A 576,716-nucleotide genomic window follows, 5' to 3' on the forward strand; every position below is an offset into this window, starting at 1 on the left:
TGTGGTGTATGAATGTGATGGAATATTATTATGCTGTAGGAAATGATGAGTAGGCAGATTTCAGAAAAACCTGGAAAGACTTGAGTGGACCAATGCTGAGTGAGGTGAGCAAAACCAGGAGAACATTGTACACAATAACAGCAACATTGTGTGATGATCAACTGTGATTGATTTAGCTTTTCTCAGGAATAGAATGATCCAAGACAATTCCAAAGAACTCATGATGGAAAGTGTTCTCTAGATCCAGAAGAGGGAACTGTGGATTCTGAGTGCAGATTGAACCATTTTGTTTCTGCTTTTTTTTTCTTCTTTTTTGAGGTTTTCCCCTTTTGTTTTGCTTCGTTCACAGCATGACTGGTGCAAGGGCATGTCTGGTGTGATTGTGCATATGTGGCCCAGGTCAGATTGCTTTTTTTTAAAAAACAGAACTTAATTTTAATTAAAAGTTACATTACAGTTCAGACAAAGACCAGGGAGAGATTAGTGTTTAACAATAATTCAAAATATCGGTTATACAAAAGAAATAAACAGACCTGCAGGGGTCCAAAAAAGCAGCTTGTTTCACTGCACCTGGGTGAAATATGCCATTTTTGGTAGCACAACACTTATTATTTTTTTTTTTTTAGTGAGGCAATTGGGGTTAAGTGACTTGCCCAGGGTCATACAGCCAGTAAGTGTTAAGTGTCTGAGGCTGGATTTGAACTCAGGTCCTCCTCACTCCAGGGCCAGTGCTCTATCCACTGTGCCATCTAGCTGCCCCCTTAACACTTATTAAACCACATAAGGAGGACAACCTGCAAGTCACCATTGTTCTAAAATCTTAACTCATGTGGGCCGGGAAAATGAGTTTTTCCTTAATCAGTTCCCAAATGATTCAAGTCATCTCATCTCCTTGCATTTCCACCACAGAACCTCCATTGATGTTTTTGGACATGTTGCCTTCAATATATCTGCTGCCAGGCAAGCCTGCAGTGGAGGTGAGGTCCAAGGAGGGGAAGCCGAAAGGTTCATGTCCATGCTCAGCACCGTGGCCGCAGGTTACCGCTTTGGCCAACCCTCCTGCCCGAATGTCAAGTTGGAGACTGGTAGGCCTGGATTGCTTTCTGTCCTGGGGAGGAGGGAGAGAGGGGCATGAGAGAAAAATTTGGAACTAAAAATCTAATGAAAACAGATGTTGAAAACTGTCTTTGCATGTAGCTGGAGGATAGTGGAATACTTTTATTCTTTATTAAAAAAAAATCACCACAACCAAGAAGATTTTTGTTACATTATGATTGAAATTAAGGTAAACTGAGGCACAACACTCTGAGAACAATCAATTTACTATTTTTTTGTTTTGTTTTTTAAGTGAGGCAATTGGGGTTAAGTGACTTGCCCAGGGTCACACAGCTAGTAAGTGTTAAGTGTCTGAGGCTGGATTTGAACTCAGGTACTCCTGACTCCAGGGCCGGTGCTCTATTCACTGCGCCACCTAGCCGCCCCCAATTTACTATTAAAGAATGAATTTACCAACAAATAGGATCTTGGCTTCCTCAGAAAAGCCAAGACTACAAGGTGAGGCCAGCTAGCCTTTTTATGTTTTTTCTAGGAAGCATATAATGAAGAACAGGACTTCATATGCAGGAAATAAGTTATGATTGGTTACAAAGCCTAAAGAAAACAATATGATTGATAACATCATAGATGTGGGGAACATGACTGGCTGGAAATTGAGAATATAGGGCTGGTAACAACTCCTCCTTGTCCTTAAGGAATGCTGATTGATTTATGGAGCCTACTTACCTACAGATAACAGATTTCCCTTAATTGTACATGAGTATGGGGCAACTAGGTGGTAAAGTGGATTCAGGAGGATCTGAGTCTAAGTTCAAATCCGACCTCCAGACCCTGTGTTGTGTGACTCCTGGGAAAGTCACTTAACCCTCATTGTCCTGCAAAAAAAAAAAAAAATTGTATATGATTATACAAGGCTCATTAATGTATATATGTGGGGCAGCTAGGTGGTGCAGTGGATAAAGCACTGGCCCTGGAGTCAGGAGTAACTGAGTTCAAATCCAGCCTCAGACACTTGACACGTACTAGCTGTGTGACCCTGGGCAAGTCACTTAACCCCAATTGCCTCACCAAAAAAAAAAAAGCGTGTGTGTGGGGGAGGGCAGAAACATGTGTAGAAATAATATATTTCTTTGAATTATGATGATTTATGGGACAACTTAGCTTAGAGAGGAAGGCTGAATTTCTGAACCTATTGCAGTTCTTTTTTATATTATCTATTTAGAATTTGTTTTGGGGGTTGGGGCAATGAGGGTTAAGTGACTTGACTAAGGTCACAAAGCTAGTAAGTGTCAAGTGTCTGAGGCCCTATTTGAACTCAGGTCCTCCTGAATGCAGGGCCGATGCTTTATCCACTGCGCCACCTAGCTGCCCCTTAGAATTTTATTTTTCCCCAATTAAATGTAAAAAAAATTTTAACATCTATTTTTAAAACTCTCTCTCTCCTTTCACCCTGTCCATCCTCAAAAGTGTTTTGCTTCTGACTGCCCCCTCCCCAAATCTGCCCTCACTTCTATCACCACCCTCCCCTATCCTCTTCTCCTCCTACTTTCCTACAGGGTAAGATAGATTTCTATACCCCATTGAATATATATTATTCCTACTTTGAGCCAATTCTCATGTGTAAGGTTCACTCACTCACTCCCCTATACTTCCCCCGTCTTTCCCTCCACTGCACAAGATTTTTCTTGCTTCTTTTATGTGAGATAATTTGCCCTATCACACCTCTTCCTTTAACTTTCTCACAGTGCATTCCTTTCACCCCTTAATTTTTTTTTAAAAGATATCATCCCAGGCAGCTAGGTGGCATAGTGGAAAAAGCACCAGCCCTGGATTCAGGAGGACCTGAGTTCAAATGCAGCCTCAGACACTTGATACTTAAGTAGCTGTGTGACCCTGGGCAAGTCATTGCCCTGCAAAAAAAAAAAAAAGATATCATCCCTTCATATTCAACTCATACCTGTGGCCTATCTAAATATACTCCATCCAGCTGATTTCTTTTTCCTGTTTTACCTTTTTATGCTTACCTGGAGTCTTGTATTTGAAAGTCAGATTTTCTCTTCAGCTCAGGCCTTTTCATCAAGAATGCCTGAAAGTCCTCTCTTTCACTGAATTCCCTTTTTTACCCCTGAAGTTCAGTTTTACTGAACTTTTCATGGAGTAGGTCTCAACTGATGGCAGTTCTGAACATGGGTCTTCATGGAAGTGCAGGTCACTTACAGAGCTTCCTGGGTCTTTCTGCTATAATCCTTTGCAAAACATCTTAACACAACACTAGTCATATGCCTTATGAGAAGATTTCTTGGATACTTATACCTGAAATCAAAACTAAAAATAGCAGCAGATTTAAGTTCCAAGAAACTTTTTCTCAAATAACAAAATTTCACTAATTACAGATTAGGGCTAAAAGTTATTGTTAGTTCTCTCATGTCTTAATAAGTATCAGGATATTGTATTGAATTTTCATATATGAATAATTACATTCTGGGGCGCTAGGTGGCGCAGTGGATAGAGCACCGGCCCTGGAGTCAGGAGTACCTGAGTTCAAATCCGGCCTCAGACACTTGACACTTACTAGCTGTGTGACCCTGGGCAAGTCACTTAACCCCAACTACCTTACTTTAAAAAAAAAAGAATAATTACATTATGGACTTTCATATACAGTGAACACTAGTCCACACATACAGTGAATATAGTTGGTTCAAAAATGTAGCTATACTATATACCAATTATTAACAAATACAATTTCATATTTTTCCAAATAATATTAAATGAGGTATTTAGTTTTTAAAGTCTTTTCTGCATTGATGTTTACTGTAGAAATAGAAAGGTGAATTTTAAAAAAATACAAGACTTTCGGTGTTCATATAAAACTACATTTTTTTTATTATAGTTATTTTATTATGCCTCAAAGAGAACTCACTATTTTATCTATACATTTTATTCAGTGCAGAAATGGTATCCTTTCTAAAAAACTTTTTATATAAGTTCGAAAAACCATGCATATTATATACATTTCATAATCCAAAAGATGCCAGTGGTTTCAAAATAATAAATCAAGCAATTATAATAAACAAGGGGTTTTTTAATAGTATGTTTTGTTGTTTTGTTTTTTTTTAAAGTGAGGCAATTGGGGTTAAGTGACTTGCCCAGGGTCACACAGCTAGTAAGTGTTAAGTGTCTGAGGCTGGATTTGAACTCAGGTACTCCTGACTCTGGGGCTGGTGCTCTATCCACTGGGCCACCTAGTTGCCCCCTTTTTATAGTATGTTTGAACTTGAAATAGATTTAGAATTCAGAAATGGAATGTGAAAATTTTAGGATGTCTAGAATACTTTAACTTTGCTTCAACTTGTTTTTTAATTTATTATTTTGAAAACACACTTCGGCTATTATTTAATGTTTAATTCTCCACTTTGGCTTCCAGAGATCCTATTCCTAAATTGTAGCACCACAGAGTTTCAAACTCTTACGGGGCAGCTAGGTGGCACAGTGGATAGAGCACCAGCAACAGAGTCAGGAGTACCTAAGTTCAAATCCGGCCTCAGACACTTAACACTTACTAGCTCTGTGACCCTGGGCAAGTCACTTAACCCCAATTGCCTCACTAAAAAAAACCAAAGAAAAAAAACCTTATCAACTATTCTGAGTAGGCATGGAACTCTTAAGAGGATGTGGCTACTCTCTTCTCCCAACAGTGAGTTATTATTATTATTTTCAAATCTAAAACAAAATATACTCCATTAAACAATTAGCAATTTTCAAACATATAAAATTATATAACAGACATATTTATAATCTAACAGTATTCAGATTAAAAGGGGAGATAATTTGCCTTAACTTTTTTCCGATTTCATAACAAGAGAAAATTTGCATACTCAACATGATGTTTTTAAAACATGAAACTTATTAGTACTCAGATGACAATAATTCAATGGAATGCATTTTTAAATCATCTTGCAAAGAAAATCACTTATCCTGAATAGATGAAATTTGAGAAGTTTCCGTTATGTTTAAAAAAACCAAAAAGTCCACGATATTTTTTAGGCTTATAGTATTTCTTGTATTGTGGAATTTGGGAGAATATCAGGCATATGGGGTCACGTAACAATGTGAAGGTCGCGAAAAATTTGGTAAGAGCCTGCCCTTCGCTTACCTGGTTTTCCAAAATCTGGGAGGCAGAAAGGCCTGTAGCGCAATCTGAACAGGTTTCTCCAGTTTGGGCAGCCCCGCGATTACCCAAACAGCCCAACGTCCTGTGAGGAGAAGGCCCCGCCCAGCGCGCTTCGTTAGGCGCTTCTCTACGTCATGGCGCTCTACAATCCCGGAAATTCCCTCCCGTCGGCGATGGCGATGGTTGGAGAGCAGTGGGTGTTGGTGGAAATGGTTCAGGCATTGTATGAGGTGAGCCCCTCTGACCCGATACCCCTGCAGACGCTGCCGGGACCTATACGTAGATCTTGGACTTAAAAGAGAAAGGCGTGAGGAACGTTACTTCTACCCACCTAGGCTTTTTCTGGCACTCGAATTGTGTCTTTGCGTGCGGCCCGAGGCGGAGGGTCTTAGGAAACTGACACGGAAACTAACCAATGAGCAGGGTAGGCAGGCGAGTTCGATGTCTTTCAGCCAATTAACGGTGTAGCAAAGGCGGAGGGGGGGGAAGGGAAGTGTGAGGATTTTAAGGGAATTGAGCCAGAGGGGTGGTCTGAGAACCTATTCAATTCAGCAAGCATTATTATTTATTAACTGCTTTCCGTGTGCTGAGATATTGTGCTAGACATTGTAGATTCGAAGACCCCATCAAAAAAAATTTTTGCTTAGGGAAAAAATTAAGGATTTAAGGGGGTGAGATCTACTAAAAGCTAGATTTGGATGACTGGTTTTGCTCTTTGAGGCGGTGTAACCAGTGATAAAATGGAAAAGAAAAGGTTAGCAGCAGGTTAGTGGGGTGGTAGTATGACTAGGAAATGGGTTTGAGGGTAAAGATCTTTAGAAGTCGAGCCAACTGCATGTTGAAAGTGAAATACATTGGAAAGGAATGATGGCATGAATGGGAGTTATTTGGAGACAAATAATATTTTGGGATTTGAAATAAGGAATATGAAGTTTTATTTTTAGGGAGTGTTTTTGTTTTTTTAAAAAGAAATAGGGGAAAATATTGGAAATTGGACAACTGATTCTAAGACTGTACTTTAATTTTATGGATTTTAATTTTGGACGTGAAAGAAAATTCTGCCCTCTTGGGAAGAATAGGTGTCATTTCATCTTAATCTGTTGCCAAACGAGCCACTAATGTGACCTCCCACTTACTTTAGTGGTGGCCTACTTTAATTTGATCAAGACTTACTTGCGGTGTGTATCAATAATAAGAATACAATGAACTACAATTTGAGGAAAACAATTAAGTTTCTCCATTATATGCTTTTTGGTAATTTTCATTATAGGTTTAGTTTGACAGTATACCTCCTATGATCTTTGGTAAGATGAAAGAAATTGGTAGAGGGAATGTAATTTCCCAGTGGGAGGCATAAGGTTTATGTCAGGGGTTCTAGATTGTTTATTAACTCACTGGGCTTGCGGCTTAACTGTTCTGTAGCCCCTTTTTTCCTTGGGGTGGGATGCTTAATAATTTTCAGAAATCTGCCAGCTAGAAACCATAGTTTGGAAAGTCTAAAGCTGTTGTAATTTCATAGTCCTCAGTAGGTAGCTTTGTCCTATTGCCCAAAATGAATTATGTGTAGCAGACAAATTTACAGAGCATTTTAGAGAGAGGTTTTTTTTTTCCTTTCCATTTTAGTGTATGACTTTACAAAAATTTGGCATGTGGAATGAAAATTTTGACTTTATTGTAAATGGAAGCTTTGTATAAAAAGCACATTACAAAGGCAGAAAAAAGAGGGATCCCCTTCTCTCTTTATACTCTATAATTTTTTTTCTTCTCATTTTAATTTTTTTTCTAAATTACTACTCTTATTTAATGACCTCATCAGCTCCTATGGGTTTAATTTTCTTTATGTAGATGACTCCCAGATCTATATATTTAACCTTAATTTCTCTCCTGGGTTCTAGTTCCACAAACTACCTATTGAATATATCAATCAATAACTATTTATTAAGTACCCACTGTGAGTCAGACACTATGCTAGGTTCTGGGGACACAAGTACAAAGAAACTATTCCTATTCAATGTAACATAATGGAGGAGACAAGTACAAATAAAAACATATACAGCATTAAATTAATTAATTAAATATGCAACATTAAGTTAATAAATACTAATAATATTTACAAAATAGCTAAATACATTTTGGAAGAAGGGGTGGATTGGGAAAGATTTCATGCAGATGATGCTTAGAAGTTAGTGACTCCATAAGCTAGAAATAAGGGTGTGGGAGACAGCTGGAGCAAGGGCCCATTCCTCTGTAGAGAGATAGAATATTGTGTGTGAGGACAAAAGAGAAGGCCAATTTGGTTGGATTGCAGAGCATGGAGAGGACTAATGTCCAGTGAACTTGGAAAGATGCTAGGGCCAGGTTGTATAGGGCTTTAAAAGGTAAACAGGAGTTTATATTTGACCCACAGGAGATTGGAAGCCACTGGAATTGGTTAAGTAAGTAATCAATGGTCAGATATCAAAGCTTAAGGAAAATCACATTGACAACAGTGTGTGTGTGACAGACTGGAGTAGTGAGATATTTGAGGCAAGGAGTGAAACTAGGAAGTTGTTGGAATAATCTAGGCAAGGAGTAGTAAGAGCCCAAAATTAAAGTGGTAGCTATGTGAGTGGAAACAAGGTCAGAATGCAAGATGCCTTGAAGGTAGAAATGGTGATATTTGGCAACTCATTGAAATATGTAGAGTGTGGAGTCCAAGATAATGTTGAGATTAACAAACTTAAGATGGAAGGATTCTAATACCTTTGTCAGAAATAGAGAAGTTTGGAAGAGGGTTAAAATGAAGCATTTAGTTTTATGTGTGTTGAGTTGAAGATGTCTGAGCATATCAAGTTCAACATGCCCAAAATAGTACTCTTGATTTTTTTTCCCCCAAACTCTTCTTTCCTCATCTGAGGATACCATCATCCATCTAGTCACTAAGGATAACAACCCTGAGTCATAATTGACTCCTCTATCTCCAATACATCCTAATCAGTAGTCAAATCCGTCCAACACAACCACCACTTTACTTCAGGCACTTAGCACCTCTTGCCTAGACTATTGCATGGCCTTCATTTTTATCTCAACCCACTACATTTCATCTACCATAGAGCTGCCAAACTGCTTTTGCCTCTAGAAGCAAATAAGAATTTCTCTGGCATTGAGAGACATTGACAGCATGATACTGTAATGATTGGAATGACGCCACCTGCTGGAGACTTACTGTAGGAAAGCTCCAACATGAGGAGAGGGTCTCTGAGGGCAGAACCATGCGGCTTTCTTTGGCGTCAAAAGTGACTTTGGTTTGTGGGAGGAAGAAGGGGAAGGCTGGCGCTCTGACACAGGCTCTTTCCTGAGGACTCTGGTAGAAAAGGGAGCTACAAATTCACTCTCCCTTTAATAGATAGAGGAATCCAGGCCTTTCTCTCTCTCTTTACCAAATTCTTATTCTCCTTAATAAATGCTTAAAAGTCTACCTCTTGCTAAAGCTTATAATTTATTGGCAACCACTCATTAGATATTTTAGACAGTATAGCTAAAAATTTAGCCCTTACAGTACCATCAGTCACTTTCCAGCCTAATTACACATTGATCACTCCGTACATGCAATGTTCCTATTGCTATTTCATGCCTTTGCATTTTGCACTCTCATCAGTCTTTGTACCTATTTTATTGTTTTTGTTTTTGTTTTTGTTTTTTAGTGAGGCAGTTGGGGTTAAGTGACTTGCCTAGGGTCACACAGCTAGTAAGTTTTAAGTGTCTGAGGCCAGATTTGAACCCAGGTACTCCTGAATCCAGGACCGGTGCTCTATCCACTGCGCCACCTAGCTGCCCCTTTGTACCTATTTTATACATACATACACACACACACACACAGATTCTCGCAGGCAAGGACAGATTTTATCTTTGCCTAGCACAATGGCACTTTATAGCATTTAGATAATAATTAATATATACTTTTTAGATTGATTTAAAAGTATTTGTCAAATAATCAGAAAGTTTACCTTATAGCTTATTCAGTTCTTCACAACTATGATCATTTCAAGTATTTGTTAAATGGTGAAGGAATTTAAGATTTAAAATGGTAGTCACTATTGTATATGTAATATTTTCATACTTTGAAAGTTCTTATATTGATAAAGATTCATGTCTTTTCATGTAATACAATTAAGGTGTTTGTACATCAACAAAAAGATTGTGTAGACTCAGGACAGTGGTTTTCTATCTTTGACTTGACAACTTCCCTGAATGACTTTAACCCTCTCTTTAAGATAATATTTTTACCAAAGGAAAAAAAAAAGTAGTGTATTTATGCTTTGCTCTGAAAGAATTGGGCACCAGGGTGATGGAGCATTACCACTAGTTCAGGGGGACAGAATAGAGAAATATAGGAAGTAAACTGAAATTTCTAATGGAAATGGCCAGGAAAATGGTTTCAGAGTGAGATGTCTCTAAAATAATCTCTTATACCTCTTTGTGGGTCCTGGAGTTGAGAAGTCCTGGGATCTCAGACTGAAATGTTTAGAGTTTGTAGTATCATAGACCTAGATCTGGAAGCAACCATAAAGGTTCAATATCCTTATTTTATAGATTTTATTTACAAATTAATAAAATTAAGGAAAAACAAATTGGTAAAAATCATAAGTACAGCTGGAAATAATAAACTTCATTTTATTTTAGAAACTAATGTAGTTACAATTTTGTTGTTTGACTTTCAGGCTCCTGCCTACCACCTTATTTTGGAAGGAATTCTAATTCTCTGGATAATCAGACTTCTTTTCTCCAAAACATACAAATTACAAGAAAGATCTGACCTCACAGCCAAGGTAAGAGATTAAAAATATTTCTTTCTATTTTTATTAAATGTTTAAATCACCACTTAATGTAAAGCAGGATATAATGGTTAAGAAGTAATATAGAGGGGCAGCTAGGTGGCACAGTGGATAAAGCACTGGCCCTGGAATCAGGAGGACCTGAGTTCAAATTTGACCTCAGACACTTGACACTTACTAGCTGTGTGACCCTGGGCAAGTCACTTAACCCTCATTGCCCCGCAAAAAAAAAATAACAAAAACAAAACAAAGAAGTAATACAGAAAGAATTTTGAATCATCAATGAGCTCTTAGAATTAAATGAATCTTGATCATCTCTGGATTTTTTTTTTGGTCTTTTCCACCTGGGTTTATTTTATTTTTTTTTTCATAAAAGTATTTTATTATTTTCCAGTTACATGTAGAGATAGTTTTCAACATTTTTTTTTTTTGGTGAGGCAATTGGGGTTAAGTGACTTGCCCAGGGTCACACAGCTAGTAAGTGTCAAGTATCTGAGGTCGGATCTGAACTCAGGTCCTCCTGAATCCAGGGCTGGTACTCTATCCACTGTGCCATCTAGCTGCCCCAACATTTGTTTTTATAAGATTTCTAGTTTCAAATTTTTCTCCCTCCCTCCCTCCTCCCCAAGACAGCAAGCAATCTGATATAGGTTACATATGTACAATCACATTAAACATATTTCTGCATTAATCATGCTGTGAAAGATGAGTCAGAGCACAAGGGAAAAACCTCAAAAAAGAAAAAAAAATAGAAATAGTATGGTTCAATCAACATCCATATTCAAGAGTTCTTTTTTTTTCTGGATTTGGAAAACCTTTTCCATCATGAGTCCTTTGGAACTTTCTTGTGCTGTTATATTGGTGAGAAGAATCTAGTTTATCACAGTTGATGAACACATAATGTTGATGATACTATGTACAATGTTCTTCTGGTTCTGCTCATCTCACTCATTATCAGTTCATGCAAGTCCTTTCAGGTTTCTCTGAAATTCGCCTGCTCATCATTTCTTAGATCACAATAGCATTCCATTACATTCATATACAACTTGTTCAGCCATTCCCCAGTTGATGGTCATCCCCTCAATTTCCAGTTCCTTGCCACCATAAAAAGAGCAGTTATAAATATTTTTGCACATGTGGGTCCTTTTCCCTTTTTTATGATCTCTTTGGGAAAAAAGACCTAATAGTGGTATTGCTTGGTCAAAAGGTATGCACAGCTTTATAGCCCTTTGAGCATAGTTTCAAATTGCTCTCCAGAATGGTTGGATCAGTTCACAGCTCCACCAACAATGTATTAGTGTTCCAATTTTTCCACAGCTTCTCCAACATTTATTATTTTCCTTTTTTGTCATATTAGCCAATCTGATATGTGTGAGGTGGTACCTCAGAGTTGTTTTAATTTGTATTTCTCTAATCAATAGTGATTTAGAGTATTTTTTCATATGGTAATAGATAGCTTTGATTTCTTCATCAGAAAACTGCCTGTTCATATTCTTTGGCCATTTCTCAATTGGGAAATGACTTGGATTCTTATAAATTTGATTTAGTTCCTGACATATTTTAGAAATGAGGCCTTTATCAGAAACACTGGTTATAAAAATTGATTCCCAACTTTCTGCCTCTTCTAATTTTGGCTGCATTGCTTTTGTTTGTACAAAAACTTTTTAATTTAATGTAATCAAAATTATCCATTTTGCATTTCATAATATTCTCTATCTCTTGTTTGGTCATAAACTGTTCTCTTTTCCATAAATCTGAGAGGTAAACTATTTCTTCCTCTCCTAATTTACCTTTTATGCCTAAATCATGTACCCATTTTGACCTTATTTTAGTGTAAGGTGTGAGATGGTGGTCTGTGCCTATTTTCTGCCATACTATCTTCCATTTTTCCCAGCTAGAATTTAATTTAAATGTGTAGTCACAGCATAATACACAATTATATCTCTTATGGCGATTATGGGAAATCTTATGATTCCTGTTAAATAGCTTCCTCCAGAAAAAGTGTTGGATTGATGAAGAGCTGGCACTTTTAAGTTTACTGCTTATTCTGTAACTTGATACCAAATATTTTAGTAATAAGTTGTCAATAAATTACTTTCTTTTTTTTTATTGACTTTTTTTTGTTTTTGTTTTTTTTGGGTTTTTTTTTGCAGGGCAATGGGGGTTAAGTGACTCGCCCAGGGTCACACAGCTAGTAAGTGTCAGGTGTCTGAGGCCGGATTTGAACTCAGGTACTCCTAAATCCAGGGCCGGTACTTTATCCACTATGCCACCTAGCCGCCCCCAAATTACTTTCTTACAGCATGAAAGCTTGCTTTTCTCTCCTTTTTCAGTGGCCATAATTTAGTGGTCATTTGACTACAAAGAAGTTTCAAACTGCAGGGTTTTTTAGAGTAGTCAAATGAAAAGAAAAAACATATGGTGTTTTGTAACTATTTTTCCTTCCATTTCATTAGAATTACTGATTTTAATCTAAATTCTGAATAGTTTGGGGGGACTAGTTATACCAGGGTTTTGACTTGCTTCTTATTTCTAGTTGACAGCTAATATCAAAACATTTTTCTTAAAACCAGATTTGATTTCAGACAATGGTAATGGTTATCCTAAATGTTTTACTTCTCTTTTCACAAACAAAATAATATTTAAGGGGCAGCTAGGTGGTACAGTGGATAAAGCACCGGCCCAGGATTCAGGAGGACCAGAGTTCAAATCTGGCCCCAGACACTTGACACTTAATAGCTGTGTGACCCTGGGCAAGTCACTTAACCCCAATTGCCTCACTAAAAACAAAAAAAAAAACAACAAAAAAACAAAACAAAAGAAAATAATATTTAAAAGGATATTGATCAGGATCCTTTAAATTTTTCCTGTTCCTCTTGTTCAAATTTGTAGTTGATCTGCTACTTAACCAACCACAATGGCTTCCAATGACCTGTAGGGTCAAATATAAACTCCTTTTTAGCTTTTAAAGCCCTACACAAACTTTGAGTTGAGGACTCCATAACTGGGTTTGTGATCTCATTAATACCATGGTGCTGATCTAATTTGCATCCTTTGCTATTCAGTTTTTGGCCAAGTTTTAGCAATTTTCAGCAGATGGTGAACCTTTGATGGCCCCTGTTCTGGTGCTTTTTATCATGAGGGATCTTTTTTTCCATTGCCTCAGGGAGATTTGAGATTAAATTTAGCAATAAGAAACAAATATGGATGTTCTTTTTGTCTTTAAGAACTGTGTCCTGAAGATGTTGACTGCTGTAAACTTTAATTTGTTGAATTTGTATAATTATTGTATTTAGTATTTGGTGGTATAGTGGTCTTTGGGCTCACTGGCTGTGGTAGGCCTCCCCTTTGCCACTCAGAAACGTTAATCTTGAGGTTTTCTAAGAACTGTATTGAATTAACTACTTGAAAGTTTTTTTAATATGGCATTTTGGAAGCCATTGAGAATTACCAAATGGACATTATTGGGACTCTTTGGTAAAAGGAATTAGGGGAGGCATTCGAATGGACAATTCTTAAGCCCAGAGATCTTTCCAGACATGTAGACAGATATGCTAAATACATCCGTGTTGATTTGCTTAGAATGAGGGAAGAGTTCTGCATCAAAAATATAAAAGGTCAGAAGGAGAGAGCATTAACTCTCACACATGAACTGGAACTTGCTCTTTGGAATTTCCAAAAAGTGAAGAGTCTTTGGAGTTGGCTCCTGCATAGACTTTGGTTGCCTTCCCCTTCCCCTGGCAAAGATTCTGACTGCTTGGAACTAGAACATAAAAGACAGTCTTAGAGGATTCTGTGATTGATGCTTTTGTTTTGATTATCCTTCCTTCAGTTTAGGTAAGCAGTCCTAAGCTGTACATGCCTAGCCTTGTAAAAATAACAAGACCTCTAGGTTCTTCAGTTGGAGATGAATTTCCTACTTCAGAGAGGTTGATCACTGATAAGATGAGGAACTCAAGCCCTAGACTAGTTGGCCAGAACTCAGGTTTCCTGAGCCATACTGTTTGGCTATCCTTGACTTCATCAGTGTGGTGGATGAGCTAGGAACATTAATATCATGGCCTATTGCACTAGGAGACAGTATAGGGGTGTAAATACCCAGGACAAAAGAGTAGCACTCAAGGCCTAGCAGTGACAGGACCTCTTCCAGCATAGGACCAGGGTCAGGCTCCAGCAGTGTCCAGGTTGGAGAACAACGATAGCACTCTGGCCCAGGCATAGGGACGGGGATAGTGGCAGCTTCTAGTGCTAGATGCTCTATTTTATGAAGGGGTGAGGAAGTTGGGGGATGGGTACAGTACTCAGATTATGATAAGAATAGCCAGTGATATATGCCACAGGGACATAGACCCTAGAGGCAATGTGCAGAGGTACAGGCCCCCAAATAGTAGCCAAGTGAGCAAAGACTTTGTACACCAGAACAGTGGCCAGTGATCTACCCAAGTATTGGTGTAGTCTTTTACTTACTGGAATCTGGAACTGATGAAGTCTTTCCACATTGCTGCTAATACAAATTGGTCATTGGATAATTTCTTTTCAGGAATGGCTATTGGAAGGGAGGTAGTCCCTCAGTAGAGATCTCTAAAGGTACCACTGTTCTTCCCTACTCCCTTTTCCCAAAGGGTTGCCAGTAAACCTTCTTTTGTTAAATGATTCATGAGCATTTCCTTTCATTTCAGTCTTGTAGACCAGCCACTGTTAGATTTGGCCTACTACATGTAGTAGGGGAACAATATCCTTTTCTTCAGGGAGCAGTTCAACCAAACTCTGAAAGGGAGAATAGAGATGGCAGGTATTATTTCATCCTTTTTTCACCTTGGGGTTCTTATGACATTGCCATTGTCCAGGCCAGCCTTGCCTCTCCTCTCCTTTGTATTTTATGGGTTATTTCATGGTTAAGGTGTTATGAAAAGTACATATTGCCAGAATTAATGTTTTGTTATAAAAATATATGCAGAAATGAGGCCTTTATCAGAAACAGTAACTGTAAGAATTGTTTCCCAGCTTTCTGCTTCCCTTCTAATTTTGGCTGCATTTCTTCTGTTTGTACAAAACCTTTTTAATTTAATGTAATCAGCGTCATCCATTTTGCATTTCATAGTGCACTCTATCTCTTGTTTGGTCATCAATTCTTCCCTTATTCATAGATCTGACAGGCAAACTATCGCAAGCTCCCCTAATGGTATCAGTCTTTATTTCTAAATTAGGTAATCCATTCTGCCATCCACTTACATTTTTGTTTTGTTTTTTGGTGAGGCAATTGGGGTTAAATGACTTGCCCAGGGTCACACAGCTAGTAAGTGTTAAGTGTCTGAGGCTGGATTTGAACTCAGGTCCTCCTGACTCCAGGGCCAGTGCTCTATCCACTGTGTCACCTAGCTGCCCCCACTTATGTTTTGTTGATGAATTCATCCCTTTCACATTCGCAGTTATGATTACTGTGTATTTCCCTCCACCCTACTTCTTTCCCCTTTTTATCCTTCTTTTTCTCTCCTTTTATGAGTCTTCCTTTACCCCTTCTCTTATCCTTTCCCCTCCTACTTTCCTGTAGTGTAGGACTGATTTCTATAATCAACTGAGTGTGTATGTTACTCCTTCTTAGAGCCTCCTGTGAGGGTAAGGTTCAAGCATTTCCTGCCACCCCATTCATCTTCCCCTCCACTGTAAAAGGTTTTCATGTCTCTTTTATGTGAGACAATTTACCCTGTTTTACTTCTTTCTTCCCCCTTCTTCCATTGCATCTCTTTTCCTCACACTTTAATTTTATATTTTTCAATAATATGCTATCAAAGTCAACTCCTACCCATGCCATCTGTCTATGTACATTCCTAACTATTCTGACAATGATATAGTACTTAGGAGTTTTAAGTATCATATTCCCATGGAGAAATGTAAACAGCTTAACTTTACTGAGACCCTTATGTTTTTTTTCTTGAGTCTTGCATTTGAAAGGCACATTTTTTCTTTAGCTTTGGTCTTTTCAGCAGGAATTCTTGAGAATCCTCTATTTCGTTAAATATCTATGTTTCCCCCTGAAGCATTACACTCACTTTTGCTGGGTAGGTGATTCTTGGTTGTAATCCTAGCACCTTTGCCTTCAAGAATATCATATTCCGCTTGTAGAAATATTTTGACTTACTAGCCTAATTTGGGGCTAATCTGACTGGAAGACTAATTTGGGGACTCTTGACTAACTGGCTATCTGACTGCTATTAATTTAATATGGGCCGTAAATAAAGTTCCACCACACTGCTCCACTCCCAAATTGATAAGCAAAATATTAAGAAGCCTCTTAACTAAATAATCAAAGCAGAGTTTATTTATGAGATACTATTTAAAATGAAGATTACAGGGAAATAAAATGTACAACCTGACTGCATTGTGGTGCATCTCTTTCCACTGTGTCTGGAACTTCTAATCTTGTCCGCCCAGTCTCTCTATCTTGTCCTTCCCCCCTCTGAGTCTTGTCTGCCAGCCTCCTCCTCTTGTCGGTCCTAGTCCTTTAGCCTTCTCCTGCGTCCTTGTAGCCCCTGTCTCTCGTCTGCCTCCAACCTTTCTTGTCAGCCAGCCTCCAGTCCTCTTCTCTGCCCCCCTACTGTCTCAGTCCCAGGTCTATATATATTTTCCTTTTCTCCACTCAAATCTCGTGGCTTTTTGTACCCACACACCAAGCTAATCCGCCAGCCAGGGCTGCGGCTGGGGCTGGGCACACGCTCGAGCATCATGTGCCTCAGCACAGTCTACGCCAGAGCCCCGGCCTGGACGAGCCCGGCATCTCTGGGATAGCTCTGCTCAGGTCAGAGGGAGCTGGGGGCTTTTTCCCCCCAGCTGTCTGACCTGGCGTCTCATACAGCCCATGGGGCTTTTTGGCTCAGCTGAAGCTGAGGGGGAGGGGCACCAGCACCTCCCACACAGAAGAGACCCTGAGGGCCTAAGACTTTCTAATCTCAGCCTAAAGGTAGGGTCCCCAAATCAAAATAAATTTCCACAGTCTCCCCTTTGCTTCGACAAGAAACACGTAGTGTTTCCTTGATAAAGCAGAGAAACCAAATACCATAACCTATGCTAGGACACAATATCAATAACAACACAGGAAAAGAAAATTTTGTCCAGAGGGGCAATCCCTCATGGACTCGTGCTTTGACAATGTCCACAGAGGGAAGGCCTCTGCAGAAAATACACATTACAGATGGTATATGTGGAAAGAAACAAAAGTGTCCATTTAAAGTCTTTTTTTGTTTGTTTGTTTTTTGGGGTTTTTTTTAGTGAGGCAGTTGGGGTTAAGTGACTTGCCCAGGGTCACACAGCTAGTAAGTATTAAGTGTCTGAGGCTGGATTTGAACTCAGGTACTCCTGACTCCAGGGCCAGTGCTCTATCCACTGCACCATCTAGCTGCCCCCCATTTAAAGTCTTTTAAATCTTGTCTTTGAAGGAGGCTTGAGATGTCACCAGGGGAACTAGATTCTGGTCTGGATATGGGCTGTCTCTCGTTGTCTCTGTCTCTGGATTCTGCTGGCTTTCACTTAGTCTTTAGTATAGCATTGTCCAAAATTGTTCAATTTAAATAGTGAAAGTTCTTTAAAATGTACAAAACAGATTTGAACTTTATACATATACAACATATTGGTCCCTCCTTTTGGAGGATGTTTATATTCATATGCAATAGAAAATTGAGACAATACATCAATAATACTTTTTACCATTATATGTCTGGATCAAGGCCAAATTTAGAAATGTGCCCATGATGATACCTGAAAATGTTATGGAAAGGTTACCATACCACATCATGTGGTGCATAGACATCCAATAATTGTGCTAGGCCTCAGGTGTATGGATTCTAACCATGCCACCAGACTGAATTAAAAAAAAGCCAAATGAAGTTAAACCAAGTTATTGGGCTGCTGCTTCCATGACACCAGACTATTTTTGGAGTGACAAATGTGCCCTATATAGCTGCTATTATCAGCAAACTATGAATTTACTGAATGTATTTGGACTAAGGGAATCCTGCCTTCAGGTTTCGCTGAATGGCTGTTCTCTCAGTCTCCTCAGGGCATCTCCCATGTACCTGTCTCTCCTCCTGTTGTACATATATTTTCTCCAAGGCCTGCATTGTGGAGTGGAGTCATCTCCATTAAGCCCAGTGTAAGAGTAATTAGTCTCTGAAATGCTAAGTTTCCATAATTTATAAATCTCATATTAATTTCACCAAAGAAAATATGATGGTAAAAATGCATGTTATGCTGCATAACTACATACACACTTGCAATATATACAATAATTCCAAACCATACCCAGAGTCAGTTGGGAAAGTGGTATAATGACCAGTACAACAAAAATTACTGCTCTTTCACTAAGGATAATAATATATAGTCACAATGACATTTAAATGATAAATGAATATAAAATGGCTAATATTAAACATTATTACAAAGTCTTCATTAAGCAACATCATTTTGTCCATAAAATTCTTTTTCTAGTACAATGACAATAGATACTTGAATTGATAAACAATTTATCAAAAAAAAAACCTTAAACATCAGCATACTTGAAGTGATAATCAATTTATCAAAAGAACTAAAATATCAGCGAGACTCAATGTCCATTAATTGTCTTACAAACCAAATAATAGCGTTCAATAACCCTTCTTTGAAGTTAGAGGTTCAATAATCCTTTCTTTGCGAAGAAGTTCTTCGCCTGCAAATGGTGCAGGTGGAATGAAATGATGAGGACCAAAGTGGGTCCAAGCAGGAACAGGAACAGCAACATCAGCAGGCCAGGGTGCCTTATTCAATTCTGCCACAGCTAAAAGATGCTGGGAACCCAGCTGTAAAGATACTTGGAAAGAATTTTTTTGTTAGAGCCACAAGTGGCTTAGCAATTTTACCAAAACAGGGTATCCATTGCCTGCAATACCCAGCTGCTCCTAGAATGGCCCTTAGCTGCTTCTTAGTTCATTTTGCCACTCTTTGGGCTTCTAATAAGCACTTATAATGTGTCCCCAACTTTAAGGGTCACATGAGGTTTGTTACTCTGGGGAGGAGAATGGAATGGAATAAAAGAGTTAATGTATTTAAAGTCTAGAAAAATAAAATTTTCAGTATTTACTGTTGTCCATTCCTCCCCTGTGCACCATCATTTATCTGTATTTCCCTGATCTTTACCCTTTTGAGAGGGTCTGTGACTGTTCTCATGTTGCTCCTTTATATTTCTTCGACAAGGCCTATAACTGGTTTGACTCTGCTTGTCTGTATCTCCATGATAAGATCTATATTTATTTTGATTTTGCTTATAATAAGGCCTATAATTACCCTGATTCTTTCCTTCTGTACCTTCCTGATAGGGTCTTCTAAAGTTATTTTGATTTTGCTTGTAATAAAGCCTGTAATTGCCTTGGTTGTTTCCTCTCTGGTAAAAATTCCTCTGATTATTCCTATTTCCCCATAAAAAGTCTTTAAGGGTTTCAGTCATTACCTGTCTCAATTCATACCTTCTAGTTCTACACTCTCTCAACAAGTGTCCTTGCTTCTCACAATATTGGCACACTTTAGGGGTCTTATACTGATTCTTAACCGTTTGACCTGAAAGTGCAGGTGCTAGGATGTTTCTGCTTTTAGGCTTTGCAGCATCCTGCATACCTGTTTTTAAAGACTGGTCAACATTTTTTTGTGAACTCAGGTCATTTTTAGTAGAGTGAGCTCTGGCATCCCTCTTAATACATGCACTATGGGTACAATTCTTTTTCTCTCTCTAGAGTTGTATAAGAAAATACCGTGCTATAACATTAGTAATGGAGAGAAAAAAAAAATTACGATTTCTAGAGCTATTATTACTTTACCAAAATATGGCTCAAAATTGGTCAAAATGTCTCCAGTAATATTAACCATGGGTTCAATGGGTAAAACAGACATTATGTGGTCCCAGAACAACCCAATGAAAAAAGGTAAGAGGTAAAACAAATATTCAGTCATGCTTCAGTTTAAGCGCTAAGACTTTTCTCTGCTAGAGGCTTTCAAAAAAATTAAATTAAGGGAAGCAGTGGGTGGAAAAAAAAATTTCCTAGTGGCCCTTTAATTTTTTTTTAATTTTTTTATTTTTTAAAGATTTAACAGGTTAGTAGGTTAGTAAATCCTACCTGGCTCACCATTAAATATTGTAAAAAAAATAATTATTCACTAGCTAATCTAATCTGGAAAAATTTATAATTTTGGACTTATGAAAAATTATAATTGGGTCGCAAGTCCTGCCGCGGAGGTAGGGTCCCCAAATCAAAATAAATTTCCACACGCCTACCTTTCCTTTAACATGGGAGCTAAAAAAAAAAAAATTAAAAAAAAAACATGGGAGCTACTAAATCTTGTGTTATCTTGACTGTAGTTCCACAATATTTGAATTGTTCTTTCTGGCCATGTGTAATATTTTCTTCTTGATCTGGGAACCCTGTATATTGACTATAATAGTCCTGAGAGTTTTCATTTTCAGATCTTTTTCAGGAGGCAATCAGTGGCTTCTTCTAGTTTACCCTGTGGTTCTAGAATATCAAGGCAATTTTCCTTGATAATTTCCTGAAATATGATGTCTAGGATCTTTTTCTGAGCATGGCTTTCAGGTAGTTCATTAATTCCTGGTCAGTTGTTTTATGTTTCTTTATGTCTCATAGCTTCCATTTGCCCAATTCTGATTTTTATAGAATTGTTTTATACCCTCCTTTTCCATTTGGCCAATTCTGCTTTTTAAGGAGTTCTTGTCTTCAGTCGATTTTTTTGTGTTTCTTTTACCTTTTGGCCTATTTTGTTTTCTAAGGTGTTATTTTCTTCAGTTGTGTGTGTGTGTGTGTGTGTGTGTGTGTGTGTGTGTCAATATATTACAATCATGTTAAATATATTTCCAAGTTAGTCATGTTGTGAGAGAAGAATCAGAACAAAAGGGAAAAAATCACAAGAAAGAAGAAACAAACCAAAAAAACAACAAAAGTGAAAATAGTATGCTTAAATCTGCATTCAGACTCCATAGTTCTTTTTCTGGCTATGGAGAAGCATTTTCCATCATGAGTCCTTTGGAATTATTTTGGTTTATTGCATTGCTGAGAAGAGCTAAGTCTATCACAGTTGATCATCACACAGTGTTGCAGTTACTTTGTATAATGTTGTCTTGATTCTGCTCACTTAATTCAGCATCAGTTCATGTAAGTCTTTCCAGGTTTTTCTGAAATCTTCCTACCCATCATTTCTTTCCTTTTTTTCTTAGTGAGGCATTTGGGATTAAGTGACTTGCCCAGGGTCATACAGCTAGTAAGTGTTAAGTGTCTGAGGCTGGATTTGAACTCAGGTACTCCTGACTCCAGGGCCAGTGCTCTATCCACTGCTCCACCTAGCCGCCCCTCATCATTTCTTATAGCACAATAGTATTCTATTACATTCAAATATGACAACTTGTTCAGCCATTCCCCAGTTGATGGGCATTCCCTCAGTTTCCAATTCTGACTCTTTTTCATGATTTTCTTGTATTACTCTCATTTCTTGTCTCAATTTTTTCTCTACCAATCTTATTTGAGTCTAAAAATCCTTTTTAGTTCTTCCTGGGCCTGAGACCAATTCACATTTATCTTTGAGACTTTGCATGTAGCTACTTCAATTTCATTGACTTCTTCTGAGTTTGAATTTTGATCGTAATAACTTTCTATGATTAGGTTCCTTTTGTTGTTGTTTGCTCACTTTTCCAGCCTATTTCTTGACTTTAACTTTACATTAAAGTTGGGTTCTCCTGTCCCAAGTTTAAATTTTTTCATGCTTCTGTTTTCAGAGCTAGTTCTGGGAGTCTATAAGTTTTCAATTCATACTATGTGCTATGATCTTGAACTTAGGTTCTCCTGACTCCATGCTCAGTGATCTATCTACTTTACCACTTAGCTGCCCCTCTTTTCATGGTGGTGGTAGTGGTGGTGTTTAAATTGAAGTCCCTCATTATTTTTATGATTCTGTTGTCCATTTTCCCCTTGTCATCAATTTTGTTTTTTCTTTAAATATTTAGAAGTTTTGATAATGTTTTATTTATGCTAAAAATTGAAATCAACTCCATGTCTATCACCTTGCTTTTGACTTTTCTGAAATCACAATTGCTGCTTCTGAGTTTTTTTGTGTTTAGTTGAGGTGTAACAGATTTTGCGACAACCTTTATTTTAACCTTTATGTTTCAAGAATGTTCCTTGGAAACAATATATATTGTTGAATTTTGCTCTGTAATCCAATTTGTTAACCTTTTTCATTTTATAGGTGAGTTCATCCCAGTCATATTCTCAGTTAAAATAGCTAATTTATTTTCATTTATCCTATTCTCTCTTTCTCTTTTTTTTTTTTTGCAGGGCAATGAGGGTTAAGCGACTTTCCCAGGGTCACACAGCTAGTTAAGTGTCAAGTGTCTGAGGCTGGATTTGAACTCAGGTCCTCCTGAATCCAAGGCCAGTGCTTTATCCACGGCACCACCTAGCTTCCCCCCATTCTATTCTCTTATATTTTTTATTCTATATACTCCCTCATATTTATTTATAGTTAATATTCTTTCTCTCCCTCCCTCCCTCCCTTTTTATCCTTCTTTTCACTATCTCCTCTTCAAACTTAAAGTCTGTTTTGCTCATGACTAATCCCTGTCTGCATCTCTTATTCCTCTTTCCCTTTTTTCTCTATGTGTATGTTCTGTCCTATTTTGACAAGTTTAGATAAAAATGAATTTCAAGTGATACTTCCTTCCCCCACTCCTATTCCATGTTAGTAATTCTGCTTGCACAACTCAGTTACATTTGTTAACAGTTCTTCACATCTTTGTTCTCATTTTTTCTTTAATGTATATTCCCTATCTTTTTTGTTCTTCCAATATTTTCAAAATGTAAAATGATTTTATCTCTTCTGTCTGTTGGTTACCTCTATTATGCTCTACATTAGAATATAAACATTTTATTCTTCTGTAGTCTTTTCTTATTCATGTGTAGTTACCTATTTATTTTTATGTTAGCTCCCTTATTTGTCTTTCAAAGTTACTTTTCATTTTTGTTTATTTATTTCCATCAGGAAAATCTTCCCTCATTGAGAGTCCTTTTCCCCCCCTCATGCCTGGGGATTTATTATGGTTGAGGTCTGAAAACTTTTACTTTCATCCATAATAATATCTATGGGACATTTAGTTTAGTAATTTTGCTATTTAATGGTGGGATGGAATTGAACTGTCTTGTTTCCTTCTCCACTATCATTTTCATTATACATGAAATATTTACACCAGCCTTGGATTCAGGAGGACCTGAGTTCAAATCTGGCCTCAGACACCTGACACTTACTAGCTGTGTGACTCTGGGCAAGTCACTTAACTCCAGCTGCCTCACCAAAAAAAAAAAAAAAAGAGTTAATGACTGGTTTTTTAAAATGGAAAGCACACTGATCAGTGCTCATGTATATGTATATGTATATGTATATGTATATGTATATGTATATGTACCCCTTGCCAGAGTTTTTACCCTTAGGATACTGAGAGTGAGTTGTAGCAGGAAGTGCTCTCTAAGGAACCCAAATCTGCCAATGTGGGTGCAGGTCGAGTGAGCCTCAATCTAGGAAAAGAACCTGAAAAGAGGTTGGCCTGGACAAGTCAGGTAATAACAAAAGTTTTACCACAACAGTAATTATGGCAGGAAGCAATACACTTTGATTTATCTTGCAATAAAATCAGGCCTATTTTTGAAAATGACTTCATGATTTTTTAACTGATTTTTTCAGAGCAAGATATCAGAATGCTGTGCCATGCAAGGGCTATATTGAAGTGATGATAACAAAGAATGAACTATAGTATTTTGTCTATAAAATATTTGTGCTTTAAAATAATAAATTTCAAATACAAACAAAATCCTATTATGATTAACATTTTAAAATATTTTAAATCTTATGATTAATTATATTTTTCTGGTGTTGTGAAGTGACCTTTTCTATAAATTGTTTTATATTCTGCCTTTCTCCTATAGGAAAAGGAAGAATTAATTGAAGAGTGGCAGCCAGAACCTCTTGTTTCTCCTGTTTCAAAAGACCATCCTGCTCTTAACTATAACATTGTTTCAGGGTAAATATAGTTTGGTTCCTCCAGAGGATTTAAAAATCTCCAGTTCAGTTGCTGTATTTTTTGGAACTTATAATGTTCATTTCCTGTCTAGAAATTGAACTGAAATATCGTATTAGCTTCTGAAAAGGAGGATCTTTGTTTTTTCCTTTGTATAGTTTCCAGTGTGTTAATCAACAGGTTTATCACCTATCACAATCACAGACTCCTTTGGTAATTATTTTTAGAAACATTTGTGGATTATAATTCTTGTAGCACAGAAGTTGACAGAATCATAGATTTTCTCAGGTGTTTTTGTTTTTGTAGAATGGAGGGAGGATTAAAAAAATGAAGCAGGAATGAGAATTAGGAAAGTGAAGTTAGGTCCTGGGATAATGACTATAGAATGTAGAAATAGGATGTGACAACTTGACATATTACCATTTTGAAAAATAGGTAGGTGAAGTGTTAAGTTATGTTAAGGCTAAAATTCTAGCTAGTCTGTTTAAAATATCTAATGAGTGATCGCCAATAAATTATAAGCTTTAGCAAGAGTTAGACTTTTAAGCATTTATTAAAGAGAATAAGAATTTGATAGAGAGAGAAAGGCCTACATTCTATTAAAGGGAGAGCGCATTTCTAGCTCCACTCTCCGCCAGAGTCCACAGGAAAAGCGAGAGTCTGAGTGCCAGGCTCCCCTTCTTCCTCCCACCAGCAAATTTCCTGACACCAAAGAAAAGACGCATGGTCTTGCCCTCAGAGACGTTCACCTCATAGCGGAGCTTTTCTACAGCAAGTCTCCAGCAGGTGGTGTCATTCCAATCGTTACAGTTATAAACTGATAGTAATTTGTGGGAAAAGTAGTTGAGAGAAAGAAATATTTAGACTATAAATAATCGTAGTCTTCTTTTTCAATCTAATTAAAGATGTTAAGATGTTCAGATATCATTTTTTAGTACTTAGCCCCCTCCATTTGTATTCATTTGTCATATCTATTTCCAGATAGAAAATATCTAAATTAATCTGTGGATATTATTCTTTCAGTAAGAGACTTAGATGGCACTTGAGGGGAAAAAGAGAAAAACAACTTATTTGGCTTATGAGAAAAGAGGTTTTACCTGTTGCAACTGTATTTAGATATATGCAACCATTTCTGTATTAATTTCCCCCAGTTTTCCTTTCTAAATTTCCAGAAATGTAATTGCCCATTTTAGGAAATGGAATCTTATCCTGTTCTTCTTTCTCTGACTTTCCCTTAACTGTTTCTTTCAAAAAACTGCTTAACTCTTAAACATGGTACTTCTTTTGATTTATTCTTGCCTCTGATATTAATTTTTTTGGTCTCTTTCCTTTCCATTTATAATCTTTACAAATTCTTTCCAAAGTACAAAAGTACCTTGTGTTATTCCTTCCTCAAGTTGGATTTAAAGCTAACGCAAACAATTTACCCATCTTTGTATACTTTTTTCCTTTCTTTCTTTCAGAGCAGTAAAATATAGAAACATTACCTATATTATACTTAGGAAGTAGTAAACTGTTAATTTACTAAGGCTAGAAGGATGTGTATATTTTAAATTTGTAATGACCTTTCAGCTTGATATTTTGATTGTTAAAGATATAGAAAGTACTTATGGTGTTGTATTAATGAACAAATGACATAATTTGTGTGAAGTGCTTAAAAAACTTAAATCCCCATATAAATGTCAGATATTCTTATTTTTGTTATGTGGGAGAAATCGAATATCGTTATATAGATAGAGCACAGTAGAAAATGCTATGTCCCTCTCTAAATTGGATGATGTTTTATTTGATGTCCCTAAAATAGGGATTTATATTTTTTTAATTCTTTTTCTTTTTTTTTTTCCTTAGCCCTCCAGGCCACAGAATTGTGGTGAATGGAAAGGAATGTATAAACTTTGCATCATTTAATTTTCTTGGACTCTTGGATAATTCTAGGGTAAAGGTAAGTAACTTACTGATAATATTGTTGACTTCTGAGATGAACTACAATGAACATTTTTTGAGTCTCATATTCCTTGTCTATAAAATGAGGAGTTTGAATTAGACATCCTTTTCCACTATAAATCTATGATTATGTATATTGACCATTTGATTAGTCAAGTTTTTCTAGCTGTTATTTAGTTTATTTTCTTAGTGCATTATTTTATTTTTATGTCATTTTATTATTTATTAATGTATTTTGGAAATGGTATTGATTATACATGTGAAATCATGCAAAACTTATTTCCATTTTTTATTAAAATAATAAAATCATTTATTTTAGTTATTTTACTAAACTTTATTTTATTGGCTTAGACTCAGTATAGCAGAAAAAGCACTGGATTTTTGGTCAGAGAGCCTGTATTCAAATTCTGGCTCACTTACCTTAGTACTTGTATTAGTTACCCTTTCTGGACCTAAATTTCTTTATTTTTAAAATAAGGTGCATTAAAGCAAATTGTTTCTAAGGGTCTTTCCATTATAATTTATGAATGAAGGTAAGTAATTTGGATTTAGTGGCTAATGTGTACTGCACTGGTGGGCGAGAAAGCCAGAGAGTTATAAAGTTTGGTCTTAAGTAAGTAAGTTGCAATTCTGGATTTCACTGGGGAGCTACTGTGTTCTTTCTTGGAATGGAGAGATTTAATTATTGAGCTTTAAGCTACTTTAACTTTTCTATATGTTTAGGCTTCTGTCCACATTTTATGCTTTTTCTTATTCCAAACTACAGTTAAAATTGGGGGATATTTATAATCACATAATTGCTAATTCTGATTAAAGTATAGGAAATGTCCATTTTCATTCATTAAATTTTCCTTTTAATTTTTTTTTTTAATTATAAAGGAGGCAGCCTTAGCATCTCTAAAAAAATATGGTGTAGGAACTTGTGGACCTAGAGGATTTTATGGCACATTTGGTAAGTATTTCATCCCCATTCTTTTTTGTTGTTGTTGTTTTTTGGTTTTTTTGTTTGTTTGTTTTTAGTGAGGCAATTGGGGTCAAGTGACTTGCCCAGGGTCACACAGCTAGTAAGTGTTAAGCGTCTGAGATCGGATCCGAACTCAGGTCCTCCTGACTCCAGGGCCGGTGTTCTATCCACTGCGCCACCTAGCTGCCCCATCCCCATTCTTTTTAATTCACTGGTTTGCAAGTTTCCATAGATTGAGTTAAAACTTTTATATTAAGTTTTTTCTGAAACAACACTTATATTGTTAGATTTCATCTTAGTAAATGAATATCATGTCGTTTCTTTTTTCACTTGTCCTAACATTTTTTATAATTTGATTCTAGAATGAAGTTATGAGACAAGTATAAAACATTTTCTTTAATCCAAATTTGGCTATGACTTGAAATGAATGAAGCTTTAAACATAAATTTTGATGTGGTAATTGGTGAGATATTTTTAGGGAATTACCATGAGAAAGAGTGTGTTCTTCTCCCCTTTCACTAGCAGTAATCAGGAAACATTAGTTTCTTTCTATAATGTGTCACGAAAATTTCTAAGTCCGATGAAGAAAAGAAACAGCAAATTCTCCAAGCCGTAGAAAGATAGGTGTATTGAGAGAGGGTACCTGTCTCACAATAAAGCCAGTCTCAGGCAGGAGTAAGCCTGTAAAGACCCCAAACCTGGGACTAAGTAGGGTTTTATAACACTACAGGGCTTCTAAGTACATGTACATGTACAAGTTCATGTACAGAAAGACAGAAATCATGAACTAATGTAGGATGCAGTCCCTTGTCCCAAGTTGCGATCATTGTTACACATTCTCTTGACCTGCTCTTGACCTCTTTCAATCTCTAATGCTGATTGGTCCCATTCCAAGGAAGTTCTGGCCTCATATGGGTTTGTGACAACACATGTAGGTCCCTTCAGAACTGTTGATTTGGGTCTGATGGTGGTCCTTCTTTCTCTGAAGCTGATTGGTTACTTCAGCTTAGAAGATACTATTTTGGGGGCCTTGGTTAACCACAATGAACATAGTAAAAAGGACTTAGTTATCTAGACCAAAAGCAAGTTTATTATTCAATTGATACCTGAGAACACATTACTGCATTGGCTTCAGCCACTAAAGAATATTTTAGAGTATATTAAGAGCAATTGCATAATATCTGTGCTCTGTGCTATAGTATTATTAACTTAGGAGACCAGAGAACACTTAAATATGAGTGAATCGCCATTTGTAGTCTGTTATACTGATTACTATCACAGTTAAATCACTTATAACTAAGGAGTGAGGAAAATCTAAAATTCCTGGGGACATGTTCAGAAAATATTTTTGTAAGAAATTAATTTTTAGAGAGCTTGCACATTAGTAAGCTATTACTGTTCTACAGTTATAATCAGTTGAACTAGGGACACTTAAAAATATGGTGGGGAGGACGACTAGGTGGCACAGTGGATAAAGCACCGGCCCTGGATTCAAGAGTACCTGAGTTCAAATCCGGCCTCAGACACTTGACATTTACTAGCTGTGTGACCCTGGGCAAGTCACTTGACCCCCATTGCCCCACAAAAAAAAAAAGTATGGTGGGGAAAATATTATTTCTCATCATCTGCATGTCAGTAGTAAAATTATGTTGTATCTGAGATAAGACATTAAGTGATCAGAAAACCTTCAATTTGAAGATTAGAATAATTAGCCAGAGACCATGAAATCTTTGACATTAGAAAATCATTAAATATTAGTTTGATGCTTAAACTTTGTGTCTGAATTTATGATATATAAGTATTAATAATGTTGAATTTGCTAAAATGAATATATTGCTGGAAATGATATTTCTATACTCTTAAGACCTAAATGCACAACCTTCGTAGTTCCTATTTCCTATTCCCTTTATTTCTGCCCTGAGTTTTTGGATCTTTTTTTATATTGGGGGTCATAGTTTTGAAGTATAGATGGACTTTATTTAAATTAATCAACAAGTATTTAGTTACATTATTTTCCCCCATTAAGTTTTATCACATGTAAATTACAAATTACATGTAAATACAAATTTTGACATCAAATTTTTAAAAAAAACTTTGTGTTCCAAATTTTCTTCCTCCCTCCCTCCTCTCCACCCCCCCACCCCAAGAACTCAAGCAATTCAATATAAGTTATATATGAGCAGTCATGCAAAACATTTCCACATCAGCCAGGTTGTGAAAGAAAACAGACAAAAACAAAACTTCAGATAAAGGAACTAACAAACAAACAAAAAAATATGCTTCAGTCTGTATTCAGACACCATCAGTTCTCTGCATTGTTCATAGGACCTTCAGAGTTGTCTTGGATCATTGCATTGCTGAAAATAAGCAAGTCATTCACAACAGATCATCTTACAGTATTGCTGTTATTTTGTATACAGTATATTTCACATTGCATCAGCTCATGTAGGTCTTTCTGGGTTTTTCTGATTGTATCCTCAACAAGTATTTAGTAAATACCTATTGTTTGCTTTGGGGATATAAAGACAAAAGTGAAAAGTACCAACCTTCAAAAGTATCAGTCAGTTAGCAATTTGAGGAGGGATAAAGTTGCAGTGTGTTAAGGGTTAAAATTCTAGCTAGTCTGTCTAAAATATCTAATGAGTGGTCGCCAATAAATTATAAGCTTTAGCGTTTATTAAGGAGAATAAAAATTTGATAAAGAGAGAGAGAAAGGCCTAGATTCCTATCTATTAAAGGGAGAGCACATTTTTAGCTCCCTTCTCCACCAGAGTCCCCAGGAAAGAGCGTGAGACTGAGCGCCAGTCTCTTCCTTCCTCCTCCCACTAGCCCGCGTCACTTCCTGACGCCAAAGAAAAGACTCCTGGTCTTGCCCTCAAAGACCTTCGCTTCATGGGCGGAACTCTTCTACAGTGAGTCTCCAGCAGGTGGAGTCATTCCAATCGTTACAAGTGTAATTATGCCATATGAAGTCAAGACTGGAGAACTTTAAGGAGATCAGGAGTAGCCTATCTCAGATTTTCTCTTTTGCCTCTAGCGCAAACAGAACACATAGAAGTTCTTTTGTTAGAGAACATTTACTAAACATGGACAAAGAGTAAAAAAAAGGTCTTATTACAAGTGCTACTGCTCCAGTCCATGGAGATAAATTAGATAGTGACTTTCCCATGGACTTGTAGGATAGTGTGTTTTTCTGTACTTTTAGTAGGTCCTTCTGTCCCCAATAAGATTGTAGCCCTGACTCCTATGCCAAACTTATTTTCAGGGTCAAAGTAGACAAAGCCAGGCTCCCAAGTTGATCCTAGTCTTTTTAATTGCTAGACTAAGCTTCCCATAAATATCAGAGCCACCCCATATTTTTTTGTTAATATTTCCTAATTACATTAAAAATTTTTAACATTCATTTTTATAAATTTTTATTTCCAAATTCTCTCCCTTCCTCCTATTCCCACCCCTTGAAAAGTCTAACAATATGGTATGTTATACATATGAAATCATGCTAAACTTATTTCCATACTAACCATGTTAAAACACACACAAAATAAAGTGAAAAAAGTATCCTTTAATTGGCATTCCAAGTTCATCAGTTCTCTCTCTGCAGGTGAAAGCACTTTTCATAATGGGTCCTTTGGAATTATCTCGGATCATTGTCTTCACAGTTGATCATTATACAATATTGCCAACTCTGTGTACATTGTTCTCCTGGTTCTGCTCACTTCACTTTGCATCACTACATATAAGACTTTCCAGGTTTTTCTGAAACCATCCTGTTTATCATTTCTTATAGCATAAGAGCATTCTATCACAGTCATATACTATAGTATAGCTTCTTTGCCATCACAAAAAGAGCTGCAATAAGTCTTTTTTGTAAAAATGGAGCCACTACATTTAAAGACAATATTTGATGGTTAATAAACTTGCCTTTCTGGAAGAGATCCTTATAGATCTCTAACTTAAGCTTGGCCCATGGCTTCTCACCTCCTCTGGTCCTGATTCAGCATTGTGTAGCAACTATGCATTTGTCTTGGCTATTTTTACCGTTTATGCCATATTGATTCCTATTTGCGAGCCTTTACTCTGTCTTATTTTAAGTTACCTTTCTTAAAAATAAGGAATTACTCTCTACCTTCTTTCCTGTTGCCTACTTTGGCAGTGGTCTTGCCCCATGACTAATTCTCACTCCATCCTTAGTTCAATTTCCTGTTACCCTCATATCACCTAGTGAATATTGCCCAGTCTTACCCAAAAGAACCAAGCTTGACAGCTGCATTAAATTTAGTATCTGGTTTTGTTCCTTATATCTATCCACAGTATCAGCCTAGCAGACCATTTTTGGTCTAAAGGTATTTCATGAATAAGATCATGAATTTTTATAGAATTTATTGGAATCTGATCAGTTGCTAAGCTAAGAAAATAATTTTTGTTATATAGGGCCTTTTCTTTAAAAAATAGTATCATAGGGTGTGATGTTTAAAAATCTAAATGTGTGGTCGCCTTAAATTAGAAGCTTTAGCACCAGTCTTTGGGCATTAAGCATTTATTAAAGCATACCAGGTATTCACGTGGAGTTCAGAAGGCCTATCTAGCCTAGAGTTCCAGCCTAGTCGGGTTCTTCCTCAACTCTTCCACCACGAGCCTGTTTCAATCATGAACTCTCCAGCAAACTGACTGTGGAAGCTTTTTATAGGTCTGGAGCATGGGCAGTCCTTACACACTGATTCAAGCTGGATTGGTTAGCGTCATCCAAATCCATTGGTCCACCGGACTTGAAGGTGGTCTCAAGTTGAGTTCAAAGTCCTTAGCTTCTGGAGAACAATGCCTTCTTTTTTTTTTTTTTACATATAAGGTATTTTATTTTTTCCGTTACATGTAAAGATAGTTCTCAACTTTTGTTTATACAAGCTTTACAATTTCAGATTTTTCTCCCTCCCCCCTCCCCTAGACAACAGGTAATCTGACATAGGTTATATCTATATATCTATATACATATACATATACATATATAGATATAGATATTTATACACCCATATATATACACATAATAACATTAATCCTATTTCTGCATTAGTCCTATTATAAGAGAAAAAATCAGAGCAATGATGAAAAACCTCAAAATAGAAAAAAAACAACAGCACCATAAACAAAAGAAATAGTATGGTTCATTCAGCATCTATACTCCACAGTTCTTTTTTTTTTTTCCCTTGGATTTGGAGATCCTCTTCTATCATGAGTTCCCTGGAACTCTTCTGTACCACTGAATTGGTGAGAAGAATATAGTCCATCACAGTAGATCAACACTCAATGTTGATGATACTGTGTACAATGTTCTTCTGGTTCTGCTCATCTCACTCATCATCAGCTCACACAAGACCCTCCAGGTTTCTCTGAACTCCTCCTGCTCATCATTTCTTATAGCACAATAGTATTCCATTGTATTCATATACCACAACTTGTCCAGCCATTCCCCAATTGATGGGCACCCCCTCAACTTCCAATACCTTGCTGCCACATAAAGAGCAGCTATAAAAATGTTTGTACATGTGGGTCCCTTTCCCCTTTCCATGATTTCTTTGGGAAAAAGACCCAAAAGTGGTATTGCTGGGTTAAAGGGCATGCACAGCTTTATCGCCCTTTGGGCATGATTCCAAATTGCTCTCCAGAATAGTTGGATCAGTTCACAGCTCCACCAACAATGAATTAGTGAGAACAATACCTTCTTAAGGGCTATCCAGGTGTGGTTATAGTCTAGTTAACTTGAAGTTGGCTAATCAGCAGTCAATCATCCTTACTTAATTCAATCACTTTAGATTAATCTCCAGGTAAGCCTTTGAGTATCTGCCAAATTTCATTATTTTAAGGGGGCAGCTAGGTGGCACAGTGGATAAAGCACAGGCCCTGGATTCAGGAGGACCTGAGTTCAAATTCAGCCTCAGACACTTGACATTTACTAGCTGTGTGACCTCGGGCAAGTCATTTAACCCTCATTGCCCTGCAAAACAAAAATGAAAAAAAATAATATTATAGGGGCAGCAAGGTGGCTCAGTGGATAAAACACTGGCCTTGGATTCAGGAGGACCTGAGTTCAAATCTGGTCTCAGATACTTGACACTTACTAGCATGTGATCCTGGGCAAGTCACTTAACTCTCATTGCCCAATCCCCCCCAAAAATAGCATTATAATAGTTATAATGGAATTTTTACCTCGACATGAAGAATTTTCCAAAATGTGACAGAAACCCTAGGGAATATCTTTAGTTTTCTGTGGTAACATATATACATTTCTTAAAAATACTGAAATTTATGATACACTAGAAATTTTTCTGTGCAGAATAGACTGTTGATTGGCATTCAGAAGCTTTAGGTGAACCTTTACATTTGTTTTTGTTTTTTTGTAAGGCAGTTGGGGTTAAGTGACTTGCCCAGGGTCACACAGCTAGTAAGTGTTAAGTGTCTGAGGTCAGATTTGAACTCAGGTACTCCTGACTCCAGGGCCGGTGCTCTATCCACTGCGCCATCTAGCTGCCCTCGAACCTTTCTTTACATTTTAAAATCAGTCAGAGGGCCACCAGAACTCATTATAATTAAGTTACAGTTATGTATCATTGGATCATGCATTTAAGAATTGGAGAGGACCTTAAAAACCATTGACTCTAATACCTTCATTAGGTATGAGGAAACTGAGTCCAAGAAAGGTTAAATGCTTTCCCATGGTCTCAGAGCTAATGAGTGGCCTGAAGCAGGATTCAATCTCTGTTTTTTCTGACTCGGAGTCAAATACTCTATCCACTAGCTCATTCTTCTATAAATTTTACTGGTTTGTAGGTTTCTTGGTCTGAAACAATTGGGACTTTTCACATTGTCTCTTTGCTCTGTCCTTTACATAAAGGCTATCAGTTGATCATGAGAGTAACATGGAGAATACTTTCCAAGAATTTTTGTAAGTCTGGAGTACAAAAAATGATTTTGTTTTGGGAAACTAACTGAACCTAAGAGTCAAGAGTAATCTGTCACACTGTGTTATTCCAGTTTCCTTACTTGTTTCTATTTATCATGAGTAACTTTGCAGTTGACTTGATTTTTCATATTCCTTCCTGTTCTCTCCTTCTTGGACTGACATCTTTGTTACCTTTCCCCATTTGTATTCTTTCAGTAATTATTGACCATATTTGTATTCTTTGGTTTTCCAGTAGGGATTTTTGGTTTCATTAACAGACTTTTTTTTTTTTAGTGAGGCAATTGGGGTTAAGTGACTTGCCCAGGGTCACACAGCTAGTAAGTGTCAAGTGTCTGAGGCCGGATTTGAACTCAGGTACTCCTGACTCCCGGGTTGGTGCTCTATCCACTGTGCCACCTAGCTGCCCCCATTAACAGACTTTTTTTCTTTTTCCATATTCTATATGAATCTTATTTTACCATTATATTTTTAGTACTAAGTTAAATTTAAGAATCTCTCAATCTCTCAACTCTGTAACTGCCATAGTCAGCATAGTTTAATAGAAAGAATATTGAAATTGCAGTCTAAGGTCCTGGTTTTAAATCCTGTTACTGGGCCTCAGTACATGTAAAAGCAATTTTTAATGTCGACTTTTAAAACTTTTTGTTCCAAATTCTCTTCCTGTCTCCCTCCACCTCTCCCCCTTTAGAACACAATCAATTTAATTTAAGTTATACCTGTACACTTATGCGAAACATTTCTACATTAGTCAGGTTGTGAAAGAAAACAGACAAAAAAACTTTAGCAAAAAGAACTTAAAAAAAAATTATGCTTCAATCTGTATCCAGACATCAATTCTTTCTCTGGAGATGGAATGCATTTTTCATAAGTCCTTTAGAGTTGTCTTGGATCATTGTATTGCTGAAAATAGCTAAGTCATTTACAGCTAAACATCTTACGATATTGCTGTTACTTTGTATACAGTACATTTCACTTTGCATCAGCTTGTGTAAGTCTTTCCAGGTTTTTCTGATAGCGTGCTGCTCATCATTTTTTATAGCACAATAGTGTTCCATCATAATCTCTTTCCACAGTTTGTTCAGCCATTCTCTAATTGATGGGCATCTCCTCAATTTCGAATTCAACTTTTTATTTTTTATCTCTTTTTGGATACCAACATAGTAATGGTATTACTAGGTCAAAGAGTATACATGATTTTATAGCCCTTTTGCCATAGTTCCTAATTACTGTACAGAATGTTTGAATCCGTTTACAACTTCACCGAGAGTGCATTGATGTCTCATTTTAACAACATTTGTCATTTTCCTCAGCTGTCCTATTATCCAGTCCAATAGGTATGAGGTAGTACTTTTTTTCCACCTCATTTTTTAACTTTGAACTTTATGTTAAAGTTGAGCTCTGCTCCTGGGGTGGATGAAACACTTTCCCAAATTTCAGGTTTTTCATGCTGCTTTTAGAGCTATGATTTAAAGAGAAGGAGTAGTCATTGCTTTCCTGGCCTTTGCTGTGGTTTGTGAGTGATCTATTTCTCAGTGGTACATGGCACCTATGCAAAAATTAACCATATGTTAGAGGTTCAAAACCTCACAACCAGATGAAGAAATACAGAAATATTGAATGCATCCCTTTTCAGATCATAGCACAGTAAAATGATATCTAGTAAAAGCCTGGGTAAACAGATTGAAAATTAATTGGAAACTGATCAATCTAATTCTAAAAAATAAATAGGTTAAATTTTATTTTTTGGTTTTGTTTTGTTTTTCCAGGTCAATGAGGGTTAAGTGACTTGCCCAGGGTCACACAGCTAGTAAGTGTCAAGTGTCTGAGGCCGGATTTGAACTCAGGTCCTCCTGAATCCAGGGCTGGTACCCTGTCCACGGTGCCACCTAACTGTCCCCTAGGTTAAATCTTAGAAACTGTCAATAATTTCACTAAAGAGAATGATAACAATAAATCAACATACCAGAATTTTGGGGATGCACACAAAACAGTACCTAGGGGAAATTTTACGTTTGAAAATGCTTACATCAAATAAACTAGATGGGCAGCTAGGTGGCACAGTAGATAAAGCACTGACTGGCCCTGGATTCAGAAGGACCTGAGTTCAAATCTAACCGTAGACACTTGGTGCTAGCTTTGTGACTCTGGGAAAGTCACTTAACCCTCATTGCCCCACCAAAAGAAAAAAGAAAAAAAAGAATGTTAAAAGTTGTTTGACAGAGGCAGTTAGGTGGCGCAGTGGATAGAGCAAGGGCCCTGGATTCAGGAGGACCTGAGTTCAAATCCAGCCTCATACACTTGACACTTACTAGCTGTGTGACCTTGGGCAAGTCACTTAATCCCAATTGCCTCACCAAACAAAACAAAACAAAAAAACAAACAAAAGTTGTTTGATGGGCAGCTAGGTGTTGCAGTGGATAACACACCAGTCCTGGATTCAGGAGGACCTGAGTTCAAATTCACCCCCCCCCAAAAAAAACCCAATGACAACAACAACTAGAGTTAGAGCAGATGAGTGAATTGGCATACAGGTAAAAAAGCTAGAAAAAGAACAAATTTTAAATCCCCAATTAAACACAAAAATAGAAATACTTAAAACCAAAGGGAGATGAATATAATTGAACATTCTAAAAAACTGTACTTTAAAAAAAAAAGCTTAGCTAGGTGGCGTAGTGGATAGAGCACCGGCCCTGGAGTCAGGAGTACCTGGGTTCAAATCTGGCCTCAGACACTTAACACTTACTTACTGGCTGTGTGACCCTGGGCAAGTCACTTAACCCCAATTGCCTCACTAAAAAAAAAAAAATAATAATAATAAAAAAGCTTTCTAAAACAAAAAAACCAACCAACAAAAACAAAAAAAGAACTACACATTGGGGGCAGGTATCAGTGGCTAAATACTGGCCCTGGATTCAGGAAGACCTGAGTTCAAATTTGGCCCCAGACACTTGACATTTACTAGCTGTGTCACCCTGGACAAGACACTTAACCCTCATTGGCCCGCCTCCCCCCCCCCCAAAAAAAAAACCCCTGCACTAATAAATAAAATTAGGACCTGTTTTTTATGGGAAAAACCAATCTAATTGATAAACTATTGGTTAATTCAATATAAGAAAGGAAAGAAGAAAAACAAATTACCAGTATTAAAAATGAAAAGGGAGAATTTGCTACCAATAGATATGAAATTAAAACAGCTATTAGATATTTATATGCCAATAAATCTAACAGTCTAAGTGAAATGGATGGCTATTTACAAAAATACAAACTTAGCTATTAAACAGAGGAGGAAATGTAAGACTTGAATAACCCAATCTTAGAGAAAGAAATTGAACAAGCCATTAGTGAGCTCCCTAAGAAAAAAATCCTCATGACCAGATGGCTTCATGGGTGAATTCTACCCTCTATTTAAAGAACAATTAATTATAATAGTGAATAAACTGTTTGAGAAAATAGGCGAAGAAGGAGACCTACCAAATATCATTCCAAAAATATGGTGCTGATAACTAAACCAGGAAGTGCAAAAGCAAAGAAAACTGTAGACCAGTTTCCCTAATGAATATTGGTATAAAAAAACAAACCAAAAACCCAAACACTAGTAAGAAGATTAATACAATATATCACAAAGATCATACCAGCTGGGATTTATACCAACAATGCAGGCAGGGCTAGTTCAATATTAGGAAAGCTATCAGCATAACTGACCATATTAATAACAAAACAAAAAAACATACATATAATTATCTCAATAGATGCAGAAAAGCTTTTGACAAAATGTAACACCCATTCCTATTAAAAACACTAGAGAGCATAGGAATAAATGGAACTTTCCTTAAAATAAAAAGTACTAAGATCATCAGCAAGCACTATCTGTAATGGATATAAGGTAGAAGCCATCCTAATAAGATTGTGGTGAAGCAAGGGTATCCATTATCACCACTATTATTCACAATTGTGCTAGAAATGCCAGCTATGACAATAAGAGAAGAAAAAGATATTGAAGTAATTAGAATAGGCAATGAGGAAACAAAACTATCACTCTTTTCAGATGATATGATAAATTAAAGAATCCTAGAGAATCAATTAAAAACTACTTGAAATAACAATTTTAGCAATGTTGTAAGATATAAAATAAAACCTCATAAATCATTAGTGTAGCCCAGAACCAAGAGAAAGAGAAATTCCATTTAAAATAATTGTAAATAATATAAAATGAATACTTGGAAGTCTCCCTACCAAGACAAACCCAGGAACTATATAAATACAATTACAAAACATTTTTCGCACAAATGAAGTGAGATCTAAACAACTGTAAAAATATTAATTAATAATTAGTTAATTATTAATTAATGGGTAAGCCAAGCCAATATAATAAAAAGGACAATACCTATATTAATATGCTTCTTTAGTTTCATGTCACTCAAACTATTAAAAATTATTTTATAGAGCTAGAAAAAAATAACAATTCGGGGGTGGCTAGGTGGCGCAGTGGATAAAGCACCGGTCCTGGATTCAGGAGGACCTGAATTCAAATCCGGCCTCAGACACTTGAGACTTACTAGCTGTGTGACCCTGGGCAAGTCACTTAACCCCCATTGCCCCGCAAAAAAAAAATTCATCTGGAAGAACAAAAGGTCAATAATATCAAGGGAATTAATGAAATGAAATGAAAATGTGGAGGAAGATGGCTTATACCAGATCTCAAACTGTACCATCTAACAGTAATCATCTAAACTGGCACTGGCTAAGAAATAGAATGTTAGATCAGTATAATAGATGTCGTACACAACACATAGTTATATATGACCATGGCATTCTAGTGTTTGATAAACCCAAAGATCCAGGCTTTTATGACAAGAACTCACTATCTGACAGAAACTTCTGTGAAAACGGCATGGCAGTTGGTCAGAAACTAGGGGTAGGCTAACACCTCATATTGTAAACCAAGATAAGGTCAAAATGTGTACATGATTTAAACATAAATGGTAATACCATAAGCACATTAGGGGAGTATGCAATAGTTTGCCTGTAACATCTATGGATGAGAAAGAATATATGACCAAACAAGAGAGAGGGGGCATTATGGGATATAAAGTTAATAATTTTGATTACATTACATTAAATTAAAAAGGTTTTACCAAACAAAACCAATTCAGCCAAGATTAGAAGGAAAGCAGAAAACAGGGAAATTTTTACAGCAAATTTTTTTGATAAAGGCCTCATTTCTCAAATATAGATATTTTCTTTTTTTTGTTTAAATGTTTATTTATTTTGCAGGGCAGTGAGGGTTAAGTGACTTGCCCAGGGTCACACAGCTAGTAAGTGTCAAGTGTCTGAGGTCACATTTGAACTCAGGTCCTCCTGAATCCAGGGCCAGTGGTTTTATCCACTGCGCCACCTAGCTGCCCCTGATATATTCCTAAATATAAAAAATTGTATCAATTTTATGAAGATACAAGTCATGGGGGAAGCTAGGTGGCACAGTGGATAAAACCACCAGCCCTGGATTCAGGAGGACTGTTAAGGGCTAAAATTCTAGCTAGTCTGTCTAAAATATCTAATGAGTGGTCACCAATAAATTATAAGCTTTAGCAAGAGTTAGACTTTTAAGCATTTATTAAGGAGAATAAGAATTTGGTAAAGAGAGAGAAAGGCCTACATTCCTCTCTATTAAAGGGAGAGCACATTTCTAGCTCCGCTCTCCACCAGAGTCCCAAGGAAAGAGCGTGAGACTGAGCGCCAATCTCTTCCTTCCTCCTCCCACTAGCCCGCGTCACTTCCTGACGCCAAAGAAAAGACTCCTGGTCTTGCCCTCAAAGACCTTCGCTTCATGGGCGGAACTCTTCTACACTAAGTCTCCAGCAGGTGGCGTCATTCCAATCGTTACAGGACCTGAGTTCAAATGTGACCTCAGACACTTGACACTTACTAGCTGTGTGACCCTGGGCAAGTCACTTAACCCTCACTGCCCTGCAAAAAAAAGAAAGAAAGAAAGAAAGAAAATACAAGTCATTACCCAGTTGATAAATGGTCAAAGGACATGAACAGGTTGTTTTCAGATTAAATCAAAGTCATCTACAATTATACGAAAAAATGTTGTAAATCACTATTGATGAGACAAATTCAAATTAAAACAACTCTAAATTATCACCACACACCTATCAGATTAGCTAATATGATTGAAAAGGAAAATGAAAAATGTTGGAGGGGATATGGAAAAATTGGAACATTAATGTATTGTTGCATCTGCAGCAGTTTTGGAGGGCAATTTGGAACTATGCCCCAAAGCCTATAAAACTGCCCGTACTTTTGACCCAGGAATAACCACTACTAGCTCATTATCCCAGAAAGATTCAAAAGGGGAGGGGAGGGAAGACCTATGATTACAAAAATGTTTATAGCCCCTCTTTTTGTGGTGGCAAAGAATTTGAAATTGAGAGGATGCCCATTAATTGGGGAATGACTGAACAAGTTGTGCTATATAATTGTTATGGAATACTATTTTGCTATGAGAAATGACAAGAAAGATGCTTTCAGAAAAGTCTGGAAATATTTACATGAATTGATGCAAAATAAAGTGAGCAGAATGAGAACCTTGTACACAGTAGGAACAAATATTGTAGTGATCAGTTCTGAATAACTTAGTTATTCTCAGCAATACAGTCTAAGTTCCAAAGAAACTCACGATGAAAAATGCTATCCACCTCCAGAGAAATAAAAGAATGGAGTCTGAGTACAGATTGAAGCATACTTTTTTTTACTCTTATACTTCTTGGTGTTTTTTTTTTCGGGGGAGGGAGGAGGGGAATTCATGTTTTCTTTCACAAAATGATTAACAGGGAGATATGTTTTGCATTTTTGCACATATATAACCTATATCAAATTGCTCTCTTCAGTGAGGTAGGAGGGAAAAGGGGGTGGTAAAGGACTCAGAACTCACAATTTTAAGAAAACTGATATTAAAATTTGTTTTTATATATACTTTCAAAAAATGATTTAAAAATAGAGATTCCAATATGTTTTGGATTTCCCCTTTAGATTATGAGGAAACAAATGGTCAGTAGCTTCCTCCAGACCAAGTCTGTAACCTCTGCATTTTCCCCACCTATTGCTATACTCAAAACTTGACTGAGTAGGCTGGATCTTTGATTTTCTTAAGGCTGATTTCCCATCCATTATCTTTCAGATGGGCCACTATTTGGCCACTCTGCTACTATGGCCTCATGTTACCTCCTTAACATTATGCCATTAAAATAGTAGTGTACACCTGTGCCCGCAGGAAGGGAGTTGAAGTAGCCCTGCCGGAGAGATGATGAAAGTGTAGTGAATTCTTTTCTAAATGAAACCAAACTTATGAATAGTCTTAGCCACAGGCAAGGTTGATGGCCCTATACCACTTATATGGGGCCTTAGATACCTCATCTACACCATTTGTTGAAGTCAGGAACCTCTGTAGAGATAAGCATCTCAGCTTTGTTTAGCTCCTTGTCATCCACTATAAATTGCCAGATTCCATCTACCTTCTTCATGGGTTGTTGTAAGGAGAGCTGGTATAACAAAATAGGCTACTATATCTCAGAGTATATGGACAAGTATAAGTTGTAAGAAGATTGGAAAGGTGGCCATGGTATTGAAAGGTTTCAAATGACAAACAGGATTTTATATTTGATCTGAGCTAATAAGGAGGTATTGGAGTTTATTGAGTAGGATTTGATTGTCACTTTCACAGCTGGAGGCACAGAAACCAACCAGCAGACTATTGCAATAGTCCAGGCTTGAGGAAATGTGAGCTTACACCAGGATTGTGATAGTGTCAGGGGAGAGAAATGATGTAAGAGATGTTACAAAGGTAAAGTTGAAAGGTTTTGGCAACAGCTTACATATGAAACATTGAGGATAACACCTAGGATCCAATCCTGTGTAACTGAGAGGATAATGGAAGCTTTGACACCAATGTTTTTTTTTAAAGTTCAGTTTTGTTTATATTTTATTCAAGATGTCTACAGAATATCTAGTTCAAAGTATCTGAGAAAGGTTTGGAGATGCGAGATTAGAGGTCAGCAGAGAGGTTAGAGCAAGATAGGTAGATTTGAGAATCATAATGAATCTAGTAAAGGAGATTGAGGAGTGGTCACACAGATAAAAGAATGTTGTTTGTCCTTCATTCTCAAAGAGTACCATGACATGAGAGCGATGTCATGACTTGCTCTGGATTGGATTGAAGTAAGGGAGGGCTGTGCTACCAACCTCACTCTCTCCTCCAGAGCCTAACTTCTTTTTTTTTGGCCAGGGGGAAGGGGGGGAATGGTGGGGGTGGTTGTGGGGCAATGGGGGTTAAGTGACTTGCCCAGGGTCACACAGCTAGTAAGTGTCAAGTGTCTGAGGCCGAATTTGAACTCAGGTTCTCCTGAATCCAGGGCCGGTGCTTTATCTACTGTGCCACCTAGCTGCCCCTAGAGCCTAACTTCTTAAACTGTGGGTTGCAGCCGCACATGGGGTCACATAACTGAATATGAAGGTCTTGATAAATTTGGCAACAGTAAAATGTTATATATGACTTTATACTTGGGGGTCATATAAAAATTTCTCAAGTTAAAAGGGGTTGTGAGTGGAAAAAAGCTTAAGAAGCCCTGATATAGAAGACAGACTAGGGAAGAAAGCAGTCTTATGTGCTCGTTATATAAGTCTCCAGATGTGTGACTCTGAGCAAGTCACATAATCCCAATTACTTTAAAAACATCTGGGGGCAGCTAGATGGCGCAGTGGATAGAGCATCGGCCCTGGATTCAGAAGTACCTGAGTTCAAATCCGGCCTCAGACACTTAACACTTACTAGCTGTATAACCCTGGGGAAGTCGCTTAACCCCAATTGCTTCACTACAAAAACAAACAAAAAAACCCAAAAACACATCTGGGGTGTAACGATTGGAATGTCCATTGTTTCTCTGGACTTGAAGGCAGTCCATGAGCAGAACATGGTGAGGTCAGAGTTCAGAGAGCACACCCCCTGAAGACCCGGATCTCAGGTAGGTGTGGTTTCAATCAAGTCAGCTTCAAGTGAGTCAATAAGCAAAGTCAATCCAATCAATCTTAAATATAATTCCCTCAAGGTGTGTGTGTGGGGTCCTCAGGGCATTCCAAAACCCATTATTTTCTCACAATATATATGACCTTTTTTTTTTTTTTTTTAAGCCAGAAAGAGGTACCTTTGGTTTAAATTTTAGCTACTTTGGTAAATCTATTTCCCTAAGACCTAACCCATCTTCCAACAGGGAATTCTGAAAATGGATTTTAGACTAGAGCAGGGTTTCTTAAAGTTTTTTTACTTGTGACCCCTTTTCACCTGAGAAATTTTTATGTGACCCCAGATATGTAGGTATATAAAATAGGTATACATAACCTTGCCAAATTTTTCACTCAACCCCATATGTGGTTGCGAGCCACAGTTTAAGAAGTTTTGGGTTAAGAAGTTTTCAATTTTATTAAAAAGGAGGTTTTAAAATATGCTTCTGCCATGTACCTATGGTTATGTTAATATTTATATGTGGTATAAAATCTGTATAGTTCTTGGCATGTCTTGTTCTCTTCTATTATTCTAATTATATCACTGAAGAAGTAGAAGAAATTAGTACTATTGAAAAAACCTTTCTTAGCATTTTAGGCACAAGTTTGCCGCAGACCATTTTATGAATTAAATTATATTTTTAGGAGAGATTGTGTGTGACTCTTTGATGTCTTCTTATTCTTTTTTTTTTAGATAACCATTTTTATTTAAAGTTTTGTTTTATTTGTTTGTTTTGTTTTGTGAGGCAGTTGGGGTTAAGTGACTTGCCCAGGGTCATACAGTTAGTAAGTGTAAAGTGTCTGAGGCCGGATTTGAACTCAGGTCCTTCTGAATCCAGGACCAGTGCTGTATCCACTGCCCCCATTCTTTTTAATAACAATATTTGAGTAGTAATTTTATGAAGGAAAACATTTTAACCGTTTATATTTTTTTGTCTGTGTTTGAAAATAGATGTTCATTTGGAACTGGAAGAACGTCTAGCAAAGTTTATGAAGACTGAGGAAGCTATTATTTACTCCTATGGATTTGCTACAATTGCCAGTGCTATTCCAGCTTATTCAAAAAGGGGGGATATTATATTTGTGTAAGTAATCTTCATCCGATATTTAGAGCAAAATTTTCTTCTTAAAAAATTGATTTTCTTGGAGTTCTATTATAAAACAACTTTTTTTTAGGATACAGATGGTTTCTTCATTTAAAAACAAAATTTTTTACTCCAAGTGTCATTTAAAAAAAAAGATTTGGAAGTAGTACATTAGCAATGCGTTTACAAAGGAATGTTCAGTTTTCTTCTATCATCTTCATTTTCTGATATCAGGATTTCGTACATATAGATATATAGATGTACATATATAGAGAGAGATATCTTGATAACACTTCTTTAAATTTGATTCACATGCTAAATGTCAAATAGGATTTAAACCTTTAATTTATCATTTTAAGTTTTTACTGTAATTCTCATGTTTCATATACAAGTAAAATTAGAGATATGCTTAAACTTTTTTTAAAAATTTATTTTTTCCATTACATGTAAAGATAGTTCTCAACTTTTGTTTATACAAGCTTTCCAATTTCAGATTTTTCTCCCTCCCTCCCCTCCCTCCCCCATCCCCTAGACAGCAGATAATCTGATATAGGTGTTTTTATATATATATATGTTTATATATATATATATACACACACACACACACACACACACACACATAATAACATTAATCCTATTTCTGCATTAGTCATGTTATAAGAGAAAAATCAGAGCAATGATGAAAAACCTCAAAATAGAAAAAAACAACAGCACCAAAAACAAAAGAAATAGTATGGTTCATTCAGCATCTACACTCCACAGTTCTTTTTTTTTTTTTTCTTGGATTTGGAGATCCTCTTCTATCATGAATTCCTTGGAACTCTTCTGTACCATTGCATTGGTGAGAAGAATATAGTCCATCACAGTAGATCAACACTCAATGTTGATGATACTGTGTACAATGTTCTTCTGGTTCTGCTCATCTCACTCATCATCAGCTCACACAAGACCCTCCAGGTTTCTCTGAACTCCTCCTGCTCATTGTTTCTTATAGCACAAAAGTATTCCATTGTATTCATATACCACAACTTGTCCAGCCTTTCCCCAATTGATGGGCATCCCCTCAACTTCCAATTCCTTGCCACCACATAAAGAGCAGCTATAAATATTTTTGTACATGTGGGTCCCTCTCCTCTTTCCATGATTTCTTTGGGAAAAAAACCCAAAAGTGGTATTGCTGGGTCAAAGGGTATGGACAGCTTTATCGCCTTTTGGGCATAATTCCAAGTTGCTCTCCAGAATGGTTGGATCATAAACTTGTTTATTACAAAACTTTGAAAAGGCAATTTAGGGTATAATTTATGGGAATCTTGAACAAGGAAAAGATCATAATATGTTAAAATACACCTTGGGAGTAATATTTTATTATGCAAAAATTAAAAACTGGGTATATTTTTTTTCAGAATTGTTAAATAATAACTACAGCAGGGGGCAGCTAGGTGGTGCAGTAGATAAAGCACCAGCCCTGGATTCAGGAGGACCTGAGTTCAAATCCAGCCTCGGACACTTGACATTAGCTGTGTGACCCTGGGCAAGTCACTTAACCCTTATTACCCTGCAAAAAAAACAAACAAAAAAAATAATAACTACAGCAGTTCTTTAATTAACAGACCTAGCAAACAAAAGAGAAGTCAAGATGCTGGTTTGTCACAAGATTCATTATTTACTAGTCTATAGAACATTTTTCTTTCTTTTTTTAGGGGGTGAGGGGGGGTTGGGCAGGGCAATGAGAGTTAAGTGACTTGCCCAGGGTCACACAGCTAGTTAAGTGGCAAGTGTCTGAAGCCGGATTTGAACTCAGGTACTCCTGAATCCAGGGCCGGTGCTTTATCCACTATACCACCTAGTTGCCCCTACAGAACACTTTTCTAAGTGTGTTAAATGAAGTTGAATATTATCTCTGAACTTTTATACAACAGGTTTTTTTTGTTTTTCTTCATTCAGATAGGGAAGTAAAAATGGTAATCTGGAATGAAAGGATAAAGACTTTTAAAGTCCCTCTAGAATTGACACCAGTATCCTAAATCACAACATCTTTGTCAACAAGCATGAAGTAACTACTGTGTGCTAAATATACAAAGAAAGGCAAAAGACAGTTCCTGCTCTCAAGGGTCAGTACTTGGAGCAGAGGAGGAAGAGTGTTCCAGGTGTGGAAGACAGCCACAGAAAATGTCCAGAGCTGAGAGACGGAGTGTTTTGTTTGTGGAACAGCCAGGAGGCCAGTGTCACTAGATAGAGTACATATCAAGGAGTAAAGTTTGAGAATAAAATAACAATAATAATAATAATAATTATGATAGCATTTATTTTGTGCCTAGTGTGTGCCAAGAACTGCTAAGTGCTTTACAAATATCTTATTTGATCCTCTCAACAACCCTCTGAGGTAGATACTACTAATCTCCCTGTTTTATAAACTGAGGAAACTGAGACAAACAGAGGTTAAGTGGTTTGCCCAGGGTCACACAGATAAGGAGTCTAAGTCTAGATTTGAACTCATGACTTCCTAATTCCAGGAGCAGTACTCTGTAGAGGGATAGGTCATAAAGAGCTTTAAATGCCAAACAGAAGATTTTGTATTTGATCTTGAAGCCAACAGGAAACCACTGGAATTTATTCAGTAGGGGTCTGACTTGATTGGATCTATGCATGAGGTAAAGAGAGAAGGGAGAATATTTGAGAGAAGTTGCAAAGGTGAAATCAATAGCCCTTGGCTACAAAATGGATTTGGGGGAAGAGGGAGTGGGAGAGATAGTAAAGAATCCAGGATAACCCCTAGGTTGTGGGCCTGAGGGACTGAAAGGATCCTGTTATCTTCTGCATAATGGGGAAGGTAGGAAGGGGGAAAGGGTTTCAGGGGAAAGAGAATTTATTCTCTTTTGTAAGTAATGAATTTAAGATGTCTACAGACATCCATTTAGAGATGTCTGATAGGCAGTTGGAGATGGAAGATTAGAGGTCAACAGAAAGATTAGGGCAGGATAGGTAAATCTGAGCATTATCAGCATAGAAATGGTAATTAAACCTGTAGGAGCTAATTACATCTTTATTTTTGGTTTTGCTATTGAAAAAGGTTTAAAATATATAAAAACATAATTATTGTCATGGGTTACCTCAATGGATTCCACTAGGAACCCTCTAACCCCAAGGATTTATAAGAAATAGAAATTAATTAAATATATATTTTAATACTTCATATTTGCTTTTAAGAACTGTATATTTATGCTACTTTTGAAGGCAGTTTTGCATTATTGCTGCCGTGAAGGTAATTTTTTTTAATTCTTTCTTATTCATTTCCTAAGAAACCCACATTTTCCCTTTTATAGAACTGCTAAAAGACTCTAGAAATCTTTGCCAGGCAATGGAAGACACTACCATTGCAACAATACTCTTAGACATAAGGGAATGAAGCTGAGGCCTGAGAATTTACTTTAATAGAATGGGGTCAGAGGTTTCTTGGAGACTTGGACTGGGGAAATGAGACAATGAGGGAACGAATGAATAAAAATCTAAGTTCCCAGTATTTGTAAAGGACAGTAATAAGCCCTAGGAGTACAAATACAAATACAAAAATGAGACAGTCCCAACCTTCCAGGAGCTTACATTCTAATAGGAGTAGGCAATACATATTGGAGGGCAATAGCCAAGGAAGGGTGTTTTGGTTGCAAAGTCATGGGAATAGTGAGTGGAACAACAGGGCAGAAGACTGATACTCCTTCTCCAGAGTCACTGGTAGTATTGATTACAGACAGGAATGAGAGACACTCAGGGAAGATTTAAAAATGCCCAAGTATCTTGTCCCAGAGACTTCAGAACTCATTGGCCTAACTTCTCTCATACATAATCCTTAGAGGTCCCATTTAGAGAGTGCAGTAGTCTTAACTAGGATAGAAAATGGTCAGGTTGAAGAAGCATGATCCCAGATTATTTAGAATTGAGTGGTTTAGCTTTTTAGAGACCATAGTTTCTAGATGTCTAGTTGAGAGAGAGGAGGTGGATCGGCATTAGTGTCAGGAAGGAAAATGATCCAAGTAAAGAAATGGTCCCAGGGAAACCTAAAGCAGAGAATTTGAGTACTCTAATCTCAATGAGGCTTCTAGAAAAGAACAAATCCCATTGACAGTCACATAATATCATATAGACATATGGGTATGTATGTATTTATATATGTATGCATGATGTGTCTATAGAGAAAACATTTTGGGAACTTTTAAGTGCTATATAAATTTTAGCAGGTGTGGTGGCTATCATTATTATGATAATAATAGATCAGCAGGAGAAATTGCTATGCCACTGTCTCTTCTAGACCACTGTTCTGTCATAACCTCTCTACTCCTGAAGGAGTGTTCCTAAATCCTCTTCTCACTATAGTCTCACTCGTGAGCCATTTCCATAAATGGCTTGAGTTATCTCTTCAATGAAAATAACTTGTGGACAGGAGAACAAATAGCCTGCAATGTTGAGAATGGTAAGGGCTGTCATGTCTTCAGGCGTAAACCAGGTTTTAGTTAGTTACTAGGCAGTAAAAAGGAGTATAAGAGAGAGACTGAGGAAGAACGATAGTTTTGCAACAAATCAAGGACCATATCATTTGAGTATTTTCTCAGGTCCCTCTTAACTCTTCAAAAACTCACTAAAGAAGGAATTAATTGTGTGCCTGACATAGAACAGTTATAACTATCTATGAAGGCCGTCAGGATATAAAGATGCCTAACAAAAAACAGAGTATGCTAATCCCATCTCCATTGATCAGTATCCCTATTCCCCTCTCCTCTACTAGCCCCCATACTCTGGTGTAATAGACAGTGGAATCCATAGGCTAGTGCTCTGACACCCATTCAGCAATCTTCCTATTGCTACTTCATTTTCTGACAGCATGCTTTACTCCTACCCTCATCCCACCATTTTGTAACAACAAGGAACATGTCTCAACTGCTCATCCACTTGCTGAAGAAGCAGAGGCAAAGGAAAGCAAGAATCATGCTTTGCCTGATATGATGAACTGAAGAACAGTGGGAACTAGAGCAAGAAGCTAGTGCATTTATAAGACTGTACCAGGTTTGAAGGAAAAGAGGCTAGTGTTCATCTAGGAATCCTGTTCCCCAAAAAAGTCAATGGGCACAGGGACTAACACTGGTGAAAAGTTAATTCTGCATTATGTGAGGAGGCGAGAAAACTTTGAGGTCCAGGATACAGGGGTAAACTAATCACGAAAGGAGAAAAAATTAAAAAGTGAGTGACTAGAGAACTTAAGGAAACAAAACTAAACACCAGCAAAAGTTGCAGGAAGAAACAAACTCAGTTAAAAATTTTGAGCACTCGCAGATAAATGAATATGGAAGATATTAAACTAGACAACTGCAAAACAAAGCAAATTGAACCAATACTTGATGAAACAGAAAACTTTGTGGATTCCCAAGAAAGCATGGAACTCTAACATGACTTCTCTTAATAGTTCAAAAGAACAATCTGAATCTTGAAGTTAAAAGGGAACAAATGACTGGATTTATGGTCTGCACAGGAAAGAAAAGAAATAGCGGGATAGAAAAACTTGAATCTATGGTGATCTCTCCAAAGAAGTAAAAACTTAGGAGATACTTCCTATATGCAAGATGTATGCTTCTTGGATGTAGAGAGATCATGTGTTCATTTACTGCCAGATTGTCCTTCACTTTGGTATATTTATACTCCTAAATTTTTTCTTACACACACACACACACACACACACACACACACAGAGGTGAACTTGTGTGTGTGTGTGTCTGCATGTTTGTGTGTGTAATTAAACTGCATAATAAGGATATGCATAAAAGGCTTGGGGGGGGGGAGTAGGAAATAGAAGGGAATGTGATATACCCTAACCAAGTTGAAGGTAAACAATGAAGGGACAATCATTCTTATAGTCAGTCTCTCAGTAAGAAGAGGGGCCACAGGAGAATGGGTGAGATGTTAAAGAGAGGGATTGAAATGGGACTAGAAAAAAGCTCAACTCAGTAGTGAAAGGGTAGTCCCACTGAAGAACATTCCCATGGGGTGGGTATTACTTTAGGATATTTGGTATACAGGGGAACCATTTGCTCAGGGAGAACATTGTGTTCCTAGAGGTAGTATCCAGAAAAGTAGGAGTTATATACAAGGACTCAGAAAAGAGGTACTATGGCAAATGGGAAAGAGAACGATCATGGTAAAGGCATGGGTAGGATAAGACTATGTAATCAGTTACAGGGTAGTTTCTAATAAGGATCAATATTTCTGTCCTTCCTTCCTCAGGAGTTGATCCTTCTAAGAGCAAGGCACAACCATTAAGAGGGGAAAGGGCAAGATCTACAATGTAATGACAAAAATTATTTAGAAGAGGGGTCTCAAATTTATTACTTTAGAAGCTTTAATTTTTTTTTTGGGTGGGGCAATGAGGGTTAAGTGACTTGCCCATGGTCACACAGGTAGTAAGTGTCAAGTGTCTGAGGCCGGATTTGAACTCAGGTCTTCCTGAATCCAGGGCCGTTGCTTTATCCACTGCGCCACCTAGCTGCCTCCTAGAAGCTTTAATTTCAAGAGGAAGATAGATGACATAAAGAGAAGGAATAAAGTACATAAATCAAAGAATAAAAGTTTAGAATAGAAAGGAAAGAGAATTAATGAGTACTAGGTTAAGAAATCCTTTTAAGAAAAGAGCACAGAAAATGGCGGAAAAACCAAGAAGGAGGAGTTTTCATTAAATACTTAACTGAGAGAAAAAATAAGCTAGAGAAAAAGGGAAGAAGTACTTAGGTAAAAGGAAGCCAAAATAGAGAAAGTAGTGACAAATGGAAAGGGGGACTTGAGGGAAAGGGAAGAAACGGGCATTTATTAAGCACCCCCTATGTTCTAGATACTGTGCTAAGTGCTTTACAAATATTTCATTTGATTCTCACAGCAGCGTGTAATGTAAGTGGTATTATTTCCATTATACAGTTGAAGAAATTGAAGCTGAGAGGTTAAGTGACTCACATAGGCTCACACATCTAGTAAGTATCTGAACCTGGATTTGAAATCATTTCTTTCTAACTCCAGGTCCAACACTCTATCTCTTGCACCACTTCATTGCTAATTCAGAAGGAAAAAAGTAATAATCACTTCATAAACCGATAAACCTTTAGCCTATCTGATTAAAAAGAAGAGTGCATCAAATCAAATCAAATAAAAAATGAATTAAAGGAAATAACAAAACCAGAAAAATTAAAAAGAATTATGAGAAGTTCTTGTGCACAGTTATGTGCTAATAAAGCTGATAATATAATAGAAATAGAGGATGTCATTAAAAAATCTGAAATACCCAAACTAGCAGATAAGCAAATAAAGATCTTAAACAATCCAGCCTCCCAAAAGGAACTAGAACTAGCTGTATAAGAACTATCAAAGTGGGGTCAGGCAAGAGGTGAAAATTCTTGGTCTTAAAAGATTCACAGGGGGCAGCTAGATGGCCCAGTGGTTAAAGCACTGGCCCTGGATTCAGGAGTACCTGAGTTCAAATCCAGCCTCAGACACTTGACACTTACTAGCTGTGTGACCCTGGGCAAGTCACTTCACCCCCATTTCCCTGCCAAAAAAAAAAAAAAGATTCACAGAAAAAGGATATTAAGCTTTTAAAAAACAAAACCAATACTATAAAAATTATTCTCAAAAACAGGGAAAGAAAGAATTCTACCAATCTCCATTTGGGGGACAAATAGAGTTCTAATACTTAGGTGAATAGAGAGCACTGGACCTGGAGTCTGGAAGGTCTGAGTTCAAATCCAGCCTCAGACACTTACTATCTGTCTAATCCTCCAAATGTCTTCAAATAATGCCATAAGACAATTCCTAGAGCAGCAGAACCCACAAAAGGAACAAGCCTCTCCTTAAATCGTACCACCTTGGACCCCCTGAAGCTTGGGACAGTGCGTCCTGGAAGCAGTGCCCCACTTTAAGGAGTTAAAAGAAGCAAAATACTTTTGAGGAGGGATAGGGTGAAAGAAGATAGAAAATAGAGTAAATATCAAGGGGAGGGAATAGGATGGAGGGAAATACAGTTAGCAATAGTAACTGAAAAAAGTTTGAAGCAGAGATTAGGATGGAATGCTATTATGCTTTAAGAAATGAAGAGCAGGGGGCAGCTAGGTGGCGCAGTGGATAAAGCACTGGCCCTGGATTCAGGAGGACCTGAGTTCAAATCTGGCCTCAGACCCTTGACACTTACTAGTTGTGTGACCCTGGGCAAATCACTTAAACCCAATTGCCTCACTTAAAAAAAAAAAAGAAATGAAGAGCACGATGCTATAAGTAGGACTTATGAAAAATGCATTCCATCTACAGAGAAAGAACTGAAAGTATCTGAATACATATATATATATATATATATATATATATATATATATATATATATATATACACAGAAGTATAATTTTTGTTAGTTTCTCTTTCTAAAGTTTTTTTGTTATGCTTTGCATGACTGTACATGTATAACTTATATTGAAATGTTTGAGTTCTTAAGGGGAGTGGGGAGGGAGGAAGAGAATTTGGAACACAAAATTTTTAAAAATCGATGTGAAAATTTGTTTTTACATGTAACGTGAGGCAAATTATAAATACATAAACAGAATATTATATTCCAATCCCTCTGATCCTTTAATGTAAAAGATACTAAATCCTTTGTTATCTTGACTCTGGCTCCGTGATATTTAATTTTTTCCTCCTGTCTGCTTACAATACTTTCTTCTGGACTTAGGAGTTCTGGAATTTGGCTATAAATTCCTGGGAAATTTCATTTTTGTATCTCTTTCAGTATGTGATTGGTAGATTCTTTCCATTTCTATTTTTCCCTCTGCTTCTAGAATATCAGAGATGTTTTCCTAATAATTTCTTAAAATCTGATGTTTAGGCTCTTTTTTTGATCATGGCTTTTGGGTAGATCAATAATTCTTAAATTATCTTTCCTGGGGGCAGCTAAGTGGTGTAGTGAATAAAGCACTGGCCCTGGATTCAGGAGGACCCCAGTTCAAATTTGGCCTCATACACTTGACATTTACTAGCTGTATGACCCTGGGAAAGTCACTTAACCCTCATTGCCCTGCAGAAAGAAAAATAAATGATCTCTCCTGGATGTTTTCCCTGGTCAGTTGTTTTTCCAATGAGATGTTTCACATTTTCTCTTAATATTCTATTTTTTAAAATTTTCTTTGATTGATGTCTCATAAAGTCATTAGCTTCCACTTTCCCAGAATATTTTATTATTTTCCAGTTACATGTAGAGATAGAAATTTTCAACATTTGTTTTTATAAGATTTCTAGTTTCAAATTTTCTCACTCCCTTATTTCCCTCCTCCCTCCCCAAGATATAAAGCAATCTGATATAGGTTATATATCACAATTAATTGCAATAAATACAATCACATTCAATTAAATACAAATTCAATTAAACACAAATTAAATACAATCACATTAAACATTTCTACATTAGTTATGTTATAAAAGAAGAATAAGAACAAAAAGAAAAAACCTCAAAAAACAAAAATAGAAACAGTATGGTTCAATCTGCATCTAGATTCCACATTCTTTTTTCTGGTTGAGGCATTATTTCATTTTCCATCATGAGTCCTTTGGAATTATCTTGGACCATAGTATTGCTGAGAAGAGTTAAAGTATAGCTGATCATCAAACAATGGTTCTGCTCATTTCACTCAACTTCAATTCATGTAAGTCTTTCCCAGTTTTTCTGAAATCTGCCTGCTTATCATTTCTTACAGCACAATTATATTCCATTACATTTATATACCACAACTTGTTTAGCCATTCTCCAGTTGATGGGCACCCCCTCAATTTCCAATGCTTTGCCACCACAAACAGAGCAGCTATAAATAATTGTGTACATGTGAGTCCATTTCCCTTTTTTATGATCCCTTTGGGATATAGACCTAATTAATAGTGATATTTCTGGCTTTACAGCCCTTTGGACATCGTTCCAAATTGCTCTCCAGAATGGTTGGATCAGTTCACAACTCCATGAATGTTCCAATTTTTCTATAGCTTCAACATTTATTATTTTCTTTTTTTATCATATTAGCCAATCTGATAAGTGTGAAGTGTTACCTCAGAGTTGTTTTAATATGCATTTCTCTAATCAATAGTTATTTAGAGCATTTTTTCATATGGCAATAGGTAGCTTTGATTTCTTCATCTGAAAACAGCCTATTCATGTCCTTTGACCATTTCTCAATTGCCGAATGACTTTATTATAAATTTGATTTAGTTCCCTATATATTTTAGAAATGAGGCCTTTATCAGGAACACTGTAAAAATTGTTTCCCAGCTTTCTGCTTCCATTCTGATTTTGGCTGCATTGCTTCAGTTTGTACAAAAATTTTTTAATGTAATCAAAATCATCTATTTTGCATTTCATAATATTATCTAACTCATGTTTCATCACAACTTCTTCTCCTCTCCATAGATCTGAGAGGTAAGCTATTCCTTCCTCTCCTAATTTACCTATGGTATCACCCTTTATGTCTAAAACATGTACCCATTTTGACCTTATATTAGTATGAGGTGTAAGATGTTGATCTACACCTAGTTTCTGCCATACAATCTTCCAGTTTTCCTAGCAGTTTTTGTCTCATAGTGAGTTTTTTTCCCGGAAAATGGAGTCTGGGTTTATCTGGGTTATAGTCATTTACTGCTGTGTTTCCTGTGCCTAACCTATTCCATTGATCCTCTACTCTATTTCTTAGCCAGTACCAAATAGTTTTAATGACTGATACTTTATAGTATAGCTTCAGCTTTGGTACAGCTAGCCCACCTTCCTGTGCATTTTTTTTTTCATTATTTCCCTTGATATTCTTGACCTTTTGTTCTTCCAGATGACTTTGTTAGAATTTTTTCTAACTCTAAAAATAATTTTTGGGTAGTCTGATTGGTATGGCACTGAATAAGGAAATTAATTTAGGCAGAATTGTCATTTATATTATATTCACTTGGCTTATCCGTGAGCAATCGATATTTTTCCAATTATTTAGATCTGATTTTATTTGTGCGAGAAGTGTTTTGTAATTGTGTTCATAGAGTTCCTGGGTTTGTCTTGGCAGGTAGAATCTCAAATATTTTATCTTGTCTACAGTCACTTTATTTTTTTTTTCTTTTAGTGAGGCAATTGGGGTTAAGTGACTTGCCCAGGGTCACACAGCTAGTTAAGTGTTAAGTGTCTGAGGCCGGATTTGAACTCAGGTACTCCTGATTCCAGGGCCGGTGCTCTATCCACTGCGCCATCTAGCTGCCCCTACAGTCACTTTAAATGGAATTTCTCTTTCTATCTCTTGTTGCTGAACTTTGTTGGTCATGTATAAAAATGCTGATGATTTATGTGGATTTATTTTATATCCTGCAACTTTGCTAAAGTTGTTAGTTTTTTCAGGTAGTTTTATAGTTGATTCGCTAGGATTCTCTAAGTATACCATCATATCATCTGCAAGGAGTGGTAGTTTTGTTTCTTCCTTGCCTCTTCTAATTCCTTTAATTCTCTTTTCTTATTGCTAAAGCTAATGTTTCTAGTACAATTATTAAATAATAGGGGTGATAATGGACATCACTGTTTCACCTCTGATCCTATTGGGAATGCCTCTAACTTTTCCCCCTTACATATGTTTGCTGATGGTTTTGGGTAGATACTGCTTATTATTTTAAGGAATGCTCCACCTACTCCCATGCTCTCTAGTGTTTCTAATAGAAATGAGTACTGTATTTGGTCAATAGCTTTTTCTGCATCTATTGAGATAATCATATGATTTTGGTTAGTTTTGTTATCGATGTGGTCAATTATGTTGATAGTTTTCCTAATATTGAACCAGTCCTGCATTTCAGGTATAAATCCCACTTGGTCATAATGTATTAGATTTTTGCATCGATATTTATTAGGGTAATTGGTTTATAATTTTCTTTCTCTATTTTGGCTCTGTCTGGTTGAGGTATCAACACCATATTTGTGTCATAAAAAGAATTTGGTAGAACTCCTTCATTTATTTTTCTAAATAATTTATACAGTATTGGAATTAATTGTTCTTTAAATGTTTGGTAGAATTCACTTGTAAACCCATCTGGCCCTGGAAATTTTTTTTTAGGGAGTTCATTGATGGCTTGTTCAATTTCTTTTTCTAAAATGGATTTATTTAAGGATTTTATTTCCTCTTCAGTTAATCTGGGCAATTTGTGTTTTTGTAAATATTCATCCATTTCATTTAGATTGTCAAATTTATTGTCATACAGTTGGGGAAAAAGCTCCTAATCATTGCTTTAATTTCTACTTCATTGGTGGTGAATTGACCCCTTTCAAATAAAAGTAAAAAATGAAAGAAAAAGTGAAAAAAAGCATTCTTCAGTCTGAATTTAATCAGTATCAGTTCTTTCTTTGGATGTGGATAGTATGCTTCATCATTAGTCCTTTGGGATTGTCTTGGATCATTGTATTGCTGAGAATAGTTGTCATTCACAGTTCTTCATTGAACAGTATGCTGTCACTGTATACAACATTCTCCTTGTTCTGCTAACTTCACTATACATGAATACATATAGGTCCAGGACTTTATGAAATCATCATCCTTTGACATTTCTTACAGCACAATCATATTCCATTACAATCATAGCATATTCACATTCTATATAAGGTTGCTGAAGCTGATATACTAGGTTCTCTGATTTTTCATACAGATGAGGCTGTACTCTGAGCATAGATAAAATGTGCAGATAACCACCTCTTCATGTTAATTTGGTGATTGGCAGCAGTAACTAATCAGTGGATCCTTTGGATAATTTTTATCATGCCTTCCCAAGAAACTAAGATGTATTTGTCATTCTAGGTAATTTTTCCTTCTTAATGCATGCTAGGAGGCAGTGTTTTAGAACAAGTTGCTTGTCTAGTTGCTCAGCCACATTTTATCAATGAAAGTCTAAGCATCAGTGTTTGAAATTTCTGCTTCCTATACTTTAGTGGTAATTTACTTGGCTTGTTAGTGAAAGCTTTATTTCTTAAAATTCAAAACCATAAATGTTTACAAACTTAACTATCAAACTGTGTATCTGCCAAATTGTATACTTTGGCTATTTAAAAACTATTTGTGCTTCTTCAATTTTTATGTATACCAAAAATGTGTCCAAATTACAAATCTTTCATAAATGTAAACTAAGAATTTTTCATCTTTTGATTTTTGAAGAATATCTTTACTGTGGTAGAGTATTATTTTCCTTGATGGGTTATTTATTCTTTCTGGGTATCTCATTTCCATCTTTGGTCTTCATTATAGCTTTTTTATGAATTACTTAAAATTTTATCTTAGTTGCATAGATCAAATATTGTTTTCACATGAGAAAAAAGTCATATGAAAAGGTTTATATTTGGTTTGTTTGGAACCAGAGGAATGAATATAGAGGACATCCCAAAAGTCTTAGTGTAGTTTTAAACTTTAACATTTAATTTGTTAGTTATATAAGTCGACTACAGTGACTTTGCATATTTTTTTAAAATCTAACTCATTTTAATTTTCTGAGAACCAGACAATCTAAAGGATGGTCTCTATTATTCTTAGAGATAGAGCTGCCTGCTTTGCGATTCAGAAGGGATTACAAGCATCTCGTAGTGACATTAAATTATTTGAGCATAATGACATGGCTGACCTGGAGTGCCTACTAAAAGAACAAGAGATTGAAGACCAAAAGGTATGATTCTTTTGAAGAAAATATTTTTTGTCACTTTCTAAGAAGCAAAAGTATTTGTTGGATGGCAACCTGTCAAGAAAATTTGGTCTTTTTCTTCACTTATATATTGGCAACAATTTTCACTTAATACACCTCCTTAAATATTGACATTGGCTAACTAGTTTAATTTCTAAATGCCATTTTGCTATTATAATTACATCAGAAATTTATTGGAGAGGTAATTCAGAAAAATTTTATATTTAAAAATAATTTTAAATGAAACAGGCCAAAGGAAAGCTAGCATGTTGGTCTCCTTTTTCTTTTTTGTGCACTAGGAAAATAGTGTATTAGACTCTGTTTTTACAAAAACTGTAGTTTGGTATAGAAAAGTGCATTATAAATATCGGATTTTGAAAAAGGTGTTCATAGGCTTGACATTCTTATATATTTTTTTTAATTGAGAAAAACCCCCAGCATTACTAATAAACATCCATGACTTTTACTTTCAAAGGTCCCTTCTGTCTCTAGTCCCTGGAGCCTCCAATCCACCTCAATTAGAGGTCCATGGAAACTCTTTAAGATGGGTTTATTAGGCTTTTATGGACTGACTTGTGTACCTGACTATTTTGTAAACATTTTGGAGTGAGAAAATGCCAATCAAGCACCACATAACTTGGATATAAAAAAGTTCATGTATTAAATTGGAGACTACCATATATGTTGAATAAAAATGAGAACCCGTCAATTTTCATCTATTTTTCACCTTGAATATTTATAGTACTCATTTTAGAAGGTACACCTCTCTACTTGTTCTTTGTTGTAAATTAAAGGTATTAATTTAAATTAGTGCCCTAAGAAGCTTAGACATCCATCCGAGTTTTGACTGATTGAAATGCATGGCAACTGTATATGTCCACATTAGAGAGGATAAAACATACTGATTAAAAAAAAAATTGTTCCTTAATTTTTAGCTTTCTCATTTTGATATGTACTGCTAATGATATTATGCCTAGTTTTGCTACATATTTTGCATTTTAAAAAATTATTATTTTTATTAAATTTTAATTCTGAATTATAAGTAAAAGCTACATTACTTTTGGAGGAGAAAATATTTTTTAGCTTCATCTACCTTTGAAAGTAGATTAAAGTTTATCCAGGTTTTAAACCTACTTTGGACTAACTGTATTTTCTATTGAAACATTAGTTCTCAAAGGTTGTTTTTTTGGTGGTGGTTTTTTGTTTTTTGTTTTTCTTATAATTTCCTCCCATCTCCTAGGGGCAGCTAGGTTACTCAATGCTTAGAACACTGGGCCTGGGATCAGGAAGACCCAAATTGTGTGGCCCTGGGCAAATCACTTAACATATTTAATCTCTTTTTTTTTTCCCCTTGAGGGGGGTCCAGGGTCACACAGCTAGTAAACATTTAAGTGTCTGAAGGCCAGATTTGTACTCATGTGCTCACGAATCCAGGGCTGGTGCTTTATGCACTGCACCACCTAGCTACCCCCTGTTTGCTATTTCTCACTCTACTACAGCTGACTGTATGAAGCTCTGGATCTTCTCTCTATACCCTACCTAAATATCCATTGTGGCAGGTCCTATTTTATATTGTCAAGAAATTTTAAGGAAGATAGATTAGGCTTATCTGGCTGATTCATAAGGTATTTCTACTTAGTTTTTTCTTTGAAAAACAGAGACCTATAGGTATGGTGGTTTGGTTTTTTGTTTCTTTTTTGCCAGGGTGTTAATACTTCCATAATGTTAAACTTTAATAGGGATTGCTTAGCTGAATTTATAACCTGTAGATATGTTTGTTAAGAAACATTATTCTTTTTTTTTTAATATAAATTTATTTTATTTTTTTTCCGTTTTATTTTTTGTGGGGCAATGAGGGTTAAGTGACTTGCCCAAGGTCACACAGCTAGTAAACGTCAAGTGTCTGAGACTGGATTTGAACTCAGGTCTTCCTGAATCCAGGACCAGTGCTTTATCCACTGTTCCACCTAGCTGCCCCCAAGAAACATTATTCTAAGACAGAGGATTACAGATTCCTCTTTGACCTTGAAATTTTTAAATACTAGGAGTACTTAGCAGTTTTTTACCCCTTTTATTTGATGTTTAAATAACTAACTTGTTTTGTTTTTTGAAGAATCCTCGCAAGGCACGTGTAACTCGAAGGTTTATTGTAGTAGAAGGATTGTATATGAATACTGGATCTATTTGTCCACTTCCAGAATTGGTAAGCAGATCCATTTTTTTGTTTGTTATACCATGTAGACTATTAGTTTATGTTGTACATTCTTAGCTTAGAACTATTTGTAACACATGAATTTCACATTCCCCAAAATTATGTATATCAATGCATATCTTATAAACATATTGTTATTTTCCTAGCTGTGTGGATAAAAATTAAATGTGAGCAAGAGTTTCTAAGGATTAAGAAGCTTAACTCTAAACAAATGAAAAGCAGTTAACCTGCAGTTAAAGGAATCTTCTATAACTATTGATTACTGGTTGATTCTATGCATATCTTTACCTGACATAATGATAGCGATCTTGAAATAAATATGTATTATTTATGTAGTAATAGGTATCATGTTATTCAGGTAGAAATCATTCACACTAATGCAATCTAATTGGATTATTTCCCCATATTTTTGTGTTAAACAAATTGATTTGTGATGTTTTTAAAACTCACCAAAAAGGGCAAATGTTAGAGTTTATAGCACTTTTATAGTATCTAAAATAATATTTTTCTTTTAAGTCAGTACCCTTACTTTTCAAAGTGTTTTAGATATATTCCTAAAAACAAAGTAATTTTACCTTGTTATTCATTCACACCATTTTAGGTCAAGTTAAAATATAAGTACAAAGCAAGAATTTTCTTGGAGGAAAGCCTTTCATTTGGAGTTCTAGGAGAACATGGGCGAGGAGTCACTGAACATTTTGGGATAAATGTAAGTTATAAGTTGGGGTATAAAATTTCTTTTTTATATGGAGACATTTATTCCACTTGAGTAACCTTTAAGAGGTTTTAAAAAGTGCAGAGCTTTGTTCATTGTGGTATTGCTATAAAACAAATAGTTATTATGACCTTTTAGCCATCAATTTCTGCATTACTTTTTCAATACAGAGTTTGAACACAACATTTAAATGTCTAATCTCAGCAGCAGAATAAGTTGTGATTTGTGCTTTCTTAACCCCATTTCATACATGAGGAAACTGAGGCTAAAAAGTGACCTTCCCAAAGTAAATAAATAATACACCTTGCAATTATATAGCACAGTTTTGCAAAATGTTTTGCATACTTACCTCATTAGATAGAGTAATCCTATGAAAGGAACTATTTATTATGTCCATTTTACAAATGAGGAAACTGAGACCGATAGAAGTTAAGTAACTCACCCAGTTTCACTCAACTAGTAAATGTCTGAGTAAGATGAAAACTTAGGTCTTCTTGACCTTCATTAATATAAATATAAATAAATAAATAAATAAATAAAAATATATATATATATATATAGAGAGAGAGAGAGAGAGAGAGAGATACATAGGTATATCTATATATAACATATATACATATATGTATATATGTGATCTATCTGTCTATATATGTATATAATATATATGCAATATCTAATAATCTAAGAACAGATATTTGGCTTTTGGTTTTTTATGATGAAAATGGAAGAATTCTCTTCCATGCTAGTAGAAGCTGATAGAAACAGATTTGATTTGTACAGCCCCAGCCCTCAGATTGCATGTATGCTAAGGCTTAACTGAACTGGAAACAGGACATTGTCTCTTTCCCTAGTTGCTTTTCAGCACAGTTAGTTAAGTTTCCTAGATACCTGCCCCTCATTCTTTATTAGGCATTTTAAAGGACAGCCTGATTTTAGCTGTTTAAGACTACCCTCACTGCTTTCTCTCATCAGTGACTGGACAGTTTTCTATTAGTGCCATGTCAGCTCTCTGTCTAAAAACTCTAAAATTTGAGTGGATTGGGGCCTAGGATTGGCATCCTCATCCACTTTTGAAACTGGGAACAGGAGGGGCTGCCAACCTATTTTTTTTTTTTTCTCCATGGACATCTAGTCTCCTCCTCTGGCTTCCATCCTTTCTTGTGTAGCACTGTCACTTTTCAAGAATAGCTCCATACCCTTTTTGCAGCTAATAAATTAATTGTATTCCAATATTATGTCATTGCTTCTTTTTGTGATTTGGTAGCAAACAGTACATTTTAGAAATCTGTGTCTTGGTGTAGTGGAAAGTACATTGGATCTGGAATTAGAGGACCCATGTTGGAATCTTGACTCTGTACTTACTCTCATTGTGACCTTAGGCCCAGGGTTCAGTTTCCTCATCTATAAAATAAAGTGTTGGACTAGATGGCCTTTATAAACCCCTTTGACTCTTTCCATCTATAAGTCTTTGAGCTTTCTGAACTAAATAGGCTTTTTGTAAGCAGCACGCCTTTATTTTCTACTTATTGATATGGTCTGTTACTCTTAATTTGGAGTTCAGTGTATTTATATTTAGTGCTATATTTGTTAGGTTTGTCTTTTCTTCACTCATACTTTCAGAAGAGAGTAGATTCTTATTTATTAATTCTAATTTATTAGAATTATTGTGTCTTATTATTCATTTTGAGTTACTTTAACTTGGAATTGCCAAGGGGCAGCTAGGTGGTGCAGTGGATAGAGCACTGGCCCTGGATTCAAGAGGACCTAAATTCAAATCTGGCCTCAGACACTTGACACTAGCTGTGTGACCCTGGGCAAGTCACTTAACCCGCCCATAGCCCCACCAAAAAAACCAAAACAAAACAAAAAAAACTTGGAATTGCCCTTTTTAAAATATAGGATCTTTACCCAGTCCCTTTCTCTTTCCTCCTTGTGCACCCCTACACCCAACTATTTTTTCAGAAGTATCTTACATTATTCTTAGGGTTACCATTTTATTAGCCACTAGTTTTTCTGAATTAAATTATTAATCCTTTTGTGTGGAGGACATTTTTATTGTTTGAAGTCATGCTTTACATGGATCCCTCAGTGCATTTTTCAAAGTCTGATTCTTGAATATCTCTTATCTTCTGTTTTCTTAATCTTTATGGCTAGCAAATTCTGAGGTCTCAATCCATCCTTCTTAATTTTTAAAATATTTCTTCTACTTTCTACATTCTTTCATTCTTTTTGAAAACTGCTATGATCCTAAGTATTGTTCCTTTATAAATTATTCCTGCTTTTCTTTTGGCAGCTCATCATAGTTTTTCCTTGTTTATTGTTCAATTTTAATTGAACTGTGATGTTAAGTGGTATTTTAAATCTTGTTCCCCACCCCTACAGTAGGTATCCTATGGATTCTTTCTATTTCTGTTTTGTTGATTGTTTTCACTTTTGAGCAAATTTATTTAGTGATTTCCTAAACTAAAAGGTCCTAATTTTATTTTTCAAAATTATGTAGGATGTCATTAATCTTGAAACTGTTGCATTGTGAGGTAGGTTTAATATTTGAGTGTTTTTACCAAGACTTTGGATGAGTCATAGACATTATTTTATTTTATTTTGGGGGGGGGTGAGGCAATTGGGGTTGAGTGACTTGCCCAGAGTCACACAGCTAGTAAGTGTTGTGTCTGAGGCCAAATTTGAATTCAGGTACTCCTGAATCCAGGGCCAGTGCTTTATCCACTGCGCCATCTAGCTGCCCCCGAGTCATAGACATTATTGAGCCCCTATTTCCAGCTACTCTGCAGTTCTTTGTAAAGGTTCATTACCATTTTGGTAAGTTTGCTGTAGCTTGCTTCTGTTGATTTTTATGAGGTTTTCAAGCATATTCTTTGTACTGATCATTTTCTTCTTTATTTCCATATTTGTTTTAATTCCTAATTATCACTTGATTTTCTAGTGTGATTTTTAAAAAAATCTTTCATATCTTCATTTTGCCCTTTAGTTTTTAAATTTGTCTTATAATAGCCAAGTATTGTTTATTTTTTTAATGTTTTATTGATTTGTGGATATAGCTCAGAATATCTTGAATGACAGTAGCAGAAGTGAACAGAACAGAAAAGATGTCTGGCATGTTCAGTATGAGTGGTGGATGCAGAATGTAATCCTGATCACTGATTCTTGGTCAACTTTTTTTTTCTTAAAGAAAAAACCCAACAAACAAAAACAGAGTTTCACAGTTTTGCAGTACAAGCTTGTGATTTATGCTTACTGTGAGTGAAATCAGAATTGTTTTTAAAAATTTCAGTTCAGTATTTTTGAAGACAGAAAAATATTCATCTAGGATGTGATAGGCAAACTGAGTAAAGACTATAGCTATTAAATAATTTCAGCCTTTCTCAAGGTAGTTATGTTGTAGGAATGTACTTAAGCAGTAAGCATATTGTAAAACAAACAGGAGTTGTGTCTATGATTCAAAAGTGAAACATTTGGCATGTTCTAGTTTGTTTCATTTACCATCTTATAAGGCACATATGTTTAAGCTTTTTTTTTTTTAAGTTAATGGAGACATTTTTGAAACTCAATACGGATACTTTAGGATTTGGTCTTGGTGTTTGTATTAAATTCTGAGACCTTAATTTAAATCTTTCATTATATTGTGATTTCCTTTATATTGTGCTAAGTGAAATGTGTTAAATAAATCTTCCTTTCAAAAACTAGGGCTAGGGGGTAGAGAGAATATCTTGAATTTTTTTTCCCCCCAAGCTTTGGTCCTACAACCAATTCAGATGCTCTCTAGTATTTTAAAAATAGTACTTTGTTAATAGAAAAAAAAATGTGTGTGAGTTCTTTACAGTTCTTAATATTGGTCTTTCCATTTGTTGTTTTGTGGTAGGGTACATAAAGAACCTGGCTACCTTCTGTCTAAATACCAGCTCACACCAAAAAATAGGGGCTGGAACAAGCACCACCCCCTTTGTTAAACATTTGTAGACTACAGGAAAACCCCTATGCCATTGAGGTCCAAGTGGATTCAAGTGGGAGAGGGGTGGAGTCTTATTTCCAATTTACAAATAAAAACAAAAATACTACCAACCAAGATCACACTCTTCAGTGGTTGAAATGTCAGAATTGTCAGCAAAGGAGGCAAGTAAAACATCTCTTAAGTGCCCCTGCATCATACTTAAGTCAAATCAACAAACTTTTATTAAGGCTTGCTATGTATCAGGTTCTAAGGGCAGTAGATACAGAGAAAGAAAAAACAGTCCCTGCCCTCCAGTTTGCATTCTTATTGGGAAGACAGCATAAAAAACTGTGTTCATGTTACATATAATTTTATATTGTGTTATATCTCATATTTCATAGACAGGGTGAATTGGATCTGATTTCAGAGAGAAGCCACTAGAATTAAGGAGGACTGGAAAAGACTTAATTTAGAAAGTTGGATTTTAGGTGAGACCTGAAGGATGTCTGAGAATTTTTTCTTTTAATCACACTAGAAAATTAAGTGATAATTAGAAGACATTAAAACAAAGAAGAAAACCTCATAAAATCAACAGAAGCAAAGCAATAGCAGACTTACCAAAATAGAAATGAAATTGCACAAAGAATTTCAGAGCAGCTGGAAATAGGGGTTCAACAAAATCTATGAGTCATGCAAACTATTAGAATATAGGGAGAGAAACTGGAATTGAATGAATGGAGGGGCAATATGGTCAGATTTGCATTTTAAGAATATTGCTTTGATAGCTGAGTGGAGAATGAATTGAGAAAAGACATGAGGCAAGGAGAGCAACCAGCAGATTATTACAGTATTCTAGGCTGTGAAGTGATAAGGGCCTGCACCAGGGTGGTAGCAGTACTTTCTTAATGTGGCTAGAAGGGACAATGTCTAACACTTAAAGCAGAAGTCTTGCAATCACCTTTGAAATATGAGAATAAAATCATTATAGCTGAAAAATGGTGAATAACTATAGTAATTACTAAAGGATTACATGATATTCACTAAGGCTACAGAAGCAAAGTCATTTTTATTAAGAACCCTAGAGATAATGTCAATAAATGCACCCTCCTTAACATAATAGAAACATTTATAATGCAGAAATATTAGAGGCCTTTCCACTAAGATCAGGGTAAAGCAAGGATACTCATCTCCATTAATGTTTACCATAGTGCTATTTGGATTGGTTAAAAAGAAAAAAAAGTTGCTTATTGGGACAGGTTAGGTATCCAACATAGTCACTCAGGAGTCAGTAAACATTTATTAATCCCCTTCTATGTGTCAGACACTGAATGCTGGGGATACAAATAGGAAAAAGAAAAGTAGACCTTATCCTCAAGGATGATATAATTTAGTGGGGGAAACAATACAACAAGAACCTGAAGAGGGAGGAGGAGGGAAGGAATGTACCTAGTTGGGGTAGGTGGAGCTGCAGAAGGCAGGTTGGACGGGGTATGATGGAAAAGTCCAGAGGAGTGTAACCTGGTGGAAAATTAAAAGATGAATGGTCTGGGTACCCTCCTTTAGTAGCGGTTCTAGGAGAAACTTTCAACTTTCCATTCAGAAAGGCCTCGGGGCAGAGGGTATAGGTACTAGGGCTGATGTGATCTTGTAGAATGAGATTCCTGGGAACATGATGGAAAATGCGAAGGAGTACAACAGGGTGGGAATGAAGAAACAAAAACAGTTCAAGACCCAAGTAACTGGGAGAAATACTTGCTAGTAGAGAAAAACTGTTTAGAAATTAGGTTTTTACCATACCTCATGCCATACATCAAGATAAGCCTTAAGTTGGATACATTGTGCTATATAAGGAACTGGCTTTTGGATATATGGGTAAGGAAAGATTTCGGTATTAGCAATAAAAAGGAAGCTACAAAATTTAATGGATAATTTAAATTAGTATAAAATTTCAGGTTTTTGCACAAACAAATATAATGTAGTAAAAATTAGAAGGGAGGGAGCAGCTAGGTGGCACAGTGGATAAGGCACCAGCCTTGGATTCAGGAGGACCTGAGTTCAAACCCAGCCTCAGACACTTAGTAGCTGTGTGACTCTGGGCAAGTCACTTAACCCCCATTGCCCTGTAAAAAAAAAAAAAAATTAGAAGGGAAAAGTAACTGGAAAAAAAAAATTTGCTACAGATTTCTATGATAAATGTTTCATTTCCCGGATACATTAGGATCTGATTCAAATTTTAAGACTGGAATTCTCCATTAGATGAATGGTCAAGACATGAATATGCAGTTTTTAAGGGATGAAATCCAAGTTATCAGTAACCACATGAAAATGTTTTAAATCACTAGTAAATTAAAAATTCAAATTAAACCAACTTTGAGGCCCTATCTTATATTCTTATATCTGTCTGACTGGCAAAAATGACAAAAGTGGAAAATGCAAAATGTTGGAGGACCTGTGTGAAAATAGGAACACTGACAAAAAAGGGGGGGGGGGGCAGCTAGGTGGCTCAGTGGATAGAGCACCGGCCATGGAGTCAGGAGTACCTGAGTTCAAATCTGGCTTCAGATGATTGACACTTACTAGCTATGTGACCCTGGGCAAGTCACTTAACCCCAATTGCCTCACCAAAAAAACAAACAGACAAAAAAATAAATAAAACCTAAAATAGGAACACTGGCACACTGTTGGTAGAGTTGTGATTTGATCCAGCCATTCTGGAAAGCAAGTTTCAACTATTTCCAGAAATTTATCAAACCTTTGGCCCTGGCATAGCACTTCTAGGCCTATACCTCAAAGAAATAAAAGGAAAAGGACCTATATTTATATTGATCACATCTCTATTCATGGTTGCCAAAAATTGGTAAATGGACAACTAATAAATGAATCATCACATTTGACTAATGGAATATGAGAAGTAATAATAAAAATGAACCATTTCACAGGGAACTGGAAAGACTTTTGTGAACTATTACTGTGAAGTGAAATGAACAGAATGAACAATTTGTGTAATGATAACATTGTAGAGAAAAACAACTTTAAAGCACCTTAATACTGATCAGTGCTAGGAGTCCAAATGAAGAAAATAAAATACTTCCTGACAGAGGATAGACTTCAGATGTAGAAAGAGACACATTTTTGGACATGGCTATATGGGAATTTGCTTTGAACTGTTACATCTATGTATGATGGCTTTTATTTGTTTTGGTTTGTATTTTAATTTGTTTGCTCAATGAGGGACTAGTGGGAGAGACGTTATATTTTTAAATTTTTATTATTTATTTTTAGCACTTTTTTTTTTTTTTGAGTTCCATATTCTTTCCCTCCCTTCAACTCTTCCCCCGCAAACCATTAGGAAAGCAAGCAGTGATACTCATTATATATGTGAACATATTTCCATATTAGCCATGTTGCAGGAAAAAAGGCAAGAAAAAGGAAATGAAAAATAGTATGCTTTAATCTGCACTCTGAGTTCATCAGTGCTCTCTCTGGAGATAGATAGCACTTTTCATCATAAGTCCTTTAGAATTGTCATATATCGTACTGTTGATCAGAGTAGCTAAGACTTTCAAAGTTGGTCGTTTTTACAATATTGATATCATTCTGTATATAATTTTCTTGGCTCTGCTCACTTCACTTTGCATCAGTTCATATAAGATTTTCCACATTTTTCTGAAAGCACCCTGTTCAATCATTTCTTATATCACAATAGTATTCCATCATAGGTAGGGGGTGCATTGACTAAAGTGCTAGATTTGGAGTCAGGAAAATGGGTTCAAATGTGGCCTCAGATACTTACCAACCATATGACCCTGGGCAAGCCACTTAACCCTGTTTGCTTCAGTTTCTTCATCTGTAAAATGAGTTGGAGAAGGAAATGAATGACAAACCATTCCAGTATCTTTTCCAGGAATACCTCAAGTGAAATCACAAAGTTGTCAGACGTGACTGAAAAATAACAACATACATTCCATCACAATCATATACCACAATTTATTCGACCCCTCTTCAATTATGAGCACCTCCTCTATTTCCAATTCTTTGCCACCACAAAAAGAGTTGCTCTAAATATACATAAAGGTTATTCTGCTTTTTTGTTAATCTCAGAATACAGCCCTAGTAGGAGTATTGCTGGGTTAAAGGATACGTACAGTTTTATAGCCCTGTGGGCGAAGTTCCAAATTGTTCTCCAGAATGGTTGCACAGATTTGCTGGTTAATTGAAAAAAGATATTTTTTTCTTTAAAAACGGCTTCCATAAAACATTAAAACAAAGATTCTACCCAACTCTGTGCTTATCATAAACTAGTCTGTTAAAGGCTCTTTTTTATCCTTTATAGGATTATATTCAGTTTTACAGGGTACTATTTCTCGTCATAGGCTTTTATCTTTTATTTTTTAATGCTATATTCGAGGACATTCTCTCCTTTATAGCTGTGATCCTTATGTTACTTGAACTCTTTTTAATTTCTTGCAGTATTTTTTCTTTGATCTGGAAGCTATTTTGTTCATAATACTCCCAGGCATTTTTAATTTGGGGTTTCCATGGGGCAGCTAGATGGCGCAGTGGATAGAGCACCGGCCCTGGAGTCAGGAGTACCTGAGTTCAAATCTGGCCTCAGACACTTAACACTTACTAGCTGTGTGACCCTGGGCAAGTCACTTAACCCCAATTGCCTCACTTTAAAAAAAAAAAAATTGGGGGTTTCCTTTAGCTGACCAGTATTCTATTTTTTTCCTTATTTTCTGATTCTAATAGATCTAGGCAGTTTCCTCTTACTGATTTCTTAAAATATAGTATCCCCTTTTTTTTAATGATCTTCAAGAAGTCTTAATAATTTTACTTCTCTCTCCTTGTCACCAAATCATTTTTTTCTCTAAGACTCTGCTTGATTTGTAAAGTTATTCCTTCTGCATTTATTTATGCTGCTATATGCTTTAGCCTGACATGGTTGGTTAGTTCTTGCTTGGTCCTGTCTGTTTTGTATCCTGGATGCTGCCACCTGTGCTGTCTTATTTGTGGTGGTTAAGACTATGTTCTTATAATCCTGGCTTCTTGCTCAGTCTGTTTATTGATAGCATGGCTCAGGGTTTTGGCCTCAGCCTAGTCTGTCTCCTGATCCTCAGCACAGTCCTCAACCAGGGACATCCTTCCCTATATGTTCTACTAACAGGTCTCAGTTAGATGATGCCAAATGCAGTGGTAGCAGGCCTCCTACATGACCCCCCTATTGGTTATGCTGCCTTGGAGCTATGCTGATCCTGCCTCTTACATAGTGCTGCCTGAGTACTTTACTGGCCCATCTCCTTGTTGTAAGTTCATTATTGTGCTTGCTCTGTTTCCTGCTGTGGTTTTCATGCGGGCCTCCTGAGCGATCTTCTGGCCTTTCTCTTTCTGTAGTTGTCCAGGCACTACAGTACTGTGCCTCATAAGGGGCTAAAATTCTAGCTAAACTATCCAAAATCTAATGAGTGGTCGTCAATAAATTATAAGCTTTAGCAAGAGTATTTAAGAGTTTAAGTATTTATTACAGAGCATTAGGATCAGAGAGAAAGGTAAAAAATCTATTTCTAAGAGACCCTATCATCTGACCCACCATGGTGAGGTCAGGAACCAAAAGAGTCAGAACCCCTCTACCAGCTTCCTACTTCGTGTCCTCCTCCCAGAAATGGGAGGCTCCTCAACTTGATTGGCTGGTAGCCTTGATAGACAGTACCCACGAGCAAATGTCACTTCCTGACATTAAGGACCTTGAGCTTTGCTACAGTAAGTCTCCAGCAGTTGGCGTCATTCCAATCGTTATACTCTGTCTCCCCTGGTTGTTTCTACTTATCATGTCCACAGGCTTTTGGCAGTCCTATGTAGTCCTGAATTGGATAAAGGAGCTTATAAATTGTTTCTCCTTGGTTTTTTTAATCATTATTCCTTCAAATTCACTTTTAGAACTTTGTTATACTGTTTGTAGGAGAGGTGGGCTCCTCTCAGACCTTTCATATTGACATTGGGTATTTAAGCCATGTGGTTCTTCCAATCTCTCTTTCGGGGCAGCTTACATATCACTCCACCTCTTGCAGGAACTTGCATAGCTGCTGTTTCATATACATATTCCCTCTCTGCCTTTGCACCAGTCCACATTTTCAGATTCTCCTCCTTCCTTGCTTCCATCTCTCAGAACCCCCAGTTCCGTATAAGACTCAGCCAAAATGCTGCCATTTCAAGAGGCTTTTCCCTACTGTTACTAATTAATTTTTTCCTCCTTCACACTCCCAATCATTTGTATGTTTTGTGTATATACTGTATTTATTTAGGTGAACATTTCCTATTCTCCTAGTGTAATATGAACTCCCTTTGAGACCAGAGACCATTTTACTTTTGTATATTCTATCCTCAGTGCCTAGTGTATGTATAGTAGTTTCTTAAAATGATTGTTGAGGGGCAGCTAGGTGGCGCAGTGGATAAAGCACCGGCCCTGGATTCAGGAGTACCTGAGTTCAAATCTGGCCTCAGACACTTAACACTTACTAACTGTGTGACCCTGGGCAAGTCACTTAACCCCAATTGCCTTACCGAAAAAAAAAATGATTGTTGAAAAATGACTAATATGGTAAAGTTTTACATAATTATACATGTGTAACCTATTTGTTGTTTACCTCCTCAGGGAGAGAAGAGGGGAGGAAAGGAAAGAGGGATAAAATTTGCAGCTCAAAACTTTAAATAACAATATTTTTTTTTAATTAAAAGAAAAAATGATTGATTTGATTTTTAAAAATTTCTCCCTATTCTTTTTTTCTAGTCTTTGAAATCTTAGTTAAAATTCAGATTGTGTATCATAATATCTAGCCTTTTCTGATTATTATGAACTGTAAAATTGCATGGTAACTTCTTTCAAGGTGCCCGATATTTCTGTTTCAACAGCTTGTTTCTTTTTATTGGTCGCCATTGGTTACAAAGTAGCATTTTGCTTCCTTGGTTCCTCCACTTCTCAAAGGCGACATCATGTAAGCAACTTAAGAATTTATTAGCTGCCCTGCTTTTTTTAAAAGATAAACTTTTTTCTTAAAAAGATTATTGGGGAGGGTAGCCAAGTAGCACAGTGGATAAAGCACTGGCCCTAGATTCAAGAGGACCTGAGTTCAAATCCAGCCTCAGACACTTTGACATTTACTAGCTGTGTGACCCTGGGCAAGTCACTTAACCCACATTGCCCCACAAAAAAAAAACAAAAAACAACCCCTTCCCCCCCAAAAAAAGATTATTGAATGGTTGAAGTTTGCTATCCCTACCATATCATTCCTCCTTGCTAACTTTGTGATCTTCTAAAATCACCAAATCCTTCCTCCGTGCTAGCTTCTTGCAATCATCATATACTTATTGCTTTTTGTTGAGTAGTGATAATATGGTTCTACCATAGTTTCTCATGTTTCTTCATCCATTGTTCCTCAGCCAAATATTTCCTATGTTCCCATTTTCCTACTCAAATCTAATTCCACCAGAGTTTATATCTTTTGGATATACTTGTGTCTCAAGTACCCCTGTTAGTTAATCTGTGCTTTTTGAATTATGTTACCATTTGATTGCCATAGTCTTTTCATTGAAAAACAGCACAGTGTGGGGGCAGCTAGGTAGCACAGTGAAAGCACTGGCCCTGGATTCAGAAGTACCTGAGTTCAAATCCAGCCTCAGACACTTGACTTCCTCTGTAGCAGGCACTTAGCATATGTGGTTTTATCAAATACTTACGCTATCCACAATGTAAATATGAATTGTTGTGGATTAGATCTTACTAATCTCAGTTATAGTTAGAGTGCTTGATGGTTTGTTATTTTCAATTTACTTATAAGCACTTTAGACTTAGTTTAAAATATTTAATATTATTGGCTGCTTGTCTAATTTAATAAAATTGATTAAATTATCTGTTGTTTATTTATATCTAGTCTAGTAATATTGAATAATTGTTTTCCTGGAATTTTATTGGCAAGTTTTAGGACTGTCCTTTTATTAGAATGATATTGTCTAAACATGCAAATGATTAGTACTGAAATTCTTCCCTTTTATATCTGTCTTAATAATGTTGAACAAAAGATCTAAGATATTGTTTAAGTTTTGTTTTTCTCTTTTAAAGAAATGTTCTCTGACTCTTGTTATAGATTGATGACATTGATCTTATCAGTGCTAACATGGAGAATTCCCTAGCTTCTATTGGAGGATTTTGTTGTGGCCGATCTTTTGTAATTGACCACCAGGTATGCTTATTCTTGTGTTCAAAATAATTTTTCTCAGAAAATATAAAATAACTGACATTGTTTGCCTGAAAATTTAAGTTCTTAATGAATTTTATTGTACAGTTTTTATTTTAAAATTTTTCTTGGAATCATGATACTAAGAATGAATTGCTGGAGAAGAATGGTAGTAGAAATTCAGAATTATCTTCCACTACATTAAAATATGAGTTATAGAGGGGCAGCTAGGTGGCGCAATGGATAGAGCACTGGCCCTGGATTCAGGAGGACCTGAGTTCAAATCTGGCCTCAGACACTTAACATTTACTAGCTGTGTGACCCTGGGCAAGTCACTTAGCCCCAATTGCCTCACCAAAAAAAAAAAAAAAGAGTTATAGAATACCTGGATTAAGATCAAAGTAATAGAAGCAGAAGAAAGAAGGAAATTCATAGAATCATTGAAGGATTCTAGATTTAGAGCTTGAAAAGGATCTTAAAGATCATCTGCCTTCCTCTTTTTATATATGAGAAAACTAAACCTTAGAGATAAATGTCAGAGGTGAGTTTAAACCCATATCCATCAGTATGTGTTAGATATTAGGTAGGTATAGCCTGTAACTGTATTTTGGACAGATGCTTCATATTGACAAATTTTGGTTAAGTAAAAGAAATATTTATAAGTAGGCTTTAAAAGGCTCTTGAGAACTTCAGGAATTGCTTTTCTCTTTTTATTCCTGGTGCCTAGCATAGTTGGTTTATAATAACTGTTAAATTTGGGGCAGCTAGGTGGCACAGAGGATGCAGTACTGGCCCTGGAGTCAAAGTCGGCCTCAGACACTTGACACTTAACTAGCTGTGTGACCCTGGGCAAGTCACTTCACCGCAATTGCCTCACACACACCCCTCCCCATGTTAAATTTAATTCAGTATTGTTCAATGTTCAATTGAATAAACATGTTTAAAGTAAAATATAGGAGTATTTTTACGTGTATGCTAGTATAACAATAGGAATTAATAAATAGAAATGAGAAAATCCGTAACAACAAAAGAGAATTAATGTTAAAATACTCCCTTCCCTACTACCTTTGTGACCCTGGGCAAGTCACTTAACCCTCATTGCCCTACAAAACCAAAAACACACAAACAAAAATACTCCCTACCCCGCCATTGTTTTTCCCTAAATGGCAATATGGTTGTGAAGTTGTGAAGTGGAGTCTCAGATGTTCACAAATTTCAAAAAAACTTTAGACTAACCTAGATGATCCTTTGACACAGCAAGTTAAACTGATGTTAATCTACAATCATTTTAACTCATTTTAACTCATAACTATAAAAATGGTTATGGATAATAACTTAACCTTCCTATGACCCCAAGCATTTTCCATTCTTTCTCCTTATCTAAGCATCAAAAATCTTACTGATGCTTTAGCCTTAAATTTCAGCAAGTCTGTTTCTCACTACTCCTATTAGAGGCAACTCTGTGGAATTCTACATTTTAGAAAGGACATTGGGGCAGCTAGGTGGTGCAGTGGATAGAGCACCAACCCTGGAGTCAGGAGTACCTGAGTTCAAATCTGGCCTCAGACACTTAACACTTACTAGCTGTGTGACCCTGAGCAAGTCACTTAACCCCAATTGCCTCACTTTAAAAAAAAAAAAAAAGGACATTGATAGGAAAATAACCAGAATAGGTATGTGGGAAGGGAAGTTTGGTTGAAAGAATTGGGAATATTTAATATAGAGAAGAGAAGACTAAGGAGAGTAAGGGTAGTTGGTAGTGTGGTATATAGTATAAAGATTATTGGATTTAGAGTTAGAAGGGAACTGGGTTTGAATCCCATGTTTTCAGCCTACTATCTTTGTTATCATGGATAAATCATTTAGGAAATCTCAGTTTTATCATCTCTGAAATACTAATAAATTCTAATGAACTCTGTATACTAATAAGTGTAGTATCTATTCTTTGGTTTTTGTGATTGTTGAATGTCTTAAGGCATTTGGTAAGCTTTAAAACACTCTATAAATGTCAGCTCCCCAAAATCCGAAATAGTGGTTTGGTTTGGTTTGGTTTGGTTTGGTTTTGCAGGGCAATGAAGGTTAAGTGACTTGCCCAGCCAGGGTCATACAGATAGTAAGTGTCAAGTGTCTAAGGTCAGATTTGAACTCAGGTCCTCCTGAATCCAGGGCTGGTGCTTTATCCACTGTGCCACCTAGATGCCCCCCGAAATAGTTTTAGTAAAAATTTACTAGGTCAATTGGTAGAGGAGGAAAGCTAGAAGACGACTCCCTCTTCAGGCTTTTTGAAGTTTACATTACAAATGATTTCAAAGAAGACTTATCAGCAGGAATTGCAGGTAGCAGGTAAAGCTATTTTGTAGTGTTTGCTTTGGCAGTTCCCAGGCAAAGTTCATTGAGATGTACTTCAGTAAATAGAGACAATCAAATTTAGGTTGAGATATAAACAGAAACCTTCAAATTTGGGGAACCCAAAACAGAAGCATTGTATATAGACTCAGTACTAGACTTTGGGTGGGATCTTCAGCATTCCCTGTAGCCATCTGGCTTCCTCAGGAGCATCTCTGACCTCTTATAGTAAGCTTTTGGGTTTGACAAAAATCAAACTAGGTTCAAACTTTCTGTATTTAATGGACTGCCATGTGGAAGGAGGGATTAGGTTTATTTTGACTGGGCTTTCAAAGCAGAATTAGTGGCAATAGATAAAAGTTGTTGAGAGGACAATTTTGGATTGATACAAAGAAAAACTTTCTACTATTTGGAACTGTCCAAAAATGGAATGGTATTGGGAAATCATTAATTCCACATCACTGTATCACCCAACAAGTGGGTGACCACTTGTTGAAAAAAGAATGGAGGGGGCAGCTAGGTGGCACAGTGGATAGAGCACCGGCCCTGGATTCAGGAGGATCTTAACAATTACTAGCTGTGTGACCCTAGGCAAGTCACTTAATCCCAGTTGCCTCACAAAAAAAAAAAAAAAAAGAATGGAGAAGGGTTTCTGGCTGAATCCTCCTAGTTCTCTCCCAACTGATATGATTCTATGGTATTACAGGAAATTAGAGCAAAAATCTTCATAAAGCATAATTTAGTAGTTTTAAAGTAAGCAATAGTGTCTAATTTTCAGGTTCCCCAAGCATGGCATAATCCAGAGCTGTTTAAAAAGGCTTGTTGTTTAATACATTAATATGAATAGAGGACAATGGGATTATGGCTGAGTTTTAAGAGAGAATAAAGTGGTGGTATGAAAGAATTTATTTCTCTTTCTTTTGGTTTTATTTCTTCACAGCGACTTTCTGGTCAAGGATATTGCTTTTCAGCCTCTTTACCTCCCTTATTAGCTGCAGCTGCTATTGAGGCCCTCAATATCATGGAAGAGAATCCAGGTATTTGTTTTTTCTGGAAGATTTCAGTAAAAGATCAGAGTTCTTCAGCATTAAATTACTGGTTTGATCTTTTAGAATTCCTCATAGAAAACATCACCTACATTTTTTCCGAAAATTTGGCTTCATATCATAAACCCAAGTGCTTAAAATTTATCCCAAGGAAGAAATCTCTGTTAGATTTCTGTTTTTGTGTATTTGCTTTAGTATTTCTTTCTCACATTCCTACAGCTGCCTCCCTGCACAGTAGCTTAATCTTCCTTCTTGATTTGTATGGGGAAAAGAGGAAAACAGGAGAAAGAAATAACAATTTTTTGTTCAGATGTTTCAGTCCTATGTGAAGGCTACATTGTTCATACTTTTCTGAAAAGTCAGCTTAACTAATGCTTTTTGGTTGGTTTAGCTATATAAAATATTTTCCCTCTCATTTTTCCCCTTCACTCTCAGAGTAAGAAACATCAAATTATTTTTTGACATACCAAAAAGTCCATAGTGTTTCAAAACGTATTTGGACATCTTATATTATTCTCATAAGAAGACTCAGCATTGATAGGACCTATCTAAATTGGTAGTGTTTTCATGTTTTTACCTCATTTATAAATTAGTGGATAATGAGCCTTGAAACAAATATATCTGTACACTCACTGGCTGTGTGACAGTAGGCAAATCACCTAACCTTTCAGTACTATAGTACTGAACTATAGTACTATAGACTCTTGAGACTATAAATTACAGAGAAGATAACCTGTATTAACCTGTATTGGTGCAGGGAATTTCCTTACCTCAGAATTCCTTGTACCAATGATATTTAAAGTTTCATTCTGAGCCCAATTTTTTGTTTAGCAGGTTTTTTTTATCAGCAAAGTATTTGAAACAAGACAATTAACCAATCATCTGTAAAAAAATGTTTCTCTTGTCCCATATTTATATATCTCTGTCCGTACCAGTTCTTGGGCATGATCTTAGGATCTTTTTTTTTTTTAACTTCCATTTTATTTCATATTAGGACATATTTTCTGTCATTCTCCCAAGGCTTCTGGAATGAAATTCTTCCAGATAAAATACTTTTTTCTCCTGTTTTTTTTTCTATTCCCAAGAATGTTTTACAATTTTTAAATTAAATGCTCAAATACTTAAACAAAACGCATTTCAAAGAATTACTTTTCTATATACTTTTTGTTTGTTTGTTTTTTGGAAGTTTTTTTTGTGGGGCTTTGGGGTTTAAGTGACTTGCCCAGGGTCACACAGATAGTAAGTGTCAAGTGTCTGAGGCCGGATTTGAACTCAGTTCCTCCTGAATCCAGGGCCAGTGCTGTATCCACTGTGCCACCTAGCTGCCCCCTCTATATACTTTTTAATTCATTCACTGAATGAATTTTTCATTTTTACTAGAAATTATTCTTTACTTTAGTCAATTTTCCTGAAAGTACTGAGTTTTAATTTTAACCCTTTCAGTTATGAAATAATAAATGATTTACCAGGAAATAAGCTAAGAAACAGGAGTTTGACTATTAACTATAATGATCCCTTTTCAAAATGTGCACAAATGAAATTTGGGGGGGGGGAGGTTGAGGCAATTGGGGTTAAGTGATTTGCCCAGGGTCACACAGCTAGTAAGTGTTAAGTGTCTGAGGCCAGATTTGAACTCAGGTCCTCCTGAATCCAGGGCTGGTGCTCTATCCACTGTGCCACCTAGCTGCTCCCACAAATGAAATTTTTAAAAGTTTCTTACCTGCTGCCACTTCTTATCCTAAATTTCAATATTGCTCTTAATTCAGGGAAATAAACAAAACTGTGTGTGTTTGTGTATATTAGTTTAAAAAATATTGATTTTTATATTTTCTAACCAAATACTGAAGGTTAAATTTTCTTTAAGTGAGTCATCTCAGAAACAGAACATAAAAGTTACTTTCATTTCTACTTGTTTGCCTGATTCAGGTTCTTTTGAAGTCTGGGAATAAGTTCTTGCAAAGCTAGACATTTATTCCTAACCCTCTTATCTAGGTTCACCTGAAAAACCAATCCAGTACAGCAAAACCAGTCCTGCCTTTAAACTTCAGGTTGTGCTCAAAGTTTGTATAACTGAATGAGAAGGAGGTGAATAGTCTGGACCTTTATTTCGAGTAACCCACCTATATTTGTTATTGTTCACTAAATGCAGGGAGGACTTCATTTGCTGCCGTTAGTAGTTTAGAGCCTTTCGCGTCCTTATGTGCTTTTTTCTTTTTTTTTTTTCTTAATAAGCCAAAAATGCAGGGCAGCTAGGTGGCGCAGTGGATAGAGCACTGGCCCTGGAGTCAGGAGTACCTGAGTTCAAATCTGGCCTCAGACACTTGACACTTACTAGCTGTGTGACCCTGGGCAAGTCGCTTAACCCCAATTGCCTCACACAAAAAAAAAAAAGCCAAAAATGCATGTTAGCTTCCAGTAATCATCTTAATATCAACACTTTATTGTATAAAGGTCAATTTTAGTACTCCAAAACATTTAGTACTCCAAAACATCCCTGCTATGTGATATCTGACAAGCTATTAACTGGCTTTTACTTGAAGATTGCCATTGAAGGGAAATCTAGTATGTCTTGAAGCAGTCATTTCATATTTGGAGAACTCTAATAATTTTTTTTACCCAAATAAAATAACATAAGGTTTTGGTTTTCTTTTCTTTTTCTTCCTCTCATTAGATATTTTTCAGGTATTAAGAAAGAAGTGCCAACAAATTCATAAAGCCTTACAAGGGTAAGTTTAATATATAGATGGTACTGAGGATCATATGTAACTTTCATTAGAAAGATGCATACTTTCAGATAACAGTTCTAGTTGCTATCTGTTTTTTGCATTGTTATTTATTCTAATTTCTAAACCTAGTTGTAAAATATTATCAGTGCACCCTAAAACTAAGTGTAAAAAGCTGGTAAGTACGCAAATTTCAAAAATAATAGGGGAAGAGTTTTCATTTTGATTCCGCCATGCTTAGACAGTTTGAAAGAAGAATCTCTAATGAGATGTTTTTAATGTCCATGCCATTAAATAAATAAATGTGACATATTTATTCAATTCCTTTCCTGTTCATATTAGAATATTTCAGAATATTTTCAAGTTAGGTCAGTCAATATGTGTCAAGGATCTACTGTGTGCATAGCAGTAAGGTGGATCTTATAGGAGAAATTAAAAAAAAATACTGAAGAGACTTTATCTACCCTTAAGAAAATTATCTTAAGTTTACCTTTATTCTTAAGTGCTAAATTTCATTTTATTTCCATATTTTCCTTATTGGTTTGGCTCCTTGAATCATAATTTCCAGTTGTTTTGATATATATTGCCAAAAATCATGGAATCTAGGTTACAGAGTATTGCTGTTCGTGTTTTCAAAGTTTACTTCCTAGTGTTGATTTGTGTTTTAATAACATTGTACAATCTGAGTCATTACTACAGATTCTAAAAATTTAACTGTACAAGAAATAATCTATTCTTCATTATTTAAAATTTTTAGAAGTCTAAAAACCACCATTGCAGTGTTTTCATTCATTCATCCATACCTATACTATGTCTAGTATGTACATAAAGGAAGGAGGATACAAAGTATTGTTATTCTTTACTTATTACTATAGGCATTTTTAGTAACTCAATACATAAATCTGTCTTGGTGGCTTCTGGAAAGCAAATGTATGTTTTTCAAATATAGTATACCTCAAATATAGGAGTATTAGATACTGCGCTGGAGTGCAAACTACAAACTACAGAACCCCAGGATGTTATGTCTGGCTGTAGAGTGTTTGCTTTCTGTGAAAATGGAGATGTAGGGGCAGCTAGGTGAAATAGTGGATAAAGCACTGGCCCTGGAGTCAGGAGGACCTGAGGTCAAATCCAGCCTCAGACACTTGACACTTACTAGCTTTGTGACCCTGGGCAAGTCACTTAACCCACATTGCCCCACCAAAAAGAGAGAGAGAGAGAGAGAGAGAGAGAGAGAGAGAGAGAATGGAGACGTCTACCTCTTTGTTCCCTGTTAGACTATTGTCTTTATTCATGGACCTGAAGAGAAATGTAATTAATAAACAACATACATTTAAAGTCTCCAGCTGGCTCCATATGGAGCAAAATTGTGGTTTTATAACCAATGGAAGAGCACAGGTTGCCTTAAACATAGTGGGCTGCAGATACACAGAAGTTCTGGGAAACTCCCCTGAGGCTTCATTAAGGAGAAAGTCAAAAGATGGTCTTAAGAAGCTGTACCAACTTCATGAAACTGGTGCAAATATTTGGCATTATGTGCCAAAATATGTTTGTTGCTCAAGTGTTAGTAATAGCAATTGATCCTATTTCCACAGGATGATCATTCATTTTACCTTGATGCATTGTGTGAAGTCTGTGCCCAGGAATTGATTACTAAGCAAATAAACACCTATGGTACCAAAAATATAAGGAGGCCAAGTACCAAATGTTCACTTTGCTGTAGCCAAATCTCTACCAAAGTTTGGTTTTATTCTAGTCAGTCAATCAACAAAAAGCTCCTACTCTGTGCCTGGCACTGTGCTAAGCACTAGAACTACAAAGGAAAGCAAAAGATACTCCCTTCCCTCAAGCATCTTAAAATCTTTTGGGGGAAATTAACACAAAAGGAAGCTGAAAAGGGAAGAGGAGAAAGGGAAGGTACCCAGTTGGACCATGATGGAGTCCAGAAAAGCACAGCTGGTTGGGAAATAGATAATAAAAAAGAATCTTTAGGTATTTTTCCTCCTTTCTAGCCTTAGAGAACGTGACTGTATATTGTCCAAGGTTTTGTGTTTCACAGTGGAATATGCATTTTTAGATCATGGACATCCCCACCCTTGCCTTGTCTTGCCATTGCCAAATATAGCTGTAGAAAATGCCCTTGAGTAGAAGTGCCAGTGAAAAGAAAAGTACAATTGTAGATCACAGCTGGTCCAAAGAAAGTAAGGCTAAAAGTAATTAAAGTTATTATGGGTATGTCTATGTGAATAATAAAATTCTTTATATGATTAATTTTTCATAGAGTTTATTGTTAGTCATAGGCACATTAACTATATGAAATATAAATGTAGTAACAAAATTCATGCTGAAATATTCTTTATATGGATTTAAAAGCATGTGTGGATGAGACCAGAATAAATTAAACCTAATGCTAGAGTAAAGGTTCTTAAGCTTTTTTGATTCATGGACACCTCTGGCACTCTGATGAAGCCTATGTAACCCTTTTCTGGGTGATGTCTTGTTGAAGGAAATGCTGGTTTCAGCTAGAGATTAGTTAGTGAAAACTGGAGTTAACTGACTTGACCAGAACCACACAGCTAGAAAGTATCTACGGTGAGATTTGAACTCAAGTGTTCCTGACTCTAGGGCCAGTGCTTTATCCTAGCTTGTATGACATGAGAGACACTGGCACAGGACCACTCAGCATGGCATGCCCTCATCAGAAAAGGTGCTGTGCTCTCTGAGCAAAATTGAAGTAGCTCAAAAGAAACGGGTGATGTACAAATTTAAAGAATCCAACCCAAATGTTCACATGGATTATCTCTACCCAACCTATGGTAGAGCATTCCAAGCTCATATTGGTCTGGTAGGCCACAGGTGAACGCCCTGTGAATTGACTCTAACATAGTGATGTCATTTTGGTCCTTTTCAAGAACTGAGAACAACAACCAACCAGTTAGTGAAAATAAAGACGTATTTTTTTTTTCCCATTCAAATTCATAGACCCCTTGAAATGTGTTGATGAAGGTGTGGGTCCCAGGTTTGCTACTTAGTATACCTGAGAGCATTATGTAAAGTGAGCATTACCTTATTGAATGGCATAAGTTGTTAATGTAGTAATGTAGGTCACCTTTCCCTGTATTAGTCCTACTATGGTAAAGTCACAGAATCTTAGAAACATTAAATATTGGAGTTGGAAGGGACCTTAGAAATTATTTAATCCAACTACTTCATTTTAGTGTTTAGAAAATTGAGGTTCCAAGAGGTGCTTGGTAAAGTGGAGGTGATACTTCTTATCCCAGTGGGAGTTTGTGAGAATCAATTGAGAGAATGTTTTAAAAAAAGTACTTCACTGAGACTATAAATGACTTGTCCAAGGTCAAACAAGCTAGTATGTATCAGAGGCAAAACCTGAACTCAGCTGTCTGTCCACTATATGTTGTATGTACATGAAAGATACAAGGAACTATCTAGCACTCTCTCTTTGTATGTATGTTTGTATGTACAATTTGCATTTTATATTTTCAGAATATAACATATCACTAAATTTTATGATACAGAAGAGACAACAAGGACCAAAAGTTTAAAAAAAAAGTTCATGGTTAAAAACTAACAAGAGAAGGGGGCAGCTAGGTGGCGCAGTGGATAGAGCACCAGCCCTGGAGTCAGGAAGTACTCAGGAGTAACTGAGTTCAAATCCGGCCTCAGACACTTAACACTTACTAGCTGTGTGACCCTGGGCAAGTCATTTAACCCCCATTGCTTCTCCAAAAAAAAAAAAAATGCTACAGTGAACCCTTGTATTAAGATCTGCTATTGTTTTCTTTTCCACTATTTTTTGTATTATTTCCCTTGAAAATTCTTTACTTTTTCTTACTCCAAAGGAATTTTGATGTTTTATTTTCCTCTATAAGATAAACTGGTAGTTTAATTAGTATGACACTTGGATAATAAGTTAATTTAGATAGTATTATCACTTTTATTACATTGGCCTGCGCTATCCACGAGCAATCAATATTTCTACAATTGTTTATATCTACTTTCATTTCTACAAAGAGTATTTTGTACTTGTATAAATATAGTTCCTGTGTGTTTCTGGGTAGGTAACCTATCAGATATTTTTATTAATTCTTTAGTTATTTTGAATGGAATTTCTCTTTCCGTAGCTTCCTGCTGGGTTTTGTTGCTAGTATATTTTGTTGTTGTTTAGTCATTTTTCAGTCAAGTATGACTCTTCATGACCCTTTTTGGGTTTTCTTGGCAAAAATACTGGTTTGCCATTTCCTTTACTAACTCATTTTACAGATGAAGAAACTGAGGCAAACAGTTAAGTGACTTGCCCAGAATTACATAGCTAGTAAGTGTCTGAGACCAGATTTGAACTCTTTAAGAGAAGTCTTCCTGACTCTAGGCCCCTGCATTCTATTCACTGCACCATCTGGTTGTTAATAATTTACATGGACTTATCCTTATCCTGTAACTTTGTTGAATTTGTTTTTTGTTGAATTTGTTGTTTCAATTAATTGTTAGTTGTTTGTGACCCTGGGCAAGTCACTTAACCCTCATTGCCCTGGAAAACAACAACAGCAACAACAACAACAACAAAACAAACAAAGGGGCAGCTAGATGGCACAGTGGCAAAGCACCGACCCTGGATTCAGGCGTACCTGAGTTCAAATTTGGCCTCAGACACTTGACACTTACTAGCTGTGTGACCCTGGGCAAGTCACTTAACCCTCATTACCCTGCAAAAAACAAAACAAAACACAATTAAGAGTTAGTTGACTTCTGAGGGTTCTCTACAAAGACCATAATAACATCTGCAAACAGTGATGATTTTGCTTCCTCTTTGATATTGTTTATTGCTTCAATTTTTGTTCTTGCCTTTATGCCATAATTAGGATTTCTAATAATAATGGATATCCTTGTTTTACTCTTATCTTAATATTTGGAGAGGCCTCAAGACTTTTTTTCATGACATTTAATGGCTTGGCTCTTGGTTTTAGATACATACAAATTCATTTGTTTCTATGCTTTCTAGTGTTTTAAACAGAAACACATTTTGGCATTTTGACATAGCCTCTTTCTACATCTACTGATACTATTTTTGCCTTTAATATGTTCTATTATGTTTATAGTTTTCATTATATTCACCGAACCAGACATTCCTGATATAAATCCAACATAGTCATAATGTATAATCTTTTTTAATGTATTACTGCTTCTTTGCAAATATTTTATTTCATAATTTTGTGTCATTTTTTGTTAAAAATATGGAAATATAGTTTTATTTCTGTTTTTTTTCTCCCTGTTATCAAGATTTATATCATAGAAGGACTTTCAAGGAATCCTTTTCCTATTTTTGCAGAGTTCATGTAATATTGAAATTAATCTTTGAATGTTGGCTAGAATTCACTTCTAAATCCACTGGTTCACACACACACCCCACCCCCACCCCCCCGCCGCCTTTGTAAATTAACTTATGACTTACTCATTGTCTTTTTTTTTATTGGGTTATCAAAATAATTTTCTTAACCTGAGCATTTTACATATCTATAAATATTCATCCTTTTTTCTAAGTTATGTGTTAGTATATAATTAGACAAAATAGGTTTTACTAGGTTTTTTTCCTCTTCAATTGAGAATAATTCTACTTTTTCACTTTTTTTGATTTGAATAGAATTTTATTTTCCAAAATATATGTAAAAACAAAATTTTAACATCAATTTTTTTAAGACTTTGTGTTCCAATTTCTCTTCCTCCCTCCTTTCCCACCCCCCACCCACAAGAACTCAGCAATTCAAAATAAGTTATGCATGAGTAGTCATGGAAAAATATCCAAATTAGCTACTTGTGAGAGCAAGCAGTCAAAAAACTCAAAACTTCAGATTAAGGAATTGTTAAAGAGGAAAAGAAAAAAAAATTTTTAAATATGTTTCCATCTGTTTTCAGATACTATCAGTTCTTTCTCTACTTTTTCACTTTGATATAGTTTGATTTACTTCTCTCTCTTTATTAGGACTAGCTATTAGGGATTTTTTGTTTTTTGGTTTGTTTTGTTTTTCAAAAAATAGCTCCTCTTATGTATTCAATTAGTTGGAGGTTTTTTTGTTGTTGTTGCTTTCCTTAGTGTTAATTTCATTTGGTTTTCAAATTTTCCACTTTGATGTGTTTGTTTTATGCCCAATTCTTTGATCTTCTGTTTTCCCCTTTTGTTGCTAAAGTCATTTAGAAATATTAATTTTTCCCCTGTGACTGTGCTTTATAAATTTTGGTATATTGTTATTTTATTAATTTTTGTTGTTGTTGTTGATTCTATGTTTTGTATTTTGACTTACCTATTCTTTAGGGTTAAATGGTTTCATCTCTAATTTTATTTTCTTTTATTATTTTGTGGGGGGGCTGGGGCAATGAGGGTTAAGTGACTTGCCCATGGTCACACAGCTAGAAAGTGTCAAGTGTCTGAGGCCAGATTTGAACTCAGGTCCTCCTGAATCCAGGGCTGGTGCTTTATCCACTGTGACACCTAGCTGCCCCCTCGTCTCTAATTTTAATTAGTTCTTCAAAAACCTTTTATTGAGTACAATAGTCGTTGCTTAAGAAATTCTTGTTTCCTTTCTTCCTTCTTTCCTTTATAATCTCCCTTCACAATGTTTGATTTGCTTAAGACTATTCCTTCACCTAGACTTCTCTCCTTAATCACATTTTCTCCTCTCCTTGACCCCTTCTGTTTCCCTGTTGAGATGAATGTATTTCTATACCATACTCTTTAACTATAAGTATGAATGTTTTAAAATTTCTTTTGTTGGGTCAGATATAAGGGAGATTTATGAAATTTCTTCCCCCACCTCCCTCATTCTCAATGTTTGTAGTCTTTGTCTCATGTTCTCCTATGATATATAGTTAATAATAATAAATTACTTTTTCCTCCCAAATGTATTTTTCTTTTCCTCTCATTTCATTATTCTCCTAAGAACTTCAAAACAAAACTGCCCATAGGCACTCTGCCTATCTTATTTAACTTTCACTGTGAACCTTGATGAGTTCTGAGGGGACACTTCTTTCCCATTAGAATATAAATAATTCATCATTATATAATCCCTTCTAATCAGTCAAATGTATTTGCTTTTCTGTGTTTCTCTTTACTCTAAATTTGCATTTTGCAATTTCAGCTTTGAGTTTTTCATTAGAATTGCTTAGTAGTGGGATCCTTCTGGGTTACATGAGAAAAAGGTGGTGGACTAAACATTTTCTCCTGTTAAGGGTTAAAATTCTATGTAAACTGTCTAAAATATCTAATGAGTGGTCGCCAATAAATTATAAGCTTTAGCAAGAGTTAGACTTTTAAGCATTTATTAAGGAGAATAAGAATTTAGTAAAGAGAGAGAAAGGCCTAGATTCCTATCTATTAAAGGGAGAGCACATTTCTAGCTCCGCTCTCCACCAGAGTCCTCAGGAAAGAGAGTGAGACTGAGCGCCAGTCTCTTCCTTCCTCCTCCCACTAGCCCGCGTCACTTCCTGACACCAAAGAAAAGACTCCTGGTCTTGCCCTCAAAGACCTTCGCTTCATGGGCAGAACTCTTCTACAGTAAGTCTCCAGCAGGTGGCGTCATTCCAATCGTTACAGTTCCCGCTTTGTTTCCTCAAGAAACGGTACGTTTCCTTGATGAAACACTCCCATCCCCACAATCTCTCAAAGTTCTCCCAAACAGAAATTATGCAAGAAAAATAAAGCAACTTCAGCTATTTCCATGGTCCTGGACACCCAGAATCCAAAATAAAGTTTAAAAAACAAAACAAAAACGACTATGGCAGCTAGGCGGCACAGTGGATAAAGCACCGGCCCTGGATTCAGGAGGACCTGAGTTAAAATACGGCCTCAGACTCTTGACCCTTACTAGCTGGGTGACCCTGGGCAAGTCACTTAAACCCTCATTGCCCCACAAAAAAACAAAAATTAAAAAAAAAAACCACAACTGATGTTCACACAGTATCCCTCACCTACCTCCTGAATTACTGACAAGAAGACCCAAGGATACAATTTACATCCCACTCTTCCCCTTCTCCTTTCCAGTCACTTACAAGGTGGGTTTTGCTTGCTACAAAAGTTTGCTCAGGCCTCTGACAGCTAGCTTGGTCTTTTGAAATGTAAGGGGCTAAAATTCTAGCTAGTCCCTCTAAAATATCTAATGAGTGGTCGCCAATAAATTATAAGCCTTAGCAAGAGTTTAGACTTTTAGGCATTTATTAAGGAGAATAAGAATTTGGTGAAGAGAGAGAGAGAAAGGCCTAGATTCATCTATCTATCTCAGGGAGCTACAGTTCTCCTGTTCTGCTCTCCACAAGAGTCCTGGTGAAAGAGAGAGAGCACCAGCCTTGCCCCCTCTTCCTCCCACAAGCAAATGTCACTTCCTGATGCCAAAGAAAAGCCACATGTCTTGCCCTCAGGCGCTTTCTCCTCATGGCGGAGCTTTCCTACAGTAAGTCTCCCGCAGGTGGCATCATTCCAGTCATTACCGAACATAAAAACCTGCCAGGGCTACAACCCAGAAACACTAGTACTACAAAGCTCTGAGCTGCTGGTGCCAGAGAACTGAGGATCAGAAAGAATAAAACACATCACCAGTACAGGACACTACATGTGCAGCATTCCACCAAGCCTAAGGAAAGTATAGCATCTAGCTGGGTTCAATTCTAACCACTAAAAAGATAGTTGGGACAGAGACATAGGCTGGTGAACTATGAATTGCCCAGTATAAAGGAGGCTGAGATTCTTTTAAGATTCAGCCTCCAAGGAAACCACAAAGGGATAAAGCACCAGCCCTGGATTCAGGAGGCCCTGAGTTCAAATCCGGCCTCGGACACTTGATGCTTACTAGCTGTGTGACCCTGGGCAAGTCACTTAACCCTCATTGCCCCACTAAAAAAAAAAATTTAAAAATAATAAGTAGAACAGAAAAATGTGAATATGCAGTGGCAAGCTCCACCAAAGAAACAATGTTAAAAAAAAAAAAAGGACAAAAGAATGGCAATGCAATACATAGAAGTAAAGGACAACTTAGAAAAAGAGAACCAAAAAACAATAAGATTAAAAGAAAATATGCTCACTATGCAAGCAAAACATACTGATCTCAAAGACAGCATGATAACCTAGATAATCTAGGAATTATAATTCTCCCAGAAAACACAACAGGACAGAAAAATAAAAACTTTAACCCTATAATATAGGAAATAGTAGAAGAGAACTGTCCAGAACTTCTGAACATAGAAAATGAAATTCCAATTGGAAGAATTCAGATCACCTTCAGGAAAAAAAAAATAAAGGATGAAAAGTTGAAGATATAGTGGTTAAAATTAGCAATTTAATTCAGAACCAAATTCTGCAAGTGACCAGGAGAAAACCCTTCAATTGCAATGGAAAAGATAGTCAGATAATGCTAGACTATTCTATACCCACTGGAAAGAGGAAAAGGGAATAGAATAATGTGTTACAGATTGGAGTGGAACTTAAAATATCTCCCCAGGATGACATATTCTACAAATCTAAACTTAACCATACATGAAAAAAGATGGATGTTTGGTAATAAAAAGGCTTTTGAAACATTTTTAGAAAGAAAACCCCAACTGAAGATACAATTTGCTTCTTGAATTTCCTAAACAACAGAAAGGCAGGAGGAGTGAATAAATATATCAGACAAGGACAACAACAGAGTGACAAAAAGACCAGCAACTATCTTCTTCCTAAATGTACACAAGGAGAGAGGGGTAAAGGTGGAAATCTGGTAGAGAAAACAGTTAAGAGGCACATATGGGTATTATGGAGGGAACCTGGTGATTCTATGCCTGTATGTGAGTGCTTCTTTTGTAGGACTACATTAGAACATGAGTTGGGAGGGGAACAGTGGATTAAAAAGGAGTGAGTGATGGGCCAAGGTCAGATTAAGGGCTGTCAATGAGAAAGTTACTTTTTTATCTCAGTAAGAGAAGGGAAAAGGCAGGGAAAAGAAAGAAGCTTTACTTTGGAGGTGTGAGGGGGTTTCACCTTTCACTGGATGAGGCCTGGGACGTTTGATACTTGAAAAGTCTTACTTGTTCTGGGAAGGGGACAGTTGGAACCTTTGAGGGCAACTGGCACCTGGAGGAATAAGAGACTGTGGACACAGCGAACATTTTTGCAACAAGATCAGTGGTGAAGAGGGGTCCTACCATAGGGTAGTGTCTTGACACCTACAGTAATTGGAATTGTTATGAGAGTGAGGCACAGTGGAAAAGGAGAATCCATGGGGTAAGGCAGTGGCAGGGAAAGCCTAGAATGGATTCCTTGGAAGCTTTGATTGTATGAAGACTGCAGAGAAGAGAGAAACCATATTATTACAGTGGTCATGAATCTGGAAATGAGGGTCTAGAATAAACAAAGTGAAGACAGATAATGAAGACAATGAAAGAAATCCTTTTTGGGACAGGATATAAAAAATGAAATTTAAGAAATTAATAGGGCAAGAGAAGAAAGAAGCAATCTATTGAAAAGGGGAAAGAGGATTATGTTTCCAGATAAAAGCAGGAAAGATGAATTGATAAATAAAACCCTAAAGAGAAAGTAGTAACAAATGAGAAAAGGAGATCAGATGTGAGAAGAAGAGAGCGTTTGGACCAGGATGACCTTTAAAAAAAGGAGGGGGGGGCAGCTAGGTGGCACAGTGGATAGAGCACCGGCCCTGGAGTCAGGAGTACCTGAGTTCAAATCCGGCCTCAGACACTTAACACTTACTAGCTGTGTGACCCTGGGCAAGTCACTTAACCCCAATTGCCTCACTAAAAAAAAAAAAAAAAAGGTTATGGGACAGCTAGGTGGCTCAGTGGATAGAGCACCTGCCTCAGGAGGACCTGAGATCGAGTCTGACCTCAAAGACTTGACACTTACTAGCTGTGCAAGTCACAACCCCAATTGCCTCACAAAAAAATTAAAATAAAATAAAGTAACTGAAGGGATGCAATACTGTGTTTACAACAGAAGAGAGGAAAACACAGCTTGAAAAATCCAGTTTTAGAGGCAGAAGAAAATATAAACCTGACAGTTATAACACTTAATGTGAATAGATTAAACTATCCAATAAAATGAAAAAAAAAAACCCAACATCTGAGCTTCAAGGAAATAGAGAGGGTAGCTCAATAGTGACAGGAGGTTTCAATATCCTCTTGAGTTTTGGATAACTTTAGACAAATAAAGAAAAAGGGAAATGTAGAACCAAACAAATTGCTAGAAAGACTAGAGTTAAAAGACATGATACCTTCTAAATGGGACAACAAAAGAATATTTCTCAGCACCATGTAGAAGTGTGACAAAAATTGACCAATCATTAGGACACAGAGATATTACAAACAAATGTAAAACAACAAATAAGATTTCTTTTACAGATCATAAACAAAAAATACAAACCCAGATGGAGACTTAACAATGAAGTCTTTTTTTGGTTGTTGTTGTTTTTTGTTTTGTTGTTTTGTTTTTGTTTTTGTGGGTCATGAGGGTTAAGTGACTTGCCCAGGGTCACACAGCTAGTGTCAAGTGTCTGAGGCTAGATTTGAACTCAGATCCTCCTGAATATAGGGCAGGTGCTTTATCCACTGCTCAACCTAGCTGCCCTCAACAATGAAGTCTTAAACAATGGGTGGGTCTAAGAATAAATTATAGAAACAATATTTAAATAAAATAAAAAATCATTTTTAAAAGAAACAATATATTTAAAAATGTTAATGATGAAACAACATACCATAATTTTGGGGGTGCAGCTAAAACAGTCAGTCCTTAGGGAAAAGAACATACCCTTACAATAATTTTTTTTAATGGAGAAAGGATTAATGAATATACATATTTTAAAATTAGAAAAATCAATAAGCATACCAAAAATAAACCCCCAAATGAGATATTAAACATTAGGAAAGAAATATATTGGAAACAAAAATAACTAGAAATGATAAAACTAAGAGCACTAATAAAATTTATAAACTCTTAACTTAATATGATTAAAAAAGAAGAAAGCAAAGAATCAAATCAGTAAAATAGCAAATGTGCTGGGTAAAATCACACTGTAACCAGAAAAAATTAAAATCAGGATGTTTTGTGCCCAGTTTTGTGCTAACAAAACTGAGAACACTGAAGATATAGAGAAATAACTTCAAAAATATAAAATACCCCATAGTATCAGAAAATCACAAAGAAATCTTAAATAATTCAGTCTCAGAAAAAGAAGTGCTTCTATATGTAAAGGAACTACCAAAGGGGGGGGGGGGGTAAACTCCTGGACCAGATGGATTCACAAGAAAATTCTGTTAAACTTTTTAAAAAAAAATTAGTATCGGGGGCGGCTAGGTGGTGCAGTGGATAAGCACCAGCCCTGGATTCAGGAGTACCTGAGTTCAAATCCGGCCTCAGACACTTGACAATTACTAGCTGTGTGACCCTGGGCAAGTCACTTAACCCCCATTGCCCCGCCAAAAAAACAAAAAAACCAAACAAAAAAAAAACCAATTAGTATCTATACATTACAAATTACTCTCAAAAATTAAGGAATGAAATACCCTACATTTTATAAGACAAATATAGTTCTATGATCTAAACCTGGGAAAGATAAAACACAGAAAACTATAGGCTGATATTATTAACAAATATTGACTCTAATATTGTAAAGAAAATCTTAGCAAACAGAATAGAGTAGTTTATGTTCTATGATCAGGTGGAATTTATACCAGGGATGCAAGGATGGTTCAACATCAAGAAAATTATCAACATAAAACAAAACATGCCAAACAACATTATCATCTCAGTAGATGGGGGAAAAAGCCTTTGACAGAGTATAATATTTTTTTATGCTAAAAAAAAAACAAACCTACATATAAGAACTTTTTAAAAAGATAATACCATCTATCTAAAACCAAAAAAAAAAAAAAAAAGCAACATATATAGTGGGAATACACTAGAAACTTTCCTAATAAATATGGGAGTTAAAGAAGAATGCTTACTCTCCCCACTATTATTTCCTGTAGCTCTGGAAATGCTAGGAATAGCCACAAGACAAGAAAAGGAAATTCAATGAATAAAGATAGGTAAAGAGAAGATAAAACTTTACCTTTTTGCTAATGATATTGGACTTCAGCAAAATTGCAGGCTACAAAACTAATACTCAAAATCAGTAACATTTCTGTATCATAATAACAAAACACAAGAAAGGGAAATCCCATTCAAATAACCATAAAATGCATAAAATCTCTAGGAGTCAGTGTCCCAAAGCACACAAAAGACTTGGGTATATGTGATTACAAAAGTCTCCTTAAAGAAATAAAGAATAATCTGAATCACTGGAGAAATATTCAGTGTTAATTTACATTTTTAACACTATAAAAAGCAATTGGAAAAACAAAACATCTACAATATCAAGGGAATGATGAAAAGAAATAAGGATAAAGAGAAATAATACTTCCAGATCTCAAACTATAGTATAAAACAGCAGTCATCAAAAACCATCTGGTATTGGTTAAAGAATAGAGAGGTCAGTGGATCAAACTAGAGCAGAGATTCAAAAACAATTAGACCTCATTAAGCTAGTGTTTGATAAAGTGGAAAAGGGAAAAACTCCTTGTATGTTTAAAAATTGGAAAGTAGTCTGGCAGAAATTATGCTTGGGCCAACATCTTACACCATACTCCACAGCAGATTTTAAGTGCATGTGTTACCTTAATATTAAAGATCACACTATAAAAATATTAGAAAAGGATCATATACCTTTCATGGCTATGGGGAGATATATTTTTAATTAAACAAATAATAAAGGCAATTATAAAATGGATAACTTTGATCACTTGAAACTGACAATAGACATATCCAACCTGCCACAGACAATATTAACCTATCTAAGATAAGAAGAAAAAAGGTCAAGTGGGGTGAGGGGCAGTAATCTTTCTATCAAATTTCTTTAAAGAGTTTGGTATCCAAGATAATAAACAGTAATAAATGCATATAAAATTAACAGCCATTCCCCAATAGGTAAATGGTAAAAATGCTCCAAATCACTAATAATAGAAATGCAATCAAAACAAATAACAGAGTTCACCTCATACCCTGCAAATTGACAAAAATGACAAAACATGGCCATAGCCACCATTGGAAGGGGTGTGAAAAGATAGGCACACTAATATGTTAGTGGTGGGACTGTGGAATGCTATAACCATTTTGGAAAGCAATTTGGAATTATGCAAATAAGATTACTAAAATTTCTATTCTATAATTTCCATTGCTGAGCTTATACCCCACAAAATCCATTCATAAGGAAAAAAGTTCCCATATACTGCAAAATATAGTGGCACTTTTGGTGATAGCTAAGAATGGGAAACAAAGTCAGTGCCCATCGGTTGGGGAATGGCTAAACAAATTTTGGTACGTGAATGGTAATGGAATATTATTGTGCTGGATACATAGAAACACAAAAAGATGTAAATGAACTAATGCAGAGTGAAGTAAGCAGAGCCAGGAAAAAACAATGTACACAGTAACTACAAGAATGTAAATGGAAAAAATGACACACCAAACATCAAAAATAAATGTAACACTTAACCCCAATTGCCTCACCCCCCCCCCCAAAAAAAGTAAATGTAACATAATTATAAAAATCAAATGGGGCTCTAATGAAGAGGTATGAGAAGACACATCCAACCTGCTACTTAGTAGGAAGTCCACAGGTGTTATACATTGCACATTTTCAGAATTTTTCAATATATTGATCAATTGTGCTGACTTTTCTCCTCTAAAAAAATTTTGTTATATGAGATGGTTTTCTGAACTGTGGTAATATAATCGATAAAAACAAATATAACAAAAAGAAATATTTAGAAGTCCTTTATTTCATTAGATACATTTTTTTCCCCTGCAAGATTTTACCCAGTTTTACTGGATAGGTTAATTCATCTTTTGCCTTATCTTTTTCCTTTTTGAATACATATTCCAGGCTCTTTTCTCCTTTTTAATGGCAACTACAAAGTTTTATGTGATCTTGATGACAGTTCCTTAGTACTTGAAGTATGAAATTTGGGCTACATAAAATGTTTTTTTCTTTAACTTGGAAACTGGATTTTGTTTATGTCCTTCTTGGCCACTGTCATTTTGGGGTTCTTTCAGCAAGTGATTGATAGATACTTTCAGTTTTGATTTTGCCCCCTTATAGTTCAGGACAGTTTATATTTTCTTGAACTATCGCTTTGTTAAGGGGACTATCATTTTTAGGTAGTCTGTTGATTCTTTTTTGTTTGTTTTGTTTTGGTTTTTGGTTTATTGTAGGGCAATGAAGGTTAAGTGACTTGCCCAAGGTCACAAAACTAGTAAGTGTCAAGTGTATGGGGCCTGATTTGATACCAGGTCCTCCTGAATCCAAGGCCGGTGCTTTATCCATTATGCCACCTAGATGCCCCCTAGTCCATTGATTCTTTTTTTTTGTTTTGGTTTGTTCTGGTTTTTGGTTTTTGGTTTTTTGCAAGGCAGTGGGAGTTAAGTGACTTGCCCAGGGTCACACAACCAGTAAGTGTCAAGTGTCTGAGGCTGGCTTTGAACTCAGGTCCTCCTGAATCCAGGGCCCGTGCTTTATCCACTGCGCCACCTAGCTTCCCCTCATCTGTTGATTCTTAGACGAACTCTTCTTGACCTGTCTTCCAACTCAGTTGTGTGTAGATAAGGAAATATATTCTTCTGGTTTTTTCCTCATGTTTTTGCTTTTATTTAAATATTTCTTATTGTCTTGTTTAATTATTGCTTTCTTTTTGGCCCATTTCTAATTTTCAGGGAAGTGTGTGTGTATGTGTGTATACACATATATCTATATACATATACACATATATGCATACTTATATACATATATATTCAGTATATAAGCTTGCACAAGTTTATATACTGTTTCAAACTTCTCTTGTCATTTCCTCCCTATCTGTTATTTCCTTTAACATTGTATTTTGTATCTTCTTTTATTTCTTACATGTACTCTTGTCCTTTTATCTAGGATATTGTTTTCTTTGAGGCTCTACTTGGACTTGTGAATATATGTTTTATTTAGGTTACTATGTGGGTTTGTGATATATTTTCTTACTTGTACTTATATCTCACCTCAGTTTCTTTGTTAGTGCTTTGTGGTTTAGTCAGACTTTACCTGTTCCATTGCATTTGGATTTATGTGTATGGTCCTGGATGTGGTGACTATGTTGAGATCTGCCTTCTGCACGAACTTCTGGGTTTTGGCATAGTCTTCTTTGGGAACCTTGCACCTTTTCTATTAGATCCTCATTGGGGAGCTAACTCCAGTGGGAATGTTTCTTTATGGGGCTAAGTCTAAATGATTACCTGTCTTAGCTACCTGAAAAGGAACAAAGAGCAGTCTCTATGTGTAGTACAGGTAGCTGATTCAACTAGCCCTGTAAAGGTAAGTCCTCAGAGAGCCTATAGAATTCTGTGGGGGAGAGAGGCTCCACTTTACTCATTTGGACCACAAAGTTATTATCCACATCAAGCTGCTATTTGAACTTCTCTTTTAACTTCTCTCTTTCTGTGGTAGAAAAGAATTCACCCAGGGCAGCTAGGTGGCACAGTGGGTAAAGCACTACCCCTGGATTCAGGAGGACCTGAGTTCAAATCCAGTTTCAGCCATTTGCCACTTACTAGCTGTGTGACCCTGGGCAACTGACTTAACCCTCATTGCCCCGCCGAAAGAAAGAAAGAAAGAAAGAAAGAAAGAAAGAAAGAAAGAAAGAAAGAAAGAAAGAAAGAAAGAAAGAAAGAAAGAAAGAAAGAAAGAGAAAAGAAAAGAAAAGAAAAGAAAAGAAAAGAAAAGAAAAGAAAAGAAAAGAAAAGAAAAGAATTCACCCAACTAGGGTCACCCTGCAGCTTTCTTACCTTTCTTATCAGGTCTCCACCTCACTGCTGCTCTCATCTTCCTGTCTTATGGCTCTGATCTCAGTTCATTGTGGTGAAACCTCAGGATTGAAGACTATACTTCCTGTCCTCAGTTTGTTCTTTCCCATTTGTGACCTATCAGCCCCCATTCCCATCAACAGAATCTCTTTCTTTTCGTGTTACCAGGTCTATTATTCTTTGTACTGCTTACAAAAGCCAAGAGCTGGACCAGTTTATTTTCAATTCATTATGCTAATAATCCAACTTCTGCAGAATGGTAAACAATAACCAGAGCATGCTAGACCTAGTACTTTCTTTACCATCCTCCCTGGCAAGTTTCTTCTAATACCCACTGGCTAATTGCTCCAAGTCAGTGGGGGTCTGGTCTCTTTTCTGTTGAAAGGACTCTATACACCAGAAAAGCCCCAGCTTCAAAGTGGCACAGTGCCATGTCCAGCCATCTGATCACCCTCATCTTTTGTACTTTCATCAACCTTCCCCCACTTTAACTCTAGTGTGAACTTCAGTGGCATCTCTTTCCATTTACTGACTTTACCAAATATTAGGGCCAGACCTGCCTAGAGATAGTATTTCATTAGTTTAATTTTATTGGTGGAACAAGACATTCATAGATCATTTAACAGAAAATAAAAGGAGGTTTACTAAACTAAATTCCAGTTGTTCCTTATCACCTCCAAGATCAATTAAAAATTCTGTTTAGCATTCAAATCCCTTAATAATCTGCCCCCTTCTTAACTTTTTTAGTCTCTTATACCTTCCCAACATATACCACATCCAGGGGAATAACACTTTCCTGCTGTTCCTCACATAAAGCACTCTATTTCCTGACTGGGTATTTTCACTGTCTTCTAGACCTGGAATTCTCTCTTCCCTTACTTTCTCTACTACTTGGCTTTCCTTGCCTTCTTCAAGTTCCTGTTAAAATTGTATCATCTAACAAAAACAAACACACACACACACACACATACATGTGAACGCCAAATTAGATATACGGAGAGTGAAGGACTTGCTATTATCAGCACCTGCCCTAGGACTCCCAGATCACAGTAAGCCCTTCACTCTCTTTGTGCATGAACAAAGTGTGGCTTTTGGAGTTCTGACTCAATCACTGGCGCCTAACCAACGCCCCACGTTGTGTGCCAAACATACACACACACACACAAAACTTTCCTCATTCCCCTTAATATAGTACCTTCCTTCTGTAAATTATTTTCAATGTCACTTATACATATCTTGTTTGTGCATAGTTGTTTTTTTGGGGTTTTTTTTTTTTGGCCAGGCAATGGAGGTTAAGTGATTTGCCCAGGGTCACACAGCTAGTGTCAAGTGTCTGAGGCCGGATTTGAACTCAGATACTCCTGAATCCAGGGCCGGTGCTTTATCCACTGTGCCACCTAGCTGCCCCCATGTGCATAATTGTTTAATAACCCATTTAGACTGTGAGCTCCTTGCGAGAAGTAGCTATTTTTTGCGTTTCTTTGTATTCCTAACAATAAGCACAATTCCTGACACATAACAGAAACTTAATAAATGCTTGTTGACTGATTAATGGTAGTTTTGCTGCATATTTCTTCCTGTAATAAAATTAGCTTTTACTTTAATCACTTAGATGATGTGGTATTTGGTACACTTATAAAATATTGCTATTATTTCATTATCTATATCATGTAGTTAGGGCACCTAATAGGTGGGCACAGTGGATAGAGTGTTGGGCCTGGAGTCAAAAAGACTCATCTTCTTGAGTTCAAATCTAGCCTCAGACATTTACTAGATATGTAATGCTGGACAAGTTACTTAGCCCTGTTTGCCTCAGTTCCACATCTGTAAAATGATCTAGAGAAAGAAATGGCAAACCATTTCAGTATCTTTGTCAAGAAAACCCCAAATTGGGTCAGGAAGAATTGTACAACTGAAATGACTGAATAGCAAACAACAATATATAGTGTAGTCAAGCTTAGTGTAGTTTCCTTCCTTATCTCTTAAACCATGTCTGGTTTTATGGCTTCTTTGTCTCAAATTTGTTTATTACCCCCTGCATTTTTAATTCTCCTAAAATACAACAAATTTTGCGGTAAGCCTTTTATTTTAACTCTGCAAATATTTCTCTGTATTTATTATAAATTACAAATCAGAATTTGCTTTCTAACCCATTCTGCAATCCTTCTCTGTTTTATGTGTAAGTTTATCTCATTTCCGTTCATTTATGATTATCTTGTTTATTTTCCTCCATCATAACCTCTCATACCTTTTCTTCTTTACCCCTTCTTTATATAAAAGGGGTGGGGGGAGATAGAGAATCACTACTAGTAAAATCTATAACGAAGTAGCCTCTTCCTAATGTTTTACTATTCTTTTCTTTAACAAACCCAAATCTCAATCTCAGGTTCCTTCCCTTGATTATTTATTTTATTTTATTTTATTTTTTATTTCTTTGTTTATTCATTTGTGGGGCAATGAGGGTTAAGTGACTTGCCAGGGTCACACAACTAGTTAAGTGTCAAGTGGCTGAGGTAGGATTTGAACTCAGGTCCTCCTGAATCCAGGACTGGTGCTTTATCCACTGCGCCACCTAGCTGCCCCTCAATCTCAGGTTCCTAAACTTTTTCTCTTTTTAATCTCCCTGAAGTTGACATTGGTTTTGATTTTCACTCTATTTTCCCTTTATTGCCTTGATGGTAATGCTCCTCACTCCATACTCTGTCTATGCCTTCTTTTTTTTTTTTTTTAAAGGCAATGGGGGTTAAGTGACTTGCCCAGGGTCACACAGCTAGTAAGTGTCAAGTGTCTGAGGCCGGATTTGAACTCAGGTACTCCTGAATCCAGGGCCGGTGCTCTAACCACTAGCTGCCCCTATGCCTTCTTTTTAAGTCCTAATAGAATACCAACCATGTAATAATCTTATAAGTTACGTATATATGAGCTTTTATATCTTACAGAGAGTTTCCCACTTATCCTGTGGCATCAGAAGTGTATGTATCATCTGCCTTTAACAATGTAAAAACCAGCTCCAAGAGGAGAAGGGCATCTTCTGACTCCTAATGCTGGGTTCTTTCCACAATCCTTTGTACTGTTTGCTTAAGCTAGTAGGACAGATAGACAGAGCATGTAATAAGTGCTTACTATGTGCCAGGCACTGTACTGTGTACTAGAGATATAGATGACAAGCAAGTCAGTCAGTCTCTGCCTTTTAAAGAACCAAATTCTAATTAAGGGAAACTATACATGATGGGTAGGAACATAGCTGGAACTAGAGAGGAAAATAACATGGAGATAGTTGGAAAGTCATTTGGGATCCTAGTTTTCTGACAATAAAAGGCAAAAAGTTCACCTACCTATCAGAGACCCAAGTGTCCCAAAGGTAGAGTCCAAGATTCAGGACAGGGATATCTGAAGATGTCCAGAAAGCAAGTGATATCGTGTGGAGATGGTTGGGAGGTTTATATTTAGAATAGTAGTTAACAGAATTTCATTAGTTAGGTTATACTAGACAGTTACCTGACTATGGAGGCAGTTAGCCTAAATACAGCATTGGACCCTAAATCAAGAAGATCCTAGTTAAAATTTGGTTTTAGACACCTAATATCTGTCTCCTTAGCTATAAAATTGGGATGATAATAAGTATATACCTCTCACAATTTTCAGTATAAAATGATATAATACTTGTAAAGTACTTTAAAGCCCTATGTGATTATTATTGCCCCAGATGTTGAGGCAACTGAGACATGGTATCCAAAATTTATAATGGCTTTTATTATTCCCATACAATTTTTCTCCTTATATGCTAAAGAAGAATGTGCTTGGGGCAGCTAGGTGGCGCAGTGGATAAAGCACCAGCCCTGGATTCAGGAGTACCTGAGTTCAAATCCGGCTTCAGACGCTTGACACTTACTAGCTGTGTGACCCTGGGCAAGTCACTTAACCCCAATTGCCTCACTAAAAAAAAAAAGAAGAAGAAGAAGCAATGCGCTTCCCCTGTCCTCAAAAGGCAGTGTTTTCATCTTGATTCCTAATAAAATACCAGTCATAAAAAACAATGATAGCTCACACTGTTGTAAATTTTACAGCTTACAAAGGGATCTTCTCAACAAACCTTTAAGGCAAATAGTATTATTCACATTTTACAGATGAGCAAATCAGAGGAGAAATGAAACTTACATTTTTTTTAATGGAGACTAAAATTTGTACTTATGGTAAAGGGTCTTTTAAGTTACTAATTTGGTTTGGCTCTTAGTCACCAGTGCCTCTCACACAGTATGCTTGTTGACTGACTAAGGAAAATAATCTCACAAATTAAGTACCATGATGTGAATTTTGTCCTGTATATCCAGCAGCATACACTTTTACTTTTCTGTGTACTTAAGTTAATTCTAGATCATTACCAAAATATACAAGTTGCATGTTTCTGTTAAATTCAGTTTTTGTTTTTGTGAGCAAGGAACTTTTTGCATATTTAAAATGTTTTCATTGCAGTCTCCATATGCGGGCTTTAATATATATACATACATATATATGTATGTGTGTACATATATAATACATATTTTTTTTCTTTTTTTAGCACTTATGGATTAAGAGTAGTAGGTGAGTCATTTTCACCAGCATTTCACCTACAACTAGAAGAGAGCACAGGATCTCGAGAGAATGATATCAAGTTACTTCAGAGAATAGTAGATCAAGTAAGTTTCTTTAGTTACTCTGCATGAAAAGAAGGATCCTTTTATGAAGCTTCTTGAATGGCTCAGCTAATTTTTAAAAATCAGAATTCTCTGTATTTAATGACAGTTTCATTGTTGCAACTTTACCACGTTTTTACATGACCTCTGGAGTAACTTAGCAGCCACCTAAAATTGTCAATGATGCAGTGATACCTTGACTTTTGAAAAATCCTTGAGGGGCAGCTAGATGGCGCAGTGGATAGGGCACCGGCCCTGGAGTCAGGAGTACCTGAGTTCAAATCCGGCCTCAGACACTTAACACTTACTAGCTGTGTGACCCTAGGCAAGTCACTTAACCCCAATTGCCTCACTAAAAAAAAAAAATCCTTGATTCTCCTATAGAAGAATATCCAAATAGTTTTCAAAGTAATACAGAAATTTATTTGGCTATTATTCATATAATCAGATTCTATAAATGTTGCCATATATTTACTATATAAATTACCTTTAGTGTAATGTAATGCTATAAGTTTTCAAAATTGGATTGCTGAGTTATTGATTTCCAAATATAGTATTACCCTGATAGTGTTAGTCACCATTTTGTTTCATGTGTCAGAATATTGTAAGTTGTGATTACAATGTCCATAATTACAATTCTATCATTAAAGGAAGGGGGAAATAAAAATATTTTTATTCTTCATGCATGGTTAAAAAGGAATCTTTTTCTTCCATTTCCTTTAGATTCACTGTCTGAAAATAATTTTATCAGCAATTATAATTTAATTAATAAAAGAATGTGGTTGCTTGGAAAAACATAAGTACAATGGACACTTCTAAAACAAGTTCATTTCACCAAATCTCAGAGCTGGAAGAAGGACTTTAGAGATCACTTAGTCAAACCCATTTTGAAACAAGAATGCTGGCTGTCATCATGTGTTCATCCAGCCATGGCTTAAAAGCCTCTAGTGGGGAAGAAACTGCTCCATTTCTACTTGTTAGGAAGTTTGTTTATTTGGGGTGCGTTGTCTAAATTTGTCTCTTTACTACTTGCACTCATTGCCCCTAGTTCTTTTCTCTAGAACCAAGCAGATCAAATCTTATTCTTGTGATGTAACAATCCTACAAAGTCTCTGCAGCTTTCATCTTCTCCCTAAGACTTCTCTTGGCTAAGTATCCCTGTTTCCTTTAGCTTCTCCTAATATGAACATTAGGTCCATTACCATTCTAGTCATTCTCTGTACAGAGTTCAGTTTATCAGTTCCCTTCCAATCCCTAGAACGGAATACAGTAAATGATATAGAATCTGACATAATAACTAGTAACATATTCATAGTAACTTCATTTCTGAAAGATGTCCTTTTTTTTGCTACCTTAATGCCACTCATATCAAACTTAGAGTTCACTAGCCATGCCTCCCTTTTTATGTACTTTCAAGATTGCTTTTTCATTTTAAGCTGAGGTGCTATAAAGAGCACTCATAGTCCATCTGAGTCTCTAAGTCAAAAGTCTAAACTTAGTCAGTAACTTTCAGGGTGTTTTTCTTAGGTTCTTAGAATCTGCCCCTGCATTTCTTATGCCCTTCCTTTGCTCTATGATATTCCCTCTTTCTTTAAAGGATTTTGTTGTCATTTTAACCATGCTGGGCCTGTCATACCATTCACTTTAACTTATAACTAGTACTATGATAATAATCACATTGATAACATCTATATTGTGCTTTTATATAGTGTTTATAAAGCACTTTCTCCACAACAACCCTAGGAAGGAAGATATATATAGATATATATACATATGTTTGTGTGTGTATGTTTTCCATTTTTTCTGATGAATAAACATACGTAGTTGTAGGAGAGTGTGCCCCAGGTTTATGAGGAAGGTATTTCATTACTATTTCTTAAGGTGCCATTTTAATTAAATACCTTTGCTTTGAGCTAATTGTGCCTTTTGGTTATTATCAGTAGTTTTAGGGATATGGATCCACCAAGTATCTCAGAGCTGAGATAATGATCATTTGGGATTACTGACAGTTCTCACATTATGTAAATTCTCATTGTACAAATTCAACTTTATATAAAGAATTCTGAAAAAAATCCATATTCCAGAAAAATACCATTATTAATTTTACTAGATAGTATTATGCTCGTGCTCTCACTCGCTCTCTCTCTCTCTCTCTCTCTCTCTCTCTCTCTCTCTCTCTCTCTCTCTCTCTTTCTCTCTCTCCTCCTGACCCTTGGCTTGGTGCTCTGTGGCCTCTCACACACCACCCCCCCCCCCCAAAAAAAAAAAAAACCACCCAACTCCAAGGGGAAGCAAAAGACCAGATGCTCAGAGAGACCTCCACTGCAACTACATTGGTAGATCAGGGGCTAGGCTTAAGACCTCTGGCACCAAGGGAGAATACCTTTGCCCTGCTCTGCCCACCATGTGTCAGATCCCTTACTGTTTTCCATCTGTCTGCACTTGAGTACCTCATTGGTCCCTGGCCCCAACATATCACCAGTTCTCTTCTGTCTGTATCCATGTGCAGCCCCCATGTATCTATGTCTTCTTTCTCTTGGTTTTGAACAGGCCTCCCATGTGGCTGGTGCCAGCCCTGCGTAATCTTCCTGCTGCTCTTGCTTCTCTGTTCTTAGACCCCACGTGTCCTTGAACAGTCCCATCCTTCCAGGGGCATGTGGCCCCCTTCTGGCCTCCCTCATTCCCTTACCCACATTGGCAGACAAATTTGCATTAGGTAAAAATCACTTTACCTATAGATGTTTTCAGAAGAATCCATGTATATATAACCATCTTGCAAGTTGGGAGTAGGGTGAAAAGTTGAAACACCAGGACGGGTATGTGTCCCTGGCAGCTATACTGTATCATAGTATCACGTGTGAAGGGATAAAAATAAAGCCTTTTCATGAGGGGTGCTGACTCAGACTTCACCCAGATCTAGATTCATCCTGAAGAAACCTGTCCCCAAATGGTTTGTTTCTGTCACTTTTATTCTGCCCCTTCTTTGAAATAACTATTATGAGATCTGTGAAACAATTTAAGTATGGCTCATGTTTAGGATCTTCCTAAAATGTAACAAATACCCTTCTGGAAAAATTACTCAGTGATGATTATCAGGTATGGAATAGCAGTTTTTATTTCTTCTACCACAGAAAATGCTTAAAATCAAAATACTCCCTAGAACTCAATAACAAATACAGAAAATGTAAAGTGTCTGAAATAGCCCATTTCACTTCTTTTACTCTCCCCCCCAAATAAAGACCCTTTGTCAATTCAAGTCATCAACAAGAATTTATTAAGCATTTACTGATAAGGGTAGCTAGGTAGAGTGCCAGGCCTGGAGTCAGGAAGACCTGAGTTCAGATCTGGCCTCAGACACTTACTAGCTGTATAACCCTGGAGAAGTCACTTAACCCTGTTTGCTTCAGTTTTCTCATGTGTAAAATAACTAAATAAGTAAATGGCTAACCACTCCAATGTCTTTGCAAGAAAATTCCAGATGGAGTCATGAACGGTTAGATACTACTGAAACAACTGGACAACAACAAAAGAATCTGCCAATACCTGAGGATACAAATAAAGACAAAAATAATCTTTGCTCTTTAGGAGTTACAATCTAATGGGGAGAACACAACCAACCACACATAAACAAGATCTAAGAGGGAAGGCACTAGAATTAAGGGGGAAGGCTTCTTGTGGAAATGGGAAGGTAAGACTTGAAAGAAATCAGAAAAGCCAGGAGACATTCCATGGTAATTCATGGAGTCAGGAGATGGAGTGACTTGTCACTAGATTATGGAGTACATAAAGTAGAATAACATAAAAGAAGATTTGAAAGGCTAGAGGGGGTCACATTATAAAGTACTTTATTTTTTAATTTCTTTTTGTGAGGCTATTGGGGTTAAGTGACTTGCCTAGGGTCACACAGCTAGTAAGTGTTAGGTGTCTGAGGCCGGATTTGAACTCAGGTCCTCCTGAATCCAGGGCTGGTGCTCTATCCACTGCGCCACCTAGATGCCCCTATAAAGTACTTTAAAAGCCAGAGTATCTTATTTGTTCCTAAAGATTAAAGGAGGATAGCTATTTGTGGGGACAGCTGAGGAAGTATTTCATATTCATTTCAGATTTGCACTCCAAACAAGTCATAAGGTCTAGCTACCCTGGCTAGTGAGGGCATGGCCTTTTGTAGTTTTTCAGCTACAGGGTAATATTAGTGGTGGCCACTACTTAGGGGTAGGGTTAAAGTTAGGATATCATCTAAAACTGATCACATGTTATTTTTGAGCCATATTTTTCTCATTGCTTTTCCGGCACTGGACTTGTTTCCCCCGCCAGTCCATTCAGTGGTATTTAATTTTTGTTTTGTCTTTTTTCTAGCATTTGTAATTGGGAAAATAAATTAAGACTGTTGAAGTGTTAAGTTTCACTGCATCTTACTGTTTTAATTAATACAGTGTGTGAAGTTTAGGTTGTAATTCTGTTCTTTCTTTCTTCAGTGCATGAACAGAAATATTGCATTAACTCAAGCACACTACTTGGAAAAAGAAGAGAAAAGCCTTCCTCCTCCTAGGTTTGTGAAAATTAAAATCTCCCTCCACTTTTTTAGTCTTCATGTGGATAAAGACCATATAATATGTTTTGAAACATTTTTAAAAGATTGCTTCATGAAAAGGAGAACTTTTTTTTCTTAGTGTGGAAGTACAATATTTTATTTTTAATTTTAAGCTGCTGTTTTTAATTTGTAAGACCAAAGCACCCAAGATTCACAATCTTTAAATCTTTATGAGAATTTTCACCTCGTAGAAGTTAACTCTATGTTGGAGAGTACTAAACACCCTGGAAGTAAAATGGTGTATGTTAAAATAACAGTAAAAAGAATACAGGGATATAAGAATGAGCAAAAATTAAACAAATTATTTTGTTGATTTTTTTAATTGAGCAGATTCATAATTTAAGCATGGAATACCTCTTTAAATGTTGACACTCTCAAGAAATTTTTTTTCCAGTGTACTTGTCAAGCATGAGTTGAGAATTTCTGTCTTAGAGTGTGTTATATCAAATAAAATAGACTCATAAAGAAAGCTGACTAAATAGAGAATTTCCTTGTAAAAGTGGGAAATCTAGCTCTGGAAATATAGCAAGTGAGTCAATTCTCAAGCAACCTGAGAGGAACTAGTTGTATGCCAGCCCTTGCTTAGATTGTGTTGTGATAGCGCTTTCTTTTGAAAAACAATAACCTAAAATCCTTTTTCTCACAGTATTAGAATTGTGGTAACAGTAGAACAAACTGAAAAAGAACTAGAGAAAGCTGCATCTACAATCAAAGAAGCTGCACAGTCCATCCTGAATTAGACACCACAGTGGACTTAACATGTTCCAGGAAGATGCATCATCTGTGTATCAGTGTATGGTGTGTGGACATCTCAAAGAATTCAAACTCTTTGTGGGATATCCTTCAAAAAAGAGCTTATAGTTGTTTACATGAATCATTCCAGAGAGGTACAGACAAAAAGTATGAATGTAAAAGGAATAGTTTAACATATACATCACACACACACATAAACTTCTCCAACAAGTACCAAGAGCAATTCTGTCAGAGAAAAATGTATCTGAACAGAATCTGAACTGTATAGTTTAGAACTATTTAAATGAGGATTTTCATTGTACCAGTATTTTTAATATTCATTTTCCACTTTTAAATGGTTCTTAAATAGTTTTCCTTCTAAAATTGAAAGTTCTTTAAGAACTCTTTAATTTGGAAGATTCCATATAAAGATGATTTAATGAAACTTTGAGGAACAGTTATATATAAGTGAAACTTAGCAATTATTGAAAATATAGTTCAGTTCTACTTTTTCACAGTTCTCCTTAATCCTGTCATGTTAAATGATAGAGAATGTCTTAAGGAAATTATAATTTTTGCTATTACTATGAACTTTTAATTTTCATACTGTCCTCTGAAATTTTTTGTTACACACTAAATATATTGATATTTAAGCATCTCTAATAGATAAAATGTTCTTACCATATCTTTACCATATTGTTTATGCTTGCTTTCTAAGGTGGGAAGTTTTAAATCAATTTATTTAATGTATTTGATCTTTACATATATTATGTGTTGACTTCTGATCTATTTTGGGTAGGAGATTATTGTGATTATTCAAAAATTTAAATTATGGCCTTTATATGTTTTAAGTGTATATATTTTTTTTGTATCATAGGTTCATATAGGGGGACATCAGTTGTAGGTTTTCTCTGTGTTAAGGGAATACAAGATGCTCTTCCTTACTGCTTTTATGATATCTAAAATCCATACTGATAATACAAAAACTCTAAAAGAAAATTTTTAAGCTATATTTTAATTGTTCACCCTTTAACAATCAAAATTATTGTCATTGTTTTCAATAAATACAAATAATACATAAACATTATATTGATCATTCCTTCACTCATCAGTAAAAATTGTTCCATCTTGATAACGTGATATATTAATATATGTGGATTTTAATACAGTTCATGTCAAAATAAGATGAAAAATGCTTTGTGTTTCCCTAAGGGGTTTTAATGATGGTTGCTGCTTCATTGATTACAGTACTCTAATTGGGGATGAAGTTTTGTCTTTGGCCGGGGGGGGGGGGGGGGGGGGGGCGGTGATTAGGGTTAAGTAACATGCCAAGGGTCACACAAACTAATAAGTGTCTGAGGTCAAATTTGAACTCAGATCCTCCTGATCAGGGCTGGTGCTCTATCTACTGTGCCACCTAGCTGTCCCTGGGTTCAACCTTTGTTGAAAATAAAATCAAACATTTTCCTAATATATTTCTTCTAATCTTCAGAAGAATACTCTTTGGTTCTAATTTTTTATAAGCCTATTATTTTGTCTTGCCTACCTATTTCTTGGCTTTTAACTCCTTCTTAACGTGGAGGACTACTTCCAGGATTCACTGTCCCAAGCTTCAGGGGGTCCCAAGTATTACAATTTAGGCTTGTTCCCAGCCCACCTTACTTGTAAGTAACCATGGCCCACTTGCTCCTTAATCTGGAAGTAGTGTGATTGAAATCTGATTCTCTGGTCCTCAAGCTTAGCTTGCCTGTGCCCCTCCCCCACTGGGCCACTGCCACTCAAGTCCACTTCTTGGGCAATGTGCTCTGCCTCTGCTCCCACAGAGACCCCCACTATTTTGATCTGGGAAACTGCTAGACCCCCTCACTTGTTCATGAACCAAGTTTCAGAAGCAGCTGCTGACACTGAAGATTAAGAGGCTCCAGAGGCATGGTCTACCTGGTGCTGGATCTCTGCCATGCACTGCACTCCTCTCTCACTCTGAACAGCTGACGATCCCTGCTACCTATTTAAGCTGTCTTTGGCTGGAAAATAGTCTCACTCTGTTGCTTTGTGGGTTTTGCTGCTCCAGGGGTTGTCTTATGGCATTTTTTTTTGGAGGTTTGTGGACGAAATTGTCAGGAGTTCCAGGAGTCACAGCCTTTCCTATGCTGCCTTGGCTCTGTCCCAAGCCTATTATTTTGTTTTTATTGTTGTTGTTAGGTATGTCAACTTTTCCAGACAATTTCCTTTTTTAGTCCCATCACATTCACCCACCCAAAAAAAGATATAGAATCTAAGGTTGTTGTTCTGAGATCCTATCTGCTTTAGACCTGTATCACTACTGGCCTTAGGTAAACTAACATGGTGACTGTTACACTGACTACACATTTCATAAAAATCAAGATAATGGGTTCTACTTGTATAATTTTTCATTGGTTTTAAAGTCATTTGAGATCCAGTGATGACAAGGGTCATAAAGAAGTCATTATCTAAAACTCAACCTCATTTAAAGACAGGAGAGGCGTAGCTAGGTGGCGCAGTGGATAGAGCACCAGCCCTGGAGTCAGGAGTACCTGAGTTCAAATCCGGCCTGAGACACTTGACACTTACTAGCTGTGTGACCCTGGGCAAGTCACTTAAACCCGATTGCCTAAAGAAAAAGAAAAAAGAAATAAATAAAAAAATAAAGACAGGAGAAAGAATTCTTTTTTTTCTTTTTTTGGCTGTATGGTTTTCCTGTTTGGGACAAGAGGGAAAGCTAAATGTTAGGATTTTTAGATTGTCTTAGCCCATTCAAACAATATTATATGCAATTTAGATGTGTTCTGAAAATCATAACTTAGGAAATCAATAGGATAGATTTTAAATAATTCTCCAAACTTCATTCATCTCTTTTTTAAAATCACTTGGATCCCCTTAGGGTTGTCTTCCTTATTAAATAGTTGACTTTCTGGCACTCCAGAGCTTTCATTGATAATTCTCCTTTCTTGAAATGTTAAATGGGTACAAGCCACTGTGCCAAGTGTTAGAGAAAACACAAAGGTGGATAGAACGCTATCCATGCATTCAAAGCCTATAACTCCTCAGGACTTATATGGCACAGCCCAGAAAGCTCTTCATCCCCCCAAATCACAACAGCCCTGGAAAATCACAAACTTACACCTTGAAAATACTCTCTACCCCTGAGGATCCTCCCTGAGCCTCTATGTAAGGAGGAAAACCAAGCTAGCTATCCTTTCATTTCTCACTAGATTGCTGTACTCATTTCAATTTCTCCATCATGACTAGCATATATTCTTCCCCTCCTGATTTTTAGTTTCCTTTTATATGTTGCCTGACCCATTAGAATGTAAGCTCGTTGAAGGCAGGAACTATCTTTTTGTTTGTATTTTAATTCCCAGTTCCTTGCATACATTTAGTACTTAATAAATGTTTCCTGACTAAATCTATTAGGAGAGATAAGACATGCATATTCAAATTCTGAAAAAGTACAATAGAACCTAAAGATTAATTTGTCTTACAATTAAGCAGGCTGAACTAGAAAAATCCTATGACAGTATATATAGGTTTTTGGTTTTTTAATCCTTTTAAAAAAACAAAACAAAACATCGAAGCCTTCAAGCTTTCATACTTGCTAAATGCTTCACCTTGCTTTAGCTCCTCATACGGAAGAGGCCTCATTTATTTATAGCATGGAGAAGGTCCAATATCCCAGCAATGTTGCTACTATTTTCCAGTTTCTTCTTCACTACCATGCTTAACTCCTGCCTCTTCCAGTCCTATAGGAGGAGAACAGTTGTCTCCACTGAGTGGAGAATGAACTAGGGTGGAGTATTTTGGAAAGTATGAGTGAGTAGCTTTAGAGTTTTATTTTATAATTTATTTATTTTTTTAGAATTTTTCCCAAGTTATATGTAAAAAAAAAAAGGCAAATGTTTTCACATTAATCTTTTAAAACTTTGTGTTCAGGGCAGCTAGGTGGCACAGTGGATAAAGCACCAGCCCTGGATTTAGGAGGACCTGAGTTCAAAGCCAGCCTCAGACACTTAACACTTACTAGCTGTGTGACCCTGGGCAAGTCACTTAACCCCCATTGCCTCTCAAAAAAACCCCAAAACTTTGTGTTCCAAATTTTCTTCATCCCTCCTTCCTCACCCCTCCATAAGAAATCAAGCAATTCAATATAAGTTATACATTTGCAGTCATGCAAAACATCTTCACATTGGTCAGGTTGTGAAAGAAAACAAAATATCTTTAGAAAGAGGAACTAACAAATAAAATTATACTTCAATCTGCATTCAGATACCATCAGTTCTTTCTCTTTTGATGGTTTGCATTTTTCATACATCCTTCTGATAGCATCGTGCTCATCATTTCTTTCAAAGTTACTATTGCTAACTATATTACCCTCCATCCTATTCCCTACCCTTGATATTTACTCTCTTTTCTATCTTCTTTCACCCTATCCATTCTCAAAAGTGTTTTGCTTTTTACTGCCCCCTCTCCCAATCTGTCTTCCTTCAACTCTCCCCAATTATCCCCTTCTCCTCCCACTTTCCCTCTGGGCAAAATATATTACTATACCCACTTGAGTGTGCATGTTATTCCCTCTTTAACCCAATTTTGATGAGAATAAGACTCACTTACTCCCCTGCTCCTTCCCCATCTTCCTTTCCACTCCATAAGCTTTTTCATGTTTCTTTTATGTGAGCTACTTTATCACATTCCACCTCTCCCTTTCTCTTTCTTCCAGTGCATTCCTCTTACCCCATAACTTTATTTTGAAGATGTCATCATGTGTCAGCTAGGTGACACAGTGGACAAAGCGCCATCCCTGGACCCAGGAGGCCCCAAGCCCAAATACGGCCCCAGACATAAGCCGCCCCACCCCACCTGCCCCACAAAAGACAAGGATAGCTTTTCCAGAGGTGAAGATCTCCCCGTGCCAACATGCCTCTCGCGAAAGATCTCCTGCACCCCTCTCCTGAGGAGGAGAAGCGGAAACACAAGAAGCGTCTGGTGCAGAGTCCAAACTCGTATTTCATGGATGTAAAGTGCCTGGGCTGCTATAAAATCACCACTGTCTTCAGCCACGCACAAACGTTGGTTCTCTGTGTCAGATGCTCCACTGTACTTTGTCAGCCTACAGGAGGAAAGGCAAGACTTACAGAAGGATGCTCCTTCAGAAGGAAGCAGCATTAATGACTGAATCAAGATGAATGAGGAAGTGTAAAGAATAAAACAAATTTGGTACAAAAAAAAAAAGACAAGGATAAGCAAAAAATAAATGCTTTACAGATATCATCCCTTCATATTCAATTCATACCTGTGCCCTCTGTCTAAGTATATTCCTTTCAGCTGCCCTAATACTGAGAAAGTTCTTATGAGTTAGAAGTATTATCTTCCCATGTAGTAAACAGGTTACCCTGTTTACATTCCTACATGGGAAGATAATAAACCTTTTAATGGCCCTCATGGTTGCTTTTTCCTGTTTTCCTTTTTATACTTCTCTAGGGTCTTGTATTTGAAAGTCAAACTTTCTATTCAGGTCAGGTCTTTTCATCATTAATATCTGAAAGTCCTCTTTTTCATTAAAGTCCCGTTTTTTGCCCTGAAAGATTATACACAGTTTTACTGGGTAGGTGATTTTTGGTTGTAATCCCAGTTATTTTGCCCTCTGGAATTATTATATTCCATGCCCTCTGGTCCTTTAATGTAAAAGCTGCTAGGGGGTGGCTAGGTGGCACAGTGGATAAAGCACTGGCCCTGGATTCAGGAGGACCTGAGTTCAAATCCAGCCTCAGACACTTAACACTAGCTGTGTGACCCTGGGCAAGTCACTTAACCCTCATTGCCCCACAAAAACAAACAAACAAACAAAAAATGAAGAAAAGCTGCTAGATCTTGTGGTATCCTGACTGTAGCTGCACAGTATTTGAATTCCTTCTTTCTAGCTGCTTGCATTATTTTCTCTTTGACCTGGGATCTCTGAAATTTGGCTATAATATTCCTGGAAGTTTTCCTTTTGGGATCTCTTTCTGGAGGTGATTGATGTACTCTTTCAATTTCTATCTTCTACTTCTAGAATATCAAGGCAATTTCCTCTGACAATCTCTTGGAAGATGATGTCTAAACCCTTATTTTGATCATAGTTTTCATGTAGTCCAGTGATTTTCAAATTATCTGTCCTAGATCTATTTTCCAGGTCATCTGTTTTTCCAAGGAGATATTTCATATTGCCCTCTATTTTTTTATTCATTTGGATTTTTTTTCCTCTACCTCTCTAAGTTTATCCTCAAAGTCCTTTTTGAGCACCTCTATGGCCAATTCATGTTTCTTGGAAGCTTTGGATATAGGAGCTTTGACTTCATTATTTTCTGAGGGTGTATTTTGATCTACCCTGATGCCAAAGAAACTTTCGATGGTCTGCTGCTTTCTCTGCCTGCTCATCTTTCCACCCTATTTTTTGGCTTTTAACTCCTTAACATGTAGCGCTGCTTCCAGGATGCAGTGTACCAAGCTACAGCAGGGTATCAGGGTTACAATTTAATGAGAAGCTCATTCTCAGTCCATCTGGCCTCTAAGTAACCATGGCCCACTTAATCTTTAACCTGGAAGCACAAATCTGATTGAAATTTGATTCTCTGTGGGCGGAAGCTTGGTATGCCTGTGCCCCTCCCCCACTGGGCTGCTGCCACTCAATTCTGCTTACTGGTTCAGAATATGGGTGCTCCACATTAGCTCCAGCAGAGACTGTAGCTATTTCCCCCTGGACAACTGCTGGACCCCCTCACCAGTCTGTGAGCCGAGTTTCAGAAGTACCCACTGAAGCTGATGGTTCCAAGGCTCTAGAGGTATGGCCTGACTGGGGCTGGATCTGTGCCATGTACTATGTATGCTCCTCTGTCAGCCCAGTTCCACAGACCTTCCCTGTCACCGTTTTAAGAAGTCTTTGGCTGGAAAATGGTTTCCCTCTGTTCTTTTGTGGGTTCTGCTGCTCCAAGAATTGTTTTATGCCATTATTTTGAAAGTATTTGGATGGTTTGTGTCAGGAGCACCAAGAGTCACAGCCTTGGCTCTGCTCCCATAGAGTGTTAAATTGAATAGTTTAAGTTGAGGGGGACGAGAATAATCGAGCAGTTAGTGGAATATGGAGAACAGAATTTGAATGACCATAAAGGATTTGACATTATTGCGACGGGGAGAGAAAGACCATGGGGAAGTTCTATTTCCTGCAGGCAGGAGGGGTTCCCTCTAAGTGCAAAGAGGCCAGCCCAGGGAGCCAGCATTTGATAGAATACGGTCTCTTTGTTCACCTGCTGGCAAGAAGAGACCAGGTATGGATGTTGTGGGACGAATATAATGTTATGGGAAGAACTCCATCCCTATTTGGGAGGACTAACTCACCCAAAAAATTGGAGGCTCACAGAAAATCTTGTAAAATAGATTTATTAGGAGAGAGGAATACATGGCCAGGAGGCAGAGTTAAGATGGAGACTGCCTCCCCAAGTGAGAAAAGAGTTGATGTTTTGTATGTTTACGAAGAAAGCTGCATCCTGAGTGAGAAGATTGCAAAACAACTAGGGAGGGGATACCTGGAGTTTGAATAATGGGCTGTCAGTAAGATAGGCAGCACACATCCTGCCAAAGTGCAAGGAATCCGTAGCTCAAGTTTATGGAACTTTCATATCATCTTTGTTCCTTGCAGACCTTGGTATGTTTATCAGTGTTTATACCATAGATGGAACTGTCTCTGAATGTGTCAGGGTCTTTGTGCTCTGACTACACTGCATTCCTGAGGTGGGAGGCAGAGTTGCTTTTCACCTCTGGATTCTGTGGCTTCAGTGTCCAAAGTTTAATTCCTTAGGGGTGGGGGTCTCTGCGTTTTTGGGGTCCTATGTCCCACTACAAGGAGACTGGCACACAAGGAATAAAATAGTGTTCCCAAATTCCCAATGTTAATCGCTTGGTTTCAGAAATGAGAATTCTCAAAATCAGTTGGACCAGAGAATTTTGCAAGATGCAGATGCAGAAGGAAAATCCTGTTTGCAATTTGAAATAGCAACCCCCTCAAGGAGGCAAACAAGAGTCAAGCACAACAAAATTTACTCCTAACTGGTGTAAAAAATGTCATCTCAACACTGTAATCCCAGGTTTCATGTGATCATAAATACTTTACAGTCTTACCACTCCAAAAAACGTGATCGGAAATATGAGGTAGCAAAACTTTTGCAGCTAACATGTTCATTCAGTATTTATTATGTCACTACTTAGTTTGTTACTAAATATGTGGCTTCCCATCGTTACAGCTTAACATTTTGACTTGAATATTCTTTAAACAAATAAAATACTTTGTTATCTAATTTATTTTGAAAGCTAGTATCAAAATAATTGTAAATTTGGACAAGGAAAGGTGACTTTTGTTAAGAGCTTGTAAATTTTCTGACAACATTTTTGTTTTTGTTTTTTTGCAGGGCAATGGAGGTTAAGTGACTTGCCCAGGGTCATGCAGCTAGTAAGTGTCAAGTGTCTGAGGCCGGATTTGAACTCAGGTACTCCTGACTCCAGAGCCAGTGCTTTATCCACTGCGCCACCTAGCTGCCTCGACAACATATTTTTGAACAGTTAAAATTTAATTATACCTGAAAAATATTAGTGAACATAAATTAATATGGGCCTAGTAATGTGCTATATATCTATCATACATCAACAAAGCTAACTAAATTCAGAAAGGCTTGACCACCAAGTGATGAATATTAATTTTGAATACAGCAGTTCATGAAAAAAAATTTACTAAGCTATACAAAGAGTTTCAATCTGAACATGTGTGAGTGAAATACTCACACAAATAGTCACAGATCCTTAAGGCATTGAAGTAAGTTAAGAAATAAGTGATTATTCTTTGACCAAAGTGATTCCTATCATTGAATAATTTAAGAAGAATGTAATTATGTAAAGTGGACAAGGGAAGTCCAGGCTTTTATACTGCTTCATATATAATGTCAAATTAGGCATTTAGTATAAAACTTAATGAAGTTGAAGATTTTGTTCATTCAGAAAGGAATCCAATTTTTGTCTTCCTCATCTGGCATTTTCAAGTATTATCAAAAAAATATGCAATGGATACATTCTGACTCCTAAGTGGAAGAGACTTCTCTACCTGCAAATAACTTCCTAAAAGCCTAGGACTGCTACACTTCAGCTAGCATCTGGATTTAATATAAGAAATACAAAGAGGAATGAGACACTTTCTCAGAGACAATTTCTCAAATATTAATTGCACTAATTATTAAACATTAGCTCACTGAATATAACTAATAATATTTTAAAACATCAATTTTATTCCAAGTCATGTGACAAACAAGAAGGAAGAGTAGATAATTTCCTTTGATCCTCACTACCTCTCAAACTTATCCAAAATAAAAACTGTGCACCAAAGATAAAGCAACATCAGCTGTGTCCATGGTCTAGGACACCAGGAATCAAAAGAAGATAAAAACCCAAGATCAAAATGGGTACATGACTTATACATAAAGGGTGTCACCATAATCAAATTATGAGAGCACAGAATAGTTTATTTGTCAGATCTATGAATAAAGGAAGAATTTAGGACCAAAGAAAATATAGAACATTACAAAATGTAAAATAGATCATTTTCATTATATAAAATTTAAATTTTTTGCACAAACAACCAATGCAACCAAAATTAAAAGGAAACCAAAAAACTTGGGAAAAATTTTTTGCAACAAGTATCTCTGATTAGGGTGTCATTTCTCAAATATATAGAGAACCTAGCAAACTTGTAAAAATATGAATCACTCCCCGATTAAAAAATGTTCAAAGAATATGAACAGGCAGTTTTCAGACAAAGAAATCAAAGTTACCACAGTCATATGAAAAAATGTTCTAAGACACTATTGAATAGAGAAATGCACATTAAAACAACTCTGGTGACATCTAGGTGGCGCAGTGGATAGAGCACTGGCCCTGGATTCAGGAGGACCTGAGTCCAAATCCAGCCTCAGACATTTGACACTTACTAGCTGTGTGACCCTGGGCAAGCCACTTGACTCCAATTGCCTTACCAAAAAAACAAAACAAAACAAAAAACAAAGAAACCAACAAGAACTCTGAGTGACAAATATAACAAAAACAGAAAATATTGGATGTTGCAGGGGATGTGGGAAAGCTGGAATACTAATCCAATGTTGGTGGAGTTGTGAAAAGATCCAACCATTCTGGAGAGTTCTGGAACTATGCCCAAAGGGCTATAGAACTGTGCATACCCTTTTATCCAGCAATACCACTGCTAGGTTTATATCCCAAAGACATCCCCAAAAAGAAAAAAAGGCCTATTTGTACAAAAAATTTTGTAGCAGCTCTTTTTGTGGTGCATAAGAATTAGAAATCAAAGGAATGCCAATCAATTGGAGAATTGATTGTTGTGGTATAATGATGGAGATGGAATATTATTGTACTATAAGAAATGACAAGCAGAATGATTTCAGAAAGGCCTGGAAAGACTTGTATGAATTGATGTATAATGAAGTGAGCAGAACCAAGAGAACATTGTGCACAGAAACAGCAATATTGTTTGATGAAGAACTATGAATGACTTAACTATTCTCAGCAATACAATAATCCAAGATAATCCCAATGATGAAACATACTATCCACCTCCAAAGAAAGAAATGATATTGATGGAACAGACTGAACCATGTTATTTTTCACTTGCTTTCATTTTTTTAATTCAAGTTTTCTTATACAAAATGATTAATATGGTAATGTTTTACATAATCATATATGTATAACCTATATCTGATTGTTTACTTCCTCAGGGAGGGTTTAGGGGAGGGAGGGAAGGAGGGATAAAAATTGGAACCCAAAAGTATAAATAAAAATGTTTATTACTTTTTAAAAAAGGTAAAAATGAAATAGCTCTGAGGTACCACCTCACACCTATTAGTTGTTTGGGGGGGGTTGTTATTGTTTTTTGTTTGTTTGTTTGTTGTTGTTGTTGTTGTTTTGCTGGGCAATGTGACTTGCCCAGGGTCACACAGCTAGTAAGTGTTAAGTGTCTGAGGCCAGATTTGAACTCAGGTCCTCCTGAATGCAGGGCCAGTGCTTTATCCACTGCGCCACCTAGCTGCCCCCCCCCACCTCACACCTAATAGATAGGCAAATATGACAGAAAAGGAAAATGATAAATGTTGGTGGGGTTGTGGGAAAACTTGGACACCAAGGCATTGTTGGTGAAGTGTAAACTGATTCAGCTATTCTGGAGAGCAATTTGGAATTATGCTAAAAGGTCTATAAAACTGCATACCCTTTAATCCAACAATACCAAAGACGTAAAATAATAAGGGGAAAGGACCTATTTGTACAAAAACATCCATAGCAGCTCTTTTTGTGGTGGCTAAAAATTAGAAATCAAAGGGATGCCCATCAATTGGGGAATGGGTAAACAAGATGTATATGATTGTGATGGAATATTATCCCTTCCTCCCTTCCCTCTCTCCTTCCACTTCCCTACCCCCCCTTCCTTCTCTCCCTCCCTCTCTTCTTTCTTCCTTTCCCTCCTTCCCCTCTTTTTGTCCACATGGGGAATCATAGTTTTACATATGGGTGCTCTGCCCAAAGGAATATAAATTTTTATCATTCTTACTATCATCAGATTTGGTTCAGGGAGGGAATAACATATACACCCATTTGTATAAAAAATTTAGCTTACTCTTTAAGAAAGTAAAAGGGTAAGGGGAATAGGGTGGTACTGATAGAAGGGAGGGCAAAAGCAGGGGAAGAAAGGGGAAAAAAAGGAAGGGCAGCTGAAAAAATGGAGGGCAGATTGAGGGAGGAAGTGGTCAGAAGCAAAACACTGGTGAGGAGGAATAGGGTGAAAGAAGAAAAAAAAGAGTACAAACAAAGGGGAAAAGAGGATGGAGGGATATAAACAGTGATTTTAGCTGTGAATGGGAATGGGATGAACTCTCCCATAAAATGGAAGTGAATAGCAGAGTGGTTTAAAAATCAGAATCCTACAACATATTGTTTGCAAGAAACACATTTGAAGCAGAGAGATACACAGAGCAAAATATATCATGCTTCAGCTGAGGTAAAAAAAGTAGGGATATCAATCCTTATCTCAGACAAAGCAAAAGCAAAAATAGATCAAATTAAAAGAGATAAGGAAGGAAACTACATCTTGCTAAAAGGTATGATATATAATGAAGCAATATTAATACTAAACATATAAGAGCCAAGTGGAAATAGCAAAACTATACGAGTGGGGGATCTGTACCTTCCCTTCTCAGAATTACATAAATCTAACACCAAAATAAATAAGAAAGTAGTTAAAGAGGTGAATAGAATGTTAGAAAAGTTAGATATGATGGAAGTCTGGAGAAAAATGAATGGGGATAGAAAGGAATATACCTTTTTCTCAGCAGTACATAGCACAAATTTAAAAACTGACCATGTATTAGGGCACAAAAACCTCATAGTCAAATGTAGAAAGGCAGAAATAGTAAATGCATCCTCAGATCATAATGCAATGAAAATTACATGTAATAAAGAGCAATGGAAAGATAGACTGAAAATTAATTGGAAACTAAATAATCTCATCCTAAAGAATGAGGGGGTCAAACAACAAATCATAGAAACAATCAATAATTTCATCCAAGAGAATGACAATAATGGGACAACAAAGCAAAGCCTATGGAATGCAGCCAAAACAATGCTTGGGAGAAATTTTATATATCTAAATGATTACATGAATAAAATAGAGAGGGGCAGCTAGGTGGCGCAGTGGATAGAGCACTGTCCGTGGAGTCAGGAGGACCTGAGTTCAAATCCAGCCTCAGACACTTAACACTTACTAGCTGTGTGACCCTGGGCAAGTCACTTAAACCCAATTGCCTCACCAAAAAAACAAAACAAAACAAAAAAATAAAATAGAAAAAGAGGAGATCAATGAATTGGGCATGCAACTAAAAAAGCTAGAAAAAGAACAAATTAAAAATCCCCAATTAAATACTAAATTAGAAATCCTGAAAATCAAAGGAGAGATTAATAAAATTGAAAGTCAGAAAATTAAAGAATTAAGCAATAAAACTAAGAGCTTGTTTTATGAAAAAAATCAGTAAAATAGATAAACCTTTGGTTAATTTGATTTTAAAAAAAGAAAGTAGAAAACCATATTACCAGTGTCAAAAATGAAAGGGGTGAATTCACCACCAATGAAGTGGAAATTAAAGCAATGATTAAGAGCTATTTTTACCAACTCTATGTCAATAAATTTGACAATCTAAATGAAATGGATGAATATTTACAAAAATAAAAATTTCCTAGATTAACTGAAGAGGAAATAAAATCCTTAAATAATCCCATTTTAGAAAAAGAAATTGAACAAGCCATCAATGAACTCCCTAAGAAAAAATCCCCAGGTCCACATGGGTTTACAAGTGAATTCTACCAAATATTTAAAGAACAATTAATTCTTTTTTTTTTTTTTTTAGTGAGGGAATTGGGGTTAAGTGACTTGCCCAGGGTCACACAGCTAGTAAGTGTTTAGTGTCTGAGGCCGGATTTGAACTCAGGTACTCCTGACTCCAGGGTCGGTGCTCTATCCACTGTGCCATCTAGCTGCCTCAAGAACAATTAATTCTAATACTATATAAATTATTTTGAAAAATACGTGGAGTTCTACCAAATTCCTTTTATGACACAAATATGGTGGTGATACCTAAACCAGGCAGAGCCAAAAGAGAAAAAGAAAATTGCAGACCAATTTCCCTAATGAATATCAATGCTAAAACCTTAATTAAAATATTAGCAAGGATATTACAACGATTCATCACCAGGATAATACACTATGACTGGGTGAGATTTATACCAGGAATGCAAAGATGGTTCAGCATTAGGAAAACTAACAATATAATCAACCACATCAATAACAAAACTAACCAAAATCATTGTATTACCTCAATAGATGCAGAGAAAGCATTTGACAAATACAACACCCATTCCTATTAAAAACATTAGAGAGCATGGGAATAGGTGGAACTTTCCTTAAAATAATAACCAGTATCTACCTAAAACAATCAGCAAATGTTATATGTAATGGGGATAAGTTAGAGGCATTCCCGATAAGATCAGGGGTGAAACAGGGATGTCTATTATCACCTCTATTATTTAATATTGTATTAGAAATGTTAGCTTTAGCAATAAGAGAAGAAAAAGGAATTAAAGGAATGAAAATAGGCACAGAGGAAACAAAACGTTCCCTCTTTGCAGATGATATGATAGTATAAATAGAGAATCCTAAAGAATCAACTAAAAAACTACTTGAAACAATTAACAACTTTAGCAAAGTTGCAGAATATAAGATAAACCCACATAAATCGTCAGCATTTCTATACATGACCAACAAAGCTCAGCAGCAAGAGATAGAAAGAGAAATTCCATTTAAAGTGACTGTAGACAAGATAAAATATATGAGAGTCTATCTGCCAAGACAAACCCAGGAATTCTATGAACACAATTACAAAACACTTCTCACACAAATCAAATCAGATCTAAATAATTGGAAAAATATTGATTGCTCATGGATAGACCTAGCTAATATATTTACATGACAATTCTACCTAAATCAATTTACTTATTCAGTGCTATGCCAATCAGACTACCTAAAAATTACTAGCTGTGTGACCCTGGGCAAGTCACTATTTTATAGAGTTAAAAAAATATTAATGAAACTCATCTGGAATAACGAAAGGTCAAGAATATCAAGGGAACTAATGAAAAAAATACACAGGAAGGTGGGCTAGCTGTACCAAATCTGAAGCTATACTATAAAGCAGCAGTCATCAAAACTATTTGGTACTGGCTAAGAAATAGAGTGGTAGATCAATGGAATCGGTTAGGCACAGGAGACACAGTAGTAAATGACTATAGTAATCTACTATTTGATAAACCCAAAGATTCCAGCTTCTGGGATAGGAACTCAGTATTAGACAAAAACTGCTGGGAAAACTGCAAGACAGTATGGCAGAAACTAGGCATAGACCAAAATCTTATACTGTATACCAAAATAAGGCCAAAATGGGTATATGATTTAGACACAAGGATGATACCATAGGTGAATTAAGAGAGGGAGGAATAGTTTACCTCTCAGATTTATGGAGAGAAAAACAATTTAGGTGCAAACAAGATAGAGAATATTATGAAATGTAAAATGGATGATTTTGATTACATTAAATTAAAAAGGCTTTGTACAAACAGAAGCAATGCATCTGTGGTAAAAATTATTAGTGTTTTAGCTGACTCATTTGTAAGGGGCCACACCTGGCCCACCCTGAAGTTATGTATACTATTGAGGTCAGAAGGAGAGCTCTCCATAGGCAGTTTTTGAAGGACCTCCCCTTTGGGGGGAGGAAAGATTGAACGCTCCCTGAAGGGAAGAGCCGAGGCTCTTCTGGAACGCTAGCTGTCTTCCGGAATGCGCTCTCTCTCTGGGGGCTGCTCTCTCTCAGAGTTCTCTCCCTTTCTGGTGGTGTGCAACTGTAAACTGTCCAGGTGTTGGTGAGTTAATTATGGAAAACCCTAAATTCCTTTGAACTAGCTTAATTAAAAATGGTCTGGGGATTGAATAGGTTAAGTTTAGAGTTAAGAGTATTTATCTGTATTTCTATTTTCCTATTTCCTTATCTTTGATTTTTATTAGTTTCACCTTTGTTGTTTAATTCCCAAATAATAAAATCTGATCCTTCTGTGAATTAAAGCTTAAATTTAGGCACTGCTCCTTGAGCATCTGCAATCAAAATTGGTAATAAATGAACAATATCCTCTGGTAACCACAGAGAGACAGCCCCATCTGGAGCACAAGATATGGTTGCTCTAAGTTTACAAAGGAGATCACGACCTAATAAATTTACAGGGGCATGGGGCATAAGTAAAAATGAATGTTCTACAGTTAAAGGTCCCATAGATACCATGCAAGGGGTTAATTCTGCCACTCTTTGGGCCTTACCTGAGACTCCTACCACATTTAAAGATCCAATAGCATTGCATCCAGGGTCTGGTTTACGCACTAAGACTGATTTAGAGGCTCCTGTATCTAACAGACAATCATAATATGTGTCCCCAACTTTGAGGGTCACATGGGGTTTGTTATTCTGGGGAGGTGAATGGATTGGTACAAGAGGGTTCAAAAATTCAGGATCTGGAAAAGTAAAACTTTCTGTATTTATTTTCCACTCCTCCTCTGGACACCTTCAGTCCTGTGTCTCCCTCTGAGGGATTCTAGAGTTACCCCGATTGTGATTCTGTCCTTCTGTACCTCCCTGATAGGGTCTACGATTATACTGATTCTGGTTGTAATAAGGTCTGTAATTATCTTGGTTGTTTCCTTTCTGGTAAAAATTTCCATAATTATTCTGGTTTCTCCTGAAAAAATATTCCAGACCCTCAGTTACTGCCCACCTGAGTTCTTGCTTTCTAATTCTATATTCTCTCAATGAGTGTCCTTTTTTTTCACAGTACTTACACACCTTAGGGATTTTGTCCTGACCTTTAAATGCTTGACCTGAAAGTGCTGGTGCCAGAATTCTTTGCTTAGCCATATTGTCTTCATTCGCCTCAAAGATATAGGTGGCAATTTCTTTAATCCTTTCTACAGCCATATCTTTCCAGCCTGGACACTGTGTCATAAAAAATTTATGTATTTCTGGCAATGATTGATATACAAATGCATTCCTTACAATATAGGAATCTTTTGAGTCTAGTGGGTCCAGTCTTGTAAATTGCCTAGCAGCTTCACAAAATCTATCATAAAATCTATTAGGTTGTTCATTAGGCTCCTGAGCGAGTTTTAAAAACTTTTGCCAGTTGTCAGATTTCTTAGAACAGGATTCCATTCCTTGCAGTAGCATTTCCCTAGCATTTTTTAATTCTTGGAATTGCTGTGGATCATTATAATCCCAGTTTGGCTCCTGGAGAGGCCACTCTGTTAATGCTTAGCCAGAGACCACCAAGGAATTTCCTGCTGTGACAATATCTGCAATTTCACTTGGGGATAGTATAATTTCCATAAGACAAGTGACATCGGCCCAAGTGGGTTGACATGTATTAAATATAGACCTTAACTGTGAAATTACTGACTTCGGATTCTGATCAAACCTAGGTATAAGTTTCTTCCATGCACACAGATCCTTTGGGCTGAATGGGCTATATATTTTACACTGTGCTCCTCTGCGGGCTGTAACATTCTGTAGGGGGAGCAGTTTCTGTTGTTCTGATTCTAAAGCCTGGTCTAAATCTGTTTCTGAACTCAGGTCATCTCCAATAGAGGGACCTGTACGGGTATCCCTCTGAACACGTGGTCTACTATGATCATATCCCTTCCTCTCTTTACAGCTTTTTTGGAAAAAATACCACATTGCAATAATGACAATAATGAGAATAAGATTTATAGCCATTTGAGTTATAATGATAGTGGTATAGTAAAGTTCTAATTTAGTTGTAATGCTTCCAGTAATATTGTATATGTGCTCAGTGGGAAAGATAAACTCTCCCATACCATTGTTCCAAAGATTTTTTACTGTGTTTGTGAGGAGGAAATCAGCAATGCCATGAATAAGTATCGAGTAGGCCAACAGTTTAAATCGGGACAATATGCTGTCCCAAAATATGCCAATTAGAATATACAAGGGGGGAGCCAAATATTCAATCATGGTGCAGTTCAAAATGAACCGGCTTTTCTCTGACCAGCAAGATAAATGCTAAGGTTTTTTTTTTTTTTTAAGAGCAAGGGAGATAGGGGCAGCTAGGTGAAGCAGTGGATAGAGCACCGGCCCTGGAGTCAGGAGTACCTTAGTTCAAATCTGGCCTCAGACACTTAACACTTACTAGCTGTGTGACCCTGGGCAAGTCACTTAACCCCAATTGCCTCACTAAAATTAAAAAAAAAAAAAGAGCAAGGGAGATTGCCTAAGGGGGCAGTGGGGGAGGGGCAAGAAGGTCCCCCAGGTTAGTTGGCTCATGGCCAAATAAGGGGGAGGAGGGGTGGGTTAAAGAAATTCACTAGGTTAATCAACTCCTGGCTGACTCACCAAAAACTGTGGGGACCAATTTTTAATTGGAGAGTGCTAGCTAAGTGGCTCGCTACAATATTGGGGCAAGAAAGGAGACCAGCAGCCTCCCTCAAAACAGAACAAGATTTATTTTAACAAGAACGAACTTAAAAAAAAAAAAACAGAAACAGGATCAGTAGGATCAAGGGAAAGGAAATAAAATGGGGAAAGGGAAATTATAATACCTGAAAAAATACCACCGCCCAGGAATCAGCTGAAAATTCACAGCAGAATGCCTGTTGCTTTCCAGCTTCCACCTAGAATGCCCAATTCTCCTCCCCCAAACCTAGAAACACCCCACACAGCCCCAGCCAATGGGATGGCTGCTCTCAGTCACGTGACTGCCCTCACTAAGCTTCCAATCATTATAATTATGCCAGGTCCATGTAGGCATCGGTGAGTGGTGATGACGTGAGGTGCCAGAGCCCTGGCAACGGCTGCAACCAGGGGGTAGAGCACCGTGCGGTTTGCGGAGCCCCAGGCCAGTGTGCGCCAAGGCATAAAACCCTCAAATAACAATTCTTTACAGACTGAAAACACATATGCCTTTCTATGGCATATGTATGTATGCATGCACATACTTATGCATGTATGTGTGAGCATACATATATGTATATGTATGTGTATAATATAATATGTATAATATAATTAGTATGTATATATGTTGACATACTCAGACACACACAAAAACACATTTATATATTTTGTAGTATGGCATTTGGGCTGTCCATTTCTCACTACATGATTGATTATCCTCTTTTTCCAAATTATATCAGTACTTTTTATACTCAAGTTATCATTTATAATACATTGAAATCTACTTATTCTGACCAAATATCTGGTCTCAGAAGCTCTATGTTCCTTTTAATAATGTATATAAAGATATGTTTGCTTCTTACAATTTTGTGACTAAAAGTGTTATCCTTTCTCACAATGGAGAATATAAATGAATTGAGATTGCTTTATATATATATATATATATATACACACACATGCACACACACATATTTATGTAAATAACTAAAGCCTTTTCTTCTCTCTTGTTCTTTGAGTTTGAGAGGTTACTCCTCTCCCTTATGAAATCTAAATTAGTGTTTTCAGGGCAGCTAGGTGGCACAGTGGATAAAGCACTGGCCCTGGATTCAGGAGTATTTGAGTTCAAATCTGGCCTCAGACACTTAAAACTTACTAGCTGTGTGACCCTGGGCAAGTCACTGTTAATTGGGGTTACCCAATTGCCCCCCCAAAATAAATTAGTGTTTCCTATTTAGAATACAAGTAGAAAAAGTTATGTGTTGTGTTTTTTTTTTAAGATGTTGGATCTTTACTCTTAGAGAACAGCCCAAGGCTGACCTTCAGGCTCTTGCTAAATAATTTGAGACAGAAATCCCAAGGAAGATTAATGCCTATATCACATAGCTAGTGTCCTGTAAAGTACTAATTTTTCCTTTTCTTTCATTCCTTTTTTTTTTTTGTAGGGCAATGAGGGTTAAGTGATTTGCCCACAGTCACACAGCTAGTAAGTGTCAAGTGTCTGAGGCTGGATTTGAACTCAGGTCCTCCTGAATCCAGGGCCAGTGCTTTATCCACTGTGCCACCTAGCTGCCCCCCTTTTCTTTCATTCCTAAAACTAGTCTCCCCTTCTTTTCCCTATATTCATAGATGTGTCCATCTGGACCCTAAAGGCTTCATAACACTTAAAATCATAGGTAGAACCTTCCACATCACCCTTGTTAGCTAACTTTAAGTAAATCAGGAAAACATTCCACTCTCACACTTTCATTCTTCTCAATGAATTCTTGCACTCAGAAATTCCAAAGTGTAGATGTGGAAATAGAGTCAGAAGAAAAGATCTTGCTCTTCACTAATCACCCTTGGAACTCTTAAAAAAGGAGGGCATGTCTCTAACATATACTAGAGAAGGTAAATATATACACAAAAGGAAAGCTAGGAAATTATTTTTGAACTTGCCATTCTATTGCAACCCAGAAAACTGCAATGCTATCACCCAACCTATATGTAGATTTGGAGGTCCATAATGTCCAATGCCAGGACCTAGTGAGTTGTAAAGACTATCCTTTAATAAACCTCTTTAAAACACATAAGTCTTGTACATGATCTTTCTTCTCCCCTCTTTAGTGCAGATGACCACACATGACCTCATTAGAAGTAACATTTGCTGTCAAATGAAGGAATTGTATAGGAAAAATTAATCAAATATCCTTTCTTATTTTTAAATTCCTCAAACTCAGAGTCCTCATTTCAGTTCCTCTAGTAAATGGCCCTAATTTAGTAGGTGTTGCATTTCAATATCAAACTTACTGTTTGCCTGAGTAAAATAAATCACCTATCATCAGGATGTGCCAGAGTCCAGACTGAGAAGTCTCTTACTCAAAGTCAATCAATCAACTGGCAAGCATTTATTAAGTGCTTACTAAATGCAAGGTACAGTTCTAGGTGCTGGGAACACAAATATAAATTGTGAGAGAGTTACTGCAGTGGAATATAGCTAGAGGAAAGAGAAAGCACCTTAGTATCTTTTGAAAACATTCTCACTGTTGGTCAGCAGCCAGTCAAAGGGCTTTTCTTATTCATGTGGCTAGGGAAACAGGAACAGTTTTGTGCTAGCTCTGAATCAGAGAGCAGGGCCTCAATTTACAAGTCATCATATCTTTCTGAAAGCAGGTTCCCTCGTTTTTTCAGTGTGGGTTCCTGTCAAAAGACACATCTTGATGCATAGGCACTTAGGATGGAGTTCCCATTGGTCATACTCCCATTACATACATATCCTTAAATTTTTGGTTATACCATCTCCTTAAGTGACCAACTGCTAGGTTTTGCATACCTTTTCTGAGCATACATCTCCATTTAAGAAAAGTTGTTTATGTAGTGGATCTAAGCACATAGAAGGTTTAGAAGTCTTTTCCTGGATTTGAGAATGGAGGCATAACTCTGACCAACAAGGACAAAGCTCTACATTTCTTACACAAATGACCAGATAGATAGATGATACCAAAGCACTAACTGATAGTGAAGCTTTCTGAGAATGTTGCCAAAATAAAGTGTGTCTACCTGAAAATTAACAAAACTATCAATATAACAAAGTTACGGTCTTTGATGGGGCAGGGGAGTTATAACTTGTGATACTGCCACAGTACCCAAAGAGTCGGGCAGGGAATAATTTATATAGGGTACAGAAGACAGAGCAGAGTGAGGAGACTGCCTTTGGAATTGATTACCTGATAGCTTTCACCAATTAGGTTCTTTTACATAACAAGCTGAGTGAGGAGATTACCTTTTAGGTGGAGCTAGTATAGAATATTTTGATAAGGTAAATTGTTTTACATAACAAGCAAATGTATGTAAGAAATCTGGGGATTCTAAGAAGGGTAGAATTCAGGAGATTGACAAAATAATCAAAACTGACAAAGTCTGATCAGTCCCCAAGGATTCATTGGCCTGGGAATGAAACTAGATGAAGTCAATCAGTTCTCAATTGTGTTTTTCAGGTGTCAATTTAAGCATGCTTTTTAATGCACAAAACACTTGAACTGTTTTAATTTTGTTTGGCCCTGTGAATTCATCAGTGTAGGAAGCCACTAGTGAAGAATTTCTTCTCTCAGTGTAGTTTGGCACCTTATCTATGTTAAAGTTAATTATTTGAAATAAAAAGAAACTGAGGTACAAAGTTTCCAGACCTAGGATCTTATAGTCAATGTGTATCAGAAGCATGACTTGAATCAAGGTCTTCCAGACTCCAAAGCTGGCATTTACTACACCAGGCTTCCTCTGGAGGTGTTTGAATATTGCAGTCAAAAACATTTTCTCTAAAATAAGAGAAAAAGATTTTTTTCTTGTCCCCCATGGGACAAGTTCTTTAAAGTCTTCTATGTTTTAAAAGCAAGAATAAGCAAGAAGCTGTTTGGATTGCCTTCAAATTTTTTTTCACAGATGAAGTAAATTGCTTTTGCATGCTTTGTAGCTTTTTTAGAGAACAGCTTTTTTTCCTTCAGTGGGTATAAGTATTCTTTTTTCACTTTTATTCACTTTTAATGATGACTAAATAAAATCAAAGCAAAGAATCAGATTCTCAGACGTATTCACCTTAAATTTACTGTTATTCTGTAATTAGTTTCAGTATTTTCGAGGACTTTTGATTACTAGATACTAGGAAGGAAAACGCAAACTAACTGAATAAGATAAATCCATGAATTTTTCATATCAATGATTTTTTTTCCTTTCACTTTTTCCAATAGTTTCTCTCAGTTTCTTTCGTAGTTCGTCTTCATAGTCCATCTTTGTGAATAATTAAAAAAAAAATCTCATTTGAATTTTATTTTCACTTGCTGTTAAATGCTCCTCTAAACAAAGGGTTAAAAACAACAGTTCAAATTCCTTCACACTATTCCTGTTTTCTACTGGAAGCCCAGGTGAATATTGAAAGATGTAACCCTCTCCCTTAATTCTTTGTTTTCTTTGGGCAAGACCCTGTAGGGGTGAGGCATCTCCATCTCATAATATATACCCAAGGGCCGTATATTTACTTTTAAAATACAAAGCGCTCCGTGCTAAACGGCAGAGCACTGATGTGGGGGAAAACTGCTAAAACTAGCATGTGTTTTCCCCTCAACAACTCCTCTCCCACCCGATTAGAGAGTCCTTTCCAAATACCTTAACTCCAGCTCTCCAATAGCACTTCTTATAGTTGTAGTGTCTTTCATGCCTTAACGCCGGGTGTACGGCAGAGGGCACAGCTTTCAGGATATTCTTTCTCTCGTTCTCTATAGCGGTGTGTGAGGGTGAGCCCTCAATCCATCCCTCCCCTTCTTCTCCTGTGAGATTTTTCACCTCCCTGGTGTCTTTTCTGCAGTCCTCAATTCAGGACGGGGCTGTGGCAAGATTGCTGGAGTTGTAAGAGTCGCATCTGGAAGATCTTGGGGAAAAAGTTTGGGGAGGATGAATTAGAAAGAAAAGGAAGAAAAGTGTCCTTGAAAACAACTAAATTTGAAAGAACAAGCGGGAAAAAAAAGCGACTGGTGGCGGTGCTGGGGCAAACCCGACGAGATCCAACCATCACCGCATGACCTAGTGGAGCAGAAGCAGCAGCCGGAAAAAATTACAGGCGCAGTTCTTTATTGCCAAACAACTTCATCTACATGATGAGTAGCAACAAAACAGCCTTGGAGCAGACTGCTGTAACAACATCAGCAGCAGAAGTTACCAAAAGCAGGGGCAAGTGGGAGAGACAAGGCACTCCTTTGTGTGACTGGAGTGAGGGTGGAGACGCCCCGGCAGCTGCCGGTGCCCCAGGTTCTGCAGGGTCGGGTAGGATCCCCGCCAAGTGTGCTCTGGTAGCTCCAGGCAGGCAGCCGGAGCGGGGGGAGCCGCAGCACAGCATGGCCCGCGCTGGAGAGGCCCATAGCTTTGAGAAGCTGTTGCCTCAGTTGGCGGCTCTGTGCGCAACGGCATTTTTGGTGGCTTTTCCACCACTTCTTCAGATGCCCGGGGTCGCAGGTAAGAAGGACTCTCGCCTCTCCTCTGGTCCAGTTCTTCGGTTTATCTGGCACGTTTCTTTCTCTCTTTGTACACAACTGTATGGCAGCCCAACGATGTTGGTGCTTGGCTCATCACTATGAATGTTAGGGATCCTTTTGAACATTGTAGAGCTAGTTCGGTTTGCAGTAGAGAGCTTTTCAGTGTTTTAAATTGTTCTCTCGTTCCCCCCCCCCCCCCCCCCCCCGCGGGAAGGAGAGTTGGAGGGGGGAGGGGACGTAGCGGTCTGCCTGAAGGGAGAAAAAGGAGGGAGCCTTTTCCAAGCTTCCTATAAGAAACATGGCCGGCACTCTGTCAAAATGTATGGGAGAGTGAGAGTGAGAGTGAGTCTCGACTTTTTCAGTGCACCCCCAAGACCCACTCTGTCAGGTCTCTTAGTCTATTTCTACCTAGAAACAGGGGTTCGGGCAAAGCTTCTTGCTCTCCCTGCTGAGCTCCTCTCTCGTCAGCTCGTTTATTATTCTTAAAAAGGGATTCTTTCGGTTGTTTTGCCTGTCGATGAGTGAGTGAGGGGGGAGGAGTTTGTGCTTCGGGCGCTGAGGAGGGTTTAATTAAGTCTCGGTTTCGGATGGTCTTCCCGGGTGACGGATTTGGTGCCATGGAGAGCTGATACTCGAAAAAGGAGATGAATTCGAATCCAGACTTTGGGCGAGTCTCTTTCCCTCTCTCTCTTTCCTTATATGAACAATGGTGGTGTCTCAAGTACCTCCCAGCTCTAAATCCTTTATCTTCTTGATCCCTCATGAATGGAAGTAAGGTCCGGGAAAGATTTTTGGAATCAAGAACTTTAAGACCTGGTTCTGTAAATACCCAGTTGTTTATTATTATTATTATTCTAAATAAACTAGCCTAATGAAATTCAAAATCCATTGACTCTATTCTATTGGGGTGCTCACCTCCTGCTCATACCCAGGTCAGCTGAGTACTCTGTGGGGGCAATAGTGGATACAATTCTCCCCAGAAGAGAAGTGAAAGCGACGGCTGTGGTTTGTGGTAAAAGACGTGCTAAATTTTCAAGTTTTATTACCTCAGTGATGATGTAAATTGAAACTTGTGGAATTGAACCTGGTTCACTTCGACCTTCCCTCAAAATCCCGGGGGTGAGGAGTCAAGGAAGCCCAAATCTCGGGCCCCAGCTCTAGAAAAAGCATACCATGGCTCTTCTTGAACTACTTTCCTTCAGAAACTGGAGTTTGAAGGGGCTATTTTTTATTTACTTGTTTTTAATGGGAGTGAGGGAGAAGCTCTGCTCTTGCCTCTCTTCACTCCTGTCCCTGGAGGATAGAAGGATGCTGCATAGAGAAGGCCTTTGCCGGGATGCCGCTGACTTGAATAACCCGTTAATCTTGTAGATCTGCAAATTTGAAAGGGATTTTCTTCCCTTTGTTAGTTTCCTTTAATCCATTTACCACTCTCCAGGAGGTGACAGATACCTATATTTCCTGTTATTCAGCTCTGGGTCTCAGGATCTGCCATTTGGTTGGGGGTGGAGAGGGGGAGGAGACTGGAAAATCGTCCTGCTTTCCTCTTTATTTTTTTCTTTCACCCTCCCTCCGAGATTTGGGAGGAAGGCCGCTACGCGCTTCACTTGCCGAGTTAGAGGCTTGGTTCTGTCTTTATTGTCTCTTCTCCGACAAATCTGTGGGAAAGGGTGTGTGTGTGTGTGTGTGGGGGGGGTGTCATAACTCCAATAATTGCGCCCCATAAATGGAAGACTACGTTGTGTTTTGGCCATTGGTCAGGGATTTTAGGAACTCCTAGGTATCTTCTTCCTCCGCCTTAACTTCTGTTTTCCCCTCGCCACACAAAGCCCCAGACAATTGGGGGGAGATACTGGGTTGGTTGTTAGGAGCAAGGAATCCTCGTTGAGGATGATTTTTAAGCAAGTAGGAGATGTGGAAATGTCTTCCTATTCGAGAGATGGTAGAATTGTCTACGAAACATTTTTCTCCTTTTTCTTTTCGGTGTCATATAATATGAATGCCTTGAACTCTGACAGACGGACCACACTTCCTTTTTCTCTCCTCCTTCCGTCTATCCCTGAAAATTTCTAAACGTGGACTGACTAAAACCAATCCTTTCCCGCTTTCCCTCATCTTTCTTATTGCCCTAGCCTTCTTACCAAAAAGTAATGGAAATAATAATTAACGTTTAACTTTGCTTTCACTAGACGACTGCACCGACCAGCCTTATATTTAAAACTTCAGAAGTTATTTGGCATTATTTATCTATTTTCATATTTATTCAACGAAATATCCGATCAAAACGGAAAACTATTTGGCAGTTCATGGCTGTTGACTTCGGCGGGCTAACTTTTCTGTCCATTTAAGTTTCTGTGGAGAAAGCCATCTGGGGCTTGGTACGCCATTATAGTTGTCTTTTTATGAGTAATATCTTAACAATGTTTTTGCAGTGTGGAGTTTGGCAACATTTGCTTGTGGTAAAAATTTTTAATTGATTTGCAAAGGCTGAGTAACAAGAGCAGGCACCAGTTTCTTGTTTTGTTGTGTTTCATGGTTGAGCCTTTTGTTTGTATTATAGAGATTGGGGGAGAAGATTTATCTAGAGACCTAAATCAAGATTTAGCAAGAATAATAAAATAGCAAACAAGTAATTTTAAATACTGCAATAATTTTCAGTAAAATGAAAGCATCTGTTTGTGGAGAACAAGCAGAATTCCTGTATTTAAAAAACATTTATACTAGTTATGTTCATAATGGGTAACCAGCCTTGATTACTAATAATGGTAAAATAATTGGGAAAAAAAAGATTTAAAAAAATTTTCATTCTCTTCCTTTTCATCCTGAGTTGATGTCTTTTGCAACCAACTTCTTAACATACACTGTTCTAAGTAATGGTAGTTATACTTATTAAACAATATAAGTCACATGAATAGATGATGACTGGATGATTTTCTTTCATGAAAAATATTTTAGTCAGCAAAGTTAAACATTTTACTCTGTAGTTTCATTGGTAAGAAACTCCTTCCTTTTCCTAAGGGAAAGCTACTAAGCTACTGCATGGCTGTGGGATCTACTAGGTGGAATTGTTCCTAGACTATGCTATATTTTAAACAAGCTTGGGGGGGGGGGCAAAAGATTAATGGCCAAGTAATCATGTCATTTCTCACATAGAAATGATACCAGCATACTCATTATTGTTTTTCAATTAAGTCAAAGAAATTCACTGATTTAAAAAAAATTATACCCTCCTATTTTCCTAACCTGGGTAGCCTTTTTTTTTTTTTTAATCTTTAAGGTGGTACTAGTGACAGTAATAACAAAGTGCCATCAAAGATGAAATGGTCACTTGTTGGAAATGGCAAGATAATGAATATCCTTTAGGTTAGCTGATTCCCCTCTCCCCCCCATTTTATTCATAGCCACGAGGAAGAGCTCATATATGAGCTATACTCATATACTATATATATATATATATATACATATAGGCTTAACTCCCAAATTCCATCCCACATCAATAGATATATATGGATATATCTATATATATAAACAGAGAGAGTGCAGCTACTGTAGAGTGTTCTTAAATATGAAAAATAAAATATAATGCTTACACAAGGGGTGTCAAAGTCATCGAAATCTGGAAACTTAACATTTAACATTAAAAAAATAAAGAATTGTAATTCTTTATAGAGCTCTGGGGCTTCACAAAAGTGCTTGTTTTAAAATTTTATTGATCAAATTTTTAGTGGCAAAAATTATATGGGGAAAATTCAAATTGAAATCCTGCTTACAGTCTGATTTTTGTACTTCAAAAAAAAAACCAACCTGCCAATAGTTTATAAAAACATGTTTTGGCACAAACTGGGTTTTTGTGGCTGTCCTGGGATTTGGTAACTCATTTTTGTACATTTGAATATCTGTAATGGAGAAATTTAATTTTCATTGTCACAACTTTTCTAAGATAAGGCTTGTTGTCTAAGGGACATTTATAATATATTAAGGGTATGTATATTTATGCTGAATTAGTTGTCTGCTGTTCACTCTAAAATTTTGAAATTAAGCCAGTTTTTTTTGTTCAGCAATGCCTTAACTTTATTGATTTAAAAAATATGTACTATTACTTAGCTTCTCTTTTCCTATTGCAAATTGTACAGAAATGCAAATTGGGTGAAATCCTAAATTATTCCTATTTGGTGCACTGTAGGCTTTTAAATTCATTTCACCCCAGGCCAGGATATTAATAGTATTTAACTATGTCTTTCAGTGTGGAAACTTATTTGATTACAAATTGCAAAACTAACTTTCTACAACCTTGTGGGCATAAAATCAAAAGAAATGGATCTTCTGTATACTCTTAAATACTTTTTTCTGACAAAAATTTTAGGGGTCAGCTAGGTGGCAAAAAAAAAGAAAAAAAAGAGTGGTTGGTTTGAAAAGGCTGACTTTCTTTGGTAATTTTTGATTTTAACAGTTACATTTGGTCTTGGTTTGAAGTCAAATTATGTTTACTAGTGCATGGTACTCTCCATACTTAGTAATAACTTTTTTTTTTTTTGGTGAGGCAATTGGGGTTAAGTGACTTGCCCAGGGTCACACAGCTAGTAAGTGTTAAGTGTCTGAGGCCAAATTTGAACTCAGGTTCTCCTGAATCCAGGGCCGGTGCTCTATCTACTGCGCCACCTAGCTGCCCCAGTAATAACTTTTGATTCTGCTTTTAAACACTCCCTCTGATACTTATTAACTGTGTGATCTACAGAAAGTCATTTAAACTGCCTGGGCCTTAGTTGTCTCTTCAGCTAGATAGGGTTGGACTATCTTGACTTGGGAGAGCCCTTTCAAGTTTACGATTATGGTCCTACTGTATTGATTGACATGGAAGTTTTGTAGTTTGGGTCATCCTGGTTTTTGTTTGTATGTACTTGAAATGGGAGTAGCATGCTACTTTAATCAATCCATGGATTGATTAAACTAATGATGGGTTGATCTTATCTTCATTATCTAGTAAACATTTATCTGGTAAGATAGAATGCCAAATGGGTATAATCTATTTAAAACCATAGGAGGGGTGGTGGTGGTGGAAACACTCAAAGTAATTGAGGAAGGAACAATGTTGAGAATTTTAATAATGCTTTAAAAAATAAATTTTTAAAAAATTGTTACTGGGCTCCATATTTAATATTACATGTTTTGGGTGGGGAAATGAATGATGAAATCCAAAGGAAAACACTTAGGTAAAGAAAAACAGCATAATTTTTGTAAGTTGCTGGTACTTGCAGAAAAAGAATTTTAAATTCCATTGGATAGTTGTGCCTTTCATTGCCTTTGTAATGAGTGAAGAAACTCAGCCTTATTTGTCAGATGTCCTCAGGCAATCTGTACTTTCCCTTACATTATCAGTGACTTTTTTTGGGTGTGTGGGGGGGGGAGAAGGTGGCAAGTGAATGGGGGTTATCATGAAATCTTGATTAATTGAATTTGTTTTAATATTTTTCACTTTTTTTTTTTGGCCTATAGGGATGAGTATAAGTTGCATAGGCTTCATTGAGTAATTAATTACTAAATCAGAGATCATGTTGATCCCATCCTCAAGAAACACAAGTTCCTTCCTCTTGCCTCTGGTACTAAATAAAAATTTTTGTTGTCATTTAAAGTCCTTTGGGATCAGGCTCCAGTCTTCCTTTCCATACTTATGTTTTGTTCCTCTTCACAAATTCTACAGTCTGTCTAAATTGTCTAGTCATTGTTATTCCTGCTGTAAGAGAATCTCCTGAGTTTATGTGGTGGGCAACTGCTGCCAAATATATATGTACAAATATATATTTTCTGGGCTCAGAGAAAACCTGAATTTCAAATAGGACTCACAAGTCTTCTTATAATCAAAGTGACATCAGTGTGTCAGAAATAATTATTTTACAGATTGCAATCTTGTACCTTCCTTTTAGGCAATAAAAGATAAACAGCAGATAGATTCATAATCCTATGCTTCCTTCAATGTCATAAAAGTTGAAAAAACTTAATCAACTCATAATCTCATATGTCCCCTAAGGAAACAAACATTGTCAGCAATAGGTAAACTCCATCAACTTTCAAATTAAACTATATTTAGAGGATTCAAAATTAGACTGAGGAGTTAACAAAGAGTCAGCACCAATTGAGATTCTTGCTCTGGTTTCTTATCTAAAGAATACTTGAGTCTTAAGTAAATTTTTATATCCCATGGGGTAGTTTATGTCTGAGTTTGGTTATAGACTTTTAGTTAAACAAAAATTGCAGGTGGAATAGCCTTGAGTTCAGTATAATAATAATAAGAAAAAAAATTCCTGTGACACTCTCAGGACCTTTTTTTAAATTTTAAAATGGGGCAATGAGGGTTAAGTGACTTGCCCAGGGTCACACTCAAGTGTCTGAGGTCAGATTTGAACTCGGGTCCTCCTGAATTCAGGGCAGGTGCTTTATTCACTGTGTCACCTAGCTGCCCCCTCTCATCACATTTTTTCTTGCCTGAAATGTACTTTTTTCTCACCTCCACCTCTTAGAATTCTTAGCCTTCTTCAAAGCTCACTTATCTTTTCCATGAAACCTTTCATAATCTTCCCTTTGCCAATTGCATTGGATTTATTTTATGTATGTTTAATATCTACTTATATGTGTACATGTTTTCTCGCTTAGCCTCTAAGCTCTTGACTGTAGAGATGATTTAATTTTTGTCTTTGTATCCTCAACACTTAAGGTAGTATCCTCCATGCAGAAGGAACTTAATAAAATACTTGTTGATTCACCAAAATGATTCTCCTTGGTGGTGTGAATACTGTACAAGAGGCTCAAAAATATTGCTTGGTTTGGGGATTTGTTCATTCTTTCTAAGAGATCGCTTTCTGTATTTCTTTTAGTTTAGTGACAACTTAAGGGCAAAAATTCCATTTTCCCCTCTATTATGTAGATAGTTCCATCAGACTTCCAAGATTTTTCTAGATGATCCAATTTCAAATCAGTTAACCTTCAATAATAATTTATTAAGCACCAACTATGTGCTAGGCACTAAGTTCTGGGGATACAAAACCCCCTGGCCAAAAACAGACCCCATTTTAAAGGAGCCTCACAGTGTAATAAATCTGGACAAAGACCATATGTTCCAATTTTTGGTTTTGGTTCAGTGGTTGCTCCACAAACTGCTTTCAGGAAAGGGCTTGATTTTTTTGTTTGTTTGTTTTTCAAATATTTGATAGCATGCTTAACAAAATAAGAGCTTTAAACCCTGCCCTTCATTCTTATGTTAGGCAAAAATGCTAATCATTTAGACTTTGGGTACAGCATATTATTACTTTTTAGGCATTTTGCAGTCCAGTCAAGTTGGTCTTCTGACTCCTCATCTCAGCTTCATTCCAATCTCAGCTCAAGTTCTACCTCCTTTAAAGGGTCTGTGATGATTCTCTGTTATTAATGCCCCACTCCTCCAAACACTATGTAGTGGTTTTATATATTTCCTATATATATGTTGTGTCTCTCCTAATAGAATATGTTTCTTGAGGTCAGGGACTGTTTTATTCACATGTGTTTCCCCAACCTATAACAAAGTTTCTGACACTTATTAAGTACTTAATAAGTATGTGAGGTATAAAAAACCTGAGAAAAAGAGTTTCTGAGTGATTAATAATCAATTTATTAATTAGGCTAGCTGATAATCAATAAATTGATGGTCAGTGATTTCTCTCAGTAACCAAAGACACCTAATGATGACACTCAATGCCTAGTGTTTTTTTTTAAAGGAAATGTTCCTGACAGAAGAAATCAATCCTGTTTACACTTCAAACAGAAGTAAGATCTCCTAGTTGGGTGGAGTCCTGCCCAAGCCTGAGGAGCATGTTCCCCAAGGATTAGGGCAATCTCATCTATCAGCAAGTCTGACTGATGGGGCTGGTACCAGAATGAGGAAATAGAGGGAAAAAACACCATAATGCTAACTTAATAATTGTTTTTGTTGTTGTTGTTGTTGTTGTTGAGTATTTTATTATTTTCCAGTTACATATAAGGATAGTTTTCAAAATTTGTCTCCCACCCTCCCTTCTCTCTCTCCTCCCCAGGACAGAAAGCAATCTAATATAGGTTATATAGGTGCAATCACATTAAACATTTCTGCATTAGTCATATTGTGACAGAAGACAAAAAGAATAAAACAACAAACAAATAAACCAAAAAAACAGCCCAAAAGTGGAAACAGTTCAATCTGCATTCCTAAACCACAGTTCTTTTTTTTCTGGATATTGAGAACATTTCCTATTATGAAGTTCTTTGAAATTGTTTTGGACCATTGCATTGCTAAAAAGAAATGCTGCTGTTACTGTATACAATGTTCTCCTGGTTCTGCTCCTGTCAGTCAGCATCAGTTCATGTAAGTCTTTCCAGGTCTTTCCACTATGTGCTCCAAATTCTCTTCTTCCCTCCCTATGAAATGCAGCAATTCAATACAAGTCATACATGTGCAGTTATGCAAAACATCTTCTCATCAGTCAGGTTGTGAAAATAGACAAAATACCTTTAGAAAGAGGAGCTGGGGCAGCTAGATGGCGCAGTGGATAGAGCACCGGCCCTGGAGTCAGGAGTACCTGAGTTCAAATCTGGCCTCAGACACTTAACACTTACTAGCTGTGTGACCCTGGGCAAGTCACTTAACCCCAATTGCCTCACTGAAAAGAAAGAAAGAAAGAAAGAAAGAAAGAAAGAAAGAAAGAAAGAAAGAAAGAAAGAAAGAAAGAAAGAAAGAAAGAAAGAAGGAAAGAAGGAAAGAAAGAAAGAAAGAAAGAGGAGCTAATAAAATTATACTTCAATCTGTATTCAGATACCATCAGTTCTATCTCTGTTAATGGTTTGCATTTTTCATATGTCCTTCTGATAGCATCCTGCTAATCATTTCTTTCATGGTTGCTATTGTTAACTGTATTACCCTCCATCTTAATCCCTCCCCTTGATATTTACTCTATTTTCTATCTTCCTTTACCCTACCCATCCTTGAAAGTGTTTTGCTTCTTACTGTCCCCTCCCCCAATCTGCTCTTCCTTCCATTGCACCCCCCCCCATCCCCCTTCCCTTCCCACTTTCCCACAGGGCAAGATAAAATACTATCCGCTTTTGAGTGTGTAAATTATTCCCTTTTTGAGCCAATTCTGATGAGAGTTAGGCTCATTCACTCCCCTGCTCCTTCCCTATCTTCCCCTCTATTCCCTAAGCTTTTTCTTATATCTTTTATGTGAGCTACTTTTTCCCAATTTGCCTCTCCCTTTCCCTTTCTTCCAGTGCACTCCTCTTCCCCCTTAACTTTATTTTGAAGATGTCATCATGAGTCAGCTAGGTGACACAGTAGACAAAGCACCAGCCCTGGACCCAGGAGGCCCTGAGCCCACATCTGTCCCCAGACATGAGCCATCCCACCCTGCCTGCTCCACAAAAAACAAGGGTAAACAAAAAAAAATGCTTTACAGATATCATCCCTTCATATTCAATTCACACCTGTGCCCTCAGTATATTCCTTTCAGCTACCTTAATACTGAGAAAGATCTTATGAGTTAGGAGTATTATCTTCCCATGTAGGAATGTAAACAGTTTAATCTTTTAATATCCCTCATAATTTCTTTTTCCTATTTACCTTTTTATGCTTCTCTAGGGTCTTGTATTTGAAAGTCAAATTTTCTCTTCAGTTTAGGTCTTTTCATCATGAATGTTTGAAAGTCCTCTTTTTCATTGAAGTCCCATATTTTTCCCCTGAAAGATTATACTCAATTATTAAGTCACTAGCTTCCATTTGTTCAATCCTAATTCTTAGGCAATTATTTTCTTCAGATAGCTTTTTAATCTCCTTTTCTGTTTGGCTTTTCAAGCTATTGACTTTTTTCTCATTACTTTCCTGCATCACTCTCACTTCTCTTTCCATTCTTTCCTCCATCTCTAAATCTTCCTTCTATCTCTCCTACTTTCTCTTTTTTTGGGGTGGGGCAATGGGGTTAAGTGACTTCCCCAAGGTCCCACAGCTAGTGTCAAGTGTCTGAGGCCAGATTTATACTCAGGTCCTCCTGAATCCAGGGCTGGTGCTTTATCCACTGCACCACCTAGCTGCCCCCTCCTACTTTCTCTTCAAAGTCCCTTTTGAGTGCTTCCATGGCCTGAGACCAATTCATATTTTTCTTGGAAGCTTTGGATGTTGGAGCTTTGACTTTGTTGTTTTCTTCTTCTTCTGGGGGTGTATTCTGGTCTACCTTTCTGCCAAAGAAGTTTTCAATGGTCTGCTGCTTTCTCTGCCTGCTCATCTTGGCTGACTATTTCTTGGCTTTTAAGTCTTTCTTAAAGTGTATTGCTGCTTCCAGGACACACTGTTCTGAGCTACAGTGTGACCCAGGGGGTGATTGGGCTTCTTCTCAGCCTGTGAGTAACCACAGCTGCTTTCTCTTTGACCTGAAAACAGAAGTCTCATTGAACTCTGATTCTCTATGGTCAGAAGCTTGGCGTGCCTGTGCCCCTCCCCAACTGGGCCACCACCACTCGATTCAGCCCACTGGTTCAGAACCAGGGTGCTTTGTCCCAACTCCAGCAGAAACTGCCTCCACTTCACCCCAACCTACTGCCGAACCCCTCACCAGTCCACAATCTGAACCTCAGAAGAAGCTGCTGCTGGTGCTGAAGACTCTGAAGCACACTGGAGGCACTATGTTCCTGGCTGGGTCTGGACCACATGCTGAACTGTTTTGCCTGATCAGCAGGTGATCACAATTGCCCTCTTTTGCTGAAAAATAGTCTCACTCTGTTCTAATATGCATTAGGCTGCTCTTGGTTTTTGTTTTTTGTTTTGTTTTTGTTTTTGTTTTTACTGAATTATTTGGGAGTGAGTGGGTGGGTTTAACTGAAGCTTATGGGAGTCACAGTCTCTCCTCTGCCATCTTGGCTCCACCCCCTTTTGTCTAATAATTGGTTAATAGCAAAATAATAACTCCTCAAGTGCTTATTAATTGATAGAATCAATAAGACTGAGTAAAGCATGCTATTTTTTACTTCCTCTCATTTTTTAATTTTATTCAAATTTTCTTGTACAAAATGACTAATATAGTAATGTTTTACATGTATAACCTATATCTGATTGCTTACCACCTCAGGCAAGGTGGGGGGAAGGAGGGATAGAATTTGAAATTTAAAACCTTAAATAAAAATGCTTATTTATTTGTTTATTTTATTTATTTATTTATTTATTTTGGGGGGGCAGGGCAATGGGGGTTAAGTGACTTGCCCAGGGTCACACAGCTAGTAAATGTCTAGTGTCTGAGGCCAGATTTGAACTCAGGTACTCCTGAATCCAGGGCTGGTGCTTTATCCACTGCACCACCTAGTCGCCCCCTGCTTATTTATTTTTAATGTTTATTATTTAAAAAAAAAAGAATCAACAGACTGGGATAGGGAGAAGCATTTGATGGCAGAGATGAAGAAGCTGGAGCAAACCTAACATGTTGACCATATGAAAGTGTGCATCAGGCAGAGCCAAGGTGGGGCAGGCATAAATGGGAGCAGGCATAATTAGGATTACATGGGGTAGTTGGTGAAATGTACAAAACTAGTGTATAGCACTTTTCTTCCTCCTCCATTCCTAGAGTGGGGAAATCTGTACCTGATTTGCATGTTCTAACTCAGGGGAAGGAGAGATGTTCCAATAAGTGGAGGGAAGAAAGACATTTGTTCCTTATTGGCAACAGTTAAGTTTTCTGGCATTTAGAAATTTTATTTCTTTATTGGCTTAGTCTCATTTCTATGTGATCTGAAACTCTAATTTAAAACCCCCAAATCCTAGATGGTTATTTAATATGGGCTTGTCTGAGAAAACAAGGAGTAGGATTAACCAACATGAAGCTAAAACCCAATTAGGGAGAGATTGTTTTTGTTTTGTTTTGTTTTGTTTTCCTGGTATAGGCTGAGCAGGAGCCAATAAGATAGAGATTGTGTTTGTTGTTAATAAAAATTTTCTGGGGCAGCTAGGTGGCACAGTGGATAGAGCACCAGCCCTGGATTCAGGAGGACCTGAGTTCAAATATGGCCTCAGACCCTTGACACTTACTAGCTGTGTGACCCTGTGTGACCCCAAATGCCTCACCAAAAAAGAAGAAGAAGAAGAAGAAGAAGAAGAATTTTCCATGATGTTTGTATAATATGTATAATTATGTTGTGCACACACATGTGTATTTCTCCAACTTGCTGGTTAGAAAATGTGAGGATAAAAACTCTAGAATATGACTACAATCATTGCAATGTCACTGTATATCATCCAAACTCATCTTGTTACCTGATTCATTGCCATATATTTAATCCTATCATCTTGAACTCTATATTTGGATAATTTATTTTTTATTAATACCACCACAATCTTTCTCACTAATCAATAGCCTGAGACCCCTTTAGCTCATTACATAACATTTAATGAACCTTCCTCATAAAAGTAGATGATTCCTTTATTTGCAGGAAACAGTCACATCATTCAGCTTACTCCAGATACTGATTAAAATCTCTCAGTAATCTTCCTAATGTTTTGTTTTGACTAGACCTTTTTTCTTTGTCTTCTCTTTGGTAATCATCTTTCCAAACCATCTTTTCCAAAATATATTATATTAGCTAGACTCTATAAAATTCTTTTCATAAGAATTATTTCATTCATCTTTTTCTGTGTATCTTCAGTGCCTAGGACAGTATAGGGCACATAGTAGGTACTTAATGAATACTTGATTGATTGATAATACCAAAGTTTAAATAGCTCCAACAAGAAGTTTCTCCTTACCTTTTTCTTTATATTCCCCATAGATTCCTCTTATGTCTCTATTGAGCCATCTCTCTTTCTCACACCCACCCACAAACACACACCCCTCCCTGACTCCATAGAAAAAAACACTTCACATTAATCAATTTATCAACTGACTTTTGAAATTGCCAGTACACACTTCTTTCTTCAACATTCTATGAACACTTGTTTTTTAATGAGAGAGTATCAGTTTCTACTGCCTTTGAAGGAGAGATTATCTTGGTTTTGTTTGTTTTTTTTGTTTGTTTTGTTTTTTTGAAGAAGAGATTATCTTGAAACAATTTTAACACATATGTTCTGATCAGATCACAAAACCTTCACTTTTGAACTCAGAAAGATAGATTTTTTTGTGTGTGTGGAGCAATGGGGGTTAAGTGGCTTACCCAGGGTCACACAGCTACTAAGTGTCAAGTGTCTGAGGCTGGATTTGAACTCAGGTACTCCTGAATTCAGGGCCAGTGCTTTATCCACTGTGCCACCTAGCTGCCCCAAAAAGATAGATTTCTAAAGAAAAAGAGCCTATAAGCCATGTGGTATTTTGAGTTTGGTGCCACTTTTCCCCAGAGGATTCTTAGACATTGAAACAGATAAAATTGCTACCAACTTTGCTTAGTGTTGACGACTACTGATGACATTATCACCACCACCACCATCATCAATACTAATGATAGGTTTCATGTAGTGTTTTAAGGTTTGCAAAGCTCTTTAAGTATGCCTATTCCTTGTGGGCCCTATGCCTCTCAATATAATCAATCCCAAATACTCTAGAAAAGCATTTTTAATAACATTCGTTGACAGTAGGTTAGAGTAGAGTGTGAGAAATACTGCTTAGGGAATGATCCAGTGCAGTAATCTGAAAGTGAGGTACTGAGATCTTAGACTTGGCCATGGAGAGAAAAAGGTGGATTTGAGAGACATTTTGAAAGAACTGATAAGATTTTATTAAATATTAGGTATAGGATTTTAGAATGTGGAGGTGAAAGGGACCTTAGAGATAATTTAGATAATCAGTCAAAATGTATTTGTTAAGCACCTACTATGTGCCAAACAATGTTCTACATACTGGAGATAAAAAGACACAAATGAAGCATTTCTCAGACCCTAGGAATTTATATTTTACTGGGGGAAAATAAATGCAAGATTTTTTTGGGTGAGGAAGCTCTAACATTTGAGCCAATCATTATTTTCATGAAAAGTATGGCACTTCATTTGAGTTTTGAAGGAAATTAGGGATTTTATGAGAAAGGTGACAAGAGATACCTAATGCAAAGGAACAGGAATGGGAGAGAGAAGGAAATAAGAAGAAGGCCAGTTTAGCTGGAGTATAGAGTAAATAAAGTGTGGTAATATGTAATAAACCTAGAAAAGTAGTTTGGAGCCAGATTATGAAAGTGCTTTCAAAGCAGAGTACTTTAAAAGTCAAAAAGAGTAGTTTCTATTTTACCCTGGATATATAGGGAGTCACTGGAATTCATTGAGTGAGAGATAAGTGGCATATTCCAAGTTATACTTTAGGAAAATGACTTTGGTAACTTCACAGATGAGTTGGAGATGAGGGATGCTTCAATCATTTATTTATAGAAAATCAGGGGTATGTAATGCAAATATTTTTCCAATCTATATCTTTTTTTCTGAAACAAGCTTCATAGATTTTATAACAAATCAAATTCTTCTGTTTGTTAATGATGCAGCCTAAGAATAAACTGGATAGTGGTTGGGGGACTCATTAATTCAAAGAGAGATATTAGAGAAGCTATAGTTGAAAAGATTATAGAAGGATTCAGTATAAATATGCTTATATTTACATATAAATTTATTTTTATGTATTTTATTATACCTAGTATATTTTATTATATATTTATATGAAATGCTTATAAAAAGGTCAGAAGCTTTATAATGTGACATTTGAGTCAATGGGAAATGAGAGGTGCTACATATATGTATATATATGTACATGTAGACATACACATATATGGAAAAACCATTGAAATATTTGACTAGCAAAATTTTTTAATTTGAAAATTGAGTTTCAAAAGATGTTTTAAGGTAAAAATGTGGAAGTCTTTTTTTGGTTTGTGTTGTCAGTCATAAATAGAATTAAATATAATTGAGCAAATTCTTCACATATTAGAGTGAAGTAAACCTTTAGATAATTGTTCAAAAAATTAAGAATGTCTCATTTTGTCACAAAAACCAACCTGAACTAAAAGGGTGCTGAATTAGGCCTGTCCCTAACACTTGGTATAAACAGTAACTGGGAAGATATTTGATGGATTTCTGGCTTACATCAGTGTTGAACTGGGGTAAGGGTTCTGCAAATAGGGAGAGTAGGGTCAGTGGATGGCTGTATTTTGCCCTGTGTTGTCTGGTCACAAGAGCCATTTTTATCTTCTATAAGAAGTCTTTTTATTGAGACAGGGAGCCTACTGTCTCTTATGTGAAGTTACTACTTTTAGTATATTAGCTTAGTATACTGGAGGAGGCTACCAAGAAGGGTTAAAGAAGCCCTATTTCCAACATTTTCTGGTTGTTCACTCAACTAGAGAGATCTTTGGTTTTTTTGGATCATATAATGAAAAGTGATAGAGGTAGAGGCTATACAAGTGAAGTAATCTCTCTGGATGAGTGTACAGACTGAAAATCCAAAGTTAGAAACTCATTCTTTGAGTCCCTCCACCTTGAGGAAGTAGGAAATTGTGGTGGGTGGTGGCGGTTCTCCACCAAGGAACTAGGGTACTTGCATGAAAAATTTAAGGACAAATCCTGAAGCAATGACTCCTGAGATTATGCTTCCAATGGAATCAATGTTGATGCACTCTTTATTTGACTTCCATGAATTTGTTGTTACAGAATCAGATAAATTTATTAAATCCTCTAGATAGGCACTACCATTTATCTTTTGTAGGTGGCTGAGATGAGCCCCATTTGAATATAGCCCCATTGTAGCCAACTCCCCAAAGAGCATCTGCAAGTGAGAGGGTGAAGTTCCTAAAGGAAAAGATTTTTCTAGATTAGATTTGTGTGCTCCTCCCACCCTAACTTCCAGTCATATACTATGCCCAGCCTGCCTTGGGGGATAATTAGAATATATCTTGCTGTCATTTTTTTTGAAAGTACCCACAACATTATTTACAGAAATAAATTGGAAGAAATATCTCTGAGCTATGAATTAAGTTAAAAAAATAATAGCCATTCTTACAATTTGTTTTCATTTTTGTTTTGGGCGGAGGCATTGAGGGTTAAGTGACTTGCCCAGTGTCACACAGCTAGTAAGTGTCAAGTGTTTGAGGTCAGATTTGAACTCAGCTCCTGTTGAATCTAGGGCCACCTAGCTGCCCCCAATAATAGCCATTATAGCTGCAAAGACTATCTTATGGCTTGGGAAAGGGTCAGATAAGAAAGTAAACCTTTGAATGCCCCCTGAGTATTAATATGTATGCTTGAATCTAGTGGATCTGAGTAGCACACTATGGTGTTCTGCTGCATTTTTTCTGACATGCCTGCATTCTTTATTTTTGCTTTGTTGTAACCTTTACCTTAGGTCTAAAATAGGCTCCTACTATAGTGAATGCCAAGCACCCCAGGCACTCTGACCTGGTCAGGTGACCCTTTATAACTCAATTTACAAATGTGTGATGCAGGGGTCCTATATGAGTTTATTTTAGTTTCTTGTTGAGGATGAATATACCATGTACCCAGGATAATTGTGTATTTGTGGCTGCAGTAGGGAATAGTTACTGTTTGGGAATGATAATAAGGACCTTTATTACATTACTGAACATTATGAATATTGGTATGTATATAGGATGGACCTGTGATTTCACTGGTATAGGTAACTCCAAAGTTGGGAAACTCTTCTGTGAATTTTGAATGTCATGGAAAAATGGAGGCAAGATTTGGACAAAGATTTTCCTGATGCCAAGGCTGGCCTTCTCTATACTATTTGATGTTACCTCTTATGTGAGTATATAATGGTTTGAAATTGTAATATGTTTTGAAATTTTGTCTCCAGTGTTAACAAAAATCCTGTATCAGATGAATGAATATGAGTCAAGAAGTTGTCTTTTCTGTAAATCTAGGTGAAAATTTTAGCTTTGTTCAGTTTAAACTATTTGCTTATCTATCATAGAGTTCAATATAACATCATTATGACTTAGCTGTAGAAGGAAGTTAATTGTTTTACAAGGTAAGGGGTCAGCTATAACTGCCTCTAATTGGTGAAGTTTGTGTACTTTTTTGTTGGTTCAAATAAGGTTCATTGAGATTTTTCCTCCTATTATTTTAAACTTTGCCCTTCATCTTAAAAAAAAAATAAAAACCCTTAAGATTGCTGAGTGTTGCTAGTGGCCTAACTAAACAATAGTGGTTTTTAGTTCACATTTGTTTATTCTTTACCTCAGGATCCAAAGCCACCAAATCAACTAGTGGAAATCAAATGGTTGTAGATAGCCTCAAAGACAATTTAAAATGTATTCTGCATGACTTAGTCATTGAATCACTAAGCCATCTTCAGAATGTTTCTACTTTTTCAAGTATACTTTTTAATTTCTATTTTTTTAAAAAAATAAATATTACAAACTTTCATTTAAAAAAAATGAGTTCTAAATTCTTCCCTTCCCTCTTACCCCACTCCCACCCATTGAGAAAGCAAGTCATGTGATATCAATTATACATGTGAATCATGTAAAACATTTCGATATTAGCTACATTGCAAAAAAGAAAGTGAAAAAAATATGCTTCAATTTGCACTCAGATTTTATCAGTTGTCTCTCTGGAGGTGGATAGCATTTTTCATCAAGTTCTTCTGGATTGTCTTGGATCATTGTTTTGATTAGATTGTGTTCATCATCATTATGTTATTGCTGTTACTGTGTATAATGTTCTAGTTTTGCTCACTTCACTTTGCATTAGTTCTTATAAGTCTTCCTGGATTTTTTGGGAAACTATCATGCTCATTATTTTTTATATCACAATCATATACCACAGCTTATTCAGCCATCCTCAGATGGACAACTCCTTAGTTTCCACTTTTTTATTACCAGAAAAAGAGCTATTGTAAGTCTTTTTGTACATATAAGTCCTTTTCCTTTTTATTTGATCTCTTTGGGATATAGACCTGTTAGTGGTATTGTTGGGTCAAAGGGTCAAAGTTTTATACCTCTGTGGGCATAATTCCAAATTGTTCTCCAGAATGGTTGGACCAGTTCATAACTCCACCAACATTGCTTTCCCAATTTTTTTCAACATCCGCTCCAGCATTTGTCATTTTTCTTTTCCATTCATGTTAGCCAATATGATAAGTGTGAGGTGGTACCTCAGAGTTGTTTTAATTTGCATTTCTCTAATCAGTAGTCATTTCAAGTAGAAGAAATTTTGTTTAAACTGTATTGTAATACATGGATTTTATAAAACTGATAGTAGGTAGCAATTTTATACCACATTAGTTTGTACCTCATTTTTCAGATAAGGAAACTGAGGCAAATAGAGATTAATTGACTTAGGGTAATGCAACTGGATTTGAGGCTGGATATGAACTCAGGTATTCCCTGACTCCAAGTGAGTACTTTCTCCACTGTGATACTTAGCTGTCTCTACCATATTTGTGGAAATAAACTACTTCCTAAATTGCTTAATTTATGTTCCCAGAATTCTTTAAAAAATTTTTTCATTACTACTAAATATGACCATCTTATGAGGAGCAATAATTGGAACTCAAAATTTTAAAAAAGAATGTTTAAAATAAGAAAATATTGGGGGCAGCTAGATGGTGCAGTGGTTAAAGCGCTGGCCCTCGGATTCAGGAGTACCTGAGTTCAAGTCTGGCCTCAGACACTTGACACTTTACTAGCTGTGTGACCCTGGGCAAGTCACTTAACCCCCATTGCCCCGCAAAACAAAACAAAACAAAACAAATAAAATAAAATAAGAAAATCTTTTTAAAAAGAAAAAAAATGAATCTATACAGTGGTCATGTCCAACAACAAATGTTTCTGAACCTTGTGTTCATCAATTCTATTAGAGATATTGGTAAATACTTCATTATAGAGCCTCTGGAGACATGGTTGGGCATCAGAGTTCTTAAGTTTTTCAAAACTGTTTTTCTGTATAATGTTGTTTTCCTTGCATAAATTGTTCTCTTGGTTCTTCTAGTTCAGTTTCTGTCTTATCTATGATTCTTTGAAATCACCTATTGCCCTTTTTTGTAGTACGATATTATAATATTGTTTAGCACAGCAGCATATTTTTTTTTCTAACCCCAGTTGTCAGAGGTCACCTAAGACACATCATCCTTTTTTTTTTTTTTTTTTTTTAGTGAGGCAGTTGGGTTAAGTGACTTGCCCAGGGTCACACAGCTAGTAACTGTTAAGTGTCTGAGGATGGATTTGAACTCAGGTACTCCTGAGTCCAGGGCCGGTGCTCTATCCACTGCGCCATCTAGCTGCCCCCATCCTTTTCTTTTAATCTCTCCTTCAGGCTTGCAAAGTATGTTTTGCTTTCCTCTATTTCTTATTTGGTAATATTGTCTTTCTGAATGTCCTCTCTATCTCTCCTTGTTTCTCTGTTGAGTTTGATGTATTTATATGCATCAGGCTATCTCTGTCTCTGTCTCTGTGTCTCTCTCTTCAGTTCTCCTTTGTCAGATTCAGACAGTAATGAGATTATCCTAATGCCCAATCTTCCAACCCTTTCTCCATGTTTATAGTTTTTCTTCTTGGGAACTTCAGTTATAAGAAATGACAGGTTTGTTTTTTCAGATGAATTTATTATTCTTTCCAGCTCTATAAAATATTTTTTGGTAGTTTGGTATGGCACTGATAAGTAAATAAATTGGGAGCAGCTAGGTGGAATAGTGGATAAAACATCGACCGTGTATTCAGGAAGACCTGAGTTCAAATCTGGCCTCAGACACGTAATACTTACTAGTTGTGTGACCCTGGAGCAAGTCACTTAACCCTCTTTGCCCCACAAAAAGAAAAGAAAAGAATAACGTAAATAAAATTTAGGTATAACTGTCATTTTTATTATATCAACTTAGCCTACTCATGGGCAATTGATATTTTTCTAGTTGTTTAAATCTGATTTTTACTCGCCAACACAAACCCAGGAACTGTATTAACAATTACAAAACACTTTTCACTCCAAGTATTTTATATTGTGTATAGTTATTTTAATGGAATTTCTCTTTCTATCTCTTGCTGTTAGGCTTTGTTGGTAAAATAAAGAAATGCTGACTATTTATGTATGTTATTTTTTATACTGCAACTTAAGATGTTAATTTTATTTCAATTAGTTTTTTTTAGCTGATTCTCTAGATTCACTATGCATACCATCACATCATCTGAAGAATTATAGTTTTGTTTCTTTATTGCCTATTCAAATTCCTTCAATTTCTTTTTCTTTTCTTACTGCTATAGCTAGCATTTGAATAAAGTATTGAATAATAGTGGTAGATAGTGGGTGTCCTTTAGGATTAGATGATTTTATTTCCAATTAATTTGTAATCTTTTTCTACTGTCCCTAATTGAATGTAATTTTGTGGTTAGATTTATGTATTCTGAGAAGGGGCAGTGAGGTCCCCCCAAGAGTATAGTTTTACTCCTCCTGTAACTTTTTAGAACTTCTCCTTTAAGAATTTGGATGCTATATCATTTGGTGCATGTTTAGTATTGATGTTGCTTCATTGTCTATGGTGCCTTTTAGCAAGATATAGTTTCCTTTCTTATCTTTTTAAATTAGATCTATCTTTGCTATGTCTGAGATCATGATTGCTACCCCTGCTTTTTTTTTTCTTCAGCTGAAACATAATAGATTCTGCTCCAGTCCCTTACCTTTACTCTGTGTATGTCTTTCTACTTCAAGCACTTCAACATATTGTAGGATTCTGGTTTTTAATCCACTCTGCTATTCACTTTTCTTTTATGGGTGAGTTGATTCTATTCATATTCAAAGTTATGATTACTGTGTATTTCTCTCCATCCCATTTTCCTATCTCATTTTACTCTTCACCAGTGTTTTGCTTCTGACCAACAAATCCCCCAGTCTGCCCTCCCTTCTTTCAGTACCCTCCCTTTTCTTATCTCCCTCCTATACTACTTTGCTCTAGACTAAGATAGATTTCTATAGCCAATTGTGAGTGTGTGTTATTCCCTTTTTGAGCCAATTCTGATGACAGTAAAGGTTCAAGAGATTTCCCCTATATTTTCCTCCACTGTAAAAGATCTTTTATGCCTCATCATGTGAGATAATTTATCCCCTTCTACCTCTACCTTTTTTCCCAGTATAATTCTTTTTCTTACCCCTTAATTTTTTTTTGTGGGGCAATGGGGGTTAAGTGACTTGTCCAGGGTCACACAGCTAGTAAGTGTCAAGTGTCTGAGGCTGGATTTGAACTCAGGTACTCCTGAATCCAAGGCTGGTGCTTTATCCACTGTGCCACCTTACTGCCCCATACCCCTTATTTTTTAACTGCATTAACAGTGATAGTTTTTGAGTTACAAGTATCATCTTCCATGTAGGCATGTAAACATTTTAACCTTATTGAATCCATTATGTTTTCTCTTTCCCGTTTACCTCTTTGTGCTTCTCTCTCTCTCTATTTCTCTCTCTCTCTCTCTCTCTCTCTCTCTCTCTCTCTTTTTTGCAGGGCAATGGGGGTTAAGTGACTTGCCCAGGGTCACACAGCCAGTAAGTGTCAAGTGTCTGAGGCCAGATTTGAACTCAGGTACTCCTGAATCCAGGGCCGGTGTTTGTATCCACTGCACCACCTAGCTGCCCATCTTCATGCTTCTCTTGAGGTCTTATATTTGAAAAATCAAATTTTTGTTGAGCACTGCTCTTTTCAACAGGAATGCTTATAAGTCTTCTATTTCATTAAATACCATTTTTCACTCTGAAGGATTATGCTCAGTTTTGCTGGGTAATTCTTGGTTGTAATCATAGCTCCTTTGCCTTCTGAAATATAATATTCTAATCCATATCATCCTTGATGTAGAAGCTGCTAAATCCTGTGTAATCCTGACTATAGCTCCACAATGCTTGAATTGATTCTTTCTTGGAGATTTAGACCATTTTCCTCTTGGACCTGGGAGCTTTGAAATTTGGCTGTGATATTTGTGGGAATTTTTATTCTGGGATCTCTTTTAGGAGTTGATTGATAGATTATTTTCAAATTTTTATTTTACACTCTGGTTCTAAGATTTCAGGGCAGTTTTCCTTGATGATTTCTTTAAGCATGAAGTATAAGATCCCTTTGTTAACATGACTTTCAATTGGTTCAATAATCCTTAAAATATCTCTCCTTGATCTATTTTTCAGCTCAGTTGTTTTTCCAATGATATATTTCACTTTTTTTTTCTATTTTTTTTCAGTTGTTTGATTGATTCTTGATTGCTCTTGGAGTCATTAGCTTCCACTTGTCCTGTTTTGTTTTTTTGTTTTGTTTTGTTTTGTATTGTTTTTGGTGGACAATGAGGGTTAAGAGTCTTGCCAGGATCACACAGCTATTAAGTGTCAAGTGTCTGAGGCTGGATTTGAACTCATTCCCTCCTGAATCCAGGGTCAGTGCTTTATCCACTGTGCCACTTATTTGCCCCTGTCCAATTCTTTTTAAAGAGTTTTTTTCTTCAGTTGATTTTGTACCTTTTTTTTCCATTTGGTCAATTCTACTCTTTAAAGAGTTGTTTTCAAAGAGGGATAAATATGAAACTCAAACTTTAAATAAAAATATTTATTATTTTTTTAAGATGATGCAAAATGAAAAAAAGAAACTGAAAAGTTGTTTTCATAGTAAATTTTTGTACATCTTTTCCCATTTTTTGTGTTTCCTTTACCAAACTGTTGACTATTTTCATGATTTCTTGCACAATTCATTTCTTTTTCCAATTTTTTTCTAATTTTATTTGATTTTTAAAAAATCCTTTTTGAGCTTTTCTTGAAGTTCTTTTGGGCCTGAGGTAAATTCACAGCTTTCTTTGAGGCTTCACATGTAGGCACTTTAACATTGTTTTCTTCTTCTGATTTTGTGTTTTGACCTTCCCCATCACCTTAGTAACTTTGTATAATCAAATTGGGTTTTATTTTTAATTTTTTTTTAAGGGCGCTCCACCCCTCATCATTTTCCAGCGTACTTATGGTATTAAAGTTTAACTCTGCACCCAGGGAAGAGGGAGCACTGTCCCAAGCTGACCCGGGGTGAGGTGGGGGGGGCAATGTTGCCCACTCATCTGCTGCCTCTCTGGTTCTACTGAAACCTGGGTAGTCACTTAGTGCTTCTTCTTGGCTTTGGAGGACTAGTGACTTATCTATTGCTGCTTTCAAGCTACAGGGGGCCTTTGTAACTAACTTGCATTGGGCTTTGGGGTCTTCTGCTTTCTTGCTGGGGTGCCCAGACACCACCTGCACTGGACTGTGCTCCTCTTTTACTGTTAGCCTTGTAATTGGTCTCCCTGCCTCAAGTCCTCTTTTCTCTCCATACCTCCAATTTTATATATTCTCCTAATCCCTCTAATACTATTTCCAGACATACATTTTAGATACATCACTTCAGCAGACTAAGTAAGTATACACTACTTACTTTCATAATAAGACCCTGAGTGTCATTATACATAAAAGAAAATCATGATACTGGAAATATTTAGTTAAAAGAACAGAGATTAGGGGGCACGCTAGGTGGCATAGTGGAATAGAGCACTGGCCCTGGTATTCAGGAGAACCTGAATTCAAATCTAGGCCACAGACATTTGACAATTACTAGCTGTGTGACCTGGTTAAGTCACTTAACCCTCATTGCCCTGAAGGGAAAAAAAAATTGAGATTACATAACTATAGAAAGGTAAGGGGAGAGAAAATTGAAAAAGGATGGATCATTTGAAATTTCCCTCAGTACTTTAAGAATCAATTGTGAACAGAAACTTCTTGTTCAAGTTCTTTCTTCCAAGATGCCTGTAGGGAACCTTGATATGCCTTCCTTTTTCTTTGCCTATGACTCTAGTGCTGCTTCTTCTGGCTCTTTAAACTCATAAATTGAGTTTAGGATATGGAGATCTCCCCCTTTGCTGCTTCTGGCTCATGCAGTAACTTTCTCACAGACTCTATGTATTCTTATCGAAACTTGAAGGCATGACTCAAGTCTACTATTGGGTTTAAAGATCTAAGTAGTCCAAGTCATTCTTACGGTTTAGAGGGAATGTTTTCCCCTTTTGATGAAACTCCCAGAATACCATTAATTTTTTATTTACATAATTCTCACTTGCATGCAAAATAAATCAATAGCTTTTCATCTTCTTGGGCAACCTCTACCATGTAGTCCAGTAGAAGGAAGCTGTGTAAAATATCCATTGGTTTCTTCAGGATATATAGAATAGAGTTCTATGATCATAAAATCATAGCACAAAAGAAGTAAGAGAAAATCATATAAATTTTAAAAATTTTTAATTAGGACAGATATAGCTACCTCCCATATTTGTAAATGAGCAATGAGCTTCGAAAATTTAGCCATCATTTCTGGTACCAAATATATTCATATTCTTGTTATAGTTAGTCACAATTTCTAGTATATATTAGCATTTGTCTTATAAGCTGAATTTTCTTTGCCTGCTTCTTGCAACTGCATCATTACTTTCTCAGGATTAGTTTGACATAAATTTGATATCTTTCTCTGAGCTTCAGTTTCCTTCTCATCTTTATTTTTTTTAAATAATTTATTTATTTAAGTTTTCAACCTTTGTTTAGATAAGATTCCAAATTCAAATTTTCCTCCCCTGTTCCCCTAGACAGCAGGTAATCTGATATAGGTTTATATATATGTATATATATAAAATGACATTAAACATATTTCTGCATTAGTTATGTTATATAAGAAGAATCAGAGCAAGAAGGAAAAACCTCAAAAAAGAAAAACAACAGCACCAAAAACAAAAGAAATAGTATGGTCCCAATCAGCATCCATATTCCACAGTTCCTTTTTTTTTCCCCCCCTGGATTTGGAGAGCCTTTCCATCATGAGTCCTTTGAACTTTCTTGTACCATTAGATTTGTGAGAAGAATCTAGTCTATCCACAGTTGATCAACACACAATGTTGATGATACTGTGCACAATGGTTCCTGGTTCTGCTCATCTCAGTCATCCATCAGCCCATGCAAGACCTCCAGGTTTCTCTGAACTCCTCCTGCTCATCGTTTCTTAAGCACAATAGTATTCCATTACATTCATAGTATCACAATTGTCCAGCCATTTCCCAATTGATGGCATCCCTCAACTTCCAGTTCCTGCCACCAAATAAAGAACAGCTATAAATATTTTTGTACATGTGGGGCCTTTTCCTTTTCATGATCTCTTTGGGGAAAAGACCCAAGAGTGGTATTGCTGGGTCAAAGGGTATGCACGGCTTTATAGCCCTTTGGTTATAATTCCAAATTGCTCTCCAGAATGGTTAGATCAGTTCACAGCTCCACCAACAATGCATTAGTGTTCCAATTTTTCCACAATTTCTCCAAAATTTATTATTTTCCTTTTTTGTCATATTAGTCAATCTGATAGGTGTGAGGTGGTACCTCAGAGTTGTTTTAATTAGCATCTCTCTAATCAATAGTGATTTAGAGCATTTTTTCATATGGGAATAGATAGTTTTGATTTCTTCATCAGAAAACTGCCTGTTCATATCCTTTGACCATTTCTCAATTGGGGAATGACTTGGATTCTTATAAATTTGATTTAGTTCCCTATTTTAGGAATGAGGCCTTTATCAGAAGTACTGGCCATTAAAAATTGTTTCCTAGCTTTCTGCCTCCCTTCTAATTTTGGATGCATTGCTTCTGTTTGTCCAAAAGCTTTTAAATTTAATATAATCAAAATCATCCATTTTGCATTTCATAATATTCTCTATCTCTTGTTTGGTCATAAACTGTTTTCCCTTCCAAAGATATGAAAGGTAGACTATTCCTTCCTCTTCTAATTTACCTATGGTATCACCTCTTATGTCTAAATCATGTATCCATTTTGACCTTATTTTAGTATAAGGTGTAAGATGTTGGTCTATGCCTAATTTCTGCCATACTATCTTCCAGTTTTCCCAGCAGTTTTTGTCAAATACTGAGTTCCTATCCCAGAAGCTGGAGTCTTTGGGTTTATCAAACACTACATTACTAGTGTCATTTACTACGTTGTCTCCTCCTCCTCATCTTTAAAATGAGAGAATTTACTACTAGGTCTATATCCCAAAGAGATCAAAGAATGAAGAAAAACTGTTTGTATAAAAAATGTTTATATTAGCTCTTTATGTGTGGCAAATAATTGAAAACTGATGGGGTGCCCATTAATTTGGGAATAATTGAACAAATAATGGCCTATGGATGTGCTGGAATACTCTAGAGTACTGTAGAATACATGTAGAGTGAAGTGAGCAGAACCAGGAGAACAATTTAATACAATTAACAATAATAATAAAGACAATCAAGTTTGAAGAACATTGGAACTCTGATTAACATAATGACCAGCCACAATTATAGAATTTTCATGATAAAGGATTTTTTTGACATGCCTCCGACAGACAGGAGACAGACTCATTGTGCAGAATGAGACTTATTTTATTTGGACATGGCCAATATATAAATTTGTTTTCTTTGAGTTTTTTTTTCTTTCTCAGTGGAATTGGAGGTGAATATGGAGAGGGAAAGGAATGTGGATTTTTATCATTTGAAAAATATTTAATTAAAAAACCAAAAATAGGGGCAGCTAGATGGCACAGTGGATAGAGCACCGGCCCTGGAGTCAGGAGTACCTGAGTTCAAATCTGGTCTCAGACACTTAACACTTTACTAGCTGTGTGACCCTGGGGCAAGTCACTTAACCCCAATTGCCTCACTAAAAAACAAACAAACAAACAAACAAACAAAAACCAAATAAATAAATGTAGAAGTTGGACTATCCTATAAGATACTTTCAATATCTAAATCAGTGATCCTGTGATGGTCTCTGTCTTTCTATTACATGTCTATGTCTTACTTTCTTCATTGTACTCTGTAATACTTAACATAATACCTTGCACAAATTAGGTAGTATAGTGTTGTGTGTGGTGTGATGGTGTGGTAGTATTTGGTTTAGCAACTTTGTTGAAGGAAATACATTAATTACTAGCCGAGCTATTAGTTGAAAACTTGGATCATTTTTCTTTAGTGTTATATTAAACAGTATTTGGAAGATAGATTAACTACCTTATAGACCTAAAATAAGCTAATCGATATGCAGATGTCATTGAACAAAATTAAAGTGTTACACATCTGTGAAGCTATTTTATGCACTTCTAGATGTCATTTTCTTTTTGAAAATGTAAGCTTCATATCTTTTCAAACTGCATTTTCTTCCTCTTTCTTCTCTTTACCCCTCCACTACCCCCACTCCAACTCCCACCTGCAATGAGAAAGACAGAAAGTAAGAACCTGAATGATCAATCCATAGAAATTTTGGCATTGGGCTTATTTTCCCCCAAACTTATGTATTTTACTTTTTTAATTTATGGAATAAAGAAAGCATTTCCATAACATAGCATAATAAAAAGGATGATTGTACATTAAACTGCAAATCTATTATGCATAACTTACTATTCCTTATATATATATATATATATATATATATATATATATATATATATATATAATAGTTATCATGTAAATGTCTTTTTCCTTTTCTTTTCTCACTCCCCCCACTTCTATTTTCAAAGATGGTTAGGAAAAAAGGAAAAGAATTTCTCTGTTCTAAAATGTGTATAGCAGTTCACTTTGTGGTGGCAAACAACTGGAATTTTCAGGGATGGCCATCTATTGGGGATTATTAAACAAGTTGTGGTATATAATTGTAATGGAATACTATTGTTCTATAAGAAATGATGAGCTCAATGATCTTAGAAAAACATGGAACAACCTGCATGAAATAATGAAAAGTGAAATGTACAGAACCAAGAGAACATTGTATGCATTGGCCTTATTTATAAAAAAGAAACCCACAATAATCTCACTCTATACTGAGAAGCCATCACCGAACCTATCTGAGATAGGTAGCATGTTTCATCATGAGCCTTCTGGAATTGTGGTCTGGTCATTAGGTTAATCAGAAATCCTAAGTCTTTCAAATTTGTTTCTCTTTATAGTATTTTTATTGTATAAATTGTTCTTCAGTTCTTTTCCACTTCACTTTTAAATTTCAATTTCTTGATATCTTTCCTCTGATTGAGGTAAGTAAGCAACTCAAAGCAATCAAAACATTGTATGCATTGGACCTTATTTAAAAAGAGAAACCCACAATAATCTTACTCTATACTGTGAAGCCATCACCTACCTATCTGGAGATAGGTAGCATCATTCTCTCTGTCTTGCTCATGTTGGAAGCACATGTGATTACTCATAGTAAGCCTGATCAAAGCTTCTGTTTCCAACTGTGGCTCCCCAGTCTGGGATAATTTTCTAAAGATCTGTGCTTTTCTCCTGTCTCTTCAAAGGGCTCTTAGACGAATTATAGTTGTGTATATCTGTAATAGCTGAAACTGATGGATTGCTTGATCTCAGAAATTCTGAACATTGTGATAAGCTAATGTAACTAAGTCCTGGCACTAATATGGTGACCCCCCCCCCCCCCGCCCCTCTTCCATGGGTGGGACACAAGGCTACTAAGGAGGGGGAAAATAACCCAGGTTGGAAATGGAGAAGATCAAAGCCTATGTGAGATAGAAAAACAAACCCAAATAAATAGTTAAGAAAATTTGGATGAATATATGAGAATTTCAGTGAAACCTTAAACTTTAATATTGTGCTACAAGTCAACTATATTAGAAAAACTATTTAACAAAATTCTAGAAACAGTTGTATTCTGGTTTAATTCTAGTTATACGCAATAGATATGAGAACATAGTCATATAAACATTGGCCAAAATGAAATACAACTATCTCATTGCTCAGGAAATGAGGCTATACTTAGAAAACCCTAAAGCATCAGAAAAAAGCTAATTGAGACAATAAATTAGTAAAGCAACCAATAACAAAATAAACCCCACACAAAACCAGCATTTTTATATGTATTAAAAGTTTTGACAAATTATAAGGTGTGAGGAAGAGATATAGACAAGTAGGTGGTGCCAAATCTGGGGAAGCAAATAGGAACATGAGACAAAGTAGAAGGGAAGGTAGAGTATGGCTGCAGAGTTGTTGAAGTAAAGAAAACAATTGAACAGTAATTGTCAAGTTATTAAGAGGTGATAGAAGGGCCTGACATGCTATGATGCATGGGGGTCACAGAGTTAAACATGACTGAACAATTGAACAATAAAATATGAAATGTTAGCTGTGTGATGATGATGATGCACCATTTCTGAAAAAACCCTTATTTGATCCATCTATCAATGCTAAACTGTTGTCCATATTTATCTTCCTTCAGTGACTAAACTCCTTACAGAGGCCTTTAATAATAGATCTTTCTTTTCTCTCTTCCTTTTTTCTACAGTCAGGCTTCTTACCTCATCATTCAACCTAAACTATTCTCTCTAAAGTTGCTAATGATTTCTTAATTGCTAAATATAATAGACTTTTCTCAATCTTCATTCTCCTTGTGACCTGGCTTCACCCATTGGACACTGTTAGTCAAGGATTCATGCTATTGTTACCACTTGTTCCTTCTCTGTTGCTGAATCTTCATCCATCTTCACTGTGGTAGCCATGGGGTTCCACACAAGACTCTGTACTGGGGCCTTCTTCTAGTATACTATAATACTATACTATTTCATTTTGTGATCTTATCAGTTACCATTAGTTTATTATCATCCATATTCCAATGATTCTTCAGTCCTAAATTTCTCTCGTGACTTCAGTTGCACGTCTTCAGATGCATATTAGACATCTCTCTCTCTGGATGTCCTCTTGACAAACTCAACACATCCAAAACATAACTATCTTTTCCCCCAAATTATCTCCTCTTCTAAACTTCCTTTTTTGTTGTTAAGGGCATCACCATCCTTCCAATCACCCAGGTTGTTACCTGATTCCTCATTTTCTCATGCACCATATCTAAGTTAATGCCTGTCAATTTTACTTTTGTAACATCTCTTGCATGTGCTCTCTGACACTCCAACCACCCTGGTGAAGTTCCTTATCTCATTGTCTGGACTATTACAGTAGCCTCCTGATTGGTCTGCTTGGCATAAATGTCTCCTCACTACAGTCCATCCTCTGTCAAAGTGATCTATGGTACAGGTCTGACCATATTATCTCATTGTTCAATAAAATTTGGTGGCTCCTATCACCACCAGGATCACATCTGCTTGGCATTCAAGTCCTGCATAACCTGGTCTTTCTCCATTCCTCTGTATCTCCCCACCCCAAACCCCCATCCCTCCACTCCCCTGCCCCAGCCTTCTTTCTTTTTTATACTCTACCACATACTCTTCAGTCCTCTTACACTAGCCTCCTTGCTTTTTCTCAAACAAGATACTCCATCTGAGAAGCTCTGAGCATTTTCACTGGCTGTCCCTCATTTTTGGTATACCCTCCCTCCTCAATTCCTTCACTGAAATTCCCTGGTTTCATTCAACTTCCACCTAAAATTCCTGGCTTCCTATGCCTTTCAGGATCCCTCTTAATTCTAGTGCCCTCACTTTTATTTCCAATTTATTCTGTATATACCATTTTTTGGTGTATATAAATTATTTGCAAGTTACCTCTTCCATTAGATTGTGAGCTCCTCAAGAGCATGCTTGACATAGCAGTCATTTGATAAATAAATGTTTATTGATTGACATAAAGTTTATTGACTGACTGGACTACTTGGTAATAGTTTTATTGCCCCAGGATTTTTTCCTCTTCCTCCATTCTCATTTGCTTCCCCTTTCTCAAGTTCTTTAATTTCCCCTAAATTATAAATTGATTTTTCTTCTATTATTTAGTTTTCTATCTCCTCTTTTCCCATTTAGTTAAGCAGTTAGTTCAAAATCTTTCCTTCTCTGACTGGACTCATTTGAAAGGTTAAATCAGTGACTCCTCATGAATGTAGGTTTCTAATGATTGACCTAGGACTTCCTTATAATGAAATACTAAATTTTACTTAGGGGTTTAAGTATATAGATCTTTTAATAATAAAGCCATGTAAGATTTTCATAATATATGGTAGTTGATGGTATAATAACATGAGTACCATGGAAACATTTGTGGAAAAAAAAATCTAACTTGTCCAAAGAACTTATTCAACTTAAGAGCTATGTGACTTTGAATATGCTAACTCTTCTCTCCTTTCCTTTAAGATAATGGATGAATAAAGTGATTTGTAGGAGAAAGGGCATTTGGAGCTAAGTAGTTATTCGAGAGGGTGCTACCAATTTTCCCCTAGTTTAGCATTCTCCATTGCATAATTCTACCAATAAAAATAGCCTGAATAAGTACAGTATGTGTGTGTGTTATTATTGACCTGTGATTTCATCTATGTAGGGAATAACAGTTGAAAAACTTATTCTACAAATACAGATCAGACTGTTTTCTATAATTTAGGACCCAGGTGCTTAAAAGATATAGTCAATATATTTCAGGGGTACACCTTAAACCTTAGGTTTCCTATTTCTAAGAATAGTTTTATTCCACTATAATATGCTAACTCTTAATCAGCATATGCAAACACATATTATACACATCTACATATACACATCTATATGTACTTTGTATAATCAAACATACTCAAATAGGAATTAAAAAGGATGATATAAAGAAAATAATATGCAATATTTTAAAATATTTTATTAGTGGTAACAAAACTTCTTTGTTGTATGATTTAATATGCTTTCTCACCTTTGAAATCTTTGTAAACACTTTGTAATACAGAAATTCAAAGCTCTGGTTCTAAGTTAAATTTATTTGATATTTAACTTTATAAAACTTATCATAGCTAAAAATGTCAAAAGTATACATATATTCAGATAGAAAAATGCCATCATTGGCTTATGGGTACTTGATCATGATACTAATTTTCCAGTCTCAGCCTCCAATTATGCAAATATTTTCGTTGAAATTTGACCTGTAATTTTCCATTTTTCTAGATGTCAGTTTATTATTTTTAATATAATTTTTAATATATTTTACTCAGAGTAGTCAGAAGTAATTCTATTTTTACAATTTTAATGGAGTACTGCACCTGTGCCTTATATATTTCAGGAGAAAATTTGGGTCCCACTTTGGGGTGACCTAAATCCTGAATGGTTCTTGATCTTCCATGATGTTAGGACAGAAGGAGAGGGGGTTGAGAAAGCTGTGAGAGGAAGCCAGGAGGAATGGCTCACCAGGACCTTAAAAGAAGGGACTCTACTCTCCTTTCTATTTCTCTCTTTCTATCTGTCCGTGCCTTCCCATCTGCCTTTCTCTGGAGGGTGGGGGAAGGTATAAGAGTGGTGCCTCTCTATTCCAGCAGCATGGTGACTGAGTACATGGTATGCTAAAACACATGAGTTGGATTATTTTAATTTAAGCCTGGGTATCAGGTAGGGAAGTATAAAGAGTCAAACAAAGAGTGTGAGAAAAAGAAACATCAGGCTCTTAATGGGTCACCTTCTTCTCCCAGGGGCCAGGTTCCTCTAGAACTGAACATGCAATCTGCCTGTGGTTCCAGAGCTGAAAGGTGAGAAAGAATTTAATGGAAGAGAGAGAGGGGAAGCATCCCAGTTTACCTGGTCCCAAGAGCATGGTTATTATAGTTACATAGCTAATAAAGGCCAGGCCTGTCCATGGATTTATTAGATATTCAGGTATACAGACTATACTTATAGTGAACAAAAGGAGATTTACTTATCTTCAGCTCTTATAACCTTGTTGTTTGTAAAGAATAGGATGCTATGTCTATTGCTTGAGCCTTAAAATCCCCTTGAGCCAACTAAATCTTGATGTTTTTTCCCTCTCCCCATTATTCTCCTTATATTTTAAAAATTCTATTTCATTTTCAGTTTGAATTCCTTTTTCCCTTCATCTCCTCTATCCATTGAGAAGGTAAGAAAAACAAAACCATTTAAAATATTTGTAGTTATGCAAAACAAATTATTGAATTATCCATGAGAAGCAGAAAAAGAAGTAAATGACAAAAGAATATGCTTTAATTTGCACTCTGAGCTCATCAGTTCTCTAGAGGTGGATAGCATGTTTCATTACAAGTCCTTTGGAATTATAGTTACTCATTATGTTGAGGACAGTTTCAATATGTTTATATGTGTGTCCCCACCCCCCTTTTTTTTGCGGGGCAATGAGGGTTAAGTGACTTGCCCAGGGTCACACAGTTAGTAAGCGTCAAGCATCTGAGGTCGAATTTGAACTCAGGTCCTCCTGAATCCAGGGCTGGTACTTTCTCCACCGTGCCACCTAGCTGCCCCAGTTTCAATATGGTTTTTTTTTTTTTTGGCAAGGCAGTGGGGGTTAAGTGACTTGCCCAGGGTCACACAGCTAGTAAGTGTCAAGTGTCTGAGGCCGGATTTGAACTCAGGAACTCCTGAATCCAGGGCTGGTGCTTTATCCACTGCGCCACCTAGCTGCCCCTCAATATGTTTTGAAGAAAAACTAGCTTAACCTGCATGAGGTAAGGCCTTAAGATATTGCTCCCAGCACAATAGAGATGAGAATTTTACCAAGATACATATCAGTCACAAAAAGCTTAGTTTTTAAATGTGTTTCTAATTGTGATGGCTTTCTACTATCATTTACTAATATCTTAAGGCATAATATACACTTAGGGAAAAGTCATCATTAATAATAGTGAATATAAATATATTTCAAAGTATCTTAATAATTTCACATTAGTGGGTGAAATTTTTATCAGATCTGATTGGATCATCATTGTTTTTACTTGATAATGTGACTGATGAAGAGCTCATACTAGGAGCAGAAGTTTCAACTCTGCCTTTTCTTATTGTTCACTTCTATCCTCATTATTAATATTAGCATTAGTCTTTGCAGCTATTTTTTAAGTTATTTGTTCATATTGTGAGGATTAGTTTGGTTACTCCTAGATAATTTAGTCCACAAATCTACTCAAATCAGGAACACAAAAACTGCAATATACTGAAAGTAGATGAGTGAGGGCTCTACTGTCAACTTCTGTCAGGATACCTAAACTACATATGTGACATGACTGTTTATGTCCATTTTTTTCTGTTTCATTTTTAAGGGTAGAAGCATCAAGTTCACTCTATACTAGGCTGAACCATCTCGACACAAAATCTTTTATAGAACTTAGCAATTCTTCCATGTCAACTCTACCCTTTTCACTTTTTATGCTTTCAAATTTCACCAGGTTTTTTTTGGGGGGGGGGTGGTTCCTCCTTGAATAAGCACTATCTGGCCGAAGTCAGCAATAATGCCTTAAGAACAGTAATACATAATTATGTGGACATCTATCCTATAATTTCCTGTATTTTACTTAATGTGTAATCTTCAGTTATCTAAAATTCTGTAAGACATACTTTCCTCTCAGTAAAGGGAATTTCAAAAGTAGATTTGTTTCTCTCCCATTTCATTCCGTTGCCTTTTCAGATTTCTTCACATACACTTTAATTTGCATTTTTTCCTGTGAAGAATATTTTTTCCATTTTTTTTCCAGCCCTCATTTCTACCTAGAACCATTTATTCCTTCACATATAGAAGAAAAGTTTGCAATCTTTTTTTTTTTTTTTTAAGCAAGGCAATTAGGGTTGTGACTTGCCCAGGGTCACACAGCTAGTAAGTGTTAAGTGTCTGAGGCTGGATTTGAACTCAGGTACTCCTGACTCCAAGGCCAGTGCTCTATCCACTGTGCCATCTAGCTGCCCCAAGTTTGCAATCTTTTTTAAAAAAAAGAGGAGGAAAATAAGCAACTCAGAATTATGGGATAAGTTGATTTTGATTGTCTGTTTTACAGCTGAGTCTTGAACTACAGTCACAGTCCTTAGGGGTTAATAGCTTCTGTTATGTCTTGTGAAATTTTAAACTTAGAGTTTTAGGTCTGAATTGAACCTTGGGTTGTCACCTATCTAATCTCACAAAGGAGGATTAAATTAGATAAAACACATGAAACACTCTGAAACTTTTAGTTATTATTATTACACTCTTGCTGCTATGCCATCACATAGTAATTAAAGTTAAGTTTATTTAGCCCAACTTGATCATTTTAGATTGAAACAGAACTAGGTATAGAATTAAGGACTTTTACTCACAGTTTAGTTCTTTTCCACCACATCATGTTGTATATAAGGCCTCTCTGCATTTTGTCTCTGCTGCTTATGTTGTGGGAGTGAGAAGAAAGAAGGAAAGAAAAAAATACAAAGGAGAAAAATGTGGGGTGAAACTCAGAGCAGTAGTGCTCCAAGTGTAGGGAATGGAAAAGAAGAGCTTATAGGAAATGACCCACAATTCTGTTCTACAATGGTGATATGCAGCATTATAAGCAGTATGACATAAATGGAAAGAGCACTTGACTGAGAATCTGGAACCCTCTCTTTTAGCTCTGACTTATCAATGTGACCATCAGTAAGGTCTGTAAAATTAGAGTTGTACTACATAAACTACAAGATGTCTTTAAGCACCTATAGTCTATTACTGTTAGCTAGAGCAATTGGGCTTAATTGTGAGACACAGGAAATTAATATTAAATGGATGAAGCTAATTAAAAAGAAAACTAATAACTAGAATTTCTTTTTTTTGTTTTGTTTTGTTTTGTTTTGTTTTGTTTTGCTTTTTTTTAGTGAGGCAATTGGGGTTAAGTGACTTGCCCAGGACCACACAGCTAGTAAGTGTTAAGTGTCTGAGGCTGGATTTGAACTCAGGTCCTCCTGAATCCAGGGCCAGTGCTCCATCCACTGCGCCACCTAGCTGCCCCAATAACTAGAATTTCTAAGAGGAGGGCTAGCAGGGTATGATTCTTCCAATAAGCTCCTGAGGCCAGAGAACATTTTCTGTTTTCTATAGTGTTTTGGACCATAATTAAATAGAATTCTTGCTGAATTTATATTTATCTGGTCAAACTAAACAATCTTAGATTATCATCCTCAAAGTTAAACTTTGACATGATGATTTTTATCACTTTTAAGATTTGAGAAGTTTTATTATACAGTGTCTCATTTGAAGCCTCCAAAAAAGTCCTGTGAGATAGGTATTGGATGTACTATTATATCTATATATTTTACAAATGAGGAAGTTAGGGTGCAGTGTTGTTTAGTGACTTGCCATATGGTCTCAAGTGTCAAAAATTGGGAATTTTATACAGAAGTCTTCTTGTCTCCAAGTGCAGTGTACTAGTCAAAACATTATGTCACAGTGTTCAGGAATTGCTTTTTAAGAAAGTGTCTGTAGAAGAAATATGAGTTTCTTCAGATAAATTTTAATTATAAGGGCCTTGATTAGCTTGTTTTGAACACTACCCACAATTTCCTTTTCTGCTGAGTATCCTAAATTCCTAGTCTCTGGACAGGGTTCCAGAGTTCTGGCCACAGAGGTTTTAGTTCCTTACCTTCAATCTTTCCTTGGTATATAAATGTGGAAAATTGAAAACACATCCCATTGTGAGCTGAAATTGGTAGTTGAATATTGAATATATCTTAAGTATGCAATGTTTATTTTTTGATAATATTTTATAGAATTGAGAAAGAAGAAAAGGAGATGGGCCCTTAATTCTAGCCCAAACCTATAATTTTTTAGACAGGGATACAGATCTCTAGACATTAAGTAATTTGTTAGAGGTCACACAAATATAGTATTAGATTAGATGACTGGAGCACCTGTTCTCTTGTTTAAAATTTACTTTTAATAGCACAAATATTTCAAGAGATACAAAGAAAAGAGGATTTTTTTAAAGAAACCAAATTTCAACATACATAACATACACATACAGCATAGCATTGTTCTAATATACATAATAGTAGTCAAACAAAAGAAATGAACACATTGGATGTTGTTGGTATAGGGCAAATGTTTAATTTATACATTATTTTTGTACTTAGAGATAGAAGTTATATTTCATCATTGATATTTTGAAGCTAGATAGTTCAGTGACTAGAACTCTGGATTTGGAGTCAGGGAGGCCTGAATTCAACATCCCACCTTGAACATTTATGTGTGTGATTCTGGGGAAGTCACTTAACCTTACTGATCCTTAGTTTCCTTGCCTTTAAAATGTAAGGCCAATATCTTACAGCATTTACTAAGATAAGGTCAAATGGTATACATGACATAGATATAAAGAGAATTTTTTTATAAAGAGACATATATTACAAGAAAAATTTGAAGAACATGGAATATGCTATTATCAGATTTATGGATAGGTAAACATATTTACAATATAGAAAAAATAGAGAGCAGAGTGAGGTATAAAGTAGATAATTTCAATTACTTAAGTTAAAACAATTTGTTACAAATAAAACTAAATATACCAAGAACAAAAAGGAAAGCAGAAAATTGGGGAAAATTTATAGATAGCTTCTGAGTTAAAGGTCTCATATCTCACATACTATAAATGACTTTGGTCAAATCTATAAAATAGTCATTATCCAATTCATTAAATGGTCAAATGAACAAGTAGTTTTCTGATGAAAAATCAAACAATTTATAGACATAAAATGCTATAATTATTATTGATTAGAAAAATACAAATTAAAACAACTTTGAGAAATAATTTTAGCACTATAAGATTGACTTAATGATTGAAGGGAAAAGTGAAAAGTGTTGGAATGGATGTGAAAAAATTGGGACACTAATTCAGTGTTGGTGGAATTGTGAACTAATCTAACCATTGGGAGAATGATCTGGAATTATGCCCAAGAATGATAAAACTGCCTATGCCATTTGACCTAGCAATATTACTATTACTAACTCTATTTCCAAAGATGATTAAGGAAAAAAGGAAAGAACCTATATGTTCTTTTTGGGGGGTAGAGGGGGGAGTGGGGCAATGAGGGTTAAGTGACTTGCCCCAGGGTCACACAGCTAAGTGTCATGTCAGGTCAGATTTGGAACTCAGGTCCTCCTGAATTCAGGGTCAGTGCTTTATCCACTGTGGCACCTAGCTGCCCCCAGAACCTATTCTTTTTTTTTTATAAAGTATTTTATTTTTTTTCCATTACATGTAAGATAGTTCTCAACCTTTGTTTATACAAGCTTTACAATTTCAGATTTTTCTCCTTCCCACCCCACCCACCCCCGTCCTCTAGACAGCAGGTAATCTGATATAGGTTTCTGCATTAGTCATGTTATAAGAGAAAAAAAATCAGAGCAAGGATGGAAAACCTCAAAATAGAAAAAAAAACAACAACAGCATCAAAAACAAAAGAAATAGTATGGTTCATTTAGCATCTATACTCCACAGTTCTTTTTTTTTTTTTCCTGGATTTGGAGATCCTCTTCTATCATGAGTTCCCTGGAACTCTTCTGTGCCATTGCATTGGTGAGAAGAATATAGTCCATTGCAGTAGATCAACACTCAATGTTGATGTTACTGTGTACAATGTTCTTCTAGTTCTGCTCATCTCACTCATCATCAGCCCACGCAAGACCCTCCAGGTTTCTCTGAACTCCTCCTGCTCATCATTTCTTATAGCACAATAGTATTCCATTGTATTCATATACCACAACTTGTCCAGCCATTCCCTAATTGATGGGCACCCTCTCAACTTCCAATTCTTTGCCACCACGTAAAGAGCAGCTATAAATATTTTTGTACATGTGGGTCCCTTTCCCCCTTCCATGATTTCTTTGGGAAAAAGACCCAAAAGTAGAACCTATATATTCTTAAATATTTATAACAGCTCTCTTTATAGTGGCAAAGAATTGGAAATTGTTGGAATACATGTTAATTGAGGGAATGGCTGAACAAGTTGTGGTATATGATTTTTTTTTGTGAGGCAATTGGGGTTAAGTGACTTGCCTAGGGTCACACAGCTAGTAAGTGTTAAGTGTCTGAGGCCGGATTTGAACTCAGGTCCTCCTGACTTCAGGGCTGGTTCTCTATCCACTGCGCCACCTAGCTGCCTGTGGTATATGATTTTGATGGAATACTACTATGCTATAAGAAATTATGAACTTGGGGCAGCTAGGTGGCGCAGTGGATAAAGCACTGGCCCTGGATTCAGGAGTACCTGAGTTCAAATCCGGCCTCAGACACTTGACACTTAATAGCTGTATGACCCTGGGCAAGTCACTTAACCTTCATTGCCCTGCAAAAACAAAACAAACAAAAAAAATGATGGAACTTGAAGATCTTAGAAAAACAGATAAATTTGCACAAAATCATGAAGAGCAAAATGAGTAGAACCAAGAGAACTTTATATACAGTAAGAGCAATATTATTTTAAGAACAATTTTGAGCAAGGAAGTTATTTTTACTATTTTACCCAAATTAAATTTAAAGGACCTGTGAAGGAAGAAACTATCTGCATTATTTTGTCCAGAGAGGTGGTCCCTCATGAACCAGCACTTTGACACTGCCTGCAGAGGAAGGGCCTCTGCAGAGAATATGTTACAAATGGTGTATATAATTAACAGAAGGGAAAAAAAAAACCAACAAAACAAACTGTTCATTTAAAGTCTTTGAGATCTTGTCTTCCTGGAGTGGTGAGATATCATCAGGAGAACTGGACTCTGGTCTGGAGTCATCAGGAAAACTGGACTCTGGTTGTCTCTGGACTCACGTCTTCAGCTGTTGAACTGCTGGATTTTCACTAATCCTTAGCAAAACATTGTCAATGATCAAAATAAACAGTGAGAGTTCTTCAAATATAACTCATACTCAAACTTGATATATATATATCATATTACATTCCCCCTTCAGAATTTTAGTTGTTATACATGAAACATATAATAAAACAAAAATTGAAACATTCTCTAAAACTTAATGTTACTATAGTCCTCTAAAACTTAATATTAATACAGTGCCCCCCTGTAGAGGATAAATTGAGAGGACAATAATGAGTCAGCCAAATTGTAATAATTTTACCACATTAATACATTAACTTATATTTAAATATGTTCTGATCTTCACAAAAGTCATTGTATACTTAGTAAAAAGAGGGTATTATTTGAAATTATTGCATAATTGTATATTATATTCTGAGTCAAGGTTACATTCACATTTTTTGTGATCATTATTATCCTCAATTTTTAAATCCATATGAGACTTGGATTATGGGAACTTATCATTTAAGACATTAATTGCCTTCATTCTGAGTTATCAGATGCCATTTAGCCAAGATGCCATCCAATCGCAAGAGGAATACATGCAAGAGCAGACACTGAACTCTCACAGAAGGGAGACATGACTGCTGCTAGTACATATATATTCTATATATACATACACAAACACATATTTGTGTCTAATGTTTGCCATCTCTAGGGTGGAAAGGGATGGAAGAAAAATATTTAGATAACTTTATTATATATGTTACATATATAGTATATCTTTAAAAGGAATAAGAAGTTTTACATAATAGATTTGAAGTTTCATATGCAATCATTTTTTAAAAATTATACTATTATGGAAATGCTTGTTTTATGCCATAAAAACAACAAAACAATGAATAGATAAAAAGTAAAATGACGGGGTGGTCTGATAGCTGCTATGGTGTCATGAGGCCTCTAAGATGTTTATTAATTTAACTGCAAGAGTTCTGTTTTCTTTGAAAGTTGTTTTGTTTCATATTATTATTGTGTAATGAGACCATTGTGTAGATTGTTCTTGTGCTTATTTCATTCTGCTTCAGTTCATGCAAATATCCATATTTCTTTGACTATTATATTTCTCATTTTTTGTGGTGCAATATAATTCAGTTACTTTGACATTCTATTCCTCAGTTGATGACCAACTCTTTTGTGTCCAGTTTTGTTTTGGTTTTTGGTCACAACAAATAGTATATTTTCTCTTTCTGAGACTACTCTTTTGCAGAGAAACTCCATTGTGTTGTCTGAGTTCTCTATCCTGAATTTTTTTTTTTTGCATTCTTCATTGAGAATTCTGATTTTCAATGAACTTTATTTTGTGTATTTTCTTTTAATGTTTTATTTCCTTATGAATTGTTATGGATTTCTTGTTATTTTTCCATGATATCTAAGAAATCAGTTAACAATCATTTATTAAATGCTTACTATGTTTGAGGTACTATTCTAAGCAAAGCAAAACCTATAGTCTTTGGCCTCACATTCTAATGGGGGAGAATATGCATAGAACTATGCACATACAAGATAGGATTAATGGGAGGTAAGCACAGAGGCAAAGTACTAGGAGTGGGAAGGGACCAAGAAAAGTTTTCTATAGAAGAGAGGATTTGAGCTTAAAAGTATCCAGGCTATGAAGAAGAGTATTCTAGGCAATAGGGATAGCTAGTGAAACGGCAACAGAATAGTGAGATGAAGTGACATTTGTGAGGGACAGGTAGAAGGCCACTGTCACTGAATAAGTGGAAGGGGAATAATGTGTAAGAGTACTGTAATGATATGAATACCTAGGTTGTAAAGGGCTTTAGCATGCCAAACAGGATTTTGTATTTGATCCTGGAGATAATAATAGAGTTACTAGAGGCAATTGAGTAACATGGTCAGATCTGCACTTTAGAAAATTATTTTGGCAAGCTGAGTTCAGTGGGGAGAAACTTGAAGCATGAAGACCATTCAGGAGACAGTTGGAGTCCAGATGATGAAGGCCTACACCAGGGTGAGTGGATCAGAGGAGAAAAGAAGATGTATATGAGAGATGTGATGTTAGATGCCTTAGACAGTTTGGAACTGGTTGTTTTGGGGAAAGGTAATATTTTTGGGTTTAGACATGTTGAATTTATGATATATATGGGACATTTAGGTCAGTTTTTTTTTTGCAGGGCAATGGGGGTTAAGTGACTTGCCCAGGGTCACACAGCTAGTTAAGTGTCAAGTGTCTGAGGTCAAATTTGAACTCAGGTACTCCTGAATCCAGGGCCAGTGCTTTATCCACTGCACCACCTAGCCGCCCCCCTATTTACGTCAGTTTTTAATGGAGGAAATCAACACATAAAAAGAAGCTAAAAAGGGAGGTAGAAGTGAAGGAGAAGATCATTGGAAAAGAATGGTTGTGACCATATACTAAAATGAGGTCAAAATGGGTACATGCTTTACACACAAAGGGTGATACCATAAGCCAAATTAAGCGAGCATTGGATAGCTTATCTGTGAGATTTATGGACAGGGAAAGAACTTTGGACCAAAGAAGATGTAGAGAGCATTTCAAATGTAAAGTACATAATTTTGATTATGTAAAATTAAAAAGCTTTTGCACAAACAAAGTCAATGCAACCAAAAATTATAAGGAAGGCAAAAGACTGAGAAAGAATTTTTGCAACAAGTATCTCTGATAAAGGCCTCATTTCTCAGATAAAGATAGAACTGAGTCAAATTTATAAAGATACAAGTTGTTCCCCAATTGGGAAATAGTTAAAGGATAAGTACAGGCAGCTTTCAGATAAAGAAACCAAAGTTATCTATGGTCATAGGAAAAAATGCTCTAAATCACTATTGATCAGAATAATGCAAAATAAAAGAACTCTTAGGTATCACCTCACATCTATCAGAGTGACAAATATGACAAAAAAAGAAAATATTGGATGTTGGAGGGGTTGTGAGAAAACTGGGACACTAATCCACTGTTGTTGGAGTTGTGAACAGATAAACCATTTTGGAGAGTAATTTGGAAGTATGCCCAAAGGACTTTCAGACTCTAGACTGTTTGATCAAGCTAGGTTTATATGCCAAAGACACCGCCCTAAAAGAGAAAAAGACCTATCATACAAAAATATTTATAACAGGGGCAGCTAGGTGGCGCAATGGATAAGGCACTAGCCTTGGATTCAGGAGGACCTGAGTTCAAACCCAGCCTCAGACACTTACTAGCTGTGTGACCCTGGGCAAGTCACTTAAACCCCATTGCCCTGCAAAAAATAAAATAAAATATATATATATATATAAAACAGCTTTTTTTTTTTCTGGTGGCTAAGAATTGGAAATCAAAGGAATGCCCATCAATTGGGGAATGGCTAAAAAAGCTGTGGTATATGATTGCGAGGGAATATTATTATGCTATAAGAAATGACAAACAGTGATTTCAGAAAGGCCTGGAAAGACTTACATGTACTGATAAATAGTGAAGTGCGTACAACCAGGAAAATGTTGTGCATAGTGACAGCAATATTGTATGATGAACTATCCTCAGCAATAAAATCCAAGACAATCTCATAGGATTAATAATGAAGCATACCATCCACCTCCAAAGAAAGAACTAATTTGGTGGAACACAGACTGAAGCGGGCTATTTTTCACTTTCTTTCATTTTTTTTTCTTTTATTTGAGTTTTCTTATACAAACTGATTAATATGGAAATATTTTACATAATTGCACATGTATGACCTATATTGGATTCTTTTACTGCCTCAGAGAGGATGAGGAAGGGAAGGAAGGATAGAATTTGGAACTCAGAACTTTAAACATGATTATTATTATTATTGTTTGTTTTTTGGCTTTGGTGAGGCAATTGAGGTTAAGTGACTTTCCCAGAGTCACACAGCTAGTGTCAAGGGTCTGAGGCCATATTTGAACTCAGGTCCTCCTGAATCCAGGACTGGTACTCCATCCACTGCACCACCTAGCTGCCCCCCAACATGATAATTTTTTTTTTAAAGGAAAGGATAGATAAACAAATAGGAAGAAGAGAGAGCACATGGTGAATAACCTCAATTTTTTTCTATGAAATATGAGAGAAGGTTATCAGCTGAAGGGCTGGGGAGAGGGCAGAGCTTGGGAGATTTGAGGGGGATGAAAAGATTTGGAAATGCCCTTCTGGTGAGACTCAGAAACAGAATCTAGGGACTACAAAGGAATTTTAATGAATCTTCTCATCCTATATGAACTAGCTTTTCAGGCCTATTTGTCTTACTCCCAAATCTAATGATCTCAGGGCAATTAATGATCACCTTTTAGGTATTGCATGAGCTTTCCTTGGATTTCTTGACTAGCTACTGCCAATAAATTAAATCATTCACCATACAGACAGAATTTTGGATGTTTTTTCACTCAGAGTTAAAAGACACTGATGGTGCTCACTTCAGCAGCACATATACTAAAAAATAGGAACGATACAGAGAAGATTAGCATAAAAAAAGACACTGATGGACATGTATGTCTCTTACAATTAGACTAATGATATTTGTGTCATTCTTTACTTCAGGCTAGGAGTGCAAAGAGGAGACTATGCTTGTACTAAGCAGTTGTTCATAGAAAGAGGAAGACTTATACTTTACTACAAAAGAAGAAAGATGCTTATCTCTGTTACAAAAAAAGGAATGCTATCCTTAGTAAGCATAGCCATTCAAACTAGATCCTAGGAGACATTAAATCCATAGTGAGGACAAGGTAAAGAAAAGCAGAGGGACATCTTTGGGTTACCAGTGTTTGCAACAATAAACTTTTTTTCTTTTTAAAGCAGTTTGTGTGGAAAGGGAGTACTGAAGGAAGCAAGCTATTTTTAAGTTGGTCCTGCAGTACTTAGTGAGGCAACTATAAACAATATGACAAATACAAAACAGAATGCAGTTTGTTATGTCACCCACTTAACCGACCACTGAGCTGTCAACTCCACTTTTAACATAGGCAAAATCATTTTTAAATTCACACTCGCCATAAAAAATAGTTAACATGTCTTTGGGGGACAGAATGGGAATCTTTAAGTTAATACACTAGAACCGTGTTTATGAGAGGTGAAGTGGAGCAGCTGAAACCATTTCTCATAAAGAATATTAAAAGGAAGAGTTCTTATGCCCCTCTAATTCTGTGGCAAAGTACATCAATTTTGGTTTTTCTTTTTCTTATAGTTAATTTTTAAAAAATTCTGAATAGAATTTTATTTTTCTAAAATATACATAAAAACAAAATTTTAACATCAATTAAAAAAAAAACCTTTATGTTCCTTTTTTTTATTTTTTATTTTTTTTTTTAGTGAGGCAATTGGGGTTAAGTGACTTGCCCAGGGTCCCCACAGCTAGCAAGTGTCAAGTGTCTGAGGTCGGGATTTGAACTCAGGTACTCCTGAATCCAGGGCCGGTGCTCTATCCACTGCGCCACCTAGCTGCCCCTGTGAAATGCTGAGTTCTAGTGGGTGGGGGGTGGAATAGAGGAGGAAGAGACGTTGGAACAATTTCTTTTTAAATTGATGTTAAAATTTGTTTTTTACATATATTTTGGAAAATAAATTCTATTCAAAAAATAGGATAAGACATAATAAACATATTTAAATATATTATAAAAAAAAAATAAAAATAAATAAAAAAAAGGGGCAGCTAGGTGGCGGCAGTGGATAGAGCACCGGCTCTGGAGTCAGGAGTACCTGAGTTCAAATCCGGCCTCAGACACTTAACACTTACTAGCTGTGTGACCCTGGGCAAGTCACTTAACCCCAATTGCCTCACTAAAAAAAAAAAAAAAAAACAAAAAACTTTATGTTCCAACTTCTCTTCCCCCCTCCATTTCCCACCCCCCACCCACAAGAACTCAAGCAATTCAAAATAAGTTATACATGAGTAGTCATGGGCAAAATTCCCATATTAGCTAGTTGTGAGAGAAAACAGTCAAAACCCCAAAACTTCAGATTAAGGAATTGTCAAAGAGGAAAAGAAAAAAATTTTTTAATATGTTTCCATCTATTTTCTGGTATACTTATCAGTTCTTTCTCTGCAGATGGGCTGCAATCTTCATAAGTCCTTCAGGGTTATATTGGATCATTGCCTTGCTGAAAATAAGCTCATGCTTCCCAGCAGATCATCCCCCACTATTGCTGTTATTTTGCATACAGTACATTCCACTCTACTTCAGTTCATGCAGGTCTTTCCAGGTTTTCTGATAGTATCCTGTCATCATAACCTGTATATAGTACCTAAGCTTGACAGAGAATTTTCTTCATAAAAAGCCCAGCAAAGTAGGTACCATATGTTTTGCCATTATAATCAATCACCATAACTATTTCCCTCCATTCCACTCCCTTCCCATGACATTTACTCTATCTTCTTTTTACCTATTCCTTCTCAAAAGTGTTTTACTTCTGACTATCCTCTCCCTCACTCTGTACTCCCTTTTTTTACCCTTCCTTCATTATCCTCTTCCCCTCCTACTTTTCCTACAGGGTTAAATAAAGATTGCTCCTCCCAATTGGGTATGAAAGGGCTCCATGAGCCCACTCCAATGAGATCAAGGTCCCTGAGCTAATTCTGTGTCTAAATTTTTCTTCCTCCCTCCCTCCCTCCTCAACCCTACCCTATGAGATCAAGCAATTCAATATGTCATACTTGTGCAGTAATGCAGAACATCTTCATCTTCCTTGAAAGTGTTTTGCTAAAAAAACAAAAAAAGCATTTTGCTTTTAACTGGTCTCTCCCCAAATCTGCCCTTTCCTCCTTCCCTTCTTCCCCGCTCCCCTTTTCTCTCTCCTCTCCCTCAGGGCAAAAATATATTACTATACCTACTTGAGTATGTATGTTAGTCCTTCTTTGAGCCAGTTCTGATGATATTAAGGTTCACTCACTCCCCAACTCCTTCCCCCTCTTCTACTCTCCTCCATAAGCTTTTTTCTTATTTACTTCATGTGAACTACCTCTCCCCAGACCATCTCTCCCCTTCTCCCTCGCCCAGTTTATTCCTCGTACACCTCAACCCTATTTTAATGATGTCATCATGGATTAGTTAGGTGGCACAATGGACAAAGCACCAGCCCTGGACCCAGGAGGCCCCAAACCAAATCCAGGCCCAGATATAAGACACCCCACCCTGTCTGTCCCTAAAGAACAAAATATAAATGCTTTACAGATATCATTCCTTCATATTCAGTTCAGACCTGTGTCTTCTGTGAATTCCTTACTGAGATAGTTCTTATGAGTTTAAACAGTTTGATTTTTTTAGCAACAAAACAGTTATTTTATTGTTTCCAGTTACATGTAAGTATAGTTTTCAACATTCATTTTCATAAGATTTAGAGTTCCAAATTTTTCTCCCTCCCTCCCTCCCTTTGTCCCCCCTCCACAAGATTGCAATCAGGTTATATATGTACAATCCACAAGTGTTCTTTTTATCAGTTCTTTCTATGGGGGTGAATAGTAAGCTTCCTCATTAGTTCCTTGGGATTGTCTTGGATCATTGCATTGCTGAGAGTAGTTATCTCATTCACATTTGCTCCTTGAACAATACTGCTGTCACTATGCACAATGTCCTCCCAACTCTGCTCACTTTACTATACATCAATGTTCATTAGTCTTTCCAGCGTTTTCTGGATCATCCTGTTTGTCATTTCCTATAGCACATGACCATTCCACCTCAATCATATAGCACAGCTTTTTCAATCATTCCTCTACTGATGGACATTCCCTTGATTCTCAATTCTTAGCCCCCACCAAGAGTTGCTAAAATATTTTTTGTACAATTTTCTCCCTTTTCTCTTTTTCATGATTACTATTGTTAGCTGTTTCCCTTCCATCCTATTCCCTTCCCCATGATATTTATTCTATTATCCATCTTCTTCATCCTATCACTCTTCAAAATGATTCGCTTCTGTCTGTCCCTTCCCCCACTCTGCCCTTCCTTCTTTTGCCCATCTCTCCCCTCCTATTTTCCTTCAGGTTTAGAGAGATTACTCCACCCAATTGAGTGTGTACATTATCCCCTCCTTGAACCAATTCTAATGAGATTGAGGTCTTTGAGCCAATTTTGATGAGTATTAGGATCATTTACTGCCCAGATTAAATAGATTACTCCACCCATTTGGGTGTGTCTGTTAATCCCTCCTTGAGACAACTCTGATGAGTTTAAGGTCTTTGAGCCTTTTCTGATGAGTGTAAAATTCATTTACTGCCCTGCTCCTCTTCCATCTCTTCATCGACTCCAAAAGTCTTTTCCTGTTTCTTTCATGTAGGATTTCACCTCTGTCCTTCCCCCTCCCCCAGTGCATTCCCCTCACTCCTCAATTTAACCCTAAGGATGTCATCATGGGGCAGGTAGGTGACACAGTGGACAAAGCACCATCCCTGGACCCAGAGAGATCAGAGCCAAAACCTGGCCTCAGACACAAGACAGTTGGACCCCGTATGTCCCCCACTCAATTTTTTTTAGTGCTCTAGGGTCTTGTATTTGAAAGTCAAATTTGCCATTCAGTTCAGGTCTTTTCATCACAAATATCTGAAAGTCTTCTTTTTTCATTAAAGTCCCATTTTTTCTGCTGAAAGATTATGCTGAGTTTTGCTGGTAGGTGATTCCTGGTTGTAATCCCATTTCCTTTGCCCTTTGGAATATCATATTCCATGCCCTCTGGTCCTTTAATATAGAAGCTGCTAGATCTTGTGCTATCCTGACTGGGGCTCCACAGTACTTGAATTCTTTCTTTTTGGCAGCTTGAAATATTTTCTCCTTGACCTGAGAACTCTGGAATTTGGCTATAATATTCCTAGGAGTTTTCCTTTTGGGATTTCTTTCTGGAGGTGACCAGTGGATTCTTTCAATTTCTATTTTAGCTTCTTCTTCTAGAATTTCTGGGCAATTTTCCCTGAGAATATCTTGGAAGATGGTGTCTAAGCTCTTTCCTTGATCATGGTTTTCAGGTAGACCAATAATTTTCAAATTATCTCTCTTGGACCTATTTTCCAGGTCAGCAGTTTTTCCCAGAAGATATTTCACATTGCCCTCTATTTTTTTTTTTAATTCATTTGGATTTTCTTTATTGTGTCTTGTTTCTCATAAAGTCACTGGTTTCCATTTGTTCAATCCCTAATTCTTAGGCAATTATTTTCATTAGAGAGCTTTTGTACCTCCTTTTCCATTTGGCCAATTTGACTTTTCAAGCTGTTGAATTTTTCTCATGTCTTTCCTGCATCACCCTCATTTCTCTTCCATTTTTTCCTCTACCTCTCTAATTTTATCTTCAAAGTCCTTTTTGAGCACCTCTATGGCCTGAGACCAATTCATATTTTTCTTGGAAGCTTTAGATATAGGGGCCCTGATGTTGACATCTTCCTCTGAGGCTGCACCTCAGTCTTCCTTGTTACTGAAGAAACTTTCTATGGTCCTCACCTTTTTCTGTCTTCTCATCTTGCTTTTCTTTCACTTGACTTTTAACTCCTTAAAGTGGGGCACTGTTTCCAGGCTGCAGTATCCCAAGCTTAAGAAGTCCCAGGTGGTATGATTTAAGGAGAATCAGGTTCTTCCCTCACCCAGCCTGTTTCCTGGTCCTAGATGACCCCAGACCAACTTGCTAATCAACCAGCTTTGTGTGTTGTGGTTGTCAGCTCCAATGAGCCTGTGCCCCTCCCCACCTGGGCCACTTCTACTCAAGCCTAACTCCTGGTTCCCAGCAGGGGTGAAAAATCCAAGTTCTGCCTCAGCACCAGCATAGACCCCTGTAGTCTTCCCCCTGCCCAGGGCTCAGCCCACTCACCAGACTGTGAGCTTAGTTCCAGGCAACACTGGTGCTTCAGCTGATTCAGAGGCTCTGGGGGTCTCCTTCTTTGGTGAGACCTTCCTGGGACTGGATTTGTGTTAGTGTGACTGTGGGGTTGGGCTCGACTCCTGTATCAGCACAGCAGCTCCCTCCTTCTGACCTTCCAAGCCGTTCTTGGTTAGAGGATGATTTCAGCACATTCTTCTGTGAGTTTTGCTGCTCCAGGCATTTTCCTATGGCTTTATTTGGATGTTTTTGGAGCGTTGTGTCATGAGTTTGAGAGCTCACTGTCTTCCCTCTGCCATCCCAGTTTGATCTTTTAACATGCCTCATGAAGTCTTTTTCCTGTTTACCTTTTTATGCTTCTCCAGGGTCTTGTATTTGAAAGTCAAATTTTCTATTCAGTTCAGGTCTTTTCATCACAAATGCTTGAAAGACCTTTCTCATTGAAATCCCATTTTTGCCTCTAAAAGATTATGCTTAGTTTTGCTGGGTATGTGATTTTTGGCTGTAGTCCTAGTTTCTTTGCCCTCTGTAATATCATATTCCATGCCCTTTGGTCCTTTAATGTAGAAGTTGCTAGATCTTGCTTTATCCTTATTAGAGCTCCACAGTATTTGAATTCCTTTTTCTAGTTGCTTGCAGTATTTTCTCCTTAACCTGGAGTTCTGGAATTTGACTATAATATTCCTGGAGGTTTTCCTTTTGGGATCTCTTTCAGGAGGTGATCGGTAGATTCTTTCAATTTCTATTTTAGTTTCTGCTTCTAGAATTTCAGGGCAATTTTCTCTCACAATCTCTTGGAGGATGGTGTCTAAGCTCTTGTTTTGGTCATAGTTTTCAGGTAGTCCAATGATTTTCAAATTATCTCTCCTGGATTTATTTTCCAGATCAGCTATTTTTCTAAGGAGATATTTCACATTGCCCTCTATTTTTTTCATTCAATTGGATTTGCTTTAACTGTGTCTTGGTTTCTCACAAGGTTTACTAGCTTCCATTTGTTCAATCCTAATTCTTAGGCAGTTATTTTCATCAGACAGTTTTTTAATCTCCTTTTCTATTTGACTTTTCAAACTGTTGACTTTTTCTCATGACTCTCCTGCATCACTCTCATTTCCCTTTTGATTCTTTCCTCCCTTTCTCTATATCTTCTTTATATTTCTCCTAATTTTTCTTCAAAGTCCATTTTGAGAGCTTCCATGAACTGAGACCAGTTCATATTTTTCTTGGAAGCTTTGGATGTTGGAGCTTTGACCCTGTTATCATCTTCTTCTTCTGAGGTTGTATTGTGGTCTACCTTACCCCTAAAGAAGTTTTCGACGGTCTTCTGCTTTCTCTGCCTACTTATCCTGGCTTACTATTTCTTGGCTTTTAACTCTTTTTTTTTTCTTTAGTGAGGCAATTGGGGTTAAGTGACTTGCCCAGGGTCACACAGCTAGTAAGTGTTAAGTGTCTGAGGCTGGATTTGAACTCAGGTACTCCTGAATCTAGGGCCGGTGCTTTATCCATTGCGCCACCTAGCTGCCCCTTTAACTCCTTCTTAAAAGTGTGTCACTGCTTCTAGGACACACTGTGTTCAAGCTACGGCATGGCCTGGGGGATAGTTGGGCTTCTTCTCAGCCTGCCTGGCCTCACTTTCACTTGATTTTTAAACTCTCCACTGGGGGGTGGAGGTGGGGCTGCTTCTTGGCTCCACTCCTGTTCCCAGCTTCAGAAGGTCCCAGGTGTTTTGCTTTGGGGGGGACAGGTTTTAATCTCACCTGGCCTGTTCTCAGGTCCAGAGACAACCTCAGGCCTGCTTACTAAGCAACCAACCAGCAAAGCTTTCTGTGGTGTGGTTCTTAGCTTCTGATGAGCCTGTTCCCCTTCCCGACCTGGGCCTTCAGCCTCTCAGGATTTCTTCCTGGTTGCCCACTGGGGTGAGACAGTTGAATCCTTCCCCCCAGTCTACTGGCACCCCTGCACTTACCCCCCCCCCCCCGACCGCCCACTCGGTTCCAGAAAACACAGGTGCTGCAGCCGATTCAGAGGCACTGGGGCAAATTCCTCGGGCAGGTGTCTGGTGTGTCTGCCCGATTGTGGGGTTCGGCTTTATTTGTGGCCCAGCATGGCCCCCTGAAATCAATCTATAGCTGGAGAAAACTCGCAGCCTCTATTTTTGTGTGTTTTTCTGCCCTGAGTGTTCTTTTATTGCAATTTTTGGGGTGATTATATCAGGAGCCCAGTGCGTTTAATGTCTTTCCTCTGCCATTTTGACTCTGCCCCCTTATAGGTTAATTTCAAACAGCATTTGAATGTCAGAGCTCTTGGCATCGCCTCTTAATATCTACATTTAATTATAAAAAGAACTGAGACATCTGAATATTAGGTTTCTTTAAGTGTTAACTGAAGATGAGATTGGAGCTTGAACTGGATATTAAAGATTGGGTAATATTTAGATTAATGAATAGGATAGAGATGGGCATTCTAGACGGAGTAAGAGATAAGGACTTGGGAGGAGTGGTATTACAAGGTTAGGTCATGTACATATTTCTGGTTTTTAGAAAAATCAATCAACATGTTGAAAAATAGTATACATATATAAGTATAGAAACTACATATACATGTAATTCAACAAGGTAATAGAATTGCTGTGTCCCTTACTAGGTTTCTTCTTCTTTTCATTTGTGATGTTTAAAATCTAAATGTGTGGTTGCCTTAAATTAGAAGCTTTAGCACAAGTCTTTGGGTATTAAGCATTTATTCAAGCATACTATGTATTAGAAAAAAAAGAACACATGGAGTTAAGAAAAGGCCTATCGGGGCAGCTAGGTGGCACAGTGGATAAAGCACCGGCCCTGGATTCAGGAGTACCTGAGTTCAAATCCGGCCTCAGACACTTGACACTTACTAGCTGTGCACCCCTGGGCAAGTCACTTAACCCCCATTGCCCTGCAAAAAACAAACAAAAAATTAAAGAAAAAACAAAAGAAAAGGCCTATCTAGCCTAGAGTTCCAGCCTGGTCTAGTTCTTTCTCAAGTCTCTGCCATGAACCTGCTTCAACCATGAACTCCTCTCAAACTGAGTATGGAAGTTTTTTTATAGGTCTGGAGTAGAGGTGGTCCTTACACAATGCTTCAAGCTGTTTGGTAGGTGTCATCCAAATCCATTGGTTCACTGGACTTGAACTTTGTCTCTAGTAGAGTTCAAAGTCCTTAGTTTCCGAAAACAATACCTCCTTAAGGGCTACTTGAAGTAGGCTAATCAGCAAAGTCAATCACTCTCATTTAATTCAATCAGTTTAGATTAATCTCCAGGTGGGCCTTAGAGTATCTGCCAAATCCCATTATTTTCTCACACATTAAAAATATTTTAGAGATTATGTTTTGTTCATGTCTGTCACTACCCACTAAGTTCCCTCCTCCTATTATCCTGTCAGAAGTGCAATCCCTTCTCTTCAAGTCCTCTTTTGTAAGATATATGTATAGTCATACAAGGCAAATCAACCCATTTCCATGTCTGAGAATGCATTTCTGATTCTTCATCTTTAGATCAGGGATTCTTAACCTGGGGGCTAGTGAACTCATTTATGAAAAAATTTAGATAATTTTATTTATTTATACATATATATGCATATATATATATATATATATATATTTTTTTTTTTTTGCAGGGCAATGGGGGTTAAGTGACTTGCGCAGGGTCACACACGTAAGTGTCAAGTGTCTGAGGCCGAATTTGAACTCAGATACTCCTGAATCCAGGGCCAGTGCTTTATCCACTGTGCCACCTAGCCACCCCCGATAATTATATTTTAATATTATATATTTTATGTATTTAAAGAAATTATTCTGAGAAAGGGCCCATAGGTTTCATGAAACTACCAAAGAGTTCCATAGCTTAGAAAGGTTAAGGACTCCTCTCTAGTCCATCTGACAAGAGGCAGCCAGTATTTTTCATCTTCAGTCTTTTGAATTTGCTGCTTTGTTTGTGTTCTTTCAGAGTTAATTCTTCTGATATTATGATGATCATTGAATCTCTTGGGGCTGTTCACTTTACATCTGTTCATGTAAGTCTTTCAATACATCTTTTTGTAGTAGCCACTCCAGGGCTACTTCCCAATTCCCATTTGCTTTATTGACTAGATCCCCAGAGGGTGACTATTTCCCCTCTCTTAGGGCATAACCATGAGAGAGTGGGTATGGTGGTGTTTTCCCTTGATTGTCTAGTTGATATGAATTATCTAGTATTTAGAGGTATTCACATTTATTTTACATTAAAAAAAATTTTTTTGAGGGGCAATGAGGGTTAAGTGACTTACCTAGGGGCACACAGCTAGTCAGTGTCAAGTTTCTGAGGTCAGATTTTCACATCATTCTAGAAAATTTGTATTTTTTCATTTGAGCCTTGCCTGTTCATGTCCTTTAACTACTTCTCTATTGTAGAATACCTTTTATTATGTAGTTGTATTTGTTCTTTATATGTCACAGATATTAGAGCTATATTAGTGATATTTATCAAGAGAAATTTTCCTCAAATGAATTGTTTCCCTTCTGATTCTTACCGCATTTATTTTGATTTTCTAAAATAAGCTATTCAATTTTCTGTAATAAAATTGTTCATTTTATTTTATAATCACTCCTATCCTTTGTTTAGATAATAATTTTCCCCCTAGCTATCAGTGTGAAAAGTATCTCCTAAGTTTCTTTGTCCACCTGGGAGTTAATATATAACTAGTTAAATTTTCTTCTTGAAACAGCACTGTTTACATTTTCTATTTCTTGGGTATTTTATGTGTTTTGTTAACCCTCATGTTTCTTTTAAGGTTTAAATTTTGCTTGTATAAAATCTGGCAAATGTCCTTTATTTCATCTGAATCTACTTTTATTTATTTTTCATTTTTAATATTAGTAATTTGTTTTTAAAAATCATGTTAGCTAATAATTTGTCTGTGTATATCTTAGTTTCATTCATTAGTTTAGTTTCACTTTTATTTCTTTTTTTCAGCATTTCTTTTTTTTGAAGTTTAAAAAATTTAAAATTCAATTCATTTATTTCTTGCTTCTCTTGACAGAAATATTTAGGGATATGATTTTTCTCTTTAAGACTGCTATGGTTGCATCCAAAAAGTTTTAGTTATTAATACTTTTGAAAAATAAAGTTATCTGTCATTTCTATGGTTTGATCTTTGACCCACTATTTCTTTAGAATTATATTACTTAACCTTCATTTAGATTTTAATTCTTTCTTGAAATTACTCTTACTAATTATAATTTGATTGCCTTGTAAAATAAGGATGGGCTTAATTTTTTCTTTATGAGTTTTTATGCTAGTAGACTATCCATTTTATAAAGGTGGTAGCAAAGCTTGGAAATATGTATACTTATTATTCCCATGTAGTAGACACCAGGACTCTATGCTGTCTAACTTTTCTAAAATTCTGTTCAGATTTTTTCCTTCTTTCTTGTTTATCTTTTCATTATAATTGCTTAAGTCTGGAGGGACAAGTTAAACCCCTAAAAATCACTCTCCATTTGTACATTTCACCTCATTATTTTTCCTTCAGATAGGTAAATGCTATGCTGCTTGGTGCATACACACACACACACACACACACACACACACACACACGATTATATTTTCTTGTCTATGATGCTTTAAGCATGATCTAATCTTTCTTCTTGTTTACCTATTTTTCCTTCTAAGAAAATATTTGTTGTCATCTTTGCATTTAGAAATTTAACATGAGATATGATTGAGTCTACTCTAGCCTCTCATCTTAGCTCTCTGTGAATCTTCATATTTCAAGTTTTTCTTATTAAACAACATATTTTTGAATTCATCTTGTTCATCTATTCTGTCCCCCTTCTTTGCTTTATGGATGAGTTCATGCCATGTTCCTTCAGAATTACAATTATTAGTTATTTTTAACTTTCCTCTTTATCTTTTTATAATGTTCTCTGTTTCTATCCCGCTTTTTACAACCTTTCCCCCATTGAATATGGTTTTAAAAAAAAAAGCAATTGGTATCCATACTGGTATCTTTAATTAGAGTGATCTAAATATATTCATTTGCCCTTCTCATGATCTATGTTGATGAGCTTTTCCTTACTGTCCCTCTTTTTAATATTTCTTTTAGAATATCGCTCTCTAATTCTAATCTTTTTCTTAAATTCTCTTTTTTTCCCTACAAGGTCCCCTCCCCCATTTTTCCTTTTGATTTTGTTTGTTTTTGTTTTTTTCTGCAGGGCAATGAGGGTTAAGAGACTTGCCCAGGGTCATAGCTAGTAAGTGTCAAGTGTCTGAGGTCATATTTGAACTTAGAGTCTCCTGAATCCAGGGCCGGTGCTTTATCTGCTGCTCCACCTAGCTGCCCCCCTTTTGATTTTAATGTTTTTCTAAAATAAAATGTCTCAATGCTTTTAATTTTGGATTTGATGAGTGAGGTTGATGAGATTCATGCACCACCCCCTTCATGTTTGTGTATTTCTTGAATGTACCTTAGTGGGAAATAGTAAGTCCTACCCTTTTTATTTCTCATTTCTTCCCCAGGATATGCCTTTCTACTATCCTTACTTTATTATCTTAAGCCAGAATAGGACCCAAACTCTATCTATGTTCTGATTTTTGTCCATTTTTGTTCTCCTTTTGGGATCTTGTAAAAATAATAGTTTTTTGAAGGAGGAATAGTTTCTTTTATGAGATCAAATTTCTTTTAAAAAAGCTATTTTTCTAGCTTTCTGTTGACTACTGAGTATTTCAGACATTGACTTCAGATCTCATTTTCTTTTCTTTTCTTTTCTTTTTCTTTTTGTGGGACAATGAGGGTTAAGTGACTTGCTCAGGATCACATAGTTAAGCAAGTGTCAAGTGTCTGAAGCTAGATTTGAACTCAGGTCCTCCTGAATTCAGGGCTGGTACTTTATCCCCTGCACCACTAGCTGCCCCCTTCTTCTTTTCTTAATAGGAATATTTGGAAGTTCTTTATTCTGTTTCTCCCTTTTAGAATGATAATTCCACAGGAATAAATATTCTTAGCTGTAAGGGTTTTTTTCTTTTTGTTTTTGTTATATCGTATTCCAAAATTTCCTTCCCTTTACAGTAGTTGCTGCTACTATGTTGTAGTATTTAGAGAGCTCTCCTTCAAGCCAGGAAAACCTGGGTTCAAATTTTGCCTCTAATACATACTGGATTATGACATTGGTCTTGTCACTTAACTTTCAATGCTATAAGCAGATTGTCAAACTTATGGCAAGAAGTCCAGCAAAACTCCCCAGTGCCACTAAAACCAGATTAAAATGCAATTGGGGGGCAGCTAGGTAGTGCAGTGGATAGAGCACCAGCCCTGGAGTCAGGAGGACCTGAGTTCAAATCCGGCCTCAGTCACTTGACACTTACTAGCTGTGTGACCCTGGGCAAGTCACTTAACCCCATTGCCCTGCAAAAACAAAACTAAATTAAAAAACAAAAAATGTAATTGGTAGGTATTTAATCAAAATAATTAAAAATACAATACAACCTAAATAATGTTAATTTGTGGTTTTCTAAGTCAATATGTGACCTGAAGGAATCTGTTGCTACTTGAGTTTGACACTAAGAAACTCTTTAAGACTGTAACTTTCAGAGAAAGTGCCAGTTGACATTCAGAGAGACTTCATGTAGAAGATGGTGTGTGAGTTGCATCACTAACCCTAACCCTAACTTTTCACTTGTAAAATCAAAGGATTGATCTAGTACTAACATCCTATGCTGCAATGAACCTAAAGGGAACACTTAAAGCTCTCATTTGCAAATATAAATTCCCTTATTACATTACCAAAACATAATGAATTATGAAAAAAGTCATCATATGTAATCTGGGACTTAAATGAAGATATGATAAAATGTAATCAGGAGCTTAATCTAGTTAAATGGAATTATAGTGGATAAAAAGAACAATGGACTAAGATTCAGGAGTTCTGGGTTCAAGTGCAAGTGGTTGTTCTTGGACCAATCACACATTTTTTAGGCCTCAGATTTCTGATTGTATCAGTTGTATAAAGAAAGGATGAACTAGTTAATCTCGTAATTCTAGTTTTAATAACCTGACTCTATAAAATAAAAAATTTGTTGTTAAAATATCACTATGGTAAAGGTTAAAAATATTTATGTACCTTAACTATTTAGCCATGTAAAAATCTCTATAACAGAAAAATACAACATCCTGACTAAACCCAGATTTATACATAGGGAAAGATAAAATATACTATATCCCATATGGCTATTGGCAGATAAGTAGGGCTCATTAATACAAAAATGTTTTTTTCAATAGGGACTTTAAAAGCAGTATGAATTTAAAAAAAAATTCAGGATTTATGGTTAAGGTGGCAATATGGAAGGCTCTAGATAAATCAACATCCTCTGATGAACACCTATCAGAAATGAAGAGCACCATTTGAAACTATAAAACCAAATTAAAACACTATTATGTTCCCTCAACACAATAGGGAAATGAGGCCAAGGTCAGAATGACCAGAAGACTGGGGATATCCTGAGAAACCAGCCTAAAGTGATTGGCATTCCCTAATGGGTCCATTCTGATAACAGAAACACAAGGAAATAGCAGAATCAGAAACATTATAGCTGTGCCATAGTAAACAAGACCAGCAAAACCTTGGCCGCATAACTCTAGAGCCTATGATCAGAAGCTGGGAAAAGATCAATGTAACCAGGTTCAGGGGAAGCCCCAAGAGCTAAATAAAAGATAATTATGGTTGTGGGCAGCAGTATTGTGTCTAACTCCTGATCTAAGGTCAGGACTACTCTCCAAGGCTAGGGCTATGGAAGAAGGCAGGAAAGGCTTGATGCTAGGTAGTATTCCACTTAGGGACTACAAAGTAGTAGCTTCCCAACTATAGTGGAGGCAGTACCTAGTCCCTGAAAAACATTGCCCCAGGAAAACACCCAGATCTTATACTGTAGCAGGAGATGGGGACTTGACCTAGCATCTGCATACAACAATATAGAAATGAACAGATTGTAGTACTACCAAGGTCCTAATCCTATAACTAAAGCTCTAACCACAAGCAAAACAAAGAAACAAAAAAACCTCAACTCTTACTCCAATGAAGAAATTGTCAGTCATATCAACCCCCAAATAAAATCCCAGAGAAAGGGAATAACTCTGTACTAATTACTATTTAGAACCTCAAAAAAAAAAAATGGATTTGCCACATGGACTCTAAGAATAGGTGGATGAAATGAAGGAAAAGTTAAAACAACAGCAAAAAAGAAATTTCTTTTCTGAAAAAGAATAGCTTCTAGAGCAGAAGTAGAAACCTTACCAAAATAGTGAATATGGGGTTTATTTTGTTAGGGGATGGGAAGGAGGGAAGATACGTATCATCTCGTATATGAAACTATGGTAAATCAACGTTGTTCTCTGCCATATTTAGGAATTAATGAAGGTGTCATAAGTGAGCTCTTTTGAGGGACCTTGGAGTATCTTATCAATGAATCTTTCCCAATCCACTGATTTATCAATGATAATATTAGATGCTTATCAAATATTAGGATAAGTTAAGAGCTAAAAGGGATCTTAGAGGTCATCTTGTCCTATCCCTTTAATTTACAAGTGAACAAACTGAGTGCCTAGAGAAGTGAAGTGACTTTCCCAAAGACATATATTAGGTAGAAGTGGAATCCAAACACAGATCATAGGCTCCAAATTAGTGCTGTTCTACTAGAACATGCTATTTCCTCAAACATTCTTGGTCACACAGCTAGTAAGTGTTAAGTGTCTGAGGCCGGATTTGAACTCAGGTACTCCTGACTCCAGGGCCAGTGCTCTATCCACTGTGCCACCTAGCTGCCCTCATTAGTTTCTTAAACAAGATTCGTGTGCATGTGTTTTTAATATTTTATTTGTTTTAATCAAGAAAAATTCATCTTTTCACCCTTACTCCTCAGCCCCATCATTTTTCCCAGCTGAGAACACAAGTAAAACAAAACCCATTCTAAATTTTTATAGTCAATCAAAACCAATGTCCATATTGGCCATGCCAAATATTTGCCCCACTCTGCATTTGTATTATCTTTATCACCATGTGGGTAGCATGTTTCATTATTAGTCCTTGCCTCATTTTGCATTCTGAATCCTTCATCTCTATATTAGAAGGTTGGGTAGCATGTCCTCTGGAATTGTGGTTAGTTATTATGCTGGTAATAATTCAGCACAATAGTATTCCATCATATTTGTATATTATAACTTCGTTTTTTCTTCAATTTATGGGCATCTCTTCATTTTTCCACTCTTTGCCAGTCCTGAAAGAGCTATAAATATTTTTATGTATCATTAGAATTTATTTTGTTTTGCTAAGGACTAATCTTTCCTTAATCTACTCTCCCTCTAATTCCCTCTCCCCTCTTTACTTCTTTTCCTCCTGTTTCCATGTTGAGTGAAATGTATTTTTGTACCCAATGACATGTGTATGTGTGTGTGTGTGTGTGTGTGTGTGTGTGTGTGTGTGTGTGAGAGAGAGAGAGAGAGAGCATTCTTTCCCCCTTTCTTTCCTCCTCTCTGTTCTTTCCCCAGATCATTAAGGCATAACAGAACTACTCCAGGCTTTTCTAATTAGACTGCTTCTATGACCCCTGATGATGATAGGGTTCAGATACATGTATCATCTCCCCATATTTGAATGTAGTCAGTTTATCTTTGTTTAGTCCCTTATAATTTTACATTTTATGTTTACCATTTTCTGTGTCTCTTCATTCCTGTGCTTGAATTTCAAAGTTTCTCCAGAGTTTTGGTCTTTTCATTAACAATGCTTTGAAGGTCTTTATTTCATTAAAGATCCATTTTTTCCTATGTAACATTATCCTCAAATTTTCTGGGTAATTTTTTTTAATCATAAAAGTATTTTATGATTTTCTAGTTACATGTAGAGATAGTTTTCAACATTTGTTTTTATAAGATTTCTAGTTTCAAATTTCTCTCCCTCCCTCCCTCCCTCCCCTCCCCTCCCCACTCCCCAAGACAGCAAGCAATCTGATGTAGGTTATATATGTACAATCAGATTAAACATATTTCTGCATTACTCATGCTATGAAAGAAGAATCAGAACAAAAGGGAAAAAACCTCAAAAAAGAAAAACAAAAAAAAGCAGAAATAGTATGGTTCAATCTGTATCTAAATTCCACAGTTCTTTTTTCTGGATTTAGAGAGCATTTTCCATCATGTGTCCTTTGGAACTATCTTGGACTATTGTATTGCTGAGAAGAGTCAAGTCTGTCACAATTGATCAAACACAATGTTGTTGATAGTGTGTTCAATCAGTGTTCTCCTGGTTCTGTTCATCTCACTTAGCATCAGTTCATGCACATCCTTCCAGTTTTCTCTGAAATCCATCTGCTCATTGTTTCTTACAGAACAATAGTATTCCATTATATTCATATATCACAACTTGTTCAGCTATTCCCCAATTGATGGGCAAACCCTCAATTTCCAATTCCTTGCCACTACAAAAAGAGCTGGTATAAATATTTTTGTACATGTGGGTCTTTTTCCCTTTTTTATGATCTCTTTTGGGAAAAAAGGCCTAATAGTGTTATTGCTGGGTCAAAGGGTATACATAGCTTTATAGCCCTTTGGGCATAGTTCCAAATTGCTCTCCAGAATGGTTGGATCAGTTCACAGCTCCACCAACAACGCATTAGTGTTCCAATTTTTCCATAGCTTCTCCAACATTTATTATTTGCCTTTTTTTTTCATATTAGACAATCTGATAGGTGTCAGGTAGTACCTCAGAGTTGTTTTAATTTGCATTTCTCTAATCAATAGTGATTTAGAGCATTTTTTCATATGGCAATAGATAGCTTTGATTTCTTCATCTGAAAATTGCCTGTTCATATCCTTTGACCTTTCCTCAATTGGGGAATGATTTACATTCTTATAAATTTGATTTAGTTCCCTATATATTTTAGAAATGAGACCTTTTTCCAGAATTACTAGCTATAAAAATTGTTTCCCAGTTTTCTGCCTCCCTTTTAATTTTGGATGCATTGGTTCTGTTTGTACAAAATCTTTTTAATTTAATGTAATCAAAATCATCCATTTTGCATTTCATAATATTATCTATCTCATGTTTGGTCATAAATTGTTCTCCTTTACATAAGTCTGAGGGGTAAACTATTCCTTCCTCTCCTAATTTACCTATGGTATCACCTTTTATGTCTAAATCATGTACCTATTTTGACCTTATTTTAGTATGGTAATTTATCTTTGGCTATAAACCTATGTCCTTTGTGTTCTAGAATGTTATATTCCAAATTCTCCCTTTATAATATGGAGGTAAGATGCAGTCTTTCATTGGCACAGACCAGGTGGGACTTGTATTTCCTCTGGGCTACATGATTCCTATCTCCTGTTGCACTTGCCTGAGGTTTAGTTGAGAAAGTTCCTCTTGACCCAGAACCTTATATGTCTTGCTGGGCAGATGGCCAGGTTGCTACTTCAATCTCCACTGCTGTGTGTGCCTGTTCTCCAGCTTCTTGTGAAGGGGAGAGGTAAGGCATAATCTTCCATCCCCTGATAAAAGAGAGTAATGTTGACAGAGTGCAAGACAAATCTCCTGCTACATTGGTTCAACGTCTTTCTCCTATTTCATCACAACCTGACCAATTTCTAGCTGTTGGGGAAAGGAAATAACTGTTTTCTATTTGATTGTGGACATTCCATTTCATGCAGTACATGTCCTCTGCCTGATCTCCTGAATTCTTTGGGAAGAGTATAGGTGGTTTCCACATAACGATTAATAAACACAGACCTAGTTTTACTCTACAGTTGCCAGTGATTCTGAACTTCTGTAGGCCATTGTCTAAATCCTATTCTCTACCCCACTCTACCCAATTCCTTATTCTCATCCGCCTCAACCCTCCTACTCTAAGGACCCAATCTAGTCTTCATGTAGTTGTGCTGTATTCTTTTCCTTTTATTAACCTCTTTCTTAAAATCAGCAGCTGGGTGGTATAGTGGATAGAATTCTGGGCCTGGAGTCAGGAAAGACCTGAGTTCAAATCTAACTTCAGACATTTACTAGCCACTTAACTGGCCTTTATTTGCCTCAGTTGCCTCATCTGTAAAAGGGGGACAATGATAGTACCTACCTTCTAAGGTTATTGTAAGGAAAAAATGAGATAATTGTAAATCACTTAGCATAATGCCTGCCACATAGTGCTATATAATTGTTAGCTACTATTATTTTTTTTCTGATAAAAAGTATTTTATTGTTTTTTCCAGTTATGTGTAAGGATAGTTCTCAGCATTTGTTTATACAAGCTTTCCAATTTCAGATTTTTCTCCCTTTCTCCCTCCCATTGCTCCCCCCTCCCCTAGACAGCAGGTAATCTGAAATAGGTTTTATATGTGTATATATATATATATATATCCATCATTAAACATATTTCTGCATTAGTCATGCTATAGGAGAAGAATCAGCAATGAGGAAAAACATCAAAATAGAAAAACAATAGCACCAAAAACAAAAGAAATAGTACGGTTCAATCAGCATCTATACTCCACAGTTCTTTTTTTCCCCTGGATTTGGAGATCCCCTTCCATCATGAGTCTCCTGGAACTCTCCTGTACCACATCATCACAGTTGATCAACACACAATGTTGATGATACTGTGTACAATGTTCTTCTGGTTCTCCTCATCTCACTCATCATCAGTTCATGCAAGTCCTTTCAGGTTTTTCTGAACTCCTCCTGCTCATTAGCTACTATTATTAACTATCATTAGAAGAAAAGGGGGAATATGGGGAGAAATAATATGTAGTAGAGTACAGCTATTTTTTTCTTTGGCCTGTTCAAGTGAAAAGTGGAAGCCTGTCAGGACTGATTTAAGAATCCAACACTGTGAGCAAATGCAACAAAAAAGGAAAATATTGGATGTTGGAGGGGATGTGAGAAAAGTGGGGCACTAATCCACTGTTGGGGGAGTTGTGAATTACTCAACCATTCTGGAGAGCAATTTGGAACTATGTGCAAAGAACTTTCAAACTATGCATGCCCTTTGATCTAGCAACACCACTGCTAAATTTATATCCCAAAGACATCTCCCAAAACACTTTACAAAAAGATTTATGGCAACACTTTTTGTGGTGGCTAAAAATTGGAATTCAAAGAAATTTCCATCAATTGGGGAATGGCTCAGCAAACAGTGGCATATAATGGTGGTAGCTTATTATTGTTTGTTTGGTGTTTTTTTTTGCAGGCAATAGGGGTTAAGTGACTTGCCCAGGGTCACACAGCTAGTAAATGTGAAGTGTCTGAGGCCGGATTTGAACTCAGGTACTCCTGAATCCAGGGCCAGTGCTTTATCCACTGTGCCACCTAGCCACCCCAGTAGTTTATTATTAAGGATGATTTCAGAAAGGCTTGGAAAGACTCGTATGAACTAATGTAGAGTGAAGTGAAAAGAACCAGGAGAATGTTGTGTACAGTCACAGCAATATTGTTTGCTGAAGAACTGTGAATGACTTAACTATTCTCAGCAATACAATGATCCAAGACAATTCCAAAAGACTAAAGATATAGCACACTATCCACCTCCAAAGAAAGAACTAATATTAATTGAACACAGACTGAAACATGCTGTTTTTTCACTTTCTTTCATTTTTTTCCTTTTATTTCAGTTTTCTTGTATAAAATGACTAATACGGAAATATTTTACACAATTGCACACATAAGCTATATCTGATTGCTTGCTGCCTGAGGAAGGGGTAAGGGGAGGGAGGTAAAGAAGGATAGAATTTGGTGCTCAAAATTTTAAATAAAAATGCTTATTATTATTCTTAAAAAATCACTGTGCTTATGAAGAAGTAATCAGTAAACATGTATTAAGTGCCTACTGTGTGCCAGGTACTGTCTTAAGCACTAGTGATTCAGAGAATTTTTTTATAAAGTCAGTCCTTGGCTTCAAGGAGCTTACAGTCTAAAATTAAAGCAACTAAGTAATAAAAACAACAACAACTAAAAATCTAACACTGTGAAGAGCAAATAGTTCTTTATCGTGGTAGTAGTAAAATGATTATGAAGTAAGTAGAAAAATGCAGTTTTAGACAGAATATTGTTTCATTCAATCATTTGCAAATCCAGTTGAAAAATATTCTTAAGTCATTTAAAACTGATTAATATAAATATTTGAAAATGTTTTCATCTTGTTTATCTTTTTTTAAAACTTTATGGAGGTAGGGGAAATAGACAAATCTCTATGATTTGTACCTCACCTTATTCTTTTTTTTTTTTTTGGTGGGGCAATAAGGGTTAAGTGACATGCCCAGTGTCACACAGCTAGTAAGTGTCAATCAAGTGTCCGAGGTTGGACTTGAATTCAGGTCCTCTTGAATCCAGAGCCAGTGCTTTATTCATGGTGCCACCTAGCTGCCTCTCACCTCATTCTTCATGGGAAAAAATTGAGGTTATTCAATGAGAATTCCCTTTCCTCTCTAGTTCCTTTCATCATTCTCTTTGACAAAGTCAAACTGTCCATGCATGCCCTTTGTTCTATTCCTTCTAGTCTTCTCAAGTAGATTGATCCTATCTTGACTTTCCCCCCTAATCTTTAGTTTTTCCCATATGATGGTTTTTGACCTTGACTACAAACATGCCAGTTTCCCCCATCATTACAAATCCTTCACTAGTTCCAACTTTGCCCAATAGCTATTGTCTGATACCTTTCCTCCCCTTCTTGTGTTAACTTGAAAAAGTTATCCAAATCTAGTGACTCTACTTCTTTCCTCTCATTCTCTTCTAAATCCTCTGCAGTCTGGCTTCTGACCTCATGAATCAATTTACTCTCTCCAAAGTTACCAATAATCTTTCATATGCCAAATCTCATGGCCTTTTTTCAATCCTCACTCATTTTGACCTTTCTGTTATCTTTGATACTTTTGATCACCTTCTCCCCCTGAATATTCTCTCCTGGGTTTTCATGATTCTGCTCTTCTCTTGATTTTCTTTCTATCTGACTGTACCTTCTCAGACTACTTTTTTCATTCTCATATTTACCAGGTCCACAACTTGTGGATATGCCCAAGGTGTTTTATTAGATTCTTCTTCTCTCTCTAAACTCTCTCTTGGTGAACTCAGTAGAACAGTGAATTCAGTTACCATCTACATGCCAAAAATTCCCAGATCTCTTTATTCATCCCTAGTCTTTCTTTTGAGCTTGAACAATTCTTGAACACTCCAGAACTGCCTTTTGGGCATTTTTGAATTGGTTATCCCATAAGCATCTCAAACTCAATATGTCCAAAAACATAATTTATTATCTTTTCCCACTACAATCCTCCCTTTCAAATTTCTTATTTCTTATTATTTTTAAAAATAATTTTTAGTCAAGAAGAACTGCCATCCTAACTCTCCTCTCCTATTTGAGAATAAAAGAAAATCTGTTGCAAATACGGACAGGGAGAGACACACAAATTTATGCTTTGCCTATGTCCAAAACATATTGAAATCAATTTGCATTCTGAGTATGATTCATTATTTCTTCTCTGAAATTGTGGTTAGTCTTTATGCTGATATAAATGCCTAAGGTTAGTGGATAAAGCACCGGCCCTAGATTCAGGAAGAACTGAGTTCAAATCTGGCCTCAGACACTTGACACTTACTAGCTGTGTTATCCTGGGCAAGTCACTTAACCCTCATTGCCCTGCCCCTCCTCCCCCAAAAGAATGCCTAAGGTTTTCAAAGATTATTTCCTTATAATCTTTTGTGTACATTTTATAAATCATTCTCCTGGTTCTGTTCACTCCAATACACATCAGTTCATTTAGGACTTCTCAGGTTCCTCTGATACCATCTCTCTTATTTTTTTCTTAATAGTATTCAATTTTTTCCCCAGTTTCATGTAAATTTTTAAATTCTTTTTTTTGGGAGGAGGGGCAGGGCAATGAGGGTTAAGTAACTTGCCCAGGGCCACACAGCTAGTAAGTGTCAAGTGTCTGAGGTCAGATTTGAACTTAGGTCCTCCTTCTGAATCCAGGGCCAGTGCTCTATCCACTACACCACTTAACTGTTCCCTCAACATTAATTTTTTTTTTAGTGAGGCAATTGGGGTTAAGTGACTTGCCCAGGGTCTCACAGCTAGTAAGTGTTAAGTGTCTGAGGTTGGATTTGAACTCAGGTACTCCTGAATCCAGAGCCGGTGCTTTATCCACTGTGCCACCTAGCTGCCCCAACATTAATTTTTATAAGATTTTGAGTTTCAAATTTTCCTCCCTCCCCCATCCCCAAGACTGCAGGCAGTCTGAGAGGTTATATGTGTACAATCATATTAAATATATTTCCACATTAATCATGTTGTGAAAGAAGAATCAGAACAAAAGTGAAAAATCTCAAGAAAGAAAGAAAAAACAAAAGAAAAAGTAAAAACAGTATGGTTCAATCTGCATTCACATTCCACGGTTCTTTTTCTAAATGTGGACAGCATTTCCCATCTTGAGTCCTTTGGAATTGTCTTGGATCATTGCATAGTTGAGAAAAGCATCACACAATGTTTCTGTTACTATGTTCAGTGTTCTCCTGGTTGTGTTCACTTCACTCAGCATTAGTCACAATACTATATATTACTGTATATCACTGTATTACTCAATAAACTTCAGTGACTTACTGTTACTTCTAAGATCAAGTATCAAGTCTTCTGTAGGGACCAATTTTTATTTATTTATTTTATTTATTTAATTTTTTTGGTGAGGCAATTGGGGTTAAGTGACTTGTCCAGGGTCACACAGCTAGTAAGTGTCAACGGTCTGAGGCCGTATTTGAACTCAGGTCCTCCTGAATCCAGGGCTGGTGCTCTATCCACTGTGCCACCTAGCTGCCCCCTGTAGGGACCAATCTTTAATTGGGGAGTGATAGCTAGACTGCTCATTGCAATATTGGGGCAAGGAAGGAGACCAATAGCCTCCCTCAAAATAGAGCAAGATTTATTTAACAAGAACGAACTTAAAAAAAAAAAACAAAATAGGATCAGTAGAATTAAGGGAAAGAAAATAAAATGGGGAAAGGGAAGTAATACACCACCACCCAGGAATCAGCTTAGAACACACAGCAGTGTCCTGTTGCCTTCCAGCTTCAAGCTAGAATGGTGAAAAACCTCCCTTCTTCCCAGCAGACCCCAGGCTGACCACACACAGTCCCCAGCCAATTGGCTGGCCACTCTGACAGTCACATGACTGCCCTCACTGGGTTTCTAATCATTATAATTTTGCCAGGCCTATGTAGGCATCAGTGAGTGGTGATGATGTGAGGTGCCAGTGCCATGGCAACGGCTACAACCAGTGGGTGGGGCACCGTGCTGTTTGTGGAGCTCCAGGCCAGTGTGCTCGCCAAGGTTTTCTAGATTCCAGTCAAAAGATGGGGTCATAAAAACATCTAGTTCTTTTTTTTTTTTTTTTTTTGGTGAGGCAATTGGGGTTAAGTGACTTGCCCAGGGTCACACAGCTAGTAAGTGTTAAGTGTCTCAGGCCAGATTTGAACTCAGGTACTCCTGAATCCAGGGCCAGTGTTCTTTCTACTGCACCACCTAGCTGCCCCAAAAACCTCAAATAACAATTAATTCTTTACACACTCTTCTTAGACATTTATTCCCTCAACACACTCTGCGATCAATCCTTACTGGTCTACTTGCTATTCATCACACTTATTCTTCCATTTCCTGTCACCATAACTTTGCCTTGGCTCTCTCCCATGCCTAAAATGCTCTCCATCCTTACCTCTTATTCTTATAATCTCAGTTTAAGAGCCATCTTCATTTGAGCTTTTTTGGTCCTCCTGATGGTGCCTTCCCTTCTAAGACTATCTTCCACATACTTTTACCATTCATATATGTGTGTGAGTGTATGCATATTATACATATATATATATATATATATACACATATATACATATATATATACACACACATATCTATATCTATCTTTATCTCTACTTCTATATCTATATCTATCACTTATGCGGAATGCTTTTCATAGTACATCCAGCTGTCAGTATCTTCTACTCTGAGATTTCCTTTCATCTTCTAGTTGTTTACATGTTATTTCTCCATTATAGTGTAAGCTTCTTCAAAGTTGCAAGATACAAAATAAACCCACATAAATCATCAGCATTTCTATATATTACCAATAAAGTCCAGCAACAACAGATAGAAAGAGAAATTCCATTTAATATAACTGTGGCCAGGGCAGCTACTTGGCTCAGTGTATAAAACACTGGCCTTGGATTCAGGAGGACCTGAGTTCAAATCCAGCCTCACACACTTGACACTAGTTCTGTGACCCTGGGCAAGTCACTTAATCCTCATTGCCTCTCCCCACCCCCAATAAAATAAAATAACTGTGGCCAATATAAAACACAGCAACTATATGGATAGAACTACAAAACACTTGTCACAGAAATAAAGTCAGATCTAAACAGTTGGGAAAATATTAATTGCTCATGGGTAGGCAGAGTCAATATAAAAAAATGGCAATCCTACCTAAGTTGATTTATTTATTTATTGCTATACCAATCAAACTATCAAAAATATTTTATAGAGCTAGAAAAAAAAACCAAAATTCATCTGGAAAAATGAAAGTTCAAGGATATCATGGGAATCAATGAAAAAAAAATACAAAAGAAGGTGATTTAGTAGTACCAGATCTCAAACTGTGTTATAAAGTGGTAATTATCAAAACAATCTGGTACTGGCTAAGAAATAGGGAGGTAGATCAGTGGAATAGAATAGATAGAAATTACACTATAGTAAATGACTATAGTAATCTAGTATATGAGAAACCCAAAGATCCAAGCTTTTTGAACAAAAAATCATTATTTGACAAAAACTGCTGGGAAAACTGGAAAACAGTATGGCAGAAACTAGGTATAGACCAGCATCTCACACCATATATTAAAATAAGGTCAAAATGGGTACATGATTTATACATAAAGGATGGTATACCATAAGCAAATTAAGAGAGTATGGAATCATTTATCTGTCAGATTTATGAGCAGAAGTATTTAAGACCAAAGAAGATATAGAGAATAAAATACAATATAAAATAGATCATTTTGATTATATACAATTATAAAGCTCTTGCACAAACAAAACTAATGTAACCAAGATTACAAGGGAAATAGAAAACTGGGAAAGAGTTTTTGAAACAAATATCTCTGATAAAGGGCTTCCTTCTCAAATATATAGAGAACTGAGTCAAATTTATAAAAATACAAGTTATTCTCAATTGATAGATGGTCAAAGGATAAGAACAGACAGTTTTCAGATAAAGAAATCAAAGCTATCTATAATCATATGAGAAAATGCTCTTGATCACTTGATCAGAGAAATGCAAATTAAAACATCACCTCATAACTATCGGAATGGCAAATATAACAAAAATGGAAAATATTGGATGTTGGAGGGGATATGAGAAAGCTGGGATACTAATCCACTGTTGGTGGAGTAGTGAAAAGATCCAACTATTCTGGAGAGCAATTTGGAACTATGCCCAAAGGGCTATAGAACTTTTTGATCCAGCAATACCACTGCTAGGTTTATATCCCAAAGACATCCCCCAAAACGGAAAAAGACCTATTTGTACAAAAATATTTATAGCAGCTCTTTTTGTGGTGCATAAGAATTGGAAATCATTGGGGAATGGCTAAACAAACTGTGGTATGTGATGGAGATGGAATATTATTGTGTTATAAGAAATGACAAGGAGGATGACATCGAAAGGTCTGGAAAGACACATATGACATGACGTGTAGTGAAGGGAGCAGAACCAAGAGAACATTGTGCACAGAGACAGCAATATTGCTTGAGGAAGAACTTTGAATGACTTAACTACTCTCAACTATATAATGACCTAAGACAATCTGAAAGGATTATTGATGAAACATATTATCTACCTTCAAAGAAAGAACTGATATTGATGGAGCAGACTGACACATGCTATTTTTCACTTTCTTTCATTTTTTTCTTTTAATCAAGTTTTCTTGTACAAAATGACAAATATGGTAATATTTTATATAAACATACATGTATAACCCATATCTGACTATTTTCCACCTCAGGGAGGAGGGAGGGAATAGAGGGAAAGAGGAATAAAAATTGGAACCCCAGTGAATGTAAGCTTCTTGAGAGAGGGAGTGATATTGATTGTTCTTTCTATCCCATTGCTTAGCACAGTTCCTGGTACAACTTAAACATTTAGTAAATGCTTGTGATTGAGGTTTGTGGTTTTTTTGTTTTTTTTTTAGTGAGGCAACTGGGGTTAAGTGACTTGCCCAGGGTCATATAGCTAGTAAGTGTTAAGTGTCTGAGGCCGGATTTGAACTCAGGTACTCCTGACTCCAGGGCTGGTGCTCTATCCACTGTGCCACCTAGCTGCCCCCGAGCTATTCTTTAACTGTGGTTGAGTTTTTAAAAACTAACACAAATATATTTCTTGTGGGCAAACAAAATCAGAGTAGAATATGGGGAGATGGGGAGAGAGTGGTAACTATAGATACTTTAAGTAAATGTCAATACATCTGAATAAATCCATCTCATTTTGCTGAATGAATTAAATTCTATGGTCAAATTTGGTTTAATAGTATGTGTCTTAAAAATAAAAGCAGTATTTCTGGACTGGAGGCATTGAAGTATGTTCTAAAAAACTAGCTGTGTTATTTTTCCCAATAATATTTCTGAAGATAAACCGGACTTTGATAAGTCTCAAAAAAAAAAGTTGCAAAGTCCAAGGCTAATATGAATGTTGATTTTGGGAATCAGTAGATTGAAAAATCTATTTGGATGATGAGATATTACTTTAGTTTAACCTACTGAGATCTTATGGTTAAATTTTAAAAACATTCACATTAAAATCAACCAAACATTTGGAAAACAATTTCTCTTGATACTTTATAATAATATGTTGATCTATGGGCCCATAGAACAGTTGGCATTAAAATTAACATTCCAGTCCAGTACAAAAACACTGGGACATTTTGGCTGAAATTACTTCAAGAGTTTATAAAAACCTCAATGGCAATTTTAGGACAGGGCACTTAAAAAAGATTCAAGATTTGAGCCATATGGCTTCTTACTTAATTACCCTTGGGAAAAGAGTAATCTGGAAAAACAATAAGATGTTCTTTTCCAGGAAGAAATGTTTGTATGTTTGTCATATAGAACATCAGATTTTTCCAACTGTATTTGTAAATAATTGAATATTTTGAATATTTTAATATATTGTATGAAGACTTTGATTAACCCAAATTGCAAAGTTTGAGGGACCCATTTACAAAGAAATAAGAATCAGTAACTTTTGAAAGACAATGATCACTTAGTTTAGATGATCTCTTTCAGAGAATTTGTGTATATATGTATATACACATATACATACATATGTACATATTTACAAATGTTTTATAGAGAGTAAAAGAAACCCCATACATGTTTCCATCCTGGGGGAGGGGAGACACCTGAATTTTTACTCTGCTTTCATTATGAAATGCCTTAAATTGTGAAACTTTAAACTTGGCAGGATTATAACCTTTTTCCAAGGAAGAAATATAAAATAGAACATCAAAAAAATTGGTAAGGAAGGTTTAACATTTATAGATATGAGAATGTGCATTGGAATATCCCTGTATCCTATGACGCTAAAATGTTTTATCAAAAATCTTTTCTTTGCAAAGTTGGTGGGATTTTTGCCTTCTGTGAGTCAATTGTTAAGCATAGTCCCTTTTAGAAATGAATGTGGGCAGTTAGGTGGCACAGTGGATAGAGCACCGGCCCTGGAGTCAGGAGTACCTGAGTTCAAATCCAGCCTCAGACACTTAACACTTACTAGCTGTGTGACCCTGGGCAAGTCACTTAACCCCAATTGCCTCACTAAAAAAAAGAAATGAATGTTTATTTTTGTCAATTTAAATATCAATTTACATTTACATTAACATTGTAGAATATAAAAAGGACTGTATGTAAAACTGCAGGTCTCACTTTTGTACAGCTCATTTTTCAAATATATAGTAAGAACAACCTATAGCTGTCAAAGCTCTCCTGTTAGTCTGGTTTTATTTCTTGCTTCCCTTCTATTTTTTCTATATTGAAAAAAGTGAGAGAGAGATGACTTCATAACCCTTTGGATTTTTCTTTTGCCCTATTGCTATCCCCTCTTGTCCTCCTGTTCCCCCATTCCTCATTGGAAAAAAGGAAAATCAAAGCCCTTTAAACAAATACGTATAATCAGAAAACATTTCCATAATGTCTATTTCAAAAAAAAATATGTGCATCTTGAGTCCATTATCTCTCTATCAAGAAGTGAGTAGCATGCATCATCAGTCCTCTGGAAACAGTTCTTGTTATTGCATTGGTCAGAGTTCTTAAAGCTTTCAAAGTTGTTGGGGTTTTTTTGTTTTGTTTTGTTTTTTGTTTTTGGTGAGGAGACTGGGGTTAAGTGACTTGCCCAGGGTCACACAGCTAATAAGTGTTAAGTGTCTGAGGCCAGATTTGAACTCAGGTACTCCTGACTCCAGGGCCAGTGCTTTATCCCCTGTGCCATCGAGCTGCCCCTCAAAGTTGTTTTTCTTAATAATATCATTATTACTACATAAATTGTTTCCCTAATCCTGCTTACTTCACTTTGAATCTGTTAATATAGGTCTTCTCTATATCGGGGATAGAAACTACCCATTTCACCATTTCTTATGGTGCAATAATATTTATTGCCCATATATAAATATTTATTAATATTTATACATAGATCATACTTTATTCAGTCATTTCCTAATTGATGGGCTTCCCCTTTGATTTTAGTTCTTTCTGCTACAAAAAGCAATGTTATAAATATTTGTATACAAACAAATCCTTTTCCTCTTTCATTTTTTTTTGGGGGGGTATAGACTTGTTAGTGGCATATTTTAGTCAAAGAATGTGCTCAGTTTAGTTATTTTGGAGGGGGCATAGTTCTAAATTGCTAGATCAATTTACAGATTCACCAATATTGTATTAGTGAGGTTGTTTCCTTAAAGTTTCTCAAACAATTGTCATTTTCCATTTGTGTGTCATATTTGCTGATCTGAAGGGGGTGTTAGATATGTTTAATTTGCATTTTCCTAATTATTAGTGATTTGTACTGGATGTCTTCCTTCAAAAAATTCCTATCATTTTACCTTTGATTTTTGGGGAATAACTCTTGTACTTGTACAATTGAAATAGTTTCTTTTGTAACATGGATAAGAGACTTCTCAGAAGAACTTTCTGCAAAGACTTTTCCCATGGTTATTTTCTTCCTTTCTAATTTTATCTGCATTGTTACTGGTTTCCTTTTTTGTGTGTCCAAAAACTTCTTATATTTTATATAATGAAAATAGTCCATTTTATTTCATTTAAATTAAAAAAAATTTTTTTTTGTTTTTGTTTTTGTTTTTTTTGAGAGGCAATGGAGGTTAAGTGACTTGCTTAGGGTCACATAGCTAGTAAGTGTTAAGTGTCTGAGGCTGGCTTTGAACTCGGGTCCTCCTGAATCCAGGGCCTGTGTTTTCCCCACTGCGCCACCTAGCTGCCCCCTAAATTTTTAAATTTATGGGATAAAACAAGTATTTCCATAACATAGTATGATTTTTAAAAAGGTTGCTCATGAAACTACAAAATAATTATGTACATACAACTTGTTATTCCTTTAAAAATTTAATAAAGTTATTCTGTAAATTTCTTTTTTTCCTTTTTTTTCTTCACCCTCTCCTAGCCCGATGGCTATCATCAGACAAAAATGTGTGTGCATGTGTGTGTGTATATATATGCAAAACTATTTTATACATACTTATTTTAATCAGTTCTTTCTCTAGATGCAGATAGCATCTCCCTTTATATGTCCTTTATAGTTAATATGAGTATTTATAATTGTCAAAATGCCTCATTCATTCAAAGTTGTTTTTAACACAATATTGCTGTCATTGTACACAGTGTTCTCTTGGTTCTGCTCATTTCACTCTCCATTATTTTGTGCAAGTCTTTGTATGTTGTTCTAAGATCATCAAGCTCATCATTTCTTGTAGCATAGTTGTATTCTATCACAATCATATACCACAGCTTATTTAATGTGAAATTTAAAATTGGATATAAGAGCATTAAACTCCCCTTTAACCTTTCCCTTATATATATCTCTCAGACCAGTAAAAGAAAGAAGCCTCTGAGCTTTAATTAGAGAGGGATTACTTAGCTTTTATTGTTTGTGAATTAATTAGCCAACAAACAAGTGATACTGATTAGGGAAATAGGAAAGTAGAAATAAAAATGAATAGTCTTAGATTTAAGCTTATTCTATATTCTTTTATAAAACTCACCCAAATCCCAAAGCTACCTCTCAGGCTGAGAACCAGAGTCAAGCGCTTGCTGCCATCGGGGACCAGAGCTGATCACCCGAACATGCCGTCAAATCTGAGCCAGCATGTGTGTGTGTGTGTGTGGGGGAGCTTCCATTCTCTACTCAGCTTTTTAAGCTCTCATCCTGGAAGTGTGTGCTTGGCCACGCCCTCCCGGGCAGCTGTAGGCTGTTTATCAGGGTCTCCTCCCTGAAAGGGTGGTCCTTTAAAAACTGTTTCAGTAGTATGCGTTCAACTCTTAAATTTTAGTTAAAAACTTTCATTTTTTACCACATTCCCCCCTTTGCTTTCCTTTGAAAAATGCATAAATTTGCTCAATGAAACAACAAAAAATAATATCCTATGCTATCTAATAATATGATAATATCAATATAGAAAAGGAGAGAGAAAAGTTTTGTCCAGAGGGGCAGTTTTTTGTCCTTGTGAACCCACGTTTTGACATTGGTCTTGCAAAGGGAGGGCCTCTGCAGAGAGTACATGTTACAGATGGTGTATATTATAACAGGAGATAGTAAAAATTAACGAAACAAAACTGTTCATATAAAGTCTCTGAGTTCTTTCATCTTCTTGAAGTGGTAAGATGTCATCAGGAGGAAGCTGGATTCTGGTCTGGAAAACTGGATTCTGGACTCTGGTCTGGAAAGCTGGATTCTGGACTCTGGTCTGGAAAGCTGGATTCTCTTCTTTAACTGTTTGAATTGCTGGATTTTTACTAAACCTTAGCATAGCATTGTCAATGATCAAATTAATAAATTATGGGCATCTCCACAATTTCCAGTTCTTTGACACCACAAAGAGAGATGCCATACATATTTTAGAACATATAGATTCTTTTCCTTTCCCCCTAATCATCTCTGGAAATAGAGCTTGTGGGGCGGCTAGGTGGCGCAGTGGATAGAGCACCGGCCCTGGAGTCAGGAGTACCTGAGTTCAAATCCGGCCTCAGACACTTAACACTTATTAGCTGTGTGACCCTGGGCAAGTCACTTAACCCCAATTGCCTCACTAAAAAAAAAAAAAAAAGAAAAAAAAAGAAATAGAGCTTGTAGTGGTATTGCTTGGTCAAAGGGTATAGGCAGTTTAATAACTCTTGTGGCATAATTTCAGATTGCTCTCCAAAATGATTGGATTAATTCATAATTCCCCCAATGTTAAATTAGTGTCCTAATTTTCCACATGCCCTATGACATTTTTTGTTTTCTCCTTCAATCATTTTAGCCAATATGACATGTAAAATGTCCATTTTTATTTTATGTGATCCTTTATATTCCTTGTTTAATCACAAACACTTCATTTCTACAGATTTGAAAGGTTATTTTCTTCCTTGCTCCTATTTACATACTATGTCACCTTCAGTCTTCATTTGAAACTTGTTTTGGTATATGAAATTGTTGGGAGGACTTACAACCTGGATCAGGGGGGCTAGCTTACCCAAAGAATTGGAGGCTTACCACGAATCTTGTAAAATAAAAAGATTTACTAGGAGAGAGGAATATATGGCCAGGGTACAGATCACCATGGTGATTGTCCCACTGGAGTAAGAGAAAACCTGGTCTTTTGAATCTTTAAAAGAGAGAAGGGCAAGATAACTGTGAGACAATCTTTGAATAATGGGGTATCAGTGGGATATACAGCATCCATCCATATCCTGCATATCATCTTGCAGACCTTGATATTGCTTATCAGCATACCTGGGTCATGCCTGGCCATACCTTATTCTTTTAAAACCTCTTAAACCTTTTAAGACATGTCTATGTAATGCCAAAGAGCTTAGTTAACAGCATAAATTCTTTGAATTCCTTTTTTTTCCTAGCAATTTTTTCTCCTTGACCTGGGAGTTCTGGAATTAGGTTACAATATTCCTAGAGGTTTTCCTTTTGGGATCTCTTTCAGGAGGTGATCAGTGGATTCTTTCAATTTCTATTTTAGCTTCTGCTTCTAGAATATCAGGGCAATTTCCCCTCACAATCTCTTGGAAGATGGTGTCTAAGCTCTTGTTTTGGTCATGGTTTTCAGGTAGTCCAATGATTTTCAAATTATCTCTCCTGGATTTATTTTCCAGGTCAGCTGTTTTTCCAAGGAGATATTTCACATTGCCCTCTATTTTTTCATTCAATTGGATTTGCTTTACTGTGTCTTGGTTTCTCATAAGGTCACTCTCTTCCATTTGTTCAATCCTAATTCTTAGGCAATTATTTTCATCAGATAGTTTTTTAATCTCCTTTTCCATTTGGCTTTTCAAACTGTTGACTTTTTAACAGTAACCAAATGGTACACTATAAGAAAACTCAGAAATATAGTACCTTAAAATAATATTAGTACTGTTTAGAACTTGAAACAAAACCAATTAATTACCAATCAGGTGTTCTTAGTCTAGTTGCCTGTGCTTTTGCTCTGTACTCTACACAGAACAAGTTGGGGTTTTAAATGTGCACTTTTTTCTGTTTTATAGCAGCCCTCTCAAGCTAAGCCTTAATGCTGACTGGGAGTGGCAAGTTTCAGAGGAGTTAAATAATTAAATTAAATTAAAGCCAAAAACTGGTCTTATGGCAGTATGGTTTAATAGTTAGAGACCTTAAAAAAATCTTTTTCTTTGCAATTTTTACGTTACAAACAATTCTTAATTTTAAACTATTCTGCTACAAAAGATTCCAAAAGTGGCAGTATATAATAGATTTAAAAATACTAAATCCTTTTGGGACTATTTACTATCAGATTGCTCCCTTCCCCCATAGCAGAAACTGCCATGAGGAAAGAGAGGGAGTTTAGGACACATGGTATCCTCTGTTTTGATTCCAGTCCCCTGTAACAATTTTGGAAATTAAAAAAATCCATCATACTCAGCATTCTCTTGGTCTTTCAGCTCAACCTTGTAGGATTTGAAGAGATGATTTGCCAACATTAATTAATTTTTTTTTGACAGGCAGTTGAGATATGATTTTAAAAAAGAAGCTCGGGGGGGCGGCTAGGTGGCGCAGTGGATAAGCACCGGCCCTGGATTCAGGAGTACCTGAGTTCAAATCCGGCCTCAGATGCTTGACAATTACTAGCTGTGTGACCCTGGGCAAGTCACTTAACCCCCATTGCCCCGCCAAAAAAAAAAAAAAGAAGCTCGGAGGGAGGAGGAGGAAGGGGAAGTGGAGTGGGGAGGAATACAGTGAGGGGATTAATATCTTCTCCCTCCATCCACACCCCAGGCTTCTGCTGGAGAGAGGCAATCCTACCTAATTAAATTTTTTTTTTTGGAACCTTCTTTTACAATGTTCATCTAAGGCTATGAATTCCTAGCAGAGAATTTACATTCTAATGCCAAATTCAATTCTGAGTAGTTCATAATGTCAATGTTTGACAGACACATAACTGCACATGAGACACACATAACACACACAAAAAACCCCAAAACTATGAGATGGTACTTCTTCCTGTCTAGCCCACACTGGGGTGTGGTAAGGGCTGATCAGGAGGCCTGTCTACCTTAATTCTCTCTCCTACAAATAGAAAATCATTCGTTTCTTTTCACGTAAGTTCAATTTTTTCCCAATTTTTTAAGGATACACCTGAGGGGAGAGGGTCACACAGAATGCTTTCTCCTTGTCCCTTGATGGTAGACAAGATGAGACCTCACAGAGAAAGACTACTGCACTTGCATCTAAGTGGGTGCTGAAAAAAAACCCAAGGAGTGTTTCTCTAAGTCAGGATGTCTCCCAATTGTAGAGAGACTAGAATCCAGAAGTAGTCTGGCTATTCCAAATTCAGACTTTGGGCCCAATGTGGCTAAAGTGCCTGAGAAGTGAAAAGCAGTGTACACCCCACTCAGGGAATCCAAGAGCCAAATCGGCAGCATCTCTTTTACCTGTTTGAATTTTTCCTGCGGTTTTGGCACCAAAATGTTGGGGTGACTTGCTACCTTAATAAGGGGTGAGTGACTAGCTCATCCAAAGAATTGGAGGCTCAGCATGAATTTTATAAAATAAAAAGGTTTATTAAGAGAAAGGAATATATGGCCAAGGGACAGATCACCATGGTGACTGTTCCACTGGAGTAAGAGAAGATCTGGTCTTTTGAATCTTTAAAAAACAAAGGGGTCAGCTAGGTGGCACAGTGGATAAAGCACTGGCCTTGGATTCTGTAGGACCTGAATTCAAATTTGGCCTCAGTTACTTGACACTTACTAGCTGTGTGACCCTGGGCAAGTCAATTAACCCTCATTGCCCCACAAAACCAACAAACAAAAAACAAAGGGGAGGGAAGGGCAAGATAACTGTGAGGTGATCTTTGAATAATGGGGTGATATCAGTAGGATATGCAGCATCCATCCATATCCTGCTTATCTTCTTGCAGACCTTGATATTGCTTATCAGCATACCAGGGTCATGCCTGGCCATACCTTATTCATGAAGTGCTTTTCCCTTGGGAAAATTTTAAGGATTTGTTAGGCATTGGGATCTTTAGGTTTCTTGGGGTCCCACTACATTCTCATGCAGAATTAGACGTTAGTCTAAACATATGTTCTGCAAGACTGCTTTTTTGTTTTTCTAGCAATCTGTCATATAGACTCTACCTCAGTAGCCAAGGACTTTAGGTTTATTGAACATAAAATATGATTTGCTCTGCATGTTTTGTAACTAATCAATCCAGTGACTGAACTCTTTGTTGTTTTTTGTTTTTTGCAGGGCAATGAGGGTTAAGTGACTTGCCCAGGGTCACACAGCTAGTAAGTGTCAAGTGTCTGAGGTTAGATTTGAACTCAGGTACTCCTGAATCCAGGGCTGGTGCTTTACCACTGCGCCATCTAGCTGCCCTCATGTTTGAACTCTTTATCTCTTAAGCAGTACCAGTAGTTTTATAAGTTTTTATTGATCTTTTCATTCTTAGATCACCATAGTATCCCATGTATCCCTTTCCCTTACCCTCTTCTTCCTAAAGAGCCAGACCATATAACAAATAGTACTTTTTAGAGAGAGGAAAAGTTAGTACAACTGATAGATACTTTGAAAAAGTCCTGAAAGCATGTGTAATGTGTAACACATATGGACCTTCCACTTCCATAAATTGGAAAATTGGGATTGTCTTTTCATACTTCTTATTTGTATCCCACTTGATTTTTATACTTGTTATGTTTACTTTTGATTTTTTTGGCTTGTCATTCTTTCCAATCATATTGTAGTTACTGTGTATATTGGTTTTTTTGGCTCCTCTTACTTTATATGAACTGCCTGAGTTCATATAGACCTTTCAATGCACAGCACATCATTTCTTACAGCTCAACAATGTTACATTATATTCATGTACCACATGTCCTACAGTTTGTTGAGCCATTCCCCAATTGATGGCCATTGACTTTGTTATAACTTTTTAGCTATCACCAAAATTACTGCTATAAATGTTTAAAAGTATATGGTTTTGGGGCAGTTAGCTCAGTGGATAAAGTACCAACTCTGAATTCAGGAGGACCTAAGTTCAAATCTGACCTCAGGCACTTGACACTTACTAGCTGTGTGGCCCTGGGCAAGTCACTTAACCCTCATTGCCCCACAAAAAAAAAAACAACAACAACAACAACAAATAAAAGTATACGGTTTGGGGCAGCTAGGTGGCACCATCTATATAGAGCACCAGCCCTGGAGTCAGGAGGACCTGAGTTCAAATCTGGACTCAGACACTTAACACCTACTAGCTGGGTGTCCCTGGGAAAGTCACTTAACCCCAATTGCTTCACCAAAAAAAGAAAGAAAAGAAAAAAAAAGTATATGGTTTATTTGTGTCTTCCTTGTGGTATAAACCTTGTAATGGAATTTCTGGGGCAGCTAAGGTGGTGCAAGAAAACCCCAAAAGGGGCTACAGCAAATTGGAAATGACTGAACACCAACAGAAATGGAGTTTCTGTATCAACTGATATGGACATGTATTCCCTTTATTTGCATAATCCCAAATTGCTTATGCACAGTAAGTTTTTTCTATCCCTGTAATTTTATTTTTCCATATGTATTTTTAAAAAAATATTTATTGTAAGCAACAGATCATAGCTTCCATTTTCTTATCCAGTCTATCAGTATTTTATGTTTTATTGTATTGTTTAATCCTTTCACATTTAAAATTATGAAATATTTTTCTATGTCTCTAAATTTTTTTTTTCTTTTTTCTTTTTCTTTTTTTTTTTTAGTGAGGCAATTGGGGGTTAAGTGACTTGCCCAGGGTCACACAGCTAGTAAGTTGCAAGTGTCTGAGGCCAGATTTGAAAGGCCAGTGCTTTATCCACTGCACCACCTGGCTGCCCCTAAATTTTTTTTTTTAGTTTTGATTTTTTTTTAAACTCTTCTGCTGTAAATATGGTTTTACTTTATTTTTTTTTTATTGTGGCCCTGTTTCTATTGGCTCTCTTCCTCTCACCTCTTATCTTCCCCTCATTTGTTACTCCCTTCCCTTTAGGGTTTAGTTTAATAGTTACTTTTTCTTTCTTGCTTTTTTCTGGTTATACATTTCTTTCCCCTCTTTTTTTGTTTCAGTCAAGTACAGCAGAACACAGAAAGGATTCACTGAAACTCAGTTGCTGTTTTCTTTTTTACCACTTGCATTTAGAAAAAGTATATAGTAAATTCTACATGTTACTGTTAAAGTTGTCCAACTTGTCTGTTTCTTTCTAAATTTTTCTCTTCTGTACATTAAAAGAGGTTTCAATAATCCTCTTTTTTTTTTTTGGGTGAGGCAGTTGTGGTTAAGTGACTTGCCCAGGGTCACGCAGCTAGTAAGTGTCAAGTGTCTGAGGCTGGATTTGAACTCAGGTACTCCTGAATCCAGGGCCAGTGCTCTATCTACTGCACCACCTAGTTGCCCCTAACCCTCTTATTTTGACACCATTTTACTAAATCTACTGCTACTCTTTTTCCTCTCCCCTTATTGAAATTCAAGAGAAAAGAGGGAAAAGAAAAACAATTGTAATAAACAAAGTTAATTCACACAATTGCTATGTCCATTTTTTTTTTTCTCTTTTGGCATCTGTTGTCCATAACCTGTCCCTGTCAAGAGGTGGGTAACATGATTCCTCACAGGTCTTATTGAGTTCTGGTTGGTTATTGTGTTGATCAGAGTTCTAAGGTCTCTCAAAGTTGCCCTTTTTTACAGTGGTGCTGTTCTTTTATTCACCCCCGGCTCACTTCACTCTGCCTCAGCACATCTTATTGAATTTTGTAATTTGTCATTTCTTATGACTCAAAAATATTTCATTACATTCATATGCTATGATTTTTCATTCCCTAAGAGATATCTAAATAGAATTCACTTATATATACAACTGGGCCTATTGATTTTTTTCCTTTAGGAGGTCATGTATAATTTGATCAATTTAATTTGTCCTATTGGCTTATTCAAATCTATTTCTTACTTTGTCATTTTGGATGTTTTATATTTTTGTAAACATTGAACCATTTCTTCTGAGTTATTTTTATTAGGACAAAAGGCAGATAATTTACTTCCTTTTCAATATGTTGTGAGTTCTCATTTTTCATTTTGTATTCAAATTTGTTTTCCTCTTTTAAAATCAGACTTTTACCACCAACCTACAATTCTAAGGTATTAATTCTCCTTGCTATTTGTTGCTTGCTAGTTATTTCATTTTGTATCTTTTGTCTGATTTCTTACAGATCCTTTTCTAGTCCTTGTGACCCATTTTTTGAGTTTTTTTTTCATTTTAAAATATATTTTATTATTTTCCAATTACATATAAAATTTTTTTTAAGTTTGAGTTCCAAATTCTCTTCCTCCCTCACTTGGCTTCTCCATCATTGAGAAAGCAAACCATTCAATATGGGTTACATATGTGCAGTCATGCAAAACATATTTCCATATTAATCATGTTGAGAAAGAAACCACAAGGCCAAAAAACCCCACCCCAATAAAGTTTAAAAAGTATGCTTTTGATCTGCATTTTTTTTTTGGTGAGGCAATTGGGGTTAAGTGACTTGCCCAGGGTCACATGGCTAGTAAGTGTTAAGTGTCTGAGGCTGGATTTGAACTCAGGTCCTCCTGAGTCCAGGGCTGGTGCTCTATCCACTGTACCATCTAGCTTACCCCTTTGATCTGCATTTATCAGTTCTTTCTGTAATGATTGGAATGACGCCACCTGCTGGAGACTTACTATAGGAAAGCTCCACCATGAGGAGAATGCCTCTGAGGGCAAGGCCATGCGGCTTTTCCTTGGCATCAGGAAGTGATGTTTGCTCATGGGTACTGTCTATCAAGGCTACCAGCCAATCAACTTGAGGAGCATCCCATTTCTGGGAGGAATACATGAAGTAGGAAGCAGATGCTAGGGGAGCAGTTTTCTCTCTTTTTGGTTCCTGACTTCACTGTGATGGAGAAGAGAGACTCCAGAGGACTTCACAGTGAAATTGAGGAAAGATTGTTCTTCAGAATGGTTGGATCTTTTTCTTTCTATCTTTCAATAAACCCTTAAAAACCTAAACCCGTTTTATCAGTGACTTTAGTCAGTTTCCCCCAAAACTGGGGGAACAAATTAGAACCCACATTTAGAATTTCAAATTCCACATTTCTCTGGAGGTGTGCATAACATTTTTCATCATGTGTCCTTCAGAATTGTCTTAGATCACTATATTGCTGAGAATAGCCAAGTCATTCACAGTTCATTATCATATAATATTGTTATTAATTTTCTTCTGGTTCTACTAACTTTACTTGCATCAGTTCATGTAAGTCTTTCCTATTTTTTTGGAAAGCATTATTCTTAACATTTCTCACAGCAAAATAGTATTCCATCACAATCATATACCCCAATGTGCTTAGCCATTCCCCAATTGAAGGGCATCCCAATTTCCAGTTGTTTGCCACCATACAAAGAGCTGCTATAAATATTTTTGTAGACTTTTTGGGGGTAGGTAGTATTGCTGGGTCAAAGGGTCAAAATTTTATAGACTTGTGGGTACAGTTTCTAATTGTTCTTCAGAATGGTTGGATAATTCACAACTCAATCAACAGTGTATCAGTGGCCCAATTTCTAAACATCCCCTCCAAAATTTCTCATTTCCCTTTTTTGTCATATTAGTCAATCTGACAGGTGTGAGGTTGTACCTCAGAGTTCTTTTAATTTGCTTTTCTTTGATCAATAGTGATTTAGAATATTTTTTCATACGACTCTAAATAGCTTTGATTTCTTTATCTGACAACTATCTATTCATATCCTTTGACCATTTATCAATTGGGGAATTACTTATATTTTTATAAATTTGATTCAGTTCTTTGCATATAGTTGAGAAATTTTACCTTTATCAGAGAAAGTTACTATAATCCCCCCTTCCCCCGCCTTTGGTTGTATTGGTTTTGTTTGTGTAAAACTTTTAAATTTAATGTAATAAAATTATCTATTTTATATTCCATAATGTACTCAATCTCTAGTTTGGTCATAAATTCTTCCCTTATCTATAGATCTGAGAGGTAAATTATTCCATGATCCTTTAATTTGCTTATGGCATCACCCTTTATGTCTAAACCATGTACACATTTTGACCTTATTTTGGTGCATCATGAAACGTTGGTCTATACCCAATTTCTGCCAAACTGCTTTTCAGTTTTCTCAGCAGTTCTTGTCAAATAGTGAGTTTTTATCCCAAATGCTTGGATCTTTAGCTTTATCAAATTGTAGATTGTTGTAGGCATTTACTACTGTATTTCAGGTACCTAATCTATTCCACTCTCTATTACTGTTTCTTAGCCAGTAAGTATCAGATTTTTTAGATGATTGCTACATTGTAATACAATTTGAGATCTGATAAGGCTAAGCCATTTTTCTTCCCATTTTTTCCCCATTGATTCCCTTAATCCTCTTGACTTTCTGTTCTTTCAGAAGGATTTTGTTATTATATATATTTTTATCCCAATAAAAGAAAATTTTGGTAGTTTGCTATGGCATTGAATAAATACATTAATTTAGCTAGAATTGTCTTTTTGTGTGTGTGTGTGGGTAAGTGAGGGTTAAGTGACTTGCCCAGGGTCACACAACTAGTGTAAACTGTCTGAGGATGGATTTGAACTCAATCTCTTGCTACTGGACTTTGTTGGAAATATATAGAAATGCAGATGAGTTATGTGGATTTATTTTATATACTGCAACTTTGCTAATGTTAATTATTTCAACTAGTTTGTTAGTTATCTTGAATTCTTTAAGTATGCTAGCATGTCATTTGCAAAGAATGATAGTTTTGTTTTCTCTTCAAATTCCTTCAATTTCTTTTTCTTGTCTTGTTGCTACAGCTAATAGTTTATATAGTATTAGATTTAATTTTTCTTTAAATGGTAGAATTTACTTGTGAATACATTTGGTTCTGGAGAATTTTTTTCTTGGAAAGTTCTTTGATAACTTGTTCAATTTATTTTTCTAAGAAAGGGTTATTTAAATATTCCATTTCCATTTCTGTTAATCTGGACAATTTATATTTTGTAAATATTTATCTATCTCACTTAAATTGTTAAATTTAATCTTCTCTCCATTGGTATTGAATTTGATGTGGAGATGGATTTAATTGATTAAGTCAGGTATCCCAAAGCATTATAAGACTCAGTGACTCAGTTTCCTAATGTTGTTGGGAAAATGGGGTAGGGGGTTTGGGATAGGGGGAGGAGTTTGGGGTCCTTAGGAATTCCTCTTTAAAGAATTATGCCCACTTGCACACAAAAACAGTTAGAATAAGATAGTAGTTTAGAGGAAGGGGAAGGGAAGGGAAACCAAGAGAGAAATCATCGGACTTCTCATGGGGAGAAAGGCATGGCAGAGAGCATGTCTCTGAGATAGCAATTTCCTCAAGCGGGAGACAGGCAGATACTTTTATAGAGGACTGATGGGGTGATCATCTGACTGTGGAAAGTTGCCATATTGAAGGAGGGCCATCTCCTACTGGTGGTGGCTGCAGGAGTTGGGTGAGGAGTGGTTGAGGATCTTTCAATCCATCTCTCTGCTCCTCAGGCCACAAAGGCAGCAGCCACACCAAATCTTATCTCCCCAAGGATGTGGGAGACTGGAATGAAGGGTGGTGGTCCCAGAGCTAGCTCAGTCTAGATCTGGTTCCACTTATCTCTTTAGGTGTGTCTGTCCTTTGATTTAGTTTCTCAAGGAGAAGGTTCTTTGATGTACTCCAGAGGACTTCTGGGGTGCTAGGCCCTATAACAATTGTGTTACTGAGAAGTATCTCTCTGTTTCAAGTGCATTTCTGCTGAAAAAAATAATTATCATAGAATTCTGTCTTGTACTTCAGTCTGCTATTTGCTTTTGTTTTATGGGTTACTTCAACCTATTTACATTCACAATTATGATCATTAACTTTGTCTTTCACTCTATCCTATTTTTCCCTCTTGTTTATCTTTCTTTCTCTCCTTTCACCCTGTCCTTCCTCAAAAGTGTTTTGCTTGTGACCACTGCCTCCCTTAATCTGCCCTCCATTTTACCAGCCTTCTCCCTTCTCTTATCCTAGTCCTTTCCTACCTGTTAGGTGAGAGAGATTTCTGTACCAACTGAGTGTGGATATTATTCCCTCTTTGAGTCAATTCCAATGAGAGTAAAGTTCAAGTGTTGCCCACTACCCCCTCTCATCTTTCTCTTCACTGTTCTTTTGTTCCTTTTTTGAGATAATTTATCCCATTCTTCCTTTCCCTTCCCCCTTTTTCCAATGTGTCATTCTTTCTCACTCCTTAATTTTATTTTTGTTAGTAATCTCATTATAGTCACCACACACCTGTGCCTTCTGTCTATGTATAATCCTTCCAACTTCCCTAATAATGTAAAGTTCTTAAGAGTTATAAATGTCATCTTTTTTCCTAGGGATGTAAACAGCTTGGTTTTTTTTTTTAATTTCTTTCATATTTTACTTTTTTTATGCTTCTCTTGAGTCTCAAGATGTTCTTTTCTTTGAGATTCCACTTGGAATCTTTTCTTGTGGTTTTATCCCCTGCGTTTCTCTCATTCCAAGATATTTCTTCATTGTGTTATTTCTGCTTACTCATATCTTTTTTGGGGGAGAACAGTTGTATTTGGGTCAAACTCTATTCCTTTAACTTATGTACTATATGAATTGACACTGCTTGGACCTTGATTTGGAGGCAAAGCCTAACCTTCATCTTCCACAGGAATTGTTTGATCTTGCCACATGTTACCCAGATGCTAGATTGGGCCATGTCTTTTATCCCCTAAACCCTCTACTGCCCTAACTTTTTTTTTTTTTTTTGGCTAAGTATGCACGCCTAGATGTTGTTCTGGACCATTCTTCTAATATGATTGAGAATGGTCCCTTTGGAATAGTCCTTCTCTGGTCTTGTCCTGTCTCTTGCTGTGGATTGGGCTGTTTTGCATTGCATTCTTCATCTTACCTTACCTATATTTGTTCCATGTATCCAGTTGATTCAAGCAGTTTCCTTGTGTAGTCCTGTAATGGATGGAGAAGTTTATAGGTGCTTTAAAATTTTTTTCTTTTACATTTTTCTATGTGGTGCATTTTAGAGTGTCTATAGGGAAACAGGTTTCCTTTATCTTCCCACAACATACAGTTCCCACTATATACAGTTTCCCTAGCCACAAGCCAGGAATATTTTGTTGTTTTTAACTTCAATACAAAATTTTATTAAGAACCTCCCATGTGAAGCACACTGGGGAAAAACACAAAATTTAAGACAGACATTATCCTGCCCTCATGGAACTTAAACTCTAGTATTTATATGACAAATTACCATAAAATACAGTTAATATAATTGAGTCAATGACCTTCATACAAGTCTTCTCTATTATATATTATTTTTAACTAACTGCCTGCTCCCTGCTAACATGTAATTAGCAGCATTATTAATCCTTCAATTAACAGACCATCTTTTTATAACTTCCAGTCACTACTCAAGTAGGTCTTCACATATACCTAAAGGACACAGTCATTTCATTAAGATAATTTTTTGAAATATGGTAACCTCTGAAGGTGATAAATGCATTCCAAATCTGTTGGATGCCAGTATGACTAACCCTTATACATTAAGATTACACTATAATCTATTTCTATCTTTATTACTTTGTATCACTATCCCTCACATCCAGTTTACCTGGGCAGTTAGGTAATCAATAATTAAGTTATTTTAACAATATTATCAGAAGCAAAGGCTTTCCCAGTTGGGCTTTTTAAATGACAAAAAACATTTGATATAATATTTATTAGAGTATATGTGAATTTGATTCACTTTCTTATCAGTTATTTACTGAGCCACATATTCTAGTATCACTTAGCTTTTCCTAGGTAAAGCTTTATGTGGCATGGCTTGGTTTCTTTAAGTCTTTTTGCTCCCACAACAACCAATATACAACTAAGAAGTGTCATTATTTTACCTTTGACATTTTAGCTTTTTATTATAAAAAATAGTAACAAAAGAACTTTAGATTTGGATCACTTGGCCTTTTTTCTTCTTGTCTCCTATTTTGAAATGTATCTCTTAATGTCATGTTCAAGCATTAGGACAATCTTCATGGCCTTGGCCTTTTCTAGGAAAATTGTCTTTGTTTGGTACCACTTGTTTCTCTGAGCATGTGTGTGTGTGCTTATTTGTGGGTAAATGATAATAGTAGATAGTATTTTTATAGTGCTTTAAGGTTTGCAAAGAGTTTTACAATTATTAAGTCATTTAATCACAACAGCCCTGTAGTGCTCTTATCTCCATTTTACAGATGAAGGTGGAAAATGAGACAGCTAGAGATTAAGGGACTTTCCTAGAGTAACATAGCTAGTAAGTGTCTGAGTTCAGATTTGAATTCAGGTTTTTTTAAACCAAATTTACCCCTCTATTCACTGTGTTGCCTCAAGTATATATGTATGTATATGACTATGTATACATACATACATACATGCATGCATGCATGCATGCATCTATGCATATATTGAGAATATGACTACCATGTATGTATATAGTCCTTGACCTTACTGTATTGTCATTGTGTGAGATTTTGGCATAGTTTACTATGTTTGTTGCAGTGTTGTCAGTACAAAGAAAGGACACAGTAGAATTATAAAGTCTCTTTATTGGTTGTGCATTCTGGGTGCAATTTGTGAAACTTTGGACCAGTTAATGGATAGAATTCTACAAACACTACATATAAATTTGAGAGTTAAATTGTCTGCTCATTTTGTCATTAATTCTCATCCCAGATTTTAAAGTAATTAAGTGGTATATTCTGTTTCCTTTTAACTAAGAGTCATTCATATTCTTTAATTGTCTTTGAGCCTCCACCTCATAAATTTTAACTCACTCAATATCAAATAATATCATAGAAAAGCCTTTGGTTAATTTAATTTTTAAGAAGAAGAAAACCAAATTACCAGAATCAAATAAAAAGGGTGAATTCACCAAAAATGAAGAGGAAATTAAAGCCATAACTTGGAGTTATTTTGCCAGACTCTAAGCCAATAAATCTGTAATGTAAGTGAAATGGATGAATATTTACAAAAATTATAAATTGCCCAGGTTAACAGAAATGGAAGTGGAATATCTAAATAATCCTGTCTTAGAAAAACAAATTGAACAAGCTATCAAAGAACTCCCCAAGAAAAAAATTCTCCAGAACTAAATGGATTCAGAAGTTAATTCTATCAAATATTTAAATAAAAATTAATTCCAATACTATATAAACTATTTTTAAAAATAGGCAAAATAGTCCTATCAAATTCTTTTTATGACACAAATATGGTGCTGATACCTAAACCAAGAAGAGTTAAATGAGAGAAGGAAAACTATAGACCAATTTCCCTACTGCATGATTCAAAAAAATAAATAACATACTAGCAAGGAGATTATTACAGCAATATATCACAAGGATGAAACACTATGACTAGGTGGGATTTATACCAGGAATGCAGGGCTGGTTCAGTATTAGAAAAACTATCATTTGGCTGGGTGAAACTTGGTTTCTTCTTTTTTTTTCTACTGTAGCAGTTATGTCAACTGTGAAGGGACTGAGATTGTGAGTTTCCATGTGACAATAGACTTTCGCTGAAGGAAAATCCTAGATGCTCTGGTAAGATTTCTACCAATGGACTTCCTTGGCAAAGGACCGCCTGTCCTTGGACTTTCATGTCCTTCCAAACCATGCCCAGGCAGACCATTTTAGAGGTGAGTTGTCTTTTATGACAGCTCTAGTAAGGCATTGAACAACCCCTCTGCCATGCCATTTTTGGAAATTTGGCCTGAGAAAAAGTGATATTTCCCATTTAGAAGATTTAGGTAGAGCTAAGCCATAATTTAAAAATCATTCTTAATGGTGTAATGATTGGAATGATGCCACCTGCTGGAGACTTACTGTAGGACAACTCCACCATGAGGAGAAGGCCTCTGAGCACAAGGCCATGCAGCTTTTCTTTGGCGTCAGGAAGTGAAGTTTGCTTGTGGGAGGAAGAGGGGGTGAGGCTGGCTTGCTCTCCCTCTTTTGTCTGGACTCTCATGGAGAGTGGAGGTAAAATGTTCTCTTCCTTTGATAGATGAATCTAGGACTTTTTCTCTCTTCACCAAATTTTTATTCTCTTTAATAAATGCTTAAACATCTAAACTCTTGCTAAAGCTTATAATTTATTGGCAACCACTCATTAGATATTTTACACAGACTAGCTAGAATTTTAGCCCCTTATACAATGATGAAGTTTCAAAACATCTCTCCCAGGTATTGATAATATCAATGTAATACTACCCTAATGAACTTTTTGATTACACTTTTAGCGGGACATAAGAAGAAAAAACTTGTTTAGGAAGTGCTTTTATGTGTTTTTCTTGTCATATTGTTTGTGTTTTGTTTCTCAGTAAATCAAACTAATTTTTTTTTCATAGTCTTCAGAAAGAAAAATCTCTCTATTTGCTTTTCTAATTCTGGTCAAGTCAGAGATAACAGATGAAACAATGTAGATAGATAAGGGGGAAGTTAATCTTTTTGTTTTCTCCTGTGAGAATTAATGGCATTTTCCTGAATTGCTAAATGGTCAAAGGATATGAATTGGCAATTTGCCAATGAAGAAATCAAAACAATTTATGGTCATATAAAATGCTCTAAATCATTATTCTTTAGAGAAATGCACATTAAAACAATCTTGAGGTATCGTTTTATACCTACTAGATTGACTAAAACGATGGAAGGAAAAAGCAACAAATGTTAGAGGGCATGGGGAATAATTAGAACACAAATTCATTGTTTATGGAATTTATGTTTAAAATAATTAAACAATTTTGGAGAGCAACATGGAATTATGTCAAAAGAGTTATTAAACTACCCATACCTTTTGACCCAGCAATACCACCACTTCATCTATTTCAAAGATTAATTAGGGAAAAAGGAAAATAACCTATATGTTCTAAAATGTTTATAGCAGCTTTATTAGTGGTGGCAAGGAATTGGAAATTACAGGGATGCCCATCAATTGGAGAATGGCTGAACAAGTTGTGGTATGTGATTGTGATGAAATACCACTGTTATAAGAAAGGATAATGAGTTTGATGACCTTAGAAAAACATGGAAATATTTGCATGAAATAATGAACAGCAAAATGAGCAGAATGAAGAGAACATTGTAACAGCATAACATTGGTTTAATAATAACTGAGAAAATGTTATTTTGTCTTTTATGAATATCAAAATTAATTATAGGAAAAAAGATGCTCTCTGCATCCAGAGAAAGAACTGGTAAATGCAAGTATGTATGGAGTAATTATGTGTATGTATATATACACATATACATGTGCATACACACATACAAATATATGTATTTTTGTCTAATGATAGCTATCTCCAGGGAGAGGGAGGTGGGAGGGCAGAAAAAAAATTACATGATAGTTCTCTTGTGCATTTGAAAGGATTAGCAAGTTGTGTATAGCTTTGCAGTTTTATTTATAATAATCTTTTCTATGTTATAGACATGCTTATTTTATTCCATAAATTAAAAATAAAATAAAATAGCTTATGATATTGTAAATTTCTGACTGAAATGTAAGTTCTCTATTATAAATTTCTTTCTTTCTTTCTTTTGTGGGGTAATGAGGGTTAAGTGATTTGCCCAGGGTCACACAACTAGTAAGTGTCAATTGTCTGAGGCCGGATTTGAACTCAGGTCCTCCTGAATCCAGGGCTGGTGCTTTATCCACTGTGCTACCTAGCACATATAATATAATATTATAATATATAATATTATATTATATCATATAATATAATATATACTATAATATTATAAATTTCAAAATTGTGGTTTGAATATTTTTACAAATACTGATATATCTTAGTGAATGAGTATTGGAGTACCCACTCTGTAGAATTTGTTTTAAGGAAAAATAAGAATAAAACTGTGAAAATTACATGATAACCACACTTAGACCTTTTATTACTCTTTCCCTGAAGAATGATTGATTTATTGTTTTGGCAAGATGGAAAGGTGGTTTTAATGATTCCAGAAGGGAATTCAAGCTACTTTGAAGGTAGCATCAGTGAACTTCCCCAAAAAAGGGGAAAAAATGGGTTTGCAGTATATAGGTGAATACTTCCTGGTCACCATCTGAATTGTTGCTGTCTGTAATGTGACTAAAATTCTAGCTATACTGGGAGCATAAGAATTTGGTGAGGAGAGAGAAAAAGGCCTATCTATCTATCTATCTATCTATCTCAGGGAGCTAGCATTTTTGCTCCACTCCCCACGAGGTCCTGGTGCAAGAGAGAGAGCCTTGCCCCTTCTTTGTCCTGCAAACCTCCTGTCTAAACCGGAAACATCCCATTCACCCACACACAGCTCCAAGCTAATTGGCTTGTAGCTTTGATTGACAGTACCCATGAGCAGACATCACTTCCTGACGCCAAGGAACTGACCTTCCAAGCCACATGGCTTGCGCTCAGTCGCCTTCTCCTCATGGCGGAGCTTTCCTACAGTATCTCTCCAGCATGGGGCTCAATCCAATTTTCACCCAGGTTAGATTTTAAGAACTGCATGTTATTAACTCTTTCTTGGCCATGAAAAGAAGCTTGTTTAAATCAGTTACCAACTTAAAAGCAAGTAAAATTTAATTTGAAAAATGTTTTGTGTTATTATTGTATTTCTTCTGTGAATGAAAAGCAAAGTCACCAAAAAATATTAGAATAGACCATGCATTTGTAAGCTTTTAAAAACTCCAAAAGCAACAATGTTAATTGGTTTTGTGTAATGGTCCTCTTCAAAAAGGAAGGACAAACAACAACAACAATAACAGTACAAAAGGACTCCCCCTCTCTTTAAAATTCCTCCCATTCTACTTACATCTCTTCTTGCTTAAACTTTCTCTTGCAGTTTTTTTTTCTTTCTATTGGGCATTGAGCAAAACCTACAAATTTCAAAATGAAATTTTCTTTTTACATATGCTTCCTTACTTTTTTTAAATCTTCACTACTTTTCTTAAGTTCATTTCATCCTATTTCTCAAACATATTCTAGTCTAACATTCCATTAAATCTCTTCTGTATAGATTTCCTCAGAAAATACCAATTAACAGTTAAACTTTTACTTCTTAATTTGCATAGTCTATTTCAATTTAGGTGACTTGGCTACTAATTTATGTAAACAATTAAATTCTGTTGAATCTTATTTATTTATTTTTTTTTGCGGGGCAATGGGGGTTAAGTGACTTGACCAGGGTCACACAGCTAGTAAGTGCTGAGGCCGGATTTGAACTCAGGTACTCCTGAATCCAGGGCCATCTAGCTGCCCCCTGTTGAATCATTTTAAACTCACTCCAGTTCTGCTTATTCTCTAGTATGTGAAACCTTCTTCTATTAGAACAATGCATCTATCATTCTTCAGGAAAAGGAAGGAAGCATGTGTTGTTTACCTTTAATCTTTTTTTTTCTTTTTGTTTGCCTTTAATCTTAATCCTAGCTGCAGACCTTCAAAAATGCACTGATATTTTAACAGTTACATTAATGCATAATATGGAATAAATATATTACATTTCAGTTACAATTTTTAGTCTCATAAATTTATAATCCTACAAATTTATATAAACCCATAAACATGATGTCCTTCCTTTTCATTTCTGCAATCTCCAATCTAGCCTGGATTCCAAGGTTGTGAAGGTAGAAAGAAAGAATTTTTTCCTTATCTTCCACTGAAAATCTAATCAGAAAAGTTAGTGGAAGCAAGTTCCTGCTCAATATCACAGATAATTGGGAGAGATGTTTTATGTATGAGACTTCAGATGACTTTTGTTTTTGTTTTTGTTTTGTAGGGCAATGGGGGTTAAGTGACTTGCCCAGGGTCACACAGCTAGTAAGTGTCAAGTGTCTTAGATTCAGGTCCTCCTGAATCTAAGGCCGGTGCTTTATCCACTGTCCCACCTAGCTGTCCTCAGAAGACTTTTAAAGCTTTTTTTGTTTTGTTTTCTTATTTACTGCATTCTTTATGGATGATTAGGTGTTCCACTTCAAAGTTCTCCAAGGTTAATAAAACTTCGGGTACACTAGAGAAGTGGAAATCCCCATCAAAGCTCACCTCAATGCTCGTCAAATACAAATCTCCCTCACAAACCTAGGAGTTAAGTGAATAAACAGCTACTGGTAGTCACAGACTAGCTATCTCAGGAGACTTGAAGACAAAGATAGGAAGAGAAATTAAAACAAATAAATAAAAAGAAAAAAGCCAAACCAATCAATTTTTTTTTTTTTAGTGAGGCAATTGGGGTTAAGTGACTTGCCCAGGGTCACACAGCTAGTAAGTATTAAGTGTCTGAGGCTGGATTTGAACCCAGGTACTCCTGACTCCAGAGCCAGTGCTCTATCCACTGCGCCACCTAGCTGCCCCGAAACTAATCAAATTTTAACTAGATCATTAGTTTATATGATTTATTTTCTTTGACCTAGTCATATTTTAGGAATTATATTGTTTGTAATTAATTTTCAATCTATACTTCAAAGATCTCTTTATTGAATGTAATTTATATTTCTTTTTTCTTTTCTTTTTTTTTTTTTGTGGGGCAACGGGGGTTAAGTGGCTTGCTCAGTGTCAAGTGTTTGAGCCAGATTTGAACTTAGGTCTTCCTGAATCCAGGGCTAGTCCACTATACCACCTAGCTGGCCCCCTTTATTTAATTTTGGGTTTTTTGTTTGTTTTTTAGCAACAAACATTTATTTTATTTTTTCCACTTGCATGTAAGGGTAGTTTTCAACATTCATTTTCATGAGATTTAGAGTTCCAAATTTTTCTCCCTCCCTCCCTCCTTTTCCTTCCCCCTCCACAAGATCGAAACCAGGTTATATGTGTACAATCCACAAGTGTTCTTTTTATCAGTTCTTTCTATGGGGGTGGATAGTAAGCTTCCTCATTAATTCCTTGGGATTGTCTTGGATCATTGCATTGCTGAGAGTAGTTAAGCCATTCACAATTGCTCATTGAGCATTACTGCTGTCACTATGCACAATGTCCTCCCAGCTCTGCTCACTTCACTATACATGGATGTTCATTAGCCTTTCCAGGTTTTTCTGGGGTCATCCTGTTTGTCATTTCCTATAGCACAAGATCATTCCACCACAATCGTATAGCACAGTTTTTTCCATCATTCCTCAATTGATGGACATTCCCTTGATTCTCAATTCTTAGCCTCCACAATTTTCCCCCCTTTTCTCTTTTACATGATTACTATTGTTAACTGTTTCCCTTCCATCCTATTCCCTTCCCCATGATATTTATTCTATTATCCATCTTCTTTCATTCTATCACTCTTCAAAAGGGATTTGCTTCCGTCTGTCCCCTCCCCCACTCTGCCCTTCCTTCTTTTGCCCCTCTCTCTTTATCCCCTTCCCCTCCTATTTTCCTGCAGGGTTAGAGAGATTACTCCACCCAATTGAGTGTGTACACCATTCCCTCCTCCAATTCTAATGAGACTGAGGTCTTTGAGCCAATTCTGATGAGTGTTAGGCTCATTTCCTGCCCAGATTAAACAGATTACTCCACCCAGTTGGGTGTGTGCGTTAGTCCCTCCTTGAGGCAACTCTGAGTTTAAGGTCTTTGTTTGTAATTAATTTTCAATCTATACTTCAAAGATCTCTTTATTGAATGTAATGTATATTTTTTCTTTTCTTTTTGCGGGGCAACGGAGTTAAGTGCCCAGGGTTACACAGCTAGTAAGTGTCAAGTGTTCGAGGCCATATTTAAACTCAGGTCTTCCTGAATCCAGGGCCAGTGCTTTATCCACTGCACCACCTAATTGCCCCCCTTTATTTTATTTTGGACAGAAAAAGGTTTTTTTAGTATTTCTTTTTCAGCTTTTGTGTGTGAAGTTGTTATCCCCTAATCCATGGTCATTTTGTGAAGCCACCATGTACAGTTGAGATAGGTATATTCCCTTCTATTCCTGTTCAGTATCTTCATATCCTTAAGTTTCTTGTTTATGTTACAGTTAGATTTATCTAGGTTTAAGCATGTATTAATTGAAGTCCCCACAAGTACTGTCTTTTTTGGCGGGGGGGCAGGGCAATGGGGGTTGTGACTTGCCCAGGGTCACACAGCTAGTAAATGTCAAGTGTCCGAGGCTGGATTTGAACTCAGGTCCTCCTGAATCCAGGCCCAGTGCTTTATCCACTGCACCACCTAGCTGCCCCCAAGTACTGTCTTTTTTAAAAAAAATATTTCCTCCTATAACTCATTTATCTTCTCATTTTAAGAATTTACATCTATACCATTTGGTGCATATTGTCTTGGGAAAATATAGTTTCCTTGGTTTATCTATTTGAATGAGGTCAGTTTTATTTTATGTTTTGTCTGAGATCATGATTGCTACCCCTGCCTTTTTTACTTTAGTTGAAGCATATGAAATTCTGCTCTAGCTGCTTATTAACTTTCTGTTTCTTTTTTTTTTTAAGTCTTGAAAAAACATTTCTACTTTATCTATATTGTGAAAGAAAAGAAAGCAAGAAAGATCAAATAAAAGAAAATAAACTTCAGGGCTCATCAATTGTCTCTCTGGGGTGGCTACCCTTTTTACCCTGAGTCCTTTGAGATTATCTTACATCATTACATTGATTAAAGTAGATAATTCTTTCACAGTTGATTGTTATTTTTAAAAAATTGCCATTAACAATTTTCTGTTAGTTCTTCTCAATTCATTTTGTTCCAGCCCATGTCTTTCCACATTTTTCTGAAATCATCCTCTTTGTCATGTCTTATAGTGCAATGTTGTTCTATCAAAATAGTATCAATATTGTTTCTAACACAATTGTAGTGGCATTATTGGGGAAAGGGAATATACAATTGTGTAGCCCTTTAGGTATAGTTCCACGTTGTTCTCCAGAATGATTAGACCAGTTCGCAAGTCTACTGACAGTGCATTAGTGTTCTGATTTATCCATATCCTCTCTCTCATTTGTCATTTTCCCTTTCTGTCATGCCAGTCAATATGATATGTGTGCTGTGGTATTTCAGAGTTACTTTAATTTACTTTTCTCCAATTATTAGTGAATTAGGGCATTTTTTCCCCATATGACTACTGTTAGAAACACCCCCAATCCATTGGGTGTTACAGCTCAAGAAAACAAGTGTACAGCAGAATGTGGTTGAAGGCACCTATATTGTATTCTCACATAGATGGGCACCTCTCCTTAATAGTGGAGAAGTGGGGGGCAGCTAGATGGCGCAGTGGATAAAGCACCGGCCTGGGATTCAGGAGTACCTGAGTTCAAATCCGGCCTCAGACACTTGACACTTACTAGCTGTGTGACCCTGGGCAAGTCACTTAACCCCCATTGCCCTGCCCAAAAAAAAAAAAAAAGAGAATCAATAGTGGAGAAGTGCACTGAAGCATTTTCACTGGGGTATATAAAGCTACTCCTAACATGCAAAGGATTCCTCCCTCTTTCCTCATTGGTTGAGTACTCCAAGTTCACAATCTGCCTGATACATCACTACCTGTTTTAGCCAATCACATTTGACCACTTCAATACCCCATTTGCATATTATTCACCAATCAGATTTCATGAACACAATGCCAGACATTAGCCTACTTTAGGTAGTTCCCATCCAATTGTATTCTACAACTTCAGTCCTTCATTTACATGTAATGTTTACATGTATTGTTCCTTACTTCCCTTTTAATGCCTTATTTGAAAATACTATCCAATTTGATTTACTTCCTGCTGGTGTGGTTTTGAGAAGAGTCCAAATAATGGGGATCTCTCTCAACTACTGATAGCTTTGATTTCTTCTGGAAACTGCTTCTTCATATTCTTTAACCATGTATCAATTGGTATTTGGTTCTCCTTCTTATAAATTTGATTCGGTTCCTTATGTAATTGAAACATGAGACCTTAACCAGAGAAACTTGGAAAAAACATTTCCCTAGTTTCTTTAGTTGTTGCTTCATTATTGTGTGTGTGTGTGTGTGTGTGTGTGCAAAACCTTTTTAATTTCATGTGATCAAAATTATCAGTTTTACCTCCCATGATCTTCTATATCTTGTTTGGGCATGAACTCTTCCCTTATCCATGGATCTGACAAGTATTTCCTCCCCAATTTAGTTATAACATCACTCTTTTCTGTTAAATTATATACCTATTTTGAGTTTATTATGTTAGTATATTATGTGAGATATTGGCCTATTCCTAATTTCTTCCAGAATATTTTCTGGTTTCCTAGCAGTTTTAGTTAAATAGTTATGTTACAATTGTAGAGCTTTTGTGTTACACAAGCGAATATGTTTTCTTCCATTTCTCTGTAGTTTATCATCTTACATTTGTTTATTTTCTAGCTGGAATTCATTTGGTTATACAGTGTGGGATATGAGTCTAATTCCATTTTCCTTTAAATTACTAATTCATTTGTTTAATTTAGCAAAATATTGTTTTGTTCATTATTGGTTTATTGTGTTGATATTTTAATGCTATAATATTGATCAATTTATTTTTTTACCCTGCAGCAGGTAATTTTGTTGATAACTATTTGTAATGAGTTTAAAGTCTAGTAGAATGATTACAGCTACAGCCAAACACTGTGACAAATACAAAAAGAGGATCAGTGTTACTCTTTCTTAATACCTTATAGTGGTCTGCCAGCTTCTACTGCTGCCTTTGTGTAAGGCATTTCAATTTGTTTGTTTTGCCTCAACATAACTTATGCAACAATTAATTTAGATGTGGTAATTTAGATAAAAGTGGGTCAGAACCCTGTAGTGGTCCAATCTGCTCTTAGATCATCACACTAATGAATATGAAAGCATTGGTTGACATGGTATGGCTCTCCAATCAAGATTGTCAGCTGATCTGGATACTGAAGTTCAATGTGGAAGAGTTACTAGTTCTTTAAAAGATTAAGTTCTCTGTATCTCATTGTATAGTCTTTAATGTTTAAAAAATTTTAAGAAATCAGAACTTTTTATGGGTAACTTACCTGCCTTATAATTTTCAGTAATTTTAGCTGTAGAGAATCTGTAATTTATTTTAAATGTTAATAAAACCCAGAATGAATTTAATTAAAGGAATGTTTATTTGCAATTTTCTGCTGTCTTCCTAGAAGTAGCTCCCAGAAGCCAAAGGGTATAGCATTGTTTTATTATCTCATTGTATTCAGAGATCCTTTGTAAGAATTGCTTTCATCTTTTGTCTCCTGCTATCAGAAATGTTTATTGCCTGACTGCCTGAAGATATTGCCTTTAACCTTATGCTTTCTATGGCCCATAAAACTGAATGGGTCACTTCAGTTTGTTGTGTTCAGTATATTGGGTAAAAGTCACCTCTGGTAAACTTTTATGGCATGTGAAATAGTATATAGATGACATTGAAAGATGTAATCTGGGGGCAGCTGGGTGGCACAGTAGATAAAGCACTGGCCCTGGATTCAGGAGTATCTGAGTTCAAATCCTGCCTCAGACACTTGACACTTACTAGCTGTGTGACCCTGGGCAAGTCACTTAATCCCGGTTGCCCTGCCAAAAAAAAAAAAAAGAAAGATGTAATCTGAACTTCATTCCTTCCTTCCTTCCTTCCTTCCTTCCTTCCTTCCTTCCTTCCTTCCTTCCTTCCTTCCTTCCTTCCTTCCTTCCTTCCTTCCTTCCTTCCTTCTTCCTTCCCTCCCTCATTCTCTCCTCCTCTCTCCTCTGCCTTCTTTCTTCTCTGCCTTCTTCCTCCTCTCCTCTTACCCTCCCTCTTCTCTCTCTCTCTGTTAATAACTGTGTTTGTCATTGGTATATAGAGATAGTATATTTCAGTGAAAAGAACATTGGATATTGTCAGGAAATTTCAAATGCCCTGATACATCTCTGGTATGATTTTGGTCAAATTGGTTAACCTTTCTGGGTCTTGATTTTCTCATCTGTAAAATGAGGACATTGGTACAGGGGACTCCTGTGGTTCCTTTTAGCTCTAAAGCTATGTTCTTTTTTTTTTTTTTTTTGGTAAGGCAATTGGGGTTAAGTGACTTGCCCAGGGTCACACAGCTAGTAAGTGTTAAGTGTCTGAGGCCGGATTTGAACTCAGGTCCTCCTGAATCCACAGCCGGTGCTCTATCCACTGTGCCACCTAGCTGCCCCGTAAAGCTATGTTCTTAAGGCTGTAAATTTATACTATCAGTAAATGTTTCAATCCATTACTTTTTCATGTGTTAGAATATTTTTTAAAATATGCACTTTCATTTATTTTAATGCCAAGACTCTAAAATCATATAACACATTTCTGATTATTGAGGTTCTTGATTATATGTGTTTTCATTGTCTTCCCTGATGCAGTTCTTTATAATCAGATATTAGTATGCCTGTTATGCCAATCTGAACTTATGTTTTGTTTTATTTATTTCAATAAGTTTTTATTTTTTAAATTTAGCATTTTATTTCTCCCAAATACATGTAAAAACAATTTTAAACCTTTTTTTTTTTTTGCTGGGCAATGAGGGTTAAGTGACTTGCCCAGGGTCACATGGCTAGTAAGTGTTGAGTGTCTGAGGCCAGATTTGAACTCAGGTCCTCCTGAATCCAGGGCCAGTGTTTTATCCACTGCATCACCTAGATGCCCCCATAAACACTCATTTTAAAAACATTTACGTTCCAAATCCTTTCCCTTCTTCCCATTCCCCTATCCCCATTGAGAAGGCAAGTGATTCAATATAGGTTATACATGTGTAGTAATGCAAAACATTTCCATATTAGTCATGTTGTGAAAGAAGAGAGACAAAAAACCCTCAAGAAACATAAAGATTTAAAAAATGATGCTTCATTCTGTATTCAGATACTGTCAGTTCTTTCTTTGGGGGATAAATAGCATTTTTCATCATAAAGTCCGTCAGAGTTTTTTTATATCATTGTATTGCTGAAAATAGCTGTCGTTCACAACTGATCATCTTACAATATTGCTGTTCCTTTGTAGACAGTATATTTCATTTTGCATTAGCTCATGTAGTCTTTCCAGGTTTTTCTGAGAGTATCTTGTTCAACATTTCTTATAGCACAATAGTAGTCCATACCACAATTTGTTCAGTCATTTCCCAATTGATGAGCATCCCCTCAATTTCGAATTCTTGGCCACCAGAAAAAGGCTACTATAAATAGTTTTGTACATATAGGCACTTTTCCTTTTTGCTTTTTATCTCTTTTTGGATGCAGACCAAAGAACTTGCATGGTTTTATAGCCTTTTAGGCATAATTCCAAGTTGCTTTACAGAATGGTTGAATCAGTTTATAATTCCACCAACAGTGTCTGTTTCCCTCCAATATTTGTCATTTTCCTCTTCTGTCCTATTAGCCAATTTAATAGGTAGGAGGTAATACCCCCCCCCAATTGTTTTGATTTTCCTCTCTCTAATCATTAGTGAGCATTTTTCATATGATTATAGATTACTTCATCCAAAAACTTCATCTTTTGAAATAATCTTAAATCTTAAATGATCATCTGACCATTTATCAATTGGGGAATGGCTTTTTTTTTAATTGACTCAGTTCTCTATATGTTTGAGAAATGAGGCCTTTATCATAGAGACTTGCTTCAAAATGTTTTTCAGTTACTCCTGCTAACTCTGTTTTCCTCTATCCTATTCCCACCCCCTTATTCAATTTGCTCTCTCCTTTCACCTGTATATTTTCATCTGCAAAGTTTTGTACTTTTTCATTTGCCCAATTCTACTTTTTAAGTTTTTTTTTTTCTTCAGTGAATTTTTGTGCTGCTTTTTCCATTTGGCCAATTCTGCTTTTCAAGACATTCTTCTCCTCATTTGCTTTTTGTATGTCTTTTACCATTTGCCCTAAACGTTTTTTTTTAATTTATATTTTCTTCAGTATTTGTGTGTGTGTGTCTTTTACCAAGCTGTTGACTCTTTTTTCATGATTTTCTTGCACCACTCTCATTTCTTTTCCCATTTTTCCCCCTACCTCTCGTGCTTTTTTTTTTTTTTTTTTTTTTTGGTGTGGGGCAACGGCAGTTAAGTGACTTGCCCAGGGTCACACGGCTAGTAAGTGTCTGAGGCCAGATTTGAACTCAGGTACTCCCGAATCCAGGGCCAGCGCTTCATCCACTGCGCTACCTAGCTGCCCCTCGTACTTGTTTTTGAAAATCCATTTTGAGCTCTTCCATGGCCTGAAAACAATTATTATTTATCTTGGAGACTTTGGATGTAGGAGCTTTAACTTTTTTATGGTTTTCTAAGTGTGTTTGATCTTGTCACAGCAGTAATTTTCTATGGTCAGAATTTTTCCTTTTGTTTTCTCATGTTCTCAGCCTATTTCTTGGTTTTTAACTGCTTGTTAAAATAGGACTCTGCTTCCATCATGGAGGGTGCACTGTCCTAAGCTTCAGGGGTTTTGTTCAGCTGTTTTCAGAGTTCCTTCTAGGGACCTGTAAGTTTTCAATTCCTACAAGGTGTTGTGATTTAAGAAGCTGTGTGTTTACTACTTTCCTGGCCTGTACTCTGGTCTGTGAGAGACCACAAGTACTCTTTTCTGCCCCAAGACTGTGATGAGAGTCCCTGCTCCATTGTGCCCACAAGCTCTGTTGTGCTAGTGCTACTCTTTGCCCTGGGACTGCCATGCATGGATGTGACCCAGATCTGAGTCCTGCCTCGGTACTAACAAAAAAATCCCTCTGATCTCTTTCTGACCAGTTGGTTTGACACCCCCCCCTTCCCCCCCTTTACTGTCTGTGGACTGAGAGCTCCAGAAGCAACAGCTGATGCAGCTGTTTCTGTGGCTCCCAAGGCCTACTCCTGGTTTCCTGGGATCTGGTTTCTACTGGCGCAGGTTGTCCTGGATTGTGCTCTGCTCTCACTCTGGTATGACAGACCTTTCCCACAGAATTTCTAAGCTGTTTTTAGCTGGAAAATTATTTCACCTTTTCCTTTTGTTGGTTCTGCGGCTCCAGGAATTGTCTCATGACATTATTTAAAGGTATTTAGAGGGGTTTTGGGGAAAGCTCAGATAGGTCACTGTCTTTCCTCAGCCAGCTTGGCTCTACCTCCCTGGTTTATGGATGATATAGATAATCGTTATTATTTATGAACTTCTTTGTGATTCTAGATATTAGTTTTTGAAACTTTTTATTAACATACTTTGACAATCTTCTCATATTTCAAATGAATGGGCTGGACCCAATCATTTATAAGTTTCTCTGTGATTCTATTATTTTATTTATCTAGTTAATTATTTTACTTTTAGAAAACAGTTGCTGATTGAAATATTTTTTTTTCATCTTGAAGCAGCTATGCAAATAAGAATTGGCTTCTCTTATGCTTATAGACCCACAAAACAAACCTAGGAGATGAGACAAATGTCCTTTTAGTAAGAAAAGAAGACAGGACACTATTTTTTGTTGTTTTTTTCCAATTTGATCAGTCAGTACTATTCTGGGGTTTGGGAAGATCTTTTTTTCCCCTCAATTTTCCAGGATTTCCTTTATAAGTTTTCTTCAAAATCTTATTAAATCATTTTCATATGTTTGCTCTCATTATTCTATTACATTTTGTGAAGGGCATTGGTTTCATGTAGGTCTTCATCACTCCATGTTATCATTCTCCCTTCAAACTGTTTACAGTTGTGTAGTGGTGTGTTGGGATAAGGGAAAGACATATATAGATGCTTCATAGTGAATTTTCCATTTCATGAAAGCTAGTTTGGGAATTGGTTGTTTTTAATATTAAGATTAGTTAACAGTAAGTATGATATAATAAAACTTTGGGAAAGATTTAATGGTGTAAAATTATGGGCATTGGCTTAATATCAGAATCGGAACAATTTGTAATCTCTTACAAAATGCTTCACCCAAATGTTTGTTTCAAAGGGATTAACCCCATGAGTAAGCATACCTTCTCAAAATATCTTATAACTGATTGGCTTCATTTTGCTAGAGTAAGCTAAAGGAAGTGAAAGACCGAAGACAAAAATCATTAAATCAAATCATTAATCATATCTTTGACACTTCCAAGATGGCATAGAATTGGAGCTTTGTTGAGTCTAACAATGTGAGCCTTCAGAGACTACTACTGAAACTATCCCCTTGTGCCTTCCTTATCTTTAACATTTTTGTAGATCTGTAAATGAAGGGGAAATGTTTGCAATATGCTATTAATGAGCCTTCTAGAGCAGTGGCTATGGTGCTGCCAAGCTGCCTACTCTGCCAAAAAAGAGCAATTTTGCCGTTGTTAAATTATGTTAGGCACATCGATCAATTTAATTTACATACATGTTTATTTTAAAATGTATATAAACAAAACTCATAATTTCATATACATTCTTTTTTATTCTTTGTTTTTGGAAATGTTTATGTTGATTATTGATTAATTTACCAATAAAAAGAAAATATTATTAAAAAAGGAAAGAAAGATTTACGAAAATGTGATTAGACTCATTTTATTTAACCATACAGGGCATGATTAGAAACTGTGGGTAGATATTGTCGAGGCAGATTTAGATTTGAGGTAAAGGAGAAAATTCCTTGCAGTTAGAGCTATCCAAAAGTGGCCATCAGCTGACATAGTAGGTTTCTCTTCATTGGAAATTTTCAAGCAAAATAATTATGTCTTTGGGCAGGAAGCAGAATTAAGAGCAATGGGTAGAAAACATCATATACCAGGAAGATTGCTCTATTTTGGAGCTATTTGCTGTTTGCTTTCAGAATGGAGTTGAAAGGGTTTACTTCCTCCCACCCCCACTCCCAATGGAGTTTGAACGTGAATTTTATAAATATTTCATAGTTTCTGAAACCAGGAGCTTATTAATTAGTCTTAACAGTCACCCGTTGACAAAATGTAAATTGTAAATGATATGGGAAAGGAACCAGGAGACTATCCCTAATCAAGGCAACATCCTCATTAGGCACAAAAATGTCATAACATATGTTCTCAGAAGGTAGCATTATTTTTGTTATTGCAAGAGAAGGGAAAGTTAATTTGTAAAAGCCAAACATAAATCATAACTATGTCAACAGTACAGTTTTGTTGTTGAGTTCTATTATATAATACCATGGAGGAAGTATTTCTAATATGCTTCAGTTACAACATACTGCAAATGGACTTCACATGGCCTTAGGTCTTGAATGAAATTGTAATACAGCTGCTAGTCTTCCAAAGGATTTAGTGCTGGATAACACCCCTTAAAAAGAAAATAAAGCAAAACAAAACCACACACAGAGAAAGAGTAGAAATGAGTTTAAAAGTGTTTAATGTGTGGCATATGCAAATATAGGCCAAAGGAAAATGGCAAACAATTTGTTTGACTTCATTTCTGAAATAGCAGCTTCTGTGGTCTTTCATACACAAAGAGTGGCAAGCAACCCTCTTCAACCTAGTGAAAATAACATTAGAAATTCAGAAAGTCCTTAAGTTGAAATGACCTTTCAGAGCTTTAGGCTTATGTACTAGAAAAACACCTATAGTGTGGAAAATGTCATAAGATAAAACATGGTTATTTTGCCTGGCTATTTTGCTCTTTATCTTTTTGAAAAGTACTCTTTAAGTATTGAGTTTTTCTTCAGAATGAGAGGGCCATAGAAAGTGAACTGCTTTCAGGATTTATTATGAAATTCTGAACTTTTATTTATACTGTTTCTTGTGTCACTAGACCAGCTTCCTAGGTTACGTATTGAAAAATTTTAAAATTAATCATGCAAACACTCCCATTGTTGATGCTTAAACAACAGTGTAGGGTAACTCCTTTATGAGGAGCCTTGCCTTTTAAATATGACACATTGAAAGTAGTAGCATAGAGAAAATGTTTAGTAGTTTTACCTGATAAGGAAAGTATTTCCTCCTATTCACATAGATCAGAATAACTTTATAGCTGTAAAAATGTTGATACTTTAAAACTTGATAGATAATTGAGAAAGATAGTTGACTTTGGTTGTGATGTTCATGTGTCTCTGTGTGTGTATGTTGTCATAACACTAGGAGGGCATGAGTTCATAGCATCACAAATAAATCCTGGCAGTATATCAAGATCTTTGGATTCCCTATTTTCTGCTTCAGAAGGATCCCAGATCACGATAGCTAGTATAATTATGTGCCAGCTTGAATTCATAACACAAAATGTATTTTTATGAAAACTTTTTTTTATGAAAATTCCACTTCTCCAGTGAAGAAGCATGTACTACGTAATATATACATAGTTTTAGCCAAGCCCAGAGCAAAGAAACTTCTTTATACTGAGGGCTAGTGGTCCACTGGAAAAAAATCAATTAAAATAAAATTTTATGGTTTAATTTGTAGATAGGAAATAATTTTCAATTCAATAAATATAACACACACTTCATTTTTTTATGATCACCCATTAAGGAAGTGAGATGAATATGAGGAAGGAGGGGATGTGAAAAAAACAGAGTTACAGGGGGAGAGAAATAAATATATGGAGACACACAGACATTCAGCCAGAAATTCCAATAATTTCAAATCATTAAGCATCTGTTAAGCATCTAGTAGGTACAAGGCACTGTGCTAGATTTTGAGGATACAAAGATTAAAAATCTTCAATATACAAAGACAAGCAAGAAAATTATAGAAAATAAGACGCAGAAACATTCAAATGGAATAACACCTCATGTTTTGTTACATTTTTATACTATAGAAATAAATAAAAATATCTTGGTAATTTGTCATGCAAAGTCAGCTAAATGGCTCAGTGGCTAGCTCCGGGCCTAGACTCAGGAAGATCTGAATTAAAATTCAGCCTCAGATACATAATGGCTGTGTGGCTCTGGGCAAGTCACTTAATAACTTCTTTGTCTTAATCCACTGGAGAAAGAAATAAATTGCAAACCACTCCAGTATCCTTGCCAATAAAACTCCATAGACATGTCGTATTGACATGGGGTCATGAAAATCAGACTGTCATGCAGATCAAATGAAATTTTGTCAAGGGACATATTTAGTCAGTAAGAAGTTCTTTGAAATTGTATTTTTATTTCATATGAATTCTGAGAAGCTAATTTTAAAAAATACTGAAGTTGTTTTATTAGCTTCCTGTTTCTAAAAAATAAACTTATCTAGAGTTTTTGTGACCTTACTTAGGTAAATATTTTCCCCAGAAGAACAAAATATTACACACACTACCACCAGCTTTCATTCAAAATCAATTCCATATCCATAGCCTGTGGCAATTTTAGGCTGCCTGAAGTAATGTAGTCCAGATTTGTTGAAATGCAAAGGAATTTTCTTTCTTTCTACATCTGTACTTTAGTATTTGGTTTTTTCTTTAACTTAAAAAAAAGATCCTTAACTTTCAACATTCCTTTTAGTTCTTAACTTTTAAAGTGACCCCATTTTTTTTTTGAGGGAGTGAAAAATAGATTCTTTCAAAAATTCAAAGATGATGAAAATAATCTCTTTGTTCTTTCCTTTTAACTTGGTTGACATTGAAAGTTCCACTTTTAACATGTGGTATTGGGTAAAGAGCACTGAGCTAGTAATTTGAAGAACTGAGGTTCTAGCTCAAGCTTTCATTAGCTATTGTAGCAGATGATACATCAGTAGTTTTTCTGGCTTTAAATTGCTTCATTATGCAAAAAAATGGGGGGGGTGTTATTAAATTAAATAACCTCTCTGTTTTTACTACTCCTAAAATTCTCTTATTGTGTGCTTCACCAAGATAGTATCTACACCCTGAAAATGAAATGGAAAAGACAGGTTATTATTTGGATAATTGTATTGGTTTATATTTTAAGAACATCATTTATTTTATATAGGATGAGATGTTTCCTTATAACGAGGAAATTAATCCATCAATCATGCGTCAAGTTGTGTAAAAATGTTATAAAATCTATTATCCAGTTTCACTAATGGCTGTAGAAAAGCTGAATCATCAGCCTAAGAAAAATGAAAATAAATTGTCAACACATTCAGCAATTGGATATAAATATGAAGGCTGCTTTTTTAGTTTTAGGTACTCTGTCTTGGAGGCAGAGGAACAGTTAGTAGACTCAGTAACAGTTCACATGAAAAGGGACCAGTAGACTTCAGGTGGGGAACGTGCACTGAGATTAGGTCTAAAGAGGAAAAGAATGGAAGCAGGAATAAGAATGAGAGTTGGAAACTCATTCAATCAATGAATCAATAAGTGTTTTTTAAGTACCAAATATGTGCCCGACACTGTGCTGGGTGCTAGAAATACACTTACAAAGAATGAAACAATCTCTATTCATTCTATTGAAGACAAAAAGTACATGTAGAAATATATGTTTTTTATATATACATATACATAAAGTTTTACATATTAATATCTATTTACTATATGTGTATATAGTAAATATAGAAATATATAGGAAAAATATATAAAATTTTATCTATTAATGTGTATTTACTATATATGTATATAGTAAACATATGGTAAATAAATATTAATATATAAAATAGTAAACACAAAGTAGTTTGGGAAGGATACTAGAAATTGGGGGGGGGGGTCAGGTGAGAATGGAATCAGGAAAGGTTTCATGCAAGTTGTCACTGGTGGTAAGAAAATCTTGCTCTTATCCTGTTACCTCCAGAATATAGGAATTATTTGGACAATGGTTAGTGAGGTCAACTAATTATTTCAACAGAGACCATTCACTAGGGACAACACAGAATATATGGGACTTTATTGGCCCCATAGAGATGAATTTCCTCCAGAACTGGTTTCTAAGTGTCATCAGCAAGTGAGGAGGTGAAATGGGTCACCTCTTTGACATCCTAAGGTCTTCCCGTCTCTGTTTCCAGTGGCATGAGTCCCCAAATCTGAAATAGTTTTAGAAAGAATGTTATTATGTTATTTGGGAAAGGAGACACAAAAAAGGTATTGCTCCTTCCTAGAATATTTGTGGTTACATTATATAGCATTCTGAAAAAGGAGTAAAGACATTTGCCCAACTGGCCTCATGTAGACATTATGTATGTTCCAGAGAAAGAAAGTTTGAGATGTATATCTGCAGGTAAGCATAAATATTCCAATTTGGGGAGCCCCATGCATTAGGGCATTTTGTTGTTGTTGTTGTTGTTGTTGTTCTAGTTGTTGTTTGTCCTTCATTCTCAAAGATGGCCAATGACATTAGAAGGTTGATGTCTTGACTTGCAAGTGAATTGGATTTGAGTGAGGCAGGGCTGTGTAGCCTCCTTTCCTCCTTAGTCATTGGAGTCCAGTGGCAAAACAAAGGTCAAGATAACTGGCAATGACCTTAGATGCAGTGGGAGACCTGGGGAACTCCAAACAAAAGCTAATACCCATATCATTTTACTATTTCATTTGTCTTCTTATCCTACTATTCAATAATTTTACAGTAATATTTAATTATTTTACTATTCAACTATTTTTTACTATTTACTATTTTATTGTTATTATTTTACTATTTCACCTACCTCAAAGTCCAGTGATGATAGGTTAGTGATGAAGTAGTAGGTACAGACACAATGGGAACTGTAGGCATGACCCAGAACACAGGAGGTCTAGGGCATAGGGTCATCTTCTCACTGGACACAAATGGCAATGAAATTAGGCAGCCCCCTAAGCTTCTGAGCAGCTTTCTTAAGGACTGTGCTACTTGTCTCTTGGCAGGAGGAAGGGGGTAGAAAAGGTGTCCTAAAATTGTCTGCTTTATCTAACCCTGGCCTTCTTACCCTGTGGTTGAAACAAACATACACACACACACACACACACACACACACACACACACACACACACACACACACACCCAGCAAAAATTTTTATAAAGATAATTCCTCTCACCATTAGTACATGGAATGTGCACAAGCTTATGGACAACATGAAACCCAGTAGACCTGGGAGACAAACACCTCTTATTGTGAGAGAACTTAGCAGGTACACATTCAAATAGCAGCCCTGAGTGAAACAAGGCTGGCAAATGATGACCAGGTTACCAAAGTTGGAGTTATATATACATTTTTCTGGAGTGGCTGCCATAATGGGGAGCACTGTGAAACTGGTATAGCTTTTGAAGTCAAATATAATCTAGTCAACAAGCTTGTATGCCTCCCAGAAGGGGTGAACAACAGTAGCAATGTGATTGCCACTTCCAGGAAAGTTCCATGCCACTGTCATCAGTGCATATGTTCCCAACATGACAAAATCTAATGAGGTCAAAGAAAAATTTTGTGATGATGTGAAGACCCTCATCATCAATGTGTTGAAAGAGGACACACTTATAATTCTGGGTGACATCAATGCTGGAACATGGCAGAGAGTCTTTGGGAGAAATGGAGTCAGAGACAACAGCAATGATCACTAACTACTGAAGACTAAAGCATCTCATGATGTACCAACACTGTCTTCCATTTATCTAAAAGTTAATTCAAAAGTTTGTGGATACACCCTCATAGCAAACATTGGCATTTATTAGACTATGTCATTGTAAGGAGAAGAGACAGACAGGATGTGAGTATGATGAAGGTGATGTGTGGTTAAGAGTGCTGGACTGGGGCAGCTAGGTGGTGAAGTGGATAAAGCACCAGCCCTGGATTCAGGAGTACCTGAGTTCAAATCCAGCCTCAGACACTTGACACTTACTAGCTGTGTGACCCTGGGCAAGTCACTTAACCCTCATTGCCCCACTAACACCCCCCCCCCCAAATAAACATTAAACAGTGCTAGACTGATCATAGATTTATCCTCTCTAACCTAGACATTCACATTCAGTAAGGCAAGATGACTATCAGAAGACTAAACATCAACAGATTAGAATGCTTTCCTCTGCATGAGCTGTTGACATGGAGGGAAAGCTGAGCCAACATACAGTTGGCAACAGTGGATTAGAAAAGGAATGGGAAGCTTTCAGAGACTTAGTGTACAGTGCTGCATTTACTCAGGTAGACCAAAACACTTGGAAATATAAGGATTCATTTGGTGAAAATAATGGGGAAATTCATAGGCTACTAAATGAGAAATGGGAACAATGAATTTATCAGTAGGATAGTTCATCTGTCTATTAAAAAGCAGAATTTAAGTATCAAAAGTGCAAGCAAAGCTTAGAGAGATCCAGAAGTCTTGGCTAAGTAGGAAGGCAGATGAAATTCAATTTTATGCCAACAGTAATAATCTTTTTTTTTTTTTTTTTGGTGAGGCAACTTGCCCAGGGTCACACAGCTTGTAAGTGTTAAGTGTCTGAGGTCGGATTTGAACTCAGGTCCTCCTGAATCCAGGGCTGGTGCTCTATCCACTGTGCCACCTAGCTGCTCCAGAAACAGTAATAATCTAAAGTCTTTCTATGATGCCCTAAAGGTTCTTTATGGGCCAAAGACTTTTGGTGTATCAACTATTCAATATCAAAGAACTCAAACTGATCAGTGATAAAGACATGATCCTGGAGAGGTATGATGATAACTTTCATTGTGTTCTCAACAGACCATCATCAACTAATACTGAAACCATTGACCTCAGGTTGAAGTCAATCCCTCTTTAGCTGAAATTCCAACTGAAGATGAAGTTCTGAATGCCTTTAGGCTCCTAACATGTGATAAAGCACTTGGTATTGATTTCATTCCAGCAGAGATCTACAAGGAAGGAGGTCCACTGCTCATACAAAAGCTGACTAAAATTTTCTGGGTTATATGGCAAGAGGTGGTTATCCCTCAAGAGTTCAAGGATGGAAGAACATTAGGAAAACAAATGCTTTTTAGAAAAAGGCACAGAAAATTAAAAAAATGTCAAACTATCAAACAAATCAAATGGGAGGAGAGAAGAGGGAATTTTACTTAACTCCTTACTCAACACAGAGAAAAAAAAGAGAAAGAATGATATAACTAGGTGAAAGAAAGAAAAAAAAGTACTAAAATGGGCACATTGGTGCATTGTTGGTGGAGTTGTAAATGAGTGTAACCATTTTGAAATGCAATTTTGAATTATGCAAGTAAAGTGACATAAATGTCAATACTCTGTGACATAGAGATTGCAGTACTAAGCTTCTTCAAGAAGACTGTTGATATAGAGGAGGAAGAGTGAGCTGTAGTCACTACTTCACCCATGGCCCACAAGCCAGGCCCCAGAATGACGTCAGGTGCTTTTTTTTCCAAGCATGGTTCCAGGCTCCCAAGACTCATCCAGAAAATATTTGGTGGAGTTTTGGGCAGAAAAAATGTCATTAAAAGGAACTACAGTTACCCCAGATAAACGGAAAGGGCTTGTATACATCCAACAAACTGATGATTCCCTCATTCGTTTCTTTTTTTTTCCTTTTCTTTTCTTTTCTTTTTTTTTGCAGGGCAATGAAGGTTAAGTGACTTGCCCAGGGTCACACAGCTAATGTCAAGTGTCTGAGGTCGAATTTGAACTCAGGTCCTCCTGAATCCAGGGTCAGTGCTTTATCCGTTGCACCACCTAGCTGTCCCTCCCTCATTCATGTCTTTTTGTTTGTTTTTGTGGGGCAATGGGGGTTAATTGACTTGCCTAGGGTCACACAGCTAGTTAAGTGTCAAGTGTCTGAGGCTGGATTTGAACTCAGGTCCTCCTGAAGCCAAGGCCAGTGCTTTATCCACTGTTCCACCTAGCTGCCCCTCCCTCTTTCATTTCTGATGGAAAGATAGGACTTCTGGTACCACAGAAGATAACTTAATTATTTTAAGGGAGTACCTCAGTGGGTAGAGTATATGTACTGAAGTTCAAGGCAGGACCAAAGCAACTTTTCTTTTGGATGTAAAACTGAAAAGGATGAGCAACATTTCAAGAAAGTAAATGAATATTTGAATAATCCACCTATGCCAGGAGCTTTGGTTACAAGCAGAAGTGGAGGTCATGGACTTTCAGCACTTGGAGGTGGAAGTGGTTTGCAGAGCCTTTTGAGTAACATGAGTCATAACCAGCTCATGTAACTTATTGGACCAACTGGCTTGGGAGGACTTGGTGGTTTTGGTGCACTGACAGGTCTTGGTCTGGCTAGCTTACTGGGGAGTGAAGGGCCTCCAACAAGTAGTTCTTCATCAAGCTCCTGGAGCCAGTCAAGTTTTGTAACCCCATCTTCCACTTTTCCTTCTACTCATGCTACACCAGTACCCAGTGTTCAAGCAATTGCTTCTGCAAGTAGTCCAAGCCGTGTACCAAATTCAGTTGACTTGGTCAATGTACAAACTCCAGAGATCATGACTCCTATTCTGGCTAATGCTGAAGTCCAAGAGTGATTGCTGCCTTATCTTCCCTCTGGAGAATCTCTTCCACAGACTGTAGAAGAGATTCAGAACACACTGACCTCTCCTCAGTTTCAGTATATTCAGTGCTGCCTTAGCCTCAGGACAACTTGGCCACTTATGAGTCAGTTTGGTTGAAGCAGTAGATGCAGCAAAGAAGGGTGATGTCAAAGTATTTGCCAAAGTCATGCAGAACAATGGCAAATCAGATCAAAATGAAGGAGATGCAAAGGACAAGGAAGACAAAGAGGAAGATATGAGTTGTTTATTATTATTATTAAATTATTTGCTGTCTTTCAAGATACTGGTAATTCTTAGTAATTAAGTGACTTCAGTAGCATCACTATTTTATTGCATACACTCATGTCTACAAAATAAAGGACTTTTCTTTAAAAAACCAAAAGAAGACTATTGATAAGAACAAAGGCCCCCCACACTAAAACATTTATAACATTCCTTTTTGTGATAGCAAAGAATTGGGGGGAGGGGAATGCCCCTTGATTGGGGAATAGCTAAACAAGCAGTATATGAGTGTAATAGAAAACTAATGTGATAATATGACTAAAGCAATATACATAGTGAGTACAACAATGTAAACCAAAAGAAAAAACTCAAAATCTTACAAAATGGATGTTACAAAATTACAGAGACCAGGGAGAGCTCCAAAGAAGAGATATGAGAACCATGCTATTCCTTTTCAGGGATAGAAATTCAATGAATGTGGTTCATTGCACATATTTTCAGATTTTAAAAAATGTATGGATGAGTTTTGTTTGTCTTTTCTGATTTCTTCAGGTTTCTTTTTTAAAAAAAAGTTTAAAAATTTTAAAAATTAATTAATTTTTTAATAATAAACATTTTTTATTTATAGTTTGGGGTTCTGACTTTTTTATCCCTCTTTCCCTCATTCCCCTTCCCCCTCCCTGAGGTGCCAAACAATAATATATGGATTATACATATATGATTATATAAAGCATTACCATATTTGTCATTTTGCACAAGAAAACTTGATTAAAAGAAAAAAATGAAAAAAGTGAAAAATAGCATGCTTCAGTCTGTTCCATCAATATCAGTTCTTTCTTTGGAGGTGGATAGTATGTTTCATCAATAGTCCTTTGGGATTGTCTTGGATCATTGTATTGTGGAGAATAGTAAAGTCATTCACAGTTCTTCATTAAACAATATTGCTGTCTCTGTGCACAAGTTTTTTAAACATATTCCAGAAGGGTTGAGAGGATACTGGTGATAAAATATTGATTAGATTGACTGAAGCCATAGTTCCAGAAGCCATAGATCAAATAGAGAGACAGAGAGTCAGAGTTCAACACTAAGAAAATTCAAGATTCAACCTCAACCTAACTTAGTTGTGTTGTATGGTTTTTTTGTTTGTTTCTTTTGTTTTTGTTTTTTATTTTTTGGTGGGGGGGATATATCAAATGGGGAAAACTTAAATGATTTTAGTTATTTTCCATAATAAACTACCAACACTTGCCCCACTCCAGGCTAAATTGAGAGTCCAGATATTTCTTTTTTTTTTTTTGGTTGGTTTGTTGTTGTTGTTGTTGTTGTTTGTTCTTTTAAATTTTATTTTTTATTTTTTTGAGAGTCCAGATATTTCTTAATCTTTGGGTTCTGGGGAACCCATATTTCCCACTTGGGTATTTAATAGCCATCATTTACCAAGCCATCTATACTGACTCTTTTGGATGGCATTCAAAATCATCTATAGTTTTGGAGGACCTAAAGTATGTCATACAGATTTTAAAATAATTCTGAATTTAGGAAGAAGACAAGAATGAGAGGAATTTAATCCAAATAGAAAAATGAAAAAGTTAAGTTCAATCTTATGCAGTAGGGAGTTTTATTAGGGGGTAATTATAAGTACTTTTCCTGATGTAAAATAGCAAACCACAAATGGGAACAATATCAGAAATATCATGACCATACCACCAATGAAATCACTTCTGACAGAGTAACTAACCATCATGGGTTAGTGTCATCTGCAGTAAAGTAATTGGAGATCACAAGTTTCTTATATGAGACTTTCCCAGGATCTAAATTGATACCAAGACTTATCCCTTTAATGCCACTCACTCAGCATCCCCCCTGGACAATCAGCTAAAGCCTCCCGTTGTCAAGGAACACTATCAAAGGGTTGATAACAAATTTTTAATTATTTAGAGACCTGAGAAGATGCTCCTCACCTTAATCAAGGTATGTGAGATTGCCATTAAATCATCTGAAAGATACTCTTTTTCCAAGTGACCATACATCTACCATTATTATAAGAAAACAATTTTACCTTCCTCATATCCTTAGAAAGCAAAAGACTTCACAATAGTTCCATTCCTTGGTCCCCCTCAGATCTTTCTAGGAAGGAGTTTTCTAAATCATCCTACAGGAAGAACTGTCAACTATGGGAAGCTGAACTATTTCTTCAAGATGTATAGAACCTGCTGAAAGGGCAAAACCCTGAAGGACCAGGCATCTTTGCAGAGGAGCTGGACTGGGTCAACTGGAACTACATATTAATATAGTTAATTAAGATAATATCTGGGACAGGATAGCTGAAAACAAAATAAACTTTGATTCTGATGAGGATAGTGGGATGAAAAGGGAGGAAAATAAAAATTAAAGAGTATCATTGTTTGGAGTATTGTTGCACAATAAAAAATGATGAAAGGATATTTCAGAGAATGCTGGATGCTATTAATTGATGCCGAATAGGGTGGAAAAAAAACATGAAAATAAGTTATACAAGCTCAATACTGTAAAGAGAAAAACTTTGAAAGACTTAACATCTCTGATCAATGAAATGCTCAATTATGTCTCTAGGTAACTGACGGTCAAACATATTATCCACTTCCTTACAGAGAGGTGATGAATTCATGGTGGAGAAAGAAATTTTTGGACATGACCACTATGTGGTTTTGTTTTCTTTGACTATTCTAATTTGTTACAAGGGATTTCCCCCATCTTTTAACAGGTAGGGGTTGGGAGAAACTGTTAGTAATGTAAACAACAACAACAAAAATAGTACCTTTGCTAGTTTTAAGAATGCACAAAAGGGAACAAAAGGGAGTGCAGAAGGAAGCACAGGCAAGAATGATAGTTTTGAAAGTATCATGTAAAATTATTACATAGGGGATTTTTGTGGGGTTTTTTTTAAAGATCTTTTAAATGATTGAAAGCTCTGAGGAAGAAGGTACAAGATGTAGGAATAACATGGATAAGGGAATATCAGGTTACCATTTCCATGAGAGGCTTATAATAGTGTCATGGCAGGAATAAAGAAGATAGCTCATTTGCCGTAGAGTGAATGAATTCTTGATTGTACCCTATTTCCTTCTTGTCATCATTTGGTTAGGGGTATGAAAAAAAAATTTCTTGGTTAAGATTGATCCTGAGGACAGAGACAAGACCTGAGTCTTGGCTACCTAATCCTTGTTAAACCCAGATCCAGGTTATAACTATCATTTCTTCTGGTTTTGTATAGCCATATTTTTATCCAAATAGTAGAACTAGAGATGCCACCTCCTATATGAGATCTTTGCTGATTCTTTAACCCTCCCTTGAGTGAGATTTTCCCCACCCCTTAAATATTTAATTGTGATAGCAATCAGTATTATAGACTACAAGTGGTGATTTACTTTAAGTGTTCTTTGTATAGAGCATAGATATTATGTAATTATTCTTTATATACTCTTAGTAGCTTAAGCTCATGCATTAGTATTACATTAGTATTTTCAGGTATTAATGAATTGTGAACTTGCTCTTGTTCTGAATAACTACATCTCTTGCACTGTATTCATTGTTGTACATTGTGGTTAACCACAACTTCTAAAGATAGTATTCCTGGGGGCAGCTAGGTGGTGCAGTGGATAAAGCACTGGCCTTCGATTCAGGAGGACTTGAGTTCAAATCTGGCCTCAGACACTTGACACTAGCTGTGTGACCCTGGGCAAGTCACTTAACCCTCATTGCCCTGCAAAAAAATAATAAATAAATAAAATAAAGATAGTATTCCTCAAGCTGAAGAGGATGAATCAGCTCATTTGAGATCATGAATGACCAGGATGCTTTGTCATATATATGAACACTTGGTCCCTAAGTTGATGTCCTAGGTGGTCAACCAATCAGCCAAAAGGACGTGACCTTTCTGTCCAAAACTGAGGACCTCCCTGTCGATTAATAGTTAAAGGAACATCTGTAAGAGTTTCAGAATCTCAACTGAATGTTTGAACTGTACCATTTGACTTTGTGATATAGACAAAATGTAAAGTGTTAATGTCTTAAAATAGTAAGGTATGTAAGCATTTAAGCCACTTAAGGAGTATAAAAGTCAGAGACCTGTAGAGCTCGGGTCTTTCAGGTCTACCCCTGATTGACTGGCTTTATTGTAAGACCGGTAACCTCTCTCAATAAAGCTATCTTTAAATGGCTTGGAGACTTTGCTTTCTTTTTCTTTGTTGGATTTAGAAAATTTTTGCAACACCCTCCAGGCAAATTATTAGCTCTATATTTTTCAGGAAATTACTTTTTGACTACAAACTTTTATCTATGTTGTGTACCTCCAACAGAATGTAAATTCTTTTAGGCAGTTAGTTTCATTTTTGTCTTTCTATCCTCAGCACCTATGATAATGCTTTGCATATAGCAGGTGCTTAATAAATTCCTTTTGAATCAATGATTAAAGGTATGCTACACACTCAAAACAGGGTCCAACACTTTTATTTCCAGTTTAATTCTTTGTGCCATTATTCTCTTTTGGACTTAGCAAGGCCTTCTGGTACCATGACACATGAAAATAACAGAAGGTAACCACTTGAGTACCACCAACATACCCTGAACAAAAACATGAGGACAAAAGTTCAAGGTCAAATCTGATAGCAGTACGTCAGCCTCAACAGATAGGTTGGTTAGGCTAAGTTCCATTAGTAACTAATGTCATCTCATGTTGAACACTCCCCAAACGCATGTAGTAGCCATACACATGAATCTTCTAATATTGGCCTTATCACAATAATCCAGTTGGGTCTAGACATTCATAGTCACAGGCTTTCTGCATTTCTCCTAATACTTTTTCATAGATAAGAGCATGTTACTCACACATTTGCATGATCTTGCATGATCTCAATGCTTGGGCAGTGTTAGCCATTTAATGCTGGATTCTCATACATATTTGTATATTGTAGGGGCTGAAATTTAATATATGGAGCATTAATTGGGTGACTTGGTGAAATATTGGGGTCTCAGAAATAATGAGGGACCTCTATGTTCAAAGCTCCCTTCCCTCCGAACTGCCCTTTTAGATATTTCTCCTAGGCCAATAAGAAAGGAGCCTTACAACTCCTTTTTTTTTTTTTTGCAGGACAATGAGGGTTAAGTGACTTGCCCAGGGTCACACAGCTAGTAAGTGTCAAGTGTCTGAGGCCGGATTTAAACTCAGGTACTCCTGAATCCAGGGCTGGTGCTTTACCACTGCGCCATCTAGCTGCTCCCTACACCTCCTTTTCCACAAAAGGATCAGATTTTATTACTTGGGAATTAATTAAACCACAAAGGTGAAATTAATAAGAATCAAAGATAAGGAAATAGGGAAAAAGAAATACAGATAAATCCTCTTAACTCTAACCTAAGTCTATGCCATCCCCAGATCGTTTCCAATTAAACTAATTGAAAAGAATGCAGGGTTTATTGTGTTCACTCACCACTTCTGGAAAGTCTGCTAGCTTTCTCACATCACTAGGAAACCGAGCAGAGAAAGAGCAGCCAAGTTGCAAGACTCCTTGCCTCCCCTCAAGGAGCATTCAATCTCCCTCCCCTAAAAGGGGAGGTCCTTCAAAAACTGCCTATAGAGAGTTCTCCTTCTGACCTCAGTAACATACATAACTTTAGGGTGGGCCAGGTGTGGCCCCTCCCAAATGAGTTCCAATAATTTTTACCACAATATCAAAATTTATTCAGCCATTCTCCAAATAATAGGGAACTATTTTGTTTCCAGATCTTTGCTCCAGCAAAAATACTTCTATATCCTTGTAATATGGATCCCTTTTTCACTTCCTTGACTTCCTTGGGGTACATGCTTTATTAGTCAGTAATATTGCTGAGTCAAAGTATATGTACAATTTAGTAATTTTGAGAGGATATTTCAAATTTGTTTTACAGAATGGTTGTACCAATGTACAGTTCCATTAATAGAGTATTAGGTTTTCTGTCCTTCCACAACTCTCTAATAATTGCCATTTGTCTTTTTTATTATCCTTGTCAATTTGATGGATATGAAGTGGAACTTTGGGTTGTTTTAATGGTTGTTGATAGCTTGCATTTCTTCTTTGTTTCTTTCTTTTGCTAGATTAAAATAGATAAAGCATTTAAAATACATGATAGATTCTATACTCACAGTTTAAATTCTAGTGAAGGAAGAGAATACATAATAGAACTGGGAAGTATGGGTTATGGGAGGATATGTTTAGTGGATAAGATTGCTAGTGAGAAGTCTGAAGAGTGAGAAATGGAAGTCAGAGTAAAGTGTGCATAGTCTGGACATCTCATGAAATTTTGGTCTAAACCAGGGACTCATCAATCAGAAGAGAGGGGCAAAGGGCATATGCATTTCCAGGGTAAAGAAAAAATGCTGGAAGTGGAAAAGTCTAGAGAGTGAAGAGTAGAGTTGGAAGTAAGGTAAGTATGACCTAGGTACCTCATGAAGTTCATATAAGTTGGATATTATACCTTTCTTAGAGAAATTTCCTGTGAACATTTGCAAATTGTTTCCCTTCTTTCTGACTTTTCAAATGTGTATTTTGTTTGTACAAAATGTTTTCTATTTTGCATTAGAAATATCATCCATTTTATCTTTTGAGATCATGTCTATCCTTTGTTTAGGTAAAAATTCTCACTTGCCATAATTATGAAAACTATCTCCTTTTGAGATTTAACATTTAATTTCTGAAAGTTAAACAGTTATATTTTTGAAGGTTATTGGAAATAAGTTATAAGAAAACCTGTTCTACCCTTAGATATGACTCAAGGCAGTGATTAACCAATGCAATTTTGGCCAAAAAAGAGGAATAATCATATTACTTATTTCCATCACTCCAAATTTTCTCTTATTTTTAGATTTTTCTCAATGAACATTGAGAGTTGTGACAAAGGGATTGTCTTCAGATGATTGTCAGTGAAAGTAGTTCATTGTCAGGAATGTTGTTTTTCACATTCTAATGCTGTAGCACTTGAATTTCCTATGTCATTACATTTGAAAGTTATTTCAAACCCCTAAACCTGAGCAAGAAAGATACATATATGATTGAGAGAGAGGAATTATATAAAGAAGATAGTATGGAAATAGATATCCACTTCTCACTTTTGAGGGATTATTCATAAATTAGTTAGAAGGTAAATATTGTTTCAATATTATTAATATCCTGAGCACTAAATGTTCTGGATAATATTCCTATATCTGCTCCTAGCTACCAGTTGCAATACTTTGTTTACACATCACAAATATATAAAACATTATAGAGAAGCAGCAATAAGTAAGAATGTGTCTCTTTTTTTCTTTTTCTTGCTCAGGCAAATTGTCAAATTGAACTTCCTGTTTCCATATGTTATTTAGTAAACAGTCTTCTTCAGTGTTACACTCAAATAGAAACAGATCCCTGATGACTACATATTGACTTAGAAAGCTTCAAATTAACATTATCTATGTTATATTGTATCTTTTTTTGTTGTTGTTAAACATTTCCCAATTACATTTCAATCTGGTTGGGGTCGTACTCAGGAATTTTGCTGGCCACTTGCTATAGACTGCAAGTTTGAAACTTCTGGTCTTCATTATCGACAAAATACATAAGGTTTAAGACCTTCTGAAACACTGAGTAGTATCTCTTTAGAAGAGTGTCAAGAATCACTCAATTAATAGTTGCATTCTTAGATTTATAATCTTATACATAATCATGCTCCACATACTCTGGGGTCCAACCATACTAGCCTGCTCACTTCCACATACACAACATTCTCCCTCTTCTGTCTCTGTGTATTTGTATGGACTCCCTACCCTGGAATGCACCTTCTTACCCCAATCCTTTCTTTTTTTTCTCTTTTTATTCATTCATTGATTCATTGATTCATTCATTTTTGGTGTGGCAATTGGGTTTAGTGACTTACCCAGGGTTACACATCTAGTAAGTGTTAAGTCTCTGAGGCCGGATTTGAACTCAGGTCTTGGAATCCTTGATTTCCTTCAAGATTCAGCTCAAATATCAACTAGTGCCTTTACTGATTTCCCAAGCTGTTAATAACATCTATTTTAAAAACACCTTTTATCAATTTTGTATGTATTATTTATATACTTATATATTTTTATTTTTCTTTCAAAGTTTGATTGTAACTGCCTTGAGGGTAGGTGCAGTTTCATTTTTTAATCCTTGTTAATGCTTATTGATTAATTGATTTAAAAGGTTTTTAAAATAGTATTTAAAATATTTTATTATGTCAGTGTAGAATTTTCTTATTTTGGGGCAGAGTTTTGAGTGGGAAAAATTCTTCTGTTTTCAAGATTTTAATTACTCCTCGTTGTTTTCCTTTTTAATTGTGAAGATTTATAGAGATTTGTATAGGTTTTCCATTTCTCTTCTCCTCTTTTCCAACATCCCCAAATTAAAACCTTTATTTTTTTCATGTTCACTTGAACAGGATTTATGCTTGATTAAGTTACTGTCTTTTATCGTAATTAAAGGAAAATGTTGTAGGAAGAGAACTAAAAACTCCATTCATTCAATGAAAACCAGATTGTTGGACCTACAATGAAACAAGAGAGAGCCTGTCACATATTTCCTCTTTTCCTTGTATGCCAGAAAGATTTATCTGTTGTGAAAATGATTAAACCGAACCAAGCTGTGGATCAAGGCAAAAGAGAACATATTTACCTTTTTTTAAATAAAGGAAACAGCCTACTGCTAACATTGCTGATCACATGATGGGCTGTGCTGCCAGATTTAGCATGCATAACCTGTATCAGTAAACCATTCTACTTCTCAGTTCATGCCAAAAAGGATGGGGGGGGGGGTGTTGTTGATTTGGGTTTAGCAGGTATTGCTCTTTTGTAAGAGAAGTTAATTATTATGCATATGGGGATCCTGATTTGTAAAGATCTTCTCATGGTGCTGTACACCTTATTTTAAATAAAATCAGTGGGACAAAATATTTTAAAAGTGTATTTCTGGAAGACAATTCCTCCATCGTTTTGGATGTCAGGCTTGTTGCAGTTCCTTATAAAGATAACATACTACATAAAAACTTCAATCCACAGTATGAGATAAGAAAAGGAAGAAAACTCAATTCTTCATAATATTATTATGTTAGAGACACTGGCAGGAGTGGTCCTTTTTTAGATTAGTGAGGTACTAACTGACCAGATCATTTGAGTGTAGGAGAGAGATACAGATGTGTGAGATTTAAAATTGGATGCAAGAGCATTAAACTCCCCTTTAACCTTTCCCTTATATATATCCCAGACCAGTAAGTGAAAGAAGCCTCTGAGCTTTAGTTAGAGCTTTTATTGTTTGGGAATTAATTAGCCAACAAAAGAAGATGATGTTGATTAGAGAGATAGGAAAGTAGAAATACAAATAAATAGTCTTAGATCTAAGCTTAGTCTATATTCCGTATAGAACTCACCAAAATCCCAAAGCCACCTCTGAGGTTGAGAACCGCGTCAAGTGCGTGCTATTACAGAGGACCAGGCCGATCACCAAGGACCACGCTATCGAACCTGAGTCAGCATGTGTGTGCCAAGTGAGCCAGTCGAGCGAGCTAGTGAAAAAGAGCCCAACTTCCATTCTCTCCTTGCTTTTAAGCTCGCACCCGGGAAGTGGAGTGCTTAGCACAGTCTCCTCCCCGAAAGGGTGGTCCTTCAAAAACTGGCGTCCTTCAGTTATTCTAACCGACTGTTAAAAGCTTTCACTTTTTACCACAGATGCTATTTTTTAAAATCTCATAAACATTTATTTATACCTTCAAAACGAATTATAAAATGTTATCATATGGGCAGCTAGATGGTGCAGTGGATAGAGCACCGGCCCTAGAGTCAGGAGTACCTGAGTTCAAATCTGGCCTCAGACGCTTAACACACACTTACTAGCTGTGTGACCCTGGGCAAGTCACTTAACCCCAACTGCCTCACTAAAAAAAAATGTTATCATATATGACAGTATTACACATGTAAGGCTTCCCTGTTTGTTGCAATGCTATAATATTTTAGTGACTAAAGCTGAAGATGACTGTTGTATGATCTTGAGTTTAATATTGATATGTTAATTGAATGGAATAAATTATGCCATATGAGAAGACACAAGGCATACTGGAAAGAGATCCAGTCTCAGAAACAAGAAAACCTGGGTTCCAATTATGCCTCTGACATATTGGCTTTTGTTATCATATCCCCAAGCTCTCACATCTTCCAACTTCCCTATTTCTGTCAAATATACAAACACCCTTACATTCTGATAGTAATACTTTTGCAGTGATCCTAGAATCCTCACCCTCTCACCCCCTAGATATCTAATCAGGTACCAAATTGTGCCATTTCTAACTTTACAACATCTCTTCAATCTTCTCTCCACTCACATGGATAACAATTTAAATGCATGACATCATCTTCTTTCTCCTGGATTATTGTAATCAATTTAATTAATTTACATTACATTACAATCTAATGGGGAATATATATAGCAAGAATACAAAGTTGACTCCCTTCCTGAAGTCTTCCATTACTCCAGTCCATCATATATACTTGTTGCCAAAGTAGTTTTCCTTAAGTGAAGACCATACTATATGACATCCCCACCCCCACTTAATTCCTGTGGCTTCTTATTGCCTCTAGGAAAAAATATAAAATCTCCTGTTTAACTTTTAAAGCCCCACACAACCTGGTCCAACCTATCTTTCCAGTTTCATTGCATATTACTCTGACTCCTGAATTTTGTGACCCACCAGATTTGGTTACTTTATGTCCTTCTCACATTTTTATGCCTTTGAACTGACTGTTCCTCATGTCTGGAATATAATCCTGCCTTACCTCTCTTTCATAGAATCCCTCTCAAGGACCAATGAGGAAGCATGCTCTTTATGCCCTAATAGAGAGGTAATGGATCGTAGGTGAAGAATGAGACATGTGTTTGTTTTTTTTTGAAATGGCTAATATGGGGATTTATTTAGTTTGACATACATATTTGTTATAAGGTGAGTTCCCTTCTCTTTCCCTCCCCACACCCCCCTCTCAGAGGTAGGAAGGAGAAAAATTATTAACAGAAATTTTTTTTTAATAAACATGGTTAAAGAACACAGTCAGTTTGTAAATTTTCTAGTAACATGTGAATTCTAACCAAGTTTTGTTTATTCTGAGGTCTATCAGTACCCCTTAAATTGTGTGCACAATAAATGCCAAATAATTGGGGGGGAAATGCAATTGTTCAAGCAGCATCATCATCAATCTTTTTCTGATGCTACCAACTGCTAGTGCCCACCCACCCAAAATTCTTAAATTTAACTAATTTGTATGTATTTATATTTATCAACTTTGTATTCTTGCTATATATATTTTGATATATATTGTCTTCCCCATTAGATTGTAAGCTCATTATGACTAGAGATTGTTTTAGTTTGTGTAGTTATATTCTAAAAGTTAGCATATTGACTGGCTCATAGTAGGCCCTTAATAAATTCTCCTTGATTTATTGATTGATTATATGATGCTGGGTAAGTCACTTAGCTTTTTAATGCCCAAGGCAGTTTTATGCAACTAAATTGACAGAGTAGCTATAGATCTACATTGATAGAAGTTTCTTCACTTAGAATTTTTGACACAGATGAACTGATCAACCAATTATGTGTGTGTATGTGTGTGTGTGTGTACTGATACATACATATATATGTGTGTACATATATCTGGGCTTCATTACTTCTGTTAATACAATATAAGAAGTTCTTTATCTCACTGAAGTTACAATTGGAGTTGGAATTGAGGGTACAAAACATTCAAATTAGGGAAAAATTAATAACTACAGTGAAGTATTTTTATATGACATTGATACTAGAAGAGGACAAAATCTCATAACAGAATAACAATTAGGCTTTTAATCGTGTTTGGTAATTTGATTAGTGGTACAATACATTCTCATTAATTTGGACCTTATTAATTTGAAGTTTCAGGTAATTTGGACATGTGATTTGAAGTTTACCTTTTTTTTCTGAGGCAAAAAAAAAAAGGTTTTCTAGGCAAATTCATAAGAGAAATGGTATTGTCTTTAAGAGAAGATAGTAAAAGTATCCACTGCCATATAAATGTAATGTGTAAATATAAACATATACAAATAGAAGTTCATAGGACCTAAACTTGGATAGACGTATACATACTTGTAATAATACTGATAGAGAACTGAAGCCCAGTGAAGTAAAATCACTTGCCCAGAACCACACAGGTATTAAATGACAGATCTGTTATTTGAGCCTAGGTTTTTTAAAATTACAAATCCAGTATACTTTCTATTGTAGCATCAATATCCTATTTACACTATTTATAAATGATTTTATCTACTTATTAAAGCAAATTTCTTTATTATTGAAACTTTTGATTCTATATTGTATCATATATTAATATTATATTATGTAATATGTCAAAACAAGGTTATACACACTAGTATATTAATACATTTATGCAATTAATGTATTAATAATGATGATTAATATTAATAACTATTAATAAACTAGCACCAATATGCTATTATTACTGCTTATAAATATTTTACCTGTTTTTAAAGCAAATTCTTTGATAATGAAAACTGCAAGCTTTATAATATTTATTGCATATTCCATAACATGTACCATTACTATAGTAATGCAATTGATATAGTAATATGGTATATTCTACATGTCATATTAATATATGTTTTATATTTCATTTCTTTAAAATATTTAATAATTCAGTTTTCACTTGTCTGGATCTGGTTTCTTACTACTTAGGCTAAATTACTGAATTTGCATATCAGTATCTATATCTTCCTTTGGAAAGTTTAATTTCATCTTCCATATTCTTCATCTTCCTTATTTTGTAGTCTCTTTTCTTTTATCTTCTCCCTACCATTTCATTTATCTCTTATTTTCCTGGGCCAGACCATGGTTTGAAAATCATATGACTAGCTTGGAATTCAAAGAGCTTTAAGTGACTGCTAAGGTTTTTCCCCCATATGCAAACACTTAGCCATGAACTGCTGCTCTCTTAATGTGTCCCGGAGGCACCACAATTACCTTCCTTAGCACTTGGTCTTTCTTCATTTCCAAACTCGGTGTTCAAGTCTTTTTTTTTTTTTCCAGCAACAAACATTTATTTTATTTTCCAGTTACATGTAAGGGTAGTTTTCAACATTCATTTTCATAAGATTTAGAGTTCCAAATTTTTCTCCCTCCCATTCCTCCCCCCTCCACAAGATCGCAATCAGGTTATATATGTACAATCCACAAGTGTTTATTTTTTTTTATCAGTTCTTTCTATAGGGGTGCATAGTAAGTTTCCTCATTAGTTCCTTGGGATTGTCTTGGATCATTGCATTGCTGAGAGTAGTTAAGTCATTCACAATTTCTCATTGAACGATACTGCTGTCACTATGCACAATGTCCTCCCAGCTCTGCTCACTTCACTATACATCAATGTTCATTAGTCTTTCCAGGTTTTTCAGGGATCATCCTGTTTGTCATTTCCTGTAGCACAAGACCATTCCACTACAATCATATAACACAGCCTTTTCCATCATTCCTCAATTGATGGACATTCCCTTGATTCTCAATTCTTAGCCTCCTCCAAGAGTTGCTAAAATATTTTTTGTACAATTTTCCCCCCTTTTCTCTTTTTCATGATTATTATTGTTAATTGTTTCCCTTCCATCCTATTCCTTTCCCCATGATATTTATTCTATTATCCATCTTCTTTCATCCTATCACTCTTCAAAAGGGATTTGCTTCTGTCTGTCCCCTCCCCCACTCTGCCCTTCCTTCTTTTGCCCCTCTCTCTTTATCCCCTTCCCCTCCTATTTTCCTTCAGGTTTAGAGAGATTATTCCACCCAATTGAGTGTGTACATTATTCCCTCCTTGAGCCAATTCTAATGAGATTAAGGTCTTTGAACCAATTCTGATGAGTGTTAGGCTCATTTACTGCCCAGATTAAACAGATTACTCCACACAGTTGGGTGTGTCTGTCAGTCCCTCCTTGAGGCAGCTCTGATGAGTTTAAGGTCTTTGAGACTTTTCTGATGAGTGTAAAATTCATTTACTGCCCTGATCTTCTCCCATCTCTTCCCCAACTCCATAAGCCTTTTCCTGTTATTTTCATGTAGGATTTCACTTCTGCCCTTTCCCCTCCCCCAGTGAATTCCCTTCACCCCTCAATTTAACCCTAAAGATGTTATCATCTAGTTAAGTGACACAGTGGACAAAGCATCCCCCCTGGACCCAGGGGGATCCCAGGGAAAACCTGGCCTCAGACACAAGACAGTCGCCCACTGTTCGACCCCAGGTATGTCCCCCAGCTCCAATTTTTTATGGTTCTCTAGGGTCTTGTATTTGAAAGTCAAATTTGCCATTTAGTTCAGATCTTTTCATCACAAATATCTGAAAGTCCTCTTTTTCATTAAAGTCCCATTTTTTCTGCTGAAATATTGTGCTGAATTTTGCTGGGTAGGTGATTCTTGGTTGTAATCCCAATTCCTTTGCCCTCTAGAATATCATATTCCATGCCCTCTGTTCTGAATTCCTCAAAAGTTCAAACTATTACAAACTTAGAGGAATACTAGTTTATTATAGCTGTTGCACTAAAAATCATTCATTCTTTAAGTGGTGTTTAATTTTTAATTGGAAAAATACCCCACCCCCTTTATTTTCTCTTTTCTCCTTCCCCTTCCTTGTCCTCATCCATGGCTGTAAGTGCAATGGCTATCTAGGGGATGATTCCAATATTGATCAGCAGTGCTTTTTTAGGACTTGAGATAGTTTGCCTTGCATTAGGCATCCTGGTGGTCTCCTGTTCCTATTGCTCACAGTATTGGTGCTAGACTTAGTACAGACACCCAATTAGTTTTAGCCCACTGCAATTCAAAATTTCCAAACTCAAGTGATTCTCTAATTAGCCTCTTCAAGTAGCAGGGATTTAAGGGATGACTATACCCAGTTAAAAAATCATTTTCTTAGATCACTTATTAATGTTATTCAGAAAATATCCTTAGGTATATCCAAAGTATTCTATGGATTAAAACATTACTCCATCTTCTTGGTGTAACGATTGGAATGGCGCCACCTGCTGGAGACTTACTGTAGAAAAGCTCTACCATGAGGTGAACGTCTTTGAGGGCAAGACCATGTGTCTTTTCTTTGGCATCAGGAAGTGAGATTGGCTTGTGGGAAAAAGAAAGGGGAGCCTGGTGCTCTGAGTCCTGTGGACTCTCGCGGAGGACGGAGCTAGAAATGTGCACTCCCTTTAATAGATAGATGAATATAGGCCTTTCTCTCTTTACCAAATTCTTATTCTCCTTAATAAATGCTTAAAAGTCTAACTCTTGCTAAAGATTATAATTTATTGGCGACCACTCATTAGATATTTTAGACAGACTAGCTAGAATTTTAGCCTTTAACATTGGCATTAATTCTTTTTTCTTTTTACATATAAGGTATTTTATTTTTTCCATTACATGTAAAGATAGTTCTCAACTTTTGTTTATACGAGCTTTACAATTTCAGATTTTTCTCCCTCCCTCCCCTCCCTCCCCCCTCCCCCAGACAGCAGGCAATCTGATATAGGTTATATCTATATACATATACATATATATATATATACATATATATATATATATATATATATATATATATATACACACACATATATATACACATAACATTAATCCTACTTCTGCATTAATCCTGTTATAAGAGAAAAAATCAGAGCAGTAATGCAAAACCTCAAAATAGAAAAAAAAAAAACCCAACAGCACCCAAAACAAAAGAAACAGGGGGCAGCTAGGTGGTGCAGTGGATAGAGCACCGGCCCTGGATTCAGGAGTACCTGAGTTCAAATCCAACCTCAGACACTTAACACTTACTAGCTGTGTGACCCTGGGCAAGTCACTTAACCCCAATTGCCTCACCTAAAAAAAAAAAATTAAAAAATTAAAACAAAAGAAACAGTATGGTTCAATCAGCATCTATACTCCACAGTTCTTTTTTTTTCTTTTCTTGGATTTGGAGATCCTCTTCTATCACAAGTTCCCTGGAACTCTTCTGTGCCATTGCATTGGTGAGAAGAATATAGTCCATCTCAGTAGGTCAACACTCAATGTTGATGATACTGTGTACAATGTTCTTCTGGTTCTGCTCATCTCACTCATCATCAGCTCACGTAAGACCCTCCAGGTTTCTCTGAACTCCTCCTGCTCATCATTTCTTACAGCACAATAGTATTCCATTGTATTCATATACCACAACTTGTCCAGCCATTCCCCAATTGATGAGCACCCCCTCAACTTCCAATTCCTTGCTACCACGTAAAGAGCAGCTATAAATATTTTTGTACATGTGGGTCCCTTTCTCCTTTCCATGATTTCTTTGGGAAAAAGACCTAAAGGTGGAATTGCTGGGTCAAAGGGGGCATTAATTCTTAAGATGACCAGAGAAGAGATGCATTAAAGAGAGAGTCTCAGGTCACTAAGTTCATTCTGCTGCCTCCAGACAGTAATTGTTTCAAAATGACCGAGAAAAATGACTTTTCTTTTTCTCAAAAACCTTCAGGAAATTGGTATAATTTATTTCAGTATTCTACTCTAAATTAAGTTTCTCTAAGGATAGAAATTATTTGTTTTCTATAGACTGGCTGATCAAGACTAGAAAGGATGCTTTATCTGAGAAGAAAAATAATGAGCCCAGACACATTTCTCTTTATTTTCTACAAAACATATCCTTTAATACATGAATACTATTTTATCACTAAAGATGAGTCTTTATGTTCCTGCTTGCTTTGGAAGATTCTACAATATAATTGACTCCTTTCTTTAAAAGGCTCATCTGTTTTGCATTTAGAGGGAGTTTAAACACCACTGGGAGATGTTAGAATGGGAGTTGTACTTAAATTGATTCATGTGTGCTTCTCTTCCTGTAAAATGATTCTGTAAGCAGGTTTTTCTCAACATCAAAAGGCAACACTGAACCCAATGGCACAGGGCTTGAATCATGTGGAATATAATTTGTGGATACAGTGAAGAAATGAACAACTTCTCATGCTTCACTGAATCGTCATAGGTTTAATCAAGAAGGGAGTAACACTAGGTCTAGGCTTGACAGGGTGGTGTTTGTATTTCTGTTTTCCCTAAGCATGGTTATGATAGAATTTAAAGAAAATGGATTTTTATATTAACTGAACTTTTGTATAGAATTTTTTTTTATGCTTGAAATTAAGCTTATGTAATGAGTATAATTAGGGGAAACTGCTGGATCAACTCTGGCTCTAGTACACCCTATGGAGCATGCCTTGGAGCTTGGCCCCTTCTGTTGACAGATGTGGGCTCCTCCTGGTGATGATATACAGATTGTTCCAAAAGTCTTTGTGTAGTTTTAAGTTATTAAGACTTTTCAGGACACCGTGTGTGTGTGTGTGTGTGTGTGTGTGTGTGTGTGTGTGTGTGTATGTGTGTGAGAGAGAGAGAGAATAATCTTGGCCATTTTGGTGCTGACTCAGTGCTGAAATACTTGGTTCATTGGGTTGACACATCTATCCTTTGGCCCCTGTGATGGCAGCAGGGGAGGGGGTAGCATCAAAGAGGCCTCTGACTAAGGAAGAGCTAGTCATACATCAGACCTTAATGAGTGACCCTACTCTCTGATGTTATTTCTTCCTGTCTCTAGAATATATGACATATAATCGACTCACTCTCCTTTGTGATTAGCCAACTTTGACAGAAAGGGTTAATACTTGCAAATGAAAGCTAATGTAAGGCCTTGGCTGACTGAGCTTGGTCCTAGGCTATTTGCTGCCTCTTTTTTTTTTGTGTTCCTCCCCAGCTCTTCTCCCCCAGGCACACAGCAAACTGTTATACTGAAATGGATGTTTTCTAAACTTGTAGGCATCCTTGTAAATTCAAGAACATTAGCGTTCTGGGTCCCTTAATCAGCAACACTTGTAGTATGTGCAGTTCTCCCTACAGTTACTATGTAAGAGAAGACTACCACCATCAGACCCATTATCTTTTTTTTTCTTTTCTTTTTTTTTGAGTTAAGCTTTTTATTTAATGTTTCAAAAAAAATATTTATTCAAACAGACCAAAGCCCATGTCATCATCAGACTTCCTCAGCTTCTTCTTCTTTTGCTTCCTCTTTCTTCTTCTCCTCAGCTGGGGCAGCTATGCTAGCAGGAGCAGCACTAGCTGCTGGGGCAGGTCCACCAACTCCTACATTGCAGATGAGATTTGCAATGTTTACATTGTTCAGGGTCTTTGCAAATAACACAGGCCAGAATGGTTCAACTTTTACACCTGCTGCTTTAATGATGACATTAATTTTATCCTCCATGACTGTAACCTCATCATCGTGAAGGATGAGAGCAGATTAGATGCAAGCGAAGCTCGGAGATGGCCATTTTGGGAGAAGGGTGAAGAGAGACTTGTTTGTAGTGGTGCTAGTCGCCAGCTGAAGTGAAGATTCACCCCAACGTGGCCTTAGTTTCCGAAGAAGAGCAGACCCATTTTCTTGCCATAAAAAAATAGACCTTGAGAGAAATGGTATAGAGTTGGGTTGAAGAAGAAATTCTAATTTGTTCGTCCTACAAAATTTTTCATATTTTAAAGTTTTAAGTAGCAATCTCCCAGAAGGTGATAATCAGTTAATCAAGTACCCACTCTGTGATAGACATTGTGTTAAGTTGTTGGGATACAAAAAGAGGCAAATGACAGTCCTTGCCCTCAAGAACCTTAAAATTTAATAGTTCTGCTTCATGTTTAAGTATTTCTTAATGTACATTTTTCACACAGTGTGTAAACAGTTGTTCACACACTGTGTGTGTGTGTGTGTGTGTGTGTGTGTGTGTTTGGCATTTCTTTATGTGGAAGAAATAAATAGCTACTGTGTTCCTGATTTAAATTGAGCATCTTTTTACTCACTTTTGGTGAGAGACTTGAAACATGAATCAAATCTAAGCTTTAAATTTTGATTTTTGACTTTTGCTAGAGCTGTAAGCTGGATTATAAAGAACAAAAGATTTACAGAAAATATGCCTAATCTTTCTCTTTTTTAAAATTTTGTTTGTTTTTGTTTTTTATTTGTTTTTTATTTATTTAGAATTTTAATTTTCTCAAATTACATGTAAAACCAAATTTTAACATCAATTTTTTAAAACGTTGTGTTCCCAATTCTCTTCCTCCCTCCCTCCTACCCTGTTTAAGAACTCAAGCAATTCAATATGTTATACATGAGTAGTCATGCAAAACATTTCCACATTAGCCAGATTGTGAAAGGAAACAGGTAAAGGAACTAACAAAAAAAAAATTTTACTTCAATCTGTATTCAGATACCTTCAGTTCTTTCCCTGTAGATCGATTACATTCTTCATAAGTCCTTCAGAGTTGTCTTGAATCATTGTATTGCTGAAAATAACTAAGCCATTCACAGCAGATCATCTTACAATATTACTATTATTTTATATATAGTACATTTCCCTTTGCGTTAGCTCATGTAGGTCTTTCTAGGTTTTTCTGATAGCATCCTGCTCATATTTCTTTTATAGTAAACTACATTTATTGCAACAACAGTAATAGATAACATTTATATAGTACCCTATACCTGACAAAGAATTTTCTTCACAATAGCCCAGCAAAATAAGTACCATAGGTTTTATCATCAATATTCAATCCTCATCATTATCATCAATTAATCCTCATCTTTATCAATCAGTCCTCATCATCAATCAGTCCTCATCAACATCAATTAATCCATCTTCATCTAATCATCATTAATCCATCCATCCATCCATCATCATTATCCTCATCTTACATTGCTCTTGCCTCTGCTTCCAATTTTTTTCAGTTACTATTGCTAACTGTGTTTCCCTCCATCCTATTCCCTCTCCATGATATTTATTCTATTTTCTATCTTCTTTCACCCTATCCCTCCTCAAAAGTGTTTTCTTTCTTACTGCCCCCTCCCCTAATCTGCCCTCCCTTATGTGAAAACACACACCCCTTATCCCCTTCCCCTCCTACTTTCCTGCAGGGTTAGATTACTCTACTCAATTGAGTGTGTATATTATTCCCTCTTTGTGCCAGTTCTGATGAGAGTAAGGCTGACTCACTCCCCTGCACCTTCCCCACCTTCCCCTCCACTTAGTAAGCTTTTTTCTTGCTTCTTTTATTTAAGATACTTTACCCCATTCCACCTCTCCCTTTCCTTTTCTCCCAGTGCCTTCTTCTATCACCCCTTAATTTTATTTTTTTAATGATATCTCATTTCTTCATACCCAACTCACACCTGTGCCCTCTGTCTAAATATACTCCATCCACCTACCCTAATAATGAGAAAGTTCTTGTGAGTTACATGTATCATCTTCTCATGTAGGAATGTAAACAGTTTATGATTTCTTTTTCCTGTTTACCTTTTTATGCTTCTCTAGGGTTTTGTATTTGAAAATCAAATTTTCTATTCAGCTTAGGTCTTTCACCATGAATGCCTGAAAGTCCTCTCTTTCATTGAATTCCCATCCCCCCCCCAAAAAAGATTATACTCAGTTTTGCTGGGTAGGTGATTCTTGGCTGTAATCCCATTTCCTTTGCCCTCTGGAATATCATATTCTAAGCCCTATGATTGTTTAATGTAGAAATTGCTAGATCTTGTGTTATCGTGACTATGACTCTACAGTACTTGAATTGTTTCTTTCTGGCTGCTTGCAATATTTTCTCCTTGGCCTGGGAATTCTGAAATTAGGCTACAGTATTCCTGGTGGTTTTAATTTTGGAATCTGTTTCAGGAGGTGATTGGTAGATGCTTTCAATTTCTATTTTACCTTCTACTTCTAGAATATCAGGTCAATTTTCCCTGACAATTTCTTGGAAGATTATGTCTAAGCTCTTCTTTTGATCATGGCTTTCAGGTAGTCCAATAATTTTCAAATTATCTCTCCTGGATCTACTTTCCAGGTCAGATATTACCAAGGAGATATTTCACATTGCCCTCTATTTTTTTATTCTTTTGGTTTTTCTTTATTGAGTCTTGCTTTCTCATGGTCATTAGTTTCCATTTGCTCAATCCTAATTCTTAAGCAATTATTTTCCTCAGAGAGCTTTTGTATCTCTTTTTGCATTTGGCTTTTCAAGATTTTGACTTTTTTTTCATGACCCTCCTCTCACTTCTCTTTCCATTTTTTCCTCTGTCTCTCTTACCTTATCTTCAAAGTCCTTTTTGAACACTTCTGTGGCCTGAGACCAGTTCATATCTTTCTTGGATGTTTTGGATGGAGGAGCTTTGACTTTGTTATCTTCTGAGAGTGTATTTTGATCTTCCTTGTCACCAAAGAAACTATCTAGGGTCTGCATTTTTTTCTGTCTGCCCATTTTGCCAGACTATTTCTTTACTTTTAACTCCTTGAAGTGGGGGCAGTGCTTCCAGGGCATATTGTCCCAAGCTTCTGGGGGTCCCTATTGCTACAATTTAAGGAGAGGCATGTTTTATATTCCCCTATCCTGTGCTCTGGTCTGTAAGTGATCACAGGCCTTCTTGCTCTTTAACTTGGGAACAGAATTCTGTTTCATTGCAATTGCAAGCTCCAGCTTTCCTGTGCCCCTTCCCCATCTGGGCCACCACTCAAGACTGCTTCCTAGTTCTGAGAATGGGCAACACAACAAAGTTCCACCTCAGCACCAACAGACTCCTGCAATCTCCCCTGGCCAAATACTTGACCCCCTCACTGCTCTGTGAGCTGAGTTCCAGAAGCAGCTTCTGTCTCACCTGATTCTAAGGCTCTGGAGGCCTGATTCTCTGGGTCTGGGTCTGAGTCTGCATGGTGTGGCCTGGATCTGAACTCCATGCTCACCCTGGTACAACAGACCTTTCCTGCTGACCTTCTAAGCTGTCTTTGGATAGAAAATGATGTCACCCCATCTTTCTATGGGTTCTGCCACTCCAGGAATTGTATTATGCCATTATTTGAAGGGATTTGGAAGAATTTGGGGGAGAGCTCTGAGGAGTCTTTCCTCCATAATCTTGGCTCTGCCCAGCCAACTAGGACACTAACCTTTAGAGGCCAAACTAAACCTAGGATTAAACCTGGTGTGCATGTATGGGAACAGATCTCAGGGACCTTTATAGAAGGGAAGCTCTCTAGCCACCCTGAGTCAAGCAACAAGTTGTGTTGCTCAACTATGAAATAAATATCCAATTCTATGTTTTCTAGGGGAACAGGAGGAGGTTGTATTCAATAGGATTTGTTGAATTCACTTTTTTTGGATGGGAGAGGGAAGAAAGGAAACAAGTGCCTACAGTGTGCCAGGCATTGTGATTATCTCATTTGATCTTGCTCAGGTCATATAGGTAGTAAGTGTCTGAGGCTGGATATACACTTAAGTCTTTTTTACTTCAGACCCAGTATTCTTTTCACTGCACTACCCAGCTGCCTCTAGAAGAGCACTTAAGCATCATTAATTCTAGGGCCAATAAGAGAATATCATATTTCACTTTAGTACATAATAAATTGAATTTATATCCTCCAGAGCAAGAATTCTGAGCCTTTTTTGGTCTGCCATGAATTCCTCTTCCATTCTCAGGAAGCACATGGATCCTTTCTTAGAATAATGTTTTTAAATCTCTAAAATAAAATAGGATTATAAAGGAAACCAATTTTATAAATATATGGCAATGAGGGTTAAGTGACTTGCCCAGGGTCATATAGCTAGTTAGGTATCAAGTGTCTGAGGCCAGATTTGAACTCAGGTTCTCCTGAATCCAGGGCTGGTGTTCTCTCCACTGTGCCACCTTGCTGCCTGGAAACCAATTATATTGAAATAAAAGACTGATTTATTTTGTAGCTCCTGAGTTGTGTGGTTCTGCTAATTCAGACTAATATAAGATCTCTAGGTCTAATGTGTTAACAGCTAGTTTTTTTGAGAGGTAGTGGTATTATGTAAAATATTTTTAGAAGCCATGCCTTGAATAAAATGGTTGAAATATTTGACATTATTGAAGTCCATGTTCTCAGACCAATTCACCTTCAAGATGGGGTAAGATCATTTTTTTTAACATTTATTAAGCTTTGTTAAATTTATTAAACAACTATGTGCCATATACTGTGTAAAATGTTTTACAAATACTGTCATACTTTATCTTCACAACAACCCTGTGAGCTAGGTGCTGTGCTATTATCCGAAATTTTACATCTGAGAGAACTGAAGCAGTGGTTAAATAACTTGCTAAAGGCCACGTAGCTATTAAGTACCTGTAGTTGGATTTTAACTCAGGTTTTCCTGAGTCTAGTTCTTCTGGCCACCTATCTACCTAAACATATCACGGGAACCATAGACCAGGAATTATATTTTGACCTGTAAAGTTCAAGGGATAGTGAGTAGCCTAAAGGGAATTAATGAGTGAAACAATGAATTAATGGGAAAAAAGTACTCATTAAATTTGCCAAACCCTGTATTAAATGCTAGGGATACAAGTACAATAGAGAAGACAGGCTCTGCCTTCAAGGAACCTGTATTCTAATAAGGGAGATAATCCTTATAGTCCTAACTAAGGAGTTTTATTTTGTTTTGGAAAGTTAAAAGGATGGATGTTGAGTTTAACTGTAACCTTTTCCTGGGGCAATGGCAGAATTACTTTGATTATTGTTCCAGAAATGGAATGGGAAGGGCAGGGTTACTAATCTGAACAGCAGGGCCTCTGGGCAGGAGTTGCACACATGAAAGGTTTAAGACTTCTTGGGAATAATCTCTGGTTTAGAAGGTGAAATGGCCATACAATTCAAAGTATGAGCAAGATCTTGAAAGTCTATATAATCAATCCCTCTTCATATGGGAAATGGCATATCTGAATAAACCTGAAAAAGTTTCATAAAGCTTTTAATATTTAACTCCTAAAGACCAGCTTTTTCAATCACTTGGCCCACCCTTTCTCTGAACTTTGTTGTTCTCAAAGGTATAATTGTGGGATTGCTGTCACTAGTTTCATTCCTAGATCTCATTCCACTGTTTTGCTTTCTTGAAGTAGGAAATGTTTCCTATTCATTTGTCATAGAGGTGTTGTAGATTATTGTCATGCAAAGGCTATCTGAAAGAAAATAATAATGAAACACTTATTAAAGCATTCATAGACTATGAATGACTTAATTATTCTTAGCAATACAGTGATTCAAGACAATCCCAAAGGGCTATTGATAAAGCATATTATCCACCTTCAGAGAAAGAACTGATATTGATTAAAAACAGACTGAACATGCTATTTTTCACTTTCTTCATTTTTTCTTTTATTCAAGTTTTCTTATAAAAATGAATAATATGGTAATGTTTTACATAATTGCACATATATAACCTATATCTTATTGCTTGCCTCTTCAGGGAGGGGAGGAGAGGAGGGAGGGAAGGAAGGATATAATTTGGAATTCAAAACTTTAAACTAAAAGATTTATTATTATTATTTTAAAAAATAATTCAGAGAAGAAGGAAGTTCAGAGGACATAGACAGTGTAATATTGGTAGTGTTAAATGTAATATGCATTAGGCATAGACCAACATCTTACTTCATATGTCAAAATGGGGACATGATTTAGACATAAAGGGTGATACCACAGGCAAATTGAGAGGAAGAAATAGTTTCTCAGATCTATGGAGAGGAGAATAATTTATGACCAAAGAAAAGATAGATAAAGAATATTATTGGATTGGGGGGAAGTTTGTGTTGGTTCTTAGGTATTCCTCAATAAAGAATTACACTCTTGCACATACTCCAATTAGAATTAAAGTGGTCTTTTATGTGGCACTAGGAAAGTGACCCAGTGGGAAAACAAAGACTTCACCCTTCAGGGAGGAGGGCTTAGAAACATTTCCCTCTTCAAACAGAAGGAAGGCAAAAGCTTTTATAGAAGATAGATGGGGTGTCCACTTGAAAACTTTACCTTTTAAGGTGGGGTGGAGGAAGCTTGGAAGCTTGTCATATTCCTGAGAGTTGGGGGGGATTTTTTTGAATTGATGGTCCTGGCTTTGGGGTTATCTCTGTCCCTAATTCCCTTTCTTGCAATAGAATTTGATCTCTCTTTATTTCTTAGGTATGTCTATCCTGCTATCTAGTTGGCCAATCTAAACTTTAATAGTCCCTCCATATGTTTGTCCTGTTATCTGGTAATCTTTGGTTTTGCTTCTCACAAGAGAAACTTCTCCTGAATTATTCTTAGCACCATGTCATCATAAATTGCAAATTGTATCATTTTGATTACATTTAATTTAAAGCGTTTGTACAAACAGAAGCAACACATCCAATATTAGAAGGAAAGCAGAAAGCTGGGAGAACGGAATCAAATTAAATAAGAATACAAGTCATTCCCTAGTTGAGAAAGAGCCAAAGGATATGTATGAACAGGCAGTTTTTAGATGAAGAAGTCAAAGCTATCTATTGCCATATGAAAAAATGTTCTCAATCACTATTGATTAGAGAAATATAAATTAAAATAACTCTGAGGTGGTAACCTCACACCTACCAGATTGGCTTATATGACAAAAAGGGAAAACAAATGTTGGAGAAGGCATGGGAAAATAGGAACACTAATGCATCGTTATTGGAGCTGTGAACCAATCCAGTCATTCTGGAGAGCAATTTGGAATTATGTCCAAAGGGCAATGGGGCTGTGCATACCATTTGACCCAGTAGTACCACTGAAGAGATCATAAAAAAGGGGAAAGGACCCACATGTACAAAAATATTTATAGCAGATCTTTGTGGTGCCAAAGAATTGGAAATTGAGGGAATGCCCATTAATTGGGGGATGGCTGAATGAGTTGTCATATATGAATGTAATGGAATACCATTGTGCTGTAGGAAATGATGAGCAGGCAGATTCCAGAAAAACCTGGAAAGACTTTTGTGGACTGATGCTAAGTCAAGTGAGCAGAACCAGGAGAACATTGTGCACAGTAACAGAAACACTGTGATGATCAGCTGTGATAAACTTAGCTCTTCTCAATAATACAATGATACAAGACAATTCCAAGACTCATGATGGAAAATTCTCTCCACATTCAGAAAAAAGAACTAAATGCAGATTGAACCATACTATTTCTACTTTTATTTTGAGGTCTTTCCCTTTTGCTCTTATTCTTCCTTCACAACATGACTAATATGGAAATGTTTAATGTGATTTTATATATATATATATATATATATATAAAACCTATATCAAATGGCTCTCAATCATGGGGAGGGGGGAGGAAAGGGAGGGAAGGAAAAAAATTTGGAACTCAAAATCTTATAAAAATGAATGTTGAAAACTATCTTTACATGTAACTGAAAAAGATAAAATACTATTAAGATTGAAAAAAGTTTAAATGTAATATGGATTAAAAATCTATAACAGAGTTTCATGATTTCATATACAACCTTCTTTTGGGCCTTTGTGTTTCATAATGTTGATGTTTATAAGTTCATGATTATCAAAGAAAATTTTAAAAAGACTATTTGAGTAGTACTATCAGATTCCCACAGTTGTGTTAAGAGTGATAAGTGAAAATGTTCCTAATTAAATTCTTAAGCAGGGGCAGCTAGGTGGCTCGGTGGATGGAGCACTGGCCCTGGAGTCAGGAGGACCTGAGTTCAAATCTGGCCTCAGACACTTACTTAGCTGTGTGACCCTAGGCAAGTCACTTAACCCCAATTGCCTCACACACAAAAAATTCTTAAGCAAAGAATTATTTAGTTAGTTAATATTTGTGTACCATTTATTGTATGTTTGTCCTCATCATGCTAAGCATGGTAGGAAATACAAAAAGCATAGAAGGCATAGACCTGGCCTCAAGGAGTTTACAATGTAGTATGTATAAACAAGACATTTACATGAAACAACTAGAGATAAACACAAAACAGTATATACGGTCAGAATCTACTGGTTTCATTAGTGTGAAATGATTGTGTCTCTACTGGCTACAAGATCAGAGGTTTGATTGTAGTTATCCCACCACCTCTGTGGGCTTTAGAACAACAGAAAAGAAGACAACTTTTATTGAAAATACTATATTAAACTTAGAAGTAAACACAGGATAAGTTCTGGTTCTTTACTATTTCTGAAAATAGATACATGTTCCAAATTTTAAATGAGTGGCTATAAAATATAGACACAATAATACCTTGGCATTCATTAGCTTTGAAACTACCTGTATTTTGCATGTGATGAATTTCCACTAGGAAAAAAAATGCTTCAGTGTTCAATGCTTGCTTTTCACTCAGCTAAAACCTGTGTGAGTCAAGACAGCCTCAGCATCCTGTGGTACATACTCCTCCAGCCTGCTTCCTCTGCTGGGGCACAGCTGTCACCACCATCACTACCACTGCCAAGGTTATCACTAGCACTGCTGCCTGGAGAGCAGGGGAGGAGGAGAGGAATGGAGGAGACCTTCATTCAGCCCCCTCCTCATGTCAACCCCTTCCCCTACCACTGTAGCCCATTTCCCTTGCCCCATAGTGATGCTGGCTATGCTGGTCCTAATGCTCCTTAGACTTAGACATAGTTTCCTGACCCTGCACCCTCTCCACCAGTCTCCTTCTGAAGCCCCAACAAGTCTTCAATGGTGATGAGAATGGTAAAGTGAAGTTAATTTTTAAAATTTAACTATTGGTTTTTATTTATGTCTGCCTAGTTTTAAGGTTTTGTATTAAAAAAAAACCCATTGGGGCAGCTAGGTGGCACAGTGGATAAAACACTGGCCCTATATTCAGGAGGACCTGAGTTCAAATCCAGCCATAAACACTTGACACTTACTAGCTGTGTGTCCCTGGGCAAGTCACTTAACCCCAATTGCTTTCCAAAAAACCCAAACAAAAACAAAAACAAAAAGCCAACCCCATCAATTTATAAATTGCCAGGTAAAATGTGAAATTTCTGAGGTTCAGAAATGGATTATTTCAGTTTTCATTACTCCTTATGGGAACAATTCATTGGGTAGTTGTTTTTGCCCTTTGTTGTACCTTCTGGAACCAGTTAATGATGAGTACCATGGTACTGTGAGATTTAAAATTGGATATTAGATCATAAATCTCCCCTCTTTAACCTTTCCCTTAATTTATCTCCCAGACTAATAAATGGAAGAAGCTTCTGGTTTTCTAGTTAGAGCTTTTATTGTATGGTAGTCACAAGGTGATGTTGATTAGAAGGATAGGAAAGTAGAAACACAATACAAATCGTCTTAAGTCTAAGCTTAGTCTATATTCCGTATAAAACTCACCAAAAGCCGAAGGCCACCTTTGGGGAGAGAGAGACTATGTCAAGCGCGTGCTGCTGCTAACCGCAAGCCGGGCCCACTTGAACTCTCATCAGCATCAGCCTGTGCAGTGCAGTCAGGAAACCAGCAGAGCAGGAAAAAACTGCCACTTCCATTCTCTCTTTGCCTTTTAAGCTCACACTCCGGAAGTGGAGTGCTAGCAGGCAGTCTGACGTGTGAAGCAGGCGGACTGGCATGCGTAGCTCATGCCATTGGTCTCCTCCCTGAAAGGGTGGTCCTTAAAAAAAAAAAAACTGGCGTCTTTCAGTTATCCTAACCGACTGCTAAAAAACTTTCATATTTTTTTACCACAGTACCATTGTATAACTATAGATGCAGATATAATATATTCTCTAGGAGCAAAGTGTCTTTGAACAAAGACTTGGAAGGGGATAGCGACTCCAGTCTCCTTAATACTGAGTTGTTGGCAGCAATAGCTGAAGAGGAGGATGTTGATCAGTACAGGTGGATCAAACAGAAGCTAGGAGTTTGCCTGAGAGTCAGGTGGCACTGACCAGGTCACAATGTTTTGGGTTATCTGCAGCTTCTGTGTATTGGGCTTGAGATGGTTCCTAGGGAAAGGAGTCCCTTCCTCTCATGGGCAAAAGGGGCCTGGAAACTCAATCCACTCCAGTTACTTAAAGCAGGAATTTTCAGCCCTTTTTTTTTTTGGTCATGAACCCTTTTAATAGTCTAGTGAAGCCTATAGACACCTTCTCAAAATTATATATATAATTAAGTGACTTGCCCAGGGTCATACAGCTAGTAAGTGTCAAGTGGCTGAATCTGGATTTGAACTCAGGTCCTCCTGAATCCAGGGCTGGTGCCTTATCCACCTAGCTGCCCCCCAAAATAATATTTAAAAATTTTTAAGATTAAACCATACAAGATGAGCAAATTTGATTATATTGCAATAAGTATTTTTAAACCACATCCACATTCACAGACCACCATCATGTCCTCAAATCTATCCCTAGATGCCTTGGGGATCCATGGATGATTAGAAGGAAGAGAATGAAGAAGGTACCATTCACTCAAGTTGGAGTAAGTTAGAGAGCTCTGTGCTGAAATGTATTCCTTTGCTTCCTACCTTATTTTAGTAGTATTAGTATTTAATTAGTATTAATGAAATTTCTTACAAGGCATTTCCTTACAATGCAGCCTTCTTATTTAATGACAGTGTTGCTGTCATCATTTCATTTCAGAAATCTGTGATATGAGAAGACCATTATGTGCAAAGCACTGCTTTAGGTATTGTGGGATAGGGGTGTGAAACATGAAGCCTATGTGCCAAATTTCCAAGTGCAGCTGAAACTAGATTAAAATGAAATTGGGAAATATTTAACCAAAAAGACAAGAAAACAGATAGTACATTTTAAAACTGTCAATATTCAGTCTGCAGAGATACTTATATATGAATTAATGAACCCTGTTTTTATTTGAGTTTGATGTTTTTTTGGGGGAATACAAAGATGAATAGAATAGTGCCTTCCCTTCTCTTTAAGATTAATAGGGTAGATTATATAAGACATATAAAATAATTATAATATAAGGGGCATAAGAAAAATAAAAATTACCGTAGGAATATAGAGAAGGAAAGAGATGATTTCTAGCAAGGGTAATTAGGGAAGGCATATATGCTAAGGTGGCATATTTAAAGTATGCCTTGAAATCTGAATACTTAAAAAAGCTCTTTTTGTTTTTGTAAACCAGGAGGGGCACAGAATAAAAAAAAAAAAGATCATTCTATGGAGAGGGAGTACATGAAGCGAAAGTACAGAGGCAGAAAAATGAAGGATGTTCAAGGAAGAGCTAATGGTATGATTTATTTGGAGTATATAAAGAAGAGAAACTAGAGGCACAGTGGTATTTTGGGTCCATTTTTAAAATAGGCTTTGAATATCATGCTAATCATTGTCAATTACTGCAACAGGGTGAGTTTTGGTAGTGATGAAAATTTCCAAACCATAGAATGAATCAGGTGTTATCTAAAGAACTGGATGATTTCAAAACCACAAACAAAAAACAAAAACAAAAAACAAAACAAAAAAAACCCCAAAGTATATGACAGAGTAGCTGGCAATGAAGTAAGTTCTGCTTAAGATTCTATCACATTCTCTAATTCTTACCTTCAGCCTTCCAGGCAGGAAATATTTTCTGATCAATGAAGAGATGAAGAATTCAGAAGTGATGGACTCATGAAAGGGTTTCCTTTAGTGTTGTGTTGAAGGCATGTAGAAACATATAAAAAAGGTTTGAACAAAAAGCCTTTTAGGACAAATGTCTTGAAGGAAGTTGCAAAATATCTAGAAGTATAAGGCAAAATTATCACTTTTTTAATAAGGTAAAGTTAGCCAATTTGATTTTAAAATAAAAAAAAACAAGGAGAATTCATAATCAGTGAAGAAGATATAATGGAAATTATTAGACATTTTTGCCCAATTATATGAAAATAGAATGGCTAAATATTTACCAAAAAAAACCCACAACAAAACCCAAAAAAACCCCAACAACCTCAAACCCATAAACTACCCAGATCAATAGAATAAGAAGTAGAGAACTTAACTCAGTCTTAGGGAAAAGAAATTAACAAACCATTAATGAATTCTGAAAGAATAACTGAGGGACCATATGTATTCACAAACTAATTCTTTTAAACATTCAAAGAACAATCCCAATATTATATAAACTGTTTACAAAACTAAGATAAGAAGGGATCCTAACAACAACCAACCTTCTATGATAAAAATATGTTTTTATAGCTGAGTCAAAATAGAAAAAGAAAATTATAGAACAGAATCCCTAATGAAATATTGATGACATTTTAAATAAAATATTAGCAAAAATTAAGGTAGCCATTCTAAGAATATTATATAATATATTTAGAATTACATAAAGAGTTCAGATTTGATTCAATATTAGGAAAGCTATAAACATAAAGAACAATATCTTATGATTATTTCAATACATTTAGAAAAAGTTTTAGAATAAAACCATTTCTGTTTTTAAAAAATTGTAAAATAAACAAATAAATGGAACATTCTTTAATCTGATAAATAATGTCTATATGAAACCAAGAGTCAACATAAAATGTTTTTAAAATTGTATACATCTTTGGGGCTGCTAGGTGGCGCAGTGGATAAAGCACCGGCCTTGGATTCAGGAGTATCTGAGTTCAAATCCGTCCTCAGACACTTGACTTACTAGCTGTGTGACCCTGGGCAAGTCACTTAACCCCCATTGCCCAGGAAAAGAAAATTGTATACATTTTTTCAATCAATAAAAATCTACCTCCTTTACTTCTACTCATTCCAAATTAAGAATGAAAGAAAATCATGGTATTCCTGACTCCAACTCCCTCATTCTTGTCACTATGTCCACATTGCCATTCACTTAAATAAAACACTTTGGACCTCTGAGAACAATGATTAAAAATGTAAAGTTTGATAATATTTTGAGTACATGTTTTCATCCATAAACACAAGGAGCATTAAATCTATTATAAAATCAATTTCAAGAAATAAATTTAAGGGAAAAGTGAGATATGTAATTGACATAATAATTCAAGTGGGGAAGCTTTATGAAATTTATCTTCATGCAACATGGAGTGGGTGTTACACCATAACATAGGAATGATTTCTGAATCATACCAAGATCTGAACAATTTTCTGAGCATACAATATTATATTGCTTCTTTTTTAAGGAGAGGCTCCAAGAATTGATTTCACAAAGAATATCTGAGGGTAGATAGTTTGGTATTATCAAAGGAAAGTAATTCTCTCAATCCTTAATTTTGTTAAATTGTTTTATTGTTTCGTATTTACATAGTTAAAAAGCTTTGGGTCTTATTTGCAATTAAGAAGTTTAGATGTTTTCATGATGCTATATATTTTTTCTTTATTTTCACATAACATTTTTTTTACTCTGCCTAGGTTATTATGTTTTTCTCTTTGCTAAAACCAAAATTAATCTAGTTTTCCTTACATAATGCACAGAGAATTCTCATGATTTGTTTTCATTAAATTCTAGTTTTTTACTATATGCCAAAAAACATTCTTTCTTTTCAGCTTTCAAAGTAAAGCACACACTTTTATGAACACTTGTCTTCTTAGTGTGAGTGTGTGTAGGATATGCACATATAATTCTCTTTTTTTACACATATATTTCTAAAATGCTTGAAGTCAAACTCCTTCGTGTATTTAAATTCTCTTCATTCAAACAGTATTGTGCATTTCATTGTTTCTGACTGCAACAATATTTTCATGTTATACCTGAAATCCTTATTTTTTCCTCTTTGTATGAATATAATTCCATTTCAGAGAGAGGTATTATCAAGGTGTCAAGTCTATAAAAGCATTTCAGAGTTGGAAAATGTCAAGAATTCTCATTGTTTTAGTTATGAGGAAGTCCAGAAATGTAGAATATGAGCCACATATTAGTTGAAGAAAAAGTTAAAAATACAAAAATGTACCTTTTTTTTTAAAGTTGATCTCTTAGGTGGGAAAAGAAATCAAAATCCATAGTTAAATTTTTCCTTGTAATGGTGTATTCCAAGTAGTTAAATGGCAGGCAGCTGGAGTGCTGAGTTGTAGGGATGTCACAAAGGGTGAAACTAAAATAATCTAGATGAGTAGAGAGAAAAGAAAAAGGGCAAATAGAATATCTATGATAAGAGTAGGAAGTGATAGATCTCATTATACTTGTAAGAAATTTTTAAAAGAAGGTTTAAAAATTGTGATATGAAAAATCCAGGGAAGAGTACAGGCATGGAAAAATTCTGAAATATTTTTAAATGAAATTGATAATGAATGAAATTGTATGATGATCCTGAGTTACAAGCAGGTTATTAAAAACTTTATATTATTTATAACAGGAGGCAGGAGGCCTCTCTTCATGTTTGACTATGACATGACATTTATAGCCTCAGAATAAAATGGCTGGAAGAAACCCCTTAGAGAGAACATCAAAGAACCTTGCTATTCCCCCCTTTTTTAAAGGCAAGCAGGGGTTAAGTGACTTGCTCAGGGCTACACAGCTAGGAAGTGTCTGAGGCTGGATTTGAACTCAGGTTCTCCTGACTCCAGGGCTAGTGCTCTATCAATTTTTTAAAAAATCATTAAGTATTTTATTATTTTTTAGTTACATAAAAAGCTAGTTTCAAATTTTTTTCCCTCCTTCCCCTCCCTCCCCAAGACAGCAAGCAATCTGATATAGGTTATATATGTACAATCACATTAAACATATTTCCGCATTAGTCATGCTGTGAAAGAAGAATCAGAACAAAAGGGAAAAACTTCAAAAAGGAAAAACAAAAAAAGTCGAAATGGTATGGTTCAATCTGCATCTAGATTCCACAGTTCTTTTTTTCTGGATTTGAAAAGCATTTTCCATCATGAGTCCTTTGAAACTATCTTGGACCACTGTATTGCTGAAAAGAGTCAAGTCTATCACAATTGATCAAAACACAATGTTGTTGATACTGTGTACAATGGCCTCCTGGTTCTGCTCATCTCACTCAGCATCAGTTCATGTAAGTCTTTCCAGTTTTCTCTGAAATCCACCTGCTCATTGTTTCTTACAGAACAATAGTATTCCATTACATTCATATACCACAACTTGTTCAGCTATTCCCCAATTGATGGGTAACCCCTCAATTTCCAATTCCTTGCCACCACAAAAAGAACTGCTTTAAGTATTTTTGTACAGGTGGGTCCTTTTCCCATTTTATGATCTCTTTTGGGAAAAAAGGCGTAATAGTGTTATTGCTGGATCAAAGGGTATGCACAGCTTTATAGCCCTTTGGGCATAGTTCCAAAATGCTCTCCAGAATGGTTGGATCAGTTCACAGCTCTACCAACAATTCTTTAGTGTTCCAATTTTTCCATAGCTTCTCCAACATTTATTATTTGCCTTTTTTGTCATATTTTCCAATCTGATAGGTGTCAGGTGGTACCTCAGAGTTGTTTTAATTTTCATTTCTCTAATCTATAGTGATTTAGGGCATTTTTTCATATGGCAATAGATAGCTTTAATTTTTTCATCAGAAAACTGCCTGTTCATATCCTTTGACTATTTCTCAATTGGGGAATGATTTACATTCTTATAAATTTTGATTTAGTTCCTGATATATTTTATTTTTATTTTATTTTTTTTTAGTGAGGCAATTGGGGTTAAGCGACTTGCCCAGGGTCACACAGCTAGTAAGTGTTAAGTGTCTGAGGCCGGATTTGAACTCAGGTACTCCTGACTCCAGGGCCGGTGCTCTATCCACTGTGCCACCTAGCTGCCCCTAGTTCCTGATATATTTTAGATATGAGACCTTTATCAGAAACACTGGCATTGCTTCTGTTTGTACAAAAATTTTTTGACATTCTTTTGACATTCTTTGACATTCTTGACTTCTTGTTCTTTAAATAAATGTTGCTATTATTTTTTCTAATTTAGTAAAGTAAATTTTTGCTAATTTAATGGGGATGGCATTGAATATATGAATTAATTTGGGTAAAATTGTCATTTTTATTATTATTGGTCCTGCCTACTGATGAACACTTAGTATTTCTGCAATTATTTAAATCTGATTTTTTTAATATAAAAAGTTTTTTATACTTTTGTTCATATATTTCCTGGGATTGTTTTGGAAGGTGTATGTCCAGGTATTATATATTGTGTAGAGTTATTTTAAGTGGAGTATCTTTTACTGTTTCTTCTTTCAGGGTTTTCTTTATGATATATAGGAATGCCAATGATTTATGTCAGTTTACCTTATATCCTACTACTTTGCTAAAATTATTAATTATTTCATCTAACTTTTTAGTTGTCTTTGGGATTTACCAAGGATATCATCATATCATTTGAAAAAGGATAGTTTTATTACCCTGTTCTTATTTCTTCTATTTCTTTTTCTTCAATATTGCTATTGCTAGGATTTCCAATGTAATATTCAGTAATATTGGTGACAATAGGCATCACTGTTTTGCACTTGATCTTACTGAGAAGACCTCCAGCTTATTCCCATTATAAATAATGCTTGTTGGTGGTTTTAGATAAATACTTATATTTATAACTAATTTTATGAATGAGGTGAAGTAACTTGCATACGATCACACTATTTTTGTGCCCTAAAGGAAGCTGGAAACTCTTAGGGAATAGGCACTGAGCAAGCATCTTAAACAGTGGTGTTCTCCAGTGTAAATTCATGACCATTGCCTTATTGGACTTAGTGCTTTCTTCTCCTGTGGATTCAGATATAATTATTTTCACTCTGGTGTGTAATTTCTCATTTGGGGCATTTTTCAGTGTTAGTAGGGATTGGAGAAAATGCCTAATCTTCCATTTTGTTGGTTACATCAGTTAGAAATGTCACTTTGAACTTGCACTCAGAATCCCTAACCACCAATTTATACTAGAAATAACAATTCGAACAACCTCCCTTATTCTTTTTTTTTTTTTTTGCGGGGCAATGGGGGTTAAGTGACTTGCCTAGGGTCACACAGCTAGTAAGTGTCAAGTGTCTGAGGCCAGATTTGAACTCAGGTACTCCTGAATCCAGGGCCGGTGCTTTATCCACTGCGCCACCTAGCCCCCCCCTTATTCTTCATATTCTGGCAGTGGTTCCCCCTTGCTCATTTGATCCATTTTATAATTTCCTTAAGTTCCAAGCAGGTAGTTTATATTTGCTCCTTAGAAGTGGTAGAAAGCTATTGTAACATTGAATGTGTTGGAGGGTGTTGATGTCGTCAGATTTGTACTTCAAGAAACTCGCTTTGACACCTATGTGGTATATAAATGGAACAAGAATTTAGGTGGGGAGTCCAAATAGTAGGCAATTTCCATATTCCTAGTGAGAGTTACTGAGGTCCTGAAGTGAATGATACACTTAAAAGTGTATCATTCAAAGGGCATTTGGGATTTGTGGGGAAACAAATGGATTCTATTATAGACATATTGAGTTTGTGTTGCCTTTGGGGAATACAAATTAGAAAATATCTACTGGTCATTGATTGTGGGACTAAAGCTCAGGGAATAGACTGGATATATAAACCTGGTAGTCATCTGCATAAGAATTATAATTAAATCCATTTGGGCTAAGTTCACCAAGGGAGATAATGTATAGATGGGGGTGTGTGGCTAGGACAGTATTTTGGGATACAACCACAATTAGAAGCCATAATAGAAATGTTAATTCATCAAAGGAGACTGGGGTGGTCTCACAGATAAAAGAATAACCCCCCCCCAAAAAAAATTAAATGTGAGCAAAAACCCCAAATGGGATCATGAAGAATCAGACAACATTGTAACAACCAAATAGCAAGAAGAATATTTGACTTGTAAATAATTCAAAGTAGAGAATCACATGAAAGTTACGATTATTTAAGAAAAAAGATTAAGCAATGCCATCATTGTTCCTGTCTGTTCAGATAGGCTGTAGTCATGGTGGTGGTTGTTGGTGGTAGTGGTGGTGGTAGCAGTGGTAAAAAGGATATTCGAAAATCAGCAGATGGTAAGGAGAAAGAGTTGAATGAAATCTGTTATAAAATCCTACAACCTCCTAAGAATAAATCAATTTTTCTTTGTGACATTTAGTCCCTCTAACTGTGGGAGACTAGAAGTACAACAGTAGGAAGGAAGGAGTGAAAAGGAGTGGAAAAACCAGGGTGGGAGATCAAACCAAACAAGGGCCAGCAGTTCAATTTTTTTTTTAACCCACAGAACCTCCTAGGGGGCTAACAATGACTAAGTTTAGTAATAATCTGCTGAAACTCAGATACATAAAAGTCAACAGCTCCAAACCTGGGTCATGAACTTGCAGAACTCAGACCGGGAGGGCAGTGAAACAGAGCTCTTTCTGGATCACACCATTTTGACAGCACTAAATATTTATAAACCTCCAGACTGAGATATGAAAAGCAGCAGAAGCTCATTAAACAAAACAAAACAAAATAAAAAAAAAAACCCAGAAACTCAGGACAGATATCTTCTCTTCTCCATCTCCTAAAGTTTACAGAGTTCAGCATAAAGTCTAGTCAAGAAGTAGACTTTAAGAATGAGCAAACAAAAAAGAACTCAATCATAAGAACTAAAAATTAATAAAAATAAAAATAAAATTATTGGTCCCATGATTTCATTTTTTAAAGGTATCCCCCAGTGAGAAACTCCTGCTACTAATGTAGATAATCACCTCATCACCTGCTCTATAACTTATAATTTTAGAGTGAAGTAATAAATAAAAATAATTAATACAATCACTATTCACAGCCCAAACCCACTTCAACAACAATTAGTTTATATTGAGTTAAGATTGGAAAGGAGGGAAGTGAGCTTAGAATGTAGGTGATGACTAGGGCATGTATTAAGGGATAGAAAGACTGGAGGTCAAACTAAAGATGAAGAATAAATTTTGAATGAATCAAACATAGGGGGAGATGGGATGATAGATGATTATGATCTGATAATAAGATTTCAGAGATTTTGCCCTTTGGGGGGGGGGGGCGCAGGGCAATGAATGTTAAGTGACTTGCCCAAGGTCACACAGCTAGTAAGTATCAAGTGTCTGAGGCCAGATTTGAACTCAGGTTCTCCTGAATCCAGGGCCAGTGCTTTACCACTGCACCACCTAGATGCCCCAGACTTTGCCCTTTGATGGGAATAATTGAGAGATCAAGGTTTTAATCATTCCTGCGTATAATTGAGCTAGAGTAGAAGCATAGGTCATGTGAATTGAGTTTGACCAAATAGATGGGAACACTAACATACACTAAAGAGGGAGAGGGCATTAACATATGGAAGCCCCCTGATGTAAGACTTGGAATTCAGGTAGAGAGGAAGCATATGGGATGAGTATTAAGGTTCTTGATATAAAATTTCCCCAAGTACTTCTTTGACTGCATCCCATAAGTTTTGGTATATTGTCTCATTGCTGTCATTCTCTTTAATGCAATTATTAATTGTTTCTATGATTTCTTCTTTGACCCACTCACTCATTGTTTAGAATTGGATTAGTTTACTATTTCTTATAAATTTATGTTTCTATAGCCCTTTATTGAATATGTTTTTAATTGTATTGTGGTGGTCTAAACAAGGTACATTAATATTTCTGCTTTTCTGCATGTTTGTTGGATTTTATGCCCTAAAACTTGGTCAAATGTTGTGAAGGTGCCATGTATAGTTGAGAAAAAGATATATTCCTTTCTATTCCCATTAACTTTTCTCCAGAGGTCTATCATATTTAACTTTTCTAAGATTCTATTCATACCTGTAACTTCTTATTTATTTTATGGTTTTATTTATCCAGCTCAGAGAGGGGAAAGTTGAAGTCCCCCACGCATATAATTTTACTATCTCTTTTCTCCTGTAACACATTAACCTTTTCCTTTAAGAATTTGGATGTTTTCATTTCAAAGAACTCATGATAGAAAATGTTCTCAACATCCAGAAAAAAGAACTGTGAATTATGAATACAAATTGAACCATACTGTTTCTACTTTTGGACTGGTTTTTTTCCCTTTTTTTTTTTTGAGGTTTTTCCCTTATTCTTTCACAAGATGACTAATGTAGGGGCAGCTAGGTGGCACAGTGGATAGAGTACCAGCCCTGGAGTCAGGAGGACCTGAGTTCAAATCCAGCCTCAGACACTTAACACTTACTAGCTGTGTGACCCTGAGCAAGTCACTTTATCCCAATTGCCTCACCAAAAAAAAAAAAGATGACTAATGTAGAAATATGTTTAATGTGTGCATATAGAACCTATATCACACTGCTTTTTGTCTTGGGGAGGAGGGAAGGAAGGGAGTGTGGGAGAAAAAAAATTGGAACTAAAAATCTTGTGAAAACAAATGTTGAAAACTATCCTTATATGTAACTAGAAAATAATAAAAATACTTAAAAAAAAGAATTTGGATGTTTTGTCATTTGGTGCATCTATGTTTAGTAGACTTTAAAAGACTTCATTTTCTATGGTACTTTTTAGTGAAATATACTTTTCTTGCTTATCTCTTTTAATTAGATTTATTTTTGCTTTTGCTTTATCTGAGATCATGCTTGCTTCCCCTACCTGTTTTTTCTTCACTGAGGCATAATAGATTCTCCTCTAACCCTTTATTCTAACTCTGTGTATGTCTGTTTCAAATGTATTTCTTGTAAACAGCATACTGTTTACATTGATTTCATCCTGTTCACATTCAGTTATGTGTTTATTTCTCTCCATCCTATTTTCTTCTCTTGACCTTTATCTCTCCTTTTTATCTTGTTCCTCTTCTAAAGTCTGATTTGCTTCTGAGGCTGCCTTCCTTTATCTGCCCTCCTTTTTATCACACCCTCTCTTTCTTTTGTCCCTTTCCCTTCCTAATTCCCTGTGTGCATATTTCTCTCTTTGAACTAATCTAAATAAGAATGAAGTTCAAACATTGTGCCTTTCCCACATTTTACCCTCCATTGTAAAAGCCCTTCTTTGCATGACTCTTATGTACAATTATTTTCCCCATTCTTCCTTTCCCCTTCTTCCTCTCCCAGGACCTTCTTCATTCTTGCCTCTCCATTTTTTTAAACACCATCCAAACATATTAAATTCAATCCCTCACACTGTATGTAGAATCCTAACTCCTAATAATGATAAAGATATTAGAAAGTTGCACATATTATTTTTTGATACATTAATGTTAACAGTTTAACCTTGTTATTTAACCCTTATGATTTCTCTTTCATGTTTCCCTTTTTATGCATGAGTCATATTTGAAAGTGAATTTTTCTATTCAGCTCAGATCTTTTCATCAGGAATGTTTGAAAGTCCTATATTTGGATTATGCTCAGTTTTGCTGGATTGAATATTCTTGCCTTTAAGACTTCTGCTTCTTTGAAATTGTAGCTGGTAAATCTTGTGTCATCTTCACTGTAGTTCCATGATATCTGAATGGTTTCTTTTTGTTGCTTGAAATGATTTCTCTTTTAACTTGTAGTCCTGTAATCAGGCTCTAATATTCCTTTGAGTTTTCATTTTGGGATCTCTTTCAGGTGGTGATGGTCGATACTTTCAATTACCATTTTACCCTCTGATTCTGGGATAGTAGGACAGTTTTCCTTGATAATTTCTTGAAATATGATGTCTAGACTATATTTTTTATTATTATGGCTTTCAGGCAGCTCCATAATTCTTAAATTTTCTCTCCTTAGTTTATTTTCCAGGTCATTTTGTTTCTTATTTTAAAAACTTTATTTATTTGTTTGTTTGTTTGTTTATTTATTTATTCATTCATTCATTCATTCATTTATTTATTTGTTTATTTATTTTTGGTGAGGCAATTGGGGTTAAGTGACTTGCCCAGGGTCATACAGCTAGTAAGTGTTAAGTGTCTGAGGATGGATTTGAACTCAGGTACTCCTGAATCTAGGGCTGAGTGCTTTATCCACTGCGACATCTATCTGCCCCCCATTTATTTTTCTAATGAGATATTTCACATATCCTATTTTTTTATTCTTTACCACCTTGTTTTATTGTTTCTTCATATTTTATGTAATCATTACCTAATTCTAATTTTTAAGGAATCGTTTTCTTCACTGAGCTTTATTTTATTTTATTTTTTTAGTGAGGCAATTGGGGTTAAGTGACTTGCCCAGGGTCATACAGCTAGTAAGTATTAAGTGTCTGAGGCCGGATTTAATCTCAGGTACTCCTGACTCCAGGGCCTGTGCTCTATCCACTGAGCCATCTAGCTGCCCCACTGAGCTTTATTTTTAACCACTTTTTCTATTTGGCTAATTCAGCTTTTTATGGAGTTTTCATCAATGAAGTTTTGTGCCTCTTTTTCCATTTAGCCAGTTCTGATTTTTAAGGTGTTATTTTCTTTTTTCTTTTTTCCTTTTCTTTCTTTTTTTTTTTTTTTTTTTTTTGGTGAGGCAATTGGACTTAAGTGATTTGCTCAGGGTCACACAGCTAGTAAGTGTTAAGTGTTTGAGGCCGGATTTGAACTCAGGTCCTCCTGAGTCCAGGGCCGGTGCTCTATCTACTGCACCACCTAGCTGCCCCCAAGGTGTTTTCTTTTCTTTTTTTAAAAAATAAAATTATTTTATTGTTTTCCAGTTACATGTAGAAATAGTTTTCAACATTTGTTTATATAGGATATCCAATTTTGAAATTTTCTCCCTCCCTCCCCCCTCCCCTAGACAGCAGGCAATCTGATATAGGTTATATATACATAATAACATTAAACATATTTCTGTGTTAGTCATGTTATATGAGAAGAATCAGAGCACAAAGGAAAAACCTCAAATCAGAAAACCAACAGCACCAAAAACAAAAGAAATAGTATGGTCCAATTAGCAAGCATATTCCACAGTTCCTTTTTTTTTCCTTCTGGATTTGGAGAGCCTTTTCCATCAAGAGTCCTTTGGAACTTTCTTGTTCCATTAGATCGGTGAGAAGAATCTAGTCTATCACAGTTGATCAACACATAATGTTGATGATACTGTGTATAATGTTCTTCTGGTTCTGCTCATCTCAGTCATCATTAGCCCATGTAAGACCCTCCAGGTTTCTCTGAACTCCACCTGCTCATCATGTATTACAGGACAATAGAATTCCATTACATTCATATACTACAACTTGTTCAGTCATTCCCCAATTGATGGGCATCCCTTCAATTTCCAATTCCTTGCCACCACAAAAAGAACTCCTATAAGTATTTTTGTACATATGGGTCCTTTTCCCTTTTTTATGATCTCTTTGGGAAACAGACCCAAGAGTGGTATTGCTGGGTCAAAGGGTATGCACAGCTTTATATGCCCTTTGGGCATAATTCCAAATTGCTCTCCAGAATGGTTGGATCAGTTCACAGCTCCACCAACAATGCATTAGTGTTCCAATTTTTCCATAGCTTCTCCAACATTTATTATTTTCCTTTTTTGTCATATTAGCCAATATGGTAGGTGTCAGGTGGTACCTCAGAGTTGTTTTAATTTGCATTAAATTTTCAGCTCTTTTTTTGTTGGGCAGTGTCCAATTCACATTTTTCTTTGAGGCTTTGCTAGTAGCTGATTTGACTTCATGGTCTTCTGAATTTGTGTCTTGAACTCTCTTGTCATATTAGATATTTTTTGTCAGATTCTTTTGTTGTCGTTGTTAGCTCATTTGTCCACTTTATTTCTTGATTTTGACTTTACTCCTGAGTCTTAGCTAGGACCTCCACCTATGCAGTCACTGAAGATGCTCTTGCTCCCTTAGGTCCCTCTTGGAGCTGTGAACTTTAGCTTTCCCCTTTACCTTGGAACTGAAACCGAAATCAGGTATTTCACTCTTCTATAAGTGCACACAGCCAGAAAAATCTTTGCCACTCTCACTAGGAATATGCTCACTCTTCCTCACATAGCCATAGGCAGTACTGTGTTTAGTCAACACATTTGTGCCTGTCATTCAGTGACTATGGAGGGTCCATCAATCTTCCCCTACTCAGCTGTCTGTGAGGGGAAAGTTTCAGCAACCCCAGCTGTGGTCTGCTCCCATGGCTTATTGTTTGTTGATTCAAAGGAGTCTGCCTGGAATTATTTGCACTTCAATTCAGCCAGTCCTCAGGTAGTGGAGGTTGTTTTCCTGAGGTTCTCTTTTTAGAAAGGCTTTAATCAGACTTTTAATTGTACCTGCTCAAAATTCTCTTTAAGGCAATATTTTTATTAGGTCTGTGGGAGAATTTTGGAGAGCCTGGTCTTTCCCTTCTTATTCTGCCATCTTCTGAGAATCTTCTCTGATTATGCTTATTTATTGCAATGTTTTCTATTTCTTTTTTTTCCCCAGTTAGAGTGAAAATGTCTTAGAAGAGAGAAAAAAGGCTTAATTAGTGGAGAAAATTAATTTTAAAAATCCTATGAAACTGAATAAGAAAATGTGTACTAAATGTTTTGTTGTTGTTGTTGTTGTTGTTGTTTTTGCGGGGCAATGGGGGTTAAGTGACTTGCCCAGGGTCACACAGCTAGTAAGTGTCAAATGTCTGAGGCTGGATTTGAACTCAGGTACTCCTGAATCCAGGGCCAGTGCTTTATCTACTGCACCACCTAGCGCCCCCTAAAATATTTTTAAATGATTTAAAGTCATATAAACATGGGTTCCAATAATTAACCTTTTTTTTTTAATTAAGTGAGGCAATTGGAGTTAAATGACTTGCCCAAGGTCAGTGTATACCACTCCTCTGAAACTAAGATGCTTGTCAATTTCAGTTACAAGTTTTCTGGGCTACTTCAACTTTGTGAGAATAGGTCTTTGAGTGAGGAGAAAGAATTATTAAGGGACAACAGCAATACTATTAATGTTATTTCACATTTGTAATGTAGAGAATAAGTTGGATTAGACATGTTAAATTCTCTTTTCAAAAAGACATTACTTTGTTTTTCCAGAGTAGTGCTGAACACTCTTGACTCCTACTTAACATCATTGCTATTCTTTATGAACTGCATTTTAACTATCCATCTGCCTTATATCATCGTGATTGTTTACTCCTCCAAAGCCCTTTCTTGCTCCCTTTTCTTAATTCCAAGTTGATCTTGCTTAATAAACTTGTCTATTATGAAAACATCCTTAAGATTAATTTTGTCTAGATGTTTCACATATGATTGTAGCTTCTTGACGGACTCCACATTTGATTTATAGCCTGTATCTTTCACTCTAGGACAAGATATAGATTCAAAATATGATGAGATCTTTGGCCAATTGGATGAGCTAAAGATGATCAAATTTCATAAGAGGTTTTTTTTTTTAAATTAATTTCAGGTTTTTTTTTCTATTCATCAACATAGCACAAAAGAATAGCAGGTTTGGAGGGCGGAAAAAAGAGAGATCTTTAAGACAAATATAAAGCACTCTGAAAGGAAACTCCTGACTTAAAAGTGTTAAAGGTGAAAGAGTACAGGACAGTTTATATTGTCCACAAATTCACATGAATCAAATTCACATCTTTGGTTTCTTTATTGTAAACTGTACTGTAAAAGTGATGAAGAATAAATGGGAAAAGTGGGAATGGATAAAAAGGAATATACTGTATGTCTTAAACTTCTCTTACCTACTAGATGCATCTAAGAAGAGTGACATGCTAAGAAAAGTAAAAATCTAGGATTAAATTTAAATCTTACTACCATTAACTAAGGTCTAATTTTAACCTCCAGAGATCTTTCTTGCTGGCCCACCCATAAACACTGACATTTTTGCCAGGAGACATAAGACAGAACAACATTTTGTGTTGAACTGGAAAAGCAATCATTTCCTGCAAAGAACACATTTGCTCAAGTTATAAAGTGTTTTCACTTAAACAGAGTCTGTGCTATCAATTTTTATTAGGGTGCTGTTTATCTTAGCATTTGTGAGAAAGAAAAGAGTTGTTTGAATAGAACTTTTAGGTAAAAACATTTGCTACATCTAATAGGCATTTTTTTTTTTGCAAAATAAGGAATTTGAGGACAATTTTCTCTGCTTCAAAATCACTAATATTTTTCTCAATGGCACTTATTTTTGAGAAGTTGAAATTCTGTTTCACTCAGTTTTTATATTGGAGTTTTGAGTATTTTACATGATTAGATCATTAGCTTGTATCATGTATTTGTTGGGGGTGTAGGAGAAAGGAGGACTGGAATATAATGTTTACCAACATTAACTTTCCATGGCTTTAAAACTATAGATCTGTTTATTTTGTCATCGTTGTAATTTTCTACATTTCTTATTATTTGATGCACAAAACAATGAGGATATGGTCATTACTCTAGCTTTAGTTATGTGAACTAATAATTCAGACATAAACCATTTCCCATGCATGATTGCCTAAGCTCTAGCTTGTTAGCATAAAAATTTGTGAAACACATTTTTTTCCTGACCTTTCTGTCAGGCAAGCAGAGAAGGTGAGGAGATAATTCCAAAACTGGAGATACCCCCAATGGCCTTTAATGATGTGAGCTTTAGAACATGAATTTAGAGGAATAGACTACAAACCTAGTTAGTTTTATGGAAAGCAGACAGAGGAGGTAGTAAGAAAGTAATAATGGGGGCAGCTAGGTGGCGCAGTGGATAGAGCAGCGGCCCTGAATTCAGGAGTACCTGAGTTCAAATCCGACCTCAGACACTTGACACTTACTAGCTATGTGACCCTGGGCAAGTCACCTAACCCCCATTGCCCTGCAAAAAACCCAACCAAACAAAAAACAAACAAACAAACAAAAAAAAAAGTAATAATGTACATAAAAAAGTATGGTGCTGAGACAATAACATGAATAATGTGCATGTAGTATATCTCTAAAGATATTCCTACATAACAGTTGTTATTCAGTCATTTCAGTTGTGTCTGACTTTTTGTGACCCTGTTTGGGATTTTCTTGGCAAAGATACTAGAATGTTTACCATTTCTTTCTCCAGCTCATTCTCCAGAAGAGGAAACTGAGACAAATAGCATTAAGTGACTTGTCCAGGGTCATACAGCTAATTAGTGTCTGAGGCCAGATTTGAACTCAGGATGATGAGTCTTCTTGACTTCAGGCCCCACACCCTATTGTGCTGCCTACCTGCCCTACATAGTAATAGCCTATGAGCAACTGTTTCTCTTGGAATCTCTAGATTCCACTAAGACTCAATTTAAGTCTGCCTTACATGAAGGAACACAGTTGGTGTTCCTCTCCCAGAAAACAAAAAACAAAAACAACAAAACTATCTTGTAATTAGTAAAGTTTACCTACTTTTCTCAACTGAACCAATAAATCAGATATAAACTTATTGTAAACAAGGTTTAGACATTTCCATTGAATCAATTGGTCACACTATCTAACTTACAGTAACTACCTTAACCAGATAAGAACAGTTCTATTAAATCAGTCAGTCACTCAAGGGCATTAGATTCTGTTTAAGTGCTGTTGGAAAGTCATTAGACAAAAAAAAAAAAAGAACACTGCACAGAAATTGCATTTGAATTGACTAAGAAACTTCATCATGTACTGTGATTTTGTATAAAATAACAAGCTGGTTCAAATTCAATGGCTTGAGTGTCTGGCAGTTTAGAGGAGGAATTCATTCCAGCTAAGCTCCTGAGAGAGATGCACTTAGAGGTTGGGGGATAAGTAGAGCCTCTGTTTCCCCACCTTCCCTTGACCATCAGAGGGTCAGAAGACTTGAATTTTTTCTTCAGTCCTAGCAGTGGCCTAGAAACAAACTAGACACACTGAGAAAAGGTAACTTTAGTTCTTTATAAGAACTCCCAACAGACACTTCCAGAATAATTTTTGCAACATGTGCTTTAAAGTAAAATCCTTTTCCCACTGTATTTGGTGTGTGCTTACAGGAGAGTGTGTCTAGGCCTTTGGTAGGGGGGCAGGGGATGTTTTGTATCAACTGTTCTTATACCACCTTAATAAATATCCACTTTACAATAATATCAACTGATAATCATGAGGGAAGGGGGAGAGGGAAGAATACTTGTGGGATCTTGTGAGCTATAGTACTAGAAACTATTCCCAAACCTTCAGGATTATTTTAGAATTTTGAAGAGAGATATAGTAGCTGAACTCATGCAAATAGAGATTGAGAGCACACACATCTTTTTATGTACCTGTTCTTTTTCCTGGCTTTACTGTTAGTTAATTCCTTGAGTTTTAATTTTTTCCTGTGTATCCTCAAGGACATATTTTAGCTGCTTTATAAATTTTTATTGATTGGGGGCAGAGCCAAGATGGTGGAGGAGAGGCTGTGAGTCCTGCAAGCTCCCAATAAACCCATCCACTCACTCCCAAATAATGCCACAAACAAAAACCCAGAGCACTTTAACTCACATAAGAACTGAGTGAGACTATTTTCCAGCCAAAGATGGCAACTGGGATCACCTCCTGTGTGGGCTGAAAGAGGAGCTCAGCGCATGGTCCAGACCAAGTCAGGAACAGATGTGCCTCCAGTGCCTCAGAGTCATCGGCTCCAGCGGCTTCTTCTGAGACTCAGCTTGCGGACCAGTGAGGGGGTTCAGAGGTTTACTAGAGTGAAGTGGCTGCAGTCTCTGCTGGAGTTGGGGCAAAGTGCCCCGATTCTGAACCAGTGGGCTGAATCAAGTGGTGGTTGGCCCAGTTGGGGAGGGGCATGGGCACATCAAGCTTCTGACCATAGAAAATCAGATTTCAATTAGACATCTGCTTACAGGTTGAGATGATTAGCAATGAAAACAGTTGACGATAGACAACTTTTTTGGGGGTAAAGTAGACCAGAATACACACTCAGAAGAAGATAATAACAAAGGCAAAGCTCCAACATCCAAAGCTTCCAAGAAAAATATTAATTGGTCTCAGGCCATAGAAGCAATCAAAAGAGACTTTGAAGAGAAAGTAGGAGAGATAGAAGGGAGATTTAGAGAGATGATGGAAAGAACGGAAAGAGAAGTGAGAGCAATGCAGGAGAGTCATGAGGAAAAAGTCAATAGCTTGAAAAGCTAAATAGGAAAAGAGATACAAAAGCTCTCTGAAGAAAATAATTGCCTAAGAATTAGGATTGAACAAATAAAGCTAGTGACTTTATGAGAAACCAAGACACAGTAAAGCAAATCCAGTGGAATAAAAATATAGAGGGCAATATGAAATATCTCCTTGGAAAAACAGCTGACCTAGAAAATAGATCCAGGAGAGATAATTTGAAAATCATTGGACTACCTGAAAACCATGAACAAATTAAGAGTTTAGACATAACCTTCCAAGAAATTATCGGGAAAAATTGCCCTGATACTCTAGAAGCAGAAGGCAAAATAGAAATTGAAAGAATCCACCTCCTGAAAGAGATCCCAAAAGGAAAACTTCTAGGAATATTATAGCCAAATTCCAGTGCTCCCAGGTCAATAAGAAAATATTGCAAGTAGTTAGAAAAAAGGAATTCAAATACTGTGGAGCTACAGTAAGGATAACACAAGATCTAGCAGCATCTACATTAAAGAACCAGAGAGCATGGAATATGATATTCCAGAGAGCAAAGGAACTGGGACTACAGGCGAAAATCACCTACCCAGCAAAATTGAGTATAATCTTTCAGAGGAAAAAAATGGGACTTCAATGAAAAAGAGGAATTTCAGGCATTTGTGATGAAAAGACCTGAACTAAATAGAAAATTTGACTTTCAAATATAAGATCCTAGAGAAGCATAAAAAGGTAAATAGGAAAAAGAAATCGAGGGATTTTTTTGTTTTTGTTTTGTTTTTGTTTTTTTGTTTTTAGTGAGGCAATTGGGGTTAAGTGACTTGCCCAGGGTCACACAGCTAGTAAGTGTTAAGTGTCTGAGGCCAGATTTGAACTCAGGTACTCCTGAATCCAGGGCCAGGAGGGGATAGAGTGAAGGAAGATAAAAAATAGAGTAAATATCAAGGGGAGGGAATAAGATGGAGGGTAATACAGTTAGCAATAGTAACTGTGAAAGAAATGATGAGCAGGATGCTATCAGAAGGACGTATGAAAAATGCAAGCCATCAACAGAGAAAGAACTGATGGTATCTGAATACAGATTGAAGTATAATTTTATTTGTTAACTCCTCTTTCTAAAAGTATTTTGTCTATTTTCTTTCACCACTTGACTAATGAGAAGATGTTTTTCATAATTGCCCACGTATGACATATTTTTGAATTGCTGTTTTTCACAAGGAGGGACAAGGAGGGAGGGAGGAAGAAAATGTAGGACACAAAGTTTTCAAAAATCAATGTGAAAAGTAATGATGATGAGGAGGAGTTCAGAGAAACCTGGAAGGACTTATATGAACTGATGCTGACTGAGAGGAGCAGAAGCAGGAGAACACTGTACACAGTGACAGCAACATTTTGTGATGAACAATTGTGATAGACTTGACTCTTTTTAGCAATGCAGTTTTAAAGAACTTCGTGATAGAAAATGTTCTCAACATCCAGAAAAAAGAACTGTGGTTTATGAATGAAGATTGAACCATACTGTTTCTACTTTTGGGCTGTTTTTTCCCTTCTTTTTTGAGGTTTTTCCCTTGTGCTCTGACTCATCTTTCACAATATGACTAATGCAGAAATATGTTTAATGTGATTGTACATATATAGCCTATATTAGATTGCTTTCTGTCTTGGGGAAGAGGAAGGGAAGGGAGGGTGGGACAAAAATTTTGAACTAAAAATCTTATGAAAACAAATGTTGAAAACTATCCTTATATGTAACTGGAAAATAATAAAATACTGAAGTATCATAAAATTTTTAAAAATGTATATAAACCTCACTGTGATGGCAGCGCTGGGGCACCCTGATCCGAAGGCTTGGCCTCGGTTGTGATAGTTCAACCCTAGCCTCTGAGTGACCCCCATGGCCCCAACGAGGGGATGCAGCCTCCAGAGCCCTGAAGACTCGGGGAAATACCCCCAAATATGGACTCATATTCCATTCAACCTTCATTGGCCGGGCGGCCGCCAAGAATAAAGGCAGAATCTCCCGATACCTGGCAAACAAATGCAGCATTGCATCCCGGATCGACTGCTTTTCTGAGGTTCCCACAACTGTGTTTGGAGAGAAGCTTCGGGAACAGGTAGAAGAACGTCTGTCATTCTATGAGACAGGGGACCCACCCCGAAAGAATCTGGATGTCATGAAGGAGGCAGTGAATGAGGCAGGGGAAGTAGTTGCAGAGATTAGGAGGAAGCTGGCCAAAAAGGAAAAGAAACGCCTAAAGAAAGAGAAGAAGCGTCTTGAGGCTTTGGCAGCTGCAGAAAACAGCATTCCTGAGAATGGACAGGAAACTGAGGAGAATGGGGAAGAGAAGCCAAAAAAGAAGAAAAAACGGCAGGTGGAAGAGACAGCCCAGGTGGAAGAGATAGAAGATGACATCCAAGAGCTGCCCACACCCCCCAAGCCCAAGAAAAAGAAAAAGCTCATATGCTCAGAAGAAGATGGGGTAGCAGAGCCAGTGACTCCAACTCCAGCCAAGAAGAAGAAGAAAAAGGCACAGAAGAGCTCGGAGGGCGAGGACTAGTATTGGTCCAGAGCCCAGGACTGAGGCACAGGCCGCCCCTGGGGCCCAGCACACAAGGGCTAACACCAGACACCCCCCCCATCCCTCCCTCCTCCCCAATAAAGACAGAAACTCACAAAAAAAAAATGTATGTAAACCCACAAGATCTATTACTACCTGGTGGCCTTTTTCAGCATAGTCTGGAAGATATGTATGCATGTTAAATATTCCTTTTCATCCCTGCTTAAGAAAAACTTTTCTTTAATTTACAAAATAAACAAATAAATAAATTCTTATTGAGATAGATTTGTTTCAGAATGGGATGATAGTAGTGCATTTTTTCTATTTTCCAGTGATCATTATCATATTAGTATATATTTACATAGTGCTTTATATATATTTTCTCATTCATCTCTATAATAACTTTGTGAGATAGGTTATGTAGATGTTGTTTGCTTCCTCAGCAAATTGAGGCTTTCATGGTCAGACCTTCTGACTCCAAATTCAGTCTATTTTCCACTGTACCATATGAGAATGATTATTCTGTTTCCTGATGAATACAGGAGAAAGGTCATTCTATCAAGCCTCCAGCCTGGTATTCTGTCTTGAGGAAGTGGAATAACATCATTTTTTCAGTTCCCTGCTCTTGTCAGCTCACCTAAATTGCTCAAGGCCTGATAAAACTATCCTAAGGTGAAACCCGTATGGACAAAACTCCCCCCAGGTCATACCTTCCTCATTCTAGTAATACTGAATTCAGCTGTAAACACTTAAACCCCATTCTCCCACACTGCTTGATCCCTTAGCCCCATTCCTTTCAACACAGTCCTGCCCCTAATGTTTCACACTAAAGCTACTCACTCCTTCCACTGTGATCTCTGGAATCCAAGCTCCAGTGAGAACAAACAGGCTTTCATCTTAAATCTTTTCCTGTCCTCCTCTTTCCATCTTTTTTGACTCTTGCTGAGATCTGATTCTATCCTGATGACACAATCTCCCTGGCCTCCCATTCTATCACTACCTTCACTTTACCCTTGTTAGTGCAAAGTCCTCTTTCTCCTCTCCCTCCCTAAACTGACTGCTTGAAATGGGGGAGTTAGAATATTTCTTACTCCTCATTATCACTTTCTCCTTTTACCTTTACCACCACCACTCTCCAACTGCCTAATAAATGTCTATTGCCCTTTAGTCTACCAAAGTAGCTGTTTTAAATTAACCTTCAGTTTCTGTCTCTTCCTCCTTCATTTTGTTAGTAATATGCAGAAATGCTAATTAATTGTATAGATTTATTTTGCATTTAGCTACATTCTTGATGCTTTTAAACATCTTAATTTATTCTCTAGATTGCTGGCATTTGCCTTTTTAAATGAATTGTAATTTTTTTAAATTAAGCTTTTTTCTTCTCTTCTACCTCCTTCTCCTCACTGAAAAATAGATAAGAAGACTTTTATTATATAAGCATAGTTAAGAAAAACAAATTCCCATATCTACTGCATTCATAAATGTGTTTCTTCTGCATATTAGGCCATCATCTCTCTGTCATGGGGTGGGCAGCATCTATTTCAGACCTCTGGAATCATTGTTAATCATTTCATTGACTAGAATTCTTATGTCTTTCAGAATTGTTCATTTTAGTATGTTCATATGGATGCTAAGAACTAAATTTTTCTTCTGGTTCTGCTCACTTCATTCTTCATTCAATTCATACAAGTCTTCCCAAATCTCTCTGAAACTGTTTCTTCATTTCTCAAGACTCAATAGTACTCCATTATACTTATATACCATAATTGTCCAGTCATTCCCATTTTGATGAGTACTTCCTTACTTTCCAGTTCTTTACAACTGCAAAAATAACTGCTATGGATTTTTTTCTTTACATATAAGACTTTTTCTTCTTTACTTATCTCTTTGGATTATATACCTAGTTGTGGTATTACTGAGTAAAATAAAGTACACAGCTTAGTCTCATTAGGGCCTCATTTCAAAATTGCTTTCCAGAATGGCTGGACATAGTTCCACCAACAGTTATCAATATAACTGCTTTTCCATAGCCCTTCCTACATTTGTCATTTTATTTATTTTTTCGTTAGACTCAGCAGTTTTATATGTAGAAGGTGGAACCTAGATTTGCTTTAATTTACATTTCTCTAATTATTAGTGATTGGTGATTTTTATCATATGACTATAGATAGTTTGAATTTCTTCCCTTGAGAACTGCTTTTATTCTTAGACCATTTATCAATTGGGGAATGACTTTTATTCTTAACTCTGAATTGGTTCCTTGCATATCTTGAAAAATTACTTTTATCAGAGGAATTTGCTGGTAGAATTTTCCCTAGTTAATGATTCCATTCTAATCTGTATTGGTTTTTTTAGGCAAAAACTTTAAAATTTTGCATATTTTAATAAAAATTGTTCATTTTATGAAATGTGATCTTATATATCCCCACAAAGTCATGAAATCTTTGCCTATCCAAAGATGTGAAAGATAATAACTTCCATGTTCCTCTAAATTGTTTACTACATGACCTTTTATATTTAGGTCATGTAAGTATTTGAAGCTTGTCTTAGTATAAGATGTGAGGTGTTGTTACAAACCTAATTACCTCCATACTGCTGTCTTATATAGCAGTTTTTCTCAAATAGTGAGTCCTTATCTCAATACCTTGTGCTTTTGGGTTTATTGATTATTGGCTTACTAGAATAATTTGCTTCTGCATTTTATATGCCTAATCTATTCCACTGATCTTTTTTTTAAAGCCCATATCAAATTATTTTGAGGAATATTGCTTTGCATTAGAATTTCAGATCTTACCATTAGGGCCTTTTCATTCCCACTTTTCATATAATTTCCCTTGAAATTCTTGAATTTTTATTCTAGTTATACAAAATAATCCTTTCGTAGTTTGATAGGGTAATAAATTTTCATTTTTGATATGCTCAACCAACAGATAAACAATTAATATTTCTCCAATTATTTAAATCTATTTTTATTTTTTTAAACAGTGCTTTATAGTTGTATTCCCATAGTTCATATAGATAGATGACAAGTATTTTATACATTCTGTAGATATTTCAAATGGACTTTCTTTTAATTTCTTCCTGCTGAGATTTATTGGAATTATATAAAAATGCCAATTATAAGGATAAATTTAAAATTTTTTTCTAACTTTACTGAAGCTGTTAATTCAATTGATTTTTCATAACTCTCTATGGTTATTTTATCTCACCACATAACATCTGCAAGAAGTCATAATTGTTTTCTTTAAATTTTGCCTTATTGATAGAGATAACTACTAGAACTTTATCAAATAGAACTGGTCACAATGTACAACTTACCTCACTGTTTATTTTATTGAAAAGGATCCTAGTTTATCCTAATTACATATAATAAAGGGTCTTGGTTTTAGATAGAACTCTTGGGGCAGCTAGGTGGCTCAGTGGATAAAGCACCAGTCCTGGATGCAGGAGGACCTGAGTTCAAATCCGGCCTCTGACACTTATTAGCTGTGTGACCTTGGGCAAGTTACTTAACCTTCATTGCCCCCCCCCCAAAAAGTTTTAAAAAAAAGTTTAGCTAGAACTCTTTTATTTATTAATGAAAGGCCCATTCCTATATTTGCTATTTTTTTCTCTTTTTAATAGAAATGGGGGGTGTATTTTGTCAAAATCTTTTTTGATGTCTCTTAATATAATCATATCACTTTTATTTTTATTGTTAATTTTGCCACTTTTATTTATAATTTTCCTACATAAACCAACCTTGAATTCCTACTATAAATCTAACCTAGTAATAGTGTATAATCTTCATGATGTTTTGCATTAGCTTCATTGCTATTGTTTTATTTAAAACTTTTACATTAATATTTAATAAGGTTTTCATTTTTTGTTTTGATTCTCTCTGGTTTAATTATTGACTATATTTTTGTAATACTGGCTGGGCTTTTGCTTCCTTATCAAGTCCATATTTTGGGACTTATACCCTCTGGACTTCTTAATTAAATTTATTGAGTGTTGGGGGTGGGGGTGTAACATGAATGGACCCTAATTTTATGAAAATTACTTTAGTGGTACAGTGGATAAAGCACCAGCCCTGGATTCAGGAGGACCTGAGTTCAAATCCATCCTCACACACTTGACATTTACTAGCTGTGTGACCCTGGGCAAGTCACTTAACCCTCATTGCCCTGCAAAAAAACAAACAAACAAAAAAACGCTTTAGTGACTAAATGGAGAAAAGACATTTAAAAGAGAGGTTATTATTTTTCTTTACACCAGTTGACAATCTAGGATCATTGGATTAGGGGGACCAGAGCCAAGATGATGGAGGAAAGGCAGTGATATGCCAGAGTTCTTCCCAGAACCCCTCCAAATACCTTCAAATAATGACATAAGACAATTCCTGGAACAGCAGAACCCACAAAAGGACAGGGTGAAATCATTTTCCAGCTGAAGACAACTTGGAAGTTTGGCAGGAAAGGACTATTGTACCAGGGTGAGAGTGGAGTTCAGCCCAGCACAGGCTGTGCCAGTTCAGACCCAAACCTGGCACAGACGCAGCCCCAACAAACCAGGAGCAGGCCTCCAGAGCCTCTGAATCAGCTGCAGTAGCAACTACTTCTGGAACTCAGAACACAGACAGTAAGGGGCTCAAACACTTAACCAGAAGGAGATTATAGGGGTCTCTTTGCTAGCACTGAGTCAGTACTCTGTTGTTTTGCCCATACTTGAATCCAGATCCCAGTCTTGGGTTGTGTTCCTAGGCAGGGGAGGAGTATATGCACACAAGAACTTGCAGCCACAGTGGAGCAGGATTCTGTTCATAGTTCCAGAGCAGAAAAGCAGGGTTGTAGTTGCTTGCAGACTATAGCACAGTGCAGAAGAGTGGTGAAAATACCTCTCCTTAAATCATACCACATTGGAAGAACTAAGGACTTACAAATTCCTAGAAATATCTTGGAGAACAGCTGCTCAACCCCCCTGAAGCTAGGGACAGTGCCTAGAAGCAGTGCCCCACTTTTAAAAAGAGTTAAAAGTTAAGAAATAGGCTGGAAAAATGAGCAAAGAAAAAAGTGCTAACCCTAGAAAGCTTCTTTGTTGACAAAGATCAAAATACACCCTCAGAAGAAGATAACAAAGTCAAAGTTTTTATATCCAAAGCTTCCAATATGAATTGGTCTCAGGCCAAAGAAGGGCTCAAAAAGGACTTTGAAAATAAAATAAGAGGTAGAGGAAAAAATGGAAAGAGAAATAAGAGTGATGCAAGAAAATTATGTAAATAAAGTCAACAGTAAAGGAGACACAAAAAAATACTGAAGAAAATAACAACTTGAAAAAGAGACTGGGCCAAATAATAAAAGAGGTACAAAAAGCCAATGAGGAAAAGAATGCCTTGAAAAGCCAAATTGTCCAAATGGAAAAGGAGGTACAAAAGCTTTCTGAGGAAAATAATTTCTTAAAAATTAAGTTTGAACAAATGGAAGCTAATGACTTTATGAGAAATCAAGACACAATAAAACAAAACCAAAAGAATGAAATAATAGAAGGCAATGTGAAATATCTCCTTGGAAAAACAACTTACCTGGAAAATAGATCCAGGAGAGATCATTTGAAAAGTATTGGACTACCTGAAAGCCATGATAAAGAAAATCTACCAATCACCTTCTGAAACAGATCCCAAAATGAAAACTTCCAGGAATATTATAACTAAATTCCAGCACTCTCAGATCAAGGAGAAAATAATGCAAGCAGCCAGAAAGAAACAATTCAAGTATTGTGGAGCCACAGTCAGGATAACACAAGATCTAGCAGTTTCTACATTAATGGATCAGAGGGCTTGGAATATAATATTCCGGAGGGCAAAGGAACTGGGATTACAACCAAAAATCACTTGCCTAGCAAAACTGAATATAATCCTTCTGGAGTAATATGGGAATTCAATGAAAGAGAGGATTTTCAGGCATTCTTGGTGAAAAGACCTGAGCTTAATAGAAAATTTAACTTTCAATTACAAGACCTTAGAGAAGCATAAAAAGGTAAACAGGAAAAAAGAAATCATAAGGGATATTAAAAGGTTAAACTGTTTACATTCCTATATGGGAAGATGATACTTATAACTCATAGAACCTTTCTCATTATTAGGACAGCAGGATGGAGTATATTTAGACAAAGGGCATAGATGTGAGTTGAATGTGAAGAGATGATATCTTTAAAAAAAAATTAAATTATGGGTGAGAGGAATTCACTGAGAGAAAGGGAAAGGAAGATGTGGAATTGGGTAAAGTATCTCACATAAAAGAAATAAGGAAAAGCTTATACAGTGGAGGGGTAGATGGGGAAGGTGTTGGGGAGTGAGAGAATCTTACTCTCATTATAATTGGCTGGAAGATGGAATAACATACATGCTCAATTAGGTATAGTAATCTATCTTACCCTGCAGGAAAGTAGGAGGGGAAGGGATAAGAGTGGGGGGAGTGATAGAAGGGAGGGCAGATTGGGGAAGGGGTAGTCAAAAGCAAAACACTTGTGAGGAGGAACAGGGTGCAAGAAGACAGAAAATAGAGTAAATGTCACAGGGATAGGATGGAGAGAAATACAGTTATCTATAGTAACTGTGTAAAAAATTGAAGTAAGTTTTTCTGACAGGCTTCATTTCTCAAACACATAGAGAATGGAGTCAAATTTGTTAAAAGCCATTTTCCAATTGATAGATGATCAAAAGATATGAAGTTTTTGGATGAAATAATCAAAGCTGACTATAGCCATATGGAAAAAAATACTCTAACTCACTATTGATTGGAGAAATGCAGGTCAAAACAATTCTTCAGTACTACCTCATACCTATTTGACTGGATAATAGGACAGCTGAGGAAAATGACAAATGTAGTAAGAGATATGGTTACAATGATACATTAATGCACTCTTGGTGAAATTGTAAACTGATTCAAACATTCTGTAGAGCAATTTGGAACTATGGCCAAAGGGCTATAAAACCATGCATACTCTTTGACCTAGTAATACCACTACCAGGTCACTATCCAAAAAGAGATAAACAAAAAGTTGAATTCGAAATTGAGGAGATGCCCATCAATTGGTGAATGGCTTGAACAAATTGTGGGATGGGGTTATGATGGAACACTATTGTGCTATAAGAAATGATGAGCAGGATGCTATCAGAAAGACCTGGAAAGACTTAATGTACTGTATACAAAGTAACAGAAATATTGTAAGATGATCAGCTGTGAATGACAGCTATTTTCAGCAATGAAATGATCCAAGACAACTCTGAAGGACTTATGAAAAATGTAATCTATCTGCAGAGAAAGAACTGATGGTGTCTGAATACAGATTGAAGCATAAGTTTTTTTTAGCATAATTTGTTTTTAGTTCCTTTTTCTTGAGTTTTTTTTGTCTGTTTTCTTTTACAACCTGACTAATGTGGAAATGTTTTGCATGACTACACATGTATAACGTATATTGAATTGTTTGAGTTCTTGAGGGGAATGGGGAGTGAGGGAGGAAGAGAATTTGGAACACAAAGTTTTAAAAATCGACTGAAAATTGTTTTTACATTTAATTTGGGAAAAAATTCTAAATAAAAAACCTCATTGGATTAAAGTTGCACAGAGGCAGATTTTGGCTAAAGAGAAAGAAAAATTTCTTAATTAGAATTATCAACAAGTCAATTAAACTTTTTTAGTGATTAATGATTTCTTTATCTCTACAGATTTTCAAGCAGATGCTGGATTACTTCTTTCTGATATTATAGATAGGATTTCCACTCAATAGTTATAGGTTGGATTAGATATTTTCTCATGTCATTTCCTTCTTCTCCTTCTTCTCCTTCTTCTCCTTCTTCTTCTTTTTTGGCAGGGCAGTGAGATTTAAGTGATTTGCCCATGGTCACACAACTAGTGTTAAATGTCTGAGGCTGAATCTGTACCCAGGTCCTCCTGAATCCAGGGCCAGTGCTTTATCCACTGCACCACCTAGCTGCCCTCTCATGTCATTTAAAATCTGATATTCCATTATTATTTTATACTCTATTGTTAATTCTTTCACCTGTTTACAAGAGTATTCTGTTTGGGTATAGCTTATCGCTGTACATGTTATCTGATTTAGGAGACATAGCTTAACAATTTTCCCCCCTCTTTTTTGTTTTCACTTTAAAGATCTCATGCTGAGATGAACAAAACTTTAGCCAAATATACTCTTTTTTTTTTTCTTTTGCAGGGCAATGGGGGTTAAGTGACTTGCCCAGGGTCACACAGCTAGTAAGTGTTAAGTGTCTGAGGCCGGGTTTGAACTCAGGTACTCCTGAATCCAGGGCTGGTGCTTTATCCACTGCGCCACCTAGCTGCCCCCCAAATATACTCTTTTTTCTAAAACTTTTTTTGGTGAGGCAATTGGGGTTAAGTGACTTGCCCAAGGTCACACAGCTAGTTAAGTGTCAAGTGTCTGAGGCCAGATTTGAACTCAGGTCCTTCTGAATCCAGGGCTGGTGCTCTATCCACTGTGCTACTTAGCTGCCCCCCAAATATACTCTTAACAGTCTCCTAGTTTCAGTCCATTCCTGGCCAAGGACACAAGAAAGCCAAATAAGGTGAAGAGAATTTTAAGGGAACAATGATTAATTAAATGTCTACTATATACTAGATTCTGTGTTAAGTTCTTTACATATATCTCCTTTGCTGTTTATGAAATCCTTGGGAGGTAGTTGCTATTATTATCCCCATTTTATAGTTGAGAACACTAGGACAGATAGAGGTTAAGTGACCTGCCTGGGTTCACACAGCTAATAAGCATCTGAGGCTGGATTTGAACTCCATACAGTCTTCCTAACTCTGGCTTCACTTGTCTATTTAAAGTACCACATAATTTCCTTTATAGCAAATACTATTCGCCATCACCACCTATCTTTGTATTTATTTCCTATTTTCTTTCTCTTCTAATGTTACTGTTCTCAGGAAAAGTCTCTCACTCCTGATGCCTATCTAATGCTTCAAACTAGTATGATTAACTTCCCTTTTCATCCTTGATTGTTTAATTCCATCCTTTAGGACCTGCCTCAAATGTCAGTAAAAGAAGTTTCCTCTCAATTCCCAGTTGATAACAACATTCCTCTCTAACCTTTAAAAATCACCTCACACTTTAATATACCTCTTTTGTTTTTTTGTTGTCTGGAACCTAAACCTATAAACAGTCAAGAACAAATTGCCCCCTGACAATTTTCCTCCCCAGTGGTCCTTGACACAACTCAAAGCATTCACTCCATCAAGCCCCTGCCACTGTTTCTGGGCACTCCTCACTACCTCTTTTCCTACTGCCATCTTCTAGCCTGAAGTTCTGGAAGTCCTTGACTCAAGTTCTGCCATTGTTGTTGCTGCTACCTCTGAACATTCTGCTTTTCCTCTTACCCAAAGCCAGCTTCATATTTTCCTGGAATGCTACCTTTCCTAGGCTGGGTTCCTGCTGGCAGCAACAGTGTGGTTATTTCTCTCCCATGCCAGTGACATCTTTGTCTTTTGGTCCCCAAATCTAGAAATGTCAACTTTCAACCGGTAATCCTATAACTCTGGTGTACTTTTGGTTGTTTTTTTGTTTTTTGGCTGGGCAATGAGGGTTAAGTGACTTGCCCAGGGTCACACAGCTAGTAAGTGTCAAGCATCTGAGGCCGGATTTGAACTCAAGTACTCCTGAATCCAGGGCCGGTGCTTTATTCACTGAGCCACCTAGCTGCCCCCTCTGGTGTACTTTTGCATGAATAACATCACTGGATCTGTGGGCCCTTTCAATTACTTCCATCTTGATTTTCACATTGCCACCATACCCCAGAACATCAACTTGTCTGACTTAGGGCTTTTCTTCCCCACAGACCTCTGTCTTCTTCTTTATCTATATGCCTTAAGTCTATGGCATTCTGGGGAAGGGCCATTTGAACCCTTTTATAGTATCAAGGGGTCTTTTTCAGTACCATGAAGGGCCTTTTCCTCCACCTACTAAGTTAGGAAAATGCTTCCTTCCAGATAGAAATATCCAGAATTAGAATGGGCTGTCTAAGGAGGTCTTCAATCATAGGTTAGACAGTGACTCCCTGAGGATGTTGCAGGGAGAATACACAGTTAAGTATGGTTTCAGTTGAATGACCTCTGAAGTTCCTTTCAGCTCTTAAATTCTGTGATTTTTATTTGTTTATTACCACCCATAAAGGGGCTTTTCATGACGATAGTAACTATCTAACCCCCCTAATCTGTCTGGCTCTTTCTTGTAAGGAGCCAGACTACAAAAAAATCCAAACTGTGCATGGGTCTTTTTCTAATAAAAACACAGTCAGAAATTCTAATTTTAGGCCAAAGTCTTGACAGGGACCCTTTCAAGGAACTGTTTGATTTATAATTCATTACCCAAACAGCAAGGAATACTTTTACATTCCTGGGCTACTCTCATTTTTAATGTCTTTTGGTACCGTTTCAGTTATATACCATCTTAGTTGAGGATTTTACTTGGTGACTACACCAAAAACAATTGAGTCCATATGATGAGAGCTCCCCCTGCTTCTTTCAGCTCACATCACTCATATATCTTTCCCAACTATTTCCTCCTTCACTGTCTTAACTCTGTCCCCCATACCTGAATTGTTCTTCACTTCCCAGCTTCCTTTAAGACAGTTAATTCCACCTTAATGCAGGAGGTCTTTCATTTTTCCTTCACCCAGAGATTGTTCATACATAGTTATTTGAATGTTGTCTCCCCCATTTGAATGTGAAATCTTTGTATTCCCAGTACTTAGCACAGTGCCTAGAATATAGTAAGGGCTAAATAAAAATATTTGGGAAGGTAGGTGGCCTAGTGGATTGAATGCCAGGCCTGGAGTTGGAAAATTCATCTTCCTGAGTTTGAATCTGGCCTCAGACACTGACTTGGTGTGTGACTCTGGGAAAGTCACTTAACACTGTTTGCCTTACTTTCTTCACGTGTAACATGAGCTATAGAAGGAATGGCAAACCACTCTAGTATCTTTGCCAAGAAAACACCAAATGAGGACACAGAGAGTTGGATAGACTGAACAACAAAAATAAATGCTTGTTAATTGACTGATAATTAGCTGAAGTTTAATCTTTTTATCTTTGGTGAGGTCTTTTTGAATATAAATACAATACTTGTTTCTACATACTTTTTTTTTGAGAATGCTCTCTATTTTATTTTAAATGTTATTTAATGTGTTCAAAGCTCTGTAACAACCATGTCCCTTTTGTTTTTCTTGAGGTTTTAATTTTTTATTTATGGTTATTGTTGTTGGGGTGGGTGGGGGTTGAGGAAGAAGACCCTCTTATTAGTGAGAACATCTATTTGACTACTTTGGTCTCAGACTCAGATCAAGTTTTGTACACATGTAATTTTGTAGATTTGCTATGGCTAAAAATTTCATCAGTCTGTTGCTAACCTGCATGATGCGCCTCTCTTACACTTAGCTCATCAGATCTTCAGATGACCAGACATACCATGTGTTTCTTTTTTAGCCTGGAATGACTTGATGGAGTTTATGTTCTGTTGGCACAGTTTTTGAAAACCCAGGATCATTTCCTCACTCCGGTGAAACACCAGAAGGGAAAGTCATTAGAGGAATCAGAGAGACCCAAGCACAAACACATAAAATGATAATCATAACAACAGCCATTGATATTGTATGTATAGTGTTTTGTGGTTTACATAGTTATATACATACATAGTTACAGGATAATAATAGTAAGTGCTTTTCTCTTAAGGAAACAACTTTGTGAGATCTATTTTTCTTGTCTCCCTTTTGCATGTGAGCATTGCTATGGAACCAGATGACACAAATTCATAACATACCACTAATACCCTATGTATGACTTTTGAAAAGTCAACGTAACCCCTTGACACTATTTTCTCATGTATAAAATAAAAACATTGAAACTTAATGAGGCTCCTTTTAACTCTCAATCTTTGATCCTGTGATGAAACTGAGTTACAAAAAAGTTATCACTTGTTCACTTGATATCAGAATTGGGATTTAATCTCGCTCCTTCAGAGTCTTAAAACCAATTCTCTTTCTACTCTACTATAAACCTTCTAATTCATAGGAAATGTGAACATCTAGTTCTTACAGTAGAGAGATAATAATAGCGATAGACTATTTCTAAGGTCCTTTTTCAATCCAAAATTCTCTACATTTGAGGGACTTGATTGGCTTTCATGAGTTAAACAAGTGTCAATTGTGAAGAGCTGATTTAAATTCTTAGGTTAAAAATAAACCTCATTTCTTTAATCTTTTCATTTGTTACTGGATCCTGATTCTGACACCTAGCATATTATACTTCCCTCCTGCATTCTAGCACATGTTTCATTTACCTCTTAGAGGATCTTGGAGGATCATAGGTTTAAAGTTGAAGAGAACTCAATACCTTCTATTCCAGCCTTCTCATTTTACGGATGAGAAAATCTTTTCTCATATTCACTATATAAATTTTGTATCACATATTCCATACTTAGACTAATTCCAATTCTGTGTGAATTGGTTGGCATAAAGGTGTTTTGTGAATATGAGGAATGGGGAAGGGTCTCCCAGTTCCCTAGGCTCATAAATTAGGTATGACTCCTTACTGTATCACCTTTCCCACCTTGCTCCCCTTCCCCTGATTCATATCTAATCTTTTTCCAAGGCCTACTGTTTTTACCTTTTTAACATCTCTTGATTATACTCTCTTTTCTCTTCTGATACAGTCACAATCCCAGTGTAGGTCCTCATCATCTCAATCCTGGCCTAGTGTAATAACCTATTGTGAATTTGGGGGGTCTGTAGGCCTTAAATGTTTTGCCACACGAGTCCATCAGCCACTCAGCAGTCAGGGGTTTTTCTAAACCTCAGGCCTGATCATTTCACTGTCCTATGCAGTAAAGTCCATAACTTCCTATCACCTCCTGGATCAAATATAAAATCCTCATAAGACTCTCATAACTTGGCCCCAGTTTTCTTACACCTTATTATGCTCCCTCCTATATGGTCTTTGATCTCATGACACTGGCTTCCTTGATGTTCCTCCATGTGCCATGTTGTACATTCCATCTTCTGAGTCCAGGAATTTTCACTGGTTGTCTCCTGAGTCTGGAACTCTCTCCCTCCTCATCTCTGCCTACTGACTTCTCTGTCTTCCTTCAAATCCCATCTAAAATCACACCTTTTTCAGGAAGCTTTTCCTAACCTCTTTTAAAATTTTAACAAGGGGCAGCTAGGTGGCACAGTGGATAGAGCACTGGCCCTGGAGTCAGGAGTACCTGAGTTCAAATCCGGCCTCAAACAATTGACACTTACTAGCTGTGTGACCCTGGAAAAGTCACTTAACCCCAATTACCTCGCCAAAAAAACCCAAACCCCAAACTAAAATTGTAACGTCTTCCTTCTGTTGATCATCTCCAATTTATCCTGTGTGTAGTTTGTTTATACAATTGTTTGCATGTTGTCTCCCCTTCCCCCCCCCCCTCCTCCACCTTAGACTAAGATTTCTGAAAGCAGGGACTGTCTTTTACCTTTCTTTGTATCCTTGGGGCTCCCACATTGTAGATGCTTAATAAATGTTTACTGACACAGGGCTTGGGGTTCTTGGTGTAGAAGAAGGCTTAAAGAGGAGAGAATTATTCTCATTTCTTTTTTTTTTAAATCATAAAAGTATTTTATTATTTTCTAGTTACATGTAGAGATACTTTTTGACATTTGTTTTTATAAGATTTCTAGTTCTATATTCTCATTTCTAAAGTCTCCATGACTGGCTTTTGTTTTTTTAAATCAGTTCTTTCTATATGGGTGCATAGTAAGCTTCCTTATTAGTTCCTTGGGATTGTCTTGGATCACTGCATTGCTGAGAGTAGTTAAGTCATTCACAATTGCTCATTGAACAATACTGCTATCACTATGCACAATGTCCTCCCAGCTTTGCTCACTTCACTATACATTGATGTTCATTAATCTTTCCAGGTTTTTCAGGGATCATACTGTTTGTCATTTCCTGTAGCACAAGACCATTCCACTGCAATCATATAGCACAGCTTTTTCCATCGTTCCTCAATTGATGGCCATTCCCTTGATTCTCAATTCCTAAGCTCCACCGAGAGTTGCTATAAATATTTCTTGTACAATTTTTCCCCCTTTTCTCTTTTTCATGATTACTATTGTTAACTGTTTCCCTTCTATCCTATTCCCTTCCCCATGATATTTATTCTATTATCCATCTTCTTTCATCCTATCACTCTTCACAAGGGATTTGCTTCTGTCTGTTCCCTCCCCTACTCTGCCCTTCCTTCTTTTGCCCCTCTCTCTTTTTTTCTTTTTCTTTTTGTTTTGGTGAAACAATTGGGGTTAAGTGATTTGCCCAGGGTCACACAGCTAGTAAGTGTTAAGTGTCTGAGGCCAGATTTGAACTCTGGTCCTCCTGAACCCAGAGCCAGTGCTCTATCCACTGTGCCACCTAGCTGCCCCTGCCCCTCTCTCTTTATCCCCTTCCCCTCCTATTTTCCTTCAGGTTTAAAAAGATTACTCCACCCAATTGAGTGTGTACATTATTCCCTCCTTGAGCCAATTCTAATGAGATTAAGGTCTTTGAGCCAATTCTGATGAGTGTTAGGCTAATTTACTGCCCAGATTAAATAGATTACTCCACACAGTTGGGTGTGTCTGTCAGTCCCTCCTTGAAGGCAGCCTTTTCTGATGAGTGTAAAATTCATTTACTGCCCTGATCCTCTCCCATCTCTTCTCCCACTCCATAAGCTTTTTCCTGTTTCTTTCATGTAGGATTTCACCTCTGCCCTTCCCCCTCCCCCAGTGAATTCCCTTCACCCCTCAATTTAACCCTAAAGATGTCATTACCTAGCTAAGTGACACAGTGGACAAAGCATCATCCCTGGACCCAAGGGTATCCCAGCCAAAACCCAGCCTTAGACGCAAGACAGTCGCCTGCTGTATGACCCCAGGTATGTCTCCCAGCTTCAATTTTTTATGGTTCTCTAGGGTCTTGGATTTGAAAGTCAAATTTGCCATTCAATTCAGGTCTTTTCATCACAAATATCTGAAAGTCTTATTTTTCATTAAAGTCCCATTTTTTTCCACTGAAATATTATGCTGAGTTTTGCTGGTAGGTGATTCTTGGTTGTAATCCCATTTCCTTTGCCCTTTGGAATATCATATTCCATGTCCTCTGGTCCTTTAATATAGAAGCTGCTAGATCTTGTGCTATCCTGACTGGGGCTCCACAGTACTTGAATTCTTTCTTTTTGGCAGCTTGAAATATTTTCTCCTTGACCTGAGAGCTCTGGAATTTGGCTATAATATTCCTAGGAGTTTTCCTTTTGGGATCTCTTTCTGGAGGTGATTGGTGGATTCTTTCAATTTCTATTTTAGCTTCTTCTTCTAGAATTTCAGGGCAATTTTCCCTGAGAATATCTTGGAAGGTGGTGTCTAAGCTCTTTCCTTGATCATGGTTTTCATGTAGACCAATAATTTTCAAATTATCTCTCCTGGACCTATTTTCCAGGTCAGCATTTTTTCCCAGAAGATATTTCACATTGCCCTCTTTTTTTTATTCATTTGGATTTTCTTTATTGTGTCTTGGTTTCTCATAAAGTCACTGGTTTCCATTTGTTCAATCCTAATTCTTAGGCAATTATTTTCATCAGAGAGCTTTTGAACTTCCTTTTCCATTTGGCCAATTTGACTTTTCAAGCTGTTGACTCTTTTCTCATGTCTTTCCTGCATCACCCTCATTTCTCTTTCCATTTTTTCCTCTACCTCTCTAACTTTATCTTCAAAGTCTTTTTGAGTACCTCTATGGCCTGAGACCAATTCGTGTTTTTCTTGGAAGCTTTAGATATAGGGGCCCTGATGTTGACATCTTCCTCTGAGGGTGCCCCTCGGTCTTCCTTGTTACTGAAGAAACTTTCTATGGTCCTCACCTTTCTCTGTCTGCTCATCTTGCCTTTCTTTTACTTGACTTTTAGCTCCTTAAAGTGGGGCACTGTTTCTAGGCTGCAGTATCCCAAGCTTAAGAAGTCCCAGGTGGTATGATTTAAGGAGAATCAGGTTCTTCCCTCACCTGGCCTGTTTCCTGGTCCTAGTAACCCCAGACCAACTTGCTAATCAACCAGCTTTGTGTGTTGTGGTTGTCAGCTCCAATGAGCCTGTGCCCCTCCCCCACCTGGGCCACTTCTACTCAAGCCTAACTCCTGGTTCTCAGCAGGGATGGAAAAGCCAAGTTCTGCCTTAGCACCAGCATAGATCCCTGTAGTCTCCTCCCTGCCCAGGGCTCAACCCACTCACCAGACTGTGAGCTTAGTTCCAGACAACACTGGTGCTTCAGCTGATTCAGAGCCTCTGGGGGTCTGCTTCTCTGGTGAGGCCTTCCTGGGACTGGATCTGTGTCAGGGTGACTGTGGGGTTGGGCTCGACTCCTGTATCAGCACAGCAGCTCCCTCCTTCTGACTTTCCAAGCTGTTCTTGTTTAGAAGATGATTTCAGCACATTCTTCTGTGAGTTTTGCTGCTCCGGGCATTTTCCCATGGTGTTATTTGGATGTTTTTTGGAGTGATCGTGTCATGAATTCAGGAGCTCACTTGCCTTTCCTCCACCATCTTGGCTATGCCTGTGACTGTCTTTTGAATTCAAGTGCTAAATTGATCTTAGTATATAATATTTTGAATATTTTTGATAAGGTAGTATTTTAAAATTTTGAATCAATATTCATTAATAATATTGGTCCATAGTTTTCTTTTATTTGCTTTATTCTTCCTGGGTTCATAATATATAATGAGTTTGTAGAAATAGTTCTTTGTTGATTTTTGAGAATAATTTGCATATTACAAGTGTAAGTACTTTAAATATTTGATAGAATTCTTCTGTAATTCAATCCTGGCCAGAGTTTGTTTTTTTTTTCCTTTTAGTAAATTCCTTTATAGGTACTTCTCTCTCTCTTTTTTTTTTTTTTTGCAGGGCAATGAGAGTTAAGTGACTTGCCCAGGGTCACACAGCTAGTAAGTGTCAAGTGTCTGAGGCTGGATTTGAACTCAGGTCCTCCTGAATTCAAGGCCAGTGCTCCATCCACTGTGCCACCTAGCTGCCCCCTTTATAGGTACTTCTAATTACTTTTTTGAATTTTGATTTTTTAAGAGCTCTACTTGGGGTTTTATTATTTTGGTTAGTTTCTATTTTAATATATAATCCCTGATTTCTTTTATTTCTTCCCTGTTATGATTTCACATTGTTCCTTTTTTATTTGGTTATTTTGATTTTCCTACATATTTGTAGTCAAGTTAATCAATCTTGTTAGTCTTTTCAAAGGGGTAGTTTTAAATTTTGCTTGTCAGGTCTATAGTCTTTTTGTTTTCCAATTAATTTCCCTTCCTTTTGGATTCCTTTTTTTTTTTTTTTTTTAGTGAGGCAATTGGGGTTAAGTGACTTGCCCAGGGTCACACAGCTAGTAAGTGTTAAGTGTCTGAGGCCAGATTTTAACTCAGGTACTCCTGACTCCAGGGCCAGTGCTCTATCCACTGTGCCACCTAGCTGCCCCATTTTGGATTCTTTTAATTTGTTCACTTTGTAGTTTTTAAAAGCACATATCCATTCATACTCTTTTTTTGTTAGTGTATGTGTCAGAGTTACATTTTTTTTCCCACTAACTACTACTTTAGTTGTATCCCAGAATTTTGTCATGTCTCATTATCATTCTCTCACATATACTTTTTAATTTTATCTATGATTTTCTCCTAGACTCATTTACGATTCAAGATGTCATTATTTAATCTTTTGTTGTGATCTCTATTATCATTTTTATTGTTATGTCCTCTGAAGGATACATTTAATATTTTTGGGTTTTTTATATTTATTTCTAAATTATGTCTGCCCTAGAACATGGTATAGTTTTTGTAAAAGTACCATATTGTGCTGAGAATTATAGATATTTTTATACAGTTTCTATTTAGAAAACAATTTCTTTCATTTTTAAATTCTTTAACAGTTTGTTCAGTTCTATATTTTTCTTTTTCATTTTTCTGTTATATTTGTCCATCTCTGAGAGAAAAACATTAACATCATCTATCATTATTCTGTTATATATGTATGTATGTATGTATATATGTATATATGTATATATGTATATGTATATATATATATATATATTCATTTATCTTTTCTCTTGTGGATTTAATTAACATTCCAATTAGTACAGATACATTTAGTATTGATAATGGTTAACTGTGGTTCCTTTAGGCCAGAGTTTCTTAACCATTTTTATGTCTTGGATCCCTTTGTCAGACTGGTGAAACCTATGAGGCTCTTCTTGGAATAAGGTTCTTAATTACATACAATGAAATACAATGGACACCTATTATGTTGGGGAGAAAAGAGACCTATTTTTTCATACCCAAGTTCATATCTCCCCTCCCCCCAAAATCTGAGAACACAATTTAAACAAAATATAATTTCCTTATTTATCTCTATAGATTTTATGGATTTTAAGTTTTGCTTTGTCTGATATCATGAATAAAGGCCTGCTTTTTGGAGCTATAGCCTGGAAACATATGCTATTTGTTGTGTTTCCAAGTTTTTATTAGATTAACTCCTTTGAATATTATAGATATTATTTTGGAGGCTCTGCAGTATTCTAAGGCTGGGCATGAATATCACCATGTCTTATGAAAATAAGACTCTAGTAATTGATAGGGAAATCCATCTTTTATGTGTACTCTACTGTCCATCTTCACACTGCTAGCAAATGCCTTTGACTGGTCTATATATCCTTGTATGTCTTGTTTGATAATAATCATTGGACAATAATTGAAAAAAATTACTTTTTAATCTTTCAAAAAATAGTACATGATTTGAACCTGTATATTAGAGACATTTTGTTGGAGGGAGTGACTCTAAATGTATTTTGTTCTGTTAAATCAAACATTTTTTTTATATTACACAAAAAGTAAATACAGTTGGCTCATATTCTCTGTACCTTTCAGTCCTTTGTGTGATTATAAACATGACTGTTGCAGAAAAACATTTGCAAAAGCCTACTTGTACCTTTCTCATACTTTCATTAAATATACTGTTCCCACAGATGTAGATTATTCTCATTAAATTTTATACAAATGGTAATATAGTCATTTGGTCATTAGTTATTGGTATTTTCTTGCTTCCTTTTTTTAAAAAAAAAGTTAACAAAAGGTCTAAAACTTTTCTGTAATCTTTTCTTATTCTCTCCCTTTTCATGTATTTTGAAAAATGATCCTCACTGTCCACATTCTGTCACCTGTGTGTATTCTTCCTCTAGTGCTTCTACTCTTTCCTTCTCTGTTTCCTTTAATGCTATTTCCACTTCCTTCTGTAACAAAGAAGGCTGTCATATTGTAATCACCCTTTTTTGTTTTGGTGTGATTACACTAGTTTGTTGTTAAAATTGTCATAGCAATCTTGACACATTTTCCATTTTTCTTCTGTTTGTTGTATTTCAGGATTAAAAGTGCTTGGGACAGGGGCAGCTAGGTGGCGCAGTGGATAGAGCACCAGCCCTGGAGTCAGGAGTACCTGAGTTCAAATACAGCCTCAGACACTTAACACTTACTAGCTGTGTGACCCTGGGCAAGTCACTTAACCCCAATTGCCTCACTAAAAAAAAAAACAAAAACAAAAACAAAAAGTGCTTGGGACAGTGGTTTTATTTGATGTCTGGATTGCCATGTTTTCCGTAAATGTTGTGTTTTCTCTGCCATTACTTAATTGTTTTGAGGTGATACTGGTCATATCTTCTTTCATTGTCCTCTGTAAGATATTACATATTTACATATTCTTTACATATTCTTTATTCTGCCTTTCTTCTGCTTCCCTATCTCTTGGCTTAATAAGAAAATCAGGTTTTGCTAGTTGAGATGGTTTGTAGGCTCTTTTGAAGAAAATATTCATGATATATGGGTATTTCCTATTGTTGAATCATAATTTTTAGTATACTTTAATGGTCCTTTCTTGCCCACATTTGCATCAAAGTCATGAAATATTAAAGTATATGTTCATTTAATTTGGAAGGCCTTATGAAGTTTCTATAAATTTTTCTACTTTATTTTTGCTTTGTAATAGATATTACCTCATAAAGCTGTAATTTTTTTAATGGTGGCTTTTAAAAAATAATACTTATTAAGTCTGGCAATATGAATTACTAAGTCACCCAGGATATTATTTTCCCTGCTTTTGGACTGTGTTGTTTTAAATATTGGGGGCTAGCCTTTTTTCCCTAAATTATTGGGAAACTTGGCTGGGGTTTTCTAAAATATTGCTACTTATAAATTAAAGGCTATTGCACCAGTTTGGGCAGCAAGCATTTATTATTAATTAAGATCCCATATTACTAAAGTATTGACCACATGTCTGAATAACTTACCCACTAGTTACATACCCTGTATATTTTGCCAAGTGGGAGAGAAGAGTAAGTATGGCTCATTCCTGTAGGTCGCAGGCACAAGAGAGTAAGTTTCTTGTGGTCTAGATGCCTCCCTCTTTCATTAGAGGTGGCTCTTACACACTGCTCAACCATTTCCAGAGTACTTAAATGCCTCTTTCCTTCCTGTGAAGTGGAAAAAGGAATTTTAAAAGAAAAACCTGTATATTAAAAATGGTTAAGATTCATTTGGATATCAAATTCTTGGCTGTTATTTTCATATATAATCTGTTCCCTAATAGTATTGTTTCTTCTTTTGTCTTTGTATCTCCAGCATCTAACATAGGGTCTGGCTTATATAGTAATCACTTAATAAGTGTCTCTTGAATTATTGATTGACAATTCGAGCAAAAATTTCTTCCTATGTTAACAATATCTTAGGCCAGATTTGAACTTTGGTCTTCTTGACTCCAGACCAAGCATTCTCTATCCACTGAGCCACCTACTTTGTCTTTTATACTGAGATGTTTTGTGCTAGTTTAAAATGAAATATCAGACACGGATAGCACTATGGCAATAGAACTATAATGTTTCTCTGATAGCTAGATAAAAGAAAGATATAAATATTATAGAGATCAGCAATCATAGTGAAGTTTTGTGACATATCTGAATAGAGAATTTGTCAATTATGTCCTATGTAAATAAATATTCTTGAACATCTTAGAAAAAAGTCAAAATCTGAGTGACTGAGCACACTGTGACACAAGTTGAAATAATTTTGTTTTATAAAGACAACATTAAACATATAGTTTAGAAAAAAACAAAAGGTTCATTGAAGTGAAAAGGAAATGCTTAATAAATTGCATAGTATACTGACTATATGTACTGTGGATTCAAAAAGAGGCAAAAATACCCTAAAGAAGCTCACTTTTTTTTTTTTTTTTTTTTGCGGGGCAATGAAGGTTAATTGACTTGCTCAGGATCACACAGCTAGTAAGTGTCAAGTGTCTGAGGTTGGATTTGAACCCAGGTACTCTTTTTTTTTTTTTTTTTTTTAGTGAGGCAGTTGGGGTTAAGTGACTTGCTCAGGGTCACACAGCTAGTAAGTGTTAAGTGTCTGAGGTCGGATTTGAACTCGGATACTCCTGACTCCAGGGCCGGTGCTCTATCCACTGCGCCACCTAGCTGCCTCGAACCCAGGTACTCTTGAATCCAAGGCCAGTGCTTTATCCACTACACTACCTATCTGCTCCTCAAAGCTCCCATTCTAATAGATGTATGTGCAAGGTCTTCTATGACTGTTCTCCATTTTCCAGCTCCCCCTACCTTTCTACTTCTCACATCCTCAAGTTTAAGATCATCTACACCCTCTCCGAATAAATACATTTACTACTACTCAACAATGTCGTGTCCTGCTCTGTTTCTGAATGTATTTCTCTTAAAATATATCACTGATTGGGGCAGCTAGGTGGCGCAGTGGATAATGCACCGGCCCTGGATTCAGGAGTACCTGAATTCAAATCCAGCCTCAGACGCTTAACACATACTAGCTGTATGACCCTGGGCAAGTCACTTAACTCCTATTGCCCCGCAAAAAAAAAAAAAAGTTTAAAAAATATATCACTGATTTTCTTTCTTTTTTTCTTTGTGGGGCAATGAGGGTTAAGTGACTTGCTCGGGGTCACACAGTTAGTAAGTGTCCAGTGTCTGAGGTCGGATTTGAACTCAGGTCCTCCTGAATCCAGGGCCGGTGCTTTATCCACTGCGCCACCTAACTGCCCTCTATATCACTGATTTTCAAAAGGTCAGTCTGAAGGTTCTCAAACTCCTTTCAAAGGGAGTTCTTTTCATAATAATACTAAGATGTTTTCATTTCTAATATCTTAAACATAGAGGTGATGCACATAAACAAAAGCTGTGTGTGGGTGTGTGTTTGCAATAATTTCTTAAATTATAAAGGGATCATGAGACCAAAAATTTCAGAACCCTTGGTCTATATAAATAAGTTGGAATTCAATCTTGCTTTCTTTCTTAAGTCTGAATCATAATTAAAACCAGCATTGCTATAACATTTATGTGTGCTTATTTTGGGTGGGGGTATATAGTACCTCATCTTTGGAAAAAGAATCATATTGCCATGCAGATCAGAAAGAGTGCTCCCAACTGGATGAGAAAAATTCCATATTATCATGACAGTTTCCTCATCTCCTTAAATTTCTGTGACTTTTTTATTTTACATCACTCAGTTATTATGGCACTGCCAATAAAATGTAAAGTTCATATAAACTAAAGAATTAGATTCCTGATAGCTTAATGTCCATGCATTTTGGTCTCCATTTCTATGTGATATATTGGTATGAGAATGAAAGTCACTTCTTATCCTCTTTCTCAAAGTATGCCAATGCTAAACAAATGCTTATTAAATAATTAAAATAAAATTAAATGGGTATTTATGATATATCATTCATTTCTATTTTCAAATCCTGATCTCTTGTGGATTGGCTTATAACAAAATTCATTTACATAACAAATTTTAAAGAAGAGCTCCTTAATTACCACTTAGACTTTGGCTAAATTTTGTAAGACAACATTTACAGGCAAACATCCTGACAACAAACTTTAGCCTTTCTCTATTGTTTGCTCCTTTTCAAACATTAGGTCTAGGAACTGATTAAAGTAAAAGTAAATATAGTGTAGAAAGGGTAAATTTGTAATCTGGATGACTACTTTATGAGTTGACTAAAGTAGAGAATATTAATTTACCTTCAGTTATCCAATCTAGCAACAAATACCTGCATCTTTGGTTTATGAATGAAAAACCCTCCAAAGTTTCCTATTGTCTATTTTTTTTAAGTATTCTCCCTTATTTTTTTTCCTGGGATAGAGAATTGGTTATGGCAATGAGATCATTCAGTATATATAGTATATATGAAATGCAAAACTTTAATTATATAATGCATGTAATTATATATTTATACACTCTAAAATGATGAGATTCAAAAGAAAAAATTCACCCTTCTTTTTCTCAGTTTGTTCTACCCTGAAAAGTTATGTGTAAATTCATTAAAATATTTTATATATGCTGGGTGGAGGTGGGGCTTTCAGTAAAGAAGCCTTGTGGTCAATTCTTTTAAAAAATTGAATAATTACTCTCTTATTTTTGCTTTTTGAAAAATTGGATTTTCTTAAGATGGGGTAAGAAGAATACAAACCTCTATCTATCTATCTATCTAATCAATCTATCAACTCACAAAAATGTGTGTGTGTGTGTATATATATAGATATAGATGTAGATATAGATAGATATTTGAAAAGACCCTTGGGTACAAAATTATTAAAAGTGTCCCTCTTTGTGTCCCTAGCCTACTTTAAAGTTACTTTTGGGTTCATGATTCTTATGCTCTTTAATAAGCCAGTGGATATAAGATCTTAATGTTCATTTTCTGGTTGTGTCTGACTTTTTGTGACCACTTTTCTGGCAAATACACTGGAGTGGTTTGCCAATTCCTTCTCCAGCTCATTTTGCAAATAAGGAAACCGAGACAAACAGGGTTAAGTGATTTGCTCAGGTTGACACAGCTAGTAAGTGTCCGAAGCCAAATTTAAATGCAGCAGGACATTAAATTCCTGACTGCAGGACAGATACTCTATCCACTGTGTCACCTCTCTGCCCCAACATTGTATGTATATTAACTCCAAGGGCACAGATCCCAATTCATTCATACATGTGCATCTTATTTGATTGTCATCTATTTCCTTGTCTTTAGTATTTTTAAATTTTTCTTTTGTAATTTCTGCAAAAGTAGGACCTTCCATAACTCAGCTTTTTTATTTCATAGTTTGAATACTTATTGCACATTGTTTCCCTTGCTACATACAAAAAAAGGGTTTTTGTTGCTTTTTTTTTACACTCAGGCTAACCTGTTAGGTTGGTATTGATTCTGTTGTTGAAATGAATATTCTTCATTTGGGCTTTCATTAACAAGACAAAACTCAGGACAAAGAGTTTTAAAAGGATTTTATTAGTAGCACATCAAGTTAGCAATACATTGAAGGCCTAATCACTGAGATGAAGCCATCTGCAATGGCTTCAAGGTGGGAACAGCTTTTATAGGTAACTTTAAGAAAATTCAAATACATTCACCTCAGCTGAAGAGCTTGAGCCCTTGCATCTCAGTTCCTCCCCAAGTTAGCAAGAATTTGACAAAACAGGTAATATGAAAAGCTGCAGACTTGGTGTCTCCTTTCCCACCAGAGCCTCCCCCAACAGTGGTTGATAAGCAGGGCTGGGAACAATGAGTGACTAAGTCAACATAACTTTCAACACTGTCCTGGACTTCATTGTGCTTGATAAAATATTTCTGCCAAATTAATCTGTATTCTTTTGAGGCTTGAGAGTTAGATATTGGGTTCTTGTCTGTGATTTTCTTTTACTTTTGATTTGGATTGTACCTTTCCAATATAGTTCCTTTGCTTTTTCATTGGTCCCCCCCCCAAAAAAATTTAGAATGCTCTACTTACTTATCTCCACCTGATTTCCTTCAACTCAAATCCTACCTTCTGCAGAAGATTTTTCTAGCTTCTTCCTGCCTGCCCTCCCCACCCCCAACCCACATAGTTGTTGGTGTCTTTCTTGCTGAAATTACCTCCCATCTTCTCTGTATATCACTTGTGTGTAGTTATTTTCTTGTTTCCCCAATTTGAACGTGAAGGCCTTAAGAATATGACCTATTTTGTCTATCTTTGTATTCCTAGAACCCAGTGCCTGGCACATTTGTTGACAGATTGACTGACACCTTGCCTTCTCTCTGATGCAATAGTGACTATTCTTTCAAAGGAGATGAAACCAAAACCAAAAAAAGAGAAGGGGGGGGGTGAATACTGTAAATCAGGGGTTGACTACAAAATTTTATTTTTGGACAAGTCTCTTTTGGCAGTCTGGTGAATAGATTCTATGGAACCTTTCTTTGAATAGTACTTTTAAATGCATAAAATAAAATATGTAGTATTATAAAGGAAGCCAATTATATTGAAATACAGTTATTTTCTTTTTAAAAAACCATGGACCTTAGATGGAGAGCCCCTGTCCTGAAGCAATCAGAAAATGCTTAGGAAAAAAAAATCCAAAATGAATACCTGGAGGTAGGAAACTAGATTATCAAGTACTTGACCAAATTTGTCCACAAGAGTCAATACAGTCAATATGTAGTTCTTATTATAGTTTTGTTTCAATTTGATTCTTGAAATTAGGATAATGTTATGCTACAATCCACAATTCAATTCAATTCAATTCAACAAACATCTATTAAGTGCCTTTTATGTGCAAAATCAAAAATATAAACAGTTCCTGACTTAATGAGCTGACTGGCTGTTAGAGAGAAAGAGTATAAACTCCACTAGGTAAACACAAGTGAATATGAAAGGGTTTTTGTTTGTTTGCTTTTTGGGGTTTTTTTGTTTGTTTGTTTTGGTGAGGCAATTGGGGTTAAGTGACTTTCCCAGGGTCACACAGCTAGTAAGTGTTAAGTGTCTGATGTCAAATTTGAACTCAGGTCCTCCTGGATCCAGGGCCGGTGCTCTATGGACTGTGTCACCTAGCTGCTCCTGTTTGTTTGCTTTTGTGTTATTTATTTATTTATTTATTTATTTTGGGGGGGGGGGCAATGAGGGTTAAGTGACTTGCCCAGGGTCACAAAGCTAGTAAGTGTTAAGGGGCTGAGGCCATATTTGAACTCAGGTCTTCCTGAATCAGGGCTGGTGATTTATCCACTGAGCCACCTAGCTCCCCTGCCCCCCCCCCTTATTTTTTTTAAGGAAGAACATTTATACCTGCAATGGATAGGCCAGAAAAACAGGGCAAGAAAGCAAAAAAGGCCTTTTGTAGGAAGTAGCTTATGCTTCCTTGGAGGAAATCAGAGGTTCCAAGAAACCCAAAGATTTTTTTGGAGTTGTTGAATTGAATTGAAAAATGATAAAGCCTAGGGCAATTAGAAGACTTAATCAAAACAAACAAACTGGGGAAGGATTAAAGAAATACCTGAAATTTGTTAAAGTTTCCAAAATGCTTTGGCTATATTATTTCCTCTGTGAAAGTATCACATACAACCTTATGTGGCAGGCACAACAATCATTATTATTTCTACTTTACAGTTGTGTAAAGTCAGGTTAATGAAATCAAGAGACTTCTCCATGGTCATAGATTTAGTAAATGCTAGGGTCAAGCTGAGCTCTCCTCACCAAAAGTCTAGTGTTCTTTCCTGTAGACCACAACTCTTTCTTGTTGGTATATAGGAGAATAAAGTGAAGGCTAGATCAGATAGGGCACTTAATAAAATTGCACTGACTCTAATTTGCTATTTACTGTACATTGGTTAATGTAACCATGATCTGGTGTGCTTAAAATTAACTTAGTTCTTCCATAAATGGCAGATTTGTGTTCCAGACACATATGTGATAGAGTATTACCTCCCAATGAAAACATCTGCATTATGTTTCCTGTGTTGCAAATTCTTGTTGATATATTTAATAGATGTGAGACAGTAAGACATGACATAATCAGACAAAATAAATTTCATACAGATTTATGTATTATAGCTTTTGTTATTATGTTTAATGAAGAAAGGCCACTAATTTTTTTAAAAAATCACCATTGCAGAGGAATTCCTTTTAATTTGTGCCTCCAATGATTTTGTAATATGCCTGACTTCTTGTAGGTGTTAATTGTTATTCCCATTTCTTCTCTACTATTAGCAACTTACTTCCAGTGACCTCCAAATAGACCCTGGGGTGGTTTTTATTGCCAGAGAGAAGAAAATTAACTCTAAGGAAGGATGTTGATTGAATGAATCAATCAAATCACCCCACCTCATCCCACTTAATATAAGTGATAAGCTGCTAAAATGACCTTGCATAGGAATCATATTTGGATGTACTGAGGAAACTGGGTCATGCCTGGAATCATTTCAGAAATTGGAACAAGCAGGACTTTCCAGTAAAATGCTTTTAAGATGGGAACCATTTGCATTCTTCGAGAGTCTGTTATGGGGAGGAAGCACGTGGGTCTTTAGGATTCCTCTGTAAAGAATTACACTCTCAAACAAGTCCTAATTAGGAATAAAAGAACAGATTTATTAGGGTACAAGAGAAACTGGCCGGGAGGAAGCTTTTGGAGAAACAAAATGCTTTCCTCCCTGACTAGCTCAGGGAGTGCCCTTTTATAAGGTTCAGATGGCGTGGGTAAGAATGTCCCTTATTGCTTGAGGGGCTGGGTGTTCTCTGGAGTTGGGCTGGGGTATGAGAGATTGGTTGTGAGCAAACTAGTGATGGGCGTTAACTCTGTGCTGATGGGTCTGAGCAGTCTGCTGGTGGGCGGTTCCAGGTGGTCTTCTCCTGGTGTAGTCTCTCCCAACAGGATTACCTCATCCAGGTAGTCAGGAGGACTGGCATGCGAGGTGGTGGTCCCTGAGCATGCTCAGTTCGATCTGGTGCTGCTTATCTCTTTTGGGTATGTATGTCCTTGATTGAGCTCAAGGAGAGGCCTACTTGATTTCAAGGGAAAACTCCTGAGGTTTCAAGGAAAAAATTCTTTGACCTCCCCAGACAACTGTTGGGGTAACCGGGGTCCATAATCCTCCCATAACAAGTCTATCATACTGGTTTCCTTCCTGTGAGCAATCTCCTAGCTCCCTTATGTCTATCCTAAAATGTGGTGGCCAGAATTGAACACAATAATCCATATAGGATCTTTTTTCAAATGACAAAAAATAGCCCTGGTTTCTTCTTCTGAAAACTTCTTGTTTGTATCCTTTGATCAATTGGGAATGGCTCTTATTTTTATAAATTTTGCTCAGTTCCCTATATATTTGATTATTATTCCTGATGGAGCTGCTTCTTTCTTCCTTATTTTTCCTCTTCCTCTTCTTCTTCTTCTTCATTCTCTTCTTTCTCCTCTTCCTCCTTCCTTCCTGCTTCATCTTTGTCTTCCTTCTCATCATCTTTCTTGTCCCTTTTCTCCCTTCTACCGCTCCTCCCTCTTTTCCCTCCTCCCTCTCTTTCTTCTCCCTCCTTGCCCCTCTTATTCCTCCTTCTCCTCCAACTTCTTCTTTGTAAGAATCATGTGTGTCTTTTTATTCCAAGTATGTCTCTTGTAAACAACATATCATTGGATTCTTGTTTGTAATCCATTCTTTTATTGTTTCCATTTTATTGGAGAGCTTATCCCACTCACATTCATAGTTATAATTACTGTGTATTTTCCTTCATTTATTTTCCTCTCTTTATCCTATTTGCTCTCTCTTTTTGTGTCTTTCCTCAAAAGTGTTTTGCTTCTAACCATTCCCTCCCTTAATCCAAGCACCCTTTTGTCACCCCTCCCCCTTTTTTCTCATCCCTTTTCCTTTCTATTTCCTTGTTGGGCAAGATGCCAAACAAATTGTGTATATATAGTCTTCCCTCTGAATCAATTCCATGCTTTCCCCCCATGTTCAGTCATTCCCCAATTGTTGAGCATCCCCATAATTTCTAATTATTTGCTACTACAAAAAGAGCTGTTGTAAATATTTTTTATTTAGGGTTTTTAAATTCTTTTTAAAAAATCTCTTTGGAACATAAACCTAGTAGTGGTATTGCTTTTTGGGGTTTTTTTGTTTTTGTTTTTTTTTTTTGGTGAGGCAATTGGGGTTAAGTGACTTGCCCAAGGTCACACAGCTAGTACATGTTAAGTGTCTGAGGCTGGCTTTGAACTCAGGTCCTCCTGACTCCAGGGCCAGTGCTCTATCCACTGCGCCACCTAGCTGCCCCCAGTGGTATTGCTAGGTATACATACCTAGCAAATGGTATACCTAGCTTTATAGCCCTTTGGGCATAGTTTTAACTTCCTTACCAGAATCATTTAATCAGTTCACAACTTCACTAAGAGCTGATTAGTGTGTATACTTTCCCTAATCCCATCCAGCATTTGTCATTTCTTGTATATGTGAGGTGGTACCTCAGAGTTGCTTTAACCTGCATTTCTCTAATTAATAATAATTTAGAGCATTTTTCACATGACTATTAATAATTTTGATTTTTTTCTGTTCATATGCTTTAACTAGTTATTGAGAAATGACTTTTTTTTTAAATAAATTTGGCTCAGGTCTCTATATATTTGAGAAATAAGGTCAACATCACTTCCATTTTATAGGTGAGCTTATTCCATTCAAATTCATGATTATAATTACTGTGTATTTCCCTCCCTGGTGACTGCAAGCTCTGGTGTGCTACTGCTCCTTTTTGCCCTGGGAATGTGACCTAAATCATGTATGGGCAATGCAACAGAATCCTTGTTTCTTGATTCCTTATCTATATGATGCATCTCCCTGATTGAATATAAGCTTTTTTTTCTCCTTCCTTCCTTCCTTCCTTTCTTTCTTTCTTTCTTTCTTTCTTTCTTTCTTTCTTTCTTTCTTTCTTTCTTTCTTTCTTTCTTTCTTTCTTTCTTTCTTTCTTTTCTGATGAGGCAGTTGGGGTTTTATTTTATTTTTTCTTTTCTGAATATAAGCTTTTTGAGAGCTGAGATTATTATTTTTTTTCTAACTTTGTGTTCCATAACCTAACCTAGAAAATAGCAAAAATTTTATAAATGTGGAATTGAATTGTTTGGTCTCTTTACTATAAGTGGTGGCTAGTAGTGCAGTAAATAGAGAACTAGGCCTGGAGTCAGGAATACTTCAGTTTAAGTCCTCCCACTGACTCTAGCTATGTGACCCTGAGCAAGTCATTTAATCTGTTCATTTTAGTTTTCCCAACTATGAAATGAAAATAATAAGATCATCTATGTCACAGGGTTGTCTTAAGAATCAAATGAGGCACATAGAAGATATTATATAAATGCTTATTCCCTTCCTTCTTCCCTTCCCTTTCTTGAGTGCTTTCATTCTTCCTGGCCTCTCTGCATTTGATTACTTCTCCTTTACACATTTTTCTCTCAGGTTTTGTTTTAAATCTTACTTTATTTTATGACAATTTCTCCTCTTGGTTCTCCTCATATATTTGGCCAATCTCGCTGGACCAGTCCTTGCTTGATCCTTTAACCAGGACTATGCTTCAAGATTCTGCCTTAGGCCCTTTCCCTTTAATTTCTCATTTTAATTCAATTCAATAAACATTTAGTAAGCATCTATTATGTGCCTGGCATGGGGCTAAGATCTGGAGATATAAATAAAAAAGAGAGACAACCTCTACCTTCAAGGCCCTTATTATTTTTTTTTCTTTTAGTGAGGCAGTTGGGGTTAAGTGACTTGCCCAGGGTCACACAGCTATAAGTGTCAAGTGTCTGAGGCCAGATTTGAACTCAGGTCCTCCTGACTCCAGGGCCAGTGCTCTATCCACTGCACCACCTACCTGCAAGGCCCTTATTATTTAATGGAGGAAGAGAACATACAAAAAGAAGCTGAAAAGGGGGGGAGATTACCAGGGAGTTCCTTGTGCAGTGACATGATATTCTGTGAAGTTGAAACCAAGCTAATGGAAATTAGAGAGTTCAGATTCCAGCTTTCTATAAAAGTAAAGTTCAGATTCCAGCTTTCTATAAAAGACAACTTTGGGAGGAGTTTAGTGCTCCATCAATCTAGTTCTCCAGTCGGAAGGGAGAGGCATCTGAAGGAACTCAATCAGCACAGAAAATGAGCCATAGGAGAAAAAAAAGGGGGGGAAAGGTGGATATGAACAAAAGGGAAGAAAGGCAAATAAACCAATAAGGAAGGTATGAATAATAGAAAGGAAAATAGCCTCCTGATAATGTAAAAGAGTTCAGGCACCTATGAATTATATTCATAGTATTGCAAGACAAAAAAAAAAAAAAGTGAATCTGAGGAGCAGAGGATCCTGTGGATTCCCAAGAGAATATGGCATCAGAATGGGATGTTCCTAAACCTGAAAAAACAAGAATTGGTAAAGAAAAATGTTTGACTTTGCATAGCTGAAATAATTAGCACAGTAGAAAAACTTGAATCTGCAGTGGCAAATTATAATCAAAGAAACAAAACTGATTGGGATTGTAAATTTATGAAATGAAATTAAATGAGATCATGATCTTCATACAAGCAAAACATATTGTTCTCATACCATATGAAAAGATAACTTAAAGGCTTTCAGAAGAATATGACAAGTTAAAAAACCTAAACACTGAAAGATAAGAAATAATACAAGAAAATTGTGTAGAACTTTCAAAAATAGAAGACAAATTAAAAGAATATAGAGGTCACCTTGAAGGGGGGAAAAACTGCAAACTCCAAGAAATATAGTGACTAAAGTAAATACTTCCACTGACAAATAACAAATTCTGCAAGTGACCAGGAAAAAGACCTTTAAAAATATATATTTTTAAAAAGGAAATGCATATAACAAACCTATTCTGCTCTCTGGAGAAATCTCTGGAGGGAATGGAACATTTATACATTCTGGAACACAAAAGAATTCAAGATGCAGCCCAAGGTGACATGTCCTACAAATATGAGTTTAAGTATGATTGGAAAAAAAGATAAATAATTAATAAAAAAGAGTTGTCAAAAATATTTCTAGAAGAAAAACTAGACTTTCTTCTTCCTCCTCCTCGACAATGAGGGTTAAGTGACTTGCCCAGGATCACACCAATAGTATCAAGTGTTTGGGGATGGATTTGAACTCAGGTCCTCCTGACTCCAGGGCCGGTGCTCTATTCACTGTGCCACCTAGCTGCCCCTAGACTGCTTCTTAACGAAAAACTAGTTTGCTTCTCACCCCCCCCCCCAGACAATAGAAATACAAGTGTAAACAAATATAGCAAATAAGGACAACAATATAACAACAGAAAGGCCATTAAATGATTTCTTTTTTTTTTTTGATGGACATGAGGAAACAAGGATGAAAGTAGAAGTAATATAGAAGTGATAATAAACAGTCCTGAAACATCATGAACTAAACCTTACAATATACTCTGCCTATAGGAGAATAATTCTACTCTTCCTTCCTTCCTTCCTTCCTTCCTTCCTTCCTTCCTTCCTTCCTTCCTTCCTTCCTTCCTTCCTTCCTTCCTTCCTTCCTTCCTTCCTTCCTTCCTTCCTTCCTTCCTTCCTTCCTTCCTTCCTTCCTTCCTTCCTTCCTTCCAAATGAGGGAGGGGAGGATGGAGATAGAAGAGAATATGTGATTTACCTTAAACAAGTCAAAGCCTAACAATGAAGGCAAAACAACTCTTTTAGTCTTTCAGGAAGAATAGAGTCTGCAGGATAATTGACAAGGAGGAAAAAAGGGGATTGGGGGAGATACCACTAATGTGTACTCTTATGGCAGAAGAGATGATCTAGAAATGGAGATGGGGCCTTTTCAATTTCTATTGTCTACAGAAATGTGGTGCTTAGAGCATGCTTCCAGCCTCAGGAAAGGGAAATAAGTTCTTAGGGGCAGCTGATACCCAGAAGAATGGAAGGACATGAAACCAAGGAAGAGATTTCAAAACTAATGTGAAAGGGGAATTAACAAAGGAAAAACAAAGTTCAATAATGAATTGTGCAATCAGGGAAACAAGAAGATTCCCAGCATGAAGCAATATCCTCTTGGTATTTCTAGGAGTGAAGTGCAACAGAAAAAAAGAGGTGGGTGGGGGACAGAGATACAATTAGAAGAGAAAATTCCAAATAAGTACCTTATAGCTTTCAATTCTATGAGGAATTCAGAGAACAAAAAAAGACTAAATAAGTAGAATGGCCATGAATCATAGAACGAATGTATAGAATAGACTTTAAAGGAAACTAAATGATAGTAAATGTGGAAAAGATCTTTAGAAAACGGCTCAGAAAATGATGTTAAAAACTGATTAGGAAAATAGGTTAAGTATAGAAAAAGGGATAATTAAGAACTTCCTTCTTTCTGATGCTCTAGGTTCAGGGGGAAATTTCATTCCATCAAAGTTTTTTGTTTGTTTTTTTTTAAAGTCTCCCTTAAAGGAACATGAGATGTAATGTAAATACTGTAACATCCTTGTTGCAAAGTAACCATGTTTGAGAGTTTCAGAAAGTGCAATGTAACTTATTTGAAAACTCTATATAGATTAATAAGTGATTGATAAAATATTCTGAAGGTGAAGTTTTTGGATTTTAGGAACACAGAGGAGTCAGTTAATTTTGTGCTTGTTAATTTTTTACAAACTTTTTTATTTTGCTCAGTTTATAAAATTATATAAGAAGAATAAACCCCAAATCCATACTTTTCCAAGTTATAAAAGAACCCTAATTTTTCATGCAATGCTCTTCTATTTATTTCACTTGGTTTATTGAAACTTGTAGGCTATTTCTTCAAGTTGGTAGAATCCATACTCATCTTGCCACAAATGTAAATACCCTAAAACACTCCTATTACTGTTTTTTTGTTTGTTTGGTTGGTTTTTTTTTTTTTTGGTGAGGCAATTGGGGTTAAGTGACTTGCCCAGGGTCACACAGCTAGTAAGTTGTCAAGTGTTTGAGGCCAGATTTCAACTCAGGTCCTCCTGAATCCAGGGCCACTGCTTTATCCACTGTGCCACCTAGCTGACCCCTCCTATTACTGTTTAAAAAATTGATATAATGAATTGCTACATTGCCAAGAGCATAAATAAATTTAAACAAGTTCTCTAGAGCTGAAAGTTTAGATTATGCTAAAACTTCAACAGCTATAATTTGTAGGTCCTAGTAGATTTTGAGGGTGTGAGTGACATAAATTATGGAAGGTTGACATTTAGCTTATGTATATTTTGTCATTTTGCCAAAAGGCCAAATTTGACTGCTTTTTTTGCTTTACTCAGAACAACCTTTCAAGAGACAGAACCTACCAAAAGAGAAGTACTGAGCAGAAATATTGAGAACAAGCTGGTTTAGTATATGTTTAACAGAGAAGCAATTTCCATGATGTTTAATTTTGGGAAAAAGTATTTAATATTTATGCTTTTTGTTTGGTCATCTTCAGTCTTGTCCAATACTTTATGATCCCTTTGGGGGTTTTCTTTGCAAAGATACTGGAGTGGTTTGCCATTTCCTTTTAAAGATATGGAACTGAGGCAAATAGGGTTAAATGACTTGTCCAGGGTCACACAGCTAATCCATGTCTGAGGCTGAATTTGAATTCATGGAGATAAGTCTTCCTGATTCCAGTCCTAGGGCTCTATCCACTGTGCCACCTAGTTGCCCTTCGACAGAGTCAATTGATGTTATTTTGTGGATCTGAAAATATAATAAAAATTCTGAAAAAATCTTAAAATTTATATTCATGTCATGAGAATTTTTGTGAGCACCAAATAAAATAATGTTTATAAAGTATTTTGTGACCATATGGGCAGCTAGGTGGCATAGTGAAACACTGTACCTGAAATTGGGAGGACCTGAGTTCAACTGTTACCACAGACACTAGCTATGTAGACTAGCTATGTAACCCTCAGCAAGTCATTTAACCCCAATTGCCTTAAACATCTGGGGCCACCTCCAGTTGTCCTGATAAATATCTTGCCATTGGACCCAGATGGCTTTGGAGGAGAGACAGAGGGTGGTGACCTTGCACAGCCCTCCCTCACTTAAATCCAATTCAGTGCAAGGCATGACATCACCCCAATCTCACAGTTCTCTTCAAGAACGAAAGACAAATAACAACAACTCTGTTACCATAAAGTGCTTCATGTATATCTAATTATAATTATTGAGTCAATGTTTCTTTGTTGTCATAAGAAAGCAATTTGGGTTATGTCAAAATTAATAAAGTTTTTATTTCTCTTAAAAATGAGGAGGTAAATATTGATAGGCACATAACATTACTTATTTTTGTGTTACAGGCAGAGTCATAAGGTGTAATGTCCCATTTGTTCAGGGAGTTACAATGTATTTACTTAGCAGAAAGCACAGGTCATATTTGTCTCTGTTGCAAAATGACTACAGAGCACATTACTGGTAAACAACTGTGACCACCAAAGTAATTGAATACTTTTGTGTTCATTTATGTGATCACTGATGCATTTCACATGGCTTCAGCAATGAATATCAATATAAGTTTTTCTGTATAAGAACAGGTGTCTGAAACACCTAGTTGAATAAAGACCTAGATTACCAAGCCATTTCTTAATCTAAGCCACATAGAACCTTAAGAATAGATAAGAGCAGGATAAAGCACTGGGGGGGGGGGGGGGGCGGGGCGGGGGAGCCAAGATGGCAGAGAGAAACCAGTGAGTTGCCTGAGCTCTCCTTTGGTTCCCTCAAAAAGAACATTAAATCAAACCTCTAGATGAATTCTGAAACTACAGCACCTGCAAAGAGACAGAGAGACATAGTCTTCCAACCAGAGATAATTTAGAAGACTTCAGGAAAGGTCAGTTTCACTCAGGCAAAAGGAAGGCACAGTGCAGTGCAGCATGGAGGGGATTGGGGCAAGTCAGTAGGAAGCTGTAGGTCACAGCTAAGCAACTGAGGTCCCTGGATCCTGGTTCAACAAGCTGGTGGCACAGCAGGTCAGTGGTGAAACCCACCAGCACCAGCTGAGAGGGCAAGCTGCCAGCTAAAGGCCCACCCACACAACATGCATGAGCAGGCCTGGCCATCCCAGCATGCTGGGAGCAAGCCCAGGGAGGTGAGAAATCCAAAAGTCATAGAGGCCTCAAGTGTAGAAAGCCAGTGACACAGCCCCTATGCCCCAGCACAAGAAGCTTGAAACAGGGACCCTGGTGCCCCTAGAGCAGACCTCAACTTAAAAAAAAAAAAGCTGCAATAAGTGTAAGAAACAAAAAAGAGCTCTTACCATTGAGAGCTTCTGTGTCAACAGGGAAGAGGCAAACATAAACTCAGATGAGGATAATACTCTCAAATTGCCAAGATGTGAAGCCTCAAGAGGGAAGATGAATTGGTCTCAAGACCAAAAAGCCTCCTTTGAAGAGCTCAAAAAGGATTTTCAAAATCAATTGAGAGAGGTAGGATAAAGCACTGGCCCTGGATTCAGGAGGACCTGAGTTCAAATTTGACCTCAGACACTTGACACTTATTAGCTGTGACCTTGGGCAAGTCACTTTCGGGGGGTTTTTTTGGTTTTTGGTTTTTGGTTTTTGCAGGGCAATTGGGGTTAAGTGACTTGCCCAGGGTCACACAGCTAGTAAGTGTCATGTGTCTGAGGGCAGATTTGAACTCAGGTCCTCCTGAATTCAGGGCCGGTTCTCTATCCACTGCGCCACCTAGCTGCCCCTCTTTCTTATACTTTCACTCATCTCCCCCCACAAAAAAAAAATCCCCTCAATAAGGATAGTCAAACAAGACACACATTTGTTATGTCTAAAAATGAATCTAATTTTGTACATTTGGTCCAGCATCCTCTTTCCATTCCTTTCTGGGTATTATTCCTGAGTCTCTGGAATTTTCTACCAAGTCGCAAGAACTTCCTTACCCTGAAATTTCTCAGAATTTTCAAAGCACTGAAAACTTCCAAATCTACAGAACTAGATCTAAAAACAGCAGTGCAAAGAAACCTGAAGCTTGAGATGGAGCACCAGCTCCCCCTCCTCATACCAGGAACAGAATGCAACATTAACATAAAGTTCTAAGTCTTTAAATATGGTGGCAAAAAGAGCAAACAACAACAAAAAAGAACCTTATTATAAAATTATACCATGGTGACAGGGAAGATCAAGACAAAAACTCAAGTGAAGACAATGAAGATAAAATAACTACAAGGAAAGCTAGATGGGGGAAAAATGTGAATTGTACAGAAACCCAAGGAGGATACCTAAAAGAGCTAAAAAATTATTTTCAAAAACACATAAGCGTGATAGAAAATGAAATGAAATAAAGAAATGAAAACAAAGACAGAAAATTATGAAAAGCTTGGTAAAAGAGGGATGAAAAATATAAAGAAAATCAAACTTTAAAAAAATGTTTTGTACAAATAAAACAAATGTAGCCAATATCAGAAGGAAAGCAGAAAATTTGGGGAAATTTTATAGACAGTTTATCAGATAAAGGTCTCATATCTAAAATATATAAAGAATATTGTCAAATCAATCATAATGTGAATAATTCCCCCATTTATAAATGGTCAAAGGATATGAACAGGAAGTTTTCTGGTGAAGAAATCAAAACAATTTATAGTCATATGGAAAAAATGCTTTAAATCATTATTGATTAGAGAAATGCAAATTACAACAATCTAGATATATAATGTTATACCTATCAGATTGACTAAAATGATTGAAGAGGAAAGCAGCAAATGTTAGAGGGATGTGGAACAACTGGCACACATGTTGATGGAATTGTTAACTGATCTAAGCATTCTGGAGAACAATCTGGAATCATACATGTGAAATCATGTAAAACATTCACATATTAGTTATTTTGTGCAAGAAGATTCAAATAAAAAAGAAAGAAGGAAAATTAAGGCTTCTGTCCATTTTCTTTTCTTTTCTTTTTTTGTTAGGCAATTGGGTTTAAGTGACTTGCCCAGGGTCACACAGCTAGTAATTGTCAAGGGTCTGAGGCCGGATTTGAACTCAAGTCCTCCTGAATCCAGGGCCAGTGCTCTATCCACTGCACCACCTAGCTGCCCCTGCTTCTGTCTATTTTCAGGTAGCATCAGTTCTTTCTCTGGAAGTGGATAGCTTGCTTCATCATGAGTCCTTTGAGATTGTCTTGAGTCATTATATTGCTGAGAATAGCTAAGTCATTCATAGTTCTTCATCATACGATATTTCTGTTCATAATATATTATGTTAAAGTGGCTTATTGTGTTCCTGGGACCATTAGAGGTCTCCAAACATGTATAAGAGTAAGGAAGCAAGAGAGACATGAGAGAACTAAGCCTTTTCTGTACTCTGGATATATAGAAGTTGGTGAGGCATATGTGGATGTAAAAGCTTTAAATCAGATAAGAAATATTATATTTTACTAAATGTGGAGAATCCTGGTAGTTCTATAATGGTACAGATTCCATGTTAACTATAACTAGTACTTAGAATGATTCCTTTGCCTTTTGCTCATACTTATAACCAATGAAAAAATGTACTGAGTATTGGGTTTGATGTATTTGGATTCTTGTTGGTAAAAGAATAATGTTTTATAAGTAAATAATACCTGTGAAAATATTTGGTCAAGGAACATAAAAACCACTACTTTCAGTCACGAAGTATTTGAGCTGTAAATAGTTTGGAAAAAGACATTTGTTTGTGAGAACATAAATGATCCCTAGTGATTGTGATTTATATATATTTTAATGTTGTAAAAAAGTTTATTTCTACTTTGATATAGCTTTCATCTTCACTTATTTATAAATTAATCAGAGTGCCAATATTAAATATAATAAATATAAATTAATCAGAGTGCCAATTTAGTTCCTAAATTATTTTTATCCAGAAAAATGAATTAATCCACTTCCAAATTCTTATGCCATTATGACTTAAAGAAAATGGGAAAATGTGTCTCAAAATTATCAGAGGTGGGCACTATTCAGGTTTTGATTAGTAGCTTAGCCTTGATATCAAGTTATCTTTCCCTTGGGATAAAGGGTGGAACCAATCTGGTTTTTCATGGAGTAATGTTACTGGGAGAGTAATAGAACTTTTTCCACCTCAGTAAATAAGCAAGATTTACAGAAGACTGACTTTTCCCACTTTGTGAAGTATCTATCAGTTTTTACTAAATGTCTAGAAATTATGTGTTCAGTAGACTCATTTACTTTTTTTTTTTTTGCGGGGCAATGAGGGTTAAGTGACTTGCCCAGGGTCACACAGCTAGTGTCAAGTGTCCGAGCCCGGATTTGAACTCAGGTCCTCCTGAATTCAGGGCCAATGCTTTATCCACTGCGCCACCTAGCTGCCCCACATTTACTTTTTTATTATTTTTTAAAATATTAATTTTGTTAAGTATGTCCCAATTACATTCTTAAAATGTATTTATTTATTTAAAGTTTTGAGTTCCAAATTCTTTCCCCATCTCATTCCCTCCCTCCCCCCTCCCTGAGGTGATTAACAATCAGATATAGGTTATGCACATGCAATTATATAAAACATTACCATATTTGTCATTTTATATAAAAAACTCAAGTAAAAAAAAAAGAAAGAACAAAATAGCACGCTTCACTCTGTATTCAATCAATATCAGTTCTTTCTCTGGAGGTGGATAATATGCTTCATCATTAGTCCTTTAGGATTATCTTGGATCATTGTATTGTTGAGAGTAGTTAAGTCATTTGCAATTTCTCATAAGAAAATAATGATGCCACTGTGTACAATGTTGTCCTTACTCTGCTCACTTCATTATATATCAGTTCATATAAATCTTTCCAGGTTTTTCTGAACTCATCCTGCTTGACATTTATCTTCTTTCACCCTATCTCTCCTCAAAAGGGATTTGCATCTGACTGCCCCTCCCCCAATGTCCCCTCCCTTCTTTCACCTCTCTTTCCTTATTTTAATTCTTCCTTGAGCCAACTCTGATGAGATTAATGTCTTTGAGCCTATTCTGATGAGTGTAAGGTTCATTCATTGCCCCACTCCTCCCCCATCTCTCCCTCCCCCCACTCCATAAACCCTTTATTGTTACTTTCATGTGGGATTTCACCCCACTCTACCTCTCCCCTTTCCCCTCCCCCAGTGCAATTTACCTTAAAGATGTCATCATGGGGAAGCTAGGTGACACAATAGACAAAGCACCCACCCTGAACCCAGGAGGACCTGAGCCCAAATACAGCCCCAGTCACAATACACTCACCCAGTGCTCAACCCTGGGCATGTCACCCAATTCTGACCACTCCACAAAAAATGATAAACAAAAAATAAATGCTTTACAGATATCATCCCTTCATAATCAATTTCCACCTGTGCCTTCTATCTAAATTTATTTCTACCATTTGAGAATACTTGAGAAATTTCTTATGATTTAGACATACCAGCTTCCCATGTAGGAATGTAAACAGTTTAGCCTTTTAATATCCCTCTTAATTTCTTTTTCCTGCTTACCTTTTTTTTGGTTTTCTTTTGTTTTTTTTAGTGAGGCAATTGGGGTTAAGTGACTTGCCCAGGGTCATACAGCTAGTAAGTGTTAAGTATCTGAGGCTGGATTTGAACTCAGGTACTCCTGACTCCAGGGCCGGTGCTCTATCCACTGCGCCACCTAGCTGCCCCCCTGCTTACCTTTTTATGCTTCTGTAGGGTCTTGTATTTCAAACTGTTGACTTTTTTCTCATGACTTTCCTGCATTGCTCTCATTTCTCTTTCCATTCCTTCCTCCTTCTTTCTACATCTTCATTCTATCTCCTACTTTTTCTTCAAAATCCCTTTTGAGAGCTTCCATGGCCTGAGACCAGATCATATTTTTCTTGGAAGCTTTGGATGTAGGGGCTCTGTGGTTGATTTCCTCTTCTGAGGATGCACCTTGATCTTCGTTGTCACTGAAGAAACTTTCTATAGTTCTGAACTTTGCTTGCTCATCTTTTACTTGACTTTAAACTCTCCAGTACTGTTTCCCAGCTTCAGAGGGTCCCAGGTGTTTTGGTTTGAGGGAGGACAGGTTTTACTCTCTCTTGGCCTGTTCTCTGCTCTGAAGATAACCTCAAGCCTACTTACTAAACAACCAACCAGCAAAGCTTTCTGTGGTGTGGTTCTTAGCTTCCATGAGCCTGAGCCCCTCCCCCACCTGGGCCTCCTGCCACTCAGGATTTCTTCTTGGTTCCCTGCTGGGTTGGGACAGCCAAATTCCTCCCACTGATACCCCTGTACTTTCTGCTCTGGCTAGTTGTTCAGCCCTCTCACCCAACCACATACTCAGTTCCAGAAGATGCTGTTGCTGTAGCTGATTCAGAGGCTCTGGGGTAAATTCCTCCGGTGCGGTGTGCCTGGGGTCTCTGTCGGTGCAATTGCAGGGTTAGACTTTACTCATAGCCCAGTACGGTCCCCTGTAATCTATCTATAGCTGGAAAATAATCTCAGCCCATATTTTTGTGGGTTTTTCTGCTCCAGGTGTTCTTTTATTGCTGTTTTGGGGGTAATTGTATCAGGAGTTCTGTGCATTTAATGTCTTTCCTCCGCCATCTTGGCTCCACCCACCCAGACAGATTTCAGAGACGCCTGGAAGGAATTGCATGAACTGATGATGAGTGAGATGAGAAGAACCAGGAGAACATTTTACACAGTATCAACAACATTGGTGTTGATCAACTGTGATAGACTACATTCTTCTCAGCAATGCAATGATCCAAGACAGTACCAAAAGACTCATGATGGAAAATGCTCTCCAAATCCAGAAAAACAATAAAGAATTATTGAATCCGGAACCATACTATTTCTATTGTTTTTGTTTTTGAGGTTTTTCCTTTTTGCTCTGATTCTTCTTTCACAGCATGACTAATGCACAAATATGTTTAATGTGATTGTATATATATGTCCTATATCAGATTACTTGCTGTCTTGGGGAGGGGGAAGGGAGGGGAGGGAGGGAGAAAAATTTGAAACTAGAAATCTTATAAAAACAAATGTTGAAAATCATCTCTAAATGTAACTGGAAAATAATAAAATATTTATATGGAAAAAAAAAGAAAACTGCCTGTTCATATCCTTTGACCATTTCTCAATTTGGGACTGACTTGGATTCTTATAAATTTGATTTAGTTCCTGATATATTTTAGAAATGAGGCCTTTATCAGAAATGCTGGCTGTAAATATTTTTTTCTAGTTTTCTGCCTCCCTTCTAGTTTTGGCTACATTGCTTCTGTTTGCACAATAACTTTTTTATTAAAGTCTTCCATATTGCATTTTATAATATTCTCTGTCTCTTGTTTGGACATAAATTGTTTTCCTCTCCATAGATCTGAGAGGTAAACTATTCCTTCCTCTATGGTATCACCTTTTATGTCTAAATCTTGTAACTATTTTGACCCTATTTTTATATAAAGTGTAAGGTGTTGGTCTATGCCTAGGTTCTGCCATACTATCTTCCAGTTTTCCCAGAGGTTTTTGTCAAATACTGAGTTCCTATCTCAGAAGCTGGAGTCTTTGGGCTTATCAAACCGTAGATTACTAAGGTCATTTCCTGTGCCTAACCTATTCCATTGATCCTCCACTCTATTTCTTAGCCAGTACCAAATAATTTTGATGACTGCTGCTTTATAGTATAGCTTCAAATTTGGTATGGTTAGTCCACTTTCCTGTGTTTTTTTTTTTTCATTAGTTCCCTTGATATTCTTAACTTTTTGTTTTTCAAGATGAATTTTGTTATCATTTTTTCTAACTCTATAAAATAATTTTTTGGTAGCCTGATTGGCATTGCACTGAATAGGTAAATTAATACACCTAGAATTGTCATTTTTATTATACTAGCTTGGCCTATCCATGAGCAATTGATATTTTTCCAATTACATAGATCCGATTTGATTTGTGTGAAAAGTGTTTTGTAATTGTGTTCATAGAGTTCCTGGGTTTGTCTTGGCAGGTAAATTCCCAAGTATTTTATATTGTCTACTGTTCCTTTAAATGGAATTTCTCTTTCTATCTCCTGCTGCTGAGCTTTGTTGGTCATGTATAGAAATGCTGATGATTTATGTGGGTTTGTCTTATATCCTCCACCTTTGCTAAAGTTGTTAATTGTTACAAACAGTTCTTTAATTGATTCTTTAGAATTCTCTAAGTATACCATCATATCATCTGCAAAGAGTGAAAGTTTTGTTTCCTCCTTGCCTATGCTAATTCCTTTAATTCCTTTTTCTTCTCTTATTGATATAGCTAACATTTCTAGTACAATATTAAATAATGGAAGTGATAATGGACATCCCTGTTTCACCCCTGATCTTATTGGGAATGCCTCTAACTTATATCCATTACATATAATGTTTGCTGATGGTTTTAGGTAGATACTGGTTATTATTTTAAGGAAAGCTCCACCTATTCTAATGCTCGCTAGTGTTTTTTTTTTTTTTGGCGGGGCAATGGGGGTTAAGGGCTGCCCCCTCCTCTCTAGTGTTTTTTTGTTTTTGTTTTTGCTTTTTTTAGTGAGGCAATTGGGGTTAAGTGACTTGCCCAGGGTCACACAGCTAGTAAGTGTTAAGTGTCTGAGGCCGGATTTGAACTCAGGTACTCCTGACTCCAGGGCTGGTGCTCTATCCACTGCGCCATCTAGCTGCCCCCTCTCTAGTGTTTTTAATAGGAAAGAGTGCCATAGTTTGTCAAATGCTTTCTCTGCATCTATTTAGATAATCGTATGGTTTTAGTTAGTTTTGTTACTGTTGTGGTTGATTATATTAATAGTGTTTCTAATGTTGAACCAGCCTTGCATTCCTAGTATAAATCCTACCTGGTCATAGTGTATTATCCTGGTGATCACCTGCTGTAATCTCCTTGTTAATATTTTATTTAAGGTTTTTGCTTCAATATTCATTAGGGAAATTGGTCTATAATTTCCTTTTTCTGTTTTGGCTCTGCCTGGTTTAGTTATTAATACCGTATTTGTGTCATAAAAGGAATTTGATAGAACTCCTTCTTCACCTATTTTTCCAAATAGTTTGTATAGTATTGTAATTAATTGTTATTTAAACCCATCTGGCCCTGGAGAATTTTTCTTAGGGACTTCATTGATGACTTGTTCAATTTCTTTTTCAAAAATTGGCCTATTTAAGGATTTTATTTCCTCTTCAGTTAACCTGGGCAATTTGTATTTTTTGTAAATATTCATCCATTTCATTTAGATTGTCAACTTTATTGGCATACAGTTGGGCAAAATAGCTCCTAATTATTGCTTTAATTTTCACTTCATTGGTGGTGAAATAACCCCTTTCATTTTTGATACTGGTAATTTGGAATGTTATTATTTTTAAAAAAAAACTTTTGTTTTTCTTACATTACTGACATTACTCAATAATTCCTTCCCAAATAATTTCTGCTTAAGAAAGAGAAAGTTAAGCAAAACAAATCAGTATATCAAACGTGTGAGACAGCCCATACTCTATTCCAAGATTCATAGTCCATGGCCTCTGTATTGGTAGAAGAAAAGTAAGCTATAGAATCAGGAATAGTTATTGCATTAGCATGAACCCTGTTGTTTCAATACTGTTTTCCTTTGTATCATTGTGTTCATTATATATATTGTTCTTAGTTCTGCTTTCTTTGTTCTGAATCAGTTACTGGAAATCTAAAATTTTTTCTGAATCTCATCATTGCTTTTAGTGTACTAATATGCCATTTCATTCATATATCAGAGTTTTTTCAGTTTTTCTCCATCTGACTTTCCAATTTTTGCTACCACAAAAAAATTTTGCTGTGAACATTTTTACATGAGACCCTATTTTCTCTTCAGCCTCATTGATCTATAATTGCAATTATCTATAAGAATTACAATTAACATAATTAAAACTGCTTAAATTTGTTGGGGAATATATATGATATTCAGATGGTCCAGTTATGATGTTGGTTCATAATCACACTTATAAACTTTGATGAAAACATAACTTTCTTACATATTGCTCTACATTTGTTCACAATGCCCTATAACCCAGGGGACATTTTTGCTTATTATCAAATTACTTAAGATAAGTGTACACCAGGGATAAGAGTTTGCTTTGTCATATTACTTAACCAATGTAAGTGATAAACATTTATAATTCGACCATTCTTTTGCTTGGTTGAAGAAATTTTCTTTTCTGTTCTTTTAGATTGGAGTAGATGTAGAGAAAGAGGTGAAATCATAAGACAGTACAGTCACATGTTGAGAACTGAAAGGCTTATCAGAGGTCATGTATTTCACATTTTATAGATGACAAAATTGAAACAGAGATATTTAGTGACTTTTGTAGGGTCTCAGAGCTAATCAGCATCTGAGGCAGGATTTAAACTCATGCCATCCTAAAGCAAGTCCAACACTCTATCCATTCTGCCTAGATATTCCTAGTGGTTTTCTTTGAGTAAATGATAGTTGTCAGAAAGGACTTGGACTTTAATGTTATACACACCCAAAAAAATTAGTTTTTTTTCTGTTGAGACCAGAAGGTGGCACATATGTTAGTTTTCATTGCTTCAGTTTTCTCACCTGTAGGAAAAAGACATCTAAAGAAGTTGACTTCAATGTACCTTAAAAAAAAAGAAACACAACAAGATAATGAATTCATTACTGACCTGTCTATTGATTTTTAAATGCATACCTACTTTTTTTTGTGTGTGTGTGAGGCAATTGGGGGTTAAGTGACTTGCCCAGGGTCACACAGCTAGTAAGTGTTATGTGTCTGAGGTCAGATTTGAACTCAGTTCCTCTGGATTCCAGGGCTGGTATTCTATTCACTGCACCACATAGCTGCCCCTTCATATTTACTTTTTTTTTTTTAGTGAGGCAATTGGGGTTAAGTGACTTGCCCAGGGTCACACAGCTAGTAAGTGTTACATGTTCTGAGGCTGGATTTGAACTCAGGTAGTCCTGAATCCAGGGCCGGTGCTCTATCCACTGTGCCACTTAGCTGCCCCAAAGAATTTGTTTTCAAATTAAAAGATGCAATGATCATGAATAATTTTAATGGACATCCATAATTTCTCATATCTCTTTGACCTAATTTTTTCATGCAACCATAAAACTGGTCGGTCTAGTGAATAGCAACTTTACTAAAATCTTAAACTTCTATATAGGGTATTTTCACAGTCAGAACAATTTAAAATAATTAAAGTTTTAAGGTACTAAAACTTTGGGGGCACCTTGTAAGCTATTAAAGTTGTAAATCTTAAAGTTGTACTAAGACCTTAGGGACACTCTATAGGAAACTACTGTGGAAACACAGGTTCACAAAAGTCATTAGTTCATCCCACTACCTGCATTCTATTATTCCACCTCTAAAGAATATATATGTTGTAACATCTTCCCCTCTATCCCATTAAATCTTTACCTAGATCTTTTGTAAGCAAATATCATTACTCTCTTGGATTACTATGTTTTCTGAGGATTCACTTTTCTGGGTGATCCAGAGGGCAATGGAGAAATAGTGTAAATACGGCAAACTGTCACCTTTCAGTAAAGACCCATATTCAAGAAGGATCATTGAGGACATGTATGACTGGAAAAGGAAGTGGACCAGTCATGTTAAGTTATAGGGATGACAAATAGTGGAAGAAGATTCTATATTGTGTCTTTTAGGTATGATACTGCCAGAAATAAATGTTTTCCATTAATTTAGCTTATTCTAATATTCTTATACACTGAGTGAATCCTCTGTGAAGAACATTTAGAAGAGTATGGGTAATAATTTTACAGAATGAAAAGTTAAGGATAAGTTGTGTTCTGTACTAGTAGAGGATGTATCCACATCCATTCGATTAAATTCAAAATATTTATTATTAAAGCTTAATATAAAAAAAGCTTACTAAACCCAAGGCACTATGCTACTTGTTGGAGAAGCAAAGACAAAAGTGAAAAACACTCATTCTGCTCAAGGAGATTATATTTTCCTGAGAACATGGGGGTGAATACAGAATGCATATAAGTAAATAAAAAGATGAAAATCCTGTACTATGTTTTAAGCATAGCACTGAAAAAACATTTTTTTTTTGTAATTTTAGATTACTTGAATCTAAGTATTTTTACTTTGAGGAAAAAACAAAAACAAAATAATAAAAAAATTAAAATTTAATGGCTCTGAAAATCCCTTGTGGATCTTACATTCTACTTGGCAGGGTTGGGGGGAAGTATGCATAAGTAAATAATTGGGCTAGGTGGCACAGTGGATAGATCACCTAGCATGGTACCAGGAAGAATCCTCTCCTTTAGTTCAAATCTTGACCCAGACACTTACTAGCTTTGTAACTCTGTTTTTCCCAATTTCCTTGTGTAAAATTAGATAGAGAAGAAATTAGCAAATCACTCTAGTACCTTTGCCAAGGAAACCCCAGAAGGGGAAAAGTACATTCCTGGGAATCTCAGACATGGGGGACAGCCAGTGCAAATGCACAGAGAAAGTGTCATATTTGAGAAATTATAAATTGGATAGTTTAGAAGGATTATAGAATATGTGGAGGGAGGGTAGTAAGCCATTAGAAGATGGGAAAGGTAGGAAAGGGGTTTATGAAGAGGTTAAAGGCCAAAGGATTTTGTGTTTGATCTAGGAAGTCTGACATAGTCATTCCTTTGCTTTACAAAAATCATATTGCCAGATAAGTAGAAGATTAGAATAGAAAGAGGCTTGAAGCATGGAGAACAGTTATGTAATAGTCTAGGTGAGAAATAAAGATTTTAATTAGGATTTTGATGATGAGTGGAGATGGAAAGTAGACATTTGATGTGAAGGTAGAAATGATAAGATTTGTCAACAGTGTGGGTAGAAAAGTAACAAGTCATGGTGGACAGTAAAATCATGGATTTGGGTAACTAGAAGGATGCTAGTGCCTTTGATAATAATAGGAAAGGGGGAAGATTTGGAGGGAGGTAGATAATACACTTTGTTTTAGAAATGTTGAATTTGAGATGTATATGGGACATTAAAATCTAGATGTTCAAGAAGCAAGTGGTGATTCCTAAGACTAACTCAGTAGAGAGACTAGGGATGGATATATAGCATGAAAATGATCATTGAACCCATGGGAGCTGATCATATCTGCAAGTGAGATAGTTTACTATCTACATGTGAAAAGGGAAGATCCAGGGCAAAGTCTTGGTGGATGCTCAACCAGATGGATACCTGAACAACCAGAAAAGAGATTATAGCGTAATTAGATAGATAGTAGGACAACCAGAAGAGAACAGTCTCATCAAAATGAAGAGAAAGAGGTGATCAACTGTGTGAAATAGAGGTCAAAGGAGGCTTGATAGCAGAGGCTTTAGAAGAGAGTGAGGGAAGAGGAAGATTGATAGTTTTCTCAAATATTATAACCCCAATTGGAATGAGAGACATCCACTGGGAGGTGATAAGACCAAATGAGGCATTTTTAAGGCCAGGAGAACATGTCTGTAAGCAGGAGAAAAGAAGCCATTAGATAATGAGGGATTTAAGATGAGACAATCATAGTGGGGCAGTCTACTAAAGAAATTAGGAGATGGGATCAAAAGGTACATGTAGAGTAGCTGACTGTGTCAGGGAGGAAGCCTAGCTCTCCATCAGAGACTAGACTGAAAAAGGAGATACTGGGGGAAGATGTCTGAAAAAAAGAGAAAGAAAGAGAGCTTTTTTGTTAAGTATTATAAGAGGGTGGAGAGATAAGAGTATTTGAAACTATTACTGTGAGGACTTTGATAACATGAGAGCTTTCGTCTGAGTAGCTAACATAAATTTGTAGTGGTCCAGATGAGTGGGATTTTGTGATTTTTCCAGTTCTGTTAAGTAGCATATGAATATAGGAGGAAAGAAGCTAGATGGTGAGAGTAATCCAGCATTTGTTTTTGATAAAGTGTGATTGTAATTATGACAACATGGTAAGAATTCCCACCCAGGGTAAAGGACACTGCAGAGTTGAGTTAGTTCACCAAGGGATCCAAGGAGGCAGGGGGACAGGAAAGTATAGACAATGTGTACTAGGCGACCTCAAACAGAACTGAGGGGTCATGGGGTCATGAGCAAGATGAAGAAGAAGTTTAGAAGTCATAATACAGTGAAAGATTGAAATGGTAAAAGATTATGGTTAGATAAATGAATTTCACAGTTTCTGAACAAGGAATTGGAACATTTGTGGGTGATAGCACAATCAAGGGTACTGTAATGTGCAGCATAAGTAGACTTCAGGAGATGGTCATGGGAATTGAATAAATTGAAGAACTAGAAAGTTAAGTCATTTAAAGAGTTAACAATATGTGTTAATATCCTCATATGAAGACAGAAGAAGCAAACGAAAGAAAAGCTGTGAACCAGGCACAGAACTGAGGAAGGATGTATAGAGTGCATCTGGATTGGGTGATCAATTTAAATAGTGAAGACTTTAAAGGAAAATTGTGAAGGAGACAAGGAAGGAGTCTGAAATAGCCAAAGTTCTAACTCACCCACCACTACCAGTAAGTCAGGGTTTTGAAAGAAAATCTCTGACAGATATCTTTCTAATAGTATGTAATTTAAAAAAACACTCACTGGTGTTTCTCCCCCAAGATTTAAGTTTTAATTGGTTTTTAGAAAGCTATTTATTAAGGAGGTACAATAAAAGCAGTCAGTACAAAGCAACCTCCCCCCAAAAAAGTTCTGCAATAGCCTCCCATAAGGACACAGAGTCCTAGGAGAAAGTAGGTTCAAGCATGAAGAACACAAGAGGTAAAGGGTAATTCTTAGCTCTTTTCTGCTGGAAATCCTTTTATCTTCTTTGTGCAATAACTAAAAAGTCCCCCTTAGACATGATATAGCTTCTTTCCTAAGCTTATGGAGCCATATATGTACTTGTAGTCTGTCCTTGAATCTAAATACAGACTCTGCTTCCAGATATTTCAGGGATGGCCCTGTACATTAGGACTAGTAGAAGTCAACCTAAATTAAAGATAACCTATTGTCATATCCTCATTTTTTAGGAATATTTACTAAAAAAAAAAAAAGATATAGCAAAACTCTAAATAGGAAACAGTACAAATCAGAAATATATTATTTTTTTCTACCACTTTTTAGCTTAAACTTAAAAATGATTGCTCTAAAGCATTCTTCCCATCAAATTCACTTCTGACATCTATTTGAGCTTCCGAGTTAATCCACAGCTATGCTTCTAGTTCAAGTCAGTTGTTCCTCAAAGCTGGCTCCTCACTCATCTTAAGTATTGCAGCTACTGGAAAACTCCTAGGAATCCAGTTTCTGGACCTTCTGGGGCACTTCTGATCTTTGAAGCTCACAAGGTTGTAATCTAGTTCATTCCTGATATCATTGATGATAATTGTTCACCCAAAATCAGTAAATAATAAACTCAACAAAGACAGAAATTTAGCAACTTTCCCCTTCTAGCAGCCCATAGCACTTCTTCCTTAGTGAAAGCCCCCATAGTAACTTTCTATGGTCATGGCTTTGTTTTTGTTTGTTTTTTGTTTTGCTCCTTTTCCATCCTATTTCATGATTTATTTTTGTAGGGCAATGGGGATTAAGTGACTTGCCCAGGGTCACACAGCTAGTAAATGTCAAGTGTCTGAGGCTTGATTTGAACTCAGGTCCTCCTGAATCCAGGGCTGGTGCTTTATTCAATGCACCACCTAGCTGCCCCCATTTTATGACTTTTAAAGTTGAGCTCTGCTCCTGGGGCACAGGGTGCATTGTCCCAAACTTCTTATGTCAGGTCCAGGGATTTGGTCACTGGCTTGCTACTCAGGGGCCTTCAGGGCTGGCAGTTTACTCATTATGTCACCTGGTCTAGTCACACCTATTGCACTGGAGGTTTCAAGGCTGGCAATTTTCCTGCTGCATTGTAGCTGGAGACTTTGCTGCTAACACACTGTGCTGCTGACCTGCTAAGCCAAAACACCGGGCCTTGATCTGTGCTTGCCTCTGCCTTGCCCAGATACTACCTGTCTTGAGCTGTACTCACCTTTTACCCAAGTGAGACAGACCTTCTGGAGTCCTAAATTATCCTAGGCTGGAAAATTATTTTACCCCATCCTTTTCTAAGTTCTGTCACTCCAGAATTTGTTTTGAAGCTTGACTTAAAGTTGTTTTGAGAGAAACTGGGGAGAACTCAAGGAACTTTCTGACTTTTCTCTGCCATTTTGGCTCTCCCTCTGTCTTCAGGTATTTGAAGGATTTTCACATAGAAGAGAAATTAGTTAAGAAAGTCTCTGAAGAGGAGGCAAAGCATAGAAGTTGCTGAGGCAAGACATTGTAGGCTTGATAAAAAGAACTATTTAAGAATGAAAGATGTCCAAAAGTGGAACAGACTGCCTCTGGACATAGTGACTTTCTGTAGAAATTCACTAGCAGTTCCAGCCTAATGACAAACACACTCTGTGTATATGATATATGTGTGTGTGTGTGTGTGTGTGTGTGTGTGTGTGTGTGTGTGTGTGTGTATCACATACATCTCATATATTTGGAAAAAAGTAATTTCTGTTCCGGTATATGCTGGAGTAGCTGACCTTAGGAGTAATTTTTAATTCAAAGCTTTTATAAATTTGGGAGTAATTCCATGTTTTTGAAAAAGAAGTGAGATGTACAAGTAGCTGTGCAATAGATTTTAAAAGTTATAGTGTGGTGAAATCTTGGGCCCAGCCAGAGTTCTGGCTGTAGAAGGTTGATGGAGGAGAGTATGAGTCTCTGTGGAGTGCTATGGTAGAAGAAAGAGTAAAACGTGATAGAAGAATAGTTAACTGCAGGCAGGTCACTAGTTATTGGGTGCTGGTGGGTAGTGTTAAAAAGTATAACTACTCAAAAAGAAAGACCAATTTTTAATGTTCTATTTTATATGTGTGGATGTTGAAAATATGATATCTTATAGCCATCCAGAAATAGCTGTAAGCTAGATTTGTAAACGGGAGAGTATGATGATTTGTCTACAGGTGACTTATCCTGAGGTTCCACTTTTAGGATACTCTCTTTCTTCTATTTGTCACTTTTCATTGTATTTAGCGTAAAAACCTTTTTGTTTAATGTGTGTTCTGAAACTATATTGTTTGTTTCAACTATGAAAATCAATAAGCCTTGTACTATTCAACTGTTAAATACAAAGTATTATTTATTAAGTGATAATAATTATGATGTTTTACTCAAACCAGAAATACTTTTATTCTGTAAATTAGCTTAACTACCCTTGCCCTGTCTCCCCCCACCCCACCTTTTTTTGCATCTGTGAGATGCTAGGTGATTGCTGCTAGAAATGTATTTTATGTTTTGTTTCTAAGGCAGTATTGATAGATCTCATTTATGTCACTTGTGAGATTTGAATCCCAGGCTAGAAAAGTAGGGGTAGTCCTAAGTGTCACCTCAGAGATGGTTTTACTCAGGGGCTTTGGGCAATGTGTTGAGCTTGTTACTTTTAAGAAACAGTGAAACACAGCTGAGCACTTGCAACCTGAGCTTTGTAAAGCCCAATTCTCATTCACAAACTACTATTGTCAGGTTGAAAAGATGCAGTTTGATTTTTCTTTGAAATGGGAAAACTTCCTTTAGACATGATGTATTCTGTAGATTTTTTTTTAAATAGCAAAATGCATACAGTGAAGTACACAAAAAGATTTGTCAAAAGTACATGGTTATAGCTATCCCATTGAAAAGCAAAATATAAGAAAAACATTTTTTTGTTGCACCTAGTACCCAAGTAACAACAAAGACAAGAATAGACCCAACCCACTGGCTACCTCATGGGGGAGGGGGAAGGAGAAGCTGTTTTTAGTGAAACTGCAAGCATACTGCTGTGAAGAAAGCCAGGATCATAATTCATCCGAACTATGAAAAGGGTGCACTGATCACATTGCACTAACTGCATCATTTATGGTCTACAGCTTTGCCAAACCCACTCTGGAATTGGTTGCCAGGAGCTACAGATGTTGAAAAAAGAGAATGTCATTGAATGACCCTGATTCAACAACCCAAGTAGCCTGCCTCTCTCTAAGCCAAAGTAATCAAATTGGCAGCTGAATCAAAGTCTACAGTAGTTCCTTTGTTTGGGTACTTGTAAGGGTTAGGAACTAACAGAAGTTCAACAAAGTGTAATAAAAAAAAAGTAGAAAATGTCAAAGGAGAGTAACTAGAAGAATTGATTCATTTTGGACTTTTAATATTGTTTTAGCAGATTGGAACCAAGGTAGAAGGTAATCAATCCAGTGAGAGGCCTCACCACATTTCTGGATTTCCAGGTTGCTGAATTTTGCTACATAATTTCCAAATTAGAACTATTTATTCATTGATATGTGGGAATATTGCATAGAACCAAAAACTAATATTTACTCAGTTATAAATTGGAAGCAATGATTAAAAATTGCAAAGTGTTGCAGCAATTAAGAGTTCCCAACTCACCCTGAATTGTTTAGTTTTCTTACTTGTCAATTAGAGCATACAATTGAACTTTTAAATAAAATTAAGCCTGTAAACATTCTTTTTACTATTAACATTCCTTTGGAACATGCTGCTAAGACTAAAGGACTTTTTTAAAATTTAATTTTCTTTTCTTTCTCTTTCATCCTCTTCCCTTCAGCATAGCAAAGCACCCTTTCTGTTTAAAATGGTTTATTAACTCTTTCATTGCCAGTAGAATGTTATTGCTTTTTAAGATTTGATGGGCTGGAGCAGCTAGGTGGTGCAGTGGATAAAGCACCGGCCCTGGATTCTGGAGGACCTGAGTTCAAATTTGACCTCAGACTCTTGACACTTACTAGCTGTGTGAGCCTGGGTAGGTCACTTAACCCTCATTGCTCTTAAAAAAAAATCAGCCAAGTAATTGTTTCAGAACTGGCAACAAATGTTTCAAGAGAAGTGGAATAGTGCTTCAGTGACTACAGGACCTTTATTTTAGCACCAGTTCATCAAAAACATATAATTATTTTCATAAAGGACAGCCATTTCCAATGTAATCACCCTGACCCCTCTTGTTCCCTATGACCCCTTTTTATTACTGTTGACAGATTTTCTACAACATGGTTTGGAAATATGTTGCCATTTTAATAAGGACAAAAACAGTAAAGAATGCTATATACTAGTATTCAAAATAGGCTAATTAGAAGGTAGCTTTAAGGTAAAATCTGTAGAAAGACTGAAGGTTACATCTAAATAATTATATAAATCCTCCCTTATTTGTTCTAATTGGTCGACAAAACTGGTAACAAAACATTAAAGAAGAGGGCCTTTATAATCATAACATTATTCAATTATTAAATAAAAGTAAGCAAATAGCTCATTCAATATTTCAATTCCTGATGGTGAATAAGAATGAATATCATGTTTTGTTAATTTTACAATTATTTCCATCTTATGTACAGTGATGTAAAATTGGAATTCATGAGATTCAGAGAATTTCTTTCTGTCTTAAAGGTCTTTAAGGTTAAGTGACTTTACTCATGCATGGAATTTCAGGAAGTGTAGTGGGTATAACTGAAATAGTTAGAGGCTATTGGTTCAGATTTATCAATGTGTTTTACATACTCTCGTGTTACATACTCTCTCTGGGCCTTAATTTATTTCCTCATCTGTGAAATGGTTGGACTTTGGACCTTCTTTTGTCTGGTAGAATCTCTAATTTCCTTCAAAGAGAAATTCAACACTACTTCTTTAAAATTTTATTTTTATTTTTTAAAAATAATAAACATTTGTATTTATAGTTTTAAGTTTCAATTTTTATGCCTCATTTCTTCCCTCCCCTCACTTCTCCCTGAAATGATAAGCAATCAGATATCGGTTATACATGTGTGGTTATATAAAACATTACCAGATTAGTCATTTTATTTTTAAAAAAAAATGAATAAAATGTAAAAACTGAAAGTAAAAAATATCATGCTTCGGTCTGTGTTCAATCAATATTAGTTCTTTCTTTGGAGGTGGAAAGTATGTTTCATCAATAGTCCTTTGGGATTGTCTGTATTGCCGAGAATAGTTCTTCATCAAACAATATTTCTGTCTCTGTGCATGTTTTCTCTTGGTTTTGCTCACTTCACTATACATCAGTTAATTCAAGTCTTTCCAGGCCTTTCTGAAAGAATCCTGCTTGTCACTTTTTTTTTTTGGCGGGGCAATGAGGGTTACGTGACTTGCCCAGGGTCACACAGCTAGTAAGTGTCAAGTGTCTGAGGCCAGATTTGAACTCAGGTCCTCCTGAATCCAGGGCCGGTGCTTTATCCACTTCGCCACCTAGCTGCCCCCACTGCTTCTCATTTTTTATAGCACAAGAATATTCCATCACCATCATATAGTACATTTTGTTTAGCCACTCCCCAATTGATGAGCATTCCTTTAATTTCCAGTTCCAAGCCACCACAAAAAGAACTGCTGGAAATATTTTTGTACAAATAGGTCTTCTTTTTCTCTTTTTTGGGATGTCTTTGGCATATAAACCTAGCAGTGGTATTGCTGTATCAAAGAATATGCACAGTTCTATAACCTTTTGACCATAGTTCCAAATTGCTCTCCAGAATGGTTGGATCTTTTCACAACTCCACCAGCAGTGGATTACCAGCTCTATTCTCTATGAACTGAATCACTTACCATTTTATTTCTCTTTAAATTACAGGATATTGAATATATCCTAAGATTTGTAAGGATCATAGGTTTAAAGATGAAATGAATTTGAAATGTCATCTACTCCAACCCAACTTTGTAGATTGATAAAGAAAGCGAGATACAAAGAGGTTAAATGATTTGCCCAGTATTACACATTTAGTAAAGAACAAAGCTGGGATTCAAACCTAGGACCTCTATCTCTCGTGAGCTCTTATGACACCAATAGCATTTTCTTTAAAAAGATGAGATCAGTATGATAAAGTTGGTTAGCATATGTTCCATCAACATTATGATTGTGAGTTTTATACTTCAGGTAGGTAATTCACGATGTTTTTGGTGAAATGGCTAACTATATCCGACTCTTATTAAAAGTGTGTCATATACCTTTTAAGCATCTCTAAGGCTGCCGGAGATGCATGTTTGGAAGAAAATAATATCTTAACTTTATTGAGGGGTATGGATTTGCCTGACTTTTAAAAATCTGAGCTGTATCAGAGGTTTCATCATAATCTCCATGTGAAAAGTTTCCCTATAACAGTGTCAAAGAAACACAAAATTTTGGTTTTTATAGAATCACAGAAATGGATCTTAGATATTATTTAAGTTTATACGCTTATCATACAAATGGAGAAACTGAGGTACTAAAAAGTACTAATATTTGAATTGCAGTTCTGATTATGTCTAGTGTCATTCTTTCCCCCTGCTACTTTATACAGACTAGATTGTACAGTTCTACAATACAAATTATAATCATTATAAAAACAACTAAATTTCATATATTTTTTGTGATTTACAAAGCATTATATATGCATCTATATTACATATATACACAAGGAATTTTTTTTTTTAGGAATTTCTTATACCTATGTTAAGAGCATAAAATGCCTTGATAAATGAAACTTCAGAGATAACTTGGGGGTTTTTTTTGTAATAAAAATTTTCCAATTTTTATCCCTCTTTCCCTCCCTCCTCACCTCACTCCCTGAGGCAACAAGCAATGTATGAGTATGTAAAACATTACCATATCTGTCATTTTGTACAAGAAAACTTAATTAAAAGAAAAAATGAAAGAAAGTAAAAAATAATATGTTTCAGTTTGCTCCATCAATATTTGATGTTCTTTCTTTGGAGGTAGATAGTATGTTTCATCAATAGTCCTTGGGGATTGTCTTGGATCATTGTATTGTTGAGTATAGTCAAGTCATTTACAATTCTTCAATCAAACAATATTGCTGTCTTTATGCCCAGTGTTCTCTTGGTTCTACTTACTTCACTATAGATCATTTCATCCATGTCTTTCCAGGCCTTTCTGAAGTCATCTTGCTTGTTATTTCTTATAGCACAATAATATTCCATTGCCATTATATACCACATTTTGTTTAGCTAATTGATGGGCATTCCTTTGATTTCCAATAGAGATACTGTTAACATCAAGTTATAGAAAATCATAAAGTTCTAAAAGAACAGCATTTACCACTATCTCAGAGAAATCCCATGGAGGTGATTTTTTTAAATGGTTCTTTAGATAGTCTTGTTCACAAATAACATTGCATTTGATCAAATCAAGTGCTGAAACATTATAAGACTTCTTGCTTAAGCTTCATGATTGTGGGGCAGCTAGGTTGGCCCAGGGGATACAGCACTGCCCCAGAAGATGGGAGGATCTGAGTTAAAATCTCACCTCAGACACTAGCTCTGTGACCCTGGGCAAGTCACTTAATGCCAATTGCCTTAAACATTAAGGGCATTCTCCATTCTTCCTGACATGTATCTTGCCACTGGACCCAAATGACTCTGGAGGAGAGAGTGTGGCTGCTGACTTTGCACAGCCCTGCCTCACTTAAATTCAATTCACTGCAAATCATGATATTACCCAAGGTCGTGGTCCTCTTCAAGAATGAAGGATAATCACCATCAACAACAAGAAGATTCATGATCACTCAATAAAGATAGGTTTGACAATCCATAAAGGAAAAAACTAAGAGGTAAGGTAGGGTAAGGTAGGTAAGCTGTTACATAAAGTTGTTGGCCTGTCTTTTGAACTCAGTGGTATAACTGGGACAGGAATTGTAGATACATGATTTGGGCAAAAAAGAAAACAGGCTGAATTTTATTTGGAAAATTCTTTAATTTTAATTATCCCAAGCCACTCACTGGTTTAAATTTATTTTTTTTTGCTCCAAATGTTCACCTACTCATTGTGAATCTTGAAATACCAGAGTATTTGGAAAATCAAAATTGCAGGTAAGAAATATGTAGTAGGTTCAGGTAGGCTGTAGGATATTTCTTTTTCTTTCTTTCTTCCTTTTTTTTTTTGTTTTTATTTGGGTTTTTTTTGGGGGGGGGCAATGGGAGTTAAGTGACTTGCCCAGGGTCACATAGCTAGTAAGTGTCAAATGTCTGAGGCCAGATTTGAACTCAGGTATTCCTGAATCCAGGGCCGGTGCTTTATCCACTGTGCCACCTAGCTGCCCTCTTCCTTTTTTTTTTTTTTTTTTTACAGGGCAATGAGGGTTAAATGACTTGCCCAGGGGTCACACAGCTAGTAAGTGTCAAGTGTCTGAGGCCGGATTTGAACTCAGGTCCTCCTGAATCCAGGGCTGGTGCTTTGTCCAATGTGTCACCTAGCTGCCCCTGTAGGATATTTCTAAGGATGAATTGAAAGTAAGAAGCAGTATTAGGGATATTATCAGGGAAATGTATGTTTAGTAAAATAGTCATAAAATGGGAATAAGGACTAAAAAAGAGAGAGCTGAAGTGTGACCCTTATAGCTGGAAAATTTTAAAAACAGATCTAGATAGGATCTCTAAGGATGATCTTTTGAGGAACACAATCAGAATCATGCAAGATACAAGGGAATGAATGGTATGGAAGAAAAACCTTGTACTCGGCATTTTAACTTAAGCTTGTCACAGACAGCTTATTGATAAGAAGCATTTTTGCTTGAACAGAAGGCCAAATGGGCAGTTTTCTCCTAGTAATTGGAATTCCCTTCCTCCAAAATTCACATTTTTACAGTATTTATGAAACAAATAGTTAAATTCCATGTCAAGGTAACACAAAAATTCTGAGTTTGGTTTTAAGGTATTTGATTTGCTGAAGCAGCAGTAATGTCAATGTCAGGGAGCCTTCAGGAAAAATATCTTCTTGAAACCAGTTACTCCCTCTGTAATTACTTCCCCTTTAAAGGCATTCAAAGTGAATAATGATAGGAATGGGGACTAGACCTATAATTTCATTCATAATGAGAACTCATAAGTGAGAAAACTCCTTAACCAATTCAATTTAGCAACTCACCAGCACCTAATCTTAGAGAGGTGCCTAGAACTCTGAGAGTTTGTGATTTGTCCTGGGTCACTCAATCAGTGTGTATCAGAGGTGAGAAAAAGGAAAGGATACCATGGCTCTTAGTTGAATTAATCAAAAAGTGTTCCCATTCTTAGTTTGGTCACCACAAATAATATAAACTTCTGTTTAGTAATAATAATCTTAGTTCTTATACCAGGAATGCAGGGCTGGTTCAATATTAGGATAACTATGAACATAATCCACCACATCAATAACAAAACAGACCAAAATCATATGATTATCTCAATAGATGCAGAGAAAGCTTTTGACAAAATGCAGCACCCATTCCCATTAAAAACACTAGAGAACATAGGAATAAATGGAGCTTTCCTTAAGATGATAAACAGTAGGGGCGGCTAGGTTGCGCAATGGATAGAGCACTGGCCCTGGAGTCAGGAGTACCTGAGTTCAAATCCGGCCTCAGACACATAACACTTACTAGCTGTGTGACCCTGGGCAAGTCACTTAACCCCAATTGCCTCACTTTAAAAAAATATAATAAAATTTTAAAAAAAGATGATAAACAGTAGGGGGCAGCTAGGTGGCACAGTAGGAAAAGCACTGGCCCTGGATTCAGGAGTACCTGAGTTCAAATCTGGCCTCAGACACTTGACACTTACTAGCTGCGTGACCCTGGGCAAGTCACTTAACTCTCATTGCCCTGCCCCCCCCCCCAAAAAAAGAAAAAAAGATGATGAACAGTATCTCTCTTAAACCATCAGCAAGCATTATATGCAATGGGGATAAGTTAGAGGCATTCCCAATAAGATCAGAGGTAAAACGGGGATGACCATTATTACCTCTATTATACAATATTTGTACTAGAAATGTTAGCCTTAGCAATAAGAGAAGAAAAAGAAATTGAAGGAATTCGAATAGGCAAGGAAGAAACAAAACTTATCACTCTTTGCAGATGAAATGATGATATACTTAGAGAATCCTAAAGGATCAACTAAAACAGTACTTGAAATAATTAACAACTTTAGCAAAGTTGCAGGTCACACTTATTTCTATATATGACCAACAAAGTCCAACAGCAAGAGATAGAGAGATTCCATTTAAAGTAACTATAGACAATATAAAATACTTTGCCAAGGCAAATCCAGGAACTATATGAACATAATTACAAAACATTTTTCACACACAAAAAATTAGATATAAACAAATGGAAAAATATAAATTGTTCATGGGTAGGCTGTGCTAATATAATAAAAATGACAATTCTATCCAAATTAATTTACTTATTGAGCACCATACCAATCAAACTACCAAAAATTATTTCATAGAGCTAGAAAAAACAGCAACAAAATTCATATGGAAGAAAAAAGGTCAAGAATATCAAAGTAATTAATGAAAAAATGCAAAGGAAGGTGGCCTAGCTGTACTAGAACTAATACAATATAATAAAGCACTGTGGAAATTTATTTTGATTTGGGGACCCTGCCTTTGGGCTGAGATTAAAAAGCCTTAGGCCCTCAGGGTTTTTTTTCTGTATAAGAGGGGCTAGGGCCCTTCCCCTCCATTTCAGCTGCAGGGAGGCCTCTGAGCTGGGCACAGATGAAAACCCCAAGCCACAGGTGTGGCATGGCACACCCCCGTTTGCCCCATTCAAAAGGCCAACGAGAACCCTCAGGGACACTGGGGTTTGCTTCACCCAGCCCCAGCTGTGGCTGCAAAGCATGGGGCTGGGCCAGCCCTGGGGGCAGTGAGCCAGGGTTTCACCTGGGAGAGCAGGTTAATAAAAAGAGGGCTGACAGAGACAGAGGGGGAGCTCGCGAAACAGTGAAGAGGGGAGACGTAGGGAGGTTGGGGGAGGCCAGAAGATTAAGAGAACAGAAGAGATTGGAGAAGACAGTGAAAGAGGAGGCTGGAAGATTAAGAGAACAAAGATGTTGGAGAAAGCAAGAGAGGAAGAAAGCAAGAAAGGGCCAGTCAGCACAAAGGAGGCTGGAGGACACTGGAGCACTAGGAGAGAAACACAGGGGTTCAGTGAGGCAGTATGGAGAGGAAAGTTAGATGGTAAGGGGGGTTGACAAAGTGAAAGGGGCTTGGAGTTAGAAGAAAGGAGCTGAGCAATGAAAGTGAAGCAGGGGGCAGCTAGGTGGCACGATGGATAGAGCACCGGCCCTGGAATCAGGAGTATCTGAGTTCAAATCCGGCCACAGACACTTAACACTTACTAGCTGTGTGACCCTGGGGAAGTCACTTTAACCCCAATTGCCTCACCAAAAAAAAAGAAAAAGTGAAGCAGGGGTGCAAGAGTAAAAGTTGGAGAAAGCTGGAGCATACCCTAAGGCAAGAGGCGGCAATGGTCTTTATTGTATTAAAAGCAGACAGGTTGTATAATTTGCATTTTTTAACCCTTATCTCTTACATTTATTTTTATAAATAAATTCTGCTTTGATTATTTAATTAAGAGTCTTCTTAATTGTTTGCTTATCAATTTTGGGAGTGGAGCATTGGGGGAAATTTTTTAAACCGCCCATACTAAATTAATAGCAATCAGATAGCCAGCCAGTCAAAAGTCCCCTGATTAGTCCTCCAATAAGATTAGGCCCCCCAGTCAGATTAGGAGCAGTTAATAAAAATATTTTTACAGCACCAATAATCAAAACTATTTGGTACTGGCTAAGAAATAGAGAGGAGGATCAGTGGAATTAGGCACAGAAAACTCAGTGATAAATTATTATAGCAATCTCTTGTTTTGCCTTCAGGATAAGAAATCACTATTTGACAAAAACTGCTGAGAAAACTGGATGAAAAGATCCAACCATTCTGGAGAGCAATTTGGAACTATGCCCAAAGGGATATAAAACTGTGCATACCCTTTTATCCCAGCAATACCACTGCTATATCCCAAAGACATCTCCCAAGAGGAAAAGACCTTTTTTTTTTTTTTTTTTTTTTTTTTTGCCAGATAATGAGGGTTAAGTGACTTGCCCAGGGTTACACAGCTAGTAAGTGTCAAATTTCTGAAGCTGGATTTGAACTCAGGTCCTCCTTAATCCAGGGCCAGTGCTTTATCCACTGCACCACCTAGCTGCCCGAAAAGACCTATTTGTACAAAAATATTTCTAGCAGCTCTTTTTGTGGCGGCTAATAATTGGAAATCAAAGGGATGCCCATCAATTGGGGAAAAGTTAAACAAACTGTGGTATATGATGGTGATGGAATATTATCGTGCTATAAGCAGTGACAAGCAGGATGATTTCAGAAAGACCTGGAAAGACATGGATGAAATGATGTATTGTGAAGTGAGCAAAACCAAGAGAACCTTGTATACAGAGAAAATAATATTGTTCAATGAAGAACTGTGAATGATTTGGCTATTCTCAACAATACAATGATCCAAGGCAATCCCAAAGGACTATGGATGAAACATACTATCCACCTCCAAAGAAAGAACTGATATTGATGGAACAGACTGAAGTATGCTATTTTTCACTTTCATTCATTTTTTTCTTTTAATCAAGTTTTCTTATACAAAATGACAGATATGGTAATGTTTTACATAATCATACATTTATAACCCATATCTGATTGTTTGCCAAGTCAGGGAGGGGACAGGGGAGGGAGGGAAAGAGGGACAAAAATTGGAACCCAAAACTATAAAGAAAAATGTTTATTATAAAAAAAGTATATGTAGATTTGACTAGATGTATTCTGGAAGTCCATTCCAATGCTAACATTCTGTGACATTTATATTAGTGATTGGAAATTTTACTGCAATGTGTAATTTTGGCTTAAATCAGCATGTCATTTCAACTACAAATATCATACCTCCAGTTGTACCTGGATACTAGAGAATCATGAGTTTATATAGTCTGAAATGCTATATGAACTGCGGCAACAGCCACAGTTTTTATCTTGTTTTATTTATTTGATAATTGTTATCTTTTGTGTCTAGCTTGGTAGATATATGCCTGGCTCTTTTGTTTTGTTTTATTTTGGTTTGGGGTTTTTTGGGTTTTTTTTTTTACATTTTAATCTACGATTTGGGTACAAGCGTTGATAGTATGCTTACCAAATTTGCAGATGATATTCTAAGGAGTAGATAAAATTTTGAATGACAGGCATCCTAAGAAGTGTGACCTCAAGATCATTTCATTTGGAGAAATTAAAAACAAAGAAGAATAGCAGACTAAGTATAATCTATGTTCCTGCCTTTCTCTTTTAGATATATGAAGAAAACATATTAAATTAACTTAGCTGAAGGCTAATCACTTTCTTTTAAGAAAGTATATAAAATGTTAAGAATGAAACTAAAGGGGGTGGCTAGGTGGCTCAGTGGATAAAGCACTGGCCTTAGATTCAGGAGTACCTGAGTTCAAATCCGGCCTCAGACACTTGACACTTACTAGCTGTGTGACCCTGGGCAAGTCACTTAAACCCCATTGCCCTGCAAAAAAAAAAAAAGAAGAAAACACTAAAGTCTCAGAAAATGGAGGTGGTAGCTGGACTTAGAATGAAAAATACCTGAATCTAATTAAGGCGCTTCTCTATTTTCATATTTTTACCAGATTAGGGCAAAGGTTAAGAGAAGGAGAAAGTCATCAGTTAGTGGAAGTATCTCTTTTTTTTAACTAACTGTAAAGGATAGCCCCTTTAAGAGAATAGCCAAAGGGGAATTGAATGGATTCAAGAAAATTATTCTCTAAGGTTGTTGTTATATAGCTATTGTTCTATCTGATGCAGCAAAATGTTAACTGAAGTTTTTTCCTGAGTTCTAGAACTATATTTTAGTTTATTTGTAATTTTGCTTATTGTTAGAGTCTCAGAAAGTAAATAATATTTTACAATAGAGACAGATTTTCAGAGTCATGGGTTGGCTCTATCTTTGGATCTCTCTAGCAGAAATGCTTAGATCAGGATAATCTAAATGAATAAAATTGTTTCTGACAGTCTTGTGCCTAAGAGTATGGTAAAATGAAGAAAATAAAATGTTCTTTCACATATGTTCCCAAGTATTTGCAGGCCTATCATGTGGAAAAGAGGATTAGACTTATTCTGTTTGTCCTTAGAAAAATCAGGAGTGATAGATGGAAATTGCAAAGAGGCAAATTTGGGTTTAGTATAAGGAAAAACATGTTAACTATTAGAACTATCTAAAAGTTCAACAAACTACTTAAGTAGGTAGTGAGTTCCCTGTCACTAGAGATCTTCAAGCAGTGGCTGGATGAATACTTTTTGGGTATGTTATAGAGGGGATTATTTTTCAGTTGCCAGTTAACTAGATAACCCTGTGGTACTTTTCCCATTCAGAAATTCTCTGAAATTAAAGTGTTGTAATTGTCTCCTCTGAGGAAGTGTAATGAAAAATCTAACTAGATAGATAGACAGATAGATAGAAGTAGTTGTAGGATGGTAGATTAGAACTAAAATGGACTTTAGAGATCTAGTCCAATTCCTGCATTTAAAAAGTGAGAGAGGGGCAGCTAGGTGGCGCAGTGGATAGAGCACCAGCCCTGGAGTCAGGAGGACCTGAGTTCAAATCCGGCCTCAGACACTTAACACTTACTAGCTGTGGGACCCTGGGCAAGTCACTTAACCCCAATTGCCTCAGCAAAAAAATAAAAAAATAAAAAGTGAGAGAACTGAGACCCAAAGTGGTTAAGTAGAGTGCTAAAGGTCATATGACATAAATACCAGAGTGGGAATTTGAACCCATGTGCTCTGCCTGCAAATACTAAAGTTTTTTTTTCATTAAGTTTTCCTCTGTACAAAAGGATTCCCCATAGAGTTCCTTTAAGTAGTAAGGTTCCAAGTACGTGAAAATTATTCTATTTCTCAAAATCTATATGTAAACTTTAAACAATACATCTCTTCTATTGCTTTGTCTGTGTGCTTATTACTTAGTAATTCCAGTGGCAGGCATATAATACCTTGTGAGAACCTAGGTGTACCTCTAAAAATATTGGAGATTGAAAACCTAAAGCAGCTCTGGAGCCAATCACAAATCATATAGTAGGCTTAGGCACTTTGTAAGTCATCTTTAGATGAAGAACATCGGAGTTGTTGAACTTGCCGCCCTATGGGGAAACCAGATTAAAATATAATTGGAAAATGTTTAACAAGATCAATAAAATACAATATAACATAATAATTTTTAGTTTTCTAAGTCATTATGTGGCCCATAGGAATGCATGAGCAATTTAAGTGCAGCATAAAAATCTCTAAATACTGCTTGATGAACAATCCCATATATTAAAACTTGATTACTTATAGTCAAGAATAGAAGGGAGTTAAAAATCTGGTGTTATTTAAAATTAACCAATTTCTAAATAAATTTATTCTGAACCTGCTCTCTCTTCCCCTTTTGAGTCAATTCCCTTGTTGAAGTATAGACTATTGCACTATATTTTATTCAGTTTTCCATCTCAATTCTTGTACATACCTATAACTAGGAAATATGAAAAGTGTTAAGTATTTAACAAAAATTGGAAGGACAAATTATAAATTCATGATGGAGAGAGATTTTTTTGATATTTTCAGCAATAGGTATTTAATTTTTCTAGTGGTATATGGGGTGTTCAAAGAGAACTAGCACTTCTGGTGTAATGATTTTGCCCTTTTCAGGGGTGCTCATCACACCTTTAATGTCAAGCTATCATCCAACTTTCACTTTTTTTAGTTGTATGGCCAATTCTTTGATTTCCTCTTTTTCTCCTTTTATTGTAGATATAAAATTCTCCCTAAGCACTGCTTTGACTACATCCCACAAATTTTAGGATGTAGTTTCATTCTATTTAATGAAATTAGTGATTTTTTTTCCTATGACCCACTCATTTTGTAAGATATTATTTCATTACCAATGTAAAAAAATAATTATTAGCAACCATATCTAAACTGGAAAATTTACATAATTGGATTTATGAAAAATTATAACTATATAAAAATTATAGGTTTAGGAAAATTATAATTGGGCCATAAGTCCCATCTGGGTCGCCATTAAATGTAGAAATATTTTTGCTGATTGGTTCTGATTTGGGGGCTAATCTGACTAGAGGACTAATCTAGGGACTTTTGACTATTTGGCTATCTGACTGATGTTAATTTAATGTGGGCCATTTATAAAGTTCCACCACACTGCTCCACTCCCAAATTGATAAGCAAAATATTAAGAAGCCTCTTAACTAAATAATCAAAGCAGAGTTTATTTATGAGATACTTTTTAAAATTAAGAATACAGGGAAATAAAATGTACAACCTGACTGTGTTCCCAGGTGCTTTCACCTGCTGCCCCAGGAACTTTTTCAATACAATAAGGGCCTTAGCCGCCTCTTGCCTTAGGGCACTCAGGTCCTTTATTCTAACTGAGTCCCTTTCACTGCTTCTAACTTTCCTCTCCTTACTGCCACCGCTGAACCCCTGTGTTTCTCTCTCACCGACCTTCTGTCTGTCTGCTCCATCAGTCTGCCCTTCGGCCTCTCTTTTCTCTGCTCCTAGTCCTTTAGCCTTCTCCTGTGTCCTTGTAGTCCTGCGTCCCGTCTCTAGTCTGCCCTCCTCCAGTCTCTCTATCTCCAACATTTCTAATCTCATCAGCCGCCTCTTGACCTCTTCTCAGCCCCCCTTCTCCTTGTGTGAACTCCTGGCTGTCTAACTCCCAGGTCCATATATACCTTTTCTTCTCTCCACTCAAATCTCGGGGCTTCCTGTTCCCCCACAGACCAAGCTAATCCTCCAGCCAGGGCTGCGGCTGGTGGTGGGGGGTGTGCTTGAGCCTCACATGCTACACCAGAGCCCAGCCTGGACAAGCCCAGGATCTCTCGGATACCTCCGCTCAGGTCGGAGGGAGCTGAGGACTTTTTCTCCCCAGCTGTCTGACCTAGTGTCTTGTGCAGCCCATGGGGCTTTTTGGCTCAGTTCAAGCAGAGGGGGAGAGGCACCAGCACCTCCCACACAGAAGAGACCCTGAGGGCCTAAGGCTTTCTAATGTCAGTCTAAAGGTAGGGTCCCCAAATCAAAATAAATTTCCACACCAATTAACTTTTTTTTTGAATAAAAATATTTTATTATTTTCCAGTTACATGTAGAAGTAGTTTTCGACATTTGTTTATACAAGATTTCCAATTTCAAATTTTTCTCCCTCCCTCCCCACCCCCCTCCCCTAGACAGCAGGTAATCTGATATAGGTTATATATACATAATAACATTAAACATATTTCTGCATTAGTCATGTTATTAGAGAAGAATCAGAGGAAAAAGGAAAAACTTCAAAACAGAAAACCAACAGCACCAAAAACAAAAGAAATAGTATGGTCCAATCAGCATCCATATTCCACAGTTCCTTTTTCTTTTCTTGTACCATTGGATTGGTGAGAAGAATCTAGTCTATCAGAGTTGATCAACACATAATGTTGATGATACTGTGTATGATGTTCTTCTGGTTCTGCTCATCTCACTCATCATCAGTTCATGCAAGTCCTTCCAGGTTTCTCTAAACTCCACCTGCTCATTGTTTCTTACAGCACAATAGAATTCCATTACATTCATATACCACAACTTGTTCAGCCATTCCCCAATTGATGAACATTCCCTCAATTTCCAATTCCTTGCCACCACAAAAAGAGCAGCTATAAATATTTTTGTATATGTGGGTCCTTTTCCCTTTTTTATGATCTCTTTGGGAAAAAGACCCAAAAGTGGTATTGCTCGGTCAAAGGGTATGCACAGCTTTATAGCCCTTTGGGCATAATTCCAAATTGACCAATTAACTTTTAATGTATGGTTCAATGACCCTTTATTTAAAATGTAATTTTTATTGCATTATTGTCTGAAAAGAGTTTTTGCATTTTTTCTTGTGAGATTTTTATACATAGTCAATTTTATAGTAAACTATAGTAAAGTACATTTATATAGTACTTTAAAGGGAGATTTCCTTACAAAACATGCATGAGGTTGATTATTGCAACAACAATAGTTGACCTTATACCTGACAAAGAATTTTCTTCACAATAGTCCAGTAAAGTAAGTATCATCATCATCGTCATCCTCATCATCCTCATCTTACATTGTTCTTGCCTCTGCTTCAACTTTTTCCCCCAGTTACTATTGCTATGTCTCTCCATCCTATTTGCTCCCCATGATATTTACTTACAATTTACTTACAATTGTCTTAGCATGATGATTTAGGAAATAAATTTTTAAATGGCCGAGAGAAATTAGTATTGGTGAATATGAATTCTGCATGTACTCAGACCTGTTTGAAAACAACTTTGTTTTCTATTGCAGTTCCAAATTAAGTTCAAGTGTCTGAAAGCATCTAAATCTACTACAGCCTATTTTATTAATGAAATTGTTGCTTGCTCTCATTTACCAAATGAAACAGGTTCTGGGTTTTAAAGTTCAGCCTTTCAATATGAATGTTAAAATGTTTCATGAAACAAAGTTGAATTTTTAAAAAACTAGAGAACATTTATCAAATTAAGAGTATCAGAACCTGTGGCAGGAACATACTAACATTTGCTCTTCATGGCCTCTAAAAGGACCTTTTGGATGCCATTTTTTAGGTTAAGAAATGAAGAGAAAATGCTTCATTTTGGGGTCATAAATCCTGGAATGAAGGAAATATAGAAAGTTCATAATTTACAAATTGAAAGAGGAAAAATGATTTCTAATAAAATTTAATTTGTAATTGATTACAGGATGTTTATACAATCATCATTTCCATGTATACTTTCACTTTGATGCAATTTGAATTTTTGTAAAAATGTGTTACATCTAGGATATATGTCACCAATAATAGACATAAATTAAACTGAGCTTTGCATGGACTGGTTGCATCTACCTAGAGAGAACTATCAATTCCATTGATGGGTCTCTGCCATCTCTTGGGTTCTACTAAATCATTGTAACTAGGGAGATAGGTGAAGAAGGAAAGATAGTGGATCTAACCCAAAGCTTCTTAAACTATGGGTCAGGACCTCATATGGCATTGCATAACTGAATGTGGGGGTCACAAAAAATTTGACAACAGTAAAAGGTTATGTACACATAGTTTATATACCTATATACCTGGGGTTGTGTAAAAATTTCTCAGGCAAAATGGGATAGCAAGTGGGAAAACTTTAAGAAGCTCTGATCTAACCAATGAATAGAAAATGTTAATTAGTGTAAAGATGTGCTCAGGTAAACTTCTGAAACTTAAATATCAAAAGTTCCAATTCTGATGTCTGATATGAAAAATGTATTTAGGAGGCATTTGAATTCTACTGTTTGATTAGACTGAGAGTTTTAATCTAATGCCTCTAAATGTATCTAATTCTAAGCACATTGTCATATACATAGTATGTACTTAATATATATTTGACAATGATAAATAAACTTTTTCAGTAGACAATTCTTTAAAAGAAAGAAGAAAATGACTCAAAAATAAATTTTATTTAAAATGTATACTCTATTCTTTTCATTTAGGTGAAATTGAAATTCCTGATACAAATGACCCTTTGGGACAATTGGACGGACCTGACAGCCCTATTCCCACACCAAAAGGTAAAATGTAAAATATAATATTGGAATAAAAGTATTAAATGTATATGCATATCATGCAATCATAGCTTTAGAGAAACTTATTCCCAGAAGACAAAGAAAAATTCAGGATTTTTCTACTCCTTTCATTTTGTGCTAAATCAATATGGAATAGACACAACAAAAAATAAGCCAAATAAATTATAATTATTCTTTTCGAAGACACTACCATCCTTCCAGTCATCCAGGTTCACAACCTTGGCATAATTCTTAAACACTTTTTCACCTAACACATTCAGTTAGTTTCTAGGTCTTGTCATTTTTACCTCCACAACATCTCTTTCTGCTTCTCTCTACTCACATGACCACTACCATAGTTCAGTCTATCATCTGATTCTTGCAAGAGACTCCTAATTGGTCTCACTACCTCAAGAGTCTTCTTATCCAGTGTATCCTTTATACAACTTCCAAAATGATTTTCCTAAAGCTCAGATCTAACCAGGTTATTCAAATATTCAGTAAACTCCAATGTTTCCCTGTTGCCTCAAGGGTCTGGAGGATCTTGGATGATCTCCTGTATATAGGATAGGCTCCTCTTTTATTTTTTAACCCTTCTCAAACTGGCCATTATTCTATTTCCTGTTCTTTACCATCCAACTAAACTGGTCATATTTCTGTTCTTCTAATATAGCATTCTGTCTCCTTTTTCTTTGCCTTTGTACAGGTGGCTGCAATTCAAACCTCCTCTTAGAATCTCTTCTTTCCTTTAGAACTTGCCTGAATTCCTACCTTCTACATGAAGCCTTTCCTGATGCCCTCGTTTACCTCCCCATTATATTTATCATCTGTTTGTTTTGTATATACTTATTAACATTTGTTGTCTCCCCCAATAGAATTCAAGCTTCTTATGGACAGGGTTATTTCATTTTGGTACACAGTAGATACTTAATACATGCTTATTGATTGATTAATTAGTTATAGCTCAAAGTAACCTTAGAGATTATTTAATGCAGTTCTCTTGTTTTATATATAAGGAAATTTAGACCCAGGAATATGTTTAAGTACCTTGCCATACACATACACACATATTGTTAAAGTGTGATGTGGAGGGAAATGGGTTACTCTTTTTTGTTGTTTTTGTTCTGGATATGTAATTTTATCTTTATGGAGAACTCTATTCTTCTTTAACCTATAGTCTTAGAAAGTTGCCTAGCAGCACTGAAAAGTTAAGTACCTTGACCATGGTTGCCTAATCAGTAAGAGTCAAAAGAACAATGTTTTCTTCTGCTTTTGTTATTTGCTTCTTTTTTGTTTTTGCACTTTGAGGTTTGAGCCATGTGGACCAGCATCAATGACTAAAATATTTTTTTCATATTCTAACCAGCACCAAGCTCCACATAGCACAATGCTAATGATTGTTTCTTTCTGTTTCTTCCTGAGGTGATAAAGATGAGGGTTGGTTGGAACTTGCTATGATAGACAGCCAGAAAAAATCCTAAGAAAACTGTCAAATTGTACCATCAGCAGAGCAATCCTGCTGGTTGGGACAGGTAATTAATCATATAACAGTAGATATCAGGAGCAGTATGAAGTGGTTTTAGTTGGGTCTGACTTTTTGTGATCCTGTTTGGAGTTTTCTTGGCAAAGATACTGGAGTGGTTTGTCATTTCCTTCTTCATCTCATTTTGTAGATGAGGAACTGAGACAAATAGGATTAAGGAACTTGCTCAGGTTCACATAGCTAGTAAATGAGGCCATATTTGAACTCAGGGAGATGATTCTTCTTGACTTTAGTCCCAGCACTTTATCCACTTTGCCACCAAGCTGCCTTTCAATGAATAATCTGAATTAATTTCTTTAAGTATTGACTGATTTGACCTCCTTACTGTCCATGGGACTCTCACAAGTGTTCACCATCACTACAATTCAAAAGCATTTATACTGTGGTCATCTTTATTATCCAACTCTCATAGTCATACATTGCTACTGGAAAAACCATAGCTATGACTAAACAGACCTTTGTCACCAAGGTGATGTCTCTGCTTTTTAATATGCTATCCAAATTTGCCTTGGCTTTCCTTCTAAGGAGCAAGAATCTTTTAATTTCATGGCTGCAATCACTGTCTCAAATGATTTTTGAGCTCAAGAATATAAAATCTGACTCTGCTTCCATTTCTTTTCCCTCTGTCAGCCAATGATGCAATCAGTTGCCAAGATCTTAGTTTTTTTGACATTAAGTTTCAAGCCATCCTCAACACTCTCCTTTCACACTCATCAAGAGGCTTCTTAATTCTTTACTTCCTGCCTTCAGAATGGTATGATTGGCATATCTGAGATTATTGGCATTTCTCCTGGCAACCTTAATTCTGTTTTTTATTTGTCTTGGCTGGCATGTCTCATAATGTACTATATATTTAAGTTAAATAAATTAGTTGACAACATATAGCCTTGTTGTACTTCTTTCCCAATCTTAAACCAATCAGTTATTCCATGTTTAGTTCTAACTGTTGCTTCTTGACCTGTATACTGGGTCCTCAGGGGACAAGTAAAATGATCTGGCACTCCCTTTTTTTTGAGGGTTTGTGACATTTTGTTGTCGTCCACAGAAGTCAGAGACTTTAGTGATGTCAATGACAAGAAGTAGATGTTTTTCTGGAACTCTCCCTTACTTTCTTCATGATCCAGTGAATGTTGCCAATTGGCAAGACCACTCTAGTTCTTCTGCTTCTTTGAAAACTAGCATGCTCTTCTGATAATTCTCAGTTTGCATGTTTCTGAAGCTTGACTTGCACAATCTTAGCATAACTTTGCTGGTGTGTGAAATGAATGCAGTTGTTTGGTAATTTGAACATTCCTTGGCATTGTCCTTTTCTAGTACTGGGACATAAACTAATCTTTTATAATTGATTGAAACTGTTGAGTTTTCCAAATTTGCTGGCATATTGAGTGCAGCACTTCAATGGCATTATCTTTTAGGATTTTAAATAACTCAGTTAGAATTTCATTACCTCTATAAGCTTTATTGTTAACAAGGCCCACTTGACTTCATTCTCCAGAATGTCTGGCTCTAGATCAATACCACACCAGCATGGTTATTGATGATATCATGTTATTTTTTTTAATAGGTTTTCTGTATATTCTTGCCATGTTTTCTTAATGTCTTCTACTTCTAAGTCCCTACGATTTTTGTCTTTTATTATGGCCATTTTTACATTAAATGTTTCTTTGATACCTCTAATTTTCATGAAGAGATCTCCTGTCTTTCCCATTCTAATGTTTTTGTCCATTTCCTTGCATTGTTCATTTAAGAAAACCTTATCTCTTCTTGCTAATTTTTGGAATTTTGCATTCAGTTGGATATAACTTTCCCTTTCTCTTTTACTTTTTGTTTTCCTTCTTTCTCAGGGATTTATAAAGCCTCATCAGACAGGCATTTTGCTTTTTTCCTCTTCTTTTTCTGAGGGATGGTTTTTTGTTGTTGTTGTTGCTGCCTACTACACAATATTGTGAATCTTTGTTCATAGTTCTTCAGGTACTCTACCAGATGTAATCTCTTAAATCTATTTATCACTTCCACTTCATATTCTGACAGGATGCTATTTAGGTCAAAACTATATGTTTTGATGGTTTTATTACTTAATTCAATCTGAATTTTGCAATAAAAAGCTATGAACTCCAGTTCTACTTTTAATTGACTGTATAGAGCTTTTCCACCTTTGCAAAGTATATAATCAGGCTGCCTTCAATACTGACTACCTGGGGGCAGCTAGGTGGCAGAGTGGATAGAGCACCAACCCTGGATTCAGGAGGACCTGAGTTCATGTCTGGCCTCAGACACTTAATTCTTACTAGCTGTGTGACCCTGGGCAAGTCACTTAACCCCAATTGCCTCACCAAAAAAAAATATTGACTGCCTGGTCATATCCATATGTAGAGTCATCTTTTTGCTTGTTGAAAGAGAATGTTTGCTATGACCAGCAAGTTGCCCTGAGAAAACTCTATTAGTCTTTACCCTGATTCATTTTGTACTCCAAGTTCAAACTTGCCTACTATTCCAAATACCCAATTATCTTTTGAATTCCTATTTCAGAATTCCAATCCCCTATGATGAATGTGACACCTTTTAATGGTGTTATTTCTTTTTTTTAAAAATGGTGTTATTTCTCTCTCTCTCTCTCTCTCTTTTTTTTTTTTAGTGAGGCAATTGGGGTTAAGTGACTTGCCCAGGGTCACACAGCTAGTAAGTGTTAAGTGTCTGAGGCTGAATTTGAACTCAGGTCCTCCTGACTCCAGGGCTGGTGTTCTATCCACTGCACCACCACTGCCCCATGCCACCTAGCTGGCCCTAAAAATGGTGTTATTTCTAAAAGGTGTAGGTCTTTATAGAATTGACCAACTTTGGCCTTGTTGGCATCAGAGGTTTCAGCATAGATTTGTTTTACTGTGATTTTTAATGGTTTTCTTTGGATTAAAACATATATCATTCTGTCATTTTTGCGATTATATCTCAATACTGCCTTTCTCACCCTTTATTGGTTACAAGGGCTACTCCACTTCTCAGATTCTTGCTCAAAGTAGTATCTGCAATGATATCCTGCAATTCCCCAATTGATGGTCATCCCCTCAATTTTCAATACTTTGCCACCACAAAAGGGGCTGCTATAAATACTTTTGGATATGCAGGTCATTTTCCCTTTTTTTATTACCTCTTTGGCATACAGATTTAGTAGTGGCATTGCTGGATCAAACTGTGCTGATATGCCCAGTATAGTTGCCCTTTAAGCATAGTTCCAAATTGCTCTCTAAAATGGTTGGATCAGTTCACAACTCCACCAACAGTGTATTAGTGTTCCAAATTTTTCCTTATCCTTTCCAACATTTATAATTTTCTTTTCCGGTCATAATGACCAATCTATAAGTGTGAGGAGGTGCCTCAGAGGTTTTTTTTTTAATTTGTATTTCTCTAATTGAAAGTGATTTAGAGTAGTTCTTCATAGGTCTATAGATAGCATTGATTTCTTCATCTAAAAATTTGGGGAATGGCTAAACAAGCTGTGGTATATGAATATCATGGAATTCTATTGTGCAATACAAAATGATGAGGAGTATCCTCTCAGAAAAACCAGGAAAGACTTGTATGAACTGATTCAAAGTGAAGTTAGCAGAACCAGGAAAACATTGTACATAGTATCAGCAACATTGTGTGATGATCAACTATGAATGACCAAGTCCTTTAATGTTGCAGCTGCTAAATCCTGTGTAATCCTGATTATGGCTACCTGACATTTGAATTATTTCTTTCTGGCTACTTGCAGCATTTTTTCCTTGACCTAATAGTTCTGAATTTTGGTTATTATGTTTCTGATTTTTAATTTTGGGATCTCTTTTGTAAGGGGCTAAAATTCTAGTTATACTGTCTAAAATATCTGAGTGGTTGCCATGAAATTAGAAGCCTTAGCAAGAGTTTAGACTTTTAAGCATTTATTAAGGAGAATAAGAATTTGGTGAAGAGAGAAAGAGGCCTAGATTCATCTATCTTTCAAAGGGAGCTCACAATTCTGCTCCACTCTCCATGAGAGTCCTGATGAAAGAGAGCAAACCACCCCTTCTTCATCCCACAAGCCTCCTGTGAAACTGGGAACATTCCGTCCACACGCACACACAGCTCTAAGATAATTGGCTGGTAGCTTTGATAGACAGTACCCACGAGCAAATGTCACTTCCTGACGCCAAAGAAAAGCTGCATGACTTGCCCTCAGACACCTTCTCCTCAGTAACTCTCCAGCAGGTGGTGTCACTCCAATCATTACACTTTCCTGAGGTGATCAGTGGATTCTTTCAATGCCTATTTTGCCCTCTGCTTCCAGGATATCAGGGCAGTTTTCCTAGATACTTTCTTGAAAGATGCTGTCCAGGCCCTCCTCTTGATTATGGCCTTCAGGTAGTCCAGTGATTCTGACATTGTTTCTCCTGGATTCATTTTCCAGGTCAATTGTTTTTCCCATAAGATATTTTATATTTTCTTCTATTTTTTTCATTATTTTGAATTTCTTTGATTGATTCTTTGGGGGGTTTTTTGTTTGTTTTTAGTGAGGCAATTGGGGTTAAGTGACTTGCCCAGGGTCACACAGCTAGTGAGTATTAAGTGTCTGAGTCCAGATTTGAAGTTAGGTGCTCCTGACTCCAGGGCCAGTGCTCTATCCACTGTACCACCTAGCTGCCCCACTGATTGATTCTTGATGTCACACAGAGTGATTATCTTCTGCTTGCCCAATTCTAACTTTTGAGAAGTTGTTTTCCTCAGTTACTTTTTGTACTTCCTTTTCCTTTCAGCCAATTATACTCTTTAAGGTGCTGTTTTCTTCAGTAGATTTTTATATCTCCTTTTCCATTTGGCCAGCTCTACTTTTTAAGCAATTGTTTTCTTTTTCCAAGCTGCTGACTTGGAAATTATGTTTCATAATTCTCTTGCATCATCACTCATTTCTATTTCCAATTTTCTTCTACCTCTTTTATATGATTTTTAAGATCCTTTTTGAACTCTTCCATTAGTTCTTTCTGGGCTCAAGACCACTTCTTGTTTTTCTGTGGGGTTTTGCCAATAGGTGTTTTCACAATGTTGTCCTCTTCCAAATTTGTGTTTTGATCTCCCCTGTCACCATAATAACTTTCTATGGTCAGATTTTTGTTGTTGGTGGGTTTTGCTCATCTTTTTTGGCCTTTTTATTTACTTTGAAACTTGAGCTCTGCTACCATGGTTTACTGTCTCAGGTCTCTTGTGCTAAGGGCTGCAGTCCCCTGGCTGTTTACCTGGTGCTGCACTAATATTGCCCTAAGGCTTATGGGAGACCCTAATGTCTGGTGGTGTGCTGAGGGGGTGGGGTAGTTGGCACTGCTGGACACTTTAGTGGTCTGGCAGGTTACCTGGTGCTAGACTGGGATCCTAGTGCTGTTGTCTAGTGTGTGCTGAGGCCAGTGAAATGTTTCTACAGATCTACCTTGTTGCTCATGGCTACACTGAAGCATGTGGCAGTCTGGCTGCTGGAGGCTGCCTGTTTGCCTGAGGCAATGCTTAAATAAGGGGGGGGGGGTGCTGTGGGGTGGGTACTTGTGCTGAAAGCTGCCTGTTTGCTTATGCACCTATAGCATTGGCTCCAGAGGCCTTTTTAGAGAACTACTCCCAGATAGGGAATTTCAATCCAATATCTATGTATTGCTCCCTTCAGTGAATTCAGAAAGCATGTATTTAACTATATTCTACCATTAATAATTCTATAGTCCCTTAACTTTTACATTTGAACCAATTCATAGTGTCACCATTTTTTTCTCATATTTTATCATCTTTTCCTAACTCATGGGTATAAGGTGAAACCCCAGTACTTTGAGTTTGCATTTCCCTTATTATTAGTGTTTTGGAGGATTTTTATTGTGGATATCTTGTGTTTGCTCTTTAAAAAATTGATAGTTTATATTGTTTGATCACTTACTCACTCGGGAACAGCTCTCATTCTCCTATATTATTTCATTTCTCTGTTTATCTTGGATATCAGATTTCTTTTTTTTTTTATTATATATATTTTTTATGAGATATTTTATTTTTTCCGTTACATGTAAAGATAGTTCTCAACTTTTGTTTATACATGCTTTACAATTTCAGATTTTTCTCCCTCCCTCCCCTCCCTCCCCCCTCCCCTAGACAGCAGGTAATCTGATATAGGTTATATCTATATATCTCTATACATATACATATACATATACATATATATATATACACACACATATATATACACATAATAACATTAATCCTATTTCTGCATTAATCCTGTTACAAGAGAAAGAATCAGAGCAGTGATGCAAAACCTCAAAATAGAAAAAAAAAAAACCAACAGCACCCAAAACAAAAGAAATAATATGGTTCAATCAGCATCTATACTCCACAGTTCTTTCTTTTTTTTTCTTGGATCTGGAGATCCTCTTCTATCATGAGTTCCCTGGAACTCTTCTGTACCATTGCATTGGTGAGAAGAATATAGTCCATCACAGTAGGTCAACACTCAATGTTGATGATACTGTGTACAATGTTCTTCTGGTTCTGCTCATCTCACTCATCATCAGCTCACGTAAGACCCTCCAGGTTTCTCTGAACTCTTCCTGCTCATCATTTCTTACAGCACAATAGTATTCCATTGTATTCATATACCACAACTTGTCCAGCCATTCCCCAATTGATGGGCACCCCCTCAACTTCCAATTCCTTGCTACCACGTAAAGAGCAGCTATAAATATTTTTGTACATGTGGGTCCCTTTCCCCCTTCCATGATTTCTTTGGGCAAAAGACCTAAAAGTGGGATTGCTGGGTCAAAGGGTATGCACAGCTTTATTGCCCTTTGGGCATAATTCCAAATTGCTCTCCAGAATGGTTGGATCAGCTCACAGCTCCACCAACAATGCATTAGTGTTCCAATTTTCCCACAGCCTCTCCAACATTTATTATCTTCCTTTTTTGTCATTTTAGCCAATCTGATAGGTGTCAGGTGGTACCTCAGAGTTGTTTTAATTTGCATCTCTCTAATCATTAGAGATTTAGAGCATTTTTTCATATGGGAATAGAGAGCTTTGGTTTCTTCATCAGAAAACTGCCTGTTCATATCCTTTGACCATTTCTCAATTGGGAAATGACTTGGATTCTTATAAATTTGATTTAATTCCCTATATATTTTAGAGATGAGGCCTTTATCAGAAGCACTGGCCTCAAAAATTGTTTCCCAGCTTTCTGTCTCCCTTCCAATTTTGGATGCATTGCTTCTGTTTGTACAAAATTTTTTTAATTTAATATAATCAAAATCATCCACTTTGCATTTTATAATATACTCTATCTCATGTTTGGTCAAAAACTGTTCTCCTTTCCAAAGATCTGATAGGTACACTATTCCTTTCTCTCCTAATTTACCTATGGTATCACCTCTTATGTCTAAATCATGTATCCATTTTGACCTTATTTTAGTATAAGGTGTAAGATGTTGGTCTAAGCCTAATTTCTGCCATACTATCTTCCAGTTTTCCCAGCAGTTTTTGTCAAATACTGAGTTCCTATCCCAGAAGCTGGAGTCTTTGGGTTTATCAAACACTACATTACTAGTGTCATTTACTACTGCATTTCCTGAGCCTAGCCTATTCCATTGATCTACCACTCTATTTTTTAGCCAGTACCAGATAGTTTTGATGACTGCCACTTTATAGTAAAGCTCCAGGTTTGGTACCGCTAACCCACCTTCCTGTGAATTTTTTTTCATTATTTCCCTGGATATTCTTGATTTTTTGTTTTTCCAGATGAATTTTGTTATTTGGATATCAGATTTCAATGAGAAATATTTGTTGCAGTTTTCCCCCAATTAACTTGTCTTCTAATTCTATTTCTATTGACTGTGTTCATTTAAAAGCTTTTAAGTTTTGATTTTTTTTTTGGCGGGGCAATGGGGGTTAAGTGACTTGCCCAGGGTCACACAGCTGTGTCAAGTGTCTGAGGCTGGATTTGAACTCAAGTACTCCTGAATCCAGGGCCAGTGCTTTATCCACTGCGCCACCTAGCTGCCCCCTAAAAGCTTTTAAGTTTTAATTGAAATTTTCCTTTGCATTCTCTATTGTTCTAGTGCTCTTCTATTAATTTTTCACCTCCCTTTAGTTTTGTTTTTCCTTATTTCCTTTTTTTTCTTGGAGAATCTCATTCTGTGTAATTTTATATTCCCCAACTATTGCTCTCATTCCTCTGCCCATGTAGCATTTCTGTTCTATTTTGTAGGTAATTCGATGAAAAACAGACTAACAAACTCTATAGGAAAGTCTGAGAAAAAGTGACTTATGAGATAATCTACAAGTCCTGTTTTATTGATCTGGTAAACACTTTTCATATCCTCACTAGAGTTTCAAAAATTCCCTATCCTTCTTTTCTTCTTGTTTTTTAGTCATTTCAGTCATGTCTGACTCTTCGTGACCCATATGGAATTGTCTTGGCAATGATACTGGAATGGCTTGATGATTCCTTCCCCAGCTCATTTTACAGATGAGGAAACTGAGGCAGAAAGAATTAAGTGTCCAAGGTCACATAGCTAGTAAGTGTGTGAAGTTGGATTTGAACTGAGATATTCTTGACTCCAGGTCGGGAACTCTACCCACTGTGCTACCTAGCTGACCTTCTAGAAACATTGTTTTATTGCTCATTCCTCAAGAACTTGATCTACTGATTCTCTAGTACATAAAGCTTCTCTTTTCCATTTCCAAAGCTAGTTAACACAGCTTTGTGAATGAAGTCTCCAAATAATTAGACTGGTTTTTGTTTGTTTGTTTCTTTTTTGTTTTTGTTTTTTGGTGAGGCAATTGGGGTTAAGTGACTTGTCCAGGGTCACACAGCTAGTAAGTGTTAAGTGTCTGAGGCCAGATTTGAACTCAGGTACTCCTGAATCCAGGGCTGGTGCTCTATCTACTGTGCCACCTAGCTGCCCCAAATAATTAGACTGTTAATTAAATATTTGTTTAGTTGGTTGTTAAAAACAAGTAACTTGTTTGCTTTCATATTTGATTCCTTTAAAGGTTTATTTTGGTTTTCATGGTGCATTTATTTGAGGATAGTTAAATGACAAGAAGCATAGTAATAGCTCAAACACAAAATGCTTTAATGAGTTGTTAATTTTTATTAGAATAATTTTGAGTCCAATGAATTTCAACTCATGTTTTTTGAGTATTCTCACTCAAATCTAGGAAATTCTTCAAATCTTAGAAGAAATTCCCTTTGTATCTGAGTTGTCTCACTTATATGACTATTGGAAAGGGATTATAATTGTACTCACTTCAGAGAGAAGCACAGTACTTTCCATAAGAATATAAGGAGCTCTACCTCTTTTATTCTTTGCTAAGTATAAATGGTATATAAGGAATATACATATATACACACATATTTTATTTATAAAATCACACACACATTTTTTTTTTGTGGGGCAATGGGGGTTAAGTGACTTGCCCAGGGTCACACAGCTAGTAAGTGTCAAGTGTCTGAGGCCAGATTTGAACTCAGGTCCTCCTGAATCCAGGGCCGGTGCTTTATCCACGGTGCCACCTAGTTGCCCCCCCCCCACACACATATTTCAGAACACTTTTAGGTGTTCTTGTTTGTATCCCTTATCAAAGATAATTCACAGTCCTGGCAGTGTCCCCATCAGTGGGGCATCATTAATCTTTATACCCTTCTATATTCTTTCACCCTTTAATCTATCAATGTCATTCTTATATCCCTTCATAAGATCATGTATAAAGAACTAGAAGGAAATGTCATATTGTCCAACCCCTCATTTTACTTAATAAGAAATTGAATTCAAGTGCAGTACTCATTTCATTATATTAGGCTTCCCTCCCCATTTGAGGGACTGGATTAGGCTATTGAATGTGATGATCTAAATATCACAGAACAAGCTGTCTACTGGCTCCAATAGGGAATAGATTGTTGAGTTTTTATGGATTAGTTTTGTGTGTGTTTAGTTGTGGTTTTCCATATTTTGTCTTGCCTTGATCTTATTTCTAGATCCTTCTTAATTAATTAATCAATGAAGCCTAACACTCATATCCCTTGTGTGGCCTGATTGTTTACTCTTTCCTTCCTTCTTATCTGTTTCATACCCATAGAAAGCTCACCAATAGTAGAGGGTCATAATTTCTAAGAATGAATTAATATTTTGATTTGTAGTCATGGAACTTCAGTGCTGTCATGAACTACAAAACCCTCTTTGGCAACAGAGGCATTGTCTCTTGATGATTTTGTTGCAGTGATAGCCCAAGGATTGAAGGTCAAAATTCCTATGGGGTGTTCTGCATAGCACTATTCAACTCAGTTCTACATTATTGTGCTATTGGATGATCTTGATTACAGGGATCAATAAAATCTATAGTTAATCAAAAAATCTTACTTTAGACATTTCTTTTAACCTTTTTACCTAACAGCATTTTGTCCAGAGTTCATCTCTTGCAGCAAAATTAACTGTTTTGAGTTTTACCTCCCCTACTTATCTTTGTCTCTTTTAATAGAGGAACACTTCTTTGAGGTGAGTTCATAGCTCATTTCCACTGAGCTCTAGAAAAACAAACTACTGACAAAAGTAAAAAAGCAGCATGCAAAAGGTCTGGATAACTGACCAAATGGAAAATTTATCCAACACAAGTTGATGATACACCAGCTCACCCAGATAATTTGTTTCAACTTTCAACTCACTGAAGGCAAACAAAGCATAGTAAGATTGTCTATTGAGAATCATTGGCATAGTTTAGATGTTCATTTCCTAAACTGTGCAGTTTAGAAAATGTAGCATACCATTTATTCCCTTGGCTTTTCTCCCTTTTGTTTAGTGGGTCAAGATCCATACATTAAAATTCAGTAGGCAGGGTGACTAGGTGGCACAGTGGATAAAGCACTGGCCCTGGATTCAGGAGTACCTGAGTTCAAATCTGGCCTCAGACACTTTACACTTGCTAGCTGTGTGACCCTGGGCAAGTCACTTAACCCCCATTGCCCCATTAAAAAAACAATAACAACAACAAAAAACTCAGTAGGCCTCCTGGCTTCTAAGGCTTCAACAGCATTATATATTTGAGTAGAACTGAAGACAGATATGATAAGTTGCTAATGTCTAAAATCAGTCAGGTTTGTATGAAGATGCACATTTATACCCCAGTATATTTAAAAATCTGCTCTTTTCTATGTTCCAACAGGTCATAAATATGATAGTCTATAGGTTAAATTTTTAAAAACCTAGAAACGCCTAATGACAGTTGTTCTTGGTGTCTCTTCTCCAGCAGCTAAGCATCAGATTATAAATAGGATCAGGGCAGATTGCAGGCTGTGGCAGGTATGTCTGTTGCCCCTGGTCTCGGAAGAATTTTCCAGTATTCTCGATGACTTGTTCATCTGACAGCTGAGAATATGGCTGCTCTTGGCAAAAAGTGAAGGTCTCCCACAGTGTCACCCCAAAGGCCCACACATCACTTGCCGTGGTGAACTTGCCCAATAAGATACTCTCCCAAGACATCCAGTGGATAGGGAACACTGCCTGACCTTGGATCCTATAGTAGTCTCCACTGTATAGGTTTCTGCTCATCCCAAAGTCTGCTATCTTGATGGTGTAGTTCTTACCCACTAAGCGGTTTCATGTGGCCAGGTCCCGGTGGACATTGTCAAAGTGCAAGTCCATGAGGGATTGCCCCTCTGGACAAAATTTTCTTTTCCTGTGTTGTTATTGACATTGTGTCCTAGCATAGGTTATGGTATTTTCTTTTGTTGCTTCATCAAGGAAACACTACGTGTTTCTTGTCAAAGCAAAGGGGGGACCCTGGGTCAAAATTAATTTCCACATAGTATCTAGAAAAAACTAGAAAAAAATCTCAGGCACCATCTAGTTCTGACCAATATGCACCTACTCAAGACACTTTTCTACAACCTTCCTGACAAGTAACTGTCCAATATCTGTTTGAAGATCTCCATTGTGAGGAAGCTGTGGCATTCATGCCTTCAGATCCTGGCTCTGCTAAGAGATTTAGACACTATATATCCTTGGGCAATTCAGTTAGCTTCTTTGCATAAATTATTGGGAAGTTTTTACACAAATGTATCATTAGGGGCCAGGGAGTCTTTCTTCTATATAATATTCTCTCAAATTCTCTGACAATAGATAATGATGTCCTACACTAAGACTTCTTTTCTCCATGCTGAATGTCACAGGTTCATTCTTCTGATCCAAATAAAGCATGTTATCATAATAATAATAATAGCAAATGTGCCAGGCACTGTGCTAAACACTTTATCAATTTTTATCTCACTTGATCTTCACAACAACCCTAGTGACTTGCCCCAGATCACACAGCTAGTAAGTGTCTAAGTTTAGATTTGAACTCACATCTTCCTGTCTCCAGTACTCTAGTACCCCATCCTCTGTGCCACTTACCTATTCTTACCATCTTGGTCACTCCCCTCCAAACACCAATTTGTTTATGTCTTTTATAAAATATGGGTTCTAAAATTGAAGCTAGTACTCCAGATGTAGTGTAACAGGGCAAAGTAAGTTATAAATCACTCCTTTGACCCAGCAATACCATTATTAGGTCTTTTTCACAAAGAGATCATAAAAAAGGGAAAAGGGCTCACATGTATGAAAATATTTATAGCTGCTCTTTTTGTGGTGGCAAGGAATTGGAAATTGAGAGGATGCCCATCATTTGGGGAATGGCTAAACAAATTGTGGTATATGAATGTAATGGAATACTATTGTGCTATAAGAAACAATGAGCAGGCAGATTTCAGAAAAACCTGGAAAGATTTAAGTGGACTGATGCTGAATGAAGTGAGCAGAACCAGGAGAACATTGTACACAGTAATAGCAACATTGTGTGATGATCATAGTAACTATGATAGACTTGGCTCTTCTCAGTGATATAATGATCCAAGACAATTCCCAAGGACTTATGATAGAAAATGCTCTCCACATCCAGAGAAAAAGAACTTTGGAATCTGAATGCAGATTGAACCATAATATTTCTACTTTTTTTATGTGTTTTTCTTTTTTGAGGTTTTCCCATTTTGTTCTGATTCTTTCACAACTGACTAATGCAGAAATATGTTTAATGTGATCATGCATATATAACCTGTGTAAGATTGCTTTCTGTTTTGGGGAGAAGGGAGGGAAGGAGAGGAGGTAGAAAAAATTGGAACTCCAAATCTTATAAAGACAGATGTTGAAGACTATCTTTACATAGAACTGGAAAAAAAAATACTATTAAGATTGGAGAAAAGAAAAGAAAAGACCCTTGGCACTGAAAGAAGTTCTAACTTGAAAATTAGCTGAGTCATGGTGAAAAGATGAGAAAGAGAAGCCAAATGTTTCTTAGAATACATATCTTGTGCTCTTGCTGAGCATAGCATGTTCTTTGAGTGAAGGCAGCAAAGGACAGGAATAAGTGTCTTCCATCTTCCCCAAATCAATGACATCTATCTGTGCCAGCATGAGGCAATTTCCATATCCTGTTGATTGCCTAATATCCTACCTGGGATTTGGGAAACATCCAGTGCTGAAGAGCAACCTTCCCTCTGACCTCAGCCCTTCCATCTCTATCTGCACATGTCTTTTGAGGGAAGAGAAAGATTAACATTGGTAGGGAATAGGACTGGTTTCTCCTGTTGTGGTTTGACTTCATCTCCTGCTCTACCATTTTCCTGCTTAATCTCCATGCTTAAGAAAGAAAATGAATAGAGAAGCAGGACCTTCCATCTAACTATGTCTCCCATCTTGTACTGCACTTGTTTTTAGCCTTAATCTTCTCAACTTCCTTTGGGAAGAGGAATAATGCCCTCCATTGAATGATGAACTTTCTCACACCTGCTTATATCTTTCATATCCCAGTGATACTGAATCCCTTTAGGTCATCTTCCAAACCCCATTCCCTACCTCCCACTACTTAATTCCTTATTCCCATCCCTCTCAACCCTTCCAATCCAAAATTTCATCCTAAATTCACCCAGCTCTTCCACTCTGACAAGTAAAATGCTTATTACATAGACAACAGATCTCCTTTCATCCTAGATATTTTCCTTTCTCAGAGAACTTCTTCCCCTTACTAGCTATTACTGAAGCCTGACTTCTTTCTCATGACAGAACCTTCCTGGTCACACTTTACAGTACTGACTGCACCTTCAATTCATTCTTCTGTGCTCACTGGTTGAGGTAAGGTAGTTGTAATACTCCTTGTTCCACATTGCCACTTCCAGGGGCTCCCTCTACTTCTATCAATTAGTAACCTCTCCTCCATCAAAGTTTGTACTATTTATATCTATAATCTAATGAAAATCCTGGTAGCTGCTGTCTTCAGACACCCAGGTCACTCACCTTCCTTCCTCAATTTCATTATCTGGCTCATAGTTTTACCCTCCTCCTAATTTCTGTCTTCATATTAGGGGATATCAACATACACACATATTGATTCTCTCCCAAGCACCCTAATAATTCAGTTTCTCAACCTACTCACTTCCTTGATCATATTGTTGATCTTACCATTACCCTCCACATTCAAGAATTCTTAAATCCTCTTATCCTGCCATAATCTATTGGTTTTTCACTTTTCCCTCTGCCTTCACTTACAAAACCCTACTCTTTATCTACATTATGATCTCCAATTCCTTGACCTTTCAATTCTTTCAATCCCTTTCAATTCTCTCCTAGGCCATCAACCCTATACTAGAAAATCTCCATCAATACTATACTAGAGGGGGCAGCTAGGTGGCACAGTGGACAGAGCATCGGCCCTGGAGTCAGGAGTACCTGAGTTCAAATCCGGCCTCAGACACTTAACACTTACTAGCTGTGTGACCCTGGGCAAGTCACTTAACCCCAATTGCCTCACTAAAAAAAAAAAAAAACCCAATACTATACTAGACAATCTCTCTCCTCTTTTCTTCATCTTGGTGAACTAGGTGAATCAGTTCAACTCTACATTGCCGTCCTCCTTTGAATTCCTACTCCTCTCATCTTTTGGTGATTATCCTCTGTCAAGCCTCTTCCTTGGATCACTCTCACCATTCACCACCTTCACTCCTCCATACATGCTCCTAAATGAAGATGGGAAAAAATATGCAACCATTCTGCTGGGTTCACTACAAATCTATATTACACAATCTCGACTGGGCCTTCATTGTTACTACGCAGTCCTTTTATACCTGCCATATCAAGTCACCATCCCACTCTCCACAGAACCTCTTCTTTTTGTCCTCAAACCTGTCATGTCTTCCCATATCTCTCTCTCCCTCAGCTAAAAACATTGCCTTACATTTTATAGAAAAAAAAAAAACGTGGTGATTTGTCATGAGCTCCTTCTTTTACCTTCTTTCTCATTTGCTATCATTCACTTGCTTTCTGCTACCATATCCTCCTTTATACCTGTCTCAAAAGATACATGACTTTACTCCTCAACAAGGTTGATCCTACTACCTCTTCAAGCTATCCCATTCTGTCCTATCTCCTTCAATATTACCCCCCATAATCCTCACTCTATCACTTATTTGCAATTTCTCCCTGTCTACTGGCTCATTTTCTACTTCCTAGAAACATACCCTTGTCTCCTTCATCCTAAAATGAATGAATGAATAAATAAATAAGTAGATAAATAAGCAAGTAAATAAATTGAGTCTCACTTCATTCTTCTATCCCCACTATTGTCCTATATCTCTTCTACCCATTGTAGCTGATCTTAAAAATGGCCACCTAAAAATAGGTGTCTCTACTTTCTCTCCTTTCACTCTCTTCTTAACCCCTTACAATGGAGCTTCCAAATTTATTATTTCACCAAACTGTTCTCTCCTAAGGTGTCAGTGATTTCTTAATTGCCAAATCCAATGGATTTTTTCTCAATTCTTATTCTCCTTGAAACCTTTGACATTGTTGATCACTTTCTCCTCCTTGATACTCTTTAGGTTTTCAGGATTCCATTCTCACTTGGTTCTCCTACCTATATGACTATGGCTTTTCTGGCTTTTCCTCCAGTTTATGATCTCTAGTAGGAGGTGTCCCTCAGGGTTCTGTCCTGGGCTCTCTTCTCTTCTCTTCTCCCTCTATACTACTTCACTTGGTGATCTCATCAACTCCAATAGATTTAATTACTTAAAAAAAATTATGAGCAAGGTGCTTTCAGAAAAACCTGGGAAGACTTACATTAACTGATTCAAAGTGAAGTGAGCAAAACCAGGAGAACATTGTACACAGTAACTGCAATATTGTATGATGATCAACTGTGAATAACTTAGGACTTATGATGAAAAATGCTATATACCTCCAGAGATAAAACTTATGAAGTCTGAATACAGATCAAAGGATAGTATTTTTTACTTTATCTTTTACGTGATTTTTTTCTGCTTTCTGTTTTCTTTCACAACATGACAAATGTGGAAATGTTTTATATGATGCCACATATATGACCTAAATAAAATTTCCTGTCTTCTCAATGAGGGAGGAAGAGAGGAAGGGAAGGCAACAATTTGGAACTCACTTTTTTTAAATGTTATATATTGTTTTTAAATGTATGTGAAAAAATAATTTAAAAAAAGAAGTTATTGGTAAATTTGAAGAAAGCAGTTTCACTTCAATGATGAGGTAGGAAAATGAATTGCAGAGGATTTGGAAAAAGTGGAGGAGATCTCAAGGAATGTAGCTGAAAGGAAAAGAGATTTAGGATGGTAGCTAAAGGTGAAAAAGAGAGAAGATGAAGTTTTTAGTAAATGTCCTCCATTTTTCAGTGAAGTAATAAGGCAAGGTCCCCAGTTGCTAGAGGAGAGATTTGAGGAGAAATCAGAATGCTTGGAACAGCTGTTATGATAAGTGGAATACCAAATTCATTAAGGAGGTATAAAGGATAGCCTAGCCACTGTGAGAGCCCAACTGAGATTATGTAATATACATTTGTATTGTACCCAATCTGCATAATTTTGTGATTTCCTCTAGCTATGTTAAGCAATAAGTAGAGAGGAAGGAGGCAGAGGATGGGAGTAACACAAGGTTGGGGGTTTGTCAAAATATGATTGATGATAGGGAAAGGGATAAGGGAATTTGAGTATAGAAGATAGTACAGAGTTGAAATTATTTGCCAAGAAGTCAAGATAGGGAGTGGAAGAAAGTATACCCAGTGCAGAGATTATATCCTGGAAAAAACTGAGAGATGGAGGGATTATAGGTTGTGGTGAGGATGAAGAACAGGTTTAGTAAGGCATGGGGAAAGATAAAATGATAACAGATTGTGATTAGATAAAGGAATTTTATAATTCATGAACATGGAAGTAGAACACATGGATAAAACCCACAAAATCAAGGGTATATGACCATTGTGGAAGCAAAATATGTATATTGAAGTCCTTAAGTATGAAGGCAGGAGTTATGTGAGTTAGGCAATAAATTCATTGAACAAATGTCTAATGAGGCTGAAAATATTGGCTAGACTTAAGTTGTATAGGGCTTTGAAAAATAAAGATAGGTCTATAATTTATTCCAGTATTCTAGAATTTATCCTAAGGAGTTATTGGATTTTATTGTAAGTAAATCATATGGTCAGTTGTTATGGAAATTTATGGAAAATTACTTTGAGAATAGTATTTAAGATGTCTTGGAGTAGAGACTTGAGGCAGTGAGATCATCCTTGACATTGTCCCCCCCCACACACATACACACTCTACTTCTTTCCCCCAGTTTCAATCAGTGAGATGGCCCTTCTTCTTACCAACCCTAACATGTACCCTCAATCCTATCCATTCCAATATTCTCCAGCGGAAAGCAGCCACAGTTAATCCCCTCCCTAATCTTCAGTCTCTCCTTATCTAAGTAGTTTCTTCCAAAATGCCTTAAAAATATGTCCAAATCTTCACATCTTTAAAAAAAAATCTTCACTAGATCCTACCACCTGCTTCATCTAAAACAGTTGACCACCTAATTCTACATATTCTTTCTTAAAAATTACATTATTCTGTTTCTCCTACCTCTGTAACTTACCCTTTCTTGTCTCTTTTGCTTTTTTATTAACCACATCAAACCTAACTGTAGGGTTTGTCCTAGACTCTCAACTTTTTGCTTCATACACTTTTATTTTTTTTTGTGGGGAAATGAGGGTTAAGTGACTTGCCCAGGGTCACACAGCTAGTAAATATCAAGTGTCTGATGCCAGATTTGAACTCAGGTCCTCCTGAATCTAGGGCTGGTGCTTTATACACTGTGCCACCTAGCTGCTTCTTGCTTCATACGCTCTTGATGACTTTATCATCTCCCATGGATTTTATTATAATTTCTAAACAAGTTGTATATCATCTCTATATCATCTTATATAGCATATACATAAGTTTACATATATGTATTTATTTATATATATATAATCTTATATAATCATCTCTATACAACAAGTATACAACTTGAAGATTTCTATATCTCAGCCCCAGTTTCTCCATTGAACTTCACCAATTACCATATTCTTTCATCACCAATTGTCTATTGGACATTTCAAACTGGATGTCTGAAAGACATCTTAAACTTAATATGCCCAAAACAGAAAAGGGAACAGGATGTATTTGTACAAAACTATTTATAACATCTTTTTTATGGTGGCTAAGAATTAGAAATTGAAGAGATGCCCATCAATTGGAGAATGGCTGAACAAGCCATCATATATGAATATGTTGGAATATTATTGTGTTATAACAAATGACAAGCAGAATGGTTTCATAAAAACCTGGAAATATTTACATGAACTGATGCAAAGTGAGCAGAACCAGGAAAATGTTGTATACAGTAACAGCATTAATGTATGATGACAAAATGTGAGTGACTTAGCCATTATCAACAATATAATGATCCAATACAATCCTAAAGGACTAATGATGAAGCAAACTATCTCCCTCCTGAGAATTGTCTGAATAGTACCTGAAACATGCTTGGGGTTTTTTTCACTTTATTTTTCATTCTTTCTTTAAAAAATTCAAATCTTGTACAAAATGACTAATTTGGAAATGTTTTACATGGTTACACATGTATAACCTACTATCTCCGGGAGACAAGGGGGAAGAGAAAGAACTCAAAACTTAAAAAAAAAAAATGTTAGAACTGCTTTAATGTGGAATTTAGGGGAGAAAACAAAATATCATATACCTGATCAATATTAGAAATAACATTTGTATACATAACTGAGAAAAGTAAGAGAAAATTGAAATCGTCCTTCAGAGTGCTTCATCAGACTTGCTTTTTATTACAGCTTCATTAAAGTTTGCTTTTTTTTTTTTTAACCCTTATACTTTATAGGGTACTTTTTGAATTTTTTGGAACCAGTAAACAATATCACCATAGTCCAGGGCCAGACAGCAATTCTCTACTGCAAAGTGGCAGGTAATCCATCTCCAAATATCAGATGGCTAAAGAATGATGCACCTGTGGTTCAAGAACCACGTAGAATCATCATCAGGAAAACAGACTATGGTTCTCGTTTAAGAATTCAAGATCTGGATACCACAGACACTGGGTACTACCAGTGTGTGGCTACCAATGGAATGAAGACAATAACAGCAACTGGAGTCCTTTTTGTGAGGCTTGGTGAGTCACTACACTGAAAATATTCTGTTTTAAACTTCTTTCCTCTCTGAGTATTTACTGTATATAATTGAGATATTAATTTGGTATTTAAAAGTACACACACACAACTCAACATAAAAGCAAGTCAATAAAGTAATTCCTTGATATCTCAAAAGTTCCTGTTTCATTTCATGATGAAAGAAAGTAGTGGTCTCTAACAATATAGTTTAGGAAAGATAACTGTTGTACCTTGTTTTGGGCCATATGTAATGAAAGGTAATGTTTCATTACTTCTAGTCTTCTTTTAAGTGCTGATCACATTCCATACAGTGAGCTCTTGGGTGAGGATATACTGACACTGACTTAGTTGATCAAACCAAGTTTTCTTTTCCAGTGATTTTCTCCTGCTATTATCATTATTATTGATTACATTTGTAATATGGCCAGTATTATTAGCCTCAGAATACTTAGTCATGCAAAGTCAAATTTGGTTTGTATGTATTTGAGAGGAACAGGAAGTGAGAGACACACAGACACAGAGAGAGAGAGAGAGAGAGAGAGAGAGAGAGAGAGAGAGAGAGAGAGAGAGAGAGAGAGAATGAAAATGAGAATGCTACAACCTTACTATTTATTTCTCATGAACGGTCAAGTGAATTAAGTGCTAAGAGGGAATTAAACACTATATTATTTAAGTTCAGTGTCACAGGCAATATTTATGCCATTTCATTGGTCAATCTTAGTTTATTTTTTTAGGACTTAGTAAGAGAGTCTATGCAACAATTAATCCTTTATCATTTGAAAAGTGTGTATTTATATAACACTTTTTTCAAAAATCAAGGTCATACAAGTTTCATCCAGAGTAGTACCAGTATAGTATAATAGGTAGATGGCCTCCAAGCCAGTTCAGGTTTTACATTTGATATATACTAGCCATGTGAACCAAGGATGGCTACTTAACCTCCCAATGTTCTAGGAAACTCTCTAAGACCATAAGCTAAAAAGAAAGCAGCTACCTCTATTAGTAAAAGGAGTTACCTTACCTGCTTTTTTTTTTTTAAGTATGTATTTCAGCATAGCTAGTAAGTAATTATAAGCAAAGAATCCAGGGCCCTAAACTAGAGACAAATTTTCTATTTTAAAAAATGCCACGATTTCTAGGCTTGTGTCATTGATTCTGAATTTTTATATTATTAGTCAAAGATAGGCAATAATTTTTGTTTGCATTATCTTTTTAGGTCCAACACACAGCCCAAATCATAATTTTCAGTAAGTATTTTTTCTCTACAAATAATTTTCTGTGAACTTTGCTGTAATAGAATTTAGACCTTCAGACCATAAATTCAATAAATACTGCTTGCAGTCCCTACATTTTTGCCAAAAAAATGTTTAGGTTGATTGTAATTTCTTGGAATGACAAGAGTGTGTTCTGAAAAGAAAAGGGTTATGGTTAGTTTTTGGCCAACAAAAATCTTGTTAGGAAACTTTTGGGAAACTGTGAAATGACATGTGATGTTATTATTTTATTGTTGTTGTTGATTTTCCTTTATTCTTGAAGAGGACTATGATATTGGGGTGATATCATGACTTGCAGTAAATTTAAATGAGGGAGAGCTATAAAAAAACTCACCAGCCTCACTCTCTCCTCCATAATCGTTTGGGTCCAATGGGAAGACATTTATCAGGATGACTGGAAATGGCCCCAGATGTTTAAGGCCATTGGGGATAAGTAAATTGCCCAGGGTCACACAGCTAGGATCTATGTGAAGTAAGATTTGAACTCAGGTCCTCCCAACTTCAGAGCCAGTGCTCTATCTACTGCACCACCTAGCTTCCCTTTACAATGCTATAGAGAAGTCAAGGCAACATTGATGGCAATGAATGTCTGGGGTGGATTGCTTAGATAACCAAAATCACTTCATTGATATTTCTGGAAATTACAAAGGAAACAACTGCTACAAAAAGCCATTTTAGAGAGAAAAAATATTCTGAAGCTAAAATATAATGACATGACAAAGCATCCATACCAGGATTATTTCTTATAGATTTTGTCATTAGTTCAATGACCAAGTTAGGTTTAGTAACCACAATAAGATAACTTCTTACACACATTTTAGTGTTTCTCATATAAATGTTGTCTTAAGTAACATGACTTGCATGCTCTATAATAAAATAGATCTATGTTCATCCCAAAGTACATATTTCTCTGTTATAGCATTAAGCTAGACCCTTTAAGGAAACATTCTCTGGTTCTGTGAAAAGGCATTTTATATTCTTTTTATCTATTGGCATCCATCAAGGCAGCTTATGCAGTACACATAATTTTGAACCTTAGCACACAGCATGATATGGTAGAAAAAGAATTATATTTTATAATCCAGTCCCAGTTTTTGCCACTAACAATCTGTGTAATCTTGGAAAAGTTGCAGTCTCTGGGACTCAGTTTCATCATCTTTAAAATGAGATAATTGAACTAGATTATCTCAAATATCCTTATTAACTCTAATATTTTGTTAATGCATCCCTTTCTGTGTATTCCCTCTTGGGATTTGGCCTTTATTTGTTTAATTAGTTCTCTTGGTTAAAGCTTAATGCTAATGATAACCCTCATACAATACTGGTAGCTTTCTTCAAACCTACATCCTCAAGCACAATTGCTTCACTAAAGGAGACCTTTGGACTCAAGAGGAAAAGGAAATGATTTATTTCAACCATTTATATTTAAGGAGAAGAGGCAATGTTTTATATATATATATATTATATCACTTTCTTTACCACTACCATGTGAGAAGTCCAGAAAGAACTAGATCTTAATTGCACTTCTAATACATACTTGGTGCTGGCTCTGTGATTTTCAGCAAAGCACTTAACCTCTCAGTGCCACAGATAACCCTCTATAGCTATAAATTGTTGTACACTTGCTTATCTATACTAATAATTCAATAGTTTTTAAATTTTCAAATTTTCTAATCATGTCTTTGCTTTTCAGACTTGTTATTTTGGTTGTTAATTTTTTTTTCCCTAGACTTTTAAAAGTTGTGGTCTCAATTTGTTGACCATGTTCTATGATGAAAGTGTTTAGAGATACATTTTTGCAAAATTTTGGCATGCTATCTAATTGTTATAATTTTTATGAAATTATTGTTTCAATAATTAATTCTTTGACTTCTCAATTATTTAGAATTGAATTATTTTATCTCTATTTAATTTTAATCCTTTATTCAGTGGGCAGTTATTAAATATAATTTATTGCACTATCATCATCAGAAATATTAGTCCTGGATAAGAAAATTTAAGAATCATCAGCATAGAGATGATAATTGAATACATGGAACTGATGAGATCACCAAGTGAAATAATATAGAAGGAGAAAAGAAGCAGGCTTAGAGCAGAGAGAGCCTCTTGGGATCCCCAGAATTTTCATGAATGCCCTGGATGAAGATCCAGAAAAGAAGACAGAGAAGGAATGGTCAGATAGGGAGGCAGAGAACTATGATAGAGGAATGTCACAAAAACCTGGAATGAAGAATATCAAGGAGATAGGGGTGATCAACACTGTCAGAGGCTACAGAGACATCATAAAGCATAAGAATTGGAGGAGGAGGCCATTATATTTGGTAATTAAGAGATCATTAGTAATTTTGGAGAAAGAAATTTCAGTTGAATAATGAATTCAGAAACTAGACTGTAGAGTTAAAATGCTTAAAGAAAAGTTGATTGATTTACAGAGAGAAATAGATAGCAAAATTAAAAATGGGGAAACCTAGGAAAATTAAACAGTAAGATAACCAAGTAAGACATTAAGGATCAAAATAGAATTTTAGAAATGCTAATTATGATAACTAAGTTCATTATAGTGATTACTAAATTGGAGTATAAATGAATATACATTCTCTAGCTAGGTGTGGCACCTTTACAAAAATAGATCATGTATTGGGACATTAAAATCTCAAAAACAAATATAGACAAGTAGAAATATTAAACATATTTTACTGACTACAATCTGGTAAATTTATCTAGTAAAGAGTCTTTGAATAAAGGATTAAGAATTAGAGACTAAATAGCTTAACCCTAAAGTGGTGGGTCCAAGAATAAGTCAAAGAAGCAACAGATAATTTCATCAGATGTGCCAAAAGTTTGGGGATGTATTAAGTTCTCTTTCAGGGAAATTTTATATCTCTAAATTCTTGTCAAGAAAGGAATGAACAGATGAATGAATTTGGCATACAACTTTAAAACACAAATTTAAATTCCTATTTAAAAAAAAACAAGATAAATATTTGTGAGCTAGAAAAGAACTTAGAAGGGAATATCAAGGAGAAGAGGATGATCAATGATGTCAAAGACTACAGAAAAATTAAAAAGAATGAGAATTGAGAAAAGGCTATTAGATTCAGTGATTAAGAGTTCATTGATAACTTGGTAATATTTTAGCCAAACAATGAGCCAGACTGAGGGTTAAGAAAATGAAAAAAAAAACGAAAGAAAGTGGAGGCACCTTAATTTTTACTTCTCTCAAGAACTTTAACCATGAAAGGGAGGAGCCATATAAAAATAATAGCACTTGAAGATGGACAGGGATTTGGAGGATAGAAGAGACATGGGAGTGCTTGTAGACAGTAGGGAAACAACTTATAAACAGGGAAATACTGAAAGTTAGGGTTATTAGGGTTAAAGTCAGTGGGGACAATCTATTGGAAAAGATAGCATGGATTAGGATTTCTTATAGAATGTTTTGCCCTGTCAAGAAGTAACATTTTTTCACGTTAGACAAGGTTGAAGAGAGTTGTAAAAGGTATCTGAATGATGTATGATGTGTAATGAAGAGGTGAGAAGAATGAGTTCTCAGAGAGAAGCCTATTTTTTTTTTTCATTGAAATGAGATAAGCATCTTAGCTGAGTCAAGGTAGGAAGAGCTGTGGGAGGCTTGAGTAGGAGTGAACAGATTTAGGAAAGTTGCTGTGGTGAGTGAGATAGTGAGTTAATTAGGGATGTATTGTGTTGCTGCAATGAGGACTCAGTTGAGGTTATGTGGCATAAATTTGTAATGCACCCAATCAACACTGTTTTGTGATTTTCCTCCAGTTTCATTCAGCAACATGTGAGTAGGAGTGGATGGTGGGAGTAATCCAAAGCTGGAGTGTGGCAGGGCAAGATCAGTAATAAAATAAAAGGGTAAGGCAATTCTTTACACAACATGAGTTTTCTGCCCCTTTTAGCAAACAGCTTATACCTTAAAGGGGTAGTACCTTTAAAAAGTATGAGGTTGGACTACTTTGCAGTTCTACCAACAGTGTGCATTAAATGCACCTGTTTTCCCACATTCCATCCAGGAGTTGTCATTTTCTTCTTCTGTCATCTTAGCTGATATGATGAGTGTGAGGTCACACCTTAGCATTGTTTTAATTTAATTTTTACTTCTCTAATAATTCATTATTTAGAGCATTTTTCATATGACTATTGATAGCTTTGATTTCTTCCTCTGAAAACTGTCTGTTCATATCTATTAACCATTTATTTAGGAACTAGAAAATGGTTCCTCTTTTTACAAGTTCAGCTCAGTTCTTTAAATATTTAAGAAATGAGACTTTTACAGAAAAAACTTCTTATAAAAAACACTCCCCCAAATTTAATGTTTTCCCTCTTTGGTTGCATTAGTTTCATTTTAGCAAAAACATTTTAATTTTATATAATCAAAATCATCCATTTTACCTCCCATGAAGCTCTCTATGTCTTATTTGGTCAAGATCACTTCCCCTATTTGTAGATCTGAGAGGCAATTTCTTCCATGCCCCACTAATTTGCTTAGGATGTTACCCTTTATGTCTAAATGACTAATCCATTTTTAGCTTATTTTGTTATATGTCGTCTGATCTTGGTCTATACCTAGTTTCTGTCAGACTACTTGCCAGTTTTTCCAGAAGGTTTTGTCATATACTGACTTCTTTAACCAAAAGCTGGAATTTTGGGGCTTATCAAATACTAAGTTACCGTGCTAATTTGCTTCTGTATGTTGAGGTATATTCTGTATTCTCTTCCATTTATCAACCACAAAATACCTTTGATGATTACCTCTTTGTTTAATTTGATATCTGGTATTGCTAAACCCCTCTCCTTCAGCTGTAGTGCCATTGTCTTCTGGAACTAAGCTCACAGTTTGGTAAGAGGGCTGAGCAGTTGGCCTGGGGGAGATTACAGGGGTCTCTGTTGGCACTAAAGCAGAACTTGCGTGTTTCACCACTTCTGGGAACCAGGAGTGGTTGAGTGGTGGTGGCCCAGGTGGGGGAGGGGAGCAGGCTTGTTGGAGATAACAACTAGAGTACACAAAGTTTGGCTGCCTGGTTAATTAGCAAGTTGGCCTGGGGTTACCTATGGACCAGAGAACACGCCAGGCAAGTGAAGAACCTGCCCCTCCTTAAATCATACCACCTTAGATGCCATGAAGCTTGGGACAGTACATCCTGGAAGCAGTGCCCCACTTTAAGAAGGAGTTAAAAGTCAAGTAAAAAACTTTCAAGATTAGCAGACCTATGAGGACCATAGAAAGTTTCTTTAGTGACAAGGAAGATCAAGGTACACCCTCAGAAGAGGATAGCAACATCAGGGCTCCTACATCCAAAGCTTCCAAGAAAAATATGAATTGGTCCCAGGCTATAGAAGCACTCAAAAAGGACTTTGAAGATAAAGTAAGAGAGGTAGAGGAAAAAATGGAAAGAGAAATGAGAGTGGTAAAGGAGGGTCATGAGAAAAAAGTCAACAGCTTGAAAAGCCATATTGGACAAATGGAAAAGGAGGTACAAAAGCTCCCTGAAGAAAATCACTGTTTAAAAACTAGGATTGAGCAAATAGAAGCAAATTACTTTCTAAGAAATCAAGACACAATAAAGCAAATCCAAATGAATAAAAAAAAGAGAGAGAGAGAGAAGGCAATGTGAAATATCTCCTTGGAAAAACAGCTGACCTGGAAAATAGATCCAGGAGAAATAATTTGAAAATTATTAGACTGCCTGAAAACCATGATCAAGGAAAGAACTTAGACATCATCTTCCAGGAAATTGTCAGGGAAAATAGCCCTGATAATCTAGAAGCAGAGGGCAAAATAGCAATTGAAAGAATCCACCGATCACCTCTTGAAAGAGATCCCAAAATGAAAACTCCCAGGAATATAATAGCCAAATTTCAGAGTTCCCAGGTCAAGAAGAAAATGTTGCAAACAGCCAGAAACAATTCAAGTACTTTAGAGCCACAGTCAGGATAGTGCAAGATCTAGCAGCTTCTACATTAAAGGATCAGAGGGCATGGAATATGATATTCCAGAGGGCAAAGGAATTGGGATTACAACCAACAATCACCTAGCCAGCAAAACTAATTATAATCTTTCAGGGGGAAAAATAGGACTTTAATGAAAAAGAGGACTTTCAGGTATTCATGATGAAAAGAACTGAACTGAATGGAAAATTTGACATTCAAATACAAGACCCTAGAGAAAAATAAAAAGGTAAACAGGAACAAGAAATTAAGAGGGACGTTAAAAAGTTAAACTGCTTACATGATATGTCTAACTGATAAGAAATCTCTCAGTATTAGGGCAGATGATAGAACTAAATTTAGACAGAGGGCACAGGTGGGAATTGATTATAAAAGGATGCTATCTATAAAGCACTTATTTTTTGTTTATATATTTTTTGTGGGGTGGTTGGATGTTGGTTGGGAGTTGGGTTACATGCCCGGGGTCAAGCAGTGGGTGAGGGTCTTGTGACTTGGGCTGGATTTGGGCTCAGGTCCTCCTGGGTCCAGGGTGGGTGCTTTGTTCATTGTGTCACCTAGCTGCCCCATGATGACATCTTTAAGGTAAATTGAGGGGTGAGAGGATTGGACTGGGGGTAGTGGAAGGAGAGAAGTAGAATGGGGTGAAATACCACATGAAAGAAACAGGAAAGGACTCATGGAGTGGAGGGAGAGATGGGGGAGGAGTGGGTCAGTGAATGAACCTCACACTCATCAGAATTGGCTCAGAGACCTTAATCTCATCAGAGTTGGCTCAAGGAGGGATTAACATATACACTCAATTGGGTGGAATAATCTATCTAACCCTGCAGGAAAGTAGAAGGGGAAGGGGATAAGGAGGGAGGGCAGATTTGGGGAGGGGAGTGTCAGAAGCAAATCCTTTTGAACAGGGATAGTGTGAAAGAAGATAGATAATAGGGTAAATATCATGGGGAAGGGAATAGGATGTAGGGAAAGAGTTAACAATAGTAACTGTGAAAAAGAAAAGGAAAAAAATTGTACAAAGAAATATTTATGGCAACTCTTTTTGGTGGCTAACAATTGAAGATTGCAAGAATGCCCATCAGTTGGGGAATGATAGAACACACTGTGGTGTGTGATTGTGGTGGAATATTGTTGTGCTGTGGGAAATGACACAGGATGATTTCACAAAAACCTGGAAAGACTTAAAAGAGATAATCAAAGAAACTACATTTTGCTAAAAGGTACCATAAATAGTGAATCGATACCAATATAGCACCAAATCAACAGATATGCACCAAATTCTTAAAGAAAAAGTACTGATGTATAGTGAAGTGACCAGAACCAGGAGAACATTGTGCAAAATGACAGCATAAGTGTTCTATGAGCTATTGTGAATAACTTAACTACTCTCAGCAATACAATGATCCAAGACAATCCCAAAGGAGTAATGATAAAGCATATTATCCAACTCCAGAGAAAGACTGAAGCATGCTACTTTGCATTTTCTTTTTTACTGGAATCTTTTTATATAAAATGACTAATATGATAATGTTTTACATAATTGCACATGTATAACCTATATCTGATTGCTCACTGCCTCAGGGAGGGGGGAGGGTAGTGAGGGAGGGAATGAGAGAGGAACAGAATTTGGAACTCAAAACTCTAAATAAATAAATAAAAACAAACAAATAAATAGTCATTAGGAAAATTGGTCTGTAGTTTTCTTTCTTTTTTTAGCTCTCCCTGGTTTAGATTTCAAAACCATATTTGTGTCATAGAAGTAATTTGGTAAGACATCTTCTTTATCTATTAGGAATTAATTGTTCTTTAAAGCATGATGGTTCTGGGGATTTTTTATGGGAGCTCATTTATGGCTTCTTCGCTATCTTTTTTTTTCTTTATTTTGTTTTTGAAGGCAATTGGGTTATATATATATAATTTATTAAATTGGCATATAGCTGGGTAAAATAGCTCTAATAAGTGCTTTATTAGTTCTACATTTCCCCTTTTCATTTCTGAGACTGGTAATTTGGTTGTATTCTTTTTAAAAAATCTAATTAGTTAAGATTTTAACTCTTTTATTAGTTTTTCCCCCACAAAGCCAGCTCTTAGTTCTACTTATTATTATCTCTCCTTTATTTTTCATATCTATTTCTGTATGTTTGGTGATGTTTAATTTGTTATTTTCCTAGGTTTTTTAAAAAAAATTATATGCCCAATTTGTTGCTGTGGTCTTTCTCTCTTAATGATGATTTAGAGGTACAAATGTTCCTTTCCATATTCTATCACACAAATTTTGGTATTTTGTCTCTTTTATGTCATTATCTTTACTGAAATTAATTTTTTCTGTAATTTGTTCTTTGAACAACTTATTCTTTGTGTTTAGGTCATTTAGTTTCTAATTAATTTTAATCTCTGCTTCCAAGACAATTTATTGAATTAATTTTTATTGTTTTATAGTCCAAAAATGGCATATTTATATTTCTGATTTTCTGCATTCATTTGTGAGATTTTTGTGCCCAAGTACATAGTTGTTGTGAAAGTGCCATGCACAGCTGAGAGAAATATGTATACTTATTATATTCCCACTTGGTATTCTCTAGAGGTCTATCATTTCTAGCTTTTTAAAAATTCCATTCATCTCCTTAACTTCTTTCTTATTTATTTTACTAGATTTATCTAGTTCTGACAAGGTTAATATGCGGTCCCCCACTAGTATCATATGTCTTCCTGTTACTCATTCAACTTTTTCTTTAAGAATTTGGTGCATATCTGTTGATTTGGTGCTGTATTGGTATTGATTCTATGTTTATGGTACTTTTTAGCAAAATGTAGTTTTTTTGATTATCTTTTTAAATTAGGTCTCTTTTTATTTTTGTTTTGACGGAGCTACTTCAGGTGAAGCATAATAGATTATCCTCCAGATCCTTATTTTGTATGTTCTTCTGTTTCAAGTGCATCTCTTGCAAACAACATATTTTTAGTTTTTTGGTTTCGAATCCATTCTGTTATCCTCTTCAGTTTTATGGGTAAGTTTATCTCATTCACAGTAATGATATGTACCTGTGTGTTTCCCTTTATCCTATTGTCCTATATTTATCCTTCCCTTTTTTACCCCAAACTTTCCTTAAACATTTGTTTTATTCTGATCACTGCCTCCCTTAATCTAATTTTCCTCTTATAAGCTCCAACAGTTTCTCTTAGCCCCTTTCTTCCTTTATATGTATGTGTATTCTTCCCTGCTTGAATCAGTTCAGGGGATAGTGACATTCGAACATTTTCCACTCTCCCATTTTCATTTCCATTGTAAAAGGTTCTCCTCAAAAAAAAAAAAGTCCTCCTTTATGTGATCATTTCCCTTATCTTCCTCTCATTTCCCCCTTCTCCCATTTTATCCCTTTTTTCTCACCCTTCCATTCTTCTTTTGAGATCATCCCAATTTAATAGATTCAGACCTATGCCCACTATTTAAGTAGATACTAACTGCTCTAATGATGATAACATTCATAGTGGTTACATGTATCCCATATAGTAATGTAAAAAATTTAACTTATCCCCTCTTATGATTTCTCACTCATGTTTACATTTATACGTTGTTTGAGTCTTGTGTTTGAATGTTGGATTGTCTATTCTTCTCTGATCCTTTTATCAGTAATTCATTAAAGTCTTCTATTTCATTAAATATCCATTCCCCCTGCCTTTTAGTCCTGTTGGGTAGGTTATTCTTAGTTTTAATCCTAGCTCCTTTGCTTCTAGAATATCATTTCAAGCCCTTTGCTCTGTTAGCTACTAAATCTTGTAAGATCCTGATTGTAGCTCCATGGGTTTTTGGGTTGTTTTTTTTTTTTGCAGGGCAATGGGGGTTAAGTGACTTGCCCAAGGTCACACAGCTAGTAAGTGTCAAGTGTCTGAGGCCGGATTTGAACTCAGGTACTCCTGACTCCAGGGCCAGTGCTTTATCCACTGCGCCACCTAGCCACCCCCACTCCATGGGTTTTGAATTAGTTTTTTTCTAAGTACTTGCAGTTTTTTCTCCTTGACCTAGGAACTCTGGAATTTGATAGTAATATTTCTGGGTGTCTTCATTTTGAGATTTCTTTCAGAAGGTGATTGGTGGATTCATTTAATGTTTACTTTAACCTCTTTCTCTAAGATATTTGAGCAGTTTGCCTTTATAATTTATTAAAATGTTATTTCTAGGCCTTTTGTTGATTATGGCTTTCAGGTACTTCAGTTCTTAAATTATCTTCCAGAAAATGTGAAAACATCCTTTAGACTTTCATATATTGTTTATGTGGTACCCATTGTTATATTACCATAGGAGGAAAGGGAGCATGAGTAAGAAGTTTCTAAGGATAGTATTCATCATCTCCGTGGCAGAAGTATCTTAAGAAAGCTATTGTAAAAAGGCATTGGAAGATTACATCAATATGTAGCTGACACTTTTTGAATGAATGTCATATTGCCTAGTTAAAAGCAGCAATGGAGGAGCACCTAGATGGCGCAGTGGTTAAAGCACCGGCCCTGGATTCAGAAATACCTGAGTTCAAATCCGGCCTCAGACACTTGACACTTACTAGCTGTGTGACCCTGGGCAAGTCAATTAACCCCCATTGCCTGCAAAAAAAAAAAAAAGCAGCAATGGAAAGGAAAAAAGGAAAAAAATGAGAAACCTATAAGAAATTTTAGATTTCCTTAATTAGCAATTGGAAGTAAATCTTCATATGTCAAATTAATACAATAAATCAAAATAGTATAGGAACAAAATAAGCAATTTACCATAAACATTTTTTCTTACATAGGCTTAAAAAGGAAGGAGAAGCAAAAAAAGACCTCTTAAATAGTGTAATGATTGGAATGACACCACCTGCTGGAGACTTACTGTAGAAAAGCTCCACCATGAGGTGAAGGTCTCTGAAGACAAGACCACGCGTCTTTTCTTTGGCATCAGGAAGTGATGTTTGTTTGTGGGAGGAGGAAGGGGGAGCCTGGCGCTCTGTCTCACGCTCTTTCCTGTGGACTCTGGCGGAGAGCGGAGCTAGAAATGCGCTCTCCCTTTCTCTCTCTCTTTACCAAGTTCTTATTCTCCTTAATAAATGCTTGAATGCCTAACTCTTGCTAAAGCTTATAATTTATTGGTGATCACTCATTAGATATTTTAGACAGACTAGCTAGAATTTTAGCCTTAACAATAGACAAGCACCTCCTATGTACCTGTTAAGTACCTGTCACTGTATTAAGTTCTGTGGGTATAATTTGAAAAAGAAAGTTAGGGGGCAGCTAGGTGGCACAGTAGATAAAGCACTGGCCCTGGATTCAGGAGTACCTGAGTTCAAATCTGGCCTGAGACATTTGACACTTTACTAGCTGTGTGACCCTGGGCAAGTCACTTAACCCCCATTGCCCTGCAAAAAAGAAAAAAAGAAAAAGTTAGTCTTTGTCCTCAAAGAGAATATAATCTAATGGGATAAGACAATACACATACAAGTTGAAAATGGAGGGGGGTGGGGCACAATTAAACACACAGAGCTCCTGACACAAAATTTGCTAAAATAGCAATAAAACAATCCCACTGAGCAGCAAAACCAACAAAAAGATGGGCTGAGATTATTTTCCAACCAAAGACAGCTTAGAAGGGGCCATGCTTGGCTGGAAACAAAGTCCAACCATGCCAACACAGTCTCCAGGCAGGCTGTGCTGGAAAAACTTACCCCCAAGCCTTTGCATCAGCTGTAGCAGCAGTGTCTTATGAAACTAATTTTATGGTCGGATGAGAGGGCTGAATGGCTTGGCGGTGGGGGGGGGGGGGCAATACCGGGGTGTTTGTGGGACTTAAGGAGAAATTTGGCTATCCCAATTGAGCAGCGGGAGGCCCAGGTGGGCAAGGGGTGCAGGCTCATCAGAGCTAAGAACCACAGCACACAAAGTTTTACTACCTGGTTTATTAGCAAGTGGGCTTGAGGTTACCTTCAGACCAGAGAACAGGCTAGGCAAGAAAAAAACCTACCCTCCCTCAAACCAAAACACCTGGGACCCTCTGAAGCTTGGGATAGTGTAGCTTGGAAGTGGGGCCCCACTGTAAGAGGGAGGTAAAAGTCAAGTAAAAGACAGCAAGATGAGCAAGCAAAGAAACTGGGGAATTATAGAAAGTTTCTTTATTAACAAGAAAGATCGAGGTGCACCCTCAGAAGAGGATAACAACCTCAGGGCCCCTATATCCAAAGCTTCCAAGAGAAATACAAATTGGTCTCAGGCCATGGAAGCACCCAAAAGGGACTTTGAAGAGAAAGTAGGGTAGATAGAAGGAAGATTTAGAGAGGTAGAGGAAAGAATGGAAAGAGAAATGAGAAAAATGCAGGAGAGTCATGAGAAAAAAGTCAACAGCTTGAAAAGCCAAATAGGAAAGGAGACACAAAAGCTCTCAGAAGAAAACAATTGCCTAAGAATTAGGATTGAATAAATGGAAGCTAGTGACTTGATGAGAAACCAAGACACAGTAAAGCAAATCCAAACGAATAAAAAAATAGAGGGCAATATGAAATATCTCCTTGGAAAAACAGCTGACCTGGAAAATAGATCCAGGAGAGAGAATTTGAAAATCATTGGACTACCTGAAAACCATGACCAAAATAAGAATTTAGACAGCATCTTCCAAGAGATTGTCAGGGAAAATTGCCCTGATGTTCTAGAAGCAGAAGGTAAAATAGAAATGGAATGAATCTACCAATCATCTCCTGAAAGAGATCCCGAAAGGAAAACTTCTAGGAATATTGTAGCCAAATTCCAGAGCTCTTAGGTCAAGGAGAAAATATTGCAAGCTGCTAGAAAAAAGTAATTCAAATACTGTGGAGCTACAATGAGGATAACACAAGATCTACCAGCATCTACATTGAAGGACCAGAGGGCATAGGAACTGAGACTACAACCAAGAATTACCTATCCAGCAAAAAGGAGTATAATCTTTCAGAGGAAAAAAAATGGGACTTCAATGAAAAAGAGGACTTTTAGGCATTTTTGATTAAAAGACCTGAACTTAATAGAAAATTTGACTTTCAACTACAAGACCCTAGAGAAGCATAAAAAGGTAAATGGGAAAAAGAAATGATGAGGGATGTTAAAATATTAAACTGTTTACATTCCTACATGGGAAGATAATACTTCTAACTCATAAGAACTTTCTCAGTACTAGGGAAGCTGAAAGGGATACATTTAGACTGAGGACATGGGTCTGAACTGACTATGAAGGGTTGATATCTTTAAAGCATTTATTTTTTGTTTATCCTTGTTTTTTGTGGGGCAGGCAGGGTGGGGTGTCTTATGTCTGGGGCCAGATATGTGCTCAGGGCCTCCTGGGTCCAGGGCTGGTGTTTGGTCCACTGTGCCACCTGGGTAACCCACGATGACTCCTTTTAAATAAAGTTAAGGGGTAAAAGGAATGCACTGGAAGAAAGGGAAAGGGAGAGGTAGACTGGGGAAAACTAGCTCACATAAAAGAATCAAGGAAAAGCTTATGGAGGAGGGGGAAGGACTGGGAGAGTGAGCACACCTTACTATCATCAGAATTGGCTCAAAGAGGGAATAACATACAAACTCAAGTGGATATAGTAATGTATTTTGCTCTCAGGGAAAGTGGGAGGAGAAAGAGATAAGGGGGTTGGGGAGAAGAGGGGAAGGAAGGAAGGGCTGATTGTGGGAGGGAGCGGTGAAAAGTAAAACACTTTCAAGGAAGGTGAAGATGTTCTGCAGTTATGGACATGTATTACTTATATTGAATTGCTTGATTTCATAGGGAGGGTTGAGGAGGGAGAACACAGAATTAGCTCAAAGACCTTAATCTCATTAGAGTTGGCTCAAGGAGTGAATAACATATACTCCCAATTGGGAGGATTAATCTATCTAACACTACAGGAAAGTAGGAGGGGAAGAGGATAAGGAGGGAATGGTGGAAAGAAGGGAGGGCAGAGCAGGGGAGGGAGCAAAACACTTCTGAGGAGGAATAGGGTAAAAGAAAATAGAAAATAGAGTAAATATCATGGAAGGGAATAGGATAGAGGGAAACAGTTATGATGATTGGTTATAATGGCAAAATGTATGGTACCTCCTTTGCTGGGCTAATGTAAAGAAAATTCTTTGTCAAGTTTAAGGTACTATATAAAAGTTATGATGAACAGGATGCTGTCAAAAAAGTCTGGAAAAGACCTACATGAATTGAAGCAGAGTGAAATGTACAGCAAATGTACAGGATCCAATATAACTGAAGGATTTATGAAAATTGTAACCATCTACATTGAAAGAAGTGATGGTATCTGAAAACAGATTGAAGTATATATTTTTGACAGTTCCTTAATCTGAAGTTTTGTTTTTATCTGTTTTTCTCACAACCTAGCTAATGTGGAGATGTTATATTGAATTGGTTGAGTTCTTATTAGTGGGGAGTGGGAAGGGAGGGAGGAGGAGAAGTTAGAACACAGAGTTTTTAAAAATTGATGTCAAAATTTGTTTTTTACATGTAATTTGGAAAATAAAATTCTAACAGAAAAAAAAAAAGAAAATGGAGGGGGGGTATACATGGAATGAATTATGGTAGAGAAGCTAAAGAAGTACAAAATGAGTCTTGCCAGGGAAGTTAAAGAATTCCAAAATGACTGCTTCTGAAGTCAATAAAGTTCAAAAAGAGTGCTGCCAGAGACTTTTCCATTATATTAAAAGAAGAAATTTTCAGGAAGACAGTTTAAGCCCATTATTACCATATTTAATTCTACTTGGGAAAGATGAAAAGGGATATATGATTCTGCCTGACCTTAATTCTGTTTTCATCTCTCCTAAATAAAATTAAGTATGACTTCTAAATTAGAGGAGTCAAACCAAAATATCTATGTTATTAATCACTTGATGTGTACATGGATGACATCATCCTTACATTACTATATTGAAAGAAAAGCTCCACCTGACACTTACTAGCTGTGTGACCCTGGGCAACTCACTTAACCCTCATTGACCAGCCAAAAAAATAAAAGCTCTATTGTCTTGTGGAGTTTTTCTCCAGTGATATCAAAATTGTCACCCAAATTCAGTAAGTATAGAACTCATAATGTACAATAAGACATAATGAGCATAAAGAAATCAAAGGAAAGGCTGTGTGACTTGATTGGCATCTTGAAATAAAGCTGAATGAGGAGAAAAAAATAACACCTGTACAGAACCAAGCCTAACAGATGCACATAAAATGCACTTATATAAATATAAAATTAACCACAAGAACATAATAGCTCTTGCAGACCTTTTCTTGTCCATTTAAACCTCCCATAACTCACCCTGCCACCACCCTTTCAGTAGAAACTGTCCGTTTACTGAAAAAATTTAAGCCATTCTCCTCTCTCTCCTTATCTTATATCACCCAGATATCTCTACCCATTTCTTATGATGAAGTGTCCCTCCCCTTTTAGCTGAAAGATATAGTAGATAAAATGCTGATCCTAGAGTCAGGAAAACCTGAGTTCAAATCCAGCCTCAAACACTTACTAGTCATGTGACCCTGGGAAAGTAATTTTGTCTCTGTCTGCCTCAGTTTGGGCAACTTTAAAGTGGAGATAATAATAGTAACTACTGCCTGGGTATATTGAGAGGATCAAATGAGATAATATGTAATTCAAAAAATATTCATTTCCTTCTTTCCCCCACTTCCCTTAGAGCCTCCTCTTCCTCTTCCTCACTTCAGGGCTGGTACTCTGTCCACAGAATCACCTAGCTGCACCTCCCCCCAAACCCCCTTAGTTGTCTTTCTATTTCCTTTGATGGAGGAAGCATTTTGTTATAACAACTTTTGCTGATCATTTACATTTTTCATCTATTTGCTGCCCTCTTTTTGCTTTTATTCTTGAAATCCCTTAGGATGACTTTGCATAGACATCTTGCCAAATTTTCATTAGAGTGATTTTACCCTCTGTTGCTTCTCTTAATGATTTTGTGAGATGATATTTCTAATCATCCATCACCCTTCATAAAATTTTACAGATGAGTTTATTTGCCTTTGGCAGCTATTTCTTTCTATTTTGCAACTAAGTCAGATTGCTGACTATGATGCTTTCTGGGTTCTTTTGGGTTCTATGAAGCAATTAATTTACCTTGGTTTAACTTATGGATGAAATTATCTTTTTTTTTTTTTCTAGTGAGGCAATTGGGGTTAAGTGACTTGCCCAGGGTCTCACAGCTAGTAAGTGTCAAGTGTCTGAGGCCGGATTTGAACTCAGGTACTCCTGACTCCAGGGCCTGTGCTCTATCCACTGTGCCATCTAGCTGCCCCGAAATTATCTTAACTTATGTCACTATCATTTCTGTTGTCCATTTTCTATTTGTGATTTTCTCTCATTTTATTCTCATGAGAAATACTTTTAAATATATTTTCCCATTCTCATCTTTTCCCACCTTTGTATTGAAGTTGTAAGCAAATAGTCCTTTTACTGAAATAATTCTAATATCCAGTTTTCAATATGATTTTTTTTTTAAGTCCAGAGGATAGCAACAAGTAATCACTGTCAAGAAGGTTAAAAGGAAGTTGCCTGGGTAAGCTAGATGGTGCAGTGGATAAAGCACTGGCCTTGGATTCAGGAGGACCTGAGTTCAAAGCCAGCCTCAGACACTTGACACTTAACTAGCTGTGTGACCCTGGGCAAGTCACTTAACCTTCATTGCCCTGCAAAAAACAAAAACAAAACTAAAAAAGGAAGTTGCCTGGGGTTTCAAGAGCTCCATACCAAAGACTCAAAAATCATTTTATACTCCTTCTCTAAAGTCCTACAGCTGAGTCCCTCATCTGTCAGTCCATCTAGGGGACTGGTACTTTCCATTTTTATCAGGATATTATATATATATATATATATATACAACCGTCCCTCTCAAAAAGAACTTAATAACCAAGGTAACCAGAATAGTATCTATGTAAGAGTAAGGTGAAAGAAATGGTTTTGGACCTGGAGAAGAGAAGACTTAACAGGGTCATAAGTATTTGAAAGCTTGTCATGTAGACGAGGAATTAAATTTGTGCTAGTTGGCCCTTAGAACAAGATGTGGAATTTACAAAGAGGCAAATTTATACTTGAGGTAAGGAAAAATTTTGCGATTCTTAAGAGGTCTCCAAGTTGGAATGCACAAGTGGTAAAGGTTTGTCCCCTCATTATAGGCCTTCAGTGAAAGGTTAGATGACTATTTGTTGAATGTTTTGTATAACAGAACCTTATTTCAGAATGGATTGATGGACTTAAAGGCTTTTCCTAGTGCTGAGATTGTCATTCTGTGATCTATCACCTTTCAATTCCATGAGTCTCGATGTAAAGTAGTACTTTGTAAAATAACATAAGTAAATTATTTCTTTCAAGTTTCAAGGAGTATGTCCTATTTAAATGATTTGGGAAGTTGGTAAACAAGACCAGATCCTCCAAATCCTTTGTTTATAGAATTTCAGACCTCTAGCCCATCCAACCGTTGTCTTAATCATTCTTTTTTCTGTGTCAGTGTACAGCTATTTTAGCTTTGCAAAGATTGGACTAGAAGTTTTCTAAGGTCCCTTCTACTTATAAAAAGTCTGATTCTTCAAGAATGTAGAATGAATAAACCATATGCAGCAGGACATGGAGGTTTCATCACCTTCTTGGACTTTCCAAGGGACCTTCCTGAAAAGAAAGCTGCTTTTTCCCTGTTAGCATATATCACCTCTTTGAACCTTTGGAGGTGTGTTTTGCTGATAAACAGAAGAATAACAAGGGATGAAAGTTTGATCCCTCTGAGAGTCCAGGAACATCTGTATTTTCACTTTTGCAGCTGAATTGAAAACAGTAACTTTGGGGGTGTCACATAAAAGTGTTAAATTGATGGTAGTAAGAGTTATTGACATTAGCCAGATAGTTACTTCTTAGATGAATACTTTTCCTGATGTCATGAAAACATAGTAAATAATACTTTCTAATGACCTAGATATATTTCACACCCCAGATAAATTTATTTTCTCTTGTATAGATGTTTCTGACAAATGCCAGCAGCAGTTGTGCACAATGTGACATTTAAAACAAAATGTGCGTGGGCAGCTAGATGGCACAGTAGATAAAGCACTGGCCTTGGATTCAGGAGGACCTGAGTTCAAATCCAGCCTCAGACACTTCACACTAGCTCTGTGACCCTGGGCAAGTCACTTAATCCTCACTGCCCTGCAAAAAAAAAAAGAAAAAGAAAAAAAAAAAACAAACTAAATGTGTGGTTGACTTATTCCTGTCCCAAGTGTAGGCAAAATTAGCTAGGAATTATAATATAAATTAGAAGCTTTAGCACCAGTTTTGGGCATTAAGCATTTCTTAAATTATACAAGGTATTAGTATAAAGAGTCAGAAAGTTAAGAAAAGACCTATCTAGTCTAGAGCTCCAACCATCAACCAAAGCTATTGGTCCACAGGACTTGAGGGCCAGGAAGATGTGGTTTGAATTGAATTAACTTTAAGTGAGTTAATTGGTGAAGTCAGTCAATATAATCAACCTTAATCCAATCAATCCCAGCTGGGGACTTTGGGCATTGGCAAAGCCCATTATTTTCTTACAACAATCAAGCTATATACAGGAGAAACTTAGAGTAATCAACAGAGGGAAGGTACTAGAATTAAGAGGAATCAAGAAATGCTTCTTGTAGCTGGGAATTGAAGTAGGCCAGGGAAGTCAAGAAAGAGAAATGAAGAGGGAGAATTTTCCAGGCATAGAGATACCCAGGCTGTGAAAATACCCAGATATGGGAAATGGACTGTCTTCTGCAAACAACTGTCCATAGATTACAGAGTATCATAGAGGTTAAAGGTGTAAGAAAAGTAGAAAGGTAGGAATGAGTCAGATTATGAAGGACTTTTAATGACAATGGAATTAATTCAATTAGTAGTTTACTACTAACAAGCTACAAAGGGGAGAAAAAAATCTGTGGCTATATGTACATATATATTTAAACTATATTTAAGAAGTTTTTGAAATAAATAATAACTATTGGACTTGAGTGCTAGGTCATTCAAATATAGTTGGCACCAAACATTGTTATTTATATTATTTAATCTCTAGTTTCTTTATACTGAAAAGAGTCTCAACTTTAGAAAAGGGTAGAAAGAGGAAGAGATAGGGTAGAGCATGCTATGGAGAAAGGCTTACATGGAAATCAAATCAATGACTTTCTTTTTTTGTTTTGTTTTGCGGAGCAATGAGTGTTAAGTTACTTGCACAGGGTCACACAGCTAGTAAGTGTTAAATGTATGAGGCTGAATTTGAACTCAGGTCCTCCTGAATCCAGGGCCAGTGCTTTATCCACTGTGCCACCTAGCTTCCTCTATGGCTTTGTTTCTAATAAAATCAGTCTTTGAATTTTGCTTTTGTGAAAGAGGTGAAATAAGTCATTCATTTGAATTTATGGGATATGTATTTCCTATTGACATCATCCAAATGAAAAATATTCTCTGTTCAAAAGCTTCCTCCAAGGTTTGAGTGAAGGACTCAAGATCCACTGGAAAATAAAATAATTATAAGCATGAAACTATAATATGAAGCACTTTGAGGGTCTACCTTCTTAGGAACTTTTGATTCTACCCCTCCTTTATTCCTCATCAAAAAGGAACCCTAATATGCCTGCATGGTTTGCCCTTTGTGGAATCTCTGAGTGGCACTGAAAACAATAAGAACAAACTCTTTCAGGCAGTTCATACTTTAAAGGATTTACCTAAAGAACAGATTTAACAAGTTTATCATAATGGAATTTGACAGTTTCCAAATGGGTTCTCAGGGGTAGGAATTAACCAGTGATTGTTTTTCTTTTTTAATCTTACTTCATATAAATGACCATTCCTCTCCACCTTAAATAAATTTGAGTAAGTGAAGTTTACTGTAGAAATTAAGATGCTTGAGAGGATTCCAAGAGCTTTTATTACTTGTGTTCTTTTTAACTCCTATAGTTCTTATTTCATGTTAAATACCAAATGAGCGATTTTAAGGAGCTTAAAACTGAATGAACTTTTTGTTGGGGAAAACCATATTTTATCCTTTTTTTGTTTCACCCACAGTGCTGGCAGACTGTTTTACACCTAATAAGTATTCAATAAATGTTAGTTGATTGTTTTTGTCGTTGTCACAATTATACAAAGATGGTAATATATAAGTTAAAGTTTTAGATTAATAATAACTACAAAAAATTATCCCTAATCATTAATGGGATTTTAGAATTATGTTCATTTTCTCATAAGAACCTTGTTGTACTCATGTGAGGGGGGAAAAGTAGCATGGTGGGAATTATTTTTTCCTATCTATGCTTTTTATATTTTGCATTTTCCCTCTGAAGCTCCTTTAAAGAAACTGAATTATTTACAAATCTGAATATCAACTTATTTTTAAATTTCCATTTGTGTCTTTCACAGGGATGATTATCATGAAGATGGCTTTTGTCAGCCCTACAGGGGGATTGCATGTGCACGATTCATTGGAAACAGGACTATTTTTGTAGACTCCCTCCAGATGCAAGGGGAAATTGAAAATCGAATTACAGGTAAGAATTATGTACATTTGAAATAGGACAATCATAACTTGTTCAACTCAAGCATGTAAGTGAAAACATTGCTAATTTTATTATCCTTTATACTTATCAATTTGCAGCCTTTCTATTCTTAACCTAATGATGTGGCAAAAGAATCCTCCCTTTTTCTTTTACAATTGAAAATTGAGATCTCTGTTCTCAGTGTGTGTGTTCAGAAGGTGAGCAGTGTGAGTGTGTAAATATAATTGGTGAAATTCATGACCCTAAATCCTAATATCAGAAGCTTGGAAACTACATAGATTTTAATTTTACCTACCTAATTTAGCCTGAGCTGCTTTCTAGTCAGCACTACTTTCTATTTTTGATCTTCATATAGTACGTCATCTATACAGTGTTGTTAGAGAGAGGTTGCTTTACCTTTTCTCCTCCAAGTGCAGAATCATATTTACTTCATCAGTAACACAGTTGACATTTAATTAGATTGAATTTTCCTTTCTTCTGCATATACTCACTATTGTACTATCTTAGCTATTTGGGCAAAAGATAAATAGGCTTACTTCTTGGTATTTCAAGCTTCTTCATTAGACCAATAAGTTCTATATTGGAAGTCTGGTAGGCTTCTTCAACTAAACTTGTCCAAAACAGAATTCATAATACTTTATTATACACCCCCTTTTCTGAACTTCTCTATTGCTGTTAAAGGCACCATGCTTAGCTCTTCAATCTCACTCACTCCATTAAATTTTGTCATTTCTATCTTAACATCATTTCATACACCACACACAGACACTTCATGTACAGACACCCTGGTTCACACAGTCATTATCTCTCTCTAGAACTATTTTAAAAACCTTCTGATGTTCTTGTCTCAAGTCTTTCCCTTCTCCAAATTTTTCTCCCTGTAGCTATGAAAATTATTTTCCTCAAGCATAATTCTAACTGTGTCAGCTCTCTCTTCCTTTCCCTTTCCCCTCAGTGTTTCCCCATTACCTCCAGTATAAAATATAATCATTTTAGCATTTAAAACTAGTCCCTTCCTACTTTTCAATTATGCTTATACTTTACTCTCCTCTAAGGGGCAGCTAGTTGGTGCCATGGATAAAGCACTGGCCCTGGAGTCAGATGGACCTGAGTTCAAATCTCACCTCAGACACTTACTAACTTTGTGCCCTTGGGCAAGTCACTTAATCCCAATTGCCTGAAACATAGAGGGCCATCTCCAGTCATCTTGATATGTATCTTGCCACTGGGCCCAAATGGCTCTGAAAGAGAAAGTGAGGTTGGTGACTTTACACAGCCCTCCCTCACTTAAATCTAATTCACCATCATGGTCCTCTTTGAGAACAGAGGACAAATAGCAACAACAACTCTCCTCCAAGCATTCTACAATCCAACCTTGTTAACCTATTTGTAGTTCTTCATAAGTGATCATTCATCTCTCATTCCCATGCATTTGCATTGGCTATCCCTCATACCTAGAATTTGTTTCCTCCTCACCTCCACCTCTTAGAACCCCTGGATTCTTTCAAAACCTAGATAAAATGCCACATTGTACAAGAGAAAACCTTTTCTAGTCTCCATAGCTGCTAGAGCCTTCCCCTCTAAGGTTACCTTCCATCAGTTTCAAAAGTATCTTGTATATACCTATTTATGTAAATGACATCTCCTCAGCTAGAAGCTCCTTAAGAACAAAGACTAGTTTCGGTTTTTCTTTGTATCCCAAGTGTTTAGCACAGTGCCTAGGATATGATAAGCACTTAAAGTTTAAAATTAGTCTTTCAGATATGAGTGGGAAAGAATTCATGACCAAAAAAAAAAGAAAGAAAGAAAGAAATGGAGGATCACAGAATATATATTAATTATATAAAATTTGAAAGTTTTTGTACAAAACATCCATTTAAAATTAGGAGGGAAATAGTTAATTAGTGAAAACATATTTACAGCAGGTTTCTCTGATAAAGATCTCATGTCCAGGTTATAAAAGGAGTTGACTCAAATTTTAAGAATAAGAGCCGGGGAGCTAGGTGGTGCAGTGGTTAAAGTCCTGACCCTGGATTCAGGAGTACCTGAATTCAAATCCAGCCTCAGACACTTGACACTTACTAGCTGTGTGACCCTAGGCAAGTCACTTAACCCCCATTGCCCTGGAAAAAAAAAAGAGCCATCCTCCAGTTCATAAATGGTCAAAGGACAAAGGATATAAAATTTGTTTCTAAGGAAGAAATCTATTAATAGCCATATGAAAAAGGCTCAAAATCACTAATAATTAGAGAAATATTAAACAGTGCCAAGATTCCATCTCATATCTATCAGAATACCAAAGTTAATTTTAAAAAGGAAAATGAAAAATCTTGGAGGGAGTCAGGGAAACAGACATATTGTTGGTAGGATTGGTCCAACCATATACCCCAGAAGTCACTAAATTGTGCATACCCTTAAAATAATTTATTTCACTACCAGGATTGTACCATAAAGAAATTTTTAAAAGAAAAGTATCCCTATATACATAAATGTTTATAGCAGCTCTTTTGGTAGTAGCAAAGAACAGGAAACAAAGAGAGTGCCCATCAATTGGGGTAAGGCTGAATAAGTTATAGTTCATGAATGTAATAGAATATTATGTTAGGCAGTAAAAAAATTATGAAATGAACATTTTCACAAAACCTTGAAATTTATGTGAACTGAAGTGAAGAGAACCAAAATAATAATTTAAGTAATAATAGCAAAAATCAATAAAATACAAGTTTGAAAGATTTAAGAATCAACTTTTTGATGCACCAAGATTTCTTTGTACTAATGTTGAAGAATGTGACCCACTTCCTGACAAATGGATTTAAGGTGCAAAATGAGACATACATTTTTGTAAATGATCAATATCTTTTGCTTGACTTTGCATGATTGTCAGGGCTTTGTCCTTGTTTTTTTTTCTCTCTCTCTCTTTTTTTTTTAGTGGGAGGTAGAAGGAAGAGAAAATACTCAATTGAAAAAATAAAATAGAAATGAGAAAAATATATAATTATGCCACAACAATAATTCAAAATTGTCCTATTTGTACTTTCTTCTATACTCTGAACTCATTTTTCAAGAATGAGGTCAGCTGCATATCTCCCTCAAGATTCTATGAGTATACCTGGGGAGCACAGTAGTAGCTTTCTCTAATGTCATTGGCTTAAGCCCCCATTCTGGTGTGTCCTCCTCACTGTTAGTTACCAGTGATTAGATCTTCAGTACCATTTAACCAATTAAATTAATTAGCTTTTACAAAAGGTTATTTAAAGATATTATAGAAAACAGAAGTACAAATATTTCTCCACCTAGGGAAACCCTTTGCCTATCCTATCTCAGTTCCTGTGGAGAGTGGGTTCAAAATTTAAGGCAGTTTCTTTGTTAGCATTCATCCCATCAGGTTCATTGCCAAATTGTCAAGGCTCCCTGGATAAGTCTTCATTCCAGCTAGATCTTGGCTGTATCCCAAGGGGCTCTGATATTAATCTCAATTCACAAGGTCATTCTACAGAACCTCATTGCTAGACTGGCTGGCTGCAAAATTTGGCAGATACCCTGGCTCCTAGACTTTAAGTGGCTAGCAGTTCTAACCTGTTGAAACCAACCTATTGTTGACCGTAGCTGAATCTAATACTTTTCCAACTAAAATCATGACAAACCAAATGCAAAGAGACAAAGAACAGGGGCCTATATTCAAGTACCACATATTGTTCTTAGATTGAGAGGGCCCACACACTATTTCTATCTTACCAAAACTCGTCCAGTCAGGAAAAAAGCCAAACCAAGATCCTGGAACTCCTTTACCTGGGAACCTTTTGAATGCATCTTAATTCTGGCTGTGCGACCAGCCAGCAGTACAACTCTTCAAGTTATCAGCTGAATGGAACTAGTTGGCAGAGCACCTATACATGCTCCCAATCCAGGATACCTTTCCAGAGTGAGGCTTCTTTTGTCATACACATACAATTGCCTACCATTATTCTTCTCTTCTGTGAATTAAAAAAAAATTTATTGTTCCACTTTATTTTCTGAAATCAGTATTGCTAACCCACCCACCCCTGTCACTGCTCTTCCCTTAATTAAAAAAGTGAAGGGGGGCAGAGCTTCTAACAAAAAAAGTCAAGCAAAACAAATCTACAAAGTAACCATGTCCACAGACATACGTCTCTTTCTGCTTGTTGGGTACAACCTCTCTCTGGCCAAGGGGTAGATAACATGATTCATCTTAGGTCCTCTGGAGACAGTAGGTAAAATTATCAAAGTGCTTAAATCTTACAAAGTTGTTTTTCTTTGTTCTTGCCCTTGTATAGCTTGTTCTCCTGGTTATGCTTATTTCGTTCTTAATCAGTACTTACTATCCAGGATTCTATGAAATCATCTCTTTTTTCATTCTTTATAGTTCCCTAACATGCCATTATCACATACCATAACATGTTCAGGCATTCCTCCAATTAATGAATACTCCCCTCACACTGTAGTTCTCTTCTTTGTTTTCCTTTTGGGATCCTCACTTGGGATCTGAAAGTGTGTTTTGCTTACAATTATTCCCTCTATTTTACTCCCTTAACTTCCCCTAGCCTTGTTTGTTTACACACGTGTTTCATATTGAGGTTCATCTGAAGCCCACACCTTCCTTTTTGCTTATATACTCATCTTTTCATACACCCCATTTAAAATAAGTGGCAAATTCCCCCTTCATTTCTCTTTTTATACAGTAGTGTATTACTTTTGCTTTCCTTTCTCTTTCCCTTTTACAAGCCCTCTGAGGAGAACCCTGTAGGACAATACTCAGCTTTGTAAGGTAAGTTATTCTTGGTTGTAAGTCTATATCTTTTGATTTTCCCTTTATATCAAATTAGATAATATCAGTAAAGTGCTTAGTATAATGCTTTGCACATAGTAGGTTCTATATAAATGCCTACTCCCTTCCCTTCACCATTTTGGAAAGTTGTAATCCAAGATCTCTGTTTCTTCATAGAAGCTGGTAGGTACTGCTTCTTTCTGGATGTTTGAAGTATATTTTCTTTAATGCAGGAACGCTAATTTTTTTCTACAGTATTCCTGGAACTTTTTTTTTTTGGAATTTCTTAAGAAAAGAACAAGTATTTTTTTTACATTGATTTTTAAAAAAATTTTGTGTTCTAAATTTTCTCCCTCCTCCCAGGCCCTCTTCAAATAATTGAGAAGGCAAGAAAAAGATATTAATTATAAAGTGTGAAATCATGCAAAATATATTTCCATATTAGCTATGTTTCAAAAAAATCAAGCAGAATAAAGTAAGCATAATACGCTTCAGTCTACATTCAAGTTCATCAGTTTTCACTCTGAAGGTGGATAGTATTTTTCATTATGAGTCCTTTGGAATTGTCTTAGACCATTGCATTGGTTAGAGTAGCTAAGTCTTTCACAGTTGATCATTATTGTTGCTATTGTATACAAAAAAAGTCATTTCATAGAGCATGATGGTATTCTATCACAATCAAATACCACAGCTTGTTCAACCATTCCAAAATTGATGGGGACCCCATCAACTTCCAATTGTTATCTATCCCAAAAGTGTTGCCATATATATATATGTGTGTGTATGTATGTATATATATATATATATATATTTGTATATATGTGTTATTTTCCTTTGATCTCTTTGGAATTTGGAATACAGACCTATTACTGGGTCAAAAAGTATATGCAAGTTTAATGTGCATTTCTCTAATAATTAGTGATTTGGATCAGTTCCACATAAATATATATATATATATATTTGTATATATATATATATACATATACATATACATATACATATACATATACATATAATTTTTTTGAGGGATGTTTTCCCAGCATTTTCTGTCAAATAGTGAATTATTGCCCCAACAGTTTGGATTTTTAGGGTTATCAAACACTAAATTACTGTGGTCATTTATTACTACGTATTGTTCATTGTATTTACTACTGTGTATTCCAATGATTCAATTTCTTAGGCACTACCAAATTGTTTAGATGATTACTGCTTTGTAATATAGCTTGAAAATCTGGTACTATTAGGCTGCCTTCCTTCAGATTTTTTTCATTTATCTCCTTGATATTTTTAATAAGCAATAGTATTTTCTTAGTTTTCAGCATTCATTTTTGTAGGATTTTGAGTTCCAAGTTTTTCTCCCTTCCCTCTTCCTTCCCCATGATAGCAAGCAATCTGATATAGGTTACAAATGTGCAATCATGCTGTGAGAGAAGACTCAGAATGAAGGGGGAAAACCACAAGAAAGAAAAAAACAAATAAAATTAAAATAGAATACTTTGATCTGTATTCAAACTCCATAGTTCTTTCTCTGTATGTGGAGAGCATTTTCCATCATGAGTCTTTTGGAATTGTCTTGGATTTTTATATTTCTGAGAACTAATTTTATTGCAGTTCACCATCACATAGTGTTGCTTTTACTGTATACAGTGTTTTCCTGGTTCTGCTCACTTCATTCAGCATCAGTTCATTTAAGCTTTTACGGGTTTTTTTTCCAAAATCTGCCTGCTTATAATTTCTTATAGCACAATAGTATTCCATTACATTCATATACCACAACTTGTTCAGGCATTCCCCAATTGATGGGTATCCCCCTAATTTCCAATTCATTGCCACCACAAAAAAAAAAAACTGCTATAAATTGTTTTTACAGGTGGTCCTTTTTCCTTTTTTATGATTGCTTTGGGATACACACCCAGGTGGTGGTATTGTTGGGTCAAAGGGTATGCACATACCCTTTGGGTATAGTTTGGGCATAGTTCCAAATTGCTCTCCAGAATGGTTGGATCAGTTTACAACTTTACCAATAGTGCATTAGTGTTCTAATTTTCACATATCATCTCCAACATTTCTCATTTTCCTTTTATACCATATTAGCCAATATGATAGGTATGAGGTGGTACCTCAGAGTTGTTTTAATTTGCATTTCTCCGATCATTAGTGATTGAGAACATTTTTTCATATTGCTAATTATAGCTTTAATTTCTTCATCTGAAAATTGCCTGTTCGTATCCTTTGACCATTTCTCAGTTGGGGAAAGACTTATATTTTTACAAATTTGATTCATTTCACTATATATTTGAGAAATGAGGCCTTTATCAGAAACACTGCCTGTAAAAATTGTTTCCCAGCTTTCTGCTTTCCTTCTAATCTTGGTTGTATTTATTTTGTTTGTACAAAACCTTTTTAATTTAATGTATTAAAAATTATCCATTTTATATTTTGATTTGCTCTCTATCTCTTCTTTGATCATAAATTCTTCCCCTCTCCATAGATCTGACAGATATTCCTTTCTCTCCTAATTTCTGTATGGTATCACCTTATATGTTTAAATCATGTACCCATTTTGACCTTATTTTGGTATATGGTGTAAGATGCTGGTCTATACCTATTTTCTGCCATACTATTTTCCAGTTTTCCTAACTTATTTCCCTGATCCACCAATGTGTTTCTTAGCCAGTACCAAATATTTTTGATGATTGCCTCTTTATAATATATTTTTAGGTCTGGTACAGGGAGACCACCTTCCTTTTCAATTTTTCCCTTAATTTCTTTGTTGTTCTTGACGTTTTGTTCTTCCAGGTGAATTTTGTCATTATTTTTTCTAGGTATATACAACATTTTGGGGGTAATTTATTGGTTTGACACAATATGCAAATTAATTTAAGTAGAATTGTCTCATTTTATTATATAGGCTTGGCATATCCATAAGCAATTAATATTTCTCTAGTTGTTTAGATCTGAATTTGTATTAAAAATGTTTTGTAATTATGTTCATATAGTTCCTGGTTATCTCTTAGAAGGTAGACAATTCTATATGTTCTGCAGTTATTTTATTTTTTTTTTACCTCATAAAAGTATTTTATTATTTTCCAGTTACATGTAAAGATAGTGTTCAACATTTGTTTTCATAAGATTCTTAGTTCCAAATTTTTCTCCCTCCCTCTCTTCCCTCCACCCTCCCCAAGACAGAAGGCAATTTGATAATCATATTAAACATATTTCTGCATTAGTCATATTTTGAAAAAAGGATCAGAACACAAGGGAAAACCTCAAGAAAGAAAGAAAAAAGTAAAAAGTAGAAACAGTATGGCTCAATCTGTATTCAGAATCCACAGTTCTTTTTTTCTGGATGTGGAGAACATTTTCCATCATGAGTTCTTTGAAATTGTCTTGTATCTTTGCACTGCTGAAAAGAGCCAAGTCTATCACAGTTGATCATCAAACAATGTTGCTGGAGGTAGAGAGGCCAACCAGCAGGCTATTGCCCTAGACCAGGCCTTAGGTGATGAGGGTCTGTGCCAAGGTGGTAGTAGTGTCAGAGGAGAGAAGTGGGCATATAGGCGGGGTTTTACAATGGTAAAATCAGGCCTTGGGAACAGATTGAATGGGGAGGGGGCAGGGGAGTAAGAGTGAAGAGATGAAGATGACATCTAGATTGTGAACCAGAGTGACTGGGAAAAGATGGTGATATCTTCAACAGTAATAGTCAAGTTAAGAAGAGTGAATGAAGGATATGTGTGTGTTTGTGTGTGTGTGTGTGTGTGTGTGTGTGTGTGTGTGTGTGTGTGTGTGTGTGTGTGAAGATAATGATTTCTGTTTTGGGCAGGTTAAGCTTAAGATTGCTATGGGAAATCCAGTTTGGGATGTCCAGTAGATAGTCGGTGACATAAGATTGGAAATCAACAGAAAGGTTAGGGCCAAATAAGTAGATTTCAGAAACATCAGCTTAGAGATGAAATTTGAAACCAAGAGAGCTGAAATAATGATGGAGAAGAAAAGAGGGCTCAGGAATAAGCCCTTTGTGACACATGTTTAGTGTGCATGGCATGAATAAGGATACAGTAAAGGAACCAACTAGATGGGTAGGAGGAGAATCAGGAAGGAACAGTGTCATGAAAACCTAGAGGAAAGAAAAGATCAGGGTGAAGAGAATGATCAACAGTACAACAGTTATTTTAAATGGAATTTCTCTTTCTATCTCTTCCCACTAGATTTTATTGGTAATATATAGAAATGCTTGTGATTTATGTGGGTTTATTTTATATCCTACAAGTTTGCTAAATTTGTTAATTATTTTGACTAGTTTTTTAATTGATTTTATTGGGTTCTAAGTATATCAATGTCTTCTGCAAACAGTGGTAATTTTCTTTCCTTGTTGCCTATTCTTATTCTATTAATTTATTTTTCTTGTCTTATTGCTAGAGGGAGCATTTTTAGTACAATATTGTATCATTGTGGTGAAAATGGACATGCTTACTTCACCCTGATCTTATTGTTTCTCCTCAAAACAGATGATGTTTAATTTTGGTTTCAAATAGATGCTACTTAAGATTTTAAGAAAACTCTGTTTATTCCTTTGTTTTTTAATGTTTTTAATAGGAATTAGTGTTGTATTTTGTCAAAAGCTTTTTCTTCCTCAGTTGATATAATCATCTTTTTTATCCTTTTTGTAATTGATGTGATCAATTATGTTTATAGTTTTCTTAATACTGAACTAACCCTGCATTCCTGATATAAATGCCACCTTATTATAGTGTTTTATCTTTGTGACATAGTTTGGTCTCCTTGCTAGTATTTTACTTAAAATTTTTATGTTAATATTCCTTAGGGAGAACCTATATGTACAAAAATATTTACAGTAGCTCTAAGAATTTGTAATTGAAATTTAAATTGTAATTGAGATTGTAAGTGTAATTTGTAATTGAAATGTGTCCATCAATTGGGGAATGGTTGGACAAGTTGTGGTACGTTATTGTGATAGAAAACTCTTGTTCTATAAAGAATGGTAAGCAGGATGGTTTCAGAAAAACCTGAAAAGACTGGCATGAACTGATGATAAATAATTGAAGAGAACCAGGAGAACACCGAACATCATAACAACAATATTGTATGATGATCACCTGTGCTATTCTCAGCAAAACAAGGATCGAAGGCAGTTCCAAAGGATTTATGTTGAAAAATACTATTCTTCTCCAGAGAAAGAACTGATGGTATCTGAATGCAGATCAAAGCATTTAAAAAATTTTTTTCTCGAGGTATTTTTTATGGTCTGTGTTTTCTTTCACAACATAACTAATATAGAAATAGATTTTGCATGACTGCACATGTATAGCATATCAAATTAATGGCCTTTTCTGGAAAGAGATAAGAGGGAAGAGAGGGGAAAAGAATTTGAAGCTCAAATTTTTTTAAAAATGTAAAAAAATTGTTTTTGCATACAATTAGAAAAAATATTAGAAAGTAAAAATAATATTCACCAGGTATTTGGCCTATAGATTTCTTTCTCTGTTTTTGCTCTCCCTGGTTCAGGTATCAAAACCATGTTTGTGACATAGAATTGGTCGGGACTTCTCTACTTATTTTTTTAAAATAGTTTATATAGTGTTTATATTAGTTGTTCTTTAAATGTTTGGTAGAATTCACTTTGGTAGCATCTGGTCCTGTGGATTTTTTCCTAGAAATCTCATTCATCACTTTTCAAATTTCCTTTTTAAAGGTAGCATCATTCTATTTCCTTGTTTGCTAATCTGGGAAATTTATATTTTTCTAAATATTCATCCATTTCACTTGGATTGTCAGTTTTATTGGCATATAATTAGGGAAAATATTTTCTAGTAATTGCTTCAACTTCATCTTCATTGATGGAGCTTCTGCCCTTTTCATTTTTGACATTGGTAATTGGGTTTTCTTCTTTCTTTTTAAAAATCACATTGCCTAGTGCTTTATCTATTTTGTTGGGTTTTCATAAAACCAACTCCTGATTTTACTTATTAGTTCAATGGTATTTTTACTTTCCATTTTATTAATCTCTCCTTTTCTTTTCAGGATTTTTTGTGTGTGTTTAATTGCAGATTTAATTTTTTTATAGTTCTTTTTAGTTGCATGCCACATTCATCTGTGTTCTCTTTTTTATTAATGTAATAATTTAGAGGCAAAATTTTCCTTCTACTTACTGCCTTGGCAGCATCCCACATATTTTGGTATGTTGCCTCATTGTTTTCATTTCTTTAAGGAAATTAATTTTTTCTATGATTTGAGCTTTAACCCACTCATTCTTTAGGATTAGGTTATTTAATTTCTTATTCATTTTTGCTCTCTACTTAAAGACCCTTTATTGAGTATAATTTTTATTGCATTATGGTCCAAGGGAGGAACATTTCATATTTTTGGTTTTCTACCTTTGTTTATTAGGTTTTTATGCCTAATACATAACTGATTTTTTTTTTTTGGTGTCTTGTACAGATGAGGGAAATGATATAATCCTTTCTATTCCCATTCAGCTTTCTCCAGGAATCTATCATATCTATCTTTTCCAAAATTCTCTTGTCTCCTTAACTCCTTTCTCATTTATTTTATGATTGTATTTGTCCAGTTATACAAGGGGAAAATTGAAGTTCCCCCACTAATATAGTTTGACTATTTCCTCCTGTAACTTATTTAACTTTTCCTTTTAGAATTTGGATGCTATTCAATTGGATGCATATATGTTTAGTATTGCTATTACTTCATTATCTTTGATACCTTTTAACAAAATGTAATTTCCTGGATTATCTCCTTCAATTAAATCTGTTTTTGTTTTCTGTGAGATCATGATTGCTACCTCTGCCTTTTTACTTTAGCTGAAACATAATCGCTTCTCTTTGAGCCCCTTATTTGATTCTCACTGTGCCTTTCTCTTTCAAGCATGTTTCTTGTAAACAATATATTGTTGTACCCTGGTTTCTAATCCATTCTGTTTCCTGCTTCTATTTTACAGGTGAGTTCATCCTATTCATATTAACAATTATGATTACTGTATATTGCTCTCCAACCCATTTTTTTCTATTTATCCTTCCCTCTCTCCTTTTTGCTGTCCTTCCTCAAAATTCTGTTTTTCTTCTGATCAATGCCTCTCTTAACCTTCCCTCTCTATTCCCCCCTTCTCTTATCTCTTTCCTTTCCTACTTCCCTGTTCAGTAAGATATCAGTCTATCTATCTATCTATCTATCTATCTATCTATCTATTGAATAGTTGCTGTCTATAAGGTGGCTAAAATTCTAGCTAGGCTGTCTAAAAATCTAATGAGTGGTCACCAATAAATTAGAAGCTTTAGCAAGAGTTTAGACTTTTAAGCATTTATTAAGGAGCATAAGAATGATTTGGTGAAGAGAGAGAAAGAGGCCTGCCTAGATGCCTTCATCTATCTATCTCAGGTCCCTGGAGAGAGAGAGAGCGTGCCTCACCCCTTCTTCCTCCCAGAAGCCTCTTGTCTCCCCGCAGACTGTCCACACACATTAGCTCCAAGCTAATTGGCTGGTAGCTTTGATCAATAGTACCCATGAGCAAACATAACTTCCTGATGCTAAGGAACTGACCTTCTAAGCCACATGGCTTGCCCTCAGACACCTTCTCCTTGTGGCAGAGCTTTCCTACAGTATCTCTCCAGCAGGGGGTGTCACTCCAATTCTCACACTATCTATCTATCTATCTATCTATCTATCTATCTATCTATCTATCTATCTATCTATCTATCTATCTGTTTATGTAGCTATTCATTTATATAGATCTATCTCTATACATATTTATCTATAGAGCTATATAGATCTATCAATATTTATTTATCTCTATATCTAGATTTATATATCTCTATATTTGTCTCTCTCTCTCTATTCTTCCCACTTTGAACCAGATCAGATGAGAATGAGTTAAAAATGTTTCAAACCCCTTCCTCCATTATAAAAACCCTCAAGATAACATTTCCAATTTCCCTCTTTCCCCCTTCTCCCAGTGCATCCTTCTTTCTCATCCTTTTATTTTTTAGATTATTCTAATAAAATCAACTCAGACCCATGCCTTCTGTCTATATAAACTCTTTCTATCTCCCTTTATAATGATAAAGTTCTTAGAAATTAAAGGTATCATTTTTCCATATAAGAATAAAAACATTTAAAACATATTGAGTCCCATATGATTTTTCTTTCATATTTACCTTTTTATGCTTTACTTGAGCTTTGCGTATGAATGTCAGATCTTCTATTTAGCTCTGGTCTTTTCACCAAGAATTCTCTAAATTCCTCTATTTCATCAATATCTATCTCTCCCTCACCACCCCACCACCCCCCCGCCAAGGATCATACCCAGTTTTGTCAGGTAAATTATTCTTGATTGCACTGCAGTCCAGTGATATTTGATGTTTGGTTGGGTGGGTGGGTGTTTTTTTTTTCCCCTGGCTGCTTGTAGTATTTTCTCTCTGATATGGGAGCTCTGAAATTTGACTGTAATATTCCTAGTTTTCATTTTGGGATCTTTTTCAGGAAGTGATCAGCAAATTATTTCAATTTCTGTTTTACCCTCTGATTCTAATATGTAGTTTTCCTTGATAATTTCTTACAATATAATAGCTAGGCTATATTCTATAAATATAGTCCAGGAAGTTCAGGAATTCTTAAATTATCTCTTCTCAATCTGTAATCCAGGATCAGGTTTTTTTCTGATGAGATAGCTCATTTCTTCTATTTTTTTTACTTTGTTTTATTGTTTCTTATGTAGTCATATAGTCATTAGTAGTTCAATTACAAAGTAACAAAGGAGCTATAGAAAGAAAAATTTTTTAAAGTTTAAAATTACTGATATACTACTTAAAAGTGATACAATACCTCAAGGTTGCATACCTACACTGACAAAATAGTAAAACATCTTTATTGTCATTTACAAGTTTTTTATCAGGATAGACCTAATGGTCTTCTCATTCTTTAAATCTTCATGCATACAAATGTAAGTACAGAAAGTTTTATCCACATCCACATTGAACCATTTTTGCTCAGATGACTAGGGCATTATCTGAAAACAGTAATGTGGTCCATGCAGTACTTTTTTTTTTTTGGTGAGGCAATTAAGGTTAAGTGATTTGCCCAGGGTCACACAGCTAGTAAGTGTCAAGTGTCTGAGGTCAGTTTTGAACTCAGGTCCTCCTGACTCCAGGGCCGGTGCTCTATCCACTGTGCCACCTAGCTGTCCCTATGCAGTATTTCTTAACAGTGGGACTAAGATAGCTTGAAAACCAGTCTTCAAAAACAGTTTTAGTCGCCAATGGTTTCTTATTCAAATGTCAAAGAACTGGAAGCAATCAATCTTTGTAGCCTTTCTTTGTATGAGGATTTTAATACTGATAAACATGCTGTGGTTGTCATTTAAAATCCCTTTCTACATTATCTCAATAAAAGTATTAGGCAATTTTTTTTCATTTTTGTGGGGCAGTGAGGGTTAAGTGACTTGCCCAAGGTCACATAGCTGGTAAGTGTCAAGTGTCTGAGGCCGGATTTGAACTCAGGTCCTCTTGAATCCAAGGCCAGTGCTTTATTCACTGTGCCACCTAGCTGGTATTAGGCAATTTTTAGACACTTTAAGTTGAAGTTGAGGGTTTCTTTTTTCTTTTGCAGAAATATTAATGTGAGCAGGCATCCTTTTCTTAAATAAGTCAATTAAATTTTGTTGATCAGTGTATCCACCTTCTTAAATTATTTTCTTTAGAACATCAGGATATCGGGGGTAGGTAGGTGGTGCAGAGGATAAAGCAATGACCCTGGATTTAGGAGGACCTGAGTTCAAATGAGGTCTCAGACACTTGACACTTACTAGCTGTGTGACCCTGGGGAAGTCACTTAATCCTCATTGCCCTGCAGAAAAACAAAAACAAAAGAAACAAACAAAAATACCATCAGGATATTTATCTTCCACATCCTCATCTGCACTGGCCACCTGCAAACCAGCCAATGTTTTCAATAAAAATATTCATCACTATCTACTTCATTTCCATTTTTTCCTGCCTAAAATAAATTTGAAGCTTTTGTCTTCAATGACTCCTTATTAGAGGAAAGTGTTCTAATTTCTGTTTTCAATCAAACAGATAAAAACCACTACATTTCTATTGTTGGAACACTTCTACTGTTATTACACCACAGAAAGCTGATAACATGTTGCCCTTTTTCTTTTATTTCACCTGTGTGAAATAAAAGAAGTACCATGTACCATGGAGTAAGGTATTCTGATATCTTGTCCTATTTTATAGCTATTGTGACTATTTTCATGCTGTTCAGTTATATAAAATTTTTGTTCCAGTGTAATAATTAGCCTCTTCTTTTTTTTTTTTTGTATTGGCAGTGTTACCATCTCAAGTAGTGCTTTGAAAAAAAAAACCAGTTAACTACTGTTGGTTATATAGTACATAGCAGAAGATCACATGATGACTGCAGATTGACAGTGTAGCAGCAAGTAAAACACCTTGAATACCTCATGTGTTGCATTAATTGAATTTTGGCTTACATTAAATGTGACCTAGTATCATTTAACAGTTAACAAAAGTAGCCTCAATATCATATCTCTTTTACTGACACTGATGTTTGAGGAGGTCACAAAGGTGGTAAATGTTGGATCCATGTTTCAAACTCAGATCTTTAAGTTTTGTAAAGAGAATCATATAAGAAATTACAACATCTCCATTTGTCTGACTTAATCCTTCCTACTGGGGAATAGCACCATTTCCTTTAATGTATGTTCCTGAATTTGTCAAGAGTGAAACCTGTAGACTATGTGAACAGTGATTATTTGGAAACTGGTGAGGTGATCCAAAGTAAAGCGAACATAATCAGAACAATTTATACAATAAAAGCAACAATGTAAAGATAAACCACTTTGAAAGCTTTAGGCACTCTGATCAACAATGTGACCAACAGCACTTCTAAAGGAATCATAATTAGATGCATGGTCCCCCTCAAGATAGAGAGTAAAGATTAGAGTATATTTTCTTCCTTCCTTCCTTCCTTCCTTCCTTCCTTCCTTCCTTCCTTCCTTCCTTCCTTCCTTCCTTCCTTCCTTCCTTCCTTCCTTCCTTCCTTCCTTCCTTCCTTCCTTCCTTCCTTCCTTCCTCCCTTCTTTTCTGAACTTGGCTAATTTGGTTTGTTTGACTATACATACTTATAACGGGTTTTGCTCTTCTTACCTTCTTAATGATTAGGAAAGTGTGAAGTGGGAGAGAAATAATCTAGAACTGAAAATAAGATTGAATTGAAAAAAAGAAAATGGTGTTCCTAATACTCTGGATATTGTCTTGCAGCTGCACTCACCATGATTGGCACTTCCACCCATTTATCTGATCAGTGTTCCCAGTTTGCTATTCCTTCCTTCTGCCACTTTGTATTTCCACTTTGTGATGAGTGGTCCAGGACTCCCAAACGTAGGGAGCTGTGCCGGGATGAATGTGAAGTTCTGGAGAATGATCTGTGTCAACAAGAATATAACATTGCCCGCTCGAATCCCCTCATCCTCATGCAGCTGCAGCTGCCCAAGTGTGAGGATCTACCACTACCTGAAAGTGCAGAGGCTGCCAACTGCATGAGAATTGGCATCCCTGTGGAACGCCTCAACCAATGTAAGCTTTGATCTTACTTTTCTCATTTTCCTTATCTACCATGTCATTTTCTGAGAATTCTGAATGTGATTTCATTCTTAGTTAGACTTAATAACCACAGCCAACCCTGTTTGATTTAATTAGCTCTTTTCCATTTCACTAACGGCTTTTAGAGCTCCAAATTATGCCATACAGAAAAAGAAATCTTAAATTATTCTGAAAATATTGGGGGAGAGGCTATCTTGTGTTTAATTTAAAATAATAATGGCAACTTATTAGTATTGAATTTTACAAAGTTGTTTTCCTCCTCATTTGAGTTTGATGCTGCAGGTGATACTGTTTTCATTTGAAAGACAAAGAGACTGAGAGACAAAGGAAAATCCCCATAGCTCATAAATATCAGAACCATGACTTGAACTCAGATTGTATTCATTCCAATCCAATGTATTTTTCCACTGCACTTTCTTTTTAAAAAAAATAGAAATCCCATTGATATCTGTCCTTTCCTAGTAAAGGATGGAAGATCCCTGCCTCCTTCTATAGAAAAGGTCCATTCTCATTTCCAAGCTCTCAGATTCTCTTTATCTTTAAATGTGCTTTACAGTTAAATGGTGTTTTCTCAATACTTCTAAAAGAGAAGACCACATATGTTCTAAGATGGAACCTGGGAGTGGTTTATTCTGGAGTATACAATGACAAAGATATTGTTTCATCTTCATATCCCCAAAGTTGTGTGTGTCTTTATTTCCATTGCATATGATATTTACTTAATTCTTATAATGGTGGGTGGCTGTATTAATTCTGAATGGAATTTGAGTCTTTATTACTATATAGCATATTTACTCTAAAAGTATGAATCTGAAGTCTAATTTATTTAGTATATGTTTATTAATTGATTTTTATTATATTATTCTAGATGCTGAATTTAAATATAAAGTTCTCTTTGAGCTACACTTGGAAGGTTATTATATTTCTCAGAAATTACCCAAAACTGTATTGTCATACTGAATTCCATTTTACATTTATGTTAATGGTGTTAATTTAATTTGACTAAATTGCAAGGGGTAGAGGGTTGAGGTATAGAAGTAATGTCCCCTAAATTTTTTAACTCCTAAAATCTAGGGTTTTTTTTCCTTCAGATCACCAATGCTACAATGGCTCTGGAGCAGATTATAGAGGAACTATAAGCACCACTCAATCAGGCCATCAGTGCCAAGCCTGGAATGCCCAATATCCACACAGTCATCACCTGTCAAGCATGGATTTCCCAGAAATATCGGGGGGGCATGCCTACTGCCGAAATCCTGGAGGACAAATGGAAGGTCCCTGGTGTTTTACACAGAATAAAAACGTACGCATGGAACTGTGTGACATACCTTCTTGTAGTATGTATTATTTTTTTTAAATATTGTCCAGATATTTGATATATGTAAACTTGCATTAATAATGTCCCCTACAATGACTCCTAACTCTCTCACTAAATACTTATTTGACTTTGGGCAAATCATCTAATCTTAGTTATTTATTGATAAAGTAGAGATAATATCACCCTCTTAATTACAATTTATCAAAAATTATCCTGTTTGGGAGTATAGAGTCACTTAATTCCTTTTTAGCTTTTCATCATTTCACTGTTTTTCAATTTTTTTAACAGAGTGGGCAAAACCAAAGTGTTATGAAATTCACATTCTTTATTCTTCCAACTTGGTGACAATTCTAATTAAAGGTTTTGTCAAAGAAGAGGTCATAATTAATGAGATTTTTAGATTATCAATGTATTTCAATGATTCGTGAATCTTTCACCTCAGCATAAATAAATTGAGGATTATGCTTTAAAATAAATACACTTCAGAGTCAGAAAGAAGGTTTACCAGTTGCTTCAACATATCTACCTTCTCATTAGTGTAAGTACTCCCTCAAAGGGTATTTATAGTGATGTATAAAATAGGAATAAATAAAATTTAGAAATAATTATTTTCCTATTTATCTAAGATAGCCTTAGTGCCAACAATACAAAGTCTATCACTAAGATAGTGAGAACTTCAGGACAAATATCACTAGTAAAGGAGAATCATCATAGTCAGTCTTCCCTTGCTCATCATTTTTATATAAAGCAAACCTGGCCAACATTAATTTGAAGGGCAATCTTGATGTAATATAGGAAAATATAAAGAACACTCTACTTTAGGACCAGAAGACCTGGGTTCAAATCCCTGCTCTAGCCCGTTTTAGTTGTATAACCTGGATTATTTTGTTTCATTCCTTTAGCCTCAGTTCACTTATCTTTGAAATTAAAGGGTTGGACCAAATGATCTCTAAGGTTCTTTTTAATTCTAACATTCTCTGTGATCAAGGAAATAATAGAGGGCAAACATTTTGATACCATACTCAGTACATAGACATATTTGGGAGGCAGGTCTTGCTGAAAATGTGTCATTAGAATGGCTAAATGGCCTATGCTTCTTGACTTCAAGGTGGCAAACTTGAGGTTGGAGAAGAGATACCCAGCACATGAGGATCCTCTTTAAGTCTGAAAATCAGAGATATTGACCTGACTCACAGGATTTTACTTATTGTATTTTATTTTTTAATTTTATTTTTGCATGGCAATGAGGGTTAAGTGACTTGCCCAGGGTCACACAGCTATTAAATGTCAAGTGTCTGATGTTGGATTTGAACTCAGGTCCTCCTGAATCCAGGGCCAGTGCTTTATTCACTGCACCACCTAGCTGCCCCCTTGACTCACAGGATTTTGATCTTTTCAACCTTCTAAAATAGAATCTGCTTCATTCCAAGATGACATAGTAGAGATGAGGGTAAAGACAGGGAGTGGATATTTAGTTACATTTTCCCCTTTCAGCCAGGAATTAACTTTGAAGTCACTAGAGCTTTATCCAAAGGAAAGAAACAAAACTGTCTCCAAGTGGCTTTTACTAACTACTCATGATAGCTGAGTTTTACATTGTGATTTAAGATTTATAAAATGCTTTACATATGGTATCTCATTTGATTCTTACTACAGTGCAATAAGGTAGGTACCCCAAGTATTATGATGTTCATTTTACAGATGCCAAAAAGGCAACTTAAAGGAGTTAAGTGTCTCACCCATGGTTATATAATTTATATGTATTTAACTTTGAATTCAAACACTGGTCTTGCCTGACCTCAATTCCAGTGCTCTTTCTGCTATTCTTTATTGCCTTACCAAGAACAATGTCACTAAACTATAATTTAGTAAGAATGGTGTTTTCAGTGTTAAAGTATTTTTCTGGCATACAAAACTCTTCATGTAAAAGTAGGCAAATTACTTCACCTTTCTGGTCCTCTGATTTTTCATTATAAAATGAGGTGATTGGAATAGTTGACTTCTACAATTTGTTCCAGTTCTAATATTCTCCAGTTTTATCAGTAAAGCCTATTTATCATCAATAGACCATAGGAAAGCAGTCCATCGAACATGCAGTTCTCACCAATATAGATTTCCTCACCTCTTTTTATATTGCCTGTGAAGTTTTTGTGACATGGAACTATTCTATTGTTTCATGCGAATGAGCTCAGAAAAACAATTTCTATTTAGGCTGAATCTCCCTACTGTTTTTCATACAGTGTTCTGCACACATTTATTGCTTTTTTGCTAATACTGTTGACTGGTTGACTAGAATTTTACCAGTTTATGAAATAGTGTCATTTACCTGAAAGTGAAAATCCTATATATTGTTCTTTACTTTTAAAAGTAAAAATAAAATAATTTCAATAGTCGTAGGGAAAAACTAGTGTGGCTAATATGATCCAATGATTCTGTCTTCCCTTCATGAACTCATTACTTCTCAATGCCTTTACTGAAATTTCAATCACCAATGAATCATCTCAGATTGTAAGAGCTTCACTAAAGCTATTGTGAAATGTGCAATAACAAATATTTCAGCATTAAGACAGAATGCACAATTGTTTCATTTTCACCCATATTCAACGGTTTGTGATAGGAAATTGTGATTTGATCTCATTTATTACATAAAAACATTTCAAAATAAATATACTGTACTAAGTAAGGAAAATGAATATTAACTGCCTTCAGTTAATTCTAGCATGCAGTTATTAATTATTACAATGGATATTATTTAGTTTCAAGTATATAGGAAAGTATATTATATTTATATGAGCTTAGCTTATGCTGCTTTTCAAGTTCAGCATTTTGCCTTTTTATGAAGTTTAAGAGGGTATATTTGTACATTTAAATATTTTATGAGTGCTTCTTATTGAAAAAGATAATTTGAAACAGCATTTAATACTTATTCTTAACAGGTCCCCAGGATAGCAGTAAAATGGGAATCCTCTACATCTTGGTCCCTAGCATTGCAATACCCTTGGTCATTGCATGCCTTTTCTTCTTGGTCTGTATGTGTAGAAATAAACAAAAAGCATCTGGTGCCACACCACAACGGCGCCAGCTGATGGCATCCCCTAGCCAGGACATGGAAATGCCACTTATTAATCAACACAAACAGGTATCCCTGTATAATCATTTCCAGAGTTGACTTGAACAGTTTACTCTGTGTGTGTGTACACATATATACATATACATACATACATAGATATACACATATGTGTATATCTATGTGTGTATATATGTATATCTATGTTTGTGTGTGTGTCTGTATCCTTAAGTTTTTTCAAGGTGGACCAAAAGTCATGGTGCTTTAATAGTTTTTTGAAAATGTTTTTTTCTTTATTTTTGTCATTTATGAGATTTGATTTTTCACACATAATGTAAATTCATTTCCTATATATACTTTATATGATGCCATGGAATTGTAAATTAAAAACAAAAAATAAAGGACTTATTAAATATTGAAACCCCTCCATGATTTTTGGCCCACCCTATATATTTTACAATATAGTGTGCCCTTGGTTGTCCTTTGAAGATGTAATAGCAAATATGTTATCTTTTTAGATATCTATGTAGCTATATAATATATAACAAACATATCTTACATATATGTTTATATATAAACATAATAATTGAAAGAATTAGTATTCAACAAGATTTATCTTTCTTGAATAATTAAACTTTCTTTTCCTAAAGGATAGATCAAGGTGATATTAACTGTTTACCATCAGTTGTTAATAGGAAAGCAATCTATCAACCATGCAATATTCTCAAATATAGATTTCCTCATTTTTTATATTACCTGTAATATTTCTGTGACATGGAAATATTCTATTGTTTCATGTGATGGAGCAATTTCTGTTTAGGCTGCATTTCCCTACTGTGCCATAGGAGTGACTGAATTTATACAGAAAGATTTTTCTTAGCTATTGGTTTTTGAAATGTTATAGATACTTCTTCCATTTCTAGAAAACTTTTTTAATTGAAAGGATGATTTAAATTCTCTAATAAAAAAATATGATTTAGGAGGGAAAGAACATAATCCTAATTTTCTATGGAAGTATTAAAAATCATTAATTAATATGATGAGATAGCATCCTAAGGTGATATGGCTAATTTATATGAAAAGTATCTCATCAAAGTTTTATATAGTTTAATTTGGCACCTTTTGATCTGCTGAGATACAGAGATTCAAAGAACATTCTTCATTATTTGCAATTACTATGACCTATATCAATATCAAATAGAAATGTCCATACAGAAGATTCTTTATGGGAAATAAATTTACACTTAGGTAACTGACATCAAGTATTGTAATTCCTCTGAATCAAACCCCAAAATTAACAATCAGATTGAGTTTTTCCTTTTTATGTATAGATGTTTCTGTTGTTACAAATTTAGAAAATATATCATTGTGATTATCTCTTTTTCAGGCCAAACTCAAGGAGATCAATCTGTCTACTATAAGGTTCATGGAAGAGCTAGGAGAAGACAGATTTGGGAAAGTCTACAAAGGTCACCTCTTTGGTACAACACCTGGGGAACAGACACAAACCATAGCTATTAAAACACTTAAAGATAAAGCAGAAGTACCACTCCGAGAAGAATTTAAACATGAAGCCATGATGAGATCAAGGTTGCAACATCCAAATATTGTGTGTTTGCTGGGAATCATGACCAAAGAACAACCCATCAGCATGATATTTGGTTATTGCTCCCACAGTGACCTCCATGAATTCTTGGTCATGAGGTCTCCCCATTCAGATGTGGGAAGCACTGATGATGACAAGACAGTTAAATCAACATTAGAACCAGCAGATTTTTTCCATATTGTAGTACAAGTAGCTGCAGGGATGGAATACCTTTCTAGCCACCATGTTGTCCATAAAGACTTGGCCACCAGAAACATACTTGTATTTGATAAGCTTAATGTAAAAATATCAGATTTGGGCCTTTTTAGGGAAGTTTATTCTGCTGACTACTACAAACTGATAGGAAATTCTCTTCTCCCTATCCGTTGGATGTCCCCTGAGGCAATTATGTATGGCAAATTTTCCATTGATTCTGATATATGGTCCTATGGAGTGGTGCTGTGGGAGATATTCAGCTATGGCCTTCAGCCATATTGTGGATACTCTAACCAGGACGTCATTGAAATGATAAGGAATCGGCAGATTTTGCCCTGTCCTGATGATTGTCCTGCCTGGGTGTATACATTGATGATAGAATGCTGGAATGAATTTCCCAACAGAAGACCAAGATTTAAAGACATCCATAATAGGCTGAGAACATGGGGGAATCTTTCTAATTATAATAGTTCAGCCCAGACATCTGGAGCAAGCAACACCACACAGACAAGTTCTCTTAGCACAAGCCCAGTGAGCAATGTTAGCAATACCAGATACATTGGACCCAAGCAGAAAACTCAGTCTTTCCCTCAGCCACAGTTCATTCCAGTGAAAGGGCAGATAAGACCCATGGTCCCACCTCCCCAACTCTATATACCAGTGAATGGTTATCAGCCAATGCCTGCTTATGGTGCTTATTTGCCTAATTTTTACCCAGTCCAAATCCCCATGCAAATGGCCCCTCAACAGATGCCTTCTCAGATGATTCCCAAACCAGGATCCCACCACAGTGGTAGTGGTTCTACAAGCACAGGCTATGTAACAACAGCCCCCTCCAACACATCTGTAGCTGACAGGGCAGCTCTTCTTTCAGAGGGAAATGATGATGCTCTCAATACAGTGGAAGATGTAGCTCAGAATCCTGTCCAGGAAGAAGAGGAAGAAGGCTCTGTTCCTGAAACAGAGTTACTAGGTGACAATGACACACACCTGCAGATAGATGAAGCAGAAATTCCATCAGAAGCATAGGTGAAAGAGATGACCTTTTAACTTTGGTTTCATCTCTTTTTTTTCCTTTGGTTTCATCTTTTTAATGGGGCTATTTTTAAAACTGTGATCCTCTAAGGGCTATATGATCAGTTAATTGATCAGAAAATTTAGCCATCATTGACACAACAGAAAGCAAATACTAGATGCAGCAGTAATGCTATTCCAGAGATATTGTTGAAATTATTGAAGACTTGATAATATAGAACTGCTGCTTTATTTTTGTCAATAATCCTTGAGAGAAACTGCTCTAAGAGAAGATACTGTTGCTGTGCAACATATTGCTGAGTAGCCTTGCATGTGTGTAATTGATTGTACTTTTAGTCCACAGTTCCTAAGCTGGACAGGGAGAGGAGAAGATTATTTTAAGAGTCCTGAAGTGAGGTACCAAGATAAACAACTTAGGGTACTTTATCTCACTGATAGGATTTTTTTAAAAAACAGAGCTGGTGATATTTGTTTCTAATAATAAAAACATTTTAAATTACTTATCTGTTTTTGGATCAAAGTGGCTCAAAACTCTGGGAAAACAGAATTAAAGAAGGCAGAGAGAATTGTTTCCAATGAGTAATGTGGCAAAAATCTCCAAATAAGATTCGGGCATGAACATGAGCTTTTCTTCCCATTGCTGCACTACTCTTTTCTCCCTCTAGTAAAAAAAAAGACTTATTATTTCACAAATCAAAAGAGAATGGGAGGCAGCTAGGTGGCATGGTGGATAGAGCACTGGCCCTGGAGTCAGGAGTACCTGAGTTCAAATCTGGCCTCAGACACTTAACACTTACTAGCTGTGTGACCCTGGGCAAGTCACTTAACCCCAATTGCCTCACTTGAAAAAAAAAAGAGAATGGGACATTTACTGTGTGCTACAAACCCAAACTTTGCAGTTTTATCTTGGTTGTCAAATATGAAAGAGGTTTTTGAAAACAAGTCTTCTTAAATGTATTTAAATTGGTGCCTTAAAAAAACTCACACATGTATTTTAAAAATTGAATAATTTTAATGATTCTGCATGTCTATCTACCCACCTTACATTCAGGGAAAGTGGCTCCTGATTTTGGAATATCCAAAAAAATACAATACATAATGCAGCTTTGTTCTTTTTTCTTTAAGATGAATCATGTACAGAACTTAAAATGTAATTTATATTTTATTACATTTCATATACCTTTTTCATTGAAGTATTTTCATCTTAAATAATGATTTTATAATTTATCTGTTTTCATTGTTCATTTGAGGATACAATTTTGTTGTATTTTATAGTGTTCATTTTTATAAAATATGAAAATAAGGTCCATTCATTTCATGAATTCTATAAAAACACACACTGTATTATGGCTAGTACACATGATAGTCATCATTTGTAAATCCAATATCTATTGGATTCAATAAATTTATAGAGAAAGTTTGATTAATTTATCTTTAGGACTCGTTTTTATGGTGGCAATAAAATGTTGGAAATGGTTGAGTATTTAAATTTCATAAAGCTATAAGGTACTTTAAAAACATTATCAAATATTTTAGAAGTAATAATTTATATAATTCATATCTTAATTATATAGTTTATGTGTTGACTCAGAGTTTCATTTGTTAAAGGACCTTTTCTGGACAATACATAGCCACTTAGTTTTCACCTTATGACCTAAGGAATACAAATGTATTTCTTTAAAAAAACTTTCTACTCATAATTCTGATTTGTATTCATTCATATCAGACTTCCTCATAACTACTCTGAATTATTGCAGTTTACTGGAGGGAAAATGTTACATACAGGCAGATAATAATGTAACAATGAATCACTAGGATTTATTTAAAACAGACAAATCTTAACTAAAGGATAACAGAATAGTTTTAAGAAATCATACCTGAGCCAAAATGGAAATTAAAATTATTTTCTAAACTAGGACTTAACTTATCCTGAAATGCCAGCTTCTCAGCCTAATTCTACCTGAAAAATCCTTTACTGTCTTCTATTGGAAATTAAAACTCAGTCTTACTTACTTCTAAACTAAATTTCTTAGAACCAAACTAATGAAATTTCAGAGTTTCATAAACAAAATTGGAAGTAGAGATGTAAAGAGAGTGACTACTTAATTTTCCAAGAAGCAAAATTCCTTGCCACACCCAACTCTCACTCCTTTTTCCTGGGGACATGGTGAGGGAGGGGGTGGAGGGAAGAGGGGAAAAGGCTTTATGTTATATTTCATCACATTTGTCACTTTATAGGAAATTAATTTTAACATGTTTTAATTTCTTGACTTTGGGTGGGTGTTTCTGTTCATTTAGGCAGTTTTTCTTATATTTCATAGAATCTTAGACTGTTAAAGGTAGAACAATAACAGAATCAAATCATCTCATCTATAATTATATTGAATTGTTTCATCTTATTTTTTACCTTTTCCTCTTTTATTTTGTCATTTTGGCTTCTTAAAATTTTGTCTCTTATTTTGATAGTTCCTTTTATTCAAAAAAAATGTTGTTTGTTCTTTTCTGTTCTCCCCTCACCTTGTGTGGTATTTTCATACCACTCATTCAGACTAATTGGAGAAGGCTAGTCTTTTTTTAAATATTAGAGTATTTTAAAGACAATACACTTTATTATTTTCAAGCATTCCAATTAAGTAAAGCCAGGTGAACTATTGATACCTTATACCTGACCTGCATTGATAAAGTAGATTAAACATTCTTTTACTTAACATTCTCATTTGCTTAACAAAACTTTTTTTCCATAATGAAAAAAAACAACTTTTAGCCCAACCATATTCAAATTCAAAATTAGTAAGTATCTGAGTGAAGTTTTGCATATGAGTTAATAAGCTAACTTTATTATGCCTCATCTGTTTTCATATACATACATATATATATATATATATAACTCCTGAAATACTTATAATAGTTTTTTTAATTGCAAATTCCAAGGAAGGAACAGGTACTATGTTTTTTTATGAATATTAGTTGCTCCACATAGAGGTTAAGTGACTTGCCCAGGGTCACACAGCTATTAAGTGTCTGATTTTGGAGTTGAACTCTGGTCTTCCTGATGCCAGTCCCAGTGCTCTATCCAAAGTCTGAACCTACTAGAAAATAACTTTTCCACATTCCCCATATACACACCAAAGAACTACATACTTTTCTAGTTCAGGGCAAAACAAAACCCATTTCACAGTATATCCCCCAATTTTACTCCGAAGACTGTGATTGGAGTACCCTTCATGACATATTCCCTCTGAGCCTGAACGCAGTAACTGAAATGTTTTGGAAGAGAAAATTCAGCCCTCTATTTATAATATCATATAAAATATTAGTGGCATTCATTCACATTGGAAAGGTTTGGTGTTGAAAGTCAATTTCTGTAAAGGTTTTATTATTCCCCCTACATATATGATTGCACCTTGGGTTGCTGCCACCATGTAGCTGTCATCAAATGAATGGTAGTACCTGATTAGAGTAACATTGGCTTAGTAGTTAGACTTAATTCAGGCATGTTGACATAAGGGATCTGTCACTTAATGTACTCATGTTTATTATGGGAGGAGAGAGAGACAGAACATAATATGATCACAAGCCAAATGAAGATCTGAGTGGCTAAGACACTGCCAAAGCATCTACACATTTTTCTACTATTCCAAAATGATAGGGCCACTAAAAGTATAAGGGTCTTCCAGGTAAGATAGAGAAATTAAAGGTCATAGGGGATCCAAGGCTATATCAACTTACATTGATCTGAAAAGAAGACCAGATAGAGATATGATGAAGAAAACTGAAGAGAAAAAGAAGTAAAGTCCTTCTCTCATTTCAGAAGTGTCCATAGAGACTGGGAAAAAAGCTACAAGAGGGAAGCCAATAATTCCAATAAACAGGCCAGAAACCTATAAGCACTAGAGCATGAGTGATACCAACAAGCTCCGGAAAACAGTCTTGGAAATGGGGAAGCAGAAGGTTTTAAATGAGGACTTTGATAATTATGCCCTAAAGCAGATTCTGGCCCAGCCCTCCTCAATAAGTAGCAGGAATAGAAATAGTCCTCCTAAATCACTATACTGAGAGAGCACCCCACTATGCATCCCTCAGAACCCTGAGAGGCACAGCAAGAGACATTCAATGAAGTACCAGAGCACACATCGAGGGGCTTTGAAAGAGGCCTAGGATGAGAGTGATCTTCAACATCTCACTTAAACCTGTCAGAATAAAAACAGGAGGCACAACTTATTGGAAGTTGTGCAAAGAAAAGGAGAAAGATGACCAGGACAAACACCTGTAGTTGATCATCAGGAAGAACCCAGGAAATGAGGAAATGAGGTAGAGAATGGGGCCCAACATCCAGAATCACAACAGCAGCAGCCTCTGCATTAAATAACCAGAAAACCAACATATCCAAAAGTGCTGTGGGGTTCCAATAAAAAACCTAAAGCAGAAAATATGAGCAAACAAAAAAAAACAATAAAGAAAATAGTAATTATTGGAAGAAATGCAAATTAAATAGCTTAGAACATCTTTCCCTCCCTGGGAAATAAAGTAGAAGAACTCAGTGACTCCATGAGACAACATAAATATTAGAACAAAATGAAAAATATGGAAGAAAATATATGACATTTACTATTTAAAAACCGAGTTGGGTAAGATAATTTAAGCATCACTGGACTTGTTTTATAGGAATGTATTATCAGCATGTTGGGACCTTGAAAAGTACAGGTCCTCCAGAATCACCCCAGTAAAACTCCAAAAATGCACTCAACTGAACAATGCTAAAACAAGATAATCAGGTTTTTGGTGATTGTTGTTGTTGTTGTTTGATAATCAGTTCTACACTCCGCTTAGTCCTGACTGCACAAAAAGCCTGTCATGATGCTTCCATGTAAGAATTCCTTCATGGCACTTCTCAAGAAGTGCCTAAAGAAAATCAGTGAAGATATCAGAAAAAGTATATAATTATTATTTATTATAATTGTTGAGATTAATTAATGAGATAATAAATGGGAATATTTGTGAAAAACATTTAGCACAGTGCCTAGCACATACTAAGTGCTATGTAAAGTGCTTTTTTCCTTTCTCCCTTCTCCTATAATTCTCCCAGGAGAATTAAAGATTAACAATCAATTACCATTACCATTTTGAAAGAATCTAATGACATCAAGCCAAAAGCAAAAGCAGGAAACGTGGACACACAGAATCAAAGGTTAAAACTGACATTTTCTGGAACCAGGATAGGAGCATGTAGTAGAGAAGTGGTCACATTCTAATCAGTCTTGCCATGTTTTGTGTGTTCATAACCCAGTTTACTGCTAATAAACCAAGTTTACAGCACATTCTAGCATGTTAAATGTTAGTAATTAGCATACTATGTATTATAGAAATGCTATGAATGGTTTTCCAAGAAATAATTGGCAATTTCACCTAGTTCTAGGAGATGTGAATGTTATATTACTCAAATACTGCCCAATAATATTCTCTGGTATTTACTAGTGTCTGAATGTTCACTATATCCCTTTGTAAGTATTACTAAACTTAATATTTCATATTTATTAAACACACTTTTAGATATTAATAGTAATGAGTAAATAGTATGAAGAATTTAGAAGTATTTTAAGAGAAAGGAAATGGCAGCTCATTGTCTTATATGATTTAAAAATTTGTTACAATGTATTGCTTCATAATAATAAACCATGCATTTATTATATATCATTTTTAGAGAAAGCCTCTGAAACTTTTAATATAATCTTATTGCATAAAAACAGTTCACTTTTTGTTATTATACTCATTTAAAATACATAAATACGATATAATGAAAAATATGATTTTAGGATTTCCCATGAATTCCAGTTTCTCTGTCCTAAATCTTAAAGATTTTGGAATTAAAAAATTTGGAAGGTCGAGATTTTAGAAATTCTAGACTGCCATAATTCTGCAGAAGTCCTAAAAAGAAGTCAGGATAGATGGCAAGCAACACTGGAGCACAAATATGAGAGAGGTCCCAACAGCAGCCTAAGCAACATAAAGACAGTCCTAGCCAACTATAATATTTAGAGAGCATCTGACCCTAAGAGCAAAAAGAAAAAGAAAAAAAAGTCCTAGAAGAAATGGTATAGCAAGGGAGGAAAGATGGTAAGGAGAATTAATATCTTGAAAAAGGTTGTAGGAAACCTTACTTTATAGCTGAATGCCCTGAAAATTAGAATGGGCCAAAAATAAAACAATTCAATGAAGCAAGAAATATTAAAAATTAAATAAAAAGATCATAAATTAAGAAATGTAATAAAAAACAACTAATCTAAAAACAGGTTGAGAGATCATCTAAGAATCATTGGGTTACCCAAAAGTCATCCAACAAAAAGCTTGGATACTATATTACAAAAAAAGAAATCATAAGAGAAAACTCTCCAGATCTCTTACAAGAAGAAAACAGTGAAAATTAAAAAAAAAAAAATCCACCCATCACTTCTGGAAAGAAACCCCCAAATGAAAACTTCCAGGAATGTCATAGCCAAAATCTGGAGTTTCCAGTTCAAAGAAAGAAAAATACTGCCATCATTCCAAATTGAAGAGTTCAAGTAAGCAAAAGGCCAGTCAGAGTGACACAAGACTTTGCAGGTGCCACTTTAATGTAGAGGAAAGGTTAGGATTCAACATTCTAAAAAGCAAACTAGGGGCAGCCAGGTGGTGTAGTGGATAAAGCACCAGCCCTGGATTCAGGAGTACCTGAGGTAAAATCTGGCCTCAGACACTTGACACTTAATTAGCTGTGCGACCCTGGGCAAGTCACTTAACCCTCATTGCCCTGCACCCTTCCCCTCCCCCCCAAATAGCAAACTATATAAATATGTATATTTTTTCTTTATTTTATTATATATATATATATATATATATAATCTTATGGGGGTGGGAGTGAGAATGGACCTTTTGTAGAATTAAGGATGTTTAAGCATTCTTGATGTAAAAGCCAGAACTAAAAAAGACATTTTGAAATGAAAATGCTAATAGAGGAACAAGAATTAAAGGCCTTCTTAGAACTCTAATGTCTTCAAGGGTCATAAGAAAGGCAAATTATGGACAGAGAGCCTGAAGGTGATTTTGTTCTTTTTGATGTTGTTAGGAGAAAAACAGACATAGGAGGGATACTGCATTATACTGGGGGGAAAGTAAAGAGAGGGAAATTACTGTCTTAAATTACGGGTGTGTGGGACATAAAAGGCATGGAGGAAGGCATAGGCAACCAACAAAACTAACTTTCATGTGGACCAAAAAAAGGAGTTAACACAATCACATGCACACACACACACACACACACACACACAGAGTATGGCATAGAAATACATTAAATTTGACAAGAAAAGGGGAAAGAGAGGCCAAAATAAACTTTGAATTGGGGAACAGCCAAGTCGGTGTGAAAAAGGAAAAGGACCTATCATTGAGGGTAGGTAAAGAAGAAGAGAAAAATGACAATGGAATAGAAACAATGCTTAATTTATTTATACCTTATACCTTTATATAAGATGTTTAGGACATTTTCTCTAGTGATGTCTCCATATTTGTGAGGTAAGGGCTGAGGGAAGAAAAAGTGAAGTAGGACAGAGAAAAGGAAAATCAATAATCATTATCTATAACATGAATAGATGAACTCACCCATAAGAGTCCAACAATATATTGTTATAAGAAATGCTTGAAGCATAAAAATTCACAAGGAGGTTCGAAAAGAATCTATTAAGCTTGAGGTGACTTGAAAAAGCTGGAGAAGCAATCATGATTTCACATAAGGCTATAATAATACAAATGTGATGAAAATGATAGGCAAGGAAAATACATTATACTTAAAAACACTATAGATAATTAATCAGTAGTAATACTTAATGTACATGCAACAAGAATTACAGCATCTAAATTCTTAAAGGAAATGATCAAATTGCAAGGGAATATAGAGTTTTACTCATAGTTTAGTCAAAATAACTACTAAACACAGTAATATATTTCCTTATAATAAAACTATAACTTGGGGGCAGCTAGGTGGCACAGTGGATAAAGCATTGGTCCTGGATTCAGGAGGACCTGAGTTCAAATTCAACCTCAGACACTTAACACTTACGAGCTGTGTGACCCTGGGCAAGTCACTTAACCCTCATTGCCCCACAAAAAACAAAACAAAACAAAACTATAACTTGGGGACTTCATTCTACCCGTTCAGATCTACATGAATATTAATTTAAAGATAAATAGGAAATAAATTAAAGGCATAAATGGAACTTGAAAAGTAACACAATGGGATTTTTATGTTCAGTTGTTTTTCAGTCATATCTGACTCTTTGTGACCCCATTTGAGGTTTTCTTGGCAAAGGTACTTGAGTGGTTTTCCATTTCCTTCTCCAATTCATTTCACAGATGAAGAAACCGAACCAAACAGGGGTAAGTGACTTGCCCAAGGTCACACAGGTAATAATTATGGGGATCAAATTTGAACTGAAATCATCTTGATTCCAAGTCTAACACTCTATCCACTGTGCCACTCAGCTGCCCTGAGTTTCTATAGCTCTTGACTATTGATGGCACGTTTACAAAAACAGACAATTTATCATGGGATAAAACCTTACTCCCAAAATGTAAAAAAGCTGTAATAATAAATATATCATCTAATAATCACAGAGAAATAAAATTACATTCAATAAAGAGCTTTTGAAGAAAGAATTTTAATTAATCAAAGACTAAATAACAATCCAAATGAATTGGTGGATCAAAGAATAAATCATAAGTAAGAATAAAAAATTTCATCAAAGAAAATGACAGTAGTGAGACAACATACCAAATCCTTTGGGATAAGACTAAAGCAATCAGGAGGGAGTTTTACATTTATAAATACTTTAATCAAAAAAGAGAAAAAATAATAAATCAATGATTGCCATGCAATTAAAAAAAATAGAAAAACAACAAATAAAAAAAAATCTAACTAAATACCAAAATGGAAGTTCTAAAAATGAAAAAAGAAATGATCAAATTCAAAGAAAAAAGGAAATTAAAATGCTATGCAAAAACTTGTCTTTTAAAAACTTAATAAAATTTATAAATAGATTCTCTAATAGCTACAAAGAATAAAATAAAATTTCTATCAAAATGGAAAATTCAGGGGCAGCTAGATGGCGCACCGGCCCTAGAGTCAGGAGTACCTGAATTCAAATCTGGCCTCAGACACTTAACACTTACTAGCTGTGTGACCCTGGGCAAGTCACTTAACCCCAATTGCCTCACTAAAAAAAAAAAAAAGGAAAATTCACAAAGAGGAAATATAGCATTAATATCTATTTTATTTGCCAAAAGGACTGCTAGATTAGATGAAATGGCTAAACACAAAAATACAAACTATCCAGAATAACAGCAGAAATACACAATTTTTAAAACCTAACATTGGGGCAGCTAGGTGGCACAGTGGATAAAGCACCAGCCCTGGATTCAGGAGGACCTGAGTTCAAATCCGGCCTTAGACACTTAACACTTACTAGCTGTGTGACCCTGGGCAAGCCACTTAACCCCAATTGCCCTGCAAAAAAATAAATAAATAAATTTTTAAAAAATTAAATTAAGAAAACCTAACATAAAGTTGAACTCCCATAAATGAACTCCTCCCCCCAAATACAAACTCTACCCCCAGATCAATTTACCAGTGAATTCTATCAAATATTCAAAAACAATCAATTTCCCTATTGCATAAACTCTTTTCTAAACTAGGGAAAAATGGACCATTGTGACACTCTGACACAAAAATATAATTTTAATACTTATTTTAAGGGAAAAACAGGGAGCAGATAGGTGGTCCAGTGGATAAAGCACTGGTTCTGAATTCGGGAGGACCTGAGTTCAAATCCGGCCTCAGACACTTGACACTTACTAGCCATGTGACCCTGGACAAGTCACTTAACCCTCATTGCTCCTCAAAAACAAAAAACAGAGAAAAACAAAGAAAAGTATAGACCCCCCAATATTCCTAATAAACATCACCACAAAGCCTTTAAATGAAACATTAGCAAATAGACTGCAAGTACCTATTAAAAAGATTACACACTACAAGCAGGTTGGAGTTATGCTAGGAATGCAGGGCTAGTTCAATGCTCAGAAATCTATGATTTGACCATAACAACAACCAAAATGATATAAAGTTATCAATAGATTGAAGATGCATATATACATGTGCATATATGCATATATACCTACCAAATTAAGTATAAAGCAAATATGTCCATAATCACCACTATTATTGTTAATAGCACTATAAATACTATGGGGATGAAACAATAAAAATAAATTGAGCAAATAGATAAGAAAATTATAATTCTTTGTGGATGATATATTAGAATATTTTCTTACACTTAGAAAAGTCTAGAGGCAGATTTCATCAGTTTTGGGCAAGGGCTTTATATTGCTTTATGACAATGCTATCCTTGACTCCAACTGCATTTCTGACCAGGGAAAGGCAGTTATAAAGAAATTTATCTCTAAGCCTAAATTAGATGAAATATGAAAGGAAATCTCATAACCAAAAAAATGAAAAGACAAAGCAGACTCAATTTTATATAATATTCATTAATATATATTTGATGAAACATGAAAAAAACAGCATTGAAATCTGTAGTGATTTTAATGATTTACACTAGAATTTTGAAAAGCCTTTTTCTGAAGTAGTATGAATCCAAATAGCAGATCAAAACAGAGTACTTGAATGCAACAATATGTGTGGGAGCTAAAATAAAGGGGAGGTATCGAAGAATATGTTAGTAATCAAACAACATCAAAGTAGAAGCAACTTGAGAATGCTACAGAGGATCTAAGGAAAGACATTGGGAGAATATATCAACTGACCATCAAATACTTATTTCTAACATAAGAAAAAATCAAAAACCCAGTGACTGAAATATCCAAGGAATATCCTAGGGCAAGAATTTGCTATTTGAAAAGAACTTTTGAGAAAATTGGAAAGCAATCTGACAGAAATCAGGTTTACCTTGCAGTATATATCTCTATCTCTACATCCATCTATATCTTTATCTATATCTATCTATATCACAAAATGGATATTTATGATTAAACATTGAATATTTAAGGTTATACACTACCCCCAAAGGAAATTAGAAAATAATTACTTGGCAACTAGATATAACAGGTAAAAGGGAAGAAAGAATCAGATAAATTTCAATGGGGGAAACTAAGTGAGTGACCAGGAAGTTAACAAAAAGTACTCCTTTATATATGAATGCACCACAAAGAAAGTCCACACAGTTAAGTTCTCTCAAATTAATTTTAAAAGCTTTCCAAATGTGTATACTTTTTTGAATTCATGTTATTCTCAGTATGTATTGAAATGATATATATGAATGTTCTGTCAACTTGAAAACCCTATAGTCATCATCATCTTCTTGCTGTTCTTGTTCTCCTTTTCCCCCTCCTCTTCCTTTCCTCCTCTCCTCCTTCTCCACCTCCTTCTCCTCCCCCCTCTCCCCCATCTTCTCTCCTTCTTCTCCTTCTCCTTCTCTTCCTCCTTTCCTCCTCATTATTATTAGAAACATGTCTATTGATTGAGTTAATTCATCCAATGGAATGACTGGTTTATAAGTGTGCAAAAATCTTTTATAGGCTTCTTGAATCTTATAAAATTCAGCACATATGTGTATGTGTATATATATGCATATATTATATACATACACATATATGTGTGTATATATATTACTGTGTAATAGATCAAGCAAGGTCATAAAGCCACAAAGACAAATAAAAAGTATTTGCCCTCAGGAGCTTATATTTTACTGGAGGGGATTTGAATTATATTTAATGTACAGGGAGAAGAAAGAGTTAGGTCTTAATAGACATGCTAAAACTCTTTTTTTTTCCGTGGCAATGGGGGTTAAGTGACTTGCCCAGGGTCATACAGCTAGTAAGTGTCAAGTGTCTGAGGCTGGATTTGAACTCAGGTACTCCTGAATCCAAGGCCGGTGCTTTATCCACTGTGCCACCTAGCCACCCCCTAAAACTCATTTTAAAGTGAATGTCTTGGGGAAGCCAGGTGGCACAGTGGATAAAGCACCAGCCCTGGATTCAGGAGTACCTGAGTTCAAATCCAGCCTCAGACACTTGACACTTACTAGCTGTGTGACCCTGTGCTAGTCACTTAACCCCCATTGCCCCACAAAAAACAACAACAATAACAACAAAAAATAAAATGAATGTATTTAGTGCTATCTTTTGTACCTAGAAAATTCACTATCACAACCTTCCCACTCTGCAGGTTCCTTTTTCCCAATGAGGAACAGTATTTTACTAAGATCTTGGTAGGCAGCTAGGTGGTACAGTGGATAGAGCACTGGCCCTAGAGTCAGGAAGTACCTGAGTTCAAATCCAGCCTCAGACACTTGACACTTACTAGCTGTGTGATCCTGGGCAAGTCACTTAACCCCAATTGCCTCACCCAAAAAAACCACACACACACACACATATACACACACACAATTTAAGAAGAACTGATGACAAAACCATCCCATCCTAGACAGATTTGCATAAACACCTTATTTATAATCTGTCCCTCAGTTGAGCATGTCAGTTCTCAAGCACAATGCTCTGAAAGCATTAAGTTTCTTGTTAGGTAAAGAATTAGCAATAATACCTACCATTCTTCCACAAAACAGTTTCTCAAATACTTCAAGAAAATTATCCTGTTTTCTATAAGTATTCTTTTTTCAAAGCTAAATGTACCAAGAACTTTCAAAGGATTCTTCTATGCCATGAACTCAGGCCCTTCAACACCTGGGTGCTTTCCTTTGGAAACTGTCCAGATTAATTAAGACCCTCAGGTCCTATCCAGTGGGCATCTATGGTACTCTATGATCCTTTCTTAGAGTAAGCAACTTAAATCAGAACTTAACACAATATTCCAAATGCTTTCTGACCATAAAGTGAGACTATCACCTCCCCAGTCCTACATACTCTGCTCTCCACCTGAGCACTGGCTAAGCACTAAGCACTTGGTTGTCATATCCTACTATGGAGTTTGTGAAATAAGCTTATATCTACTCACCTCCCCAATATTATATTTCTGATCGTTTTTATATTTAATTTTTAATTGTTTTTGATATTAAGTATGACACTTTGACACAATTTTTAAAAATATTATTTACTTATTTTTAACATTAATTTTTAAAAATTCAGTTCCACAATTCTTTCCCTCCCCACCCCTCTGCCACCCACTGAGAAGGCAAGAAAAATGATATCAATTATACATGTGAAATCATGCAAAACATATTTCCACATAAGCCAAGTTGCAAAACAAAGCAAGATAAATGTAAAAAGGAAAAAAAAAAATAAGCTTCAATCTGCCTTCAAATGCCACTACTTCTTTCTCTGGAGGTGGATAGCATTTTTTATCATAAGTCCTTTGGAATTGTTTTGGATCATTTTCTTTTTTTTTCTTTTTCCTTTTCTTTTCTTTGTCTTTTTCTTTTCTTTTTCTTTTTTTTTCAGGGCAATGAGAGTTAAGTGACTTGCCTAGGGTCACATAGCTAGTAACTGTCAAGTGTCTGAGTTTGGGTTTGAACTCGAGTCCTCCTGAATCCAGGGCTGGTGCACCACCTTGCTGCCCCCTTGGATCATTTTCTTGATCAGAATAGCTAACTGACCAGCTGATATACCCTTTAAGAATGCTTTACAAGGTGTCGCAGTGGATAAAGCACCGGCCCTGGATTCAGGAGTACCTGAGTTCAAATCTGGCCTCAGACACTTGACACTAGCTGTGTGATCCTGGGCAAGTCACTTAACACCCATTGCTCTGAAAAAAAAAAAAAAGCTTTACAAATGTAAGAATATGTATTGAAATAAATGTAATAATAAGAGTAATAATAGTTCACATTAATAATATTAAGGCTTGCAAAATCCCCCACAACAACACTGAAAGTTAGGTAATATAAATACTATTATCCTCATTCTGGAGATGAGAAGCCACAATGAGGTTATATGATTTGCCCAACTTCAAGAAAGTGTCCTTTTAGTTATTCTGATTCCTGCAAACTGTTCTTTCCATGACCACAGTGCTGCACCATATTATATACAGTATCATAGATTAAGTATTACAACAAAATCAAGCAGGTAGAGAAGGAAGATTTAAAGCCAGGGAGTCTGACTCCAAATCAAGCACTAACCATATCATATTGCTCCTGAATAGTAGTATAACCATGAATTATACAGATACCATATTAAAACCAGAGTTGCAATTGGTATGATCTTTTAAAACTAGCTTACTGGATTTATTACATTTTAAAGATTGAGATATTGTTATAGTACTTTACTAGCTAATGAAATATCTTCAAACTAGAAGAATTTGAGGCTGATTACAGGTTTCCCTTTTCCCCTTCTTTATTCTGTGAATGTTTTTTTCTGTGCTGTAGGTGGCATCTCAGGACTGAGAATACTTGACTCTTTCTATACAAGTCCCACAACCTCTCATTATTCTTAGGGATAGTTTTTCTCCTTACTATATTGTTTGAATACTTGACACTTTGTGGGCCAATTTTTTCTTGGATATTTTCTAAAAAGACAGTCTCTGTTGCACAGAGAGTAAACACTATCTAGCCTCTGTTGCTTCATTAAGTTTTGGTTTATATTCTGACTGATTTAAACAAAAGACACACAAATATACCTACAAACAAACAAACCTGGTAACAGCTAAGCAGAAAACAAAAACTAAAAATTTTGAATGTTTTATTTTATTTTTATTTGTGATTTATACATTTTATACATATATCAAACATAGATATAATATACACATACACACATATATGATATATATAATGTATATTTTCTACATTATTACATTTAGATATACCTAGATATATTCTAATACATATAACTTAGTATTTTAAATGCTTACTCTTCCTTTTTTTTTAAACAGGCAATTTTCTTTTTTTACAGGTAAATAACTGTTTTATAAATAACATATACATATAAATTTATATAAATAATATATGACAAATTTGTTTAAATATTATTACTATATAAGACCTAAATAACTCATATATACACAACATATACATTTATGTATGTGTGTATATATACATACATACATATACATACATACACATATACATACATATACATATATACACATATATACATATATATATACATATATATATATACATATATATATGTAGTAGTAGTAGGCCTCCACCAGTCATGGACAACTATGGATCAGTGCCTTGAAGAGCCACAGGCCACAGTGTAGCTGTGCAGTCCAATATGGGAGCCGCGGCTCCTGAGTGACTTATAACCGGTAACTGCTGCATCCCATGTTGTATCCACCCCATGAAGAGTAGGTGTCCTCTCCAGGGCACTGGCCTGGGTGGATCAATATGGAAAACAAGCTGTTTCCCATGCAGCAGGTTTTCCCTCTCTGCGACATTGGTGGATCCAAAGGAGAGGCAGAGCCAATACAGTTTGGCACCAGTGTTGCCACAGGAGTTGCCAGAGGGATGTGATGTCCAACAACCAACTGCCTAAGGGACTCCATGTATGTATATAGATACATATATACATCCTGTACCCTTCCCAGCATACTCTCCCCCACCGTCTTTTTTTTCCAGGTTAAATATTTTTATTTATATTTTTCTGTTCTATTCTCTATTCCTCCTTCCCTCCCTCCCCTCCCCCCTTCCCAAAGCAGCAAACACTCCAATATGGGTTATACATATATGATCATGCAAAACATCACCATATTTGTCACTTAATGACAGAATGTGAAAAATAGCATTATTCAGTCTGTTCCATCAATATCAGTTCTTTCTTTGAAGGTGGATAGTATGTTTCATCAATATTCTTTTGGGATTGCCTTGGATTATTGTATTGTTGAGAACATCCAGTCATTCACAGTTCTTCATCGAACAGTATTGCTGTCTCTGTATAGTGTTTTCTTGGTTCTGCTCACTTCCCAATACATCATTTCAGACATGTCTTTCCAAGCTTTTTTGAAGTCATTCTGTTTGTCATTTCTTACTGCATCACCATCATATACCACAGTTTGTTTAGCCATTCCCCAATTGATTGGCATTCCTCCAATTGTCACATCTCCATGCTATTTTTCACCTGATACCTCCCCCAGTCTCATCCCCCACCCTCTCCCTTCCCACAGTCATTTTACTTATGATCACCACCTTCCCCAATATCCCCTCCCTTGTATCAGTTCCCCTCTCTCTTCTATTATCACCGTCCCTTTTTGAACTTCCTTATAGGCTAAGACAGATTTCTATATCCAACTGAGTGTGTTTGTGATTCCCTCTTTGACCCAACTTTAATAAGAGTAAGGTTTAATCATTGCCAATGTCCCCCATCTTCCCCTCCATTATGATAGGGTTTGTTTTTGTTTGTTTGTTTCTTTCTTTGTGGGGCAACTGGGGTTAAGTGACTTGCCCAGGGTCACACAGCTAGTAAGTGTCAAGTGTCTGAGGCTGGATTTGAACTCAGGTACTCCTGAATCTAGTGCAGGTGCTCTATCCACTGCACCACCTAGCTGCTCCTCTGAGGCCAGATTTGAAAGAAAGTCTTCCTTAATCCAGGACTGTTGCTTTATCCACTGCAACACCTAGCTGCCCCATGATAGTTTTTTTTATGCCTCTTTGTGTGTGTGTATTCACCTCATTCAGTTTCTCCCCTCCTATTTCTTCCATCCAATTTCTTTTTAGCACTTCATTTTGTTTTCTGTGGTATCATATCATCAATGTCACCTTTGATCACATCCTCTGTCTAAATATATTCTTTCTAATTATTCTTATATTACAATTTTAAAAACTTACAAATATTATCATACCTTAAATATTACCTCATGACCACCTCTTTACATATACTTCTTTCAATCATCATAATTATTTCCCTCCATCCTATTCCCTTCCCATAATATTTACTCTATTTTCTATCTTCTTTTACCTGATCCTTCCTCAAAAGTGTTTTGCTTCTGACTGCCCCCTCCCCTGCTCTGCCCTCTCTTCTTTCACCCTTCCCTCCTTTTCCTCTTCCCCTCCTACTTTCCTGTAAGGTTAAATAGATTACTTCTCCCAATTGGGTGTGTATTTTATTCCCTCCTTGAGCCCACTTTGATGAGGTTAAGGTCTTTGGGCTAATTCTGAGTTCTAAATTTTTCTTCCTCCCTCCCTCCTCAACTCTCCCTATGAAATCAAGCAATTCAATATAAGTCATACATTTGCTGTTATGCAAAACATCTTCACCTTCCTCAAAAGTGTTTTGCTTTTTACTGCTCCCTCCTCAAATCTGCCCTTCCCTACTTCCCCTCTTCTCCCCCCCCCCATATCCTTCCCCTCCCACTTTTCCTCAGGGCAACAATATACCCACTTGAGTATGTATGTTATTCCCTCTTTGAGCCAATTCTGATAAAAGTAAGGTTTACTCACTCCCTCACTCCTTCCCCCTCTTCCCCTCCCTTCCATAGGCTTTTTTCTTGTTGCCTTCATGTGACCTACTTCTCCCCAGTCCACCTCTCCCCTTTCCCCTCCCCCACTGCATGCCTTCTACCACTCAACTCTATTTAAAAGATGTCATGATGGGTTAGCTACAGTGGACAAAGCACCAGCCCTGGACCCAAGAGGTCCCGAGTCCCAATCCCAGCCCCAGACATGACACTCCATCTTGCTTGCCCCACAAAGAACAAGGATAAACAAAAAATAAATGCTTTACAGATATCAATCCTTCATATTCAGTTCAGACCTGTGTCCTCTAAGTGTATTATTCCTTTCAGCTGTCCAAATACTGAGAAAGTTCTTATGAGTTCTAAGTATTATCTACCCATGTAGGAATATAAATAGTTTAATCTTTTAATACCCCTCATCATTTCTTTTTTTCTATTTACCTTTTTATGCTTCTCTAGGGTCTTGTTTTTGAAAGTCAAATTTTCTATTAAGTTCAGGTTTTTTTCATCACAAATGCCTAAAAGTCCTCTTTTTCATTGAAGTCCCACTTTTTCCTCTGAAAGATTACACTCATTTTTGCTGGATAGGTGATTATTGGCTGTAGTCCCAGTTCCTTTGCCCTCTGGAATATCATATTCCATGCCCTCTGGTCCTTTAATGTAGATGCTGCTAGATCTTCTTTTATCCTCATTATAGCTCCACAGTATTTGAATTACTTTTTTCCAGCAGCTTGCAATGTTTTCTCCTTGACCTAAGAGCTCTGGAATTTGGCTATAATATTTCTGGAGGTTTTTCTTTTGGGATCTCTTTCAGGAGATGATTGGAAGATTCTTTCCATTTCTATTTTACCTTCTGCTTCTAGAACATCAGGGCAATTTTCCCTGACAATCTCTTTGAAGATGCTGTCTAAACTCTTATTTTGGTCATGGCTTTCAGGTAGTCCAATGATTCTCAAATTCTCTCTCCTGGATCTATTTTCCAGGTCAGCTGTTTTTCCAAGGAGATATTTCATATTGCCCTCTATTTTTTTTATTATTCGTTTGGATTTGCTTTGCTGTGTCTTGGTTTCTCATCAAGTCACTAGCTTCCATTTATTCAATCCTAATTCTTAGGCAATTGTTTTCTTCTGAGAGCTTTTGGATCTCCTTTTCCATTTGACTTTTCAAGCTGTTGATTTTTTACTCATGACTCTCCTACATCGTTCTCATTTCTCTTTCCATTCTTTCCTCCACCTCTCTAAATCTTCCTTCTATCTATCCTATCTATCCTACTTTCTCTTCAAAGTCCCTTTTGGGTGCTTCCATGGCCTGAGACCAATTTGTATTTTTCTTGAAAAGTTGATATCCTCTTCTGAGGATGCACCTTGATCTTTCTTGTCAGTAAAGAAACTTTCTATAATTCCCAAGTTTCTTTGCTTGCTCATCTTGCTGTCTTTTACTTGACTTTTAACTCCCTCTTACAGTGGGGCCCTACTTCCAAGCTACACTGTCCCAAGCTTCAGAGGGTCCCAGGTGTTTTGGTTTGAGGGAGGGCAAGTTTTTTTTCTTGCCTAGGTTGTTCTCTGGTCTGAAGATAACCTCAAGCCCACTTGCTAATAAACCAGGCAGTAAAACTTTGTGTGTTGTGGTTCTTAGCTAAGACAAGCCTGCACCCCTCCCCTTACTGGGCCTCCCACCACTCAGGATTTCTTCCTGGTTCTCCACTGGGTTGGGACAGCCAAATTCCTCCCTACATCCTGCTGACACCCATGCACTTTTCCACCCCCACCCCCACCCCCAGCCAGCCATTCAGCCCTCTCACCTGAGCACAAGTTCAGTTCCAGAAGACAATGGTGCCACAGCTGATTCAGGGGCTTGTGGGTAAGTTCCTCTGGTGCAGTGTGCCTGGGCTATGTGTCAGTGGGATTGTGGGATTGGACTCTATTCACAGCCTAGCATGGCCCCCTTTAATCTGTCTATGGCTGGAAAATAATTTCAGTCCCTCTTTTTTTATGGGTTTTTCTGATCCAGGGGTTCTTTTGTTGCTGTTTTGTGGGTAATTATATCAGGAGCTCTGTACTTTTAATGTCTTTCCTCTGCCATCTTGGCTCCACCCCCCCCCTATACTCCTAATTGCACCAATAATTGCTTTTACAATAAAGTTATCTTATCATACAGAACTAGAAACAGTATACCTTATTAAATTTCTCACAGTTTTTCTTTCTTGTTTCTTTTTCACCTTTTTATGTTTCACTTGAACCTTGCATTTGGAAGTCAAATTTCCCATTTGACTCTGGCCTTTTAATTGAAAATGCTTGAAATTCCTCTATGTCATTAAATGTTCATTTTCTTGGTGTTGATGCCTTCTAATATATTATATTCCAAGCCCTGTGATTGTTTAATGTGGAAGCTGCCAAATCCTGTGTACAAACCCTGTAGCTTTATGGCATTTGAATTGTTTCTTTTTGGTTGCTTGCAATACTTTTTCTTTTATATGTGAGTTTTGAAATTTGGCTATGATGTTGCAGGGTGTTTTCATTCAGCAGATTCAGCAGATCACAACAAAATTACCCTTCCAGGGCTTGTTACCAGAGTGACTGGTTACCATAACAACTTAGCAACCAGATACCACCCCTGGGCCAGAGGATCAACAAGATAACTCCTCCAGGGAAAACTACTAAAAAGACTTTCTTAACTTTAGCAAGTCAACAAGTGGCTGGCATAAAAATGAGTAAAAAAAAAAAAAACTAGCACATAGGGTTACATATCCAGTATGTGCCAGAGGTGGTACTTGAACTTAAGTCTTCTGAGTTTCAAAGCCAATTTTCTATGCCATATTGTCTCTCTTGGTATATACATCTATAACTGCTACTGGGCCTAGGGAGCTAAGACAATCTCCTTGTCAACTAACGGGGTTCTTTCAATCTCACTCAACACATACATGGTTCCATGTTCAGCCCACAGAGGATCAGAATATGTTCAGTCCTGGGTGAAGCATGAGAGAGATCAGAACCCTTTTTCTCACACTCTATCAGGGCCCAAGCTCTAAATTCAGTTTTGTAGGGACAATTTACTAAAAACTTAGACTAGGACTCATATCCAGCATCTCCACAAAATGGAGAAGTAAAAAGTTAACCAATGTATATTATGAAGGAGGTTTAGAACAGATAGATAAAATACTTGTAATTACACATTGACAGAAACATTTAAACAGATTAAGCAAGTTGGCAGTGTGCTGGAAGGTTGATATTCAAAATCATCTAAACATGAAAATGGGAGCAGTACCACAAATATAGAGAAGATAAGTGTCTTGCTTTTCAGAATGGACAATCATACAGAGTTGGTCAATTATAGACTTGGATATCTAGAAAAATTCTTGGAATGATAACTAAAAAAAGAGTGGTGAATATCTAAAAAGCAAAGCAGGAAATAGAGGCAACATGGCAGAGAAGAAGCAATAAATGAGCTGAATTCTCCCAATATTCCCCTCTAAACAACTTTAAAATAATGCATCAAGTAGAATTCTGGAGCATCATAGCCAAGAAGAGGTGATGATGATACATTTTTTTTTAGCCCAAGGCAAAATAAATGGAAAAAATGTGAAATATTTCATCAGAAAAACAACTGACCTGGATAATAGATTTTTAAGAATTATTAATCTACTTGAAAGCCATGATCAAAAAAGAAAAAAATTGAAATTGAAAGAATTCACCTATCTCCTCCTGAAATAAATCCCAAAGTAAAAACTCTCAGGAATATTATAACCAAATTCCAGAGCTCCCAGGTTAAAGAGAAAATAATTCAAGCATCCAAAAAGAAATCATTCAAATATTGTGGAGAAATAGTCAGGATTTTACAAGCTTTAATGTTTTTTGTTTGTTTGTTTTTTGTTTTTTTTTTTTTAGTGAGGCAATTGGGGTTAAGTGACTTGCCCAGGGTCACACAGCTAGTAAGTGTTAAGTGTCTGAAGTCGGATTTGAACTCAGGTACTCCTGACTCCAGGGCCGGTGCTCTATCCACTGTGCCACCTAGCTGCCCCTACAAGCTTTAATGTTAAAGGGCTAGAGGTCTTGAATTGTGATACTTCAGAAGGCAAAGGAGCTCAGATTATAACCAAAAACAACTTATCCAGCAAAACTGAACATAATACTTAAGAGGGAAGAATGAATATTTAGTGCAATAGAGAACTTTCAAGCATTTCTGATGAAAAGACCAGAAATGCATAAAAAATTTGACTTTCAAATACTAAACTCAAGAAGAGCATAAAAAGGTAAACAGGAAAGAAAAATAAGTTTCAAAAAAGTTAAACCATTTAAATTCTTATATGGGAAGATGATACCTGTAACTTCTAATAACTTTATCATTATTAGGACAATTAAAAGGAGTCTACATATACAGAAGGGATGGGTGTGAGGTGATTATGTTCAAAATTTTCAAAAAAGAATGAAGGGGTGAATAAAAGGATGCACTGAGAGAAAGGGGTCAGGAGAGGAAGAATGGAGAAAGTTATCTCACCTAAAAGAGGTGCCCAAGAAAAAGCTGTTACAAGTAGATGGGGAAATGGCAATGCTTGACCCATTATCCAAACTGGTTCAAAGAAGAGAATATACACAGAGAAATATATCTTACCTATGAAGAAAGTTTGAAGGAAGGGGATAAATGAAAGAAGGAGGTAGGGTGATAATAGGGAAGGTGAATTAAAGGAGGCAGTGGTCAGAAGCAAAACAGACTTTTAAGGAGGAACAGGGTAAAAAAAGAGAAGAAAAAACAGAAGAAACTGAGAGGGAAGGAAAAACAGAATTAGTAATTATAACTGAATGTGAATGAGATGAACTCATACATAAAATGGAAGCATATGGCAGAATGGATTAGAAATTAGACTAACATGTAGTTTAGAAACACACTTGAAACAAAGACATACACAGAATTAAAATAAGGGATCAAGTATAATCTATTATGCTTCAGCTAAGGTAAAAAAAAAAAAAGGCAGGGTCTGATCTCAGGTAAAGCCAAACAGCAAGACATAGAAAGAGAAATTCCATTAACAATAACTGCAGACAGTGTAAAAAACTTGAGAGTCTACCTGTCCAGAAAAACCCTGGAACTAATATGAACACAATTACAAAACAGAATTAATTGCTCCCAGGTAGGCTGAGTCAATATAATAAAAATGACAATACTACATAAATATCTATTCAATGCCATATCAATTGAACTAGCAAGGAATTATCTTATTGATCTAGAAAAAATAATAAAATCCATCTGAAAGAACAAAAAGTCAAGAATTTAAATAAATAAAAAAATGTTAAGGAAGGAAGTACAGCAGGAGCAGATTTGAAATTGCTTTACAAAGTGGTAATTATGAAAAAAAATCTGACACTGGCTAAGAAATAAAATGGTGGATCAGTAGAATAGATTAGGTATACAATACAGAATAGTAAATGACCACAGTAACCTAGTGTTTAATAAATCCAAGGATGCAAGCTTTTGGAGCAAGAACTCACTATCTGACAAAACTTTGCTGGGAAAACTAGAAGTAGTCTGGCAGAAACTAGACATAACCCATACGTCATATCTTATGTGAAGATGTTAAATTAGGTAAATTATTTAGACATAAAGGTGATATCATAAGTAAATTAGGGGAGACTGGAAAAAAGAGATAGAGACAATCATGAGAAGTATAATGGATAAATTTGATTACATTAAATTTAAAAGTTTTGGGCACCAACAAAACTAAAGCATCCTAAATTAGAAAGAAAACTGGAAACCCAAGGAAAAAAAGTACAGTATGTTTCTCTGATAAAGGCCTCATTTCTCAAATATAGAGAGAACTGAGTCAAATTTATAAGAATAAAAACCAGTACCCACAGGATATGGACAGGTAGTTTTCAGAATAAGAAATCAAAGTTATCTATTCAGAAATTATCTAAATCAAGATTAAAGATATGCAAATTAAAACAACTCTGTGGTATGACCTCACATCTATAAGAAGTCATTAATGCTGGAGGGAATGAGGAAAAATAGTACATTAATGAATGGTTGGTGGGAGTGGTTAACTGGTCCAACCATACTGGAGAATAATATGGAACTTTTCCCAAAGGACTATAAAACTGGACATACCATCTATCCAGTAATATTGTTACTAGCCTAAGAGATCAAAGAAAAAAGGTAAAGTACCCACATGTACAAAATATTTGTAGCAGCTCTTTTTGTGGTGGCAAATAATTAGAAATGGAGGATATGCCTGTCAATTGAAGAATGGCTGAACAAGTTCTGGTATATGATTCTGAATGAACATTATTGTGCTAAGGTGCTAAGGTGATAATTTCAGAAAAATCTGGGAAGATTTATATGCATTGATGCAGACTTAAGTGAACTGAACTAGGAGATCATTGTATACAGTAACTATAATTAATAATAAAGACTTAGCTATCCGATGAATACAATGATCCAAGTCATTCCAAAGGACCCATGATGAAAAATGCTATCCACTTCCTTTTTAGAAGCTCTTTTTTTCATGAGGCAATTGGTATTAAGTGACTTGCCCAGGGTCACACAGTTAGTAAGTGTCAAGTGTCTGAGGGCAGATTTGAACTCAGGTCCCCCTGAATCCAGGGCCAGTGCTCTATCCACTGCACCACCTAGCTTCCCTGCTATCCACCTCCAAGGAAAGAACTCATGCACTCTGAGGGCTAACTCTAATAAGTGAAATACAATAGAGATAAATGTAGGATCTTTCACTTAGGCATGAAAATCCCCCAGTTTTGGGGGAAACTGACTAAAATCACTGATAAAACGAGTTTAGGTTTTTAAGGGTTTATTGAAAGATAGAAAAAGAAATATTGAGAACAGAATTCCAACAGCCTGGCATTCCTATCTTTCCTCAATTTTCCTGTGAAGTCCTCTGGAGTCTCTCTCTCTCTCTCTCTCTCCCACCACAGTGAAGTCAGGAACCAAAAAGCCACAAAGCTCTCCACATAGGCCCTCCTTCCTCCTTCCTGTCCCCTCCCAGAAAATGGGAGGCTCCTCAAGTTGATTGGCTGGTAGACAGTACCCATGAGCAAACGTCACTTCCTGACACCAAGGAAAAGGCGCATGGCCTTGCCCTCTGAGGCATTCTCCTCATGGTGGAGGTTTCCTATAGTAAGTCTCCAGTAAGTGGTATTATTCCAATCATTACAGTCCCCACTTTTGTTTCATTTGAAAAATGAATGAGTTTGTTCAATGAAACAACCAAAAATCATATCCTATGCTAACTAGCAATATGTAAATAACAATATAGAAAAGGGAGAGAGGAAAGTTTTGTCCAGAGGGGCAGTTTTTTGTCCTCATGAACCGGTGCTTTGACATTAGTCTTGCAAAGGGAGGGCCTCTGAAGAGAGTACATGTTACAGATGGTGTATATTATAACAGAAAGAGAAAACAAAATCAACAAAACAAAACTATTCATATAAAGTCTCTGAGTTCTCTTGTCTTCTTGGAGTGGTAAGATGTCATCAGGAGGAAACTGGATTCTGGTCCGGAAAACTGGGCTCTGGACTCTGGACTCTGATCTGGAAAACTGGATTCTGGACTCTGGTCTGGAAAGCTGGATTCTCTTCTTTAACTGTTGAATTGCTGCATTTTTACTAACCTTAGCATAGCATTGTCAATGATCAAATTAATACATTCAATTACATGAGGTAGTTATGCAATCTATAACACTTCTTACCACCATGTGTCTGGATCAAAGCCAAATTTAGTATGTGTTCATGACACCTGAAAAATGTTATGGAAAGATTATCATACCATATCTCATAGTTTTGAGACAGCCAGTGATTGTGCTAGGCCACAGGTGATTAGACTGAGTGAGACAAAAAGAAAACAAGTTCAGTTAAATTAGGTTATTTTAGGAGGGAGAGAGGAAGGAACTGCGGCTGCTCTACATAGTTGCCATCATAAGCAAACTATGGACTTACTTGTACCCGTCTCTCCTCTTGTTGCACACATATTCTCTCCAGGGCCTGCATCAAGCTTACTGTAAGAGTCAGTTATGTCTCTGAAATGATAAGTTTCCATACTTCATAAATCTCATATTAATTTCACCAAAGACAGGATGATGGTAAAAATGCATGTTATGCTGCATAACTGAGGATATACCAGTAATCTATACAATAATTCCAAACCATACCCAGAGTATAATGACATATAAATGACAATGAATGTAAATAGCTAATTATAATAGACATTATTACATAATCTTCTTTTAGCAAGTAAACCACATCATCTTATACATGAATTCTCTAGTATAACAGTAACAGATACTTAAAGTGGTGATCAATTTATCAAAAAGAAATAAGGCTTCAATTAGCAAGATTCAATATTCAATATGTTGTAATGGAATTTATTAATTTGATCATGACAATGCTATGCTAAGGTTTAGTAAAAATGCAGCAATTTCAAACAGTTAAAGACCAAAGAATCAGTTTTCCAGACCAGAGTTCCAGAATCTAGCTTTTCCGACCAGACTCCAGGACCAGAGTCCAGAATCAGTTTTCCAGACCCGCAATCAGTTTTACTCCTGATGACATCCTTACTACTTCAAGAAGACAAGAGAACTCAGAGGGGAATGTGGTAACAAAGTTTTTTAAACAGTCGGTTAGTGAATACGGAAAGACGCCAGTTTTTAAAGGACCCACCCACTTCGGGGAAGAGACCGAGCCCAGCATGCACGGCTACTAAGCACTCCACTTCCGGTGGTGCGAGCTTTAAAAGGCAAGGAGAGAACGGAAGTTGGAGCTCTTGCCTGCTCTCCTGGTCCGATGACTGGTATGACACACAGACAGACGGGGACTGGAGTTGGATGCAGCCTGGCTCGCCGTTAGCAGCACATGCTTGACTCGGCTTTCTCTCTCCCCCCAAAGGTGGCCTTGGGATTTTGGTGAGTTTTATACGGAATATAGACTAAGCTTAGACTTGAGACTATTTGGATTGTATTTCTACTTTCCTATCCCTCTAACCAATATCACCTGGTAACTACCACACAATAAAAGCTTTAACTAGAGACCAGAAGTTTCTTCCATTTACTAGTCTGGGAGATAAATTAAGGGAAAGGTTAAAGAGGGGAAATTAATGCTCTAGTAACCAATTTTAAATCTCACAATGTTCATTGATACATCAAGCAATAGGATTCAATAACCTTCCTTTTTTTTTTTTAAACAGAATCCCATAAGAGAAAAAAATCATTAAAACTCATGGTTCTCTCAAAAAGAAAGAGAAAAAAAAGAATTCTGGTAGCTTCTGAGGCCCAATGGCCCCACCCAAGCATTATACTTAAAATGTTTTTGAAAAGTCACTTAGTTTACAAAATGAATTAAAAAAAGAAACAAAAGTCAAAAAACAAAGAAAAACTAAAAACAAAAACAAAAAGCAAAAGATTGCTAAGCACTCTTTTGTGCTCTTAGGAGCAGCAACCACACTAGTTTGTTCTTTAAAGGACTTACAAGTATGGTGAATCAGGCCTTTTCAGTGCCTTTCAAAAGCCAAATCAAACAAACAAAAGACGGATTCAAGGCATAGGTCCAGGGAGGGGAAAGGGTGGGGGAGATTGAGGTGGGCCAGAAAACCAGGCCTGTGCTTCAGTGGTTTGCCTGTAGAAGGAAATGCTTGTTAAATTTTAAGGTATTTAAACTGCTAGAATTTGGGGTATGCCACATTGTTTTAACTGGTTCCCCAATTCTCTGCATGTCAAAGTGGCAGGGGTTCTGAATTGGTCATTGATTTTTCTAATACTGTCATAATGTTTTCTATGGTAGAAAAATGTGGGAGTTCCTCTAGCATCAGCATTGTCTGTGCACTGATTTTCAATAGGGGCTGATTCAATGATGAATACCACATCATCTGGTTCCTGTCTAGCAAAGGATACAGTCGTCTTCATTCCTGACCTACCCGGCTTGTCTTAAGTCCTCAACATATTTTTCAAATTTTATTCTAAAAGACTCCAAACTCAGTTCTATGGTTAATCATATAAGAAGCAGATTCTTGCTCTGTGTCTGAGATGATTCCTACAGTGACCTGCAGCTGGTCTTCACGAGCCCTAAAAAGGCAATTTCCATCTCCAAATACTTTATGAAGACTGAGTTCCCAAAGCATTTAACTGATCAATAGGGACTATCAAATGGGAACTGTCTGTTGCCCCTGAGCTCTCTATTCCTCTTTAAACAGTTGCTATTGGTTAGGGTTTTTTTCTCTTCAGTGTCTATTTTAGGTTTTATCTGAAATCTCTTTACCTATGAATGGTGCAGGCTTTACATGAGACAATGAATCCATGAGTCTTTTTCACCCAATTTTAATGGCAGTAGGAGTTGTCAATAATACCTGAAAAGGTCCTTCCCAGGTAGGTTGGGTTCCATGGTTCTCCTGAAAATTCTTTACATATATTTTATCTCTGGATTTAAATTATGCAATGAAAAGTCTAAGGTCCTGCATGGACCACAGCTCCTGCCTCATGGAGTTTCACATAGCCTAGTTTGTAATTCCTGTATATAGGAGGCAATAGAAGTATCACCCTCCCACCAGTGAGTATAAAGTGGGGAAAAAGTTTTAGCTTGGATAGGAGGGTGACCAAAAAGCATTCTCATAAGGAAATATATGAAGTTCTCCTCTTTGGTCTACTGCATAGATAGAATAATGCCAATGGTAGAAACATCAGGCCATTTCAAATAGGTTTCAGTATGTAATTGCCAATCATACTCTTAAGCTCTTTATTCATGCGTTCAACCTGGCCTGAACTTTGTGGGTGGTAGGGCGTGTGGAATTTTGGAGTTACTCTCAAGAAAGAGTAGATTTGGGATAAAATCAAATCAGTAAAATGTGTGCCTTTGTCAGAATCAATTCAGGCTGGTGGACCAAAGTGAGGGACTATCTCTTTAAGAAGAATTTTTGCAACAAAGGCAGCTGTGGCTTGGGGGCTAGGAAATGCCTTCACCCACTGAGTGAGTTTATCAACTATAACAAGGCAAAATTTATAATGTCCTACTTTTGGCATTGTAATGTAGTCAATTTGCAAGTGCTCAAAGGGTATATATGCTAGATTACGACCTCCATAAGCTTTGGCTTTGAAAGCATGCTGATTGTAAGACTGACATGTGGAGCAGCCCGAGCAGATTCAAGATGCTGTGTTAGTCACACCTGGTGCTATCCAGGTTCTCTTAATAGAGTCTACAATGCCTTGTGTACCAAAATGGCCTTTTTTGTGAACAGAGAGGCATACCTGGTGGTAGAATTTCCGGGGAAGAAGTGGCTTACCTTCCAGAGACACCCAGACACCATTGATCTGTTTTGCCCTAAATTTCTTTCTCCATTTTTCCACTTCTGACTCATAATAAGTTAGTTTAAGAGGAACATCCTCAGAAGGTGAAAGGTTAAATATATATTCAGGAGCTTCTAAAGCAGCAAGCTTGGCTGAAGAATCAGCTCGTGCATTCCCCTTTGAAACAGGATCATTATTCCCTGTGTGGGCAGGGCAATGCACAATGGCTAGGGAAGAGGGCAGTGTCAGGGCATCTAGGAGGTCCCCATTGGCAATAACCTTGCCCGAGGATGTTAAAAAAACCTCGTTGTAACCAAATCATGCCAATTGAGTGGCATATACCAAAACCGTATTTCAAGTTAGTAAAAATGGTGGCACTCTTCCCTTTGGCTATATTACAGGCTTGTGTAAGAGCCACAAGTTCAGCAGCCTGCACGCTAAAATGGGAAGGCAGAGAAGCTGCCCAGAGAATGTTATAATCAGAAACTACAGCAGCTCCAGTGAAACGGGTCCCCTCTCTCATAAATGAAGAACCATCTGTATAGAGGACAAGATCAGGATTTTCTAAAGGAGTATTGAAAAAATCATCATGGGGTTTCTCAGCCATATCAACTAAAGAAGCACAGTCATGCAATGGCTCCCCGGAGAGTGGTAAGTTAGGGAGTAGTGTTGCTGGATTAAGGACTGTGCAGCATTTTAGAGTGATATTCTCGTTGCCTAACAGGGTTACTTCATATTTAGCCAACCTTTGATCTGAAAAGGCTTGTGTCCTGTGACGTAGTAAGAGAGTCTCGACTTCATGAGGGCATTGCACAGTTAGAGGGTTACCTAGGACCAAATCAGAGGCTTTTTCTACCAAAAGGGCTGTGGCGGCCACTGCCCTAAGTCAAGGTGGTGCTCCAGACGCTACAGTATCCAGCTGGGTTGAATAGTAGGCTATGGGGCATTGGTTAGGCCCCAGCAATTGGGGCAGAATTCCAGAAGCCACCCCTCTTTGTTCATGCACAAAGAGAGTAAAGGGCTTACTATAATCTGGTAGTCCTAGGGCAGGTGCTGATAACAAGGCACATTTTAATTCTGTTATGGCTGAGAGATGTTGGGGATCCAACTGTAAAGTGTCTGGGACAGAATTTTTTGTTAGAGCTATGTGAGGTTTAGTAATTTCACCAACAGAGGGTATCCAATGTCTGCAGAACCCAGCTTCTCCCAGAATGGCTCTTAACTGCTTCTTCGTAGTGGGGGTAGAGAGTTGTTGAATGACCTGGGCTCGCTTAGAAGAGACAGAGTGAGTTCCAGCAGCCAAAATAAATCCTAAGTATTCTACCTGGGGCAAACACCATTGTACTTTTGACCTGGACACCTTGTGTCCTCTCTTGTGCAGCTCTAATAGTAAGTGACAGCTATCTTCCAGACAAACTTCAGCATTAGGGGAGGTCAAAAGTAAGTCATCAACATATTGTAATACCATGGAGCCTTTAAAGGTAATGGAGGCCAGATTCTGCTGTAAAATTTGGGAAAATAATGTGGGACTGTCTACAAATCCCTGTGGGAGTCTAGTCCAGGTCCACTGTGTATTTTTCCAGGTGAAAGCAAATAAATATTGGAAGTCCTCATGTACTGGTATGGAGAAAAAGGCAGAGCAGAGGTCTACCACTGTGAAGCATGTAGCCTCACAAGGAATGGATAACACTATTGTACTGGGCCTAGGAACTATAGGGTGCCTAGGGATGACATGATTGTTAATCACTCTAATATATTGCACAAAACGATAAACAGGTTTACCATCTGGCCCAGGCTTGGATTTTTTAACTGGCAAAATGGGAGTATTGCATGGAGAGTGATGACATGGAATAATAATACCCAGGCTTTTCAAAGCCTCAATTATAGGGGTGATCCCTTCTATTGCTTCCCTAGACAATGGATACTGTGGAAAGGTAACAGGCTGGGGTGGCTAGGTGGCACAGTGGATGGAGCACCAGCCCTGGAGTCAGGAGTACCTGAGTTCAGATCTGGCCTCAGACACTTGACACTTGCTAGCTGTGTGAACCTGGGCTAGTCACTTGGCCCCAACTGACTCACTAAAAAAACAAAACAAAACAAAACAAAAGGTAACAGGCATAGCAGATTTAAGGAGCCCCACCTCAGTAGGGGATGAGGCCCATAATGACTCAGGAGCGTCAGAGGGGATTTTGGATATATTCCCTACTGTTACTTGAGCTTCTGTAATCAAAAGTGGCTATAAATGTACAGTATCCTCTGGCAATTGTAGGGAGACAGCCCCATCTGGAGCACAAGATATGGTTGCTCTAAGCTTGCAAAGAAGATCACGACCTAATAAATTTACAGGGGCATCAGGCATAAGTAAGAATGAATGTTCCACTCTTAAGGGCCCCATAGATACCATTCGAGGGGTTAATTTTGCCATTTTGGGGGCTTTTCCTGAGACTCCTACCACATTCACAGATCCTACAGCTTTACATCCAGGGTCTGGTTTGCTTACTAATACTGATCTAGAAGCTCCTGTGTCTAGCAGACAATCATAATAAGTGTCTCCAACTTTGAGGGTCACATGAGGTTCATTACTCTGGGTAGGTGAATGGGCTGGCACAAGGGCATTCAAAAAATCTGGATCTGGGAATATGTAGCTTTCAGTATCTATTTTCCATCCCTCCCCTTCATCTCGTCAATCCTGTGCCCCACTTTGAGGGAGTCCATGGTTACCCTAATTCTGGTTCTGTCCTTCTGTACCTCTCAGATAGGGTCTACGGTTATTCTGATACTGTCTCTCTGTATCCCCCTGAAAAGATTTATATCCATTTTGATTCTGCCTGTAATAAGGCCTATAATTACACGGTTGTTTCCTTTCTGATAATAGTTTCCAAAATTATTTTGATTTCCCCCAAAGAATTCCTCAAGGCTCTCGGTCATTGCCCTCTTATGGTCTTGTTGAGTCATGAGTCCTTTGGAATTATTGTGGATCATTGTAATGATCAGACTTGCTAAGTCTTTCATAGTTGATTATAATATTGTTGCCACTATTTACATTGTTATATATAATGTTATGCATACTTCACTTTACATTATTTCACATAAGTCTTCCCAGGTTTTTCTGAGTCCATCCCCTTTATAATTTCTTACAGCACAATACCATTTCATCATAATCAGAAATCATGACTTGTTCACTCATTCTCCAATTGATGGACATCCCCTTAGTTGACAACTTTTTGCTACCACAAAAAAGAGCTGCTATTAATATTTTGTATATATGCATCCTTTTCATTTTTCTTTATTCTCTTTGTGTTTTAAACCTGGTAGTGGTATTACAGGATCAAAGAATACACAGTTTTATATCCCTTTAGGCAGTTCCAAAGTCCTCTCCAGAATGGTTGGACTAGTTCATGACTCCACCAATAGTGAATACTTATTTTTCCATATCACTTCTAGTATTTGTTGTTTTCCTTTTCTGGCAACTTAGCCAATCTAATGGATATAAGATGGTACCTCAGAGTTGTTTTTAATTTGGATTTCTTTCATCTATTAGTAATTTAGAGCATTTTCATGATAGCCTTAATTTTGTTCTTCTGAAAACTTCCTATTTATATTATTTGATCATTTATCAATTGGAAAATGGCTATTATTTTTATAAATCTAGCCCAGTTCCCTATATATTTGAGAAATTATACCTTTATAAGTAAAAGTTGTAAAAATTTCCCCAGGATCCTGCTTTCCTTTTAATTTTATCTGCTTTGGTTTTGGAAAACCTTTTTCACTTTAATGTAAACAAAATGTCATTACCTCCCATGAACCTCCTCTGCACCGTCTTGAAATCTTCCCTACAAATACATCTGATAGATAATTTTCCTCTATCGTCCTTTAATTTATTTACTTATATAGACTTTGTTACAAATCATGTACCTATTTGAGCTTATAATGTATATGGTCTGAGATGTTGATTTATGCTTCGTTTCTGCCAGAATACTTTATCAGTTCCTCCCAGCAGTTATCAACTAATGAATTCTTGTCACAAGAGCTGAGGTTGTTATGTTTTGTTTTTTTTATTTAAGCATGAGATTACTGTGCTTCTGTGTCCTGTGTGCCTCAACTATTTTTAATGATTACCACTTTGTAATATAGTTTGACATATGGCTACTGTTAGACACCATTTTTTCAATTTTTTTTCATGGATCCTTGACCTTTTTTCTCCAAATGATTTTTGTCATTTTATTCTAGCTCTATTCCTAATTCTTTGGTGGTTTGATTGCTACATAACTGAAAAAAAATGAATTTAGTGAGTATTATCATTTTTTATTATATTGGCTTTGGCCTACCCATGAGCTATTTATTGATATTTCTCTCATTGTTTAGATCTGATTACTTGTGTGAAAACTGTTTTGGAATTGGGCTCATGTAGTTCCTATGTGGTATGTAGGTAGGTAGATTTTCCAAGTATTTTACACAGTCTGCAGTTATTTTAAATGTTTTTTTCTCTATCCTGCTGGGTTTTGTTGGTAGCATATAGAAACTATAATTAGTGTGAGTGTATTTTGTATGCTATATAACTTTGCTAAAGTTGTTTAATGTTTTAATTAGTTTTTCTTTTTTCTTTTTTTTTTTTAATATATATATATATTTTTTTTTAGTGAGGCAATTGGGGTTAAGTGATTTGCCCAGGGTCACACAGCTAGTAAGTGTTAAGTGTCTGAAGCCGGATTTGAACTCAGGTACTCCTGACTCCAGGGCCGGTGCTCTACCCACTGCGCCACCTAGCTGCCTCTTTAATTAGTTTTTTAGTTGACTCTCTAGGGTTCTCTCAGTATACTATCATATCACCTCCAAAAAATGATAGTTTTGTTTCCTCGTTGTATATTTTTTTCTTCAATTTTTCTTGTCTTATAGTTAGCATTTCTCATACAATGTTGAATAACAATGGTGATAACAATCCTTACCCCGCTCTTGATCTTATTGGAAGTTTGTCCCTTTTAGTTGTTCCTATTACAGGACATTTTCTCTGAGCTTTATATAAATGACACATCATCTTAAGAAAAAAAAGTCATAGAAGGAACTTAGTAGGAACTTTACTTATATTTTCAAACAGGTTAGATAATACTGAAAATATTGTTTCTTTAAATATTTAGGATAAATTTCCTTGTTAATACCTTGTTTTTAGGGAGCTCATTTATGGCTCATTCAATTTCTTTTTCTAGGATAGGGCTATTAAAATATTCTATTTCCTTTTCTGTTAATCTGAGTCATTTATATTTTTGTAAATATTTATTCATTTCATTGTCAGTTTTATTGGCATATACCTGGGAAAAATAGTTAATAATAATTTTTTAAATTTCAAACTTAGTTTGTACATTCACTTTTTGTATTTTTCATACTGAAGACCTGGTTTTCTCCTGTCCTTTTTTACATCAAATTTGCTAATAATTTATTTATTTTCTTTTTATATAACCTGATCCTAGTTTTATTTATTAGTTCAATAGTTTTAAAAATTCAATTTATTGATATTTCCTTTCAATTTTTTCTTTTTTTACGGGTTCAATTGGGGTTAAGTGACCTGCCCAGGGTCACATAGCTAGTAAGTTAAGCTGTCTGAGGATGGATTTGAACTCAGGTCCTCCCTGAATCCAGGGCCGGTGCTCCTATCACTGTGCCACCTAGTGCCCCCCTTTGATTTTTAAAATTTTCTATTTCTGATGCTTAATTTGTGATTTTTGTTGTGTCTGAGTTTCTTTAGTTACAGCATTAAAATTTATCTGGTGTTCTCTGTTTCATGATGTAAGCATTTACTTTACCCTGTAACTATTTAACTTTTAATTCAAAGATGTGCATGCTATGTTATTGTGCACATATATGTTCCCAATATTAATTCATTGTTTGTTGCCTCTTTTAGCAAAATGTAGTTTTCCGGAATATCTCTTCATCTGTTTTTGCTTTTGCTTATCGTGCAATGATTATTTCTCCCCCTCTTTGTTTATCTAAGTTCTGTTTATGATTCTCTTTTTCAGGTGTGTCTCTTGTTAACAATATATTGTTGGATTATTTAATTTCTAATCCATTCATTTTTCCTCTTCTATTTAATGGGTGAGTTCATTTAATTCACATTTAAAATTATAATTGTTAACTGTGTGTTTTCTTCCTTTCTTTTCTCTTACATTTATCTTTTTTTTTTTTTTAGTGAGGCAATTGGGGTTAAGTCACTTGCCCAGGGTCACACAACTAGTAAGTGTTAAGTTTCTGAGGCCGGATTTGAACTCAGGTACTCCTGACTCCAGAGCCGGTGCTCTATCCACTCTGCCACCTAGCTGCCCCATTTATCTTTCTTTTACCAAGTCTCCTCCTTGAGCTTCTTTTAATTCTGACCACCGCCTCACTTAATGTACCTTTCCTCTAATTCCCCTTCCTTTCTCTTAGCCCTTTTACCTCCCATTTCCTTATTTACTAAGATGAATTTCTGTACCCAATTGTGTATGCATACACATATATGTATGTATATATAAACATAAATACATATAAATATGTACATATTTATATAAACATTTATATTTATATATACCTATACATACATATATGTGTGTGTATTCAAGTTCAGATGAGAAGGGCATTCAAACATTGCCCATTACTCATTTTCCCTTCCATTGTTTAAGGTCTTCTTTTCATGCTCACTTTAGGTGATATAATTGTCCCTATTCTTCCTCTTCCTTCTTCCTCCCAGTGCTTCCCTATTTCCCATTCTTCCATTCTTTCTAAGTAGATTCTTAACTGTCCTAATGACGACACAGTTGTTATGGATTACATATCTCATCTTTTAATGTAGACATATAAACAGTTTAACCTTGTTTAGTCCTTTATGATTTTTTATTCATGTTTACCATCTTGTACATCTCCTGCTTCTTGCATTTTAATGTCAGATTTTCTATTTACGTCTACTTTTTTTTATCAGAAAAGCTTGAAAGCCCTCTATTCCATTAAATAAATGTCCATTTTCCCCTTAAAGCAAACTTAAATTTTTCTGGGTAGGCTATTCTGATTGTAATCCTTTACCTTCAAGAAATTCACAAACAATATACCACAATACATTACAAAGTATAGGTATAAAGGATTGTAAAAAAAAGTTTTCTGCCTATATATATAAAAGATTTCTGATAAATATAGATGTATTTATTATTGTTCTAACCTTGATCTAATGTGGAAATTCTAGGAACAACAATAAGACAAGAGGAACAGAGTGGGAGGAAGGATCCATCAACAAGGGGATTTTGCCCAAAACCATGATGCATAAGGGAAGATAAGTCATTGCAATTGTCAAAGTGTACAGAAAGCCAATTCCCTCTGCTAGTAAGTCAGGATCCACAGTTGGCAGAGTTAGAGAGAGCAATGGTTACAGTATTAAATTCATCAAGGCAAGTATGGACTGGCTGTAGGCCTGATTGTGGTCTTACCCATTCCTGGATATGGTGACTGCAAAGATAACACTACTAAAATCAACAACAGGGAGAAAAGTAAGCATTCTTCTACTATATTTATAACCATTGGTGTTTGCAGCAGCAGTTTATGTTAGGAAGGGGAATCTTTGGGTGTTTCAAGAATACTAGTACCTCTGGTTGTGAGGCTTGCTGAGCCCTTTTCCAGCTGCTGCTCATCCACCTTTGGTGCCCACCTGATTCACCCAACTCTCACTTGTGGCTCCAATAAGTGTGGCATACATAGTGGCCACCCCAGTAAATCATCTCAGCAGACAGGCTAAACCAGATAGAGGATAACTATCAGTGAGTTAGGGGGGATAGCTACCTCAAGCATGTGAAAACTTCTCCCTGACAGAATGGGGTGGCTGAGAACAATTTGTTCCAAAAACCATGAAGGTGACTGAATCAGGCACTGTGGAGCACTTAGGCTTGGTCAAGCATCAAAGATGCCGAGGTCATCACTGTATCCCAAGCCATCTCCAGTCAGTCATCTTGACTTTTGTCCTGCCACTGGACTTCAATGACTTGGAAGAGAGTAAGGCTGATGATTTTTGTATGGAACTCTCCCTCATTCAATTCAATTACACAAGTCAAGATATCACCTGATGATGTCACTAGTCCTCTTGGAAAATGAAGTACAAATAACATTAGTCAGGAGGCAGCCTATGATAACAATAATATGGGATAAGCCCATGAACATCATACCTATGATACAACGGGTATCCGTGCTAGGGGCAGTGTTTATGTGTGAGCAGGGGATCCAAGGAATTCTTTTCCCCAATCTTGATTGCACCTGCAAGTAAGGACTACCTGGAAGGAGCCTCTCAAGCTGGCTGTGTCCTACTGATAAATCTTGCTGTAGACATTCAGTAACAGGATGGAAGTCATGCAGAAAAAAGGCTAAAGGCCCAGTCTACACCACTACTCCTGCCTTATGAAGACTCTTTGTGGTCTATGCAGGAAAGAAATATATACTGGAAAGAAAGGTTTGCTTAAGATGTGGGTGACCAAAAAGTATTTTTATAAGGACGATGTGTGATTTTCCTCCTTGGTCCTATTCTGCAGATGAAACAGAGTTAGAAGTAGAGCATCAGGCCATTTTAGGGGGTTTTGAAACACAGCTTGCCAATCATAGTTTTAAGTTCCTTCTTCATGCACTCCACCCTGACCAGAGCCTTTGGGGATTGTAAGGGGGTATGAAATTGTGGGGTGTAAACAAAGAGTGTAATAAATCTGAAAAATGACTGTCATCCAGTAAAATGGGTTCCCTAATAGGAATCAATACAGGCTGGCAGGCCAAAGCAAGGGGCAATATCCTTTAAGGAGGACTTTAACAACAAAGCAGCTGTAGCTTTAGATCCAGGAAATGCCACAAACCATCAGGTAAACTTATCAACAACAACAATGCAAACTTTACAATGGTTCACTTTGGGCATGTTTACAAAACAATTTGCAAATGTTCAAATGGGGGTACATGCTAAGGGGCATCTCCAAATGCCCCATTTAAACATTTGGCAAATTGGACAGGAAGAGCAAACATGAGCTGAAACATCTTATTGTGTTCACCATTCCTTGAATGCCAAAGTGGCTCTCCCCTTATGAACAAAAAAGACATACCTGGTGGTAGAAGCTCTGGGGAAGAAGTTGTCTACCTTCCACAGTTGCCTAGACCCAGAGACCTGTTTTGCCTCAAACCACTGCTTCTACTTCTGCACCTCTGCACTGTTGTAGACAAAGGTGAGATCATCATAGACAAGAGGAAGGGAGAAGTCTTCATCATTGGCTAGAGTGAGGTGAAGTACATGGGCAGCATGTTTTATGGCCTTGTCAGCCTGGCTATTCCTGCAAGAAACAGAATCAGAACTGCTAGTGTAGGCTGAACATGAGTAAGACTGGGGTACTCAGATGATGTTCAGGAGATCCTTAATGAGGTCAGCATTTGAAATGGCCTTAGGAGGTAAAACAAACAAACAAAGAAACACACTTTCCTTACAGCATGACAGACTTCAGGGAAGTTGTATGGACCAGATAGTACCTGAACACAGTCTGTCATAAAGGATGAGCCATTGTTAAAAAGTCGGAGTGTGATTTTTAAAAGGAAATATTGGTAAGGTTATCACAGGGCCACTCAGTCATATCTACCACAGCAGAACAGTGATGTAAAGGCTCACCTGAAGTTGTCAGTTGTTATTGTTGTTATTCAGTCATTCAGTCATGTCTGTTTCTTTGTGATCCCATGAATCATAGCACTCCAGGACCTTCTATCTTCCACTATTTCTCAGTCTGTCCGAGTTAATGTTCATTACTTCCATGATGCTGTCTATCCATCTCATCTTCTGCCATCCCTTTCTCATTTTGCCTTCAATCTTTCCCAACATCAGGGTCTTTTCCAATGAGTCCTATCTTCTCATCATGGTCATCAAAGTATTTAAGCTTCAGCTTCAGGATTTGACATTCAAGTGAATAACCTGAATTAATTTCTTTAAGTATCAACTGATTTGATTTCCTTGCTGCCCAGAGGACTCTAAAAGGTCTCCTCCAGCATCACAATTTGAAAGCATCAATTCTGCAGCATTCAGCTTTTCTTATAGTCCAACTTTCACAGTCCTACATTGCTACTGGAAAAACAGTAGCTTTGACTATATGGACCTTTGTTGACAAGGTGACATCTCTGTTTTTTAATTTGTCCAGATTTGTGTTAACTTTTATTCTAAAGAGCAAGCATCTTTTAATTTCATGGCTTCTGTTCAGGAATATAAAATCTGACATTCATTCCATTTCTTCTATTTGCAAGGAAGTATTGGGACAAGTTGTCAAGATCTTAGTTTTTTTATGTTAAGCTTCAAGCCAGGTTTTACACTCTCCTCTTTCAACCTTCATCAAGAAGCTTCTTAATTCCCTCTTAAATTTCTGCCATCAGAGTGGCATCATCCATGTATTTGAGATTATTGATATTTCTCTTGGCAACCTTAATTCTAGTTTTTGATTCATCTCACCTGACAATTTGCATGATATTCTTTGCATATAAATCAAACAAATAAGGTGACAAAATGCACTCTTGTGATACTTCTTTTCCAATTATAAACCAATCAGTTGTTCTGTATTCAGTTCTATCTTAGCCTGCATACAAGTTGCTCAGCAGACAATTGAGAAGTTTCCTCAGGAGACAAGATAGTATTCCCATTTCTTTGAGCACTTGCCACATTTTGTTGTCATCTACACAATCAAATGCTTTCACATAGTCAATGGAACAGAAATAGATGTTTTTCTGGATCTCCCTTGCTTTCTCAGCAAATGTCAATTTGGTCTCTAGGTCTGCTTTCCCAGAGCACTCTGAGCCCATAGAGAAGGGAAAGAATCCTCATACAGAGGGCTAGAAAAATCTAAGAAGGGGTTTTGGATGCCTCAGAGAAATCTAACAAAGGAAAGAATGAAAGGGAATAGTCAGGAATGTCTAAAGTAAGAGTCATCAACAGAGTACATAATGGTGACCCACAGTTTATGTAGGAGATCCCTTCCTTGCAAGTTAATAGGAGAGTCTTGCATGAGAAAGAAAGAATATTCTACTGAAAGAGGACCAACAGTAACCATTTGAGGAAAGTGAATACTTCGAGAGTCTCCTGAAACTCCAACATTTTTTGAGACCTAATAGAGGGACAATTATCACCTGGCATCATTGTTAAAACTGAACTGGAAGTTCCGGTATCAATAAGATAATTGTAAAGAAAATTACTAAACTTAAAAGTGACATGGGGTTAATTAGTGCAGGTGAAGACAGGAATGACAGGGACAATAGTACCTGAACACAGTCTGTCATAAAGGATGAGCCATTGTTAAAAAGTCAGATTGTGATTTTTTAAAGGAAATATTGGTAAGGTTATCACAGAGCCACTCAGTCATATCTACCACAGCAGAACAGTGATGTAAAAAAGGCTCACCTGAAGTTGTCAGGGGTCTGGCAAAATAAAAGAATTATCACCATCCTTTCAGTCCCCATCTAACACCCACCCTTCATTCATGTGCCAAACTTCCCTCAAGTCCTCTTTGGCCCTCCATTGCCTCTCACTCCCCTTCTATTTCTGAAAAAATTTTTTAAAATACCAATTAGCAATAGGGCCCTTTGAGTGGTGATGTAAACACCCCTTTGATTCCTGGTGCTTCTGCAAATGTAAAGGAAGATAGGACTGCTGGTCAAGCTGAGTGAGAGTCAAGATAGTTTGGGGCTATACTGCTTAGCTCTTTCCTTCCTTTTCATACTTCTATCCCTTTCTCTATTTCTTCCTTCAAAGACATACTGAGCAATATCTTTAAGTTCCCCAATGCTTTTCTTGTGCCATCCTGGGCAATGTTTATGAAGTTATTTGCATATGTCTGACTTTGACTGGCTAACAAAAGCTGAGTTGATCGTCCTAGTATTTCATGGGTCAAGGAGATCTTGGCCTATATATTTCTTAGCACTTTTGCATAACCTGTTGTAAAAGCAATTAGGGGTCTCATCTTTTCCCTGAACAGTCTCTTGAAATTTACTTCATTTTTTCTGAGTGAGCAGCACATTTCCATTCCTCAAATTAATGCATCTCTGCCTTATCGGAGTTTAGCATATTCAGTTGGATTGTTAGGCTTCCAAAATGACTTTTGTAGGGACCAATTGGGAAGTTTCCTGGGATTAGCTGGGTCTCTATTAGCTACTTTTATAATAGCTGGATTTTCCTCCAGGGAGAGCAAGGTGTCCATTAGATCTATAACACCACCCCCCTGGAGATATTATTTCCTCCCAAATGTCCTGAAATTGAGTGGTAACAGCCCCAATGTCCTTATGAAATTTGGGGGCATCTTTTCTCTAAATAAGGTAGAAAGGTCCAAGGGACTAAGGGGATGAAGCAAAATGAATAATAAACAAGGCTTCCATTTCACTCACAGAGAAATCCAGGACCAGTCTTTTCCACAGAGGGAACATACCAATAAGCTGGTCTCAAAGGGATTCAAAGGAAATAAGATTCTCATGCATTACAGGGGCTAAGTAGGTAGGGGGAGAAAGAGGGTAGTGACCATCTAAGAGAGCCTCCCAACAAACCAATAATTCATTTGATAAAAATGTACCTTTTCTGTAGTTGATCACAGCTTTTACAATAGGTAATAATCAAAAGAACTTAATTGGGGCTAAAATAACTCATCAGCTGAGTCTCTAGCAGTTTTAGATCAAATCATACAAAGTTTTTATGGCATGCTTCTTGGAACAAAGCAGTTGGAACAAAAACTTCCCTCTGTATCACAATCTTAAATTTTTCTCCAAAGGCATTCCAATGGGAATATTGTTAGTATTTCCCATAACTTCCAAATTACTTAGGGCTATAGAAGCAAATCTTATTTTCCAATATTTAGAGTTATCTCAGAGCCAAAAATACCTTCCTGTTTGTTGCCAATAAAAATCAGAGGTAATCTGTATCCCCTTTAAAATAAATTGAATAATCTTTCTGCTTAATTCTATGTCTAGGCTCTTTAGGAACTTTTCTATTTATAAAAGAGAGTGTTCTGCCTTCAAGCGGAAACTCTTTCCTGTTTTGCAGGTCTTTCCCCCTATTTGTGGAAGACGGTGCTTTATGCACATAAAAGATTCTCCTAGCTATGCTCATATAGCTAGGTTTGCTTGATGTGCTCTATTAATGGCAGGTCAGAATCTGTCATTCAAGATGAAATACTAACTGGATTCTCCCATTCAAAAAAGTTATACTTTACTAAAGGAAAACTCCTTATGGAGAAAGTCAATTCATTATACCCAAAACACATTCACACGGAGAAAAGCAAAGCACCTAACAAAATTGTCCTTCCTTTTACTTAAGGATATGAAAAGCTAAGTCCCTGCTAGCTATGGAAGTCACTAGCACTTTACCCTTGTATTTTCTTTGCTAGCAAGAAGGCACACAAGGAAATTAAAATGTCTAGAGCTCTCATAAAAGATTTGCAACCAAAATAGAAAAAGGGAGAAAAAGGATTCCATAGTTGAGTTAGAAAAAAAGAATGTCAAGAATTCACCAATTTAGATACACAAAGGGAGGGTTTCCTAGATTCCCCAATCAAGTGAGATAGAAGGACCCCTAGGATTTACCAGGACTCAAAGAAAATATGGGCTGGACCTGAGGGGGAGTCCAGCCTTCAGAGGTGGTTCCCTGAATAAAAAAGCTCAGTGAAATCAACCATAGCATGCCTTAGGAAAATTTTCCTAAGGATCATCCTGAAGATCACAGTCCAGCCCTCAAGTCCTGGCAAGTGCCTCAATTGAAATCTGTAAATGATAGAAACTGAGGTGCAAAGTTCATGCACAATTAGTTTATTAGCAATGGCTAGCAGTTTGCCAATAGAGAGTCCAAGACCACCTCAGTTGGTACAAGGTTGCTGAATTAAGTTTCCAGAGCATTTTTATAGGCAGAAATGAGAAACAATGAAGTGGGAACATAAATCACATAAGAGGAACATCAATCCCACAATGAGGGATAATATCAATGACATAGGTGTTAGGATATTACTGGAGTTTGGTTAGGATATTACTGGAGTTTACACTGTAATCATGGAAGTTTATCTTTGACAATTATCCTTGGTAAAAATAGGGAATCTTTACTGGAATAAAGAACTCTGACAGGTGTGTAATAACCAGATTAGAGGCATTTCTGGTCCCATGTAACATATGTTTGATAGTGGAATGACTATGATTCACAATGTTATAGTGGAACAACAAATGGAATAAGGAACTGGGATTACTGAAAAGCCTTTAGTAGAAAGGGGAAATTAGCATGAGAGGTGAGCTTTATAAGAACTCGGCTACACAGAAAAGAGAAGTTGATTAACAGGGAGGCTGAAGTCAACCTCCTGTCAGCTTGCACAAGGCTTTCTCTCTCTCTCCCCACATATGATTTATAGGAGCATGGCTCCTAAATGCTTGAATAAATGTAATTATCAGTACTTAATTAATTAAGTACTTTCACATAAATATTTACTATATACTAGGCATTGTTACGTGCTGTTGTTTGTCTTTTGTGCTTGCAGGGGACCAAAATGTCATTATAATGTCAGGGTCAACTTACAGTGTGTCTGAGTGTGGCTAATCATACCAATATGAGCTCAGAAGGTTCTACCACAAATTAGGTACAAATAGTCCAGATGACCATTTGGGAGGGATTTGTCTAAATTTGCAAATCTCACATTTCTTTTGGTCTATGGCAATTATGTTTTGTTCATAGAGCACAGCAATGTAGAAATTCCATGATAGACAAGCCTGTGTCAGTGTCTCCTATGTTTCACAATCAATAGCAAAGGGGTTTTTTGGGGGGGTGGTGTTGAGGGGTTTTGCAGGGCAATGAGCGTTAAGTGACTCACCCAGGGTCACACAGCTACTAAGTGTCAAGTGTCTGAGGTCAAATTTGAACTCATGTCCTCCTGAATCCAGAGCTGCAACACTTAATAGCAAAGCTTTTAAGAGAGACCTCAAGAGTAGCCTTGTATTTCTTCTTATGATTATCATGTGAGCACTTGCCTTATGTGAGTTCCATTTGGCATTTGAACAACATAGGCCACCCATCAGAGTTGTGCTCTCTGCAGTAGAGTTTGAATGTTTGGCAGTTCAGCTCAAGAAAGGACGCCAGGGTGTAGTACCCCATCTTCAGAACCTTCCTGAGACAATTCAGATAGAAGTAATTCAATTTTCTGGCATGGCAAGGTAGACTGTCCATGTTTCATAAACATACAACAATGAGATCAGCACAGCTGCTCTGTAGACCTTCAGTTTGGTAGGCAACATAATACTTTATCGGTCCCACACATTCTTTTGAAGCCTCACAAATGCTGAGCTAGCTCAGGCAATATGTGTGTCAACTCATTATTTATGTGTATATACCTAGACAGTATACTGCTAAAGTAGCCTCAGTATTTTCATTGAGTGCAAACAACTTTCCCTCCACTTTAGTCTTAATTTACCAACAGTGTGGTAGCTAATTTTGGTGCTATTTTCATCCTAATTGAAGGCACCTGACAACATTGCTGAAAACATTATGCTGAACAGCACAAAGCTCTTCTTCATTCCATTGGTGATTGGAAAAGTGTGAGAACATTGTTCATTATCCACACTAACTCTCAGGTAGATGAGCATCTTCCAGGTGAAGGATGAGCTGATTAAGGACTCTGCCAAGAATTTTTCCAGCAATGACTGAGAGACACCACTGTTGTGGTTGCAGGACAACCTATTTCCTTTTCCTTTATATAGATGGACAATAAAAGGATCCTTAATTTCCTGGAGGATAACCTCCTCCTGCTATATAACCCAAAAGATTTCAGTAAGCTTTTGTATGAGCAGTCCCTTGTAGATCTCTGCTAGAATGCAATCAGCACCAGGTGTTTTGCCACACAAGAGGAACTTAATGGCATTTAAAACATCTTCTTCAATTGGAAATTTGGCTAGGGAGAGATTGACTTCAACCTAAGGTATACAGTCAATGATGTCAGAATTGGCTGATGATGGTCTATTGAGAATGCTATGGCCCAGCTCTCCAGGATCTCTTTATCACTGATCAGTGTAGCCGAGTAATTGAGAAGCACCAAACATCTTTAGCCCATAAATAGCCTTTAAGGCATCATTAAAACACTTTGGATTATTACTATCAGCATTAAACTGAATTTTATTTGCCCTTTTACTGAGCCAAGAATCCTGCATCTTTGCTTGTACTTTACTTTTCATGGAGCTAGATGCTGCCTTTATGGTAGACTCCATAAAGTTCTCATTTTTCATTTAGTAACTTCTGAATTTCCCCATCATTTTCATCATAATCATAGGAGTTCAGTGGTAAAACAAAAGTGGAGACAATTGGCAATGTACCAGGATGTTATGGATGACCTTGGTGTCTACAGTGCCTGACCAATTCTAAGCACTCCACAGTGCCTGCTTTTGCCGCCTTCATGGCCCATGGAAACAAAATGTTCACATCCATGTATTTCACTGAGGAAGTTTTCACATGCTTGGGGTAGATACCACCCTAACTTACCAATAGGTTTGAGGCCCCTCCGCTATCCTCAACCTGGTTTAATCCATCTGCCCAGATGATTTACTGGGGTCTGACTGCTGAAAATGTTAAGCTTCTTGGAGCCACTGGTGAGAACTGAGTGGCAGGTGAACATTAAAGGTGAAAAGGGCTTGGCAACCCTCATATAAGAGGTACTATTCCTCCCTTGAACACCGCCATATGCCCTGCTGGAAATACAAAGAAATGCAAAAGTCAATACCTGCTTTTAAGAAGCTTACAATCTAATGGAGAAGACTATATTAATAACAATGGACAAACAAGTATAAAGGGAAGACATTAGGGGAAAATTAGGAAAGGCTAATTGTAGAGCTTGGGATTTTAGCTGGAACTTGAAGGAAGCTAGGGAGGCAGAGATGAGGAAGGAAAAATTCCAGCCATTTGGAACATACACTGAAAATGACCAGGGGCAGCTAGGATGGGCAGTGGATAAGCACCGGCCCTGGATTCAGGAGTACCTGAGTTCAAATCGGCCTCAGACACTTGACACTTACTAGCTGTGTGACCCTGGGCAAGTCACTTAACCCCCATTGCTCTGCAAAAAAAAAAAAAAAAAAGAAAGAAAAAGAAAATGACAGAGTCAAGGAGATGGAGTGTTTGTTCAAGGAACAGCAAGGAGGCCAGAGACACCATGTTTCTGAGCACATGGGAATAAGTGATGTATAAGACTAGAAAAGTGTGTTGTATGTGGGTGAGTATGGGGTTGGGGAGGCAGGAGAGAAAGATTAAGGACCTTGAATGGCAAAAAGAAGATTTCATATTTATCCTGGAAGTGACACGAAGTCACTATAGTTTGTTGAATAGATGGCTGTGGGGCTAGCATAATGAGCCTAGGAAGATTTACTTCGAAGATAGATTGATGATGGGATTGCATTGAGGAGAGACTGGAGGAAGGGAGAGTAACTATCAGACTACTACAATAGTCAAGGATGACAACTAGATTGTGAGTTGAGGTAGGTAATAACTTCAACAGTAATGGGAGTTAAGAAGAGGTGAGGGGGCAGCTAGGTGGCCCAATGGATAGAGCACTGGCCCTGGATTCAGGAGGACCTGAGTTCAAATCTGGCCTCAGACACTTAACACTTACTAGATGTGTGACCCTGGGTAAGTCACTTCATCCCAATTGCTTACCAACAAAACAAAACAAAAACAAAAGAAGAGGTGAGGGTTTGAGAGTAATGATAACAAGTTCAGTTTTGGACATATTGAGTTTAAGGTGTCTATAGGATGTTTTGTTCAAGATGTCCAATAAGCAGTTGGAGACACAAAACAGGAGGTCAAGAGAAGTTTAGAGATGAGTGAAATTTGAGAATCATCAGCAAAGAGGTTATAAATTAATCCATGGGAGCTGATGAGATCACCAAATGTAACAGTGTAGAGGGAGAAGAGGAAAGAGCCTAGGACAAGTCCTGTGTGACACCCATGGTTAATAATGTGTTATTTAAAATTCTAAATGTGGGTTCTAATCTGTCCCCCCACCCAGTTTTGGGGGGAAACTGACTAAAATCACAGATAAATGAGTTTAGGTTTTTTGAGGGTTTATTGAAAGATAGTAAAAGAAAGAGAAAGATTGAGAACAGATTTCCTATAACCTGACAATCCTAACCTTCCTAAAGCTTTCACTTCTGAAGTCCTTTGCCACCACACTGATCTCTCACACCAAAAGAGAAAGAAAACTCTCCCCAGCATCCACTTCCTCCTTCACATTCCCCTCCCAGAAATGGGAGGTTCTTCAAGCTGATTGACTGGCGTCATTCAAATTCATTGGTTCACTGGACCCAAAGGTGGTCTCAATGTAAAGTTCAAAGTTTTTAGCTTCTTTTTTTTTTTTTTAGTGAGGCAATTGGGGTCAAGTGACTTGCCCAGGGTCACACAGCTAGTAAGTGTTAAGTGTCTGAGGCTGGATTTGAACTCAGGTACTCCTGACTCCAGGGTCGGTGCTCTATCCACTGCGCCATCTAGCTGCCCCCAAGTTTTTAGCTTCTGAGAACAATACCTTCTTAAGTACCCTTAGGTACCAGCCAGATGTGCTTACAATCTAGTAAGCAGTCAACAATCAGTTGCCTTATCCAATTAGATCAGTTTAAATCAATCTCCAGGTGGGCACCTGAGTATCTGCTAAATCTCATCTACCACATTCCATTATCTTGACACAATAAGCATGACCTGGATGAAGATCTAGTAAAGAAAATGGAAAGGAGTGGTAAGATAGGTCAGGGGAGAATCAGAAGAGACTAGTGTCATAGAAACCTATGGAAAGGGTGTATCAAGAAGAGCTTGATCAGCAGCATAAAGTCAAGAAGAATGAGAACTGAGGAAAGGTTATTAAATTTGGCAATTAAGAGATTGTAATTTTAGAGAAAACAATTTAAGTTGAATGATGAAATAAAAAGTCAGAATGTACAGAATTAAGAAGAGAATGAGAGGAAAGGAAGCCCAGTTCCATATCCTCTCTCTCTTTCCCTCCCCCTCCCCCACCTGTTGGGAAGGCAAGAAATACAATCTTGATTTTCTCACATTCCATTTGACAGCATGTGAGTAGGAGTAAAATCAGGGAATGTTGGGAGTAATCCATGACTGAGACTTGCCAGGGCAAGATCTTTGTTATAAGCAGCAAAGGACCAAAGAGAAGAGAACAATACAGAATTGAACTGATACACCAAGGGGATACAGATGGTAAATGGAGGAGAATGTAGCCAGTGCAGGAGTGATGGCTTGTGAAAGAGCAGAGGGTTGGAGGGATGAGAATAGGGGTAAAAACAAAGGGACAGGAAGTGGGGGCATTGGAGAACAGATTTGAATAACACCTGGGGATTCAAAATCAGTGGAATAGGGAGGTTGTGACCCAGGAGTAAAGGGCATTATTATTGATGAATAAATTCACATGGGTTATTAGGATTTGGCCTCAGATTAGAATCCAGTCAGGGTATTAGGCAGCTCAGGTCCAGCCAACAGATCTGTTGGAATGATGTCTCTCCTATTCCTGTAGGTAGCTCAGTCAGGAGATAGGCTGAAGCTAAAAAATGAATAGTGTCTCTATGTCCCCTACAGACCAAAAGAGGCCAGCACAGGAGACCAACCTGTTCTGTCTCCCTGCAGACAAGAAGAGACTAGCCTAGGAAACTTGCATGACATGGAATGGCATCTCTCTAATCTGCTGTGATCAGGTCAGATGATGGTCATTACTTCATTCTGTGAGATCCTTAACAAAGTTCTGGGAAGACTTTTCCTGGGTTCATTAATATTTAGGATTATCATTCAACCTTTTGGTTTTTAATTCTTCATTATCTCATCTTCTTTTCTGGTCATATAATACCAATGAAACAGATTTTTATGTGGCACTTGTAGATTAATTCCCAATATTTCATAACTACATCTAATTGACTCACTATAGAAAGGTATGTTTAGTATATGTAATCTAAAGGGGCTACAAGATACAGAGAAGGTGATATAGCTACAAGCAGTCCCTTAGACTCAAAATCATTCACTTCAGGAAATTTTTCAGTTGTCTTGGGCTGCAGGTAAGCAGCTCACTCAAGATTGCTCTTCAACTATGGTAAAATATGGTGCTTCCATTACTGTAACTTTTGATGCTCTGCCTGTGTTCTAGCTGTAGAAATACTGTCTGGTCCACTTTGATGAGGCAATACAACCCTGTCGATCACTACTTTTCCTTCTACTTCTTTTTACCTCCATCTTCAATTGTTAAAATTTCATTTTCATAATTCTGAATGTAATGACCATTGAAAATCAATATTTCAGTATGCAAAGTAGAACAGAAAAATGACTGCAAATCTCTATTATATACTGCTTGATTTTAAAAATACACATTTAATAAATTCAACATGCTACTTTCAAAGTTGTCTCACTGGTCTGTTTTCTGACTTCCTGTTCTATTCTGTGCTATTTCTAAATGTTTTAATGAACTTCATTTCTCTCTCTCCTCCATACTTCCCTCTCCTTTCCCTCCATTCTTCTTGCCCTTCCTCCTTCCTTCTCTCTTTCCCTCTTCTTTCTTTTCCTCTCTTCCTCCCTCCTCCCTCCCTCCCTCCTTCCTTCCTTCTTTCTTTCTTTCTTTCTTTCTTTCTTTCTTTCTTTCTTTCTTTCTTTCTTTCTTTCTTTCTTTCTTTCTTTCTTTCTTTCTTTCTTTCTTTCTTTCCTCAACACTGTCACTAACTACTTTCTCCAAATTCTCACTTCTGTGGAAAAAAAGGAAATGTAATCCAAAAGTAAATAAGCATAGTCAAGCAAAGATAAATTCACTGATTTGCCATGTCCAAAAATGATGTATCTTGAATTCAATAGTATGGTTCATCAAAAATCTTTTTGAATCATGGTTGGTCATTGCATTGGTCAGAATTCTTAAATCTTTTAAAGTTGTTCAATTGTTGTTACTATATAAATTATTTTCCCAGTTGTACTCACTTTATTCTGCAACAATTTAAACAAGTTTTAATTTCATTTCACTTCATTCATATTCGTTTACTTTGCTTCATTGCTAGATTTCACTCATTCCTCCCCTCATGAAATAATAGCATATTACCTTAATGTGCCACAATTTGTTTGGTCATTTCCCAGCTGAAATGTTCCTCTTTTAGTGTCCCTTTCTCTATTATAACAAAAAACAGCTATCAATATTTTTGTGTATATAGATACTTTTTGTATTACTTTGATCTCTTTAGGTTACAGCCTAGTAATATCACTGGGTCTTAAGAGCATGTAGTTTAATGCTGTTTAGGGCAAAGTTTCAAACTGATTTCCCAAGAGTTAAACTAGTTCACAGGTCCACTAACAGTGCATTAACCTGACCTTCCATGTCCTTTGTCAACAAATGTCATTTTTCTTTTTGCCATCTTTGCTGACATGATGTCTTTCTTTGAGGATTAATCATTCATATATTTTGACCATTTATCAATTGAGAAATTGCTCTTATTCTTAAATATTTGAATTTCATTAGGTAAACTTCCTATGAAGATTTTTCCCCTTCAGGGAACTAACTCTTGTTCTTCTAATCCTAATTGTGTTGGTTTTGCTCCAAACTTATGCAATGAAAATTATCCGTTTTATATTCTATGATGTTTTCTGTTCCTTGTCTCTTCACAAACTCTTCCAACTAGCCATAATTTTGAAGGGTATTTAATTTCTTACTTTTCTAATTTGCTTGTGATATAACATTTTGAATATAACATGTCTTCAAATGGTACTTATCTTATTATATATTGTGAGATGTTAATCTAAAACTAATTTATTACATGCTACTTTCAAGTTTTTAAAAAATTTTATTGAATAGTGAATCCTTGAAGTAGTAGGTGTGTGTCTATGTATGGGGATGTCTTTGAGTTCATCAAACACTATACTACTACATACAGTTTTTTCTTTTGTGTATTGCATATCTAATGTGTTCCACTGATCAATTCAATTCCCTTTTAACCTAGAAATATTATTATTATCAATTAATTATTGATTTCAAATAATTATAAAATCCACTTAGAGATAAGTCAGCAGAAATGAGATTTTGTGGGGATGATGTGTTTATTTGTGAATGCAACTGAGTACAGCATCGCACACTCATAATGCTGTATTTTTATTTATATATGTAGTTTTTCCACTAGAATTTCAAGTTCCTTGAGAGCAGGAACTGCCTCAGTTTTGTCTTTCTATTCCAGCACCTAGAGAAGATGCGAAATTTTAGAGTGAATGAATTAGAGAATTTTAGAACTGATTGAATAACTAGCCCCCAAAATGGTAATTAATGGATTAATTGTATTAAGGAGGGATCTATCTTTAAGAGTGCATAAGGCTTTGTCCCTAGCTTTGCATTTTTCAATATATTTATTAGCTATGTTGAAATCATAGGTGTTTTATTCTATTTTGGGGGTGGGGTGGGACAATGAGGGTTAAGTGACTTGCCCAGGCTCACACAACTAGTGTCAAGTGTCAGAGGTTGGATTTGAACTCAGGTCCTCCTGAATCCTGGGTGGTGCTTTATCTACTGCTCCACCTAGCTGCCCCTGAAATCACAGATGTTTTCTTACCAGATATGAATATAACCCAAGTCTGGCAAAGATAAGATAATGGGTTGTGGAATTGGGACCCAAACACATCTAACAATTTAGAAAGATTGACTGAATTTAATAAGATAAAATTTAATATGCAAAAATGTAAAAACACAGTTATTGAGTTTGAAATGACCCCAGAGACCATCTAATCCAACTATATTAATATTCTTTATAATATACTACACAAGTTGTTATCCAGAGTGCATCACATTTTTATTAGCTTTTAATTAGTATTTTTTACATCCAATGTAAATTTAATTCTTTGCAAATCCAACCATTACCTTTTTTTTCTACCTTCTACCCCTAAGAAGAACAAACCTAAATTAGAAGCCAATATCCAAAATGTAGGAGGCTATATCATGCTATGTTCTGCTCTGGCCAAAATACTTTTGTTGTGTTCAGTTGTATATATTACATTTTAAGAAGGACTTTGACAATTGTAAAATGTCCATAAGTATACTGAAAGGACTTGAAACGATGCCATGACAATACTGCTTGAATTTAGTAATTGGGATGTTTGACTTAGAGAAAAGGCTTAGAGAAAACATGACAGCTATATTTGGATATTTAAATAATGTGGAAGAGGAATTAAACTTGCTCTACTTTGTCCCGGGGAGCAGAAACATAATAGTCATAATGTTCTCTGTTAAATGGATACAAATTTAGGCTTTAAATGACAACCAACTTCCTATCAATCAGAGGTGTCTTAAAAAGTGTAATATGTTGCCTTGGGAGGAAGTGGGAAGCTGGAGGCATCTTTTGGAGCATATTATTGAATATATTTCTGATGAAGTATAGTTTGGACTGGATGGCTTCTAGATCCAACTAGAATTTTGAGGATTCAATTTTTTTAAAATGGTATTACTACTACATTTCTGAAATTTACTATTCTTTTCTATTCTATTACCTTACCTTACATCATATTATATATTATAAAGGTGTAATAATAATATAATATGATATGGTATGGTATGGTATAATATAATAATATTATACTGTACTGTATTGTACTGTACTACACTGTACTATATACTGTACTATACTATGCATTCCATAAATACTTACTATGTGGAAAGTTCTGTGTTAAGCTTTAGGGATACAAATAGAAGCAAAAAGAAAAATAGTGCTTATGCCCAAGGAAAACACATAAAGGGGGACTGAAAGGTAAAGTGGGGTAGTGAAGATGTGGAAGAGGAAAGGAATTTGGAGAGGGCCATTTCTACATGTGAGACAGAGGTTATGGAGAATAATGCAGTGGAAGACATTTAAGGAATGTGAGATAAGACTAATGACCTCAACTTTTCAGAGAAGAATGTGACAAGATTCTCAGCTGAGAGGGTAGATGGAGAAGAAACTATGAAATATTTGAAGAAAGATGAAAATTTTTAGAAAAGCTTCTGTGGTACATGGGATAATGAATCAGAGTGTATAAAAGGATTGATTTGCTAAATGAGAGCCTAGTTGAAATTACTATATAAATCTGTAGTACACCTTATCAGCATGGGTTTTTTAAAAAAATTTTTTTCTTCAAATTTATTCAGCAAGATTTGGTCAGAATCAAAGTGCTTTTTAAGAGGGAAAGGGTGAAAGAAGAAAGACAGAAAAGGATAAACAGGATGAAATATGATGGAGGGAAATACATAGTATTCATAACTGTGAATGTAAACAGAATGAACCCATCCATAAATGGAAGCCAATAGCAAAATGGATTAAAAAATAGAATTTGACAATATGTTGTTTATAAGAAACACATATGAAGTGGAGTAAGGAGTAAAATGTGCTTCACCTAAAGTGTAAAAAAAAAGCAGGGGCAGCAATCATGATCTCAGACAAAGCAAGAGCAAAAATTGATCTAATTAAAAGAGACAAACAAGGAAACTACATTATGCTGAAAGGTACTACAGACAATGAATCAATACTAAATATTTTATCAATAAATTTTAATAAAAGTAAAGGCACAGAATTCCAGGCTTTACCAATTTGCTATCAGGGCATGAACTTGTTGACAAAGTTGAGCAAATTAAACCAATGACCCAGAGGAGGAGGTGTAGGTCTTTTTTAGAAGCATAGAACAAAGAACAGAAATGGGAATGTTAGGAAAATAATGTATTTTATTACAGGGCTGGCAGCATCAAGAGGTAAGATCAACATGATTGGTTGGAAATGGGAATGAGGGGCCACCAACAACCCCTCCTTCCCTTCTGTGACTAAGAAATGTTCATTGTTTGAATCTACCTGCAAGGTTAGAGAGATGGAAAGACTTACATGAGCTTATGCAATGTGAAATGTACAAGGTACAAAGTAAGAGCAATATTGTAAGATGATTGTGAATGACTTAGCTATTCTCAGCAATAAAATAATCCAAGACAACTCTGAAAGTCTTGTCCTTCAAATATTATCCATCCTTAGAGAAAAAACTGATGTCTGAATACAGGTTGAAGCATAATTTTTACTTTATTATTTTGGTCTGTTTTTCTTTCACATGACTAATATGAAAATATGTTTTGCATGACTATACATGTATAACCTATATAAAATTGTTTGCCTTCTCAATGAGTGGTGTAGTTAAGAAGGAAGGAAGATAATTTGGAATTCAAAGTTTTAAAACTGAATGCTAAATTGGAGGGAGGAATAAAATACTAAACAATGCAAAAAAAAAGAATTAAAAATAAATTATATAGTACATTTTTAAAAAAAGAAACAATATGGGGCAGCTAGGTGGTGCACTGGCCCTGGATTAAGGAAGACCTGAGTTAAAAACCAGCCTCAGACACTTGACACTTACTAGCTATGTGACCCTGGGCAGGTCACTTAACCCCAATTGCCTCACCAAAAAAAAAGAAAAGAAAAGAAACAATATGACCACTATCTCATGCCTTTGAATGTTTTGTTTTGTTTGTTTGTGTATTTGTTCTTTGTGTTTTCAGGGTTTTTAAAAAATGTGAGAGCTAAAAGTAGCTATGTATACTTTTTGAAAGAACTTTTTTAAAATTTTTTTTAAGTGAGGCAATTGGGGTTAAGTGACTTGCTCAGGGTCACACAGCTAGTAAGTGTCAAGTGTCTGAGGCTGGATTCGAACTCAGGTACTCCTGACTCCAGGGATGGTGCTCTATCCACTGTGCCACCTAGATGCCCTGAAAGAACTTTTACTTGAGCAAGAATCTTTCTCTTTCTTCCAGATCTTGTGCAAAGTCTTGGAAACATACAAGAGAAATATATGTCTGAGGGAGTCTTTGTTTTATGGCAATTTAAACTAATTTGAGACTAAATATGTGACAGAAATGTAAGTTCTCTCTTGTGAATCTCTAAATTCTGATTTAGATGATTCTGTAAATGCTGAAATATTCTGGCACATTTTGGGTTAACTTTCTTTAGAACTTGTTTTAAGGAAGTTGAGAACATAATTGTAAAAAGTTATAGGAAAAACAATACTCAGATCTCTTATCTCTCTGCCTTCTGAGCAACAGATTTATTGTTTTACAGCTAAGAGAGGAAAGTCATTTCACTGATTATAGAGAAGCAAATTTGAAGGCACTGACAATGAAGATTAATTAAAAGTGAAGAAAAAAATAGGTGGCAGTTTTGCATTTTAAAATGGAACTAGCACTTAGAAACTGCTTGCCTATTATTAACTCTTTGCTGGTTCATGAAAAAAGAGAAAAGGGGGCAGCTAGGTGGCACAGTGGCCGTGGATTCAAGAGGGCCTGAGTTTAAATCCAGCCTCAGACACTGTGTGACTTTGGGCAAGTCACTCAACCCTCATTGCTGAAAGAGAGAGAGAGAGAGAGAGAGAGAGAGAGATTGTATAAATCAGAGAACAACCAAAAATGTAAGTGGGTCTGATTAGAACACTAATTAAATACTTAGAAGCATTACAAATTACTGTTATGTACTGATCAATTTAGAAATAACTTTTTAAAGTGATGTGTATTTAGAATTAGAAATTGTGCTATAAATTACATGAGACTCTGGGGCAGCTAGGTGGTATAAATAAAATGATAAAGCACTGGCCCTGGATTCAGGAGGACCTGAACAAGTCACTTAATCCCAATTGCCTCACCAAAATAAATAAGTAAACAAACAAACAAATAAACGAATAAATAAATAAATAAATAAATAAATAAATTACATAAAACTCCAACCCATTTTTATAATAGATTTTGCATTTGAATTATTAAGAACTGTTTTGCTTCTTACCCTCAAAAGATAAGCTTATTTAAGGGAGTAACTTGAATTTAGTGATACTTAATTTTGAAAAATGTTTAATCTTACTTCTGTGAATGATATAATGGAACTTAATCATGTGGCTAGATCAGGGTTTTGTAAGCTGCTAAAGGTATTTTATAATTGCTAAGAATATCTTAATTAATTTTTGGAATTTAGAACCAGGACTAGGGCTAAAATTGTGTGAGAAAGATGAGATTCTCTCCTCTCTTAGGGAACAAAAGAATTGTAACTGATTAGCAATAATTCATTAGGGTTTAATTATTATAGGTAAATTAATAGCAAAGTCACTTGCATTGAAAATCTTTAACCAGGACTCTTTACAACTCAGATTTTTTTTTTTACAAGTCAAATCCTCACAGATATTTAAAATATTCTTCAGCCTGCTGTTGGTAGCATTTGTATCAGTTACAGGGTTTAGTTAAGGATAGAAACAGCAAGGGATATTCGAGAACTGAAATTCTCTGAAATTTCAAGTGAACTATCAGTTCCTAACTTGATGTTCTTCCTATAGTTTGGCTCTTAATAAGATCAGAAACAAAAATGACATAATTTTTATCATACAAACAGTTATTAGAAAAATGACAAATTTAAGAAGCTGCTCTAAACTGTATTAAGATCTGTTTTGCTAACAATTTTAGAAGGAACATCTAAGAATCAACAAGTGGTATGTAACCAGAGAAAGAAGTCTACTAAAGAGAACTCCCACCCCCACCTTAAAAGCTTTGCTGAAAATGAGAGCTATTCCAGAATGTCCAAGAGAAGATGCTTTTAAAGGAAAAGACAGCTATAAATGACATCTGAGATTCAAGATGAAATGTATTAGTTAAATGGATATTGGGAGTGGGTTATTGGAAGATTTGATGTTAGTTAATGTTGTTGATCATTATTGTATTGTTTTGACTTGGCTTCACTGTATCCATGTTTACTGAGTTTCTTTAGCTACCTGAGACATATAAAATCTCCCCCTCTAAAAATGTAGTACATGGTTTTAGATATCCATTTAGATTACCATAGTAATATGGTTTGTACTATGTGCAATCTATTTTGTTGTTTTTACATTAATTGGTCAGAAAAACTGCACAAATGCCTCCCTCAAGTGACCTGTAGTGAAATTCCTCGTCTTCGTTCACTTGGCTGCAGGGATGTAATCTGTTACTTACCATTGGTGAATGAACTCTTGTTGCCCTCTGTCTTGTTATTCTTTTTAGACTTTACATTGGGGTAGCTAGGTGGTGCAGTGGATTGAATGCTGGGCCTGGAGTCAGGAAGACTCATCCTTGTGAGTTCAAATCTGGCCTCAGACACAGCAGCTGTATGACCCTCATCAAGTCACAACCCTATTTGTCTCAATTTGTAAATCTGTAAAATGAGCTCTAAAATGAGAAGGAAATGGAAAGCCACTCTAGTATCTTTGTCAAGGAAACTCCAAATGAGGTAATGAAGAGTCAGGCATGACTAAACAAAATGTTAGTTATTGTGTTAAAGCCTACCTTAATTTTTTACCAGTAAAGTGTAAGATATAATGGGATTTTTGTCAATGCCCAAAGGCCCCAACCAGAGGACTTTAATCTAGACTGATTAGCCTAAATTAAAACTACACCTGCCTGACTCCCAAGAGGGAGTGTTCTCAGAGGCTGTGGACTATGATATCAACATGAGACTAACCTCAATCAATCACCTTAAAGGACCACCCCTTCTGGGGGATGGAGATAGGAAGTAGGAAGTGAGGCTGGCTCCCTATCTCAGTCCTTTTTGTTCTGGAACCTCAGGTTGGTGGCTGAGGGAAGGAGAAGGAGTCCATCTAGGGTAGATAGGCTTTGCTATCTTTCTGAACTCCACATGTTCTTCTTTACTAAACCCTAATATACTTTAATAAATGCTTAATGCCAAAACTGTTGCTGAAGCTTCTAATTTATAAGTAAATCCTAGATAGTTTCTATCCTCATCATATTTTTAGTAACAATCACCAGATATAACACAAGGAACTGATGTCAATAACTACCAAGATAATGACAGCAAACATGGCTAACAGAATTAACTAATATCAAGTCTCTGTAATTTCAGTGTCCATTCAATTAGCAATTTCATCTTGGACCTCAGATATCCCATCTGGTCTCTGGAATTGTTTAAGATCTAATCCTCACATTAGGTTACAGAGTACCTTTGTAAGAAGATGGCCACAAATGAACTTACATAAAAGTTACCAAGTTAAATTCAATTGTAGTAAAGGACTTAGGATGACACTTAAGCAATTAAATTCAAAACAGTGCATGTCAAATAAGCTGTCCATAATAAACCATGTTTAGTATTATAGGACATGCTCTACAGACATATATTATTTCCACATTACATAATAAACTTAGATAAAATTGACTTTTCATCAGGTGTAACAAATATTCTATGTTATCCCCCTCTAAGAAAACTGGTTGCATTAAAATTATTTTCTTCAAAACTGACTTAAGATGTTTCTGATTCAGTTTTAAAATGCATAACTAATAACAGATGACAAGGCTACATTCTAGTTGCTTAGAATCTGACAGGGATTAGAATTTCTAAGCCAGGGGCAGCTAGATGGCGCAGTGGATAATGCACTGGCCCTGGATTCAGGAGTACCTGAGTTCAAATCCAGCCTCAGACCCTTAACACTTACTAGCTGTGTGACCCTGGGCAAGTCACTTAACCCCAATTGCCTCACCAAAAAAAAAAAAAAAAAGAATATATATGATAAAAAAAAAATTTTTTTAAGAATTTCTAAGCCAAATAGCTTGAATTTTATACCTACATCTCACCCAGATATTAACGTAGGGATGAAGAGACAATATTGCGTTCATGCTGATCAAATGACATGTTTATAGGAATTTGCCATAAAAGAAGAGGAACAAAGTTCTGAGGGAATAATACTTCCCCAAACTTCATGTCCACTCCCGGTAGAAGTTCTGAAGACAGCCAATGCAGTGTGCCAGGCTTAACATCAGCCAGATGGGAGAGTTTAATATTTGGGGAAACTGAGTCAGGAGATGCCTACCTTAGCTTTTCCCAAGAGAACTCCACCTGCAGTGCATACATGTAAAAACCCCATAGGGTTGCTGGCATCATGGGTCATATGGCTCAACATTCCTTGATAGTCATAACTGGAGTCAGACTCAGAATAATAATAGTTCATAGTCCCATAATGTCTTAAATAGCAAACTCCAATAATCAGTACTAAAGTGAACTCACTTCTTAAGGATCAGTTAAATAGTTGCTTTTCATCCCTAAATTAACATTACACAAATGGATTTGCTTTAAGATGCTTAATAACAAACAACAAGAGTTAGAATAAGTGTAATTAATCCCAAATTGCATACAGAGAACAGATGAGAAAATGCTTCACACAATAGCACATAGTAAAACAGGTTTAGGTATTAACCATGTAAGCATAAACATAGGATACTGCCTTCAGAATTCCTTTAAACAATGGGAACATCTTTAAAGTGACAACTAGTTTGCATGTGTTTCTACACACGTTCTAATTCCAATTAAATAATAACATAAGTAAACTCAGATTCCCTATTAAGATGATATAAGATAGCTCATAAGTTATTATTGTTCACTAATGTATCTTATACACATGAAAAGTTCAGGCACCAATTTAACTATTACTTAATACCAATAAATTCAGATCAAAACAGCAAGACCTTCCTCACAGCTTAGTATGGTAATTTAGATAATCTAGTATTAATTTAATAACCAATTGATTCAATATTGCAATAACAAACTTCCACTTTGTCTACTCTTATAATAGAAATATGCCGTGAGAGTTATAAGTAGGACACACCAAACCTAAGAATGAAACTCAAATATTCAAATATTCAAGGGTCCCAGAAAAGCTTTTTCCATCTATTAATAGTCTCACAAATCCATGTAGCTTTGAACATAATTGTTATCAATATCAAATTGTCATTGCAACAAATTAGCTCATAAACAAGATAGCATGCCTTCTAAATTACACAAATGTTAATTGAACATGTACACATTATATCCTGGCTGAGACCTGCCATTTCAGTCTCCCAGTAGGACATCTGGAGTAACAAGGCCTTACTTTGTATCCTAGTGATGACACGTTTCATGTCATGTTTCATGCTCCCCATGGCCAAGTCAGCTTTCCCCAACGTTCCTTCTTTTGCATCAGACCCCATTTAATAGTCTCCAATGGTGACTGCAAGTCAGAGGGGAACCCCTCACTAAGATCTACGGGGCTACCAAAGGTAGGAAGCCCGCCCTGTCATTATAACTAATGAAAGTTGTTTTCACTTACTTGGTCACTAGAATTTTCCCAGAGGAGCCCCCAATTGTTAGAAACAGATAAATTGAGGCCTCGACTCCCAGTATGGTGCAAATAAGGAAGGCCATTTTATTATGATCTTGTAAGAAAGGGCAGGCACTCTAAAAGAGTGGTACACCTTGCCATAGCAAACTTACCTTTTTATACTAGATCTAATGCAAAGTCCCTCCCCTATCTGGGTTCACATTCTTCATGACACTTCTAAACATGTACTACTGCAGCCCCCACCCCTGGGACAACCAGACTCTGAGATTTTATGATTCTTTGTTATCTAACTTCAGAAAACCTTTGTTAACTCAGCAGGGAAAGGAAGGAAAATTTGGGGGAGTGGGGAGAAGAAGCCCTCGGGACTTGAATAATGTAGTTTATCTGAGAGGAGCATCCTCTGCTGGTTAACTGTTAACAGCAGAAAAAAAGGAAGGAATGATGGAGATGGGGGGGGCGGTACTTGAATAATGTATCAGGGCCATCTCCAATTGTCTTGATCCATGTCTTGCCACTCGACTCAGATGGCTCTGGAGGAGAGTGAGGCTAATGATTTTGCACAGCTCTGCCTTGCTTAAATTCAATTCACTTGGAGGTCAAGACATCACCTTCCTGATGTCATTGGTCTCCTTTGAGAATGAAAGACAAACAACATCTGAAACATCATAAGCACTTAATAAATGTTTTTTAATATTTTTTTTAAAGACAGGGGACAAAATTGTGCAATGACAGCCAGGGGTTCAGAATTACTGAAATGGGGATGATGTGACAAGATGGGAACATGTCAATAATTGAGGAATGAATTCATACAGGTTATAATTGTCCCAAGAAGGCTAGGGAGATAATGTGAAGGTAGAGCAGGCCAGAGTATCTTCTCATTATTTGGTTTCAATCAGGAACGCACCAATTATTGTGAAAGTTTTAGTAGGCTAGGAGAGTACTGATGGCATAGATGATCCTGGCAAGACCTTCCTCCCAGAGAGAGTAAAAGTGATATCAAGGCCAATAGAGGAATTTTGCTGATGCCTTCCATTTTGTAACGATTGGAATAACGCCACCTGCTGGATACTTACTGTAGAGGAGTTCTGCCCATGAAGGGAAGGTCTTTGAGGGTAAGACCAGGAGTCAGGAAGTGACGCGGGCTAGTGGGAGGAGAAAAAAAAAAAAATGAATCAACACCAGAGGAGGCAGAAGATTCTTTTTTTTTTTTTTTTTTTTAGACTTTTAAGCATTTATTAAGGAGAATAAGAATTTGGTAAAGAGAGAGAAAAAGGCCTAGATTTCTATCTATTAAAGGGAGAGCACATTTCTAGCTCCCTTCTCTGCCAGAGTCCAGAGGAAAAAAGAGCGAGACTGAGCGCCAGTCTCTTCCTTCCTCCTCCCACTAGCCCGCGTCACTTCCTGACTCCTGGTCTTACCCTCAAAGACCTTCCCTTCATGGGCAGAACTCCTCTACAGTAAGTATCCAGCAGGTGGCGTTATTCCAATCGTTACAGTCCCCCCTGTTGTTCCTCAAGAAACAAAATGTTTCCTTGACGGAACAGTAAAAACAATATAATAACTATTGCTAACTAATAATATGTGAACAACAATATAGAAAAGGAAGAGAGGAAAGTTTTGTCCAGAGGGGCGATTTTTTTTGTCCTCATGAACCGACGCTTTGACATTAGTCTTGCAAAGGGAGGGCCTCTGCAGAGAATACATGTTACAGATGGTGTATATTATAACAGAAAGAGAAAAAAACCAACAAAAAGAACAAATCAAAACTGTTCATTTAAAGTCTCTGAAAGTCTTTTCTCAGATGTCCTCTAGGTGTAGTCGTGGAATGGAAGTCTTTTCAGGGGTTGATGTGTGGATGCTGGTAATCAGCCAGGAAAATTTCCTACAAAATTGAGCTTAACACAACTTTAAAATAGCTTTGTCAATAATCAAATCAAACAATGAAAGTTCTCAAAAACATGTCTAAGGGAATTCATAATCTTAGTTGTTACACATGAAACATATAATAAAACAAAAATTAAAACATTCTTTAAAATTATAATATTACTATAGTCCCCCCTTATGGAGGGTAATTGAGAAGACAATTGCTGCAATATTAATTAATAAAAATAATTTTTATCTTTGTTTCATCACTTTTTGCATCATCTGCCTAATTATCCTCATGCCATTATGAGAAATTTTAAAATCTAATATAATTGGTAACAGGTGTTAAGGCCAAATTCAACACTGTATTTATCATGACACCTGAGATAATTATGGGGGTTACCATAAAAGAACAGAGAAATGATGGGATATGAGCATTCCCACACTTGAGGAAAATGTACTGCCCATACAGTATGCCAGGCTTAAAATAGGTGGATGGAATATATGTCCATGCCACCGAACATATTGGAAGAAACTGAGTCAGACTTAATCAGATGCATGGGATTGAGATGTCCATGGCATCAGGCATATAGGAGGGAGCATAGAAGCCAGGTGTAGAAGTGAGATGGGTGGGATCAATACTTCCAGCCATCTGTACAATATTGTGGGGAAAAATAAAATAAAATATGAAACCAAGAGAATCCAACCTCAACATTTGTCAAAAGCCGTTCCCTCGGCCATACCTTGACTTCATGCATGTCTCCCCTCATGTGACAGTTCAGTATCTGCTCTTGCATGTATTCCTCTTGTGATTGGATGGCATCTTGGCCAACTGGCATCTGATAACTCAGAATAAAGGCAATTAATGTCCTAAATGATAAGTTCCCATAATCCAAGTCTCATATGGATTTAAAAATTGAGGATAATAAATGATTGCAAAAAATGTGAATACATCTTGACTCAGAACACAATATATAATTATGCAACAATTTCAAATAATACCCCTTTTTTTTTAACTTAGTATACAATTACTTTTTTGAAAAATCTGAACATATTTAAATACAAGTTAAAGCACAACACAATCTCAAAGACAACTTTTACAAATGTTCCCCTCTTTTTTTTTTTTGGAATATGCTTATCAAAAATAATACTTCTAGAATCAATTTACACTTGCCATGGCAAACAATTTGCCAGGGAAATGCTTTAAAGAGTTTGATCAAATAATCAGTTGAGAAAAAATAACAAAAACAAACAACTCAGAATATGGGAGCACAATACTCCTAGAATTAACATTGTATAATAAAATCAAAACCATCTTGCAATGTTTCAAAATTAGATAGACAAATGAATAGAAGAAAATACACATGGAACAATAAAATACAGTGAAATTCAAACTAAGGAAATCTAAATGAATATGAACTTAATATCAATAAGAGTATTATAAAATATAAACTTGATCACATGACTATAAAAAGCTTTTACAAATATTCTCCTTGTTTTAAAAACTAAGTATAAAACACAATCTCAAAAGCATTAAAATCTCTATGAAAATAAACCTATACCATTAATTCCAAAATGTATATGTAATAGCATAGAAATCCTATGTAACCTCTGAACTGACATTAATAATCTGAGTGAATTCAGAACACTCTTGATTCCGATATCTAAAATCCCCAATACTCATATCAATACCTTGCTGCTTACTTCTACATTTCTGTAAAATATATACCCTTCCATGGCAAAAGAAGCAGAGTCTTGAACTATGTTGATTGTCATTCTTATTCAGCTTAAGTTTTTCTTCTTTAACCCCAATTGCCTCACAAAAAAAAAAAAAAAAAAAAAAAAAAAAAAGAATCAACACCAGAGGAGGCAGAAGATTCTTTTTTTTTTTTTTTTAGACTTTTAAGCATTTATTAAGGAGAATAAGAATTTGGTAAAGAGAGAGAAAAAGGCCTAGATTTCTATCTATTAAAGGGAGAGCACATTTCTAGCTCCCTTCTCTGCCAGAGTCCAGAGGAAAAAAGAGCGAGACTGAGCGCCAGTCTCTTCCTTCCTCCTCCCACTAGCCCACGTCACTTCCTGACTCCTGGTCTTACCCTCAAAGACCTTCCCTTCATGGGCAGAACTCCTCTACAGTAAGTATCCAGCAGGTGGCGTTATTCCAATCGTTACAATTTCATTTAGTGGTTTGTGGTTTTGTGCACCCATTAGAGATGTCCTGTGCTAGACAATCAGGTTGGAGTTGTTACAATAACAAAAAAGTCATAGTAGGCCCATTACCAATCTGGACATTGGAGTGGTGACATATTGTTCTGGGGGAAGGAACATATATATGATGCTTTCTTGGTTTTCTTATTACCTAATAAGAGTGGCACTCAACTTATAACCAAATGGTAAAATCTCAAAACAAGAGTTTTGCCCCTGTTGATCAATGGTTATGTCATCATGCACCTGACTGCTCAAATCACATGTCCAACATGTCAGAACTCATGTTAATGATGAACCAACATCACAGTAGACAAAAGACAAGTTCTTGGGTGCTTATTGGATTCAGTTTCTTTTTCACTCTTAGGAAGAGTAAGCTTATAATGGATTTCTTTTGGATATAAGTTGCAACAGACTTTCTTCAGCCCTTTCTTATTCCTATGCTGGTATAAATTCATCTGGGCCTTGAAGTCCTTAACTCTCAGAAGGCTTCATGCACCCTGAGGAAACCCTTAGGTCCCCTTCAATTGTTCAGCTTTCCCTCTTCTGGGATGGTTCAGTCCTTTTCAGAAAGAACTTGGGGAACTAAAAAGTAGTATTGTTGGAAGGAGTCTTTTTTCCCCCTAATAATATAGAGGAGGTGAAATTATAACTAATTATAACTAAGTGAATGTACATTTACTTGGAAAACAGGGATCCCTCAGGTAAGTTGGTAATATTTCTGAGGATAAGAAAGAGCCCCCCCTTACTTAGTACTTACAGAAAAAGAGGGCAGCCCTGTCACAGAGAACTCTAAATGGACCACTAAATCTTAAAAGATTTGGTATCATTTCCGTACTATGGCTACCAGATAGGGAAAGGAAGTGATGGATGAACCAATCAAGTTGGTCATAGTGTAGGAAAAGCATGTGTCAACTTGGGTCCTAGAACAACGAACTTATGATCTCTTAGCCCCAGATGACCTTGACATGGGATAAAGAATTCTTACATGTTCCGGAAGTGTCATCATCTGTGCTATAGCCCTGTTTCTGTTCTGACTCACTGTTATTACCTTCTATACGGAGATGCATTGTGAACTGAAATATTAGTCCTGAAGAGGAGAAGAAAAGACTAGTATTTCTAGTTTTTGTTCTTCACATTTTTCTTTTTTCTTTATGGCTTTTGAAGGAGATGTCAGGGGGAAACTCATTTTTTTCCTTCATCCTTTTTCCTTTAGTACTATCTGTGCCAGGAGGCTTGTCCAGTAAAAACCCTAAAACATTTAAATAGTAAAAAAAAAAATCCTCTAGAATTTCCCTGGGACTTTGCCATCATGGGCTGTTATGTGACAGCACTGATTTTTACTAGGGTTCTTCTATTCCCCAACTGAAATTTGGGTTAGGCTAGATTTTCCTAAAAGGTAAAAAAGCTGTGTTTCCTTTGCTGTAGTTTCTTAGTTTCTGGATTATTTGGTGTGATTTTCTGATCATCTAAGACATACAAAACAAAACTACATGAGTACCTTTCAGAGTTGGTGGATATCTCTCTTTTACTTTAAAACAGGCTGAGGAAATCAGTATCAAGTTCTGAAGGAATCCCTAGCTGTTTTCATCCTAGGAAAAGCCTAAGCAATTCTGAATAGATTGAATGACTTTTTAAATTACTCTATGTCACTGTTATTAATTATTACTACTCTGTGTCATAATTACTAATGACTCTAATATATTATAATGTATTATGATATGATGAACTTGAAGTTCTCTTTAAAAGATTTTTATGCTACAATAGTTTTTCTTTAAAAATAATTTTATAAATTCTCAGTTGAAAGCCTGTGAGAAAATCTGCTCTAACAACTTGAACAGAAAAAAAAATACATTGAATGAATATACCTCAACAGTCCAATGGATTTATAATTTCTCCAGGATGAGTATTCTTTCCAGTATAGCAACCCATCTATGCTTATGCATCCTGTTTACATCTTGTATATGTCCTCCTATGAGTTCACCACAGTGGGTTCTTGGATATCCCAAAACCATGAGTCACCACATCATATCTGTTAATCAGACATTTTTACACAGGCAAATGAAAGGGACCTTCTTTTTTTTAATCTGTTAATATTACTATTAAGTTATTAAGTATTATTACTATTTGTCTATTAAAATACTATTAAGTATTTTATTTTTTTCCAGTTACATGTAAAGATAGTTTTCAATATTTAGTTTTATTAGATTGCGAGTTCCAAATTTTTCTCCCTCCCTTCCTTCTCCCCTCCCCAAGACAGAAAACAACCTGATATAGGACTTATATGTACAATCACGTTAAACATATTTTCACATTAGTCATGTTGTGAAAGATGAATCAGAACAAAAGGGGATAACCTCAAAAAGAAGAGAAAACAAAAAAATACTCTGCATTGAAATTCCACAGCACTTTTTTCTGGATATGAAGAGTATTTTCCATCATGAGGAAAGGAACATTCTTGTATAGAAGGTAAGTGCTACTATATCCTTTTTGAATATTTGTGCTATATTAGGGCTAAGTAGTCTTAATTTTGTTAACTGTTCAATGACCTATGAGTGCTTTATTTTGGCCCAACATTGAAACTGAACTGTCAAAATGACACCTAATAATTACTATGAAGCTTTCATCTAATATTTAGGGACCTCAGTATACCCCTTTCACAGATCCAACAGAAAAATAAATAAAAACAAAGCTTAAAATCTGAATAGAATTTTAGAAAATTAAGTTATACATATCGTTTATTACTGAATGTGACTCATAAGTTGCATTTTCAGCTTTAAATGACATCTTTCCAAAAATTGACTATGAACTATATCAAGAAATCATAAGCACAGAACATACACACACATACACACACACACACACAAACATACACATGTGTCCAATATCTGTCTAAAATCAATAACTAGCATGAATTGTAAGGAAAAACATTGAAAGTCTTTCCAATGACATTGGGGAAAACAAACTTGTTCATCGACACCTTTTATATAAAATAGTTCCGGAAATATTGGCCATATCATTATAAGAAAGAAAAGAAATAGGAGCAGATAGGTGGTGCAGTGGATAAAGCACTGGCCCTGGATTCAGGAGGACCTGAGTTGAAATTCATCCTCAGACACTTGGCACTTACTAGCTGTGTGACCCTGGGCAAGTCACTTAACCCTCATTGCCCTGCAAAAAACAAAAAAACAAAAAGAAAAGAAAAGAAATTGAGGCATAAGCAAAAATAGGGACAAAATTACCACTTATTTGCAGATGACTTGATGGCTTATTTAAAGAACTTTAGAGATGAAAAATGTAAAGTAACATTCAAAATAACTACAAAATATCTAAACTATCTAGGGACCACCTGACTCAGAATTTATACCAATCAACCAATCATAAAAACATTTATGAAGAATCTACTGTGCTTAAGTGCTGGAGATACACAGAAAGGTAAAAATAGGAGCTGATCTCAAGATCTCAAGGAGCTCACATTTTGATAGGGGAAAGTTATTGCTTGGAACTGACTTGGACCAGTCAGCTGGTAGTTTAACTTTGACATTAGATCAAAACGAAACACTCATAAGTCATTCAGGAGACAATAAATGGAAACTTCTCAACTATAGCAAGAGAAAGATATTTACCAGGATATTCATTAAGGACATCTGGTGTCAATTCAGCTAAATGAAGGAAGATACTCCTGTTGCTACTCCACCTTACATTGGGGTAAGAATCTGTGTCTGTGCTGGAGATGTCATCCTGTAGGCTGTGTTCCTGATATTCTTGGTTCTGTCTTGGTTTATCATGAGGAGATCCACTGCGAACTGCAAAGAATTATCACCCATTGACAAGATCATTGAACTCTAAAACTTAATCTTTCTGAAGGGGAGAGGAGAACTCTATATTTCTGGGTTTTTATTCTCTTCAAAATTGTTTTCTCCTTTTCTTTGTGGAAGGGCTATTACAGTTGATTTTTTAAATTGTTGCATGATGTTTATTTTGTTTTTGCTATATAATATATGCTATAAAATATGTAATATATTTTTTTAAAATATATTTTATATTCCTTTTCCCCATTAGTAGTGCCTATGCAAGGAAGATTGTCCCATAAAGAGCCTAAAATCATTTAAATGGTAGAAGGCTCTGACAGTGGTTATCAAACTTTTTGTTCTCAGGACCATTTGTTCTCTTAAAAATTATTGAAGAGGGGCAGCTAGGTGGTGCAGTGGATAAAGCACTGGCCTTGAATTCAGAAGAACCTGAGTTCAAATTCGGCCTCAGACACTTAACACTTATTATCTATGTGACCCCGGGCAATTAATTTAATCCTCAATTCCCCACAAAATTTATTGAAGATTTTTCTTCGAAAAGAATTGTTATGTAGGTTATAGCTAAATGATATTTACCATATTAGAAATTTTAAAACCTTAACATTATTATGAAAATAGTTTTGATCTTGAGGACTCCATGAAGGGGTCATCTTACCACACTTTAAGAACTTCTCTTGAAGTTTGATAGGATATTATCAACATGAGATGAAATGTAATAGTATCAATATCTACCAGGGTTTCTCTATCACATTCCTTGGTATAGGTTTGAAATCCTCCCCCACCTCCACCCCAAGGAGACAAAGCTGTCTCTGATATTTGATTGGATCAGGGAGTCACATACATTCCTTGATGTAGTTTCCTGATGACCTCTGCTCAGATTAACACATGTATTCCTGATTACCCAAGGTCATGCAAAGGCCCTCCCACATAGAGTCAAGAAATTTCAGACTTGGAAGATTTCCTAATATTATATAAGTTACCACACCCTCTCCTGCTGACCAGACATGTTTCAACATGGAGACAACTAGGACTATGTCTACCCAAGCTAAGTACTGGAGTATCCTTGTTGAATATCTTGCCTATGCTATCTATGGCTAAATAAACCTTCTGTTAATTGCAAAATGATCATTCCAACATTTAACCTGAAATAACAAGGTATAGTCCCACCCCTAACACCAGGACTTCCTCATTCCCAATTATGCAATCACTTCATAATAGGTCATTCTCCCTTTGAGTTCTTGGTGGTTTGTTAAAAAGGTAGCCACTGTCCCACCTGCAAGATTGTCTCAGTCAACTACAAGTTGGGCCCTGATTTGCCTTAAAAAAGCATGTGTTGTCATATTCTACACTCTCCAGACTTCTTTTCCGCAACCATGTCCATAGCTTTGCCTGCCTAGAGGAACTTCTTCTCTTGAGCCCCACTGTCCTAATTGGTGACTTCCTCTATATATCATTGTTTCAGGAAAATGCTTCTACCCCCAAATTCTCCAAACCTCTCTTCTGTAGTTCCAATGTCCTCTTTGACACTATGGTTCCAGCCCTGTGGTTCTGGAACCATGAACCATTATCAATTCAATTGTGCCATTGTTTCTGAATCAGGTATATCAATCTTTTCCCCTTAAAATCCAATTCACCAGGGCAGCTAGGTGGCATAGTGGATAGAGCACTGGCCCTGGAGTCAGGAGTACCTGAGTTCAAATCCGGCCTCAGACACTTGACACTTACTAGCTGTGTGACCTTGGGCAAGTCACTTAACCCCAATTGCCTAACTTAAAAAAAAAATTTTTTTTAAATCCAATTCACCATCCCTCTAACTTTCCTATCAAAGTTCCCTCCCTTCCTGGCCTTGACTTTACTGTTATCTGTCCTTTCATAATATGTGTTTTGAGGGGACGGATTGATTGCCTTTGTTTATGTATTTGTATCAACAGTATTTAGCACTGTGTTTGGCATACAGTAAACAAAAAATGTTCCTTCCGCCCTCCCTCTCTCCTTTCCATTCTTCCTTGTTTTCTTCCTTCCTCTCTTCCTTGCTGACTTTCTTCCTTCCTTCTCTCTCTCCCTCCAATACCCCCATCCCTTCCTTCACTCTTTCTCTCCTTTCTTTCCTTACTTCCCAAAAATTCCCTTTCCCTCCCCACTACTACCTATTGGAATTCCCTTCCCTTCTTCCCTCTCCTTCCCCAGCTTATTGATGGCTAAGACCTTATTTTTACCTTTGCCTTAACCCTACCCAAGTATCCATTATATCTTGCTGCTCAGCCAGTCCCAAGTAAAGGAAAATACTGTAGGAGTAGAAGGACTGTCATTGGTGAGGGGAAAGAGAGGTGGGATAGAACAGAAAGTGATTCCTTTCTACTGCTTCTCCCACATTTTCCAGTTGCTTTCACTAACTCCTTCAATGATAGCAATGGTTACATCATCAGTCCCCAATTCCTCTAAGATCAACCCTTTGTGATGTTTAAAAACTTTGAGAGACACTGTGTCTGGGTAATTAGTCATTTTATTCATAATGCCAGAATTTTAAATAAAAGGTAAGTGACATTTTCTTTTTTTCTTATTTTTTTATGGGGCAATGAGGGTTAAGTGACTTGCCCAGGGTCATACCAGTAGTAAGTGTCAAGTGTCTGAGGCTGGATTTGAACTGAGGTCCTCCTGAATCTAGGGCCGGTGCTTTAACCACTGTGCCACCTAGCAGTGACATTTTCAAATGCCAAAGACATTCATGGTGGGCTCTTGGCAAAAATGGGTCCTTGGCAATCAACTCTGATTGGTTAACAATGAGAGGATGAATATTACAATGAGGGGCTGAGAGTGATAACATGTCAAAGATATTCCTATCTTTGACACCTCTGCCTTGGGCATTCTATTTAAAGAATTTATCCCCCCTCAAAGCTGAGTAGAGCACAATGGCTTCTCTATATGGGTGGTGTCTGAACAAGATTATTAAGAAGTGTAGAAAATAGGGATACCCTAATTTGCATGAGCCCCCCAGTTATCCAGGTAACCAGAGGATTTAGCTGACATACCAACAATCCATTTCAGTGGCCAGGAGTTGACCTTCTGAAGCAGCTCAGCTCATATTGACTTATCTACAGAGATTCTCCCCCTACCCTGTCTTACTGTTCATACTCAAGGCTTGAACTGTCAGATTTCAAACAGAATGAGGAACCCAAGTGTTTATCAGCACCTGTGGCAGATTCCTGATTTTACAAACCTCTCTCTTGTCAGAAAAAAAGACCATAAATCTTAACTGTATTCCCTAAAACTAGGACCCTGCTGTTTAAACATCCTCTTCCCCAAGTTAATATTGGGGTCTCTCTTGAGATTCCCATGCATGTATGTCTATCTTTGCTGAGCAAAAATAAAATGGGTAGTTACCTAGATACCTGTGCTTCACTCTGTCTCTGTTTTCTATAGAGGACAGTTTCTTTCTTTTCTTTTCTTTTTTTTTTTTTGACAGAAGTTAATCCAATCTTATGATCAGCAATGTCCTTCAGAGACTGGACTTTTGAAATGAGGACTTTAAAAAGGGGGGAATCTCTGGATCTCCCCAAATCATTGGTCATTAATAATAATTTCTTTCACCTTGTACCCCAACTCAAAAGCTCATTCCTCTTCTTCACTAGACAATCCAGCCTTGGGGATTCTTAATTTAAAAAAAACTAGAGGTAAAATTCCCCTCAACAAGTTGTCAGAGGGAAAACATAATTTTAGGGTACTTGGCAGAATTTTCACTTTAAAAGTTCAGGATACTACATAAGTCATATAGTAAATGTTCAAGGCTAAACTGTTCCAGTTCAGAATAAATCCTGGCAAAACACGAATTATTTTGGTTCTTTAGTTTGGCATTGATTCACTGATAACCAAAACTGTAAGCAAGTATATGTACTAGTTCATATTTGCCCAGTTTTCCAGTTTAATTTTTAATTTAATTTTTTTTTTAGTGAGGCAATTGGGGTTAAGTGACTTGCCCAGGGTCACGCAGCTAGTAAGTGTTAAGTGTCTGAGGCCAGCTTTGAACTCAGGTACTCCTGAATCCAGGGCTGGTGCTTTATCCACTGTGCCACCTAGCTGCCCCGGGTTTTCCAGTTTAAATACTTAAAGTAAGATGGTCAAAATTAATATTAAGGTTTAGACAGATAAAATCTATCTACTTGATCTAAAAAGGCATGTCATAGTAACCTAGAAGATTAAATTATTCTGGCAGGACTTGTTCTTCAACAAAGCAGAATGTCTGTCAAACAGTAAGTTCAATAAACATTTATTAAGTACTATGACAATGTGCATTATTACAGTTGCTCTCTTTAAAGAGAAATTTGTAAATTGATTTTGGGAAATTTTTTTGCCAGCATTCTGATGAATATAAAAAATTAAGTCATAAGTCTACACTTTTTAGCACCAACTTATTAGTGAAGAACATTAATTAGATACAGCTACAGAGGATTTTTTAAAAATCATTTTAAAAAAGAAAATAGACTGGTTATTTAGATATTGTATCTACATGTATTCATTTCTCTCTGTTCTCTCTTCTAGTCCCATAATAGTTCCTGATCATATTGAAAGAAGAAAGCTTTGATACTAGCAATGATATTCTTTGATACTAGCAATGAAGTAGTCTTGTTTAAGGATTTTAATAATGACTATTAACTTTTAGTTAGTTGAAATACATTAATAACTGGAAAAATAAAGGCGTAGATGAAACAATGATAGTCACAGATAAGATTATATAAATAGGAAGAAACTATTTAACTCCTAGTTTTTTCAGTTTTGTAAACTCAGTTTTATATATATCAGGTTTTTTTTAAAGAACAATTGCAAGATAATATTTTTCATTTTTAATAAACATTTTATTTACTGATCAACAGAGTAGTTCTAAAACTGTAGCTTCTGGAAGAACCACTTGTTTTTGCCCATCTTGTACCTCTCATCAAACTTGACCTTGACCTCCCTTCTCACCTTACATTTTAGGGCAGGGTGACAGAACACATCCTTGTTGACAACTGTTTTGTCCAGTGGGATATCCACAAAGTATCTGGTGGGCATGAGGTGGTTGTAGTTATAAACTTTCATGAAGGATTAATTTTCTATCTCTTGGAAATCTTTTTTCCCATTGCTGCAGTAACCTTTCAAGGGTAGTGGTCAATGCCTGCCACCAAGGCATGGCTGTAGGGCCTGTTGGATGTCTCATCATCAATTTTCTTGATGATGACAATCTTGTGCCTGGAGTACTGCCCAGACAGGCCCAGCACCACCTTCCTGGGTTTCATGAACTTGTCCATTTCAACTGGAAGTGGGACACTCCTACAGCCAAAAGGCAAGATAATTTTGGGGGGTCGGGGGGGGTCATGTTAATATAGTGAAAGGAATTAGGAATCCTGAATCTCAGTCCTATGTTTTCCACAAAAGGCAGTGACCTCTGTATCTTCTACATAAAGTTCTACAAACACTAGGAAAATAACTTCACTTCTCTGGGGCACAACTAAATCATCTATAAAATGAAGTGGTTGTCTCAAAGGATTTGTTTCACTAGATGTGTCCAGGTTGTATGGAATTAACACTTGTAATTATATGAGGCTGCATAAGTATCCTTACTCTGCCATAGTGAGCCCAGCTTCTCACCCAACATACTCATATGCCTTGAACAATATAATTGAATATTGGATTAGATAATCTCTAAGGTCCTTTCCAACTCTAATCTTTTATGATATATGGGTAGAGAATGTAGAGAAATAATAGTGTTCTGGGCCTAGAGTCAGAAAGATCTGAGCTCAAATCCAGCTTTAAACCAGCTGCATGGCACATGACTTCTGTTTAGTTTCTTTAACTTTAGAATTGGGATAATAATAGCACCTACCTCTCAGGGTTGCTGTAAGGGTAAAATGAGATTAAAATCTGTAAAAATCACTTAGCACAGCACCTGGTACATAGTATATTCTTAATAAATACTTATTCCTCTCTTTCCCTTATATTTGGTTATATATACCTTTTGAATTCCCCACAAAAATGCCTCTGACTAATACTAATATTATGAAATATGTCATAGAGATTTATTGAAAAGAAGCACCATGAAGTATAGAGACAATAGTGTTTTTTGTGTGTTTGGTTTTTTTTCCCATTCTTATTATTCTGAATGTAACAAACATTGTCTAAAGTAAGCACTATCAGATAGACAGTAGAACAGAAAGGCAGGGAAGAAGAGGGTTGTGCATGAAACTGTGAATTTCTACTATGTACAACTTGCTTTTATTTTAAAGAACATAATAAATTTAGTATGTTGTTTTCAAACCAGTCCTCCTTGTCTTTGAATCCTGTTTTATTCTTGTTTCAAAAATATGTTTCAAATACCCTCTTTTCTTTCTCTGCTTTTTTTTGTTAACCCAAGCTTCCTTTTTCTTTCTCACTTGCCCCTCCTTTCCATTGAGAAAAAAAAAAGAAACTTTTGTAACACATACGCATAATGACAGAAGACAAAGTTTTGTACCATAAAATATATGTCTTATCCTGCACTTTGAGTCTAATCACATCTCTGTTGGTAGGTTTGTAGCATGCTTCATGATAGGTACTCTGGAATCCTGGTTGGTCATTGGATTGAACAGATTTCTTACTTGTTTATCTTCATACTGCTATTGTATAATTTGCTATTCTACAGTTGATAAAGATATCCCCAAGTTTCTAAACATTCTTTTCAGAATTATATTATTATTATTTGCAAGGCATTGAGGGTTATGTGACTTGCCCAGGGTCACACAGCTAGTAAGTGTCAAGTGTCTGAGGCCGGATTTGAACTCAGGTCCTCCTGAATCCAGGGCCAGTGCTTCATCCACTGTGCCACCTAGCTGCCCCCTCATTTCATAATTATACATGACAAAATAGTATTATATTACAGTCATATACTTTAATTCGTCCAGCCTTTCCCTAATTGATATGCACACAGCTTCCAGTTATTTTCTGTAGCATAGAGACCTGATATAAATATACATGTACCTTTTTAATATAACATTTATGGTATTTTTTCATTTTTATCTGACCTCCTTGGAGCCTAGGCCCAGTGGTTGTATAACTAGGTAAAAGTGTATGCACAATATAGTTACTTTGGTGGTATTGTCTCAAATTCTTGTCCAGAATAACTAGACCAACTCACAATTTCATTACAATGTGCTTTCCTTCATCTTACCCTGGACATCCTAACATTTTTTCCCTTTTTTGTTATCTTTGCCCATATAATGGACAGAAAATAGAAACTTGGGGTTGTTTCAATTTTCATTTCTCTAATTATTAGTGAAAATTGCCTGTCAGAGAGTTTCAGAGGCAGAGCCAAGATGGCAGAGTGAGACCAGGAACTTCCCTGAGCTCTTCCAAATTTCCCTCAGAAACAATCTTAAATTAAACTTCTCAACAGATTCTGGAACTGCAAAACCTGCAAAAAGATGGAGTAAAACAATCTTCCAACAATATAAAATAGAAGATCTTTAGGAAAGGTCTCTTTCATCTGAGTGATGATGAGCACAGCTCAGTGCAGAGGATGTCTGGGCAAACCAGCAAAAAACTCTTAGTCACAGCACAGATCAGCAGCTAAGGACCCAAGATTCTAGCTCAGCAAGCTAGTGTCACAGGAAGCCAGATGTGAGGCCCCCAGCCCAAATGCAGAAGACAATCTACAAGCTGGGTAATCTGCTACCCAATAGGCCCCAATACACTAGGCTACTCCAGTGCAGTGAGCAAGCTACAAGTCTCAGAGCAGAAAGCCAGTGAATGGGCCCTGGGCCCCTGGACCCCTGGACCCCACCAAAAGAAGTTTGGAACAGTGCACACTGTACCCCATGAATAGAACTCAACTTTAAAAGGTACAAGAGAGGCTTTAACATGAATAAAAAACAGAAAATAACCCTCACCATAGAAAATTACTATGGTGACAGGGAGGATCAAAGCATAAACCCAGAGGAGGACAACAATGTCAAAATGCCTACATGTGAAGCCTTAAAGGAATTGGTCTCAAGACCAAAAACCCTCTTGGAATGACTCAAATAGGATTATATAAACCAAATTAGAGAGGTAGAAGAAAAATTGGGAAGAGAAATAATAAGAATTATCCAAGAGTCAATAGCTTAGAAAAAGGACAAAAATTGACTGAGGAAAACAAGTCATTAAAAAATGCAATTGGGCAAATAGAAAAAGAGGTGCAAAAGCTGACTGGAGAAAATAATTCCTTAAGAATCAGAATTGGGGGGAAAGGGACCCACATGTACAAAAATATTTATAGCTGCTCTTTACGTGGTAGCAAGGAATTGGAAGTTGAGGGGGTGCCCATCAATTGGGGAATGGCTGGACAAGTTGTGGTATATGAATACAATGGAACACTATTGTGCTGTAAGAAATGATGAGCAGGAAGAATTCAGAGAAACCTGGAGGGTCTTACGTGAGCTGATGATGAGTGAGATGAGCAGAACCAGAAGAACATTGTACACAGTATCATCAACATTGAGTGTTGACCTACTGTGATGGACTATATTCTTCTCACCAATGCAATGGTACAGAAGAGTTCCAGGGAACTCATGATAGAAGAGGATCTCCAAATCCAAGAAAAAAAAAGAAAGAAAGAACTGTGGAGTATAGATGCTGATTGAACCATATTATTTCTTTTGTTTTGGGTACTGGTGTTTTTTTTTTCTATTTTGAGGTTTTGCATCACTGCTCTGATTTTTTCTCTTGTAACAGGATTAATGCAGAAATAGGATTAATGTTATTATGTGTATATATATATGTGTGTATATATATATATATCTATATCTATATGTATAGAGATATATAGACATAACCTATATCAGATTACCTGCTGTCTAGGGGAGGGGGGAGGGAGGGGAGGGAGGGAGAAAAATCTGAAATTGTAAAGCTTCTATAAACAAAAGTTGAGAACTATCTTTACATGTAACGGAAAAAAATAAAATACCTTATACATTAAAAAAAAAAGAATCAGAATTGGGTAGATGGAAGCTAATGACTCAATGAGACAACAGAATCAAAAGAATATAAACACAGAAGAAAACATAAAAAAACTCTTCAGGAAAAAACAACAGACCTGGAAAATAGATCCAGGAGGGATAACCTAACAATAATTGGACTACCTGAGGACCATGATCAAAAAAAGAGCCTGCACAGCATATTTCATGACATTTTAAAAAAATTTTTGGTTGATAATGAATATCCTTGTTTTATTCATTTTTAAGATGAATAAAAATTTTTATTTATAGTTTTGGATTCCAATTTTTATCCCTCATTCCCTCCCTCTCTTCCACCTTCCCTAAGATGGTAAGCATGTACAATTATATAAAACATTACCATATTAGTCAGTTTGTATAAAAACAAACGAATAAAAGAAAAAAGAGGAAAGAAAGTGAAAAATATCATGCTTCAGTCTGTGTTCCATCAATATCAGTTCTTTCTTTGGAGGTGGAGAGTATGCTTCATCATTAGTCCTTTAGGATTGTCTTGGGGATTGTATTGCTGAGAATTGTTAAGTCTTTCACAATCCTTCATCAAACAATATTTCTGTCTCTGTGAACAATGTTCTCTTGGTTCTGCGCACTGCACTATACATTAGTTCATAGAAGTCTTTCCAGGCCTTTCTGAAATCATCCTGCTTGTCCTTTCTTATAGAATGATAATATTCCATCACTATCATATACCACAGCTTGTTTAGCCATTCCCCAATTGATGGGCATCATTTTGATTTCTAATTCTTTGCCCCCACAAAAAGAGCTGCTAGAAATATTTTTTTTACAAATAGGTCTTTTTCTCATTTCAGGGATGTCTTTGGGATATAAACCTAGCAGTGGTATATGCACAGTTCTATAACCCATTGGGCATAGTTGCAAATTGCTGTCCAGAATGATTCGATCTTTTCGCAACTCCACCAACAGTGGATTAGCATCCCAGTTTTCCCATATCCCATCCAACATCCAATATTTTCTGTTTTTGTTATATTTGCTACCCTGATAGGTATGAAGTGATACCTCAGATCAGTGGAATAGAATAGGTATTTGCATTTCTCTGATCAATAGTGATCTAGAGCATTTTTATATGATTATAAATAGCTTTGATTTCTTTGTCTAAAAACTGCCTGTTCATATCCTTTGACCATTTATCAATTGGGGAATGACTTGTATTTTTATAAATTTGATTCAGTTCTGTATATATTTGAGAAATGAGACCTTTATCAGAGATATTTGTATCAAAAAAATTTTCCACGTTCTCTGCTTCCCTTGAAACCTTGGTAAAACTTTTGATTTTTCATATAATCAAAATGATCCATTATACATTTTGTTTTACTCTACTAGATAAATGATTCCATACTCTCTTAATTTGCTTATGGTATCAACCTTTATGCGTAAATCATGTACCCATTTTTACTTTATTTTAGTATACGGTGTGAGATGTTGGTCTATATCTAGTTTCTGCCATACTGTTTTCCAGGCCTCCCAGCAGCTTTTGTCAAATACTGAGCTTTTGTTTAAAAAACTTGGATCTTAGGATTTATTATATACTAGATTACTATAGTCATTTACTATAGTGTAATTTGTATGTATTCTATTCCACTGATCAATCTCTCTTTCTTAGCCAGTATCAGATTGTTTTGATAATCACTGTTTTATAATACAGTTTGAGATCTGGTACTGCTAGACAACCTTCTTTTGTAATTTTTCCACATAAATATTTTATTGTTTTCCAGTTACATTTAGAGATAGTTTTCAAAATTGGTTTTTATAAGATTTCAAGTTTCAAAATTTGTTCTCCCTCCCTCACCTCTCTCCCCCTACCCAAGAGAGCAAGTAACATGATATAGGTTATATATGTAAAATCATATTAAATATATTTCTCCATTAGTCCACGTATGAGAGAAGAATCAGAACAAAAAGGAAAAACCTCAAAAAGAAAAACAAACAAAAAAAACCCAATAGAAATAGTATGTTTTGATCTGCATCCAGATTCTACAATTCTTTTTTTTTCTGGATTTGGAGACCATTTTCCATCATGAGTCCTCTTGGAATTATCTTGGACCATTGTATTGCTGAGAAGAATCAAATCTATCACAGTTGATCAACACAATAATGTTGTTGATACTGTGTACAATTTTCTCCTGGTTCTACTCATCTCACTTATCATTAGTTCATGCAAGTCCATCTGCCTGCCTCATCATTTCTTACAGCACAATAGCATTCCATACATTCATATACCACAACTTGTTCAGACATTCCCAATTGATGGCAACGCCTCAATTTCCATTCCTTGCCACCACAAAAAGAGCAGCTATAAATATTTTTTGTACATGTGGGTCCTTTTTCCCTCTTCTTGACCTCTTTGGGAAAAGACCTAATACTGGTATTGCTGGATCAAAGGGCATGCACAGCTTTATACCCCTTTGGGCATAGTTCCAAACTGCTCTCCAGAATGGTTGGATCAGTTCACAGCTCCACCACAATACATTAGTTTTCCAAATTTTCAACAACTTCTCCAACATTTATTATTGTCCTTTCTTGTCATATTAGTCAATCTGATAGGTGTCAGGTGGTACCTCAGACTTGTTTTTAATTTTGCATTTTTCTAATCAATAGTGATTTAGAGCATTTTTTCATATGGCAATAGATAGCTTTCATTACTTCATCAGAAAACTACCTGTTCATATCCTTTGACCATTTCTCAATTGGGACTGACTTGGATTCTTATAAATTTGATTTCGTTCTCTATATATTTTAGAAATGAGGCCTTTATCAGAAATACTGGCTATAAAAATTGTTTCGCAGCTTTCTGTCCTCCCTTCTAATTTTGGATGTATTGCTTCTGTTTGTACAAAACCTTTTTAATTTAATGTAATCAAAATCATCCATTTTGCATGTCATAATATTCTCTATCTCTCTGTTTGGCCATAAACTTTTCTCCTTTCCCAAATATCTGAGAGGTAACTATCCCTTCCTCTCCTAATTTACCTATTGTATCACCTTTTATGTCTAAATCATGTACCCATTTTGACCTTATTTTAGTATAAGGTATAAAATGTTGGTCTATGCCTAGTTTCTGCCATACTATCTTCCAGTTTTCCAGCAGTTTTTGTCAATACTGAGTTCCTATCCCAGAAGCTGGAGTCTTTGGGTTTATCAATCAGTACATACTAAAGTCATTTACTACTCTAATTACCTGTGCCTAACCTATTTCATTGATCCTCCACTCTATTTCTTAGGCCAGTACCAAATAGTTTGTTGACTGCTGCTTTATAGTAAAGCTTCAGATTTGGTACAGCTAGCCCACCTTTTCCTATGCATTGTTTTTCATTAGTTCCCTTGATAGTCTTGACCTTTTGTTTTCCAGATGAATTTTGTTATTATTTTTTCTAACTCTATAAAATAATTTTAGGTAGTCTGATTGGTATGCACTGAATAAGTAAATTAATTTAGATAGAATTGTCATTTTTATTATATTAGCTTGTCCAATCCATGAGCAATTGATATTTTTCCAATTATATAGATCCGATTTGATTTGTGTGAAAAGTGTTGTTGTGATTGTGTTCCATAGAGGTCCTGAGTTTTGTCTTGGCAAGTAGACTCCCAAGTATTTTATATTGTCTCTACTGTTTCCCTTAAATGGAATTCTCTTTCTATCTCTTGCTGCTGGACTTGTTGTGTCATGAATAGAAATGCTGATGATTTTATATTCCTGCAACTTTGCTAAAGTTGTTAATTTTTTCATGTAATTTTTTAATTGATTCTCTAGGATTCTCTAAGTATACAATCATATCATCTGCAAAGAGTGAAAGTTTTATTAGCTCCTTGCCTATTCTAATTTCTTTAGTTCCTTTTTCTTTTCTTATTGCTTAAGCTAACATTTCTAGTACAATTATTAGTAATAGAGGTGATAATGGGCATCCCTGTTTCACCCCTGATCTTATTGGGAAGACATCTAAGTTATCCCTGTTATATATAATGCTTGCTGATCGTTTTAGGTAGATACTGGTTATTATTTTTTTTTTTGTGAGGCAATTGGGTTACGTGACTTGCCCAGGGTCACACAGCTAGTAAGTGTCTGTTAAGTGTCTGAGGCCGGATTTGAACTCAGGTACTCCTGACTCCAGGGCCCTTGCTCTATCCTACTGCACAACCTAGTTGCACCCTAACTGGTTATTATTTTAAGGAAAGCTCCACCTATTCCTAAGGTCTCCAGTGTTTTTTATTAGGAATGGGTGATGTATTTTGTCAAATGCTTTCTCTGCATCTATTGAGATAATCATATGATTTTGGTTTGTTTTCTTATTGATGTGGTTGATTATGTTGATAGTTTTCCTAATGTTGAACCAGAACTACATTCCTGGTATAAATCCCACCTCATCATAGTGTATTATCCTGGTGATCATTTGTTGTAATCTCTTGCTAATATCTTTATTTAAGATTTTTTGCATCAATATTCATTAGGAATTGGTCTATAATTTTCTTTCTCTGTTTTGGCTCTTCCTGGTCATGGTATCAACACCATATTTGTGTCCATAAAAGAATTTGGTTGAACTCCTTCACCTATTTTTCAAATAATTTGCATGGTATTGTAATTAATTGTTTTTTAAATGTTTGGTAGAATTCACTTATAAACCCATCTGGCCCCATAGTTGTTGTTGTTGGGTTTTTGTTTTGTTTTTGTTTTTGTTTTTTTGGTGAGGCGATTGGGGTTAAGTGACTTGCCAGCAACACACAGCTAGTAAGTGTTAAGTGTTCTGAGCTCCGAATTTGACTCTCAGGCCCTCCTGAATCCAGGGCCGGTGCTCTTTCTACTGCACACCTACCCTCACCCCTGTAGATTTTTTATAAGGAGTTTCATTAATGGCTTGTTCAATTTCTTTTTCTAATATGGGCTTATTTAAGGATTTTATTTTCTTCTTCAGTTAACCTGGGAAGTTTGTATTTTGGACATAATTATCATTCATTTAGATTTTCAAATTTAGTGGCATACAGTTGGGCAAAATAGTTCCTAATTATTGGGTTTAGTTTCCACTTCACTGGTGGTAAAATTACCCCTTTCATTTTTTTATTTGGTAATTTGGTTTTCTTCTTTTTTTTTTAAATCAAATTATCCAGTGGCTTATCCATTTTATTGGTTTTTTCATAAAACCAGCTCTTAGTTCTATTGATTAATTCTATAGTTTTCTTGCTTTCAATTTTATTAATTTCTCCTTTTATTTTCAGGATTTCTAATTTAGCATTTAATTGGGGCTTTTTAATTGTGTTCTTTTTCTAGCTTTTTTAGTTGCATGCCCAATTCATTGATCTCCACTTTCTCTTTTTTATTGATGTAAGCATTTAGAGATATAAAATTTCCCCTAAGCATTGCTTTGACTGCATACCATAGATTTTAAGTATGCTGTCTCATTATTGTCATTCTCTTGGATAAAGTTATTGATTATTCATGATAACCCATTCCACCTCCCCTTTCCTCTTCTCCCATAAACTCCTTTTTAACACCTTGATTTTCTTTATACATCAAAGACAATTTATATTTATACCTTCTGTGTATAATCCCAAATAATATACAGTTCTCAAGAGTTAGTAAGTATTATTTTCCCATGTAGGGATGTAAACAGTTTAACCTTATTGAATAATTTTTTATTCCTGTTTACTTTTTTAAACTTCTCTTGAGTCTTGTATGTAAAGATCAATTTTCTTTTCAGTTCTGGTCTTTTCATCAGGAAACCTTTGAAAGTCCCCTATTTCATGAATGTCCATCTTTTCCCTTGAAAGAGAATGCTCAGTTATGCTGAAGAATAGATTCTTGGCTACAATCCAAGCTTCTTTGCCTTCCAGAATATCATATTCCAAGCCTTGCGATCCTTTTAATATTGAAGCTGCAGGTCCCGTGCAATCCTGTCTCTGGTTCTATGATATTTAAACTGCTTCTTTCTGGATGCCTTGTAGTATTTCTCCTTCACCTGATAATTCTGTAATTTGACTACAATATTCCTTGGAGTTTACCTTTTAGGGTCTCTTTCAGGAAGTGATTGGTGGATTCTTTCAATGATCATTTTATCCTCTGATTCTATAATATCAGGGCCGTTCTCTTGATAACTTCCTGGAATACGGTGTCTGGACCTCTTTTTCTTATCATGGCTTTAAGGCAGTCCAAGTAATTATCAAATTGTCTCTCCTGGATCTGTTTCCAGATCAGTTGTCTTTCCAATGAGGAATTTCACATTTTCTTCTATTTTTTCATTCTTTTGATTCTGTTTGACTGATTCATGGAGTCATTAGCTTCTAACTGTCCAGTTTGAATTTTTAAGGTATTGTTTTCTTGAGTGATATTATGCACCTCCTTTTCCATTTGGCCAAATGAATTTTTTTTAAGTGAGGCAATTGAGGTTAAGTGACTTGCCCAGAGTCACACAGCTAGTAAGTGTTAAATGTCTGAGGCCGGATTTGAACTCAGGTACTCCTGACTCCAGGGCCAGTGCTCTATCCAAAAAATTCCTTGTACATCTTTTTGTTTTTTGGTGGGACAATGAGTGGTAAGTGATTTGCCCAGGATCACACAGCTAGAAAGTATCAAGTGTCTGAGGCCAGATTTGAACTCAGGTATTCCTGAATCCAGGGCCAGTGCTTTATTCACTGCTCCACCTAGCTGCCCCCAAATGCATTTTTTTAAGGAATTATTTCTTTGGCCAATCTTTCTTCTTCCTTTTCCAAGCTGCTGATACATTTTTCGTAATTTTCCTGTGTAGGGCAGCTAGGTGGCACAGTGGAAAGAGGACTGGCCCTGGATTCAGGAGGACCTGAATTTGAATCTGATCTCAGACACTTAACACTTACTAGCTGTGTGACTTTGGACAAGTCACAACTCAATTGCCTCACCAAAAAACAAACAAAAAACCCCCCAAAAAACCATAATTTTCTTGTGTTGCTGTCATTTCTCTCCCTATTTTCTTCTACCTCCCTCAATTGATTTTTAAATCCTTTTTGAGCTCTTCCAAGAAGGCCTTTTGGTCTTGAGACCAATTCATCTTCCCTCTTGAGGCTTCACATCTTGGCAATTTGAGAGTATTGTCCTCATCTGAGTTTATGTTTAGCTCTTCTGTGTCAACACAGAAGCTCTCAATGGTAAGAGCTCTTTTTTGTTTCTTATTCATATTGCAGCTTATTTTTTTTTTAAGTTGAGGTCTGTTCCTGGGGCACCAGGGTCACTGTTTCAAGCTTCTTTTGTTGGAGATAGGGCTGTGTCACTGGCTTATCTACTCTGAGGCCTCTATGGCCTATGGATTTCTTACCGCCCTGTGCTTGCTCCCAGCATGCTGGGATAGCCAGGCCTGGTACACTTTTCCTGGGGTGGCCCTCTAACTGGCAGCTTGCCCTCTCAGGCTGATGCTGGTGGGTTTCACCACTGGCCTGCTGCACTATCAGCTTGTTGAACCAGGATCCAGGTGCCTCAGTTGCTTAGCTGTGGGCCTAAAGCTTCTTGCTGACTGCCCCGACCCCCCTCCATGCTGTGCTGTGCTGAGGTGTGCTGCACTCCCCTTTTGCCTGAGTGAGGACTGACCTTTCCTGAAGTCTTCTAAATATCTCAGGTTGGAACATTGTGTGTCTCTGTCTTTTTGTAGGTTTTGTAGTTTCAGAATCCATTCACAGGCTTGATTTAATGTTCTTTTTGAGGGAACCAAGGAGAGCACAGGCAACTTGCTGGCTTCTCTCTGCTATCTTCTTTTTTGTAATGTTTTCATTGATTCCCAATTTCATGACATTATCAAAAAGAACTACCCCAATGTCTTAGAACCAGAGGAAAAATTAGTCATTGACAGAATCACTGATCACCTCCTGAAAGAGACCCCCCCCCAAAAAAAAGGAAAACTCCAAAGAATATTGTAGCCAAATTCCAGAATTATCAAGTAAAGGAGAACATACTCCAAGCATCCACAAAGAAACCATTTAAATATCAAGGTGCAATGATCAGAATTACACAGGACCTGTCAGGTTTCAACATTAAAAGATCATAGGACATGGAATATAATATTCCAGAGGGCAAAGGAACTGCGATTACAACCAAGAATATACAGCAAAATTAAGCATAAATTTTCAGGGGGAAAGATTTGATGAAATTGGGGACGTTTAAAACTTTCCTAATGAAAAGCCCAAAACTGAACAGAAAATTCAATCTACAAATATAGGACTCAAGAGAAGCATTAAAGGTAAAACGGGGGTGGGGGAAGGATGGGAAGACCCAAAACATGCTATTCAATAAGTTAAAGTGTTTACATTCCTACATGGAAGAAGATACTTGTAACTCTTAAGAACTGTAGCTTTATTAAGCCAGATAGAAGGAAATACAAAGACAGAAGGTGTGGGTATAAGTTAATTTTCATGTGATGATAACAAAAAAAAAAGAAAAAGAAAATCACTTGTCCATATCCTTTGTACATTTATTAATTGGGATTCTTAGAAATTTGTATCAGCTCCTTGTATGTATATCTCAGAAGTGAGAACTTTATAGAGAAACTTAATCCAAAGATTTTTCGCCAGTAGGTTACTTCCCTTCTATTTGAATTACATTTGGTTTTGTCAGCTAAAAATCATTTTAATTTTATGTAATTAAAAAGTAACCATTGATCTTTCATGATCTTCTCCCTCTCCAGTTTAGGCATGAATTCTTCCCTTATAGTTGCAAAAAGTATTTTCTAACTTACAGACCAATTTCCCTAATGAATATGGATGCAAAAGTCTTAAATAAAACTAGCAGGAGATTACAGCAAGTGATCACCAGGATAATACACTGTGACCAGGTGGGATTCATACCAGGAATGCAAGGCTGGTTCAACATTAGGAAAACTATTAATATAATCAACCACGTCAGTAACAAAACCAACTAAAACCATATGATTACCTCAATAGATGCAGAGAAAGCATTTGACAAATACAACACCCATTCCTATTAAAAACACTAGAGAGCATGGGAATAGGTGGAGCTTTCCTTAAAATAATAACCAGTATCTACCTAAAACCATCAACAAACATTATATATAATGGGGGTAAATTAGAGGCCTTCCCAATAAGATCAGGGATGAAACAGAGATGCCCATTATCACCTCTATTATTTAATATGGTACTAGAAATGTTAGCTTTAGCAATAAGAAAAGAAAAAGGAATTAAAGGAATTAGAATAGGCAAGGAGGAAACAAAAACTTTCATTCTTTTCAGATGATATGAAGGATACTTAGAGAATCCTAAAGATTCAACGAAAAACTACTTGAAACAACAACTTTAACAAAGTTGCAGGATATAAAATAAACCCACATAAATCATTAGCATTTCAATGCTCAGCATCAAGAGATAGAAAGAGAAATTCCATTTAAAGTAATGTAGATAGTATTAAATACTTGGGAATTTACCTGCCAAGAGAAACACAGAAATTCTAAGAGCACAATTATAAAACACTTTTCACACAAATAAAATCAGATCTATATAACTGGAAAAATATTAATTGCTCATAGGCCAAGCTAATATAATAAAAATGACAATTCTACCTAAATTAATTTACTTTTTCAGTGCCATACCAATCAGACTACCTAAAATTATTTCATAGAATTAGAAAAAATAATAACAAAACTCATCTGGAAAAACAAAAAGTCAAGAATATCAAGGGAACTAATAAAAAAAAAATGCACAGGAAAGTAGGCTAGCCGTACCAAATCTGAAGCTATACTATAAAGTGGCAGTCATCAAAACTATTTGGTACTGGCTAAAAAATAGTGTTGGATCAATGGAATCGGTTAGTCATAGGTTAGATGAAACACAGTAGTAAATTACTATAGTAATCTAATGTTTGCTAAATCCAAAGACTCCAGCTTCTGAGATAGGAACTCAGTATTTAACAAAAACTGCTAGGAAAACTGGAAGATAGTATAGCAGAAACCAGGCATAGACCAACATCTTAAGTGCAAAATGGGTACAAGATTTAGACATAAAGGGTGATACCATAGATAAATTAGGAGAGGAAGGAGTAGTTTACCTCTCAGACCTATGGAGGGTAAAACAATTGTGTCCAAACAAGAGATAGAGAATATTATGATATGGAAGATGGATGACTTTGATTACATTAAATTAAAAATGTTTTGCACAACCGAAGCAATGCAGCCAAAAATTAGAACGGGACGGCAGAAAGCTGTGAAACAATTTTTACAGCCAGTATTTCTGATAAAGGTCTCATTCTAAAACCTATAGGGAACTAAATCAAATGTATAAGAATTTAAGTCATTCCCCAATTGAAAAATGATCAAAGGATATGAACAGGCAATTTTCTGATGAAGAAATCAAAGCTATCTATTGCCAAATGAAAACATGCTCTAAATCACTATTGATTAGAGAAAAACAAATTAAAACAACTCTGAGGTACCACTTCACACCTATCAGATTGTCTAATATGACAAAAAAAAGGAAAAATTATAATTTTGAAGAAGCTGTGGATAAATCAGAACACTAATGCATTGTTTGGTGAACTGTGAACTGATGCACCCATTCAGGAGACAAGTTTGGAATTATGCCCAAAGGGCATATGGGACTGTTCATACCCTTTGACACAGAGGTACCACTTGCTAGGTCTATATTCCAAAGAGATCATCGAAGAGTAAAAAGGACCACATGTACAAAAATATTTATAGCAGCTCTCTTTGTGATGGCAAAGAATTGGAAATCGCGGAATGCCTATCAATAGGGGAATGGCTAAACAGGTATGGTATATGAATGTGATGGAATACTATTGTGCTGTAAGAAATGATGAGTAGGAGGAGTTCAGAAAAACCTGGAAGGACTTACATGAACTGATGCTGACTGAGAGGAGCAGAAGCAGGAGAATATTGTACACAGTAACAGCAACATTATGTGATGAACAGTGGTGATAGCCTTGGCTCTTCTCAGCAGTGCAATGATCCAAAACAATTTCAAAGAACTCATAATAGAAAATGTTCTTAACATCCATAAAAAAGAACTGTGAATTCTGAATGCAGATTGGACCATACTGTTTCTAATTTGGGGCTGTTTTTTTTTTCCTTCTTTTTTGAGGTTTCTCCCTTGTGCTCTGATTCGTCTTTCACAATATGACTAATGCAGAAATATGTTTAATGTGATTGTACATATTTAACCTATATCAGATTGCTTTCCATTTGGGGGAGGGAGGAGGGAAGGGAGAGTGGAAAAAAATTGGAAGTAAAAATCCTATAAAAACAAAACAAAGCAAAACAAAACAAAAATAAGGTTCTGGAAGGAACTGACCGATCAAAGGAAAGGGCCATAGTGGAAGGGAGGGGAACCTTCCAAGGTGAGAAGGTTATTGGGAAGTGGTGAAGAAACACTGAAGAGCCAGGAATGGAGGTTGGGGAGGAATAAAGAGTGAGCAGGGCTGGCCTGAGCCTTCCCTTAAAATGGAGGTTTGAGGAGGACTGGAAGAACCACACAGGTGGCAGGATCTTCCCAGGTGAGAAGACCACAGGGACATATTGGCCTTAGTTAGCATAAGGGCAAAAACAAAAGAGACAGTCTACTTGTATTGTTCCAAGGTAAATATACTTAAAAAAAAAAAAGCTAGTCTAATGGATTTCAGAATCAATAGGAAAGCATTCCATGGTGAAAGAAAAGGAGAGAGGGAGAGAGACAGAGAGGACAGAGAGACAGAGAGACAGAGAAAAACCTTTCTAGCTGTCCCTACTTTAATCTCCCATTAGGGATTTTTAAATTGTATTTATTGTACTTTTGCTTGTTACCTTCTTATTCTTTCTCTCAACTCACTGTTTTCCTCCATAAAGAAATATTCCTGGGAGCAGCTAGGTGGCGCAGTGGATAGAGCACTGGCCCTGTACTCAGGAGGACCTGAGTTCAAATCCAAGCCCAGACACCTGACACTAGCTGTGTGACCTTGGACAAGTTACTTAACCCCAATGCCTTGCCAAAAAAAAAAAAAAGAAGAAAGAAATATTCCTGTGCTTTGGGAGGTTTGGGAATTTGAGGCCAAATCTGACTTTTGTCATTGGTTTAAAGGAGCGAATACAAGTAGAAATTTTTTTTAAAAAAAAAGAAACAATCTATAAATCCCCCCTACTAATTATTTTCCATGCTTCCTAAAGAAATTTGATCTGTTGTTTCATTGTTCTTTTTTTTTTTTATGAAATAGTGTCTCATGTCACTAATTTGTTCTTTGACCCATCCATTCTTGCTCTGAAAGAATGCTTTTTTTTTTTCTTATTATCCTTTTAAAAAATTAGCACTAGGGGCAGCTAGGTGGCACAGTGGATAAAGCACCGGCCCTGGAGTCAGGAGTACCCTGAGTTCAAATCCGGCCTCAGACACTTAAACACTTACTAGCTGTGTGACCCTGGCAAGTCACTTAACTCCAATTGCCTCACCAAAAAAAAAAAAAATTAGCACTACATCCAGCTTCTTCCAATTGCTTAAATAAATGTCCCATTTTAGATTCTCTGGCTTTGTATTTGGTATCTGGTCTTTTTATTAAGTTCCTCCTGAAGTCTGATCTTTCATAAGAAAAGCTTGAAATTTTCCCTGTTCCCACTAAAATCCATTTTGCCTTGTAGGATTATATTCAACTTTGTAAGTCATTCTTGATTTTAATTTTTAATATTTTAATTTAACTTTTTGCTCTGTGGAACATTGTGTTTCAAGATCTCCTCTTATTTAGAGTAAAGGTTTCCAGTTCTTCCATGATCCTGACCACAGTTCCTTGACACTTAATATGCTTTTTCTGGATCCTTTAAGTATTTTTTCTCTCTTGGGGAAGCTTTAAATTTTGTTTATGGCCTTCCCTGGGATTTTTCTTTTGCAATTCATTTCAGGAAGTGACCAGTGGATTCTTTCTTTCTTTCCTTTGCCTTCTAGTTCTACTAAATCTGAACAGATTTCATATAGCTTTCTGGAAATATAGTATGTATAACTTTTTTTTCTTCTCTAGGAGTTTTAAGAGGGGAAAGAGGAAAGAGAAAGGAAGTTTAAAAATATACATTTAATGTAGAAACAAAAAGTGGTAGAACTTACTATTTTTAATAATTGATGTGTATGTGCGAAGATGGTACAAATATGGAGGAAGGAATGGGGAATAGGGCAAAGGATGAATCCATTTTTATCTAAAATAGTAAAAAGAAAGTTGACAAAAAATAAAGGTGAACACACAAACTCAAACAGGGGAACAAATGAAGATGTGGAGGGAGAGGGGACTAATCACAAGTAAACAAACTTTTGATCCTGAAAGGGAAATTACAAGGGTGGAGAGGAAAGTACAAGAATCTAAGGGGGGGTGCCATACATTGCTTCTTTGATGATTGTAATATATGAATGTAATGAAATATCATTGGACCTTAAAAATAATAGAAGGGGCAGCGAGGTGGTGCAGTGGATAAAGCACTGGATTCAGGAGGACCTGAGTTCAAATCCAGCCTCCAGACACTTAACACTTACTAGCTGTGTGACCCTGGGCATGTCACCTAACCCTCATTGCCCTGAAAAAATAATAATAGAGATGATTACAGAGATCCTAAGTAGGATGGACTGAAAAAGCATGAAATGAGCAGAACCTGGAGAAAAATTTAGGTAAAGACACATTGAAAGGACAAGAACTTTGAAAAGGTTAATAAGTTTGATCAAAACTACATCATCCAAGAGTGTTAAGCAGGCAGAAATGGTCCTATTACAAAGTCTAGGAACAGAGTTTGAAGATATGTAAAAACCAAAACACTCCTATTATGATGAAAAAATGTGAATAAATTGAAATCTACAAGATAAAATAGTTTTAAAAGATTAAAACTTTGCTTTTAATTTGAGGATATAGAAGAAAGTTGTGAGAGAAAGTTGATGGTGATAAAATATAATAATACAAATAAAAATAAAAGGGTGTCAAAATTTTCTAAAAAATTTTCAAGGGAGCAGAAGGAAGTTCTCAAATCAAGCTGTTACTATGTACTATGTTCAATTTAACATTCAATTAAAACTGTAATAGCTCACCATTGCTTTTTAATATAAAGTATCATTTCTGACATTCAAGAAGTTCAAAACAAAAAAATTTAAATTATAAAAACACCAAATTTATCCATTTTTTAAAAATGTGGTGGGTTACAAAAACCAGAGAATGAATTGTCAGGCTTTAGCACTGCATAACAATGAAAACTATACTGTAGGTTGAATGTATGTTTAAGTTCCTAGTTAATGTTTATTTATGAGTTTTGGGGATTATTATTAGTCTATACTGTCGTATGACTGCAACATAAGTCTGTGTGCATTTCCAGATCACGGTCTAAATCATATAACTATTTCACTTGCATGAGTACATTTTAAGCACCCCAGATTTTATTAAGTTGGAAGCTTCCCAGAGGTATGGTTTAGCACTGTTTCTCAAATTTTTTGTTTTATTTTTGAAATGAGATCATTTGATTTAAGTTATTCCTGTCACAAATGACCATGTCTTCTTGTACACATTTCAGGTACAGAAAATAATGTCATCTGCCCAATTATTTTAAATTGGCTACTCCTGAGAGGCAGCTAGGTGGCGCAGTGGATAAAGCACTGGCCTTGGATTCAGGAAGACCTGAGTTCAAATCTGGCCTCAGACACTTGACACTTACTAGTGTGTAATTTAAGATTCTAAATGTGGATTCTAATCTGTTCCCCCAGTTTTGGGGGAAACTGACTAAAATCACTGACAAAACGAGTTTAGGTTTTTAAGGGTTTATTGGAAAATAGAAAGAAATAGATTGAAAACAGAATTCCAACAGCCTGACATTCCTATCTTTCCTCAAATTTCCTGTGAAGTCCTCTGCCACCACCACCATCAAGTCAGGAACCCAAAAGCCCCAGAGCTCTCCGCGCAGGCTCCCTTTCCTCCTTCCTGTCTCCTCCCAGACCATAGGAGGCTCCTCAAGTTGATTGGCTGGTAGCCTTGATAGACAGCACCCATGAGCAAACGTCATTTCCTGACGCCAAGGAAAAGCCACAATGCCTCTGAGGGATTTTCCTCATGGTGGAGCTTTCCCACAGCAAGTCTCCAGTAGGTGGCATCATTCCAATCATTACAGTCCCCCCTTTTGTTCCTCGAGAAACAAAATGTTTCCCTTGATGGAACAGTAAAAAGAATATAATAACTATTGCTAACTAATAATATGTGAACAACAATATAGAAAAGGAAGAGAGGAAGTTTTGTCCAGAGGGGCGATTTTTTTTTTTTGTCCTCATGAACCGACGCTTTGACATTAGTCTTGTAAAGGGAGAGCCTCTGCAGAGGGTACATGTTACATATGATGTATATTATAACAGAAAGGAGATAGGAAAAACTAACAAAACAAAACAGTTCATATAGAGTCTCTGATTTCTCTTGTCTTCTTGAAGTGGTAAGATGTCATCAGGAGGAAGCTGGATTCTGGTCTGGAAAAACTAGATTCTGGACTCTGGTCTGGAAAGCTGGATTCTGGATTCTGGTCTGGAAAGCTGGATTATCTTCTTTAACTGTTTGAATTGCTGTATTTTTACTAAACAGCATAGCATTGTCAATGATCAAATTAATAAATTCCATTACATTCCCTCCTTAATATCCTTAGACTGTTAATAAAGGGTTGAGGTAGTTATGCAATGGGTAACACATTTTACCACCATGTGTCTGGATCAAAGTCAAATTTAGTATGTGTTCATGACACCTGAAAATGTTATGGAAAGGTTATCATACCATATCTCATGTTCCGAGACAGCCAGTGATTATGCTAGGCCACAGGTGAGTTCAACTGAGTGAGATAAAAAAGATAAATAAGTTCAGTTAAATTAGGTTAAATTAGGAGGGAAAGAGGATGAATACTGGACTGTGCCTAGTAATTGTGCTCTACATAGTCCACCATCATAAGCAAACCATGGACTTACGTATACCTGTCTCTCCTTTTGTTGCACATATATTCTCTCCAGGCCTGCATCAGAATCACAGCAAGTTAGTCTCTGAAATAAGTATCCATACTTCTGAAATCTCATTAATTTCACCAAAGACAGTATGATGGTAAAAATGCGTGCTATGCTGCATAACTGAGAATATATTAGTGATATATACAATAATTCCAACGATACCCAGAGTATAATGACATATAAATAATAAATGAATGTAAATAGCTGATTATATAGACATTATTATATAATCTTCTTTAGCAAGTAAACCACATCATCTTATACATGAATTCTCTAGTATAACAGTAGCAGATACTGAAAGTGGTGATTAATTTATCAAAAGAAATAAGACTTCAATTAGCAAGATTCAATATTCACTGTTTTCAGTGAGGTATCAAGCAATAGGGTTCCAATAACCCTTCCTGGTCATTTTTAGTTAAACAGAACAACATAAAAGAGAAAGGAGAAAAGAAAAAGAAAAACTCATTAGAACTTATGGTTCTCTCAAAAAGAGAGAGTAAAAAAAAGAATTCTGGTAGTTTCTGAGGCCCAATGGCCTCACCCACAGCATATACTTATAATGTCTTTGAAAAGTCACTTAGTTTACAAAATCAGGTTTTAAAGAAAAGCAAAAGAAACAAAAGTCAAAAAAAAAAAAAAAAAAGCAAAACCAAAAACCAAAAATAAAAAGCAAAAGATTCGCTAAGCACCCTTTTGTGCTCTTAACGAACTTAAAGGTCGTGGTGAATTCCAGGTCTTTTCAGTGACTTTCAAAAGTCAAAGAAAACAAAACAAAAACAAAAAGAATTAAAAAAATAGGTATAGGGTAGGGAAAAGGGTGGGGGAAATTGAGGTGGGCCAGAAACTGGGCCATGTGCTTCAAGTGCTTTTGCCTGTAGAAGGAAATGCTTGTTAAATTTTAAGGTATTTAAGCTGCTAGAGTTTGGGGTATGCCACATTGTTTTAACTGGTTCCCCAATTCTCTGCATGCCAAAGTGGCAGGGGTTTCTGAATTGTCATTGATCTTTCTAATGCTGTCATAATGTTCTTTATGGTAGAAAATGTGGAGTTCTCTAGCATCAGTTTTGTCTGTGCCACTGATTTTCAATAAGGGCTGATTTAACTGATGAACTACCACATTCAGCTGATGCTGCTTAGCAAATGCTACAATTGTATCATTTCCTCCCCACTTTCCAAATTTCTTTAATTCATCAACATATTCTTCAAAAGGGGAGTCATTTACTCTAAAAGACTCAAACTCTTATCTATAGTTAATCAAATAAGAAGCAGCTTCTTGTCTGTGTCTGAGATGATTTCTACAGTGACCTTCTAAAGCCCTAAAAAGGCAATTTCCGTCTCCTGATACTTTATGAAGACTGAGTCCCAAAGCATTTAACTGATCAGTGGGATTATCAAATGGGAACTGCCTATTTCCTCTGAACTCTCTTTGCTCTTTAACAGTTGCTATCGTTAGGGTTTTTACCTCAGGTCTATCTGAAATCTCTTCACCTATGAATGGTGCAGGTTTTACAGGAGAACAATGAATCCATGAGTCTTTTTCACCAATTTTAATGGCAGTAGGAGTTGTCAATAATACCTGAAAAGGTCCTTCCCAGGCAGGTTGGGTTCCACTGGTTCTCTGAAAATTCTTTACATATATTTTATCTCCTGGGTTGAAGTTATGCAATGAAAAGTCTAATGGTCCTGCCTGGACCACAGCTCCTGCCTCATGGAGTTCACATAGCCTGGTTTGTAATTCCTGTATATAGGAGGCAACAGAAGTATCACCTCCCACCAGTGATGTATAAACTGGGGAAAAGTTTTAGCTTGGATAGGAGGGTGACCAAAAAGCATTTCATAAGGAGATATATGAAGTTCTCCTCTTGGTCTACTTCGTAGATAGAATAATGCCAATGGTAGAACATCAGACCATTTCAAATGGGTTTCAGTACATAATTTGCCAATCATACTCTTAAGCTCTTTATTCATACGTTCGACTTGGCCTGAACTTTGTGGATGGTAGGGCGTGTGAATTTTGAGTTACTCTCAAGAAAGAGTAGATTTGGATAAAATCGAATCAGTGAAATGTGTGCCTTTGTCAGAATCGATGTGGGCTGGTGGGCCAAAACGACGGATACTATCTCTTTAAGAAGAATTTGGCAACAAAGGCAGCTGTGGCTCCGGGGCTGGGAAATGGCCTCCACCCACCGAGTGAGCTGATCAACTATAACAAGGCAAAATTTATAATGTCCCACTTTTGGCATCGTAATATAATCAATTTGCAAGTGCTCAAAGGGTATATATGCTAGAGGACGCCCTCCATAAGTTTTGGCCTTAAAAGCATATTGATTATAAGACTGATATGTGGAGCAGCCCGAGCAGATTCAAGATGCTGTGTTAGTCACACCTGGTGCTATCCAGGTTCTCTTAATAGAGTCTACAATACCTTGTGTACCAAAATGACCTTTTCTGTGAAACAGAGAGGCATACCTGGTGTAGAATTTCCAGGGAAGAAGTGGCTTACCTTCCAGAGACACCCAGACGCCATTGATCTGTTTTGCCTTAAATTTCTTTTTCCACTTTTCTACTTCAGAATCATCATAGGTTAGATTGGAAGGAATATCCTCAGAAGGTGAAAGGTTAAATACATGTTCAGGAGCTTCTAATGCAGCAAGCTTGGCTGCAGAATCAGCTCGTGCATTCCCCTTTGAAACAGGATCACTATTCCCTGTGTGGCAGGGCAATGTACAATGGCTAGGAAGAAGGCAGTTTCAGGGCATCTAAGAGGTCCTTGATAAGGTCCCCATTGGCAATAGCCTTGCCCGAGGATGTTAGGAAGCCTCATTGACGCCAAATCATACCAATAAAGTGGCATATGCCAAAGCCATATTTCGAGTCAGTAAAAATGGTGGCACTCTTATCTTTGGCTATATTACAGGCCTGTGTAAGAGTCACAAGTTCAGCAGCCTGTGCACTAAAATGGGAAGGCAGAGAAGCTGCCCAGAGGGTCTCATAATCAGAAACTACAGCAGCTCCAGTAAAACGGGTTCCCTCTCTCATAAATGAGGAACCATCTGTATAGAGGACAAGATCAGGATTTTCTAAAGGTGTATCAAAAAGATCATCATGGGGTTTTTCAGCCATATCAACTAAAGAAGCACAGTCATGCAACGGTTCCCCCGAGAATGGTAAGTTAGGGAGTAGTGTTGCTGGATTAAGAACTGTGCAGCATTTTAAAGTGATATTCTCATTACCTAACAGGGTTACTTCATATTTAGCCAGCCTTTGATCTGAAAAGGCTTGTGTCCTGTGACGTAGTAAGAGAGCCTCCACTTCGTGAGGGCATTGCACAGTTAGAGGGTTACCCAGGACCAAATCAGAGGCTTTTTCTACCAAAAGGGCTGTGGCCGCCACTGCTCTAAGGCAAGGTGGTGCTCCAGCCGCTACAGGGTCCAGCTGAGTTGAATAGTAGGCTATAGGGCGTTGGTTAGGCCCCAGTGATTGAGTTAGAACTCCAGAAGCCACCCCCCTTTGTTCATGCACAAAGAGAGTGAAAGGCTTACTATAATCTGGTAGTCCTAGGGCAGGTGCTGATAACAAGGCCCGTTTTAATTCTTTTATGGCTGAGAGATGCTGGGGATCCAACTGTAAAATGTCTGGGACAGAACTTTTTGTTAGAGCTATGAGAGGTTTAGTAATTTCACCAAAAGAGGGTATCCATTGTCTACAGTACCCAGCTGCTCCCAGAATGGCTCTTAATTGCTTCTTAGTAGAGGGGGCAGAAAATTGTTGAATGGCCTGGACTCACTTAGAAGCGACAGAGCGAGTTCCAGCAGCCAGAATAAATCCTAAATATTCCACCTGGGGCAAACACCATTGTACCTTTGACTTGGACACTTTGTGGCCTCTCTTGTGCAGCTCTAGTAGTAAGTGACGGCTATCTTCTTGACAAATTTCAGTATTAGGGGAGGCTAAAAGTAAGTCATCAACATATTGTACTAGTGTGGAGCCTTTAAAGGTAATGGAGGCCAGATCCTGCTGTAAAATTTGGGAAAATAATGTGGGACCGTCTACAAATCCCTGTGGGAGTCTAATCCAGGTCCACTGTCTATTTTTCCAGGTGAAAGCAAATAAATATTGAAAGTCCTCATGTACTGGTATGGAGAAAAAGGCAGAGCAGAGGTCTACCACTGTGAAGCATGTAGATTCACAGGGAATGGAAGAAATTATGGTAGAAGGGGAAGCCACTATAGCATGTCTAGGGATAACATAATTATTAGGTGCTCTAAGATCTTGCACAAAACGATAAACAGGTTTACCATCTGGCCCAGGCTTGGGTTTTTTAACTGGCAAAATGGGAGTATTGCATGGAGAGTGATGACATGGAATAATAATACCCTGGCTTTTCAAGCCTCAATTATAGGGGTGATCCCTTCTATTGCTTCCCTAGACAATGGATACTGTGGAATGGAGGGGGGTGGTCCCCCCTTAACTTTAAAGGTAACAGGCATGGCAGACTTAAGGAGCCCCACCTCATTAGGGGATGAGGCCCATAAAGACTCAGGAATGTCAGAGGGAATTTTGGGTACTTCCCCTACTGTTCCTTTAGCTTCTGTAAGTAAAATTGGTAATAAATGAACGGTATCCTCTGGCAATTGTAGGGAGACAGCCCCATCTGGAGCACAAGATATGGTTGCTCTAAGCTTGCAAAGGAGATCACGACCTAATAAATTTACAGGGGCATCAGGCATGAGTAAGAACGAATGTTCCACTGTTAAGGGCCCCATAGATACCATGCGAGGATTCAATTTTGCCACTCTCTGGCTCTTTCCTGAGACTTCTACTACATTCAAAAATCCTACAGGTCTACACTCAGCATCTGGTTTGCTTACTAAAACTGATTTAGAAGCTCCTGTGTCTAGCAAACAGTCATAATACGTGTCCCCTACTTTGAGGGTCACATGAGGTTCATTACTCTGGGGAGGTGAATGGACTGCCACAAGTGCATTCAAAAAACCCGGATCTGGGAATATGTTGCTTTCATTATCTTTGTTCCATTCCTCCCCTTCCTCTTGTCAATCCTGTGCCCCCCTTTGAGGGAGTCCATGGTTACCCTGATTCTGGTTCTGTCCTTCTGTTCCTCCCTGATAGGGTCTACGGTTATTCTGATACTGTCTCTTTGTATCCCCCTGAAAAGATTTATATCCATTTTGATTTTGCCTGTAATAAGGCCTATAATTACTCCGGTTGTTTCCTTTCTGATAAAGTTTCCAAAATTATTTCGATTTCCCCAAAGAATTCCTCAAGGCTCTCGGTCATTGTCCTCTTAAGGTCTTGTTTTCTAGTTCTACATTCCCTCAAGAAGTGTCCTTGTTTTTTTGCAGTACTCACAAAATTTAGGGGGTTGATAACGATTTTCAATTTTCCAGTTTCTCTGCCCTGTTGTTTCCTGTACTGGAGCTAAAATGTACTGTCTGTTCCTTTCTTCTCTCTCATTTCCTTCGTAAATATATGTTGCTATTTCTTTAAGTCTGTCAGGACTCAAACTATTCCACCAGGACATTGCTTTTTAAAATATTTCCGAATTTCTGGTAAGGACTGGTTTACAAAATGAGAGCAGATATATGGGCATCTCTACCATCTAATGGGTCTAGTCTAGCATATTGCCTGGCATACTTACACAGCCTGTCATAAAATTTATTAGGTCTCTCATCAGGTCCCTGAACTGTATCTATAAATTTTTGCCAGTTATCAGTCTTTCTAATACAGGATTCCATTGCCTTCAGCAATGTTTCCCTTGCATCTTTCAACATATCAAAATGCTTAGGGTTATTGGGGTCCCAGTCAGGGTCTTGAATAGGCCACCCAATATCAACCTTTCCCGTGGCTTCCAGGCTGTTTGCTGCAGCTACTATATCTGCTCTTTCTCCTGGGGACAATATTGTTTCCATAAGGTCAGTAACATCATTCCAAGTGGGCTGATATGCTCTAAAAATTGCTCTAAACTGCCTGATAACTGATGTGGGATCTTCATCAAATTTAGGAGTGCTTTGTCCCCATAAAGCCAAATCCTTGGGTGTAAAAGGTGTGTATTGTCTGAGCTTACATATAGTACCTTTTTGACCATGGGTGAGGATCTCTTGAAGAGGAAAAATTCTTACTTTCTCTGTCTCCTCTACAGGGGAATCATTTATTTCTTTCTTTATTTGTTTGTTTGGCATGGAGGAAGTAGAGGGCGAGGGAATAAGAGTTGGGTCATTTGGAATTTCAGTCTGAACGGCCTTGCATTCAATCTCAGGTTTGGAGATTTGGGAGGCCATGTCTACAAGCTTAGGCTTGTCAATTTGGGGTCTGGATTTTCTTCGTCTTATATTTTTAGTATGATAATTTTCGCTTGCTCTGGCCAGATTTTCCAATAATGTAAATGTTCAGGGTGGACATCTACTTAGGGTTCTTTGCAAATGCTTCAATGTTTTGGGATCAAATGACCCATATTTGGGCCATTCTTCCTGTAATTCCTCATGCCACATAAACACAGTCTGATAAGCCCTCCTCTGGTCATGGTTCTATTTAGTCTAAGTTTTCCCTCATTCCAATCCATAAGTAGCTTTCCTAATGGGGAATCCCGGGGAATCATTTTTATTCTAATATTATCTAGGGCATGCCAAATTCTCCATACCACACCACAAAGCACCACAAAACCAAAAAGAGTAATAAAAATATATTCAAATTCAACTGGCCAACATCTCTGATTAGTGAAGGTAAAGCTAGAAAAGGGGTACTTAGGATGTTTAAAAGATCCATTTGAAATTTAAAACAGCCTATACTTGATAGTACTTTCCAATTTAAAGAGACAGGGGAGGGGAAATCTTACCCAATCAGAAGATCAGAAGATGAACGTTCGGTTTTCCTCTTCGTGGTCAGCCAAACTGTGTAATTTAAGATTCTAAATGTGGATTCTAATCTGTTCCCCCAGTTTTGGGGGAAACTGACTAAAATCACTGACAAAACGAGTTTAGGTTTTAAGGGTTTATTGGAAAATAGAAAGAAAAAGATTGAGAACAGAATTCCGACAGCCTGACATTCCTATCTTTCCTCAAATTTCCTGTGAAGTCCTCTGCTGCCACCACATCAAGTCAGGAACCCAAAAGCCCCAGAGCTCTCCGCGCAGGCTCCCTTTCCTCCTTCCTGTCTCCTCCCAGACCATAGGAGGCTCCTCAAGTTGATTGGCTGGTAGCCTTGATAGACAGCACCCATGAGCAAATGTCATTTCCTGACGCCAAGGAAAAGCCACAATGCCTCTGAGGCATTTTCCTCATGGTGGAGCTTTCCCACAGCAAGGTCTCCAGTAGGTGGCATCATTCAATCATTACACTAGCTGTGTGACCCTGGGCAAGTCACTTAACCCCATTGCCCAGCCCCCCCCCCAAAAAAAAAACCTTGGCTACTCCTATAGAAATGCCAGACATACACATCCACTTTTAATTATATGTATATAAGATGTAAGATGTTAAGAGTGACCTTACAAATTATATGGTCTAATCTTTTCATTTTACAGAAAAGGAAGGAGTAAAATTACATGACCTCAGAGATAAAATAACTTGACCAAGTTCGGACAGTAGATAAACATTTATTAAGCACCTACTATGTGTCAAACTAAGTGGTGTGGTAAGATAGAGTTGTGGGCCTGGAGTCAGAAAGACATCTTCCTGAATTCAAGTCTGGCCTCAGACACTTACTAGCTGTGTGATTCTGGACAAGTTACTACTGTGTGCCTCAGTTTCCTCATCTATAAAATGAGCTGGAGAGGAAAATGACACACAACTCTAGTATCTTGAGAACTTTCTTCTGCTCCCTTGAATTTTTAAAAAAATTTTATCTAAAGTCAAGTTGGACTTGACTGAGAAATGAACAACAATGTGCCAAACACTGCACTAAGTGCTGGGGATACAAAGTCAGTCAAAAGATAGTCCTTGCCCTCAAGGAGCTCACAATCACAAGACCACATACAAATAACTAGGTACAAATAATTTCTATGCAAGCTAAATAGGAAATAATGAAGAGAAGAAAGGTGCTGTAATTAGTAGTAGTAGTAGCTGTATTAAATTCAAAGTTCCTGCCTTCCAAGTAAGTGCTCTTTACATCACAGCATACCAAGGCACACCATATACTATACTACTCTACACTATACTGCACTGCATATGCCATCTAGACACAGTGTGATGTAATAGAAATTGTGATGAACTTTAAGTCAGGAGAGGCTTGGGTTTAAATTCAGTCTCTGATGCTTACATTCTGTATAACTATTACTTAACTTTTTTGAGACAACATACTCATTTGTAAAATAGAGATAGAAACACCTATAAGAACTACTTGACAGGATTATTAAAAGTCTTAATAGAGATCATGTGTGTAAGGTTTTTTTTTTTTTTTAATGATGCATAAGTATTAGCTAATAAGCTGGTTCATTTTAGAAAAACATGGAAAGATGCATGAAATAATGGAGTGAAATGAGCAGAATAAGAGAATATTGTAAATAGCAACACTAATATTGTTCTAAGAACAACTGTGAGTGACTAAGTATTTTGAGTTCAAATCAATTACAAAGGACCTGTGAAGGAAGATGCTGTCTAGCTCCAGAGAAAGAACTGATAAATAGTAGTATGTATAGTATGGTTTTATATGTGTGTGTGTGTGTGTGCGTGTATGTGTGTGTATGTATATGTATGTATATGTGTGTGCATGTATATATATATGTATGTATGTGTGTACACACGCATGTCTATATGTCTTCTATATTGTGGGATGGGAAGTCAAGGAGAAAAAAATGTACAGCAGAGAACAAAAGAAAATAGATGTACATAAAAACAGGGTTGCTTTAAAAACAATGTGTAGTTTTTACTAGTTTTTCAAAAAAAGTAAATAATGCAAAATGGACATTTGAGGTTTCATAATGAATCCTCTTTTTGTGTTGTGCTGTGTACATGAAAATGTTGGGGGGTTGTCTTTTCATATTTAAGTTCAAAATTAATAAAAGCATTGTTTAAAAATTGTCTTATAAAGGGGCAGCTAGGTGGCACAGTGGATGGAGCACCGGCCCTGGATTCCAGAGGACTTGAGCTCAAATCCAGTCTCAGACACTTGACACTTAGTAGTTGTGTGACCCTGGGCAAGTCACTTAACCCTCATTGCCCCACAAATAAATAAATAAATAATTGTCTAACAGTATGTTAACTTTGAACTTCTAATTCCTAAGCAAACAAACAAACAAAACAACAACAACAACAACAAAAACAAAAACAAAACCTGGCCTGTTTCCTCCATCTTTGGTCTCCTTAGCTGGATGAAACCACAGCTCAGAAATCTAGTATGTTATTTTAAACATACTTACTTCTTCCAGTAAAGTGGGAGCAGGAGACAGGGGGTTTACCCTCAATAGTTGTCACAATATGACTGAAGAGCACTGTTGGAACTATCAGTGAATCTCATTGTTGTGACTGTATAGGTTAATCAAGATAGTAGAATTGCCTACCCCAACGTCTTGCCACTTCCAGGTCCAGGAAACCCTATAGTACATAGTTGTAGCACAACTTAATCCCTGAAACTGCAAAACTGAGAAGAAATGCTACTTAAATGCCCCAAAGGCTAACCCCAACAGAGTGCTACCTTACTTTTACAAATCTAACAAGCATTGGAGGATAAGAATGATGATGTGTTAACTGACTGCCATTTCTTCCCATGTCCTTTTAATCTTTCAAAGTTCCCTATTTGTCATGTTTTGCATATCCTATTAAAACCATGTCTATCAATCCAACTTGAATACAATCTGAGACAGTAATCAAGTACATTCTCCTGACAATACTTAACTCCAGGGAGAGAGTATCCCTATTTAAGACACACTTCTTCTGTGTATGTTCTTACCCTCTTTCAGAAGGTCCCAGTTCAAAATTCTTCCTAATCAGTGCCTCCACTTCCTTTCCTTTCATTCTCTGGACTGCATCATTCAACTGAAACTGATCTCTCCAAAATTACCAGTGATGATATATTTGCCAAATATAATGATCTTTTCTCAGTCCTCATTCTTCTTTATTTCTCTTCAGTCTTTGACACTGTGACCCTAATCACTAATTGGTGACCCTAATCACTTTGATACTCTAGATTTTCATGACATTATTTTCTCCTCATTCTCCTTCATTGGATCTATTTCCAGGTCACATCCGCCAGCTCAAAGCTCTATTTTGGGCTCTCTTCTTTTCCTTTTCTGTACTATTTATCATCACCTCCATGAATTCAATTATCATCAAATGATTCTGGTATCTACCTATATATTCCTAACTTACTGTAACGATTGGAATGACGCCACCTGCTGGAGACTTAACTGTAGAAGAGTTCTGCCCATGAAGCGAAGGTCTTTGAGGGCAAGACCAGGAGTCAGGAAGTGACGCGGGCTAGTGGGAGGAGGAAGGAAGAGACTGGCGCTCGCTCTCGCGCTTTTTCATCTGGACTCTGGTGGAGAGCGGAGCTAGAAATGTGCTCTCCCTTTAATAGATAGGAATCTAGGCCTTTCTCTCTCTTTACCAAATTCTTATTCTCCTTAATAAATGCTTAAAAGTCTAACTCTTGCTAAAGCTTATAATTTATTGGCGGCCACTCATTAAATATTTTAGACAGTTTAGCTAGAATTTTAGCCTTAACAGATGGCTGACCACGAAGAGGAAAGCTAAACCTCAGTCTTCTGATCTTCTGGTTGGGTAAGAAATTTCCCCTACTAAGTACTGGTGTACTGGCTGTGTTTTCCCCTTTAAATTTTTTCGAATGGAACTTTTAAACTCCCTAATTACCCTATTTTTGATTTTAGTCTGTTTAACCAGACAAATGGGAGATAAGATCATGTTAATGCTTTGTTTTTGTGGATTTTCTATTTTTCTTTTTATTTTTGTTAAAAGAGCCAGCAACTTACTCACACAAGGAATATCTCTCCCTCTCCCAACCATGCTTTTTCAGAGAAACCTGAAGAGATTCCTGCAGCTTTTCCCAGTTCTAACACTAATTGTTGCTCTAATTTTGCATGCCTGGAGGCAATGACCCACCCTCTTGAAGCTTTTAATCCCCTAGCACCTGGAGGCAAAGTGGGGGAAGAGGAATCCAGGCCTGAGTTCAAAATCAAGTCTGATTCAAATTGCTCTGGTCCCTCCCCTCCTCTCCAGACCCCACCCTCTACTCCTCCCATGGCCAAGCCCATTGCTTCCCTGGCCTGGGAAGTCCAGAAATCTAATGCTCATGCGCAACTTTCTCTAACTACATTTGCAGCTTCAGGCTCAGCCCTTCCCCAGCCTGGCTGTGCTTCTGAGACAACTTTAGAAAACCCTTTAAATTCCAGATATGCTTGATTTGTTCATAATTTTGCTAACCTGCTTTTGTCTTTAATTAGTAATCTTATAAAGCGTTTGTATGGTGAAAAGCCCGACAGACAATATAGAGGGGTTTAAAAGAAGAAAAACTTTAAGCTGAATAAGAATGACAATCAACATAGTTCAAGACTCTGCTTCTTTTGCCATGGAAGGGTATATATTTTACAGAAATGTAGAAGTAAGCAGCAAGGTATTGATATGAGTGTTGGGGATTTTAGATATCGGAATCAAAAGTGTTCTGAATTCACTCAGAGTATTAATGTCAGTTCAGAGGTTACATAGGATTTCTATGCTATTATATATACATTTTGAAATTAATGGTATGGGTTTATTTTCATAGAGATTTTCATGCTTTTGAGATTGTGTCTTATACTTAGTTTTTAAAACAAGGAGAATATTTGTAAAAGCTTTTTATAGTCATGTGATCAAGTTTATATTTTATAGTACTCTTATTAATATTAAATTCATATTCATTTAGATTTCCCTAGTTTGAATTTCATTGTCTTTTATTATTCCACGTGTATTTTCTTCTATTCATTCATCTATCTAATTTTGAAACATGGTTTTGATTTCATAATACAATGTTAATTCTAGGAGTATTGTGCTCCCATATCTGAGTTGTTTGTTTTTATTATTTTTTCTCAACTGATTATTTGATCAAACTCTTTAAAGCATTTCCCTGGCAAATTGGTTGCCATGGCAAGTGTAAATTGATTCTAGAAGTATTATTTTTAATAAGCATATTCCAAAAAAAAAGAGGGGAACATTTGTAAAAGTTTTCTTTTTTCAAAAAAAAAGTTTTCTTTGAGATTCTGTTATGCTTTAACTTGTATTTAAATATATTCAGATTTTTCACAAAAGTAATTGTATACTAAGTTTTTAAAAAAGGGGTATTATTTGAAATTGTTGCATAATTATATATTGTGTTCTGAGTCAAGATGTATTCACATTTTTTGCAATCATTTATTATCCTCAATTTTTAAATCATATGAGACTTGGATTATGGGAACTTATCATTTAAGACATTAATTGCCTTTATTCTGAGTTATCAGATGCCAGTTGGCCAAGATGCCATCCAATCACAAGAGGAATACACGCAAGAGCAGACACTGAACTGTCACATGAGGGGAGACATGCATGAAGTCAAGGTATGGCCAAGGGAACGGCTTTTGACAAATGTTGAGGTTGGATTCTCTTGGTTTCATATTTTATTTTATTTTTCCCCACAATATTGTACAGATGGCTGGAAGTATTGATCCCACCCATCTCACTTCTACACCTGGCTTCTATGCTCCCTCCTATATGCCTGATGCCATGGACATCTCAATCCCATGCATCTGATTAAGTCTGACTCAGTTTCCTCCAATATGTTCGGTGGCATGGACATATATTCCATCCACCTATTTTAAGCCTGGCATACTGCATGGACAGTACATACTGCTCAAGTGTGGGAATGCTCATATCCCATCATTTCTCTGTTCTTTTATGGTAACCCCCATAATTATCTCAGGTGTCATGATAAAATACAGTGTTGAATTTGGCCTTGACACCTGTTACCAATTATATTAGATTTTTAATTTCTCATAATGGCATGAGGATAATTAGGCAGATGATGCAAAAAAGTGATGAAACAAAGATAAAAAATTATTTTTTAATAATTAATATCGCAGCAATTGTCTTCTCAATTACCCTCCATAAGGGGGGACTATAGTAATATTATAATTTTAAAGAATGGTTCAATTTTTGTTTTATTATATGTTTCATGTGTAACAACTAAGATTCTGAATTCCCTTAGACATGTTTTTGAGAACTTTCATTGTTTGATTTGATTATTGACAAAGCTATTTTAAAGTTGTGTTAAGCTCAATTTTGTAGGAAATTTTCCTGGCTGATTACCAGCATCCATACCTCAACCCCTGAAAAGACTTCCATTCCATGACTACACCTAGAGGACATCTGAGAAAAGACTTTCAGAGACTTTAAATGAATAGTTTTGTTTTGTTTTTTTCTCTTTTCTTTTTCTGTTATAATATACACCATCTGTAATATGTATTCTCTGCAGAGGCCCTCCCTTTGCAAGACTAATGTCAAAGCGTCGGTTCATGAGGACAAAAAAAAATCACCCCTCTGGACAAAACTTTCCTCTCTTCCTTTTCTATATTGTTGTTCACATATTATTAGTTAGCAATAGTTATTATATTGTTTTTACTGTTCCGTCAAGGAAACATTTTGTTTCTTGAGGAACAACAGGGGGGACTGTAATGATTGGAATGACGCCACCTGCTGGAGACTTAACTGTAGAAGAGTTCTGCCCATGAAGCGAAGGTCTTTGAGGGCAAGACCAGGAGTCAGGAAGTGACGCGGGCTAGTGGGAGGAGGAAGGAAGAGACTGGCGCTCGCTCTCGCGCTTTTTCATCTGGACTCTGGTGGAGAGCGGAGCTAGAAATGTGCTCTCCCTTTAATAGATAGGAATCTAGGCCTTTCTCTCTCTTTACCAAATTCTTATTCTCCTTAATAAATGCTTAAAAGTCTAACTCTTGCTAAAGCTTATAATTTATTGGCGACCACTCATTAAATATTTTAGACAGTTTAGCTAGAATTTTAGCCTTAACATTACTGACCTCCAGTCTCACATCTCCAAATGCATATATTATATATCTTGAACTAGATGTCCCATAAATATCTTAAATTGAATTGAATTCATTATCTTCCTCTTCCCTTAACAATTCCCTTTTTAAAAAAAAAATTTTATTGCTATTGAGGGGACCACCTGCTCTACCCAGGAATACCCAGGTTCTCAGCCTTTGTGTCATTCCTGACTTCTCAATTTCTCTCTCATCCTACTATATCCTGTCTCCTACATGATCCTATCAATTCTCCCTTTGTAAGATTTCTTGTATATTCCCTCTTCTATCCTCTGATATTGCCACCACTGTGGTACAGGCCCTCTACTGCCTAAGCTATTACAGTAACTCAGTCTCACTGATCTAGTGAGACCATGCAGCTATCAGATTGATATTCCTAAAGAATAGGCCTGACCATATTACCCTCCTAATCAATAAACTCCAGCATCTCCCTGTAACTTCCAAGATGAAGTATAAAATCTTCTGCTTGGCATTCAAATCCTTTCATAACTTGGCCCCTATAGTCTTCTTACACCTTACTCTGCTCCATTTACTCTGATCCAGTGACACTGGTCTCTTGGATATTCCTCTCCCAAAAAATCTTCATGTTACTACCAGGCATTTTCCCTTTCTTGAAGTTCCCTCCTTCCTTATCTCCATTTTCTGGCTTCTCTGGGTTCCTTCAAATCTCTGCTAAAACCTACATGATACAGGAAGCTTTTCCAGATCTTCCTTAATGCTAGTACCTTCCCTTTGTTAATTATCTCCAGTTTTTCCTGTGTGTATCTCATTTGCACTAGTTGTTGGCATCTAGTCTCCTTCATTAAACTATGAGCTCCTTGAGAAGAGGGACAATTCATTTATGTATCTGTCTATTTCTCTATCTCTATATATCTGTATGATTATTTATTTTTATTTTCTTTGTATACCTAACACAGCACAGTGATTGGTACATATGTGGAAATGTTTGTATACTTGCCATGACTTCTTATAAGATATATTCTCCAGTTAATTTTAACTAATAATTTGACCCCTTCTTTCTAAATCCTTTCTTTCTAAAAGCCTTTAGGTTTTGTAAGTTTTTGTTTTATATTAATCAACACTACTCTGATATTCATTTTAAATGTTCTTCAGTTGCTTTTTTAGCATAATATCACTTAACTTAGGGGGGTTATTGAATCTTAGTGATCTTTCAAATATGTAGGCAGGCTTACATTTTCTGGTACAGTTTTCTGATGAGGAAATCAAAACAATTTATAGTCATATAAAATTCTCTAAATCATTAGAGAAATGCACATTAAAACAATCTTGAGATATAATTTTACCAGATTGGCTAAAATGATAGAAAGGGAAAGTGGCAAATGCATAAATGGATGTGGAAAAATTAGGACACTAATTCATTGTTGGTGGAATGACAAAATGATCCAACCATTTTGGAGAGCAATCTGGAATCTAGAAGAGTTATTAAATTATCTATACCCATTGACCCAGCAATATGACTACTTGGGCTATATCCAAAGATTATTAGGAAAAAAGGAAAAGAAAATATATGTTCAAAAATGCTTATAGCAACTCTCTTTGTGGAGGCAAAGAGCTGAAAATTGCAGGGATGACCATCAATTGGGGCATGGCTGAACAAATTGTGGTGTATAATTGTGATAATAAGCTTGATGATCTTAGAAAAATAAGGAAGAATTTTCAAGAAATAATGACGAGCAAAATGAGTAAAACCAAAAAATACAGTAACAGTAGTATTATTTGTTTTTAATAGTATTTTTTCAATTACATGTAAAGATTGTTTTCAACATTCATTTTTGTAAGATTTTGAGTTCTAACTTTTTCTCCCTCTCTCCCTTTCCTCCCCCCTTTCCAAGATGACAAGCAATCTGAAATAGGTCATATATGTACAATCATGTTACACATATTTATATATTACTCACATTGTAAAAGAAGATATAGAACAAAAGGGGAAAACCACAAGAAAGAAAATAAACAACAAATAAAGTGAAAATAGTATGCTTCAATCTGCATTTAGACTCCATAGTTCTTTTTCTGGATGTGGAGAGCATTTTCTGAGTCTTCTGAATTATCTTGGATCATTGTATTGCTAAGAAGAGCTAATGCTATCACAGTTGATCATCGAATAATGTAGCCATTATTGTGCACAATGTTCTCCTGGTTCTGTTCACTTCACTCAGCATCAGCTCATGTAAGTCCAGGTTTTTTTGAGATCAGCCTGCTCATTATTTCTTATAGCACAGTAGTATTCCATTGCATTCATATACCATAATTTATTCAGACATACCCTAATTGATGGGCATCCCCTCAATTTCCATTTCTTTGACCCCACAAAAAAGAGCTGCTATAAATATTTTTGTATTATGGGTCCTTTTAAAAGTGTATATCTTTTTAAGTGGGTATCTCTTTAAGGCATTTATAAGATAGACCACAAGACATTCTTCTTTTGAGACAACTACTTGTGCTGAAATCCTTTTCATTAACATAAGTTGGGTGTAAAAATCTCTTTTGCCATACGGGAAAGTAGGAGGAAAGGGGAATTATAGAAGGGGGTTATAAGAGGGAGAGTGTATTGGGAGGGGCAGTGGTTAGAAGCAAAACAGACTCCTAATGAGGGACAAGGTTAAAAGGGAATAAATAAAGAAGGATAAATGGGAAAATAGGATGGAGGGAAATATACAGTTGGTAATCATAACTGTGAATGTGAATGGAATGAATTCACCCATAAAATGAAAGTAGATATTAGAAAAAGTGTATTAGAAACCAGACTCCTACAATGTTGCTTTCAAGAAGCACACTTGAAACAGAAACATGCACAGAGTTAAAATATGGAGTTAAAGCAGAATATATAATGCTTCAGCTGACGCTTAAAAAAAAAGAGCAGGAGTAGCAAAGCAAAAGTAAAAATAGATTTAATTAAAAGGCATAAGCAAGGAAGCTACATCTTGCCAAAAGACACCATAGACAATGAAGTAATATCAATACTAAAATATATGCACCAAATAGTATGGCATCCAAATCATTAAAGGAAAAGATAAACAAATTATATGGAGAAACAGACAATAAATGATAATAGTGAGGGACCTCAACTCTCCCCTCTCAAAACTAGATAAAAATATACCTTTTTTTTTTTTGGTGAGGCAATTGGGGTTAAGTGACTTGCCCAGGGTCACACAGCTAGTAAGTGCTAAGTGTCTGAGGCTGGATTTGAACTCAGGTACTCCTGACTCCAGGGCTAATGCTCTATCCACTGCACCACCTAGCTGCCCCCAAACTAGATAAAAAATAAACAAGAATTTTTTTTAAGTAAGGAGGAAGTTAAGAAGATGAATAGAATTTTAGAAAGTTAGATATGATTTTTTGAGAAAACTGAAAGGGAATAGAAAGGAAGCATTACATTGCATCTACCAAAAACTGACCATGTATTTATTAAAGCATAAAAATCTCAACCCAATGCAGAAATCAAAAATATTAAATGCATATTTCTGAGATCATAGTGCAATACAATATATATTCAATAAAGGGCTATTGAAAAATAGACTACAAATTAATTGGAAAATAAATAAATAATCAAATCCTAAAGAATGAGTGGACCAAAGAACAGAGCATAGAAACAATCAATAATTTCATTAAAGAAAATTACAGCAATGAGACAACATGTCAAAATTTATAGGATGGAGCCAAAGCAGTGCTCAAGCAGAAATGTCTATCTCTATCTATTTACGTGAATAAAATCTAGAAAGATCAGATCAAGAAACTGGACATGCAACTAAAAGAACTAAAAAAAGAACAAATTAAAAATCCCAAATTAAACACTAAATTGGACATCCCTTTTATGAATATGAATTTCCCTTATCCACAAGTATGAGTTAAAACTTTTAATTTTTAAAATTTTTTTGAAATTTAAAAATATGTATACTTTTCAAATTATTCTGTTAGGAATTTGTTGGCATGCTAGCATCAAGGTTTTGATAAAAATTTATTTCTTTTTCTTATGAATCAGTCAGCATGCATTTGTTAAGCAACTACTATTTTCTTTTTTCTTTTTTTCTTTTTTTTTTTTTAGTGAGGCAATTGGGGTTAAGTGACTTGCCCAGAGTCACACAGCTAGTAAGTGTTAAGTGTCTGAGGCCGGATTTGAACTCAGGTACTCCTGACTCCAGGGCCGGTGCTCTATCTACTGTGCCACCTAGCTGCCCCAACTACTATTTTCTAGGGACTATGCCAGGCACTATACCATCTGCTAAGGATAAAAAAAATAAATAATCCCTATTTTGAAGGTTCTAAAAGTTCTTATCAAAGAAAATGTATCCTTCTCCATAGTTTATCAATAAATACTGTGTAAACTTGTTTCCATTTTGTTTTTATCTACCATATTGCACTAGATTATTTTTCCATTACCTAGAACCATCTAATTTTGAAAATCACTATTTTGCATTACAACTTGATCTTTGATACAACCAAACTGAACTCCTTAATTTTTTTCATTGTGCCACTTTATATTCTTGATCCCTTATTAATTCAAAAGAATTATTTTTCTAATTCTACAAAATATATCTTTGGCAATATGATTGATATTGCTTCACCTCTATAGAGTAATTTGGGTAGTATCATAATTTTTACTATACTAATGTGGACCAATCATGAACAATGAACTCCAGCTCTTTTAGTCAATTATTTTCATTAAAATTGTTCCTAATTATATATACACACACTAAATATGATTTACATATGTACTAAATGGGGTGTGTATATATACATATGCATACACAGACACACGTGTATATGTATATATATATATATATACACACACACACACAGACACAGACACATACTAAATACACACATACACAATGTGGTTTGGTTGGATAGCCCACAGCTAGCTAATACATTTTGTTGTTACTTGAAATTTCTCTTCCTAGCTCTTTCTCTTGCTTTTTGTTAATATTATATAAAAAGATTCTTCCTGACAAATTGGCTTTTTTCCTATAAAGTACACTTCACAGTTCCCATATACATATTGTGAAAACCAGGGCATCACCCCCTGACAAGAAAGCATGTGACCTTTCTTAGGTTTCTAAGGTCAGACTAGCATCCCGGAAGTTGCCAGGCATCCCAGAAGTTGTCTCTATTCATAGACCACCTTCAGGTCATTTCAATCAATGGACTTGAATGTGACCAGCCAATTAGCTTGGAGCTGTGTGAGTCTCCACTCAAGGAGACTCAGGATTGGTCTCTTTGGTTTGGGAACAAGTTCGTGGTGGCAGAAGAAGGAGGGTAGACAGGTTTCCTAACTTTTGGAACTTCACGTATTCTCGGCTTTGCCTCTCTCTCTTTGCTAACCCCTAATATACTTTAATAAATGCTTAAAATCCTAAACTGTTGCTGAACTTATCAGTAAATCCTAATTAGCTCATTTCTCCCCCGCCCCCAACTGGGGGGGGGGCGGGGCAGGTAAAGACACACATTAGATTTTAAACATCACACTATTTTAGCAAAGCCCCAATATTTTCATCATAAGGAAGAGTTAAACATCCAGTGAGGAACTATAATGCCTTCTTCCAGCCCAGAATTGTACAAAAAGTCCATCAAAAGACTATAGGTAATAGGAAAGGGGTTGGCCAGCAAATATTACACACTATGGTCAAACAGCCAATAGCTTTGCAGTGTTACCAGAGACAAGTCAGAAACGTGTATCCTGCAAGGATATATGACAAAAGTCAGCAAAGAATGGAAGAAAGGATATAGATCTTGGAAAATACTAAACGTAGGAGCAACAAGTATGACACAGTAACACTCAAGCTTGTTGTGTTAAAATTGTATTTTGTTCTGGTATCCTAACTACCAACCTCCTTCTATTTAGTATAGTAAATCAGTTTACAAGTAATCAGTAAAAACTAACAATAGCAGGAAGTAAAATTGCAAAAGAAAATCTAGACATCCTTTACAGACTGTTCCATGGATCAAAGGAGCTTAATTTTTTTTTAAGGAGCATAATTTTCATACTGTTTCATATATTAACTAAATATCACATCCTAAGACTAAATGCTAAATTAAATGAAGCCATCTAGTTTGCAGTCATGAACTTTGGGTCCAATGATCTGTTAACTTCAGATAAGCTCAGGACTACCACAGTAAGATGAGTAGAATGCCAAATGTTGCTGATAACTTTGAGATGATGTGGATATGTAAATACATTACCACTAATTTTGAGATGGTACAGATATGTTAATGAACTAACTCTAAGGTAGCATAAAGAAGGGCTAGTCTATCCCCCACAAAAATATAATAATTAGATTCCAAATTCTGTCCTGCCCCCAGCAGTCTTCCATCTCCTAAGGGTTCATACTGCTCAAGTGCTCCCAACACTGTTCTACAGTTACATATGTCACTTTCTCATTCCCCATTTTCTTCCTTATGATGCCTGCCTTCATATACTACTCCACTCCAATGCCATTTTCCTCTGTACCTTCCCACTTTGTACAATTTGTCTATTTACCATGCCATTTGCCCCTTCATCTTCTGTGACTTATAAAAGTGTAACTGAAGAATTACTCCCTACTGATATTGTGTTTTCTTCCTTTTGAGTGCCCAAAGAACTGAGCATGTCTGCTCCCATTTCATAATTCTATAAAGTAATTAGCAAGTCTCCTGTGTAGTTCAGGTACCTAGTAGCTCCTAGATACACAGTAGCCACTGAGAGCCCTAAAATCCAGCACTCTGAACCTCAAAGATCTATGTATGTCTAAACTTGGGAAATGGAGATAAGTGAAGGAGTAGAGTTGAACCAGTATAAGGCTAAGCAGAGCTGACTATATTATTCAAAAAATGCAGCAGATATGGAGCCTAGTTCTGCTACAAAAGCCTACTTTGGGAACTAAAAATGTGAAGATGAGTAAACCAACAAAGTCACTAACAAGTGTATAAGTTCTCATAGATCAAATGATATCTTACAATTTAGGCTAAGGGGCAGCTAGGTGGTGCAGTAGATAGAGCACTGGCCCTGGATTCAGGAGGACCTGAGTTCAAATCTGACCTCAGACACTTAACACGTATTAGCTGTGTGACCCTAGGCAAGTCACTTAACCCCAATTGCCTCACCAAAAAAAAAAAAATTAATAAAAAAAAAATCTAGGCTAAGAGGAAAAAATAACTCTGTAATAAGCCCAGGTAGAGACTCAAAGGGAAAAGTTTATTTTTAATGAGTACTGTGTGAATACTTAAAAGAAATGAAGGAAATTATAAGAAATGATGAGCAGGCTGATTTCAGAAAAACCTGCAAAGACTTACGTGAACTGGTGCTTAGTGAAGTGAGCAAAACCAGAACACTGTACACAGTAACAGTAACATTATGCAATGATCAACTGTGATAGACTTAGCTCTTCTCAGCAATACAATGATCCAAGATAATTCAAAAGACTCATGATAGAAAATGCTCTCCACATTCAGAAAAAGAACTATGGAGTCTGAATGCAGATTGAAGCATACTGTTTTTACTTTATTTGTTGGCTTTTTTTCTTGTGGTTTTCCCCTTTTGTTCTGTTTCTTCTTTCACAACATGACTAATGTGGAAATATGTTTAACATGATTGTACATATAAAACATATCAGATTGTTTGCTATCTTGGGGAGGAGGGAGAGGAGGGAGGGAGAAAAATTTAGAACTCCAAATTTTACAAAAATGAATGTTTTAAAGTTTAAAAATACTCTATTCCTTATAAAAAAGAAATGAAGCAAGAAATAACAAATGAAATTTTAAAATAGGAAGGATAAATAGTTTAGAAAAAAATATTAAACCTTACTTAAGAAAAGACTGCCTGAAAACTAATATAGACCAAATTGAAATTAATCAATTCATTGAACCATTGCTCAATGAGGCAGCAAGAAATATTAGAGCAAAATCAAAAAATTGAAAATAAAGAAAAAATGTAAGATAGCTAATGTTAAAAACAACTTGCTTGGTAAACAAGTCAAGAAGAGATTAAAAGAAAAAGAGATAATGGAAAATGAAAAATATGATTTAAAAAAGCTTGGACATTATAATTCAAGAAATCACAAATGAAAACTGCCAAGATCTATTAGGGCCAAGGCCAAAATAAAAATAGAAAGAATAACTTCTCACCTCCTGAAAAGAACCCTCAAAGGAAAAGTCCAAGGAATATCATAGCCAGAAATTCAGAGCTCCCACATTGAAGAAAATAGTTCATCCAGAAAGAAGCAATGCAACTATGAAAGAACTACAATCAAGACAACCCAAGATTTGGAAGCTTCTATAATAAATGAGAGGAGAACTTAGAATAAATTATTCCCCCCAAAAAAGATATCATCTTAAAAACCAAAAATAGCTTACCCTACAGAACTAAATGTAATTCTACAAGTATGAAAGTAGATCTTTAATGGATGAAAGGATGTTCAAATACTTTTTGTAAAAAAGACCAGAATGAACTTTGAAATGCAAATAAAAGAATCATGGGAAACCTATAAAGGTACATTTATTTGAGCAAGCGAAAGGGACTATATGATCATGTAGTACAAACATTCTAATAGGAGTAGAAAACTGTCTTTTACAAATCTTAATTTCTTCAAATGGTATTGAAGGAGTCAAATAAGCAAAACAAAGGACCTAATGTTGGACTGGTTCTATCCTAAGGGTTTTAAGAGTGAAAAGAAGAGAAATATATGTATCCTGCAATATTGTAAAAACAGAAATAAACAGAATTATTTATCATAATTAGTATGGATGAGAAGAAGAGTAAGAAACAATATGGAAGAAAAGGGTACCCATTAATTGAAGAATGACTAAAAATGTGATATATGAACATATTGAAATATTATTGATCTATAAAAAAATTATGAAAGAGGTAGAGTTCAGAGAATCCTAGGTACTATGATGCAGAATGAAGTGAACAAAACCAGGAGAACAATTTAAACAAGCATGACAGTAATGTAAAGAAAAACAGTTTTTGAAGACAATTAAAAACTTTGATCAATGAATTGTACAACCATGTCTATAGAGAACTTATGATGGGGGTGGGGTGCAGCTAGGTGGCGCAGTGGATAAAGCACTGGCCTTGGATTCAGGAGTACCTGAGTTCAAATCCAGCCTCGGACACTTGACACTAGCTGTGTGACCCTGGGCAAGTCACTTAACCCTCATTGCCCTCCAGAAAAAAAAAATGAAAAAAAAAAAGAGAACTTATGATGAAACATGACCTACTTCCTAATGGACTGAAGGTATAGAAAGCAACATAAAATTATACAGACATAATTTCTGTGTGATTAATTTTTTCAACTATGGTTATTTGTTTCAAGGTTTGTTTTTTTTTTTAATCCCTTGGTTTTTAATTGGGGTAGGGAATGGGTTTAGAATTAGTGATGCAAAAAAGAGGGCTTTTGAAATAAATACACAGAAGAGAAGAGAACACAGAACAAATAGGTTTTGAAAATAATGTGGGAATTTTTTTTTTAAAGCAAGTAGTAAGAAATGTCAATTCATGCTTTTATATACCATCCTCTTTTGTCTATCTATGTAGATAGAAATGCTTGTTTGGGGTTATAGAGTTTTAAGTTCAGAATAAAAACAAAATTAAAATTTCAAAAGTATTATATAAAAGTTGATTGGGTATTTAAAAAAAATTGCATCCTGCTACTTTACTAAAGAAATTATCACAATTTGCTTAATGACTTTCTAGTGTTCTCTAGGTAAATGATCACATCATCTGCAAATATTGATAACTTTGGCTTTTTTTTGCCCATACTAATTTCTTTTATCATTTACAGCCAAAATTTCTAGTACTCTGTCAAATAATAATAGAGATGGTAAACATTATTACTTTACCCCAATATTACTGTAAAAACTTCCAATATTCCTCCATTACATATAATATTAGTGGGGCAGCTAGGTGGCGCTGGTCCTGGATTCAGGAGTACCTGAGTTCAAATTCGACCTCAGAGACTTAAAACTTACTAGCTGTGTGACCCTGGGCAAGTCACTTAACCCCAATTGTCTCACTAAAAAAAACCAAAACCATATAATATTAGCTCTCAATTTTAGATAGATAATTTTTGATTATATGAATGAAAGATCATTTATTCCTGTGCCTTAACATGACTGAATACATCTTAATGTGTCTGAATACTGTATTTTGACAAAGATTTTCTTCATCTATTCATGTAATCATATAATTTTATGATTTCATTATTTTCTTATTAATTTACTATGCTTCTATCTTTCCTAGGATTGTCATTTCTGCATTTCTATTATAAGTTTAAACATATTACAATTATTGGAATAATTCTTTGAATATATTGCTATAGGCTCTTTTCTAATAATTGATTTAATGTTTTTGTCAGTATTTATTCCTGATATTGGTTTATGGTAGGGGTTCTTAACCTGGAGAGAGAGGTATCTATAAACCCTATGTATTTTATTTTGTAATTTTTAAAAACAGTATTCTGAAGAGTCCAAAGGCTTTACCAGACTTCCAAACAGGAGCCATGATATGCAAAAAAATGGCTAAGAAGCCCTAATCTATGGTTTTTTTATCTTTTTCATCTCTTCCTAGTTTGTACATCAGCATCATATTTGTGTCCTAGAAGTGTAACACTCCCTCTGGACTTTCTCCCCAATTGAGTACTGACTACTTTCATAGGTTCCATGGTACCCTGTGAGTCCAAAGTCTTAAAACTGTAACTTCATGCCTTCACTGCTGAGTTTACCTTTAATTGTCAGTGGGTAGACACTCAAAACAAAGGTATTTACTAAAATGGTGCAGTCAGAACATAATCCTCTTCCCTGCATAAATTTGGGATACACTCTCCCATAAATTCATAGCACCTCAGTGGGAAGAGTGAATAGTAACTTACTGGTAGTCATGGGAAGCCAAGGCAACACTCACTTCTGATACTGCAAGATTCTGATATATTTTATTTTCTCATGGTTTCCTCCTTCTTATCCTTGTTTCCCCCATCCTGGAATTCAGAATGCATAAACTGATCCATGATCCTGCTTCTCCATGCAACTCAACTTCCAACTGAAAAGGCTTATTTACCTATGAACCCATGATTGACTCTCTACTCTGCTGCTAGGGGTAATGCTTCTTGAATCTATTTCCTGCCCCTTCTTTCTATGTCTCTGTCCATGTCCTCTTTATAGATTTAGTGTTTCCCACTTTGCAGAACTCAACTTTAAGATATCATGTCTAGGGGCAGCTAGGTGGCACAGTGGATAGAGCACCGGCCCTAGAGTCAGGAGGACCTGAGTTCAAATCCAGCTTCAGACACTTGTCACTTACTAGCTGTGTGACCCTGGGCAAGTCACTTAACCCTCATTGCCCTAAAAAAAAAAAGTCTTATTTCCTTATTTTGAAATTTATCATTATAATTTTAAGAAGAAATCAAAGCAACCTATAGTTACATGAAAAATGCTCTAGGGCAAGATGGCAGAGAGGAAGCAGCAAGCTGCCTGAGCTCTCCTTCTGTTCCCCTCAAAAACGAACATTAAATCAAGCCTCTGGATGGATTCTGAAACTATAGAACCTGCAAAGAGACAGAGAGACACAGTCCTCCAACCAGAGATAATTTAGAAGACTTCAGGAAAAGGTCGGTCTGACTCGGGCAAAAGGGAGGCCCAGCGCAGGGCAGCAACCCAGCGCTGAGGGGGTCGGGGCAAGTCAGCAGGAGCTGCGGGCCACAGCCAGACAACTGAGGCTCCCGGAACCTGGTTCAAAAATCTGGTGGCCAAGAAGGACAGTGGAAAAACCTACCTGCACCGGCCGGGAGGGAGACGAACGGGTCAGGCGGGATCAGACGCCGGGGTCTGGTGCCTGGCTGGCCGAGCGCAATCAGACAGGAAGTGCAGGGCGGGGGATTGCCACACACCATAAAGGCCTCAGAGTAAAAGCTCAGTCACACAGCACCTATACCCCTGCACAAGACGCCCAAAACAGGGACCCTGGTGCCCCCAGAGCAGACCTCAACTTAAAGAATAAATAAATAAGCTGCAATAATGAGTAAGAAGCAAAAAAGAGCCCTCTCCATTGAGAGCTTCTGTATCAATAGGGAAGAAGCCAACACAAACTCAGATGAGGACAATAGCCTCAAATTGTCTACATCTGAAGCCTCACAAGGGAAGGTGAATTGGTCGCAAGAACAAAAAGCCTTCCTAGAAGAGCTCAAAAAGGATTTTAAAAATCAATTGCAAGAGGGAGAAGAAAAAATGGGGAGAGAAATGAAAGCAAACAAGAAAACTATGAAAAAAGAATCAGCAGCTTAGAAAAGGAAGCTGAAGAAAACAAAGCCTTAAAAAATTCATTTGGCCAAATGGAAAAAAAGGTGCATAATCTCACTGAAGAAAACAATACCTTAAAAAATTCACTTATCCAAATGGAAAAAAAGGTACATATTCTCACTGAAGAAAACAATGCCTTAAAAATTAAAGTAGGACAGTTGGAAGATAAGGAATCCATGAGACACCAGGAATCAGTCAAGCAGAATTAAAAAAATGAAAAAATAGAAGAAAATGTGAAATACCTCATTGGAAAGACAACTGATCTGGAAAACAGATCGAGGAGAGATAATTTGAGAATCATTGGACTGCCTGAAAGCCATGACCAGAAAAAGAATCTAGACACCATATTCCAGGAAATTATTAAGGAGAACTGCCCTGATATCATAGAATCAGAGGATAAAATCATCATTGAAAGAATCCACCGATCACCTCCTGAAAGAGACCCCAAAAGGAAAACTCCAAGGAATATTGTAGCCAAATTCCAGAATTATCAGGTGAAGGAGAAAATACTCCAAACAGCCAGAAAGAAGCAATTTAAATATCATGGAGCCACAGTCAGGATTGCTCCAGACCTGGCAGCTTCAACATTAAAGGATCACAAGGCTTGGAATATGATATTCCGGAAGGCAAAGGAGCTTGGATTGCAGCCGAGAATCTACTACCCAGCAAAAATGTGCATTTTCTTTCAGGGGAAAAGATGGACATTTAATGACATTGGGGACTTTCAATCTTTCCTGGTGAAAAGACCAGAACTGAATAGAAAATTTGATTTCAACATACAAGACTCAAGAGAAGTTTAAAAAGGTAAACAGGGGGAAAAAAAGTTACCCTATTAGGTTAAACTGTTTATATCCCTACACAGGAAGATAATACTCATAACTCTTAAGAACTGTAAATGTATTTGGGCAGAGAGAAGGACTTTATATAGAGGGTATAAATATAAATTGTCTTGGATGTGATGATACAAAAGAATTAAGAGGTTAAAAAGGGAGTCTATGGGGAGGAGAGGAAAGGGGAGGTGGAATGGGATGAATTATATCATATGAAGAGGTGGAAAAAAAACTATTACAATAGAGGGAAAGAAAGGAGGGGGGAACATTGTTTCAACCCTATTCTCATTAGATTTGACTCAAAGAGGGAATAACATATACATTCATTGGGATAAAGAAACTTAACTCATTCTTTAGGGAAACAAAAGGGGAAGGGAAAGGGGGGGACTGATAGAAGGGAGGACAAAAGCAAGGGAGAAAAGGGTAAAGAAAAGAGAGGGGGGTGATAAAAAGGGAGGACAGATCAGGGGAGGCAGGGGTAAGAAGTAAAACGTCGGTGAGGAGGAATAGGGTGAAAGAAGGGGGGAAAAGTACAAAGGGGGTAAATAGAATGGAGGGGAATAGACAGTCAGTAATAATAACTGTGAATGTGAATGGGATGAACTCTGCTATAAAACAGAAGTGAATTGCAGAGTGGATTAAAAACCAGAACCCTACAATATGCTGTTTACAAGAAACACATTTGAAGCAGAGAGATACACACAGAGTAAAGGTAAAAGGCTGGAGCAGAATATATTATGCCTCAGCTAAAGTAAAAAAGGCAGGGGTAGCAATCCTTATCTCAGACAAAGTGCAGGCAAAAATAGATCTCATTAAAAGAGATAAGGAAGGAAATCACATCTTACTTAAAGGTACTATAGATAATGAAGTAATATCAACATTAAATATGTATGCGCCAAGTGGTATAGCATCCACGTTCTTAGAGGAGAAATTAAATGAGTTACAAGAGGAATTAGACAGTAATACTATACTAGTGGGGGATCTGAATCTCCCCCTCTCAGAATTAGATAAATCTAGCCAAAAAATAAATAAGAAAGAAGTGAAAGAGGTGAATAGATTACTAGAAAAGTTAGACATGATAGATGTCTGGAGAAAATTGAATGGGGATAGAAAGGAATATACCTTTTTCTCAGCAGTACATGGCACATTTTCAAAAATTGACCATGTATTAGGGCACAAAAACATCATAGTCAAATGGAGAAAGGCAGAAATAGTAAATGCATCCTTCTCAGATCATGATGCAATAAAAATTACATGTAAGAAAGAGCCAGGGAAAAGTAGAATGAAAATCAATTGGAAACTAAATAATTTCATTCTAAAGAATGAATGGGCCAAACAAGAAATCATAGAAACAATCAATAACTTTATCCAAGAGAATGACAATAATGAGACAACATACCAAAATCTATGGGATGCAGCCAAAGCAGTGCTTAGGGGAAAATTTATAGCTCTAAATGCTTACATGAATAAGAAAGAGAAAGAGGAGATTAATGAATTGGGCATGCAACTTAAAAAGCTAGAAAAAGAACAAATTAGAAATCCCCAATTAGACACTAAATTAGAGATCCTGAAAATTAAAGGAGAAATTAATAAGATTGAAAGCAAAAAAACTATAGAATTAATCAATAAAACTAAGAGCTGGTTTTATGAAAATACCAATAAAATAGATAAAATATTGGTTAATTTGATTAAAAAAAAGAAAGAAGAAAACCAAATTACCAGTATCAAAAATGAAAAGGGTGATGTTACCACCAATGAAGTGGAAATTAAAGCAATAATTAGGAAATATTTTGCCCAACTGTATGCCAATAAATTTGACAATCTAAATGAAATAGATAAATATTTACAAAAATACAAACTGCCCAGGTTAACTGAAGAGGAAATAAAATCCTTAAATAAACCCATATTAGAAAAAGAAATTGAACAAGCTATTAATGAACTCCCTAAGAAAAAATCCCCAGGGCCAGATGGGTTTACAGGTGAATTTTACCAAACATTTAAAGAACAATTAATTCCAATATTATACAAATTATTTGGAAAAATAGGTGAAGAAGGAGTTCTACCAAATTCGTTTTATGAAACAAATATGGTGGTGATACCAAAACCAGGCAAAGCAAAAACAGAGAAAGAAAATTATAGACCAATTTCCCTAATGAACATTGATGCTAAAATCTTAAATAAGATATTAGCAAGGAGATTACAGCAAGTGATCACCAGGATAATACACTATGACCAGGTGGGATTTATACCAGGAATGCAGGGCTGGTTCAACATTAGGAAAACTATTAACATAATCAACCACATCAATAAGAAAACCAACCAAAATCATATGATTATCTCAATAGATGCAGAGAAAGCTTTTGACAAAGTACAGTACCCATTCCTAATAAAAACACTAGAGAGTTTAGGAATAGGGGGAGCTTTCCTTAGAATAATAAACAGTATCTACCTAAAGCCATCAGCAAGTATTATATGCAATGGAGATAAATTAGAGAGCTTCCCAATAAGATCAGGGGTGAAACAGGGATGTCCATTATCACCCCTATTATTTAATATTGTCCTAGCTTTAGCAATCAGAGAAGAGAAAGGAATTAAAGGAATTAGAATAGGCAAGGAGGAAACAAAACTATCACTCTTTGCAGATGATATGATGGTATACTTAAGGAATCCTCGAGAATCAAGTCAAAAATTACTTGAAACAATGAATAACTTTAGCAAAGTAGCAGGATATAAAATAAATCCACATAAATCATCAGCATTTCTATATATGACCAACAAAGTCCAGCAGCAAGAGATAGAAAGAGAAATTCCATTTAAAGTAACGGTAGATAATATAAAATACTTGGGAGTCTACTTGCCAAGACAAACCCAGGAACTCTATGAACACAATTACCAAACACTCTTCACACAAATCAAATCAGATCTAAATAATTGGAAAGATATCAATTGCTCATGGATAGGCAGAGCTAATATAGTAAAAATGACAATACTGCCTAAATTAATTTACTTATTCAGTGCCATACCAATCAGACTACCTAAAAATTATTTTATACAGCTAGAAAAAATAATAACAAAATTCATCTGGAAAAACAAAAAATCAAGAATATCCAGGGAAATAATGAAAAAAAATTCACAGGAAGGTGGGTTAGCGGTACCAAACCTGGAGCTTTACTATAAAGCGGCAGTCATCAAAACTATCTGGTACTGGCTAAAAAATAGAGTGGTAGATCAATGGAATAGGCTAGGCTCAGGAAATGCAGTAGTAAATGACACTAGTAATGTAGTGTTTGATAAACCCAAAGACTCCAGCTTCTGGGATAGGAACTCAGTATTTGACAAAAACTGCTGGGAAAACTGGCAGATAGTATGGCAGAAATTAGGCATAGACCAACATCTTACACCTTATACTAAAATAAGGTCAAAATGGATACATGATTTAGACATAAGAGGTGATACCATAGGTAAATTAGGAGAGAAAGGAATAGTGTACCTATCAGATCTTTGGAAAGGAGAACAGTTTTTGACCAAACAAGAGATAGAGTATATTATAAAATGCAAAATGGATGATTTTGATTATATTAAATTAAAAAATTTCTGTACAAACAGAAGCAATGCATCCAAAATTGGAAGGGAGGCAGAAAACTGGGAAACAATTTTTGAGGCCAGTGCTTCTGATAAAGGCCTCATCTCTAAAATATATAGGGAATTAAATCAAATTTATAAGAATCCAAGTCATTCCCCAATTGAGAAATGGTCAAAGGATATGAACAGGCAGTTTTCTGATGAAGAAACCAAAGCTATCTATTCCCATATGAAAAAATGCTCTAAATCTCTAATAATTAGAGAGATGCAAATTAAAACAACTCTGAGGTACCACCTGACACCTATCAGATTGGCTAAAATGACAAAAAAGGAAGATAATAAATGTTGGAGAGGCTGTGGGAAAATTGGAACACTAATGCATTGTTGGTGGAGCTGTGAGCTGATCCAACCATTCTGGAGAGCAATTTGGAATTATGCCCAAAGGGCAATAAAGCTGTGCATACCCTTTGACCCAGCAATTCCACTTTTAGGTCTTTTGCCCAAAGAAATCATGGAAGGGGGAAAGGGATCCACATGTACAAAAATATTTGTAGCTGCTCTTTACGTGGTAGCAAGGAATTGGAAGTTGAGGGGGTGCCCATCAACTGGGGAATGGCTGGACAAGTTGTGGCATATGAATACAATGGAATACTATTGTGCTCTAAGAAATGATGAGCAGGAAGAGTTCAGAGAAACCTGGAGGGTCTTATGTGAGCTGATGATGAGTGAGATGAGCAGAACCAGAAGAACATTGTACACAGTATCATCAACATTGAGTGTTGACCTACTGTGATGGACTATATTCTTCTCACCAATGCAATGGTACAGAAGAGTTCCAGGGAACTCATGATAGAAGAGGATCTCCAAATCCAAGAAAAAAAAAGAAAGAAAGAACTGTGGAGTATAGATGCTGATTGAACCATATTATTTCTTTTGTTTTGGGTGCTGTTGTTTTTTTTTTCTATTTTGAGGTTTTGCATCACTGCTCTGATTTTTTCTCTTGTAACAGGATTAATGCAGAAATAGGATTAATGTTATTATGTGTATATATATATGTGTGTGTATATATCTATATCTATATGTATAGAGATATATAGATATAACCTATATCAGATTACCTGTTGTCTAGGGGAGGGGGGAGGGAGGGGAGGGAGGGAGAAAAGTCTGAAATTGTAAAGCTTGTATAAACAAAAGTTGAGAACTATCTTTACATGTAACAGAAAAAATAAAATACCTTATACATTTTTAAAAATGCTCTAAATCACTACTTATAATTACAATTATTGTCATTTATTATAATTTACATTGAAATTAAAATATTACAGGGCAGCTAGGTGGCGCAGCGGATAGAGCACTGGCCCTGGAGTCAGGAGTACCTGAGTTCAAATCCGGCCGCAGACACTTAACACTTACTAGCTGTGTGACCCTGGGCAAGTCACTTAGCCCCAACTGCCTCATTAAAAAAAAATTAAAATATTACACTTATTATAACTGTTGTCAGTAATCATCAATAGATACATAGATAGATATCAACTATTATATAACCATTAGTTTATTTTAAGATTAAGGACAACATGATGGCTCTTCCTCCTTAGCTTTAAGGAGTTTTTTCTATGAAAATTTATTAGTTCCATCACAATCATTCATAGCCCCCAAACAGAAAAATTCCTAATATTTAGGTAGAATTTAGACTTTCTGCCTAACTTTATTTCTATCTTGGTTGACCCCGTAATTCCTTATTATTGAGACAATATGCAGTTTACTTGACATATTTTGGATACCAAAATAACAGATTATATCATAATGCACTGGTAGGGTAAATTGGGAAAAAAAAGAATTTTCTTGGGATTTCCCTCAAGCTGACTCCAGATCCAAGATTTCTTAAGGATAAATGATTCTCCTTAATATTTTCCTTCTCTACCATAGCTCAGTCCTACAAGAGCATGGCCCTCTTGTTGTTTTTGTCTCTGTTGTACCTATTTTCTTCTGCTTTGGGATCAAGGAGATTGTAGTTATCTACAAACTTGAGAGTTTGAAAAGTTCAGGATAATATGCCACCAGAAGTCCCAGAGTCAGAGGTCATACCGGTATTTTTCAGAAGCCAGATAGTGAGGGGACAAGTCCTGATTGACCCAAAGTGACAGTCCTGAAGTAGCTGAAATGAGGATTTATCTACTCAGTTATGTCACATTTGTAAGTGAACTTGGAGGCAGGGAAGGATAAATCCTCCCTAAAAACTGTGTTAAGTTTGAAACTTACCTCCCCAGAGACCCAGGTTATATAGGAAAAAGTGTCTCTCAGGTACTAGAGGGAAATATCTGTACCTTCTATTCTTATTATATCTTCTCGCTAAATATTCCTTTGTAAACAAGTTAATTGATCCTAAAAATTTGAATGAACCTCTGGGCTAATCCTTGGCAGTTAACTCTGTGCGTGTGTGTGTGTGTGTGTGTGTGTGTGTTTAACACAACAAAATGAGGGTTTGAGCCAATAGCATTATAAGACAGTCCCAGCTCCTTAGGGGTACTTTAGAACTTTGAAGGGGAGATATAGCCAGACTCTCTAAAGAGTGAGACCGAAGCATTATTATATTAGTAATGTTGTTGCTGGTAGTGGTGTTCCTTTTTATGGTTTACAAGTTCTTCACTGCATTTTAACCTCTAAATCTGAATCACAGGACTGGCCTAGATTAGGACTATCCTAGAATAACCGTGGTTTTGAGAAGTTACTAAATCTATTTTCAAAATAATCCATTGTTTATTTTTATTATTCTTTTCTTTTTAAAATTTGAACTCCAGATTCTCTCTTTCTGCCAACCCTTCCTTCACCCATTAAAAAGGCAAATATTATGATTATCAATTTGACAAAACCTATTTCCATATTAACCATATCACAAAACAAAGCAAAAAAAAAGTAAGAAAATTGTATTTCAATTTGCACTCAGATTTAATCAATTTTCTCCGGAGGTAGCATTTTTTTTTTTAATCACAAGTCCTTTGGAATTGTCTTGGATCATTGTATTGATCAGAGTAGTGAAGTTTTTCACAGTTGATCCTAATTACAACATTACTGTTACTGTGCACTGTGAGATTATATCTGCCAGGTCTTCTCATTTCACTTGCATTAACTCATGTTTTTTTCTGAAACCACACCCTCATCATAGCCATTTTACTATCTGCTTCTATTTTATGGATTATTTTGTTCCATTTACAGTCATAGTTATGATTACTGTGTCTTTCCGAACTCCATCCTATTTTCTTCTGTTTATCCTTCTTTCTGTCTTTTGATCTTTTCCCTTCTCGATAGTCTGTTTTACTTTTGAAAACTGCCTCCTTTAATCTACCTACCTCTTTACCCCTTCCTTTCTTCTCCTATTTCCCCTATTTGGTAAGATAGAGTTCTATAGCCAACTGTGTGTATTGCACACACATACACATATATACATATACATTCTTTCCTCTTTGAATCAATTCTGATGAGAATGGAGTTCAAGCATTGTTTACCTCCACTTTAAAGCTCTTCTTTCTTTTGTGACTCTTTTATGTGAGAAAAGATTCCCCAATCTACCTCTCTCTTTCCCTTTTTCTCAATGCATCCCTCTTTCTCATCCCTACATTTTTTTTTGGAGATCATCCCAACATAATCAACTCATACTCATGCCCTCTGTCTATGTGGACTCCTTGTAACAGCCCTAGTAAAGATAAAGTTTTAAGGAGATATCTATATCTAAATCTATATCAACATAAATATAGATATAAATATAGATATATGTATGTGTGTATACACACATATATATTTTTATATATACACATATATTTAAATACATATGTATTTAAATATATATATATATATATATAATTTTCACATATAGAAATGTGAATAATTTAACTTTGAGTCCCTTATGATTACCTTTTTATGCTTCTCTTGAGTCTTGTTTAAATGTCAAATTTTCTATTCAGCTCTCATCATCAGGAATACTTGGAAATCCTCTATCTTCATTTAATATGCATTTTCCCAAAAATATTGCACTTAATTTTTCTTGATAGGTAATTCTTGGTTGGAATTCTACTTCTTCTGTCTTCCAGGAACAATATAATCCAAGCCCTCCACTCTATTAAAAGTAGAAGCTGTTGAATCTTGTGTGATCCTTACAGGATCTCTGAAAACAGGATATCTTAATTTTAATTTTCTTGGCTGCTTGTAATATTTTCTCCTTGACATGGAAGTCCTAGAATTTGACTATAATATTTTTGGGAGTTTTCATTTTGGGTTCTCCCCTCAGCTGGTGATCAGTGAGTTCTTTCAATTTCTATTTTCCCTCTGGATCTAAGAGATCAAGGGAGTCTTCCTTTATAATTTCTTCAAATATGATGTCTAGACTTTTTTTTTTTTGATCATGGCTTTCAGGTAGTTCAGTAATTGTTCAATTATTTCTCCTCAATCTATTTTCAGGTCAGTTGTTTTTCTAATGAGATATTTCACATTTTCTTCTTTTTTTCATTCTTTTTACTTTGTTTTATTGTTTGCTGATGTCTTATGGAATCATTAGTTTCCACTTGCCCAATTCGAATTTTTAAGGAATTATTTTCTTCAGTGAGCTTTAGTACCTCTTTTTCCATTTGGCCTATTCTGCCTTTTAAAAAGTTATTTTCTTGTGAATTTCATACTCTCCTTTACTATTAGTCAAATTGCGTTTTTAAGATGTTATTTTCTTCAGTATTTTGTTCCTCTTTTAGCAAGCTATTAATTCTCTTTTCATAATTTTCTTGTATCATTCTCATTTCTTTTCCCAATTTTCCTCTACCACTCCGATCTCTTTCTTTAACTCTTCCAGGCCTTGCTGGCCTTGAGTCCAATAAGCAATTTCTTTCACTCTTTGGATATAGCACATTGTTTTCTTCTAAGTTTATGTCTTGGTCTTCTCTGCCATTGTAATAGCTTTTTATGGTCAAGTTCTTTTTTTGTTGTTTGCTCAGTCTATTTTTAGACTTTGGACTTTACATTAAAGTCAGGCTCTACTTACTCATCTTTGAGGAAGCCCTATACCAAACATCAGATTTTCTTGTGCTGCTGTTTTCAGAGGTAGTTCTGGTAATCTGTAAGTTTTTGGTACTTTCAAAGTTGTGTTATCCTGGGAGAGGTGTGTTCTCTGAGCTCCTGGTCTGTGCTCTTGTTTTCATCCAGTAAGGATCCCCTCTTCCCATACAGCCACAAGTATTAGTGCTTTTTTCTGCCTTGGAACTGTGACCAGGATTCATCTTCCCTTGTGACTTATCACAAGCATTGCTCTAAATCTTGGAAGTGTGACTGTGTATGGGCAAGAGAGTTGCCAATCAGTGCCAGCTATACCCAGTGCCAACAAAGGGTCCCCTGTAATATTTTGTTGACCAGTTGTCTGACCCCTTGCCATCTCTGTCCTGAGAACTCCCAAAGCTGCTTCTGCTGCTGTCACTGCTGCTATGCTCAAGACCTTTGCTCACACCAATGTTACAGACCTCTCCTGTAGACTTCCTAAGTTGTCTTAGGCTGGAAAAAATATTTCCCCTGATTTTTTTCTTGACTCTGCCATTCCAAAATCTTATCTGAGGCATTATTTTAAAAATTATTTGGTGGAGAATTTTGAAAGAGTTCAGCTGAGGTCTGACTCGTACTCCTATACCTTGGCTCCACCCCTCTTTTTTTTGTTGTTGTTTTTGGGTTTTTAAGTGAGGCAATTGGGGTTAAGTGACTTGCCCAGGGTCACTTGACTCCAGGGCCAATGCTCTATCCACTGCGCCACCTAGCTGCCCCTCTACCCCTCTTTTAAAAAAAAATTTTTTTAATTTTTATGCTTGTGAAAAGCTTTTGGGCAGGGGAGCAATGAGCAATGAGGTTAAATGACTTGCCCAGGGTCACACGGCTAGTAAAGTGTCAAGTGTCTGAGGCCAGATTTGAACTCAGGTCCTCCTGAATCCAGGACTTTATCTTCTGCACCACCTAGCTGCCCCTCTACCCTTCATTTATTTATTTATTTGTTTGTTTGTTTTGGTGAGGCAATTGGGGTTAAGTGACATGCCCAAGGTCACACAGCTAGTAAGTATCAAGTGTCTGAGGACAGATTTGAACTCAGGTCCTCCTGAATCTGTGGCTGGTACTCTATCCACTGTGCCACCTAGCCGCCCCTCTACCCTTCTTTTAAACAAATGAAAGGTATTGTGGAAGAAAGGGAGCCTTAGGGGACCTTGGTCTTCCATATTTTAAATATTATTCCTCTAAGGATTAAGACTTGTGACAATGACCTATCGTATTGGTCACCTGGGTATAGTCTGGACAGAAGGGAGCCCTGCCTTTCTCTGAATTTTTTAACCATAGATTATCAACATTGACATTATTGTAAAGCTGTGCTTAACCAAATCAATGGTCTATTCTAAATGCACATCCTTTTTTATGTTCTGAAGGGCTTTCTCATGCTCTGGCTAAAAAGACTTTTTTTTGTTGTTGACTGCAATTGTCCAGTTTTTTTGTTGTTGCAATTGTCCAATTGTTTCAGTTGTGTCTGACTCTGTGACCTTTTGGGGGGTTGTCTTGGCATTTCCTTCTCCAGCCCATTTTACAGATGAGGAAACTAAGGCAAACAAGGTTATTTGACTTGCCCAGGGTCACATAGCTAGTAAGTGTCCAAGGTCACATTTGAACTCAGACAACTCTTCCTGACTCCAGGCCTGGTATTCTGTCCACTGCACCACCCATTAGAGCTTCTCATTTCATTCCAATTTTGGACCTAAACTATTAGTAGATGAAGTTAAATCAGGCCCAGCCCACTATAGGATCCCTTTCAGTGGAATAAGGAAAATGTTTCCATTTACTCTAGGGAAATTACCTTGTTAGATCTTTGAGGATCTTGATAGACAAAATCAAACTATAGCAGAATCAAGTATTCCATGGTTCTCATTGAGAGCTTTGGAAAAGTGGCATTGAAAAGAGAATGAAGAGGTGAATGAGCTTTGCATCTTCAAGCATCATATCTTAAAGGCAGAAAAGTAATTAATGGATCTAATAGTAACATAAATGAAAATGTCAATGCTGGGGGCAGTTAGGTGGTGCCATGGATGGAGTACCGGCCCTGTATTCAGGAGGACCTGAGTTCAAATACGGCCTCAGACACTTGACACCTACTAGCTGTGTGATCCTGGGCAAGTCACTTAACCCTCATTGCCCCACAAAACAAACAAACAAAAAAAACAGAAGGGAGGCAAGTATCACTGGATTTCAGAGGGTTGGAGAGAGAACGGGAAGTTGGGGGTTATAAGAAGATTGGAAATATTGGGGAGGAGGAAGTGGGTTATGAAGGGCCTTGAACACCAAACAAAAGGTTTGATATTTGATGCTGGAGGTGATAAGAAGCTACTGGAAGCACATTGAGTAGGGGATTGGGGAATGACATTGTCAGACCTAGTGCAAGTCTGATCACTTTGGGAAATTACTTTGTCAGTGAGTGGATAATGGCCTGGGGTGTGGAGAGACTTCTAGCAGGAAAACCAAATCAACAGGCTATTGAAAAAGTTCAGGTATGAGGTGATGATGGCCTATATCAGGGTGGTGACAGGGTCAGAGGAGAAGAAGGGTATATGTAAAAGAGGTTATAAAAATAAAATTGCCAAAATTTTGCAATAGACCAGATATGAGGGAGGGATGAAAGGTGTTGAGAATGACATCTAAGTTATGAACCTAAATGTCTAGGAGAATGGTGGTACCCTCAACAATATTAAGGAAGTCAGGAAGAGGGGAGGGCTTAGAGGGGAAAAATAGTGAGTTCATGTTTGAGTATGCTGAGTTTAAGATGTTTATAGGACATCTAGTTTGAGATGTTCAATAAGCATTTGGAGATGCAAAACTGGAGGCCAGCAGAGAGGTTATGGCTGGGTAGGAAAATTTGAGAATCATCAGTACAGAGATCATAATTAAATCCATGAGAGTTCATGAGACTATCAAGTAGTATATATATAGAGAGAGAGAGAGAAGAGAGGATAGAGGATAGACCCCTGTGGGAGACCCATATCAAGGGAATACAACCTGAATGAAGATCCAGCAAAAGAAACTGAGAAGGAATTGTCATATATGGAGGAAGAGAACCAGGAGAGTACAGTGCTATGAAAATCTAGGGAGAAGAAAGTATCAAGAAAAGAAAGTGATTTATGTCAAAAGCTGCATACAGGTCAAGAAAGATGAGGATTGAGGGGGGGGAAAGGTAGATTTGCAGTTAAGACATCATCAGTGACTGGAGAGAGCAGTTTTAGTTGAATGATGAAGTCTGAGATCTGAATCTATATTATAGAAAGAATGTAGAATGTAGAAGAGAATAAGAAAAGAATCTTAATAGTGTTATACTATTACTACCCTCCAACCCCAAGGATACTACTTTACTGGGAATGACTTTCCTCTAAAATATTGTTGTATGAGAGAGTGTCAGAGGGTAGGTGGGTTTTTACTACAAAAGAACTTGGGAGATTGCAGTATAAATTTAAATAAGCCAATGAATCATTAGAATAATGGTTAATGAGGGTCTGGTCCAAAGGGGATAATTCAGAGTATTTGTCAGAATTTCATCATCTGGGAGAGCTTGCAGATATCTCACAAAGTCCACTGAATCACTTAGATCCTCCAGATGGAGATTGCCCTTTGTGGATTTTTAGGTGGATAAAATGAAGAGTTCTGTATTCTTGATCCCAGAAAGATGAATTCCTTTACAACAGATTATCTGTTGAAAAATAGTGAGGAAGCAGAGGACATTTTTACAAAAGACATGTTTAGTGGATTATAATTATTTCCCTCCACCACCATATCTGCCTATTCTTTATGACCAATCTGCTTGGGGTATAACTATAGCCTGTATTATGAGGCTTTAACTTTATAGGCATTTATATGCCTTCTTTACCCAGGCCACCATATATAGTTCTGGGCAGATCAGTTGATGAAGTTTGAATGGAATATTGGTCAGCCTCTGAAACTATTTGGGTAAATGCACTCAAATTAGTATTTTGAGGATGATGAGAAGAGGCAAAATGCTTTGGGCAGAGGGTAATAATACTCTTCCTTTTAAGGAGTAGTGGGTGTAGCTTTTGAACAATTGATGGTCAGCCTATGAGGTTTTTTTAAGTAAAAAAAAAAAACCTTTTAAGATATATGGGACAATGAAGATATCCTGGATTTTCTATAAGGACCATTCTGCCTCAGCAAATTTTATAAAATCTCTGATGCTCTGTGCTATATTATTTGCCCTACATACCATCTGGTCATTCCCCCATCCTACATGGTTGTGAAGAGCTAATTAAGTCTTTGTATTCAGATTTGAGGGACTGTTGGAATAAGCACCCTTAAAATAAATGTTAAACTTCCCTGAGTCTCTAAGTCCTCAAACTATAGGACTACATGTGACCAGAGGCCATATACCCAAGTGGAATTGCTTTTATCAAGTACCTATTCTCACTAAGCCTAGTTTTACTAACCCTGGTTAAAAGTTGGTGGGAAGATCACCAAGGTAAAGAATGCCCTAGCTACCATGAAGGGGGATCTTCCTTATTTGAGTTTCAGATGGGGGATAGCATACATGTTATGAGTTCTTCAGAGTCTTTATTAATATAAGTATTGTTATGCTGGTTATTATGGGTAGGACTGAATGGAAGCTCTTGTTGCCTGAACCATCCTGTAAAATTAATATTTTAAAATATTGGGTTGGGGAGAGGGTAATATATACTTCCTCTTTAGTAATGGAGATGAGTTTCTTCATCTGGAAATTGCCTATGCCAGTAATTCATAGGTCAATTCCCTGCCCTTATTTAATGAAGTTGAAAGAAGGTGGAGTACTTACTTCACTATAAAAACTCCCCTTATAATAAATAACTCAATGTGAACAGTGAAGAAAACACATTGTACCTATTTGCATATAACAGATTATTTGGAGCTAAATAAAGTTGTTATGCCAATTACTGTAGCTGTTTCTGACCTTGTCAATGTGTCTGTCAGCCCATGTCAGGCCAAGCAATTATGGGGCCTGGTTGAGTAGTCTGGAGTTATTGATATCAACATAGCTTTTTTTACCTCCATCCTCTGTGTCTGAGACTGGTAAGCAGTTTATTTTTACCTGGGAAGGAGTTCAGGATATCTTCAATGTCATTCCTCAAGGTTATTTTAATTCTCCTTCATATTTCCATTGTTTAGAGAACAGAGACTTGTAAGAGAACACTACTACACTGCTTATGTATGTTGGCTGGACTTGTTGAGGCCATGATGGCAGAAGCTCTAGATTAGATAGATGATGGCTTATATGAAAAACAAGAGGTAGGAGATCAATCCTAAGAAAATTTAGGGAATAGCCTACCTACTTAAATTTTGAGGAATACTTCAAATGAGAAGAACCCTGATGATTCTGCTTATAGCTTATACTAAGCCACTGACACTTGCTTCCACATAGACAAAATGTGAGACCTAAATGCTTAACCATTTTGAAGAACTCTCATTCCTTTCTTTGGTACTATTAAAGACCCTATTTACTGAGTCACTTCAAAGTATATCTCTTTAAAGTAGAGACAAGAATAAGCTATATAGCTTTGGAAGCTCTAAAGTGGGTTGTCCAAAAGTCTTTTCCTGGTTCATTTTGATCCTGTAAAACCTATGTTCTTTGATGTTTCAGTTCATGAGGACAAAACTGAATGTAACATTTGGCAGACACACACAAAAAAAAAAAAAAGAAAGAAAGTTAGACTTCTAGAGGAATAATCTGCCAGAAACAGCCACTTGCCCTTAAAAAAAAAAAAGTTGTTTGCCTGCCCTAGTTGCTACTGTGGCAAGTAAAACTATATGTGGTCGCCCTATTACTATCACAAGTCAAGGAAAAATTAACTGGGGTTTATTATATACTTCTTACTTAGAAATTAGAGACTACTGCACCAGTTTGGAGGCATTAAGCATTTATTAAAGCATATTAAATATTAGTAAAGAGAGCTCACATGGCTCCGAAAGATAGGAAAGCCTAGCTAGGGTTTAAGGGAAGAGAGAGAAAATTGGCCACATCAGCTCTCACCAAGTTCCAGTGCCAAGAGAGAGATCGGCAAGTGTAAGCTCTCTGAGGGAAGCAAGAAAGGTGGCCCTTACACACTGCTTAGAGCTAATTGCCTAACATCATTCAAATCTATTGGTTCACTGGATTTGAGGGTGGTTCATGAGCAGAACATGCTGAAGTCAGAGCTCAGAAAACAGATCCTCCGGTGGGAAGGCTTTCAGGTGGGTGTGGTTTTGAATGAGGTAACTTCCTGACTCTGGGCTGGCCTTAAGAAAAGTCAGGCCAGGCTCTCTCAGCAGGGGCCTCAAGGAGTCCCAAAACCCCATTATTTTCTCACTACTGAACAAATGATGTTATGTTGATCCTTCATCATAAGTTGGCCATTATGAGTTATGTGTTTCAAGATTGTTATAACAAAATGGGTGGGGGCAGCTAGATGGCGCAGTGGATAGAGCACTGGCCTTGGAGTCAGGAGTACCTGAGTTCAAATCTGGCCTCAGACACTTAACACTTACTAGCTGTGTGACCTTGGGCAAGTCACTTAAGCCCAATTGCCTCACTAAAAAAAAAAAAATGGGTGGGACACTGAAGGCTTCCATTCTTTAAAAGAAATTATAATCCAATATCATGCTTATCTAGGTCCCACTTTATACAGTTGTTTGTAGTGAATGACACCTGTTTTATATAGGCTTGTTTAGTGCTCTAGGGGATTGGAAGATGGAAGCCATTCAGTTTCTCCTTTGCCTCAGGCATGAAAGGCCTAAGCATAGGATGAGTTGGTTTCAGTGACTGGAGAATGTTTTTCTAACTTAGTATGGCCTTTGCCTTACTATGGGTAAAAGGGAATCATGCTTTATGTCCTTTTGTACATTTTGTACATTTGTAAGATTGTAGTCTTAAATTATTATTAGTAAAATATTTATTGTATATTATTATTTAGGATAATGAGCAATGTGTAATATATAATATTCTAAAGAAAGCCAAACCAATAGGTGTACATAATTGCTGTAGTTTTCATTTCCTGAAAAACGGTTCATAAATATTCCTCTAACACAGTTTGTGAATAACTCTTAAAATAGTTCTTTCACTTATATGTCAATTCTTATAGAGTGAAAGGAGGGAAAGAGGGCATCAAGTTAGCAGGAGAATCTCTAACTTCTTTATCTTTGAAGATCATTAAAGGAAGACATTCACTGCAGTGTCAAGAATACAGTATATGCTTTGTAGCCCACAGCAGAAAATGCCAACTGGCATAACAGCAGAGAACACACCCAATAATGAATCAACACGTATGTCTTCAGCAGACTTTCATGCTAGCCAGAGATTATGTATAATTCAGTGGAGGATTGCCCATATGTGGTGGCTGAGTAGATATAAATCAGCAAAACTAGTTTTTCAATTTTGTTATACAATCACTTTTAAGTTTTGGAGGGAAATGGTGTGTTTTCACAAACCTTATTTTCACTTGTAGTAATGGTCCATTTAACAGAAAGTTAGAGGATTTTTTGGCTTATTTTAATCAATGATCTACATAACAAAGCCTTATTCGAAATCAAGCCTTTGGGCCACTCTTCTTCCCTGCCTCACCCCATCCCCATTTTCCAACTTTTTGTAGAAAGTATCCCTTTAAGAAACATACTCTACTCCAGCTTCCCCCATCCCTATTTTATCGCTGGCTGGGCCTCTAGCAAATCAACAAGACAATCCACCCCCACTTCAAATATGTCCTCCTCTCCCACCATGCTTCCCGCTCCTATCAATTTCATATCTATGATGTCATCGGGGCTGAGTATGTGCTTATTTAGCTAACACCACTTTCTGCTCCCCAGGAGGTGGGGGTGTGTGTAAACTGTGAATCATGTAGCTTGGCTTCAGATTTTTCTTCTCCCCCACCAAGCTTAAAGCTACCACTGTCCATGTTTCAGTAAAGCTGCCTCTCCAACCCAGCCAAGGGGATACGCCTGCAACAGGTAGCTAGCTGTCTTTCACAGTTTAAAGAAAAGCGGGACCTGAAGACTGCAAAGGAAGAAATAGAGAAGAGAGTAAGAAAAGAAAAAGGAGAATGAAGGAGTTTGAGTCCACCTTAACTCAAATTCGCTGGCCCGCTCCATGTCAGCGCCCCTCCCTCCTTCCCTTCTTTTTTCCTCTCCCCTCTGATCTTATGCAATACACTTAGCACATATAGTACCACAAATGGTTGAGCTGAGGGAGGAAGGGAGGGAAAGGGGGAGGGAGGAGTAGAAGTAATAGGGATAGGGAGGGAAGGAAAGCTTTGGTAGTGGTGTCGTTGGAAAAGAGGGAGGGACGTAAAGCAATTCAAGTTCCAGGCCTCCTTCTCTATTCCTCCGCCCCGACGAGTAGTAACCATTGGTGGCGGGGTGGGCTCTGAGCTCTGTGATTGGGGCACAGTGGACGCCAGTCACCACCGGGGCTGGCAGAAGGGTACGTTGCAAAGAGCACGATATTGACCTACTAACACAGATCTCTGGCGGCGGCGGTGGCGGCGGCGGCGGCGCGGTGGTGGTTCCCCGCTGTAGCTGGCCGGTAGACCCCTCCCATCACTCCTCCTCTACCGCCACCCCCCCCATCCCCCGCGCCCCTCTCTCCCACCCCAGGAAGTGCTTCAACTGGCTTTCTCCTCTGTGTCGCGCTACCAGCCTGCGGGCCTGCCCCGGAGGTGGGAGCGAAGCCCCAGGCAAGCTACTTCTCTTCAGATCCTTTGATGCTCCCCTCACCCCCCTCGCCCCGCCACCTCCAGCACACACAGCAGTACCCAAGACTCACTCAACCCTGCCCAGCCTCTATCCTCATTTAGAGCTGAGGCTAGGAGTCGGGTGTTGTGTTCTCTGGTTCACTTGCGACTTTCCGGGAGATCTCTTCTCGTTTTTGTTGCGTTTTCTGCCCCTCCCACCACATTCTCCGAGCCGAGATGAAAATGAAAAAGGTAATTACACATGTTGTGTACTAATATTTCTAGGTTTTTGTTTTCATTTTGTCTTTGTGTCTCTCTGCATCTCCCTTCTGTCTCTCCACTCACTATCTTACCCCACCCACTCGTGTAATTTCGAAAAGTTGCTGTCACATCCAGAAGTGTGTATGTAAAAAATAGTGTTTATATTACATCTCTAGACGTGTGTATTTATTAATTATAAAAACTTTTGCTGATATGTTAATGTGGGAATCTCCACCTTAAAGTGACTATATTGTTTGCAACCCCCTTTCCCCAGCACGTAGACTTTGCTCCCTTTCTCTATCCTGCATTGCATAATATGACTATATTTAAGGAGAATTGATGTTTTGATAGAGAAAAGCACTAAGGCAGCTCTTCTGAGGTCAATTCATTTCCGAGCATGCAGCAAAAGGCTTTCTGACTCACGCCCCCACTCCCTCTTCTCCAGGGATGGAGGGAGATTAGGGGGTGGGGAAAAAGGAGAAGATGTGAGGGATTGAGTAACGCTAAAAATAATTGATTTGGTTGAGAAACGAGGTTTTAAAAGGGGGTGGTGGTGACGGCATTCAAAAATGCCTGTTCAACAATTGTTTCTGTGTCGGAGGTTAGTCCTTACCTATATATTCCTCGCTATTTATCGTAGGTATGTTTTAAAAGCCCGAAGGAAGATTTGTGAGGTTTGTTCTTTCATACATTGCATAATCTGCCCACTGTGAAATACTGGCAATGATTATGAGAATGGGTGTGTGTATGTGTATGCAATGATTTTGTAATTTTTGGTGCAGCGTCGGGGAATTAGTTTATTATAAATTACATCTATTTTCTATCTTAAATACTAAATAATTTAAGATCCAGAAAAATATACACATATACTAGTTGAATATTGGATTTGATTATAAGGAAGCTACATAATCTTATCGTTTGTCTCTAGGGTGTTATTTTGTAAATCTGGAAAAAAAGAATTGTGCCGGTTAAATTATTCCCTTCCATTATTGTTAACTCCCTTTTCCTCTCACTTTTGTGTAATTGGTTTTTCAGACGCTGCAAAACAGATCACCTAATAGTTCCTGGAAATGTTGCATTATGTAACCACAGAATTTGCTGGCAGAGGACACAGTAAGAGGGAGCTAATTACACGATTTTTATAATCTAGCTACAAAGAAACTAGGGCAATAAGCTTTAAAAAATGGCACGGTAGCAGTTTTTTTAAAGGATGTTTATAAATAGAAAAGTAGACAACTGGGTAAGACGTGAGTTAGTTCATGCTGCTGAATCGTCATATAGCCTAAAATGAAATTGTTTCTTCTATATTTAGCCCTAACTATCACAATTTAGCAATTGTGGCTTCACGGTGCTATTTCTGGTGTTTTCTCCAGGACTGTTAGCAAATAGACGTTCAGAGCCATTTGCTGAGTTTTAACTCCCTGTCTTCTGAGACATTTTGATGATTCTATATTTTTGACGGCATTTTTCCTAGATCAAGCCGACTTTCTTTAAAAAATAAAAAGACAGGGAAACTACAGCTCTCAGAAAACCTCCCCGAAGTTTAAGAATCATTTTCTCCTCTGGGAATTTGTAATTAGCAACAATGAAGTCACAAGTATTTCCTTCAGATTAGTTTTACCACTCCTACCCTCAGATGTGATTTGTAGGAGGTAGACGTAGGTCAGTAGTTTGTTTTATGTTGCATTTCCTGATTTCATTCAGAATAATATATCGAGGGTGTGTGTGTGTGTGTGTGTGTGTGTAATATATAGACCTTACATAACTTCTCCTGCTGAAAGCTCTTTGTCTCATTATTTTGGTTCTCTCTCTCTCTCTCTCTCTCTCTCTGTATATATATATATATATATATATGCATACTCACACATATTTGTACTACAACACACACACATTTGGTGTAAATTAGGTGTAGACAGACTTTTTGTATTAGAATTATTTTGAATTATTTTTTAATTTTCTAAATTAAATTTAATTTTAAAAATAATTAATTTTAAAAACTTAATTTTTCGTATTTTTGTAATTTTGATAAATGTATAATTTTATGAAAGCCTCTTTCTAGGAAATTAATTTCTACCTTAGTATCCTCAGTTAAGCTTCTCGTCCATCCATAGCAGCTTACACACTTGTTTAGGTTGAGGGGTGTCTGAGCTCTCAGTAGGAGGCCAAGAGAATGGCAGCTCCTCCTCCTGGTAGCAACTGCCAGTGGCCAGGCCCCAGTTTTCCTTTTTCTGCTGGCCCAACACCATCAGCAAGCACCTGGAGCAAATCCCCTCCTTACTAGGCCTTACCCCTCCAGACCTTTACTGGGTCTATGATGAGACTGTAGAAGTTACAAGTTGTGAGGAATGGTGGGAGAAATTGTCAGCATTGTCTGAGGTGGTAGCATGGTGGTAGGAGAGGAGGAGAAATGAAGAGGACTGGGGTTGGCCAGAGGTGGAGCTAAGGATAAGAGATAACTCTCTCTAGGCTGGGAGGAAAGGGGCACTGGATGGATGGCAATGACGGTTCTGCTCTCCTTTCTCCTCATCCTTTTCTTTGTTCTGGGTGGGGAGGGAGGAAGGAGGCGGAGCTGCTGCTGTGGGGCTGGGAGGAGTGTAGCAGTAAATCCTCAGAGACAAGGGGTAAAGAGTAGTTGGGTTATGTATAAATTGGGGTAATGGATGGGCATTTCAAATATAGTTTCTGTGAGAAAAGGGAATACAATGTGCCAGTTAGTGATAATGTGCTAATTGGCAGAGCTGAGGGATCTGGGAGAAGCAGAAATGTGTCCGTAGTCATGTAATGTGGTATATTAAAAAGCTGTTCATTAATATAGAGGAAAGAAAAGGAAGGGAAGAGGAAACCTCTAAGAATGGAAAACGGGTGGGGTGGAAGAGTAAAAGGAGGCATTCTGGGAGGGAGGAGGAAGAAAGAAAGGGAGTTTGTCATGTTGCAAATTGTTAAGCAATGCTCCCTCTTACTGTATTCTTTGTGTCTGCTGATTGGGAAACATCTTTACTCTAGGGGCAGAATTCGGTTTCAAAAATCAAATGAAAAGTGGAACACCCTCCCTTTATTGATACATCTACCCCCCAGAAATGATGATGGAGGAGAAATGTAAAATCAGCCCAGTTATAAATCAGCCCAACATCTCCTGTGGATAAACTGTGGTATTTTTTTTTTCCTTTAGAAAATATCCAATGGGCATGACTAGTAGTTGTCACGTGGGGTCATCAGAGTTCAAAGTAAAGGACAGGATCTTACTACACTGTTCTGATACTATCATTCCAGTAGATTTTCAAGACTATTTTTAGGGAATGACTTTTTAGAGATATGTTTTAAAACATTCTGTCTTCTTTGAATATGCATAAAGAGGAAACATTCTTTGCTGTCACTGGACAGAAAAGTTATTGTGGTCACATTTGCTTCATCACTTTTTAATATAATATAGCAAATTGGATGCAATATTTAGGTAGTATTTACTGTGCTTTTTTTCCTCAATTTTTAAGCTCTTGAGCAACTTTGGGACATTTAGTTCCAAGAAATTATTGCTAATGTTCAAAAATGCAAGCATTTTTCTTTTGATCCACATAATATTTGTTGCAACACAAACTCTCCATAGACTTTATTTAAAGACTCATAATTTAGTGAATTGAGTTATTTGGCCACAGATGTCTTAGCTTTCCAAAGACTGTATCATCTTTAATTTCTGGTTTATTCTTTTAATTTTTTTTTTAATCAGGATATGTGATGTCATCTGTGTAGTTTTCTCTTAGGGAGGGAACTCTCTAAGAATACCAGCTGGCAGATGCAACTTAGTCTTAAGAGTTTCCTGGGAGCAATGAGAAGTTAGGTGACATGCTTTGGGTCATACATTGACCAGTATCTTATCAGCAGGGATTTGAACACTGAATAGCCTTCTTTTTTCTTTTTTGACAGGCTGCCTCTTAAGTCTAAAAAAGACTGCCAGTAAGATTTTAGTAAGACTAACTTCCCAAGATTTCCTTTCACAGCCTTAGGCTGTTTCACTGATTACTTTTTAGTTATGGAGGTACCTTGGACTAGTGACAATAATAATGAACTTTAGATTTTACAAAGCCATTCATTTGCTCATAACAACTCTGAGCTAAGTAGGACAAGTATTAATTATCTCTATCTTGCAAATGAAAAAATTGAAGGAAGTGTCCATTAGTAAAGAATCCTCTATATAACAGGAATCTGAATTTGAAACCACCTGCCCCACCTCTTGGTTTCCTTTTCAGTTTGTGCCCATGGACTTGTGGAATATCATGCTTTCTTTTTTCTAGGAAAGCTATCTAGCCAACTATGGTAAAAAATTATGGTACAGGGGAAGGGTTTTTATTGTTAATATCGTTAAAATCTAGTATAGCCATATGAGGTAAACAGTGCAGATGCATATGTGTGTGTGATATGTATATATTTGTATACACACATATACTCACACAAAATCATATACATATAATGAAACTGAGTTTAATACCTCATCTCCAGTCTTTCAATTGCTATTATCCTTGTAATAGAAAAGTATTTTTAGTTCAGGTAAACTTACTCTCTTTTCATGTTGAATTTTAGTGAGGGCTGACTACAGTTTTGGAAAGAGTTTCCTTGTCTGGTTAGCTAGTATTGAAAGCTTATCTTTGTGAACTGCAATTATAAAATCACTATGATGCAACTACCTAAAAAATAAAAACCTTTGCTTGAGACTTCTTTCACATGTTGAGCAATGTGTCTGACTCACCACTTTAATAGATTCTTCTAGATGACCTTGCTGTGGTCATTACAGCCAACTATTAGATACATGATTAAGCATATGCAATGGAAAAGGTGTAGTCATATGGCCAAGGTTTTATTTTTATGACAGTTAGAATCATAACTATTTAAATATTTCAGTTGTAATCCAGATGGCACTGAGGCATTAAAGTTTACAGAACAAAAGAAAAAAAATAGAAATTGATGACTAAGAGCATATTTATATTTAGGATTTTATTCAAATTATAGAAAAGGTCATTGACAATTTCTTTTCTTGTTTTTTTAATGGCATGCTTGTATTTGCTGTCAATAGTACATTACTTGATATCTTGTTATTTTTCGAAATTTATTTTTGTTGAGAGATTAGCCTAATATTCTGAGAATGAACTTTAAACATAGGTATTACATCAGATTTTTATCATCTCTTTTCAATTATCTTTAGATTTCTCTGTGAATAATCTTCTTCTGCTACTTTTCATATGATTTGAATTTAAGATCAACATAATGCTGATAAAAAAAGTTTCACTGACATGCTAATATAGGTCATTTTTATTAAACTGTGCTTTGTATATTCTATTTCATTTGTTTATATGGCAGGTATAAAAGGATGATTGCCCCACATGTAATAAGTTAAATGGGATCTGTGGACTACTACCATATGTAAATTAACCAAATTCATCCTCCCACTTGGCTCACTGCTTTTGTTGTTGTTTAGACATGACCTCTTTTTGGAGTTTTCTTAGCAAAGATTTTGGAGTGGTTTGCCATTTTCTTCTCCAGCTCATTTGACAGATGAGAAAACTGAGGCAAATAGTGTTAAATGATTTGCTCAGGATCACACAGCTACAGAGTGTCTAGGCCGGATTTGAACTCTGGTCTTCCTGATTCCAGGTCCAGTGCTCTTCTAGAGAACTTCTCATTATTTCTTCACCCATGTCTTCAGTTTTTCTCTAACAGTATGACAAGAAACATCACTTTAGCTTTCTCTTTTATGCTGTATCAAGTGGATCCTCATGGATTTTTTAAGAAAAAAAGCACTCCATCCCTGACACCACAGGGAGAAACACAGTCAAACATTTCTCAATTGTCATTTCAAAACTACCAGTATAAACCAGTATAAAGCATTTCATATGCTTTTATGCCCTTAAACAGCACAGTCTCTATAATCTTTACAACATTTAGGCATTGGAAATAAAGGTTTCATTTACAAGCCTTTTAGCTCTCTTAAAATTGTATATTTGATCATTTTACCATTCTGGGATCCAAAGACCCTCAGTAAGCAGCCCTACAAATTATTGCCAAAGATAAACTTGTTTTATGGTTTTTTAAAAATTTATCCTCTTCACAGGAAAATTATAGTAAAAATCAGTGAAATCTACTATCCCTGTTACACTGAACCAGTGTGGAATAATATAAAGGAGCTTAGGGACATTAGTTTGCTGTTCTTACTTTCTCTTTAATCACTTTTTTCATATACATATATTTATATATATGTATATTCCCTATTTTATAAAACTCTTAGGTATACTCTGTCCTCCCAAATTATTCCTCCATCTGAGCCTTTTAAAACATACTACCTTTGATTTCTTGGTAGGTTTTGTTTTTGTTTTTTACTTTACACCACTCTTCAAACTATTTAAGTAATTGCTTTCAAGGTATGTATTGTCTATGCATTTACTTTTTTTTTTTTTTTTGGTGAGGCAGTTGGGGTTAAGTGACTTGCCTAGGGTCACACAGCTAGTAAGTGTCAAATGTCTGAGGTCAAATTTGAACTCAGGTCCTCCTGAATTCAGGGCCAGTGCTCTATCCACTGTGCCACCTAGCTGCCCCTATGCATTTACTTTTGCAACATTGTTTCCAAATTTTATTTTTGTAGTGAATTAAATTGTACTTGACTACTTTCATGTAAGTTTGTCATTTGAAAATTTCTTAAACTATAAAAATACTTTATAAAATTATATTTTGTCATCAATCCAAAGCATTCAAGTTTAAAAGCATTGCTCTATGTTGACTTTTTTTTTTTTAAACTTTTTGCAGGGGAATGAGGGTTAAGTGACCAGGGTCACACAGCTAGTAAGTGTCAAGTGTCTGAAGTCGGATTTGAACTCACTCAGGTCCTCCTGAATCCAGGGCCCATGCTTCATCTACTGCGCCACCTAGCTGTCCTCTCTATGCTAACTTTTTTTTTTTTGTTTTGGTTTTTGGGTGAGGCAATTAGGGTTAAGTGACTTGCCCAGGGTCACACAGATAGTAAGTGTCAAGTGTCTGAGGCCAGATTGGAACTCAGGTCCTCCTGACTCCAGGCCCAGTGCTCTTTCCACTGCGCCACCTAGCTGCCCTCTCTATGCTAACTTTTAAGCTAATTTATCAGATTCTCTTTTGTCAAAGATAAGAGAAAATAAAGCAAAAATTGAAATTCATTATTACATTGATCATATTTTTATATTTGTTAGTAGAAATAATTTGAATGACAGATTATTTCAATATTATACTATTTGACTTTAAATGTATATATAAGTTGAAATTTCTAAGAACTTCCAAGTTAGAAAAAATATACTTTCTGGAGTAAAAATGTACTTTGCTCAAGTAAGGCATGTAATGATACATAGATTGTTTAGAAAATGCTGTGAAACTGAAGTATTCCTGTACTGGATTTTCTTTTACTTAATTATGTATAGCTCATTTTTTGCCATATTTTCCCACACATTTCACTTCTATTGATAATTTTTATATAAATTAAAGAAACTACTAATGGATGAAGTTTTAAACTGTTTCCACAAATGTAGTGCATCAAAAATAAGCCATCATCTTCTTAGTAATGGTTATACAATTTAACTTCATTTCAGTTCACCTTGAAAAGTTTCATTTTTAACTTACTATTTTTCATAGAATCAGATTTAGCACCTTAGAGATCATTTGGTCCAAAAGCCTCATTTTATGTAGGCCATTGACTATTGGCAGCTTTGTTTACCCAAATGAAATCATATAGGTATGAAATAATTTAAAACAAAATTTCCATCATAAAGATAGATGACTAAAAATAATGAATAATGAAAATAATTGGGCAGTCTGCTAGTTTTCTATGATAGAGTAAATTTTTAAATATTTGAGAGGTAGAAACATTTTTAAAAAATAGTCTAGCCTGTGAAACGTTCCCTCTCTGCTATCAACAATTTTAGTTAAATACCATATTGCTGAAAATAGAGATCTGGAAATATAGATATGTGATTGTGAGCCGACACAAAAATGGGAGGGATAACATTTGGTGAGAGATAAGATTCAAAAAGATCTTGATGGACTAGAACAGGTGCATAAATCTAATAAAATTCAAAATAGCAGTGATAAATATAAAGTCTTACACGTGGGTTCAAAAAATCAATCTCACAAATACAAGATGTATGGGTGGAACATTGCTATTAGCAGATTGTCTAGGAAAAGATCTAGAGTTTTTACTGGTCTGAAGCTCAAAATTAGATGAATGAGATATAACAATAATGCCTTACATTTTCTTATCATCTTAACAATCGCGTGAGATCAAAGCTACAAGTATTGTTATCCCCTTTTTACAAATGAGAAAAGTAAAATTCAGACATATTAGGTGACTTACCCAGGTTCATGCAAGGTCTCAGAGGTGAGATTTGAAATCAGGTAATATCTGATATGTCATGCTATAAAACACTGTATAATTGTAATGACCAATCTTATCCCTAGAAAAGAGATGAAGAAATGAACTCCCCTCCTTTTCTTTTTTGGAGAGGTGGAAGAATATGAGTGAATACTGTTGCATGGTTCAGCTAGGTGGCACAGTGGATAGAGCACTGGCCGTGGAGTCAGGAGGACCTGAGTTCAAATCTGACCTCAGACACTTGACACTTACTAGCTGTGTGACCCTGGGCAAGTCACTTAACCCCAATTGCCTCACCAATAATAATAATAATAATAATGTTGCTTAAGCTTTAAGCTCTATTTTATTGTATAGTTTTGCATTCTTTGTTATAAGAAGTGTGTGTGTGTGTGTGTGTGTGTGTGTGTGTGTGTGATGTGCCACAGCTATATCTGCAAATGATTTTGATGTTACATTGATAAATTTGTGATTTCTAAAAATAAAAAAAAAAATGAAGTTGTTTGGAAATTGCTGGGCATCCACAAAGATACCTTTAGACACCTTCGCTTTTTTCCTCTTAGGGAGACTTACAACCCTTGTATATTCAGAATTTTTTTAATGTCAAAGTAAGATTTAATTTGCTAAAATTGTTCCACAAATATGACTGGCAGACACTGGTGCCTATCTTAAACCATATTTCAAAACCTTTATATCCTTTTTCTTTTTTGCTTATGGTGATTTTAAGAAAATTAATTCCTACTACTGTCATAATAGAAAATTTAAAAAAAAGAAAGAAAATGGAAAAACCCCTTCAAAATAAGCATAAATAGCCTAACATAATGAAGTCCCACATTGGACATGTCCAGTTAATTCTCATTCCTGATTTAAGTTCATCACCTCTGTGGGGTGGAGGTAGGTTGAGTGATGTATCCTCAGTTTATTTATAATTTATCAGAGTTCTAAAGTTGTCAAAGTTGTTTTTTCTCTCTAATGTCATTTTGTTCTCTTCACTTTGCATCACGTCACGTAGGTCTCAGTTTCTCTGAAACTGTCCATTTTGTCATTTTTATGACACAATAATATTCCATTACATTCATATAGCACATTTTTTGAGCCAATCCCCAATAGATGGCACCCCTTTATTTTCCCATTTTAGGCTACTATAAAAAAGCTGCTATCAATATTTTTGTATATATGGGTCCTTTCTTGATCTCATTTTAGTATAGGTCTACTTACTTCTATAGTTGCATCAAAGGGATCTTATAGGTTAGTAACTTTTGATGTAGTTTCAAATTGCTTTACAAAATGGCTCGACTAATTCATAGTTTTGCCAACAATATATCATTGTGTATGTTTTCTTGCAGCATCTCCATTCCAACATTTGTCATTTTCCTTATTTTTCATCTTTACTAATCCAATAGCAGAAATTCATTAATGAGAGTTTTCCATTATTCCTATGGTACTTTCCCTCACAAAAATTTAATTGATAAAATCCTACTTCTCCTTAGCTATACAAATTAATGCTATTTTAGAGTGTACTAAGAGAATCAATATCCAGCACTGGGGAGGCAACAAAATTAATATCTTCTACTTTAGTTTAAAAAAAAAAGAAAGAAAAAAGAAAAGGAAAGAAAAAGAATCTATAGCATTGCACTCAGTTGTGGCTCTACAATTTTAGGAAGAACATTGAGAAACGGAAAGTGTTCATGGAAGTGTAAGGAGTAGATGCCTTTTGCCACT

At 36.4% G+C, this 576,716-nt stretch overlaps 4 protein-coding genes, 1 long non-coding RNA gene and 3 pseudogenes across 9 annotated transcripts in view; 5 read left to right on the forward strand and 3 right to left on the reverse strand.

Annotated features, from left to right (window-relative positions):
- Nucleotides 1–230: 230 nt before the first annotated feature.
- Nucleotides 231–5,642, reverse strand: LOC122734821. Of its 2 annotated transcripts, XR_006354078.1 has the most exons (4): nt 5,210–5,642; nt 3,081–3,381; nt 1,783–1,931; nt 231–1,108 (listed from the first exon to the last, which is right to left on the reverse strand). It is a non-coding gene; the product is annotated as an uncharacterized LOC122734821 (long non-coding RNA). The 2 variants fall into 2 exon arrangements; XR_006354079.1 differs by lacking the exon at nt 3,081–3,381.
- SPTLC1 (serine palmitoyltransferase long chain base subunit 1) lies at nt 5,333–107,093 on the forward strand. 2 transcript variants are annotated; one of them, XM_043975923.1, is made up of 15 exons: nt 5,333–5,457; nt 9,928–10,035; nt 24,045–24,139; nt 25,985–26,078; nt 26,960–27,032; nt 44,012–44,144; nt 57,731–57,860; nt 59,989–60,078; nt 60,689–60,796; nt 72,890–72,985; nt 76,266–76,362; nt 79,043–79,097; nt 100,574–100,691; nt 105,164–105,237; nt 105,926–107,093. In XM_043975923.1, exons 1-15 carry the CDS (start codon nt 5,362–5,364, stop codon nt 106,017–106,019), a joined length of 1,461 nt encoding a protein of 486 aa, XP_043831858.1. In that variant the 5' UTR covers nt 5,333–5,361; the 3' UTR covers nt 106,020–107,093. The 2 variants fall into 2 exon arrangements, with proteins under 2 accessions (XP_043831858.1, XP_043831859.1); XM_043975924.1 differs by lacking the exon at nt 24,045–24,139 and having other exon boundaries at nt 5,427–5,457.
- A 3,839-nt stretch (nt 107,094–110,932) lies between these two features.
- LOC122735080 (40S ribosomal protein S27-like) lies at nt 110,933–111,258 on the forward strand. Its single transcript, XM_043976349.1, has one exon. The coding sequence runs from the start codon at nt 110,944–110,946 to the stop codon at nt 111,193–111,195; it is 252 nt and encodes an 83-aa protein (XP_043832284.1). The 5' UTR covers nt 110,933–110,943; the 3' UTR covers nt 111,196–111,258.
- Nucleotides 111,259–128,665: 17,407 nt separating this feature from the next.
- Nucleotides 128,666–430,589, forward strand: ROR2 (receptor tyrosine kinase like orphan receptor 2). Its single transcript, XM_043978627.1, has 9 exons — nt 128,666–129,635; nt 362,581–362,658; nt 383,491–383,778; nt 384,993–385,023; nt 405,432–405,559; nt 421,667–421,981; nt 423,100–423,345; nt 426,263–426,465; nt 427,781–430,589. The coding sequence occupies exons 1-9, from the start codon at nt 129,278–129,280 to the stop codon at nt 429,221–429,223; spliced, it is 3,090 nt and encodes a 1,029-aa protein (XP_043834562.1). The 5' UTR covers nt 128,666–129,277; the 3' UTR covers nt 429,224–430,589.
- LOC122737343 lies at nt 241,736–243,193 on the forward strand (annotated as a pseudogene).
- On the reverse strand, nt 261,211–264,974 carry LOC122737350 (annotated as a pseudogene).
- Nucleotides 430,590–501,825: 71,236 nt separating the features above from the next.
- On the reverse strand, nt 501,826–502,232 carry LOC122736515 (annotated as a pseudogene).
- Nucleotides 502,233–566,180: 63,948 nt separating this feature from the next.
- Nucleotides 566,181–576,716, forward strand: part of NFIL3 (nuclear factor, interleukin 3 regulated) — a 22,024-nt gene continuing 11,488 nt past the window's right edge. The window contains exons 1-2 of one of the 3 annotated variants that reach the window (XM_043979865.1): nt 566,181–566,614; nt 567,659–567,736. The gene's annotated coding sequence lies outside the window, so the exon portion shown is untranslated. Of the gene's footprint in view, nt 566,615–567,177; nt 567,225–567,658; nt 567,737–576,716 lie in introns of those variants that run through there. The other 2 variants (XM_043979863.1, XM_043979866.1) reach the window with 2 other exon arrangements.

This window comes from Dromiciops gliroides, chromosome 1 (assembly GCF_019393635.1).
Source record: "Dromiciops gliroides isolate mDroGli1 chromosome 1, mDroGli1.pri, whole genome shotgun sequence".
NCBI classification, from domain to species: domain Eukaryota; kingdom Metazoa; phylum Chordata; class Mammalia; order Microbiotheria; family Microbiotheriidae; genus Dromiciops; species Dromiciops gliroides.

What these genes read in the sequence shown, in the direction of transcription:
- SPTLC1 (XM_043975923.1), top strand. Translation starts at nt 5,362, where the DNA reads ATGGCGCTCTACAATCCCGGAAATTCCCTCCCGTCGGCGATGGCGATG. An exon ending in GATCTGACCTCACAGCCAAG is followed by an intron (nt 10,036 to 24,044) that starts GTAAGAGATTAA and finishes TTTCTCCTATAG; the next exon opens with GAAAAGGAAGAATTAATTGA. An exon ending in CTTTTGTAATTGACCACCAG is followed by an intron (nt 72,986 to 76,265) that starts GTATGCTTATTC and finishes ATTTCTTCACAG; the next exon opens with CGACTTTCTGGTCAAGGATA.
- LOC122735080 (XM_043976349.1), top strand. Translation starts at nt 110,944, where the DNA reads ATGCCTCTCGCGAAAGATCTCCTGCACCCCTCTCCTGAGGAGGAGAAG.
- ROR2 (XM_043978627.1), top strand. Translation starts at nt 129,278, where the DNA reads ATGATGAGTAGCAACAAAACAGCCTTGGAGCAGACTGCTGTAACAACA. An exon ending in AGCCCAAATCATAATTTTCA is followed by an intron (nt 385,024 to 405,431) that starts GTAAGTATTTTT and finishes TGTCTTTCACAG; the next exon opens with GGATGATTATCATGAAGATG. An exon ending in AATTGAAAATCGAATTACAG is followed by an intron (nt 405,560 to 421,666) that starts GTAAGAATTATG and finishes ATTGTCTTGCAG; the next exon opens with CTGCACTCACCATGATTGGC.